The 525898-nt window shown below is 38.4% G+C and overlaps 10 protein-coding genes, 1 long non-coding RNA gene and 2 pseudogenes across 14 annotated transcripts; 3 read left to right on the forward strand and 10 right to left on the reverse strand.

Annotated features, from left to right (window-relative positions):
- Positions 1-1601: 1601 nt before the first annotated feature.
- LOC132140153 (zinc finger SWIM domain-containing protein 7-like) lies at positions 1602-34578 on the forward strand (annotated as a pseudogene).
- A 5520-nt stretch (positions 34579-40098) lies between these two features.
- adora2b (adenosine A2b receptor) lies at positions 40099-45766 on the reverse strand. The gene is made up of 3 exons (XM_059549967.1): positions 45619-45766; positions 44980-45454; positions 40099-40957 (listed from the first exon to the last, which is right to left on the reverse strand). Exons 2-3 carry the CDS (start codon positions 45297-45299, stop codon positions 40228-40230), a joined length of 1050 nt encoding a protein of 349 aa, XP_059405950.1. The 5' UTR covers positions 45300-45454; positions 45619-45766; the 3' UTR covers positions 40099-40227.
- Positions 45767-49309: 3543 nt separating this feature from the next.
- Positions 49310-250333, reverse strand: LOC132140911 (cytospin-B-like). Of its 2 annotated transcripts, XM_059549973.1 has the most exons (15): positions 250202-250333; positions 190241-190435; positions 189516-189642; positions 111783-113248; positions 100498-100705; positions 99094-99167; positions 98577-98752; positions 93085-93269; positions 90402-90502; positions 90249-90321; positions 88986-89118; positions 87357-87459; positions 62825-62941; positions 62194-62253; positions 49310-50113 (listed from the first exon to the last, which is right to left on the reverse strand). In XM_059549973.1, the coding sequence occupies exons 2-15, from the start codon at positions 190400-190402 to the stop codon at positions 50024-50026; spliced, it is 3075 nt and encodes a 1024-aa protein (XP_059405956.1). In that variant the 5' UTR covers positions 190403-190435; positions 250202-250333; the 3' UTR covers positions 49310-50023. The 2 variants fall into 2 exon arrangements, with proteins under 2 accessions (XP_059405956.1, XP_059405957.1); XM_059549974.1 differs by lacking the exons at positions 189516-189642; positions 190241-190435; positions 250202-250333 and adding an exon at positions 166577-166860.
- A 511-nt stretch (positions 250334-250844) lies between these two features.
- Positions 250845-255017, forward strand: timm22 (translocase of inner mitochondrial membrane 22 homolog (yeast)). Its single transcript, XM_059549975.1, has 4 exons — positions 250845-251139; positions 251811-252007; positions 254398-254470; positions 254578-255017. The coding sequence occupies exons 1-4, from the start codon at positions 250881-250883 to the stop codon at positions 254652-254654; spliced, it is 606 nt and encodes a 201-aa protein (XP_059405958.1). The 5' UTR covers positions 250845-250880; the 3' UTR covers positions 254655-255017.
- A 6063-nt stretch (positions 255018-261080) lies between these two features.
- tlcd3a (TLC domain containing 3A) lies at positions 261081-301164 on the reverse strand. Its single transcript, XM_059549976.1, has 5 exons — positions 300657-301164; positions 274966-275052; positions 266953-267172; positions 265015-265110; positions 261081-263792 (listed from the first exon to the last, which is right to left on the reverse strand). Exons 1-5 carry the CDS (start codon positions 300776-300778, stop codon positions 263472-263474), a joined length of 846 nt encoding a protein of 281 aa, XP_059405959.1. The 5' UTR covers positions 300779-301164; the 3' UTR covers positions 261081-263471.
- Positions 301165-310291: 9127 nt separating this feature from the next.
- Positions 310292-355608, reverse strand: LOC132140914 (ubiquitin carboxyl-terminal hydrolase 2-like). Of its 2 annotated transcripts, XM_059549977.1 has the most exons (13): positions 355406-355608; positions 353401-353965; positions 317540-317590; positions 317243-317366; positions 317006-317117; positions 316797-316907; positions 313924-313988; positions 313723-313826; positions 313552-313629; positions 313346-313424; positions 313095-313202; positions 312852-312972; positions 310292-311849 (listed from the first exon to the last, which is right to left on the reverse strand). In XM_059549977.1, exons 2-13 carry the CDS (start codon positions 353917-353919, stop codon positions 311765-311767), a joined length of 1557 nt encoding a protein of 518 aa, XP_059405960.1. In that variant the 5' UTR covers positions 353920-353965; positions 355406-355608; the 3' UTR covers positions 310292-311764. The 2 variants fall into 2 exon arrangements, with proteins under 2 accessions (XP_059405960.1, XP_059405961.1); XM_059549978.1 differs by lacking the exons at positions 353401-353965; positions 355406-355608 and adding an exon at positions 321610-322113.
- A 169-nt stretch (positions 355609-355777) lies between these two features.
- Positions 355778-403357, reverse strand: LOC132140196 (alpha-tectorin-like). The gene is made up of 33 exons (XM_059549004.1): positions 403210-403357; positions 400306-400428; positions 399386-399555; positions 397988-398127; positions 391474-391655; positions 390732-390988; positions 389886-390012; positions 389631-389747; positions 380716-381037; positions 371951-372079; positions 371540-371827; positions 371278-371415; positions 370934-371099; positions 370496-370728; positions 369969-370148; positions 369228-369798; positions 368423-369036; positions 367622-368192; positions 366886-367535; positions 366104-366208; positions 365446-365986; positions 364732-364931; positions 363976-364356; positions 363147-363433; positions 362773-363053; positions 362442-362552; positions 362019-362221; positions 360704-360867; positions 360169-360417; positions 359863-360025; positions 358949-359033; positions 358638-358757; positions 355778-356939 (listed from the first exon to the last, which is right to left on the reverse strand). Exons 3-33 carry the CDS (start codon positions 399522-399524, stop codon positions 356836-356838), a joined length of 7818 nt encoding a protein of 2605 aa, XP_059404987.1. The 5' UTR covers positions 399525-399555; positions 400306-400428; positions 403210-403357; the 3' UTR covers positions 355778-356835.
- A 3198-nt stretch (positions 403358-406555) lies between these two features.
- On the reverse strand, positions 406556-455789 carry LOC132140921 (gelsolin-like). The gene is made up of 16 exons (XM_059549990.1): positions 455783-455789; positions 411002-411200; positions 410741-410895; positions 410433-410594; positions 410187-410336; positions 409745-409834; positions 409538-409670; positions 409140-409444; positions 408897-409030; positions 408264-408354; positions 407795-407965; positions 407485-407659; positions 407244-407365; positions 407058-407135; positions 406905-406965; positions 406556-406815 (listed from the first exon to the last, which is right to left on the reverse strand). The coding sequence occupies exons 2-16, from the start codon at positions 411192-411194 to the stop codon at positions 406646-406648; spliced, it is 2190 nt and encodes a 729-aa protein (XP_059405973.1). The 5' UTR covers positions 411195-411200; positions 455783-455789; the 3' UTR covers positions 406556-406645.
- On the forward strand, positions 413445-420175 carry LOC132140922 (ras-related protein Rab-14-like). 2 transcript variants are annotated; one of them, XM_059549991.1, is made up of 8 exons: positions 413445-413594; positions 414297-414355; positions 414538-414591; positions 415666-415843; positions 415969-416035; positions 416201-416288; positions 419202-419232; positions 419323-420175. In XM_059549991.1, exons 2-8 carry the CDS (start codon positions 414304-414306, stop codon positions 419498-419500), a joined length of 648 nt encoding a protein of 215 aa, XP_059405974.1. In that variant the 5' UTR covers positions 413445-413594; positions 414297-414303; the 3' UTR covers positions 419501-420175. The 2 variants fall into 2 exon arrangements, with proteins under 2 accessions (XP_059405974.1, XP_059405975.1); XM_059549992.1 differs by lacking the exon at positions 413445-413594 and adding an exon at positions 413991-414095.
- Positions 425896-445300, reverse strand: LOC132140919 (centriolin-like; annotated as a pseudogene).
- On the reverse strand, positions 451038-482134 carry LOC132140918 (complement C5-like). The gene is made up of 42 exons (XM_059549982.1): positions 481882-482134; positions 481425-481620; positions 481105-481258; positions 480717-480787; positions 480547-480641; positions 465375-465457; positions 465205-465295; positions 464467-464572; positions 464258-464393; positions 464038-464153; positions 462150-462350; positions 461775-461966; positions 460777-460983; positions 460525-460686; positions 460289-460415; positions 460119-460187; positions 459913-460015; positions 459554-459669; positions 459367-459451; positions 459088-459170; positions 458124-458260; positions 457317-457538; positions 457028-457088; positions 456856-456945; positions 456507-456719; positions 455240-455324; positions 454945-455104; positions 454771-454869; positions 454521-454692; positions 454209-454414; positions 453963-454115; positions 453803-453865; positions 453345-453438; positions 453216-453255; positions 453012-453111; positions 452863-452937; positions 452674-452779; positions 452502-452585; positions 452178-452267; positions 451995-452078; positions 451709-451850; positions 451038-451514 (listed from the first exon to the last, which is right to left on the reverse strand). The coding sequence occupies exons 1-42, from the start codon at positions 481947-481949 to the stop codon at positions 451373-451375; spliced, it is 5079 nt and encodes a 1692-aa protein (XP_059405965.1). The 5' UTR covers positions 481950-482134; the 3' UTR covers positions 451038-451372.
- Positions 482135-484444: 2310 nt separating this feature from the next.
- Positions 484445-488790, reverse strand: prdm12b (PR domain containing 12b). Its single transcript, XM_059549109.1, has 5 exons — positions 488348-488790; positions 486531-486721; positions 486262-486417; positions 485732-485846; positions 484445-485596 (listed from the first exon to the last, which is right to left on the reverse strand). Exons 1-5 carry the CDS (start codon positions 488565-488567, stop codon positions 485172-485174), a joined length of 1107 nt encoding a protein of 368 aa, XP_059405092.1. The 5' UTR covers positions 488568-488790; the 3' UTR covers positions 484445-485171.
- Positions 488791-514513: 25723 nt separating this feature from the next.
- On the reverse strand, positions 514514-516728 carry LOC132140320 (uncharacterized). The gene is made up of 3 exons (XR_009433774.1): positions 516581-516728; positions 515039-515168; positions 514514-514938 (listed from the first exon to the last, which is right to left on the reverse strand). It is a non-coding gene; the product is annotated as an uncharacterized LOC132140320 (long non-coding RNA).
- Positions 516729-525898: the final 9170 nt, after the last annotated feature.

Below are 525898 nucleotides of genomic sequence, written 5' to 3' on the forward strand. Positions count from 1 at the left end.
ACCAAAGGAAAAATTGGGAAGGCGTTAATGATAAAATTTGTAAGAGGTTATCAAAATGGAATTGGACCTCAATTATCATATAGTACTGGTCATTAATAATCTTGCGGCCTCTATTTTATGGCATAAATTAATTGTTTTAAATCCACCAGATGGTTTTATTAAAGATATTCAGAGAGTGTTGGTAAATTATTTTTGAAATGGACAACACTGGCTAAGAGAATCAGTACTGTACCTGCAGTTAAGTGAAGGAGGTCAAGGCCTTATGGACATTAAGTCCAAGGTCACTGCGTTCAGACTGCAGAACCGGACTGAAATAGCTTGTGCTTTATTAAGAAGAGTTGGGCGGATGAACGTGGATAGACACCTATTCTTAATGAAATTGAAGAAAGTAGATTTTAATGGACTCCCTTCTTTTTATGAATCAGTCTTAAATGTGTGGCAAATATTTATTGTTAAAAGAGAACTGTCCGAAGTAAGCCATAAGTGGGTGTTGGAAGAACCTTTGATTTTTAATCCTCTTTTATCTAGTGGGATGCTAAAATCTAAAGGTGTGTGTGCAAGCTTAGTTAAAGCAGGAATATGTAAAATCGGTCAGCTTCAGTCGGGGGGCAAATGGATTGCTGCGGAAAAACTGGCCTCGAGGATTGGTGTTCATTCTGTTAGGATTGTTGAAAAATTATTAGCTGAATTGCAGGAGTGTTTTACTGTACCTGTGCAAGCAGAAATGGTTGAAACTGTTTTCCCCAGCATCAGGGTGGGTGTAAATGTAGGAGATTGGCAGGAGGGTGATGGAAGATTACTGTCTTTTAAAATACCTGAAATTGGTCGTTTTGACACAATATCAAAGAAGGCATTTTATCTGGTATGCGTGAAATACTTAAATTTAAGAGCATTGCAAGATATTCCAGAGACCAAATGGACTAATTTACTTGAATCAGAGGCCTCTCCAAAAGGATGTTGGAGGACGTTGTATAAGAAACCATTTGAGAAAAGAAGTGGAGATTTGCAATGGAGGATTTCTCATTGGATTTTAGCAACAAACCGTTATAAAGTTCATCTCAATCCTTTGCTAGGAGAAGAGTGTTTGTTTTGTGGGCTACCAGAAACAGTGTTTCATATATTTATTGGATGTCCCAAGCTAGCAGGAATTATGGGTGTGTTAAATAACCGAGTCATGATTTTGGTTTTATTTTTACAAATAGTTTTTTTTTTTTTTGGTCCAAAATATAGCACCTCAAATAAAAGCAAAATTGTCCTGATAAATGTTTTATTTGGTATGGCAAAAATGGCAATGTGGCTGACAAGAAAGAGAAAAATGCAGTTCAATAGTGAAAATGATCCTTTGGACATGTTCAAAGCTCTGGTAAAGAGTAGGCTGGTTATGGAGTATAAGTATTATGAACTGGTGAATGATACTGATTCTTTTTTCTATTTATGGGCTGTTGAAAATGTTTTTTATAAGGTTTTGCTATTTATGTATTAAGGTGTTGAAGGTGTATCCATTTCTGGTATAGATTGTAATTAAAGAGATGTTAAAAGTCAAGTCTCTCTCTCTCTCTCTGTCTCTCTCTCTCTGTGTGTGTTTAGTTTTCAGGTGGAATATGGGCTCGTCTCTGCTTTCTGTTGCTGAGCAGCTTTTGAAAGACCTTAGAATTTGGATAGTATACTGTAGGTTTAGTGGTCTGATACTGGTATATGTCTGTTGTGCTTCAGTGGAAGCAAGAACATTTTGACCTAAAACATCATAACCTTTTTAGTTTTAATTTCTGAAACTTGCTTATTTCTGGGTTTAAGATTTGACAGTGGCAATTTGCACAAAGTGTAAATAGCGAGAGATTCTATTTACACTTTTAAAATAGCAGGATTTTCTGCTGTTTATACTACTTATTGCAAATAAGTATTGTAGTACATTATAAAATATGTATAAAACCGTATGCAATAATGTATGTGAATTATAACTTATTTAAATTTTAAGTTATTAACTTGTATAACTTCAAATTATTAAATGAATGCCACGTTTTTTTGGGAAAATAAAGCCATCCCTACACCTACCCTAACCCTACCTATACTTTATATTTCCTTCATTTTTATCGAAAATAGATGCCTTTCAGATGTGAACGTTTTTCAAAAGGCAGATTCGAACTTGGGTCGATCGCATCAAAAACACTCCGGCGCATGTTTTACCCTCTTCGTTACTGGAACTGACTTTTTACAGCCGTCTTTTGTAGTGTTGACTAGGCCAGTCACACATTGGCAGGTAAAGTTTATGTAAATAGCTTCTGCAGACAAGCTATTTGCACTTTGTGTAAATAAACACTCCTTAAAGATGTTCAATGTGTTTTGCTGTTTTTCAGGCATATGGACCCCATGTGTCTCATACAACAGATATTAAGTGATTAACAGTTTCATTGAGTCACAGGTACATTTCAGAATATATAGTAACTCTGTACAGAATTTTACCCCATTAACAAACCCATCCCAAACTAGTCCCCAACTGTGGCTTTAAAGGTCACAGCTTGGCTATAATTAAATGCAATCAAAGCATCATTCAGTACAATACAATCAGCATATTTCTCACACACAGCTATTATTGTCCCATTTCCAAACAGGTTAAGCACTTGGACCATTTTTTTAAAAGGCTTAGCTTGTCTGTCTGGTTATAAGAATTTTTTATTATTTTTTTCCAATGCAGCCACTCTAGCTTGAAGAACAGATATTTAATCAACATTTAAAAATAGGCTTAATCGTAAAAACTACGTGTGTGGAAGAGAACTGCAAAGTCAGTGAATTTTTGGAAGTAGAAATAGCTGCAATTTCTTATTACTGTCACCGGATGGTGCACTTATACCAGTTGCATGCGTTTTTCACTCCACTGCTGTAGTTTTTGATTGCTTCAACAGACAAAACGTCCTGTGGAGTGGTGTTCTAGTTTCTAATGGTCCATGATGTTGAAGTTTCCTTTCGCATAGGCTTCAAAGTATGGAGATTTATGTTCCTATTTTTCCTTTAACATCATGTTGCTCGGAGCCTATTGCTTAAAGAGATGACCAGTAATCCAAAGCCTTGTATCAAATAATTGTGTTAAAATGTCGATATATTGATTGAGTTATTGTGAAATCCTTATGTGTGCAGACAAGACTTATAGCAACACTGTGTAACTTTTGGCGCTCTAGCGGTTAAACGGAACGGGACGCACCTCGCGGAAGAACATTCTGACCTGAGCTACTTCTCCCTACTTTCTATCAATGGTGATTCACGCAGGTATGTGTTACTCCGCAGCGGTGACGACCCGAACAGGATACAATAGTCCGAATATAAGCACTTATTATAAGTGTACTGTAGTGATTCGTGATAAGACAAAAATGCGGTTTGGAAGATGAATTCGTGATGCACTCGCTCATTATATAAATGTAACAAATTTTGAACACAAAAAAAAATTACATAGTGTTGTTGCTTTAATGCAGAACATCTGGACGAGAGTAATGGCATTATTCTGTTGGAATTTTGACGTCAAACAACGCCAGAGAGAAATATCAAGGGAGTAATGATGACTGTAGTGTTTTTGAGATCGAGATTGAGATGCTTGTTTGGGTCTTTCTCCAGAGAACCGTGGTGACCACAATAAACAACCAAAATAGGCTGTTTTGCATGACTGATAATTGGTTATTGGTATTATGTTTAACATGTATTTAACTTTGTCTTCCCAGATCTTATGTTTCATGTACTCAAATATGTTGCTATTGTGCATTAAAACATGCTTTGTGCTTTGTAATTTTTTTTTTACAGTTTTATTAAGCAGTATTAACTAATATGATCTCTTTTTCTCTTTCTTTTCACAGTACCAGCTGACATACTAATAGCGTAAGTATTTTCCCCATCTCCTCCATCTTAAGTTAGATTTACCATAGTGTGAGATTTGGCCTTGAACTACAGACTGTTAAATGTTTTGGATGCTCTTGACCTGAAGTTGAGGAGGGTTAATTACTGCAGATGTGTGTATCATTAATACTGAACATTGTACAGAAACCAGCGCCTACCTCTTAACCGCCAGATGTACTCAACGCAGGCTTTGTCAAGCACATGTGTATGACTTTACCCAGCGCTCTCTTTCTAGACGTCATTGACTGAATAAATCATGATGTTAAAAGCGTCCTCAAACCCACAATGACAGTCATCAGGCTGCCAATGGGGGAAGCACTAAGCCACAGTAATTACTCTACTCTGGGAATCACATTCCTCCATACATGGCTGTTCATATCACCAGTCAGCACTTTTTGCTTTATTGGGCAATTGATTCTGGTTTCAGTGTCATCATCGCGTCATGTCTTCGCTTCGGTCTGCTTCTCTCTGAGACATTATTAAAATGTGGCTGGATGGCTTTCAGATGATGCAGTTCCATACTTCCACTTCAGAATGTATTTCTATAGGCTTGATGTCAAGACCAGATTGGTAGTGGCAACATTTTTAAGTTTTATATTTAGACAGGAAACAGCACGCACTTTGGGTTAAAAGTGAGAGCTGAGGTTTTTTGCCACTCAGCTTCCTGTGTGCATGACACTGTCTTATCTTTACCTAGCATGGTTTCCTGAACCTACAGTTAAAGGAAATAGTTCCCTCAAAAATGAAACTTTGTTGAAAGTTTTCTCAGATTCATTGCCATCAAAATGCAGTTGGTTTCTTCATCAGGACATTTGAGAAATTCAGCATTACATCACCTGCTCACCAATGGATCCTCTGCAGTGAATGGGTGCCGTCAGAATAAGAGATCAAACTGCTAATAGACCATAAGTAATCCATTTGACTCCAGTCCATTAATTTAATGTCTTGTGAAGTAAAAAGTTGCTTGTTTGTAATAAACAAATCCATCATTAAGAGGTTTTTAACTTCAAACCATCCTCTATCTATATGATATTTCTTTCTACAGTCAAAAAGATGACTTGTCTGAAACAGAAGAGAAATACACAAGTGAAAACTGTTCTAAACAAATACATGTTGGTGGAGTTTGATGTAAGGGGACAGCAGGGGATGGACTTTTACAATGGTGGAAGCATTTTTATGAATAATGGACAGGGATTTTTGTCAGAAGCACTGGTTTATATCTGAAATGCCTTAATGACGAATTCGTTTTTTTTTAAACTAGCAACTTTTAATTCACAAGTTGTTAATTTATGGACTGGAGTTGTGTTGATTATTGGATAGTGATCTTTATCAACTGTTTGTATTCTTATTCCGACGGCACCCATTCACTGCAGAGGATCCATTGCTGAGCAAGAGATGTCGAGCTTTCAACTTTCTCCAAATCTGTTCTGATGAAGAAACGTCTACATCTTGGAAGTTATGTTTTAGCAAACTTTCATTTTTCTAAGAAATTTTCCTCTAACTCTCATTTTATTCTATCTTCCAGATTATGGTTAGTTTTTGGCCAATGTGCTCTTCAGGCGTTGGACCCGGTGGACCAGCGCTCTGTCACGTGTGTCATCACCTAGCAGTCAAAAGGCATTTCAGGTAGGAGTGAATAAATGTCTCAAATAATTATTTCTTTTTCCACACAGCCACTGAACAAACCTTCTTTTAATCATGTTTGGCTGTTAATGATGTACAGAAATTTCTGCAACCAAAATATTCATGCAACACAGCAAAATCTTCAAATTCTTGGTTTCGGCCAGATTAGTTATGGAGAGCCGAAATCAGACCAAAACATATTTGGACTGTGTCAGCATCTCACACAATATAGATTAGCTTCAACAGGTGAACCTGTCACAGTGAGGACCAAAAATTATGCTAATATAGCAATATGTCAAATTCTCCAAATATGGAGAATGGCTCATTGTCTTTAACATTTCAAACATTATGGTAAATCAATAATGCAGCATTTATTCACAATTACTGAACTGCACTAATAACACAACAATTATTCACAAGACTGCGTGTGCTTATCTTGTTGGATACTTCTACTGATTATTCACAACCGCACATTTTTGTGTCATGGATTGCAAGTGTGTGCTTGTTTCTCTTTGCAGCAATGTCTGCAGTGCATAAATTCTTAATAAATGAGTCTCCAACACAAATGCAGTCTTTAGAGTTCCTTGATATGAACACTGCACACACAAAACAATCCCAAAAGGTACTGAAAATGTCTTTGTACATTACATTGAAACTGTCGCAGGATATGTGTGTGTTTGTATAATGTATGGTGAGCTTACATCAATGGATAATATATGATTTCATTTTGTTGCATGTGATGGTGATTTGCAGTGGGAATTTGTGGGAAACTTGGATGCTTTTAATTCAGTGAGAGCAAAATGAACCTGAGTGGATCAGAAGCTGTTGTTGTGGTGCCCTCCTTAACATGGCCACTTTTGGAGCATTTCTCAAAACTGAGGTAAGAACAATCCGGTGATGAAATAGGAAGTTCCGTAACCCTTAAAAGAGTTCAGATATGTTAGCCAGAGTGACCTAACTCCCCTCAGTTTATGACCAGTCAGTCCCTGAAAATATCCACACTGTAGTCTACAGTCAGATGTACAATGAGCTCATACTCTCAGTCCCAGAGTGTCTAGAATGGTCAGCTAGTGTCCAGGAGGGAGTAGGTGGGCGGAAATCCTTGCTTTCCCCATAATTCCTCACATGACTGACCGTAGATCTCCGTATATGTCTGTTACACTGGGTAAAGTTTCCGTAAAACGCCTACGACGAGACCAAACAGAAGAAAAACAAACAAAGAGCAAACATTACCAGAAAACAAAGTATAGTGATAAAAGTTAATAGCCCTTTTTATGACCTGCTGTGATTCATCTTTAGACAGTCATTGATGTCTGTGTGAGTTTATCATCTCTGTTTGTCATCTGTAATTCTAGGCTCAATTGTCTTTTTTTATTTTTTATAAAGTGACGTAGTTCCTGTAATTGCATTTTTAGGTATTTTCCAGGAATCTTATATGTTTTTGTTCAGTAAAGTTTCCTTTTTTTTTTCATTTAAAATTGTCATTGAGTTTAAAGGATGTCTTTATCTAAAAACAGTATTTTGAGATTTGAGAATTCTGAAATGTAAGGCTATGAGACTACACTGCAGTTTGACTGTATCCCGTTATTTCCCATTTCAGTCACATAAATATGTCCTTCTTATTCTCGATTCCAAAAGGAAGGTCACTCACTCTTTAAAAATATTTTGTAATGCACTGAAATCATTTTTTTTACCTGAACACCATAAGCAAAGTTAAATTTAAGTCTAGCTGAAAATTTGAAATGAAGTGTCCTTAACCTGGGGTCATTGGGTAACTGAAGTCGGTACTGTTTGGTGTTCAGGGTGTTGTGTTCTCTGGTAGTAAATTAAACCAGTCGTAGTGAAGGTCTTTTGCAAGGAGCTGCCTCTCAATATAGTTCAGTTTTACAAATTTTACATCTTGCTACTTTAACATTTTTAGTCATGGTGAAGTGTGTCCACACTGCTTACACATTTACCTGTTGTAGCTTATCCATGTTGTGTGCACAAACACTAACAAAACACCAGCATATAGTTTTGGATGATGATTTTGGCTCTCCAAAACTAACTTTTTTTTAAGCATATTTTCAGTCGTCAAAATTTTGGTGCTTCTCTACTTTTTATGTCTCATTCTGAAAAATAGTATTTTATAATAATGAGAATGAAATATTACAACATTATGATTGATTTTTGTTTTGTTTTATGACATGTTCATGTTATAACAGGATGTGGTGTGAATTCAGTCTTGTGGCATTCTTTTATATTAAAGATTGTTGAGTGACTTTGGTGTAAGGATGTCTTTGTGTGTTAGGTTCCTAAATATGCAATATAACAATTTTTTAGCATAAGTGTGAAGATGTGACACAATTTTTTAAGCTGATGAGAATATTTCTGCTTGTTGGAATGATTTGAGTGATATTAAGTAATCAATTTGTACATTTAAAGAAGACAAAGCCAGTGAAATTATGTTGTGGATAAATGTAGCTGTTGAAATACTGTGCTGTGCAGAGATCACTGCTCCGGGTGTGTGTTCACGGTGTGTGTGTGTGTGTGTGTGTGTGTGTGTGTGTGTGTGTGTGCACTTTGGATGGGTTAAATGCAGAGCACGAATTCTGAGTATGGGTCACCATACTTGGCTGTATGTCACGTCACTTTCACTTTCTGCCGTCTACATACCCTGAGGTGCTAAATTGTTCCAATCACGTTCCCAACTCTAAATTGGATTTTTTTTCAGCAGCATATTTAGTTCTAGGTCTCATTCATACTGAATGCAAAGGTGAATTTTTGTTCTGCAATTTATGTGATTTTAATATTTAATGAAAACACTTCACAGTGTTTGGTCTTCTAATCAAGGGGAACAGTATAAATGCAGGGATCTTCAGGCCCATAGGAATCTGTGCCCACAGAACTCTGTAGGAAGTGTACTCAACCTCCATAAATTTTAGTTTAACCTGTTTATGTTTTCAGTGCACTTCAGGGTGTGGTACAACCAGATCTGTTTTCCATGGTTAAATTTTCCTCTGAAGTCAGCAAAGAAAATGTGGAAAGAAGTCCACCAATGCCTTTCAGGTCCGGGGTTGTATGTTGGCGAGTAAGTTTATGTACATGTGCAGACCACATGCAGAAATCTGGCGGCATGTGGTCTGCAAATGGTGGAATGGTGGGTCGCCCTTCAGTAGAAGGAAGTGTTTCCGGTTGGTCCAGTAGCCAATATCCTGTCAGTCAGCCCCTCTCTGGGGATAGAAGCTTCATTAATATGTCATTGGGACTGTCATACTGTATTAAGATCAGCTGTGCTTAATACCGTCCTGCCCTGGGGCTGCTGTCCAGCTGTCATAGTGCTTTCGCTGACCTTCACTTACCATCTTTGAGTCATGACCTACAGTAGCATGAGTGGAGTCAAGAAATTACACGGACATAGATGTTTGCCTGACAGCATGAGGTAGTTTCACTATTGGTAGAAATCTCAGAACACTTTCACTGGCTGAAATGCGCTAAGAAAATCGAGTTGCTTGAGTGACCTGTGTGTGGAAGAGGGGGCTTATTTGGGAAAACATTCTACACCAAATGGTATTTTGTAACTCTAATGTAATAGGACTTAAATTACACCGCTTCACTCCACTTTGTTTTTACTGAATATTTCAATGTTAACTTATAGTTTACCAGTTGCCTTTAATATATATAAATATTTTTTTATTCTGGACATTTTACAGTGAAATGAAAAATCCTGTTTACATGTGACACTTTGCCTCTCATTTTGACTGTCTGCTAACCTACAAGGGCACATAACCAGGACATGGGAGCTTCTCTATTGTACTAGTGGTGAAAGTCTCTTCCTCTGTATAATGTTGACTCACATTGGCAGCAGCAGATCAGTGCAGGCTGTTCTGATAATGCTGCATTGACACTAATGACTTCTCTGGCCTTTGTGTCGCGGGGAAATAATGATAATCTTAGTGTTTGTCACACCAGCTGGTTTACCAGCCTGTGCCAATCCTCATTGTGCTGTAATAAGGTGGGATGTTTCACTATAGGGCAACTATGGAAAGAATGCAGGTAGTCTGAAACGATGTCTGTATTTTTAAAATGTTGTTTTTGATTGATGGAAACAAAATGGTGAGTTGATATTGCATGTGTTAAATAAGATTTTTTAGTCTTAAGAAATGCTCATGAAATTACACAAGACTTTAAAATTCTCTGTTGCGCAAAGAGTAGGCATAGTGAGGTCTGTAAACGTCAAGTTGGGCAAGACTGTGCTTGCCTGCACTGTCATACCAATTTTTTGTGTTGTGTAAAACACCCAAGAGGCTCGGACAAGGCTGGCAGTGCATTTCAAATCAATAGAGACACTCATGAAAAAAACATAAAATAACCATATTTACTTTCTTAATGCATGTTCTTATTGTGACTGTCAGGCAGCTCGCATTTAAACACATTTTATGCTTGGAAAAGGGGTTGAGAAGCATCCATGGGATGTCAGCATGAAATCAAAAGCTTGCCATATTGTGAAAAAATTTATTGATGCATATTATTCCAGAGGTAAAAAACAAAAAAAAAGTGATTATAATCAAAATGTAATTTCCTGGTCCACCTCTGAAACAACCTTTCTTTTCGGCTGTCTTTACGCATCACTTTTATTTCCACTCTTCCCCTCCTATCCACCTGACTTGATTTTTGCAACTGCCTCTTTACACGATACATTCCATTCCATACCAGACTGATAAAATTCAAGAAATCAAAGAAGATTCAAGTCATTGTGCTTGAGATTGCGGTTAGTGGTGTGGCGTCATTCCAGGAAGATTTTTAAGAAAGGCTTCAAAAGAAAAAGCTCTGTTATAAAGTTAAGTGCAGCCCATTTCTTTCAGTAATTACTAGAAATCTGTTGTTTTTCTCTACTCCCACCTGCCTTTTTTCATTCACTCTGTATGATCTTCCCAGGGATTTCATACAATTTTTATTTAATGTTTTATACATATCCGTACAGAAAGGTGGCATCTCCTACTCTAATCACTTCTCCCATCTCCTCACTTTATGCCCTGGGCAGTTTGAAGTGTGGGGGATGTTTAGTGCTGTTTCAGTGCTGTTGGGCCAGTCCTGATGTTGAAATGTGTGAAAGGGACACATTTTTCAAACTGTATTTAAGAGCATTCACTGACCTCTTGCAGTCCGGTTTAAACCAGTCACTATGTGCTGGTGTTACGCCGTCCCGTATAAACTTAAATTAAATCATTTTGTCAATACAAACACGCCTACTTTCTATGTAAATTAGGCTTATTAAATTATTTCTTATTTGCAAACTGCCTGGTGTTATTACCGCCCACGGAAAGCAGATGACAAATGAAATTACATTAACCACATGAAGCCTGACATTTGAAATAATAGTCTGAATTAAAAAAATATATATATTATATATGTATGTATATATAACTTGTTTGCAGAATGGTAGCTGGTCTTTAGTTAGATCAAGATGCTTGAAGTGTTTGACTAGTAGTATGTTGGCATCAAGAATGAGTTGATAGACCTTAGATCTTTGACCTAGAATGAGCTTAGATCAGCAACAAACCAGCTAAGAAAACATTAGCGTACATATATGCTTATAGCATTTTTATTTTATTATTACTCCCCAAATGTATTATCTTAACTCTATCAAGAAGCCTAAAAATGCTGGATGTTTAGTGAAATTATGATTTATGAACCTAAGAGTCCTCCATGAACATTTTTTGTACATTATATTTTGTCCAAAGTGTTCAGCCAGATTGCCACCAGCTGGTCATCTTGACTGGTCAGTTCATCCAGCATGGAAAACTAGAAGTTTAACTCTCATGTTCCACAAAAAAGTTGTCTACTTAAGCTGGTTTCTTTGTTTTTTTCCCCAAGGTGGAAAATATAATATTAAAATAGCTGTTATAGTAAAGGATGAATGGTTTTTCCTGTCCTTTACTTTCCTTTTCTGTTTCCTTTTCATGAATATCATGCAAAAGTAAATTTTTAAAGTAAAACCAGATTGGACTGGACTTTCTTCCAATGAATGTCCTCCACTTGTCCCATCCCATTAATAATACTTACATTAGCCCCTTACCCCATACCTTTTAACTCGTCACATATTTCTATTTTTGTGACACATCCAAACAAAACTAACCTTCACCACATATTAGATTCAACCCTGTGAATGAAACATTTTATTCCAGAACTCAGTTTAACTAACTTCACACAAATCCAAAGTCAACCACTCCCAGGGGGTCCAGTGGTGACATCTCTTTGGTCTGACAGATTAGATACTGGCTTTTCTAAACCATCCCAAACACATCTGCCACACAGAATCTGTTTTTCGAAGAGGTCCCGTGAGGGGGAAGAGAGTTAAGGGTATCGCAGTGTTCCATCCAGAGCCTACATACCATTTTTATGTTGTGTTGGAAACATATGATTGATTTATGGTTAAATGTTCTCCAAACAGCAGGGGTCCAGAAGTCCGAAAACACACTGAAAATCTGGGCTTTAAACTTGAATTTAAATCTGGAAGCAAACAAAGATTTTTTTTAATGTATGATAATAAAAAAGATATAAAAAAAATGACTAAAATAAACCTGTTTTGCTAATTAAATTCCAAAAGTTTAATTCAGCTGTGTTTTACTGATCATAGATGGACAATTTTCTAAATGCAGTTATTTACATTATTTGGTGTAATGAAATGTGTTTATGCGGTTTAAGGTTAAAAAAAACACATTATTTTCCACATAATGTACATTATTTTTACAAAGCTCATCGTTCTGAAAAGCTAGGTGTGCTTTGATTGGCCAGCTATCCAGTGCTTTGTGATTGGCCGAATACCTCAAGCATGTGACAAATGTTACGCCCCTTGTCACACTGTGATGCCATCTCCCAGCACGATGAGACAAAATAAAAGTTACGCCTTCGAACCGTTTTAGGAGGGTGTGGCTGACACGCTTAACTTTTGTAAAGAATATTTCTTTGGATTTAAGACTTTAGTCTTTGCAACTTTACTGATCTTCTTTACGCACCAAGAGCTTGTAACACTCCAAAGAGAAAGGAAAAATTGAAATCGCATCATATGACCCCTTTAATAATTATAACAAAATGAAACTCCTCATGAAAATTGTATGTTATTTTTATTTAGTACTGATCTGAATAAGCTAGTTCACATAACAGACTCCTATAACTATAACTTTTATAACTTTTTTTGCTTAGTTTAGTTGTATGTTAGATGTAGTTTACTTTATTAAATCCCTTATATTCACAATCGATTGTCTCTGTGTGCTGCTCACTATTTGGAGTCCTTGAATGTTGGCCAGGAAAATTATCTTTCCTAGAATTGCTAAATCATTATATATAATCTGCTCGGTGGATGGACAGATTAAATAACTGGAATATTGATTCTATTATACAGTTAATTCTAATATTTGATCTTCTGATCTTCTACAAACAAGTTATAATTATTATATAATTATAAATATATTTCCCTTTTAGCTAATTTGCTACACTGCTGTAACCTCCATAACCTATTATTTTTACCTGCTAATTAAATTCTAAAGGTTTCATTTTGCAGTGTTATACATAATAACTCTAACAATTTTAGTTAAAAACATTTAGGTATTTTTTTTCCCACACTGGCACAATGAAAATATTTAATTGCATGTAAATGTGCCAGTAAAAAGGTGCATTAACATCTAAACAGCAATAACCACATAAGGAAGTACATATGGTAAACGTGGAAGGTTAAATATGCATGTGATGCATGAAGAACAATGACAGTTTGTTGTAGCGTGTGATGTTAGCATAAGATGTTTATTAATGTGTTTGTATGTTGTTTGCCATATGTGATCCTGGGCCACTTCTAAAAACCGTGAATAATTATACATTACAAATTATTCAGAATTTGGGGTGTATTTTAAGAATCCTTTTCCCATCAAATGGTCAAAATGCACAACGCTGTATGCTGTTTGAAAGACACGTGTGCTAGAGGTCTTCACAGTGCACCCGAGACCCGTCGACCCCGGACCCGACCCGGGACCCGTACGGGTTCGGGTCTATATTTTAAATCATCAGCCGGGTCCGGGTCGGGTCCGAATCTATTACCTCGGGTCCCGGGTCTGTTTAAAATTGTGTGTAATACCCATGCGATCGGAGTCATTGGACTCGGAGTCGGAGAACACCCGGCCATGATCAAAGACTGCTTGTGTTTTTTGTAACTTGCAACTTGTAAAATTAGGAAAAGAAAAGAGGGAGCCAAAAAAAGTGATCTCTCTCTCTGCTTTTAGAAGCAGAGCGCGCAGATTCAGAGTTAATACAAGTGCACGCACGGTATTAATGCTCGCAGACTTGACACACTCATATTTAATATATTTCAAATCAGCAACACAATCTGAGGTGGACTGTCACATGAATGTTTTCTATGACGCTCAAACTGCGTTAAAGCATTTTAGGTTGATACAGCTAGCACGCATGTGCAGTCTCGAGCGCATTTCATGTTTCTATGGCAACCAGTGAGGGACACTTCGACCGCCAAACCGCGTTTTACATTTTCTCCCATTTTTATAATATTATAAATGAACCGTTTAATCTTAAAGTTTTAGTCATTCAGATTCAGACTCGATGCAGAGCAGAGAGCACAGAGATCAGATGATAGCAAATAAATAACGTCAGCGGCCATGGCATTGCACGAGCGATCGTTATTATAGTTCAAAAGGGCAAACAGTGGAAGTTATTATGCGAATTAACTCGAGTCAGAATGTACATGTGCACAGTAGCATTTGTCATCCGTCACCGTGACATCAAGTGGACTTTTGAAACTGAAATAATGAGTGGATTCAGCTTGGACTTGGAATAACGAGAGGAATAACATGAATAAATTTCTTGTCGGAGGATTGTAATGCATCACAGGCAGTCAGGTACAAGGAGGAGAGACTATGGCTCTTTAAATTAGGTAAGACAAAAAGCTGTATTTTTCGCAACAGGTTTATTGATTTGTAATAGCAATTTATGGTGGAATATGTGAACGTCGGGTCCAGTCGGGTCTGTGTCTTCCCGGCGGGTTCGGGTCCAGATTTCAAATAATATACGGGTCTGGGTCGGGTCCGGGTAGGCATTTCTCGGATCTACACGGGTCCGGGTCCAGCTTTTGAAATATTAGACGGGTCCGGGTCGGTTCGGTGTAGTACATTACGGGTCTCTTTCGGGTTCGGGCACGAATTTTTGGACCCGTGAAGACCTCTAACGTGTGCACTCTGATGTAAATAAGCATGCATGAGAAGCACATGGAGGAATACGAGAGATGCACTGAATGAAAACACATTCACTCTCTGACAGCAGATGGCACTAAACTGTAGAAAATTCAGCCGTTTCAACTAAACAAAATTTAAATACCGCGATGATACCGTATACCATGATAAAAGCATTAGCAATTAATCGCAACAGGAAAATTTTATACTGCATATCCCTAGCTAAAACTACAGGTGCATCTCAATAAATTAGAATGTCATGGAAAAGTTCATTTATTTCAGTAATTCAACTCAAATTGTGAAACTTGTGTATTAGATAAATTCATTGCACACAGACTGAAGTAGCTTAAGTCTTTAGTTCTTGTAATTGTGATTATTTTGGCTCACATTTAATAAAAACACACCATCCATCCATCCATCCATCCATCCATCCATCCATCCATCTTCTACCGCTTATCCGGGGCCGGGTCGCGGGGGCAGCAGTCTAAGCAGAGAACCCCAGACTTCCCTCTCCCTAGACACTTCCTCCAGCTCTTCTGGGGGGACACCGAGGCGTTCCCAGGCCAGCCGGGAGACATAGTCTCTCCAGCGTGTCCTAGGTCTCCCCCGGGGTCTCCTCCCAGTGGGACGCGCCCGGAACACCTTCCCGGGAAGGCGTCCAGGAGGCATCCGGAAAAGATGCCCGAGCCACCTCAGCTGACCCCTCTCGATGTGGAGGAGCAGGGGCTCTACTCTGAGCTCCTCCCGGGTGACTGAGCTTCTCACCCTATCTCTAAGGGATCGCCCAGCCACCCTGCGGAGAAAGCACATTTCGGCCGCCTGTATCCGGGATCTTGTCCTTTCGGTCATGGCCCAAAGCTCATGACCATAGGTGAGAGTAGGAACGTAGATTGACCGGTAAATCGAGAGCTTCGCCTTGCGGCTCAGCTCTTTCTTCACCACGACAGACCGGTACATCGACCGCATTACTGCAGAAGCTGCACCGATCCGTCTGTCAATCTCCCGTTCCATCCTTCCCTCACTCATGAACAAGACCCCAAGATACTTAAACTCCTCCACTTGAGGCAGGAACTCTCCACCAACCTGAAGTAAGCAAGCCACCCTTTTCCGACTGAGGACCATGGCCTCGGATTTGGAGGTGCTGATTCTCCTCCCAGCCGCTTCACACTCGGCTGCAAACCGTCCCAGTGCATGCTGAAGGTCCTGGCTTGATGAGGCCAACACGACAACATCATCCGCAAAGAGCAGAGACGAAATCGTGTTGTCACCAAACCTGACCCCCTCCGGCCCCTGGCTGCGCCTAGAAATTCTGTCCATAAAAATCATGAACAGAACCGGCGACAAAGGGCAGCCCTGCCAGAGTCCAACACGCACCGGGAACAAGTCTGACTTACGGCTGGCAATACGAACCAAGCTCCTGCTCCGGTCGTACAGGGACCGGATAGCCCTTAGCAAAGGGCCCCGGACCCCATACTCCCGGAGCACCCTCCACAGGCCGCCGCGAAGGACACAGTCGAATGCCTTCTCCAAATCCACAAAGCACATGTGGACTGGTTGGGCAAACTCCCATGAACCCTCCAGCACCCTGTAGAGGGTATAGAGCTGGTCCAGTGTTCCACGGCCTGGACGAAAACCACACTGTTCCTCCTGAATCCGAGGTTCTACTATCGGCCGGATTCTCCTCTCCAGTACCCTGGCATAGACTTTCCCAGGCAGGCTGAGAAGTGTGATCCCCCTGTAGTTGGAACACACCCTCCGGTCCCCCTTCTTAAAAAGAGGGACCACCACCCCGGTCTGCCATCCCAGAGGCACCGTCCCCGACTGCCACGCGATGCTGCAGAGGCGTGTCAGCCAAGACAGCCCCACAACATCCAGAGACTTGAGGTACTCAGGGCGGATCTCATCCACCCCCGGTGCCTTGCCACCGAGGAGTTTCTTGACTACCTCGGTGACTTCAGCTTGGGTGATGGACGAGTCCACATCTGAGCCCTCAGCCTCTGCTTCCTCAATGGAAGACGTGACAGCGGGATTGAGGAGATCCTCGAAGTATTCCTTCCACCGTCCAACGACATCCCCAGTTGAGGTCAACAGCTCCCCACCTCTACTGTAAACAGCGTTGGTAGGGCACTGCTTCCCTCTCCTGAGGCGCCGGACGGTTTGCCAGAATCTCTTCGAGGCTGACCGATAGTCCTTCTCCATGGCCTCACCGAACTCCTCCCAGGCCCAAGTTTTTGCCTCCACAACCACCCGGGCTGTAGTCCGCTTGGCCTGCCGGTACCTGTCAGCTGCCTCTGGAGTCCCACAAGCCAACCAGGCCCGATAGGACTCCTTCTTCAGCTTGACGGCATCCCTTACTTCCGGTGTCCACCACCGGGTTCGGGGATTGCCGCCTCGACAGGCACCGGAAACCTTACGGCCACAGCTCCGAGCGGCCGCTTCGACAATGGAGGTGGAGAACATGGTCCACTCGGACTCAATATCTCCAGCCTCCCTCGGGATCCGGTCGAAGCTCTGCCGGAGGTGGGAGTTGAAGATCTCTCTGACAGGAGACTCGGCCAAACGTTCCCAGCAGACCATCACAGTACGTTTGGGTCTGCCGAGTCTGTCCAGCTTCCTCCCCCGCCATCGGATCCAACTCACCACCAGGTGGTGATCGGTTGACAGGTCCGCCCCTCTCTTCACCCGAGTGTCCAAGACATACGGCCGGAGGTCGGATGAAACGACCACAAAGTCGATCATCGACCTACTGCCTAGGGTGTCCTGGTGCCACGTGTACCGATGGACACCCTTATGCTTGAACATGGTGTTCATTATGGACAAGCTGTAACTAGCACAGAAGTCCAATAACTGAACACCGCTCGGGTTCAGATCAGGGGGGCCGTTCCTCCCAATCACGCCCCTCCAGGTGTCACTGTCGTTGCCCACGTGGGCGTTGAAGTCCCCCAGTAAAACGACGGAGTCCCCAGTCGGAGCACTTCCAGCACCCCTCCCAGAGACTCCAAGAAGGCTGGGTACTCTGCACTGCCGTTCGGCCCGTAGGCACAAACGACAGTGAGAGACCTATCCCCGACCCGAAGGCGCAGGGAAGCGACCCTCTCGTTCACCGGGGTAAACTCCAACACATGGCAGCTGAGCTGGGGGGCTATAAGCAAACCCACACCAGCCCGCTGCCTCTCACCATGGGCAACTCCAGAGTGGTGAAGAGTCCATCCTCTCTCGAGGAGTGTGGTTCCAGAGCCCAAGCTGTGCGTAGAGGTGAGCCCGACTATCGCTAGTCGGAACCTCTCTACCTCACGCACGCATCTCTGGCTCCTTCCCCGCCAGTGAGGTGACGTTCCACGTCCCTAGAGCTAGTTTCCGTGTCCAGGGATCGGGCTGTCGAGGCCCCCGCCTTCAACTGCCACCCGATTGTCTAAGCACCGGCCCCTTACGGTCCCTCCTGTAGGTGGTGAGCCCACGGGAAGGCGGCCCCACGTCGCTCCTTCGGGCTGAGCCCGGCCGGACCCCGTGGGGGGAGGCCCGGCCACCAGGCGCTCGCATACGAGCCCCAACCCCGGGCCTGGCTCCAGGGTGGGGCCCCGGCTGCGCCATACCGGGCGACGTCACGGTCCTTTGATTTATTCTTCTCATAAGGGGGTTCTGAACCGCTCTTAGTCTGACCCGTCGCCTAGGACCTGTTTGCCTTGGGAGACCCTACCAGGGGCATATAGCCCCGGACAACATAGCTCCTAGGGTCATTTGGGTACTCAAACCCCTCCACCACGTTAAGGTGGCAATTCAAGGAGGGGAAAAAAAGCACACCAATTACCAAAAAAAAAATTTGAATACTTCATAAGACCAATGAAAAAAAAAAACATTTTTAATGAATTGTTGGCCTTCCGGAAAGTATGTTCATTCACTGTACATGTACTCAATACTTGGTAGGGGATCCTTTTACTTTAATAACTGCCTCAATTCGGCGTGACATGGAGGTGATCAGTTTGTGGCACTGCTGAGGTGGTATGAAAGCCCAGGTTTCTTTGTCAGTGGCCTTCAGCTCGTCTGAATTTTTTACTCTCTTGTTTCTCATTTTCTTCTTGACAATAGCCCATAGATTCTCTATGGGGTTCAGGTCTGGTGTGTTTGCTGGCCAGTCAAGCACACCAACACCATGGTCATTTAACCAACTTTTGGTGCTTTTGGCAGTGTGGGCAGGTGCCAATTCCTGCTGGAAAATGAAATCAGCATCGTCAAAAAGCTGGTCAGCAGAAGGAAGTATGAAGTGCTCCATAATTTCTTGGTAAAGGGGTGCAGTGACTTTGGTTTTCAAAAAACACAATGGACTAACACCAGCAAATGACATTGCACCCCAAATCATCACAGACTGTGGAAACTTAAAATTGGACTTCAAGCAACTTGGGCTATGAGCTTCTTCACCCTTCCTTCAGACTCTAGGACCTTGGTTTCTAAATTAAATACAAAACTTGCTCTCATCTTAAAAGAGGACTTTGGACCACTGGGCAACAGTCCAGTTCTTCTTCTCCTTAGCCTCTGATGTTGTCTGTGGTTCAGGAATACGACAACTGTAGCCAAGTTCCTTGACACATCTATGTGTGTTGGCTCTTGATGCCTTGACTCCAGCCAGTCGATTCCTTGTGAAGTTCACTCAAATTCTTGAATCGATTTTGCTTGACAATCCTCATAAGGCTGCGGTTCTCTCGGTTGGTTGTGCATCTTTTTCTTCCACACTTTTTCCTTCCACTCAACATTGTTAACATGCTTGGATACAGCCAGCTTCTTTGGCAATAAAGGTTTGTGGCTTACCCTTCTTGTGAAGGGTGTCAATGATTGTCTTCTTGACAACTTTCAGATCAGTAGTCTTCCCCATGATTGTGTAGCCTAGTGAACCAAACTGAAAGACCATTTTGAAGGCTCAGAAAACCTTTCCATGTGTTTTTGTCACAGTGTCTGGGTTGTGTCCCTGGGTTTCCACTAGATGTCCCCCTTTCTCACGGTGTCTGTCACCTTATCACTTCCTGTTCCCTTATTTGGTCACCTTCCTCCTTGTTAGTAATTGATTGTTCCCCACCTGTCTCCTGTTCCCTCATTATCCTTCTGTGTATTTATACCCGGTCTGTCTGAGTCTGTGTTACGGAGTCCTTGTTTAATGTCCTATAGTTATTCATGTCCGTCGCTTCTTGCCTTGCTTTGCCTTGTCTTCGTGTCTTGTTTATGTTCGATATTCTGGTTTTGACCCTGCCTGGACTGTTTACCCCTTTGGTTTACCCTTTAATAAATGACTTACCTGCAATTGGTTCTATCTCCGTGCCTCATTGGATCCCTGCCGTGACAGAAGGACTCCGTCACACTAGGAACCAGCGGTATGTCATTTTTCCGTTCCCCAGCCAAGATGGCGGAGCGGCGAACCAAGTACCTTCGGTTGATCGCCCTCCGCCAAGAGGGCAATGAAGTGGGTGCCCTGGCTCAGGTGTTCTGGTCCCTGGCCGAGGGCATGGGCTACAACGATGCGGCCCTCAAGGACTATTTCAATGGCGGGCTGGATGATCCAGTGTCTCATGAGGAGATGGCGCAGTTAGAGACACTGGAATTCTGGGAATTCGTGCGCTACCTGCAGCATCGGCTTCGGTGGGATGCCCCAGCCACTTCGGTCTCTTCCGGCGGGGTGGTCGTCAGCCCAGCACCACTGCCCAGGATGGCAACCAGCCAAGCGCCACAACCCAAGATGGCCACCAGTCCAGCACCACTGCCCAGAATGGCTAACAGCCAAGCGCCACAGCACAAGATGGCCGCTAAACCAGCGCCAATGCCCAAATTGGCCACTTTTCCAGCGCCACAGTCCAAGATGGCCGCCAGCCCAGCGCCAATGCCCAAATTGGCCACCGGTTCAGCGCCACAGCCCAAATTGTCCACCGGTCCAGCACCACAGCACAAGGTGGCCGCTAACCCAGCGCCAATGCCCAAATTGGCCACCGTTCCAGCACCACAGCCCAAGATGGCCGCCAGCCCAGCGCCAATGCCCAAATTGGCCACCGGTTCAGCTCCACAACCCAAGATGGCCGTCAGCCTAGCGCCACAGCACCAGATGGCCGTCAGCCTAGCGCCACAGCACAAGATGGCCGTCAGCCAAGCAACACGGCACAAGATGGCCGCTAACCCAGCGCCAATGCCGAGATTGGCCACCGGTCCAGCGCCACAGTACAGGATGGCCGCCAGCCCAGCGCCAATGCCCAAATTGGCCACCGGTTCAGCGCCACAGTACAAGATGGCCGCCAGCCCAGCACCACAGTACAAGAGGGCCGCCTGTCCAGATTCATGGCCCAAGATGGCTGCTTGCCCAGCGCCGTTGCACAGGATGAGAGTCTCAGTTGACCCTCCGGAGTCTAGTCAGGTTCCAGTTGACCCTCCGGAGTCGAGTCAGGTGCCAGTTGACCCTCCGGAGTCGAGTCAGGTGCCAGTTGACCCTCCGGAGTCGAGTCAGGTGCCAATTGACCCTCCGGAATCGAGTCAGGTGCCAGTGAACTCTCCAGAGTCGAGTCAGGTGCCAGTGAACTCTCCAGAGTCGAGTCAGGTGCCAGTGAACTCTCCAGAGTCAGGGCTAGTCACCGCTGATCCTCCAGAGTCAGGGCTAGTCACCGCTGATCCTCCAGAGTCAGGGCTAGTCACCGCTGATCTTCCAGAGTCAGGGCTAGTCACCGCTGATCCTCCAGAGTCAGGGCTAGTCACCGCTGATCCTCCAGAGTCAGGGCTAGTCACCGCTGATCCTCCAGAGTCAGGGCTAGTCACCGCTGATCCTCCAGAGTCGGGGCTAGTCACCGCTGATCCTCCAGAGTCGGGGCTAGTCACCGCTGATCCTCCAGAGTCGGGGCTAGTCACCGCTGATCCTCCAGAGTCGGGGCTAGTCACCGCTGATCCTCCAGAGTCGGGGCTAGTCACCGCTGATCCTCCAGAGTCGGGGCTAGTCACCGCTGATCCTCCAGAGTCGGGGCTAGTCACCGCTGATCCTCCAGAGTCGGGGCTAGTCACCGCTGATCCTCCAGAGTCGGGGCTAGTCACCGCGGATCCTCCAGAGTCGGGGCTAGTCACCGCGGATCCTCCAGAGACTAGGCTGGTCACCGTTGACCTTTCAGAGTCAAGTCAAGTCACCGGTGGTCTTCAAGGACTGAGTCAAGTCACCGGTGGTCTTCAAGGACTGAGTCAAGTCACCGGTGGTCTTCAAGGACTGAGTCAAGTCACCGGTGGTCTTCAAGGACTGAGTCAAGTCACCTCTGATCTTCATGAGCAAATGCAAGTCACCAATGATCTTCATGAGCAGTGTCAGGCCAGCACCAATCTTCTGGAGTCCAGTAAGGACACCAGGGGATTACCAGAGTTTTGTTGTCCCATTGATCCAGCCGCACGGAGGTCTGCTCCGCCTTGGGGGGCTCTGGTCCTGACCACATGGCTGTGGTGGTCTTCTGCTCCGCCCTGGGGGCCTTCCGCCCTGACCACACGGTTGTGGGGGTCTTCCGCTCCGCCCTGGAGGACTCTGGCTTCGTCCACAAGGATGTGGTGGTCTTCTGCTCCACCCTGGGGGGCTTCCGTCCTGACCACACGGTTGAGGTGGTCTTCTGCTCCGCCCTGGGAGGCTTCCGCCCTGACCACACGGTTGTGGTGGTCCTCTGCTCCGCCCTGGGGGACTCCAGTCTCCACCACATGGACGGTGTGGTCTTCTGCCCCGCCCTGGAGGGGCTTCATGTTGTTTTTTGTTTTTGGGTTCACTCCTGTCCCTGTTCCTCTCTGTGAGCCTGGCCCTCTGTCCCTCCCCCTGAACCTCCTCCGGTCCTCCTCCCTCCTGGTCTCTCTGTTTTGTGTCTACACTTCTGGTATCTGTTCCCCATGATTTTTTTTTTCTGGCCCTCCGTCCCTCCCCCTGAGCCTCCACCTGTCCGCCTCCCTCCTGGTCTCTGTTTTGTGTCTGTCGTGGAGCGTCTGGGAGCCGCTCCGTAGAGGGGGGGTACTGTCACAGTGTCTGGGTTGTGTCCCTGGGTTTCCACTAGATGTCCCCCTTTCTCACGGTGTCTGTCACCTTATCACTTCCTGTTCCCTTATTTGGTCACCTTCCTCCTTGTTAGTAATTGATTGTTCCCCACCTGTCTCCTGTTCCCTCATTATCCTTCTGTGTATTTATACCCGGTCTGTCTGAGTCTGTGTTACGGAGTCCTTGTTTAATGTCCTATAGTTATTCATGTCCGTCGCTTCTTGCCTTGCTTTGCCTTGTCTTCGTGTCTTGTTTATGTTCGATATTCTGGTTTTGACCCTGCCTGGACTGTTTACCCCTTTGGTTTACCCTTTAATAAATGACTTACCTGCAATTGGTTCTATCTCCGTGCCTCATTGGATCCCTGCCGTGACAGTTTTGAGTTGATTCGTTGATTGGCATGTCACCATATTCTAATTTATTGAGATGGTGAATTGGTGGTTTTTTGTTAAATGTGAGCCAAAATCATCACAATTAAAAGAACCAAAGACTTAAACTACTTCAGTCTGTGTGCATTGAATTTATTTAATACACGGGTTTCACAATTTGAGTTGAATTACTGAAATAAATGAACTTTTCCATGACATTCTAATTTATTAAGATGCACCTTTAGACTAGTGTTGTCACGATACCAAAATTATTGTTTCGATAGCGATACCTAATCAAGAATTGCGATTTCGATATTTTTTCGATACTTTTCCTGAAAAGGGAAAATACACTCTAATATCATTGCTGTGCTTTATTTTAAAACCGGGACAACATTCTAATCATATAACACACTAATAAATGAGCATATGAACAGCAGATATATTAAACATTTGAACAAAATATGAAATATCAAAATATAAAAAATAAATTAGAGCAATGACATTTAAGGTAAAGAAAGAATAAATTTAGCAGCATTATCTTAGCTATTAGGGCTGAAACGATTCCTCGAGTAACTCGATTACAAAAAATGATCGAGGCAAATTCCTCTGCCTCGAAGCCTCTTTTAATTTATTTCAAATCTCACGTCAGGTTATTTCGCAATTATTTTTTTTAATGTGACACAACGCGTTTACGTCACCCACAAAGCGGAAGGAGACACAAGCACTGCGTTCGAGTCAGCAGTGTTTTGATTTGAGGGCGCCGACAAACGTAAAGAGAACGTCGGGGCGTGTGTCCATTGCAAGATAGAGCTGGCATATAGTGGTGGGCGATACTGCAAAATTTGGTATCGATCCTATACCAAATACATATAGGGTCAGTATTGCCGATACCGATACCAATACGATACTTTTTAGTAAAAAAAAAAAAAACTTTTGTTTAGGGGAGAGCAGTAGGTCTATGTCATTATTTCTGAGGTGAAAGAATGATCAATTATTTAGGCAATATTTTTATTAATATATTGAAGTCCACAAAATTATTAGTTATTAGGCACTGTAGAATGAATTCTTTACAGCCTTTAAAAAAAGAATAATAAAAGAATAAAAAAACCTCTCCCTTTTTTCTGGTTTTAAAAGCAAATGAAATAAAGTGCACACAATTATTACTGAAGAACAAACAAAGAACAATTATACCTGTGCAATTACATTCCCTGAGCCCCCCTTCTGGACTTCAATGTGCTATCAGCTTCGCTCACTCTGTTAGCTGATCCTCGGCGCGTTGTGTCAGTGAGTCACGTGACGACACAACAACGAATCACAACAGAGCAGCAGGAGGGGGAGGAGTAGCAAAGTGGGCCAGGATGTGAAAGCAGCGTTTGCTCAGGATTGTACTAGAGGTAGAAGAAACGAGCAAAGTATAATGAACGTAGATGAGAGATATTTAAATTAAAATATCGATTCGATTACAATTGTATCGATCCAATACCATTACCAGTGTTGGCATCGATACTATCGATATTTAGATTGATCCGCCCACCCCTACTGGCATACCACAACTAGGGCCCTATGATTTCCGCGATGCAGAAAACGCGGAGGGAATCGCGGAATCCAGTCATAAAAACGGAATTTACAGTTTAACGTGGAATGGCACAGAATTTGCCAAATTTTGAATGAATTAATAAAAAATAGGTCATTGCACTTACATCAAATCACAATATGGACTAATATCTGTAAATATTAACCTGGAACAGTCTATTTAAATATGAATCCTGCATGTTCTGTGTGTCTCTGTTAATGAATGGAGCAGAAGCGCGTTTTCCTTTTTATCACACACACTGAAGTGCGCGTTACGGTCGCGGTAATTTCAGCGTCTGCTGTCTCACTAAATAAGGATGTGAACACATGAACAACATCTCCAGAACTGCCCTGACAGTCACTTCATGAGCATTTGACTGTTTGATTTGAGTAAAACTATCGTCACATCACATACACAGAACTGTAAAGGTACGTCAACCCGTCAAAATAAAAGTCCTGTATTATTATTGTTCAGCAGAATGTACATAACCTACTACAAAAAAAAAAAAAAACATTATTTTTAAGGTTTAATAATTTTTTCCATTTCTTCAATGTTTTATTTTTAATAGTAAATCCCCTTTGTTTACCAAAAAGTTAAGTTTGCTTAATTTTCAATAATTAAAAGATAAATTAAATTAATGTTTTTTGTGTTTAATGTTTAATGTGCATCTCAGAAAATGCTTTATTTAAAACTAGGGCTGGGACAACGCGTCGAGGTCATCGATGACGTCGACGCAAAAAATACGCCGACGCAAAATATGCGCATCGATTCGTCGACCTGTTTTTATTTCTCTAAAAAACGTTTGCAAAACGTTTACCTTATGTGCGCTGAATATACACGATGGCCGGATCAACATTCTACCCAACGTTATATAACCAATCCAGGGGTTTTTCTGCATTGATCTTTTTTTTTGGCGGCTGTCGAAGCCTTATTTGATCGGTGAGTGATTTAGAATAGAATGACTGTGCTGCGCCTGACAGGGCGCGTACGAGAGAGAGCCCCAGCTGCGCGCGCAGTCTTCAAACAACACGAGCGCTTCTTGCTCTCTCTCTCCCTCGTGCATATTAATGGGCATATCAAAATCATTAAACATGATAGAAAAAGGGCGAAACACCTAAGTTTCACGCGCGCTCGCGCACTCACAGTCTTCAAACTACACGAGTGCTGTCTTGCTCTCTCTCTCTCTCTCTCTCTATCTCTCTCTCCCTCGTGCATATTAACCAAAATCATTAGACACGATAGAAAAAGGGCGGAATGCCAAAGTTTCATGTGGAGCATTCGGAGATTTTTTTTTTCTCCATGACAGGCTGCTGGCTCCCACTGTTAATTTTTATTTTTTATTTTTTGGAAAAGCACTCTCTGTATTAGCTTAAAGCCCTAAAGTTTACATTGGTTACTGTATTCTTTCAATTGCTCTAAACAAGTATTTTGGGTGAACTTTTTTATTGAATGCTAGACATCAAGTTGTTGTCATTTCATCTGAAAGAAGAACTTTTTTTCAGTAAGCTAGGCCCTATGTGTTCAGTAAGCTTGTTTCAGTAAGCTATGTGTTTTCAAGGCTTCAAGGTTTTTTTGAATGCTATCTCTATACAAGTGTAAAGTAATGCATTCTTAGTCAGTCTTTTATTTTGTAATTTTAAGAGCAATAAACATATATTGCAATGTTAAGGAATTCATGTTTTTTTCATTCAGATATGTAAATCAACATGTATAAATTGTTAGTAGTCAATTAATGGGGAAATAATCGAAATCGAATCAGTCTTAAAAATTAATCGTTAGATTAACCGATGCATCGAAAAAATAATCGCTAGATTAATCGTTTAAAAAAAAATCGTTTAAAACCCCAACTGAATGGCACTTAAATGCACTTAATTCATCTGTCAACTTTGTCATTGTTCACAGTACAGACAGAGAAACAATGGGTAATAATAAAATGTTTATTTTTGATGTATGCATTGCATTCTATGCATTTAAAAAGTAAAAAAAAAAAATTTCTAAAAAAGGAAACTTTGTTCATTTTAAGAGACCAAGGAGTCTTATTTTCTCTTGCATAATTAATATTGCACTTTAATTAAGCAAAAACACATTTTATCCGATTAATCGATGGAATTTTTGGTAGAATACTCGATTACTAAAATATTCGATAGCTCAGTGAGCTTTGGGCATCATCTTTAGTGAGCGTAATCTTTTTCTACCAGTCGTGGACCGGCGGCCACAGTATCACTTGTGCTCTCACATGCAGACTAGTGAGGGTCCCGCTTTTATGAAATTATTTGGCCCGCCCCAGCCCGAAAAAAGTAAAATTTCTTTACCCATCCTGCCCTGCACATTGGGGACATCACGGAAGATATGTTGCTACTTAGACCTTCGTATTGTAACCTTATCAAAGAACCTAATAAAATATGAAAATATATATTCCAAATATTTAATATAGGCTATATGAAATTGCACTAGTGATGGTTCGTCCGTGAACAAATCTTTTAGGTGAACGAATCAATCTCGTTCCGGTAATCACTGACTCATATTTCTCGTTCACTGAAGTTCCTTCCTCCACAGCAGCGTGCGAGCTCGGCGCTATTAGCAGCACATGCGCAGCTCGTGAACAGCTCTGTGAACTGTTTCATCCTGTCAAAGAGTTACTCAAGATGTGACGGAGCATGTGATTTGTTGAATGTAGTCAACCCATACGCCCTTCACTGAACGGGATTGAGAGATCTTATTCGTGAACGAGTTGAATGAACTGATACATCGCGTTTATGAACGAAATAAATGAGTATACAGGGTCAGTGAGCCAAGTATGTAAATCTCGATCAGCAATCAGCATATAGACGGTTTCATCGCGCCTGGACCTAAGTTAACTTCCGGTCTGTGTTGTGTATATCGGTCTGGCTGCAGTGCCTTCTACAAACGCAGTTAAAGTCAAGGTGATGAGTAGACTGAAGTTGGGGTCAGGTGGTTGTGCTGCGGGATGTGTTTCCCATACATTTATTTATTTTTGGAGACTCGCCACAATTTTAAAACTGATCGATTTTCAAAAAGGCTTCGCTGAATAAACATGAGTAACGTTACGTACTGCACGTTTAATAATAATAATTATTTACTTACATTTATATGTTTAAATATCAAAACGAGGCACAGGTGTTTTTATATCGCTGTATTTCTGAAGGAAGACTTGCATGTTATATGCCTGATAAAGCAGCGTGTGAGTGTACCAGCTCTGTTTTGTTTACAGCGGTTACTGGGGAAACCTCTATTTCTCGCGCTTTATGTCTATGTTTTTTAAAACATCTCCTGCTGGCAAAGAATGAATTTGCAATTTCATTAAGTCAGCCTGATCCACGTGGCAAACATATTTTGTTTATCAAAAAATATCTAATCTAGAGGGACTTGGCTGTTGTTTGATTCTATTTGGAAGTCTACCGGAAGTTAGGTCCACAAAAGCGCGCATGCGCAGTAACGTTTGTTTATGTTGTGGCCGTTGAAACCGTCTATACAAAGCGCAGTTATAGGTGCTGTGCTGATATGCTCATTTTCATATTTAGCATACAGAACATAACTCCACTTTTAATCCCCGATTAATGTGAATATTATATATGAACTGCCTTACTAAACAATTAAAATGTTAATGATGCTCGAAAACCTTGTGCTTTGTTCATCTGAACAACTTAAACTATTTAATGCGATTATGCACACATATTAGTAAAGCCAAATCAGTTTAGTAAAGCCACTAATGCAGCTATCTCGCTGTAGTGCTTTTTTGCTGCGTGCGTGAGGAGAAAAAACACAGACGTGCATAGGGAGGCACTGGAAGCGTGCGTTGCACACACAAACATGAAATACGTCTCTTACAAATCTGGAACGCAGTCATTCTTTGAAGTATCGATACTAATAAATTTAAGAATCGTGCCGTTTTTAATTTCCTAGAATCGCAAAACTTTTGAAGTATCGGTGCACCGTACAACAGGACTGTAGACTAATTGTCATCAGTTGTCGTTGAGTAAAACTAGACGAAAATAGTCATGGATAATTCTGACTATAATAAGACAAAAATGCTCAGACTTTTAGTTGACTGAAACTTAACTAGACTTAAACAGTATGAACGTGACGAAATAAAAACAAAAATGACAGCTTCATACAAAATCTAGACTAAAACTAAAATTAAAACAGGCCGCCAAAAAGCTAGTTCTATAAAGTGAAGCAGTTCCAACTTTGCAAGAACAGTCTGGCAGTTCTGACTCACAGCCTGTAAGTACATGTTTTCTATTTAAAGAATTTGCCACTAATGATTCAAACGCGAGTTTTGAGCAGTGTAGAGTAGTGCTGTTGTTTTTCGTTTCTCCGATCACAAATGCAGACATGGTTTTATGTTTACGCACCGCGAAATGCAACCCTACGTGTACAAACACAGTATAAAGTCATTATAATCAGTAATTATGTCCCCACTAGATGTAACAAATGTCTTGTTTGTAATGGGTTTTATTGGTTTTGCCTGGTCGTGCTGGAAGGTACGCTTGAGGTATTCAGCCAATCACAACGCATTGGGTAGTTGGCCAACCAGCGTGCACCTCGATTTTCAGAACGATGAGCTTTGTAAAAATCATCGCGTCAATAATGTATGTGGAAAATGTTTTGTTTTTTTTAACCTTAAACCGCATAAACACATTGCATTACACCAAATACACAACATAATGTTTTTTTTAGCAATGTTATATGACCCCTTCAAGATGTATCTGATTTTCGCATTGTTGGTCATTTATCTGCAACAAAATAATTGACTTATGCAAAACAACTTACAAATGAGGAATACCACAACAAAAGCATTTCATCTTAGCGAGGAACTGTGCAATACAAAGTTCCAGAAAAGTTCGTACAGAGATGTAAAGATCACCCTGGCTCTTTTCATGCTTCACAGTGTGTTATATAATGCTGTAAACATTGTTGGCTGCAGAAGCCTCTAGTTTGCTTTATGCTGATGCTTTTGTAATGTCATGCTGTGTCTAAATGAATCTAAGAGGCTACATCTCTAATCTGACCTGGCTGAATTTCCAGCACCACTAGCCATAAAATGAATGTTACCAGACGTTTTGACGTTTCGCTTGCTGTCGGTTGATGGTCTGTCAGAATCTTACTCTCAAGGCCAAGACTGGAGTAATGTATGTTGTGCAAGCTGGATTATGAATATGTGAGCATGTGAAATGAAGCGGTGTGCTGTATTAGCCTGTGAGTGTTGAGTGTTTTTTTCAACATCAGTCCTGCTCTCTCCCACTGCGACGGCTCTGGCCTTTGCACTGCTTTCACTCCTTTGGCTCCATGTTTCTAATTATCCTCCGTGTGACTCACCCACAATGAGGTGTCAGTCTTTGACTAAGCGAGGCCTTTTCTATTCACAGGGCAGTGGAGCAGCTTCACTGCATGGGATTTATCAATGTTTGCCTGTTAATGGAGTGTGTGGTCTGAGTTTTCCGCAACGCTAAGATTTATTCATCAAGATAATACCTTCATGAGTTATATTCAGTACCGACACTTCAGCTAACACACATGGAGAGCAAGAAAGAAGCTTACGGAAAGTTGAAGGTATTTTATAGAACCAGTTTGTGGAAGTGCAGCAGTTGTAAAATTCAAAAAGTTTAAAACCCTTGAATCTTAATAGTATGTGTCATTTCCTGGATGATCCACCACTTTTTTTTTTGTATATTTTGTGAAAGTTGTTCACGAGTCACCTTGTTGGACTTGAGCAGTTCAGTGGTTTTCCAGCATCTTCTGCATATTTGAACCCTTTCCAAAAATGATAAACTATGATTTTGATATCCATATTTTCACACTGACAATTGAGGGACTTATACACAACTATTACAAAAGGTGAGAACATTTACTGATGCTCAAGAAGGCAACACAATTAAGATTAATTGTGCATAAAGGCGGTGTAAACTTTTGAACAGAATGATTCTTCTCATTTTGTATAACGATCATATTTTTTCTTTTAGTATTGGACTCCAGAAGCTATATAAACACTTACATGTTTCCCAGAAAACAAAATAATTACAATTTACCCTGATCATCTAATTTAAAAAGTTTACACCCCCGTCTCATAATGGATTGTGTGGCCTTGAGCATCAGTACGTGTTTTCACCTTTTGTAATATTTATGCATGAGCACGAACATAGAAGCATTTGGGTTGATCAGGGGTGCATTCAAAAAAAAAATGTAATCCACTGGGTCTTTAGCGGTGCTCAGATGTTGGGAGTGAATGTCGACTGCTATGTTCATTATTACATCCAACAACAAGTTGCTTAGGAGACAATCTTGTCTACCCTGGTCTGGTGTCGAAACAATGGCGGATTGTTTCCAGCTCACTCTGGGCGGGTCTACATTATAAAACCGATGCAGTCGTCAGTAGTCGTGGGAGGGGCCTGTGCTGAACTATGTCACTCTGCCAAGAATCTCAGAACAGCCTGATATGAGAAAGTGATCATTATTATTGGGCATTTAAAAAAGCACTGGGCGTTTTTTTTATCATTATAGGGTGGATGTGTACATACTGCCAACACACATTAATGTTCATTTACCATGTAAAAGTGAATTTTGTGTCTGATGACCCCTTTAAAGCTAAAAGTTATTAAATTCCAATTTTTCTTTTGTTCTTTGATCAACAGACATCACAGCTAGCCAGTTATGAGGTTATTTGGCTGCTATTACTTTAAGAGCTGCTGCTGCTGAACTTGACACAGGTCTGACACACATGCTTGTAGTTTCATTTGCACCTTATATGAAATGATACAGGCTACAGTATAACTGGTGACAGGACAGGAAAATTAGTTTTTACTGACATGGCCTGACAACATCTCATCTGACTGCAGATCAGTTGTTCTACTGAAGCTTCTCGTCCCCTGAAGCTTTTCCACACTCGTTTGACTGACACCTGAGGCAAAGTGTAGTGCATCTCCTATGTGATGTGGTCATAAAGATGTTCTGCGTCTAAATAAATGCAATTCTTGTCAAGAAAAAAAGAGACAGAAGCAGCAGTTGTGAGTGGGGTGGCCGTTAAACTGTCAAGCTTTTATTTAGATGGAAAACAGGATGGAGCCCTTACAGCTTCTCTTTAGTTGAGAAGTGTTTCAAGTATGGGTAAATGGTTAGCACTTATTGCATTATATGACGTTAAAGAAACCCAAACTCACAGCAGATGCTGAGATGCAGTTTGTGTGGAACAGAGCTGCTCTAAGATGCTGTAAACACTGGCTGATAATGAAACAATACCACGCTTCATTCTGAAACACGCAGCCCATGTATTTAATTCAATTAAAGCCTTTGCGATTCGATAATTGCACTGAGCCACGTTTTGGATTTTATTTCGATTAATCATGTACTGTGTGTATTTCTGTACTTGAATATTGAGATGTATGATTGTTTAACAACCAAGAAATATGAAGCTATTTTACAGAAACACATTCCTCACTTGATGTTCCCATATTCCAGCAAGGTAATGCTCCCATTTAGACTGCTAAACAAATCTAACACACTCCATGACCTTGACAGTCATCAGATCTACACACATTGAGTCTCTCTGGGACGTTCCAGAGCACAGAATGCAAATGAGATTTCCACCTTCTTTATACCTCAAACAACTGGAGGCTTTTCCTCTTGAAGAATGAAGACATATCCTAATGCAAACATGACAGCATTTAAAAAAAGAATTGAAGCTGCTCTGCATAGTGTCTCTACTTCTTATTAAATTTTGTTCTTTCTTAATCTTTTTTTTTTTTTATGAGATTCCCCCGAAGAGAATCGGCACTGCAGTCCTCCCAGTCGAGGCAGTTAAAAACTCTGAGTGAGGTTGTTCATGAGTTTAAATGGTTTATTGAACTTTCTTACTCCGATTAATTCAAATTCTATTAATTCTATTCTGTTTTTCTTAAACATTAGACATATATTTTGTAACTGAGACAACATGAAATATGTGTACTTTACTCACCCTAATGTCATTCCAAACCTGTATGACTTTTATTCCTTCTGCTGAACACAAAATTTGAAGATTGTTGATAACCCAACAATTCTATTGTGAGGGTGTGGAAAAATGAGGCATTTCTCAAAATAATCCTGTTTTTGTGTTCAGATAAAAGTCATTTAGGATGTTAAAGACATGAGAGTGAGTAAATGATGACAGAATTTTAAGTTTTGGATAAACTCAAAAAGTGAACTGGTGACCGGCTGCAGCACAAAACATAAACATATTTAGATCGAAATCAAAAATCTGGGCACACATTTTAAATTACAAATAACATTTATTAAGAGCACTGTTTGGTCTGATGTCTTGATTGACTCCTTCACATAGAGACTACAGAGTGATCTACCTGTATTTAGCCTGCACTGTTTGACACTGTAAAATCAGAGTCTGTTTTTAGAAGCTGAAATCCTCTTGAGATGCAGCGGTGATGGCACAACACTTGTCTCACATTTCTGTGTGGCTTTTCTCTCTGTGTATCTCTCTCTCTGTCAGGTGTTAAGTTGATCCGGGCGTCTGTACACATGCTTCACGTCCTGTCACTACTGCCCATACCCTGCCTTCTCGTTCTCTGTGCTCCGGAGAAACGAAAGTCTGATGGTGAGGTCACTTCCTCTTTCTGTTTACATACACACTCACACACAGCTGCACTCACAGACCCTGAGACCCTCATCCTGTTTCGTTGTTTGTAGAATTATTTCTGTCATTATGCGTTTACACACTGTGGGTCGAAGGTTAGGAATAATTACGTTTTTTCATGTTCTTGTTCTCTGCAAAGCTGAATTTATTTGATACAGTAATATTGTTAAATATTAGTACAGTTTAACATAACTATTCCATGTTGTTTTGATATACTTTTCAGTTCAACGTTTGCACAAATTGATGCTAAATAGTTGACAGTATTACCAATTAGTTGACCACATTATTTGATATGCAAACTTGACTTATTCATTATTGACAACCGTTTTAGTTGCAACACCATTTTTTTTTTTGCCTGCTTTTGTATTAAATCTCTTGCTTAGCGCTCTTCTTCATCTGCTGGTTGCTGTGGTTATTTCTAGCGATTTTATTTGTTTTCTGGTCTCAATTGACTGTCTGTCCTTTGATGCTGTGGCCCTGTTTCAACAGTGTCTGTAGCATGTGCATCAGCTTAGTTTTGAGCCCAGGGGAGCAAATGAGACTAAAATTAGTCCTTAAGTCTGAGAAAGAAAATCCAGAGACTACCCCAAAAAGCACTGCTTCACTCTGATAGCATGACCTCACTTTATTATCGAGCTGCAAGAAAATATAAAATGCGTTTTATGCCCATGTGATCTGAGAGGAATGGTTTCCTTGTTTATTTATAGTCCTCTGTGTAATGCATTAGCGTTTGCTTGATGCGCTAGAAAATGTCTCAAATGTGATTAAGCTGCCTGCTCTCAGTGGCCGTCTCCTCCAGAGATAAAACACAAGAACATGACGTGAGATTCTCATCGGACATGAGTTGATGGGTTGGTGGTCTCTGTATCGAGGGTCTGGGGTCCAGTCAACCTGTAGTAGACCAATAATTAATGGAGAATGTGAATTATAAAGCAAATACAGTCTGTTCTTCATAGGCTGTTTCATTGTCAGTCGTCTTGTTTTGGGCGACACTAATATTATCCTTCATTGTAATCCTGTTTATATTTCCGTTACATGGTGAATCCCGCTGATGCATTTTTCATGTGTGCAGTCACCATAAATTGAAAACAGATGGCTGCATTGTGCAGTTTTATCATAACACAATAAATAGCAGTGAAACACATCTGATCTTGAGTCTATACTGTTTGGCTGTCTGTCTGAGTCAGGCCATGGGTTTGTGCCAGCAGCAGGTCTCAGATCAGCAGATGACTGTTATTCTCTCAGGGCACATAAATAACTGATCCTGGAGTGGAGAACACTCATGCAGTAATTCAGATATTTGGAGTCATTATGGATTAGAATGGACTAGTCTTTTCGGAGTTGTTGTTGCACTTAAATGATTTTTTTTTTTTTAATGAGGGATGATCTGTCATAGAATGTTAAAAATTGCTTTTAAAATAAATAAACCAGCAAAGCTTGACCCTCAGTATGATGTTTGTGTATGTTTGTATATATGCTTACAAACTATTTTATCACTCTCATCAACAAACAGTGAAACCACATGATTGAAATATTGTGCTTTTGGATTTTGTGTTCATAAAATAGTTAAGTGTACTATTTATTAAACATTCAAGTAGCTAGATTTGATCATGCTTTCTAAAAAGAAAAATGAACTTTATACATACTAACAGAGGACTGTTGTTTTTATGCAAGCAGTGAGGTACGAGAGGCCGTGCTGTGCTGTGCTGTCCTGCTTCACATCACGTCGTGCCCAACAACTCCCTTCAGCTGTGATTCACAATACAGCACGGCCTCTTTTACCTTATTGCTTAAAAAAAACACCAACCACACCAAAAAAAAGTTATAACCAAAAATGTATGTATCGATATATAACTTTTTGAAGTAAATTAGTTTTAATGTTAAATACTGTTCTTCCTCTTAAAATAGTTCTTGACAGCAACAGTAACAAGCCTCATCTTATGGAGCACAAATAAAAACAGGAACGTTTCTTAACAACATGTATTTTCTCACACTCATAGACGTGGGCCAGAGTTGAGAAGCCCCTGCACATAGAAACACTCCTTATGAGTAATTACTTCTATACAGACCAGGAGAACATGGGCAACACATGATATTTAGTTTTTGCTCATACCTGTAAATTGCACATTTATATATATATAAAAATGTATATTATTTTTTCTGTTATTTTATCATTAGTTTCTCACTTACACGTTATGTAGAAGCAATACTGTATGAGATGTTAAATGTTTATTTTCATATGATTCAAATCACTTTATTTTTATTTTTGTTTATTTATTATTTACTATTGTTACATTGCATCTTTATCTTTATCCTTTTCCTGACCTCAACATCCTAATGAGGACTCGATTTATTTTTTTGTAACAATATTTACAAGGGATCTTTATTTGGTGAAAAAGTTAAAAGGAAGAAGTATTGATTACTAAAATATAAAAAATGAAACAAGAAAGAACACAAAGCAGTAGATAAAGAAATCTCTCATGTGAGTTGTATGTAGACGTGATGATGTATCTTGCCGTGTCACTCCATGCTGATGTATATTTCAGTTTTCACATCTGACACATCTGTCTACACACACCTCACCTGTCGTCTGTTAGATTTCACTTCCACCATGGCAATGGAAAATGGAAACCTACATTGCATCGTGCGTCGAGTCTACAACCTGCCTAGTGTTTGACTATATACATACAGACAAACATTTCATAGTGTATATTGATTCTGCACATTGATGGGTACTGCTTTCTTAATATGGTTTTTGTGAATTGAGAATGTGGTATTTAATGATGAGATTATTAGTGTTTATCATTTAGGGAACTGGAATATGGTAACCACCAAATGAATGAAAACAATATATCAGCTAAGCTAGATTCTCAGACTTTTTTTTTTTTTTTTTTGAACAAAGGCTGCACGTGCAGTTACTCACAACACACACATCCAGACACCCTTTCCTTCTGAATAAATGACTGAAAGAAGGCAGCACAAAAGATATATACAGCTTTTATTAATAAAATAATTCACCATACATAGAGATTTATTTATGTTAAATAACAAGACTCCATTTTGATGCTAAAGTTTTTTGTCACAAAACTTTTTTTTTTTTTCAACACGTACAAGAGAACATCACAGTGTATGTAGATTAGTGACAAATACACACACGTCAAATCTTAGACATTTAAAAGCACAGACTCTTTTCTGTTTGCTCCAAAGGCAGGAATACAATTCAGGTACACTTGACTGGTTAAAAAAGGCCTTTAGTTTTACTGCTTTCACCAGACAGTACTTCATGGAATAAAACCTCAGCTAACACAGTTGCAGTGCAGTATAGATTCGTCTCCATTGGAATGTCCAAGAGGTCTGGCACACTCCTGTAGTTTAGCCCTTACAAAGTGTAACATATTTGTTCATTTACATCATTTAGAGACTACAAACACAAAAATACTGCTTATAAGTGTCTTTCTTCCCCTCAATAAATAGAAACTGTTGGCACAGCTGCGGTTGAGGGAGGCATGTCATAGTCAGAGGCAAACACATCAGTGCATCTGTCAGACACCAGAGCCCTGTCCCAAACAACGGTTTCCAGTAAGAAGTCATTTTTCTGTTCATACTGAAAGCAAATAAAGAATGTGACAATCACAGTCATGATTGATGAATGTTAAAGGAGCACTTCAGCTAAAAATGACATTTGTGTCATCTCACCCTCAAGTTGTTTCAGACCTGTAAGATTTTTTCTTCTTTGGTTGAAGATATTGGGAAGATATTTAGAAGAATGTTGGTAGCCAGTTGGTAAACAGTTGAGGGTAGCCAATGTCTTGCATTGTATGGAAAAGAATACTATAGAAGTCAATGGCTACCATCACCTTTTTGGCTACCAACATGGACAAAATAAATTTTGTACAGGTTTGTAACAAATTTAGGTTAAGTAAATGATGACACACCTTTCATTTTTGCATGAACTATCCCTTTGAAATACAGCTATAGTGTGTGGGATTTTGGACCAATCAATTTGTCTGCCAATCATCACAGTTTTACTTAGGGTGACTCTTTTTTTCCCAGATGTGCCCTGGCTGAAGTTTCTGAATTGCTTAAAATATCCAGGTTTTGGCTTTATAGTTGCTGAAAGTAATGACCAATAGCGTGCAGGCATTGTACATGATCAACCAATCATGGTGTGTGAGAAGTAGGGATCTCCAAAAAAAAAACCCAAAAAAGTCAAAGCAATGCAAATACGTATACATGTAATGTATGTGAGGACTGTAGAGAACATGTCAATAAGAAAACAAAGCCAAACCCTGGGTATTTTAGGCAATTTAGAAATCCCAGCCAAGACATGTCCCGGAAAAAGAGGATGTAAGGTGATCCTAGGTTTACTGCTTCCTGCTTTTCGCATTTCACCTAGACACAAAACAAAGGTAAATAAATACATTCCCATGACTTTAAAATGACCTCTAAATGTGGGTTTATGAACTTCTGGTAATGTTTGACCATCATCACTGTATCCTTAATTTTACAAATCTGCAGATAGCAAATAAACAAATAGACACATTTACATGCACCAAAATAATCTGTTTATAATGGCTCTGTCAGACTGAAAGTCTTCATGTAAACGCCTCAACTGATCTGAATGTGCTCGAGCCGAATGAAATGAGTGGTATAATCTAAAATCAAAATGAAAAGGCACAGTGTCATGGTGTGTGTATGTTTACATGCATTTTACCTCTTATGAATATGTTTATGTTTCCTGTCTTACAAACCACACATCTTTCAGGTTTTATATAAATAGCGCTTTCAGAATCTTAAATCTGATTGCATTCATTCCCATTTGCAAAAATCAGTGCATGTGAATATACCTAGTGAGTTTTTACATCTAAAACAGCCATGACTATCAAAAATCAGCTTACATAACAATCAAAAACACAATAAATATTAAAATAAACCATCCAAACATCAATAAAGTTTGTTGTTGTTTTTATATGTGTATATATACAGAAACAAATCGTGAAAAAAAGTGCAAAAAATGTTTGATGTTGCTTTTAAATGTTTATGACCAATACTCAAAAGAACAGTTTAAGGCACTGGCATGACCTACACTTGCTCAGATTATATAATATAACCTGACATATATAATATGTTCATGCAAGAGCAGGATCTCTTCAGATGATAAAATAAATATAGCTTTATTTTTCCTATTTAACTGGACAAACATATAATGGATGGAAAAACTAGTGACGAGACTAGGACTAAAGCCTACATCTCCAAGGCTCAGTGTCTGAGGAGCATGCACTCTAATCAGTGTGTCACAGCTCTGAGCTTTTAATCATTTTATAATCATATGTTATTCTTCACAATGTGGTCTAGATGAGCCAGTTAAGGCACTGATGAATGAACGGCTGATCTGTAGTTGTACTGTAAAGGTGGTTGGTGATTAATAGAATAGCGTGGTATTATTGGCACTAGAGAGCGTTATTCAGCTCCGGTGTGACCCTGTAAATCTCTCTCCAGAGGAGACAGTCTTTCCTGCAGGTCAGATGCTCTTGTTTCAGGTTGGGTAGTTTGTCACAGTCGGACATTCAATAACAAACTGATTCCTAAGGGCTGGGACACATGAGCAGACAGACACTGATAATACAGTGAACTCCAAACATCCCAGACCACAGTGAAAACCTGCCATTTAAATCCAATTTGACTTGCAAATAATCTAATAAACAGGTTTAAAGAAAGAAACATGATATAAAATCTTCTGGTCACTAATTAGAAAAGTAAATGTGATCATTGATCATGTGACTGTGCCGACGATCAGATGATGTTCATCTCAAATTATACTGGAGAACATGATCATCAGGTTTGACAAACTTATGAAGTTCATGCAGCTCAACTTATGATGATATCAAAGTATCAAAATGCAAAAAAAAAAAAAAAATCACTAGTCTCAGATTTTGGACCCATGTACTGTATAGATGTTAGAAGGGAAAAGAGTGTAATGGTCATTTAGTAACATGATGACCCAAAATGTATTTGTACGCTTCAGCAACATTTACAAATATCTAAATGTAATTGCATTATATAACAAAACATCAAAGTGGCATTTATTCGAAAGAAAAATAGATATGTTATTGGTTTTAAACTATAAAACAATATGATATAAAAATTCAAACAAAGTGTTACGACACTTTTTGTTATGCAATGCAATATATAACTATATAATATTGGGGCCACTATGTACCCAGTGTATCTTTTGGAGTCATTTTGGGTTTAGATTTGAACTTGTTGGGTTAATGGAGCTGTGAATGGACCAGCAGTGCATTTAAAGTGATGAAAATTGGGGTAATTTTTTGGCTGTACATAAAATCGTTTTATGATTTCCTTTCTATTATGGGTTCTTAAATGAGCTCTTACCTCGTGTGTGTTCCTGAGCAGTCTAAACTAACCATCTCAACTGTAAAAAACAATAAAAGGTCCTAATACATTCAAGCATTCAGAAACAAAGTTTCTGTGTTCTCTGTTCCACGATGGGGTGCTCAGTTTATTGTTCCTCTGGGCTGTTCTACAGACAAGTGATTATTAGAGATTTAACTAAAGCTGCCCAAAATGAGTGTTTTATTGTTCTGCAGGATCCTCATGTGGGTTTCTCATACGTGCTTCAGTTTATCGTTCAGCACTTCCAAAAGGCCCAGCAACCACAAATCCTTGCGCTAAGGCTTGACCAATAGCTGCTTGGAAATTCAATCTATACATTTTTCCACAGATTTGTAGTGACGGAGGCTTTTTCTTTTCTTTTCTTTTCTTTTCTTTTCACAGTTCAATGTTAAATTCTGAAAATGTCTTCATGAAGCTAGACGTCATCTCAATACATGATCAAGCTGTTTGCAGTTCTTTGGGCTGTAAACATTTCTCTCATATTTTGAGCAAGCTGTCTAAAGCAGAGGGTCAATAGTCATTGTAATCTGGTCTCTGTGACAGCTGCTTCCAGTGGAGCTGCGATACAACTCGTCCCGTCGACAGAAGAAATGGCGGTTCAGAATCTTCCTAAAAGTGAATCTGAACTCCCGAATACGGTAGGCGTAGATGATGGGATTGACGGCGGAGTTGGCGTGCGAGAGGATGATGGCGATGTTCATGATGAAGCTGGGCTTTTTCAGCTCACTGTAGAAGAGAGTGAGGCAGTTCAGGATGTGCACGGGCAGCCAGCAGAGAGCGAACAGCCCCACGATGATGGAGAGTGATTTGGCGGCGCGAATCTCCCGCTGCAGCAGGCCGTGGTGCTGATTCTCACCGTTACTCACGCTGCATTTGAGCTCGATCTGACGCAGCTGTTTCCGTGCCACCGTGAAGATCTTGGCGTAAATGCCCAGCATGATGAGCAGAGGTGGCAGCACGCAACCGAAGAAATTAAAGTACACCATGTAGCTCATGTCCACCACTTTCTCGAAGAAGCACTCAAGGCAGCAGCTTTGCAGGAAGCCCGTTTCCATCTCCGCAGCGTCACTGCTATTGCTAGTCTGGGTAAAGCTGCTTTCATTTCTGAAACATGCCAAGTCCTTACGGTTCCAGCCCACGAATGGGATGAGTCCAATGATGAAGGATAAGATCCATAAAATAGCAATGATCTTTCTTGCCCTTTTCCCTGTGACAAGCTCCTTATACCTGTACAGAAGAAGGGACATAGAACAAAGATGATTAACTTTGTGAATCTGAATCTGGCTGAAGGTACGGCTAGTGATGGTTGAGTTCACTAGAGGGTCCAAAGTCTGAGATCACTAGCAAAAATGCTCCCATTTTGCATTTACTTGCTTTAGTCTGTACAAATAGCTACATGATCAATGTCACAATTTGACTTTATTATTAGTGAACTACAAATATTGCAGAATATTATTTATTCATAGTAAGCCACATTCGCTTATTTCTGCCATGAGATAAAAAAATAAAAAAGGTTATTGCAACTTTTAATATCATAATCCCTTATAATTGTTTATATATCAAAATTCTGAATTGCTAGATATAATTTTGAGAAGTCTAAATAGTGAGATAAAAAGTAACTTTTTTATTTCATGGTGGAAACAAAAAACAATTGAAAGATATAAACTTGAAATTGTTAAGGGAGAAAAATAGTTGAGTTTATATCTCACAATTCTTAATCTATCAATTTTGACTCTTTTACAGATTTCTCAGAATATTGTTAAAGAAAGTGCCAATTACCTTTGTTATTATTATTATTATTATGAACTTCCAAACATTTCTTTGATTTTAAAGTTAAAAAGTTTGCTACTAGAATTTTGGATCTCACATTATATATATTTATTTCATTAAATAGCAAAAGCTTGTTAAAACTTTCAGCCTCGGAGTCAAAATATATATAATTTTTATTACTCTGAGGCAGGGCTTCCATATAAAACAACAGATACATTTTTCAAAATAAATCGACACACTAATGAAAAGAAAAGGCCACTTTGTGCTTGTCACAAGCAGATCGTGTTCAAAGTGATGATCACTGCAACACCAACTAGGTAAAAAAAAAACATTGCAAAAAAGTGCAACATTTCTTTACACTAGCCATTAGCTTTATATTCTGTATGTAATGTACTACCTCTCATGAACATGTAAGTGTTCTGCTCCTTCTTGAGGTGACTGTACTTGTAGGTTTAGAGAAGGGGAAGAAGTGACTGATGGCTCAAGCTTTCACTTGGAGACTCTTCTCCTGATGGACTGAAGTGACTAATACATCAGACCCAGCACAACCGTTCTCAGAGAGAGCTGATGACATCATGTTGGCCCTCAGATAACGAACTTCATTATTTTACACAAGCATCACTCTTAATATTCCATACACTTAGGGCAGTGTTCTTAAGAAAAACTATTTTGTAGCACAAATCTTGTTTACAAGTTAATACTCAAAAAAATAAATAAAAAGTGCAGCTTTTCTAAGCAACTGGACTACTGATTTAAAACGGAGATAAAACATTTAAAGATAAGAATATAGTGGTTTTTTTCTTATCTTCGAAAGCATATACAGTAGCAACACCTGGACCTCTTTAGCAACTCTATAGGAGCAACAGCATAGCCTTGAAAATGAAAAAATCTAGTTTTATTTATTTTATATTCTCAGGAATAGACACATCACATATAGCTTGAAAAAAAGCCATTCTTGACTTTTTTTGTAGCACAACATTTAATCAATTCTCTCTCTCTTATTTTTGCCCCCAGATGCAAGGACACATGATGTCACTGAATTTAGCTCCAAGAGCACAGTCTCCTTTTGTTGGGCACTTCTTTCAGCTTTAGCACATTTTTCTCTCTCAGCACCAGATCTCCTCAACGCTCAGGGCACATGAATGGAGGGAAGAGTGGATTAGTTGTGGCATGACAACAACCCGCTGGCATCCCCATCTCTCTCTCTCTCTCTTTCACCCCTTCATCCTATTCCACACACAAATCCCTCCTCTAACCCTTCCATTCTTCAGCTGCCTCGCGTCCGCTTTAGACCACAGAGCTCTGCCATCAGGCTCCAGTTCTAGTGAAAACAGTTGACACAATGGCTCTGAAGGGAGAAGGTCTCAACTGCTTTTCTCCTAACACATGTAAGCAGGTGCATTTAAACAATAGTTCGCCACAAAAAACAACAGCTTGTTTGAGTTAGTTCTGTATCTTTTTTATTTATTTATTTTTTATTGTCCATAAAATGAAAGCCAGTGGGGTCCAGTAGGGACCACATTGACTTTCATTATAAAGGCAAAAGCATTCCTTAACAGTTAAAAGAATTATCTAAATGATCTTCTTTGGTGTAACACAAAAGAAAGTAAGTCATGAATTACAGTATTCCACTTCGTTTGAAATGCAATAATAATTTGATTAGTAGTTAAGGACATTGTCCTGATTTCACAGTGTAAAAAGAAAAATCATTAATGGATTTTTTTCCCCCACTATTTAAAAAAATCGATATGTTGACCTGTAATGCATCACTAGTTCATCAATCCACTTTGCTCTCACTTATTTATGGCAAATCAAAAAGGGTCATTGAATGCTCAATAAAAACAATAAATGGATACTTCATCCAAACATGAAAAATCTGTCAGCATTTTCATACCAGCCATTCCAAACCAGTATGACCTTTTTATTTATTTTATTAATTTTTTAATTAATTTTTTTTTTTTCAGGGAAAAAAAGATATTTCGAAGAATGTTGGTAACTGAACAGTTGATGAAAATTGACTTCCATTGTTTGGTCAAAAGACATTTCCCCAAATATTTACTTTTGTGCACCACAGAAGAAAGAAATTCACACCGGTTTTGAATGACATGAGGGAGAATAACTGAACTATCCCTTTAAAGAGAATTAAAAAAAATAAAAATAGAAGCATCTGGTTGTACAGTTCATTACATAAAAAAATACTCCACTAAAAGGGAAAGTCCTGCCATTTACCACCTTTTATTTCGATTTCACAGTACAACCAATGACTCAAGAGGAACAGTGGAAAGACCTTCTGATTCAATCCCACGCTTACATTTATATAATAGCAGCCTTCTGTTTTAGGAAACTTGAACCCTATTTAGACCCTTCGGTCAGTGGACATGTAGCTAAACACAACCAGCCCTGAGCTTTCGTGTTTCTACAAGACAAGAGAGACTGAGAGAGACAGACAGAGCGGAGAATGTTCGAGTAAGAGAGAGATGTGATGACCAGTCTAGTGAATGAAAGCTGAACGGGGAATACTGTCTGGCAGCAAAGTGAGGAAACTTAGTTCCTCTCGGTTCATCTGCTGACAGCAATCGTGCCCAAACCCTGTATTTCCAGTAACTACAGCGTAATGAGAAACATACTTTCATATTAGCCATGAAACAGTGAGAGTAACATGACCACCAAGGATCTGAGATGAATTACAGTGCACTTAACAGCTTTAACATCAAAGTCAGCTACTGTAAGCATTTCCTTATTCAACACTATCATTAAAAACACAGTGAACTGAGAGAAACTGCATTCCCACAGGACTTAACACAGCGTTGGCTGTGAAAGTGAAAACCCAGCCCTAAATATTCAGTCATTAGTGTGCTTCAGTAATTACATGGCATGAAGCAGAAAGAGAATGCATGAAGTTACACATGCATACTTGTTTGTTTATCAGTCAGTCATGTCATTCCTTTCGTCAGACTTTCCATTCATTTTGAAGAAATATGACGGAACAAGTGACATCGAGCAACCTTCTTTCTTTAATTGGCCTCCTTAAATTTACCTATTAACACAGATTAAGAAAATTAGGCCGATTTAGCTCTGTCCAGAATAAATCTAACGAATTGCAAAAGAGGCACGAGCATCAATCATATTGATCGCTCATACAAATCAATATTGCAGCCTTTCATGAAAGATGCTGGTCGTTTTGTTGTGTTCATAAAGATGAGATGAATCAATTATATAATATTAATTAGAAAGTGAGCTACTTGATAGTTCACTCAGAACTGAAAATACAGAAGACCGCGAAGAACAGGTTCATGGTGCACGCGCGTGGAAATAAATGTCAGAGCTTGTTTCAAGACAGATGTGAAAGATATATAAATATATATGATGCTTTTTGTACCGCTGCAATTTAGGAACGCAAATAACAGGTAGTAATGAATAACGAATGACTGCGTTTTAATGAACATGAAATGCCAATAAACGAAAAAAAAAAAACTCACCTCAGGGGGATTTTTACAGCCAGATATCTGTCGATGGCAACCGCCAGAAGACTAAATATTGAACTTTGAGTCAGTACCAGAACAAAACACGCCAGGAAAAGACATCCGTAAAAGTCTGAGTGCAGACCAATGCTTATTGTAATGGCAAAAGGGATGGCAAGACATCCAACCAGAATATCTGCCACGGCTAGAGACACCAGAAAGTAATTGGTGGCGTTCTTGAGAGTGGAGTTGATGGCCACAGCCCAGCACACCAGCACATTACCGGAGATAGACAGCACGGCGATCAGCAGCTCAATAGCGATATACAGCGAATCCATTGCTGCTCACTTGACTGAGAGAGACCTTCAGACCATAACGTTAGTTAGGATGTCATGAGTCTGTCTGTCACTCTCTGCTGCTTGTCCAGTGGTAAAAGAACCGATGCGCAATAATCCACGGATCTCCAAAGTTTGTGATTTGCCAACACGGCCATCTGTTGAATTAAACAAACAACGTTATTTGTATTCATTGTCTGAAAAAAAAAAAAAACATTCAAGAGGCAGAATAAGACGCGTTGTTTCTTTCCTCACTTCTAGAGGTTCCCACTGACGAGAAGAAACTTTTTCATTTACATTTTGATGAGGTGGAGTTACTTACCCTCATTTCAGAGTTGCTGTTTTTATGGCTTCCTCTTTAAACTAGCTTGCACTCGCGTCTTGTACATGTTGCAGAAGCGGCAGGGAGGTAATCTGACGCAGCGCGAGCGCAACACATGGCTTTTCAAGCAGCTCGCGGAAAACAGCCTGAACGTCACAGCTCGACGCCACGCCCAGCGACGCACTGCCACACAAGCGCAAATACTTTTAATGAGCAATTTCAAGTAAAACACATTTTTTGGATTTTCCGCTGACAACTATAAAGAAGAATAAATGAAAAAGAGTAAATCTAATCAAATTAGATGTGTCTTTCCTTAAAGAAATTGTAATATTTGGAAAGCAGAGAAAAGAATAGCATTAAAGTAAAATCATAGTAAGTTAAGTTGAAACACAAATATAGACAGTGCAACAATGCAACAGATTGGAATCTTCTGTGGTCTTGGGTTCAGTAAATACGATTATGATTATGCAAATAGGCCTATATGACCAATCAGTATTCAGTTTGCAAAGTTTACGGTGACATTTAGTTCTTGCGCGTTGAATTTGAATGGCGAATACTCTATCAGTGGCTTTAATAACATTGTTTAAACAAAGTTTCATGACGATTACAATGAAAGTTTAATAAACGATGATTTACCTCAAAAGTAATAAATACAGTGTTCCTGTGGCTCAGTGATAGAGCATTGTGTTGGCGGCGCAAAAGGTTGTGGGTTAAATTCCCAGGAAACACACATACTGGTAAAAACTAATTGTGTAGCCTGAATGCACTGTAAATCCTTTTAAGCGTCTGCGTAAATGGAATGTAAATAAAGTAGAGTCGCTAAATTAATTGAAGATGTTAATTTGGTTTAGTGCAAACTCTTACTGGAAAAGTTGGAATCATTTGTCATGTTTATTAGTCCCTGAAAGATCTGTTATCTGCCCTTTAAGATGGACTTTAATTTTGTCCTTATTGACATTTGACATTGATTGAATTATCTGTGTGTTTATCCTATAGATGTTTGGTACAAAAGTGTAGTATTTCTGAGAAGATCTTGGTGATTGAAGTGACAATATTGTGTAATTGCCAAAGATTTACAATGTGGACTCTATGTATCTCGAAGTATGTCTGTAGCCACACGCGCGCACACACGTTTCAGCACATAATTTTAAAGGTTTGTAGCAGACCTATAAAAACTGGAGCCAGTATGACTCCTAAATTGTCAAAGTGCACAATTTCACTTCTGCGTGAATCACATGGGATGAGAAATAATAGAAGCATTTTGTCAATTAATATTAGGGATGTCCCGATCAGGTTTTTTTGTCCTCGAGTCCGAGTCATTTGATTTTGAGTATCTGCCGATACCGAGTCCCGATCCGATACTTCTATAATACATTAAAAAAAAAGAATAAAGAAGAGCGAAAAAACAGATCCAGGATGTTCAATAAATTACCTTTTGAAATATATTCAAATATAAAACAGCTATTTTAAATAGGCTAGTAAAAATATTTCAAAATCTTACTGTTTTGCTGTACTTTGGATCAAATAAATGCAGGCTTGGTGAACAGAAGAGACTTCTTAAAAAAAAAAAAAAAAAACCTTAACAAGCTTACTGTTCAAAAACTTCTGACTGGTAGATAGGCAACTTTATTTTTTTCTAATTTCTAGCTTTTAATTGGCTTAGAAATCTATAAATGCTGGACAATAACAAATAATAATGATTTGTTTATATACTACAAACACTGTTTATCACATAATAATGCAGAATAGTTTCTATACTGTAATAAATACTATGTCAATCAGCACTGCATTGTTCATACTTTATTTATCACCTGCTGGAGATGACTTGAAGAACAATTTATTGTCGTGATCGTATATTAACGTCTTCGTGTTTGCATAAGTTTCTGTTTTCCTGTGCGCACCACAGAGATACAGTCGGCATCTAGTCATAGCTGGGGGCGGAGTCGGCGTGGGGGAAAACACTGCGAACATGTATTTGAATGACAAAAATGCTCATATTGAGCACTCATTCCCAGAGACACGTAGTACAATTGTAGTCGCTTTTAACTTTAATATTCATATACACTAGTCCATATCGATATTTGATATATTTACAGCCCTAATGTAGATGTATTCATTCAAAAATAGCCAAAATCCTTGATGTTCTGCTTTATACAGCAAGTTCTATTTTGACTGGATTCCACGATTCAATCGTTTCGCAAACAGAGACGGGGTGAATTTATGAATGAAAGTGTAAAAGTTCTGACACAAAACTAAGTTGTTACGTGTCCACATGCTTTTTTAAGTGGGTTTATGTTCGACACTAGGCTAACGTTACATAGTTTTGCTTCGGGTAGAATGATAAGGCTAATTATATAGGCATGCCACTTTCTGATACAACCTTACACAGTTTTGATAACGTTAATAATGTACACGATGTTAATATAGCCGGACTGTGATGAAATGCCGACTGCACACATACACATGCTTAGTCTTGGGATTCCACAACTTCCCTTGATCATCCTTACAACTTATTGCCTGTAGCCATTTTGTCATCCTTTCCGGTTCTGTATGTTTATTAGGAAGGATGTAGAACTTCAATTCATAATTTGTTAGTTTATTGGAGGTACAGAAAACGACACCAAGGCAATGTTTTCCCCCACGGGCTAAATTCACATCACGTGACGGGGCGTTCCCAGACCAACCGTCTGTATCTATAGCTGGACGCTTTTGTCCATATTAGGAATTTCCTTGTATCAGCGCGAGAGCGCGCTCCGGCTTCGAGTATGAATGAGACACACACTGCATGAGAGTTTAGCGCTCTGTGGTGTTCATCTCGCTGTATCCTGAGTCCGAATGAAATATCAGGTCATGCGCAAACTATCATGTCTCTTTGAGTTTGAATCTATATTTATTCACACCAGCTCTTGAAAACAAAGTGATGTCATGCAGCACGCGTTGCTGTTTCGTATATATATATATATATATATATATATATATATATATATATATATATATATATATATATATATATATATATATATATATATATATATCCGAGTCCTGATCGGGAGGTAACGTCCGATTCCGATCGAGTCTGAAACCACATCGGGCCCGATTTCCGATCACGTGATCGTATCTGGACATCCCTAATTAATATGACATTTGTCTCTGAAATTCTCTTTTCTGTTCTAATAAATGTGACTGTAGATTTTTAATTCAAACAAGCAAACAATATATATGATGACAATAAAAACCTTTATTACCATTATCATCAATTAACAGTCTTTTATCATGAAGCAAAACTGAAGTTTCAAATAGAAAAAAAACACACATTCCTTTGCAATCTAAATATTTAGGAGCAAAGAAGTCAATAAATAGCATTTCCAATAAGAAAACATTTGAAAACAGATGCAGTCTTTTTTTCTTTCTTTTTTTTTTTTTTTTTGTATGCATATTTTACTTCTGTTGCGAGAGAAATTATGCATTTGAATTAGCAAAGAGTTTTTGTTAGAATTTGGCACAAATTACACTGCTAACCAGCCTAAACACATTAATTTGAGAGTATTTTTCCAAATTGATATTTTTTTTAAACATTGTTTAAAATATATTTAATTTAAACACATTCCAATTTATTTAATTAAACAGACATAAAAAGCATTAAAGAATCAATAATGGTTGTTTGAATCGGTCTCATAATATTAACTCAGACATTTACTTTCTGCCTTTTTTCAGGAAATAATTAACTAGAGTAATATAGAAATAATCTTAGTGTTTATTAATAAGGAATATGTAAATGCACAAAAGTCAGTTAAACAACTGGCACATTGTAAGTTTTTGATGGTTATTGTCAACCTGCAACTTTTCAACAAAACATTTGAAACTTATTTTCATAGTTAACTAACGTTTGATGTCTTACCAAGACATATTACAAGTCGAAATTATTTGTGGTAAAACTAACATTTTAAAAATACTTTATTAGTATATCAATATATAAGTATGCCAATATATAGATTTGGGTAATAGCACTCTCTATAAAGATTAGCACCTGCACTTCAACTCTTAGTAAAAATTAAGCATACTAAAAAAACTATATCAGTTTCAGTGCAAGATTGCAAAGCTACACTCTGTAAGCGACTTCCAACTTCAAAAACTGAATTATGTCTATATATGACACAAATTGTAAGGAAAAGAGAAGTTGTTTGAGGCAAGAAGGATTGTGTGTCTGCATATGTTTATGACTATTGTACTGAATATGATAAGCTGGTTGTATTCAGAGAGAGAACCTGACTGGTGTGAATACTACAGAACTGTGTGTGTTTGTGTATTTAGAAACACTGAAGGGAGAACTGGACCAGACAGATAAAAGTGCTTCTGTTCCCTCATCTTTGTCTTCATCTTCCTCTTCCTTTCTTCCAGTCGAAAACTAAGTCTCAAAGTACTTATAGATCTGAGATACATATTGCATGACACTTTGCCAGTCCGGTCGGTCTGTGTGCATCAACTCATCAATGTCCTACAGAGAGAGCAGATGTAAAAGTTTACATGCAGGAAATACTTTTTCACACATTTTCATGCATGCTTCTTAACTATGTGAACTTATGCATTGTATTTTGTTTTATTTCATTATATTACCCTTGCCTTAGTCTTGCATTCCTGAACTATAAAAATTCATCTTAAAGATGTTATAAATAATATTATTTATTAGTCATGCTGATTTGAAAAAGGTGTTGAGTAAAAATACACAAACTATTTCAATATTTATTGTGTGCATAATAATTGTTTTTCTGACAGTAGTGCTGACATTTCCACCACAACAAATCATTCTGGCCTTAAAAGAACAGTTCATGCACAAATTACAATTTGCTGAAAATGTACTCACCATCAAGCTGTTTCTTCTTTTGAACAGATTTGGGCATATTTAGCATAGCATCACTTGCTCACTAATTGATCCAGTGGAGGGAGTGAATGGGTGCCGTCAGAATGAGAGTCCAAACAGCTGATAAAAACATCACAATAATCCAAAAGTAAAACATGCGACTCCAAGCAAAAAAAAAAAAAAAACATGAATAACCATGTAATAAATCCATTATAAAGATGTTTTTAACTTTTAAAAGTCAGGTATGTATTTTTTCAAAGACGCTTTAGAAAACAGAGTCGGGCTGAGTACCAAAACAAACTTGTAGCCAATCAACAGCGCTGTTTACAAGAGAGAAAAAAACAGCCCAAAATACAAACCTGATTCCAAAAAAGTTGGGACACTGAAGAAATTGTGAATAAAAACAGAATACAAAATAGATTACATATCGAATGTTTAAACTAAGAAAAATTATAATTTTAAGGAAAATTTTTTTTTTTCAATTTCATGGCATCAACACATGTCAAAAAAGTTGGGACAAGGCCATGTTTACCACTGTGGCACCCCCTCTTCTTTTTATGACAGTCTGCAAACATCTGGGGACTGAGGAGACAAGTTGCTCAAGTTTAGGAATAGAAATGTTGTCCCATTCTTGTCTAATGAGCCAATATTTGGCATGACATTTCAAAATGTCTCACTTTCAATATTTGACATGTTATCTACAACCCGAATTCCGGAAAAGTTGGAACGTTTTTTAAATTTTAATAAAGTGAAAACTAAAAGACTTTCAAATCACATGAGCCAATATTTTATTCACAATAGAACATAGATAACATAGCAAATGTTTAAACTGAGAAAGTTTACAATTTTATGCACAAAATGAGCTCATTTCAATCTTGATTTCTGCTACAGGTCTCAAAATAGTTGGGACGGGGCATGTTTACCATGGTGTAGCATCTCCTTTTCTTTTCAAAACAGTTTGAAGACGTCTGGGCATTGAGGCTATGAGTTGCTGGAGTTTTGCTGTTGGAATTTGGTCCCATTCTTGCCTTATATAGATTTCCAGCTGCTGAAGAGTTCGTGGTCTTCTTTGACGTATTTTTCGTTTAATGATGCGCCAAATGTTCTCTGTAGGTGAAAGATCTGGACTGCAGGCAGGCCAGGTTAGCACCCGGACTCTTCTACGACGAAGCCATACTGTTGTTATAGCTGCAGTATGTGGTTTTGTATTGTCCTGCTGAAATAAACAAGGCCTTCCCTGAAATAGACGTTGTTTGGAGGGAAGCATATGTTGCTCTAAAACCTTTATATACCTTTCAGCATTCACAGAGCCTTCCAAAACATGCAAGCTGCCCATACCGTATGCACTTATGCACCCCCATTCCATCAGAGATGCTGGCTTTTGAACTGAAGGCTGATAACATGCTGGAAGGTCTCCCTCCTCTTTAGCCCGGAGGACACGGCGTCCGTGATTTCCAACAAGAATGTCAAATTTGGACTCGTCTGACCATAAAACACTATTCCACTTTGAAATAGTCCATTTTAAATGAGCCTTGGCCCACAGGACACGACGGCGCTTCTGGACCATGTTCACATATGGCTTCCTTTTTGCATGATAGAGCTTTAGTTGGCATCTGCTGATGGCACGGCGGATTGTGTTTACCGACAGTGGTTTCTGAAAGTATTCCTGGGCCCATTTAGTAATGTCATTGACACAATCATGCCGATGAGTGATGCAGTGTCGTCTGAGAGCCCGAAGACCACGGGCATCCAATAAAGGTCTCCTTGTCCCTTACGCACAGAGATTTCTCCAGTTTCTCTGAATCTTTTGATGATGTTATGCACTGTAGATGATGAGATTTGCAAAGCCTTTGCAATTTGACGTTGAGGAACATTGTTTTTAAAGTTTTCCACAATTTTTTTACGCAGTCTTTCACAGATTGGAGAGCCTCTGCCCATCTTTACTTCTGAGAGACTCTGCTTCTCTAAGACAAAGCTTTTATAGCTAATCATGTTACAGACCTGATATCAATTAACTTAATTAATCACTAAATGTTCTCCCAGCTGAATCTTTTCAAAACTGCTTGCTTTTTTAGCCATTTGTTGCCCCCGTGCCAACTTTTTTGAGACCTGTAGCAGGCATTACATTTTAAATGAGCTAATTAAGTGGATAAAAGTGTCAAATTTCTCAGTTTAAACATTTGCTACGTTATCTATGTTCTATTGTGAATAAAATATTGGCTCATGTGATTTGAAATTCCTTTAGTTTTCATTTTATTAAAATTTAAAAAACGTCCCAACTTTTCTGGAATTCGGGTTGTATATTCTATTGTGAATAAATTATAAGTTTATGAGATTTGTAAATTATTCCATTTCATCCTTTTTTTACTCACAATTTGTACAGTGTCCCAACTTTTTCGGATTCGGGTTTGTAGTTCTAAACAAATAAAGCATGTTGAATTTTGATATACTGTAAGAGGAAAACAGAAGATGGACTTTTACACTGAAAAACAGTTTAAACCATTTAAAGCACTTTAATGATGTATTTGTTTCTTGCAAACATGCAGCTTTTAACTTGACAAGATGTTAATTAATGGACTGATTTTATCAGCTGTTTGAACTCTCATTCTGATGGCACCCATTTACTGCAGAGGATCCACTGTTCAGCAAGTGAGGTAATGTTAATTTCTCTAAATCTGTTCCAATGAAGAAACAAACTATCTTTATTTTGGATGGCCTGAGGGTGAGTACATTCTAAGCAAATTATATATATATTATTTTTTTTTTTTGCGTGAAATATTCCTTTAATAAACCTTCATCAATAGGAGCATGCTTGAGATGAAATGTGATGATGTGTAAAGAAAATGAAAAGGAATTCATGTAAATATTACTTGAACAGAATATTTAACTGTGCATCATTTGCAATCAAGCTGTAAGATTGTCAACATTATACAAACAGTGAAGATATTATTATGAATGTAAAATAATGAAATGATCTTCCCCAAGGACTCCCATGAACAACAGATTTGGAGTGTCTGAAATGTCATTTGCATCACAAAATGATATTAAACACAACACAGTACATCATTTGAGATGTGGTAGAAATGACAAAAATAACATAAATAACAGAGTTCTCCTGGGATGCATGTACACACACACCATTGTACATTGTTAAACTAGTGAGAGAGAGTAAACAGTAAGTTTTATTTTCTAAAAGTTCACAGGTCCAAAAGTCCCTATATTTATAGAAACTTCCACATAAATAATGTACAGTTGATATATGCAGTTGATTGCACTAAGGGAACAAGCTCACACTTTACATATTATATATAATGTGGCATTAGGCTATATAATTAAAAACCCAAAAGAACAAGGGTAGACAAGTCATTCATGAACCACCAGAGGTTGTGACATTCATAAACTATTCCATTCTTCTCTAAGAGAGCAAATCAGCTGGATGAGGGATTTTCCAGTCATTCCTTAATGTTGTTGTGTGGAGATATGGGGATGACAACAGGGAAAAGACCTTTACTTTAACATCATATCCAGTAAGAGGTCACAATTATCATGTGTTAGACATCACATCCACACACACACACACAGTGGAAGTTAATAACACAAATCTCAGCTGGAGTTATCAAATTCTCGGCCAGTCCACCAGAGACATTCACATAATACTGTATGTAGAGTGTGAAAATGTTTGGAGGCTGTTATAGGCTTGACAATCATCAAGTACCACCGATTTAAAGGAACAGTTCACCCAAAAGAACCTTCCGAGTTGTGTGTGTACCATCTCTATGAAAACAACAGCTTGTTAATGTTGACTAACTCTCTTTATATTCACATCACAGTTTCCTTATGTCTACAGTATGTTGGGTGAAGTGAACTCCCGATTGCTGCATTTTCCTGTCATAGTATCAATTGTATGGATGTGTTGGAACCTGGAGAATCATTAAACATTTACAGGTCATTCAAGTGCCCACAGAAGGCAGCGAGGCATTTGGACACATTGTCCTGTTTTTCCAAACACTTCTCTTTGCTTCTTTCTTACTTTCTTTCTTTCACAGCTTATTGTGTGATAAGCAAATTCTAAGGTCTTGAAATGATCAATGTTAAAAACATTAAAAACATTTCTGTTACATGCCTTCTTATGTCTGATATACAGTAGTTTATACTTTTTTTAATCAAGTAACAGGCCTTTAAGTATAATTGGAAAAACGTTCACCTTAAGGTTGTGGTTGTTAATGTCTTTTTGCTGCAAAATCTTTAATGATTTTTATTAAGTAAATGTAAAAATATATTTTATATTGTTCTTTATATTTCAGGATAAACACTTACTGGACTGAAGCAACTTATTTGATCACCCACACATATTTTGGTCTCATTTTATTTTAACGTCCAATTCTTGTTATTAAAAAAACCATTAACTATGACTTTTGGCTCAATAAACTACTAATATGCTGCTTATTTACAGTTATTAATGTAGTTGTTAAGTTTAGGTATTGGGTAGGATCAGGGATGTAGAATATACAAGAATATATATAGAAGTACTAATAAACAGCCAATATGTTAATAATAGGCAAGTTCCTCTACTAAAGTGTTACATATATATATATATTTTTTAAATCGTTAAAATGTGTAACATATTTATCTACTTTTATTTTTACTTTTACAATTATATATATATATATATATATAGTCATGTGAAAAAAATTAGGACACCCCATTGAATTCTATGGTTTTCTGACATAAGACATAAAAAAAACAAAAAAAAACCTCATGATATATAATACTGTATCATTATTTATTGAACAAAAATAAAGCCAAGATGGAAAAGCAATGTGTGACAAAGTTGGGATACACCTATGATTTAATTGCCTGTAGATCCACTTTTAGCTGAAATTACTCTGTTTGGCTTTATCAGTCTATTACATCTTTCTGGAAGAATTTTGGCCCACTATTCTTCAAAAAACTCCATTTTTGTATGCATTTGTTTCTACACGGCTCTCACCACATGATTTCAGTCAGGATGAGGTCTGGACTTTGACTCGGCTATCGCAACCTCTTGATTCTTTTCTTTTCAGCCGCTCTTGTATTTGCTGGTGTTCTTGGGATCATTGTATGCTATTGTATGAACCAATATTGGCAAAGCTTTCGCTGTTGGACAGATGTATTTATAGTTGACTATAGAATTCTTTTGGATTACAGAGGAGTTCACGGTCGACTCAATGACTGTGAGGTGTTCAGGTCCTGTGGTTACAAACCAAGCCCAAAATCATCACCCCTCCACCAGCATGTGTATCTTTTGATATGAGGTGTTTGTGCTGATATGCTCTTTAGGTTTTCACCAAATGTGGCTTTGTGCATTATGGCCAAACATCTCCACTTTGGTCTTATCTGTTCAAAGGTCATTGTTCTAGAAGTCTTATGATTTGTTCAGACGCAACTTTGCAAACCTAAACCATGCTGCAATGTTTTTTTTTTTAGATAGAAGAAGCTTTCCTCTGGCAACTTCCAAATATGCCGTACTTGTCCCTTATTTTTCTCATTGTACTGTAACTTTATCATTTAACATGTTAACTGAGGCCTGTAGAGTCTGATGTGAAGTTCTTGGGTGGTCTGTCATTTCTCTGAGTGTTACACAATCTGATCCTGGGGTGAATTTGCTGGAATGTCCACTCCTGGGAGGATTGGTGTCTGTTTTGAATGTCTTCCACTTGTGAATAAACTTCCTCACTGTAGAATGATGGACTTCAAATAGTTTGGAAATTACAATTTTAATCTTCCCAGATTGATGGCAGCAACAATTGCTTCTCTAAGAGCATTGCTGATGTTTTACCTCCTTGGCATTGTGTTAACACACACCTGAAGGCTCCAGACCAGCAAAGGGTCCAAAACTTTTATACTGCTTTTATAGAGGTGCTCACACTTGCTGATGATCAGTTAATCAAAGGCATTTGATTAGCAGTGCCTGACTGCTACTTACCCTCTTAATTCATATGTTAACAGTAGGGGTGACCTAACATTGTCACACATGGTTTTTCCATTTTGGCTTTATTTTTGTTAAAGTGGTTGGGGGGGGGGTACAATGGTGTTTTGTGTATTCAGAGTTGTTCACATTGTTAAAGAGATGGCTTCTCATGCTAAACGTGGACAAAGTTTTAAGAAATAATTTAGAAGAATGACTGAGAATCTTACTTCCTGGTTGGTACAAGTTTCAGCTGTTTTTTTTGTTGTTTTTTTTAATCGTGGATCTAATGACGTAGACAAGAATGAATTTCTCCCTGAAAAGCTCACACACATTGACCAGAGGAGAACAAGACCGCGAACATCAACGCGCTTCAAAATCGTCGGCAGCGCTGCATAGAATTTGTTCGAGAATGCCTCCAAATAAGTGCATTTTTGGATGTGAGGGAAAGTTTACCGTGTTCAGCTTCACCAAGAACCCAGCGTTACATTAACAGTGGATGCAGTTTGTTTTTCCGGGGCAGCAACGGAGTGTATCAAGTGCGTTTGTGTGTTCTGGTCATTTTAGTGACGAATGTTTTATAAACAAGGCCCAAGTCGACCCTGGATTTGCACATCGTTTGCTATTAAAACATTTAGCCGTCCCTGTGATAAAATACCCCATTCATGTAAGTACAACTGCATCAGACTTCTGTATTTTGTTGGAAATCAGCACATAAGTGAAGATATGTTAATGGAAACAACACGAAACATCAGTATTACAGCTCCGCTCACGGCACGCCTCCAGGAGCTTGGCTTTTTCCGGAAAGAATCGGAAAGCTGTATTTTTCTTTTATAAATATGATAAAACTAAAGACCTTTGGATATGTGAAGGATGCAGTACTACTCTATAGGTACTCAAGATTAACATGAGATTAGGTGAAACTGTGTATGTTATGTACCCTTTAAATAAATAATGACACGGTGCAATGTGTCATGTGTTGTTGTTCATTTGAGGTTTTATTTTCCAAATTTTAAGACCTGCCAAGGACAAGATAATGTTATATTATGTCCTGATACAGAAAACTATAGAATTCAATAGGGTGTCCTAACATTTTCACATGACTTTATATATATATATATATATATATATATATATATGTATATAGGCTATATATAAACCCATACACAGACATTCAGATACAGATCTTTATGATATAATCCTCTTTGCATGTTTCTGTTGTGTGTCTGTGGTTAAGTCATGCTGAAAGTGACAAACATAACTTACTGAGTGATGTGTCAAGTCAAAATATTGTGCACACTTCTGTAATGAAGTCATAAAAACACCCTCAGGTCAGTAATTTAACAGTCAGTAGCTAACAAAAAGTGTTCTGAGATTTAATATGTTTAAACAGCAGCCCCAATCTTAATATTAACTGGACATTTACTGCAAAAAAAGCCATCACCCCAAGTGACTGAATCAATCAAATAGTAAGCAAATGAAGTTTGAAACCCAAATAAAGGAACCAAATGTGTGCACAATTACACAGTATACAGATAGCATTCTTACTTCTGCACAAAGCAGCTAAGAAATTTGCAAAAAAAATAAAAATAAGCATACAGTCATGTGAAAAAGAAGTACATCCTCTATAAATTCTATGGTTTTGCATGTCAGGACATAATAAACAATTATCTGGTACTTAAGCAGGTCTTGAAATTAGGTAAATACAATCTCAAATGACAATACAACGCTACATATTACACCTTTATTTATTTAACAAAAATAAAGCCAAAATGGAGAAGCCATGTGTTGTATACCATGATTCAAAAGCTTGTAGAACCACCTTTAGCAGCAATAACTTAATTTTTCTGTATGACTTTATCAGTCTCTCACATCATTCACAATGTTGCTTCAGTTCATTGAGGTTTGCAGGCTTTTGTTTATGCACAGCTCTCTTAAGGTCCTGTCACAACATTTTAGGTTGAGGTCTGAACTTTGACTGGGCCATTGCAACCTTGGTTATTTTCTTTTTTTGTCCATTCTGTTGTAGATTTGCTGGTGTACTTGGGAGCATTGTGTTGTTGCATACAGTTTTAGCTTTAGGACAGATGGCCTCACATTTGACTAGAATATTTAAGTGTACAGAGGAGTTCACAGACAACTTCATGGTTCCCAGATCCTATGGCTGCAAAACAAGCCCAAATCATGACCCCTTCACCACTGTGCTTGACAGTTGGCATGAGGTATTTGGTTAATATGCTGTGTTTGGTTTTTGCCAAATGTGGTGCTGTTCATTATGGCCAAATATCTACACAAGGATTCTCAACCCTGGCCTTGAGGTCCACTTTCCTGCAGTAATTTTCTAGTAATCCTGAAGACATTGATCAGCTTCAGGTGTGTTTGATTAGGGTTGAAGCTTAATTCTGCAGGAAAGTGGACCTTGAGGGCCAGAGCTAAGAACCCCTGATCTCAATGTCTTTTTTTTATTTTCGTAGTTTTCTGGTATGTTCATATGCAAGCCATGCTGCCATATTCTTTTTAGATAGATGAAGCTTTCCATCCTTCCAAAAAAGCCATACTTGTTCTGTCTTTTTCGAATTGTATTGTCATGACAAATGTCAGTATCATCTAACATGCTAACTAAGGCCTGTAACGTCTGAGATGTTCTTTGATCGTCCTTACTGTAGACATCAAATTGTTTAGAAATGGCTTTGTAAACCTCCCCATATTGATGGGTATTAACAGTTGCTTCTCTTACATTTATTGCTGACATTCCTCCTTGGTATTGTGTTAACTCAAACTTGAATGCTTCTGACCACGATTGCTGATCATCAGTTAATCAAGGGCATTCTCAATTCTTATGGATGTAGTAAGGATGTATTTAGTTTTTCACACATGGCCTTTTTGGCCTAGTTTTTACTAAATAATGACACAGTGTAATATATCATGTACTGTATAGTCGTCATTTGAGGTTAAGACTGGCTAAATTCAAAGACTTCAGTTTTTCACATGGCTGTATGTCAGAATATTGTATTTTGTTTTCAATAAATGCAGCTGATAGAAACATTGTAAGATACTTTGGAGTCTGACAGTCTAAACATCACAAAAGGTATTTAAAATAATAACCTGGCAGAGAAAGTTTCAGGATTTAGAAAATTGGGCAAAAGACACGAATAATGAATTAAATAAATATGTATGATTCTGCACAATTTCTACAGAATCATCAAGTGTTACTATTACCTTCCACTATTATGAAAATAATGTAATAATCATTGATTATGGGCACTTTTAGTCTTTTATATCAACTTTATGCAAATGAATAGCAATTTTGGGGAGGAATAACCAAGAGATGACAATAGAGCTCACAAAATCCATCTCTCAGCTGCTACAGTAATGGAAAGATACAAAATATGATCTTGTTTTTATTTATTTATTTTTAAGCAAACTCATGTAAGCGTATCTGAGATCGAAGGGATTCCAAATAGTTTTAGATAATCACACAGCCTATAAAATGAACAATTAAATAATCTGTTTTGAAAATTTATTACATGTAAAAAACAAAACAAAACCAGATAAATCATCAGATTGTAGTGAATCAACATACCATTCATGGGCTTAACTCTGTGACTCAATACAAGCGCAATACAAACCTAATCAACTGGGAAACTGATGCTGTGTCAATGGTCAGTTCAACAAGACTTAAGTTTGTGACCTGTAGTTAAAATAATAATAATAAAATAAAATGTCTTTGAGCCAGATTTTTTAATAATTTTCTTTTAGATTTTGCGTAATATTTACTTACATATGATACAGTAAAGTTGATTACAGCTGCCTGGGAAATGCACTTTTATTTTACATTTGGAGACTTGCTAAAATATACAGCATTCTGAAGTTCCTTGATTTAACTGGGTGTTCTAGATTGTTTGTTTTTGTTTGAACTCACAAAGGCAATAGCCAAAGGGATGTGTGAATGCAGCTCTATAAACCCCACAAACCTCGACTGCTGAATTCACAGCCTCTTCAACAGTCCATCTTTGGCTCACAGTTACAGTGCAGATGCAAATGACCTGTATTTAAATGTGCTCGCTGTGTCAGGCACACAAAGCAGTGATTAAAGATGTGCAAATTACTCACCAGGGAAGGCCAAAGTCTACTGAGGTTGTCTTTTGCCATTTGAGGTAATTATTTGCCGTAATCAGGCTTGTTTGACTATAACAGTATTCCTTTATATTTAGACTCGTGAGTTATAAGTTATTTACTATCTTTATATTAAAAAAAATGATACAATCCAATAAAATAATCCACACAGGAGTAAACGTATTAGGTCCTATCAGTGTTATTTTAGTGTAATTTAGTATTTAATTTTTATGGTCACACCATATTGTTCAATTATAGGAAACAAATTTGAAGCACAAAAAAGACAACAAACGGTTTATTATGAAATGAAAATTTGATGTTTATCGGCTTACTCCCAGGGCATCCAAGATGTAGGTGACCTAGAACACAAAAAGATTTTTAACTCAAACTGTTGCAGTCTGTCAGTCATATAATGTAAGTGGATGGGAAGCACCACTTTGAGAGTAAAAAAAAAACATACACAAACAAAACCAAATTAAACCCTGCGCCTTGAGACGATGCATTGTTGTACATTGATACAAGACACAAAACAATCAGTCTGTGCAAGAAACTGAAAAGTATTTATATAGTTTTTTACCTCTGATTTTCACCGCAATGTCCCAACTGTCCTGAGCCAGGGTGTCTACAGATACGAACAAGTTAAATTTAAGACTTTTTAAGACCTTTTTAATACCACCTGATATGAAATTTAAGACCAAACCATTATTTTATGTGCGCATAATGTAATATTTAATTTGTTAAATGTAAAAAGAGATACTGTATATACTGCTGTCAGAAATGCTATTTATTAAGATATACAGCAAACTTTTTATATCAGCAGACAATATCCCATACAAAATAACCCCACAAAAGTACCACATTACCAAGATTTCAGGTTGTGTTAAATTTATTCTGAAGCAATATTCTATCTGTGTTCTATTAGCTTTTACATTTATTTACATATTTTTTTTATATTAACCTCAGGATGTTATTTACCTTTATAAAGGCCATTTTTTAAACCGAAGAAGAAGACGACGACTCCACACGCGCCTGCTTGAGAAAGTGCTCAGGAGAGTTCTAACGGTTCGGACATTGTGTAAATCAGAGGTAAAAAAAGTACTGTTCAGTTTCTTGCACAGACTGATTGTTTTGTGTCTTTACACATCAATGTAACAAGCTGCAGAAGTTTGTGTATGTTTTTTTATTTTTTTTGTATGTTTTATAATGTATTCACTTACATTAAAAGACTGACAGACTGCAACGGTTTGCGTTAAAAATCTTTGGTTTGTGTTCTACTGAAGAAACAAAGTCACCTACATCTTGGATGCCCTGAGGGTAAGCAGATGAACTTCATTTTTTGGGTGAACTATCCCTTTAAGTTTAGGATAAACTAATTTAAATGCCAAGTGTTGTCTTGGGAACTAGCTGAAATAAATTTAGTTTTATGTTTTATATTTAATTTTACTTCTGGTACGAATTCTGGTATGATTTCAAGTAACAAAATATTTTTTTATTGTTTTTAATTTTTTGCCCTGGATCATATGGATGAATTTTACTCACTTTAAAATAATTAATAATGATCGATTATTATTTCTTATATGAATAAATTAATGATTTATGCAAATTATGAAGAATGTCATTATCAGTTTGTGTGTTTCTGTGAACATAGACTCACCAGAGAGGGCTTAATACCAATGCTTTCAGCTGCCTGGAAAGCCAGGGTGAGATTTCGCCCCTATAGGGAGAAAACAGCACTCGCTAAATATTATTTACAATAGTGAAAAGCAGGTGTCTAAACCCTGCTGAATTCTCCAGCGATGCTCTAGAGAGTGATGAAGCTTCCACACAACGAGGCCATTCAGTAACCTTGACATTCACAACACACCCAAAGAGGCTTTGTGAATAATTCAAAAGCATAATGTACCATCTCTCCCTGTAATCACTATTATACTTATGGCTGCAATTTGTCAAACAGATCTAAAGACTGCAGTGCTTTGCCTGTTCGTGGGTGTGTGTGTATGATTGAATAAACACACAGGGAGGGCAGAGCAGCCATTTATTTATTATGTATGTTTTTTTTTTTTTTTACACCTTTCCATATGCCGTCTGTTTATGTATTCTGTCAACACTAATACATGAAGGCATGTAATTCATTACATCTGGCAGGTCAGAAAAAAAGGAAACCTTTACTGTTAACATGCTATGCTTGATTGCTAAATGTTTCGGGCACTAAAGTGCGATGATCTCCTAAGACACTTCACTAACCAGTGTAACAATTATATATGTGTGTGTGTGTTTGTGAGTACCTTGTCATGGCTGATGAGCTCTTGGTAAGGGATGTGTGCAGGCAGATAGGTGTGTAACAGAGCACAGAACACCAGGCCATCACTCCAGCTGCTGCTGAAGTTTGTCACATCTATATTCTACAAGGAGAAAGAGAAAGAGAAAAGTTTAAAGCACCATGTAACCGAAATACGAGTTTTTAGCCCTTAAGTGTAAGTCTGTTTGCACTCTTCTTTTTTGTAAAAGATGCATGCTAGAGATGCACAATCAACCAGTTGCGGATTATTTTCAGAGGATATTCATTCCAAACCTGTAACCAGAGACTGACCAATTATTCATTAATTAATGCTACATGCAAGAAGGGCACTGGTAATAACTGACAGAATAGTCTTTATGCCCATATTGGCCACTGAAATTAAAGGTTGGCTTGAGAAAATAATGTTTTATATTATACAGTATATAATATAATATATTTAATTTTAATTTAGATTTTTTTTTACATCAAAAACAGTAATATTTAGAAATATGATTACAATTTAAAATATTGGTCTTTTATTTCAGTATATATTAAATTTATTTCTGTGATTAAAGCTAAAGACTAATGATCTGACAGTTGTCAAGAAGACAATTATTGACAACCTTCACAAGGAGGGTAAGCCACAAACATTCATTGCCAAAGAAGCTAGCTGTTCAGAGTGCTGTATCCAAGCATGTTAACAGAAAGTTGAATGCAAGGAAAAAGTGTGGAGAAAAAAAAAGATGCACAACCAACCGAGAGAACCGCAGCTTTATGAAGATTGTCAAGCAAAATCGATTCAAGAATTTGAGTGAACTTCACAAGGAATGGACTGAGGCTGGGGTCAAGGCATCAAAAGCCACCACACACAGACGTGTCAAGGAATTTGACTACAGTTGTAATTTTCCTCTTGTTAAGCCACTCAGAAGAAGAAGAACTGGACTGTTGCCCAGTGGCCCAAAGTCCTCTTTTCAGATGAGAGCACTTTTTGTATTTCATTTAAGAACCAAGGTCCTAGAGTCTGGAAGAAGGGTGAAGAAGCTCATAGCCCAAGTTGCTTGAAGTCCAATGTTAAGTTTCCACAGTCTGTGATGATTTGGGGTGCAATGTCATCTGCTGTTGTTGGTCCATTGTGTTTTTTTAAAATCCAAAGTCACTGCACTCATTTACCAATAAATTTTGGAGCACTTCATGCTTCCTTCTGCTGACCAGCTTTTTAAATATGCTGATTTCATTTTCCAGCAGGATTTGGCATCTGCCCACACTGCCAAAAGCACCAAAAGTTGGTTAAATGACCATGGTGTTGGTGTGCTTGACTGGCCAGCAAACTCACCAGAACTGAACCCCATAAAGAATCTATGTGCTATTGTCAAGAAGAAAATGAGAAACAAGAGATCAAACAATGCAGATGAGCTGAAGGCCACTGCCAAAGAAACCTGGGCTTCCTTACCACCTCAGCAGTGCCACAAACTGATCACCCCCATGCCACACAGAATTGAGGCAGTAATTAAAGCAAAAGGAACCCCTACCAAGTATTGAGTACATGTACAATAAATGAACATACTTTCCAGAAGGCCAGCAACTCACAAAAAAGTTTTATTGGACTTATGAAGTATTCTTATTTGTTGAGATAGTGAATTGGTGGGTTTTTGTTAAATGTGAGCCAAAGTAATCACAATTAAAATAACCAAAGACTTAAACTACTTCAGTTTGTGTGCATTGAATTTATTTAATAGACGACTTTCACAATTTGAGATGAATTACTGAAATTAATGTTTTCATGACATTCTAATTCACTAAGAAACACCTGTATCTAAGTCTTTACTTTTATTAGTTTAATGCATCCTTTAATAAAAAAAGAAAAAACGTTCTTACCCCAAACTTTGGAATGTTGGCATATAACATCGGTTTTCAAGAGTATCTGTCACTGTATTTTGCATTAATTTATGTACATTTTAAAAGCTGCTCTTAAAAAAGTACCTGATGAGAGGTGTCAGACTGCACATAAATTTGACAAGACTGTCTCATGACAGCTAGTTCAGTTTTCAGAGCTCACAGGAGATACTGTAATACACAGCGGTTCTGCAGTACTAGCACAGTGAAGTCTTCTCTCAAATACTTATTATTGATTTGCATTAATCAAAAGGGAATCAATGATTCAACTGAAATCAATCATTGATTCAGGTGATTGTTCACTGGAGCAGTTTTCATTCATTCATTTATTCATCCTCATAACATTCTAAACCTTTTTTCATATTCAAAACACAAATGAAGATTTGTTTTATCCAATGAAAGCCCAGTGCAAACAAAATTCGGCTTTATAAGTTGAACATATTTAAATTAGGATTTTATTTAAATATAAACATTGATAAATGCAAATACATAGAGATCGATCTTCAAATATAATAAAGCTCAAACATGCTTTCTTAAAGTGAGAACCAATGAGTTTTGTTCTTGCATGTTACACAAACATTTCTGAGCTTCTGAAACAAAAAATTTAGTTGTGAGGACTTTCAATGGATGAAGAAAAATTATGAGAATATTAAAAATATTGTAATATGAATGGTCATATTATAGGTTTAGAATGACATGAGGAATAAATATCATTTCTGGGTGAACTAGTCCTTAATTTAGTGTAGTACTGTCACGTTTTATATTCAGTCCACCAAATTTACAACTAAATGTGAGAAAAGTCTGCAGATATATATTGAGTGAAATAGCGTGTGACAGAAAACAAAGCACACAGAAGGAAAATAACTTGTAACATCAATTGAAATATTGGGATGGACCTCCCACACTCTAGACTGTTATCTCATTGTGTTTCACCGGACTTCCTGCTACTTTCTGTATGTCCCAGAGCAGTCATTCTTCTTTGTATGAGTGCATGTAGTTTGGGAACAGGGCAAAGGGCCAGTGGAGACCCTCTTGGGCTCAGCCCTCATCAGCCTCTACTGGGCCTTCAGAGTCCCAATACTTCACAAACATCTTTTGATTTAGAATCAGATGTTAAATTTGAAAGGAGACCCCAAAAGAAGCTCCATCCTCAGCTGGCCCATTGGGGCTGAGATGTAGAGAAGAAGAGAAGTTCATTAGCTGTCTCTCGAGCAGGTCAGAAGTTCTTCAGTAAGGACGTCACCCACAGAGGGACAGTGAGGAAGGAACCATGTGAAAAATCCCACAATCTGTGCTACACTCTGACTGAGTGGACATGTCTTGACATTTATAATCATGTGTGTCCGAGGCATCCAGCCTAAAATGTCTTGTGTTTTATTTGAAATATAGAGATTAAAGGAAAAAGCAAATAATGATTTCTCACAGTTATCGTACAGCATCAGAAACACTATGTAGCCACATATGGATGGCTTTTATGGTGCTTTTACATCCTTTTTGGATCCTGAGCCATCACCGTTTGTTGTACTTTATTATAAAGAAAACAATCTCCTTTTGTGTTCTATAGACGAATGTATGGAATGAGTTGATGGTAGATAGATGATGACAGAATTTACATTTCTAAGATGAACTATCCCTTTTGAAAAAAATAATTGTATTGAGTGTGCACTTCAAATCTTAAAAGTATATTTTACTTGCACATACTATGTATAATATTAATGAAATAAAAGGCCATTAAAGAAAGTACAGTTTCATGACAGTTTAACTCACTTATATGCACTTCTAAAAAGTGCACTTAGTAAAAATGGCTAATTGTAAATCAATATTTTAATAATCTTTTGTCATTCTTTAAATAAATGTGCTGACTAACATAAAAGTTTTCAACTCAGAAACTTTACCCAGGAACTAGGGACTTTGAGCCGGTACTCGGTCTTTCCACCTTGGGAACCAGGACCCAAATAAAGTTCCAGGTAAATATTTGCCCTTTTTCCAAAGGTCCAGAACTTTCGGAGGTGGGACTTTGGCACTGGACTTGTTGATTGGTTGAGTTAACGCAGCATTGTATTAAAAACACCATTTATTTGCTTAATTTTGTGAATATTGATGTTATTAATTATTTATTACATTAATCAATGTAATGAAATGTAGTTTTAAGAGTTGTTTTAAACTCAAATCTGCAGTATATTTATAAAGACAGCATCTATTTGAAAATGTTCTTCACCAATTTCGGAGATGTGAGCTCCAGGCAATCACCGGGCGCTCAGTGCTCATGTGTCCCGACGAGAGTAGCCTAACCTCAGCTAGTCCTTCTGACATTTTCCGCTGGCTCTGATGTTTCTGTAGTGGTTAAACAATTCGCTTTGGGTAAATCTAACAGGCAGTATTTGGTCTCATGAATCTATTACTGAGTACAAAGTTATGCTTCATAATTATATATTATATATTATAGTTATATAATTAAAACTGTATTAAAATGAGCCAGTGCTGTTAGATATAAGATTTTGTTTCATTGTTATGTACTGTATGTACGTTCCCTGAACTACATTTCTGCAGCTATTGATAGCCTGTTTAAAATAAAACTAAATTGTACATACAATGAAATATATGGAATGAAAAATGTAAATGTAAATGTAAATGTAAATGGAGGCTGCAGTAGCCAAGGTGAGCTGACTGACGTTATCAAGTACGCTGCTGTTCCATTTGCAGAATAACCAGACTTGCGTTGTTCCATCCCTGGTAGTTCACTCTTCAGTTAAACTTGCAAAGTTCAAACTACAGAGTATGGCAAGCCTGGAATTTGTGTACTTGGTATTGAGAAATGGCCCTGGACTGGGAGGAGCAGTCGTGCGCAGTCCTACATCACCAGACGGTACTTTAGGCCGCAATGGAAACACAAGAAAGCAACAGGTCTGAGGGAAAAAAGTTCCTGGGAAATATGTCCAGGTAATTTCAGTTCCAGGTAATTTCAGTGGAAAAGCGGCAATTTAAACTAGAGGTCGGCCGATATATCGGGCCGATATTTGTCATTTTTTAATATATCGGCATCGGCCGATATCCGTGTTTAGTAGCGCCGATTTAAAGTCAGGCACGTCGGCGGGCAGCCCCGTGTTATTGGTGCGGTGGAAAGTGCTGCTGCAGCAGCATGTGAAGCACCCCAAGCCAAAACTTTTGGAAGATTCAACAACAGTCCTGGGAGATAAAGGTAGTCAGAGAATTTCACTCTGTAAATGGGGTGGAGAAGTTGATAGCTCTAACAAACACTGCAGCGTGACGTTACCAAACTAAACTGTCTTTGACGTTACTCCGCCCCGCTCACAGACAGCAGCGCGCTGGAGAGACAGCTGTGCTGGAGCTGCCCAGAACGGTGAATGACATTTGTTCGGAAGCATAGTTTGATGCAGACAATAACCAGTTTTCCATCCAACTCATTTGTATTTAGGGATGTCAATATTCGATAATTTCCATTATCGATCGTCGTTTAAATGAATGATCAATTAATTACCTTAATGCTGCAAAATGCGTCTGCAGTGGTATTATTATTATTATGTGCAAAAGCCACTTGGAAAAAAAGCTTTCTCACCCGAATTAAAGGGGTTTTAGTCTGAATAAAATGCTAGTAGCAGGACTATAAAATGAACAGATGTGATTATGATCATTTGATAAAATGAAGAGAGCGCGCCATACGTTGGAGATCATTTTACTTTGTTGACTGTTTCCCGTCAAAGAAGACCGCTGAATGCGCCTCTTTAAATGGTTTCGTGGTGCTTGTTGTTGTATTTTAAAACGCAACTGCAATGTTTTCAAATGACACACTATAGTAGTGGTGCAACGGATCATCATTGATCAATATCTTCAGTTCGGCACACACGTGACCCCCGGATTGATTTATGAAAAAAAAAAGTTGCGCATGTTCAGTCCACACTCAGTGGTCGTGGCGAGCGGAGGAACAGAGGAGCTTGAACGCCCGGCGCATTTTGGATTCCCTGTCAAATATAATGATGAAGGAAAGAGGTTAGAGTGAAAAGATTGTGCCAGATCTTTATGTACAGGAAAAGAAAAAAGTTTTGGATGAACTATCCCGAGCATCCTCTGTTGCGCTCAAGACAGAAGGGTGGACGTCCAGGGGGACGGAGAGCTCTGTGACGATAACTGCTCACTTCATCACAGCACACTGAAGGATGAGAAGTCGGGCTATTATGTTAAAAAGAAGATATTATGTGCACTTTAAGTTGATTTCATATATTTTAATTTAATAATTTAATGTTAATAAAAAAAAAGACAAAACGTATGTTTATTTGTCTTGGCCTTTTTTTTTTTTTTTTGCTGATCCGAAAAATGATCCGATCCATACGAGGACGAGCGAGCGCGGGTTTGACTAGATGTATTTGGAGGTTATTGATCACGTCTCGTTCTGCACATATCCAAATGTTTCCATATTCGCAATGTATCTGAATGTTAAACTATAATATTTTTTATTTATTTAATGTAAACTAGACGGAAAGATCATCCTCTACACATGAGCAAAAACCTCCTTGGCATAACAGCAGAGTGGACCGGTATACTACGGTCTGTTTAAACTGACCAGTGTAACCTTTTAAATGTTTGGTTGACTGTACTTTATTTTAATAATGAACAGACTGCGATGTAAAATTAGAATGCACTTTAGATGTTCTGTGTCATTTATACCAAACACAAATGTTGCTGGTTGCTAGTGTGTTTGCAGCACTACTGTTATTTATTTTTTATATATTTATTTTTTTATATTTTTCAGTTTAATTGATTTTTATTTCTAAAATTTTATTTATTTAAATGTATATTTAAGTTTACATTTATGTTCAAATAACAAAAAAAATCTACTTGATAAATGCTCTAAAACTTTAATGCAAATGATTGACTTATATATATATATATATATATATATATATATATATGATATATATATATATATATATATATATATATATTACCTGTTTTATATATTTAATACTTGGTCAGTTTATTGATTTTGTTTGGTTAACTTTGGATACATTTTTTATTTTAATACAAAATTTTATTTTAGCACAAAATTAAGATTCGAGAGATGGTTCAAGTCAGTGCTCAATAAATGATGATAAGTTTAGAAATGTTGTGCATCCACTTATTATTAGTGTTTCATTTTAGCATGCAAATGAAGGGGGAAACTTCAAGATATCGGCCCTAAAAATCGGCAGCACATATCGGCCATCGGCTGACCCTGACCTCTAAACATCGGCATCGGCTATAGAAAAACCCATATCGGTCGATCTCTAATTTAAACCACACATAAAGTACTTGATTCTAATTTTAAATATGCAGTCTGCAAGTTTTGCTTCTTTGTCGCCATTTCTGTATGAAACCTGCAATTGCAGTTCTGTGGAATTAGTTCTGATCAACTGAGGAAAAAAGTATTACAATAGATTGCACTACCAATGTTGATTAAATCTAATGATTGCTTAGCTGATATCACATCAAACCGTGCAAATTATTATTATTGTAATATCTTGTTCTCAAATTATTAATGTTTACATCAGCATTGCGTGAATATGTGTATATAGTTTGTATTCACATTTAGATTTCAGTTTCTGTACAGTCTAATCTCTAATTGTCATACCATTCGAACTTCATAGAAAGAAATTATTTTAACCCCAAAAGCTAATTATTCTTTGTTAGAACTTGTTTAATCAGATGCCCATTTAAAACTGGTATATAATCTAATTTCAATCATATATGTTTCATAAACACATAATTCTTTCTGGATTACAATCCACCATCAAAATTATGAATTTAATTATTCGAGCTGCTGTGAGAAAAGGCTATAAACGATCCGCCACCTGCAGCATCCTCAAATGCGATAACCTACTAGCAGGGGCAACTTCTTTAGGTTTACACACGTGATGTAATGACACAGCGGCATGTTCGAAAATCCCGCAAATTCCTACCAGTACCCCTCAAATTAGAAAAGATTATTATAAGCTTTTACCATTGTGAATCAGGCTAAAGTAAACTGTAGTAAATTTTTCTTTAGTGTCCAAAAACATTTTATTAAGTTTATGCTTTACATAATAAGTATTATTATTTTTTATTAAATGCATATTTTAGTATGCTAAATTGTTATCTAAATAATAAAACAGCAATAAATAAACATTTGGAGAATTTCTCATTTTAGAAGTAAGTTTCTTTTTTTTCCCCATGTAGCATCAAACTACATTAATCAACCTGAACATACAGAGCTAAAGTGCTTCTGGCATTTTGCTCTTCCATTGATTTTCTAATATCTTCCTCTGACAAAAGACCTGCACAATCATGTAGACTGACATTCCTCACATGCCTGTCCTGTCTCTTATATTCACAGGTGGCCCAGAGAGGGTGATTATACACACATATACAGCCAAATAAACACTCACTAGTGTACACAATTCTACACGGGCTTCAGGAGGCGTGCGGGGGGTGTTTGTGTGTGTGCAGTGCAGGAATGCTGGCAGTGAGGCAGAGAAGCACGGAGTCACATCCCGGATGGTCTGAGTGTGCAGGGATGGGGGGGGGGGTTGGGTGGATAATGTCATCAGAGCAGAAAGAAAGCGCAAGAGGATGCGTACAAATATTATAAAAACAGAAGTTTCCATCAGTACACTGGGACCCAGCTTCAAAAAGCAAACACAGCATCCAGTGACAGGAAATCACCCTTGCTCTCTCCAAAAGACAGAGACAGAGTGGATGCAAGACAGACAGAACACAACCTGGTAGTTTTCAGTCAGTTTAAACAATATTGGCCCACCGATGTAGCTTACATTTCAGCTTGGAAACAAGCCGAATGTATTTTCAGCTTCTGCAGTACAAACAGAAAGCAAGCTTACTCATGTCAGTATGTAGTGGTGAGCCTAAATTGTCTGGTAGCAAAGAAAATGTTACTTCCCCTGTAAATACGACTCTTAGTGTAATTGTATGTTTATGGTTTTGAATAATTGGTTTTAAGACTATTATATATATGCTGAGAAGCAGAATTCTTACTGAGAGATTTACTATGTATATAGACTTTCATAAGCACTGAACACGCATTAAGAGTCAACATTTAATTGGTTGGAGACAGCAAACACACACACATACATTGCAGCTGGACTGTCAACAAACACAGAAAGGGCTTTCAATGATGGGTCCGCATCCTCTCCAGCACTGTTAGCTGTTATCTAACAAAGCCATGATGAGTAGTGACACATAAGCACAATAAATGACAGACATACTACAGTACATTATATAATTTAAAGGATTTCTGTCTGAATTACATACCCTCATGTCATTCCAAACCCATTTGACTTACATGCTTCTGTGGAACAAAAAAAGATATGTTTTGAAGAATGTGTAGGCAGCTCTTTCCCTGGGCTGCTAAAAAAAGAAAAAACAAATAAACAAACAAACAAACAAAAAACAAGGGAGTGAATTAATAAAACGTGCTTAGGCACACTTATGCTTATTCAAAATTGGCTTGTCACATTTGGTTAAAGTACCTCTGCAGACACTGATTTTATTGCTTACAACTCAAAATCACTAATCTTAGTTTATCACATTCTCATTTTGTCATAATCAATAAAGCTCTACTCTGCACAATGAATCTCTTATTTACATTGGTCTTAATTGACATCAAATTTAGCTAAATGTGCTGTTTCTTTATAATTGATTGTGAAACTTACTTGGAAATTCCAAGTGAAAATTCATGAACACTTAAGTATAGGGACCGATTCTCACTATTAACAAGCTGCTTATTAGCATGCCTATTATTAACATACTGGCTGTTTATTAGTACTTACAAAGCACACATTCTACATCCCTAATCCTACCCAATACCTAAACTTAACAAGTACCTTATTAACTATTAATAAGCAGCAAATTAGGAGTTTATTGAGGCAAAAGTCATAGTTAATGGTTTGTTTAAAGCGAGAATTGGACCTTAAAATTCAGGATTGCAATAGTCCAGGCAGGCCACGTCAGTCGCCAGTAGCCACTGAGTTTACCACTGATAGGCCGGCGGTAGTAGGCTAGTGCTGGCACCATGTCTGGTTTAGGCCTTTCATGGATAAATAATGATGACAATAAAACCGCCAGTAGGTGACAGCAAATCCATGGTTTAAGTATTTATTGAATCGTTCAAATCAAACTTTTCGTTCAAAACAGCTGATTCCATTAGAAAGGAAACAAGTGAGTCCATCTGAATGGACTGTTGAATCACTGGCTCACTTGATTCGTTGAAAATCTGATGAATTCAAGGAACGAAACACCGTTGTACTATGCACTGTTGTAGCTATAAAATTAATAGCACATTTGAGCTTGCGCACATCTGCTGATACTCAAGCATTGCTTAATGTACAATCAATATAAAAACGTAAAACATTTTTTTTCCCATTTCTTAAATTATAAGGACATTCTAACTTTATTTATTAATTCTAACAGACTTCAATGCGCAGTGAATGCTTTTGGATTCTCAGGACGTTTGTTTTTTTTTTTTAATGTTTTTTTTTTTTTTTGCAAAGTCGACTCCAAATGTCAGCTCTATCGTCTCTCAATCCGTCACAAACAGCGTATGAGGGACAATGGAAGCAATCAAAAACAACAAAAGAGCAATGATATACAAGTGCTATAAGAAGTCTCAGTTAGCCTAAACGCAGTACACATAACAAAGGCTTTTAAATAATATAATAATAAAGGAAAAAAAAAAAAGATTGAATAGAAAAATAATAGAGCAAGCTAGTGTTAGAGGTCTTTTTTGCCTTTGTTAATTGTATAATAAATTAAAAGTAAATCGATAGAATACAAAAAGATTAGAACATGAATGATGTTTCTGCTAGGAAATTGCTTTTTTTCCTTAACACAGTTAAATTTTAGTGATGTGGTGGAAAACAAATAGTTTATATCATATTTTTTAAACATTATATATTTATTAGCCTACTTATATATATATATATATATATATATATATATACTTATATATATATATATATATATATATATATATATATACTTATATATGTTATATATATATATATATATATATATATATATACTAATATAATATATGAAAATACAGATGTTTAGATTATAATTCAGGTTTATTTTTTACAAAATATAGATTTTAAAATGTCTCAATATAGCATAGTTACTGCAGAAAAAAAAGTTAACCATGCATTCATAAATTTGCAAATTTCTTCTAGTAGCGGTGTGTGCAAACTGCCATCGTTAATCTTGCAGAGACGACGAGCTTGAGCGGGGAGTTCTTTGACGTGAGTGAGCAGGAGTAAGTATTCTGATTAATTATTTTGTATAGTATTTTAAAATGTAACGCCAGGGCTTGTATCTATGGGCTTCTCTCTTGACGTCTCCCCGATTGCCTGCGAGCTTCTCCTCCTGCCTGTACGGTAATTTCTCTACTGTGCGACAGAGAGTCGAGTGGTTATGATGCAATCGTTAGCCTATTTTTACAAAAACTGTTTCTACGGGGCCATAATTTGCATTTATTCATTTAGCTGACGCATTTATCCAAAGGAGTGCGTCTCCGGCTGTGTCAGGAAAGTGAGTCATTCGCTGCGTGAGGAAAGTGAGTCGTTCGCTGAGGAAAGTGAGTCATTCGCTGCGTGAGGAAAGTGAGTCGTTCGCTGAGGAAAGTGAGTCGTTCGCTGAGGAAAGTGAGTCATTCGCTGCGTGAGGAAAGTGAGTCGTTCACTGCGTGAGGAAAGTGATTCGTTCACTGAGGAAAGTGAGTCATTCACTGAGGAAAGTAAGTCGTTCGCTGTGTGAGGAAAGTGATTCGTTCACTGAGTAAAGTGAGTCGTTCACTGAGAAAAGTGAGTCGCCAGATGAGGAAAGTGAGTCGTTAATTCGCTGCGTGAGGTGAGTGTGTATACTGATGCACCGCCGGCCTATCAGTGGTAAACTCAGTGTCTCCTGGCAATTGCATGGTGAATTCCCGCGACAAGTCAGTAGCCTTATTTTTGGACCGGACTGCACGCCATGGTACTTTGATGTCACACACTGATCAGTCTGATGGTGATGACCCGCTTCAAGTCGAATAAGCCTAATGATTCAATGAACCATTCATAAAGAACCCTTTACTTCACTAAATGAATCAGCCATTTGAACGAATCAAACGAATGAATACATGACTCGATGAATTAATCATTAATACATTTACCACCACCTACTGGCAGTTTTAGTTTATTATTTAGAGTATCATTTCATTAAAGAAATAATTTCATATTTTCATAGTAATAATAATAAAATTAAAATAAATGATTAAAGTTATAGTTCACCCAACCAAAAAGAATAATTCTGTCTTCATTTACTCACATGGTCCAAAAGAGTAGGCTATATGTAATACATTTAATCAAACAAAATATTTCTTGTTGAACCTACTTTTTGTAATGACTGTTTGATGCTTTACATTTGCTTTTGGCTTAGTTTGTTGTATGTTGAGAATGCTAGAGCTCTGCACTGAGAAAAGCAGGAGGAGAGGAAGTACAGTGTTTTCAGGCATTGTGTAGTCTGATATTTTTAGATCAAAGTGAATGATCTAATTGTGCACCACAGGAAACAAAACACACAAATAAGATCACTTTAAAATTTCCTAGACAGCTGAAAGGCTAAATGGAGGGAAAATTGAGATTTTTCTGTCCTAAGACCAGGCATGGGCAAACTCGATCCTGAAGGGTTGGAGCAAAACGCTGCAGGTCACCTGCCCATGCCTGCCTTAGACTGGTCTTCTCCTCAGTAATGCTATCTCAACAACATCTCAAACTGTTCTCAGATTAGCCAAGATACCAAAGTCTGCAATGAAAAGTCTTGAATGGTCTGGATTCTTTTTATTTCTTTTAATAAATAGTAAAAAAAAAAATACATTAAGAAAAAACTGAGATGTAAATGTTACCCAGAACAGAACATTTTGCTTAGTGAGCTACACTCTAAAGGTGCCTTCACATTTATGGCTCCATTAACATCCATCCTTGAATAATTTCCATTGCATAGGTTCTTCATAGTGAAAAGAACATTTTTAGATTATCAAAATATTCTTTAATAAAAATACATTTTTAAAGAAATGTTCCCTGCAAGGTTCTTTGGGGAACCCAGAAAAGATCTTCTTTAGCATCATTGAAAAAAATCCCTCTTCTAGAACCTTTATTTTTAAGGTTTTGTGTGCTTATAACCTCTGAGTCATATAGTTTTCCTGAGAAGCAGAACTGTAAGGACATCTGGGGGCTTGCTTCCAAGAATATCTATCCTACAAGGGCCAAGCTAGGTGTAAGTGAGAGAGGGACAGACAAAGGGAAAAATAGGAAAAAGACCCCCACTTCCTCTGTTCTCTTTCCCTATTCCTGGATGATTGTGAAACACATTTCTCTGTATCCTCAAGTCATTCTTCATCTCTGAAACAACCCCTCCTGGATAGACCAAGGCCCCAGCAGTGTTGTATTTGTTTGTCTTAGAGAACGAGAAAGATGCAGAGAGGCGGATGAAGGGTGGCGGAGTGCAGGCCCAGCTGATTCCTCTGTTTAAAAGGACTGGCCGACCCCCTGTTTTCATTCCTCATTGTCTCCATCCTGAACAAACAGATCTAGGGATGTTTTTTTGTTAGCATTTTTCTAAATAAAATGCAGCTGACCTAAATAAAGTACTTCAAACAAAGTAAAAAAAAAAAAAAAAAAACAGTGGGGAAAATATTTTGAGGGAATCGAGGTTGAGAAGAGGATAATTTTTTATAATATTTGTTATTTTCCAGTTAAAGAACTGTGTAAGTTCAACAGGTCAAACTAGACACCAGACTGACATGTAAACAAATGCATGAAGTGTAAATTCTAGTGACTTTTGCATGATATTTTTTAATATTAATGGTATCTGTCCAATAAGCAAAATAGCCCAAAATATTTTGAGTTTATAATTTATAGCCAAATAATCATGGGATCTCATATATTTTGTTAAACACAAATAAAATAAAATGTTTACTCTTATAATAAAATATATATATATATATATATTTTTTTTTTTCAGTTGTACGTTTTACATTTAAAACTTTTTCTTCTGTACATGATGTGAAGCCTGCATCTGGACTTTTGAAGCAAGGAGGATACTCAGTAAAAAAGCAGACTGACATCTAAACAATATCTAGAGGAAAATCGTATTTCTGGGTATCAGTATTGGCCAAAATCTCTATATTGGTTTATCTCTATCAATTAACCAGATATTTGTCGGCTTACAGCAATAAAAGGAAAGCTTAGTCGATTTAGAATTCAAATGACACCCATCTTTGTACAAAATGACTAATATACTGTAAGTGCTATTATGAAAATACATACAATAAAATACTTCATACCCTCTAGAATGCTTTTCTCCATAGGACAATAGCACCATGCAACAAATGCTGTGAATAGAGCTATTACTATTTTTAATGTTTTTGAAAGAAGTTTCTTCTGCTCATCAAGCCTGCATTTATTTGATCAAAAATACAGAAAAAGCAGTAATATTGTGAAATATTATTACAACTTAAAATAATAGTTTTCTATTTGAATATACATTACTCCAGCCTTCAGTGTCACATGTAACATCCAGTCTATCACATGATCCTTTAGAAATCATTCTAATATTCTGATTTATTATGAGTGTTGGAAACAGTTCTGCTGTCTAATATATTTGATGAATAAAAGGTTAAAAAGAACTGCATTTATTCAAAATAAAAATAAAAATCTAATAATATATATTCTAATAATATATTTTCTTTACTATCACTTTTTATCAATTTAACACATCCTTGCTGAATAAAAGTATTGATTTTATTTAAAAAGAAGAAAGAAAAAAAAATTACTGACCCCAAATTACTGACCAGTAGTGTATATTGTTATAACAAAATATTTATATTTTAAAAACATAGCTTCTTTTTTTTTTTTTTACTTTTTATTCATCAAAGTATCCTAAAAAAGCATCACATGTTCTGAAAAAATATTAAGCAGCAGAACTGTTTCCAACTTTGATAATGAATCATCATATTAGAATGATTTCTAAAGGATCATGTGATAATGATCCTAAAAATTCAGCTTTGCATCACAGAAATAAATGATAATTTAAAGTATAATACATTTAAAAACAATTATTTTAAATTGTAATAATATATCACAATATGAAATTTTTTTCTGTATTTTTGATCAAATAAATGCAGGCTTGATGAGCAGAAGAAACTTCTTTCAAAAACATTAAAAATAGTAATGTTTCCAAACTTTTGGTCTATACTGTGTGTGTATATATATATATATATATATATGTGTATGTATGCATGTCAATATTTCAAGTGGATCAGAACCTTTCATTAAAGTTGTCCTAAAACCAAAATGCGTTCTTGATCCACTTCAAATGTTGACTACTCTCTCTCTCTCTCTCTATACATATCCTATATACTGTATATATATATATATAGATAGATAGATAGATAGACAGACAGATAGAGCGATCGACAGATGCAGATTCAATATATACACAACAAAGTAATAAGTTTATATAAAATATAATAAACTATATTTTTAAATGACAGTAATGACAAAACAAAATGTACCTAATTTTCATAAAAATAATATTGCAACAAAATAAATGTCTATCATATGTCCTTTCATGTGAGGGTTGGGGTTCAGACACGGGCCATACAGACTCCAAACAAGACAAATGAGAACAATAAATTAGCCAGTTTGGTGACACCTCACTTGAACTGTGCAGAAGAGGGCTGTGCTTATTTAAATGTGAGTTTGAGTGACGTTCGATACTCATAGCGCTGAAATGAAAATGCATCTTTTAATGAGGATTATCCCAAAGCATATGGGATCCAAACTAAATGAATGTTTTCTGAACCTTCACACACTATCAGTGAGGTTCCTGCAGTTGCACTCTTAATTACATTAACATGACCCACCTAGCTGCCACACAGCCAACAGTGATTTGACTAAGGTCAACACATTATTATTAACGTTCATTTGTGGGAAATAGGTGGTAGAAGGAGGCTATGAATGATTGTGATGTGAATGGATGGGGGGACTGAAATTGCTTTGAGGAAGGGCAGGTTGGAGCAGGTGACAATGCTGTCCATCTTAGCGCATTAGTGGATAATTAGTTGCTCTCTCGCTCTCACAGCTGATGTCTCTTATGACATAGTGGACCAGTAGCCCTCCTTGACCTTTTCCTCAGCCCATATTATGCTCAATTTGGAGCATGTGTTGAGCTAACCTTTTCCCAGATCTGCAATGTGAGACGAGGCCTGTGGCCATTGCTGTTCCCATCAACACAATCTCCTACCCTCTTCTCTGCACAATATGAAAATGGATAAATGCATGGTCGTCCAGTGACCAATAAATGAAAAAAAAACACTTGATTTCAGACGGTATTACTCAGAAATAATGAATAATTCATATATATTTTACATAAAGAATATAATTTCTTTAGCATAATTATAATCATGTTTTTTAAATATTCATCTATAAAATGTAAAATTGTATCAATTTAGAAATTACTGTATATGAAAAAAACACATTATGGTCACTAAAATTGGCTAAACTTACACATAAGTGTAATTTTCTTTATATAGAAATTTAACTTATTCTGTGTAGTCAGTGGGAAGGTTTAAATCCCCATATACTAAGAAATTTATATTTTCATTCAGCAATGATGCATTTAAATGATCAAAAGTGACAGTAAAACATATGTAAAAGATGTCTATTTCAACTAAATGCTCATGTTTTGAACTTTCCATTCATTAAAGAATCCTGAAAAAATGTAGCATGGTTTCTACAAAATATTAAACAGCACAACTGTTTTCAACATTGATAGTAATAAGAAATGTTTCTTGTGCATCAAATCAGCATATTAGAATGATTTCTGAAGGATCATGTGACACTGAAGACTGGAGTAATAATGCTGAAAGTTCAGCTTTGCTTCAAGAAATAAATGATCATTTACAGCAGCGGTCCCCAACCTTTTTAGCGCCAAGGACCGGTTTAATGTCAGACAATATTTTCACGGACCGGGCTTTAAGGTGTGACGGATAAATACAACAAAATAAAATGATACGACTGGCATAACAACTGTGGTATATTGTAAATATAGTAATAAACATGAATCCACTGTGTATTCTTATGCAACTTTATTAGCAGCGTCCTCATAACATCACGACTCTGTGACGTTTAAACATGCCTTAAAAATATAAGATACCTCAAAAATCCACAGCGCCCGGTGTTGTGCCCAATTTTGACCCCCTGTCAAATTATTACCCCCCTAGTATTGGTAGGTTTAGGAGTAGGTTTGGGGGAGGGGTTAGGATTAGGGGTGGGGTTAGGATTAGACAATCAGGTAGCGATTTGAACGAGGGGGGTAATAATTTGGCAGGGGGTCAAAATTGGGCACAACACTGGCTCTACTGGTCCAATCAGCGCAGGGTTGTGCCAGTGTTGTTTTGTGTCGAAAATGTAAAAATATATATAATGAGCGAGTACCACCAACGTGTGATTGTGATAGTCAACACTACAAAAGATGATTGCGACCGACCCAAGTTCCCCATTTTCCAAACTTTTTTCTCCCTTTTCAAATCTCGTATCACAACGGAAAGGCATTTATTTTCAATGAAAATGAAGGAAATAATGGAAAAGTAAAAAAAAAAAAGTATCAGGTAGGGTTAGGGTAGGCGTAGGAAGAGCTTATATTGTCCCAATAAGGTGGCATCCATTTAATTATTTAAATTAAAATTATAATTTACACTCATGCTTTGTTACTCCATACTGTTTAATAATGTGCTACAATACTTAGGTGCAGATATTTGCCACTATTTGCAATAAGTATAATAAACAGCGGAAAGTCCTCTTATTTTAACAGTGTAAATATAACCTATATCTATTGGCACTTAGTGTAAATAGCATATCGCCAAGAAAATACTGCTATTTTCTCTTAGTGTGAATAGCCGCTGCCTAAATTTTAACATATATTAAAATGGAAGGCAGTTATTTTAAACTAAAATATTTTCACAATATTAATAATTTTACTGTTTTTGAGATCAAATAAATGCAGCCTTTGTGAGCAAGCGATTTCTTTCAAAAACAAATCTTGCCAACCCCACACTTTTGAATTGTAGTGTATTTAATTCTTTATTTTGGTTTTGTGAGTGAATTTGACCCAGATATTTTCTTTGAAAGGTTTTATGGAATTCAACATAATGTAGAAATGTAAAAAAGCTGGTTTCATTTCAGTTGAGGGCTGTTACATTAGAGTAAAAAGTCCACTATAAGTCACTTTACCAGTCACAAAACCACATAACACTTTACAGTCATAATAAATTTAACTGCTTGACACACCCAATGTCTGGGCCAGGCAAAAACAAATAATCTGACTCCATGTCAGGATTTAAGCATCGCCATAAAGACCGCACAGAAAATATTTACATCATATAATCGCCAGAAGCCTAATTATTTTCAATGCTAATATCCACAACTACTTTAAGCCTCTTATTTTGATCTGGCCACCGAGCGCTGATTATTTTTTTCCCTCCAGACAGTGAGTGGTTAAAAAATCCCACACTGATGAACAGAATCTCTGCAAGCCAGAGGGCAAAAGATGAATAAGCACTGTACTGACTAAAGTTACTTCATATTCAACAAAGCCTTTTATCTCTTAATATACTGTTGTCTTTGCTAATGACATTTAAGGGTGTACAAACACTAGGCACGGTTGTCTTGAACCAAGGCCAAGCACGACTGTCCCCCTCCCCACTCACCCGCTGGCTTGCACTTCACTCACATTACACTTTACATTTACATTGAGTCATTTAGCAGATGCTTTTATCCAAAGTGACTTACAAATGGGGGATACATGAAGTTATTCTTCTTAAAGAGGCAAACAGACACAGGAAGTGTTTGTAATATTAAGTTTTAGACATTGTTCAAACAAGCCTGAAAGATAAGGAATACATGTGTTTTTTTTTTTTTTTACGATGACACTATATAGTTTTGAAAGTGATGAGTTTTCAGATATAGCTTGAAATTGTCAGGGATTCAGCATTCCAGATAGGGGTGGGAAGATCATTGCACCAGCCAGGAATGGTGAACAAGAATGTTCTGGAAAGTGATTTTGAGCCTCTCTGTGATGGTACCATGAGGCATTGTTCACTAACGGATCCAACCCTCTATATTGCGAGTAAATCACTCACATATGCGACTAAATTTTACTCTGGGCGACTAAATTATGTCTATAGTTAGTCATTGGCTAATAAATTCTTTAATTTTGCTCGTCAGTGTGTGTGTGTTCAAGGCTATTATAAGATTAGCACAGATATATTTTCATTCTCTGAACACTGACTGAGCGCTTCCGAGTTCTCTCTCCATCAAGCGATCTGTACTTTTTAAATTCATTTCAATGGATGCACAGCGCATCTGTATTTGCCAAACTGTGAACTCTTTGTGAAGGCACAAGTCTCGCCATCGCTTTGCTGTTTCTCACACATGCACAGAGAGAGAGCGAGAGTCTTACCATGCTGAATCGACATGCTACATGTAAACTATATTCTTTGTTGTCTTCTCCGGTCAAACTAATGGAGCTCATTTAGAATTATTCAGCTTTTTAGAACAAGCAGAAGATATGCCGGTTCCCTTTCAGTCGGTCACGTTCGACGTTACGAATGGGATCTCGCCCGAGAGCCCAATCACCTTCGAGTGGTACAAAACGAGCCAATGGTTCACAAAGTACCTTGGTCTGTGGGATTTGCATCGCGAGCTCCGCCCCGCAGAGCGGGTATATAAGGAGCAATGCGAGCAACTCGCATTCAAGCTTTCGCTTCGGAGCCAAGCACATCGCGTGCTGCTTTCACCGGAGTGCTACAAGCAAAGTCACTGATGTTGGTGTGACGGCGCGATTCAGCGGTTTGTCTGGGTTTCTTGCGATAGCTCCCCCGTTCCCCTGAGTGCTTCAACACCTCTGAAAGAGCAAATTTCTTTCACAAAAGAGATACGGGCCGATTTGCGTCTTTTTAAAGATGTCATTTCGCCCATGTGTTTCTGGGTGCGGTCGATACATCGCTCCTCGTGACGGCCAGGATCACTGTGTCACGTGTCTGGGCTTCCAGCACGCTGAGACTGCGTTCGTGGATGGCTCATTTTGTCATTGCGGGGACATGACCATCTCGGCGTTGAGATCGAGACTCGATTACCTTAAAAGGTATAGAGTCCCCTCTGCCACACCCCGTTCTAGCTCTTCTTCTTGTAAGAGGGCTACTTCGGCTGGTGGCCAGGGTGATCTGAGGGTTACTGTGTGGGCTTCCCCGACGAGCCAACCTCCTCGGGCCAAACCCCCCTCACATACGCCGCAGCCGGTTGAGTTTCCGGATGAGTTTGCTGGACCCTCTCAGGCTCCTGACATCTCATTCGGGGCTCGCGAAGAGGACCGTATGTCAATCGTCGCATCACAAGGCGGGCTTGAGTCCTCGGAAGATGAGGATTCGGCTGCGTTGCCTCCCTCGGGAGGGCCAGCGTTGTCCGAGTCCGATCCCAAGCTGACGGTGGGCTGCCGTGTTTTCCCGGGCACCAGAGAGCATCGGGCTTGAGTGGAATCCTAAACAAAAGAAAGTGGCGGGGAGGCCAAGGGGTATGCTGGGATTCCTCCGGTGGAGCGTTCTGTTGCGATGCAACTGTGTCCACAGAGCACCTCCGCTTGGCGTGGTGGTCCCAAGCTGCCCTCCAAGGCCTGTAAGTTCTCATCCATGCTTGTGGCCAAGGCTTACAGAGCTGCGGGCCAGGCCGCTTCTGCCCTGCATGCCATGGCCTCACTTCAGGTCTATCAGGCCAAGCTGCTCCGGCAGCTGCACAAGGGCAGTGCTGACCCAGGGGCTTTGCAGGAGGCGCGCACTGCTACCGACCTCGCTCTCCGGGCAACGAAGGTCACTGCGCACTCCTTGGGTCAGGTGATGTCCACTTTGGTGGACTTGGAGCGCCACCTATGGCTGAACCTGGCAGACATGAGGGATTCTGATCGGGCTCAGCTCCTCAACTACCCGGTCTCTCAGGATGGCCTCTTCGGCGACGCGGTAGAGAGCTTTGCCCAGCAGTTCTCTGCCGCCCAGAAGCAGTCTGAGGCCATCAGACTCATCCTGCCCCAGCGGCCCACTGCTGCCCCCACCCCGCCGCCGGCGCAGCCGCCTCAATCTGCTCGTCGCCGAGGGTGCCCCCCTGTGGCCTCCTCCACTCCCGCTAAGCCACAGCGAGGAGATGGCCGCAGAAGGGTGGCACAAATCATCTCTGCCCCTAAGCCTGCCAAACGCCAGGCCAAGCGGCGTTCCTGAGACAGGCGACCTGGAGTTGGAGACGTCAGCTCATCAGGAGATGGTAGCAGTTTGTTCTTGTTTTCTTTTTGTTCCGCCACTGGCCCTGCGGCCGGTGGTACCCAAACCTGCACTAAAAGATCGGTTTCCTCTACCTCCGAGTCCCAAGAGGCCACGAACGAAAGTTGGCGACGTGCTTCCTCGCCGCTCTCGTTCTCCTCTCCCCTTGCCAATTTCCATGCAAAGCCTGTGACCGACTGAAAGGGAACGTCTTGGTTACGTATGTAACCCTCGTTCCCTGAAGGAGGGAATGGAGACGTTACGTCCCCTTGCCACATTGCTGTTCCGCTGAATGGCTGGGTCACTGGCTTGGCTCCTCAGCGAAGACTTGAATGCGAGTTGCTCACGTTGCTTCTTATATACCTGCTCTGCGGGGCGGAGCTCGCGATGAAAATCACACAGACCAAGGTACTTTGTGTCCCATTGGCTCGTTTTGTACCAGTTTGACCGAACAGAGACAACGTGATTAATATTCATGAACCCAGCTGCTCATCAATCAGTAGTGGATTGTATATTGTTAGTATGGTAGTAGAATTAGTAGTACTATTAGGTAGTAGAATTAGTAGTACTATTATCTTTTAATAATAATTTATATAATCTATTATTATTTTATTTTTTTACAAACTCTGAATGACCAAAAATATCTTAAGCATCACCACCAGTCTTAAGTTTAGTTAAAATGACAATGTGCATTCATGCATGGTTACCAGGTTTTAGTTCTAATCACTAAAGTTCTATCATTAAATAGTGCTTAATACCATAATATAATGCTTGACTGACTGATTAAGAAGCTAAGATTTAAGATGCTGTGCCATTTTACAAAGATAAGCTGATTGGAATCATATATATATATGTGTGTGTGTGTGTGTAAAATAGTATATCAGTCTGGCGAGTAAACTGAAAAATGTACTTGCCAATAGTGATTATATTGCCAAGGTGTGCGTAGAGAGTTGGGATCACAGATTTCTGGAGGGGATGTAATTGGGGGTCAAATGCGCTAAGGCATGGTTCAAAACACCTGTTGTGAGTACACCCTAACAGCCAGCTTGGGTCACCTGAGAGCAGTTGGCCAGTATCTGGTGCTTAAAACATCAATGCAAACCAACTGAACAGGTCTCTGTTTTCCAATGTTAAGCAAAAGATGATGAAAGCGGTAGGAGGGGAAAAAAAAGCATGAGTGCCCCGTTCATTGTTTGGTTTACCAGCTGAGGCTAAAATTGAAGGTAAGCGTGTTAGCGCTAATCTTCCTCTCACACATGACACTGGCAGAGCATATAGGGTCTGGTCCCCTGAGGGTTTAATGGGTCTCAGACAGGCTATTAGAGCAGTGAGTGAACCTATAGAAATATTATCTGCTCATATACAATCGCACGTGACCAATTACACATTATTTGCTTCTGGGAACACAAATACTGGCTGATACATCTCAAGTGGCACAAATACCAATTTGTCTTATAGATCATTCAGTGTTGGGTAGATTACATATTAAATATAAGGTGGCACAGATTAGAAATGACATGACTAATTTTTTATTATTATTATTATGTAACTATTATTTAGTGTTGCAAGACTATCTCATATTATCTGGGCAAAAATATAAAGAAAGGCTTAAAATGTTTCTTGTGAAAATACTGAAAAAAGATGTCCTTTACTGATAGATGATCCTAACCAGCTCCATTTATATAATAACATTCCCATTTGTGACGACAGTTTGTGAACCAAGATTTTCCAAGTAAGTGTTCCCACAATATTTGTTGTAATTGGTCTTGGCAAAGCAATGCAGACTTATTGGTTATTTCTGTGGATTGCACAGCTAGAAACCCCATGAAATAGTTTACTCTATTTAAAAGGAGTTCTTTGATAAATACACTTTGTTTTGGAATTTTATTAAAGCTTTTGTCAGGATATTGATGTTTATATACAATATTATTACTTTTAGATAAGACTGCATTTATTTGGTCAAAAATACAGTAAAATCACTAATACAGTAATTTGAAATATTATTCAAATTTTAAATAGCTGTTTTCTATTTTAATATATTTGAAAATGTAATGTATTCCTGTGATGGCACAGCTGAATTTTCATCATCCATTACTACAGCCTTCAGCCTTACATGATCCTTCAGAAATCACTCTAATATGAAGATCTTGGTGCTCAAGATTTCTTAATTTTATCAGTGTTGAAAACAGTTGTGCTGCTTAATATTTAAACCATGATAAATGTTTTGTTTTTTAAGAAATAAAAAGTTCAGAAGAACAGCATTTATTGTAACAATGCTTTACTGTAACTGAAATTAAGTTTATAAAATTAGCTTTTAATTTTGTATGATAGCTGGTGACAAAGCTTTTTTTTTTCCACTCTACATAAGGAAAGATATTTATGATCAAGCAACACAGCACCAGCTGTAATTATTTCTCATCAAAATAAGTACATGTAGGATTTTATGAAACTCACACTAAAAACCCCTGAAGACTCTTCAGCTATCTAATACAAAATGATAGTTTGACATACTGTACGAACCACTAAAATCCAGTTGTGATGTATGTTTCACTGATCACTCTACTGTACAATTGCTTTATTACCCAAATCAAGTTTAAGCATTAAATATGAAATATCCCTTTCAAATCTCCAAAGTGACACATTCCCAAATCATACTGGCAATAAATCCCCCTCAAAACCAAACAGACTGTTACCACAGTCTATTAAAGAAAGAAGAATGTTAGATATCAGAAGTGCAGAAAACACGTGCATACTTTGAGGTAAAAGAAACAGTAGGTGAAATCTGTTTTCTGCTCAGTAAGAAAGCAGAAATTTAGGGGGGCCTTTGTCATTTTTACTGAGAGGAAATTGGGGGTGGGATTTGGAAATGGCATGAGCTGGATTATAAATTGAGCCGCCCACACAAGGGACTTATTTTATGAAGTATGGGGATAAGCATTTTAAGACAGTATACGACCACATACTCTTTTGTAATGACACTTCTGATAATCCATTATCACGACTCAAACTCAAATGTAGTTAAGTATTCAAACTATGTAAGACCATCAAATGTCAAAAGTTTAAAAATGCGTTTAAACTTTCAGCTTTCACTTTCAGCCATCACAGTGGTGCAGAAATGACACATTTCACTTTTAAACGTCAGTTTTTTCACTCTGCATTCCTTTGGCAATGTTGTATTTAAACAGTCATGACAATAAATCTTGCCTGAAAGATGAGAGAGAGGGACAGGGCGAGAGAGGGGGTCAGGGCCTGTGCTCCTTACCGGATAGCCTTCTGTTTTCTTCTGGCACCACTTCAGTAGAGCGTTCCTCTTAGATCCACCATACTTCCGCGCCAGAGCAGACAGAGGGTCTGTTCTTTCCACACTAGCAACAGGGGACACACACATACAAATGTACGGTCACTAACACTGCATCTGTACATGTGTGTGTGAGACCTCATGGGGTTTTGGACTGTGTGACATGCACTCGTAACATTTAGTTACTTCCTAAATGTGATTATAGCATTGAAAGAGCTAAATGTATTTGCGTAATCTGAAAATCTCTACAAAAAGTATACTATACTTGGGATAAATAAGGTAACAACAGATTGTGAGTGACTTTTACTTGACGGGTTTTGTGTTTAAGCACTGCTAAAATCCTCACACACATGTGAAAGTACATCAGTACATCAGGAGCGTCTATCTGCGAGAGACACAGCATGAAAGCTAATCAGATTGCCTTGTTGTTTGTTCGTGGAAAAATTGGATGACTCTGTGGTCATTGCACTGGAACTCCGAACACTATATGTGTCATTGTTTTATTACCTCTCACACTGATGTCTGTAAGGATTTGAAACAAATACAAGATTCAATATATATATTCTCCAATACATAATATTTAATATCAAATTATTCATATTTTTCACATAAATGGTAATGTAATCCCAAGACAAATGTTTATATTATATTTTTAGTAACATTGATAATGTTTTTTTTTTTTTTTTGGTCTGCAAGTAAGCATATCAGAATAATTTCTAATAGATCATGTGACACTGAAGAGTGAAGTAATGACTGCTGGAAATTTAGCTTTGCCATCACAGGAATAAATTACCCTTTAACATATATTGAAGTAGAAAACTTTTATTTTAAATTGTATTAATATTCACAATACTACTGTTTATATTTGATCAATGAATGCAGTCTTGGTGAGCAAAAGAAAATTTCATAAAATAAAATAAAAAATCTTTAATGATTTTAAATATATATTTTTTAAATCAGGAGCATTTGAATAGTAGTGTATATAAAGGTAGTTCTGTATTTTTTAATATTAATTTGTTAATATTAATATTTAATATAATGTGTAATATTAATCTGTTACAATTTTTTTAAAGAAGTAACAAATAGTGAAATGTTTAAATTATGTTACAGGACCATGATACATTTACATATTCATGTACATTTTGAACAACAATCTTAGAAAATCTTGAAGAGTCCATGAACACATTATCCGTCAACTTTCCAACCGTTTTTGAAGCAGGACAAAAAAAAGGTCATGACAAACGTTCTATATTAAATACCTTTTTCATTTGTATCAGTTTGTGCCAAGTACTGTATGATTCTGTTCAAACTGTGAATCACCAAAGAGAATGACTTGCATAACTCGAGGCATTGTTTCTAAGCAGGACAGCAGGGGTTAGTGAAATGAAAACGGGGAGAAACTGTTGAGGAATGCGGAACGCAAATGTATCATGGATAAGAAATGCAGTTCAGGTCTTTCTAATCTGAGTCATCTTATTAAAAAAGTAAAAGTAGCTGTGTGTCTTTCTTTTAAGACTGAGTCATCTGTTGTTTTAGTGCCCCTAGTGAGGAAGACGTTCACTGAATCTGTGCTTTTATGTTTTTGAAGCTTACTTGAGTTTGCTGTTGGCTCTGTTGTAAGTAAAAGAGGATGTGCGGCCATTGAAGTGAGATGGAGTTTTAATCACAGACTCGAGGGACGGACTCTTCCTCATAAGAGACGAGGCCTTCAGTTCATCACACGACCCTGAGAGAGACAGAACCACAGACACACAGGGGAAATGTAATATTGTGTCCCATTATTGCCACATTTCTGGTGAATATCCTAAGGACATAATAAAATCCACAAAGAGAAGACATGACACAATATTGAGATCATTTAATAATATTAAGATAACTGATACTATGAATGCCAAAGCAAACCACTTTCTGAAGAAATAATACACCAACATTATACATTATACATGACCAAAATAATAAGGTATGGGGTCATTAAAGATTTTTTGTAATAAATTAATAATTTTATTCTGCAAGGGTGCATTAAATTGATCAAAAGTAACAGTAAAGAGAATTGTTACAAAATAAAGTAATACAACATTTTTATCGAGGCAGCAAATTTTGCACATGTGAATGATTGCTGAAGGATCATGTGACACTGAAGACTGAAAATTTTGCTTTGCCATCACATTACAATAAAAAACAGCTATTTGAAATGATAAGAATTATCATAATATTCCTGTTTTATGTATTTTTGATCAAATAAATGCAACATTGGTGAGATATTAAAATATTTTACAGACCAGATAGCAAGAACTGTTTGCACTATAAATGTACACATTTTTCTGTTGTTTTTATATATATATATATATATATATATATATATAATTATTATTATTATTATTCGACAACTTCAGTGGAAGTCAACTGTGCATTCTGAGGATCATAAAAAAAAAAAAAGGTGAAGATTATAATAGTCACAAATATTAATTCTTCCATGTGTCATTTGATCTGTTATAAGTTATTGAAATCCTATTTTAGCATTGGAACTAGTGCTCTAAACAGATGAACTTTAACTCATCTTAAAACGGTGTTCAGTTTTGCAGCTATACTGTACTTTTTAAAATTATTTTTCCCCAGAGCAATACCAATAGACCCCATTTTAGACACTGATGTTATCTGTTAGACAGATTTCAGACAAAGATATTGACTTTGTATTTCAAGTGCATACAGTTTCACAATTTCAAAATGTCTGTGGTGAGCAACAACATGTCACAGATGCTATGAACAGTTTAAATGTTTCGCTACAGTATAGGTGTTTAAGGATAACTGAAGTGTTGTTTGAATGACACTCCTCAATTCTATGTCACTTTGAAGTACCATTGTGGGGGAAATCTCCAAAGGGGATTTTTCTCTCAAGGGTCTTTGACAGCGGCTTGATTCCAGAGTGCCTCTAGAAACATAACACATGTCAGTGATAGCATGGCCCATACTCCAGTATAAATGCATTGGTTATTGTGAGATTTGTAGTACCTGAATGGGTGAGACAGCAGCAGCAGGCGCTGTACGGACTGGTATGCCACTCAGGGGGCTTCTGGGAGATGTATGCATCTGTACTGAGCTGCTGGGTCCATCTAGAAGAATACAGTGAAACACTTTTATAAATTGCCACAGAAAATCCTACAGTATTTCCACACTCTGTTTTTGAATTAAGAACAGCTAAGGTGCATTGTTAGACACAATGTGGAGCAGAGAGACTAAAACACTTATCTGTTCTAAATTCACTGTTATCCATTTCTTTACAGGGCTTATTGCTTTTATAGCGTAAAATGTTAGCATGTGCTTAGCCCACCCAATAAGTCAAAATTTTCTACAAAAACCTAACATTTTGAAACATTTTCATAGTGGCATTGTAATTCTGATGTACTGAGGTAACAGGTGTATGTTTCTATAGTAATTTATAACAGCTTCGAACATGGCTAAAACAATCAAAATCAAGGACCGGAACTATCCATTCTTCTGTCCTTCTATTGTATGGACAATTTAAAAAAAAAACTATCTCAAAATATCTTATTTTAAAAATTGCATTTGGGTGAGTGAATGATGACATAATTTAAATTTTTTGGGTGTTTTATCACTTCAAGGTCATTTACATAGGAATTCAGTAGGACATAATACAATAAGAGGTTACTGCATAATATCGCTTTTTATAAAGGTGATCCGATTTCAAGTTTTTTTTCTCTTTGGAGTGTTACAAGCTGTTTGTGAATAGATAAGTTGAAAAGACTAAAATCTCAAACACAAAGAGATATTCTATTTAAAAGTTAAGACTTGTCCACGTCCTCCTAAAACGCCTCGTTTAAACAAGCACATCTACGTCACTGTGTGGAAAGATTTGCATAATGCCACACAAATGTTCACACAAAGAAAGAAGGCGTAACTTTGATTCTAACTAGTACTGTTGCTGCCATGTTGTGGGGACACTTTGTATTTCATTGTAAAAGTGAAACTACTTTGTTTGACACAACTAGAAATCAGTGGTTAAGTTGTATTTACAGCACTGTTCCAGAACAGTTCAACCCAAATATTCAGATGTGTGCAGCGCCATTTTACAGAGGACGAGGACTGTTTCCTGGGAGAGTAGCCTAAAATGCCTGTGTTCTGACAAATAATGCTGTCTCACAGCCTTTAAGTACATTTTCATATGCAAAGAATTTGCCATCGATGATTCAAACGTGAGTTTTGAGCAGTGTAGTGTAGCGCTAGTTTGTCATTTCTCCGATTACAAATGCAGACATGGTTTTGTGTTTACACAGTGTGATGCGATGCAATGCGTAAAAACAAAGAATAAGTCATTATAATCAGTTATTATGTCTCCACTGGATGCTACGAATGCCTCGTTTGTAATGGGCCTTATTGGTTTTGTCTCGTCGCACCGGGACACAGCATCACAGTATGGTGAGGGGTGTAACATTTCTGTCACATGCTTGAGGTATTCGGCCAATCATAATGCACTGGATAGATGGCCAATCAGAGCACACCTCACTTTTCAGAGCGATGAGCTTTGTAAAAATCGACATGTTTCAGGAAGGTGGGACATAGAGGAGAAACAATAATGTACAGTATGTGGAAAATAATGTGTTTTTTAACCTTAAATCACATAAACACATTAAATTAGACCAAAATAATGTTCTTTTTAGCACGTCATATGACCCCTTTAATTATTCATCCAATATAGTTTTTTACTGGCCTATCCTTGAAAAACAGCATGCAAAGGGTTACAAATGAATCTCCACTCAAACTATTAAGATAGCACACATACATCTCAGAGATGTCTATTTGACGTGTGCATTTACATCTGCAAGACGTATTTTTTAGAGTGTATGCTCATCTGCAATACGTCAATAGGACGTTTCCTTTTAGATGTCAAATAGATGTCTATAAGATGTTTAAGATTTGGAATGTATGCAAAACTGACATCTGAAAGACGTCTGTCAGACGTTTGTAGACAGCAGATGCTTCCCGATCAAGAGATCTTTAACAGATGTCTTGCAGACGTACGTGTGCTATCTGTAAAAACTGGATTTGTCATAATACAAACCGTTTATGGTAAAGAAATGGTTCATGAGGAGCCTTGTGAGGACAATTATATTTGATGAAGCTGGAATGACTGTCTGACGACACATTAGACTTTCTGAAGTACCCTATTGTATTCTGCAGAACATTTTATAAAAATCACAAGCTGTACTAAAGGTTATTAATAATGGGACACTTTATTTTTTTGTGATTAATGAGCAGAAGTCCTGCTGTCTCACCACCCATAACTTACAGAAGTATCTCTCCAGCATAAAGACAGGCGGGAATGATTTGAGAGGTCTGGCTGGTGTAATGAGAGCCACTTTCCTGCTGCCGTGTTACTGATAGATTGTGATGGCAGACAGGAGATGTTTGGGGAGAATTACATCATTAGCTCAGATTAAAGAAGCTCAGATTATTCATTATGATAGCGCCATGATCTAAACATTTAATCACTGCCTAAATATTTTTTCAACAATAATTTTACCATTGAATGGCATTTTACTCATTAATGGCTCAGATATTTAAAATGAATGTTACATGGAAGAAAAGATGTGAAAAAGGAAAAGGGGGACAAGAATGAGAATGAGTGGAGACTGAGGAAAAAAAAGAAAAGCAGTGAGAAAGGTCGTGTCCTCACTCGGCACAGCTTTGTCAAAAGAATTGATGAGAGATTTGACCGTGGCTCCTGGTTCTGAGGGCATGCTGCTTCCAATCTCATTGCCATTGGTTAGGAAGTCACCAGGTGCATTCTGGGACATGGTCATTTGGCACCAGTGAGGACTGCCATCTGAGTCAGAGAGACTAACATCTTCACTCCATGACCTATCAATCACAGAACACACATATACAGATATAGAAAGGCCACAGGGATGTGAATGTATTTTTCATGAGGTGCTACATGTGTATATGAATAAACTTGCTGTTTTACATGCTGTACAGTAAAATAAACAAGACTAAAATACAATTATACGATTTTCATTGTTTTTTATGACTTTGTAAAAATACAAATTAAAACAGAAAATAAAATTGATACCAATTCATGTTTAATCATATCAAACACTAATAGCAATTAATAGTCATTTCAAATCATATCAAAATGGCATTCAGTATTAATGAATTAGATGAATCATGTTTGGTTCACATCTCACCCTAAGAGAAATTATATTTGCATTAAAAATCAAGATATAAATTAAGATATTTTAGGACTTTTTTTCATAATTAATCATATTTCCTCCTCAAAAAAATCATAGCATCTAAGCATGTGTAATTGGTATTAACCTTCATCAATTACTGTTATTTTGTATTTTATAATATAATGTTTTTATTAAAATGCAATATTTTATTAAAATACTGCAATAGAATGTAATGCAATACAATTAAAAAGAACTACAGAGAACTAAGGGAATCATTTAATAATTTTTAGTACGAGACCATAAAGATATAATTTCTCAAGTATAATCAATACTCAGTAGACAACATTGGTATATTAGAGCTAATTGTATATACACATTTGAGCACATTTAAGTGATGTTTACTACCTGAGGCAGAAATTAAAAAATGGTTCAATATGCGAACAGTATTGCATAATATAAAAATACTTAATATTAGCAAGGACAGTTTTAGTGATGCCTCTGCTCAGGATAAAATCCCAAACGGTCTGTGTTATGTTTCTTTACTGTAGATGCATTTATACAAACATGTGAAAGCAAAAAATGAGAAGCCCCAGTGGAAGCAGCCTTAAAAACACAGACATAAAATGCTGAAATGATATGATTTATTGACTTTAAAAAAACAGAATACATTTATGAAAATTTTCTACATGTACATTTAAAACCCCATGGTATTGTATCTCTCATGAGTACAAACGTCATTGCAGTCACATGACAACAGTACACAAGTTACATTTATACATTCACTGAATCGTAACAGAAACTGCATAATTTAAAGGCAGAGGTGTGAAACTACTAAGCATGCAAACATATTTTGGTACAGTCATGTCCTAAACGGTTAATACCAGCATGTAATATAATTTCTGATAAACTGCATCTAGGTGAATATGTTCCTGCGAGACATACAACCTGAGAATTGAGAAAACGGCAGTTGAGGACCTGACTTGTCTTTAAAAAGCTTGAAGATGATTTTGTACACTTCATATTTGAGAGTCATGTCTCATTCGCATTTCCGTAATATCATGTGATATTCACATTCACTGAGAAACTTTCAAACTGAAATTAGCCACAGATGATTGAACATTGCAAATAGGGATGTGGAGTGGAGAAGAAGGCTTCACGCATTAGGAACACAAACAGAAGTGCTTAGCTAAGTTGCTTACTTTGAACGTGAGGTAAAGCACGTTTCTCAAAATCTCGACTGATTTCTATCACTACAACAAAGAGACGACACAACCACCATACCATACAGCAAACACCATCCAATACAAGTAATTTTCATTGGTTAGTGCTTGAGTAAATCAAATAAAAACATTTAAAAGTTAGTGGGTTGTAAACCAACTGGGTTTTAACTATGGAGTGTTGATAGGAATGGTTTGTCTGCCATCTAGTGTTGGACTTACACACAGCAGTACGAAACAAAAATTTCATCATTTGAAAAGTGGCACATGAAAGTTCCCAATGACTTCATGTAACTGAAATAGATGTACTGTATCTGCTCTGCCCAATGTGTATACACAGAGAATATGAAAGAAATGACCTGGAATAGAGGGAATTAAATGCTTTACCCGGTCATGGCTGCTGTTAAAATAGAAACTGTTAAGACAAAATCAAAAAGTGCTGGTAAAGTATTAAAGGTCCATAAATGTTGGCTTTATTCCTAAGGCAGTACAATACAAAAGCTATTTTTTGTACTTTAAAAAGGCAGTGCCCAGTCAGGGATATAATAAATTAATGTTACAGATACATCCTTGCACAATTTGTTCACTTTTTCCTCCAATTATCCCCAACATTTCAGTTGGCCCTGCTTAAAGGTATAAGAACACAAGCCTAAAGCAGGCTACACTTCAAATAGTGTAGGTGCTGTTTGCTTTAGAACAAACACAAAATATCTCTGAGCAGCTGTGGAAACAGCAAATGTATTAGGGTTTTGTGATATCTTTTTCATAAAAAATTCAGAATTTGTCTTCACTTTCTCTTCATTAATAATACTGACACACAGATAACTCTGTATTACAATACTGTAAACCAGTCACCAGTTTCAACCGTAGATATCTATCGCCCCTCAACTGCAGTCTTGGAGGTCTCAAATGCAGGTCCAGAGGCAATTCTGAAAGAAACAAAGAAAACAAAGGTATATTTAAGGCTCAGAATTTGGTTCGGGATGAAGATATATTAAAAAAATACTTGCTAAATTGAGTTTATTAGGATAAAAGCCTCAGATTGACTCAATGAGATGAGCAGCATCACCAGTAAATCGAGCACCATTTATGAAACAAATGTTTTCATCATGGCAGCAATTGCTCATACGTCATCATCAACCTTCATGCATCTCTCTGGAAATCAATAAAACATTTAATACTTTTCATTAGCAGATTGTAAGCAGATGATTGAAGGAAGAAAACCTTCAAACATTTCCAGAAACCTGTTTGTTTCACAATCTATGTGCAAAAATCATAGCATACAGCAGATGTCGCCACATACAAAGTTTTCAAGTGCAAGAAAGTAAGGAGAAGTAGAACTGGCAAACAAAGCAGACCCAGCCAGATTTTAATAAAATGAGCACAGCCAATCAGATAGTAGTATTGTTCAAAGCAGTGAGCGGGTGGCTAAGGCAGGGAAAAACTGGCAAGACACAAGCTCTTGAACATCCTCAATGAATAAATCACCCAGACCATCCATAAGCATTCATACTACATTCTGTATGAGTGCTGGGCTGGTGATAACAGTGCACTCACCTGGGTCAGAGGGAAATCCTTAATCTCAGGGAGCATCTGAGGGAGGGGGAAATCGGCGCACACTGGCTGTCCGTTTGAACGGAGGGGAAGAGATCTAGCAACTCAAACGCACTACTTATAAAAGCGCCCATCTCAAAATACTTCAAATGATATTAAATACATGCACTCATCTTATTGGATTCCTATAATAAAGTGCACAGGTCTAGTGTCACATAATAATGGGGAGACAATGTTTCTAATGCTCTCCAGACTAAAGCAAGATATTCTATGAATCTACACAACGCAGACATGAACACCAAAGCATTAATGCCAGCCCAACACCAAAGAGTAAATACCATTTGACACAGGTAACGATGTTGCTGGGACATTCATTTTCCCTAAACAGTTTGTTCGGTGTATCAGATGTTGTTCTTGAAATGTATAAATTTGCACATCAAATAGATCATCAGTTCATTTTCAATTCAAACTCAGTTCATTTAAATTAGTGTTTCTAATTTAAAAGATATGACAGGTACTGTGTGTTAAAAATAAGGTTGTGTATAACACCTGAAAAAAGATGTATTCACTTCCTATGACATCACACATTCTGTGTGTATGTGATTTGGTGGCAAGTTAAAGAAATATACATAAAAATTATGTTTAACTGAGTGGTTGAACAAAGTAAGCAACACTTACAGTCTTGTTATTGTTAACTAGGGATGTAACAATTAACCGCAAGCCGCTTGAAAATCGATTCCAATATGTGTCGATTCAAAACGGATGAGATGCTAAACAAATTCCGAGTCAATTAGGGGTAGGAGTTTATATAAACGTATGTCTGAGGAGAACTTACTATCTTTAGAAAAGTTTAGATGGTATTTTTTTTATCTTGCCTCTGTATAATGCATATTAAAGTTCATAAGTGCAGCGCTGCTTAGTTTTCAGCGGAAACCAAGAAAACACTTTAAGCGTCACCTGCTGGCAGAGAGTGAATCTGCATCTCATTAAGCTTGTCTGCTGTTTCTGTTTTATTCAGATACTATTTATGTATAGTTCCAAAAAACTGAAGTCAAACCATTCTGTTTTTGCTTCAAATTTCTAAATTATACAATCTAATTTAGATAAAAACTGCTCATGTTGCATGTATGCAGCATCTTTGTTTGGATCATGATTAAAATTCAGGGGTTGCCTCTCATTTTAAATGGAAAAAGCAAAGACAAAGCCTTATTTTGTTTATATTAAGATATTTATTTTATTTGTTTTACTTATTTATTTGATTTGGGGCTATATGTAATGATATGCAAGTGCTATACTTATATAATTGGTTATATAATTAGAATATCATCAAAAAGTTGATTTCACTAATTCCATTCAAAAAGTGAAACTTGTGTATTATATTAGTTCAATACATACAGACTGATATATTTCAAATGTTTATTTCTTTTAATTTTGATTATTAAACTGACAACTAAGGAAAATCCCAAATTCAGTATCTCAGAAAATTAGATTACTTAATACCAATACAAAGAAAGGATTTAAAGGATATATATATATATATATATATATAATTTAAAGATGACAAAAGCTTAAACTAAAATTTAAATTTAAAACAGAAAATATGAAAACACAAGGTAATTCATAATATTAATAAATATCATAATAGTAACTATAAATGATACCTAATATAACATTGAACATTTATAAATATCCAACTTTTTATTCAATTTCTAGTAAGAGAAAGCAAATATTTGATGACTACAATACTTAATGTCTAAAGTTCATCTGAACTTGTCTTTTATTTTTGTCTTTTAATTTACTTTTTTCCTCCGAAGTTAAAATGAATATTTACAGAGCTGCCTTTGGATTTGAACACAGTACATACTAGTTTTTTTGGGGACATATCAGTTTAAAGCTACTAAAAAAAAAAACAAAAAAAAACAGAGTAAACAGATGCAAGATAGTGTGTAAAAGCAGAGGAGTGAGGGTAATTTTGCATGACTAGTGATTTGAATGTTCATTGGTACAGTTTACTGCAGCCTTTAAAATGTGAGACATCTTAAAATGTCAAATTCCAATTCTTGATCTTGATCTTGTAAAATAGCTTAACTTTGGGATGTAGCATACTATACCAGTGAACCCAGTCAGCGGCTGTCAGAGATTGGTATTTGAATAGAGGTGATGGTTGAAAGAATTGAGAGCCCAGATGGATAGCAGAAGGGGCAGTATTGAGTTCATTTGTGTACCTGGTGCCCTGGATCTGCTCCAACTCTGAAGCCAGTCTTGCGCTGTGCTCCTGCTCCTCCTGCAGATGTCTGCGCAGCATGCGCAGCTCCTGCTGAGCTTCCACCTTTATGTCATTGGCGACCACTACTGCTGTCTGGAGGTCAGCCTGGAAATGGCGCCACTCTTCTGTCTCATCCTGAAAGTCCGCAGACAAACACATGCATTTTTAGTCATGTGGAGCGGAAGTGTTTTGGCCTTCTGGGGAGCTCATGGGGCTGGTCATGGAAATGTCATTTTCAATCTCGGTGACTGATGGGCACTGTCATGGTAGGCTGCAATCCAGCTTGCATTTGCAGCTCAAAGTGTGCTCTAATGAAGACCGTTCTAGTCTCAGACACATAGCACTGTTCTGCACAGATGGAAGATATTCCTCCTGAATTATTCAGACTAACATCCACTGTCAAACATGCATGACTATGCTCTAGTTCATTACAAAATGAAGAAAGTACAAGAAGAAAAACAGATAAACAATTCCACCTTCATCTGTTTATTCATGGCCTTAATCTGCTTCTCCAGCTCAGCCTTGTTTTCTTCCAGCCTCTTGATTTGATCTGAAAAAATAAGGACAAAATTATAATTCACAACAATTATATATAGACTACAATTTAAAAGTGTTGCTTTAGTAATATATTTGTTAGTTATTTTTTGTAAAAAGAGATTAATATTTTTATTCAACAAGGATGCATAACTTTTTTCAGAAGTGACAGTAAAGACATTTATAATGTTAAAAAAATGTCTTTCAAAAATCCTTTTCATTTTAACTTTCTATTCAAAGAATCCTAAAAAAAGTTTAACATTTTTCATAAAAAATAAATAAATAAAATTAAGCAGTGCAAATGTTCTTAATATGCATAAGAAAAATACATGTTTCTTAAGCACTAAATCAGCATATTAGAATGATTTTTGAAGAATCATGTGACACTAAAGACTGGAGTAATGATGCTAAAAAAATTCTTTACTATCAAATAAATAAATAACAATAAAATAAAAAAGCAGTTATTTTAAACTAATAATTTTTCTAATAAATCCAGACTTGATAAGCATGTGAGACTTATTTCAAAAAATATTAGACTCTAACATTAGTGTATCACATAAAATAAATGTATTTAAATAAATAAAAACTAAGCCTACAATTACATTTGTCTCTAAAACATCTTAATTACTGTGATATATCCAGACATTTATATATATATATATATATACACATACATATACACACATATACACACACACACACACACACACACACACACACACACACACACACACACACACACACACACACACACACACACACACACAAACAAACACACGTTTTTTTTTATTAAAAACAATTTTACTTTCTTTTGAATTTGGGGTAAACTATGACCCAAGCAAGTTCTTGAAACTTGGGATTAAAAGCCAAAAAGAGTCTTGAAATATAAGTACTGTTTAGCTTATATAACTAGGGGTAATAACAAGGAGCTATTTAAATGTATTTAGTTCACTGCAGCTGGACAGACACAAGCTGAGCTGCAATAAAACTACAATCTGCACCATGAAATTTCCTCCCCCCTGCTTACAGAGGAAGAGAGAAGAAAGCAAACACGCTCACAGTTCATATGCATCCAGCATGATGCAGTTTGGCAAAGATTTAAGCTGGAGAGATCTAAGTACTAAACAGCTCAGTATCTCAATCTATCCAGGCTGCCAGAACCAATCAATGTGTTTCACTAATCACAGCAGACTCCAGCCAGGGTGTGTGCATGTAGGACAGATTCTGCCAGATGATACTGTATATTTAGCATTGGCTGAGGGCGAACAGTTAAACATTCACAGCATGGGGATATGATCATTTGGCAAGGTGGTATACTGAGATCCAGAGACAGATAATTGTCATACTCTCCAGGTCCAGAATGCTCTGGTTGGTGTGCAGTCTAACTGCCCGTTGCTGCTCCACCTGGTCCTCCAACTCAAAGATGGTCTCTTTTAGGTCCCTGATCTGGTTCTCAGCATCTCTGTTCTTCTCATCTAAAGCGATCATGTTGGCTTTATGATCTTGTTCCTGTTTCTCCGCCCTCTCCAGCAGCTGCAGCCTGTCTGCCTCCACCTGTACATACAGACACATGAAGCCATGCCTCAAAAACTTTGTTACTATTTTTAAAACACTGTAGAGCAGCTATTCAGGAAGCATCTCTCTTATTTAATAAGACCCTTCTATTGCAGATTTAACTGGCTAGTACTGCACACTGACTTCAATCAACAGTTTTTGACCAACACAAACAGAGGTTACTGGCAAAACCTAACAACAAAACAAATTATTTTTTAAACATGATACTGATTTCTGAAAAAAAAAAAAAAAAAGATTGCCAGAGCTAAGGATTCAGATCATTACCACCCATCACGGGACAACACAATTCACATTTCCTATCGTTTTTGACCAAAATAACCCTTGATTTGTAGGCATTTTCATGTAATTGTAAGATACATAAAACAGATGAATAAAACAAAAACTGAAAATGATGGGTTAGATTAGATTTTAAAGAAATTAATACTTTTATCTGGTTAAACTGGTCAAAAGTGGCAATAAAGATATTTATAAACAAGATTTCTATTTAAATAAAATAGAAATAGAAATGCTATTATTTTAAACTTCCTAATCATCAAAGAATCCTGTAAAAATGCCACATGGTTTCCATGTCATATTAACAAGTACAACTGTGTTCAAAATAATAAGAAATGTTTCTTGAGCAGCAAATCAACATATTAGAATGATTTCTGAAAGAATAATGTGACAATAAAAAATTTGAATTCACAATGTCAATTGCATTTGTAATAAAAAAATAATAAATCCAGGCTTAGTTCTCTTACGAGAGCTCTCTCGTACTGCGTCTTAGCTAAGACGCTACGGGAAAAGTCTCTTTTCACGAAATACTGAAGCAAAAAATTATCCTTAATTTTGTATTTTTGTAAAGCGCATTTGCAGCAGTACACAGCCATAGGCGAGACGGCTCGTTCGCTCATTGGCTTGTTCTGCGGCAACTGCACAGCCTATCGAGCGCGGGCTGATGCAACATCAGACCAATAAGGGCGCTTCGCGCCCTTCTTGCCACTTCCCGCCGAAACGGGTGTGGCCCAACCTATAAAAGGAGCTCGAAAAGGCTGACTCACCTGATTTTTCATCTCTTCAGCGAAGCTCACGCATCGCTGGATCACGGAGGAAGCAAGCGCCGTCTGAGAAAGCACATCAGCAGGACGAGCCATTCTGAAGCTGCTGGCATCGCCGCCTTCCATTGCCGTTCCTGCTGCGCTATCCGGCGCCTATATCCTTTCAATCCTGTTATATACAAGCTGTTCTTTATGTGTGTGTGTGTGTTCGCCCTGCGACACACACTCGTAAAAGAGCTCGCGTCTTTTTTAAGATGCCTTCCTGCGGCTCGTCAGAGCCCCACTCAGCGAGGGAGACCGGTACGTCATCTGTGTCTCCTGCCTGGGTGAAGATCATGCAGCGCTCGCTCGCTGACGGCGGATGCCCCCACTGCGAGCTGTTGCCATGGTGACTCTGAGGACTCGCCTGGCCTTTTTCTCTGAGCCTGCATTCTCCGCTGCGCTGAGGCGCCGTAAAAGCATCGCTTCCAGCGGATTCCGGAACCGTCTTCAGCTCAACCGAGCTCGCCGGTTCGCCCTGTTCCACCGGCCCCCCCTGTATCGCTTCCCGGTGGGCAGCGCCCGCTGTTTGCCGGCGCGTCGTCCGAGGAAGTCGATCTCAGGGCCGCGTCGGGGGAAGAGGACACGCGCTCTCTGCTAGCTTCGGGCAGTGAGGGCTGGGCGAGCTCCGAGGATCTCGCGCCTTCTGCTCAGAAGCCCAGCAGACGAGCTGACATCGAGAAGGAGCCGGGGCGAATGCTCGTGTTGGCCGCGATGAGTCTCGGCCGCGAGTGGTTTGCACCAGCGCCCCCCCCTCTCGTTCCCGGCTGGATGGTATTTCCCTTTCGGATGAGCGTACTTCTCAAAGCCCGCCTCATTTCTTCCTGAGCTTCACGAAGAGGTGGCGAAGGCTTGGAACGCTCCATATTCAGCACGAACTCGTTCGTCTGTCTCACTAGCATTCTCCACACTGATGATGCTAAAAACAGGAACTACCACTCACTTCCGCCGGTGGAACAGGCGATAGCGACGCACCTTTGTCCGCCCTCTGCTGGACGGCGGCAAAAGCGGTGTTGCCATCTAAAGCCTCCTGTGTGACGCTGCGTCGGCACTACTAACGATGGCTGCTTCATCGAAGCGCAGGTGTACGAGTTCCGCTGTGGCCGAGCTCTCACCCAAGCGCGCCGCTGTTTCAGTTCCAGGAATTGTGACTGTCTCAGCGTTTTCTGCAATGCGCAAGCCTGCACAGTTGCCCGCTTGCCTGCACACAAAAGCCGTTATCACAACAGCTTCAGCAACGCAGCTCGAGACCCCCGTTCTCGCTCTACTGGCCGTCGCCCCGCGCCGCGGGGACCGCGGCAGAGGATTACGGTGAGGCCGGGAGCCCCGAAGCCATCCTGGGAAAGCCATCTACGCATGCTGCATGACGCTGCGTCGGCACTACACACGATGGCTGCTTCATCGAAGCGCCGGTGTACGAGTTCCGCTGCGGCCGGGCTCTCACCTAAGCGCGCCGCTGTTTCAGTTTCCAGAGATTGTGACTGTTTCAGCGTTGTTTGCAATGCGCAAGCCTGTACGGTTGCCCGCTTGCCTGCACACGAAAACCGTTATCACGGCTACCCAGATATTTCCCGAAAAAGGTGTAATTTCTGGTGTCCTGGCCACGGCCGATGGTGCTATAAATGTAGTGACGATGCCCACTGCTCAGTGCCCATCTCCGCATATAAGCACAGCCCTTCACACAGGGCTCGCGCCTATAATAGCGACTCAGGTCGATCACGCGCACTACATAGTAGACGTGCCCACTCCTCAGTGCCCACAATCACTATGTCACACGCGTCATGTGGTTTCTGTAAAAACAAAACCCGTGCACATTCGTCCGGCCACGGCCGATGGTGCTATAAATGTAGTGACGATGCCCACTCCTCAGTGCCCATCTCCACATGTAAGCACAGCCCTGCACACAGGGCCTGCGCCCATAATGTCGACTCAAGTCGGTCGCGCACACTGCATAGTAAACGTGCCCACCCCTCAGTGCCCACAATTACTATGTCACACGCGTCATGTGGTTTCTGTAAAAACGAAACCCGTGCATGCTCGTCCGGCCACGGCCGATGGTGCTATAAATGCAGTGATGATGCCCACTACCCAGTGCCCATCTCCACATGTAAGCACAGCCCTGCACACAGGGCTAGCGCACATAAGATCGACACAGATCGGTCGAGCGCACCGCATAGTAAACGTGCCCACTTCCCAGTGCCCACATACACTATGTCACATACGGCGCGGGGCTTCTGTAAAAACGAGGCCCGTGCACGTACATTCTGCACAGGCAGACAGCGAGTTGAAAGTGGTAAAAGTGCACACATGCAGCCCACGGTTACTCGCAGATATATCGAGTCCCACGGGACCCGCTCAGCCTCCCTCCAGTCGGTTAAGCGCCGGAACGGGGTCGAGGAAGAGCGATCTGCCCGCTGTGATCAGCGCGCTCCCCGCCTCAGATGCGCAGCACACTCGAGCGCCGCCGTTGCCCAGTCAACAGAGCGCGTTTCGCATCCAGCCCTTAGCCATTCATGCAGATGCATGGTCAGTGCTTCCAGGGGTTTCGGATTGGGTGCTAGGCATTATAAAGAGAGGCTACTCGCTACAGTTTTCTCGACGCCCACCGTGCTTTTCAGCGCGCGTCGAAACTACGGTCAAAACAGAAGTAGCACACATACTTCGGGCCGAAATATCAAAACTGTTGAGCAAAGGGGCTGTAGAGCCTGTGTCTCAAAGCGAGGGGGGGCTGTACAGCAGATACTTTCTGGTGCCCAAGAGAGACGGGGGTCTCCGGCCCATACTGGATCTAAGACAGCTGAACAGGCATTGATGAAACGCAGTTTCAAAATGTTCACGACCAGGAAGCTCCTCGCGCAGATTCGCAGAGGGGACTGGTTCATGTCAATAGATCTGAAGGACGCGTATTTTCAAATACAGATAGCGTCAAACCACAGGCGATATTTGAGATTCGCCTTCGAGGGCCAGGCATACCAGTTTGCAGTCCTGCCATTCGGCTTGTCCGTAGCTCCTCGTACGTTTACGAGGTGCATGGATGCAGCGCTCGCTCCTCTTAGACTCAGAGGCACACGAGTGCTGAATTATTTGGACGACTGGCTGGTTCTGGCCGATCATGAGCGGAGCTCATGGACCACAGAGCCGTTTTACTCGATCACCTCGAGAAGCTCGGCCTCAGTGTCAATTGGGTGAAGAGTTCGCTGAACCCCAGTCAGACGATCCTGTTTCTGGGTATAGTTCTGAACTCGTGTTCCATGACGGCGCGGCTGTCACCACAGCGCGCGATGGGCATTCAGCGTGCAGCGAGTTCTTTCTGCTGTGGCGCGACTGTGTCGCTCAAACACTGTCAAAAGATGCTGGGTTTCATGGCCTCAGCATCTCCGGTTCTGCGGCTGGGCCTGCTCCGCATGCGCCCCCTGCAGTTCTGGCTGAAGGCTCGGGTGCCGCGCAGAGCGTGGGCGTCTGGCCGGCTGCATTTCAAGGTCGATAAGAGCTGTGTTGCGGCTCTAGCACCTTGGACAGCGAACGGCTGGTACCGATCAGGTGTAAGCCTGGGGACTTCCCCGAGTGTGAAAATGGTGTCGACGGACGCCTCCACTTCGGGATGGGGAGCGCTGCTCGAAGGCAGACCGTCCTTTGGCCTATGGTCAGAACGGGAAAAGCTCCATCATATCAACTGCCTGGAAATGCTGGCAGTGGAGAACGCGCTGACGCGCTTTTGTCCCCATATCAAGGATCACCACGTCATAGTCCGTTCCCTCCCGTCTCCCTCCTTCCGCAGGTGATAGAACGGATGAGAGAAAAGAGATGTTCAATACTGCTTGTAGCACCTCTTTGGAAGAACCAACCATGGTTCCCAGATTTGATGCAGTTAGCAGATGTCGCCCCGTGGCCGGTACCGTTGAGGAGAGACCTCCTCTCGCAGGCCAGGGGCTCGATTTGGCACCCTCAACCGGAGTTGTGGTCCCTCTATGTATGGGCACTCAATGGTTACCCGCTGATCTCGCAGTGGGAGTGCTAAATACCATCACTCAGGCTAGAGCTCCGTCGACACGACGTCTGTATGCCTCGAAGTGGTCGGTGTTCTCCAGCTGGTGCACAGCTCGAGGTTATTCACCCCTTAGTTGTGAGGTGACGGAGGTCCTCTCCTTCCTTCAGGAGCTGTTGGATAAGGGCAGAGCCCCATCCACGCTCAAAGTTTATGTGGCTGCCATCGCGGCGTTTTCTGAAACGGCGTCCGGTCAGTCAATAGGAAGGAATGATTTAGTCATCCGGTTCCTCAGAGGAGCTAGGAGGCTGAATCGTCCCAGACCTCCGTCAGTCCCTATGTGGGACCTCGCGGCGGTTTTGGAGGCCTTGAAAGGTCCCCCTTTCAAGCCTATCCAATCGATTAGCCTTCAGCATCTGTCGTTCAAGACAGTATTCTTGTTGGCTCTCGCTTCTGTGAAGCGTGTGGGTGATTTGCACGCGCTCTCGGTGAGCCAGTCGTGCTTGGAGTTTGGGCCCAATGACTCAAGAGTCATACTCAAACCTAGGCACGGTTATGTGCCGAAATCCCTCAACACACCGTTTCGGGCTCAGGTTATTGCCCTGTCTGCCCTGCCGGTGTCAGGGGAGGATGGAGACTCGAGTCTTCTTTGCCCTGTCAGGGTTTTAAGAGCTTATGTGTCTCGCTCTGCTGCCTTTCGGCAGACGGAGCAGCTATTTGTCTCGTTCGGTGGGCGTTCCAAGGGAATGGCTGTTTCGAGACAGACTCTATCCAGATGGATAGTTGACGCCATAGCGTTAGCTTACGCTTCCAGGGGCCTTCAGTGCCCGTTGGGCGTCAGAGCACACTCCACAAGAGGCATCGCCTCGTCGTGGGCGTGGTCTACTGGGATCTCCTTGCAGGATATATGTATGGCGGCAGGTTGGGCCTCGCCGTCTACATTTATCAGGTTCTATAACCTGGAGGTTCCCGCCTTGCAAGCAAGGCTGCTGTCGGTATAGGCGAATCAGGGCCCTGAGGGGAATTCTGAGTTCACGAGCGCTATGCGCTGCCGACTGTTATATGGGCAGTATTGCGTAAGACCCGCATTGCCACATTGGTCAGGCCTTGCCTCGGCTGTGTGACGTCATATTGCCGCATCTACGGATGCTGCTAGATATGGGACGGAGGGCTTTTTCCCTTTTCTGTCCTGGACTCTCTGTGAGTCCCTCAGGTGACTGTGCACTGTAAATCCTGGGCGTTGCTTCAGGTTTATTGGTGTGTGATCCCTGCGCGCACGGCGTTTTACATTGGGTTCCCGTAGCGTCTTAGCTAAGACGCAGTACGAGAGAGCTCTCGTAAGAGAACGTACTCGGTTACTAAACGTAACCTCGGTTCTCTCTAGAAGAGCGAACGAGTACTGCGTTCTCTGCCGTGCGCACGATTCACTCTGGTTCGCTTCGGCGATGAAATAAATCAGGTGAGTCAGCCTTTTCGAGCTCCTTTTATAGGTTGGGCCACACCCGTTTCGGCGGGAAGTGGCAAGAAGGGCGCGAAGCAGGGCGAACACACACACACACATAAAGAACAGCTTGTATATAACAGGATTGAAAGGATATAGGTGCCGGATAGCGCAGCAGGAACGGCAATGGAAGGCGGCGATGCCAGCAGCTTCAGAATGGCTCGTCCTGCTGATGTGCTTTCTCAGACGGCGCTTGCTTCCTCCGTGATCCAGCGATGCGTGAGCTTCGCTGAAGAGATGAAAAATCAGGTGAGTCAGCCTTTTCGAGCTCCTTTTATAGGTTGGGCCACACCCGTTTCGGCGGGAAGTGGCAAGAAGGGCGCGAAGCGCCCTTATTGGTCTGATGTTGCATCAGCCCGCGCTCGATAGGCTGTGCAGTTGCCGCAGAACAAGCCAATGAGCGAACGAGCCGTCTCGCCTATGGCTGTGTACTGCTGCAAATGCGCTTTACAAAAATACAAAATTAAGGATAATTTTTTGCTTCAGTATTTCGTGAAAAGAGACTTTTCCCGTAGCGTCTTAGCTAAGACGCAGTACTCGTTCGCTCTTCTAGAGAGAACCGAGGTTACGTTTAGTAACCGAGTACGTTTTCTTTCAAAAACCTGGTAGTGTATTTAGCTGTAATATTTAGGATAATGTGTTAATTTTGAGACTGAGGTTTTAATTAATCATACTTCTTTTAATAGGGTTTACAGGGATAATATGTTCTAAAAGAACCATGTCCAGATCGATGCAATTCAACATTCATTAGAATCATCAATTATTATCCACCCTTCAATAAACAAAACATTGCTTTTTCAAAGAAATTCATCACCATAGAGCTCCTTTTAGAATGAATGGTCATAGTCTAGTCTGACTTTTTAATTAAATGTGTACATTTGCACATCTATACTGATGATGAAGTACAAAACTGAACTTAACATCTGATTTCTATAAAATGAGTATTAAATCAGACAACAGAAAACAGTATTGCTCCAGTGTTGCATATTAATTCATTGAGAATTCTTGTTGTGGTATAGGTCAGGTCATAATTCAATTGACAGCTGGATCAGCTATACAGAACAGAACAATGTCTCAGTCACACACACCTCTTTCTTCAGAGCCTTGTGAACAGAGACGTGCTCACTGAGTGTGCTCTAAGACGAGTGTGGCATCTTAAAGCTCTGTCCAGTGGCAACTCCCTCTATGACACCTGGACTGAGGGTTTACACTGAAGCCAAAAGGCTTGGCTCACTCAAAGCGGTTAGGTCAGAGAGAAAATTAAAGTTCATTTTGCATTTGGAGGTTCACTGGGTTCATGTGAAAACCACGAAGTGCCAGTGATGTTCATGTTCTTGTGGGATTATAATGGTCCTTTCTGTGTATACTTGTATTTTAAAGGATGAGGTATGCCTCTAAACACATCACTACAACATTTACAAGTGAAACTAGGCAGCTACAAAAGTTCGCCTTTCGATATTTATGTAGGTTCCTCTTTCATTTTCTGGTGCTCTAGGCAGAACATGAAAACACAAAATATGCACTGTGGTTGGATGTAATGCAATTGTATATGTGGTGACATTTTAATAGGTTACATGCAGTCCTTTTTTTGACATTAAGAGAAATAGCATGCTGGCAGAGCTTTGTAGAAATCAGAGAGGGTATTGGGTAACAAAGTTATTTACCCAAGTTGTCCTTTTAAAAATTGTATCACATAAATGTTCCTGAAGGACTATTAAGGGCAACATTCTTATTGCTTAAGGCTTTGAGATTTTGCTATCAGTTTGTGTTTGGGAGATATCAGCTAATGTTTTGTTTAGGGGGGTTATCACTGCTCTCCCTGCTCTCATCCATGCTAGGCTAGGCTGAAGCAATCAAAATCAACAAAAGAGCAATGATATACAAGTGCTATAACAAGTCTCAGTTAGCTTAATGCAGTACACATAGCAAGGGCTTTTAAATAATATAATAAATAAAAAGAAAACAGATAGAGTAAAAAAAAAAGAATAGAGCAAGTTAGTGTTAGAGGTCTTTTTTTGGTTTTGATAATTGTAAAATAAGTGGAAAATAAAATAGAAAACAAAAAGATTAGAAAGTTAGATATTATTATTATTTTAAGAAAAGAATTACAATAGTGAGTGCTAAAGTTAGAGGGTCAAATAAAGATGGAATAGATGTGTTTTTAGCCGATTCTTGAAGATGGCTAAGGACTCAGCTGCTCGGATTGAGTTGGGCAGGTCATTCCACCAGGAGGGAACGTTTAATTTAAAATTCCATAAAAGTGACTTAGTGCTTCTTTGGGATGGCACAATCAAGCGACGTTCACTTGCAGAATGCAAGCTTCTAGAGGGCACATAAGTCTGAAGTAATGAATTTAGGTAAAGGGGTGCAGAGCCAGTGGTGGTTTTGTAGGCAAATGTCAATGTCTTGAATTTTATACGAGCAGCTATTGGTAGCCAGTGCAAATTGATTAACTGAGGTGTGTTTTTCTACAAGTTATATAATTATGAAAAACAGTAAACAAGTTTCACCCAAATTTAATTTGTCTTTTAATTTATGAAATTTAAACACATTTTATTTTTGGTAAATAAAGGGGATTTGCTATTAAAATTAAAACATGGAAGAAATATTGTGATTTATTTCTTTAAAAAATAAAGTTTTATAAATTTTTTCAACAGTAGTAGCAGTAACCTTTAGGCCTAATGAATGCATATTTGTCATTTTAACTGAACTTAAGACTGGTGGTGAAGCTTGAGATATTTTTGGTCATTGAGGGTTTCTGTAAAACAAATAGTAATAGATCATATTAATTATTATTAAAAGATAATACTACTACTAATTCTACTATCATACTAATGTATATACAATGCACTATGAATTGATGAGCTGCTGGGTTCATGAATATTAATAACGTTGTCTGCGTTCGGTCAAACTGATTTGCTGAAATCAAAACAGGGACGGTACTAGATCAGCGCCAGCCAATGAAATTGCCATTTGCGCATTAGCTCCGCCCACTACCAGAGAAACCGGTATGTCTTCTGCTTGTTCGAAAATGAATATGAATAATTCTAAATGAACTCCATTATTTTGACAGGAGAAGACAACAAAGAATAGTTTACATATAGCGTGTCGATTCAGCGTGGTAAGACTCTCGCTCTCTCTCTCTTTGCATGTGTGAGAAACAGCGCTATCAGTAAAGCGACGGTGAGTCGTGCTCCTTCACACAGAGTTTACAGAGCGTCAAATACAGGTGGTGCGTCCATTGAGATGAACTGAAAAGTTCAGATCGCTTGATGGAGAGAGAACTCTGAAGCTCAGATGCTGAAATTAATGCAAGCATCATGCGCTTCAGTCTATGTAGTAAACAAACCCGCACGTCTCTGCCATTCATTAATTCACACAGAGACGCGCAGAATACGGATTCATATTTCAAACAACTTTTGCTGCTTAACATTTACAGATACTGGTCCATATGGAGATTTGATTGGATTAATTTATGCTAACTTTAACAAATTCCATGACTGTCCATATTAAAATGTAAGTTTCATTTTCATGACGTTTTCTGCTTCGCGGAAATCATAGCACTGAACCGGGTTTGAACGGGACCTTGGTACTACCGGTACTTAAAGAAACCTGGTACCATCACATTTACATTTTTTTTAGTACCGACTTGGTACCGAAGTACTGGGTCTTTTGACAACACTACTAGTCCAGCCTGGACAGAACAAGAGCTTATACACTTGTTCCTAGAACTGCTTGGTCCTTCATCCAGCAAGAAATGTCTTTTAGACAAAGCTGAGATGCGAGCAGCTACCATCGGATCATCAGGATGGAATGAATGGTAGAGTTGAGTGTCATCAGCATAACAGTGATATGAAAAGCCATGCTTCTGTATGATAGAACCTAATGATGCCATGTAGACAGAGAAGAGAAGTGGTCCAAGAACTGACCCCTGAGGCACCCAAGTAGTTAGATGTTGGGACTTGGACACCTCACCTCTCCAATATACTTTGAAGGACCTATCTGATAGGTAAGACTTAAACCACTGGAGTGCAGTTCCTGAGCAGTGTTGGGCAAGTTACTCTGAAAATGTAATCAAATTACTGATTACTCCTTTTAAAAGTAATCACATTACTGTTCTGATTACTTTACTTAAAAAGTAATTAGTTATATTACTAGTTCCCTATTTGTCGGTCACTACAAGTTATGTCGAACGACATATGGGGTCTCACTTGGGAGGCCAATCTTCTCTGAGTTTAAGAGAAAACGCCAATGAAAATTGGCTAGTGGATTTAACATACCTGAGCCATCTGTGGACTTATTCTAACAATATTCTCATAGCACTGAAGCATTACCAAATTAAAAGCTAGTGATAAACAAATAATTGGCCAGTATTTAGGTCACTTCAAGATTATTGGAAGAGGGCGATACCTGCATCTTTATATTATAAACTACCAATGTGGTTGGTTCTACACCTTGTCCAGTTTCCCTGAGCACACTCCGTTTACTGCGTACCTGCTGTAGCTCTTGTCGTAGCTCCGTGCAACTCAGCTCCAGCTTGTCTCTATCTTCATGTGCTGCTTTAAGCAGACTTTGCAACTCTGTGTTGTCACTGGCACTCTGTACTGCCTTCAGCTCAGCTATCTTCTGCCGCTCGACCTCCACTTGCCCTTTCAGACTAGCACTCTCCACTCTCAGAGCCTCCGTGGCTAGCTGCTGTTCCTCAGTTTTCCTCATCGCCTCATCTTTAGCAAACTTCTCACTCTCCAGATGCCCTCGAAGAAGCTCTACCTCTTCTTTTAAGCTCTTCACAGCGATTTGTTCCTCCTGATTCTCCATTTCCAAAGCTCTAAGACTCCCTGTCAGCTGCTGTTGGATGTCTACCAGCTTCTCTCTTTCAAAGCGGGAGCTCTCCACTTGCTCAGCCAAACGCTGTTCAAGCTCTGCAACCCGAGAGGCACGTGAAGCCTCAGCTTCATTACACTGAGCTTGTTCTCTGAGCCTCTGGAGAAGGGACTCATTCTGTTGTGCCAAAAGTTCTACACGCTCCCTTTGCTGCTGTAGGGAAGTTTGTAGTAGGCCCTTCTCCTCCGCCAGACGCTCATTCTCAGCTGTTAGTTCCTGGACAACCTGTTGCTGGTCAGCCAGCTCCTGTAGAGTGGCCTGAAGTTCTTCGGCTGTACTGTGGTGACTCTCTTCCATCTTCTGGATGCGGTCTGTCAGGGACTCCACTGAGAGCTCTTTCAACACACTACTGGGCACAACACTATTAATGCTGCTACTGACTGAGTCACAGCGTGAGGGAATCTTTTCAAACTCTGAGGATTCTGAGGAGGGTAAAGGAGAGCCTTTGGTTTCACTACCATATGACGCAGAAGTTTTAAGGTGTCTTCCACTGACTGCACTGACGGCATTTGAAGTGGTGTTTTCTGGAAAAACTCCATTAACTGAATGATTACTAGAGCTGGTTAGCAGTGTTGTGGTGCTCTCCAATGTAATAAGCTTCTGCTTCAAAGCCTGATTCTCTTCCCGCAAGGTTGCCAACTCACGCTGGAAACATCCATTCTTCTCCTTCAGTTCCCCTACAAGCACCTGAATGTCTCCAGACTGTGCTGAAGTCCCTTCTATCTCTGAATTCCCCTCTGGTGTCCCAGCCTCTGATGATGAATCCTTCCCTTTCTGCCGTTGGAGCTCCATCCGTAACTTACTGATCTCAAACTCTTTGGTTTTGGCCTCAGCCAGAAGCTCCCTCACTTGACTCTCCAGCAGGTTCTTGTCGAAAACAACAGTCTCTGCTTTGGTCTTGACAGAGCCACGTGAATGCTTGGATAGTGTGGACAGACTAGAGGTGCTGGAACTGGTGACCATCTTTTTGGCTATAGAGCTTTTCTGTTGGTCACGCAATGAGACACGTTCTCTGGAGATGCTTTGTGGGATCTCACGAGGAGCTGGTATCCCTGACTTTTTGGTTGATTGGACACCTGTGTAGAGAGGGAATAATGATATTCTGTTAGTGTTGGAAGTCTTTGTCTAAGTATATGCTGTGCAAAATAGTTTTCTTGAGCAATATGATCAACCAAAACCATTCCTATGGGCAGCTATAGCTCTTTTTTTTTTACCCAATAAATGATGTGATAAAAATTAATGATGTTTACATATGACTAAGGCCATAAGAATTAAATAGCAATATGCTAAAACCACTTAAGCAACAATATTGTTTTAGTTAGCCAACTCCAGTCCACCAGACCAGAGATTATGTAACAATGCCACCATTTTTTCATTCCATTGTACAAGGACTGTTGTATCTGTCTGAGAGGTCATTCATTTAAAGCAGCAGGACAAAATGTGTTTTGTCTTGTCACATTCAAATGGCCACCAGGCACTGCCTCACTACACTGCAGCCATAGCAGCACAGCAGAAACAAGAACACTCTGGCATCTAACTGGAATCAGAATGGGTGTGGGTGATGTATATTCCTTCTTTATGCTGTTTGCAAAATAGAGGTTAATTATTCTTTAGGAGGGAGGCTGGTGAAGGATTTTGTGGGTTTTGGATTAATCAGCAAATACAAACACAAAAATATGCTGCGGCTTGTTAACCCTCTGGAGTCGATCCCCGCATATACGAGTGTTGAGGCATCTTCTGATAACCCCAGAAAGAACTTAAATTACACTTTCAGTTTTGATCATACAGATAAGAGCAATACATCAATTGAATCTGTAAAGGGTTTACTTTTATTTGTATCCACACATAATAACAACAAAACTTTGTGCATTTATAAAATAAAGAAAACAAACAAGGTGCGCTGTCTGCAGCCTTGGTCTGTGGTGATCTTCATTTACAAATGTGTCATTAAAAGGAACTGTAACACAGTGAATACTCAACGAAGAGACACGAGAGAGATATCTATAGAAAGCTTGACATGTCTACTTTTAAACTAAGCAAGTGCTTCCAAAAACAAATATTCTGTGATAAAGTAATCCATATGAAAACAATGTGATGTCCGTCTTTTCATGTCTCCCTTCATTATATCTAATGTGACCACGTTCACGCGCTGAACGCGATATTGAGATTATAATGTTCCACACGAAGCTTGCGGCTTGTAAATGCCCACACAGAAAACAAAGCAGTGAGACTGTTCTTTTTTTTTTTTTTTTTTACTTTTGCTTAGGGCTGAAACGATTCCTCAAGTTACTCGATTACAAAAAATGATCGAGGCAAATTCCTCTGCCTCGAAGCCTCTTTTAATTTATTTTAAATCTCACGTCAGGTTCTATCGCAATAATTTTTTTAATGTGACACAATGGTTTACGTCACCCAGAAAGCGGAAGGAGACACAAGCGCTGAGTCCGAAATCGCAAACTGCAAGGAGTCAGCAGTGTTTTGACTTGAAGGCGCGGGCAAACATAAAGAGAACGTCGTGGTGTGTGTCCATTGCAAGATAGAGCTGGCATACCACAACTAGGTCCCTATGATTTACGCGATGCAGAAAACGCGGAGGGAATCGCGGAATCCAGTCATAAAAACGGAATTTACAGTTTAACACGGAATGGCACGGAATCTTTGCAAATTTTGAATTAATTAATCAAAAATAGGTAATTGCACTTACATCAAATCACGATATGGACTAATATCTGTAAATATTAAGCCGGAACAGTCTATTTAAATATGAATCATGCATGTTCTGTGTGTCTCTGTTAATGAATGGAGCAGAAGTGCGTCTTCATTCATTAAACACACGGAAGCGCGAGAGACGCTAGCAGTGATTTCAGCTTCTGCTGTCTTACTATATAAGATGTGAACACATGAACAACATCTCCAGAACTGCTCTGACAGTCACTTCATGAGCATTTGACCGTTTGATTTGAGGTAAACTAGCTTCACATCACATACACAGAACTGTAAAGGTATGCCAACCCGTCAGAATAAAAGTCAGGTTAAAGACTATTGTTCAGCAGAATGTACATAGCCTACTACTAAAAAAAAATCAAACATAATTTTTTTTAAGGTTTAATCACACAACATTTCTTCCATGTTTTATTTTTAATAGTAAATCCCCTTTGTTTACCAAAAAGTTAAGGTAATTTTCCATAATTAAAAGATAAATTAAATTAATGTTTTATGTGTTTAATGTTTAATGTGCATCTCAGAAAATGCTTTATTTAAAACCCCAACTGAATGGAACTTAAATGCACTTAATTCATCTGTCAACTTTATTGTCATTGTTCACAGTACAAGTACAGACAGAGAAACAAATGGTAATAATTAAATGTTTATTTTTGATGTATGGATTGCATTCTATGCATTTAAAAAATAAAAAAATATTTTTTTTCTAAAAAAGGAATCTTAGTTGTTAATTTTAAGAGACCCAGGAGTCTTATTTTCTCTTGCATAATTAATATTGCACTTTAATGAAGCAAAAAGACAGTCCTACTTTTGCTTCACGCTGAGAGGAATAAGACATAATTCACCCTAAAAAGATGCACTGAGGATTACCTCAGGATTTGAGTTTTGGATTTCCTCAGAAAAAAAATGAAGTGCTTAATCCAGCAGAGATCATAAACACGAGTAAGTCTCTTTTTTAATTTATATACTTGTATTAGGTTTCACATAACATGTACACATTTTTACTAGTTAGACATTTCCAAACTATAATTCCTGACTAAATGTATAATCAAGTGAAACATTATGAAGTTTCATTTGCATCATCTAAATGTTCTACTGTACTACTAGTATCACTGACCATCACAATAATATTCATAATGTAGTTTATTTAAGAGCACATAAACAATATACCCTTTGGAAATGCTAGTGTGATGTTGATTTATATATTTCAACATGACACAATACCAGTAAATACCAGTTTGCTAAAGCAGTAATATTGTTCCAATATTTTTACTATTTAAAATAACTGCTTTCTATTTTCATATATTTTACAATTTAATTTATTCCTGTGATCAAAGCTACATTTTCAGCATCCAGTCTTACTCCAAGTTTAACAATATACATTATACCATTCAAAATCTTGGAGTCAGTATATATAAAAATTTTAACCTTTATTTAGCACACACGTGATGATAAATAAAAATGATTAATATGATAAATGTTACAAACAATGCTGTTCTTTGAATTTATCAAAAAATCCTGAAAAATATATTCTCAGCTCTTTTCAACATTAATCATAATAATAATTATAATAATAATAATAACAATACATTTTTTTTTTGAGTCGAAAATCAGAATATTAGATGAATTTTTGAAGGATGCTAAAAATTCAGCTTTGAAAGTCAGCTTTGATTGTTCCTAATAAACTGTTTAAAGCTGATGCCTTAACCTAATACAAAGATTATTTAAAAGTGACAGTTTTCAAAGAGATCACTGTTCCTCTGGCCAAAACAAAGTCAACCCATGGGGCCTTGAGATGGTAGAGAGAGATAAAACTACAAATATAAATGGCATATAAAACTACAAATACAGAGGAACACACGTCTTCAATGAGCAAACCTATAGGATGCAAATGCAAGAATTAGGGTTGTGGCGATAGGCGATAGTATTGTGTATCGACGATAGCAGATGTCTCTATCGATATTTAAGATGATATTTAGGCTCATTCTCCTATTAATGCATTAAATAATAATAATAATAATACTATATATATATATATATATATATTATTTTATTTTTTTATTAGGCAGCCTATTATAATTTGGCTATCAAACTGCCAAGCTATTTCACTTCAGTACAGCATTTCACACACACGCGTGCACACGCGCACAAATAAGGATTAGAGCCTGTAGCCGGTGAAGAAGTCTCCGTCCACAAACAGACGTACATCATCTGCAGATATAAGATATTTCATTGCACTTTAACAAGTAATCTGAACGGCCTATATATGTGCAATATTTTAAACGAGCCCTCACTACCTGAGTTTAATGCCACAGTTATGTTAGAATGCGTCTCATTCTTGTTTCTGTGGCGGTGCGTCGGGCTCATCATGAGGCGCGCAGTCCGGAGCGCTGTATGACTGATGCATCAGTTCAATTGAACTTTACTCCAAATATATGAAGGTACCTGTTTTGAATGCTTTTCACCGTTGACTGATTTTGCAGAACATTTAGACTGATAGCTTCCATGCACAGATGTGGCAGATTTGTCTCAGGACGTGCGATATGACAGTTACGTCTGACTATGTATGAACAAGCCGTTTTAAATACAGTATTTTTATATTTAACGTTAGTTTATCACTATGTTTGAAAGCATATTTTTTCAATTATTGGTGATTCCATGCTATGAGGCCATCATTAAAAATATTTTGGTTTGCAGTAACAGTAATTTTTTAAAAAAAAAGGGTCGGTAGGTCAGTCTATATTTTTTTTTTTTAAGTTTCAATGTAAAAAAAAAAGTATCTTTATGTGATGGTGATGACGTCGGTATGAATTTAAACAAATTAGCATATCGTGACGTCACTGACTGGGTCTTCAACCCGTGCCTTCGGGCGCATCTTTGCAAACCTCATTTTGATGCAGGCTATATAGACCACAAACAAATGTAAATCTTTGTCAAAAACATGTTTATTGCATGAATTTCAGGTGAAAAGAAAAAAAAATGAGGTACTGTTATACTGTTTTACATGCATCCACCGCTAGGTGTCAATGCAACCTACAAATGAGAGAACGTTTACTTTGCTTTCTTGGGTTGTCACTTTTGTGCAAAAAATCCTGTTTGATTTGAGTGAGAAGTGTTCATTGAATCGATTGTAAAATCGATTTTGCATGTCTAAAGTTTTATACGGCAAATAACACCAAATATAGGTAAATCCACGGACAACAGACAGGACGAATGTAAAGATTCAATATATTGGTAAAGACCAATATTTCTGATGATTTATTGGCGTGAGGTTACGTGCACAATGACAAACAGGAGTGCAACATTTTCGAAAAACAATAAGCAGAGTGGTCTGCCATAATGCAAAACATTTACTGCAGGCTTCAACATGGCTGTGTTTACGCTAAAATTTCAACAACAACAAAAAATCACATAGGCGATTTTCTTGGGCTGTCAAAAAAAATATTTTTTCGAATATTCGTCGAATTTAAAATAAAAATCCACATTCAAATGCGCATTCGAATTTTAGGTGTGCACTAAAGAAGCTGCCTTATGAGAAAAAAAAAGAGAACATCAATGTGGAGAAGATCTTGTTTAAATCAAAACTGAAACCAAGCCGTTCACACAGAACGCATATTTCGCACATTTTCTAGAGGGACACCTTTGGACTCGCGTCTCGCACAAGAGAGCCGCATGTTTAGAAAGACATGTAAAATTAAATGTATTAATTTAATTTTCTAAAAATATCTCGAGACTTTATTTTGGGTTTTTGTTCCCCATCCCACTGCATCTCATGTTTTTAAATGAAAAAATGTATCCTGTGTAACTGGTTTTCCGCCCTTTTTATTTATTTAACAATGCATGGATACATGATGCTGCTTTTGTTTATAGTTCTTTAAGCAACTTAATTAATAATAATTGGTCCATAAATATTATTTTAAATATTATGTTTTTTTCACAGTCATGTATTCTAATGCTTTGAATAAACATGCAGTAATATTTTGCTCGATGCGCTATTTTGAGGCCTCAGAAGAGAAGGAAAAAGCTTTTCTTCACCCTAACTGATAAATTATGCATTTTAAATTCGAATACAATTCGAATGTTGATCATATTTAAGTAAAAAATTTGAATTTAGTTTTTTCAGCTATTTTGACAGCCCTAGGCGATTCAAGACCGAATCTGTATGAGACTGTCTGACTACCGGCAGAATTCACATTTCTGTTGTAAAAAGAGAAACATTGTGCAGAAGTATTATTTGCTGTTATGCGTGTTTGTCCGAAGCTGCAGTTGCTGTGTGACGCCTGTTCAAAAAAATAAAATAAAATACCTGGACGCGCTCCGAGAGAAGGTCGTTAAAATCAATTTCCTATTTCCGTTTTCGAAACTTGTGTTGGTTGATTCGTGCTTGATTCGTGCAATAGATTTTCGAACATAAAGTGACAGTCGACACGGTCACAGTTTTAGACTAGACGGAAGAAGGGATGGGAAAAGATCTGGGCACAGTTTTTCCAGAACTTCGTGCCAAGTTAGTGCGGTGTCGAGCTGTTTTAATGAATTTTTTTAGATGTATTATGGTGCCCGAACCCGTATGACTTTGAACAGTGACCGCGAACATTTGGTTTACTGCAGCCGCAGCCATCATTACCAAGCGCGAACCGTTGACTCTGACAGTGAGTGAGAGTATGAGACGAAGCGAACGCACAGGCCATAGTATGACATCTGTGTAAACATAGATGACGTCACAGGGTTTTTTTTAATTAAAGAAGATAGCCTTCATTTGTATGTAGGCCTAGGCAATTTATATATTTACAATTCTTACTTAAAAATAATTAATAGTATTTTATTGCTTTTGTATAAGTTGTTTGAAGAGTAAAAAAAAATTGGTCGGTCTTAACCCAAATTTACAATCGTCAAGTCGGTCGGACTAAAAGCAAAAAAACAAAAAAAAAACAAATGGAGTCGGTCCTAAGTTGACAGGGTCGGTCAGGTTACAGCAAACAAGAATATTTTTAAGGATGGCCTGACAAGAACAAAGAGTCTCTCTCTTGCTCCACCCCTGCAAAGTGACAGTTTTCAAAGAGAACACTGTTCCTCTGGCCAAAACAAAGTCAACCCAGAGGGCAATGAGATGGTAGAGCGAGATAAAACTACAAATATAATTGGCATATAAATCCGAAAAATGCACGAATGCAAATACTTTTTTACAACATAACATACAAGTGCTTGTGCATAAATATCCCCAGCATTATTCGTGCTACCCCAGCAAGGTGGTGCCAAGTTCTGCATGTACAAGCAACATTCATTGATTCTAAAGAAAATTGTATAATCTAGTTTGGGAATCCATGACTTCATCTCCACTTAGCCACACTGGTTGTTTTGCAGCAATCTTGTGTTTTCTGAAAACAAATATATAAAATTATAATACAATAACCTGATCTATTAAATTTTTTAATGCTGTGGTAAAGTGAAACATAGCATGAGGTATGGTACAGTTTAGGATGGCTTTAAGCAAAAAATTATTTTAAATAACTCATGAAAAATTTGATTTAGTTCTGTCTCTGATATAAATCTGAGAGGAGTGTTCTGAGTGGAGGGGGAGTTCTTCAGATTAATATATTTGAGTTTTCCTTCTTTATCTGAGAGCAGAAACTAAATGAAACACTCCACTTGGTAAGGCTGTGCTAGGACCAGAGATGCTATAAATCTGTAATCAACCTCTCTCACACACACATCCATCAAATACAAAACCAGGACACTCACTCCTGCATTATGCATTACCATTTTCATCTGCAGCAACTTCATAACTTCTCAGAATTGCTTCTTATAAATTTATAATGCTTAAGAATTGCTAATGCTAAATAGTTAGTTTTAGAAGCACAGGTTCGTCATGCCACCAGAATTGCTTCTTATAGAGTTATTAAATTTCAAATGTATAATTCAAACACATACATATTAGACATGCGCCGGTATTCGGTAATGCAATATATCACAGTAATGAATATGCACATTATTGTTATCGGCACTTCAAAATACAAAGAATAATTATTTATAACAAATTATTCACATTTTTTGAGTGCTTTTTAAGAATATTTTCCCCATCAACTGTTCACAATGCACAACACCGCTGTATGCTGTGTCAAAGACGCGTGTGCACTCTGATGTAAACAAGCACGGATGAGAAGCACGTGGCGGAGTGCGTGAAAGATGCTCTTGTTGAAAGCACTTTTACTCTCTGACAGCAGATGGCTCTGAACAGCAGAAATGCAGCCATTACCCGTAAACTCCATTAACAAAGCAGCTGCACTACTTTCTAAAAAAGTATTTAAATGGTTTAAACCATAGCCGGGCTCGAGATTCATGCTTGTCTGCTTGTCCTGGACAAGTGAATGTTTTGTATGGGCACGTTAAAGAGAAATGTACTTGCCCAATCAGAAAAGTAACTTGAAAATGTCAATACCAAAAACAATAAAAACTGCCTTTATTTCTAATATAGCCTTTGTTATAGGGGTGTGTGATATATATAATTTGCGATAATATCGTAATTGTTGTTTTAACAATGTGCAATTTGACATTATATATAGCAAAAATCAAACAAAACACACCTACAGAGTGCATGCATACATTAGGCCTACGTAAAGAAGTCTAGTAGGTTACACTAGTGCACGTGTGCTTGATTCCATATTAAAATGCACAAACAATGATCAGAAAATTCAAGATATGGGGGCAGAAAATGTAAATATTTATATAATTTCATATAGTTAAAAAATATCACATGAAGATCGAGCGCCATTTTTTAGCTCCAAAAATCAGCATGATTACAAATTTGATTTTAAACAACAGTTCAATAAACAAGAAGTTAATATTAAGAGACTTACATTTTAGACACAATATTGCCTTTTTTTGTTCTATTTTGCCAACATAAATAATTCCAAACACAACCACAGCAATGTTTTGCGTCTGTGAGCAACATGACAGTGTTTAATTCCTGAATGAATCAACCGTTAAATTAAATGATTCGGTTCAATCGCAATGACTCGCTTATTAACACTGACTGTATGCCACCTACTGGTTGTTTTAATTTCATATTTAAAGTTTTTTTTTTTTCTCAGATAGCAGTATTCAAGGTTTTATGTATCAAAACATTATTTATTCATTTGTAGATACAGGTTAAAGCATTCCATATCCCTCAGAGCTGCATTAAACATTGGGTAAATATATCTATTCCACTTCAGATGCAGCTTCTGTGTTTTTTCTGCATTGGAAAGATGAATTTTGTTGATAATGATTTCACTTTATTATTTTATTTAAAAAGACAAATATAACTAAATAAACAAAATGTGACATGCTACTACATATACTCTATAAACACTATACTATGTTTGGTGTAACTACAATAAATAATTTTATTTATAACTCAATTTAAATGTCTTTTTTTTTTTTTTTCCAATCTGGATTACAACATGCCCTAAATATTGTTTGAAAATTAGGGGTGCTCCTATTGATCAGTTAACGATCACAATCTGCCGATAATCGCTTTGGGTTGACTGATCGGTGGTCTCTAAAAAGACAGATCTCATAAAACCGATCTTAAGATGATGATGTGCCTGCCAAGAAAGGTTTGGCTCGACATGCAGCAGCACCATCTCAGTCTCTGTCCAGCACAGGTGAAATAATTAGAATGCTTTAGGTAAGGTACAATTCATATTTCTTCATTAAATAACTGATAAAGGAATTTGAAAAAGTTTCCGTGAGACATAATTTCACAAACAACGCGAATGAATCACAGCGCGCTCTCTTTCTCTCTCAAAATGCAAATGGCTTCAAATCACATCACGTCTGCACTATAAGTGAGCTGCATGCTGCAGAGTCTACACAGGAATTGTCACTTGCACTATCGAGGCAGTGTCGCATCATCACTATCGTGCATTTTTTCTTTTTTAAATTCTTGCCTGTGTTTAAACCATTCAACGCTCACGTGCGTTCCTGAAGACTGTGCACTCATGCACAATTGCAGCGCACACACGTAATAATGCCAGGTTCACAGTACTCCGTTTGAAGTGCGTATGTGGTGCGTATTTAAATGCTATAAAAGCATTTTAAGTAATGATGTTTGGATTTAAAATCAAAATAATGGATAAAAGTTGTGTTTGTGGTAAACAGCCATGGATCAGGAGCAGACTCCTGTGTGAAAGCACAGTCCGTGCTGCTTCTGTACAACACATATGGACTACATATGCACTGCAAACAGAGTATGTGTAAACCTCACATACAGCTCACAAAATCAGGCTTGTGCTGTGTGTAAGCTATTGTGCAACAATTGCATGATTGTAAAAACAAAAATACAGAGCACCCCTATCTATAATGTTTTGATTATTTATTGTTTGGTCACAGTTTAGGCTACATTAAGGCTCTATTCATTAACATTAATTAATTAATTAGTTAATAACATAAACTGCCAATGAAGAAATTATTCTAAACATTTATTAATCTGAGGTAATTCCAATATTTAATAACATGTTAAAATCAAAAGGTGCAATTGTGTTATTTAATGAACTAACAGTTGTATTTTTTTAAACAAAGATTAATAACTTATAAAATGTAGCAATTGCTCATAATTAATTGTTAATGCATTAAGTTAGGTTAACTTTACTGAATTCAACTATTCCAACACTGCTGACCCCCCCCCCCCATGCTGAGAACATGCAGAGAATCACATAAGCATGCACACAATAGACATGTTTCAGTTAAGAATGGATAGTGTGAGATGTGTTGCTGAAGTTGTTGCTCAGTAGTGAAATTGTTCAGATTTGTTAACAACTACAAAGAAACAAGAAAATTAATCTGCCATCTAAACTAGTTATTGTGTCCTTGTCCAGTATACCTGCATATATGCAACTTGAGAACTAAATGCAACTTCATGAGATCTGAATAAATTGCCTGATGGTTTTGGGTGACCCAAAGTGTAAATTTACAATTCTTCCTAGTTTGCAAAGAGGTTACACATCTGCTGCTGGTTCATTCAAGCAGGTAAAGGAACAAAAAAAAGAGCCCTTGGAAGGTGAAGGAAAAAAAGAAAAACAAAGAAAGACAGAGTAAGCAAGAAAGAGGTGGTGTGGGACTGAGAAGGTAAACATCAAGCTATTTTTTGCATTTAAAAAAGCACGTTAATTGCTCAAGGAAAGATGCAACAATAAAGGCTTGAGAAAAAATTGGGATCCAGGGTCCTTGTTAAAAAGCAGTGCTTCAGCTTTTTGTAGGAGACCATACTGTGGGAGATATACAAGTCTTGAGTCATCTGTCCATTCTTAATCTTGGAAACCAAAGGACAATGCCAATATTGTTCTACTGCCACTAAGCAGAGGCTCATATTGGTACATGGAGTAAATAAAATGAGACATTTTATTCAGAGACAAATATATTCAACATTACAATGAATGGGGTTTTGGTTTCTATAGTGCCAGTAATGAATTCACTCTAATGCGAGCTGGTTTAGTGCACAAACATCACTCAAAAAAAAGAGCTCACTGTTGGCTGAGTTGCAATGTGAGGGAAGCTAATATAATCATCTAAGATTTATGTTGTTTTGTGAAACATGACAGCATGGGGTGAGTTCAAAAAGAGAAGCCACTGAAAGCCAAAACCAACAGTTCCGACTGCAATAATGTAGCCATTAACAGCATTTTTGTTTCCTCTTAGCATAAAACAGCATTACAATTTAATAAAATATTTTACTTAAAGCAGATTTATTATTATTTTTTATTAACCTGGTCCATTGAAAAACACAGTTTCTTCTGTCAGAGATGTCCTGCACTGCTGATTATTTAACACTAAAGTAATGCAAGTTTTGAATTACAGAAGTAATCGCAAGTCTAAACAGCTTGTAGTGTGACCTGCCAAGAAATTATGGAGTGTAGTGCAACATGAAATGAACCTGGTGTAATTAACTGCAAAAAGTTGACAGTTAAGCCAAAGCAGGCAAAGTACACTGTAAAAACTAAAGGTGCCTCAGATATCCTTTTGAATACTCTAGGAACTTAAAAAATTATTTTAATGCCACAAAGCTCTTTTTCTCATATGGTTCCTGGAGGAACCATACTAGTCTTTGCAGTTCGTGCAGGAACTCATGGGATCCTTGAAGCACTTTGTTTCCAGTTATGAGGTTCTGGAATCACCCTTTCATTACACGGAGGCCGTCATAACATAAATAAATAAATACAAATAAAATAACAAAAGGACATACAAGATCTAAAATATATATATATATATTTTATATATATAGGGAATATATATATTAGTGTATTCGTACCGGATGACAGAATGCAATTTGTGTGCGGAACATAGGTACATATTTGTGTTTCCACATGAACATATTAAGTGGCGGAAGTCTCCCCGTTCAGCGCAAATCCCGCCCTTAGACTCCAGAGGGTAAACCATTCATTTAATAGCCGCAATATAACAAATTTAATGAACTTTGTGGGACAAAATGGATACTAACAAAAACAAGGTCACAACACAAACAATCATTTTTAGTTTGGTTTACTCATTATGGTCACTTTTAGTCATTGTAATACTTATCTTTAACTTTTCTAAATTATTTGTTGTCGTTTACATTTGTTAAATAGTTACACTTCCATGTTACATCTAGTAAGCTATTAGCCTATATTTTTATTATATTTAGCCTATATTTTGAGTCATTTACACATAACTTACATTAAACTGGTTTTATCATTTTCTCTCCTCAGAACATCCAGTATACATGAGTTCTCTTTAAAGAGCATATTGCAGGTTAAAAAAAAATCTAAATTAATATTTAACCGTGTATGAAAATACCATATAAAAAGATAATGCAGGATTTAAAATGGTTTAAAATGACATAAGGACACCAATTTAGTAGATAAAGTGAGCGTTTCTTTGACTGCTCGTAAAAAACGAGCTTTTTTTCCAACATCGCGTCATTTTACGTCACAAGAGGGAGATGTGTGCTGCTGTGCTCTGCCGCTGCGCAGTGCAGAGTAGGTTGGTATTCAGTAAGAGCGCTCGTGAGTCAGTGTGTTTTCAGTAGGTTTTGTATTTCAATTTATCATCGTCATGGTAAATTATTGTGTTTGTGGAGCTTGCAAAAACTCCAGCCTGTCAGGACATCGAGTCCACCGGTTTCCTAACAAGAAAAAGGACGGTGCTATCTTTCGTGCCTGGGTGCGGTTTGTGCAGGTGAAGAGATGGGATTTCTCTTCCGCTTCGGAAAACGCGGTCGTGTGTAGCGTTCACTTCAGATCGGAGGATTATCGTCCCGGCGATATGATGGAGTTCAACATGGGATACCGAAGTTATTTATAAGAACCGAGTGAGACTCAGAGCTGGTGCGGTTCCTTCAGTGCACGTAGCTTTGGGTTCTCCCGCCGGCGGGAAACACGGTTGTCACGGATCCGTCAGAGATGCAGCTCGACGAAAACGTAAACTGTGCAACGTAAGTCTTTTTTTTTTTTACATTTACTAACTAACAAATCAGTCAACATAATGATTTAAATAATGAGAAGCAACGTGGCGTGTATAAGTTGTTGTAAAGTACCGCAGCTAACGTTAGCTTGTTAGGCATAATAACTAATGCTAGTTGCTAGCACAGCTAATTCGTAATTTGTCATGTTTGTTTATAAGGATTTATCAGAAATTGCAAGTAATGAAGTGGGAGATACATCTTCAGCCAGTGCTGCAGTGTTTGTTGCTGACCCAGAGCAAGAGCCTTTCTCTCCACTGGCCCCTCAATCATCTGTGCATCACTTTGGCTCACAGTGTGACCTCAGACCTTCACATCGTTCATCAGGTGGATTAACATTTTACATTAAATATAATGTGCAATGAATGAACTATCCAGTGTCCACAGATCAGCAACTTTAATAACTAGCCTACTAACGTTACAATATTACATTTCATTTTTTCCAAGAAGCTGTTTTCTTTTATTTGCTTCTAAGAAGAGTCAAGTTACGTTATAGCTCCATCATTGCTCAAAGTAAAAAAATATATTTATGATGTATCATATACATGCTGTTACACAATTGTATAACTGGACCTATTTTTATTCTAGCTGTCCAGGCACAGCCCAAGATGGTCAGTGTGGGGACTCAGACAGAAAGATTTGAGAAATCAATGTCAACTCCACTGCCCAGTTGTGTGCATACCGATGATGAGTCATCCTCTGTTTTCATGGACAAACCTGGTGATATGTCATGGATCCCAGAGGGGGAAATGACAAGTGATTCATCTGATGAGGAACCACAGCAGGAATCTCACCCTGACCTCAAGTAAGACTTATTTTTCTTTTATTTAAGTTTTTATATGATCAAATTGTGTCAAGTCAAAAATAATGTTTTTCTTTTTTTTTCAGTGCTGCTGATAAGTTCATTGTGTGCCAAAGCCAGTTGATGTCTCTCTTTAACATTTGCCCAGCCTGTTGTGGGGAAACCCAAGGCAATGCTGAGAAGCAGGAGGGAACTTTTGTAAAAATAAAGCAAGTAAGAAACTATTTGTGTTTTCTGGTAGAAAATGATGTTGTAACATAACTTGTATAGTTTGTTTTAATCATTATACTTTGTTGTTTGTATGTTATAGTCATTTTCTGCCTTTCACATACATCTCTTAGGTCTGTGTAGCATGTGGGTATCAGCGTTTTTGGCAGAACCAGCCAATGCTGCATCGAAATATGCCAGCCTGCAACCTATTACTGAGTGGGGCCATCCACTTTTCAGGTTGCATGGCTACCCAGACCATCAGGATGTTGAAGCTGTTTGGGCTTCAGAGCATCAGTGCCAGCACCTTCTTTCGCCATCAGCGCTTGTACACGATTCCAACCATCGTGCAGGCGTGGCAGAATGAGCAGGCAGGGATCATCAGAGATCTGAAAGAGATGAGGGGTGGAATGATCCTGTCTGGTGACTGCAGGTAGCACACTTCAGCTTATATCATTACAATGGAAAACAAGTCTAAACTGGATAATATAGTTTAATGTATTAGTTTTTGTGCTTAACCATATGAATTAAACTGTTTTTGACATTCATAGGTCAGATTCTCCTGGCCATTGTGCAAAATATGGCACATACTCTTTGATTGAGGACAGAATCAACAAGGTTTTAGATCTTCAACTTGTCCAGGTAAGTTAATATTATCAAACACACATATCACCTGTTTAATGTTACACAGTGAGATGACAAAATATTTTTTACAGAGCTCCGAGGTCCCAAGTAGCAGCTGGTGTGAGTTAGAGGGCCTAAAGCGCAGCATAAGTTTTCTGACTCAGCAACATATGCAAGTGTCATCCCTGATCACAGACAGAAATCGGCAGGTAAAGAAACGCACATGAATCTTGCCCCTGACTCTATTTACAGCTAAAATCAAATGTTCTTGTAATCAATGTGTTTTTTCAAACATTTCAGGTTGCCAAGTGGGTGCGGGAGGAGTTGTGTCCCAAAGGAACAAGCCATTTCTTTGACATCTGGCATATTGGAAAAAGTATGTATCTTGATGAAGGTAGTTTTGTTTATGTTGTCTATAATTACATTTTCATTTTTAACATTTTGTGTTTCTGTTGTGAAACAGTTCTAGGGAAAGCATTGGATGCTGCTGCAAAGGAGAGGGAGTGTGAAGAACTGAAGCTGTGGAGGCCAGCTGTTATTAACCACCTCTACTGGACTGCCGCTTCCACTCCTAATGGAGATGCAGATGTGATGGAGGCCAAGTGGAAAAGCATGGTCAACCACGTTCAGGACATCCACGAACATGGCACTCCTACATTTCCCTGCTGTGCACATCCACCTCTGGAGGGCGAAGCAAGGAACAAGGAATGGCTGGAACCAGGTACAAAATACTGTTTATTAGGGATGCCCAAGCTGATACCTATGCTGAGTATCGGATTCGATACTGCCATTTTTGCCAGATCGGGTATCGTAGAAGTGCTTTGTGCCGCACTGTTTGGAGCTTTTCATATCATAATACAGTGACTCATTAAACAGCTGTGCTATACATAAACATTTTTTATAGTAGGCTATAAAATAATTGTTTTTTATTAATGTATTTTACAACAATGCAAAGAGCAATGGGTAAAGTTTTACCAGATTAGGTGTTACACTTATTGTCTCTTATTTGTTTCCCACTAAATTATTTTTTTTCTTCCCTAAATGTTCAGATTTTTCTAGATTAAATTTTACTGCTGATTTATCCACTAATGTAGTTTATAATAGCATTTTTGTCACAGATTATGATAAATTATTTTTTGGATGTGGTTTTTCTTTATAATGAAGTTGTCTGTATTAAGTAGATTGTTTAACACACAAAATGGTGATTATCAGTTCAACACACAGTTATATAAATTCTACTTGATTTTTTGTTTTTAAAATGGAGCTTGTATCGGTCAATACTCTGAACTTTTGGTATCGGATCGATTCTGAAAAAAATCCCACCTCATTGTGGTCGTACACTCATGACTCATCTTAAAAACAAAATGTTTGTTTATGCAGGATCAACTGTAGCAGTTAAACTGGAGAGTGTAGCTACTAGAACAGCGCTGGTAAAGGATGTTCGGCAGTTGTCCCCACAGCAGACTTTTTCACTGGAGGCATTTCACTCCCTTATCCTGCACTTTGCACCAAAGCACACTGGGTTCTCCTTTCTTGGGATGTACAGCAGGTAAGTGTGTGATGTGAAAGAATGAGTACTTTCTGAAGTACTCAACACAGCAGCCCAAATTTCATTAAATGTGCAGTAAGCAATGCTTTTTCCCCCCAGTTTTTTACTTCTGGGTTTATTTACATATGCACAACTTGTAATGGGTAAAATGACTTTTTTTTTCTACAGACTTCTCTTGGCAGCCCTGCATTTCAACCACAATGGCAGCAGAGAAGTTGCTGGAACCAGTGATGGTGAGGCGTGTTATGCGGTTCGCTACCCAAGGTTCCGCAAAGGTGGCTGGGTAGTCCGTCCTGTTAAGGAAAAGCCATCATATGGTGGGCAGTTTTCAGTCAGTTCTTAAATATTAAGCAAGTCAGACCACGAGTTAGCAATGAATGTGATCTACACTTTTGCTTCCTTCTCCCAGCATATGCATCAGCCCTCATGGAGTCTCTGAGAGAGGAATACTCCAGGTCACCACAGGCTCTACGAGAACGCAGCACAGTTTTGTTTTCCACTACACCTGCTCCCCTTTCCAGATCCCTCCAGAGGATCAACAAGGATGAGGCTGTTGGCGTGTATATAACACAGCATTCACGATTTAACACGTTAACGAAATCTTAGTGTGATACCCGAAAGATTGTTAAATTGTATATATGATCATAAAAAGTTTTATACGACAATTTGTGATTTGTTTGTTTATTTTCTATTGATTGTCAACAAAATTGGGCCATTCAAAACCTTTATAGAGTCCTCCTTCCTCTGGAAACTGTCTTCTAATGGCTGACACAACACATGCAGGTAAGGGCTTCCTGATGTGCCTGCCCAGAATGCCATAGGCCCAGCAGACAACCTGTCGGTATGCAGTGTAGCGGTATTGCCTTGAGACATGGAAGAAATATCAATATTGATAGTCTTATACCAATGGCATCAAATAGTGTGATATATGTTTTAGCTGCGTTTGTGTTCAGGGGACAGGCAGCTAGCAGATGGTGAGGAGATATCGATGTTTGCGGTATGTGAAAAAAAAATGTTTTGGCCTAAAAAACGCGTGAGATCGCTTAGAACATGTCTTTTTAGCTCAAAAGTAATAAATTATCTCTACCATAAACATACTAATGTCTGCTGGCCTGGAGAGGTCCATGCTCCTGTCTGAAGTGCATATAGGCTATCTGTAGCACATATGGGTTCAGACAGCAAGCCTCGAAGCCTGGGTGCAGAGTCAGGCACTGCACATCAAGTCTGGGTGTGACATTTTCCACTAAGGCCCAGTATGCATCCACCTCCCTGCAACACTGACTTTCCTCAGCTTTAAACATTGCCTCGCATTTCCCACACATGCACCTATGGAACAAAAAATTGTATCAGGAATAAAAATATCTCTGTCTCTCGATGAGAAACTGCTAAGTTATATCACGTAACGTAAGTCTGGACGGATATTAATGAGCATGACAAACGCCTGATCAAAGCTTAGTTTCTGTTATTGTAAGTTCCAATACGCCCAGATGACCAATAATATCTTTGCTATTAACTGATATACGATGGTAATAATCTGTACAATGTTGTGAGCACAGTTTATATCGTTAGCGAACGTGTATCTATAAGATAACACTGGTCTCTCACCAAGACACCTGCCCTGTTCTCCACTGGTTCTCCTCACACCACAACTCAATTTGTCTTCTCTGACCGTTGTTCTGTCCAACATTAATCTTGGCCTGTCCCCGCTCTCTTGGCAGCCTAGCAGGTTCATAATTGTATGGCTGTGGTCCGTCATACAAGTAAGTATGAACAATTTCCTCAGCGTCTGAAACGTCATTGCGGTCCATTTTTTCCCGTTGTTTGAATCGACCGCTCTCCCTCTTGCTACGTCACGCCCGTCACGCCCATTTTCAGATGCGGAAGTAAAATTTTATCACAAAAACGACTCCAGAAGCCACTGTAGCGTATTTATAATTTTTTTTTTTAAGAAAATCGAGTTCCTACATTATTTTTCTATACATTGACTCGTCGAGTCTTCTAACCTGCAATATGCTCTTTAAATCTCAAAGGGTTTATAGAGCAGCACTATGTAAGTATTTTTTTATTTATTTGAAATTGAATAACTGAAATAGTGTTTCAGGTTGGCCTAATCCAAAATTATATGTGACTAAATGTATTCATTTATATTCAGCATGTAATAAAGAAGTTTGTTCTGCATATGTTTAATGATGGCTCTGTAGTGAACACCTCAAATATGAGGCTGTGGACAGTTGCTGATGTCTGATGCTTTTTGACAAAAAAAAAGAAAAAAAGAAAAATGGAAATGGCGGCTTCTGCTCCTGGGAATGGAGAAAGTTGCATTTTATCACAAAAACAGAGACCACGGTTATCAAAAGTATGGGAATACTTTAAACAGAGGCCAAATAATGGTCCTTTGTTCCCTTTGCAAAAATGATTATGGTGTACCACGGCAGCACAACTGTGATGCATGAGCACCTCCTAGGAAAACATACTGGCGCTGTCCGGTGTTACGGTTTAGCAGCAGCAGATTCGGCGATTCTAAAAGCACAAACTGATGTGATATTATTGTCTAATAAACGCAGACTTGCTCATTGCATGATTCTGAGATTCTTGTAAAAATGACAAGTTATTGGTATGATCACCCGTAGCGGCTGAAGTAAGTAGGATAAACTAAAAAATAAAAAAATTAAGTAAGTCTGTGTTGGCGCGGGTTTCGAACAAGCATTAAAAGCCCTTGAGACAACAGTCACAAACCACCAAGTTACTGGTCTACACCAAATCAACCTATTCTTTTTCAATGAACAGCCTACACAGAATCTTAAAACAACTTTGGTAATAACATTAGAACCATTTGTTGAGACTTTCCTGATGGTGAGGAGCTACCTGCTGACGAACCTGCCGACATGAGTTCACCTTACTATGTTCTGTTCAACATAGGGCTGGGCGATATGGCCTAAAAAAACAATACCAGATTTTTTTTTTTTTTAAATCTTGATTTACGATTTAAATCGATTTCCACCCCCCCCCCCCCCACACTTAAAATCAATATTCAGATGACAAAGAAATTGTTCAAACAAACAGATGTAGGACAGAGCAAGTATAAATATATGTTCTAGTCTATATTTCCATCTCGTAATGTCGCTAGTTTAGTTTTTACATTTTTGTAATTTTTTATATACATTGTTTGTAATAGAGCAGACACTGCCATACACTGGACGTGAGAGTTGTCGTGCCGGGCCCTGCATTTAGGTGTATATGGAGAAATTTGAGGTGATTAAAACCCTCTTGGGAAGGCAGAAGTCTGCCGGGGAAACACAGGCTCTAAGGCTATACCGCTGACTATACACATACGAGTACCGCTTAGGTCTCATTACAGAACACAGCCTTCTCACGGATTCTTCTCACGGATTCATCATTAAGGCCTGGCGCCGGACGTTCCGCTGCATCCAGCTGCCTAGGGTGATGGAGGATCTCAACAGGGTCTACAGTACGGACACTCTGGAGCAGTTTAAGCAAGCCGACACTAACCGGGGCCTCTCAGTGCCACTACCCGTTTGAGGTGAGAACACAGGAGGATACCAGCTCTACACAAAGGCTATAGAACCTAGCGAACGTGTTAGGGGTCGCCCAGCCCTCAGCTCTACAGATATCAGTCAGCGAGGCGCCACGAGCCATCGACTAGGAGGATGCAACACTTCTAGTAGAGTGAGCTTGCAACCTGAACGGGCAGGGCACACCTTGAGCCTTATAAGCCAGGGCTATGGCATCCACAATCCAGTGGGCCATCCTCTGCTTAGAGACGGCACTCCCCTTCTGCCGGCCTCCGTAACAGACAAAGAGCTGGTCTGAGGTCCTGAAGCTTTGTGTCCGGTCTACGTAGCACCTCAATGCTCGGACGGGACAGAGCAAAGCCAGGGCTGGGTCTGCCTCCTCCAGGGGCAGCTCTTGCAGGTTCACCACTTGGTCTTTGAAGGGCGAACTTTGGGCACGTATCCAGGCCAGGGCCTCAGGATTACCTAGGAGTCAGCCAGCCCAAACTCTAGGCACGAATTGTCGACCGAAAATGCATGCAGGTCCCCTACCTCTTGATGGAGGCCAGCGCAAGCAGGAGCAGAGTTTTCAATGAAAGAAACTTCAGATCAACTGAATGCAAAGGCTCGAATGGGCCCTACTGTAGTGATTTAAGCACTAGAGTCTGGTCCCAAGATGGTACAGAGAGGGGCCGGGAAGGATTTAACCTCCTAGCCCCTCTAAGAAACCTGACGATGAGGTCATGCTTACCCAAAGACTTCCCATTCACGGGGTCATGGTACGCAGCAATAGCGGCAACCTGGACTTAGAGGGTGGAGGGAGACAGCCTTCGCTCCAGCCCTTGCTGCAGAAAGGACAGCACGACTGCAATCGGGCATCTTCGGGGGTCTTCTCGGCGAGAAGAACACCACTCGACGAACAGGTTCCACTTCAAGGAGTAAGCGTGCCTCGTAGACGGTGCTCTTGCCGAAGTGATGGTGTTCGCTACCTCTTGGGGTAGGTCACCTAAAACCTCCACGTCCCGTCCAGGGACCAGACATGGAATTTCCAAAGGTCTGGACGCGGGTGCCAAATGGTGCCCCATCTCTGAGTCAGTAGATCCTTCCTCAGAGGAATTGGCCAAAAATGGGCTGTCGCGAGGAGCACTAGTTTGGGGAACCAGGTCCGCGTGGGCCAATACGGCGCTACTAGCAAGACTTGCTCCTTGTCCTCCCTGCCTCGGCGAGAGTTTGCTCTTTTCCCAGCTGACCTGAAGGCCCAACAGGCTCAGGTGCCGGAGCACCACATCCCTGTGCTCGCACAACTGATCTCGAGACTGTGCTAGTATCAGCCAATCGTCTAAGTAGTTGCGACTGCGAACACCCTGCTCTCTGAGAGGAACGAGAGCTGCCTCCGTGACTTTCGTGAAGACACGGGGAGACAGGGACAGCCCGAAGGGCAGGACCTTGTACTGATATGCCCGTCCTTCGAATGCAAACCGCAGAAAAGGTCTGTGGCGCGGAATGATGGACACATGAAAGTACGCGTCCTTCAGGTCGATCGCTGCAAACCAATCTTGGGGACGGACGCACCCAAAAATGCGTTTCTGTGTCAACATTTTGAACAGTAGCCGATGGAAGGCCTGATTCAAAACTCGCAGATCCAAGATCGGTCGTAACCCACCGCCTTTCTTGGTTACAATGAAGATACCGCCCACTGGATACCGCTGATATGCTCCTTGAAGAGGGCCCAGCGCATTCCGTGGGTTGCTCCACTGGAGCGGAGGTGCAAGAGGAGTGGTGGTCCCCAGAGGGTTGGTTTCCTGTGGGGTTTGCCACCACTGTGACCCTCAAACCACCCGCACTACTGCCGGAAGTGGTTCTCACCTGTCAGTCGCTAGAACGAGCCCCAGATCGTGGCCGCGGGAACGGGACTCTGCCCCCCTGAAGGTAGCGGAGCCTGGTTCGCAGCTCTGAGATGGTCATATTCCCTCAGTGAGAACATGACTTATCCACGAAAGCCACCTCAGCGTGCTCGACACCCAGACACATGAGGCAGCGATCGTGACCATCACCCGTTGCCAGGTAACGACCGCACACAGAAACGCACGGGTGAATCGGCATACTTATAAGGACGATCCGTCGTCTTTACAAAGACGCACCCATGAAGCTCTTTTAGAGAAATTTGCTCTTTAGGAAATGCTCTTTTAGTGCTGGGGCACACAGGGGAATTGGCCCATGCATTGCACCTGCTGCCTTCTTATACTCACGCTGTGATCAGCGGCAGCTGGATGCAATAATTGCATGCCAATGTGCATTGGCTCGTTTAGTTTACACTCGAAGTAGATTGGTCTATCGAAGCGATATCCCATTTTAGGGATGCACAATCATGATTTTTCATGGCCGATTCCGATACCGATTTTTTACAAGCAAACTGGCCGATTCCGATACCGATTTCCGTTTTTTTATTATCTTTAAGCAACAAACAAGAAAGAAGGAAAGAGTGCATAAACAAGATGTTTATTTGGTATTTAATAGGCCAAACTGGCTTTTGGCTATTGAAAACAATAACCGTAACCATCTGAAATTAACGGCAGTAACTACACAGTAAGTAGCCTACATTCAATACAAACATAGATGGTACAGACATCAGCATATAGCTTTTGTTTTTGAATTGAAAATTGGGTTGAAACTATATAGAACTGGCCTTAAATGAAAATATTAACTGTAACCATGTGAAATTAAAGGCAATAACTGCATAGTTCTACAGTCCAAACAACACAATCAACACACATTCAAAAAGAGGTTTATTAATCAGCATTCAGTATTTGTTTTTAAATTTGGTTTTAAATTTAAAAAAAAAGTCTTTACCAGTGAGACTAAATAAAAGTATGCTATATAAATACATTATTCCAAAATGTTAAAATCAAATAATGTTGGTGCGAATAAAACAAAGATGTAAAGTGTTTCATTCATCCAATTAAAAAAAAATTAGGGTAATGATTCACATCTATATTTTTTTACTTGAGCCAATGAAAAATAAATAACTTATTGTCTCAAGTAAAAAAATATAGATGTGAATCATTACCCTAAAATGTTTTAATTTGATGAATGAAACACTTTTTTTCAGTGTGCTACAGCAGCTGATTTTTAAAACAAATTAAGTCTATGTAATTTTAAAGTAAAATAAAAATAATCATCCTAATGCATAACTGACGTTTACTACTTTTTTTTTTTTCAAACGTGTATGCAAGTTCTAATTTACAAAAAAAAAAAAAATAATAATAAAAAATTCAGTTTGGTCACAGTTAAATCCGTTTCGTTTCTCACCCAACACACGAGAAGTTGATCTGAACATCCCTTCACGGTCTACTCGTGTTTAGGGCACGGACAGATACAGTATACACTCGCGCAGCTTTAGTGCGCTTAGAAAAGGTGCTCGTATTTGTGCGCCAGTACACCAGCGGTTGATCGCTTCCTGCTATCTGTGCCTCAGACATGAAGCTCTGCACTTCCAGTGCTGAACGGCTGCCCGTGTCCTGCGCACAGATTTCGAAATACTTCCACACAAATGACATAGCGAATGATTACAATGTAGTATGTGCATGTGGGCACACTTCCGGAAACACCGGCCAAAAAAATACCAAAAACCGGCCGATTGCTGATCGCGTATTTTAAGCAAAAACCGATTTATGGCAAGTCAACCGGTGCATCCCTATCCCATTTTGCATCGGTCACCGACGTGGCATCGAGAGTGACCGACTGAAAGGGAACTGATTTTCATTCAAAAAAAAAAAAAAAATCGATGTAAACTACACATTCGAGTGTGTTGAATTAGCCCAGCCCTAGTTCAACATTATACAGAAAAGCTATGAAAAGTGCAATCTTTTTCTGCTGTATCTGTTGGGCATTCAGGAGGAGATCATGGACCATTTTCACAAGACTGATAATGCGTTTCAGCGGTCATCAGCATCGTAAATCCTTGAATTTTTGTATATATGTATATATTATTATTATTATGTACATTTATAACACTATACTTTGTATTAAGATAATGAGGACAAAACAGGGTGCAGGTGTGGGAAAATTAGCTAACGGGGATAACTAGAGGGCCGGAGTAAACATAACGATGACAGGAGAACACATGGCGAGCCGTCAAACAAAAGGGCATGTGTTCCAGGAAAACAAGGCCTAGACAGACCCCACAGAGATCGTGACATTCTTAAAATGTTCAGTGTGAATTCTCCAAATCTGTGACCTGCATTTAGAACAGGAAAGAAAATGTTACTATTGATTGCACTGCTCATAATATTTTAATTAAATTTGTAACTGAATTTATTCAATTTAAATTGTATAATTTTTGAATTACATGAAATGCGTTTTAAAGTTCTAAGATATTTGAGTCAAATTTATTTGTTTACAGTTTTGTCAAGCCCTAAATGTTATATTTTTGTTTCTAACAATATTAACACTGATCTTTCCATGAATGGGATTATGATGTGCAGCATTGACTATTTAAGGTGATTATTTATTTGAAACTATGGATATTGTTGTTTATCAATAAAAAAATGTTTTAAATGCATTTGTTTTAGTTTTTCTTTTTTATTATTTATTATTATTATTATTATTATTATTAAAAAAGTCAATAGCAGGAAAATTAACAAAATAAACCAGTGGGAGGGCTGGGGGTTGTAAATATTAAAGAACTGAAATTAGGAAATGGTGCCTCGAAGCACCCAAGGTGATTCCTGACCATTCTTAATAAAAGGGTTCCTCCAGGAGTTCCTCAGAGAACATAGAACGGTGCCTAGAGGCTCTACAGAGGGCTCCGCCGATGTGGCAAAGTGAAGAGCCCCAAAAGATGCCTCCAGAAACCTTTGACATGACTAATTCACAGCAATCAGAGATACATTTGCAAGATGACAAAAGATCTTCAGATTCTGAAACATTTTAAATGGCTATTAAAAAAGCTTCAGCCTCCTTTGGGATTTCAGAGATACCAGGGATTCCAAAGCTTTTTTGTCAGCCAAACTTCTTTGACCCAAAATATTTACTTGCAGTATTCCATGAGAAGTCAATGTTTCCATAATTTAATCTAAAACAACTTCAAACTTTTCAACTATGTCATCATCTTTAACCGCCCTCTTTAAGAGACCTTACCCCTCCACCCATATGAGAGGAAGTTCCAGTAGGCCGGACTAATGTTTTCCAGTCAAGTGTACTGCATGTAAGAGCAACAGCTTAAACAGAATTTCTGGTTCTCTGCCACCTTTTCCTGTTGTCCAGCTAATGAATGACATGGGAACACCGTAACTGGCTGTAACCAAGTAAATGTAGCCAGACAGCAAGCTGACATTCAACTCCACATCCTGCTTGTGAGGGAAAACGGAATCAATGACTTTCCATGTGCGTCAGACCAGTGACAAACTTTTCCCATCCTGAATTGTGAGAATGCCCAATGGTAAGGGAAGCTAAAGTCTTTTATGATCCTACTATCACTATGCCAGTCTGAGTGATACCAAAGTTGGAACTGTCTGAAAAAATGTACAAAGGACTGTAAAATCAAAGCAACCACTTGAAAATATGGCTATAAATAACTGCATGATAAATAGAAAGATAAATGTGAACATTTCAAGATCTCAAACAATTTGTAGAAGGGGTAGTGTGTCATGTTTCGTGCCACAGACTATAAAAATATCTTTGCCTTGTCAAAGCAGGATGTTACATCATGTGGAGGTGTTTTCAATATGACATGGTTAGGCCTAGAGCCACAGTATGTACAGTAAGTGGATCTGGTCCTTTTCCATGTGTGAAATTTCACAATGTAAAGCCTGACATATAAGTTACAGTCAGAAAAAGACTTTCTATTTTTCAAATGGCTTTTATAGATAATATATATGATATATAGTATGATATAGGGGAATATGGAATTAATACAAACTTCTGTTTTATTCAGAAGACCAAACAAAGCAAAATTAGCAATTTTGTGCAGTTGCTCATATTCATGTGGCCAAAAAGTAAGATTAAATTCTGAAAAGCTTGTAATTTAATCAATTAGATATTTATAACAGCATAGCAGACAATGTTGAATGAGAGATAAATAAACATTCCTCAAAAGCCTGGCATTTTAACATGTATGGATAGTCATGTAAACCTAATTTGCTTCAGTCAAGTGTCTAAAAATATCTAACATCTAAAAATATTAAAATCAAATATAAGTTATTCTTACCCTTTCTTTTTCAATAAAGATTTCACATCAAAAAGACAAATGTACTACAATCTAAAAGGGCTGTAAAAAAAGACTGTGTGCAATAGAATTTTAAGCAAGGCCTTAGAATGTGCAAATCAAATATGATATGGTAAATTTTACAGAATAAAGTTTGATTGTATAATTTCAGAGTATGGACTGTAATTTGGCTCTTAGAGCAGCATGAAGTGTATGTATTGTATGCAGAAATGAAGATTGCTGTGGTTGTTTAATATGCATTCATCAATTTACTGTGTGGTTTGTGTTACTTTTCATGATTAAAATGTAATTATGCAAATATATAAACCACAATGGTTGACCATAATAAAAAACAATTTAGGAAAGTATTTGAAATCCTCAAAATAGCCTTAATATGTACTTACACCTAATAACCTCCTTTCGGCATAAACTTAAAGTTCCTCTCTTCTGTCCTTGTTGGGAAAACTTCCTACTTTCTGGTCTGCTATACTGCATACCAATCTTCTGTGCAATCTACTGATGGACTTTTATTGCTTTCTCATTCATAAACCAATCACATTTCAAGCCATCATCTCTAATACTGAGTCAGCCGTTTGATTCTGCTTGGATTACTGCCTCAGTCAAGTCATTTGACAGTCATTGCCTTTATCTACTGCACTGGATGACCTCCTGCTCTGGTCAGCTTATCTGTATGAAAAAATAAGCCAAAATTCTTAAAACAGAATTAGATTAAATGGTAAAAAGTAAATCTCAGGTTAGTCGGGCTAAGGAAAGACAGCTAACACCTGATTTGGGGCTGTATTAAACCTGGGCAATTTACAGATACAGAGAAATGTGGATCATGTAGCTTAGTATGCCACTCATGAGCAGAAGTCCACTACCTACCAAATACACCACTCTCTTTTCTTTCTAAGATTTTGAGTGGCATAAAATGATGTATTGACATTGAGCAGAGCTGCCTTGATAAGGACATTTTAGCACTTGGTTCATACATTGTTCTTGGTTCAGTCCCAGTAACAACTCACCAACTTATTCTGGGAGAGACAAAAACAAGCCAGATATAGCTCTGGAATAAGGTTTCTTTAGTGGCAAATAATCCAAATTGTCAAGGAGCATGTACATTAACTGGATTTTAATTTGTTTCCATTTCTGTTTTGAAATATCTCTACTATGTGCATCCTCTGAAGAATCTCCAGTTACATTAAAAATGTCCACTTGCACTGGGTATGCAAGAAAACAGAACCTCATGTGCACTAGGACAAATCTGAGCATGAACTTGACATTTTTTAGGTTTAACCTAATTTTCTTGTTCATCTTTCAGATGATAGCCATCTGAGGGAAGTCCTTGCAGCCTCACCCAGAGAATGAGAGGCAAATACTTACTAAGCAGCTTCAATGGGTGCGTCAAGCTGTCCTTTGTCTGTTGACTGCGAAAGCTTTTTAACACCACCACTTTAATGTTCATGACAGGAGACAAATGATTTCTGTAATGGACAAATAGTTGCAAAGGTATGTTTATCTATCTATAGTTCTACAAGCAAATGATTTTATGATTATTTGCTTATATCATGGTGACCTTATCCTCTTTTTACTAGGAATGCAACGATACCATTTTAATACCGAACAAGATCTGATACCAGCGCAGTTTTATTTTAATCAGTGTAGAATATTTATACTTCTTTGTATTGACCTGATCATCACTCTTTTACATGTTAAACATAATCCACTACATGTAGAGGACTTAATTTTAAAAAATAACAAATGAAAAAATATATAATCATAATCTATGACAAAAATACTATTATAAACTTGGTTAGTGGATAAGTCAGCAGCAAAAGATACTCTAGAAAAATCACAGGTGCACAATCATTTTATAAAATCTAGTGAAACATTTTTATTTGCTAATGAAAGTGAATAAGTCTAATATCTGGTAAAATGTTACACATTGCTCTTTCTATTGTTGTAAAATACATTCATGAAAAAACAAGTAAATACATTTATATAGAATTATAAAAGACATTTCAATGTCTGACAGATAAGACAGAACAAGAACAAGATTAGTAATAATCTTTGCGCAGAAAATTATTATAATACTAAAGGCTCCAATACAGAATGCCACAGAGTGCTTATGCGCATCCCGTGTACAGAATGATGTGCTTGAAACACACAGAGACATAGTGCACATGCTGCGCAGCCCTCCGAGTTAGTGTTGCTAAGTCAGCGGTTTTCCAGTGGAGTTGGGCTACTTTAACACTGTTGCCGCGGGTTGAAACGACCCCAATAACGTCATATTTAGACCCTGGAATGCCAATTTTTTTGTGGAGTATCCCCGCAGGAAAACTTGTATTTTACCCCCCAATGCGATTTATACCTGGTAACCCCCCTTGAAACGAGATTGGGCTAGTTTTGAGTAGCAGTTGAGGCGGGTTTTGTTGTGAAAACCTGGCAACCATGCTCCGAGTCTGCATAGAAAAATTAGTACAAAGGGAAGAGATATGTTTATCACATATATTTATGTGAATTTGAATTTAATGACTTAATTATTCTTCTGTACATCATATTGAACTATGGAACAGCTTAAGAATAATAGAAATATAGTGCACAAAAACTTTTTGGTGCTTTATAATGTTTTCGTGCCTTTCGTGGGGCTCAAAAACAACACTGAATAGTATACGTACAATATTGGATTTGGATTGGTATAATCTGACCGATACCCGATCTGCAGAAAATGTCAGTATTGGAGCCGATACCGATCCTGAGCATCAGATCGATGCATCCCTACTTTTTACCTACATAATTGATACTGCATCTCTTTATTATCCAGCAGCATAAAAACACATTTACTTGTACAGTATATGTGCTGGGATACAGTACCCATAGACTAACAGGCTAGAGAAGTAATTCAAACATGACACACATGAGCATGTTTACTAAAGTGAATAAAACTCTCATATCAGCAACAGGAAAAGGAACACAATTAAGAAAAGAGACAGAAACATATTGACAGGCTTTGTTAAAGTCTCTCAGTGTGTTCATGCTGAACAGGCAGATGTTTTGTCTGTTTGACTTTGGATCAGCTCAGATTGTTTCACAGCTTTCAATATTATGCTGCTTATTTAACATCACTTGATCACTATAACATGTAAGAAAGAACAAATCCTTCTTTCAGTTGTCCTAAACCGTTCTCCTTTTGGCATTGAAAGTCAGATGCATTCCAGGCCAACTTCTTCTTAGGAGCTTACTGTGTGCAAGAGACTGTCCTTGCAACAATTCTTTTGGTGAGGTTATCCTTTCATACTAATATGGGACCAGCTCTGCCATTACTTCTGTAATGATATTTGCTCATTATTGATTTTATGAGACTACTATTAAAAATAAAATATTAAATGCCATTAACTCTGCCCACTTACCTACCACCCGTCTTGAACTACTGTTCAAAATCTTTAGTTAGTGGATGTGCCCAAACCATGAATCAGTATTCAAAAAGGCACAGAAAACAAATAATGTTTACTAACGGTTGCCTGCTACATTACGGTACTTAAAATTTGCATAGACAGAGTAAGGAGAGATGACTGAGGACTATGGCGAATGATTTGCAGATTCTGAGCACCATTGACAATCATCTAAAATTGCAAAATGTGCGGTAAGTACTGCTGCTCCATAGTATAAACAGAATACGTGCGATCGGGAATCTCGAAAGTGAAACTAAAAAGCGATTTTGCATTCAAAAGCTTGTAGGCATAATAGTGGCTCCCTGATACCCGCAATTTCAAGTCAAGTCTGCTTTATTGTCAATTCTTCCACATTGTGATGAGCGTCCCAAGTCCACATCAGCGTTGCCCTGGTAACTCACGAGGAGCGCCGGCTCAAAGCTCATCACGGGCTGATTGCCCGCACATGCCCCTCATCAGCCGGGCTCTTTTTAAACAGCGTGCGCACAGACGAAGGGGAGAAACCTCTACATGAGCTCACAGACTGACTCTGCGCTCTCTTCTCTCCTCCAGACAGCAGCGTGTGACTCGTTTGAGAGCACCTCGGCACCCTCTGGGGCTTTCACTTGAGTTTTGCTCTTGCCCGCGACACTGGTGGAGAATGCGGGCATAATACTGGGAGGAACACTGACCTTTTTTCTGTGTGTTCTCTCTGTCAGGCAGCCACTGTATGCACTATATGTATGACACTAGTCATACGCTGTGGCATACCTGGACGACGTGGTCATGCATTCCGCTGGGAAGACCACCTGGACCGTCTGCGGAGGGTGCTATTGGAGCTGCGTAGGGATGGGCTCACTGCCAACCCCCAGGAAATGTCATTTGGGCTTGACCGTGGCAAAGTACCTGGGCTTCCAAGTCGGAAGGGGCCTCATCCGACCCCAAGAGAAGAGAGTCGAGGCGGTGACATCCGCACTGAGGCCCAGCACCAAGTCCCAGGTACGAGCTTTTTTGGGGTTGGCAGGGTACTATTGCTGATTTATCCCTAACTTCTCCTCTTTAGCCGCCCCCTTGACAGAACTGACCAGGAAGGGGCAGCCAGAAAAGGTGTGCTGGACACCTGAAGCGGAGGAGGCGTTTAAAAAATTATTCCACCCCGCGACAACATGTATAGCACATACATACAGAGAATTGGAATTGCGTTACTCACAGACCCTTGGTGCATACAGATAGCACTAACAGTAGAGCATAAAAATACATATAAATACAGATTAAATATTAAAATACAACTATACAAATAAGGGCATGTATATATTAAAATAATAATAATTTAAAGCAGCACAAGCTACATGGCAGATAGAGTGCAAACCAATGAAGTAAACAAACAGTGCAGATAAAATGATTGAAGTGCAAAAGAGCTTATTCAGTCTGATTAAAGTGATAAAAAGCTCAGAGAGCAGTTCTTTATTTAAACTGGCTGAAGAGATAGTTGAATGAGGTAGTATGCAGACCAATGGTGCACAAAGTGTCTGGTGCAGGTCACATATTGTTAGTGGGAGGGGGGAGTGGAAGGACCTGGGGATGTGGGAGCTGGGAGGGGGGCAAAAGAGGGAAGGGGGTTAAGAGTTCAGTGGTGCCTGGGGCAAAAGAGAGGAGGGGGGCAAGCTGGAGAGGGAGTTTAGCTTCCTGACAGCCTGGTGAATGAAGCTGTCCTTCAGTCCTGGACAAGAGACTACGCAGTCTCCTCCCTGATGGCAGCAGACTGAAGAAGCTGTGACAGGTGGGTGCATATAGCCATAGATAATGGATTGGCGTTAAGAAAGAAATAAAAAAACAAACTTGCAAAGCCATAGCTGAATTTTCAGCAGCCAGTCTTCAGTGTCGCATTGCATGCTCCTTAAGAAATCATTCTAATGATGACTTACTGCTCAAGAAACATTACTTATTTTTATCATTGTTAAATGTTGTATACATTTTTGTATCATAAGTTTTTACGCTCACATTTAAGAAATGCAGTGCATCCTTGCTAAACAATATTATTCATTTCTTTAAATATATGCTACAGACACCAAGCTTTTTAACTGTAAATTCTAATATATTCCAATAAATTCCAATATATATGTGTATATATATAATTTTTTATAAGCTGCAGTACAAATTTCATTGTGTAATGTAAATTAAATTATTTTGTCTGCCACAATAATGTTATATCTTTTATTTTGTCTTTAATTATCTTTTCTCATCAAACTGATATATGAGCAACATACTGACACATGAAGTTAATTTTATCTTATTCAGAACCGGTTCTGTTTTTTAAAAGAACCGGAACAGTAAGCAATTTCTAAGTTTCAGTTCATGGTGCGACATGTGACCAAGCGCTGTGAGCAGCCTTGCTGTTCTGATGATTCTGCGTTTCCCGTAGGGCTGGGCGATAAATAGATTTTTATCGATTAACTTGAATGTGTAGTTTACATTGATTTGTTTTGAATCTGTTTTATTTTTAACATCAGCTGACACTCCACTCAGGGCTCCTTTAGTTCCGAATAGGCTCAACCCTCCCTCCACGCATTTGCCATAGAGACATGCTGCCGAGTGAGAGAGATGTTTTGCCCTATGAAAAAAAAGTGTTACTCGTTGCGCGACTCGCTAAGCTTTACTTTTGTGGCTTGCATGGAGGTAAATAATACAATGATATGATCATGAAGTCAATATAGATATTTAATAAAAACATTAAAAACAAGCAGGGCTATATCATGACCCATTAATAAACTCACACTAGGTCTATATCGGACATGTGCGGTGCGATCCAACAAAAGACAATAGAATCCAGTGATGTTGTCTACACTGGATGCAGTGTGATGCGACACGATCCCCATCAGTAAACTGATGCCTTGTTCTATTTATGACGAAGTGTACTGACACTACATTCAGATGATTTTTAACTGTAGTCTGGTGTCATCAAATTTAGACAGACTTTTAGCACAGCGGGGCACAGCACGACAACTCTCACGTCCAGTGTAGACACGGTTAGACAGTGTCTGCTCTATTACAAATAATTTATATTTTTAAATAAATAACCTAAACCAGCGGCATTACAAGATGGAAATATAGACTAGAAAATGTATTTACACTCTGTCCTACGTCCATGACACTGACTCACTGCGGAGTTGCCAGTTTTAATCTTAACAGCTCTTAACGTCGAGTGTGCACTTGGATGGTTAGGTAAAAAAAAAAACCTTAAGGTCTTTCCAGCATTAAGGTAATACTGCTTTTTTTATCATCTTTATCATACCGGCAGCCATATCACCCTGAAGCCCAAGAACGGTTTCCCACTGAAGCTAAGCAGGGCTGAGCCTGGTCAGTACCTGGATGGGAGACCTCCTGAGAAAACTAGGTTGCTGCTGGAAGAGGTGCTAGTGAGGCCAGCAGGGGGTGCTCACCCTGTGGTCTGTGTGGGTCCTAGCGCCCCAGTGTAGTGATGGGGACACTATACTGTCAACAAGCACCGTTCTTCGGATGAGACGTTAAACCGAGGTCCTGACTCTCTGTGGTCATTAAAAATCCCAGGATGTCTTTCGAAAAGAGTAGAGGTGTGACCTCGGCATCCTGGCTAAATTCGCCCATTGGCCTCCGACCATCATGGCCTCCTAACAATCCCCATATCTGCTGATTGGCTCTATCATCACTCTATCTCCTCTCCACCAGTAAGCTGGTGTGTGGTGGGTGTTCTGGTGCACTATGGCTGCCGTCGCATCATCCAGGTGGATGCTGCACACTAATGGTGGATGAGGAGATACCCCCTGTCTATGTAAAGCGCTTTGAGTACCTAGAAAAGCGCTATATAAATGTAATGAATTATTATTATTATCTTGTCTCAGTTATAAATTTGACAGGCAAATAATAAAGAATGATATTAAAACTTGTTTTGAACAATTTCTTTTTGTCACCTGAATATCATAAATCGGATTTTTTGCTAAAAAATCTGGGATTTTTTTTTTGGCCATATCGCCCAGCCCTAGTTTCCCATAAAGGATGTTACAAACTGAATAACAGAAATGCCGCCCTGCCTCTTTAATTACTGAGCATAACTGCGCCTTTGATAACTGTGCACATCATTTTGTCTGACTAAATTTAAAATAATTCAAAATAATTTAAAAATAATGTACCGGCAGCGCACAGCACCTGCCGCCACTAAATTACATTACATTTGTCCCATATTGTCATTAATATACATACTGACCTCAACTTGGACCACTAGGCTAAATAAATAGACTACTACTGTTATGTAAGTATGAGGGATAGATTATTTAGTGTACAGGTCATTTCAAGAGTGATAAACAAAGAGATAGAAAATATTTATTTTCATGGATTTTAAATGTGGAAACCACACATCTCCTGACTGCATTATTATATGTAAAATAGGGGCTTTATGGAGAGTGTGTATACATGGTTATAAGTATAACAGTGTATTGTTAATTCATTTAGGGAAATTAACAAGTGTCTCAGCCCTCAATGGACTATGGCCAACCAGCTTAATCCTGCTTGAAAAGCAAAATGTTATTGATAGTGTAAAAAACATTAACTTTGAAGCACATGCTGATTGATGGACTAGCATTACTCAACATTACACTGTAAAAAATTATTTAGCAGTTTAGTTGTTTCAACTAATTTTTTTATGTTGACAACTTGCAGTTACTGAATTTTTTCATTCAACTAAAAATGTTATGTTTTCACTGTCTCAACTAGCTCAAAAGTTGACTCAACTAGATTATTTGTCCTCTCAACTTAAAAAAATGTGTTGAATCAATGAAGTAGCAACATCACGTTCTCAACATCACTTATCGCGAGATCTCATCATTCTCGTGAAGGCCATTGCAGACAGAAGAAGGTCGTCAGCCATACTGGTCAGCTTCTCCACAAAGCTTTGAAATTTTACCAGAATACAACTTTGGTAAGTTAAATATTTGTATTTATTGGCTTAACGTGTAAAATTACATTTGTTGTCTTAGAAGAGTGAGTATGGTTTAAAGAGTCGTATTTTCTGTATGTATGTAAATGTTCATTTCGCGGCACTCTGAAGCCTCAAAATACAGGCGGTTCCACAGTATTTTCCTTATAAATATTAAAACAAATATTCTCCCATGCGGTACTGAGCTAAACGTATGTGGAGAACGATAAAAATATAGTTTGTATGTTATTGTTTGAGCCAAGCGCTGCATTAGATGCCGTTCAAACAGAGCGCGAGAGCGCAACGGATCACTGAATGGATTCAGAAAGGCGGGAATAAAAAAAAGGAACTGCTTTAAACCTGACAGCATAAAGCCGTCCGTCAGAATATACAGCGATGAAATAATAAGGAAAAAACAAGATTACTACTCGAACTGTCTCTTCTCTGCATGTTATAAGGGAAACGATTGAGCACCATAGATGAGCACCTCCCTCAGTTCTTTTGAAACGCATAACATTACATTTGATATCGCTGACATAAGCTTGGTTCAGATGAAGTTCGGAAGGTAACGTCACAAACTCTTCCTTCAGTTTTCTGAAGTAATGTTAGTCATTCAAGTGCCTCACCAGAACTCAGTGTAATGCTGCGTGAATATCTGTTTTTATACAGTCTATGGTGAATATACAGTCATAAATAAACTGCATACGTTCAAAACTATATATTTTAGAATAACAGTAATAATAGCATATATATATATCTTGTATAAATAGCCATACAATAAGGATAGACACAAATGTGTGAAATTTCCTTTTATTTATTTCCTGTGTTGTCATTTAAAAGCATCTTCTGGATGGTAAAGTTTGTTTTTGGTAATTAAAACAATCTTGTCAATACATTTGACTTTCTCTGTAAAGATTTATTTATATATTTATGTTTATTGTTTTACAGTGTTTTAACATGTTTCTGTATTTTTCATGTTTATGATATTTTGGAATGACTGAAGATTGAGCACAGAATTCAATAATCCTGTGGATGGACCGAAGCTAGCCCTTTTGCAGTTGAATCCATCAAAATGCTATGCAGACATAATGGAAATGACATTCACATTGTAGAGCTTGGGCAAAGTTGTAAGTAAATTTATTTACTTTATAAATGCACATTTATTGGAGTCTATAAGCTTTATGATTGTAAGGCACAGTTTAATGCTTCCCTTTGTTTTTATTAAAGCACACAGGCTCAGATCAGGAATTCATCAAAGACATGACTGTTGGGATTACGGTTGTGGATGACCAATCTGAGCAGCATCAGTCTGCAGTGCTGTGGTTCAGGTAATAGAAGAAGAAATCTTGGTAATCACCTGAGGTTGTAACACGTTGTGAGGTTGTGTACTGTGTTAGACTATCTGGGACTTGTCACAGAAAGAAACTCATTCAGGTTTAGAACAACTTGAGGTTTAGTAAATTACAATTTTCTTTCTTTCTTTTTTTGGGTGAACTCTTTAAGAAAAAATGTGATATTTACATTGGAAAACAGCTTCAAAATTTAGAGAACATAATTTGATTTATTATTTTCCATTCAGTTTATTCCTTAAATTTTCTATTGGCCCCCTCCTGGCACGCTGTTTGCCCCTGCTTGCACTGGCCTGACAGTGGAAAAGTGGCTTATGACTACTAGTTTTTATTTGAAACAATGTTGTTCATTGCAGAGCTCTAACCAACGTAGAAGAGCAGTTGTCCTTCTTGGGCTTCCTTACTTCCTTAAAGAGGAACCCTCCAAGTTTATCAAAATTTGTGAGGTATGTAAATATCATGTTTGTTTTAAAGGGTTAGTTCAGCCAAAAAGGAAAATTATGTCACTTAATGACTCACCCTCATGTCGTTCCAAACCCGTAAGACCTCAGTTTATCTTTGGAACACAGTTTAAGATATTTTAGATTTAGTCCGAGAGCTCTCAGTCCCTCCATTGAAGCTGAACGGTATTCTGTCCATGTTCAGAAAGGTAAGAAAAACATCATCAAAGTAGTCCATGTGACATCACAGGGTGAATTTTTTGAAGCATTGAAAATACATTTTGGTCCAAAAATAGCAAAAACTACGACTTTATTCAACATTGTCTACTCTTCCGGATCTGTTGTGAGCGCGTTCACTGCTGTCTAGTGATATCTGGTTCACGAATGAATCACTTGATGTAACCGGATCTTCTTGAACCTGTTCACTGAATCGAACTGAATCGTTTGAAACAGTTTGCGTCTCCAATATGCATTAATCCACAAATGACTTAAGCTGTTAAATTTTTGAATGTGGCTGACACTCCCTCTGTGTTAAAACAAACCAATATCCCGGAGTAATTCATGTACTCAAACAGTACACTGACTGAACTGCTGTGAAGAGAGAACTGAAGATGAGCACCGAGCCGAGCCAGATAATGAACAAAAGATTGACTCGACAGAAACGGTTCTTGACTCGTGAACGAGTCAGTCTGTTGTTCATAAGTCATTTGTGGATTAATGCATATTAGGAATGGGCGATATGGCCTAAAATCCATATTGCGATATACATTGCAGCCTCTTGCGATAACGATATATATTGCGATATATAAATTATAATAGAACCATTTCAGAACAGGTTACATAGACTCTTAGGAAAGCCAAACTGCTAATTTTTTTTTTTTTTTTTTTTTAAGAAATAAAGAAACGTTGTATGTCGTTTTGAGAACATTTATTGTGCAAAAGCAAAACTGTAATTAAACACAATATTGCAGATAAATAAACTAAATGTAGTGCCTTTTAGAAAGAAAGACTTTTCTTTTAAGTCCTTGGTTCTTAAATGCCAAGTTGCAGAGAACAAAAAAACTGGTGTCTTACACTGTACTGAAAATACTTCCAGTATTAATTAGTCAAATAAAATTGTGTAATGCACAGATACTTTAAATAAAAACATATTTCAAACCTGCAGCCTAAGGTAACGCATTTGGTTTTAAACATTTTGTTCTCCTAATGAAATTAAAACTGGTGTCTTGTTAATAAAGGAACGGACACTGTGAATTAGGGATATACTTCCAGTATTAGGCATGGCTATTTTAAATAAAGAAAATTCTTCCAAGTGTAGTGCACAGATACTTCAAATGAAAACATTATAAAGTGCTAAATGAAAGCACAAAATAAATAAAATGCTTCCAGTAAAAGGGACATATAGTTCAACTAAAGAAAAATTTTAAAGTATAAAAGTTTCTTTACAGTAGTGCCATGCCATACATACTGTAAAAAGTGCAAATGTAGTTTTACCTATTTTCTTAAAGGACACAAAATATGCAAAGAACAGAAAACCTGTCTGGTGTGTTCTCAGTTAAAAAGCAACACAACAACGAATCCTAAAATCAGGCACTCACTGAGATTTTGTTAATACACACCATTTGTCATTTGTTAGGCCCTAAAGATTATTAGCCAGGAACACAAGCTTGTCCACAGTCTCTGGCTTCAACAGAGACCTGTGGCATGTAACAATGTTGCCACCAAAGCTAAATGCCCTTTCCGAAGGAGCACTTGTGGCCGGGATACAGAGATATTTCTGGGCCAGTCTAGCCACCCTTGGAAAATTAGCTTGGTGCAGCCGCCACCAGTCCAGTGGGTCAGTCTCTCCATCAACCTGCATTGTCTGCAGGTAACTTTTTAGCTCCACTTCGATGGCCTCTCTGTCAGCGAGAGCAGCTGTGCCATCGGAGGCCTTTTTGAAAAAGCTTCCCAGGCTCCGTTTTACCTTCTTCGATTGCCTCTCAACAGCTGCTTCAGCACCATCAGCACCAACAGCTGCAGCTTGTGTGCTTGTGTGTGGCAGTGGCTCTCTGACCGTAGCAGCTTGCACCTCCAACAGTGACAGAATTTCTGCTACCGCTCTGGTCTTGATGAACTCCTGGTGGTCATCAGCTATATATGCATCTTTAAACCGTGGGTCGACCAAGGAGGCCATATCCAGCAGGTCAACCGTTTTTGGGTCTGAGTACTTCTCGTTTAAGTACTCTAGGATGACTCTTTTCATGTCCTTGGTCAGCTCTGTGTCATCATCAGCTGCAGCAAGAACAGTGTTGTTGAAAAGATGGAGAACGGGTTTGATGTATGACACACTGACATAATCTTCTCCAGACAGCGCGTCTGTGAATTCCAGCAGTGGGCCGAGGGTCCTGCTTATAGATTCCAAGACATCTGTATCTTGCCAAGTGGGTACCAGGTGTTTGGTTTTCCTGTCTGCTTTCAGTACCTGTGATAGGGCCTTCTCTTGTTCAAGCACCCTCTGGATCATCATCTGGCGTGACCCCCACCTTGTTGGCGTTTCTGTGATGAGCCGATGAAAGGGAAGATGGTGCTCTGCCTGGGCTTTCTTCAACTCCTTTCTTCTTTTCCAAGAGTATGGAAAGGCACTCACAATTTTCTTGCATACGCCAACAGCACGGTCAATTCGGGGGTCTTTAACACTTTTTTCTGTTGACAAATTTGTAAGATATTATTAGTTAATTTCATCTATAATCTCTCTCTCTCCCCACACACACTGAAAAACTATCATTACAACTACTGAAATGCTTGATTAAGATTGAATGAACATTACTTAACACAAATGCAACATTAAAATAGCATTGGGTACACAACTGATCAGAGGCAAATTCTACATCTCTAAACGCAAATGCAACATTACTGTGCAGTAATATAGGCAAATATTACAGTATAATGTTAAAATATTATAATTATGCACTATTATATGAATTATTTTTGTTATATATATATATATATATATATATATATAACAAAAATAATTCATATAATATTCATAATACCAAGTGGGTTTATATATATAAATATTTATTAAAATACTAATATTATGCATATGCACAAAATGTTTTAACCTACCGATGGCGAGGTGCAGCCTGTGTCCAAAACATTGCAGCCTGGTCCAATCATTCAGAGACGCTGCCTTGACCACGTTCGTTCCGTTATCAGTAGTAATGCAAACTTGGCGTTCTTCTTTTAAACCCCATGACTCGAGCGTTTCCTTGAGTGCTTGTGCGATCTCCTCGGCCGTATGTTCAGCGGGGAAGTACGACGTCTGCAAACACCGGCTGCCAAGATTCCAATCATCCGTTATATAGTGAATGGTCAGACTGAGGAAAGGCTCCATGGTACGGCTCGACCACAGGTCCGTTGTAGTAGCAAAGTATTTCAAGTCACACAGCTCTTTTTCAACATTTTCGCGGACCTCGGCATACAATTTTGGCATCTCGGTTTCTGTGAAGTATTTGCGGCTTGGCACCTCATATCGTGGATCAATAGCTCTGATCATGGCTTTAAAGCCGTGTCTCTCTACCGTTTGAAAAGGGACCATGTCCTTACACAAGTAAACAGTTATGGCCCTAGTAATTTCAATCCATCGTGGGCTCTTCCTAATATAAGGAGTACCTTTTGAAAATGACTGTTGGATTGAGGTTTGGATCAGATCCTGTTTTTTCTGTCCTGCGTTCTTCGTACTGGATTTTGCGGTTGGCTGCATTGCCTGGCAATGCTGGTATTCGACGACATGTTTAGTTTTGAGGTGGTAGAACAGATTAGTCGTGTTACCTCTCTTAGCTGGAACTTTTGCCCCACACACTCTACAGAGTATATTTTGCTGCTGCTCGTCGGACGGCTTAAAACCAAACCACGTCCAAATAATAGATGTTGCACCAGTCTTTTTCACAAGCTCCTCTGTTTCGCTGATGCTTTCAGCCATGTTTATTCAAGATGATGCGTTGCAGCCGGCTGCAGCTCGTTGCTCTAAATTTCGCGGGTAGATTGCGTCATCAAACATGCATTATCGCGATAGTGCAATAGAATTAGAATCTCTATCGTAGGCCAATTTTGTATCGTTTATATCGCATATCGTTTATATCGCCCATTACTAATGCATATTGGAGACGCGAACCGTTTAAAACGATTCAGTTCGATTTGGTGAACTGGTTCAAGAAGATCCGGTTACATCAAGTGATTCGTTCACGAACTGGATATCACAAACTGCAGTGAACGCGCTCACAACAGACCGAAAGAGAAGACAATGCTGAATAAAGTCATAGTTTTTGATATTTTTGGACCAAAATGTATTTTTGATGCTTCAAAATATTCTAACTGACCCTCTGATGTCACATGGACTACTTTGAAGATGTTTTTCTTACCTTTCTGGACATGGACAGTATACCGTACACTAGTGTCAATGGAGGGACAGAAAGCTCTCGGACTTCATCTAAAATATCTTAAACTGTGTTACGAAGATGAACGGAGGTCTCACAGGTTTGGAACGACATGAGGGTGAGTTATTAATTACATAATTTTGATAATTGGGTGAACTAACCCTTTAACCTACAAATGGTTACGTGTTACTCATGCTCATGTCGTTCCAAACCTGCAAGACATTCATTCGTCTCTGGAATACAAATTAAGATATTTTTAATGAAATCTGAGAGTTTTTTGTTCATCTATTGACCGCCTATGCAGCTACCACTTTCCACTTTGCTGGCTCGCCCTTTTCATTGGTTTGAAAGCCAAAATGTTCCCAAACTGGCGACGTAACATTAGGTTTTGGGACGAGATCGAGCGCCTCCCATAGTTTCAGCCGGCCTATTCAAAACAAACAAAGCATCATTAAGCTACAAAGGCTCGCGAGAAAATTACAGTCGTAACCATATTGTATCATTAATTTATTTTACATTGAATGCACAGTGACAAATTGAAAAAACAAGAAGGCCACAGCCTAAAAAAAAAAAAAAAAAAAAAAAAAAAAAAAAGGTTTCTGCGGTTGCTATCTTTCCTCTGCGGTTTGCTTGTCAATAGCGCGGTATTACAATATTGCGGTTATTGCGACAGCCCTACATTCAATGAAGGTAAAATAGTGAAAAAACATAATAATAGTTCATTTAAATGGAACCGGAATCAGAACCTGAAAATTTGTATACTGTAATATATGTTGAATTTTGAAATTGCTAACCTTTAAATTAAGTTAACAGTAAATAATATACAGTACTGAGCACTAAGTAGTTGAGTATTGTGCATTTTTCCTTACCACTATTTTTCTAATAGTAAATGTTTTTAATGGAACCGGAATCGGAACCGTTAGGTGGAACTGGAACCGTAACCGGAAAATTTCTAACGATTCCCAACCCTAGTCCAGAGAGAGAGAGGATTTAAAATTATCTTAAAAAACCTGTTTAAGTGTGCTCGTGTAAAACCTCTTGCTCTGTGGTTGCAAGGGTGTTCGGGTAATTTCTAGGTGGTTATATACTGGACAACACAAAATGTCCACCCTCAAGTCTCTATAATATTCTGGTATCTAGATGTCCTTTTATGGTCTGGTAGAGAGAAATCTTTTAAAAAATAATAATAATATTTTGAACCACTAAGCAAGACCATCTTTATAAACTATAAACTGATTTGGACAGTAAACAGTGTTAAAATAACTAGGTGAGTTTGTATATACAAGTATCATGTTTACTCCCACACACAGATGAGACATTTTTGAAGTACAGAAATCCAGAACAAAATTCCTTTGTTGTTGACCAAAACAACTAACACTGCTGACATGTAGATACTGCACACTTAATGAATGATGAGCTGGACAAAGAAAACAAACAGAGCTGTTGCTCTAATGACCAGCACTGTTTTTACTGCTTCTTTCACCAAATGCTCAAACAATATGATCAAAATGTTCTCTCTATCATTTCCCTTTCACAAAACACTTGGCATCTAAGTTCAATATTACACAGACCCTAAAACACGTGGATAATGTGAACCTAGTCACCCATGGGTTGTTGGAACTCTCTTCAATCCTTTTTTGAACATGCAACTGCATTCTTTTCCTCCAGTTTCTCACTATTTTTCTAATCCACCCTGACTGGCCAACAGAGCACAGGCTGGTGCTTTTCATTTCAGAACTGATCTGAATATAGCCTCACTGTTGAGCCATATTTGAATGAGAGGGTCATCTGAATGGCTGCTTAGTGCAGGCACCAGTTCATTCTCCACTCAGCTGACTGCAAATAACACCCTATTGCTTCCAACATTGCTGCCATTAAACATGCGATCCGTTTACTTGGATAAACACAAATGTAATAAAGTTTCAAAGTCACATTTGGTTTCTGTTCAAAAAAACTTATTTCATGAATTTTTAGGATAGTAGCTTTTGACTTCCTTCCATGGTATATCTCAGCTGTAGCAGAAGGGAATGTGTTGACATAAAATGAGCTTCCCCTTCCAATGAACCACCTCATTCTTACAACATGAAGCCAAACACCAGCTCTGACTTAGAGACTATAACCTTAGCTGACCGTAAAAAAAAGTATTTCTACTGTGAAGAATACAAGGTTTGAATCTCTTCTGTCTCACTGGATCCAGTAGTTGGGGGGGGGGGGGGGGGGGTGCCTTTGAAAAGTCAAAGAAAAATTATATACAATTGTTTCTGTAATGCATAATTCATACATTTTGGTCCAATTTAAGCCTGGTTCAGAGTACGCAGTTTTAGCCCGATTTTGGAACAATTTGCTTGACGTAGAGTGTCAGTGAGGATTCATAAATGACAGTGAGCTTAGGGATGCAAGATTCAATTGTTTTACCTTGTATAGTGTGTCACAGTGGACGACAACTGATGCTACTTCTGCGACACTTCACGATGTCACAATGAAAAAAAATCTTTAATGAACACTATTTTACCTTAGTTTTCTTTAACAGTCCATACTATCCTCTCCATGCAATCCAGATTAGTGACCACTGTCAGGCTTTCCGTTTTTTGGGCTTTTCCAATACCAAGACAGGACAAAACACGCTATTTGCTGGTCATTGTTTGTTTTAGGGCTGCAACTAACGATTATTTTGATAATCGATTAATCTGTCGATCATTTTTTACGATTAATCGATTAATCGGTTTATGTACTTATATTTTAGTTTTTTCGATTTTTTCCCCAAGTAAATTATTAATAAATGGTCTTTATCCTTCAGCATAGATTTTTAAGAGATTTTAACCATTTTGCACTGTCATATCCTCATCAAAAATATACCTGGAGTTGTTTTATTATGTGTTAGTTATCCTTTTGTCGAACTCTTCTGCAATCAAAACACTGACCCATACTCTAGCAAATTTCACAAGGAGATTTCAAATAATGTTTTTACCATGGCAGTCATTAGAGCTCCTAAAGTAGTTTAACATCCCGAACAAAGCTTATTAAGGAATCTTTCAGAACATATTTTCACGAAGAATAAGGATAAAACAGAATAAAATTGCAGTGCATTGTATTTTATTATTTACTGGGAAACAGCTTTATAGCTTTTGCTGTGAAATTGTAAACAATCCTTCAAAAAAAGTGCCAATGGCATGAAACCTGAATGGAACTCACAATTTAAAGTAAAATCCATCAGAAGGTTGTCCAGAAAAAACAAATCGGACACACACAAAAAACCTGCTGTGTGAAAAAGAGCAGTGAATACTTAGAAAAAAAGTGCATTTCAAATATCTTTAAACATTTACCTCTCTCATTCAGTCATAATAAGGGCTGCACGACTGAATTTTGAACTGGTAAACGACAAACTGATCACAGAACATGTTTGTAAAGCTTTAAATGTTAACTGTTAAAAAGCAATGTTATCAGCTTTTACGACTAAACATTTGCAAACAACATTGTACTGGACAATCTGCACAAATAAAAGTCTTAGGGGCCGTTCACATATCGCGCCTAGAAACGCGTGGAAAACGCTAGGCGCACCGCTTTCTCCTTCTTTCCAAAACGCTCGGGCAGAAGCGCCCCTGAGGCGTCTGCCTTTGCTAAGCAACCATGACGTGCTCTCTCATTGAAGACGCGGAAATTTCAGCAAAGGATAAATGGATTTGCAGCTCAAAAAATCGCTTGCAGTAGCTCGGCTACTAAATTTATTTCAAAAAGGAAATCCATATACAACTATGATCAGCTGTTCCTTTCATCTTGACTGAGCTTTTAACGTTGTTACGGGAAAGGATGAAGCTGATTGGTTAGTTCTTGTCACATGACCCGCGGTGCGCTTGCGGCATTCTGAAAAGTTGAAATGTTTTTAACTGTTTTTAACGGTGCAGTGTTGGAAATAACGAACTTGAGCGCGCAAAAGACGCGATATGTGAACGTCCCCTTAAACAGTTCAGTAGTGCAGAGTTTACAGGTTACTCTTCTTTTTTGAAGGCTCAAAGTAAAGTACTCCATCTCCCACATCACGCTGAATGCTGCAGAGACGCTGTTCGGGAAGCACGTGACATAAAACGAGGCCAGCTATTGGCTATTCGCTACTTCTCCTGCTGTACTGGCTGAGTAAAACCTCCGGTGGCTCATTACTGCCACACTTTGGTCACCGCAGATTTGAAATATGCACGAAATGAGCCGCTTACGGCTAATAAAAGTTATTTAGCAACGAATCGCTGACTAAATTAGTTGACAACTATTTTAATAATCGATTTTAATCGATTAAATCGATTCGTTGTTTCAGCTCTAGTTTGTTTACACTCATAGCACCTTCTGTCTAGTCCCATAGTATCAATAACAGTATGCATACTGTTGAAGACAGCAAGCGATGAATGGTTGAGTAGAAACATGTAATCTAACATGTTTCTTGTTCACAACATGACAAGATTTTAGGAGTCAAATTTGCATAATCTAACAGTGACTGTCGTAATCAACAGAAAAAATTGTGTAGTCTGAACCAGGATTTAGATGTAGTCATTACACAGTACTGACCCACTTTAAATGAAGTGTCTTTAACTACTATGTATTATGTATAATTACCCCACTTTAGAATCAGTAATTTTTCTATAGCAAGAAAATGCCAATTCAAAGATGGACGAACATAATGATGTACTATTGCATTGTAGATAGGTTGTTATAAGCAAGAACTGTCGATCAGTTCATACTTTTCATACTGTGCTTATCTAGAGTTATCTAGATATTGCACTGTAAACCCAGATTTTAATTCAACTCAAGAAATTGAGTTCATATTACTTAAATATTTCTAATTTATTGACATTACTTGTTAATTCTGAGTAAGCTGAACTTTTCATGTCCTTTCTTATTGTACTTGTGTTTTTAAGTCCAATCAGTAGCTTCTACTCAAACAAATTGAGTTTGTATTACTTAAACATGTGTAATTTCTTTACATTACTTAAGAATTCTGAGTAAACTGTACTTTTTAATGGCCTATCTTATTGTAATTATGTGTTTGAGCTCAAACAACTATATATCATCAAGTTTTGCCTGTTACTAACAAGACTGTCTGCAGCCTGGCGCTTCCCGTCTCATGCCGAGGCATGTCCAACGGTTCATAGGGTCAAAAACAAAATATGAAATTGCGACTTATTTTCCATGGAGTCACGGGTAAATTTGTGATTTCCGGATTTTATTGTCGTGTGCCTGATGTTAACGTAAAATTGATGAAAACTTGAAGAGGTGCTGACAATATTGTAATGATTGGAGGTAAAGATATATATTTTTTTTCATCACAGCAAATTATCCAGTGTTGAAATCCTAGTGTTGGGGCTTTTAGAGTAAAGTGTTAAAGTTGTGGTGTTGAATTTTAGCTAGTGTAAACAGCCCCTTCTGGCGAGAAGGGTATTCCTGCACAACTGGAGGCTGCAGTTTCAGGACCACAGTTCTTGGACCGCAGCTTTAGAACCCTAGGTTTTTTTGTGACAGTGCCACTTACCGTACTGGATCAACACTAATTAAAGATGGACGACGTGGACAGCAATCAGACGGTGAGTACCGATATTTAATTAAGTTTTATTTTATAACGTTTTAACGGTGCGAAGATTACATAGTGAGAACTGCTAACTGAATTAATGATTAATTCCCACCAAATTAAGAATTTGTGAGCTAGTTTTATTTATTACTACGACGTTAATTCGTGGCCATGATTTCATAAATCCTTGTTGAGTTTTAATGACGAAGTATTTAAGTCAAGTGAACCTAGCCTGCACATTAATTAAACTTATCAGATGACAAGAGTATGGTTGATGTAAGGTTTGTAAGATTTACCTCCAGCTTAACCTGTTAACTGTCACTGGGCCCACCGGTGGGCCCATTTGTCATTGCATGTTTAAAACAATTATATACTATACTTAACCTGATCTAATATTGACAAACAATATATCGTTGGAAAGCTCTAAGTGTGTACTTTTCATATTTGACCACTGTTTTGCAGGAAATATTATGGAGTGTCAAACATTGATCAATTTAACGGAAAAATCAAAACTATACCAGGAGTTGTGACCTTTGTTATGAAAAACCCATAAACACACTTACAGTGACTTAAACTTCGGTTTTTATGCTAATAATCCAAACTAAATATATTTTCTAGTATTTGTCCAAAAATATTAAGAATACAATCGAATTTCTATATTTTTAATGGTTGATGTAATGTGTCAAGTGGTAACAAGTGTCCTTTAGGAATTATCAACTGGGCATTAATGTCACCTAGTGGCCTTTGTTGGTATAACAGCTCATAAAAATCTCATTTTTTAAGATATTAGTCTCAAATTTGGAACACAACTATTTTAGAACTATGGCTTTTATTTCATATAATTTTTAGGGTGAACCAAATTTTTATTTATATATTATTTTAATAAAATATAAAAGTTTTATTGCATTACTTTTTTATTATTTAATTTTTTTAACTACAGATTTAACTTACATCTGTGCAATAAACCTCAAAGTCTCTTCTTTAAAACAAGACCAGAATGAGGATTATATTCAAAAGCGTTCCAGAATTACATTCATTTGAATTTCAACATCAACTTTGCAGGCCTACACTCAAAAATGGGCGTGACAGTTAACAGGTTAATGTATTAGTGTGAATACTGGCTTAATAGTCGTTGTTTTACCATATTTATGTATAAAATATCTTTCATAAATTAACTGCACTGACTGCCTAGTTGCAGTATGTGTTAGCCTGTTGTTTTGGCATTGTTTTGCAATGATGAATGAGGCGTTTGGCAATTTTAATAGCTTGTTACAATTTGGCCTAATCTGCAGGTCTACTCCACACATACAGTCCATTGATATCATGTGTTAGTTTCTGTCATGTTCTGCATGGCCAATATGAAGTAATTTTATGGATTTGGTTAGGCTCATTGTAGGACAGATGATTAAAAAAGGCACTAGGGATATTTTCATGATCTCAAAATGTTCTAACAAGTAGGCTCTCTCTTTTTCAAGATACATTTAACAATCCAAAAAGGGAGATCCCTGCCCGAATTGAAGAGATGCACCATTGCATGCTGCAAGGACTTTCACTTTTCATATATATATATATATATATATATATATATATATATATATATATATATATATATATATATATATATATATATATAAATATATATTCCAGTTGAATATGTTAAACAAATGTTTCTTATTTATCTCTCTCTGTCTCTCGCTCTCTCTTTCTCTAGAGTTCAAGCCTACAGCCATTCTATCCATGCAGCAACTGATGGAAGAGGGGTTCACTTTGGTGCTGTTGTGATGTTGTCGCAAAAATGACATACATATATATATATATATATATATATATATATATATATATATATATATATATATATATATATATATATATATATATATATATAAATAAACATTCTTGAATCATTCTTGTGTCTTGTTTTGCCTCTCAACAACTTTTAAAATATTGGCTGTAATTTAGTGACTCCATACGCTGATTCCAACTTTAACTTACCTGATAATGAGCTAATTCACCTTAAGGAGGTTAATCAATATACTGTATAATTCAAGAGACTAAGACTTTTAAGGTTCTTAATTTTTTACAATTGTTTTAAAATTGATATACATCAATTTTACAAAATTGATATTTCATTTATATTTTGTGTAAATTCATGTTTAAATTTAAAATTGTGACTCAAAGCACACTTAGTAATTAACCTCTGCTGCATTTTGAATCAAAAATCACATTTAAAAACAAATACTACTGAGATTAATATATTGATGCTATATACAAAGTAACGTGACTGCAAACTAAACCAACAGGGTACTAGAACTGCGGTCCTGAAACTGCAGCCATTGCTATATCGTCCAGTACGATAGCTGGCGCTGTCACGAAAAACTAGGGTCTTAGAACTGCGGTCTAGAGGTCTTCACTCCAAGTCCAAGCTTAATCCACTCATTATTTCAGCTTCAAAAGTCCTCTTGATGTCACGGTGACGGATGACAAATGCAACTGTGCACATGTACATTCTGACTCGAGTTAACTTGCATAATAACCTCAACTGTTTGCCCTTTTGAACTATAATAACGATAGCTCGTGCAATGCCATGGCCGCTGATGTTATTTATTTGCTAACATCTCAGAACCGGGACCCGAGGTAATAGACTCGAACCCGACCCGGACCCGGCTGATCATTTAAAATATTGACCCGAACCCGTACGGGTCCCGGGTCGACGGGTCTCGGGTGCACTGTGAAGACCTCTACTGCGGTCCTAGATCTGCGGTCCTAGATCTGCGGTCCTGAATCTGCAGCCTCCAGTTGTGCAGGAACATACTATTGCCTCTGGCCGCTGTAAATACTCAGAGTTACCTTTGAGTGTTAATAGTCACATCTCGTGAACGAGTCAGTCTGTTGTTCATTATCTGGCTCGGCTCGGTGCTCATCTTCAGTTCTCTCTTCACAGCAGTTCAGTCAGTGTACTGTTTGAGTACATGAATTACTCCGGGATATTGGTTTGTTTGAACTCAGAGGGAGTGTCAGACACATTAAAAAAGTTAACAGCTTAAGTCATTTGTGGATTAATGCATATTGGAGACGCGAACAGTTTAAAACGATTCAGTTCGATTTGGTGAACTGAATGATTCGTTCGCGAACCGGATATCCAGACTGCTTTGTTTTGAACTCTCTCACACAACAGACACGGAAGAGAAGACAATGCTGAATAAAGTCGTCGTTTTTGTTATTTTTGGACCAAAATGTATTTTCGATGCTTCAAAAAATTCTAACTGACTCTCTGATGTCACATGGACTGCTTTGATGATGTTTTTCTTACCTTTCTGGACATGGACAGTATACTGTACACACAGCTTCAATGAAGGGACTGAGAGCTCTCGGACTAAATATAAAATATCTTAAACTGTGTTCCAAAGATAAACGGAGGTCTTACGGGTTTGAAACAACATGAGGGTAAGTTATTAATTACATAATTTTGCTATCTGGGTGAACTAACCCTGTAAATTGAGAATACATATGGACCAAATACGTTTTTTTTTGCCTCTGCACTGATTTGCTTTGACATTGTTTTAATTGTTGTAAAGTATGTTCTTTATATGAATTGAAAACACTGAATGTGAAGACATTTTGGTGCAGGGAAAAAGAATTACAATATTTCAGTTAAAATAAATAAATAAGTGTAAACATGCATTGTTTTGTGAATTAATCTCTCTCTCTCTCTCTCTATATATATATATATGTATATATGTGTGTTATATAATATATATATATATATATATATATATATATATATATATATATACATACACACAATGTTTTTTTGTTGTTGTTGTGTTTAAAACACTTATTACAGTGTTGCTATTTAACTCTTAATAGTGTTACATTTTAACACCATAATAGTGTTGGCAATATCAACTACTTATTGCAGTGTTGTTATTTAACTTCAATAGTATTGTTGTTGCAAGTGTCAACACTTTTGAAAGTGTTCATTTAACACTCGAGTGGTGGTATCCATATATACACTGAGAAAGTGTTAAATTTCCGATTTCAAATTTGTAGTGTGCCATCACTGAGTTACCTCAGTTTTTTTAAGTAAATTCAACTTATCCGGGTTTACAGTGTGTGCTGGGAACAAAACAAATCTGTGCTTTAATAGGAATGTAACAAATCTAAGTTTATAATGGATTTTCATGAGGACGATTACAATCCTTTAATGTTCAGCAAACATAACAGAACAAAATCTATACTACAATGTGATTAAACATTCTACATGGTAAATGCATTAACAGTTTATCAGAGGCCATCTAACTCTAGCCAACCAGACATATTTCATTTTACTTGGCAAGTGGTCAAAACACTGTGCTCTGAATTAATGATTTCATACAGATCTGAAGTTCAGCCAAAATATGAGGGTTTGTAGCCATATATTTAGCCAGACGTGTTCCAACATACTGTAATCGCTTAACTTATATAGTACTGAATATTGCATTTATTATTCACTAAATCATTAAAAATTAATATATTTGTTACTAAATTACGTTTACAGCCATAATACACTCACAACTGTAGGTCTATATTCCAGAGGTGAGACATCCAAATGTTATCTTTAAAGCAAAATCTATATTAGGGTGGTCTTTAAGAGGGGAAGACATCCACCTATGGTGGAGGGGAGCGTTTGCACTCTTGTCCTTGTGGAAACTCAGTCTTATGACTGACTGAGCTGCCTGACATGAAGTTAGTGACAACAGATCGGCAGTGCAGACTCATGGAGTCCAGCTGTTTCAAAATGATCTTCAAATCACATTCTTGGTAGATTTATTCAATGCTGACTCATTTATCAGTCCAAGCCTTCTACATCATAAATGAATTATAACTAAAAATAATATTTGATAAATCAAAGATCTAGTGATCAAGATGAAACTCTTAATGAACATTCATAGCACTGTTACTGATAGTTGTTAAAACAATCTTTACTTTTGCCAAAGGGTGTAAAGCTGTAGAGGTAGATAAAGCCTAACCTCAGCTGAGGAGTGTTTGTGTGTTCAGCATAAGAACCTACTGTTTCATCTCAAACGCACACACATAAACACACAAACACACAGTGTTTGGCAGCATTTTCCATCATAGATAAGGCTCCTGCAGTGGTAAACTGGCAGTCAGCCACAATCTCTGTGCCAGACAACACACATCCTCATTTACCAGCCACACACACATCAAGACCTCAAATTCCAGTAAGTCTCACAAAGACTTTTGGCCTAACAAAGAAGACAAACCTCAGGGAACTCAGTTTTCAGAAAAGTCATGATATTTACAAATGTATCAAGCACAGTTCCATCACTACGACAGAAGACGCTTACAAAAAACACTGCAATTTAACAAGTACATTTGAAAGTAAGTGAAGAACAGATACAGCTATATCAATATATGAAGTGATATGAAGAAAGAGATACCCTAGAGACTAAAGATGTGCATGAGGACAGCGAGATAAAGCAGACTGTTGCTTTCCATCTCTGCAGTTAAAGTTGGCTGAAATGAAGCAAATGGAAATGGAAATGCAATATAAAGTTGAAAGGTGGATTTTGGACTTGTAACAAACACATAGAGATAAGCCATTCTTCTACCACACTGAGACTATTTCCTTTCAGTGATACTCACCACATTTCTAGCTACACACTGATATCCACATAACTAGATTTTTAAATATTCAGAAAAAAAATTGTTTGGTTCTCTCAAGTCTCACCACAGCTCTAAGGTGGTTGTCAAGGTGTAGCTATGCAGTTGCTAAGGTCTTGCTAAACCCAAAGAGCCTATTCTTACGCCGTGTATCTACCAAAGCATTTTTTCCTATACTAGCATATTTTCTCAATTGTTTTCAATGGGAGTGCCATAGTTTTTTTTTTTAAACACCAGCAGCGTGACGAGCACTGAGCTCTTTTTCATGTTGAGCACTGGGCGCTTGGGAATTTTTTTCTTGCCACCGAGAGTTCAAGAATGTTCAGCTTTGGGTAAAATGCAGTGCTCATCCCGGTCACTTTTTAGTCAGCCATCCAATCAGAGTGGAGGGGTGGGACAAATACCTCTCGACCAACTGTCACACATTCTGCTTGTACTACGACTGAACAACAATGGAGAAGTTAATATTTCTTGTCTCCGAGTATTTATGTCCATACCAGATGTGATTCCTGAACTACTATGAATATTGCTTTAAAAAATTATGCTTGCAACATTTACTTCATGACCAAAATATCTCAAATGAAAAACAAAGCACTCACAGCTAGGAATTTTTAGCAGAGCACCTGGTGTTTTCAGCTGGCTAAAAACGCTTTTGTGACTTTGACAGACTTAAACGCTTTTTGACAGACTTAAAGTTGCCTTTAAATGAGAATTGTTACCAATTTTCTTTACTATTGTTTTTCCAATTTAAGTGAAATAACATATTGAAAACTGGAAAAAAAGGTTTTTATAGTTTATTTTGACTTTGATCCAGAATTGACAGGATTGTATAAAATAGACAAAGGATGATAGATGGATAATAGTTTCATTTGAAAGACATATTTGGCTTAAATATGGCTTGTATGCCTACTTTAAAATAAACCGTAGTATTTCTTGTTATTTTATTTCCCGCAGTATGAAAAATGCAAATCTTTGTAACAAGCTACATGATTCGAGGTATCAGTCATGTTCTTGGCAAAAACTTGTGGTGGGAAAGTCTAAGTTTACTTAGTGTTAGTGGCTTGATCAAATGTCTACACCTTAGTATAAACAACAGTAAAATTATGCTTGCTGTTTCTGGGACATGTGTCTTGACAGCATGTACACACAGAAGTGATGAAGAGCAATGGGATCCGGACAAGTGTGGATAAAAGCTCCATTTATCATCCAACCTACATTTACCCCCTACAGCTGCATGCTGATACTGGCCACAACTGTGAGTGAAACAGCAATACAGAGCCAAAGACACAGGAGAGGAATAAAAAGATGCAGAACAGACAGAACAAACCAAATATATAGAGTAAAAAGAGAAAATGTAGCACATAATAAATGACAGACAGTAATTATATCATATGGTTAAACATACAGAGAATTGATCGCTGTGACAAGTGAGCCCACACAAACAAACATACAACCCATTCAGGATGAATGATAATACAAGACATCAACAGCAGTGATATGTTAGTCAGACCTGTGTCCGGATCTTCCACTCGGGTTTCCTGGTTCCCCATGCCTGCTACTCACTGCTCCACAGAAGACACTAATCCATCAGAGCAGAGCTTTGACACACCTGACAGAGCACGCTTGCTTTGCTGCCTGTGCGTACTTTAGACAATGAGACCGAGTTGTTTGTCCTCTCCCCTCGTCCTGTCGACTGTGAATCAGCAGCCAGACAACCTTCCTGCTGACTATCAGTCTGTCCAAGTGCAACTCTCTCAGTCGTCTACTCATTCACTTGTTCTGTCTCTCTCTCTCTCTCTCTCTCTCTCTCTCTCTCTCTCTCTCAACTGCAGCAGGAGTGTATTCAGTGTGTTATTAGTCGTGTCCCTGTTTTGGGGGTGTGGCTTCCCTCTATCACATATCTGTTCCTCCTCCAGCTGTAGCATGAAAATTAGAGCAAGCAACTCCCTCTTCTATCTTGCACTGTCTCTCCTTTGCTTTATCTCTATCTTCAGAAATGAAGAGTAAATAGGACTTGATGAGAGGAACACTCTGAGAGAAATGGTGGAGGAGGCTCTATTCGTTTCCTTCCACATGTGCATTTTGTCTAACCTCAATCATCTATTCTGTAGCAGAGGACACTGTGTGATACACTAGGACACACGTGCAGAGCCACACCGTGTTTTTGTCATGCTGCATTATCAAAGAATAGGAGATTAGAGCCCCCAGATATAGACTGATCCTTTTCTGTTCTCCATAGAGGCATTAAAAGATAAATGTGTTATTTTATTTAGCTCCTTCCCTCCCCCTCATTCTCTATTAATGTAAAATGCATATGAGATAAATTTTCATGCTAGAAAAAAAAAACTAATCTTTGCATATCTCTGCTGCTCATTTAAACCTTTTTTTTCTCTTCTCAATAACAAGTTTTAATATTATCTTTTTTCTCATGTATAGTGGGGACTGATACCACTGGTGAAAAGGTCTTTTATTTACAATTATTTAATTTAATACATTTATTTCATTACTAATTATATTATCGGCATATATATATATATATATATATATTTATTTTAATTTTTTTTTAGTTGAATAAAAAAATAGTCTCAGGTTACGAATGTAACCATGGTTCCCTGAGAGGGAACGAGACACTGCGTCCTCTAGGGGTCGCTTTGGGGAACACCTCGTCGTGACCCATGTCTGAAGCATACTTTGAAAAACGCCAACGTGTTGGCCGGCGACAGCCTCTGACGTCACTACCAGCATGACTATAAATACGTGCCATTAGGACCCGTCACTTATCTTCTTCGTGAAGCTTGCGTCCGAAACATGGCAGGGAGCTAGAGGACGCAGGGGGTTGCTTTGGGGAACAGTATACCCACGCCGCCATGCTGAGGGGAGTGCAGGCCAGAACCATGGCAAACACTAAGTACCAACTCTACCATTTCACTGGGAGTCGCCCCTGGGACGGTTAGACGGCTGTCCATGACATTATCCCTTATGGCCAAAGGCCTAAGCTACATATTCAACTTACCTGTAGGGCCCCGGCCCGGGGTAGAGCTGAAGGCTTGGAATCACGAAAGATTCCTTTAAAGGGATACGGCTAAGAACCTAGCATGTTCTTTACCATGTCTTGCCTGTCACCCAGGGGCTACCGCTAGCTTTCGCAAAAACTTGCCGAAAGAGCTGTCTCAACAGTTCTCTAATAGCAAAGCCCTGTTCTAGTATCAGAGGACACATGAGTGGAGTGGCGCCCAAGATGAACAGGGCTTAAACTGACTCAAGAAAGGGCACGAAGCAACCGCGCGAAGCCCTCACCATATAGGATTTTAGAAAGAACACAGAGTACTAGCGTGCGAACTTACCACAGTGTGGATTTCAGAAAGTGTGCAAAGACTTCACATGCACACTTACCATAGCATGGATTTACAAATACTGTTCTAAGGAGGGGCTCTTGTGGCACTCTGATAGAGCAGCTCATAGATGGAATGGCCCGGGAGCCGAGCAATTGGAGGAAGAAATGTACAGATGAAGCCTCGGCCACGCCTGTACCATGGCGTCCAGTAGGCTTGTTGCGATAGTCGGTGTTACCGTTGATACACGGTGTTTAACCCACCTACCGGTCATAGCACTTGACCACCGGCACCGTCCCCATCGTGTTGAAGTTTTAGTCTATAGCGATAAAGCACTTAATTCAGTTAGTGACCAAGTGCCTTCGTAATTTAGCGTAAGCGGAACGAGCGCCGCAGTAAAGCAGCAGGTGTCCGATTTCATTTATCATTTGAGGAGAGTGAGGCGAGCTAACTGGCAAAGGATGGCAGAAGATCTGGTTTCAAAGCGAACTGTTGCAATTTAAAATGAAGGTTTTTCGTTTATTGTTTCTCATTTAGCCTATTTATAATTTTTTTTGTACGGTGTATGCAGTTAATAGGCCTACCTCTTTTTTTAACAGCTTAACGTGAGTTTAATTTTTATATTAGTTTTTTTTTGCACTTAAGTGTCCAGTGATTATTCGGGTAGGCTACCTTATTTAACGAAGTTTTTGATGTTCGTTCGTTTCATATTCGATGGTTGTGCAGTGTTTTTTTTTTTTTTTTGCTGAAACAGGCAGGCACTTTATTTAACGAATATTTATAATTATTTAACGAGTCTTGTTTGATACTTGCACGATGTGTGCAGTGGTTCGTTTTGTTAATAAATGCACTTTAAAGGTGTTTCATAAGTGCTTTTGTTTAGTTTTTGCATGGTGTGTTAAGTTATTATTCATTTTGCAATAAAGATGTGTGTAATACAAGCGAGTGTTTTATTGTTTTGTGTATTGTTATTAAGAACAAAATAAATTAACCCATGATTAATTCAAACAAATGCTACAGAATTGCCGCTAATTAAAGTGAAAGTAAATTGAGACGTGTGCATGTCTGCACGACCGCATTTTCGGCCTCCCGAAATCCCCGACACGCAACCCCGGTGACACCGGGATTACCGTTTTTTTTACACGTCGATTAACCGGTGGAAAAAATCCGTCACCGCAACATCCCTAGCGTCCAGCCCCAGTGGAGCTGGATGAGTCAGAGGAAGCCAGAGGGGATAGTGCGATGCTCTCTCGAGTCGCACAGAGATCCACCTAAGTCTGGCCAACCTCTCCAACTCTGCTTCATCACCTTTGTGCGAAGGCGCCATTCCCCAAACCTCAGCCCCTGCCTCAACAGGATGTTTGCTCTCACCGTGCATCTCAAAAACAGTATGTAGTACTGGAGCGCTCTGGTGAAAAAACCGAGCATTCAGTCTCATATGAGAGGAGGACTCCGAGCTCAGAGTAGCACGCTCATAGGCAACCCTTTTTTTTTGGAAAAAGGGGACCACTGCTAAACTACCACGAGAATTGCCCAAACAGCCCCTCATGTTGCGGGAACCGATGTTTGAGGTGTATAACAAATACACACTGGCTGAATGAAGCCCAAGGAACCCAGGGCTAATCATCTTAAGAAAGGGAACGAAGCGGAGTGCGTAACCCCTACCGTACAGGATTTCAGAAAGTGCAGAGTCTTGCGTGCACACTTACCACTTACATGGATTTCAGAAAGTGCGCAGAGTCTTGCGTGCACACTTACCACTTACGTGGCTTTCAGACAGTGCGCAAAGTGTTCACGTGCACACTGACCACCATGTGGTTTTGAGAAAGTACACAGGCTTAGCGTGTGTACTGAAAGGTTCCTAAGCATCGCAGAGGCGCTGGATCGCACGGGAGAGGCCAGCTCCAATTTTCCAAACCTCAAGCGAGGGGAGCATCACCTGAGGCAGTACATACAGAAAGACTTCCGTAACTACCACCTCCACCTTCCCATTGGACGTCGCTAAGTGGCCAGGAGGCCCCTCAGGGTGACCTGGCCAGACATCCCTAGACACTAGCCTTCTGTGCCCGTCTTCGATCCTCAGATCGAGATGGGCCAGGACCCCTTTGTTGTTCGGGCTCAGACCTGGACCTTCGTGGAATGAAGGATTTAAAGGCAGCTTAGCGCATCCTTGCCTCCCTGAACTTTTCGACCACCATCTTGACGGAGGTACCGAAAAGCTCAGAAGGCGAGACGGGAGCATCGAGAAGAAACCCCCTTTCTTCCCTCCCGATGTCTGCCAGGTTCACCCACAGATGTCTCTCCGTTACCACCATGGCCGCCATAGACCTATTCATGGCAGAGGCGGCCTGCTTGGTAGCACGGAGAGGTCTGTGGTCCGGTGCAGCTCGGCTACCTGGTCAGCTGAAAGGCCCTCGCCTGTATCCAGGTCCTTCAGCAGGTCAGCCTGGTAAGCCTGAAGCACTGCCATCGTGTGCAACGTAGCCACAGCCTGACCCGCTGCTGCGTATAGCTAGCCAGCGTCTCTTCTACAGAGGGCATCCTCTCATGGCCGTTTTCGTGCATGCCCTCGATATTAGCATAACTCGTATGCTGAAACCGATGGATGCGAGAGGAAAACGGCCTCTTCCATTCCTTTTCGACTTCTGCATGTAAGTCAGGCAAGAATGGAAGGCTCACCTGGGCTGGAGAGCTATGGTCAGACAAATAACGCTCATCGAGGCAACCTCGCGACGCCACTTTTCTGGCACGCTTCCATCGCAAGTCTAATTTTGCAGTGGCGCGATCCATAACCTCTAACAGCTCCCCATACGCAGGGCAGGAGGATTGAGAAGGCTCAGCCTCAGCTTCTTAGCCACTCTCAGACATCTCCTGCTCTTTCTGGGTAGAACCCAGCAGAGCACTAACTTCAGTATCAGAATGGGTTAATGACAACGCATCTTCCTCCTGAAGTTCACTCTCTTTGCCGCCGAAGAGTGTGAAAGGAAAAGTCCCTCTCTACACTCCTCAGCGAGATCCACCTGTGATCCCCACGAGCTCATTCTCCTCCGTGCCTCGGCAACGGCGGGTCCTGAGCCACAGGAACCAGATGGCTGTCCCTCTTTCCTCGAAAAAAGAGAGACAAACGAGAGCGGAGCTTTTTCATAGATAAACGTCTGCTTATCCTGCCCCCTCAAGGACATCGCGCGCGTGCTCTTCGCCCAAACAAGAGATGCAAAGACTGTGTGTGTCATCAGGTGTCAGATAACGCTGACACGGATGCACACACTGTTTAAACGCCATGCTAGTGGATGCCATGATAACAATGATAGATTGCTCTTACCGTTTTGGCTCATTTCTCAGATGCACGCTTAAAAACAAAACTGTGAATGAAGACGAAGAAGATAAGTGATGGGTCCTACTGGCGCGTATTAATAGTCGCGCCGGTAGTGACGTCAGAGGCTGTCGCCGGCCAACATGTTGGCGTTTTTCAAAGTATGCTTCAGACACGGGTCACGACGAGGTGTTCCCCAAAGCGACCACTAGAGGACGCAGTTCGAAGTTCCCTTGACAGGGAACTACATACATTCCAGTGTTTTGGGTTTGTCTCTCTTTTGCTTTAATGACAGCAGCATTTAAGGTGAATGAACTCCACAAGCGTTTGTCAAACCTGAAGATCATGTTCTCCAGCATGATTTGAGATGAAGTTCAATAGACTCTTTGAATTAAGAAATCTGGATTCTGCACAGAAACATGATAAATGTCACTTATTATTTAATTAGTGGCCTAGAAATATTATATGTGCAGAATATCAAATATTAATAATGTTTTAAATCATGAAAATTACTTGGTGTTATCCTCTGTTTATTTTTAGTTTTAAATTAAATTTTAAATCCCATATTTTTAGATGTCGATTAATGTGGTAAAATAAACCCAGATGGATGGCTGTCTGCTTATCCTGCTTTATATACAGCTACTTACCAAATCAATAAATAAACAGGCATGAAATATTGATTTGAGTTATTTTATTATGTGAAAAGCAAGAGACTGCAGCATTATCTGAGATACATCAAACCCGCAAAAACCTTTAGAAATTCAGTCAGTTATATTGCTTAGCAGGTTTCTCTACTAACCACAAAATTCTGCAATTGACCAATAATAATCAAGCATTCCAGGGAACCATGTAATGTAAACTATCCTTTTATTTCCTCTCCTTTTTCCTCTGCCTCTCCTTTACTGAAGTCTTGGTGTGTTTTTTGTAGTTTTCTTAAGGAAGTCTGAATTATTAAATTTGTTAAAGGTAGGGCTGTGACGGTTGCCGTAACAACCGCGTCACCACGGTGGTCGGTTGCTACCGCGGTTGTCTACTGCCACCGGCGGTAGTGCACGTGACGTCACAAACTCTATAGCAAGCATAATACAAAGTTTTGTATATAAGTGTAATAACTGTAATAGTTGCAAATTCTATGTCTATGGTAATTAACAAATTACCTCAAACATTCCTTTAGATATGCAGATTTGAGCACAGGAAAATACAGTTTATTCATTCAGCAAATTAATTTAGTGTTGGGCGATGGATCTTGTTGGGAAAGCAAATACCGCATCACCGATCTGGAGTCATCTGCATTCATGTCACCCATCGGCGTTTGCACAAGTTCTCGTGATCGCAAACGCTGGCTGGTCAGGTTTGGTGAGGCTTTCTCCAAACTGGCCAAATACAAACGAGACAGCGATGAATAAACGATGGTAACAAGAAATATGGCAACGATTCCTATTTCAAAGAGAGCGCGTTCAGATGAAGAGTTAGGCCGGTGACACACTGGCTGCGTGGCGTGAGCGTGGCATGTATGCTGCGTCCCAGGAGCGTGGCGTTTTCTGTGTCTTTGCACACCAGAAGCGTGCCTGACGCGGCGCGCTGCTGCTGCTGTAGGTGACATAGAGGGAGGCCGCCGACAGACCAGGATCTTGTCTTCATGACAACAATATCAACTTTTTTTTTACACACCTACAACTACGCCTACTGATAAAGGACACCGTCAACAGTTTTGACGGCAAAATATACTATGTTTGACAGGTGCAATATTTGAAAATCGATAATTATTTATTTATTTTTTTAAATTACATTTATATCTGAATTTATGTCAACCTATAGACTTTCAAACATCAAAATGTCATGAATTAATATGTATTTGTGTACAAAATGACATATAAACATATTTTCCTATTATATTTTGCCTGGAAACGCTTCCAACACGCGCGCGTGTCCCGTGAAAGATAGGCGTCGGTTCTATTTCTAGCATGCACACGTTTTCCGCGCGCGTCTCACGCAGGCAGTCTGCAAGCTCTAACCTGTTAACATGGGAGCCGAATTAAAAACGGACACGCCACGCAGCTGAGACGCTGGCGCCACGCATCCATTGTGTCGCCGGCCAAAGTTATTGAGCTTGCTTGGTGGCGGAAAAGTAAACCGGACGCAACACAACTGCGTTGCGACAGGTTTAGTCTGTCTAGTGTCTATACAGGACATATGAACTCTGTGTCAGTAGCCTACATCACAGACCGGACGGGGATTTATCATATCGTGTTGTGCTGCATCCAGTGTAGCATCACTGATTATAATGAGTATTTTGTCAAGCTGCGTCGCTCGCGTCCGTTAGATAGGGGGTATTTAACTTTTCTTATTTAGGCTACTTTCTTGTTTAACTGAATTATTTCTTTGATATTTATTTTAGTGTTTTGCAGGCGGCGTTCACTGACAGAAGTGCTCAAATAAACACTAACTGACGAGTTAAATAGGATGTGTTAGATGAGTGAGATGGGCTGATTTCTAGACGTGCATACATATAAATATATTCTGTATATAATATATATAAAATATATTACATGCATGTCCAGTTTAAGTCAGCTTTAATCACCTTTTTTGGTAATTCCATGAATTAACTGACCACGACACTGCTTGCACATAGTTTATGCGCCGCCTTTGAGCACAGGACCGTCCATGCTTGCTTAACTTGCACCTGATAATAAAGTGAAGTGGAGCGCGTGTCTGAAACGTCTCCTGTTTAGTCATTCTGTGACTGAATAAATGTACTTCTTGTCTTGAGAAAAAGTGACAGAAGCAGCAGTTGTGAGTGGGTGGCCATCCCCGCCCCTACGTAAAATGATTTGAATACGTTAAACTGGAAAAAAATTATCGCCTTCGTTAACGAGCAAATTTTGACACCAATATATTTATACATTTATTTATATATATCAGCTATATATATATATATACAACCCGAATTCCGGAAAAGTAGGGACGTTTTTTAAATTTTAATAAAATGAAAACTAAAGGAATTTCAAATCACATGAGCCAATATTTTATTCACAATAGAACATAGATAACGTAGCAAATGTTTAAAGTGAGAAATTTTACACTTTTATCCACTTAATTAGCTCATTTAAAATTTAATGCCTGCTACAGGTCTCAAAAAAGTAGGCACGGGGCAACAAATGGCTAAAAAAGCAAGCAGTTTTGAAAAGATTCAGCTGGGAGAACATCTAGTGATTAGAAGAAGAAGAAGAAGAAGAATGAGCTTTATTGCCAGGTATGTTCACACATACGAGGAATTTGTTTTCGTGACAGAGCTCCGCAGTGCAACATAACAGCGACAGAACAAAAAACACAATAAGGAATAAAAAATACAAAAAAATACAAATAGGTGGGTAAGGATTGACAATATACAAATTGACAATGTATGGCAGGTATATTAAAAAGAGCATTTATGTATGTACATGTATATTATGTGGAAAAATTGTAACTGTACGCTAAGTATGTGTGTTTGGATAAATAAGTGTATGTGTATATAAATATAAATATAAGTAGTATAGTGTGTTCCATGTATGTACATGTATATTATGTGCAAAAGATTTACGTGTACGCTAAGTATGTGTGTTGGATAAAAAGTGTAGTGTATATAAATATAAATAGTGTAGTGTGTCCCACAGTTATTATCAGCTGTTCATAAGATGGGTTGCCTGAGGGAAGAAACTGTTCCTGTGTCTGGTCGTTCTGGTGCTCAGTGCTCTGTAGTGTCGACCAGATGGCAACAGTTCAAAGAGGGAGTGTGCTGGATGTGAGGGGTCCAGAGTGATTTTGACAGCCCTTTTGCTCACTCTGGATAAGTACAGTTCTTGAATAGATGGGAGGGTTGTACCGATAATTCGCTCAGCAGTCCGGACTACCCTCTGTAGTCTTCTGAGGTCAGATTTAGAAGCTGAGCTGAACCAGACAGTTACTGAAGTGCAGAGGATGGATTCGATGATGGTGGAGTAGAACTGTTTCAGCAGATCAGCAGATGTTTCAGCAGATTAATTAAGTTAATTGATATCAGGTCTGTAACATGATTAGCTATAAAAGCTTTGTCTTAGAGAAGCAGAGTCTCTCAGAAGTAAAGATGGGCAGAGGCTCTCCAATCTGTGAAAGACTGCGTAAAAAAATTGTGGAAAACTTTAAAAACAATGTTCCTCAACGTCAAATTGCAAAGGCTTTGCAAATCTCATCATCTACAGTGCATAACATCATCAAAAGATTCAGAGAAACTGGAGAAATCTCTGTGTGTAAGGGACAAGGCCGGAGACCTTTATTGGATGCCCGTGGTCTTCGGGCTCTCAGACGACACTGCATCACTCATCGGCATGATTGTGTCAATGACATTACTAAATGGGCCCAGGAATACTTTCAGAAACCACTGTCGGTAAACACAATCCGCCGTGCCATCAGCAGATGCCAACTAAAGCTCTATCATGCAAAAAGGAAGCCATATGTGAACATGGTCCAGAAGCGCCATCGTGTCCTGTGGGCCAAGGCTCATTTAAAATGGACTATTTCAAAGTGGAATAGTGTTTTATGGTCAGACGAGTCCAAATTTGACATTCTTGTTGGAAATCACGGACGCTAAAGAGGCTAAAGAGGAGGGAGACCTTCGAGCATGTTATCAGCGTTCAGTTCAAAAGCCAGCATCTCTGATGGTATGGGGGTGCATAAGTGCATACGGTATGGGCAGCTTGCATGTTTTGGAAGGCTCTGTGAATGCTGAAAGGTATATAAAGGTTTTAGAGCAACATATGCTTCCCTCCAAACAACGTCTATTTCAGGGAAGGCCTTGTTTATTTCAGCAGGACAATGCAAAACCACATACTGCAGCTATAACAACAGCATGGCTTCGTCGTAGAAGAGTCCGGGTGCTAACCTGGCCTGCCTGCAGTCCAGATCTTTCACCTATAGAGAACATTTGGCGCATCATTAAACGAAAAATACGTCAAAGACGACCACGAACTCTTCAGCAGCTGGAAATCTATATAAGGCAAGAATGGGACCAAATTCCAACAGCAAAACTCCAGCAACTCATAGCCTCAATGCCCAGACGTCTTCAAACTGTTTTGAAAAGAAAAGGAGATGGTACACCATGGTAAACATGCCCCGTCCCAACTATTTTGAGACCTGTAGCAGAAATCAAAATTGAAATGAGCTCATTTTGTGCATAAAATTGTAAACTTTCTCAGTTTAAACATTTGCTATGTTATCTATGTTCTTTTGTGAATAAAATATTGGCTCATGTGATTTGAAAGTCTTTTAGTTTTCATTTTATTAAAATTAAAAAAAACGTCCCAACTTTTCCGGAATTCGGGTTGTATATATATATATATATATATATATATATATATATATATATATATATATATATATATATATATAATTTTTTTTTTTTTTTTTTTTTTCAAACACCGCGCCACCGGCGGTTGTTGGTCCATGACTACCGCGGTGGTAAACATCAGCCACCGTCACAGCCCTAGTTAAAGGGAGTGTGAATTATTATGTTATTTATTTATTTCTATCTATTGTGCTTTCAAATTAACTAAAGTTGTGTAAAGCCTCTCCACCCTTGGTAAATAGGCCCAGTTCTAATCTGCATTAGCCGACTTACATTCACAAACAGAGGCAGAATAAAGCCTCTGTGAACTACAGCTGAGCTGATCTGTGCCCACCCACACCTCTCACAGCTTCACCTCAATGACCGTACATGAGCAGAGATTTAAAACTGTTAGACATGAAAGGAATGCTCTGGGTTTAATACAAGCTGAGCTCCACATTTTGTATTACCTCTAAAAATACATTTTTGATTTGTTCCTCAGTCCCTCATTTCACTGTAGTCCACCTACAATGGCATTCAATTAGGCAAGGCATTCTAAGAGGTTTACAAACAGAGTGTGCATATAATTTTTTTAAAGCAAATATATTAGTTCAGTACAAAAATATGCATGATGAAGTATTATTTTATAGGTAGAACTATTAGTCTTGGAATTTGTAAACAGCACATCACAGATAGTTATGTCATGCCCCATTCTGGTAACCTTGTATGTGTAAATTATTATCCGGTTTTAATGCAAATTTAGTATACGCATACTCCTAAATATATTGCCTTTCAAAGTTATACTCTATTTGATAGAGTGTGCAAACACGTCACTGACACATGTGAATTAGAAAATTCAATAATTGTCCAGTGTCTGCAGTATTTCTCCCCACAAGTTATGACTGCTAAAATGTCTTTGTATCCATTTAAGAACAAGTTGAGGACATCTTGTGAAACAATAGCCAGTTTTGCCACCCTGTAAACCATCTAAATGCTCGCTACCACTGAGCATGCAGTACAGTACAGTTCAGTACAGTACAGTTCGATTCGGTACGGGTAACCCTGATCAGGCTTGCAATTCCACTGCCAATAGTACCCTTACTTGGTAGGCGTGGCGTATGCCAGAAAGTTGCGATCGACGATGAACCGCGACAATAAGCACAACTCTGCCTCTTTTTTTTGTTAAATGTCAGTTTTAATGAACAGTAATAGCCATTGTAAAAGTGTAAGTACAAAGTATAAGAGGCTTATATAAGAAAAAATTAAGAAAAAAAGCAAACAGTTCAGTCAAACGTATTCTACAAAGTCAGCGCTGTACTACAGTAGAGTTCAAAATAAATATATAAAACTTAAACATAACTTTGTGCTCAGCCAAAACGATATGATTAGGAACAAATAAGGAACGCATATTGAGAAATGGCTTCATCCCCTTGTATCATGCAAAAGTGACGATTCTAGACAACCAATCAATGTTCTGAGGTGAGTTTATTGGGAAACGGCTTTATCCCCTTGTATCACGCAAAAGTGACGATTCTAGACAACCAATCAATGTTCTGAGGTGAGTTTATTGAGAAACGGCTTTATCCCTTTGTATCACGCAAAAGTGACGATTCTAGTCAACCAAATCAATCTGAGGTGAGTTTAGCTTCACCCTTTTGGTACCCTTTGTTGTTCTAGGTACCCCAATGTAAGGGTACCAAAAAAGTGATACAGTACTGCTGAGGTAATAGTCCTACCAACGTACTGTAAGTGGTTAGATTTCAGTAATAACAATAGTAGGGCTGGGACAACGCGTCGAGGTCATCGATGACGTCGACGCAAAAAATATGTCACGCAAAATATGCGCATCGATTCGTCGACCTGTTTTTATTTCTCTAAAAAACGTTTGCAAAACGTTTACCTTATGTGGGCTGAATATACGCGATGGCCGGATCAACATTCTGTCCAACGTTATATAACCAATCCAGGGGTTTTTCTGCATTGATCTTTTTTTTTGGCGGCTGTCAAAGCCTTATTTGATCGGTGAGTGACAGTGACAGAGCGCGTACGAGAGAGAGCCCCGGCTGCGCGTGCACTCACAGTCTTCAAACAACACAAGCGCTTCTTGCTCTCTCTCTCTCTTGTGCAAAATCAAAATCATTAAACACGATAGAAAAAGGGCGAAACACCAAAGTTTCACGCGCAGTTTCACTCACAGTCTTCAAACTACACGAGCGCTCCCTCTCTCTCTCTCTTCCACCACCCCTCGTGAATATTAACCAAAATCATTAGACACGATAGAAAAAGGGAGCAAGGGAGCACGTGGAGCAATCGGAGATTTTTTTTCTCCATGACAGGCTGCTGGCTCCCACTGTTAAATTTTTTTATTTTCATTTTGGAAAAACACTCTCTGTATTAGCTTAAAGCCATAAAGTTTACATTGGTTACTGTATTCTTTCAATTGCTCTAAACAAGTATTTTGGGTGAACTTTTTTATTGAATGCTAGACATCAAGTTGTTGTTATTTTCATCTGAAAGAAGAACTTTTTTTCAGTAAGCTAGGCCCTATGTGTTCAGTAAGCTTGTTTCAGTAAGCTATGTGTTTTCAAGGCTTCAAGGTTTTATTGAATGCTATGCTCTATACAATTGCAAAGTAATGCATTCTTAGTCAGTCTTTTATTTTGTAATTTTAAGAGCAATAAACATATATTGCAATGTTAAGGAATTCATGTTTTTTTCATTCAGATATGTAAATCAACATGTATAAATTGTTAGTAGTCAATTAATGGGGAGATAATCGAAATCGAATCGGCCCGAAAAAATTAATCGTTAGATTAATCGATGCATCGAAAAAATAATCTCTAGATTAATCGTTTAAAAAATAATCGTTTATCCCAGCCCTAAACAATAGCCAATAGAGATTCAAACTATTAAGAGCTAAAGATGTTTTAGCAGAATTAAGATTTACATAATCTCCTCTTATAATATTGTATATAATAGCACAATGCAGATCTAGGTCAAGTCAGTGATGGGTAGCTTTACTTTCACACAGTCTGTAAAAACAAATCCAAAAAACTTTGTCAAATGCAGGGTTAAATACAACCCAGCGCTGGGTTTATCCATATTTTACCCAGCACTGGGTTGTATTTAACCCAGCACTTTTTAGAGTGACAGCTCAAGCCAGCATTAATATTTAAAAAGGCAATCCGTATGGTTTGCAATATGGAAGCAATCAGGGAACACATTGAAGGCAAAAGCTATGATTGACTCTGGGCTAAATAGACAACACAAGATAAAGCAATGCATAAATCTGCTAGGAGTATTAAACGTTTTTAAAGGCAATTGCAAGCATCTCTTCTATCAGCCAAGTGTTCATGCTGTAAATTTTCAATGTCAATTTGCTACCAAATTTTTTAAGAAAGAAATTGATCAATTAAACACATCCTTGTTAAATAAATGTATAAATTTATTTAGAACAATAAAGAAAAATCTTTTGAACAGTAGTATTTTTACAGAATTTATTTTGCAGAGCGGCAACACTGCCCACATTCGAGAAAGATTACCATGGCTGCTCTGCCTAATTAACCATCAATGTCAGCTAAGCCAGACTGTGAGTCTGAACTCCTGTAAGCTGACAGTGTGGAACTGGGTGACAATGCACTATTCACAAGTGCGCTAAATCCACAACACTTTGTCATACACTTAATATGTCTCACAATGACATAAGTGCTATTACATCCAGCCTAACTGTCCACATAAGCATCCAGTCTCTATATGGTAACTGATACAGCATCACAGACCTTTGTGAAGTGTTGTGTATTGGAAACTGAATAAATAGGAGTGTTAATTAATAAGACAGAATGACATTTGACCTTAAGCAAAATGTTGTCCACTAACACATGCACAGATGTTACTTATAGAAGAGAGACCATGCTTGTGCCTTTCTTTTCATTTCACTTTGGAGACCTAATAGCAAAGGAAAGTTTCATTTAAATATTGATGAGACCCTGTTATGGCTGGCTAAGGTGATCTGAGTTGTCATATACTGTAGCAGTGGCTGGAAAGGATTCTTAATGCCTGCTTCAAACTTTATTTGGCGATTCATAACTTTTTTATATAACTGTCTTCTCTTCCGGGTCTGTTGTGAGTGCGTTCACGACGCTGCTGACGTCTGACGCTGCTGACGTGTTTTCTGGTGCGCCCAATAACAAAGACAACACCTTTGCAGCATCGTACATCAGCAGCATCACTGCAGTGTTGTGACCGCACTCACAACAGACCCAGAAGAGAAGACAATGTTGAATAAAGTTGTAGTTTTTTTTTTTTTTTTTGTATTTTCGATGCTTCAACAAATTCTAACTGTCCCTCTGATGTCACATGGACTACTTTGATGATGTTTTTCTTACCTTTCTGGACATGGACAGTATACCGTCCACACACTTTCAATGGAGGGACAGAAAGCTCTCGGACTAAATCTAAAATATCTTAAACTGTGTTCCCAAGATAAACGGAGGTCTTACGGGTTTGGAACGACATGAGGGTCATTAATGACATTATTTTCATTTTGAGGTGAACTAACCCTTTGAGCGGTATAGTCCCACATATGGGATTTATATTTCCGTGCTCCTTGGAGTATGGTCCCACATATGGGATTTACTTTATTCGCATAACTGCCAAAATCAAACTGTGGTTTCGTGTGTTGGCTGGCGCTGAGCCAGAGAGAGATGTGCACTGCTCTTGTCATATTATCACAACTACGCAGTAGGGATGGGCGTTTTCCACAAATATCACATTCGAATATTTGAGCTCACAAAAAACGAATATTCGAATATTCGTTTATTTAAATTAAGTTTAATGAGTCAGACGTTATTTTTCAGCAACATTTGTTTTCGTCATTTTGAACAAGCTTACAATAAGCTTGAACATTACACATCGTGTTTTGTAGCTGAAAACCTTTAACAATGCGTGCAAACAAACAAAAGTAGGCTACAGATTAAAAGCAAAAAAAAAAAAAAAGTGAACAAAGAAAAAACGTAAAGCAGCCTGCAGCAATTAGGCTATTGTACAGAATGTAGCTTACACTTAACTTTTAAACTGTCAGCAAATCTTTTTTTCTTTTTTTCTATTGTTTCAAATGTTCTTGTTAAGAAATACGGGCATGTGAACATGATTGGGGGAAAGTCGGCTCCTTAGTCTGTTAACAATAAGGCCGGCCGCGGAGAAAACGCGCTGTTACGGCACAGACGTTGGCAGGACTCACAAATAACGGTGTGCTAAGCGAATACGTTTTGTGAAGCGCTTCGTGTTTTCGTTTCACCACTGAATGGGATCCTCATCTGGTGGAATACATGGCTCCAGCAAGAACTGTTCCCACTCGTCTCGGCTGGACTCTCTGTAATCATCGCTGGAGAACTGGCTCAGCCTTTTCCAACGAGTGGGCATTGCATCTTCTTCATCGTGACGATTGCATCCGCACCACTCGCATCAAGAAAAATGTTCTGATAATGTTCAAAAAAGTTTTTTTTTCTTTCTTCTCTCATTTTTCATCGAGAAACCTGAGATGTTTGTGCCGAGGGTCTAGGGCAGACGCGAGAAGAGGAGTTTTCACTTCATTCTCCAAGTTAGCAGTGTTTATTCGTTGCTTGAGAGATGCTGCAACAATGTTCTTGGATCACTTTCTGTGATTCTCCACGGCATATTTGAAGTACTAGAAGACCGCAGTTCTTTTAGGGGGCGTTCACATATCGTGTCTTTTGCATGCTCAAGTTCGTTATTTCCAATGTAGGCGCGCGGTATGCGCGCTCATAATGGAAGCGACGCGGTCGCGATGCGCTCGCGGTGCGCCGCGGTCCCGTTTTTTCCAGGCGCGTCCGAACAGCATCAAGTTAAAAACATCTCAACTTTCAGAATGCCGCAAGCGCACCGCAGTTCATGTGATAAGAACTAAACATTCAGCTTCATTCTTTCCTGTAACAACGTTGAAAGCTCAGCCAAGATGAAGGAACAGCTGATTATATCTGTATATGGATTGCCATTTTGAAATAAATTTAGTAGCAGAGCTACTGAAAGCGATTTTTTTTGTGCTGCAAATACATTTATCCTTTGCTGAAATCTCCGCGTCTTCATGGAGAGAACGCGTCGCCTCAGGAGCGCTTCTGCCCGAGCGCTTTGGAAAGAAGGAGAAAGCGGAGCGCATAGCCTTTTCCACGCCTTATTAGGCGCGATATGTGAATGGCCCCTTAATCATTCATTAATTATTTTTTGCTGGCATACACCTTCAAATATGCCGTGGAGAATCACAGAAAGTGACCAAATTAGGTTTTATTGTGAACTTTTTTTTTTTTTTGCGAAATTCGAATATCATTTTTATTTATCGAATAATTAGAGCAGAACGAATATTCGAATGTTCGACTATCCGTGCACATCCCTACTACGCAGTGTTATTAACCACATAATGCATATTTTAGGTTTCAGACATTTAAATACACATAAATACTAGTAAAACAACACATTTAGAGTTTGAAAAATACACACATATGTCTATGGAAGCAATCATTTTTAATTTGCAGATGTGCTTTATTCATATCAGATACACATAGTGTAAGTAATTGTAAAGTTTACTCTATTCTTCACCCAGTTCGCCCACCACTTATTACTTGTATTTCGGGAGAGATTGATTAATTCACGTGCTGTGAATCCGACTGACAGGACTCAGTGAACAAACATGCCCATCTCACATTACAGATCACGATCAAGATCATTTAGAAAGGTTTTTAAATGAACAAACACACTTATTTACACATATTTATGAATCGGAATATCCGATTGTTCATGACATGGTATGCAAGTTTGTGAATATTTTAAATAAAAAAGGAAAAACTAAATAAAAGTGATCCATCTGTCATACAGTGTTATTGTAGACGCGGTGTGTCACGTGACAAGCCCGATGCGTCGCCATGGAAACAGTAAGGGGAACGTTCTAAAATAACGGTCGTCTTAAAAAAACTCACTCTTGATGGACCGCTAGAATATTTTAAACTCACCACTGAAAAGGTTAAGGGCAGCTGATATGCATCACGGTTTTTAATAATGAAAGAAATGCTTATAAGAACTGCACACCAAATAGTCATGGCTTTCATTGGTTAGCAGCTAACAGTTACTGAATCTTTTGGGTTTAATAAATGAAAACATGACACATACAGTAAAATCGCACCAACAGACAGAACAGAAGCCAATTAGCTACAAAATCCAGTTAAGGGTCTGTTACCGGAGAGCTCATAAATTTTAAGTGAAAATATGATAATGTTACTACATTATAATGAAAGATGACATGCTGACACCATGTCAAACATTTAGCAAACACTTCTGATGTTGACATCATATAGACCAATTTTAGGTTTGTAAATATTCAGGATGCGCGCGCATCATGGTTGCAGAAAACCCGGGAGCGAATAGCCTTTACGGAGAGAGAATTACATGGATACAGTATAAAATTGTTAGGTTTAAAAAGATTGCCGATTATATTGATTAGATGTCATTTTCAAAATGTTCATTGCATATTACAAGAGCTTGTCACTTAGTGATAAGCACTGTTATTCAGTGAAATTGACGTTAGACAGTGGGACAGTCTTACAGATCAAAAACAGGAATGACATTTTTTGTGTGCGGAGACTATATAGAGGCGGAAAATGACAGTTTTCAACTGGAATAAAAGAATAATAATAAAAAAAGTGAATTTGATTTCATATTTCAAGATTCTGACTTTATTCTCGCAGTTCTGATATTATATCTCACAATTCTAATAAGGAAAAACAACTCATTATTCTCTCTTTTCCCCTCAGCTCTTCAGGGTTTTTTTTTCCTCAGAATTGACAGTCAACTCAAACTATTTTTGAGTTAAGTCAAGTTATAAACTGTGAATTTGAATATATAAACTTGCATTTGCAAGGAAAAAAAAGTCTGAATTGTGAGATCAAATAAATCAATGTTATGTAAAAATGTTAATAGTAAGGATTGTAAGGCTAATACAATACATCACTGAACAGCAAATGTGAATATTATGTAGACCTATTGTTTAAATCAAATGTATGCTTCAAAAGTAGAGTAATCATAGCAGTTTTCTTCCAAAATATGTCTATTTAAACGTCAGCGTTTAGCTTCAAATGGCGTCTTTGACGACAGTATTCTATAAAAAATTATTTGCATTCCGATTTTGACATCAAAAGGCACAAAAATATATAAATTTTTCTCTTATTCCATGGATTTTACCCATTTACCTCCACTTGTTCCCAGTGTTTTTCTGCAACCACTATGCGCGTGCAGCTGCAAGTGACGTAAATGTGACGTTTACTCTGAATTGGTCTATAGACTGCATAAGAGTGGTCACTTAAGAGTAGTTCATGACTGCTATAAACTGTAATAATATTTCACAATACTACAGTTTTAACTGAATTAAAAAAAAAAAAAAATGCAGCTTGGGTGACCCTAAGAGACTTCTTTCCAGCCACTCCTTTTTTCTAATAACCATAAATCATAAAAAAAAATTACCAATCTCAAACTTTTAAACCGTTTTGTATTTCAGATAAAGAATATAGGAATGTTTTAAAAATGATGGGCCAGAGAAGATTATTTTATTCCACATAAATTACATTATAGATAGTTAACCTAAAGAAGAGATTAGAATAAAAATAAAAATATCCCATATTTCCTAGAGTAATTTTGTCTAGTATGTAACCATGATGATATCAATTCTATTCTATCTATTCTATTTTTGATGTCCTTGTTAGGGCTGTCGCGATAGTCGATAAATCAATTAATCGCACAATAAAAAAAATGAGCTTGCTAAATTTTCGGCCGTGATAATTTTTTTCTATTTTTATTTAAATAATGTAGCATGTCATGATGTGATGTGGGGTTAGTCTGGAGCGCAGCCTGTGGACAGCCCGCGGCAGAAAACACCCTCACCGATGTCCCGGGAATAAAGAGATAACGACTCGCTTGAGTGACCAGCTTTGGGAAGCGCCTTTCATTTGCTTGTGGATGTTTGCGTTGCAAGCGACAGACTTACCCCACATCATATCATGACATGCTACATTATTTAAATAAAAATAGAAAAAAATTATCACAGCCGAAAATTTAGCAAGCTCATTTTTTTTATTGTGCGATTAATTGATTTATCGACTATCGCGACAGCCCTAACGAGGACATCAAAAATAGAATAGAATTTATATCATCATGGTTACATACTGCACTGGCTCCCTATTAAACATTGTATAGATTTTAAAATATTGCCTATTACTTATAAAGCCCTGAATGGTTTAGCACCTCAGTATTTGAATGAGCTCCTTTTACACTATAATCCTCTACGTCCGCTACGTTCTCAGCTCAGGCAATTTGATAATTACCTAGAATATGGCAGATCCTTTTCCTATTTGGCGCCTAAACTCTGGAATAACCTACCTAACATTGTTCGGGAGGCAGACATACTCTTGCAGTTTAAATCTAGATTAAAGACCCATCTCTTTAACCTAGCTTACACATAACATACTAATAAGCTTTTAATATCCAAATCCATTAAAGGATTTTTAGGCTGCATTAATTAGGTAAACCGGAACCGGGAACACTTCCCATACAACCCGATGTACTTGCTACATCATTAGAAGAATGGCATCTATGCTAATATTAGTCTGTTTCTCTCTTATTCTGAGGTTACTGTAGCCACCAGATCCAGTCTGTATCCAGATCAGAGGGTCACTGCAGTCACCCGGATCCAGTACATATCCAGACCAGATGGTGGATCAACACCTAGAAAGGACCTCTACATCCCTGAAAGACAGCGGAGACCAGGACAACTAGAGCCCCAGATACAGATCCCCTGAAAGACCTTGTCTCAGACGACCACCAGGACAAGACCACAGGAAACAGATGATTCTTCTGCATCTGACTTTGCTGCAGCCTGGAATTGAACTACTGGTTTTGTCTGGTCAGAGGAGAACTGGCCCCCCCAACTGAGCCTGGTTTCTCCCAAGGTTTTTTCTCCATTCTGTCACCGATGGAGTTTCGGTTCCTTGCCGCTGTTGACTCTGGCTTGCTTAGTTGGGGTCACTTCATTTACAGCGATATCGTTGACTTGATTGCAAATAAATGCACAGACACTATTTAAACTGAACAGAGATGACATCACTGAATTCAATGATGAACTGCCTTTAACTGTCATTTCGCATTATTGACACTGTTTTGCTAATGAATGTTGCTCAGTTGCTTTGACGCAATGTATTTTGTTTAAAGCGCTATATAAATAAAGGTAAAGGTGATATTGTACTAGCACAACTATTGTACTTTATTTTAATACCGCGCAACATATTTTGCAAGTATCTTCGTTGCCCTTTCTGTCGAAATTGGCTTACTTTTCACTCGCTTCATTTGGCTTGCTCAGCTAAATATGTCTGTTGGCGTGTGGTTGCGTGTGTCAACGCTCCCAGTTAACGCACACACACACACACACAGTGCGTGCGTCGTTTTCTCCATTCCAAAGCATTCGTGCAGTTGTGCTCCTGAGGTGTCTGTTATTGCTAAGCATCCATTAGCTGCGATATCCATTACAACAAGGAAATTTCAGTAATGGATTTCCACCACTGAAAAACCCTTGCTGTAACTCTGCTACAAGATTTGTTTACAAAGAAAAGTAAAATAAAACTCTGCAGTGTTTTGGTGCACCCCATTTTTCAAAAACAACGGGTATTTTCACCCTGAAGGAAGCTGATTGAGTCGGTTCTTTTCACATGACCGGGTGCGCTTGCTTCATTCTGAAAAGATGAGATGTTTTTAACTAGATGTGGGGCAGACTGGAAAAAACAAGCGTGTATTTTCTTAATGAGCGTGCTACCGCATTTGAAATAACGAACTTGAGCACAAAAAAGATGTGATGTGAACGGCCCATTTCATCGGTCAAAATGTTTACTTTCGCTTAACGGTTAAATGGTCAATATGAGCATCCCTAACTGGCATATACACATAATATAACATACAAAATTAATTAATTTTAAGCCACACAAAGTCAACATGTTGGTATTTCTTGCTCTGATTCTGCCATAAAATAAAATAAAAGTTTATTGAGCTTTGAAAAGGTGTACCTGTGTTTTATGACATTATCATTATATTAGTTGAAACTGGTCTTAGAATGACGATATTATCGTTTATCGCGATAATTTCTTGGACAATTTATCGTTCAGCAAACTTTATCTTGACAGGCCTAGTCCTCGTTCACCTCACTAATTGAACAAATTAGCACCTCCTTTGCCTACAGATAAAACAGCCAGCCGAGCATCACAAAGAATTACAAAGAATTCTGCTACACCCTGACAATGGCATTGTACCACAGAGCCAATCCCGCAGAAGTGATGCAGCCAGGCAGCATTCCTGTTCAACACAATGTCTAGCTTGCATCTTTTTTCCATGTGTGGGAATGTCGACGAAACAGCAATTATTAATATCTGATTCCATCAGTCCAGTCCAACAAGTTAAATATGCCATCGACCCTAACAAAGTTCAAAGAGTACACATACATTTTACAAAGACACAGTGCCTCATCACATTTCTCAAATACAATCCAATTAGAAGTGAATTAAGCCCTTTTTATGATTCTGTTTGCATAATCTAATACTGAAGAAAAATCATGTTTTCCATATTAAATCAGTTTTGGATTCTGTTTATTTCTCCTGAGAACACAAATCAACTACCTTTTTCTTCTAGTACAGTCTCCAATGAGTCCAACAAGTGACTTTTTTTAAATATTAAAATGCCATCACCTGCATACAACAGGCCCTGCACATAAACCAACAGATGCATTAAAAAGGACTCAGAGTCAGAACCAATGCATCGCAGAACAGGAAATGAATCAAAGGGATCTTCAATATCAGAAAAAAGTGTCCTGGTGCCCTCTAGAGGTGATCATCTGCACTCACAAAACCTGTGCTGTGATTTTTTTATTTATATTGTATTTGTATTATATTCCAAGAAATTAAAGGGATAGCTCCCCTAATAGTTAATATTTCCTACTCAAAAAATTAAATTCTATCATTATTTACTTGTGCTCATGTTGTTTTCAACTTGTATGACTTTCTTTCTTTAGATCATAAAAAAGGTTACAGTTTGGTTACAAACATTCTTAAAAATCTATTTTGGTACACATTTTGGACATGAAGGTTGAGTAGATGATGAAAAATGAAATGGTTTTGTTTGTTTACCTTTTTTCCATCATATATCATGTACTGAGTGCATTTACTGTGTTTAAATATCTTAATTATGAAAAACTGATATTTGAAATATTAAGTATTCAATCCAAACAATGCTTCCCAGGTAAGATATAAATTAAGAGTTTAAATAAGCTTTATTTAAGTCATTGCTGAGTAATTTTATGACTGCATGCTATTACGAAATCTTTCATGACTGTATTAGTTTTATGAGAATGTAAGATATAAAGTCCTACTTGAAGCGCTGCGTGGTCTATTGTCTGAAAGCTCAGAGATGGCTCCTGTGGTGACGGTCTTCTTTATGCGGGAGACTGAACCCAGAACAGGTTTAGCCAGAGCATCATCACTGCTCGCTCTTTTTATCTATGCACAAAACATTAACACTGTCAGTGAATCAGCTGAGAATCTAATTTCTGATTAAATATAATATGTAATACTTTGTGAAATTAAATGACAATTTGAGTATTGTGACTTGTAATCCATGTCTGTTATCTCAGAGGCCATCTATGAAATTATCTTCTAGTATAATTTGTGCATTTATAATGTATAGTCGTCTAGGAAAATTATTCATATCTATTATATAGCACCTACTTCTGACCAGCAACAGCAAAGGTAATGCAATGACAACCTCTTTAGATCAGAATAAATAACATGACATTATTCTGGACTCAAAACAGAGAATTTTGCCAGAAGGTGACAAAGTTTGTAATTCTGCCAAATATTTGTAAATATGCCAAATGTTGACATATTTCACATATGAGGATGATGAGGAATATATTGTAATTGTAAATGGCCCCTATGTACAGTACATGTGTACATCTTTGGGCAACACATCTTGCAGTTATTAATTTTTTTCCACCACTTTTATTCTGCATTCTGTGTTTTTTTTTTTTTGTCAGTGTCCCATCACTTCCGCCACTTATCCATTCCACTTGTTTAGAAGATTAGTGTTACAGCTCACCTTGCTGAGTCGGAGATCAGAGGCAATGGTGCTGGATGATCTAGAGGTCTTCATCCCGATGTTACTGGAGTATGAGCTTTGGGAGCTGTTGGCAGACAGCTTGGCACGCTCCGGGGCTCCCATCCTGGGCAGTGCTGCCTTGGCGGTACCCCCTTTCAACATGGTGTTTTCAGTTCACAACTCTCACTACTTGTTCTGCAGACAAAGCAACAAGAGGAAGCAGAGGTTCAGAGTTAGATGGCTGAGTTCAGATTGTAGCACAGGAAATAGTTTAATCCTAATGGGATTGCGGAATACAAACACTTTAAACAATTTAAATTAATCAAACTCAGAACCATTGTTCATTATAACACACATATTCTATGTATTCTTGCATGCTTGTTTAATAAATATTTTGGCTTGCTTGGTTATAAAGCAGTCATCTTTTAATAAGAGTGTACCCAACCCAGACCAGACAAAAACTGAAAAAAAAAAAAAAAAGTTTTTTGCTTATATCTTAGGGTGTGCGTTGATTTGGATTTGTAGTCCAAATTGTAGATTTCACAGTACCGCCTGGATGAGACCATGGATTACTTATTTCCAGGATTCAATGTAGTGGTAATTAAATCATTCAGAATTCTGCAAATTTTCAATCCAGAAAAAGTGAAAAAAGAGCAGCAAAGAAATCTGCAAGGAATACCCTTCCAGGAAAATGCAGGATCCTTCAAGATATCTTCTTAATGCAAGTGAAAGTGGGGCAATTTACAGGGAGAGAGATAAGGAAGAGAGAGAGAAAGTGAAAGAAACACAACCTTAAGATAATTCTGAAGAAGGTTCCTGTGACTAAATATGTCCCATTATTAAGTATTCTAGTTATCAAGCACCCCTATCAGAGACCAAACATCCTGAATGCAGAGCAGGTATCACCCTAGAAGATCTCTTAAACTGTTCGTGCATTCTCAAAGTTTCCTTTCATTGAGTGTAGAGCTGAAACAACGAATCGATTTAATCGATTAAAATCGATTATTAAAATAGTTGTCAACTAATTTAGTCATCGATTCGTTGCTAAATAATTTATTTGCCGTAAGCGGCTTATTTCGTGCATATTTCAGATCTGCGGTGACCAAAGTGTGGCAGTAATGAGCCACCGGAGGATTTACTCAGCCAGTACAACAGGAGAAGTAGCGAATAGCCAATAGCTGGCCTCGTTTTATGTCACGTGCTTCCCGAACGGCGTCTCTGCAGCATTCAGCAGGATGTGGGAGTACTTTATTTTGAGCCTTCAAAAAAGAAGATTAACCTGTAAACTCTGCACTACTGAACTGTTTAAGGGACCGTTCACATATCGCGTCTTTTGCGCGCTCATGTTCGTTATTTCCAATGTAGGCGCGCATAATGGAAGCGACGCGGTCGCGACGCACCCGTTTTTCCAGGCGCGTGCACACCGCATCGAGTTAAAAACATTTCAACTTTTCAGAATGCAGCAAGCGCACCGCGGGTCATGTGACAAGAACTAAATAATCAGCTTCATCCTTTCCCGTAACAACGTTAAAAGCTCAGCCAAGATGAAGGAACAGCTGATTATAGCTGTATATGGATTCCCATTTTGAAATAAATTTAGTAGCAGAGCTACTGCAAGCGATTTTTAGAGCTGCAAATCCATTTATCCTTTGCTGAAATTTCCGCGTCTTCAAGGAGAGAGCACGTCATGGTTGCTTAGCAAAGGCAGGCGCCTCAGGGGCGCTTCTGCACGAGCGCTTTGGAAAGGAGGAGAAAGTGGTGCGCACAGTCTATGGGTGCGCCTAGCGTTTTAGGCGCGATATGTGAACGACCCTAAGCCTTTTATTTGTGCAGATTCTCCAGTACAATGTTGTTTGCAAATGTTTAGTTGTAAAAGCTGATAACATTGCTTTTTAACAGTTAACATTTAAAGCTTTACAAACATGTTCTGTGATCAGTTTGTCGTTTACCAGTTCATAATTCAGTCGTGCAGCCTAATTATGACTGAATGAGAGAGGTAAATGTTTAAAGATATTTGAAATGCACTTTTTTTTTCAAGTATTCACTGCTCTTTTTCACACAGCAGGTTTTTTGTGTGTCCGTTTTTTCTGGACAACCTTCTGATGGATTTTACTTTAAATTGTTCCATTCAGGTTTCATGCCATTGGCACTTTATTCGAAGGATTGTTTACAATTTCACAGCATAAGCTATAAAGCTGTTTCCCAGTAAATAATAAAATACAACGCACTGCAATCTTATTCTGTTTTATCCTTATTCTTCGTGAAAATATGTTCTGAAAGATTCCTTAATAAGCTTTGTTCGGGATGTTAAACTACTTTAGGAGCTCTAAGGACTGCCATGGTGAAAACATTATTTGAAATCTCCTTGTGAAATTTGCTAGAGTATGGGTCAGTGTTTTGATTGCAGAAGAGTTTGACAAGGGATCACTAACACATAATAAAACAACTCCAGGTATATTTGTGATGAGGATATGACAATGCAAAATTATTAAAATCTCTTAAAAATCTATGCTGAATGATAAAGACCCTTTATTAATAATTTACTTTGGGGGAAAAATGGAAAAAACTAAAATATAAGTACATAAACCGATTAATCGGTTAAATCGTAAAAATAATCGACAGATTAATCGATTATCAAAATAATCGTTAGTTGCAGCCCTAATTGAGTGTCTCGAAATGAATGCAGGAAATATCAGTGAACAAAGCAGAGGTAATGTGAGAGGAGTGGACAGGTGGCCATTGACTGAAAGAGACATGAGTGCTCTTCAAAACAGAGGGTGAGGGAGTTAATGTATTTTGTAGAGAGCTGAGCATTTACCCTTGTGGGTTGCTCTCACTGATTTGAATGATAGTGGGGTGCAAATGTACACAGGCCCAACCATTAACAACGTCCCAAGGGATATGTAATGATAAAAATATGAACACCAAAACCGTACCCATAAGAAAGATTTCAATTTCTCTACCTTTCACTCTTTCTGTTCATGTCTTCCCATTCAAAAACAGCAATAAATAGGCTAATATTCAAGTATAACTTTAACTATTCGTCTCACTGTAGGGTATACTGAAGGTTACTATAATGACCTATGACTAATAAAATGGATCTCTGATTCCTCATATCTTAAGATTGGAATATCACTACAAGAATTTATCAAATCTAAATTGGGGGGAATTACAAGTGCAGAATGTGACCCCTGTAAGGAAGTGGTTCTCAGCTGGTGGGCTCACAATCAAAAAAAAAAAAGGGTCTCAGTTCAAAAAAATATCAAGTTGGTTTATCATTTTAAAATTTGTGATTATCTTTATCACAAATAGACTGAAGCGTCACGCGCTTCAGTCTATGTAGTAAACAAACCCGCACGTCTCTGCCATTCATTCGTTCACACAGAGAAGCGCAGAACATGCAGGATTCATATTTAAAAATAGTAATAAATCATATTAATTATTATTAAAAGATAATACTACTACTAATTCTACCACCATACTAACAATATACAATGCACTATGGATTGATGAGCTGCTGGGTTCATGAATATTAATCACGTTGTCTGCGTTCGGTCAAACTGATTTGCTGAAATCAAAACCGGGATGATAATAGAGTGACAGCCAATGATATTGCCATTTGCGCATTAGCTCCGCCCACTACCGGAGAAACCAGCATATCTTCTGCTTGTTCGAAAAAGCTGAATAATTCTAAATGAACTCCATTATTTTGACAGGAAAATACAACAAATAATATAGTTTACATGTAGCGTGTCGATTCAGCGTGGTAAGACTCTCGCTCTCTCTCTGTGCATGTGTGAGAAATAGTGCTATCAGCAAAGCTACAGAGCGTACAGAGTTTACAGAGCGTCAAATACAGGTGCGCTGTGCGTCCATTGAGATGAATTGAAAAGTACAGATCGCTTGATGGAGAGATCTGTACTTTTCAAACGTGGAGATTCTGTCCATGTTTTCTGCTTTGCAGAAATCATAGCGCTGAATGCGTCAAGAACCGGGTTGACCGGGTAATCGTTTCAGCTCTAGTAAACATGGTGTCAGTCCACTGGTATAGTGTAAGTCCATTGGATTACTTAAGATGGATTGACCCCAACAGGAGCAGGAATAAAAATCCTGAAAAAGAAACACTCCAATTCAAGCACATGTCAAACTACACACTGACATGCACACTGACCGCTGCTAGTGAGAAGGCAGCAAATATATGGTGGGCGGGTTTAATTAGAGGAAGCCTGCGAATGCTTATCTGATTACAGCACAGCATACAGACTGTTTAAAGGAATGGTCAATGATGGAAGTACCCAACAGTCCCCTCTGAAGATCACACAACAAACAGATAACACACAAAGATACTGATACAAACCTTTAGATTGACAAATGTATAGCCATTATTTTAGATAATTACTTAACATATGCTGAACTTTGTATTTAAGTGTTAAACCCATGATAATCTATATCGCAATAGGTTGGAAAAAACATTGCATAATCAGCCACCTTAAAATAGAGCATCTAACCGCCATTTCTTCAGGTCAAAATATTATTATTGGATTAAATTTTAAAAAAAAAGTGTATATTAAATATTTGTATGTATATTTTACTTTTGGATATTTGCATCTCTATGTAGTGCGGCCAAAATTTCAGTCTTAGGGACTGAAGGGAATTTAGCATTTATCCTTGCTCTTAATAGCCTACAGAAAACTACATCAGCAGTCTGCAGGACAGGAAAGGCTAGCACGATTCGCTCTAATAGCTTTCAAATAGACCATGACACTGTCACAGAACATGTACAGTTATCTGTAGATAACCTTCAGTTTGCCTATGAAAAACAGGTCAGTTGCTCATAACACTGTCCCATATAAAGTGACCCAAATTTAAATCCACCATCCCAAAAGCAAGAACGCAAAACCTAAACTTTTCAGAGCAGGCTTAAAAAATGAACCTAGTGGGTGTCATACATTTAATACCCTCCGCCACAATTTTTTATCTTTTCAAATAAGGAACAAAGTATACTATTCTATAGGAATGCACCGAATGTAATGCAGCAAAAACGTCTGCAGTGTAAAAGTATTTAAAACTGTCTGAGAAAGATGCAAAAATCATTACAAGCACAAAGCACCGACATTGAGAGACTGCTTAGTAGGGCTGGTCCGAATATCATATTTTAAGCTTTAAAGCTTCGATAGTAATCAACATCGAATATTTGAAGCTTCAGAGAGAGGGGGCTGAACCTATTCTCTCTAATAAAGGCAGGAATCTCTTGTGTGTCTGTCTTTTTGTTTTTTTTTTCATTTCGAGCCGATCTATTTTGTTACCAGCGTGGCACAGGCAATAACGTCACATCAGCGACATTCATTTCTGTAGTTATATTTTGGGGATGGAAAAACATTAATCGTGATACAGCCTAGGGGTGAGCGATATCTCGATATATTGCCACTTTGCTTGTTTGTCTTCTCTGTGCTGTGCTCGCCCCCGCCTCCTTGATTTTGTTCCCCCTCCCCTCACGTGTTGTGTCATTGAACATGGCGTCGTCCGCGACCAGCCCGGATGCTACAGAACTACTCTAAAAATAAAAGGACAACTGGCTCCATTATATGGAAATACCTCGGTTTAAAGGCGTCAGACGAACAGCAGGCAGATGTCTACTGTAGGGCCCTATGATTTCCGTGATGCAGAAAATGCACACGGAATCGCGGTATCCAGTCATAAAAACGGAATTTACAGTTTAACGTGGAATGTCACAGAATTTGTCAAATGTTGAATGAATTAATCAAAAGTAGGTCATTGCACTCACATCAAATTGCGATATGGACTAATATCGCCGGAACAGTCTATTTAAATATGAATCCTGCATGTTCTGCGTGTCTGTGTTATTGAAAGGCGCAGAAGCGTGTCTTCACACGGAAGCGCGCGTGATGCTCGCGGTGATTTCAGCGTCTGCTGTCTCACTAAATGAGGATGTGAACAAATGAACAACATCTCCAGAACTGCACTGAGAGTCATTCATGAGCGTTTGATTTCAGTAAAACTAGTGTCATATCACATCATAGACTGTAGTATCACATACACAGAACTATAACGGTAAACCCGTCAAAATAAAAGTATTTGCCAGAAATCTATTACTAGCCTATTGTTCAGTAGAATGTACACAGCCTACTACTACTATTAAAATGAAACGAACATAATTTAAGGAAAAATCACACAACATTTCTTCCATGTTTTATTTTTAATAGTAAATACCCTTTGTTTACCAAAAAATAAAGTTTGCTTAATTTTCAATAATTAATTCATTTTATGCCTTAATTTGCTAACCAGAAAAATGTGAATACACAGAATTTCAGAGGGGAAAAAACATTTCACATAAGGCTATTTTAAGAAAAAAATGTAACAAATTAAGTTGTTTTTATGCATTTAAATAATTACACTTGCTTAAACACAGAATTACGTAACAATAAAACATATGGTGAAGAAAAAAATAAAACATTTCATAGGGCCCTAAACATGTAATGTTTGGCATATTTGTTTTTAAAGTAGTTTTTGGGGGGTTATTTTTCCTGTAAAGATATCGAGATATATATATATATATATATATATATATATTGTATATCAAGATATAGCAAAATATATTGAGATATATTTTTTGCTCCATATCACCCAGCCCTCATTTATATATATATATATATATATATATATATATATATATATATATATATATATATTAGAGCTGAAACAACGAATCGATTTAATCGATAAAAATCGATTATTAAAATAGTTGTCAACTAATTTAGTCATCGATTCGTTGCTAAATAACTTTTATTTGCCGTAAGCGGCTCATTTCGTGCATATTTCAAATCTGCGGTGACCAAAGTGTGGCAGTAATGAGCCACCGGAGGTTTTACTCAGCCAGTACAGCAGGAGAAGTAGCGAATAGCCAATAGCTGGCCTCGTTTTATGTCACGTGCTTCCCGAACAGCGTCTCTGCAGCATTTAGCGGGATGTGGGAGACTGGGAGTACTTTACTTTGAGCCTTCAAAAAAGAAGAGTAACCTGTAAACTCTGCACTACTGAACTGTTTGAGGGGACGTTCACATATCGCGTCTTTTGCGCGCTCAAGTTCATTATTTCCAACACCGCACCGCATCGAGTTAAAAACATTTCAACTTTTCAGAATGCTGCAAGCGCATCGCGGGTCATGTGACAAGAACTAACCAATCAGCTTCATCCTTTCCCGTAACAACGTTAAAAGCTCAGTCAAGATGAAAGGAACAGCTGATCATAGCTGTATATGGATTTCCATTTTGAAATAAATTTAGTAGCAGAGCTACTGCAAGCGATTTTTTGAGCTGCAAATCCATTTATCCTTTGCTGAAATTTCCGCGTCTTCAAGGAGAGAGCACGTCATGGTTGCTTAGCAAAGGCAGACGCCTCAGGGGCGCTTCTGCACGAGCGCTTTGGAAAGGAGGAGAAAGCGGCACGCCTAGCGTTTTCCACGCGTTTTTAGGCACGATATGTGAGATTCTCCAGTACAATGTTGTTTGCAAATGTTTAGTCGTAAAAGCTGATAACATTGCTTTTTAACAGTTAACATTTAAAGCTTTACAAACATGTTCTGTGATCAGTTTGTCGTTTACCAGTTCAAAATTCAGTCGTGCAGCCTAATTATGACTGAATGAGAGGGGTAAATGTTTAAAGATATTTGAAATGCACTTTTTTTCTAAGTATTCACTGCTCTTTTTCACACAGCAGGTTTTTTGTGTGTGTCCAATTTTTTTTTCTGGACAACCTTCTGATGGATTTTACTTTAAATTGTGAGTTCCATTCAGGTTTCATGCCATTAGCACTTTATTCGAAGGATTGTTTACAATTTCACAGCAAAAGCTATAAAGCTGTTTCCCAGTAAATAATAAAATACAATGCACTGCAATTTTATTCTGTTTTATCCTTATTCTTCGTGAAAATATGTTCTGAAAGATTCCTTAATAAGCTTCGTTCGGGATGTTAAACTACTTTAGAAGCTCTAAGGACTGCCATGGTGAAAACATTATTTTAAATCTCCTTGTGAAATTTGCTAGAGTATGGGTCAGTGTTCTGATTGCAGAAGAGTTCGACAAAGGATTACTAACACAATAAAACAACTCCAGGTATATTTTTGATTAGGATATGACAGTGCAAAATGGTTAAAATCTCTTAAAAATCTATGCTGAAGGATAAAGACCATTTATTAATAATTTACTTGGGGGAAAAAATGGGAAAAACTAAAATATAAGTACATAAACCGATTAATCGATTAATCGTAAAAATAATCGACAGATTAATCGATTATCAAAATAATCGTTAGTTGCAGCCCTAATATATATATATATACTCATCCCAGTTTAATTATTTTCCCCAGTTTTTTGTATTATTTAAATGCAAATGCAAACATATCGAGATATATCTCAAATATCGTAAAAAATGTGACAATATCAAGATCTAATTTTTTTCATATATTGTCCAGCCCTAGTTTTCACATTTCAGTATTATTGTAGATGAGTAATTGCAAACCCCTGAAAGGCATTCAAAAGAAGTTGTGTACTTTAAGCTGAGCATTTGCCACTGAGATGAATGGAAATACAAACTGATAACTCTTGGAAAATCAGAGAGAAATCATATTTAATTAAAAAAAATCTTCCCCAACCTATCATTTAGGGATGGGTCACGATTTTCTAATACTGACTAGTCGATTTAATGACCGATTATCGATTAGGTTGTGCTATTATTTTCTAAGGCCCGAGCGCGTCTTACCCCCAAAGACCGGTTTGGTTGACTGTGATTGCTCTGTGCCGCGCTCGGACGCGGTTGGTTGGAAAAAGTGGACCAGAGCACTTCAGTTTAATCAGGGTGCGGTATGCATGCAGTGTGAGCACTTACACCGCAGCAGAGAACTACTGATGTGCAGCATGATTACGTGAAAGTTTCTGAGCGGCAAACGCAACAGATTTATAAAGCAATGGGTTGTGAGATAGTCTTCTGTGTCTCCGCGTCCCAAACGACTCAAAATAATGAACCACAAAGTTAACAGAACGATGCACTCCACTGTGCTGAGCGAGACGCTTCCTGTTTCTAACGTATTAAGTCGTGATTACGAGCTAGATGCATTAAAATTAATTGTTATTTTTTGAAGGAATAAAATGTCAGGCTTCTGTCAATTTTAATATAAAATACAAACAATAAATGTTTTTTACGCTCTTTAATCTGTAGTGAGATATTCGCCTCCTTTCATGCAGCATGTGAATCAATTATATTTTCCTGTTTAATATTTGCAGCACGAAAATAATAAAGAATAAATAAACATGAGTGCATGTTGAAAAAAAAACTGAACACTTGAATACAAACGAGTTTCTCGTGAAATAAATCAATTCGTGTTTAAAAAATCGTCAGTAAGCCTATTGCCTTTTTTTCGTTTAAAACGTGAAGAATGACAGGTTTTTTTTTTTTTACTGTTTTTTTTGGCAGAGTACAGGTGTAATATATTTGCAATGTAACACTGTCGTAATTGTGAATGAATTCCTAAAATATTATGACGCTAATCTTTTTATTATTATTATTATTATATTTTTTTGAGAAGGATAAACTGACAAAAATGCTCAACTCACGGTCTTGAGCTGGCTGCTGTGTAGGCTATTTAAAAAACAAACAAACTTGAAGTTAACAAACATTAAATGTTCCAATCGTATTTCTGAATTAAATGAATAAAGAATCGAAACGAAATATGAACACTTTGCCATTAAAAACCAAAACTAAACAATTATAATGGCTGCAACAGCAGCTGTTTAATGAAGACAGTGACAAGGACAGAGAAATCTGATTAGCCCGGGCCGGGCAGTGTAAGGCTCTATATCAGTTCCCTCGTTTCAATTAAAAGCTCTCCCTTGGTATGGCGGGAAAAAGTACTACCTACTTTTTTCATGGGAGGTAGCAAAATCTGACATGGTATTAGAGATGGACAGAACACCGGCCCGGAGCGTGAAGTGCAGTCTGAGTACAGGCCAGCGAGGGAAGGGAGACCGTGCCAGAGGGTACCACCAATAACTAGAACTGTGGACATTTTTTTTTTAATAAAAATATGAAATAGGTTATTGTTATAAATACAGACATTAAAATTTATGTTCAAATTAGTGCCGTCATTCAGGCTGTTCACAATATTGTTTTAGCGCGTAGCCTACTGTGTTATATGATATTCTGTTTTAGCACGTAATGTGTTTTAAGCCTAATATTCATGTCTGAATTAATCTGTTCTTATCTTAATCTGTAAACCTTTTAAAAAAATGCTATGAATGTTCATGCTCATTTTAAAAAATAGAAATGTCATAGGCTCCTAGAGCCTTGTGAGCAGTTGATAATAGACGGACTGTTATGTTAATCATTGCCATCATTCGGTTGTTATATTGATGTGTTTCAGCAATCATACAACCATCAACTGGCTTGGGTTAGGATAGACTATTCTCAAATAAAGTAAACAGTTTGTTCTCATACAGATTGAGAGCCTGACTAGTCTATCTCCCTCTCTCTTTTTATGGGTGTGTGTTTATGCGTGCGTGAGTGCGTGTGTTTATGTGCGGGAGGGGGGGCGATTATCGACTACTAATACCCAGCGATTATCGATTATTACTTTTGCTTGAAATGCACATCCCTACTATCATTATGCTAAATGCAAAATTTAGGGAGAGTTACACAATGTTGTTATTCTCACAGATGAATTCCTCCTACTTGCAATGGAAGGATGGTTATGCAATATAACTAACTTCCTGAGAGAGAGGAAGCAAATAATGACTCAAGATTTCTTATTTCAGCTGTTAATGACGCATGGAATCAAGCCACAGTACAAAATTTTGTTCTGGCCACTGTTAATTTCAGAAACATCTACATGGTCCTTCCTTTTTGATAAAAAATAACACTTTTTTTGCAAAAACAAAAAAAATGGACAAGAATAAATCATTTTCTTTTTAGATGAAGGTGAGGCAGACCCAAATCCTTCTGGTTTCAGTAGTGTGTGCTACATGTTTCGCTGTGAAAGACCAGTCATGTTTAGGCAGAATCAGTTCAAGAGGATGTAGAAACTAAATATCAGGCAGCTTCATCACATCCTCTCAACATTTTTCTGGCCTCAGCTAGAGTCTTAAAATAAATCAACAGCATTTCAACAAAAGAGGACATGAAAAACTAGCACAACAGTTCAGATTAGTTCCTTAAATGCAACATGTGAAGACATGAAACCAATAACAGGGAACTTGAGGTATCCCAACTTAAAAGGAAAATTGTTTGCGCAATTGGCATCTGCTCTATCAAACATAACCACATACACAAACCCACCCACAAATATGTAAGTGCTCCCATTATAGCTCAGGTACCAGTAGCTACATTACTTTTACTATGTTGTCAGCAAAACACAGACATTCACAGGGAGAAGATGGTTGAGAGGGGGAAAATAGAGAAGGGGAAGAGATTTAAGATATGTCAAGAAGATTAAACATACTAGAAAAAGACATAAGTCTCCCTGCAGCCATTAACAGCGTTTTTAAACAGCCATAGTATAGCATCAGCCCCACTGATACAGCACTTACTTACAGACTGAAGTCTATTAAAAGTGTGATCACAATTCCCAGAGTCCCATCTAAATCACAATAAGCAGCTTTCAGCATCTATGACGCTACTGTTGTTCCCCATGTGTAAGTGACTACTGTCTGTACCCACAGTCATTACACTGTGTTGTAACCTGCTGTACACCCCTTTTACAGGATCTAATGAATGTAAATAGCCACTGTAAAAAATATTTTTTTAACTACAGTACGTGATTTGTTGTTTAAAGGTGCAATAGGAGATCTTGGAAAATGCTAACATTAGCCTGATAGCACTGAAAGCGAACGTCCCATCCTCCCTACAATCACCGTCAAAAAAGTCAAACCCCTGAACGCATTTATGCTCACACACCAGAATACCAGAGACAACCTTACTACAATAGGCTACATCAGCAGTTCCCAATTCCCATTTTCCAAAGTGAAGTAAACCCCTGCTCAGGGAGTAAGGAGCAATGGACACCTGGTAGGGATCATATCAATCGGAACACAGTTCATTAACGTAGCTCATATCTAACCAGTTGGTCATCTGAATCGGGTGTGTTAACTAAGCGAGACATGCAAAATATGTGCGCGAGCATTGGAATTGGGAACCGCTGGGCTACATCATGTGTCATTAACCAGCGAGAAAACTTTAAAAGTACCAGATAATACCATATACAATACCAGGAAGGAAGACCGTGTTGTTGATGTTTGTCTGGCATTCTAACTCTGTCTGAGTGAATGTGCTAATTAGAGGTCGACCGATATATCGGTCGGCCAATATATCGGGCCGATATTTGTCATTTTTTAATATATCGGCATCGGCCGATATCCGTGTTTAGTAGCGCCGATTTAAAGTCATGCACGTCGGCGGGCAGCCCCGTGTTATTGGTGCGGTGGAAAGTGCTGCTGCTGCATGTGAAGCACCCCAAGCCAAAAGTTTTGGAAGATTCAACAACAGTCCTGGGAGATAAAGGTAGTCAGAGAATTTCTCTCTGTAAATGGGGTGGAGAAGTTGACCGCTCTAACAAACACTGCAGCGTGACGTTACCAAAGTAAACTGTCTCTGACGTTACTCCGCCCCGCTCACAGACAGCAGCGCGCTGGAGAGACAGCTGTGCTGGAGCTGCCCAGAACGGTGAATGACATTTTTTCGGAAGCATGGTTTGATGCAGACAATAACCAGTTTTCCATCCAACTCATTTGTATTTAGGGATGTCAATATTCGATAATTTCCATGATCGATCGTCGTTTAAATTAATGGTCAATTAATTACCTTAATGCTGCAAAATGCGTCTGCAGCAGTATTATTATTATGTGCAAAAGCCACTTGGAAAAAAAGCTTTCTCACCCGAATTAAAGGGGTTTTAGTCTGAATAAAATGCTAGTAGCAGGACTATAAAATGAATAGATGTGATTATGATCATTTGATAAAATGAAGAGAGCGCGCCATACGTTGGAGATAATTTTACTTTGTTGACTGTTTCCCGTCAAGGAAGACCGCTGAATGCGCCTCTTGAAATGGTTTCGTGGTGCTTGTTGTTGTATTTTAAAACGCATCTGCAATGTTTTCAAATGACACACTATAGTAGTGGTGCAACGGATCATCATTGATCAATATCTTCGGTTCGGCACACACGTGACCCCCGGATTGATTTATGAAAAAAAAAATTGCGCATATTCAGTCCACACTCAGTGGTCGTGGCGAGCGGAGGAACGGAGGAGCTTGAACGCCCCGCGCATTTTGGATTCCCTGTCAGATATAATGATGAAGGAAAGAGGTTAGAGTGAAAAGATTGTGCCAGATCTTTATGTACAGGAAAAGAAAAAAGTTGTGGATGAACCATCCCGAGCATCCTCTGTTGCGCTCAAGACAGAAGGGTGGACGTCCAGGGGGACGGAGAGCTCTGTGACGATAACTGCTCACCATCACAGCACACTGAAGGATGAGAAGTCGTGCTATTATGTTAAAAAGAAGATATTATGTGCACTTTAAGTTGATTTCATATATTTTAATTTAATAATTTAATTATAATAAAAAAAAGACAAAACTTATGTTTATTTGTCTTGGCCTTTTTTTTTTTTTTGCTGATCCGAAAAATGATCCGATCCATACGAGGACGAGCGAGCGCGGGTTTGACTAGATGTATTTGGAGGTTATTGCTCACGTCTTGTTCCGCACATATCCAAATGTTTCCATATTCGCAATGTATCTGAATGTTAAACTATAATATTTTTTATTTATTTAATGTAAACTAGAGCTGAAACAACGAATCGATTTAATCGATTAAAATCGATAATTAAATTAGTTGTCAACTAATTTAGTCATCGATTCGTTGCTAAATAACTTTTATGTGCCGTAAGCGGCTCATTTCGTGCATATTTCAAATCTGCGGTGACCAAAGTGTGGCAGTAATGAGCCACGGGAGGTTTTACTCAGCCAGTAGAGCAGGAGAAGTAGCGAATAGCCAATAGCTGGCCTCGTTTTATGTCACGTGCTCCCCGAACAGCGTCTCTGCAGCATTCAAGCGTGATGTGGGAGCTTAGACATCATATATGATGTTTATGTGTGGGAGTACTTTACTTTGAGCCTTTAAAAAAGAAGCGTAACCTGTAAACTCTGCACTACTGAACTGTTTAAGGGGACATTCACATATCGCGTCTTTTGCGCGCTCAAGTTATTTCCAACACCGCACCGCATCGAGTTAAAAACATTTCAACTTTTCAGAATGCTGCAAGCGCACCGCGGGTCATGTGACAAGAACTAACCAATCAGCTTCATCCTTTCCCGTAACAACGTTAAAAGCTCAGTCAAGATGAAAGGAACAGCTGATCATAGCTGTATATGGATTTCCATTTTGAAATAAATTTAGTAGCAGAGCTACTGCAAGCAATTTTTTGAGCTGCAAATCCATTTATCCTTTGCTGAAATTTCCGCGTCTTCTAGGAGAGAGCACGTCATGGTTGCTTAGCAAAGGCAGACGCCTCAGGGGCGCTTCTGCTCGTGCGCTATGGAAAGAAGGAGAAAGCGGTGCGCCTATCGTTTTCCACGCGTTTTAGGCGCGATTTGTGAACGGCCCCTAAGACTTTCATTTGTGCAGATTCTCCAGTAAAATGTTGTTTGCAAATGTTAAGTCGTAAAACATGATAACATTGCTTTTTAACAGTTAACATTTAAAGCTTTACAAACATGTTCCGTAATCAGTTTGTCGTTTACCAGTTCATAATTCAGTCGTGCAGCCTAATTATGACTGAATGAGCGAGGTAAATGTTTAAAGATATTTGAAATGCACTTTTTTTCTAAGTATTCACTGCTCTTTTTCACACAGCAGGTTTTTTGTGTGTGTCCAATTTTTTTTCTGGAAAACCTTCTGATGGATTTTACTTTAAATTCTGAGTTCCATTCAGGTTTCATGCCATTGGCACTTTTTTCGAAGGATTGTTTACAATTTCACAGCATAAGCTATAAAGCTGTTTCCCAGTAAATAATAAAATACAATGCACTGCAATTTTATTCTGTTTTATCCTTATTCTTCCTGAAAATATGTTCTGAAAGATTGCTTAAGCTTTGTTCGGGATGTTAAACTACTTTAGGAGCTCTATGGACTGCCATGGTGAAAACATTATTTTAAATCTCCTTGTGAAATTTGCTAGAGTATGGGTCAGTGTTCTGATTGCAGAAGAGTTCGACAAAGGATTACTAACACAATAAAACAACTCCAGGTATATTTTGATGAGGATATGACAGTGCAAAATGGTTAAAATCTCTTAAAAATCTATGCTGAAGGATAAAGACCATTTATTAATAATTTACTTGGGGAAAAAATGGAAAAAAATAAAATATAAGTACATAAACCGATTAATCGTAAAAATAATCGACAGATTAATCGATTATCAAAATAATCGTTAGTTGCAGCCCTAATGTAAACTAGACGGAAAGATCGTCCTCTTCACATGAGCAAAAACCTCCTTGGCATAACAGCAGAGTGGACCGGTATACTACGGTCTATGTAAACTGACCAGTGTAACCTTTTAAATGTTTGGTTGACTGTACTTTATTTTAATAATGAACAGACTGCGATGTAAAATTAGAATGCACTTTAGATGTTCTGTGTCATTTATACCAAACACAAATGTTGCTGGTTGCTAGTGTGTTTGCAGCACTACTGTTATTTATTTTTTATATTTATATTTTTTTTATATATATTTCAGTTTAATTGATTTTTATTTCTAAAATTGTATTTATTTAAATGTATAATTAAGTTTACATTTATGTTCCAACAAACTTGAAAAATTCTACTTGATAAATGCTCTAAAACTTTAATGCAAATGATTGACTTTTATATATATATATATATATATTTTATATATTTAATACTTGGTCAGTTTATTGATTTTGTTTGGTTAACTTTGGATACATTTTTTATTTTAATACCGTGCAGTGCACAAAATTAAGATTCGAGAGATGGTTCAAGTCAGTGCTCAATAAATGATGATAAGTTTAGAAATGTTGTGCATCCACTTATTATTAGTGTTTCATTTTAGCATGCAGATGAAGGGGAAAACTTCAAGATATCGGCCCTAAAAATCGGCAGCACATATCGGCCATCGGCTGACCCTGACCTCTAAACATCGGCATCGGCTATAGAAAAACCCATATCGGTCGATCTCTAGTGCTAATGACGTATTCTTTCTGCACGAACAGGGTGCGCAGAGGTATGCAGATACATACGTTGACAGGCAGGTAGGAAAGCTATGTAAAATGCTCGGACCAAGCTCTGGATGTACATTTCTTGGTCCTACGCCTTACAAGTTGGGGAAGTCGTGGCCTAATGGTTACAGAGTCGGACTCCCAATCGAAAGGTTGTGAGTTCGAGTCCCGGGCCGGCAGGAATTGTGGGTGAGGGGAGTGCATGTACAGTTCTCTCTCCACCCTCAATACCACGACTTAGGTGCCCTTGAGCAAGGCATCGAACCCCCAACTGCTCCCAGGGCGCCGCAGCATAAATGGCTGCCAACTGCTCCGGGTGTGTGCTCACAGTGTGTGTGTGTGTGTGTGTTCACTGCTCTGTGTGTGTGCATTTCGGATGGGTTAAATGCAGAGCACAAATTCTGAGTATGGGTCACCATACTTGGCTGAATGTCACTTCACTTCACTTCACAGAATACATAAATACAGATAAATACATTTAAACCTTAATGACTGCTATCGGTATGTGAAGAGACTTTCAACCAGTAAAACAAAAAATGTTTCTGAAGACAATCACCTATTGCAACTCAGTCACTGGGGTTGCACAAGCAATGCAATCTCAGTGTCGGTCCCAAGCCCAGACAAATGCAAAGGGTTGTGTCAGGAAGGGCATCTGGCGTAAAAATGTGGCAAATGAAACATGCGGATCATAAACAAGATTTTCACCAGTGCTGCTGGCCAGCAGAGTACATTAGAGTACTTTTAATATGTCCAATAATAAAATGATTAATTTATTTAACATGTTAAATTTGATTTACAGAACCTTTTGTGCCATTTTTTAAGTTTGGACTTAAATAAAGAAAACATGCACTTCACATTTTCACAGGCATTTTGTTTTCATAGTTAGATATCATGAATGATGTATAATTACAGGATTGTCAAGCAATATATTTATTATCGCAATAATTGCTGTATATGTGATATTATCGTATCATGAGCCATGTATCGTGATTTGTATCGTATCGTAAGGTACCCTGCAATACCCTCCCCTAGCTTATACTGTATTTAACAGCACTACAAATAAAGTTTTTACATCCTTTATGTTGCAAGATCTTCAGCCTGACTAAGAGTGGAAGAACTAAAATGTGAGCACTGTTGTTTTGGGAATATCCTGGCCTGAAGTTTGGACAGCCTGACAGTGCTCCTGTATGTGAGTGTCACCAAAAGACTGCCATGACAATGCTTGCTTCATTTATACACATTTAGCTTTTTTTGTGGTTGTCCACTCATAAGCCATGATGCCAAGACTATAGAGCAAAAGGGCAGAGACAGCAATAAGGGTGGAAGAAAAGAAAGAGAAGCAGGGACTTTCAAACTGCATTAAAGGCTGTCTTTGTGTCCTTGTTTTAGTTTCAAAGTAAAAAGGCAGCAGTTTGCGGTTATTAGTGGCCACGTCTTCTGAGAATTTGCTAATGAGCAAGACATTTAAAGAGAGCTTTATGAGCCGCCAAATCCTGTTTACACCCAAGAAAAAGATTTCAAACATGATTAAGGATCACACAAGGAAAACAACCCGGCTTTTAAATGGTGTCAGACAGGCCACAGCATGATATAGTGGCATTGACTTCTAAACAGCCTCCATAAGGTGGACAGAAGGTAAAGTAAGGAGAGTGGGGGAAAATTGCTCTGATCAGCCAAGCTCAAGCCATGCTAAAGTATAAATCAAGAAAGACATATGGCTGAGATCACTGTAGGTAAACTAAATGTGTAAAATTCTCACAACTAGGCTTAATCATATTATGGGTGGGCGATTTTTCATATTTTATTGAATTTGAATGCAATATTTTGCCACAATTTATTTATTTTTTTTTACATCAAGGAACTGTGGTTTTAAGGAAAAGGAAATACTAGAGAACATTAAAATTATGCACATTGACTATACACCAGTAATAATTAAAAAAATATCCGACTGCAGGACAGGGCACTAGGGCTGTGCTATATGGGGAAAATATCTAATTGCAATTTTTTTTTACATATTGTGATTGCGATTTGATTTGCGATTTTAAATTTGCAAAGTCACGCTTAAGCTCAATATTGTCAATAATGTGCAGCACAGTAGGAGTATCATTACCCTGCTTAAAAAAAAAAAGGAAATTCTTTTTTGTTTTTGGCATTATTCCAATAGGAATTACTGTTGTTCTATCCAATACAATTCCCATTATAACCCTGAGATCCTTTCAATTGTGTCTTGGGAGGGGTTCTATATATATATATATATATATATATATATATATATATATATATATATCTATATATATATATATATATCCTTTTTTTTCAGCAATCAAGATTATAATGGTATAATTACTTTTATAGAATTAACTTAGTTACTGAATTTCACTGGAAAATGTAGTTTTTATATAAATAAAGAACTGTATTTCTTTAGTCAATTATTAAAGTATCATATGTTACATTGTATTTGGGATTTTAAGAACAAGTGGAAAATGTGCTGAATGTTTCATTACATTCAAGTGAAATTAGCAAGTAGTTAGACTGAATTTATATTAGTTTTAAACGCGGAGCTGGGCGCGAGTCGACGCAGGTTGCACACGTGCATCAAGCCTCATCTGTACTGCCAGATGCGCTCGTGGAGATTTGCGGTGCAGGCCCGTGCGAGAATATAACCGAGCGTTACTAAACAGGCTGCGTGAGTGCTGCAAGTGTGAACGGCTCGCCCGTGACACGAGATTCGCGCCACGTGGGGAAGAGAGGAGCGAGTATGAGAAGCATTCAGAGACACAGGCTTTTATTTTTTGGTTGACGGTTAAAATTAAAAAGAAAACAAATGTGATTATTCCTTTAAAAATAAACAATTATTAATATTTATTAGTAGAGATCGACCGATATGGGTATATTAGAGGTCAGGGTCAGCCGATGGCCGATATGTGCTGCCGATTTTTAGGGCCGATATCTTGAAGTTTTCCCCTTCATTTGCATGCAAAAATGTCACACTAATAATAAGTGGATGCACAACATTTCTAAACTTATCATCATTTATTGAGCACTGACTTGAACCATCTTTCGAATCCTAATTTTGTGCACTGCACGGTATTAAAATAAAAAATGTATCCAAAGTTAACCAAACAAAATCAATAAACTGACCAAGTATTAAATATATAAAACAGGTAATATATATATGTATATATATATATATATATATATATATATATATATATATATAAAAGTCAATCATTTACATAAAAGTTTTAGAGCATTTATCAAGTAGAATTTTTCAAGTTTGTTGGAACATAAATTTAAACTTAAATATACATTTAAATAAATACAATCTGAAAAATATAAAAAAATAAATATATAAAAAATAAATAACAGTAGTGCTGCAAACACACTAGCAACCAGCAACATTTGTGTTTGGTATAAATGACACAGAACATCTAAAGTGCATTCTAATTTTACATCGCAGTCTGTTCATTATTAAAATAAAGTACAGTCAACCAAACATTTAAAAGGTTACACTGGTCAGTTTAAACAGACCGTAGTATACCGGTCCACTCTGCTGTTATGCCAAGGAGGTTTTTGCTCATGTGAAGAGGATGATCTTTCCGTCTAGTTTACATTAAATAAAAAATATTATAGTTTAACATTCAGATACATTGCGAATATGGAAACATTTGGATATGTGCAGAACGAGACGTGATCAATAACCTCCAAATACATCTAGTCAAACCCGCGCTCGCTCGTCCTCGTATGGATCAGATCATTTTTCGGATCAGCAAAAAAAAAAAAAAAGGCCAAGACAAATAAACATACGTTTTGTCTTTTTTTATTAACATTAAATTATTAAATTAAAATATATGAAATCAACTTAAAGTGCACATAATATCTTCTTTTTAACATAATAGCCCGACTTCTCATCCTTCAGTGTGCTATGATGAAGTGAGCAGTTATCGTCACAGAGCTCTCCCTCCCCCTGGACGTCCACCCTTCTGTCTTGAGCGCAACAGAGGATGCTCGGGATAGTTCATCCACAACTGTTTTCTTCTCCTGTTCATAAAGATCTAGCACAATATTTTCACTCTAACCTCTTTCCTCATCATTATATTTGACAGGGAATCCAAAATGAACCGGCCGTTCAAGCTCCTCCGTTCCTCCGCTCGCCACGACCACTGAGTGTGGACTAAACATGCACAACTTTTTTTTTCATAAATCAATCCGGGGGTCACGTGTGTGCCGAACCGAAGATATTGATCAATGATGATCCGTTGCACCACTACTATAGTGTGTCATTTGAAAACATTGCAGATGCGTTTTAAAATACAACAACAAGCACCACGAAACAATTTCAAGAGGCGCATTCAGCTGTCTTCCTTGACGGGAAACAGTCAACAAAGTAAAATTATCTCCAACGTATGGCGCGCTCTCTTCATTTTATCAAATGATCATAATCACATCTGTTCATTTTACAGTCCTGCTACTAGCATTTTATTCAGACTAAAACCCCTTTAATTCGGGTGAGAAAGCTTTTTTCCAAGTGGCTTTGCACATAATAATAATAATACCACTGCAGATGCATTTTGCAGCATTAAGGTAATTAATTGACCATTAATTTAAACGACGATCGATCATGGAAATTATCGAATATTGACATCCCTAAATACAAATGAGTTGGATGGAAAACTGGTTATTGTCTGCATCAAACCATGCTTCCGAACAAATGTCATTCACCGTTCTGGGCAGCTCCAGCACAGCTGTCTCTCCGAGCGCGCTGCTGTCTGTGAGCGGGGCGGAGTAACGTCAAAGACAGTTTAGTTTGGTAACGTCACGCTGCAGTGTTTGTTAGAGCGGTCAACTTCTCCACCCCATTTACAGAGTGAAATTCTCCGACTACCTTTATCTCCCAGGACCGCTGTTGAATCTTCCAAAAGTTTTGGCTTGGGGTGCTTCACATGCTGCTGCAGCAGCACTTTCCACCGCACCAATAACACGGGGCTGCCCGCCGACGTGCCTGACTTTAAATCGGCGCTACTAAACACGGATATCGACCGATGCGATATATAAAAAAAATGACAAATATCGGCCCGATATATCGGCCGGCCGATATATCGGTCGACCTCTATTTATTAGTAGTAGTAGCGTTGTTGTCACATTGAGTCTTAAGACTGCTAAATAGTATATTTTTGACAGTTTCTACACGTTTAAATAAACATTTATTTTGACGGTTTGCCGTGAGGACCTTGCAGCCACTGTGTATGTGATCTGACGATGATTTTGTCAAATTAAACAATAAAATGCTAATGAAGTGACTCTTAGAGCAGCTGGGGATGAAAATTTGTGTGTTCATATCATCATAGTGAGACAACAGGGGCTGAAAACACCACGAGCGTCATCTGGGCTTGTGTAAACAAAACCATTCATTCATTCATTGCGGAAATTATAGCGCCTTTAGATGTCAAATACTTCCACAGATTTGTAGAATTACTATAGAATTTTACCTGAGCATTGCAAATCAAGCTTTGTTCTTGGTTCCTGTCAACAGTATCTCTACCATGATAAGCACTGAATGAGTGACAGGCTTTCTGCTGTGACATTTCGCAAGGTAAATAAGAGGGCGACATCTATAGGAGAAGACTAATGAAAAGATTCACATTAATCAAATGTTCTTTTAAATGTTTGCTGAAATAAATATCGGAAAAGATCGATTCATGGCTTTTGAGAATCGTTATCGAATTGACGTCATTTTAAAAAACGATTCATTGAAAAGTCTTTTTTTTTTTTTTGCCCAGCCCTAGTCAAAATGAAATCAATTTGAGCGTGATTTAAGCCCGGATGATTGTAACCACTTTAAGTTTGTCTGCTTTGGGAAAGCTAAGTCTCTGACTTAATGATAACACTCATCTTCTCTAGTGCAGCTCAACCATGTCTCTTCCCATTCGTCGGTATTTGTGATAGCACAAATCCCGGAAAATATGCACTGTAGTCCAAAAAAGTCCGTTTTTGAAAAGAGAAAATTTTCTCTTAAATAAAATATCTCCTTTTGAATAGAACTTTGAGCTTTGTAACTTTGTAGATCTTTTTATGCTCAAACAATATTACAGACTAAATAAAGTTGCAAAGTAACAAAGCATAATCGGCCCCTTTAAGTTATAGTTATATATGGACAAGGCTTGGAACAGCTCATGATCAAAATAATCGAAATCGTCTGTGAAACATTGGTAGAGCACGGTGATGGCATAAGCTATATGGCTTTCAGTGGCACTGGGTTACTGGTGTTTAGTAGAGATGCACCAATCAACCGGCCAGGGAGTGGAATTAGCCGGTTTTCCGCATGATCGGCCTTGACCGGTGACTGCCCAGTCAGTCTGCTGATTCTGGGCATGTCTGTTTGACATCACACTTAGGCTACTGATAATGTATTTATGTTGCATCAGATGAAGTAAGTGTGTAAGAGTGACTCATGCAGAAATCGAAACAAATGAGCACAACAGCACAAACAGAAAGTTATACTGCCGTAGTAAAAAAAAAAAAGATGTATACACGATATCGGAATCGGGTATTGGCAGCTCATACTTAAAGAAAAAAAAAAGAAAACGAAATAGGAATCGGCCAAGAAATATTGCAATCGGTGCATCTCTAGTGTTTAGTGATGATGTGACAGAGGACAGAAGCAGCCAGAAGAATTCTGAAGTGTATAAGGGTATACTCTCTGCCCAGATTCAGTGCCCAGATTCAGTCAAATGGAGCAAAGTTGATTGGGTTGCACTTTATAGTACAAATGGATGATGACCCAAAACATACAGCAAAAGCAACCCAGGAGTTTTTGAAGTAGGGATGGGACGATAACCGGTTTTATCGATAACCGTGATAAAATGTGCTGAAGGTTAGTAATATCGTTTAAAAATGAATTATCATTAAAACCGTGTTTGATTATCGCGGTTTTAATAACTCGCTATTAAATCATGTCCAGCCAGCAACAGTCTGACGCAAGCGCAGCGCACAATGTTTTTTTGTTTTTTTTCGAGAAGGAATGGCGAAAGTCAGTGACTTTTCTATGCTTCTACACTTTTCATTGTAAGGAAGGAAATGCCACAGAATTTAATCTTTCTTTAAATTAAGTGCATAGAGTTGCTTGTTTTATTAGTTGTTTGTTGATTATTAAATATAAAACTTGCTGAAATGTTTTCAGTGTGAGCATCAACTATTTTTGAACACTTTCATCTCGTTTCAACAAAACCGTGATAATATTGATAATCGTGATAATTTTAGTCACTATAATCGTGATATTAAATTTTCATACCGTCCCATCCCTATTTTGAAGGTAATAAAGTGGAATATTCTGCAATGGCCAAGTCAATCTCCTGATCTCAATCTGACTGAGCATGCATTTCATTTGCTGAAGATAAAGCTAAAAACAGAAAGACCCACAAACAAACAACAACTAAAGTCAGCTGCAGTAAAGGCCTGGCAAACATCACAAAGGAGGAAACCCAGTCTCTGGTGATGTCCACGAGTTCCAGACTTATGGCAGTTACTGCCTGCAAAGGATTCTCAACATTTTATTTATGATTATATTTATTTGTCCAATTACATTTAAGCCTCTGAAAATGGGGGGACTGGGTATAAAAATGGTTTTAATTCCTAAGCATTTTATGTTATATTTTTGTTCAATCCCTTGAATTAAAGCTTTAAGTCTGCACTTCAATTTCATATTGATTGCTTTATTTTTAGCTGAAATCATGAAAATTGTATCAGTGTCCTAATATACAGTATAATACAGACCTAACTGTAGAAGATATCACAAATCCTAAGGGGATCTTCACAAAGAATGTGTTTTTTGACATTGAAAAACACAAGACATTGCATTGAGGTGGGAAAATACGCAAAATTATGAGTGGAACTTATTTTAACATGAGCTCCATATTTTTTAGAACACTATTTTATGTGCATGACATTAGGGCTGGGATAAACGATTATTTTTTAAACGATTAATCTAGCGATTATTTTTTCGATGCATCGATTAATCTAACGATTAATTTTTCAGACCGCTTTGATTTCGATTATCTCCCCGTTGATTTACATATCTGAATGAAAAAAACATCAATTCCTTAACATTGCAATATATGTTTATTGCTCTTAAAATTACAAAATAAAAGACTAAGAATGCATTACTTTGCACTTGTATAGAGATAGCATTCAATAAAACCTTGAAGCCTTGAAAACACATAGCTTACTGAAACAAGCTTACTGAACACATAGGGCCTAGCTTACTGAAAAAAAGTTCTTCTTTCAGATGAAAATAACAACAACTTGATGTCTAGCATTCAATAAAAAAGTTCACCCAAAATACTTGTTTAGAGCAATTGAAAGAATACAGTATGTAAATGTAAACATGAGGGCTTTAAGCTAATACAGAGAGTGCTTTTCCAAAACAAAAAAAAATTAACAGTGGGAGCCAGCAGCCTGTCATGGAGACAAAAAAATCTCAGAATGCTCCACGTGAAACTTTGGCGTTCCGCCCTTTTTCTATCGTGTCTAATGATTTTGGTTAATATGCACGAGGGAGAGAGAGAGAGAGAGAGAGAGAGCAAGACAGCGCTCGTGTAGTTTGAAGACTGTGAGTGCGCGAGCGCGCGTGAAACTTTGGTGTTTCGCCCTTTTTATATCGTGTTTAATGATTTTGATTAATAGGCACAAGGGAGAGAGAGAGCAAGAAGCACTCGTGTTGTTTGAAGACTGTGAGTGCGCGCGCAGCCGGGGCTCTCTCTCGTACGCGCCCTGTCACTGTCACTCACCGATCAAATAAGGCTTTGACAGCTGCCAAAAAAAAAGATCAATGCAGAAAAACCCCTGGATTGGTTATATAACGTTGGACAGAATGTTGATCCGGCCATCGCGTATATTCAGCGCACATAAGGTAAACGTTTTGCAAATGTTTTTTAGAGAAATAAAAACAGGTCGACGAATCGATGCGCATATTTTGCGTCGACGTATTTTTTGCGTCGACGTCATTGATGACCTCGATGCGTTGTCCCAGCCCTACATGACATGCAAAAGACAACAATCAAATATCCATCAAGCACATGTTTACACAAAAAAAAGCAGTGCAGTGCAGTGAAGTGAAATGCAAAATCCTGTAAAGAACTACTAGTGTATGTTTGATATGTCATGTTTGCATGATGGTAACAAGTTGAAAGTTTTTTTATTTTCTTTGCTTTTAAAAACAGTTAATATAGCCTACTACTCTAAAACTGGATGTTTACATTTTGAAATTGAAATCAAATCTGATTTTATATTATTTCTGAACATGTTTAAAGCGAGTTTGTACAATTTTTTCCTGAATATTTCATGTATCTTTTCTGCAAAGATATTTTAACAAGTAAATTTGTTTGATGTGTGGTGCACTCAGAATAGAACTTTCTTTAACCAGATGGTTCTGCAAGTTAATAGAAATAAATAGAATGATACATGATTCATGTTGTAGTTGCAATTTTAAGCTGACCAGTTAAATCTTAAATCAAAATCGTTACCTCGAATAGGTTGGAAAAAAATATCCATATTGCCCAGCCCTAGATCAAACAGACGAGAACATCAGCTGCAAAGACATTATAAACTCTGATCCCTTCAGTTACGCTGAACACTGTGCAGTAGACTATGAAAATGTCCTTTTATTGTTTTGTAGGGTTAAATGGGATAAAATGTAATACCAGACTCATTACAAGTGCCAGCTCCTTCCATTATCACATACAAACACTGTAAATAGATGCAGTGAGCAATAGCATGCTACAGCAACAGAGTGTAACAGTGTTAATAATGCAGAGGAGTAGGTTAGGCCTACAGCCAACTCTCTCTGATATCGCCACCTGTTCTGTGAAGGGAAGAGAAATAGAGACAGAAAGTGAGTTTGTGGGCTGCAGCTGACTGAATTGCTCTATTCTAAATTTGTCCATAGAGACGGAATGATCTCAATAAATAAATAACATCTGATTTAGGCCTATGTCTTCTACTGTTGTTTCAAAGGTTTCTATTTACAATGTGCAGTGCACAATTTTTGCAATGATTAAACTCTGTAAACATGCAGACCCATGTTATTTGTGTACATTTGCTGTTTGAAATAGAGTATATCAGTAATTTATTACGGTAATTTGTTTTGGTCATTACTATGCATTATGCATTAATGGTGATATTTTTGTTTGTAAAAGTGCTGGACTGGCAGGAAAAGAACCTGAGCCTTTTTTGAAGTGCACTATTGTTTCGACTTCCAAAACTATGTCTAACTAAAATGCTCAATGCACAAACTGTCATCAAAGTGAAGCCATGAATAATGACACTGACATCCCATGGTTTTATTTACTCATCCATTTTTGAAACCACTGTTTGAATTCCTTCATCAAAGCAATCTATTGTGATCCTTTTCATACAGATGCTGCAAAACTACAGCGTCAAAGGCAAATAAATCAAGTGTAGACTAACCAAACCCAGAGTAAACATTACCCATCCACATTCAATGTCTTTTAGCCAATGAACAGTGAGGCCAACACCTACATACTGGTATATACAATAGCTCCCTTTTCAATATTAACATGCTGCAATGCATAAATAGAAGACAGAGGCATGTGTAGCAGGGACATCTATTCATGTCTTTCAAATGACTCAAAACAACAAGGCACCTACGCAACGGGCAGACAAGGGTCTCTATTTATGTACTACTCTATGACATGACTAGTGTACTGAAACACAGAGATTATGGTTTTGTCAATCCCAATCCAAAACTGATCCACATACCTTCTGCCCAAAATCACATGCAATATTAGAATTACTCTATCTCAAATCATGATGCAATAAAAAATATGTCAAAGGCACCCAAATGAAATACTATTTTTGGTTTACAAGTGTGTATCTGTGCTTGTCTTCTCAGCTAATACTGCCAACAACAAGCCCTTGTGCTAGATATGAAGAACAAGCCACTTTAAATGCTTGAGCTTTGTAAAGTCTGGTGGATTCTGATTGGCTCTCAATGTTTTTAACATTTTTCAGTTGTGTCATTTATCGTTCATCTGTGTTGTTATTGTTATATGTGTGGTGTAGAACAATTATTAAAACTTCAGAGGTATATTAGTTGTCATCCTTTGTGTAAATGGCCCTACGTTTACATAAGTACATATCTACTGTATAGTGCACAGTGCTGTACACATACGGTAGGTCACATTTAGGGCTGTGCGATATGGGGAAAATATTTAATTGCGACTTTTTTGACAGATATTGCGATTTGATTTGCGATTTTAAATTTGCAAAGTCAAGCTTCAGCTCAATATTGTCAATAATGTGCAGCACAGTATGAGTATCATTACCCTACTGAAAGAGGGTTTTTTTCAGCAGACAAGATTATAATGGTATAACTAATTTTACAGAATTAACTTAGTTACTTAATTTTTATGTATTTTTTTATATAAATAAAGAACTGTATTTCTTTAGTCAATTATTAAAGTATTACATGTTACACTGTATTTGGTATTTTAAGAACAAGTGGAAAATGTGCTGAATATTTAATTTTATTCAAGTGAAATTAGCAAGCAGTTAGACTGAATTTACATTCATTTTCAACGCGGAGCCAGGCGCGAGTCGACGCAGGTTGTGCACGTGCGTCGAGCCTCATCTGTACTGCCAGATGCGCTCGTGGAGATTTGCGGTGCAGGGCCGCGCGAGAATATAACCGAGCATTACTAAACAGGCTGCGTGAGTGCTGCAAGTGTGAACGGCTCGTCCGTGACACGGGATTCGCGCCACGTGGGGAAGAGAGGGGCGAGTACGAGAAGCATTCAGAGACAGGCTGTGTGTGCGGTCTTCTGAATTGGGAATAGCAAACATGCAATAAGAGATGCTCTTGATATGCATTGTGACGCAGCTCTTGTAAATTATCTTTTTTGTTTGTTGTCTGTCTTTTCAAAGCTTAGGTTACATAACGGTTTTCTTTAGTTTTAATTTGCCTAACTATTAACCTGCCCCACTAGAAGCCATAATCCCACTCTGTCTCTGTCTGCTTTCCAATTTTTTTATTTTATTTTTTTTTTAATGGTGGGCGTTTAAACAGTTGGCTAGAGCAGTGCTGATTGGGGAGAATGGAGGTGCGCTTACTCTATTAGTTATTAAGACTGCCACTCATGGCTGAAAGTCATGCATATGCTCTGGAACAGAGTAATATCGCGTCCACATCGCAGGCTTTTGCAATTAGCAAATCGCAATGACTCAGATCGCGATTTCAATTCGATTTCGATTAATCGCACAGCCCTAGTCACATTTAGTCACTCCAGTCTCAGAAAACTCGCATAAATGTCACATGAATATATGAGATAAATCATACCATTTTAATATCCCTTCAACTCAGTTTCACTTCATTGTCAACTGCTACCAAAACCAAAGTGCTTTTCATTTTTATTGCTAATTTGGCATAACCAGCTAAGCACAAGACCTGTTCTGCAAGTCCGGACAACATGTGCTTCTCATATGAACAACTGTGGTTTCAGTCCACTTTATTTAGACTCACCTTTAACTTAAGGCTTGCATTCTACTTCAAAACTCTGCATCTGAGAGAGGAAACTTTTTAGTGGTAGGGTAATATTTGACAAACAACATATGTGCCTTGACTTTCTGAGCCAATAGCTATATTCCAGCCTAACAGCAGATTAGACAGCAGACACATGCAAAGAACTGCCAATTAGACGTGTGTAACACAGGTAGCGAGAGGCTGTCACCCCATGAGTCCACTTAGAAGGGCTAACAGTACCTTTTACATTCAGACACCCATAAAATAGTTAGCGGGTGGCCTGAAGCTTAATCTAAATGTGACTTACAAAGAAGGGTAGTACAAAGCTGAGACAGCAAACCACAGACAGACAGAAACACAGAAACCAAAACCGTAAGACCTGATTTCACACAGTATTCAAAGCTCTACTCAAATGTGACTCTTTTTTTTCATCGAAGTAAGAACACATTAATATTTTATTTAGTATATTTAAATAATTTAGTGATTTAAAGTATTCAAGCAGTCAAAATAATCAAAGTGCACAACACTGAATTTAGACAATAACATTTAAAACGATTTAACTGTTTTATGTGCTGACATTCAAAGTGCTTTCAATGATGCCTCTAATGGTCTGTATCATCTCAGTGATTGACCTCTGCTCCAGAAGCACAAATGCACACAGAGGATTAGTTGTGTGTGTCCATATCAGTGAAGTAACATCTGTAGAGCGCATGGGAGCAATAAATGTTAGGGCTGGGCGATATGACGAAATATATCGTCTGGACGATAGAAAATGTCTATCGTTTTATATAAGGCTCTATCGTTTACGCCACGATAAGGCGTTTACGGCAGAATTTTACCCAAGGCACACCATATAGCCATAGCTCCCGCAGATGGAAGGAGATCACTTCTGCTGTTGCCAAGCATATCTGCTAAGATATGGTTCCAATCTACACGGTCGAGAAACGCGGGTTTTGTGAGTTGGACTTTGTGGCTGCTGCACTTTAAACTTTGAAGTTTACGTTTGGTATTTTGCCCTAAACCTCAGAGGTTTTCAGTTTGTTACTTTTTTATATCCAATAGGAATAGACAGGCCATTATCAATATTTGTGGTTGCTTTCTATTGCCTGCTCTAGAGAACAAAGAATACTACTTGGAAACATCTTTACACCTACATGATGGTGTTACTGTTAAAAGTTGGCTGCTGCTATATGTTGAAATATTTTAATGGCAGGTGTTAACATTACCAACAGTCTTGCTTGAAAAAAAGGTTCTAAATAAAATAAATATTTAGTCCATACTAGGGCTGCACGATGTGTCGTTTAAGCATCGATATCGCGATGTACGAATCCACGATAGTCACATCGCAGGATGTGCGATGTAGGCTGTCGTAGTTGATCTGTTATTCATTAACTGTACGGGCCAGCTGCTCCCCGGCCCTTTACGAATGTGATTCGCAGATTAATTGCACAGCTTAACCATCATAGAGTGAAAGTTTTTTCATTGACAGGACTGAAAAACACATGCAAGTTTAACAGGGCAGAGAGAGAGAGAGCGCGAGAGAGACACAGAGAGAGAAAGGCGCGGGAAAGAGACAGAGAGAGAGAGAGAGAGTGCGCGCGCGAGAGAGAGACAGAGAGAGAGAGAGAGAGAGAGCGCGCGCGAGAGAGACAGAGAGAGAGAGCGCGTGAGAGAGACAGAGAGAGAGAGAGAGAGAGAGAGAGCGCGCGCGAGAGAGACAGAGAGAGAGAGAAAGCGCGCGAGAGAGACAGAGAGAGAGAGAGAGAGAGAGCGCGCGCGAGAGAGACAGAGAGAGAGAGCGCGTGAGAGAGACAGAGTGAGAGTGTGCGCGAGAGAGACAGAGAGAGAGAGAGAGAGCGCGCGCGAGAGAGACAGAGAGAGAGAGCATGCGCGAGAGAGACAGAGAGAGAGGGAGAGCGCGCGCGAGAGAGAGAGCATGCGCGAGAGAGACAGAGAGAGAGCGAGCCGTCTTCAAACAACACGAGCGCTGTCTTGCTCTCTCTCCCTCCCGCATATTAATCAATTGACGTGATGGTGTCAATGTTTAAATCATTTAAAATGAGAATGTAAGTGTGCTCACCCCATTTTTGTTTGTAAGAAAAAATATCGCAATATATATCGCAGAAAAATAAAATATCGCAATGTCATTTTTTCCCAATATCGTGCAGCCCTAGTCCATACTACCTTTATTTGTTTTGTATATCATTTCAAACTGCATTTCCACATTGCAATTTTATATAGACTATTCATAAACTGAATTAACAGAAAAATTGCTATATCGTTATGTATATCGTTATCGGGATATCAAATGAGCTATATCGGGATATGAAATTTTGGCCATATCGCCCAGCCCTAATAAATGTGTGTTGGCTCTAAAGTGCCAAGTCATAAGCTTTGAATTACAAAGCAGGACAGGAAATTATAATTTCCATCCAAATCTTCTCCTGTGCTGTGGGATAGCTATCTCACAATCACCTCTGAACTAGCATGGGTTTATAGAAACACTGCCAAAGAAATTCTCAATGATAAAATCTAATTGATAAATAATAAATAAATTACTGTTGTAATGTTTCCTCCTCTCAAGGCAAAAACACCTGTATATCCAGTCAGAGATAAGAAGAGTGCTACAAAGAAGATGCACTTCACCCTGAAGCAGAGTAGCTCTGATAATAACCAAAGCACTTTTATCACTGCTGTCCTTTACACACCACAATCAAGCTTGCAGTCTGATTAATTTCTGGTTTTGATCTCGATTTTATTCAATATAGATTTCTTTGGATATAAGTAGGGCTGTAGCTATCGAATATTTTAGTAATCGAGTATTCTACCAAAAATTCCATCGATTAATCAAGTAATCGGATAAAATGTGTTTTTGCTTCATTAAAGTGCAATATTAATTATGCAAGAGAAAATAAGACTCCTGGGTCTCTTAAAATTAACAACTAAGATGCGTTTTTTAGAATTTTTTTTTTTTTTTTTTTTTAAATGCATAGAATGCAATGCATACATCAAAAATAAACATTTAATTATTACCAATTGTTTCTTTGTCTGTACTGTACTTGTACTGTGAACAATGACAATAAAGTTGACAGATGAATTAAGTGCATTTAAGTGCCATTCAGTTGGGGTTTTAAATAAAGCATTTTTTTTAGATGCACATTAAACATTAAACACATAAATCATTAATGTAATTTATCTTTTAATTATTGAAAATTACCTTAACTTTTTGGTAAACAAAGGGGATTTACTATTAAAAATAAAACATGGAAGAAATGTTGTGTGATTAAACCCTAAAAAAAAATGATGTTTGATTTTTTTTTAGTAGTAGGCTATGTACATTCTGCTGAACAATAGTCTTTAACCAGACTTTTATTTTGACGGGTTGGCGTACCTTTACAGTTCTGTGTATGTGATGTGAAGCTAGTTTAACTCAAATCAAACAGTCAAATGCTCATGAAGTGACTGTCAGAGCAGTTCTGGAGATGTTGTTCATGTATTCACGTCTTATTTAGTAAGACAGAAGAAACTGAAATCACCGTTAGCGTCTCGCGCGCTTCCGTGTGTTTAATGAATGAAGACGCACTTCTGCTCCATTCATTAACAGAGACACGCAGAACATGCATTATTCATATTTAAATAGACTATTCTGGCTTAATATTTACAGATATTAGTCCATATCGTGATTTGATGTAAGTGCAATGACCTATTTTTGATTAATTCATTCAAAATTTGCCAAAATTCCATGCCATTCCGCGTTAAACTGTAAATTCCGTTTTTATGACTGGATTCCGCGATTCTATGGAGGAATTATTGGGATTATAAACAAAGTCTAAAACTAAAAGTCTTAAACCAAAACTAAAAATCTAAATTTGAAACTTAAAGTCCAAGTCGAAAATTAATTTGGTATTTAGGATTGGGCATTTGGTATTTAGGATAGGGCATTTGTATTTAGGATTGGGCATTTTGTATTTAGGATTGGGCATTTTCTATTTAGGGTTGGGCATTTGGTCATTTAGCCATTTAGGATTTAGGGTTGGGCATTTGGGGATTTAGGATTGGGAATTTGGTATTTAAGATTGGGCATTTAATCATTTAGCCATTTAGGATTGAGGATTGGGGATTTGGGGATTTAGGATTGGGCATTTAAAGATTGAGGTTTGGGCATTTGAGGATTGAGGATTGAGGAGTGTATGCAAATTAGGAGACGTGGCCCAAATACTGGAGGCTGGGTTTGAAATGGCTGGTGCGCAGAGGCACCTTATGGACAGCAGAGGGAGGTCCCAGTGCTAAGGAGCACACTGTAATGAATCCAAACGGAGCGAGTGAGTGTGAGCGAGGACTGTGTGATAACTTCAACTTAATGACAGCTTTGTAACATTTGTGGCCTCAAACACAAAGTCACCAATGAAAGGAGTGATATCGGTCTGACGACGAGAAAGCAGCAGACAGTGCAGCAGGTAAGATGCTAACATTAGCTATAGGGCTGGGTATCGATTCAGATGTTCCAGATCGATTCGATTTCGATTCATAAGCTCTCAAATCGATTCGATTTCGATTTTCGATTTTTGATTCGATTTTCTATTAAGACCGACAGATTAAAAGTTAAGACCGGCAGATTTCGGCCCGAGCCCGACAAGTACATTTTGATTGACAGCTTTTTAAAAGCCCGAACCCATTTACAGCCCGACATTATTCAAATGTACACGCACGCACGCAGCTCTTTTGCCTTTTGTCAGGAATGAGTCATTTTACATGGTTTAACATAATTTATACATGACTAACGTAATAGGCCACTTGGAAGTTTGAACAAAGAAATAAAATAAGTCCTCTGTAACATCGTAACATCGTAACATCTCAGCACTCTATAAATAGCCTTAGGTATAGGCTCATTTAGCATATAAATAGGCCAACGCACCAATAAATACAAGTCTTTCTTAAAAAATTTAATTAAGATAAATTCTAAATTAAGATGGGTATTTGGCAATAATGAAATTAATTAAGATAAAGGCTCTGCCAGATTTGCTTTGCCATAGCAGCTGACATAATAAAATAATAATGCCAACATTAGCTTATATAGCCTACTCTGTCTACATTATGCATTTAAGACTCAAATAATATATAGTTATCATTTGAAAAACATTTACTCACCAAGATTAGGTAAGGCCTACCTGTTTTTGTGGAGGAAAATGATTGAATCCACTGTAGATGGCTTCAGCGCGCTCCTGCGCTCACTGATGGTGCGTCATTATTCACTCATTATTCTCATTATAAACAAGGTCAAAACTTTTCCAAACCTCAGACTTTGCTTTAGTTGTTGGTGCTACAAAAAACGTAATCGTCAGAGGAAAGCCTCCTTTCCACCCATCTGCATACATTTTCGCATCTTTCTCACGCTAATCGAAACACATTACATGACCGCTCATTTACCGCACAAGCCCAAGCCCGAGCCCGGCCCGATTGGTTCGATTGGCAATGGGCTTCTTCACACTGCCTGAACATGTGCAATTGTGCTTTTGAAGACTACTGACCACGCGCACCTGTCCGCGCGGTCGTCTGCTCAGAGCCTCGGTACACACTCTCTGATGGCGATGTTTACATCATGCCTGCCTAGCGGTCCATAGCGGACTCGCGGACGCAAGATGCAGTCTGGACGCGAACGGGAGCATGACCTGACGCGCGACATTGCAGAAAATGTGCGTTCACAAATGTAGCCTATGTTGATCCAAATATGGAAAGCACTTTCGAATTTATTAATACGAGGTTCTCTCCAGAGATGTTTTGCCACATTTCTTCAATTAAGGATAATTGCTGCGTAGTATATGGTGTTTCCTTTTGCTTTAACTTCTTCAAGTGAGTTGCAAAAGTTGTGTGTGTGTGTGTGTGTTCAGCAAATAGTGGGCAGCATTTGAATTCGTGACAGGCCGCGGGTTCAGAACCACTGCTTTAAACTGAAGGAATGAATGACAGGTTTGATGGTAACATCGCACAAGGCACATAAGAGGGTGACATCTAGTGGAGAAGATTTGTAATTAGATTAACGCTAATCTTACGTTCAATGTCTGCGGAAATAAATATGGGAAAAAATCGATTCATGACCTTTGAGAATCGATTTTGAATCGACCACATTTTAAAAACGATTAATCGAAAAATCGATTTTTTTTTACCCAGCCCTAATTAGCTACTAGTTATATAAGCTGATATTGCTAACATGCTTTAGTAGGGTATTATTATATTGGGACATGCTGTTTTGTTTTTTAAACTGCGGTTAACCCCTCTGACATTAGTAGATACACTCCTTTCACATTGCCACTAGATCGTCTTGTTTTTTTTGTTGTTGTTTTTTTTTTGCTATATAGCCTATATATATATATTTTAAAGATTGTGAGAGAAAATAAATTAGGCTTGTTTGACTTGAACCGGCGCTGCACACTGCAAGACTGATCGGTTTATGACATTAAAGTACTGCGAGAGCGATTTAAAAGCATAAGCATACTCTCTTTGACGTCATATGTCGTGCGTGCAGTAGACTTGTAGTCAAGACCGACTTAACCGAGACCAAGACACTACCAAGACCAGAGGGTATCGAGACCAAGACAAGACCAAGACCAAGACCAAGACAGACCAAGTCAAGACCAAGACCAAGTTGAGACCAAGACCGAGACCAAGTCGAGAGGAAAAAAAACAGACTAGTGTTGAAGCTAAGCAATAACTTATGAATTCGTATGAATTCAAGAACAGCAGCATACTAGGGTTCAGCCGCAGTTTACATATTAGACGGTATTACTTCAACTACACAGGCAGAACAATACAGAGACAGACCATGACATGTGTGTGACTGTGAGCTCTGTAAATAATTTGCAGACTGGGTGAGATCAACTATGTGTAGCAATTGCATGACGGCTGTTACTGCACTATTAGAGGATTGAGACTCCCTTAACTTTTGTGTACCGTTGAGGACTGACATGACTGGTACTGACTGGTTCATCTGACAAAACATCAAACACCTCCAACACCATCTTGCTCCTCCAACAACTGTCTAAAGAATGAGAAATATGTAACCAATTGAAATTATACTTAATGTGTACAACCCGAATTCCGGAAAAGTTGGGACGTTTTTTAAATTTTAATAAAATGAAAACTAAAGGAATTTCAAATCACATGAGCCAATATTTTATTCACAATAGAACATAGATAACGTAGCAAATGTTTAAACTGAGAAATTTTACACTTTTATCCACTTAATTAGCTCATTTAAAATTTAATGCCTGCTACAGGTCTCAAAAAAGTTGGCACGGGGGCAACAAATGGCTAAAAAAGCAAGCAGTTTTGAAAAGATTCAGCTGGGAGAACATCTAGTGATTAATTAAGTTAATTGATATCAGGTCTGTAACATGATTAGCTATAAAAGCTTTGTCTTAGAGAAGCAGAGTCTCTCAGAAGTAAAGATGGGCAGAGGCTCTCCAATCTGTGAAAGACTGCGTAAAAAAATTGTGAAAAACTTTAAAAACAATGTTCCTCAACGTCAAATTGCAAAGGCTTTGCAAATCTCATCATCTACAGCATCTTCAGCATAACATCATCAAAAGATTCAGAGAAACTGGAGAAATCTCTGTGCGTAAGGGACAAGGCCGGAGACCTTTATTGGATGCCCGTGGTCTTCGGGCTCTCAGACGACACTGCATCACTCATCGGCATGATTGTGTCAATGACATTACTAAATGGGCCCAGGAATACTTTCAGAAACCACTGTCGGTAAACACAATCCGCCGTGCCATCAGCAGATGCCAACTAAAGCTCTATCATGCAAAAAGGAAGCCATATGTGAACATGGTCCAGAAGCGCCGTCGTGTCCTGTGGGCCAAGGCTCATTTAAAATGGACTATTTCAAAGTGGAATAGTGTTTTATGGTCAGACGAGTCCAAATTTGACATTCTTGTTGGAAATCACGGACGCCGTGTCCTCCGGGCTAAAGAGGAGGGAGACCTTCCAGCATGTTATCAGCGTTCAGTTCAAAAGCCAGCATCTCTGATGGTATGGGGGTGCATAAGTGCATACGGTATGGGCAGCTTGCATGTTTCGGAAGGCTCTGTGAATGCTGAAAGGTATATAAAGGTTTTAGAGCAACATATGCTTCCCTCCAAACAACGTCTATTTCAGGGAAGGCCTTGTTTATTTCAGCAGGACAATGCAAAACCACATACTGCAGCTATAACAACAGCATGCCTTGGTCGTAGAAGAGTCCGGGTGCTAACCTGGCCTGCCTGCAGTCCAGATCTTTCACCTATAAAGAACATTTGGCGCATCATTAAACGAAAAATACGTCAAAGACGACCACGAACTCTTCAGCAGCTGGAAATCTATATAAGGCAAGAATGGGACCAAATTCCAACAGCAAAACTCCAGCAACTCATAGCCTCAATGCCCAGACGTCTTCAAACTGTTTTGAAAAGAAAAGGAGATGCTACACCATGGTAAACATGCCCCGTCCCAACTATTTTGAGACCTGTAGCAGAAATCAAAATTGAAATGAGCTCATTTTGTGCATAAAATTTTAAACTTTCTCAGTTTAAACATTTGCTATGTTATCTATGTTCTATTGTGAATAAAATATTGGCTCATGTGATTTGAAAGTCTTTTAGTTTTCATTTTATTAAAATTTAAAAAACGTCCCAACTTTTCCGGAATTCGGGTTGTAGATTAAATCGTAACATCAAATTAAAGATACACAATTATAAACTTGGATTAGGCCTAATGTTTCGTCAACACAACGGAGATATGCAGATGATATTTAAAAGACCATTTATTTAACATCATCTTAAATACAATACTGTAATCAAACACACACACACACACACACACACACACACAGATATCAAAGACACAAATTAATCTAAACAAATGCAAAATACAAATACGAAATATTAATACATCAAAAACTGTACATCAAATTGTACATTAATAAGAATAAGAGCTTATAAGATTCTGATATCTTGATGTCTGCAGTGGCATGTTATTATAACACACTGTCAATGAAATCAAACATGTTGTTCAGTGGTGCAAGAACCATAGAACACAGATACCATAGACAAAGAACAGATTGATAAACTAATACATCAAAAACTAGAATGAAAGGCATACTATATCATGTGCGCAGAACCAGTGTGGATATTAAAATTAGAACCAGAGTGGATTAGCTGAAAAGAACATATTATTCTATGGTTAGGGAACCAGTGTGAATTTTATTGAGGGGATCTGAGTCCATTCACTGGAAAGATTCCAGGTCTAAAGGAAGCAAGATAGATCTAAATCCTCATTTAGATCTTGAGGGTCCAGTGTGTCCACTGTATGGATCCAGAGAGTAGGGCTATGGGATGGCTAATTGAAGACACCCGCCCTCACGCACCTGTGTGTGCTTTAAAGCAGTTCTCCTTTAAGAGCAGGATTCGACAGTTTTGTCGCTATGGTTACACACACACACTGTTGGCGGTGCACTCAAAGTCATCTGTCAGTTGTGCAGTTACCCAAAATCTCCTGAATGAAGTTAAAACCCATCATGTCACTGATATGTGTTTTTTAAATCAAGTGATCAAAGTGCTCGTTGCCTATGCGATCATTGGCGCGGATAAAGTTTTCTCGTGTGGCTCGCGGCCTCGCGCACACACCGCACAGTCGTCACTCGAACGCACCCTTCAATCCGTTGCGGATACTCTCTGTTCTGGTGAAATCACGAAACAATGCACACAAACGTGTCTCTGCTTGATATACAACCACTGATGAACATAATCGGTTTTGATGAGGGAAAAAAAACTATACGAGAAAAAAAAAAAAACCTATACGCGTGCGGATTAGAAACTAGAACCTCTGACACGATTGGCGAAAGTTCTACCACTGGACCATTAAGAAATACATTATTCAAATAGGCGAAAAGAGTCACACGAAAATTGTCAGCACTTATATATAAGTATATTAGGCTAACGTTACATCTCATTAAACGACAACCTAAACCCCGTGTAGCCTACTATTTAAATCGATTGCTGGACATCGTAATGTTATTGTACATATATCTGATATTGCCCCTCCGTATATTAACCAGGCCCACGTATTAATGACGTTCTGTATCCGCCACTGACATAAACATACATGTCCCTAAATAACTTACCACACAAGAACACATGATAAAAAACAACAATAATTCAGCAGATAAAATATCTGTTTGGTCATGGGAGGTTGGAAAGGTTTTACCTCAAAGAGTTTGAAATGGGTAACGTTAGATAGCTTACCTTTCCCTGTGTTTACGCTCCAGGTGTCTGGTGAAGGTTGAGGTGGTCCCGGCTGTCTCTGTCAAGCAGACTTTGCAGAATCTACATTTCGCCGAATGCTTCTTTTTATTTGACGATGCGCAGAAGAACTCATTGTGTTCTACGAAAGCAAATTTTATGACCAAGGAATTCGCTGACATACTAATGACTGACTATAGATGCTGGATCTGTGCTCTTTACGCTTTACGCTACACTCACTGAGGCATAATGTTATGGATGGATGAGCGCCAACGGCTGCGTCACAAAAAAATACATGCATGTGATTGGCTGCATTTGAAGGGCGCGAAATAAATAATAATGTTACATTTTCGAACGTTGTGTAGTCGTGGATATTGTTGTGTATTGCTAAATCCCGCGACCACTATGTCGGTCTGAGACAACGAGACCTAGACAAGACCGAGAGGTCCGAGACCAAGACAAGACCAAGACCAAAGACCATCGAGGCCGTGACAAGACCGAGACCACGTAAAAGTGGTCTCGAGACATACATCACTAGCGTGCAGTGGTGGACAGTAACGGAGTAGCTTTACTTCGTTACTGTACTTAAGATCATTTTTCAAGAATCTGTACTTTACTGGAGTAATTTTATTTTGAGTAACTTTTACTTTTACTTCACTACATTCCAAAGCATAAGATCGTACTTTTAACTTCCATACAACGTATCGTTACTCCCTATAATATATCACTTGCTCCGACACGCATAAGAGTCTTTTCAAAATAAACTTTTAAATCGCATAATATATATATATATATATTACATCTGGGGAGAAAAGAAAGGATGTGATGTTCAGAACATGGTAACTACAGTAATTATCAAAGTGGGAAGAGATGCACCCCGTTTGGCCAGGGGTGTTTTTACACCACAGACAAGGTTTGAGAAGAAAAAAAATGATTATGAAAATATAATTATATTTTCTTACTGGTGAAGATCAGATGGTAAACTCTGCTTTCTCTCGGGTACATCACAGTGTAAGCTTCACAGTGAACATTACTCTCGTCAACGTAGTCCATATCAACAACAAAAATATATCTTGACTCCATATAGTGGTTATTTCGGAAAAAATCCCAGGTATTTTGAGAAAAAAAATATGTGCTAATATAAAAATAAATTAAATAGCCTATATAAAATTGCAAACATCTATCTTTCAGTACTTTTTTACTTAAGTAAATAAAAAATTGAGTACTTTTGTACTTTCACTTGAGTAAAATTGAAAAAGGAGTACTTTTACTTTTACTGGAGTAATACTTTATTATACGTATCTGTACTTCTACCCAAGTACTTGATTTGTGTACTTCGTCCACCACTGCTTGTGTGTATGTATATACTCAGACCGGCCCTTCTGGCACCAACAACCATTCCACTCTCAAAATTGCTTAAATCATCTTTCTTTCCCATTCTGACATTCAGTCAGAGTTCATGGAGTTCAGGAGATTGTCTTGACCAGGACCACACCCCTAAATGCATTGAAGCAACTGCCATGTGATTGGTTGATTAGATAATTGCATTATTAAGAACTTGAACAGGTGTTCCTAATAATCCTTAAGGTGAGTGTGTATATACATACACACGACATCAAAGAGAGTAGACGTTCCTTATGCTTTTGAATCGCTCTCGCAGTACTTTAATGTCATAAACCGATCGGTCTTGCAGTGTGCAGCGCCGGTTCAAGTCGAACAAGCCTAATTTCTTTTCTCTCACAATCTTTATAAAATATATATAGGCTATATAGCAAAAAAAAAAAAAAAAAAACAGAAACAAGACCATCTAGTGGCATTGTGAAAGGAGTGTATCTACTAATGTCAGAGGGGTTAACCGTAGTTTAAAAAACAAAACAGCATGTCCCAATATAATGATACCCTCCTAAAGCATGTTACCAATATCAGCTTATATAACTAGTAGCTAATGTTAGCATCTTACCTGCTGCACTGTCTGCTGCTTTCTCGTCGTCAGACCGATAGCACTCCTTTCACTGGTGACTTTGTGTTTGAGGCCACAAATGTTACAAAGCTGTCATTAAGTTGAAGTTATCACACAGTCCTCGCTCACACTCGCTCGCTCCGTTTGGATTCATTACAGTGTGCTCCTTAGCACTGGGAGCTCCCTCTGCTGTCCATAAGGTGCCTCTGCGCACTAGCCATTTCAAACCCAGCCTCCAGTATTTGGGCCACGCCTCCTAATTTGCATACACTCCTCAATCCTCAATCCTCAAATGCCCAATCCTCAATCTTTAAATGCCCAATCCTAAATCCCCAAATCCACAATCCTCAATCCTAAATGGCTAAATGATTAAATGCCCAATCCTAAATACCAAATTCTCAATCCTAAATCCCCAAATGCCCAAACCTAAATCCTAAATGGCTAAATGACCAAATGGCCAACTCTAAATAGAAAATGCCCAATCCTAAATACAAAATGCCCTATCCTAAATACCAAATGCCCAATCCTAAATACCAAATTCATTTTCGATTTAGACTTTAAGTTTCAAATTTAGATTTTTAGTTTTGGTTTAAGACTTTTAGTTTTAGACTTTTAGTTTATAATCTGACCCAATAATTCCTCCATACGATTCCCTCCGCGTTTTCTGCATCGCGGAAATCATAGGGACCTAGATGTAGTATGCCAGCTCTATCTTGCAATGGACACACACCATGACGTTCTCTTTACGTTTGCCCGCGCCTTCAAATCAAAACACTGCTGACTCCTTGCAGTTTGCGATTTCGGACTCAGCGCTTGTGTCTCCTTCCGCTTTCTGGGTGACGTAAACGCGTTGTGTCACATTAAAAAAATAATTGCGATAGAACCTGACGTGAGATTTTAAATAAATTAAAAGAGGCGCCTCGATCATTTTTTGTAATCGAGTTACTCGAGTAACTCGAGGAATCGTTTCAGCCCTAGATATAAGTCAGGTACAGTACGTCATTTTTCTCATGAAAAAAAAAAATCTTTCAACTAAAGCTTTAAACTATGCAGTAAACCCTTCACATTACAATAATATTAAATTATTTTTTAAATTAATATGAAAAAATTATTCAATTAATTTGCTATTTTATTATTTATTAAATTATATTGGATATATTAACACTGATTTGAAAACAAACATTTTTAATTACATGAGGCCATTTTTTCAATAACTTGAATATGATTATGTTTCTAATCCAATTCATTTTTTGACATATAAACATTTAAACAGTGGCTGTCATAAAAACTTCAAACATTCAAACATACATTAAATAATGAAGACATCACTAACAGGTTAAGTAAAAATATAATGAATAGAATATATAGTGCATAGGCCATATTTAGATAAATAAAAAAATAAAAAAATAATTCTAGTTGATTATTGCTTTGTTGAAGAAAATGCAACCTTACATAATGTGACGAGTGGGGTGGGGCCGAGGGACGTGGGAGCGAGGCCGGTGGAGTGATTGGAGATGAGCTACACCTGTTCGACCCGCCGGTCTCGAGGCCCACGGAGGAGATGGAGGGATATAAAACTGGAGCGACGACAGTGAAGGACGAGTGAAGGACGAGAGAGGACCAGGCCTGGGCTTTATTTTAGGTTTTGGTTTTATTTTGTGCGCATCAGTCGTCCGTGAGGGGCTGATGCGCTGTTTTGTGTTTATTTTGAATTATTAAAGTTTCATTGGATTGTCCGCCGGTTCCCTCCTCCTTCTTCCCGACGATTACAAAGGTTTTAATTCATTACACATAACATTGTTAACAAGCTGTTTACTGCCATCTTTCCATGCTTGAAACACTGATACAATTCAGTAGGTTCATGTTTACTTTGTGCTATAAGAGGAAGAGCTGATCGGTTCATCTATGATCACCCTACAGAACAGATTAAATGAAATGATATTGGTTCATCAAAATAAGAATCGATTAAAATCAAGAAATTAATATTGTCAACCTTGGCTAGCAAACACATTTTTGTGGACATTTCATTGGAGAAATTATACAAATTGTGTGCAATACACGTTAAATCCCAGGCCAAGGAAGCTCAGAATCATGAAGGGTCAAAGGTTTATTAATAAAACATTCTGCTAAAAGGATAATAGTCTTTCTTGTCATAACTCAAAAAAGTATGAGTATGCTCAAAGATAATACTACCAACGTTTCCTTATTATAGTGTCATATAAAACATTACTTATTAACAGAAAAGTTTTCGTTAACACTTTAGAATAGGTAACCCTTGTTAACTATTAACTACGACATTTCTCTCAAATTCTTAATTTGCTGCTTATTAATAGTTAGTAAGGTAGTTGTTAGGTTTAGGTATTGGGTAGGATTAGGGATGTAGAATAAGGTCAACTAGAATAAGGCATTAATATGTTCTTAATTAGCACTAATACATGACTAATAATCTAGTAATATGCATACTAATAAGCAACTAATAGGTGTTACCTATTCTAAAGTGTTACCAAGTTTTCTATTCAGTTAAAAATAAATTCAGCCCTGAGAGATAATTGATATATGAAAATCTATCCAAAAAGAATGAGAACAGATATAAAAGAAGAAAAGGGATAAAAAGAGATGAACTATATGTCAAACTGCTCATGCAGTATTCACAGCAGAGTTCATCTTTCTCAGAGATCTGCAGTCCCTATGGAGCACTGCTTCCTGTATGTGTGGATAAGTAAACACTCCACTGCTCACACTAGGGATTCATACTTCTGAAACACTAACCTCATTTGACCTATATGCATACTGAAGTCAGGAGGATTCACAGGCATAATATATGGACACTGAAATGACACTTATAACATTTGCACATGCCAAATAAAGAAATATCCTCAGTATATATGTAAGCCTCTATATACACACACACATTTTTTGACTATATGTGCTTATATGTTATAATGCTTTATTGGAGTTGACTCTTTCTAGCCACACACTTGTTAACCAGCTGTTGTGACTGTTCATTGACTGTAAGAAATACACATCACACAACAGCAATTTTTAAATTTTAATTTTAAATGAAATTTAATTTAATTGAATTTAAGATATATTTAATTTCAAATATATTTCAATATTTCCTGCTTGTCAGCTTCATGGATGAACTAAATATCATCTTAACATCAGCTGATGAACCTTTTCAGTGGTGAGTTTAAAATATTCTAGCGATCCCCCCAAAGTGAGTTTTTATTTTTCAGGTGACCCAGAGCAAATGACCCACCCGCAAATAATCAGAATGCATTTTTTTATTCCCCGACCCGCGGATTATCCGGAGCACCCATGAATTTAACCATGACCAAACTGTTTTGTTCTTTCAGTAGTTTAAATGTTTCCATTTCTTTTTACTCTTCAGTCTTATATTAGATAGTATTAAACCTTATGTGTTACATCAGACTTCTCCATGTTGGAGTTTAAATGTTTCTATTTATTTTTTTCTCTCTCTAACATTGGACAATGTTAAATTAAACCTAACGAGGTTAGATAATATATTAGGGTTGTGATGGTGAGGAAATTTTCTATACAGATCTATATAATTTCTTTGTCTAATGAAGTGCCAAGAGAGTTACACTGTAATTTAAATGTGGCAGACTTTAATGGACAGTAAAGCAAAGGCAAAATACCGTGTAACTCCAGGCTGGCACATTATTATTGACGAACAGCTAAGCAAATGCAGAGCACCCTAACTTAATTTGAGTGTTCTAAAACAAGTCAAAGAGCGCCAACTGATGATATACTGTGTTCTGCCTTGGTTTCTCCTAGACTTTTCTCCAAGAACTTGATACACATGATAAAGGAGGTCTTGAATAGGGCCTAAACCGAAATTTAGAACCTCTAACCGACGTAATTTTCCCATGTCGGTTATTTCGTTTTTTTAATCCTGTTAATACTTCGCCCTTAAAAGCATAAGGCCTTTATCATTGGCGCACGAGATGCGATGACAATATAAACGTATCATTGCATTAGAATGTTTTTGTTAATCTATACAGTTGAAGCAACTAGATGTAGCGGTGCTGCAATGTTCAATCAAAATATCGCGGAAAAAGAGAATGTGGAGAAGATCTTGTTTACGTCAAAACTGAAAACAAGCCATTCACACAGAACGCATATTTCACGCATTTTCTAGAGCGGGACGACTTCTATTACCCTTGCACTCGCATCTCACACAATAGAGCCGCATGTTTAGAAAGCCATGTAAAATGAAGGTGGGTTCAGTATTTTTCAAAAACATTTCTTGAGACTTTATGGTGGGTTTTCTCTATCCCACTGCATCTCATGTTTAAATGAAAAATGTATTCTGTGTTATTGGCTTTCACCCCTTTGAATTAAACTATGCATGCACATATGGTGCTGTTTTGTTTATAGTTCTTTAAGCTACTTAATTATAATTGGTTTATAAACATTATTTTAAATATTATGCCCTTTTTTTCACAGTCATATTTTCTTATGCTTTGAATAAACGTGCATTAGTAATATTTTGCCCAATGCGCCCTCTTGTGGCATCAGAAGAGAAGCCAAAAGCTTTTCTTTACCCTAACTAAAATTATGTATTTTAAATTCGAATTTAGTTTTTCAGCCATTTTGACAGCCCTAGTTCGCACAGCTGCATTGTGGCATGAACACTCATATAAACAGTAGCTATGAAGATCGCGGGCACAGAGGAACACAGAAACTAGTTGTCAGCGCTGTCCTGTGATTTATCACTAAAGTAGCTTAGAATCTCAAAACTTATTATAGCATATTTTTCTACTTTTGAAGGAACTAGGCTTTTTACAACCCACAGCTTCACAATAATATAGAGACGGTATGACTAATTCACACGCAATCACTCGTGCTGGTACTTGTGCCAATTTATCTTTATCTGATCTTTATTTATCTCTTACACTGAGCAATAACCTGTAAGAAATGTTACGAACATAGATAAAATAACTGCTGATAGTGAGCTATGATGTCAGATCGCTCTTTCAATAGGAAAAAATATCTCACCTTTAATAGTCGATCATATTTACAGTACAAACCTTGTCAGTGAACTATGAGGGCAAAAAAAACAAAACAGAAACAAAATAATCATTCATTAATCGTAATCGAGGTAAAATGTTCAATTAATCGAGGTTTTGATTTTAGGCCATAATCATCCAGCCCTAATCTTGAATGTACCAAAAATATCAATAACTAATTTTCAACCAGTTATGGTTTTTTGTCTTAGCATGGCAGTACTGTTGTCACTACTGTCGAGCTAGGTGGGCATAATTTCAGCAACCACAGGCACCTCAGCTTCACTTACGGCCATGCCTTTTTTCGATAAATCCAGGAGTGACACGCGGTGGCCTATTGTCAAGATGGTAGCGGTCGGCTCTGCACACTTTAGACTTTAAAATTGCTCTCTAGAAAGCTACGGGTGAAGTCACAGACACTGCATCCACGTTTTTTTTTTACAGTCTATGGTCATGATCACCATGTAGGAAGTGAAGTCTAACAAAATGTTTTAAAGTAAGAAATTACAATCAGGAAGAGACCATTCAAATACCTCCGGATGAACGTCTAAGGTTTCACACATCCAAAGACCAAGGTAAACTGAAGCACATCCTTTCGTCCTGCTGTCTTTATGTCTACAATTAGAGACACAGCCCTCAGTCTTCCCGGGTACTGCTAAACTAATCCACCCACAAACCAAACATCAGCCACAGAACACCCACAGGGAGAGGAGAAAAATATGATCAGAGGAGGAGGCCTGGATATGACTGTCTGTAAACAGGTCATGAATTAAGTGAGTTTCTTGCTCCAAATTCAAAACAGGCTTCCCTGGTTTTCACAGTCTAACACTATATGTTCTAAGCAGGTGTGACGCTGATAAAGATTCCAGTGACAAATAATATCTGTGTAACAATGAATATGACAATGGGGTGTGACGTGACACAGTTGATCACAGAACACAGCTAATCAGATCAGTTCTCTCTGTTTGTGTGCTCTCATAATGCGCAAAATTTATTATAAATTATATTGCAAACAAAGCAAAACATGTATATTGAGTAAGTATGCTCTTCAGACCTGACAGGTTAATCTATGGTTGATTTGTTTGACTTTAGGCATACTGTTTAGTCATATCTCTTGAGGAAAGCCCTGATGTCATTAACAGGCGTCACATGCAGTTTCCCTGACAACTAAAACTCTAAAGTTTTATACGGCAAATAACACCAAATATAGGTTAATCCACGGACAACAGGCAGGAGGAATTAGTGATGCACCGAAATGAAAATTCTGCGCCGAAACCGAAAATTTAGGATGCACTTGGCCGAAAACCGAAACTGAAGCCGAAAATGGCTTCTTTTAAAAACGTATATATATATTGCTTGGATTTAATGGATCTGAAATAAAATAGTTTTTTAAAAATTGTGCAAAAAAAATCCACAATTTTGGAGATTTTTGCAGAACAAATGTTACATATTGCAACTTTGGTGTCCTCTCGTATAGGATTGAATCGTTAGTAAATTGCCTATATTGGGCGTTGATCCGTTTTTCTACGCCAAATATAGGCAAATCCACCGACAACTAAACAGGCATTAGGGCGAACGTAAAGAGGGCGCTTGAGACGCGCACAAGTCAGCAATGTGGACTGCCATAACATCAATGAAAAACATTACTGAAGGCTACATTGATATTATGCACTAATAGGCTCTGTGTGTGTGTGTGTGTGTGTGTGTGTGTGTGCGTGTGTTAGGCTTGGGCGGTATCCAAATTTTGATACCGTCAAACCTCCACCCTATTTTACCTCGGTATACGGTATTACCGTGAATAATTAAAAAATGATGACGTAAGGCTGAGACAGCATCACCAAACTGTTGGCTTGTGCCTAAACCATTCAGAAACTGAATACCAAACACTAATACTGAAACAATAACAAAATTGCATGCACAGCAATATTAACAACTTTTATTAGCAACAAATAGCAATAGTCAAACAGAATTAAATTAACATAAACATACAGAACAGTTTTGCGCAGAGACCCGCACACAAATCAGTAAAATCACTGTGCACGGATAGTCGAACATTCGAATATTCGTTGTGCTCTAATTATTCCATAAATAAAAATTATATTCAAATTGACATATTTTTGCTTGTCATAAAAAAAAGAAAAAAAGTCCACAATAAAACCTAATTCGGTCACTTTCTGTGATTCTCCACGGGATATTTGAATATGTATGCAAGCAAAAATAATTAACGAATAAGAACTGCTATCTTCTACAGTACTTCAAATATGCCGTGGATAAACACAGAAAGTAACCGCATTCAAGAACATTGTTGTGGCATCTCTCAAGCAACGAATAAACACCGCCAACTTGGAGAATGCACTGAAAACTCCTCTTCTCGCGTCTGCCCTAGACCCTCGGCACAAACATCTCAGGTTTCTCGATGAAAACATGAGAGAAGTAAGAAAAAAAACCTTTTTGAACATTATCAGAACATTTTCCTTGATGCGAGTGGTGCGGATGCAGCCGCTGCCACCAACGATAAAGCGGATGCAATGCCCACTCGTCGGAAAAGGCTGAGCCAGTTCTCCAGCGATTATATTAGAGTCCAACCGAGACGAGTGGGAACAGCTGGAGCCATGTATTCCACCAGATGAGGATCCCATTCAGTGTTGAAACGAAAACACGAAGCGCTTCACAAAACTTATTCGCTTAGCACACCGTTATTTGTGAGTCCCGCCAACGTCTGTGCCGTAACAGCGCGTTTTCTCCGCGGCCGGTCTTATTGTTAACAGACTAAGGAGCCGACTTTCCCCCAATCATGTTTACATGCCCGTATTTCTTAACAAGAACATGTAAAACAATAGAAAAAAAAGCAAAAAAGATTTGCTGACAGTTTCAAAGTTAAGTGTAAGCTAAATTCTGTTCAATGTCAATGGCCTAATTGCTGCAGGATGCTTTACGTTTTTTCTTTGTTCATTTTTTTTTTTTTGCTTTTAATCTGTACTTTTGTTTGTTTGCATGCATTGTTAAAGGTTTTCAGCTACAAAACACGATGTGTAGCTAATGTTCAAGCTCATTGTGTGTAAGCTTGTTCAAAAATGACAGAAACAATAAATGTTGCTGAAAAATAACGTCTGTCTCATTAAACTTAATTACTTAATAACTTAAAAACTTAATATTCTAATATTCGTTTTTTGTGAGCTCAAAATTATTTGAATGTGATATTTGCGGAAAACGCCCATCCTTAAAAATCACACTGCACGAACAACTTTTAATAACAAAGAGCAGCTTATAAAAAAAAGAGCAAATAGACCCACAACAGTCAACCAGAGTTGAATTAAAATAAACATCCATATTATATATATATATATATATTTATATATATATATATATATATATATATATATATATATATATATATATATATATATATATATATTAAAAAGCAATAGGTCTAAATAAAAACTTATTCTTTCCAGTCTTCTTTCCAAAAAAGTTTTTAATTAAATCCAAATAAAAATACCTGAATCCATTAAATAAATAAAAAATAAACACAGTGCCAATAGGAACGAATGGCAAGTGGCATACAATCTAGTCAAGATTTTTCGCTAGGGCACGTTGTGGACCGACAACTTTACCTGCGGTGCTGAAAACCTGCTCCACAGGTACTTTCGTGCCACTCGCGACATCTGGGGAAAACACCAGGCAGCATTTTTCCATGAATGAAGTGGGTCCTCGTCTCCTTGGCTCCAAACAGTAGGCTGTTATATCAGCTCCGACTCGGTCCTTTACGTTGCCGATGCCGACAGGACCTGCCATTGCATCTGCTTTTTTTTTTTGCAGCATATTCCCAGAGTCATCTTTTTCGTGAGGACATAATTTGCAAATAGCCTCATCCGTATTTACCGCCTCTCCCTTCTCGTTCGGTCGAAACCCGAAATACTGGCAAACTGCAGAAGTTGTGTTCTTTTTCACGACCAGGTCACTCGGTGCGCAACTCGCCATCTTTCCCCCTCTCTCTCTTTCTCTTCGTCTCGTTGTCACGCGATGACAACCACGCATATGCATTTTTAGGCATTAAATAAATTATATTTAATATTTAATCCTTGTCTCCTATATAAGTGCAGTGTTTTTTGTTTTTTTTATTGACGGTATGACGGTATTGAAACTGATACCGTTGCTATTTTTAGATCCCGCGGTATACCATATTACCGTATTACCGCCCAAGCCTAGTGTGTGTGTGTGTGTGTGTGTCAGAACCTGCAGTTGCTGTGTGACGCGCGTTCGCTGCGAGCGTATAGTGACGAGCTGGACGCGCTCCGAGAGAAGGCCGTTAAAATCGATTCCCTGTTTTCGTTTTCGAAACTTGTGTTGGTTGGTCCGATCGATTGTGCAGCTTTTGTGACAAGCTTTTTTTGATTGTGACAGCCCTTTGACATGCTTAATCTTTGATAGGCAGACGCGTGATAACAGCTCGACCGTGAGTGAAACCTAAGCGCTTGCGCACGGATGAGAGGGGCGGGTGACATTCATTTTCGGTTTACGTTTTCGGCTGTTTTTTTTATTTCGGCCCGAAACCGATAATGCCATTTCGGCCGAAAATTTTCGGCGGCCGAAATTTCGGTGCACACCTAGGAGGAATGTAAAGATTCAATATATTGGTAAAGACCATTTCTGATGATTTATTGGCGTGAAGTTACGTGCAAAATGGCAAACAGGAGTGCAACATTTTCGAAAAATAAATAAGCAGAGTGGACTGCCATAATGCAAAACATTTACTGCAGGCTTCAACATGGCTGTGTTTACGATTAAATTTCAACAACAACAAAAAAAATCGCATAGGCGATTTTCTTAGGCTATCAAAAAAACATTTTTTCCGAATATTCGTCGAATTTAAAATAAACATCCACATTCGAATGGGCATATGAATTGTAGGTGTGCATTAAGGAAGCTGCCTTATGAACCCCGGTACGTGTTCCATTCCATCTCGCCGCGCGCACAGCTGTTTCTACACAACTTTCAAAGGCGGACGAGCTCGACACGCAGTATCTGCTGTATCATCTTTCACCTCGTGTACGCGGACGAGATGCGATGACAATATATGTGTCATTGCATTATAAGGTTATGTTAGCCTATCCAGTTGAAGCCACTTAAAAAAAAAAAAATCAATGTGGAGAAGATCTTGTTTACATCAAAACTGAAACCAAGCCGTTCACACAGAACGCATATTTCGCGCATCTCATGTTTTTAAATGAAAAAAATTATCTAACTGAAATTATGCATTTAAAATTCGAATTTAGTTTTTTCAGCTATTTTGACAGCCCTAGGCGATTCAAGCCCGAAACTGTATGAGACTGAATACCGGCTGAATTCACATTTCTGTTGTGAAAAGAGAAACATTGTGCAGAAGTATTATTTGCTGTTATGCGTGTTTGTCCGAAGCTGCAGTTGCTGTGTGATGCCTGTTCAAAAAAAAAAAAAAAACCTGGACGCGCTCCGAGAAAAGGTCGTTAAAATCATTTTCTTATTTTCGTTTTCTTGTGTTGGTTGATTCGTGCTTGATTCGTGCAATAGATTTTCGAACATAAAGTGACAGTCGACACGGTCACGGTTTTAGACTAGAGAGGAGAAGGGATGGGAAAAGATCTGGGCACAGTTTTTCCAGAACTTTGTGCCAAGTTAAAGCGGTGTCGAGCTGTTTTAATGAAATTTTTTAGATGTATTATGGTGCCCGAACCCGTATGACTTTGAACAGTGACCGCAAACATTTAGTTTACTGCAGCCGCAGCCATCATTACCAAGCGCAAACCGTTGACTCTGACAGTGAGTGAGAGTATGAGACGAAGCGAATGCACAGGCCACAGTGTGACATCCGTGTAAACACAGATGACGTCAAGGTTTTTTTTTTTTAGTTAAAGAAGATAGCCTTCATTTGTATGTAGGCCAAGGCAATTTATATATTTACAATACTTACTTAAATATAATTAATAGTATTTTATTGCGTTTGTATTAGTTGTTTGAAGAGTAAAAAAATAATTGGTCGGTCTTAACGCAAATTTACAATCGGCAAGTCGGTCGGACTAAAAGCAAAAAAAAAAAAAAATTGAGTCGGTGCTAAATTGACAGGGTCGGTCGGGTTACGGCAAACAAGAATATTTTTAGGGATGGCCTGAAGAAATCCCTGTGGACTGATTAACCTGATGCTGACGCTGATCCGCATAATGAACAGAAGAATAAAGCAATCTCCGCGTTGTATCTTGATGAATTTCCACACAGAGGTACGCAAAAATGTAGGGAGGATGTTTCCTTGTGTCTTTGATATACCACTATTCGCTGTTAAATTTGAAAAACATTAATTATATCCATCTAGCCAAGTTTCGTATGTAAGTTTCCCTTATAGTAAATGCGAGCGTCACAGGACCGGAAATAAGTATGCACACACTGACGTCGCTTAAGCTCACCGGCGCCATCTTGTGCACCTAGCCCATTCCCCATTCAGAAGACTGCTCACACAGACTGTGTCTCTGAATGCTTCTTATACTCGCCCCTCTCTTCCCCATGCGGCGCGAATCCCGCGTCACGGACGAGCCGTTCACACTTGCAGCACTCACGCAGCCTGTTTCGTAACGCTCGGTTATATTCTCGCGCACTGCACCGCAAATCTCCACGAGCGCATCTGGCAGTATGGATGAGCCTTGACGCACGCGCGCAACCTGCGTCGACTCACGCCTGGCTCCGTGTTTAAAACGAATGCAAATTCAGTCTAACTGCTTGCTAATTTTACTTGAATGAAATGAAACATTCAGCACATTTTCCAGTTGTTATTAAGATCCCAAATACAGTGTAACATGTAATACTTTAATAATTGACTAAAGAAATACAGTTCTTTATTTATATAAAAATTCAATAACTAAGTTAATTCTATAAAATTTGTTATACCATTATAATCGTGTCTGCTGAAAAAAAACAATTATATATATATATATATATATATATATATATATATATATATATATATATATATATATATATATATATATAAACCCTCCCAAAACACAATTGAAAATTTAAAGGATTTCAGGGTTACAATGGGAATTGTATTGGATAGAACAACAGTAATAGCAAGCCAATAGCAAGCCAATAGGAACAGTAATTCCTATTGGAATAATTCCAAAAACAAAAAGGAATTTTGTAATGGTTTCATGGAAACTAAGAATTTCAGGGTGCTGCACATTATTGACAATATTGAGCTGAAGCTTGACTTTGCAAATTTAAAATCGCAAATCAAATCGCAATCGCAATATATGTCAAAAAAATCGCAATTCAATATTTTCCCCATATCGCACAGCCCTAGCAGTGGCTGTGTTTGGAATGATTTTTGTTGAAGAAATAGTGCAAAAACAGGAAATACGGTATCTAAAATGTAAGTCTCTTCATATAAAGAGGGAAGTCGTGGTTGGAGAGTTTGACTCCTAACCCCTAGTGTGTTTGGTTCGAGTCTCGGGCCAGCAATTCCATGACTGAGGTGCCCTTGAGCAAGGCACCGAACCCCCAACTGCTCCCCGGGTGCTGCAGCATAAATGGTTGCCTATTGCTCCGGGTGTGTGTTCACAGTTTGTGTGTGTTCACTGCTGTGTGTGTGCACTTTGGATGGGTTAAATGCAGAGCACAAATTCTGATTATGGGTCACCATACTTTGGCAGATTTAGAATGAAAATTCTATCATCGTTTACTCACCCTCATGTTGTTCCAAACTTGTATGAATTTCTTTGTTCTGTTGAACACAAAGGAAGATATTTGGAAGAATGACAGAATCAAACAGATATCGGCCCCCATTGACTTCCATAGTAGGAAAAAAAATATACTATGGTAGTCAATGGGGACCGAGACCTGTTTGGTTACAAACATTCTTCCAAATATCTTCCTTTGTGTTCAGCAGAACAAAGAAACTCATACAGGTTTGGAACAACTTGAGGGTGAGTAAACGATGATAGAATTTTCATTTTTGGGTGAACTATCCCTTTAAAGACATTGCTATTGCTACATTGCTATGCCATTGCTACACTTTCTATGCTATGACTGCACCACAGACTTCTTGTTGCAAATTTTGCTCACACACAAACCTGGACCTGGAGATGGACACACACACACACACACTCAAACTCACAAACTTACTGACACACTCAAACATTCAAAAAGACTCACACACACTCACACACACACACAGACTCAGACACACACAGGCTCACACACACACCAAACTGGACCTGGAGGTGGACACACACAGACTCTGACACACACACACAAACCTGGAGATTGAGGTGGACAAAAACCAACACACACCAACCTGAACCTGGAGATAATAATAATATAATGTCTAGTCTGGTGGCTGTGATATATATAAACCTACCAACGTCCATTGCCATGATTTTTGGAATGACTGATCGCGAGAGGAAAAAAATGACGTTTTAGTCGCATAACATCGGTTAATGGAAACGCCGTCATTTCGCAATAATTGTTTATCGATATTTAGAAAAAAAAACACTAAAGTTTTGCGCGAATCTGTAATGGAAACGCGACAGCGCTTAACATAGACTAACTTCTCAGAGTTATGTTGTGCAACAGTGTTCATTACTAACCATTCATCTCCGGATTGATTCTGGAATCTTCGCTGGGGGAATAAGCATTAAGCACCGGTCCGGCAACAATCTGTAACTAACGCATGCTCATGTTTTGATTCAGGTCGTGTTCGAAGAGGAGGAGCTAGTCGTGCGTGCCTCCGTTGTCAGTTTGTGAGTGGGAGGGAGCAAGCAGCGCGCAGCTCTACAATAAAATACAATTGTACCCATATTAAATAGTTTAAAAATCTGAATCAATCCGTGGCAGTCAGCGTTGATATTGTGGCGGGCTGCCACAAATTAATGAATGTATGGGAAACCCTGCTGATGTCTTACTAAATCCATTTAATAAGAGGGTACATAATGAGGCTAGTTTCTGTTCATCCTGCCAAGTGAAATGTTTTATTTGATTTTTGAATACGTGTTATTTAGCTGAACATGGACAAGTCTTGATGTTGCAATGTACCTAAATGACACTTTGAATACATAACTGATCAAATTGAGTGCCTTGTTGATTGATTTTAGTGTTCTGTTTTTAGTGATTGACTTTGTACCTTCAAATAAAACATTTTCAATTATTAATTAAAAAGTTTGTTTAAAATAAACAAGAATTTTTAATGAAACATGACGTAAGCTTAATAGGAACAGGGGTGTGCTTAAAGGGTACAAACATGTATCCATTAAGCACAGCCAGACCTTTTGCATTTAATGATGCACATCTTAATTGAAATGCTTTTGTCATTTAAAATAAAATGTAATATTTTTGTGTGACAGATTAATATTTTAACATAACTTCTTGTACTGAAACCAAAATATCTCAATTATGGTGGGGGTCAGTGGGCAAGTGACGTAACCGGTGTTGTGGCTTAACAACGGTATCACCGTCAGCACCGTCTATTGCGGCAAGCCTACTCAGAATTGACATCAGAAATGTACTAAAATAACTCCACTGAATCAGTTCTCTTCTAATAGTCCCATTGATTAGAGCAGAGCATGGAAATAATGTGGTGTTGTGCTGGGATGTGTGATGCTGAGCTGCTGTGTAAGCAACATCCCTTCTGCATGTAATTAGGTTTTACTTTACACACACTCACAAAATCACACTGGCTACATAAAAACTAATGGTGCACTGATCACTTTTTAGAACAGAACCAAATCATACATTCACATTTTCTCATTATTATTTACCCAAGTGCCTAAATCTTTTTCGAATAATGAAGATTTAAAATTTCCTCTACAGGTTTTCAATGACATTATGGTGAGTGAATGATGACAATTTTCATTTCGGGTGAACTAAGTCAAGCCGCTAATCCCATCTTCTCATCCATCACAGACATAGTCACACACACACTGCTACAGCCTTTGAGAACCATCCACTCCTGAATATCTCATATAAAGTGAAACAGGAAGTGAAAGCTTCAGCGAAGGTTCTAACAGGAAGAGTCAAATGCCAAGTCATTCAGTCTGACCTTACTAACTCATAATGCTGTTCATAGGTGATGTAGCCTAAGTTCCCCTCCATCCTATCCATCACCACTACTAGGCTGGCCCCTTCCTCTGTTGGCGGTTGGCTTCACCCTGCCTCATCTTCAGGTAGGATCTGCCAGCCCCATAAGGCCTGAACCATGGACAGGGCTTACGCCAAAGGATTTCATAAAGGGACTGTACTGTAGCTGAACTTATATTTGTCTAATCATTTAAAATATGTAAAGCGTTCATCTGCCTCCCGAGTCCTTATGGTAGCACTGACCTTCTTTTCCAGAGGCCAAATACTATTTATGGTGACTCAATTTGATCTCAATTTGCTTGCTTTTGTTAGACTAAAGAGGATGATATGACTAGGAAGCTGGGCGACATAATGCCATTGCTTCCTCAAAATATCAAAGATAATTTACTTGATCTGAAGAACAAGTCAAGGTCCTTGAACCATATGTGACTATTCAAAACACCTAATTTACACATAGATTTAAAGCTGTCTTAACCGCTGGTATGACCTCCCAAATTCCAGCATCTCACACAAACACTCTACATTATAAAAACAAAAAAACATTTTACCCTTATCTTTTGAGACAGCAGGGTTTTATTATGATCAGACTGCTGCAGTACAGATTCATAGAAATGCAGAGAGCTCTATCTAGGACAGTGTGTTCTAGAGAGCCATGCTGTCTATCCCAGAGACACACTTGCTATTTCCTTTGATGGCTTACCCAGAAAAAAACTTGAGGGTGTAATTACCTACAAATAGCTAGACACTGGGTGATTTAGAGAAGTTTTACTTTGGCTGTTTTAACTACAGTATTTTCGTTGGTGAAAGAAGATGTATGAAAGTTTTCGAATAAAAAAACACTTGTTTTTTGCATGATTTTTTTTTTCCTCTATCACTGTGTAATCACACTGAAGAACTGACTACACCCAAGCCTGACTGACTTACTATGAAGATGTAGTAGAGGTCTAAACATTTCCTCTGTAAAAGAGCATCTGTAGTTCAGCTTAATTCTATGGTTGCAAAGTTGTATTTTAACTGCTTTAATCTGACACACATTGACTCTAAAAACACAGCCTTTTTAATGTAAAATGTTTGGTAAAGTGCTATTATACACAGATCAAAAGAGCACTGATCAAAAGAGATGTTTCATAAGGAATCTTGCTTCCGAATAGACCCCTTAAAAGTTTTTAAACATTGCAACGTCTCCGGGTGGGCGGGGCTTAGCTGGAGGCAAAAAGAGGCGCGGACGCAATGTTGTCAAGCTTAAGCTTGCACGTTTCAGGAGGGATTTATTAAACATGGATGCAGAAGAAGGTTAGGAACTGTCCGAATATGTACAGTCCCTGACTCTGCGGGACCGTGACAGCTTTTTTTGTAAATTTACTCTCGCGGATTGAAGCAGGCTACCTGACCCGTATGCCATACGGCCATATTAATTACTTTTGGGTGGTATGGGGAATTTTGTCAAGGCTTATTTTCTAATGTAACCTATCGCTGGGCTAACTATGATTAGCAATGTGTATTATTTTAAGACACCAGTCAAAGGATGGCACACACATCTATCGCTGTACGTTTGTTTAACATTTAAACTAGCTAGTGCGCTAAAGGTTGGCGACTTTTCACCTATAAAACAGAAACTTGCTGATTTACTAGATAAAACCAACACACCAGTTCATATGCATAGATTATTTAACCTGATATGAAGTGTGAACTGCAAACACGAGCATTATTTATGATCATCTCCGTCCAGTCTGTAAGGCCTTATTGCATTCAACCACAATTGTCTTCTTGATTTCTGTGAAGGAATGTCTGCCAGGATCCGGTAAATCTTTAGTTTTGAAACAAAGTGCTGTTCCTTCTATTTTTGCAGCCAAAAACACAACGAGAAGACATTATTAAGTCAAAACCTCAAACTTTTAGCGCACCTGCTATGAGTTCTGCCTTATGTTTTGCCTCCAGCTAGAGCGGTGATGTCACAGTGACGTAGGCGATTAAGGGGTCTATTCCAAGAAAAAAAGTGAGAATTGTAAGAAAAAAACTGAGTAAAATCGGTATTCAGAGGAAAAGGGGCAGAATTATAAGATATTAACTTGGAATTGCAAGAAAAAAAAAAGATTTTATCTCACAATTCTGACTCCTTTTGTTTTCTTCTTTTTTTTTTAAGCGTTAGTTTATATCTCACAATTCTGTGTTTATATGAGAAAAAATCCGAATTGAGAGAAACCAAATCCAAATCGTAAGATAAAAACACACAATTCTGCCGAAATAAGCTTCTATAGATTCAACCATAAGGAACAACCCTAAACTAATCAATATGGCTAGAAAACAGTATTAAGTTACACCATTAAGATGACAGCACCATGAACCAGGTGCTTTACAATCCCATAATGATGCCTTTCTGTCTGTTTTAATGTTTTTCACTGCACTGTTAATAAGAATATGTACCAGATGTAAAATGCAGCATTGTGGTCATATCATAATGTGTGTGAGCACTTAATAAGCCTTTAGGGATCTATTAAAATTCAGAAAGCAACTTCTCAAAGACGCCCACAGTAAAAACTAGAACTTCTGCTACCGCTGCACAATACTCTAACCAAGAACAAATGCTGAGAAGACTGGAGGTGCTCCAAAACACACAACTAAATGATATACATTTTCAACATACACATTTACACAACTTTCAGATGTGTTGAAACATTTAATTCACCAAAAAGTTGTTAGCCACAGTACAGACGCAACGTAAACGCTCGCGAACAGAAGTCTTTCGCCTGTTGCCATAGCAACGGATCGCCTATAGAACTCTATTTGAACGTGCTGAACTTATTCAGACTGTGACTGAACTATTTGTTCAAACATTATGCGTATCCGACAACAGCGAGACACTACAAGCAAGTCATTACTTATCGCTTTGTAAAACGTTTACATAACTCAAGCGTGTCACAAAAAGTGTTTGCTTTAAAAGTTTTTGTTCTTGTTGTTGTTGACAGTTCGGTTGCGGGAAACCTGTTTTCGAAATCAAGATCACGTTAATTACTGACAGATATTACTGGAAAGTTGACAACCCTGTAAACTCTCATAAATTCTCAAACTAGATAGATAGATAGATAGATAGATAGATAGATAGATAGATAGATAGATAGATAGATAGATAGATAGATAGATAGATAGATAGATAGATAGATAGATGGATAGAAATTAAGTGACTTGTGTGAATTGGCAATACATTTTGAACACTAAGATAGCTGTGTGACACTAAAATAACTAACGTACGTCTGAACCAGCGTAACACTTAAGCACTTCACGTTTCAGTTTGTTGTTCACAGTTTGGCTCAAAAACACACCGAGTCGTAAAAGACATTTTCAAATAAATGAAATGTGTCACGTCCAATCTTGTCGACGCATCTGAGCAGTGACCGGTGTCTCAGTCTTTCACCGCTGACTGTTACTGTGTCGCTACCCGAAGACCTCACGCGAAATGATTAATATAAAATGAAAGGAATACGTGAGCTTTGAATCAATATCGTTATCACAGCAAGGGGCCGGTGCGAAAGAACATCAGTCAGACCGAGGTCACCGTTAAAAACAGCAGCTCACACTCTCGCGGGCAACACGACGACATCCGTTGATAAAAGTGCGGGTAAGTACAGACAGTGTTTGTCCCAACGACGACTATAAAGGATTCCTTGAAGTGATAAAATGTATTAAAAATATTCACAACCATGACGATATAATCTCCGAAACAAGAAAAACAATGATAAATCGTTGCAAGTCGCGACTCACCTGTTCCCGAGCGCCGAGGAGCGCCGCCGCCGCTGTCACCAACCGAAGATGCGCGAGCGCCGAACACAACGTGTCCGTGTCCGCTAGGGGCCGCGCGCGACACTGGACCGAGGGGCAGGCTGGGAACTGTAGTTGTAATCGTAGGCGTAGTTGTATTGTTTACTAATACATAACCAAGAAAAATCATTTTAAAAATAACCTACGTTTTATATTACATTTTAAGATTCTTGTATTTGAATTTAAGCTGTTTTTTGAGTCTTTATTGTCTTTGTTTATTCAAGACAGAGGGAAATAATAATACTGTAAATATTCTTCATGTCTTTAATAATCGTAAGAAAAGTAAGTAATTTTGAGATTCGGAGCACACAAAAAAACTTGTGTTATTATATAAAACATTCTCCACGTTACAGGACAGTCTGGGTGGACTGCAGTGACAATGTAAAGGTCACCTCCCTTTCTGTCGAATCTGAAGAACCAATTATCATTATTAGAAATGTGCACAACATAAAGGTGGCGTGAACAAGTCCTGTAAATTCAAATTATTGCATTGTATATAAAACGAAATTATAAGAATTCACGGGACTTAATAACTAAGATTTCTGTAATTTAATTGTTGAAAACTGACGAATGTGTTCTTGTTTAACGTCTGTGTGTGTGACATAAACCACACGCTTACAACATGGCTGCGCCCGCAAAGAGCACGGATGCTTCAATATCAGTCACTACGGGTCAATCGGCAACTGTTTTAACTGCGGAAAATGTTCCACTTCAGTATAGTCTTATTCTGGATCACCTTATCGGTGACAAAAGGCAAATTAAAGATCTGAATCCGACTGTTATGGGTGCTTTACCGAGCCCTCAGAAAACAGAGGAGCAGAAGATGATCGAGAGGGGGATGGAGAGCTGCGCGTTTAAATCACTCATAGCATGTGTCGGAGGTAATTCACTCACAAACACTCATTTAATATGTTTTAAGTGCCATACGCATTAAAACGGTCTAGTTTCACTCGTTGCAAAATGACCAGATCAAATCTGTGTTGTCATGTCTAGACGTCCTGTGGTATCTTAATAGTTAATACAAAAATATTGAGTAATATAAAACCATATAATACACAGCAATATTTGTTAATAATTCTTATGTGACCCTGGACCACAAAACCAGTCTTAAGTGTCAATTTTTTAGAAATTTGACATTGACACCTGAAAGCTGAATACCTTTCCATTGATGTATGGTTTGTTAGGATCGGATAATATTTGGCCGAGATACAACTATTTGAAAATCTGGAATCTGATGGTGCAAAAAATTAAGGTTTGAAATATTTGCAGTAGGAAATTTACAAAATATCTTCATGGAACGTGATCTTAACTTATTATCCTAATGATTTTTGGCATTAAAGAAAAATCAATGATTTTGACCTATACAATGTGTTTATTTTTATTTTTTTATTTTTTTGCTATTGCTAAAAATATACCCCAGCGACTTAAGACTTGGTTTTGTGGTCCAGGGTCACATATGAGGACTGGTTTTGTAACGAGAAGATATCACCATGATCAATACGTATTTAATTCATGATCAACAGCTCTAATGCAGTATTTCTCTTTCCTGCAGGGTTTGTGTTAGGAGGTGCTTTTGGTGTCTTCACAGCTGGTATTGACTCAAATGTTGGGCTTGATCCCAAAGACCCCCTAAGGACCCCCACAGCAAGAGAGGTGCTGAGAGACATGGGGCAAAGAGGAATGTCATATGCTAAAAACTTTGCTATTGTGGGTGCCATGTTTTCATGCACAGAGTGTCTCATAGAATCAGTAAGTGCCATTTGTCTTATTTTGCCTGACCACCTTTTGTTGTGTTCTGAATTTTTTTCCTCGTATCAAAGAAGCACAAATTGTTTTTGTAAATGTAAATTTGTTGTGATCAAATTTACTGTCCAAAATCAACCAGAAATTATTTAGTGATGTTTTATTTCCAACAGTACAATGCATATTTAAACTGCCAACCACTGATTATTATTTTACAGGTTGCTTCTCATTTCTTATTTTTGTGCATCCTCATTTCCTTACACCTTAGCCCAACCCCGTTAGGATTTGAGGGAAGGATGCAAGGAAAGAAAATGAAGATTGAGTAGTTGAAGGAAAACTCATTTGTATATCACAGGGGTTTTCAAACTGTGGGTCGCGACCCACTTGTGGGTCACAGAATGGAACAAGGTGGGTCGCACAAAGTCACTTGGCTGCAGCTAAATTTGCGTTTCAATGACACACACACACACAGTTCAGTCTAGGGCTGCACGAAAGTGACGAGTGGGAACGGTGCGAGGCCGGTGGAGTGATTGGAATTGAGCGACACCTGCTCGACTCACCAGTCTCGAGAACCACGGAGGAGATCGGAAGGATACAAAAGAGGAGCGTCCGTCTCCCCGGCAACTCACTCCAGCCCTCCGCCTCGAGCATCCTCCTTCGCCCTACTCGATGGCACTGCGGATTCACCTCAGTGCCGAGGGATCTTCGGCAGCGCGTCCCTCCTTCCTCCCAGGCTTCGGCACCAGTCTAACACATTAAAAACTTCTCAATCACGGGAAGGAGGAGGCGGGAACCGGGAACCCACTCGTCACAATGATATAGCCCACCAACATTAATAAGGACTGCAATATCCTTAGTGTGATTTTCGAATTGCAATTAAGTCCGCGTGCTTTGCGTGTTTTGAAGCGCGGGCGCGCACGAGTTGTAATAACAGTGAAGGTCTCAGAGCAATGTCATTAAAAGGTTCAATCGGTCCGCATTATTAAAAGAGAAAAACTTGCTCACTTCAATACACTATATTCCGCATGAGATTGCATACACCAGAAAACAAATGTTACGAAAACGGTTTCAGGTAGGCCATGTTCATTCATTTCTATCGTCCGTTTGAGCTCTGTGCACTTTTTTCGTTCGGGAAACGGTTTGTAAAAAGCATTTCACATGTACAGGGTGAGCAGTGCACAAACGCAGGGTTAATTGTAACACTACAAGATTTAAACATTTCCACATAACAAAATGCACAAAAAAATAATGCAATACTCCTTGACGTATCATCTCTTTTTAGAGAAAAATTTGCCAAAGTTCAGAAATCTTTTGAAGATATTGCTGAACATTAATTTAACCATTGCTAAAATAAATTTCTGCCTGAACTTAATGTCATCCAGTTTTTTTTTTTTTTGTTTATTTAAAACGAGACACATGTTTATTATTATTTTTTACCTATTTCACAATTATTTTAATCTCCAAACAGTTTTAGATAGTTCTGCTTTGCTTCTTATGCTTTTTCTAAAAAAAGTGTTGGATTGTGCTCCGTTCTCACCGACACACACGGAAGGATCGTGAATGCATTTTCTGCAACAAAACACAGCAGCGCAGATTACAGTTCACTGGAGTGAGCCTGTTTAACGTTTTTATGGACACTACATATTCTAAAGTCTGTAAACAAAAATTAAAACTTAAATATTAATAGTGATTTTTTTCAGGTGTAGGCCTACTCTAAAATAAAAAGTTTTTTTTTCTTAAATACTTCATTTCTGTCATCAAACTTTTAAGTAAGATTAGGCTTAAAGTAATATCAACCTTTTTTTTCCTCAAATATTGTGGTGGGTCATGAAATAGATTACACTTGTCTAGGTGGGTCGTGGAATGGAAAAGTTTGGGAACCACTGGTATATCAGAATATTCTTGATCTATCAAGCGTCATTTCAAAGCTTCATCAGCTGCTCTCAAGGGAAATTCATAATGAATATAAATAAAGCAGTATGTATTTGAAATATGTGGGATGTATATTTAAACTGCAAAGGTAAAATATAATTATTGTGTCAAATGACAGAAAGTAAAGGACCGTTCATATGTGCATCAGGTGTTTTTTTATCCTGTGGAAGCCCGTTTTCACCACTGAATTAAAAAAAGAGGAAATTGTTACACTTTATCTCGCAATTCTGACTTTTATTCTATTATGATGTTTATAAATTATGATGACCGGTACATTTAGGTTGATGGATGGAAGCATAGAATAAACACTGTGGGTGCTTCTCTGAGTTTAATATGGATTAATGGCTCCATCTAGTGGTTCTGTAAATGAACACTCTTTCTACCCATTTCTTGTAGGATGTTATGCAAAAAAAAATTCAGGACTCATCCTCCATCTGAAGAATGGTTTTATTTCTCTTTTCTAGCATCGTGGGAAATCTGACTGGAAAAATGCAGTGTACAGTGGCTGTATTACAGGAGGTGCCATTGGATTCAGAGGCAAGTCATTTTTCAACTTGGGTTTAAAGAATAGAAAGGATTTAGACGTGTGGTCATTTTATATTATTGTCTGGACTATATGAATAAGCTTTTTTTCTCTTCATTAGCTGGTCTTAAAGCTGGGGTTCTTGGCTGTGGAGGTTTTGCTGCGTTCTCTGCTGCCATTGAATACTACCTCAGATGAACAGCGGCTTCAGGACTGTTACCGTGTACTGTTGTGAGTTCCTCACAGTATAATGGAAGACTTTATCACAGGGGACAATGTGCAATCTTCTTCTGTCCCAGCAATCAAGAGGCGTTCCATCCCTCCAGAAGAGAGTGGACCAATAGGACAACACTCAAGCTTTCTGACAATTTTTTTTTTCCCTGAGGGATGTCCTGATTGTTCTGTCAGACCATCTGATGATGCACATCACCTAGAAACCTCTTAGGATGATATTTGTACATAATTGGACCTAAAAATGATATGCTTTGTGCTGGTTGTTGCACTGAGCAAAATAAGATGAAATGCACAGTGGTATACTTTGTATGTGGAAGAAATAATAAAGAGTGAACAAATATGATGTAATGCAATAGCTTCTTAGTGAACAAAGGCTGCTCAGTTTGAAAGAATTCACCAAATCAGATTTATTTATTTTTTTCCCCAAAGTTGTGTTTGGATTTGCAAGTTTCCAGAAAATATGCTCAATCAAGTGTTTATATTAGTTGCACTCTGTAGCCCCTTTCTAAAAGGAGAGTTCTTAAAATGTCATCCTACAAACAAACAGAAACCTAAATATTTATATGAAATCTGATACTATATATATATAAATTAGTGTGTGTGTGTGTGTGAAAATCAAAATGTTATCAAAAATAAGAGGCAGGGAGTGCTAAAGGTTATGCATTAGGAAATCAGAATGAAATCATGCTTTGAGGTCAAGCGACATAGCAAGGAAGTGTGTTCTCCTCACCAGGAAACAGATAATGCAAACATGCTTCTGGCCACTTCCCAGTTCTCTGAAAAGTTTCCTTTCCCACTGGCCTCTGAAAAAGAGTTAATAATGCTGAACTGAGTTTGGAGATGCAACCAAAGAATGAGTTGGAAATAAGTGTACGTTTTTTGTTATAGCTTCCTGGACCACTGATGAAATGCTTTTAAATCCATGCAAAAATCAAAACAATAGATATGTAACTTGGATTTGGACTGACTTTAAAATGAAGCCCACATTGTTTAATTTTATGAGGAATGGATGCTGTTCAGAAAACCAGGTAACATTACAGACCTTTAGAGTTAAGATTTCCTTAAAATGAGTTTCACGAATGCAAATATAAAGACAATATAGCAAGTAAACAAGAGCTTCATTTCAAATTATTTTAAGACTTAGAAGCATGTTTAACAGACAAAGTTAGCTGTAACAGTTTATTCAAATTATACATAAAAAAATCAAACCTACTAGCATAAAGAATTAAAAGTGTCACTGTGATAGATGTTTTTCTTAGTTGTAATGTGTACTTTAAACATTAAAACAACAAAAAAAGTGAGCCGAGATGGTCACAGCCTGCCCAGGGCTCCTGTGCATTGAGCTTGTATCAATATCACACCCAACTTTTATAAAAGGCACTGTATTTACGATATTCCAGACAACACATCATTTGGAGTAAAACAGCTTTTATAGATTTAATAATATTTATTATAGCTTGATTTTCTATCCTCAGACTTTTCCAGAGTTATCGGCATATATCTGCCTTCAACCATTTACAGTAAACTATAAAGTTCCAAACAAAGCACCCATTAAAACAGCCTAGTTTAGATTTAATATGTATTAAAAATCAGTGCAAGCAGATGCAAATTCTGAACATCTACAGCTCTTCTTTCTCCACTTCTGTCCTTCTCACAACATACCGGTCATATATTTCATATTTAAGAGAATAAACTCTATTTCCTGACCATTAAGCCTTTTTTAGTTTGAGAGCCTATTTTTCTGACAAATAAACATTAATTTCACATTACCTCTGAATAATAATAAAAAAAAAATCTCACGCTGCCTTAATGGTGATTTATGAAAGGAAAATGGCTTAATGGCTGCATTTTGTTACTGATTTTGGGGGTGAAATATGATTCAAACATGTTTTGATCAGATTCACATAATTATAATAAATATATAATAATAAACTTATAATATTCCAGTGAGAAAAAAATCCAGTCTTTTTGTAACGGCCTGTTGCAAGTTTATTTCTGTATTAGCACTTTTACTATTCTGTTGCTTCTGAATTGAATGTTAACAGCCAGACGGAACTAATTATTGGTTCCGCCCGGAGGTTTCCGGCCGGGCGCTTTTGAGCGACGCACTGAGAAAAACTTTACAACGAAAGAGACTGAAGGTGTTTCTCAATGTCAAGGAAGGATCCTCGGAAGCCAGTATTCCGAGGATGCTACGTCATCGACATCCGTCGAAGGACTGTTCCAATGTCAAGGATCCTCGGAATTTCAACAAAGGACTGAGTCCTTCGTTCGAAGAATATCCCATACACAGGAAAGGATGCATATGTATATCCTTTGCGCTCTTCGCGCTCTCAAATCACCCACAATCCTATGCGCGCAGCTTTGCTATCTTGTTCAAAAATTCAAAAATGTCGAACGTTAGCGGAGTCGGAGCATTAACGGTTTTTATTTACGTTACCAAACATTTGTTATAACTGTAGTAAATATAAGTAAAGTTTAACGTTTAAATGCCAGTACAAATTACTACCATATTTATATTGTAAATTATACAAATACAAATGGTTAACTGAACCGGACCTGTCATTTAACAATTGGTTGCGTCATCGGCATTTCTTTTATAAATAACTAGTTAAGTTGTCCAAAGTAATTTAACGATACAGCGTTATTCAAACGGATCTTTTCACTGACGTAATGACGCAATTACGTGAACTTGCTAGCCTGTTCCATTTACGTGTTCTCCGAATGCTTAAGAGGAGTCTCGCCTGGCCTCTGAAGGAAGTGACTTGGAAGGACACGTCCTGCCAAGGAAGGATCCTTGACATTGAGAAACACCATGATTATTCCGCTGTTGTTGTATTTAACCCTTGTGCGTTGTTGGGGACGTTTTCGTCCACTAGGGGGTAAAGTTGAGTCTTATTTTGGCCACAACTTTCTCTGTGTTTGAGCTAATGGAATGATTTTTGGTGACAAATCTTATTTTGACCCATATTTTGGGAAAATGCTTTGAAATTTTTCAAAAACTCAACGGTACACTGTGGGCAAATTCACTACTCTTTCAGGATGTTCGTTGATGAAAACATCCACTAAATTAAACTGCTGTAAAAATGTATCAGATAAATATTTTTTTCAATTTTTTGTTGCATAAATCTATTAATCAACCTCAGTCCTGATCAAAACTACCAAATTTAAAAAAAAATTCCAAGATTTTAACTTTTTAATTACCAAGTTCATAAATTATGACACTGATTTGAGAAAAAAAACACACAAAATTACATATTTTCAATATAAAAAGTGATTGTGGATTGGATTTTTTTTTACCTTTTATCACAGTCTTGGGCATGTCAAAGATTAGTAACAAGATTGGCTTTGATGCATTGTTAGTTTTTGTGCAGCATTAGATTTACATTTTTTCTCCCTAATTTGTTGTTGGTGGCTGTTTTTGCCCCATTGACTTCCATTATAACGACATTTTTTGATTGCAAAGCCATGACACCATATAATCATGCATTCTTGATTGTTTGTGGTTTTCACTTTTGGGAAGAGGTAAAAAAAATGTATTTTTACAGTTGATCACTAGGTGGGACCATTAACCCTTTAAATAGGCCTGTGCAAAAAAAGGCTTGGTTTCTGGCTTGTATATGGAGTTATATGGAGTATAACAGCAAATTATAGTGTTTGTGTGTATGTGAGATTCTTGATTGTTGGTGGTTTTCCCTTTTGGGAAGAGGTAACATTTGTTATTTTTTACAGTTGATCACTAGGTGAGACCATTTATTTACCCTTTAGCAAAAAAAGGCTAAGTTTCTGGCTTGTATGGAGTTATATGGAGTATAATAGCAAATTATAGTGTGTGTGTGTGTGTGATAGAGAGAGAGAGAGAAAGAGAAAGAGAGGGTGTGAGAGAGACCTTTGTGCACTTACCTTGATGTACAGTATCTGAAAAAATCAAAATATGCACCTTATGCTCTCAGAACTACATGGAGTAAACAATAAAAAAAGAAGTGTGTTTATGCACCTGCTTCCTTTGATGGTGAAAAGTACAGATGGCCTATATATGAAATGCTCCTCTTTTCTTGATGGTAAAGCCAGTTTAAAACCGTAAAATCCTGTAAAAAAAAATCTACTTCGCATCAAATTTATGAACATAATGTATTATGAACCAAAATGCAATACCAACTTCAAATAAGCTGCAGCTCGCTGGAGGGGTCACGCTACATAATCATTTCTAAAACTTTGGTACAAGTCAAGCCCTTTCTCGTGTTGCTTGCTGCTCTTCTCACCATTAAATATCCAGCACGATGGCATGCAAGTGTTTAAATCCACGTACTTTGCTTTTGTTTAGTCTATTCGCTTGTTAAGTCTGACGTCACGTAGCAGCGCTTCCGTGTCCAAACGCTCTATCAGTTACCACGAAAAAACAACAAAAGGTGCTAATATAAACTCACAATGTGATAGAATACTAGCGAAAAAGTTATAATATTAACCTTTAACTCCATACCGAAGTACCAGATAGCCAGACAATGAAAATATAAATATAAAACAAATATATAAAAATTATTTGTGTTTGGGACGCTGTGAGCACGGAGACTGTAGTGTATATCGTAAGTTTGAAAGCGTTCAACTTAAATTATCAATATGAATAAACAGTGCTCATAAACGGCTGCTGAAGTCATATTCTCAGGTGAAGCGAGTTGAGGCCTGGACCCGGAAACAGCGCTTCTTACGTCATCACTTAACAACCGAATACTTTCACCACCATTAAAAGGCAGCAGGTGCATAAATACACGCTTTCATAAATACACTTTTGTTTACTCCATGTAGTTCTAAGAGCTGAGGTGTACATTGAGATTTTCTGAAATACATTAAGGTAAGTGCGCAAAGGTCTCTCTCACACACACTCTCTCTCTCTCTTTCTCACACACACACACACTCAATATAATATGCTATTATTCTCCATATAGCTTCATATACAAGTCAGAAACTAAGCTTTTTTTGCACAGGCCTATCTAAATGGTTAATGGTCCCACCTGGTGATCAACTGTAAAAATAACAAATGTTACCTCTTCCCAACAGGGAAAACCACCAACAATCAAGAATCTCACACACACACAAACACTATCATTTGCTGTTATACTCCATATAACTCCATATACAAGCCAGAAACTAAGCCTTTTTTTGCACAGGCCTATCTAAAGGGTTAATGGTCCCACCTAGTGATCAACTGTAAAATTAACAAATTTTACCTCTTCCCAAAAGGGAAAACCACAAACAATCAAGAAATGTCGTTATACTGGAAGTCAATGGGGCAAAAACAGCCACCAACAACAAATTAGGGAGAAAAAAATTAAATCTAATGTTGCACAAAAACTAAAAATGCATCAAAGCCAATGTTGCTACTAATCTTTGACATGCCCAAGACTGTTATAAAAAGTTTTTAAAAAATCCAGCCACAATTACTTTTATATTGAAAAAAAGTCATTTTGTGTGTTTTTTTCCCCCAAATCAGTGACATCATTTATGAACTTGGCAATTAAAGAGTTAAAATCTTGGATTTTTTAAAAACATTTGGTAGTTTTGATCAGGACTGAGGTTGATTAACAGATTTATGCAAAAAAAAATTGAAAAAAAAATATGAATCTGATACATTTTTACAGCAGTTTAATTGAGTGGATGTTTTCATCCCGAACAACTCGAAAGGGTAGTGAATTTGAACAATCCACAAGGTGGATTAAGTTAAGGTTAAGTGCATACATTTACAAGAAAATAGACAGAAGATGACACGGGAGATCTGAAAGGATGTTTAGCACCTCTTTGTGATAAGCAGCAATGGGGTTTGTTAACTGTTAATTTTACCATAAGGGTGTTTGTGTTGACATATGTTTTCATGTGCCATTTTTTCTGATGTATAACATATAAAGTGTCTAGCTGTAAATGGCTGGATTATAACACAATATGTTGAGACATGCATATAGCATTATTTTGTTAATTATTTTTTCTTTCTTCAAACCAGTTCTCACGGGTTGACCAACCTTAAAGCCCTGTATTTTAACCAAGACCTCTTGCCTCATGCCTGTCACCGGGGGAGCTACACTTTTTGCTGCCTGAGCCATAAGCAGTCAGTCCAGTGGAGATCTAAACCTCTGTGGATGTTACTTGTCTGTAAAAAGTGCCTAAAAGTATCTTCGGTCTACCAAACCTAAAGATGTTGTTGGTATTTTCAATTCAAAATGTTGTCTGTTTTGAAAATCTGAGTCTCATCTTTCACCTCTAAATAATTATTGATAAATGATAACATCTTTATCAAACCCTGAGCTGAGAGAGGAGGCTTTTGAAGACACTAGACTTTTTATAATTTTTATCCAAAAAATATGATTATCAGCATCATAGGCTATACTACAAGTTCAAGCATGGCATAAATAAGCCGAAATGTATTGATTTATGATATTTCTGGATATAAACCCGTTCATACATTTACACTACATGGCCAAAAGTTTGTGAATTTATAATATTAATGCTAGGACCCTTAATTCAAGTCACATTTAACAGAATCCAACTTTGTGCGACAGTGGGAAAAATGTAGATGTTATAGTGGCAAAAGAATGAGAAACCCCTTGATAATGCCCATATATTTGATTTTAGATGCTTTTGGGTGTCTACATGCTTTTGGCCATACAGTGTATTTATTAGATTATGGATATGCCTCATGATAAGCAACCTAACCTCTAAATCATAAGAGTGAAAAATGAGAGAAACAAAAGAAAAGAATGTTGGTTATGGAAAAATGTACTGTAACAGACATCAGTAAACAAACGCATCAACACAATAGACAAAAAAAAAATAAAAAAAAACATGCATCATGATTATTTTGGCCAACTCAGCCAAATGCATCAGCAAAACTAAGGAAAGCATAGAGTTGCCATAGACAAGAAGCAGCAGCTTGAAAGACTGCATATTTAGTTTTGAAAAGTACTAAAGCTATAGAAAGGGAAAGCAAAACACATCCTCTCTCTTTCAGTCCAGCAAAGACCCCGTTCAACCTCCTAGAGTGAGCTGGGAGCTTATACACACTCTTATACAAGTCTTCTCTCTGTCTGTCTCTCTCTCTCTCACACACACACTTGGCTAAAGGCAACCTATAGGTCCAGTTTGTCTTGGAAACACTAAATAAGAGTGCATGGGTATGTACTGGGCAACATTTTAATCACACAGTTCTGCCCTTCTGAAAGCATTTAATGGAATCTAGAAGTCACTGCTAAAAAACAAACTCATACATCATACAGATGCATTCATACGGCATCCAGCATTCACTAAATCTATTATGAAAGATGCTGCAGGTTGTGTTAAAAGCCCTTAAACAAAGGCTTCTGAGTTCCTTGCTAAACCTACACTTACACAAGCTCTTATAAGCAACAGATTATCTCTAAAATGACCCTAGGCAACAGCAAATCACCCTTTGATACTGCAATGTTCATCAATGTAGAATTAAACTGAATTTATTTACAACTCAAACTGTAGGCTCAGTTAATATGAAGATAAAAATGTAAGCCCCATATCTAGAGCATTTCACCCTTCACACTCAAAAACACAATTAGCAGGGTTCCCAAATCTTTCAAAGTGACTTTTCTGGATACAGTTTTCTAGAAATTATTCAGTAGACAGCAATCATAAAAAGTGGTGTCTAGCCAAAAAATATTCAGCCGAAGAGCAACAGAAATGATACTGACTACAGAAATTACGAATTTTAAAGACTTCTGATGGCTTTTCTACACATGAAAATCTCAGATGTAAAATTGCCTGATATGTTATTATTACATCATTTATACATGCTTTCAGAGTACGCTGTCATGCAGCTTTTCTATATTTACCCATGTGTTCACATGGGCTCTCATACTACCCACAATCCCTTGCCTTGAATCCCCATGTTATTGCTTTGACTACTGCCTGGAGATGCCCTCAGGCATTATGTGGCCTAAAAGATATGCCAAGCGTTATGTGCTTGCTCTTTGTACCCTGCAAAGACCTCATCCCCCTATAGACTCCAGTCCAGTTTATGTCATGTAAACATAAGGACCGACTCTCTACTGCCCCCATGTGGATGGGAGGACTTCAGATGCTCAAAAGGCCCAAAGAAGTGAAGCAGAATTCATTAGCAGCCTCCAGAGCATAAAGGATGGTGTGTGGTAGAGAAGTGTAAACAGTCACAGCAGGGCAGTGTGTGTGCAAACACATTCACAGAACTCTAATGAGCTGTAAACAAGAACAGCAGCACTGCAGCCATGGAAATGCTTACCACGTGATGGGAACTTGGAGCCAAGTGGGATGTGATCTGAAATGCTGTGGGTTTAATTCAATGAATTTATCATGACGGCCGTGCCACTCGCATAATAAATACCATAGTTTAAACCAGTGCATTTTTGTAAGTCAGCATTTCACATGGGAAAAAAACGAAACCAAAAATAACAGATAAAAAAAGTAACAAATAATTGAATGACATTCAAAGACACCAGTCCAAACTGTAACAGATCCTCCAATCAGAGAAGGAAAAGAAGGTTACGGCCCTCAATAACTGACCTAGAAGATACTCCTTAGAAGTCACTGCAGTAAATCCAGTGAAGTGCCATTTTAACGGGCGAGTGGGTGATTGTGAGTGTGCACATGGGATGGAGTTAAGAGAAGAGGAGTAATAAGGGTATTTCTAATATGAAATCTTGATTGTATTGTAACAGTAGCAGATGCAGTGCCGTAGCCCTCAGCTGTGATGTCTGTTGATTGTTTGGTCTAGATAAGGTCAGACCTTCACTAATCAGCCTTGGAGATATCTGAGACCGGCTCGGGAGAGGACAGCGGAGAGGCCTGGTTTTGCGCATCCCGTTGCCGCTTGTAGAGTCGGAAGCCTTTACGGCAGAGGAGGACAAACCAGTAGACCTGTGGTGCCAGGATGCAGAGGTTGCCCAGGCTGGCGGAGAGCGGGAGATGGAAGGGAACGCTGTAGAGCGGGATGCCGTAGTGGGAGCCGTAGGCCCAATACATGTAGGGGAAGAGTGCGATGCGGCACATGAAGAAACTCAGCAGCACCATGCCACCATTAACCTTGTGCAGCCAGCAGTCCTGCATCCCCAGCTACAGAAGAGACAGTCAACACAGAAGAATGAGAGGAAGAAAATAAGATTAGAAAATGGGGGCAAAACGGGTCATTTTAAAGAGATAGTTTCCCCCCAAATAAACATGCAAACTTTACAACTCATTGGTTCTCATGCATTGCATATGCAAATGTCCTCTGTGAATGTGTGTGCACTGATCAATGTTTAAATGTGAATAAAAGACTAAATTAAATCTGTTCATCATATAAAGCAATCATCTCTCTTCACAAGACGGGTTAAACCACTCAAAACAAATGGAATCATTTTACGATGCCTTTGTAATCTATTTAGATCTTTTAAATTTTGGTTACCTGGACTTTCAATGGAGGGACAGAAACCTCTCAGGTTTCATTAAAAAATATTTAGATTTTTGTTTCAAGGATCACCCAAAACATACAGGTTTGGAACAACAAAGGATGAGTAAATGTTGATAGAATTTTGGTTTCAAGGCCCTTAAAGCATTTCTCAACAAATAAAATTGTGATTAAAACTGTGATTGATCCCTTCACATGTCAGTTTCATTCTGCTTAGCTGTTCATTGTCAGAAAAAAAAACTACAAAGTGGACCAGACTTATGATATTTTGTCCCTACAACTACAGATGCTGGGACTGCTTTAATATGCCATACCCATGACTACCAAAAGGAGGCATGTGTAAGAATATAAGAAATACATGTCTGAAAGCAATTTCACTTAATCACTCCCAATAAGCAGAAAACAAGAATCGGCACAAAAATAGTTATTTGGAAAAGTACAGAGAATGGAAAATAAGTGTGGCAGGGACATACACTGCCATCGGGGTCATTTTCTTCAGTGAGTGACAGTAAATAAATTACCATCTTACAAAAGTTTTCTATTAAAAAATGCTGTACATTAAAAAGTCCTGAAAAAAAAGTTACATTTAAATTTTCCAATGTCCCAGGGTGCTATACATAAAAGAAAAATAAATTAAAAAAAAAGTCAATTCAAAAAAGGATTGTCATTCAAGATGTGACCATATTTGGTGGGAAAACAGCAGAAACATAAGCAAGGAATAATGATAGATTTTGACTTCAAAGCAGGAACACTACTCTGGTACTCTGACAAGAGTACTAAACATCTTTGCATTTAACACATTTATCTTGACTAAAGAAAACACAAAAGCTGTTGACTGGCAGCTCCTCTGTGAAGGACTGCTGAGTAAAACACACACTCTTAAGTTACCTGAATGAGGATTTTGCCCAGTGAAACAAAAGGAGTACTGAGCTCTGTGAGGAAGAGACAGCCAATGAAGTAATCACCCTGGTCCTTCCTGAAGAACTGATGTCCACAGAGAGAGCAAGAAACACAGTCAGCACACAGACACACATTCCACCGGTGTGAACAAGGATGTAAATATGCAATCCATCAGTCTATGGAATAAACCGATTATGGAATTTAATAACTGAGTATTACAACAATAAAACCCAAATGTATACAACAGTTCAAAACTGGGTCGTAAAAAAAAAGTATCTTATGCTCACCAAAGCTCCATTTATTTGATCAAAAATACAATACAAATTGTATTAGTATAAAATATCATTACAATTCAAAATAACTGTTTTCTAATTTAATATATTTCGAAATATCATTTATTCCTGAGATGCAAAGCTGAATTTTCAGCGTCATTATTTCAGTCTTCAGTGTAACAAAATCCTTCAGAAATTATTCAAATATATTGATTTGATGCTCCATAATTATTATGATTACTATTATAAATTATTGAGGAATATTCTTTGAGGATTAATAATAAAAAAAAAAAATTTACTGACCCCAAACTTTTGAACCATAGTATACTGCCTTTTTTTCCCAAAATAAAAGTAATATTTTCAGTAAAAAAACAAACAAACATCTACACAGTACACGTATATATTAACAGATACTCAATCTAATTCTAGAAATATATATTTTTTTTTTTAAAAAGCCAATAAAAATATCTTAATTATCGTCATATTTTAGATTTCATCATAAATCATTACACTTTATATTAAAGAATTGTAATCTAAATCCATCGTCAATGAAAGTAATTACAGCGCTAGTGACAAACCCGGCACTATACATCCTTGTCAGTGCTCTTCTGAACATCTCAGGTTGAACTCAAACAGTTAAACAGTTCAAATCAGGCTACAGTAAAGTTATAAATTACAGGCAATACTAAACTAAAAGTCAAACAAGTGAAACAGACTCTCATGAGCAAACAAAAATCACACTAGACAAGATGTACAGAATGGTGTTCTTACAGACCCAGAAGATGTGCAGGAATGACTCTATGACTAGTTTAGTGAATGATCCACATATGTGTGATATGATACACAGCGGTGAATATGGTGGATCGAAGGTGTGTAATTCCTTCCAGCTCACCTGCGGTGTAATCTAAACCACACTGTTTGGGGGGAGTCTATAGCTTCTATAATATTTATCTATACTTTATTTGTCAATATATATATCCTCTTTTCCATGCAAAATACCCTACAAAATGTTACTGTAAGGTAATGTATTAACTAATGTGCATTTCAAAAAAGTGTGAAATGTTACATATCTTGTATAAGTCGTGGGACAGCCAGATGTTTTGTTGTGGTGGTCTGGGGCTTCGTCTTTCCTTGTGTTATTACCACACACGTCAAAATGTGTTTGTCTGTGTTTGTGACTTTATGTTTTATGGGTTATTTTGTGGAACGGGAGCACAAAGCATAGTGTGTGTGTGTGTGTGTGTGTGTGTGTGTGTGAGAGAGAGAGAGAGAGAGAGAGATGGTATCCGAGTAGCAGCTGTGTGTGAATAATGGAAGTGTAGGTAACGTGATCTCTTGCAACCACTGACAGCCCAGAGACACCAAACAAAAGAGCAGGTTTCCATTAGTGTGTGTGTGTGTGTGTGTGTGTGTGTGTTCCACTGCATGTACTCTGGCAGTGAAACAGCTGCTATTAAGGTAATTGTTTCTCACGCACCAGGTACTTAACGGACACAAAAGCACTGCATCCCCCATATTTACATTCCCTACCATTTGGTCCTGGCTATAGTTGGAGATGTTTATTTGAGAATGCCCATTACTCTCTCCCATCATATTATTGGCTGTCATATCACTCATCCTATATATCTGTCCTCTCTATTATTCTCTCTCTCACCAGAGTCACAGGCAGTAGGATGGTGAGTAGTGCAATGTGATGGAGGACCAGCAGGAACTCTTTCCTCACAAATGAGTTGACGGTTCGTAGAGAGTGGCTTTTATAGTCCTTGTGACCTTTGACCCGGAAGCGATAGTAATGGCTGAGGTACATGGCGAAGATGTCATATGACATGTAGGGAACGCCATACCAAATGACAAAATAGGTGGCCAGCCAGTGTCTGGAACAGAAGACGAACAGAACAGGTGAACAAATCATGTGTGGAGTGATTTTTTTTATCTTGTAAAAAACTATAACATTCTAGAAGGTAGCAGTTCAAACTTTTTTTTTTGTCTCTTTTATTCAGCTAGTATGGATTAAATTGTCCAACAGTTACATAAAAGACTTACAGTGCTACAAAATATTTATATTGCAAAAAAAAAGGCTGTTTTGGACTTTCTATTCATCACTTGTGCAGCTTAAAATTTTGCTTTAACAAAAATGCCCCCAAAAATTGAAAATAGGCTTTCCATTGATGTATTGTTTGTTAAGATAGGATGATATTTGTCTGAAATACAACTATTAGAAAATCTGGAATCTAAGGGTGCAAAAAATATCTAAATACTGAGAAAATCACCTTTAAAGAAAATCTCCATAAAATAGTTCTTAGTGATTCATATTACTTATAAAAAATTTTGTATTGATATATTTATGGTAGGAAATTTACTAAATATTGTCATGGAACATGATCTTTACATAATATGCTAATATTTTTTTGCATATAAGAAAAATTGGCAAGTTTGACCAGTGGCTATTGCTACAAATACATCTGTGCTACTTATGACTAGTTTTGTGCTCCAGGGTCACATATCAGAATGATTTCCAATCATGTGACATTGAAGACTGGAGTAATGATGCAAAAAAATTCAGCTTTACCATCACAGGAAAAAATACTTTTAAAACATTAAAATAGAAGACTTTATTTTAAATTGAAATAATATTTCATAATATTCTGTTTTTAACTGTATTTCTTATCAAATAAAGGCAGCCTTGGTTAACATAAGAAACTTCTTAAAACATACATTTTAAAAATCTTACTGAACCCAAACTTTTGAACAGTATGCCAACTATTTTTCCAGCAAAATTTGCTGCCATATTGTTGCATATTGCTTTGTGGTTTGCAGACATATTCTGAGTGGTTGTACCTGTAAGCGTGTTTCTATATGGTTTATTATGGTCCTTTTATATGATTCAGGTCCCTTCTTTAATTTGCACAAAAAAACTAATAGCTTGGTAAAGCACACCATTGAAAAACAAGAGTTCTAAAGTACTCTTGTGGGGCTTGACATTACTTTAAAAGTCCTTTATTAAAATATAACTGCAACATAAATAAACTATAATAGATTTTGACCTAGAAGAGTCTTCCAGGTGTGGACTGCAGTAGACAAACTTTAACAGACGTGTATTTTATTGGGTGTATACTATTAATACACACCACACACAGGATATACATCAATTATATGCTAAATGTAAGTTTCACGTATGGACAACATAAAACATAAGTACATGAAGCACTGGTCATGCGCAAATATTATCAGTGAGCATACACACTTGTCAATTAACAGTATTCATTAAAGCTTCAGAAGACTTAAATTATACAATTATACAATTTAGTTAAATTATATTTTTATGGTGATTTTTTGTATTCTTTTCCTTTCTGCCTGACACCACTACATCCTAATCCCATGTCCCTTCCATGTATGCTACTGTTCAAAAGTTTAGGGTTAGTACAGTTGTGTTTGTTTTATTTTGTTTGTGTTTTTTAAATAAATTAATACTTTTATTAAACAAGGATGCATTACAATGAACAAAAATGACAGTAAAAAAAAAAAGATTTATATTTCAAATATATGCAGCTGATTTGAACTTCATCAAATTCATGAAATAAAATCCTGAAAAAAATGTATCATGGTTTCTACTAAAACATTAACCTGCACAACTATTTTAAACATTGATAATAAGATGTGTCCAAATCAGCATATCAGAATGATTTCTGAAGGATCGTGTGACACCGAAGACTGAAGTAATGACTGCTGAAAAATCAGTTAAAGAAAGAATAAATTACATTTGAAAAGATATTAAAATAAAAAACATAATTTTAACTTGTAATAACTCAAATGTTCATATGTAATATGTAATAAGTTCATGTGGCTTAGTGGTAGAGCATTGGGTTAACAGGACAAAAGGTTGTGGGTTCAATTTCCAAGGGACACACACAATGATGCATACATGTAAATGTAAATATTTCTATTTTTACTGTATTTTTCATCAGCCTTGATGAACATAAGACACTTATGAAAACAGGGCTCTAAACCGGTTCAAAGAACATAGAGCTTAGATTCTCTGCCCGAGCCGGGCCGATATTTCCCGCCACCGTCCTCGGGCCGGGTCGGGCCCTTGATAAAGCACGTCACGTGTCATGCGCAGCATCTCGTCCACTCGCAGTCTCGCATGCGTGACGCATCACACCTGCTGTGCGTGCTGTACTATTCAGTAGAATAAGTGCAACATGGAGCTTGAAGAAGCAAAGAAAAAAATAAAACAGGAGAATTAACTTTGAGCAAGTTTGGAGGAAAATCGGAGGTATGGAAACATTTTAAACTAGTCGTGGGGAGTGACAACATATGTGTTGGCTTTGTCTCGTGCATTAAATGCGGCACGCATATATATATATATATATATATATATATATATATATATATATATATATATATATATATATATATATATATATATATATAAACTGCGCAGCTCCCCCGTAGCCTAAATGATCTACAGCACAGCAGCATCTGCGGTAAAAAACGTGTCGGGCCGGGCCGGGTTGATTTGTTGGGCCCGATCTAAGCTCTAAAAGAACACAAATGAAATTTTGGCAGGAACAGAACCAGAAACAGAAACTAAATCAAATTTTAGAACACAATCGAAAATTTGAAATGGCCATTAACCGGTTAATAACGGTATTTTATCATTCCATTTAATATTTGAAATTTGTTGTCAAACAATCACAAATTCCAGTATTACTGTATATGCAAATGTGACGCTAAAGCCAACGAGTGAAATGTCCACTCAGCTGTGAATTCATCATAGTCAAGTCGCAATGGCAATAAACCGCCCATAGAGTTTATCTGAGGATAGTGTGAGATGATTTCAACAGATCACACGCATCTGCAGCGCTTCTGTGAATGGCGAAAACAGGAAAATTATAGGATTACAAAAAAAGAATAGAGGCATATACACTAAATATATTTCGCTTAAATAATATTGACAGATTAAATAAAACGAAAGAAAAAATTTGCTTAATTACGGTTCATTGTGACATGTTCCAAAGTTTTCAGAAAGGAAAACGAAACAGCAGAGAGTGGGCCCCTAGTTTTCTTTATTTTGCAAAAGCTTTACAATTTGAATTATTTTGTAAAAGCTTGATAGTTTTGAATAATGTCTTGCTTCTGTATAACCAACCAGCTTTGGTATGACCATCGCGCCGACACAACATTTTGCTATATTGAAGCCTGTTCATTATCAAAATAAAATACAGTTAAAGAAACAAATAAAAAGTTACACTGCTCCGTTGTACAAAATTTGGTGCATTCAGCCTCACTGTGCTGATAAAGCCGATTTGAAGGATGATGTTTTATGTCAATGAAAGTAGAAACACTACATAATAAATCATATTTGAGCATCCAGATATGTTGGGAATATGGAAACATTTGAATTGGTGCCGAATGAGAGAGGTAGGCATCAGCTTCACCTTAAATTAATTTGTTTTTGGATTCGTTTTTATAGCCTAAACTTTAGATGATTTGTTTTGGAGAGAAACTAATAACTGTTTTTAGAACGTTTGTTAACATTTTAGCCTACATTATTTCCGAAAGTAATAGGGCTAATAAAATGCAACGTGAGACTTGTTTTTTTGTTTGTTTTGTTTTTTCACACTCTCAAAACGCAATCTTATACTTGTTTTTTGTTGTTGTTGTTGTTGTTTTTACAATGCAGCAAACTTTATTAAATATCTTAAAAATACTTTAATGTCTTTACAGTGTTGACAGATTTTTTTGTTAGATTTTTTCTTTAGTGAAAATGTGAAAACGTAAATGTAAAATGTAAAGCAAACACACGTATCTGTGCTTTAAGTGCTACTTAGGAGTCGCTATCCACTTGTCAAGTGCTGAAATTTCACCTTATAGAATGGCTCTTAATTGTAGTACACAATCGTTTATTGATGTTAACCTAATGCTGCGTTCCAGATAGGGCTGCAACTAACGATTGTTTTGATAATCGATTAATCTGTCGATTATTTTTACGATTAATCGATTTATGTACTTATATTTTAGTTTTTTCCATTTTTCCCCCCAAAGTAAATTATTAATAAAGGGTCTTTATCATTCAGCATAGATTTTTAAGAGATTTTAATAATTTTGCATTGTCATATCCTCATCACAAATATACCTGGAGTTGTTTTATTATGTGTTAGTGATCCCTTGTCAAACTCTTCTGCAATCAAAACACTGACCCATACTCTAGCAAATTTCACAAGGAGATTTCAAATAATGTTTTCACCATGGCAGTCCTTAGAGCTCCTAAAGTAGTTTAACATCCCGAACGAAGCTTATTAAGGAATCTTTCAGAACATATTTTCACGAAGAATAAGGATAAAACAGAATAAGATTGCAGTGCGTTGTATTTTATTATTTACTGGGAAACAGCTTTATAGCTTATGCTGTGAAATTGTAAACAATCCTTCGAATAAAGTGCCAATGGCATGAAACCTGAATGGAACTCACAATTTAAAGTAAAATCCATCAGAAGGTTGTCCAGAAAAAACGGACACACAAAAAACCTGCTGTGTGAAAAAGAGCAGTGAATACTTAGAAAAAAAAAGTGCATTTCAAATATCTTTAAACATTTACCTCTCTCATTCAGTCATAATTAGGCTGCACGACTGAATTATGAACTGGTAAACGACAAACTGATCACAGAACATGTTTGTAAAGCTTTAAATGTTAACTGTTAAAAAGCAATGTTATCAGCTTTTACAACTAAACATTTGCAAACAACATTGTACTGGAGAATCTGCACAAATAAAAGGCTTAGGGGCCGTTCACATATCGCGCCTAAAACGCTAGGCGCACCCATAGACAGTGCGCACCGCTTTCTCCTCCTTTCTAAAGCGCTCGTGCAGAAGCGCCCCTGAGGCGCCTGCCTTTGCTAAGCAACCATGACGTGCTCTCTCCTTGAAGACGCGGAAATTTCAGCAAAGGATAAATGGATTTGCAGCTCAAAAAATCGCTTGCAGTAGCTCTGCTACTAAATTTATTTCAAAATGGGAATCCATATACAGCTATAATCAGCTGTTCCTTCATCTTGGCTGAGCTTTTAACGTTGTTACGGGAAAGGATGAAGCTGATTATTTAGTTCTTGTCACATGACCCGCGGTGCGCTTGCTGCATTCTGAAAAGTTGAAATGTTTTTAACTCGATGCGGTGTGCACGCGCCTGGAAAAACGGGTGCGTCGCGACCGCGTCGCTTCCATTATGAGCGCCTACATTGGAAATAACGAACATGAGCGCGCAAAAGACGCGATATGTGAACGGTCCCTTAAACAGTTCAGTAGTGCAGAGTTTACAGGTTAATCTTCTTTTTTGAAGGCTCAAAATAAAGTACTCCCACATCCTGCTGAATGCTGCAGAGACGCCGTTCGGGAAGCACGTGACATAAAACGAGGCCAGCTATTGGCTATTCGCTACTTCTCCTGTTGTACTGGCTGAGTAAATCCTCCGGTGGCTCATTACTGCCACACTTTGGTCACCGCAGATCTGAAATATGCACGAAATAAGCCGCTTACGGCAAATAAATTATTTAGCAACGAATCGATGACTAAATTAGTTGACAACTATTTTAATAATCGATTTTAATCGATTAAATCGATTCGTTGTTTCAGCTCTAGTTCCAGACAGACAACTTGGATATAATAACTATAATACAATACATTATATAATATTATAGTGTATAATATTATACTTTACATAATAATATATACTTTATATATAGTATAGAGAGAGAGAGAGAGAGAGAGAGAGACAGTCAGTTCCAACATTACTTTTATTCATTTTTTTTCAGTCATTTAATTTAGATGAGTATTTATTTTTTTCTGCCCTTTTTAATTATTTCATTTATAAATTAATATAAAATAAAGAAAGCGAGTCATAAAGTGTACAATAAAACACAATCAAATCCTTATATTATAATCACATTGCACTTGAATAAAGGTAAAGGTGTAATTTGTCGATAGTCCTGCAGGTGACTGCATAAATCTGTCTTCTTACGATGCACTTAGGGTTTAAGGATTACTCCAGAGCACCCGTAGATGCTTTTAGGAAACAAACCGTAATATTAAGAGCAGTCGTACGATCACTTTTACGAACTTCTTAGGCTAACGAAGCTTTTGGGAAACTCAGCCCTGATCTCTCTTTTTTCCTTTATTATTAGGCAAATTATATGCAAAGAAAATGGTTTAAAAAAAATTATGTTATTGACCAGTATTTCTTCCACCCAAACTGGTTTCGGAACGGTAATATTATCAGAGGAATGCAGGAACAGAAACATTAAAATACTGATTATGCAGCTAGGGCATCCTGTGAAATATGTGGGCGAGTAAATGATGACATAACTGTAATTTTTGAGTGAACTATTCCTTTAACACTCACAGTGTCATTGGATGCTCCTTGTCACTCAGGATCACGGCTGCGCATGTGCTCAAGCCAAGTATTAAGCCTCTGGGGGATTAACAGGGAGGTTGGGAGTTTTCTCTAGGCCTGCCTGGCAAGTGCCTTCTGTGGATTACCCCGTTATGCCACAAACACACGCACACATTTCACCCACCCTACATGAACAGGTGGCAGAGGCTGAAATTGCAGGTGTCACGCTAGTACCAGGGAAGGGCAGAGAGAGGAAGATAACAGCTGTTGCCCTGGGACTCTGTGTACCTAATCTCCTCCTCTCTGTGTCCTTGGGGTAGGGGCGGAGCCAAAGGGGTCAGCAGATGTGGCATAGAAACAGAGGTATGCACGGTTACCCCTGAGTGTGTTGTGATTGGCCACTGAGATGAAGAAAGACATGGGCAGGTAAGCTCTAAATGACCTCCTTCTTAAAGTGGCATTGCACCATTTTGAAGATCAAATTGTTGACATACTGTAATGATGCTTCAGAGCAAGCAGAATTCTTATTTTGTAACGTATGCTGCATTTTCATAATTTATGAGAACATAATGTACAATAAATATTTGGTATTGGTGAGATTTTTTTATGAGAGGGCGAGAGAGAGAGAGAAGTCCCTTAAGTTCAACAAGGCTCCATTTATTTGATACAGTGAAAACATTTATATAGGAAAATATCAATCATTTAAGATTGTATTTTAATATATATATACACATATTAGTTCTGAGCAATGATTAATCGTGATTAATCTTCTTTTTGTCATCAGACTTGAAACCAGTTGTGCTGCCTAACATTTATGTGGAAACCATGACACATTTCTTCAGGATTCTTTGATGAATAGAAAGTATTTATTAGTATAACTTTTGTAGCATTATAAAACTTTACTGTCACTTTTGATACATCCTTAATACATCCTTGCTGCAGAAAACTATTAATTAATCTTACAGACTCTAAACTTTTAAACATTATTGTAGAATTTAATTGTAATTGGTTGCTGAAATAAATACTAATGTTTAACATGCACCTTATTACTATTATAAACACAATCATATATATATGTGCATATCTACATGCGTTTTCTCATCACAATACTGTGATTTTTAGCATGACTGGAACTCTATGTAGGCAAGTCAGTTTCCAGGCAGTGATGGATCTGGACCAGTTTTATGTTTTTTGCAAAGATGCAGAATATGATCCTTTGCTGCAGAAAAGCTTCTCATTGGGGCACTGTGAAAGGTGTGTCAAGGGTTGGCATACTTACCGGTCCATAATCACATTGCCTTTGCACGAGGACACCACGATGATGCCAGCTGTGGTGGCCATAACAGCGTGAATGGATGACACCAGCCTTCAAGAGAAAGAGCAGACAAATTCACGCAGGTTACCGCCTACCTTATTATTTTAGATATTTTCACCCTAGAAACTATAATCAACATGAGAGATCATTTATTTTCATGTAATGTTAAAAAAGAACATTTACCATTAAAAAAAAAAAATCAATCTTCACAACTTCACAATCAATTCATCATTTGAACAATTGGACAAACTGTAACTAAATGCCACATCAAGAAGGGGGGGGAGGTTCAACAATATCAGTGTATACAGTTGAGGTCAAAATTTCACATACACCTTGCAGAATCTGCAAAATGTTAATTATTTTACCAAATTAAGAGGGATCGTACTAAATGCAACAATATTGTTTATTTAGTACTGACCTGAATAAGATATTTAACATAGAGGTTTACATATATTCTACAAGAGAAAATAATAGTTGAATTGATAAAAATTACCCTGTTCAAAAGTTTACATACACTTGATTCCTAATACTGACTGAGGGACTCGTATGCAACTATTACACAAGGTTCAAATGCTCACTGATGCTCCAGAAGGAAAAACAATGCATGAAGAGGTGAAAAACTTTGTTTCTGCATGAAGGTGAAAACTTTTGAAAAGAACGAAGATGTGTTCACTTATCTTATTTTGCCTTAATATCTTCTCTAATTTTATTTAGTACTTCCCTTCAGAAGCTACTTAAATGTTTACCAGAAGACAAAAGTTCAAATTACCCTGATCTTCAAATTCAAAAAGTTTTCACCCCCGGCTCTTAATGCATTGTTTTTGATTCTGGAGCATCAGGGAGCATTTGAGCCTTAATAGTATAGTCCCTAATAGTCCCTAAGTTGTACTCAGTGTGAAAAGATGGATCTCAAAATCATAGTCATTGTTGGAAAGAGTTCAAATACACAAAACAGCTGAAAAACCAAAGAATTTTTGGGACCTGAAGGATTTTTCTGAAGAACAGCAGGCACTTTAACTGTTCAGGACAAACAAGAGACTCATGAACAACTGTCACTAAACAAAACAAAAAAACACAGCTGTGGATTACAGTATTAAGAATCAAGTGTACGTAAAACAATCGAACAGGGTCATTTTTATAAATTCAACTTATTTTCTCTAGTGGAATATATGTAAACATCTTTTATGTGAAATATCTTTTTCAGGTCATAACTAAATAAACAATAACATCTATAAATAGTTAACATTTTGGAAATTCTGCAAGGTGTATGTAAACCTTTGACTTCAACTGTAACTTAAAGGGGAGATATCATGAAATGACTTTTCCAGGTTTTAAGTGCTATTATCAGGTCCCCGGTGCATATACCAACCAAGGAAATGTTAAAAAGATTAACCCAGTAACTTTGTTTTGGTAAGCCCTTTTCTGCAAGAATCTGAAAAAAATATAATTATAATATTACCGCCCCTTGATCTGTAAGTTTCCACCCACGGTGCCCACCACCATCATTTGATTTAACAAGGGACAACAGTGTACGAGCTCTAATGCCATGGTGAAAGTTTGAGCAAAACATGCTAAATGTTTTGTTTTTGGCTGCACAGATGAGCACAGAACACTATTTAGAGTCCCAGCTTCAGAGGAGACAAGAAGTGGATTTATTGATTTATTTACTGTATATTGCTGCTGCCACACAGATCTAAAATAAACATGCAATTTATTTCCCAGCTGTTTACCTTAACAAACATAACTGACTGTTTTTGTAACTTGTGTGTTTTAACATAAACTTGTGTGTGAATGAGAACTTTGTTTAGTACTCACATGCAGTGTCAGCCGCTTTCTGTACGTGTGCACTCAGAAAACCATATTTCAGAAGTTTAAACTAATATGGTTTAAAACGCATGATTTCAGCACCATAAACATGATAATCAGAAAGAAAACAGATGTTTTTAGATGGTCCCAGCTGTAATGGCACAGCTCTATTCTGGAAAAGGGGGCAGGGAGCAGCAGCTTGTTTGCATTTAAGGAGACCGGCATGAAAAACAGTGTGTTTCTGCTTCCACTCAAAATAGGCATTTTCAAAATTATATAATAAATGATCTGTGGAGTATTTTGAGCTGAAACTTTACAGACACATTCTGGGGACACCAGAGACTTATATTTTAAAATGCACCTATTAGGAACAAGTGCAATAAGATGGCATTATAAAATGAAAAAGTGTGATTTGATTTTGAATGGCGGAGACGTGCTCACCCACAGACATTCAAAGGTTTATTTTGAGGAATTAGCCAAACAACAAATCTAATGCTTTTCACGGAACTTACGTAATTACCCATTAATACATTGTGATATAGCCTGGTTTGTTGGTCCGTTAGATCGGATTGCTTTCTCACTACAACCGAACCGCTCCAGAGTTGTTGGCATGTTTTGGCGCGGATCTGAGCGTGATTGCCGTGTTCACATATGCCCAAACAAACCGAGCTAAGGGGGGAAACACACCAGGTTCCGAAACAATGGGCCAGGTGTGAAAGCATCCTAAATTTCAATGTGTTCTTCACACTTCGCACAAATCATATGGACCACTTGCTATCATTCTGAAGACTGACAGCCACTGTACTTTAATTATGATGCGTGGACAGAACATTCTGACTCAAGTCTTCATTTCAAAGGTCTATATGGATTTTCATTGATCGGAGATTCTCTGTTCATCAGAGAAAGGGTTACATTTGTGACCTGACATCCGTGCCTACCGTGTTCACGAGGTTAAATGTTAGAATCAGCCAAGCCTGAAAGACATCCACCACAATCAAACCCTAAACTGATAACATCATACTCCTTGCGTGTGTTACTGCTGAACTTTGATCATTTTTTTTTCACACACACAATACAACCTAAAAGAAAATACAAATAAATAAAATAAAAAACAAAACAGATGACAGAAAACAAAAATGGCCCAGGAACCATAGAAGGGTTACACTTACAGGTCACTATCACTACAAGACATTTGTTTACCAAATGGTCACCATTCATTAATGTAGTTCATACTAATGAACAGACATTAACCATTAATATATAGCAAATATTTGAGCTTGATTCATTAATAATAGTCAGAGGTCACATGATATCTTTTTCCATGCTGACTGATGGTGTGTTAGTATTTTCTCTTTGCTCTATACTCTGAAGATGCTTATATAGTACACTTGTGAACGGGAATTAATAAGCTGAGTGAACAAATACTACAGTCCTATATGGTTTTCTACTCTTCACCAGTTCCTTGTTTTTGTATCTGTCCTGTTTAAATAATCTAAAAAAGAAAACTACCTGTCTGAGAAGCAAAACTCCAAAAGATTTTTCTGTCTCATTTTGAATAAAACTTGTTTTCTTCCATTTTACAAAAATCTTGTGTGGCTTAAATATATCATTTGCAGATTACAAACGGAAATAAACACTATATAACAAAAATCTAACCTTTAAAGCCACTTTCACAATAATGTAAAGTATTTTAATTATGTTCATTTGTGGGCTTATCTTACTAAGTTACATGTTATGTAATTATGATTAAACTGATTTATTAATACGCCATATAATTTGCATGTTTTATCAACATTCTTATATATTGTAATATAATATAACACCTTGATGTTTATTTTAAAAAAGTAATAAATTACTTTTAAAAAGTTATTTGTCGACTAAGCATTTATATATGAACTACACTGAAAAAATATTTGGCGGTGAAAAAGATTTCACTCAGAAATTTTTTGTAAATTTCACAAATAATTACAAAGAAACAGCAAGTAATACATTAAGTTAAATGTAAAATTTGGAAATAGAAAACCTGGAAACTTTGTTCTATTTACAACTTTGAAAAAAGTTTTTTAACAGTCTAATTTTGATGGGTTTTTAAATAGTACCATGATGTTGACAAAAATGTGATTCCAAACATTTTTTGAAGTGTCCTGCAGTCGTTATAAAGCACAATATTAGGGCTGTAAAAGCAGAATGAAAGAAAGAAAGTGTAAGTGTAGCGTAGTGTAGAGCTCAGTCTAAGCCTCTGTCTGATGAACTGCACGGCTGAGCATTGTACACGGGGTGACGCTTGCTCGTCATGACAACGGTGGTCACGTGACCTCGGCCTGACAGCTTACGCCTGAGTTGGCCACTAGATAAGCACTTCCCTTAACAAACACGCACGCACAGTGCTCTGCTCCCCACATCCCTCCATCCTTGGAGCCTTGCTGCCTGAATACTGTCACAAGACCCATTTCACACAATCCACTCTTTGTATCCCCCTCTCTCTCTCCCCTTTTTCTCTTAAACTGAGCTCAGAAAGAAAGCAAAAAGGGAGAAGAAAATTCTTCTTTTATATTCTTCTTTTATGTAGCTTTAGGGGTGGGTGGCTGGCATGACATACATGTGTCCAAACATCATACATATATAAAAAAGTAGTCAACATATACTTAATTCTGCTTCTTGCGATCAAGGTCTAAATTAGCATAACTTACAACACAAGTCATTTTAAAGCAAACTGATTTACTCAGTGGTTTACTCAGTACTCCAAGTTACTCAACATTAAAATAAATTAATGTGCACATAAACACACACAAAAAAGTACATATGGGATTCTAGCAGACCAATCACAGCACTTGCTGTCCGTGTAGAATTGACATGCTGTTAGATTTTTGGAGAGGTGCACATCAGGCTACAGCATAAGGGAGTGCGTCTATGAGTAGGCTACGGCATAGGTCCAATGCAGAAGTATAAATCAGACTTTATACTCCACGTGTCACAAGTTCGCTTGGGTGCGCACTACAAATATGACGTCATCATATCAGGTAGTTGGCGGAAGTTCACTTTGAGTGCGTGCGACATCATTTCGCGTGGCGGTGTGCACGGCATATTTTGTAACTTTCTGTGCAGCTCCGCTTCTGAAGGTGCACGAGTTCTGGGCGATTCTAGCCAAACAGACACATCTGTGCCAGCATTTGTGTAAGACAGAAGCAGTTTGTCTTGTGTGTTGTCAAGTTGTCTTGTGTTTGTTGCTAAATAAACTCAAAAGCTTAAATTATATCAATCAGTTTGTACATAAAGAAATTACTAATTCATCAACTCGCTCATCATGTGAGAGGGCTTGTACCGCCAAAATGACTTCTCACTGGTGATTCCCAATGGTTTTAGAGGACAATTACTCCTCGTCTCCCCCTTTCGTTTCAAATAATAGTACAACGTCAAACGTGACAAGTATAAAAGCCTCGTCTGTTTGGGAAGGTGTGCACGTCGCAGTAAGTGGAGCGGGGCGGAAAAATCCCGCATCCTGCTCCACTCCACACTCACTTATGTCAGAAACATCGCCCTGGGTCTAAAGTATTTCAGTTTGTTTGAAATATCACAGTTCCGGTCATTACGCATATTAAAAAAATAAAATAACAGGAGAGTTTCAAAGTGGCTTATTGGAACACTTGTGTGTAAACGTTTTATCCTACCACATGACAAGCTAATAACATGGTTGTCTGCATTAAAAGGTATAACTGCAGCTTTTTGCAGTGCAACTTTTGTTTGTGATGAAAATAACAGTATGTTTTCGTCAGTTATTTTACCTACGCATCAATGCATTTATTACAGATTTCTGCTCATTCAAATTGGATACAGATGAAGTAGCACTTTACATTTACATTACATTTGTTTAAATGCATTATTGAAAGCGATTGCATGTGAATAAGTCTTGTAGTACTTGTTCAAATCATGCTTTCAGCTGAAAATATTCAGTATCTAGAAGGAACAAATTCCTTGAGAACTATAACTTCCTGCTCATGTCAATTGCCGTCATCATAGCTTTCACACACTTTCTGATTTGAGTGATCCTTCTCTATCTAAATCGCTAGCTAAATAACTTTAACGTGAATTCTTGCTAAATATGTAGTTGAATTATGGGCTGTTGGCATGAATAATACTTGTGATGGAGCAGTGATGGAGTGCTCTTGGATCGAGTGAAAACCACGACACTCTGACTTTTAAACCCTCAGCTCCGCTCACAAATTACAATTGTGAGTAACTGTTGCTGTCATGACAGATCTATTTCAGAACCAGCAACTATCAAAATAATCTGGCTGTGGGCACGGGCCAGATATTATTGCCGCAGGGCCAGTTTTGCCCCATGGGCCGCCTGTTGCCGACCACTGGTATACAATGTATCTATAAACTGTATCTAATTTGCATATTAATGTATTTTTAGGGCAACATAGAATGAAAAAAATAATCAGTTAAATAATGGGAGTAATAATTGGCAAGATTTTCATAATAGTAGGCCTATGAAATTTCATAGGAATATTGATATATAATATATTTCCCCATTCATCCCAAAACGCCTAATAGACATGCTTTAAGGACTGGTGTCCCTCTGCAGTTGACATGTATGAAATCGATCTCCTGTTTTGTAACAAAATGTCATATTTTGACTTGAAACCCCATAACAATTTCCTGAGATGTTGATTTATGCAGTTTGATTTAAACAATTTTTAAATGGGTCATATTTAAATGATCATTAAACAATATTATCATATTTCCATAAGGGTGTTAAATTTGATCAATAAATTAATGTAAGTCATTTTTAAAGACCTAGGAGAGGGCGTGGTTATAGTCAAAACTCCAATCATTTGGTATCTCTGAAAAGCTCTGTGCTCTTTACAGGACATCCAGACTTAAAACTGTGACATGTAACTTACAGAAATCGCAAAAAAAAATGAGAAATGTTGCTATGGCAATTACAGCTGAAAAAAATATATGTCGCATCTAGGGCTGCACGATGTGTCGTTTAAGCATCGATATCGCGATGTACGAATCCACGATAGTCACATCGTAGGATGTGTGATGTAGGCTGTCGTAGTTAATCCGTTATTCATTAACTGTACGGGCCAGCTACTCCCCTGCCCTTGACGAATGTGATTCGTGGATTAATTGCACAGCTTAACCATCATAGAGTGAAAGTTTATAATTGACCGGACTGAAAACCACATGCAAGTTTAACAGGGCAGAGAAAGAGGGAGCGCGAGAGAGACAGAGAGCGCGCGCGCGCACGAGAGAGAGAGAGCGCGAGAGAGAGCGCACGAAAGGGACAGAGAGAGAGAGAGCGCGCGCGAGGGACAGGGAGAGAGAGCGCGCGCGAGAGAGACAGAGAGAGCGAGAGGGAGAGAGTGCGAGAGAGACAGAGAGTGCGCGCGCGAGAGAGACAGAGAGAGCGAGAGCGCGAGAGAGACAGAGAGAGAGAGAGAGCGCGCATGAGAGAGACAGAGAGAGAGAGAGCGCGCGCACGAGAGACAGAGAGAGAGAGCGCGCGCGAGAGAGACAAACAGAGAGTACATTAGAAGTACCATCAATGTTTATAGAAATGTATATGGATTTATTTTGCATGTAATTTTTTTTTCTTATGAATTATATATTTTTGTTTTGTTTGTTTCTATTCTGCTATGTACAATGCTTTGGCAATATGTACCTTTGTATGTCATGCCAATAAAGCAATATGAATTGAATTGAGAGAGAGAGAGAGAGAGAGAGAGAGAGACAGAGAGAGAGCGAGCCGTTTTCAAACAACACGAGCGCTGTCTTGCTCTCTCTCCCTCGCGCATATGGTGGTGTCGATGTTTAAATCATTTAAAATGAGAATGTAAGTGTGCTCACCCCATTTTTGTTTGTAAGAAAAAATATCGCAATATATATCGCAGAAAAATAAAATATCGCAATGTCATTTTTTCCCAATATCGTGCAGCCCTAGTCGCATTACAGACTTCATTCAGCATGTGAGGAGGAGAGTGACTCGAGCTGACTGTCAAGAAGAGTGAGGTGAGACAGACAAGATGATTTAGTTTTAAAACAAAATGCAAAAGCGCCTGTTTGACTTTTGTCATTTTAAACATTTGTTTATCTAATTGGTTCAATAGTGTTTGCTGATTTTTACTTTATCTACATTTTGTGTTACTTATTAATTTTACCATTTTCAAAAATATTAGTTTTCAGTCCCCAAAACAAACAAAGTTTAAACAAACAAAAAAAAAACAACTCCAAAAGCCGGGGCTGCCTCCTTCCAGATGCAGGGCACCCTGTTGTTAAGTATCTAAAGATCTTGTTTGCATTGTTAATCCAATCAACTCATGCTAGAGAAAGTTTCAGTTAGCACACACATTTACATTTACACCCCTCAATACGTCCTGTGTAGACTTCCAGTTTTAAATGAACTAGAATAGAAAAAAACTTTTTAGGATTTTTTTAAAGGTTTTTGAAAGAAGTCTCTGTCAAACTCCTGAAGTTTGCAAATGACACCACACTCATCAGCCTCATTCAGGACGGTGACAAGTCTGCCTACAGACAGGAGGTTAAAGAGCTGGCTGTCTGGTGCAGTCTCAACAACCTGTCATTCAGGTTCCTGGGCACCAGGACCTCTCTCAGGACCTGAAGTGGGATATTCACATTGACGCCATTGGGAAAAAGCCCCAGCAGAAGTTGTACTTCCTTCGCCTGATGAGGAAGTTCAACCTGCCACAGGAACTGCTGAAACAGTTCTACTCCACCATCATTGAATCCATCCTCTGCACTTCAGTAACAGTCTGGTTCAGTTCAGCTACCAAATTTGACTTTCAACAGAGGGTAGTCCGGTCTGCCCTCATCGGTACAACCCTCCCTTCTATTCAAGAACTGTACTTATCCAGAGTGAGCAAAAGGGCTGGCAAAATCACTCTGGACCCCTCACATCCACCACACTCCCTCTTTGAACTGTTGCCATCTGGTCGACGCTACAGAGCTTTATGCACCAGAATGGCCAGACACAGGAACAGTTTCTTCCCTCAGGCAATCCATCTCATGAACACTTGACAAAAACTGTGGAACACACAACACTGTTTATACACTCATACACTTATCTAACACCATACTTAGTCTACAGTACATACTTAAATTCACAGGCAAGGATATTGTGGCTACTAAGATTGCACCTAAATCAACAATTTATAGCATCATCAAGAACTTCAAGGAAAGAGGTTCAATTCTTGTAAAGAAGGCTTCAGGGCGTCCAAGAAAGTCCAGCAAGCACCAGGATCGTCTCCTAAAGAGGATTCAGCTGCGGGATCGGAGTGCCACCAGTGCAGAGCTTGCTCAGGAATGGCAGCAGGCAGGTGTGAGCGCATCTGCACGCACAGTGAGGCGAAGACTTTTGGAAGATGGTCTGGTGTCAGGATGGGCAGCAAAGAAGCCACTTCACTCCAAAAAAACATCAGGGACAGATTGATCTTCTGCAGAAAGTATAGTGAATGGACTGCTGAGGACTGGGGCAAAGTCATATTCTCCGATGAAGCCCCTTTCCGATTGTTTGGGGCATCTGGAAAAAGGCTTGTCTGGAGAAGAAAAGGTGAGCGCTACCATCAGTCCTGTGTCATGCCAACAGTAAAGCATCCTGACACCATTCATGTGTGGGGTTGCTTCTCATTCAAGGGAGTGGGCTCACTCACAATTCTGCCCAAAAACAAAGCCATGAATAAAGAATGGTACCAAAACACCCTCCAACAGCAACTTCTTCCAACAATCCAACAACAGTTTGGTGAAGAACAATGCATTTTCCAGCACGATGGAGCACCGTGCCATAAGGCAAAAGTGATATCTAAGTGGCTCGGGGACCAGAATGTTGAAATTTTGGGTCCATGGCCTTGAAACTCCCCAGATCTTAATCCCATTGAGAACTTGTGGTCAATCCTCAAGAGGCGGGTGGACAAACAAAAACCCACTAATTCTGACAAACTCCAAGAAGTGATTATGAAAGAATGGGTTGCTATCAGTCAGGATTTGGCCCAGAAGTTGATTGAGAGCATGCCCAGTCGAATTGCAGAGGTCCTGAAAAAGAAGGGCCAACACTGCAAATACTGGCTCTTTGCATAAATGTCATGTAATTGTCGATAAAAGCCTTTGAAACGTATGAAGTGCTTGTAATTATATTTCAGTACATCACAGAAACAACTGAAACAATGGTATAAAAGCAGTTTAGCAGCAAACTTTTTGAAAACTAATATTTATGTAATTCTCAAAACTTTTGGCCACGACTGTACACTTCAAATTTGCACATAATAAACCTGTTCATACAAAACTGTCTATTGTAATATACCTGCACATACAATTGTCAATTTGTATATTGTTATTCCTTCCTTACTTGTTCTATTTTTTATTTGTGGTTTTTTTCTGTCACTGTCCTTCATTTGCACTTCGGTCAAGAAAACATATTCCTCATATATGTAAACATACCTGGCAATAAAGCTCATTCTGATTCTGATTGTGCTCACCTATAGGCCACTATATGCAAAAAATTAAATAAATCAGTTATATTGTGAAATATTATTACAATTTAAAGTAACAGATTTCTATTTTAATATATTTAACATTTAAATTATTCAAGTGATGTAAAAGCTGAATTTTCCGCAGTTTTTAAATGATCCTTTAGAAATCACTCTTAGTATGCTGATTTGCTGCTGCTCTACAGTATAAACATTTCTTAATATTATCAATGTTGAAAATTTTTTGCTGCTTAATATTTTTGTGGAAACAGTAATATATTTTTTGTAATTGTTGTATGTCATATTTGCTACCATCAAGATACTGGTTACATAATGGACATTCTGTCTTCTTTTACAAGGTTCTGTTAAAAGTTTTACGCTCATGGATTGTGCTATTTTTTTCATATTCTTACCCAATGCTGTGACAGAAAATCTATGTTCTGACATAAAATAATGGAAACCAACAAGCTGGCTTCATTACAGTCTGGATTGCCAGAGAGAGTGATAAAAAACCATTAGTGATTCAGTGATTCAGACTGGTTGCCTCATTCTAACATGTACACACACTCAGAATACTGATGGAATCAATGCTTCAATGTAAAAGTCCAGAGTCTGTGTTATTTCATTATCACTCCTCTAACAGCCTTCATCCTCTTCACTGAGTGGAGGCCTTCAGTGCATCTTCTAACCGCCATCAAGATCACAGATCAACTACCCATCCATCAATCCACATGTCCATGTTTATTATCTTTTGTTGACTACGCAATACGCCTTGTTGCTGCTGATCACCATCCCTCGCCAACTATTCAGCATCCACTGGATCATGATGATCAATCAATAACTCTTATTAAGAGAACATGTCAAGAAACATGGCAAGAGTTTGGGCCAACAATCAATTTTATTTGAACAAACTCCTTTTGTTGATGCAGCTGTTCTTTTTTGTCATGGATTGGATATTGATTTTCCTAGCTATTTCATCTTATAGCTTGTCTGTGAGCTGTCTGTGAAAATATATTGGATCTAAAATAAGCCTCTTTCTGTAACCTTTGTGCTGAGTCCATATGTTGGTTTTCTTGGAAGAGAAGAAATGTGAAATTCTGAATCAAGAGAAGAGGACACTGCTATCTTTTATGGTGTTTGATTTTTGGTGATTAACAGCTGCAATGGTTTGAGAGAATTTATCACAACAGGACCTCAGTGGAAGATTGAAACTAAATTTCAACAAAATATTACGTTTAGCCATAATATCAACTGACCTCCATAGAAACACCAGTCAGAAAACAGAAACACTGATAGAATGTTATCTCATAAAACACTGCAAAAAGAAAGGTTGCATTAAAAAGCAAAGAGATCTGAAGCAAACCAAAGGTATTAGCCGGGATTATGGACATTGCTAAATCATTTTAGGGCAAACAAAGTAGCCCTTAGCAAAGCAGAAACAAACTAAGAACTGAGGGATTAGGTTCAACAACATTTTCCAGTTGCAACAATAACTCTGACAATAAAATTGTGCATTTAAAGGTGCAGTAGGGGTCCTTGGAAAATGATAACTTTAGCCTGATAGCACTGAAAGCGAACATCCCACCCTCCCTGCAATCGCCATCCAAAGCCACGCCCCCTGAACGCATATACGCTCACACACCAGAATACCAGAGACAACGTTACTACAATAGGCTACATCAGCGATTCCCAAATCCAGTCCTCACGCCCTCCTACTCTGCATATTTTGTATCTATCTCTTATCACGTGCAACGTTTGTTCTATTCGACCGTAAGTGCCCTGGAAAGATGACATTACCATATATTCCATATAAAGAAGAAAAGCACCAGGCCCAGATGGCGTTACACCAGCCTGTCTGAAAACCTGTGCTGACCAGCTGGCCCCCATCTTTTCACAGATCTTTAACAGATCTCTGGAGTTGTGTGAAGTGCCTTCCTGCTTCAAACGCTCAACCATAATCCCCATTCCAAAGAAACCCAAGATAACAGGACTTAACGACTACAGACCTGTGGCTCTAACGTCTGTCGTCATGAAGTCGTTTGAAAAACTGGTTCTGGCTTATCTGAAGGACATCACTGGACCCATCACTGGACCCTTACTAGACCCCCTGCAGTTTGCGTACCGAGCAAACAGGTCCGTGGATGATGCAATCAACATGGCATTGCACTTCATCCTGCAACATCTGGACAAAACAGGGACTTATGTGAGGATCCTGTTTGTGGACTTTAGTTCGGCTTTCAACACCATCATCCCAACAACCCTCCAGACCAAACTGACCCAGCTCTCTGTTCCTAGCTCTATCTGTCAGTGGATCACCAGCTTTCTGACAGATAGGCAACAGTTAGTGAGACTGGGGAAATTCATGTCAAACAGCTGCTCCACCAACACTGGTGCCCCTCAGGGATGTGTTCTCTCCCCTCTGCTCTTCTCCCTGTACACCAACGACTGCACCTCTAAAGACCCCTCTGTCAAGCTCCTGAAGTTTGCAGACGACACTACAGTCATCGGCCTCATCCAGGACGGTGACGAGTCTGCTTACAGACAGGAGGTTGAGCAGCTGGCTGTCTGGTGCAGTCTTAACAACCTGGAGCTGAACACGCTCAAAACAGTGGAGATGACTGTGGAATTTAGGAGAAACCCCCCTGCACTTTCCCCACTCACCATCATGAACAGCACTGTGACTGCAGTGGAGTCATTCAGATTCCTGGGAACCACCATCTCTCAGGACCTGAAGTGGGACAATCACATTGGCTCCATTGTGAAAAAAGCCCAACAAAGGTTGTACTTCCTTCGCCAGCTGAGGAAGTTTAACCTGCCACAGGAGCTGCTGAAACAGTTCTACTCAACCGTCATTGAGTCAGTCCTGTGTACTTCAATTACTGTCTGGTTTGGTTCAGCTACAAAATCAGATATCAGAAGACTACAGAGAACTGTTCGGACTGCTGAAAGGATTATTGGTGCTCCCCTGCCCACCCTCCAAGAACTGTACACATCCAGAGTGAGGAAAAGGACTCAGAAAATCACTCTGGATCCCTCACATCCAAGTCACCCCATCTTTGAACTTTTGCCATCTGGCCGGTGCCTCAGAGCCGCAAATACAAGAACAGCAAGGCACAAGAATAGTTTCTTCCCCCAGGCAATCTACCTCATGAACAGTTAAATGTTTCCCACTTAAACTTATGCAAAAATGTGCAATATCCTTACATTTATTTGTTACCCCTCCATCCTAGAACATTCCTGCATCTCACTCAATCCTATTCCATTATCATTTATAGCACAATTGTTTATACACTTATTTATTTGCCAATTTGTAAATCTCCTGTAAATTTTTTTTTTTTTTTGTCTGTGTGTTGTTGTCTCTGTTTACTGGAAGCTTATGTCACTAAAACAAATTCCTTGTATGCGCAAGCATACTTGGCAATAAAGCTCTTTCTGATTTCTGATTCTGATTCTGATTCTGATATTCAGGCATGATTCCAGTTCGAAGCATGCATATTTGTTCCATATAAAGGGCATTAAAGTGTGCGAGACATGAATTTAAATAGTATTTATTTACAAAGGTATGTCACAGTTCACACTTCTCTAGTAAGTTTCGTCTGTGTGAAGTGAAGTAAACTTCAATGGATTTCTCCCTGCTCAGGGAGTAGGGAGCAATGAACACTGTGTAGGGATCATATCGATCGGAACACAGTTCGTGCACAGAGCTCACTTCTAACAAGCTGGTTATATGAATCAGGTGTGTTAACTTAACGAGACATGCAAAATATGCAGAACGCTGGTGTGTGAGGACCGGAATTGGGAACCGCTGGGCTACATCATGTGTCATTCACCGGTGAGAAAACTTTATAGTACGGTTAGTAAAAGTACTACAATACCAGGAAGGAAGATGGGGTTGTTGATGTTTGTCTGCCATTCTCACTCTGTCTGCAAAGCGTGTGTGAACGTGCTGATGACATATCCTGTCTCCGCTTACAGGGTGCGCAGAGGTATGCAGATACATATGTTTACAGGCAGGTAGGAAAGACAATTAAAACACTCGGACTGAAAGTATTGACTGGACAAAACATTTTTGGTCCCAGGCCTTCCACAGAATAAATAAATACAGATAAATACATGTAGACCACTTAACTTGATGACTGCTATTGGGATGTGAAGACATTTTAAACCAGCGTAACAAAAAATATTTTTAAAGACAATCACCTATTGCACCTTTAACTATGGATGTGAAATTTGTTTTTTATATAGCTAGGTTACAAACCACATCAATAGCAGCTTCAAAAGTGTTAAAAATACATGTAATATTCTGCACCACAAGACAAGCACTGTCAAGGAAAATGTGTTGAACCCGCCCAGAACTGATCTGAAACTGCTTATCTGCAAAAACATGCATGTATGGATGACCACAGATAAAGGTTTCCCTCAAGGTTCCTTTGCAAATTTAAATAATGGTTAGTTTCAAAAATGCAGATGCTGAGTTTGAGAACATCTCAGTGGTTAAGGGTTGACTTTGTGTACTGGGTTTATTACCCAGATTTGCTGGATGTATTGGATTTCAAGTTCAATTTAAATTAGAGCTGAAACAACGAATCGATTTAATCGATTAAAATCGATTATTAAAATAGTTGTCAACTAATTAAGTCATCGATTCGTTGCTAAATAACTTTTATTTGCCGTAAGCGGCTCATTTCGTGCATATTTCAAATCTGCGGTGACCAAAGTGTGGCAGTAATGAGCCACCGGAGGTTTTACTCAGGCAGTACAACAGGAGAAGTAGCGAATAGCCAATAGCTGGCCTCGTTTTATGTCACGTGCTTCCCGAGCAGCGTCTCTGCGGCCATAGACATCATATGATGTCTATGTCTGCAGCATTCAGCGTGATGTGGGAGTACTTTACATTGAGCCTTTAAAAAAGAAGAGTAACCTGTAAACTCTGCACTACTGCACTGTTTAAGGGGACGTTCACATATCGCGTCTTTTGCACGCTCAAGTTCGTTATTTCCAACACCGCACCGCATCGAGTTAAAAACATTTAAACTTTTCAGAATGCCGCAACCGCACCGCGGGTCATGTGACAAGAACTAACCAATCAGCTTCATCCTTTCCCGTAACAACGTTAAAAGCTCAGTCAAGATGAAAGGAACAGCTGATCATAGTTGTATATGGATTTCCATTTTGAAATAAATTTAGTAGCAGAGCTACTGCAAGCGATTTTTTTGAGCTACAAATCCATTTATCCTTTGCTGAAATTTCCGCGTCTTCAAGGAGAGAGCAAGGAGGTTGCTTAGCAAAGGCAGACGCCTCAGGGGCGCTTCTGCGCGAGCGCTTTGGAAAGAAGCGTTTTAGGCGCAATATGTGAACGGCCCCTAAGACTTTCATTTGTGCAGATTCTCCAGTACAATGTTGTTTGCAAATGTTTAGTCGTAAAAGCTGATAACATTGCTTTTTAACAGTTAACATTTAAAGCTTTACAAACATGTTCTGTGATCAGTTTGTCGTGTACCAGTTCAAAATTCAGTCGTGCAGCCTAATTATGACTGAATGAGAGAGGTAAATGTAGAAATTTGATATAAGTATTCACTGCTCTTTTTCACACAGCAGGATTTTTGTGTGTGTCCCATTTTTTTTCTGGACAACCTTCTGATGGATTTTACTTTAAATTGTGAGTTCCATTCAGGTTTCATGCCATTGGCACTTTTTTTGAAGGATTGTTTACAATTTCACAGCAAAAGCTATAAAGCTGTTTCCCAGTAAATAATAAAATACAATGCACTGCAATTTTATTCTGTTTTATCCTTATTCTTCGTGAAAATATGTTCTGAAAGATTCCTTAATAAGCTTTGTTCAGGATGTTAAACTACTTTAGGAGCTCTAAGGACTGCCATGGTGAAAACATTATTTGAAATCTCCTTGTGAAATTTGCTAGAGTATGGGTCAGTGTTCTGATTGCAGAAGAGTTCAACAAAAGAATTACTAACACAATAAAACAACTCCAGGTATATTTTTGATGAGGATATGACATATATAATCTCTTAAATCTATGCTGAATGATAAAGACCATTTATTAATAATTTACTTGGGGAAAAAATGGAAAAAACTAAAATATAAGTACATAAACCGATTAATCGATTAATCGTAAAAATAATCGACAGATTAATCGATTATCAAAATAATCGTTAGTTGCAGCCCTAATTTAAATCATTAAAGGGGTCATATGATGTTGCTAAAAAAAATTATTTGGTGTAATGAAATGTGTTTATGCAGTTTAAGGTTTAAAAGACACATTATTTTCCACATACTGTATGTTATTGTTTCTCCACTATGCCCTGCCTTCTGAAACCTGTCGTTTTTTTACAAAGCTCATCGTTCTAAAAAGCAAGGTGTGCTCTGATTGGCCAGCTATCCAGTGCTTTGTGATTGGTCGAATGCCTTAAGCGCATGATGGAAATGTTATGCCCTTACCATACCATAGCAGTGACACAAGACAAAAACAATGAAACTCAATACAAAGAAGAAACCATCTGTTGCAGTGAGTACATAATTATGGATTATAATGACTTATACTGTGTTTTTACACGTTGTGATGCATCGCACAGCGTAAACATAAAACCATGTCTGTATTTATGATCGGAGAAACGACAAACAACAAGCTCTACTCTACCCCAGCGGTTCTCAATTCCAGTCCTCGCGCCCCCAGCTCTGCATATTTTGCATGTCTCTCTGTTAACACACCTGATTCAGATAATCAACTCATTAGAAGTGAGCGCCGTGCATGAACTTGGTCCCTTCACAGTGTTCATTGCTCCCTACTCCTTGAGCAGAAGAAATCTGTTCATTCACAGATTTGTGCTGCACAATGTTTTCACACACGTGTGACATCATATACCTCTGTAAATACATACAATTTAAATTCACGTCTCGCACACTTCAATGCTCTTTGAATTGAGCATATGTTCACTTTGAACTGGAATCGTGGAGGAATATCCTGTGGTGTCCACTACGCAGGGTACTTACGTTCGAATAGAACAAACGTCTGTAGCCATAAGAGAAACATACAAAATATGCAGAGCAGAGGGGTGCGAGGATAGGAATTGAGAACCACTGCTCTACACTGCTCAAAAATCACATTTGAATCATCAGTGGCAAATCCTTTACATATGTAAACATACTGACAGACTGTGAGTCAGAACAGCCTGCATTGTAGTCTTCTCTCCCAGGATCAGGAAACAGTCCTCCATAAAACACATCTGAATATTTGGTTTGAACTGTTGTAAATACAACTTAACCACTAATTTGTACTTGTATCCTCTTTTGGAAGTCCAAACAAAGTATTTTCACCTTCACAAGGAAACAGCATCTCCACGACATGGCGTCGGCGACAACAGCGAGAATCATAGGTTACTAGGTATGTGAAATATAAATTAATTCCATAATCGATTGTCGTTTAAATTAAAGATCAATTAATCATTAATCGTTTAACATAATGCTGCAAAATGCATCTATTGCAGGCAGCAGTCACCGGCATGACAGGATGTGCAAAAGACACACACACACACACACACACAAAACGCTTTCTCACTTGAATTAATGGGGTTTTAGTCTGAATAAAATGCTAGTAGCAGGATTATAAAATGAATAGATGTGATTATGATCATTTGATAAAATGAAGAGAGCATGCCATACGTTTGAGGTCATTTACTTTGTTGACTGTTTCCTATCCTGCACGGAGACCGCTAAATGAGCCTCCTTAAATGGTTTTGTGGTGCTCGTCGTTGTATTTTAAAACACAATTGCAATGTGTTCAACTGACTTTATGGCATTTAAAATAAAATTATCCCAAACGTAACTGTGGCCACGAGTTAGTATCTGTTAGTATCTTGAGGCCACGAGTTACTTTCTTGAGGCCACAAGTTACTTTCTTGAGGCCACAAGATAGTTATTTTTTTTTGACAAAGTGGGACCAGAGGGGCTCCATACGATTGAAACGGCTGAGTCAGAAAAAAAAACTTTTTCGCAGGGTTAGGAAAATGTTAGATCGTGACCATGCCTCTGGATGCCGTTCGAGATATAGCCTTAATTTTTGTGGCTTTGTTACGGTTTTCCGATTTCTTTTCCTAAATCTTGACAGTCTAACCCTCTAATTTCGCAGGTTTATTTTATTATTTTTCACTTTTAATCGCATCTCTTACTGTGTGTTGGAAAAATGGGAAATTAAATTTAAAGATTTCATGAATTAAGAATTCGTTCAATATATTAATTTGTTCCCTTATTTAAGTTAAATCATGGGTTATTTAGGGAACAAAATTAATGAAACATGGACAATTAGCCTTTTACTGAGCCCCAACCAACTTAGTTACTGTTGCTACTTCCGAAAAACAAATGGTCAAACACGACCAGCATGACAGATTGCCAAGATGGGAAGAGGTATACCTTTGCGTGTCAGCAGTGTTGGGAAGGTTACTTTGGAAATGTAATAGGTTACAGATTACAAGTTACCCTGTTTAAAATGTAATAGTGTAACTTTTTCAATTACTTTATTAAAGTAATGTAACTAATTACTTTTGAGTACTTTTTGATTACTTTTCTAAATTTGTGAAAATTAAAGAATAATAAATAAAAGCATATACATCAACTTAAATACAGTTATCTAATAAGCATGTGACGTATTCTGTGTAATAAACTCCTGAAACATTGGTGTTTTTTTTTAAACTGCTGTCTCTTTGTATATGATGATAGTTTTCTCAAAATAAGTAAAAGGCACATGAAGTGACACAGAGCAGTTCTAGAAATTATGTTTATGTGCTCGTGTACTCCTATATTGAGATGGCAGAGGTTGAAAACACTGCGAGCTTCAGTAGGCCTATGTGTAGTAAATGAAACCATGTCTTTGCCATTAATTTACAGGAGGGGCGGACTGGGAAAAAAATTCTGAAAAATTTAAACTCATACAAACAAATTCATGGACAAAACTATTTTTTTGTATGGACCTGACATTAGAGCTGAAACAACGAATCGATTTAATCGATAAAAATCGATTATTAAAATAGTTGTCAACTAATTTAGTCATCGATTCGTTGCTAAATAACTTTTATTTGCCGTAAGCGGCTCATTTCGTGCATATTTCAAATCTGCGGTGACCAAAGTGTGGCAGTAATGAGTCACCGGAGGTTTTACTCAGCCAGTACAGCAGGAGAAGTAGCGAATAGCCAATAGCTGGCCTCGTTTTATGTCACGTGCTTCCCGAACAGCGTCTCTGCAGCATTTAGCGGGATGTGGGAGACGGAGTACTTTACTTTGAGCCTTCAAAAAAGAAGAGTAACCTGTAAACTCTGCACTACTGAACGGTTTAAGGGGACGTTCACATATCGCGTCTTTTGCGCGCTCAAGTTTGTTATTTCCAGCACCGCATCGAGTTAAAAACATCTCAACTTTTCAAAATGCTGCAAGCGCATCGCGGGTCATGTGACAAGAACTAACCAATCAGCTTCATCCTTTCCCGTAACAACGTTAAAAGCTCAGTCAAGATGAAAGGAACAGCTGATCATAGTTGTATATGGATTTCCATTTTGAAATAAATTTAGTAGCAGAGCTACTGCAAGCGATTTTTTGAGCTGCAAATCCATTTATCCTTTGCTGAAATTTCCTTGTCTTCAAGGAGAGAGCACGTCATGGTTGCTTAGCAAAGGCAGACGCCTCAGGGGCGCTTCTGCACGAGCGCTTTGGAAAGGAGGAGAAAGCGGCGCACCTAGCGTTTTCCACGCGTTTTTAGGCACGATATGTGAACGGCCCCTAAGACTTTTATTTGTGCAGATTCTCCAGTACAATGTTGTTTGCAAATGTTTAGTCGTAAAAGCTGATAACATTGCTTTTTAACAGTTAACATTTAAAGCTTTACAAACATGTTCTGTGATCAGTTTGTCGTTTAACAGTTCAAAATTCAGTCGTGCAGCCTAATTATGACTGAATGAGAGAGGTAAATGTTTTTTTCTAAGTATTCACTGCTCTTTTTTACACAGCAGGTTTTTTGTGTGTGACTGTCCAATTTTTTTTTTCTGGACAACCTTCTGATGGATTTTACTTTAAATTGTGAGTTCCATTCAGGTTTCATGCCACTGGCACTTTATTCGAAGGATTGTTTACAATTTCACAGCAAAAGCTATAAAGCTGTTTCCCAGTAAATAATAAAATACAATGCACTGCAATTTTATTCTGTTTTATCCTTATTCTTCTGTTTTATCCTTTTATTCTTATTCTTATATGTTCTGAAAGATTCCTTAATAAGCTTCGTTCGGGATGTTAAACTACTTTAGGAGCTCTAAGGACTGCCATGGTGAAAACATTATTTTAAATCTTGTGAAATTTGCTAGAGTATGGGTCAGTGTTCTGATTGCAGAAGAGTTCGACAAAGGATTACTAACACAATAAAACAACTCCAGGTATATTTTTGATTAGGATATGACAGTGCAAAATGGTTAAAATCTCTTAAAAATCTATGCTGAAGGATAAAGACCATTTATTAATAATTTACTTGAAAAACTAAAATATAAGTACATAAACTGATTAATCGATTAATCGTAAAAATAATCGACAGATTAATCGATTATCAAAATAATCGTTAGTTGCAGCCTTACCTGACATAAAAAAAGGTTTTAATCTTTAATTTGGGGACATGCAAAATAATTAAGTTCTCTCCTGAACTGCACCTTCACTTCCATTTTTCTCTTCAGTTTCTTTATTTTGCCCTGTTATCCATCTCTCTCATGACTTTAATCCTCAAGATTGAACAAAACTATACTTTACAATACAATACTCTACAATACTACAATATCTTTATAGAAAAATCCTAATACTGTACACAAGTCATGTTTTCCCTTACAAAAATTAACCATGCTTTTATTAGCCTAAAAGTAAAATAACCTTGTTTTGTTTTTGTTCTTTGCAAATGGATTTGTATTTATTTTTAAATAAATACATTTGTAAAATAATTTAAAATTTTTGGTTGCCACAGTTAAACAACGGTAACCATTTTCTCTGGATTTATAGTTAAATATTAAAATGTTAATTTTCGTAAGGGTTGTGTTGTCTGTCGTAGCTCCCCCTAAACCTATAAAAAAAAAACTGATTTTTTTTCAGCTAAATTACTACTGTAACATTACAACAGATAATAATGATGTCCTTTATATAGTATTTTGAGTGATGACTGATGAACAACGTGTTGCTGCTTGATTAATTAAATAAAAAAACAAAGACAAAAAAGCATCTTTACAGATGAAACTGACCTGAAACCCAGAACAGTAGTTCTGCTTCTCTGCTCCAGCTGTGCGCTTCCACAGTCCACTCTATTCTCTCTCTCTCTCGCATTGATTACTCTGAGTCTGATCCAAACCGTTTGGCGGAGGCGCGGAGAGCGCGCGAGTCACAACTAACACTTCATGACTTATTAGAGATTTAATTATCAAATGGCGGATTCGCAAATGATCGCTTTAGTACATTCGGCAGGCAATTATACAATAATGTTATTAAATAGCGGGCAAAATCGGCTGCCAGGACTCCGGGAATTGTCCCGGTTCTCCCGGTGTCCAGTCCGCGCCTGATTTCCACAGACACGCAGAATGTGCAAGTCATATATTGCATTTTTGGGGCTTAATATTCACAGACACTAGTCCATGTCATGTTTTGATTCAAGTGTACTGACCTACTTTTGATTTAGTCATCCAAAATGTGGCATATTCCGTCCGCGTTAGGCATTCCGTTTTTATGGATGGATTCTACGAACCAGACTGTATTTCCACATCCCGGAAATGATTAAGGCGGTATGTCTCAGAATAGTCAGTGCAATTTGGGAAAGAAATCAGTTAAATCTGTATGTGGATATGTGTAAATATTCAAATGTAATCCCCTTTGTAATCGTTAAAAATTTCATAAGTAACTGTAATTTAATTACTCATTTTTTCATAGTAACTGTAACTAATTACAGTTACAATAATTTTGTAATTAAATTACGTAACGCCGTTACATGTAACTGGTTACTCCCCAACACTGCGTGTCAGTGACCTTTTTTGGAGCAATACCACCTGATCGATATCCTCCAGATTGAGGCAAAAGGGGTTACAGTATGCAGTTGTGGGACATATTCAAAATATAAAAATACGCAATGAAGGAGACACGACTACTATCGAGGCTAATGCTTACCGGTCTCAAGCGAAATCTGAGAAACCCCATAACCTGTACCTCAAATGCAACCAGCACAGCTTTGTGGACCAGCCATGCTCTTACACTGCCGGGTAAGTTCTCTTTCATATGTTATGGTCCATTATTGTCTATTGCGAGTAGCTATTTAGTTCAAATACAAGGGTATGTTAGCTAGCTAAACCTACATGTGCGTCAAAGTTATTCAAAGCTAACTAACATTTCTCTGTTGTTTTGAGAATAGCCGTTTTGAAAATCATAATCAGAATGTTTTATCTCCATTGTTGATGAACAGAATTCACAAATAGAAAATTGCTTTGGCTTAAAAGGTGCATAACAGATAAAATAATAAAATGATATAGATAAAAAAAATTCAGATATCCATTTTATTTTATTATATTATCTGTTATGCACCTTTAACTAAGCCAAAGCTATTTCCTAGTTGTGAATTGTTCAACAATGGATATAAAACATTCTGAAAACCGCTAATACTAATAAAATACCGTATTTTCCGGACTATAAGTCGCACTTTTTTTCATAGTTTGGCTGGTCCTGCGACTTATAATCAGGTGCGACTTATTTATCAAAATTAATTTGACATGAACCGAGAGAAATGAACCAAGAGAAAACTTTACCGTCTACAGCCGCGAGAGGGCGCTCTATGCTGCTCATTGCTCCTGTAGTCTACACTGAAAACATAGAGCGCCCTCTCGTGGCTGTAGACAGTAATGTTTTCTCTTGGTTCTTGGTTCTAAATGAATGCGACTTATACTCAGGTGCGACTTATAGTCCGAAAAATACGGTAACAACTAATGCTACTTCTGTAATTCTTCTTAATTTAGTTCACCAGGATTTTTCTCTAATATTGTGGGCCTGATGCACACACTGGACCTGTGCTGTGCCAGACACATAACTTTGGTCCAATTTGTGTTCTTCTCTCTAGTTAGTAGATCTAGACAACACGGTAACTAGTAGGGCTGTCACTTTTAGTTCGAAAATCGATTGCACAATCGATTGGACCAACCAAAAAAAGTTTCGAAAATGAAAATAGGGAATCTATTTTAACCAAATATGTACACTCTTAATTTTAAAAGAATTAAAAAATATAGATGTAACAAAACTCACAAACAAGCAGAAAAAGAAAATAAAGAATTCTGAGAGTGCAGTAGGCGTTGCGAAAGCTAGACAGAAAATACCTGCAATTTTACGCGCCTATAAGACCCAGTGACGTCGAAAGCGACCTCTTATGCTGCGTTCACACCAAATGCGAATAGAGCATCTGGCGCCAATGATTTCAATGTTAAGTCAATGTAAAGATGTGTTTACGCGCGTCTGGAGGTCTCGCTCCGCGAAAGAGCCGTTTAGCGCGGCGCGGTAGACGTGAATTCGCCTCATTCGCGCATCTATTTACAGGAGATGCTGAGTTATGAAAAGGAGCCACCATTGCCAGCTTACAGCGACCGGCTTTTATGGTGGAAAATTGGCAATACCTCCACCTTGCGCAGCTGGCAATGAAGTACCTGAGTGTCCCTGGGACATCAGCGTGGTCAGAGCGCGTTTTCTCAACAGCTGGACATATAGTGAATAAAAAACGCTCTCCTCTGGACCCCGAAAATGTTGATCGACTTGTTTTCCTGTCCAATAAATTTGTAATGGCCCTAGCCTTTTTGCACATTTCATTATGCCTGCCTAGTGCTGCCTAGCCTAAGTGTCGGTTACGTTCAATAAAAAAACACACATGGACTGTTCTCAAGTCCATTTAAAGTTTAATTTTTTTAAGTTGTTTGAAATGGATTGAATCATTATTGGAAATAATCTTGGAGATTACGTCCCCTCTGCTTTTTTTTTGATAATGTTGCACTCCTGTTGCTGTTTGTTATTCTGCACGAAACTTCATGCCAATAAATACTCTTTACGTTCGTCCGTTATTTGGCGTTGAAAAAGGAAACGTCTTTTTTTTTTTTTAGACATGGATAATCGATTTTACAATCGATTCAATGAACACTTATGTCTTAAAAATCGAAAATAGTCGAACTAGTTAGCTGTTAGTCTTACTTTTGAACAGACGTATTTATGCTTCGTAATGTTTGACACATTTAACTGGGAGTGGGGAAGTCCACACTGTTTTATCCATTGTAGGCACCGCTCACGTTGTTTTTCCGGCTTTTGGGAATGGAAAGAACACAATTCCTCCAGACAATCTCTCGGTGTATCTAGTGTCCGATTTACAAATGCCGTGGGCACACCGCTTCACCATCTTGCTTGGAGTCAATGTTTGTCGGAACTGCTCACATAGTAACGGTTGCTATGATGTGTGATTGGACAATGGTCATTTTGGGGAGGAGCCGGCGAAAGGCTAAGTTGTAGGAATGAATAGACGTGTTTAAATGAGGAGTTTTAGGAGGGCGTGGTTGACTCTTCACTTTTATAAAGTATATCTCTTTGGATTGGAGACTTTAGTCTTTGCAACTTTACAGATCTTCTATATGCACCAAGACCTTGAAACACTCCAAAATTCACATTATATGACCCCTTTAAACACATATTTCACCTGGCATGTATGCATGACCTTAATCTGTGAAAATATAAAAGAGGTCAGTACCACACTGGTCAGTGAATGGTCATTCTGCATTCTGCATGAACTGTGAACATGGCTGAATTAATGAGGGAGTGATTAAGGTCATGAGATCCGCTGAATATAGGATAACATGAACAGAACCAATTAGAAACATAATTGAGCCCCTAAACACACAAGCCACAACATTTAACTAAATCAATCTAACTACTAAGTATTACAAGGCCCATCAGGTGTGTGCACAGGGTCCAATAAGGTCCAGGACAGATAAATTGTACAAGGGAATGATAATAATGTTAGTAAATATTTTTATATTGAGGTCCCTGGTAGATTGACAGTCTGTTTAGGGGCCCCTGGTACAGTGATGCCCAAAGATGCAAACATTGAAGTGGGATTTTAACAGCTGGTATAACCATTTCTATCAAGGTGTTATAATTTACAACAGAAGCAAGAGTTTATTTTATGTGAATATTAAATATGTACACTATATTCTGATGTTTCAACCAGACAGAATGAACCAGACGGTTTGCTACCCAACAGTAAAGTAGCAAATGATACTACAAGAGCTGTCTGGCCTCAACTGTCAGCAAACTCACCTCTCGCTGACCAGCACGACGTCGGCGTCTGTCCACTGCTTGAAAATGGACGGGAGCACTTTTCTAAAAGTGAAGAAGAGACCGGGGAACACCACAACGCCACAAACCAACACTTGGAACATCTTGTCCCGCTGTAAAACCTGATTTGATGTTTGGTCGAAAACACGATACCGTGTTAAAATAGCAGCGCTGAGTCGGTGTGTTCAGGGTAGCATTAGAGCAGCGGTTCTCTTGCCTCAGCAGCGCTCACTGTCCTGTACACACACCGAATAACGGTGGAGGCGTCCGGTGATTGATTGCTCTTCACTATTGCCGCCTCTCAAGCCGGGACCAGCGAGGATTCTGTTACATGTTTCGCTTCGTGAACTGACGAGCCGCTTAAGCATGCGTTATCAACGCGGAGCTGCATGCATAGCGCCCGCAGGAACGATTAAAATAGTTGTCGAGACCGGGCGCATATCCGCTGCTCGGCGAGCGTTGCTCATTCCTGAGCGGGTTTAGAGTTGGATAACAGTATGTCCGAATCGTGAACGAATCGTTCTTTTGAGCCGAATCTTTTTAATGAGTCGTTTGAACCGGTTTACAAAACTGATTCGTTCACGAACCGGACTGGGCTGCGTTTCCCAAAAGCATCGTAAGCTCATCCCATTGAAACAAATGGAGCTACAATCAAACTAAGCTTACAATGCATTTGGTAAATGCAGCCCTGAGCAGTTTTCTTTTAATTGAAAATGATCGACAAAATACGTTTATCATGCCATTTATATGTACAGTTCGATTAATTTTTTTTTTTTTTTTTTTTTTTTTTTTTTTTTTTTTTTTTTTTTTTTTTTTTTTTTTTTGTACAGTTCGATTAATAAGTCGTGGCCTAATGGTTAGAGAGTCAGGACTCCCAATCGAAAGGTTGTGAGTTCGAGTCCCGGGCCGGCAGGAATTGTGGGTGGGGGGAGTGCATGTACAGTTCTCTCTCCACCTTCAATACCACGACTTAGGTGCCCTTGAGCAAGGCATCGAACCCCCAACTGCTCCCCGGGCGCCGCAGCATAAATGGCTGCCCACTGCTCCGGGTGTATGCTCACAGTGTGTGTGTGTGTTCACTGCTCTGTGTGTGTGTGCATTTCGGATGGGTTAAATGCAGAGCACAAATTCTGAGTATGGGTCACTATACTTGGCTGAATGTCACTTCACTTCACTAATAAGGCAGGGCACCCCTTAATCGCCTACGTCACGGTGACGTCACCGCTCTAGCTGGATGCAAAACATAAGGCAGAACTCATTGCAGGTGCGCTAAAAGTTTGAGGTTTTGACTTAATAATGTCTTCTTGTTGTGTTTTTGGCTGCCAGAATAGAAGGAACAGCACTTTTGTTTCAAAACTAAAGTTTTACCGGATCCCGGCAGACATTCATTCACAAAAATCAAGAAGACAATTCTGGTTGAATGCAATACAGGCGTACAGACTGGACGGAGATGATAATAAATAATTCTCGTGTTTGCAGTGCACACTTCATATCAGGTAAAATAATCTATGCATATGAACTGGTGTGTTGGTTTTATCTAGTAAATCAGCAAGTTCCTGTTTTATAGGTGAAAAGTCGCCAACCTTCAGCGCACTAGCTAGTTTAAATGTTAAACAAACGTACAGCGATAGATGTGTGTGCCATCCTTTGAATGGTGTCTTAAAATAATACACATTGCTAATCATACTTAGCCCAGCGATAGGTTACATTAGAAAATAAGCCTTGACAAAATTCCCCATACCACCCAAAAGTAATTCATATGGCCGTATACGGGTCAGGTAGCCTGCTTCCATCGGCGAGAGTTAATTAAAAAAAAAAAAAAAAAAGCTGTCACGGTCCCGCAGAGTCAGGGACTGTACATATTCTGACAGTTCCGAACCTTCTTCTGCATCCATGTTTATTAAATCCCTCCTAAAACGTGCAAGCTTACGCTTGTCAACATTGCGTCCGCCGCCTCTTTTTGCCTCCAACTAAGCCCCGCCCACCCGGAGACGTTGGAATGTTTACAAACTTTTAAGGGGTCTGTCTATACATAGAGGGTCTATACAAAGGAACAAGTAGGGTTCGTTTCTTCTATCTTCCAATAAATTTAAATATATTTTCCCAGCAAATCGGCAGATCTGTTTACGTAAACTTCACACGATTTAAAATAGTTATAAACAAAATCTTTGCAAATAGAGAGATTTTGCCTTCAAACATTGATAAATAATTTATCAAGAACCAACATGCTACACATCAATGAAAAATTCTGCTTTAAGTTACCTGAGTGGTTTAACTGGTATTTTTAGAGAATAATAAAACTATAAACGCTTAAAACTATAAACGTACTGGTAGCTACTTTTGTTTCAATTAAAATCTACAAGGTTAATGACTCAAACATCAAAATGGCCTTAATGAAATGTTTTTGTAGCATTTAATATACCATGTTGATATGCTGAGGACAACGTAAAGATTAAAGACGGAATCTTTTTTAATGAAGGAACTGTTTGATTGAGGCGAAAGCGAGTCAAACTTCCCAAAAGGAGTCTCCTCTCGGTCACTGCAGCAGCACAACAGCGCCATCTAGGCGCTTCACCCTTAATAACCCCGAGTCCATTCTGTTTAAAATAAATCATTCACGGTTAAAATGTCAGTGAGAGTCTTTGCTCATGAGTCTTTCAGCTTGTTTATATATATATATAATATATATATATGTTTTTTTGAAAGCTTGGATTAATGAGCTTTTTAAAACTTGTGAATATCTAGGCTGTGTTTGTTGTCCATATCTTCATGGAAAGATGCTAAATGCCATAAGGCTTAAGGATCACTAACTGTATTAATTGTGGGGACTACAAGTGATCACCCTGTGCTGAGTACATAATACAGGAGAGCCTTTGTTCCCAAACAGCCTACACCATCCTAATCCATCTGTCCCACCAACCCCCACTCCTTAGCTGCACATTCATGCTGATCTAGGAAAGACGAGAGAGTGACTTCCACCCTTCAGTCCCCAGGACATAGTTTCCTCTCACAGGGACCAATTACAACTGCTCCTTGTACCTTTCCACGCCACTGCTCCATAGTTTTCCCAATCCAGTAACTACGATCTAACTAACCAGTCCTTGCAAGCCAAGTCAAATAATAACTTAATAATGTGAACTCAACAAAATTTCTTCAGATTTGAAGCCATTTAAGTTAATTGTAACCCATAACAGAATGTTTTCTACTGGACTATGCTGAAACATCTCAAGACCTGAAGTTATGTCTCCTTTAATGATTTTTGCTTATTTCTTTTTTTTTTAGCTGAAGGGTACAATACATACAATACAATGTAGACAGATAAATTATACATCAATCAAATAAACATGAGCATGAGATAGACAAACTCCACGGTCTATGAACTTTAAAACATGACTCCATATTTTTTCCAAATCAGTCATTTCATGTATACGTAGGTATATGTCTATACTTTGTATACATATTTTATATGTATATTCACAGTGAATATTATTATTCCATTAGGCAACAAACGTATGGGTTCATTGGAGGCTTAGATATTATACATTTGTGAAAATTTGATTTGAGGTAAAATAATTAAATTTTTCAAAGAGTTCATGATTATGGTTCACAAAAGTATTAATATTAAGTTTACTTTTAATAGCTTTGTATATTGTAATTGCTAAAATTTCATAAATAGGCCTATATCATTTTTGTCAATTTTGTGTAAATCCCAATTATGTGACAAAATTTTACCTGCTGTTTTTGGCATATTTTCAATTTTATTTATTTACTTTACTTTACACAGAACATTTCAGTTCAGTTTTTTTTATGTGTATTAAAATGATTACATAATCACTACCCCTTATCACTTGTACTCAGTCAATAGTAATATTCCATATAGATTAAAATACATCTAAAACAATATAGAATATAACTCCACACAACTCCACAGTTTTAAGAAACAGTATTTTAGTAAACAGTATTTTATATGCTAAATAATTCTTTGTTACATAAACTTTTATTTTTGCATTTACATTTTACATTTATTCACTTAGCTGACACTTTTATCCAAAGCGACTTACAATTGCCACATATGTCAGAGGTCGCACACCTCTGGAGCAACTAGGGGTTAAGTGTCTTGCTCAGGGACACATTGGTGTCTCACAGTGGATTCAAACCCGGGTCTCTCACACCAAAGACATGTGTCTTATCCAGTGCGCTAGCACCACCCCATATCACCCCCATACACCCCCATACAGCATTTCTGTAGCCTATTGCTTTTTCCCAATGTCCTCCGTTTTTATTTATATTATCTTTTGTCATTTATGGGCGTATAGATGGACAGACAAACATTATCATTAACTTAATGTAGAGAGCATCTAATTATTTAGACATTACAGAAAATACCGTGACATGAAGGGTGACATATTCAGACCTGTGATAATGACCTATTATATCCACATAGGTAATTTGCGAGCAATAAATCTGCAGAGGTGGAGGTTTTTTTATCACTTCACCTTCATAAAGTGGTGCGTCAGTGGAATTTCAGTATACACATCTGGTGGGTTGTTATAGTGATCCTGTTTGTAATATATAAGATATCCGACATGAAAGATGGTATAAAAGTGGAGAGTGAAAGTGCCAAGATATCCAGCCATTCTGAACAGGTCAGTACTCTTTACAGTATATCTGCAATTGACTTGATATAATATGAAATTAATACTTTCATTTTGTTTTGTAAATTAAGTTTCCATATACAGTAACAAAAACGTAGCATTGTAAGAATTTTATTGATGCATTATGTTTTAACAGTTGTCTTCCTCCACTGTTCAAAACCTAATTCAGTTTGAATAACACAGTTTTTCTAAATGTTTTTTTTTTTTTTTTTGAAGATTGATCATTCCAGTCCAGTTGATGTTTGGTGATTAATATCTGAGCCATGTATAGAAACACCCGTATCTTTCTGATCCTGCTGCATTTTGGTATGGCTTGTCATTTTTGTATAGATTTTGTGAATTGTAATTGTGTTATTTATTGAGACACTAAACTGAGTTACACAGTCAGCTGATAGTATGTACTATTATATACATTTACAGTGTCATTTAGCAGATGCTTTTATCCAAAGTGACTTAAAAAGGAGGAGAATGGAAGCAATCAATGTTTTGTTTTAGTTTTTTTAGTGGTCTTCAGTACAAATACTGATGAGCAGTCGACTGAAGCAACAGTAGAGACGTCTGTGAGCACGGAGTCTGACTTTACACACACAAGCCTGTCTTCTTCATCCACATCCATGGATCTGACCACTACACCGGATCAGCCCAGCAGCTCTGTCGGTGAACCTTCTGAAGAACCGCAAGGTTTAACATCAGGCCAGATCGCAGGTATAGCTGTAGGATCCATCGCTGGGGTGGCAGCTGTGGGTACGTGGTAAATGAATGTTTGCATTTACACTTTGTAATTTATTTATGCACTATGACTGTGTAAGATTTTAAATCCATTCTCCTAAATGCAACAATAGATTTGGGACTTAAAATGAGAGCCTGTTCTTTTTAAATCCATTAAAGAACAAGATTCTAGGTTTAAGCTCATACTGCATGTGAATCATACCTATATTGAGAGAGTTAATATTCATGCTCTGTATGCATGTATGATTTGTGCTTATCTAAAATCCAATGAATACCTTCAGAAATCCCAGTAGTTCATTACTTTATTCAAATTTCGACTAAGATTTGAGACTAAGACAATTTGTAAATATGCAAAAATATATAACATATGTGTAGCACTGAACTTCAAGATTTGTTATAATTAATATAATAAAACACATACATATGGCTTTGAAAACATTTATATCCATATTTTGAATATCTTATCTCCAGTTCATTTATTGATTAACATTAACAGCAGCAATTTAGTTTTTTTTTTTTAGTTTTTAAACCAGAATAAAGTCATCTTTCTTAATTCTAAACATTATAAACAGAACAGTTGTTTGAAAATGTGTCAGTAAAACTGTATAGCTGAACTACCAAACAAATTCATATGACGAACCAGTAACTTTACCTTCTGTTTGGTTTGGTTTGCCTCATGGTTACCATCGGGGAGGGGGAAAACACCTAATATTTCAGGACTAATGTACACAAACTGACATATCATTTTGTACTTTATATTATGTAACGCCAATATTATGTAATAGCAAATATATAGCAGATGGCAAGCTGATATGCCAGATCTATTAATAACTATAGTACAAACTAATAAAATACCTGTAATCAAACTACTTATTGCATTGTCAACATTTAAATGATAAAAATATGAACTGTAATGTAATCATATTTCTTGCTCCGTCTAGGTGGAGGGATATTTGCTGGACTGAAGTACAATGGCAAACTGGGCGGCTAATGTGACTCTAGCTGAACCAACTGTATTTCATCATACCATAATCATGATTTATTTTTGCAACATTTGCTTTTTTTATGTAGCTTTGTGTCAACTGACAAAATGGTACAAAAATCATTATAATAGCTCTGACATGAACGTGTTGATGGACAATGGGAGTTTTTCTCAGAGGTAACTCTCTTTTCTGAGCCATTTTTGACCTGAGTGAAGTCATTTCTCCGCTAGTTCACAGGTGTAGATCATCATATTAATTATGAACAAGATCCACTAATGTTTTTAACATTCGCAAAGGGTCAAAATACTTCTTTTAAACATTATTTTTTATTTCGAGTCGTTGTGATTTTATTTCCAAAAAAATTAAAAAAAAAAAAAAAACAACAACAACCCCTGGTCTTCATGTTGAACTACTGTATTTCTCATTAATAATAATCTACTGTCTCTATTTTTGCAAAGTTATTATTTTATGACATGGCCATGAGCAGCAATGAGTTGGCACGAACATCCTGTGGTGTCGTTTATGATATGCCTGTATTTTCTCTATGTAAACATAAGCAATACTGTATTCTGGGAAACCACAAATCACTGTTTGTGTATGTAACCACAGAATTTATGAGTTAATCTTTGAATGAACTGATAGAAACAGCACACAGAAGGCAGAAAGAGCCCTCTATCTCTCTCGCCATCCAAACAGAACAGCACATCAAATATTTATCCCTCTCTGCAACTGCTTTATAAACACTATCCAGTTTAATCCCACATGCAGTGCATCTCTGAATGAATAGGAAGATACAGAATGGGAGATAGTCCTCAATTGACTCTGAACTGCAATGCTAAACAAGTGTATCAATGTGGGGAAAAATTGGGGGTAAAATTAAAAACTACAAAAGAAAGAAAGAAAGAAAGAAAGCCCTCTCCAGGAACACATCCCTCCGTCCCAATGTTTATACTATCTATCCTAAATAGAAGGCATATGTGCGATTAGAATAAGTGTTTCCCAAAGCATAGTGTGTTGAAAAGAGTATGCCAAAAGTCCCCGGATGGTCTACTATTTGAGGTCGATTGTTTAAGTGTGGATCCGTGCACACTCTAATGGCTAATATTGCCCACAATCCATTGCGCTTTGACGAATGATTTGGTTGAGAACAACAAACACAAATAAAAATCATTAAAAAACTACAAACATGGTGCATGTGCGACAGTAGGTTTAGATAAAGAGGGTTGAGTTACTGATATTCAACATTTAACCTGGTAAAAAATATTTATTTAATGTTATCTGTGTTGTATTTAATCTGCAACAGCAATGTGAACTTTTATAAGCATCCATTTGTTCGTTCTTTTTTAAATCCATCATTATGCAGAAAATATGAGCTCTCTGTATGAAGACCCATGGCTCGCAGATCAAAGTGCTACTTCATTTCTCTCCGATATGGTAGGAAGTTAATCGAAATGAGATTTGGAGGATGTTTACTGTGACAAGATGATTGACAGGCCAGTTTACAGTGTAACTATGCGACAGAGCGGTCCGTTAAAGACGCAACTGTGTGGCGTTATAGTATGTCCCAAAGCTTGCCTACTCTTCTACTACTTTTTATACACCAAAAAAGTCATACTTTAAGGGTGTAGTATAAGCAGGCACACTGGGACGCAGCATATGTATGAAGTTCTCCTCAAGTTCATGCAGGTGTCAGAGTAATCGCATTAAGAATGCTATGAACATGATTCACCAACATTTGGCAACCAGAATGTGTCAAAATACTAAGAAATTATTATATGTAGGCTACTATTTTATCATTTCTTTGTAATGTTTTACTAGAAAAATTTGCTTGTAGTAGTATAAAATAAATACCAATTGGTTTGAAATATTAAAAACAATAACATTAATAGACCTGTGTAGCCACTGTATATGACTCTATGGCATTATTCTAAGGGCATAATTAATCAGCAACGCTCTGTGTGATATTTGCTCTAGTAAATGTTACAAGACCTCTCTGATTGATGTGTAAACATTAGTCTGGACTGACCATATCAAAATCAGAGATTAAAGAGTATGGGTTAAGGAAAGGGCAGTTGGGTAAGAGCAGTTTGTTACTACCGCTGAAAGGAGGCTTGAGTTACTCATGGCACAGTCAGCAAGTGAAGTGAGATCATTTTCTTCTCCTTCTCACAAATTGTGTTCTTCTCAAACAGATCTTCTGTTTTAACCTTTAATCTGCAAAGGCACTAAGAGCACACACACACATACACAAAGATACTAAGGGCAGTACAGTTTAAGTTTGTTACTGAAAAACAGTATGTATACAGGGATTTGAGGTCCTCCTTCATGTATAGGTATATTCCAATATAGATCTAGCCCAGGGGTGTCAAACTCAATTCCTGCAAAGTTATTATTTTACCCTATATAAACACACCTGATCCAACTAATCAAGTCCTTCAGGCTTATTTTGAAAACTACATGGTATGGGTGTTGAAACAGGGTTGGAACAAAATTCTGCAGGTCTTCTGACCTCCAGGAATTGAGTTTGACACCCCTGATCTAGCCTACTAATTGCTTCTACTGAGAGCTTCTCTGACTGCTTCAAGACACTCTCTCTCTCTCTCTCTCTCTCTCTCTCTCTCTCTCTCTCTCTCTCTCTCTCTCTCTCTCTCTCTCACACACACACACACACACACACACAATAATGACCTGTGGCACTAATAAGCTCAGTGCCACAAGTAAAATGTGCGTTTCTCCATTTAGAGGTCATTGTGAGGAGTGTCGTGACCAGGATCATTAGTGTGTGTGAGTGAAGAAGAGCGGACTAATGTCACCCTCTAGTGACCGTACAATGGTACAGAGCATGGAAATGAGCTATTTCAAATTTATTCGACTTTATTTAGCCATTTAATATACATATAATAATAATGATAATAAAGTCATAATAATAAATAAAACATTCTAATTTATTACGGTGATGTTACAGCTGAATTTTTATTCAGCTCATTGTACAGTCATTACTGCAGTCTTCAGTGTCACATGATCCTTCAGAGACAATTCATATTTTTGTTGAACCTGTGAGAATTCTTAGAATTCTTAAATAGAAAGAATAGCATATATGTGAAAGAAATAGGTGTACAGGACAGGTGTGTGTGTGTGTATATATATATATATATATATATATATAGAGAGAGAGAGAGAGAGAGAGAGAAAGTTCATAATCACTACATACATACACTCTAATGTAGTAATGCAGACAATTCACAGTTACTTCTGTAGACATTTGCTTTTATTCCTATTCACTTCTTTTAAAAAGCCAAGAGCTCTTGATATGCGGTACACTACAGTCACATTTTAGACAAAATAATAATTACCACTCACTTAAAATCTCTCCGTAGAAAAAACATTGCCTGGTTCAAGCACAACGATAAGCTACATTCACATCATAAATAGAGAAATAATACATAAAGGTGCGCGCACACACACACACACACACAACCCTCCTGGTGGCTTCTTATTTGATAAAGACTCATCCCCAAATTAAACTGAATATTGTAGTCCCTGACAGAATGAGAAAAACATAAGGCCTCTTTCAAATATATTGCCCCTGGAGGAAAATATTAATTCCACAAACACCTAAAGAGGGAATACTTTGTATTCTCCTGGAAATGGACCCTTTTCACATTTCAGAAGCCATAGTTTGGTATGCTGTGAACAGAAAATGCAACAAGTATATATTTTTATTTTCCAATTCGCTCCAACTGCAAATGAACAATCCATGGTAGCACTTTTATGACTTTTCAAAAGAGAGGAAAAGAGAAACATGTTTGTTGTCACTCACTCTGCCATTATATTAGAATCATCCTCTTTGCTAGATTCATGATGTAAAAAAAAAAAAGAAAAAAAAAGGTGGAACCCTATCATTCTGGTCTGTGAAAAAGGTCCATTTCTTTTTGTTCCAGCCACCAGGGGGCAGTCATACAATCATTTCTGTAATGGTGAGGGTTTTTGGAAGGGGCACAGTCATGCATTAGCACTAAACTAAGCCCTTCCCATGTGCATATTCTGTTGAAAATCAGCAAATCAAGCAAAGCGGAGACTTATCTTGAAGGAACATATCTGTTCGAAATAGTAAACAATCCATTGAACAATCCAAGCATCATTTACACAGTTGACCTACATGGTCACTCAGCAAGATGACCTTTTTTAAACTAGTAGCAATTAGCTTGAAATTAAGTAAAACATTGAACTCATGTTAATAAATTAAATAAGGAATGGGGATTGTTTGAGTCGTGGTGACTGTCTGCAGAGCCGGACGGCTCCAGTTACACAGTGCATAGAGTCCTACAGTATCAGTCTGGAGACTGACTCGTACACACACAAATACACACACACACACACAGTCCTGCTCATTCAAGAGAGGTAGTAGTCCATGTTCCTCTGTCTTTGTCCGTTTCAGATTGTTAAATCCATCCCCGCTGCAGCAGCTTCTTTCAAAGGAGGAGTGATGGATGGTGGAGCCCTTACTGTGAAGCTCAATCTGGGCTTGGGTTAAACTTTCATCCCAGGCTACATTCCACTTCATAGGCCACAGCCATAATTCAGTTCCAGTATGTGTTTGGCCTTGGTTAAAAGGCCTGGGATAACACCCCCAGGGTCCTGCAAGCATGTAGACCCTGACCATGATTTAGTTCAACAGCAGCAAAGGGTTATTTTATCCAAGGCTTGTCCGTTTCAGGCGTAATCACATGCGTGAAGAGGTCGCAGATTCGTAGAACAGCACATATGCATCGCTGCTGCGCACCTGGCTGGATGACATGGGGCTCACCCTGAAATACAGTCAGAAATGAGACGTAAGCTAAACAATGGCTCAGCGTCAGCATCTACAAACACAAACATTTGACACGTAAGGAAAAATAGCACAGACTTCTAAACAATGTATCCTACAACACTGGAAATGTGCACTACTGTTCAGTAAGATGTTTTTGTTAAAGAAATGAACACTATCAATACATCTTATTCAGCGAGGATGAATTAAATTAATTAGTGACAGTAAAGAACCTTAAGTATTTCAATTTATATACTTTTTTATAAATGTATATATTTCAAATAAATAAAGTTCTTTTAAGATTTATACATCATCTTAAATCTGAAGGAATAAGCTATTCATTGATGTATGCTTTGTTATGAATGGATAATATTTGGCTGAGTTACAAACATCAACAATCTGAGGGTGCAAAAAAACTCAAAATACTGAGAAAATCATCTTTAAAGTTGCCCAAATGAGGCTCTTAGCAATGCATATTACTAATCAAAAATGAAGTTTTGATATATTTGCAGTAGGAAATGTACAAAATATCTTCATGGAACATGATCTTGACTTAATATCCTAATGATTTTTGGCATAAACCCCCCTCCCCCCCATACAATGTATTATTGGCCATTGCTAAAAATATACCCCAGCGACTTAAGACTGGTTTTGTGCTCCAGGATCACATATGAACATAAACATAGGAGCCTGAGAAAACTGCTTATTTTAGAAGAAAATTTTAACAAAACAGAGCCTTTTGCATCTGATGGCAGAAAACTCTCTATCTCTCTCTCTCTCTCTCTATATATATATATATTTATTTATTTATTTATACAGATTAAAAAAGAAATATGAACCCAAAAGCTGAAGACTCCAATCTAACAGATTTTTGGAGCCACGGTACATACTAACTACACCATAGCCTATAATACTGTAAACTAAGAATTAAAAAGTAATGCAAAAACTTAAAATATTACTCCACATATAACTTTTTTTATACTATATTTTTATGTTTATTTACCTGGAGTCGTTGTACGTGTACCATTCTCCTGTGCAGGGATTGCGGCAATATGCTGTGTAATGACCACCCAAAGACGTACCAGTGTGATTGGACACAGCATACAGATTATACACTGCATTTACTGTGAAGACAGAAGAGAAACAACAGCAATTAAACACAATTATCATGGAGCTACAGTAAAAACCGCACTGCTCAAACTACTGCACAGAATACAGATGAAATGAATGACACTGCAGAACCTACCACTGTTATCAGAGCCAAATTCCCTGAGGTCCAGCTCTTTGAGGGGGAAGTTTACAAAGGTGGAGAGTTTGCTGGTTCTGACTCGACACTCAGAGAAACGCTTCAGATCTGAGATAGTTCAAGAGTCAAGGACAAACAGTACACACAGCATTTTACCAGTGTTACATATTTAATCAATCAATACACATTGGTAAATAAAACCTGAATTAAAACGCAATTCTTTTACAGCAACATTTGTTCAAAAAGGATACGAAGCACCAAGATTTTTGGAAATTTCTGAATGGTGAATTTTTTCGTGCATTTCCGTCTTGTTTTACATCTGTGGCATGTCTGCAGAAAAAAAGGCTGTTAGTATTTGTTTAAACTAGATAGATAGATAGATAGATAGATAGATAGATAGATAGATAGATAGATAGATAGATAGATAGATAGATAGATAGATGCTGATTATACTTACTGGTCTCTCATTCCCATCTAATACATCTTCCTTGGTGAAAAGTCGAAGGCAATCCATTAAACTCACTTCTCCTGAAGTCTGAGGAAAACAACAACAACATGAAGCATGCACGATAACACAAACATGCTGTCATTTAAGTGTGTATTTGAATGAATCAGTCTTCATATTAACCTTGGCGATAGGCAGGGACAGATCCCAGAATGGATCAAACACTGTTGAGCAGAAGCCACACTCGTTACACGTCAGAGAGCTTTTCAACTGACCAACAAACAGATCTGTGAAAAGAACCAAAAAACATTTGCACTTTATATTCGGACCAGGGAAGCCAGCGAGCGAGACTGTAGCTGGTGTTAATATAGCAGGTCAACTCACCGACTACTTTACTATCCTCGCTCTCCAGGTACTTGTTCCACATTCTCTTGCCTTTCTCGTCGTCCCTGTAGATAAAACACACTTCGTTTAAGACCCCAGACAGACTGCTTACTATTTCTGGCAGATTGCAACAGTTGAACCACACACTACAGGAGATTCATCTGTTACATCAATCAGCACATCATATTTTTGGTACTGTATGAAATAAGCACAACTTTCATAAGTGTGGGGTCGGTAGGGTTTTGTGATATTTTGGAAAAAAAGTCTCTTATGCCCATGTATTTTTGATTTAAAAATCAGTAAAAACAGTGATACTGTCAAATACTACTTCATACCGTATTTTTCGGACTATAAGTCGCACCTGAGTATAAGTTGCATCAGTCCAAAAATATGTCATGACGAGGAAAAAAACATATATAAGTTGCACTGGACTATAAGTCACATTTATTTAACCCCAAGAGAAAACATTACCGTCTACAGCCACGAGAGGGCGCTCTATGCTTTCTTTGGTAGGCTACAGGAGCACTGAGCAGCATAGAGCGCCCTCCCGCGGCTATAGACGGTAATGTTTTCTCTTGGTTCATGTCTCTTAGTCTCATGTCTCTCGGCTCATGTCAAATTAATTTTGATAAATAAGTCGCAGCGGACTATAAGTCGCAGGACCAGCCAAACTATGAAAAAAAGTGCGATTTATAGTCCGGAAAATACGGTAATATTGATAAATAAGCTGCACCTGACTATAAGTCGCAGGACCAGCCAAACTATGAAAAAAAAGTGTGACTTATAGACCAGAAAATACGGTATTAAAATAGGGCTTTTCTTTTTAATACATTTTAATATATCAATTATTCCTGTGAAGTCAAATAAATCATTCTAATGTGTTGATTTATTATTATAAGGTTTGAAAACAATTGTTTTGCTTAATATTTTTGTGAAACCATGATACTTTTTTTAGGATTCTTTCAAAGTTCAAAAGAATAGTATTTCTTTGAAATCGAAATCTTGCATAACATTATAAAATGTCTTTACTGTCACTTTTGATCAGTTTAAAGGTGCCATGTGCAAAAATTGAGCTAAAAATATTCAAAAAATTACCTACACGCATCAAAAGTATGAGAAGAAATAAGGGCGATGATGTCATTAAAAAAATGTAAAGTTATAGTGCTGCAGAGATATCAACCTTAATTAGCAGTAGCATTACTAGCCCCGGCCCGACAGGTGTCGTAATACCAGTTTCGGCCATGGGAGGCAGTATGCGGGCAACATAACCACCAGCCAACCTGCAATACACGAATAACTCGCACGGCTTGTGGGCGTAATCTAACCTGATGTCAATCAAGCGGAAGGATGGTTGAAGCCCTTGGCAAGAGACCACCACCCGCTACAGGGAAACAACCGCGCTCGGAAACACAAATCAAATCCGATAAGAAAAGGAGCCGAACCAGAGTAAACATCGGCACTGCTTTCAATCGCTGGAGACAACTGATGGACCTGAAAGAAATGAGGTTCGACACCGAACTTGCAACATTTCTTTTGGATTGGTAAGTTAGATGCTGTTAGTATTTCGCTAGAAGTTTGTTTTATATGTTTGTGTATTTTTTTTCGGGAAGTTATAACATAGAAATGTATCGAAGGCTGTTCTATAAACGTGCTAATGTTAGCGATGGCTAACCGTAGCTGCGTTTGATAATTAGCTAGCTATAACTTACCCATATTTTTATATCATAAGTAACCTGCTCTGTCTAGTCTGTTGGTCTCCGTGTCCTCTTTGCTTCGTGGTTTTTCTGTACGTGAGAAAATTGATGTGTGGCGTGAAAGCGTGTGAAAAGAGTCAATTACGTGTGTCTCACGTTGAATGCTTGAGAGTTGGCAGCTCTGGTTACGTTGGTTGGCGCTAGCTTGGTCAACATCAGCTGTCTGATGTTGACCAATGATGTTGACAGAATGCTGTCTGTCAAATTAAATTAAATTCCAATAATGTGTATATACAACTCAATGTAATATGAACAAAACGAATGTGAACATATTCACTGGTAAAGGTGAAGGGGTAGCTTGAAGATGTCATGTTTCAAAATCACTTGACATCACCCAACGTTCCTCTGGAGGCAAAACGTCCTCTTATAGCAGCGGTTCTCAATTCCAGTCCTCGCACCCCACTGCTCTGCATATTTTGCACGTTTCTCTTTGTTAACACACCTGATTCAGATAATCAGCTCGTTAGAAATGAACTCCGTGCATGAACTGTTTTCCAAATGTTCATTGCTCCCTACTCTCTGAGCAGGGGAAATCTTTTGAAGTTTACCTCACATCGAAACATTCGTTCACTGATTTGTGCTGTGCAGCGTCTTTAAACATGGACAACTGTGACATCATATACCTCTGTAAATCAATACAATTTAAATTCACGTCTTGCACACTTCAATGCACTTTGATTGGAACATATAGCTACGTTCACTTCGAACTGGAATCATGGCTGAATATCCTGTGATGTCCACTTCGCAGGGCACTTATGTTCGAATAGAACAAATGTCTGAAGCGCTAAGAGAAACATTCAAAATGTGCAGAGCAGTGGGGCGTGAGGTCTGCAATTGAGAACCGCTGTCTTATAGGCTTCGGCTATGCTCTAGTGTTGTTGTGAAGGTAGGGGCGGAGCATAGATACTATGCTGTTTCTCGTTTGTTACTCTAGAGTAGACCAATTCACTTTATTGAGGCATACTGCCCCCATCTGGTATGGAATGTGGAGTATGACTTGATTTTTTTGCCAGATATGACAGATGGCACCTTTAATGCTTCCTTGCTGAATGACAATAATAATTTATTTGTTAAAATACTACAGACTCAACTTTTGAACAAACTGGTGCGTTTACTTACGAGAGGTGATCAAAGTCCTCCATGAGGGATCTGGGTTTCACTGTTACTCTGTTTACTTCATTATGAAGCCCATCCAGCAGAAACCGCAAGAACTCCTGAGCATCCTGCTGACTACAGGACCCAACAGAGGAGTCAGTATCAGCTGGTTCAAAACTACATATTAAAGAATACAAGTAATCTACAAAATCTTTACTGTAGCTGTAACTTACTTGTAACCAACAAATCGAGGGGCATATTTCTGAATCTGCATTTTAAAGTCAGAAGGGCTGATGGCCTCACTGCTAGCTGATGTCCAAAGAGTCTGAGTGAGCTTTGCAAACTCTAAAATAAAGAAGCAACACAAACACATTTGGAGGCATATGAATAAGACACAGGACCCAAAGGCTGTCTGGTATGTATGATAAAAGGAATGCGCTACTTTATGAACTGGTAAACGTGTCTCTTACCCTCCATCAGCGCAGCTTTGGCCCTGCAGTTGTGGTTGAGGTCAGTGCGATGCGTGTTACGCAGACAGTAGTCCCTCAGGTCATGAGTGTTGCTCAGACACTGCAGAATGGAGTTCATGAAACACTGCAGAGAAACATTTGAAAAAAGCGAGAATGAGATGATTACTCAGCATACATAGTCTGCAGTCCTTTTGAAAGAGTCTTTTTGAAAGAAGTTTGCATCGACATCAGGGTAAGTGACCCATTTTTGTATGAACTATAAATCAAACTATAGATGATTTGTTTAGAAATACTTACAGTATTTCCCAGATTCCTGAGGCCCACCAGACCCTGAGCATTCTTTGAGTTCTGTAAAAGAAAGCGAAGAAATAGAGTGACCTTTGAATCCAATGACAATTCAGAGTCATACACAAAAATGTTTTAATAAATTGAAATATGACTAAAGCACATGACAGAATTAGGCCACATAATTTGTTTTTCACTGATATTGACAGTGAAGTGAAAGTGCATGTTTAAGAAGGGAGTTTCTAGAAAGGTATTTTAATTCCACGCATTGCACAAATATTTTTTCTAATTATAGAGAATTACATAAAAGCATACTGTACATGTCTGTATTGTATTATGTATTATGTTTAGAGAGCAATGTGTGTGAGCTGACCAAAACGTTCTCTCTGGGCTATTAAGTGGCATGTTAGCAGATTTAGACAGAGACCCCTGCTGTCGAAGACTTGACGCAAACAAATGATGCCCATCTGCCACACCACAACAAAAACAACTAAGCAATTTATTCAATCAGGGATGAACCATCAGTGATAGGTCAGTTATTACTGTAAGTGATATATTCAAATCTTGCATTTCAACAAATTCCGACAGCTTGGATTGATGATACTGATTTCACACGTTTGATATTCTCGACATAAGTGCTCAGCCTGTTGACCATGACATAACACGGATGGCTCCAGAGAACATGGACAATGCGTCAGAGGCTTCTCAGTATGAATCTCACGAATTAAACTGACACACTCAGAATCAGTGATATCGAGGCCTGGAATAGCAGCGCTCATTTTCATGTGCGTCATTCACTGATTGCAGTGTTAACTATGTGGTTTTACAATGGTGTCTGCGATGCTCGAAAGAACTCAACCAAGTTTCAAACATCCCCTCGAACAGGTGATTTTCATGTCTGAGTGTTTGAGAAAGCATTTGGGAAACTGAAAACAAGTTGCTGGTGGGAGTGCCATACACAGGGAGTGCCATATATATATATATATATATATATATATATATATATATATATATATATATATAGTCATACCATGGTATTTTTTGAAGTATCTTAAAGTAATATGGTAATCATTCAGTACCATGGTATATATCAAAGTACCATGGTATACCATCAATGTCAGTGTGTGTTTTTATAAGGAACCAGTCAGAATACACTTCAATTAAAAGTAATGAAGTGCACTAATCAAACACCTTCTATAAGCACCTCTGAGAGTAGATGCATCAAGTTCAAACATGTTCAGCTGCGAGTTATCCCGGGAGTTTTTCTGTTATTCATATATTCATCCAAACATCTGATGAGATTTTTCTTTCCCAAAGAAGATGAGAGAAGGGGAACAGATGGTCCAAGGCCTAACTCGGCTGCTGAGCCGGTCTCTGGCTTTCACACCCAGCACTTAAACCAAACAGACTGGTATGACAACAGCCAGCACCCAGCAGCAGCAATGGGTACGGCAAGCAAAGGGAGTTCTGCCTCAAAAGCGATTGGGTAACCAGAGGACAGCAGGATCTCACACTGGCTGTCTCTTCAAAGATTTTCAGAGAGCCGTGAGCTAATTGGCTGGCGCGAGTTGAAAGCAAGTGAGTACTGTAAGAACACTGTGTCCTGACCTTAGTTTCTGGAAGCCATGGCTGTCACCAGCATAAGAACTCTATGTGCTCTGCTGCCAAAAGGCTGGTCACATGAGATAGAAAAATTCAATTCAAGAAGACTCCTTAGACTCGGCTCTTTTATACCTTGACATGCATTTATGTATCTACTCATCAATCTAATCATTTTTGTCCTTGATTCTTTTAGACACATTTGTAAACAGTTTATAGCAGCTGAAATTTGTCCTATGTTTCAGTGTATCCACTGTTCTAAAATAAAGGACACATTCTGGACAAGTTGGGACACCTGAAAGGTACTGTCTGATCAGACATGGGACATCTGGTCGGCGTAGCACTAACTCCACCATCAGTGTTGATGATAAGCCTCGAGAGTTTATTACGCTGTCAATGATTGACAATTTCGATGGGCGGGATATAGAGAGTTTGTGCAAGGTCAAACAAGCATGTGAAGAACAGGACCTTAAGCAATTCTTGGAACGTAATCGCCTAGATACACCGATAAGATGCATTCCTTCAGAAACGGACCGCTTAGGAGTCCATTTCTCCCTGAATATTACTGATGCTCTGATTGTTGCATAACAAACACTGGTTACACTGGGAAATGTGGTTATCGACCACTCCAATAATTGATGTCATGCCCCTTGAACTTTGTTGCTGTAAACTACTGCAAATAGAGGCAGCATTCCCATCATTTAAAGCCACAGATGGATTAATGTAATGGATTATTCTTGTTGTGTAAATAGCTACCATTAACTGTTTCTTTTCTGGTATTCCATATTTTACCGTTATCATTATTAATATGTTTGCAACCATTGAATTCATATATAAATAAATAAAATAATTGCTATTCATATAATTCATTTATTTCTAAGTTTCCTTACAACCCACTTTTAGAGTAATTTCTTTTCAAAACTACAAATAACACATTTATAGTACTATTTTACATCCAGCAGTACTCTAATATTGGATAAAAGCTTACTAAATTGTAAGTATATACTACATAATGCTATTTTTATTCATTGAAATATATTTTCATTTAATGGAAAAAGGGGATCAGCATGGGGGAGTCCTAGGCATTCACTACAACATTTGTTTAATGTATGAAATCTAGTTCAGTATCAAGGGTCATCTTACTATGAATGTGTATTTCGGCACAAATCTGAATCATAAAATCAGACGTCATCCTAACACTTTGCCTTTCTAGGCTAAATATGGCCCAAATGTGTAATTTAGAAATATCAACCAGCGAACAATGCACAAAGAGGTGGTGAAATGCCTCTAGTTATCATTATGTAGTCTAAACTACATCATAAATGATTCAGTATCGTTTTAATTTACACTGTAATTAGCCCTGCTTAATGGTAGCTACCCTGGCTTCTCTCAGTGTAACGCGCTGCCTACTCAATACTGAGCGCGACGCAACAGCTGCGCAGGTAGATGGCGTCATCCGCTCAATCTACAGCCAGCGGCTTTCAACGCAACTAGACGATGTCCTGCGTTACGTAACAGTCAAATGTACGTTTATATATTTGTGTATATATATTACAGGCCGTAATACCGATGAGACAAACGTAAAGCTCTCGTAATGAAGGAGCATTACGAATTTGAAAACACGCTGAAGTAAAAGCTGACGCTAGAAACCTGGTCACTTGGCAAGGTCAGAGACAGCAACATCTGTACATGTGCTTGTTTGGAGGTCTGGACGCTGTCGGGGAACAGGTTCGCCTGATTGCCCCTTCAAATGCTAAATATTTTCTGAAGTGCGTGAGATTTGTTCCCTAAAAGGTAGCCTAAACCTTAAAAACAACTATATATCAATAAAGGAGAAATTCCATATAGTGTCTAAAACTGTATCTAAGGGGCTGAAACGATCAGCATAACTGTTTTTAGAAGAAAAATACTCTCGCTTTATTTATTCCAGTTGCAAATTTTACTTATTGTTCAGGTATAGGGTAGGATACTTCTGAAATGAATTGCACATCTCCATCAGTGGGACTTAGGCTAATCGAGGTTTTTGAATTACGAAACAACTATTAATCTCCTACATAAGCATTTCCTAGAATAAACAATAACAAAAAACTAATTATTTTAAGGACGCGAGCTTCCTCGCAACTTCCAAGTTCAACAAGACCCAGAAATATTTATCTTGTGTGTCGAAGCCTATTATTTTCATGGGTCAGAAAAGAAGCAAATCAGAGCTGGAGCTGAATCACAGTGATTTACTGTTGATCTGCTTCCAAACTACGGTCTAGTAATTGATTGAGAAAACAGTTGAGGGGTTAAGCAAGTGTGCATGACTACAAAGCAATGAGGCGTAAATATGGAGTGTGTCAGCTGCTATAGTTACACTATTTTAAACGTTCATATTTCCAAATAGTCCCTCTGCTGGAAACGAGTTTCACATCTATTTTAAACGCAGTATGCACAAAAAAAGAAAAAAATATATAATCCTATGAGCTGTGAGTTAGGCTTACCTTAGCCTGGTTAATGAGAAGACCCACAAATGTGGACACCAGCATAGAGCGAGACATCGTTTGATTTTTTCTGCGCATATCCTGCTTGATGAAGGGGAAAGCTGACGCCGGCGGCTCCTCTGGGACAGTGACCGTGTACGACTGTCGCAGACTCGGCATTATGACTGGAGAAAACTAGCGGAATAAACGGCGCAATGTCTAAATATGACTCGACAGGACCGAAGCCACTGTATTCCTGCGTATCAGTAAAGATCCTTTTTTAATGCAGTCTCTCGGACGGTCCCTTGCTGTATTCCTCAGGTGATATTCTTGTCATACATACGCTCAGTCAATGTCATTGGGCTCACGAGCTTTACATTCACGAATAATGCGGACGAATCGCGCTTGTGGCATTCAATAAATAAAGGAATAAATAAAAAGACAGAGAACAGTACTAAAGCGACGCGCGTGTAAATGGTTTTTTGGTGGTTCGTTCGGTCTTCAGCGCGAGCTCTGAGCGTCAGATATCAGCAGAGGAATAATGGAAAAGTCCGTGTGCTGTTTGGTTTTACTCGCGCGAGCGCACGCCCCCTCGGCACGAGAGATACGTCATGCTCTCCTACGTCACCCAGCAGAGGACAAGTCCTTCCCATTCATCTGTGACAGCAACACTGGACACACAACCAGAGCATGTCTATGTAACTACGATGTTACATTCTTGCATTTATATTTATGTAACATTTCACTTGACACCTGTGTTGATGTACTATCTAGACGTATTCATACACAGCTATTCACAGGAGTTGGACAAAATAATGTAAAGCCCCATAGGGGTTACTTTCACTTAGCTAGAGGAAGAAAAAAATATTTTATTTTAATATACACAATTCTATTTTATTCATCATTTCATTTCTTATATTCTACTCACATCAGTAATACAATTGTGTATGGCTGGCGGCTGCATTTAGAAAATTGATGACTCCTCAGGCCTCCAAAAAGCCTGTTTATTAGAGGCATCTTTAACCTTAGCAGCCTAATTGATTGGTGTTTTAAGTCTTTACAATTATGACTGCGTATACCAAGCATGGCAAGACTTCATGAAAGACGAATAATAAAGGGTGAAAACTGAAAGCGAATAATAGAGGCTGTCAAACATATGAAGCACTGTGTCCAAACAACACAGAAGAACTGCAGCAATATTCACATTGAAGTCCTTGTTTCTACAAAACGACCACAGAGAACTTCACAAAGTCAACATGTACGAAAGAGCCGCAAAAACTATAATTACTGACACCAATGCTATACAAATTGCAAAAAAGCATGTCATAAAACCTGGACAGAGCACCAATATGTCTAAATCTTGATGTCTTTTACTGAAATAACAATTTATATAATTAGCTGCGTATGAGGAGACAACCAGAGGCCTTTTATCAGTACTCAAATGTGTGCCCACATTTACATTTTCTTAAAATTAATTTTCACAAGATGCATATGGCAAAAAAAGAGCTGCTTCATCATTGAAAACAATAGAAGACATTTGCACTGTACTGTAGGTAAATATCCACCTCCAGCGCTCTTTTTGTTTTCTGTTTCATAAAATATACTGTTACAATTATGTTGTGAAATAAACGTGAAAGAAAATCATAGTTTTTGCAATCCTGTTTGAATGATCAGATCAAGAGTGATTTATTCGCCAAATCTAGCATCACTTTAGCCAAGAAAATTATTCTCAAGTTGCTAATACAGTAATCTTCAATGACACAGGTTTCTCTGTAATATTTTATTAAGGTACAGCAGTATAAAGGATCTATCGATGCCCCTAACACAGCTAAGAAAAATCCTGATTCATATAATTACACAGTGGCTCTTTTTTTCTGAAATGTTCTGTTTTTGTATAATTTCTCAAATATTTTTTTCTACCAGTTTTGCAGATACTTGCCTCAGTGTATTACCAGCTCATAGGCTGAAATAAGACTAATTACAGGCTTTGCACTGTAGGACATTCCTTTGCCCATTAATAAAGCTTCCCTGTTATACTTTTAGATAGCCAAATTGTTTTTGTTGTTTTTTTGTTTTTATTGAAAGGATCCCCATTAGCTACAGCCGTGCTGCAGCTATTCTTCCTGGGGTCCTGAAAAATCTATACATAAACAAAAAGAAAAATAAATCATTAAAAATACAACAAATAAATGGAAAAGGTAAATACACATACACATATACACATACATATACCCATATATATACACATATATATATACACATATCAAAGTACATATGTACCCTCATACGGGCATGAAATATACACACATATAAAAACACATTCATACACATACGCATATATATATATATATACCTACACATGTTCACACACAAAAATAAATAAATCTAAACAGTCAGATGTCTTATTTTGATAGATGCTGTTTTACATATAATTTAAATTTATTGACATTGTTAGTAAGTATGATATGCTTTGGTAGTTTATTCCATTCCTTCATACCCCTGAACATAACAGTGTTTTTTACGGCATTTGTTCTTGCTATGGGTAAGGTGAAGTTGCCTTTAGTTGCATGTCTGGTACTATACTGATGATTGTCTACACTAAAAGAAAGATACTTAAACAAAAGAGAAGGCAATTTTGAAATGGAAATGTTTCTTATGAAAATTAACAGTGAATACAACAGTCTATCTTCGACCAACAACCAGTTAAGATCTTTGTGCATTAATATAATATTTCTCCTATAGCTGCACCTAAGTGCTACACGAGCAGCTCTATTCTGTATAAGTTTATAGTTAATAGTTAATAATATTATTAATATGTTCTTTCCATGATAATCTAGAGTCAACTGTTTCACCCAGCAGTTTGGTCTCATGCACCTGTTTAATAATTGCATTATTAATTTTAATATTAATTACAGGATTTTGATTAATGTTATAATTTGAACCTAAAATCAAGCAGTTAGCTTTTACTGTGTTTAATACCAGTTTATTTAATTTGATCCAATCTACTACATATTGTAATTCTATATTTAAAACAGTTTCTAGTTCCATTTGTGTACTTGCTGATGTATATATAGTTGAATCATCAGCGTACATGACAATGTTAGCCTTATGTAAAGTGTACGGTAAATCATTAGTAAAAATCTTAAATAATAATGGACCCAGACAACTGCCTTGGGGTACGCCACATGTGATATTTCTGATACCTGAGAGACTGCCATTAAAAAACACTGTCTGTGTTCTGTTTGACAAATAACTGTACATCCATGTGATTGCTGACTGCTCAAAACCATAACAAGATAATTTTGTTAATAACAGTTCGTGATCTATGATGTCAAAAGCAGCAGAAAAATCTAAAAATACAGCACCAATAATATTTCTCTTTTCAGTCTCTCTAAGCCAATCATCAGACATGTGAGTCAGTGCAGTGGCAGTGGAGTGACTTTTTCTGTATGCATGCTGAAAATCTGTTAATAAATCATTTGTATAAAAATAGTTGTTAATTTGATCATATACTATAGATTCCATTATTTTAGATAATACGATTACAAATGATCACAAAGCTTACAGTCAGATGTTGAAGAAGGAGTCATTCACTGCCCCTATATTATTAAAATGTCACTTCACTTCACTTCACTATAGCCAACAAGAATATCTGAATTAAATGTACATTTCCTTACACAAAAAGATCTCAAATGCTTTCTTCCTTTCAAGTCATTTATTCTTATTTCATTTTTTGTTTGCCTAAGCATTATTTGCTTCTGTGGAATTATATCATATCATATCATATCATATCATATCATATCATATCATATCATATCATATCATATCATATCATATTATATTATATTATCAGATTAAGAATTTCAATATTTTCTTGTATACAAATAGGGGAAAAAAATATTTTCAAAGTTTAATGTGATGTGGTTTGTGTAGCATCATGACTCAATACTGTTACTAACATTACACTAAATCTATCCTCCAGTGACCCTATTACCTCACCCTACATTACTCCACACTAAAAGGCCCAGCAGACCAGTGACCCAGAAGCAGCAACAGGGAAATCTGTGTGGGAACGACGGCAAAAGCCCTAGTGGTGTCCCTAAAGCTCTTCTGTGTCTTTTCACCAGCCTATTATGTAAGCACTATCTAAGCATGGCAGAGCTGGCCAATTCTGTGCAAATAATGGCATTCATCTTATGAAACACACGCTGAATCAAGCTTATATAAGAGCTGTTTGAAGCTGTGTGCTGAACCTTATATTCATGCCCGCCACAATCCACATCATCAGTGATGGACATGCCAAAGCATCGCCTTCTCACTGCCACAACTAACAGATGTGCTTATGTGAGACAGACACACTCAAAACGAATTAGAGGCGCTGTCTTTTTGGAAGAGATCTGAATAACAAGCCTCTGTATAAACAAACCAGAGTGACACCATGATCACAAAAGTAGAGTGTGCCTTCAGAGAGCACACACAAATACAACAGAGGTCATCTACACATACAGTAACTCCCTCTGACTATTACAGATTCAGATTTATTCTGTGGGTCAATCTCATGAAAACATCTCCACGTCCAATTGCACCACAAAATCAAAAGCAAAAAAAGAGGTCATATGACGTTGCTAAAAAAGAACCTTATTTTGTGTATTTGGTGTAATGCAATGCGTTTATGCGGTTTAAGGTAAAAAAAAACACATTATTTTCCACATACTGTACATTATTGTTTCTCCTATATGCCCTGCCTTCTTAAACATGTTGATTTTTACAAAGCTCATGCTGAAAACAAGGTGTGCTCTGATTGGCCATCTATCCAGTGCTTTGTGATTGGCCCGAATACCTCAAGCGTGTGATGGAAATGTTATGCCCCATGTCATTCTGTGATACCCCAGTCAGAACACTGGCACGACGAGACAAAACCAATAAAATTAATTCCAAACAAGGCATTTGTTGCATCCAGTGGGGACATAGTTACTGATTATAATGACCTATACTGTCTTTTTATGCATTGTGTTGCATTGTGCCGCGTAAATATAAAACCATGTTTGCATTTGTGATTGGAGAAATGACAAAAAACAAATGCTGCTCTACACTGCTCACGTTGGAATCAATAGTGAATCATTTTTACATATGAAAACGTACTTACAGGTTGTGAGTCTCAACAGCCGGCATTGAAGTCTTTTTTCCCAGGTTCCGGAAACAGCCCTCCGTAAAATGGATTGCACACACACAAATATTTGGGTTGAATTTATCTGGAACACTGTTGTAAATACAACTTAAACACTGATTTCTAGTTGTGTCCTATTTGGAAGGCCAAACAAAGTATTTCTTGCTTTCGCAACAAAACACAGCGTCTCCACGACATGGCGGCGGCAACAATCAAACAGCAAGAATAAAAGTTACACCTTCTTTGTTTGCATAAACATTTGGGTGGCATTATGCAAATCTCCCCACATCATGACATAGACATGTGGGGGCTTGTTTAAACGAGGCATTTTAGGAGGACGTGGACAGGTCTTAACTTTTAAATAGAATATCTGATTGGGTTTGAAATCGCATCACATGACCCCTTTAAAAATATAATTTGATAAAAATATATTTTTTAGAATCATTAAGATCACAAACAGTATTGTTGTATGTGTGTATATAAGTGGCCGAATTCAAGAACATTGTTGCGGCATCTCTCAAGCAACGAATAAACACCGCTAACTTGGAGAATGCAGTGAAAACTCCTCTTCTCGCGTCTGCCCTAGCCCCTCGGCACAAACATCTCTGGTTTCTTGATGAAAACACGAGAGAAGTAAGAAAAAAAATTTTTTTTGAACATTATCAGAGCATTTTCCTTGATGCGAGTGGTGCGGATGCAGTCGCCGCCACCAACGATGAAGAGGATGCAATGCCCACTCGTCGGAAAAGGCTGAGCCAGTTCTTCAGCGATGACTACAGAGAGTCCAGCCGAGACGAGTGGGAACAGTTCTTGCTGGAGCCATGTATTCCACCAGATGAAGATCCCATTCAGTGGTGAAACGAAAACACGAAGCGCTTCACAAAACTTTTTCGCTTAGCACACCGTTATTTGTGAGTCCTGACACCGTCTGTGCCGTCAGAGCGCCTTTTCTCCGCGGCTGGCCTTATTGTTAACAGACTAAGGAGCCGACTTTCCCCCGATCATGTTTACATGCCCGTATTTCTTAACAAAAACATGTAAAACTATAGAAAAAAAAGGAAAAAAGATTTGCTGACAGTTTAAAAGTTTCAAAGTTATATGTAGGCTACGTTCTGTACAATAGCTCAATTGCTGCAGGCTGCTTTAGCCTACGTTTTTTCTTTGTTCACTTTTTTTTTTTTTGCTTTTAATCTGTACTTTTGTTTGTTTGCACTAGTGTTGTCAAAAGACCCGGTACTTCGGTACCAAGTCGGTACTAAAAAAATTTAAATGTGACGGTACCAGATTTCTTTAAGTACCGGTAGTACCGAGGCCCCGTTCAAACCCGGTTCAGTGCTATGATTTCCGCGAAGCAGAAAACGAGGACGGAATCTCAAAATCCAGTCATGAAAATGAAACTTATATTTTTATATGGACAGTCATGGAATTTGTCAAAGTTAGCATAAATTAATCCAATCAAATCTCCATATGGACCAGTATCTGTAAATGTTAAGCCGCAAAAGTTGTTTGAAATATGAATCCGTGTTCTGTGCGTCTATGTGTGAATTAATGAATGGCAGAGACGTGCGGGTTTGTTTACTACATAGACTGAAGCGCATGATGCTTGCATTAATTTCAGCATCTGAGCTTCAGAGTTCTCTCTCCATCAAGCGATCTGAACTTTTCAGTTCATCTCAATGGACGCACCACCTGTATTTGATGCTCTTTAAACTCTTTGTGAAGGAGCACGACTCACCGTCGCTTTACTGATAGCGCTGTTTCTCACACATGCAAAGAGAGAGAGAGCGAGAGTCTTACCACGCTGAATCGACACGCTATATGTAAACTATTCTTTGTTGTCTTCTTCTGTCAAAATAATGGAGTTCATTTAGAATTATTCATATTCATTTTCGAACAAGCAGAAGACATACCGGTTCCCTTTCATAGGTCACTTCGATGCTGCGGTGACGTCACCACGTATGGGAACACCTTCGGTGTGACGAATGTCTGAAGCCCTATACCATCCCGCCAATCTTATTGGCCAAATAGCGCGTGGCACCGCCCAGCATGCGTAAGCATACATATACCTGGTGCCACGCCCCATTTACCTCAGATTTCATTCCTTCAGTACGAAGCGAATCTTCTGTGCCCTATTATCTCGCGTTCTCAGCGATCATCTACGAGCAGTATACTCCTCTCCGCGGACGTGATGAGTCAACGAAAGGTAGGAGCCGTATGATGGGTTATCACGAGGAGGCACTTATGAGAGGTTCGTTGCAGCCTCTCTACAGGTTCTCTCCTTGATAGCCTATGGCTACAGTAAAATATGCATACACTTCCCCTGTGCACTAACGCCAATAGGAAGTATCCGCGCTCTGGAGTGTATTTCTTAAGTCGCCTCGCGTCTAACCCCCACCGTTTCGCTTCTGCGGTCGCCGAGGCCCCGCACGAGGTGTTGGTTAGGGACTATGAATACAGTGATGCACTGGAGTTCCATGTGCTCGCTCTCCCCCACTCGAGCGCGTTAATCAACAGTTTTGCTCTTCAAATGGTGGATTACGGCTCACACAGCCGCCGCGTTTTCACTAGCGGCTTGGCCCGATGTTATCTTGTTGGATTGAATCCTGCCGTGGATACGCTTCAGGATTATATACAACGAAACGCAGCAAGTTTGACGCACACGCTTTTCTTCATGTTAATATGCCAGGGACTATGCCCTTCACTGAGAGTGCTGTTAGACTGCTAATGCACATCTACCCTCTCACTGCAGTCCCCATACTCTAACTTTGACTGTCTCGCAGCAAGGGCACCTCGAGCGTCATTGAACTGAGCTATCATTCGCGCGCCCCCTCAGACACTCTGCACAATCCAGTCTTCAGAGTTTGAGGGACGGAGCGGAGGCTGGCAAAGATGGCCAGCGTATGACGGTTCACACAGCCGCCGCATTCTCGCTAGCGGCGTGGCCCGATGTTTATCTTGTTGGATTAAATCCTGCCGTGGATACGCTTCAGGATTATACACAACGAAACGCAGCGAATGTGACGCATTCGTTTTTTCCTTCATGTTTGCCTAGGACTGTGCCCGCCTCCAGAGAGCGCTGTTGGACTGCTAATGCACATCAAAGCCTCTCATTGCAGTTTCCACACTCTAACATTTGACTGTCTCGCAGCAAGGGCACCTCGAGCGTCATTTAACTGAGCTATCATTTGAGCACCCCCTCAGACACTCCGCACTATACAGCCTTCAGAGTTTGAGGGACGGCGCGGAGGCTGGCAAAGATGGCAAGCGTATATGGTTCACACAGCCGACGCGTTCTCGCTAGCGGCGTGGCTCGATGTTTATCTTGTTGGATTATATCCTGCCGTGGATACGCTTCAGGATTATACACAACGAAACGCAGCGAGTTTGATGCATGCGTTTTCCTTCATGTTCTCTAACATTGACTGTCTCGCAGCAAAGGCAACTCGAGCATCATTGAACTGAGCTCTCATTCGCGCGCCCCCTCAGACACTCTGCACGATTCAACCTTCAGAGTTTGAGGGACGGCGCGGAGGCTGGCAAAAATGGCCAGTGTATAACGGCTCACACAGCTGCCGCGTTCTCGCTAGCAGCGTGGCTCAATGTTTATCTTGTTGGATTAAATCCTGCCGTGAATATGCTTCAGGATTATACACAACAAAACGCAGCGAGTTTGACGCATGCGTTTTCCTTAATGTTTGCCAGGGACTGTGCCCTCCACCAGAGAGTGCTGTTGGATTGCTATGCACATCTAACCCTTTCACTGCAGTCCCCACACTCTACATTGTCTGCCTCGCAGCAAACGGTGCTTCAAGCAGCATTGGATTGAGCTGTAATGCCAAACGTTCCCTCAGACACTCTGCGCAATCCAGCTTTCAGAATTCGAGGGGCGATTCAAGGGTCCTGCACAGACGACCCATTTATGACGGCTCGCACAGCCGCCGTTTTTTGCTAGCGGCAAAGCCCGATGTTCAATCTGTTGGCCTAATTCCTGCCATGGACACGTTTCAGGATTATACACAATGAGACGCAACGGCTCTTATACATACACTTCCCCTGTGCACGAACGCCACGAGCTTTTCGTGCCCAGACATTTTAACATGTATGACAGCGTTGCAGGAAGCGGAAATTTTGAGACCGCTAGTATGGTCTCGGGCCGTGTGTGAACGCTTGACCGACATTTCTCTATGGGTTTTACGCACGATTTGTCAAGGATACACCATTCAGTTTCAATACGGCCCGCCTCCTTTCCGCAGAATTCTTTCCACAGTGGCGAAGCCGATGGAAATAGCGGTGCTGCGACAGGAGATGTCAACTCTGCTGAGCAAAGGGGTTATAGAGGAAGTACACCCCTCTCAGATGGAGGCGGGGTTTTTTACAGCCGTCATTTTGTGGTAAAAAAAAAAAAAAAACACGGCGGATTACGACCCATTCTGGATTTACACCATCTGAATCTTGCACTCAGGCTGAGGAAATTCAAGATTTTAATGATCATCAGGAGACTCAGGAAGTTCCTCAGATTCGCTTTAGAGAGCAAAGCGTATCAGTACTTCTCAAAGTGCATGGATGGATCTCTGGCCCCGTTGCGGCCCCAGAGCGTTCGTGTTTGAACTATTTTAGGCGATTGGCTGGTGTTTAGCGCAATCGCAGACTCAAGCACACTCTCATGGGGATCTTGTGCTGAATCATTTAACAGCCTGTGCTTACGCATGGAATGTTTCACCCCGTTGTCTCCGCATCGGACGATTCCGGTGACACGGCGATGTGTGATGTCGCTAAAACTATGTATGTCAACCGAATTCTCCTGACCGGAGTCCGGCTGGGGATTTGCGCTTCCCGAGAGACTGTCACGACGGATGCGTCTTTGACCGACTGGGGAGCTGTTTGTCAAGGGAGTTGGCACATAAACAGGTTGGAATTACTGGCTGTTTTTCTGGCTCTCCAGTATTTCTCGAATCTGCTGATCGGCCGTCATGTGCTGCTCAGATCAGACAACACAGCGGTTGTGTCATACCTGAATCATCAGAGAGGATTATGCTCTCGCCCCCTGTGCAGGCTGGCGAAACATGTTCTTTGATTTCAGAACTGAATTCTATCGATCCGAGCTGTTCATGTCCCCGGACGTTGGACTTTGGAGCGAATTGCTATCCAGGCAGACTCTGGAGCAAGCGGAGTGGGGATTGCACCCCCAAACGGTGAGTCTCCTATGGCAGATTTTTGGGGAAGCGAAGTGGAATTGTTTGCGTCAAACACGACTACGCATTACCCGCTTTTGTTCTCCCTATGCCCTCCAGCACCCCTGGGCTTGGATGCATTAGCCCACAACTGGCCCAGGACCAGTTTGTATGCGTTTTCCCCCAATCTGTCTGATTTCGGCGGTATTATGCAGAATACGGGTGGACAGGGTGGAACAGCTGCTGCTGGTGGCTCCGTGGTGGCACACACACAGCCGTGGTTTGTGGATCTGATCAATCTGTTAGCGGGCTCTCCATGGGAGATTCCCCTGAGACAGGATTTATTATCACAAGCACAGGGACTGATTTGGCACCCGAGGCCAGATCTATGGAATCTGTGGGCGTGGCCTCTGAGCGGAGTGAGTTCATATGTCCCAGTCTTTCTGCTGAAACTACCGAGACTATACTGAATTCTAGAGCAGCTTCTATGAGACGCTCATATGCTTTCAAGTGGAGACTGTTTACGGCCTGGTGTGAAACTCATAATATGGATCCAGTTTACTGCCCAGTGGCGTCAGTACTGGAGTTCCTTCAGGAACGTTTTTCGGATGGAGTGACACCAGCTACCCTAAGGTGTACGTGGCAGCCATTCAGCTTACCACGAATATATAAATGGTGCCTCAGTGGGCCGTCATCCACTGTTTCCCGTTCATACAGGGTGCGCGACGGCTGAGGCCTTTCCGCCCCGTGCGGGTTCCTTCATGGTTTTTCCATTGTGTTGCATGGTTTATCAGGGCATCTGTTTGAGCCCTTGGAATTTGTTCCGGATAAATCCTGACTTTTATAGCACAGACTCTGTGGAAGTGTTGTTGCGACCAAGGCCTAATTATGTCCCTAGGTCGCATGTATCCCTTTCGCTTTCAGCAGGTGGTCCTGGAGGCTTTTTCTCCTGCTGCGGCGGAGTCTGGGGATCTAAGTCTTTGCCCTGTGAGAGCGTTAAAGACTTATGTGGATCGTACTGCCCCATGGTGTGAGTCTGACCAGCTGGTTGTCTGTTTTGGACATAAGAATAAGGCCATGCAGTTACGAAACAGCGCATGTCCCATTGGCTGGTGGAGGCTATTTCCTTGGCCTATGAGGCGCGCGGGCTCGCTTCGCCCTTAGGAGTAAAAGGTCATTCCACGAGAGCAGTGGCTTCTTCTCAAGCCTTTCTCAGTGGATCTTCTATGGATGATATCTGTGCTGCGGCAGGCTGGTCCTCACCGAGCACTTTTATCAGGTCTTACAGTCTGGATGTGAGGATGGCTCCTGGCTCCCGGGTTCTCTCCGCTTGAGCAGATGCTTCCTTGGATCCAAGCTATCAGGTACGTCAGGCGTGATGGTATAGCGTTCCCATACGTGGTGACGTCACCGCAGCATCGAAGTGACCTATGAAAGGGAACATCTCGGTTACGTATGTAACCTTGGTTCCCTGAATAGGGAACGAGATGCTGCGGTTCTGGCCGTGCCATACCTTGATAGCTTTCTTCTTCTTCTTCGTCATGAAATCTGAGGTAAATGGTGCGCGGCACCAGGTATATGTATGCTTACGCATGCTGGGCGGTGCCACGCGCTATTTGGCCAATAAGATTGGCGGGATGGTATAGGGCTTCAGACATTCGTCACACCGAAGGTGTTCCCATACGTGGTGACGTCACCGCAGCATCTCATTCCCTATTCAGGGAACCAAGGTTACATACGTAACCGAGATGTTTCTCCGGTAGTGGGCGGAGCTAATGCGCAAATGGCAATTTCATTGGCTGGCGCTGATCTAGTACCGTCCCTGTTTTGATTTCAGCAAATCAGTTTGACTGAACGCAGACAACGTGATTAATATTCATGAACCCAGCAGCTCATCAATTCATAGTGCATTGTATTTACATTACTATGATAGTAGAATTAGTAGTAGTATTATCTTTTAATAATAATTAATATGATCTATTACTTTTTTTTTTAAAGAAACCCTCAATGACCAAAAATATCTTAAAGCATCACCACCAGTCTTAAGTTCAGTAAAAATCACAAATATGCATTCATTAGGCCTAAAAGTTCATTTTTACATAAAGGCATTGTGCTAGAAATATTACTATTATTTAGTAAAATGTATGTGATACTGCTACTGTTGAAAAAATTTATAAAACTTTATTTTTTAAAGAAATAAATCACAATATTTCTTCCATGTTTTAATTTTAATAGCAAATCCACTTTATTTACCAAAAATAAAATGTTTAAATTTCATAAATTAAAAGACAAATTAAATTTGGGTGAAACTTGTTTACTATTTTTCATAATTATATAACTTGTAGAAAAACTTTAAACACAATTGTAAATAAGTATAAAGAATGGCATTGGTTTTATTTTTAGTGCTAAAAAGTTATTTTTTTAATTAGCATATTTTTGTGTTTTGGTTTGGTACCGAAATTGGTACCGAGAACCGTGGATTTCCACTGGTATCAGTACCGAATACTGAAATTTTGGTACCGTGACAACACTAGTTTGCACGCATTTTTAAAGGTTTTCAGCTACAAAACACGATGTGTAATGTTCAAGCTTATTGTGTGTAAGCTTGTTCAAAATGAAGGAAACAATAAATGTTGCTGAAAAATAACGTCTGTCTCATTTAACTTAATTTAAATAAACGAATATTCGAATATTCGTTTTTTGTGAGCTCAAATATTCGAATGTGATATTTGCGGTAAACGCCCATCCCTAGGTGAAACTCAAGGCCAAGGCATTAAAAGAAATTCACCAACATGTTCCTTGAACCACTCCTTGTCAATTCTGGCAGTGTGGCATGGTGCAATATCCTGTTGGTAATGGCCAACACTGGCAGGGAACACAGCCTCCATGAATGGGTGCAATTGGTCCACAACAATGTTCAGATACCTATCAAGAATTGTTCTATTTGGATAATGGGGCCTAAAGTGTCCCAAGAAAACATCGCTCACAGCGTAACCGGCCTGTGTCCACCCCACATTGCATCCAGGTGCCATAGACTCTGCTGGTAATTGGCGTATTCGAGCTCAGTCGTCGACATCATGCATTTGGAATCTTCATCTGTCAGACCAGACAACTTTCTTCCAATCATCCATGGTCTACGCCACCTCAAGATCGATGATCTTGGGCTCACTTCATATGGCGATGACGTGCAGTTACACAGTTATACACACAAACAATATAAATTGCTATATGCCACTGTGTGCGTGTGTGTTTCACCTTAAAATAAATTTTACAACAGTAATTTTCACATTATATTTTTCAATTATTATTATTTTTTATTATTTTCTTTCTTACACAATAAAAGTAAATGAAGTCACTTTCCTAGATTAATGCAGAAAAAATTACAACATGACTGCAAATGTAGATTATTGGAGTGGACTTATTTTTGATGACATGGAAACAGAACTAATCTTATTATGAATTACAATATAATATTATGTATCCATAAATTAAATTAAATAGTTCACAATAATAAATGAAATGTTTTTGAATCAACTTCGTTTGGGGTTAGCCCTTTTTATTTCTCTTTCTGAGACATATAACACATTCTTTAGTGGTCCACAGAATCTAAACAAGTAATGCTTCCTGTAAGTCGTTATTAAATCATTAATATGGCAGCAAAAGAGCACAAAACACCTATCTGGAGTGAAATTAAATTGCTTGCACAGGTGTTTATCCTACAAAAGCAGTACACAAGCCATGAATGACTGGTGTTTACACAACTGAGCTAATCAGCATGCAGGGCTGTTGCACAACAGGCCTCCACAGCCAGACTGGCACAGGGGTCACTGTTCTAAAGGAACCAAACAGTGGAGCCTGGCATGCTGGAGGATTTAAGCCCAAAAAGAGTGAGAATAATTGGGAGCGAGCCCTTGTTTAACAGCAGTGTATTCTCGGTAAATAGTCTCTAATTTAATTATTAACTGTCAGAGGTCCTGAAGAGACTTTAAGCAAGTTAGTAGATAAACTGTCAAGTCAGCACAGAAGAGTGCTAGTGTTGGTGGAAAAATACCAAGAGAGAGAAGCATATCCTCTCAGTTCTGCCACTGTAAAAAAAAAATCTTCAATGCACACAGGTGGATGACAGAAGAAGAAAAAAAAATAGAAAGGCTGCACGTGTTTGAGTCTATAATAAGCAGCAGTCCTCGATGCAGACCGAGTGATGTCACCAGAACCACTGCAGTGACTCATTCTGAACCCGCCAGTCAAAAATAGACCAAAACATCACACTGACCTCTAAACACTTCCAATACACACCCACAACAGACACAGACACACCACAACACACAAAAACAGCACAGTGACCTCTAAATTATTCAAACAGTGCACTCCATCACACACAACAGGCAAAGCAGCGAAATCATCGCTTAACAGCCTTAAATATAACTACACTTACACCAAACACACATGCCTTAGTAAGAAAGGGGGGGGGGGTAAAAAATGTGACAAGTTCTTAATTTCATTATGGTTTTGAAATGCTTTTAACCATGTTAAATATGTACACGTTTTTATAATTATTTTTATATACTATATAATATCATAATATATTAATTTTTTATATATTTTAACAGAGAAAAAAAAAACAAGATAAGGTTTACTCTAATAAGCACTTACCGTACTTATGGTTAAACTAGTATGTTCTGTATAGTATGAATGCATGTAATCCGGATGTACTATGTTGTCACTGTCATGTGACCTGCAAGTGTCAGTTGCATCACTTCACTTCCATTTACATGTCCTCTCGTGTGGCCTCATGATGCACATTTCAGAATCTCAGTGGAAATAGTTTTATTGATACTGTGAATTTGAATACTACTCTGTTTTCATACCCAACAGTTCACCTACTAAGTCAAAAATTTTTTTCATAGTTTGGCTGGTCCTGCGACTTATAGTCAGGTGCGACTTATTTATCAAAATTAATTTGACATGAACCAAGAAAATGAACCAAGAAAAAACATTACAGTCTACAGCAGCGAGAGGGCGCTCTATGCTGCTCATTGCTCCTGTAGTCTACACTAAGCAGCACTGAGCGCCCTCTCGCGGCTGTAAGACGGTAATGTTTTCTCTTGGTTCTAAATGAATGCGACTTATAGTCCAGTGCGACTTATATTTGTTTTTTTCCTCATCATGACGTATTTTTGGACTGATGCGGCTTATACTCAGGTGCGACTTATAGTCCGAAAAATACGGTATATAGAATCATGCGGTTTGCAGGGGTCCTCTCTCTGATTTCATTTCCTGTTTGATTTTGCTTTTCCATTATGTTTCTACATTTTGGTTATTCCACATGACTAAAACAGTTTATGTCAGTATTAGTACTTTTAGAAGTAGTTTTCTTTTTCTATGTAAAAAAAAGATTATGGCAAACTAATTATTAAGTTTGCTTTTCATTATGACATCAAAAGTCAGCATAATTGTATCACCTGGACAATTTTTGACTTCATGCTATTTAAAAATAGCATAATAATAATAATTATAGAATTAATGAGTGGCACATTACAAGATTGACTTGATAATTGAAGATTGACTTTATGACTGAAGATAATTATTGACAAGACTAATTTTAATTTTTTAAAGTCGATTTAGGGGTCGACTTTTTGGTAACACTTTGGTATAGGAACCAATTCACATTATTAACTAGTTGCCTATTAGCATGCCTATTATTTACATATTGGCTGTTTATTAATGCTTATAAAGCATATATTCTGCACGACCATATTCTACATCCCTAATACCTAAACTTAACAACTACCTAATTAATAAGGAGCAAATTAGGAGTTTATTGAGGTAAAAGTCGTAGTTAGTGGTTTGTTAATGGTGAGAATCAGACCTTAAAATAAAGTATGACCAACTTTTTTTTTTTTAACTAAGCTTGTTCTCAACCACCAATTCTCCTACCCATACAATGCCCTGGTTACCATCCACAACTCCCAGGCATTGCAGCTGTGGTTTTTGCACCTGCATACACCACCTACATTCTCTTGAGAACATTTACAATCTAATTCGCAATTGCAATCTTCAGCACCACAGTTTGCTGTTGGACGTCATGACCTACAAAACTGTACTTTAATTACTTCCTTATACTTTCGAATCAGTTTCTTATGTTTTAATGACTTCCTTCTATATACTATACTGTGCATAGTTAAACAGTGCTCTGAACTTTTTTGCTTTATATATATAAAAAAACAAACCTATGAGATCATTTTCACCAAAAACACCTCATAGTGTCATTTAGGGTGAGCAACATTGCTATGACTTCTGTACAACAAGCCATACTTACAGAGCTGTGTTCCCTGAGCATTTTGTGTGTCATGGATTTTGAAATGTACAGTATGCAAAATATGCACATGTGTGTGCTCGTCAGTTGGCAATCACAACATGTAGCTTGAGCGCCGAAGGTCCCCTGGTATGCATGCTAATGCAGTTTGACAACGGGTTACATTGGGTATCACTATCAAAAGACTCTTTTCAGCAATGCACAATCTCACATTCTTAACTTCTTCTTCAATAGAAATGGTTCCCATTTATAATGGAAATCAGACTTCTCAGAACCTCTACATATATAACCACACAGTTAAACAACAATCACTGCAGCTTCTGTGTAATGAGCAACATGCACATTGGTGCTGCTGCTGGTTAATGAATTCATAGTACCATGTAACACATTTCTGGCATCCAGGAAATCCAAGCCAGCACTAACTCTTCTCCCATTCTCAGAATGCTTGCAACCCTTAAAGCATTCTCATTTTCAATCAGCATATCTTGCAAATGGCCCCTGGCCAACAGTATAGGATCACGGGCAGCATATTTCTATTGAAATCCTCTCTTGAGTTCTACTTGTGCATGAATAGTGCGCTGTAAAACATGATTGGTTATTAACTCAAACAGTTGATGGAAAACTATTGCATTAACTCTTTATAATCCCATTTTAGACTTCATGTGCATGGTCTAGTTTACACATAATTTAATTAAACTCTAAAACACAATGCAATGAAGAGCAAAATTCTAAATACTGGTAAAACACCTGTAAAAAAATAAACACAGAAAAACTGATTTCTTGTTTTGTTTTGTTTTTTTTCACGGAAAAACTGAGTGTATGCCTTTATTTACAGCAATACTCTTTTGTTCCATAGTCACTGCACATCTACAGAGCAGACACAGAAGAGCAGACATTCAGGTGTCACAGTCATGGACCTTTTGTTGTGTTTTCACTTTGTTTAGTCATCTGGTCTGTTTAGTTTGAATTGGTGTGTCAACCCCTTGTCTATGTGGATCGTCTAAGTGTTTTTTATATGGTGTACTGATGTGGCTTCAGTGTAAATCTTTGGGATTTTTACCTATTTAATCATATGCTAGGTGAAAGTGCAAGTCTGAAAAGTACTGGTCCACCACTCCTCAAACAACCATTGGATTTGAGGTGTCAATCATGTGCACAGCACAAACGGTGAGGGACGAGGTACAAGTTGAAGTGCAATACTTTTGTGTTTGTTCAGTTCAGCCTTAGCAAGCAGCATTTATAAGGTCATTGGAGCCTGTTTGAGTTCCATGAAACAAAGCCTGTGTGACCTACCAGGGCAACATTCTTTCAGTGGCATGAAAACAACAGTGGGTAAGGCCATTGAACTGCTACGCTACAGCCAGCCAGAATAGCTTTTAGACTTACAGCAACATGTTACATTCGGACACAGCTAGACTGAACAATATAATGCAGTGGTGTTGAAAGACCTCTTTCAAAGTTGAACTACTTTTAATTTGACACACACCTTTATGGATGGAATAGTATGACCAAAAAGGCCAAAAATTTCCATATGAGAGTTATATATGTTATATATATGTTATATATGTTACATGCAAAAGTAATTTAAAATACCACTCTAAAACCACTGCACATAGAAAATTATGACATTCACAGCTGTTAGACAGTGAAGAGTCATACAGCTGGCTGTGTTTCAAACCACTGCTCATCTGCAGCTGGGTTTAGAAAGGAAATCCTAGGCTGTTTCAGCCTCAGTTACATAATATTAAGGTATTTTACTGTCAGCCCAAGGCAAGCAATTGCAGGGACATGTGCCGGGCAAATGAGTAACTGGTAATGTTGAATTGACCAATGAATAAATGCATGAAAGGAGAGCAGGTTTGGCAGAGAGTGTTTACTTAGCCCTAATGAAATGTTCCCAGTCATGAGTGGAAAAACTCATGGGGGGAGGGGGGTGCTTGATCCAAGTAGACCGCGTGGAAGTCTAAGAAAAGCAATCAATGCTGTATTTCCTGGTGACTTCAAGGTACAATCTTTATATATATATATATATATATATATATATATATATATATATATATATATAAAACACAGATTTCTATATTTTAAATATAATAATTATATTTATTTTCATATTATAATTATATTATATTTAATTCCAAATATACTAAGATTTGCAAATCCCTAATGCAAATAGTGCTCAGCATGAGATATTTTAGTGAATATATTTCAAGTTTCAAATTTCATCTGTGTGATACACTGAGTATAAAAATACATGGCACACTAATATTACATAAAATAAGCCAATTTCAATTACACTGAAGTATTTCTAAGTATCATTTTCAGTGTGGAATGAAATACCTTTGATTATTTATTTATAATAATTTCACTTGCCTTATATGCAATCTTAAATTGAACAATCTTAAATCACAATGCATTCCAACATTGCCATCTCTGCAACAAATGTGCAATACTGAGGAATTGAGATTGGGTAATGTGCTTACATAATGCATTGTTCAGTGATTCAAAGAATCACCAATATATTCCCATTAATATAGTATATGTTTGGATTTAAACAGGTTCAGTATTTAAAAAATAATGTGCAGGTTCTGCTAGCTTGTAATACATAAACAGTATCATGTGAGAAGTGTGTAATAATCAGTCAGAGAATTTACTAGAATAGTTTTGCGCTTTAAACAGAAAGTTTATAGTTGTACATTCTTTGTTATATTTAGCCACAAAGCCGATAGTTATTAGTTATATAGAGAGGGCGTGACACATGCCTGGGCTGAATCTGAGGCCTTTACTCTGAGGCATTTTCTCTGCTGATTTTCAGAAAAAAACAGAATTGATTGCAAAAAAAGTGGTAAAATGTGTAAATGGAGCTGGAATAAAATGGTGTATTGTATATATTAAAAAAAGCCAAAACGTGAGAAATAAATATACAAAGGGCTAGAGATTTTGTGGAACTCTGCATAGGTTTTTTCAAATTGATTTGCTTGGGTCTATTAACAAGCTTTGTCTGTTTTCCCTAAAAAAATAATTGTAAAAGGCTGGTTAATATTTTAAAACTATGTTTATGTACTATATATTTTTATATGTAGTAAAGTCATACTTCCCCTTTAACTGAGATATGACTGAGATACAGTCTTATTGTGAAAATTGAAAAAAGTGTTAGTATTCAAACACTGTTTTTATGAGGATCAAAGGTTTTTCAGTGACAGCTGGAGTTATAAGAGGAATTACAGAGAACAGTGAGTATTTGTGGGACAGTGGACACTGAGACAGCCAGAGACATTGTATTTGCTATGGGAACGCAAATAGACTTAAAGCCCAAAAACCAAAAAAGACTTAAAGGCTTACAAGCAAAAGAAGCACATGAGTGAACAACTGTGTTCTTAGATAACTCTAGCAATGGCTCTTGTTTCTGCTTTTCTGTCCCATGTCTCTGATGTTTCCTCTAGTTCCCTCTGGACATTATATAATTGCCATGTCAGCCACAGTGTGTGCTGAGAGTGTAAGTAAAAACTAATCAGTGACTTTTCCTGAATCTGCCCTATAGCAATGAGCACTGTTAACTGTGAAGCCTGGAAATAGGAGCAAATTAGTCACATCATTAATCTGAAATGACACGAAGACACAGCTGTTTGTGGCAGAGACAAAAGGTTGGTGACAGGTTAAATGTTGATGTTATCAGAGCAATCTGAGATGGCTTAGTTGGCAGGTTTGTTGCATAACCAAGTCTGAGGTTCCTAGAAACACCAGATCAGTATATATTCATTGCAAATAAAGGATGCAATCAGAATTTTCCATCATGCACTCAGCAAGGCAATCATTATTACAAAGACATTTGGATATGTAAGAATTACAGAATTTCAGCCACTTTGATCTTCTGAGATGGACAATACACACAAAGTGTATTCAAATACAGACATCTGTTTCCACATCTCACTCAAAGAAAACTTAAAATAAAAACCTTTTCTCTTTCACCTATGCATTAGTTCCTTCTCATCCCCTTGCTTCCCCTCACCAATCCTTCCTTTCATTCAGCTCACTCAGAATGGTCAAAAGTATAATATAATGGCAAATTCAAATTGTTAGTTACTGTCTCCATTTCAGAGGATGTTGGTCTTTGGTTAAATACTTAAAGTCCCTGTAAAGGCAATTTAAAAAACATTTCTAAACATTATACATGTTAGAAATGTATTGCTAAAACATATTACAAAGACTGTGAACTGTAAAACACTGAATTGTGGAGTTAGACCATTAAACAGTTTCTCACCATTGCTGTGAACCTGATTTTTTGGGCAGGGCTAAAACGGGGGATTGATGATGCACTGCGTGACTGCAGCTTTCCAGCGAGTGGGCGTGGTTTCAGCGCAGCCAGCGGACACAAACCTTTCGAAACAGTCATCACCATCAGTTATTTGTCAAATGGCCAGGCCAGTTTAAATACTTAGGACACCATCAAATCTTGCTTTTAGTTTGCTTTTAGCTTTTAGTTTGCTTTTAGCTTGTAGCTTTGCTTCCTAGCTTTTGCTTTTAGCCATGCTGTTAGTCATCACTTTTAGCGTTCTTTGAGCGCGGTTCCAGCGTGCTTCGGCCTGCACGCCTGCTGCTACTTAGCCACGATGAGAAGAAACACCATCTAGTCTTATCAAACTTTACTTCTGTTCTTTTACTTTAGTTTCTTTTCTTTTCGTTTGAAAGTTTCATGTTCTGAGTGAAGTTTTGTAACGCTGTGTCTCCGAGTCTGACCTCGAGTGTCCGTTCAACTTCAACCAGCCCACACAACTCCGCATCGTCAGCCAACGCCCAACCACGGGCTTCCCAAGACGTCACTTCAACGACTACTGAACTTCCAGCCAATCTGCGACATCGGGAAACCCCCGTTCAATGACAACAAAGGGAACCCCCTTTAAACAGGCAATGCAAGTACCTCCAGACTGATCTATACTGGTGTATTTAATATAATTTTAACCTCATTGAGGAACTCAATGCGAGGGCTAATTAAGTGATTGATGGCTGTTCATGTCTATGCAATTTCACGTTTTGCTGTAAACTTGGGATTTCATATTTCCATTCTCTTAAACTCTTTCTTCCCTAACTTTCGATCTTCCTGCAACATGTGTGAATGTGTGAGTGCGTGCGTTTATGTTAGATTAGTTTATATGTCTTAGATTTATATAATAAATCCTTATTCATATTGAAAAGAGAAGTATCTTGTGTTTTGTGCTTACAAGTTAATGTCTTAAACTGCCAATCTTGTTACTGTGCTAATTGATAGTGTTTTCACTATACTTTGGATATTAATATCCAGCACAGATTTGATGTTAAACGGCTCGTTCAGTGAATCGCAGGGCGTCTCAGTGATCAGCCGTGAAACAGTGATTCTGTTCAAATTCCCTTTCAATTCTTAAATGATTCCCTTTGAGCTAAATTGACCTGTTTCCCTTACAAGCATTTGATGTTTTGTATTGATGTGATTTGATATCTTTGAATTGGCTATGTAATTGGCATAATACATATCGTCCCCTTGGAATTATAAGGCTCTATCTGACATTTTTGTCAAAAGTTATTCACATATTCTTATTCTGTGTCAACGTATTTACATTATGTGATAGATTTTTTAATGTTGTGTACATTATATGGGACTTTTATTTAAAAAACAATAAGGTTCTATCTACACAGTCAAATGGAACACAAAAACTTTGAAGCCCAATATCTCAAAACTACTTGGAATGCAGATAGAACCTTATAATTCCAAGGGAACGATATTTACCTGACTGATAATAAATTGATACATTTGATTTATTCTGACTTACTCTGAAATTATTTTCTCAAGTAGATTAAGTGAAGGCATATGTTTCCACAAATCTGCGTCCAGGGTAAAGTGCATACTAGACCTCAGGTTTGATGGAGCATAGGGCACATCAGATGAGATTCTAGATTTCTGACTAACTGCTTGACTTTAGTTAAGTTGTACTCAGTTGCATTAACTATGGGGGGGGCTAGTCATATTACTGGTCATAACCGCTGGTTATTGTCTCAGCTTTAATTAAGTTGTACGTTGTTATATTGACTATCGGGGGCTAAACAAAAAGTACTATAATAACATATGAGATATGAGCTTTATTCAAGTTGTATGTGAATAAAAATACTAAATAAAAATACTATTGAAATATTAACATATTTCATAATACTAGCATAACTGCTGATTATTGTCTCAGTTTTAATTAAGTTGTAAATACAGTATATAACTAGCAAGGGCTAGACAAATATTACTAGCATAACCGCTGATTATTGTTTGAGCTTTATTCAAGTTGTACGTAGTTATTTTAACTATCCGGGGATAGATTAAAAAACTATTGAAAATATTAACGTATTTCATAGTACTAGCATGTTAAGTATGTTAAGCATCGGCGACCTATTAAATAATATTAGTCATAACCTCTGACAAATGATCAGACTGGAGAGTTTGTGATTGTGGGGACCATGTAAAACGGCTGACATGAGGCACCCTGATCGACATAGATTCCTAATTAACGAGTAAATATAAAGTAAAGAGTTAAACAGATTAATCGAATGTCAGAATAATAATAATTAGAAATGGATGAACAACTAATTCGTACAACAATCTAAATTCGAGGTCCTAATAAATGAAGTCAGATTAGCTAATAAAATGGAGTCGGATTAAAGTTTAATTTAAATTAAATAACTTTGTGCACCGAAAAGACCAAAACACAGGAAACCTACATCCATCATTGTATACCTCTGTTGGGCCAAACTGTGTGGACCTTACAGATATCAGCTGTTTTTTACATAGAAAAATACACACTGACATACAAAATACTCCCTCAATCCTTAAAACACTTGTGTGCTGACTCAACGGAAGTGTGTACTCAAAGGGGCTAATTGATCCTGTGCCATTAGGTGTTTGTTACCTCTGGGAAGGTAGAGCCCTATGCAGTGGCAAACTAAAGCACCTTACTGTGCACTAAGTGTGGCTTGGAGGTGGATACTTGCATACCTATCTTTTAAAAAATCATCAGTTTAGAGAGTCATATTTCAAGGGTCCCATGAAATGATATGATAGACGTCAAAAGATAACAGGTTACTTAAGAGCCGATAGTATGTAGAGAATCACCAAAGTTGTATTGCTTAATCTATTACAAAGTTCACAAAGAATCTCTCTTTACATTTCTGCTAGGACTGTGAGAGAAAAAGTGCAGAATTCTTTGGAACAGATTTAATATATATATATATATATTTGAAATGTTGTTCATCATGGAAAGGTCATCACTAGATGTGGGCAATTATCTGAAAAATGTTTTGTAATCCACTGTTTATAATGAACTTCAAAAACGTACCTATACATAGTATTCACTGCAGATTCAAGCTGAAATAAACACTGGTGGCAGTAAAACACCAACAACTTCCTTTTCACCTTTTCATTATGATTACAGGTCATATTATAAATTAATGAATAGACTTATTTTTGTGTGATTTTGTCCACAATACTGTTATGATTTCAAACACATGATTTGTGAATCCTACACAATTTTGACAGCTGCATCACAAAACCAGCTTTATATGTATGGCTTTTCTGACATAGAAAACTTGCTTGATAGCTCACCCGGTAGAGTGCCTTAATGAGCTTGGGTTGGGTGAGTTTACATTTTCTTAAGCATCGTCAAGATGCTAGGGTGTTCTGGGTGGTTATTTTATCACTTAAAGGCTGGAATACACTTTATAAAGCCCTGGATAACACTGGAGGATTATGTTTGTTCTGAACATTTTATTGCAGTTTTATAATAATTTGCAAAGAAACTTTTACTGATGATGAAGTGCAGGCTGAATAAAGTCTGTATTGGATCTGATAGCAGATAGCATATCGCAAAGTGTAAGCAAGCAATTCCACAATGATTTGTCTGCCATTTAATATTTATAGATTATTATTTCAAAACGTCAACTCTTATGCAGTAGAATGGGGTGTTGATGCTTTTCGCAGTGGCGTTAGCCAATCATAACATAACACTGCCGTTTGCTGACAAGTCATGAAGGAGGCGCAACACTAAAACCAGGGGTCAGGTTTGGGTTGAAAATATTTTTGTTTGATGTACAACTTTTTTTACTAATGTTATAAGTGAACCTCAAGGAACATATTGAAATAATAATAAGGGTGTGTAATGACCTCTTTAAAAATCCAGTATCCTCAGATATACAGACTAGGGGTGTAACGGTACGCAAAAATCATGGTTCGGTACGTACCTCGGTTTTAAAGTCACAGTTCGGTTCATTTTCGGTACAGTAAGAGAAAGAAATGCAAACATTAAACTGCAGGTTGTTTATTACTATACACTTTTTTTAAAAATACTTTTTAATAAAATATATATAAAATAAAAAAAATAATAAGAAATAAAATACTGCTGCAAAGTTCTCCACTAAATAAAATACTCTCAGTCTCAAACCAATATCATATAATAAAATATAATGAAAAATATAAATAAATAACTATGATTACAGTGCAGCATTACCAATCCCAGCTTGTAGGCCTGCTTCACCAGAACCGTGCCTGCTGCTGTAGGTGACAGGGAGGCCGCCGACGGACCAGGCTCTTGTCTTCAAGACAACAATATCTATACTTCATGTTGAGCATAAATATAAAGCCTACTGATAAAGGACACCGTCGAAAATCGATAATTATTAATTTATTTTGTAAATTACATTTATATCTGAATATATGTCAACCTATAGACTTTCAAACATCAAAGTGTCATGAATTAATATGTATCTGTGTACAAAATGACATATAAACATATTTTCCTATCCTATTTTGCCTGGAAACGTTTCCAACACGCTTGCTGTCGCGTGAAAAATAGGCATCGGTTCTATTTCTAGCATGCACGCGTTTTCCGCGCGGCTCGAGCCGCGCCTGAGACGCGCGTCTCACGCATGCAGTCTGCAAGCTCTAACCTGTTAACATGGGAGCCGAATTAAAAACGGACACGCCACGCAGCTGAGACGCTTGCGCCACGCATCCAGTGTGTCGCCAGCCTTAGAATCAGCTACAGGGCGGGATTTGCGCTGAACGCGGAGACTTCCGTCACTTAAATATTGCATTCCAATCATTCGGTACACACATGCACCGTACTGAAAGCCCTGTACCGATACGGTCCGGTACGAATACACGTACCGTTACACCCCTAGTACAGACAGTATCAAAAAATCTTTAATACTGGCCAATAATGTATAGAAAACCAATATTTGGTGTATCCCTAGAAATGCTGCCCAGAAAATAATGTTGTTGTTGTTTTTTTTTTTAACTTTATAGAAATTTTTCTTTACATATATTTTCAGGTATGGCTGGTCAACAAATGGAACTGACTTGTTGCTCAAACACATGCAACCAGATGAGCAAATCAACAAAAATGAAGAACTGTATGCACACATGCTCTTAACTAGCGTCAACCAGATTTGACCAAATGGCATGTCAGGAATCTGGCACATATGTTCTATAGAGCAAGCCAGAGAGTACAGAGAGCCATTACATTGTGTGGAATGTGGGTGAGTGAGTATGAACTCCTTATCACAGGATCTCAGGATCTCCAGATTGCCTCTTTACATCCCTTCGGCTGAGCCAATCAAAGCTTAGAAAGGAAACACAATCTCACATTGCATTTGTGTGATTGTAAAATGACATGAACCTGACAGCATTGACTCTTCTGATTCCTTTGAAGCCAAACGGTAATCGGTTTACATTTTACACTGAATTTGAAGCCTGATTATATGCCTATAAAATCATGTGGTGAAGAATTCTCAAGCATGGAGATGCACATGATCATCAATTGCAATGGCATTTACTGTGGCATTTAATAGAAGTTTAAGAAGGGCTTAATTTTTTTAGGAAGCCTACGTAATTGAACCCATGATTTCTCTCAGCTTGTGCAGCCTATATGAAGTCATATTGTCTCTGGAATTTATCAGGGGAAGTCTCACACTGTCACTTCAAATGGCTCATACCCCGCCAAGTACACAGCTGGCCCCAGACCTGCTCTTACTGCAGGCCAAAATAAGCCAAATGGTCTTTGACACTAATGTAGATGAAAGTACGAAGTTGATCGGTCTGGCAATAAAGCATCTTATCTGGGCCATGAGTAATAAGCATGATCTTTACTGCTTTACAGTCCTTCAAATTGTAAATGTGCAAAACTTTAGTCATTCATTACTAAAATCCTTCTGAAAATGCCTTTACTTATATAATGACCTCTGCTCTACTAATAATGGAGCCAACTAAATGCCACAGGGAGCTGAGGCAAGCAAATTATGTTGTAATAAGCTTCCAGTTGTCACATTTTGGAAAATAAGACGTATAAGTATAGTAAATTTCTGTAGGAAAAAAAATGTAAATGAAGTAATGGGCCAGTGACCAATTTTTGTTCAACATGAGTTCGGTGCAACAAGCTTTCTGTGAAATTCAGGACATTTCCATTAAACATCAAAGGCAGTAAAACAGTCTAGTCTAGAGTCGTTCATTAATAGCAGAAATACCCAAAGGAAAATTTAATAGCTTTCCACAGAGCACGGGAGACATCTCTCAGTAATACTTTACGTGTCAAATCTGGTTAAATGTTCCTCCTAAAATGGAAAAATAAAAACAGACACAAACCAGACACTTACAAAGACAATAAAATAAACATTAAAATTGGGATTTAATGAAAATGTTTGAGTTCATATTAAGATCTCTGAATTTTAGCTCAGATTGGTAAGATTTTTAAAAATGTCTATGAATGAAATCTCTTACGCACACCAAGCCTGCATTTATATATAAAAAAGGTGTTAAATATTATTATGACTGTTTTCTATTTTGATATATTTTAAAATATGATTTAGTCCTGTGATGGCGAAGCTGAATTTGCAGCATCATTACTCCAGTCTTCAGTGTCACATGATCCTTCAGAAATCACTCTAATATGCTGATTTGCTGTTCAAGAAATATTTCTTATTAATATCAATGTTAAAAATGGTTCTGCTGCTTAATATGTTTTGTGGAAACCATGATATATATATATAAATTCAAAAGAATTCAGAATTTATTTGAAATATATTTTTGGTATCAACATAAAGGTTTTTGCTATCACTTTTGATCAGTTTAATATGTTATTGCTGATTAAAAAAAAAACGGATCCCATTTTAAACAGTAGTATGTGTACATAATCTAAAATTTTTGAAGACCTTTAGTATTGTTTACATTGTGACATCATTTTTATGACATTTAAGCACTTAATGCTCCTAAATACAGGCTTTATGTTTTTTTTTGTGTGTGTGTGTGTGTGTCTAATATAATTCCTATTTCTTTCTCTTGAATTTGTATTGAAACATGGCCCAGATCTGTTCTTGACAGGTTTCCAGCTAGAGATATTAGTCAGGACAAAGATCACTGTTTCTGCCACGCAGTAATCTGCAAACTTTATTCACATAGCAACGCCCAGGCAACTTAATATTTTCTGGTATACTACTAACAGCTTTTATTAAGCTCACAAGAAGAGTTGACTCATTCTGGTGACTTGTGCAGACATGTTTGGTTGTCATGGTGACAGATCGGCACAGATCCCAGGAGGTGATTCGTATGTGACTGAGAGATCTGGAATGCAGGACAGAAGATATGTGCTCATGCTATTTGAATCACACACCACAGATGTATTGTTGAGAGTTGCATGGTTTGTATGGGAATTTATCTTCTGTCAGTGTATGTGATGTGTGTGTACAAATACTTATATCCTGAACCTACCACATGCTTTGATTTGGCGTGGGAGAGTGACAGGAGTTGCATCAGAATGAGACTCTCCCAGTGATTTAACTATGATGTTCTACTAAAGCACTCACTCCCTTTCTCTCTTGCACTCCACCTTTCTCACATTAACACACACACACACACACACACACACACACACTGGACCTAATGTCATAGCGCAAGACCTTAATTGAAGTCTGACCACATTTTCTTCAGAAACTATTCATCAAGAACAAAATTAGACATGGATCACATCAGCAGATCAGTGACGTTACCTTCAAGCCATACACTAAAAATAGCTAAACAAATATCCCATCTCCCTAACAAGTATTTTTCTTTTGAAACATCAGAAGACTGCTGTGTAATACTATCTGTTTGTGAAATGTTTTGTGCAAAAAGGGATAGTTCATCCAAACATATTTCAACTGAACAACACTGGACTACACTGACTTTTATTGTATCAATCAATATTTTTTAAAATAGTTTTTATTTTGTGTTACACAAAAGCCATACAGGTGTGGAACAACATGGAGGTGAGTATATGATGATAGAACTATCATTTTGGAACTGGCTCTTTAAAAATGTACTTTATGTGGTAACATCTACACTCGCAGTACGTTTTACAAAAAAAAAAAAAACATTCAGAAAAGGCTACACTAAAAACCTTTTAATTGGTTTAATGTAAGTCATATAAAAAAAAAATATATATATATATACATATATATATATTCTATTTGTAAATGGTTTAATATCACATTATGTTTACTGTAAAATACTTTCAGATTTATGGTTTTAGCAAGTAAAAGTTATGAATTACCAAATATTTTATTATAAAAACACTAAAAGGACATTCTCAGAACACAGACACATGACAAACCATTATAATAACTATAAGAATAGTTTTGGTCTTATTTCTTATTTGTGTTACCAGTGATCTACATTAGGGTGTTTTGTGTACATTTGATGTTATTCAGTTAATTTTTACGTATTATTTTTGTTACCATGATGGTGTGTCTTTGTTTGTATGATCATGTGCAATCAATGCCCTATGTACAAATACTGATCATGTTTTAAGGACAAGTCACTTATCATATGGCTTTTTATTATCCTGTATTATCATGGTGTTTATCAGTAGAATTTTAGGTGGAAATAAGATTTTGACATTTTGAGTTCAAGCAGAGTATATTAAATGTATATATTAAACACTTTTTGCACAACACAACTTTTGACATGTGTTTGTGATATTTGAATGCAGTGCTTCATTTTGCAAGAGATGATAAGCATTTTACATGTTGTGTGTGCAATTCTTGGATTTGTGTGTAAACTTTTGAAAAAAAAAAGAGGCAAAGTTTTGAAAATGTAAGCCGTTGAAAAAACTGTAATTAAAGTTATAAGGTGCCATTCTCAATATGGTTTATTAACCGGCTTTAGTCAAGTAAATTTATTTAATGTGACTAAATCTGACTAGTGACTACAATAAACCAAGTAATGTTATATTAGTGAAAGTAATGTGGATCAGGGCTGCGTTTCCAAAAAGCATTGTACACCTAAAATGATCGCAGCTCCAATGGTGACAATGGGTCTACAATGCATTTAGGCTTACGATGCTTTTGGGAAACACAGCCCAGGTCAGTTAGAAATAGGTAACCACATTTTCCATTTTTTACACAGATTTTTCATATTTCCAATTAAATCTGCAAAATACTGCATAAGAAAGAGAGCATGCAGAACTGCATCTGTGATCTTAGAATAATTCATTAACTAAGTTACAATCAAAAAGTGCAAAAACTTGTAAACTATGATGAAATAAAGATAATGCAAATAATCTATCATAATAATGGACTTAATATGACTCTGAACACTAAACACTGAACCTTATCTCTCTGTACAAGTACTCCAGCACTCTGCTTATCTTTGCAATAACTTTAAACCTGATTGTAGAGACTTATGTAACCTGAACCTGAAAAAAAAAACCTTTAGAATTTAGGCAGATCAAAAAGACACCACTTCATCTCTGTCATGGCCTCTCCCAACACCACAAGACCATAGGAGCGGAATGAAGGAGAAGAGAAAGGAAAACAAAAACATACATTCTGGCACAGTGATCTCTCCTGATGTTTGAATAAAGCATCAAAAATGGTGAGATTCAATTTCAAAGCATCTAGTTATGTCACACTGTTAGGAGAGGAGGAGAACGGGGACACAAATAAGCTTAAGTCAGAATTCTAAGCAGAACTGAACCTGGTACTGCACATTTTTATAACGCCCTGATTTTGGCTGACCATACGCTATAGGCCTGACAAAGACAAAGTCCAAGCTAACAACATGAAATTGTGCTGATATACAGGGCTGCTACTGTGAACAAGTAATTATATTCAGCACTGTACAGACCTCTGGCCCACTATGAGAGCAATCGACTAGCAATCAATGTGGCACAATGTCAGCTCACAAATGAATGATCTCAGCAAACTGCACAAAACCAGATGTAATGTACTACAATGCATGCATAGATTCTTTTGTTGGTGTTTTTTTATTTTATTTATTAATTATATTAATTTGTTTATAATATTTGTATATCGTATTTCTCATCTTAACCTATTATCAAAGCTCTGTGGCCCTCTAAATACAGTTTTAAAAACAGAAGCTTTAATTAAAAGAGGAAGGCAGCGCACTCTAGTGGATAAATCTGAGAATTACAGCATAATTAGCGCATAATTAGAGCTGTGCCTGACTTTTTGCCAGACAAAACGACTTTATTCTAGTCCTTTTACATTACTGTGAATAATGATAATAATATAATTATTAAAGATAGTAATATGCTGGCTGATAACATAATTAAAGAATATCAAGGACTGATCATAATACTGATCATCAAAATATCTCTCATTTTCAAATATTGGTTAAGGTACGGCAGTTACAATGGGATCGATTGGGGACAATCCATTCACTAATTTCAATAGTATAGCCAAAGAATATATGCATGTTTACATTATTTTACTGTAAGAAATGCCTTACTAACCTTTTATCTGTATAAAGTTCTGTATGATCTTACAATTTTGTAGCCAAGCCAATGCAGTTTAGCTCAATACCTAATTTAAAAAAAAAAATGTAACTACAGTCTTTAGGATTATGTAAAAATGTAAAACAGCTCAAATAACGCATTCAATTTGCTGAAAAATCCTTGCTCTGTAAACTTGTTTTTTGTCAAAGAGCTTTTTTGTGGGGTCAGAGACTTTTATATTATAATTCTGACAATACTTCCCTACAATTTCATGGCCACAGAAGCAGAATTTTTTTTGGCTCATCTTAACAATGTATCCAGATAGATTCTGATCCTCATATTTATTGTCAAAGTACCTCTGAGTACCTATATTATCAAACTCACCTCTGAGCTCCAGCAGAGAGGCACTGAGTAATCTGCTCGTCCCCTGATCGCGCTCTCTTTGACTGTGTACACTCCTCTGTCCACTGCTCCTTGGTCACAGATCTCCAGTGTGGTCAGCTCCCGCATCAGGTCTGACTGACTGACCGACCTGCGCTGCCTTGACAGGGGTGATGTGCAGCTATATCCAGTCCTTGACGGTGAACGGCCCCTTGGCCCAATAATTCGGGGAATCTGACCTTTAACCTGCATCCTACTGTAGCTTTCACTCCGGCGGCAGATGTGGGGCTCTGAATGGGGTGCAGCGCGCCCACGCTCAGGCTCCTGGGGAAAGTACAGGACGCCTCGGGCGAGGCAAGGGCTGGGGTTCAGGTAGCGGGAGGTGGAAGGAGCATACCTGGAAAGCTGAGGTTGACCTCTGACAATATATCCCAGCGTGGGATCGCAGGGGTCATAGGAACTGTACGGACTTAAGAGGGTGGAGCCAGTGGAGTATTTTGGGGGTGAGTAGACTGGAGACATGATCAAGATGTAAAGCGAAATCAGCCCCAAGGTGGAGAGAGCCAAACTGTCACAAAAAACAAATACAGTCTGCTAAAAACAAAGCTGAAGCACATGAGACTAATGCTTATTAGAGACTGTGTGTACAATTTTTTAGTCTCAGCAAATAATCTGTATTTGGATATAACAGAAACTCTTGCTCATGCAAACACAAAGACAACGTAATAAATGTGACTCGTCTCATTTTACAGTATCAGTTGTGTGGAAGTAGGACAATGGTCAACTAGAATTACTAGCAGGTAATGTACACTGATACTCAAAATGTTGATGATGAGGGTTATAAATTAAAAGTATTACAATTTTGGAGTTTTGTTGGATAAAAAGAGAAATGCAGAAGAAGAGGATCTTTCAAAGACCACCGCAGCCTTCTAGAAATGGCTGAAGTCATGACTTCTCTGTGAGAACTTAACTAAACTATGAACAAAGGCACTTCTTGTAAATAAACTTGAAAAAAAGGGTCTACATCACGCAGTTGTCTAGTTACACTTGCAACTATTTGTTACATCTCCTGCAAAGAAAAACACGGCTGGGTGGATAATCGTCTGAAGAACACTTATTGGATGTATTTTTTTTTTTATGTTTGAAAAGTTTGTTAAGCAATATTACATTGCTTTCACAGTCAATGAAGTTTGAAATTAAAAGCTGTAACATATAATAAATCATACATTCAAATGCAGACCTAATAGTATGTTGGTTATAGCTACTCTAAAAAGTTTCATAATTATAAATATAATAGGCTACTACTTCAAAAACTGGAAAAACAAACAGAATGTGTTCCATAGTCTATGATATGGCAAAAAAAAGCAAGTACCAGATGGTAATGATGATATCAGATTTACTTTAAGGTAAAAAAAAATGTAATTACCATGGTGTCTAAAACATATAAGTATTTTTTTATTTTTTATTTTACTTGGAATTGAAAGAAAATGAGGAAGAATTTTTAAATAATGACGAAGGAGAAAATTATGGGGGGAAAAAGAACAGGATGCTGATGAATTAAGATGGTATTAATGACAATGAAGATGAGGGTAAAAATCAAGTATAAGTAGAATATGACGATGATGACGACGACGATGACGATGATAATGATGACGAAGAGAGAGTGTTTTGTAGTGATGTAAAGAACTGAGTGAATGAAGAGGAATGCGAATTGACCAAGCTCTGAGTAATTAATAATGCACTGCTACATATTAAAGCAGTGGACGCAATCTGAGCGTGAGTCAAACAGAGACTGTTACTGTAGCATACAGCAGTTACTATAAACACCTGCATTCACTGCCCACTCGTTAACGCTGACTGTGGAAAACTGCCATTGAAAACGGCTGGAGGTCTCGTTAAATTGCATAAACGCTATGATCGGTAACAAAAGCTTAGCTATTAAGGGTAAATTATGTCACGTTTAATCCTGCGCAAGAGCCTCCACCATAATAACCTTTAAGATGCTTACCAGCGGAATTCCAGTTCATTCTCCCGCGTGACCAGCGAAATATTCCTGGATCTTCCTAAACACCACGCGCTATTCCAAGATTCAGCAGAAAACCGTACGGCGCTGGCTCAGCATTACGCACTCGATCAGCTGGTTGGAGTGGCAGGACACCAGCACAGAGAGAGCACAGAGTCCTGCTCGGATATTTGCGCTTCTCAAGTCAGGATTTAAGGAACCGCCTCCCAAGCGGTCGCCACAGCAACGCGGATCGTTCGTTCTCTCTCTGCGCGCGCGCGCCCGCTCTCTATCTTTGGCTTGCTGCAGAAGCCATGACTAATGCACTATGAATAGAAGCAGAATCAATGTGAATTGCTCACTTTATTCTCAAATAAATCATATCAGATTAAAAACAAATCAAACAACCCCTAGAATTATAATAAAAAAAAACATTGTGACAGTAAGTATTTGGTCACCAAACGGCTGACTACACGTCACCAATGCTTTATGGCAGTTCCAAACCTACAGGAAATACAGTATATTTCATCTGTGTGGTGTCATGAGCAAAGTGATTAGAGACAGTCCTTGAATCTTCCATTAATATCATCATCACCATGACATATGAGTGATATTGCCACATTAATGGAGTTGATGACTAACAATTCACTTTATGTCAGTGATTCATACAGTACATTGAGTATTTATAGTACAGAACAAACGTGTTCACATCCATCAAACATGGCCTACTATATACAGCTTAAATAAGTGATGCTTGAAAAGTTGACTACTCAAGAACATTTGTGTGTTGGTACCAAACACTATTCACTCATTTGTATTCGTAGGAACACAAAGCAATACAAATGCTGATTGGCATTTTGATCTCAGCAATAGTTCAGTATGGCAAAAAAAGGGGTTTAAATAAGAAACAAACAGTAGAGGGTATGCATTTCATCAAATCAACTAAAACAAAAACATTACAACATAACTGGTGTTGAGAATAATCATCCATTCTTGCAACACGTGCTTTCACGTTTCAGTGATTTTTCAGGAAAATTCATCATCTAATAAGTAATGCTTTCTAATCTGTAATTCATGGCTGTGAAATATTCAGTAGTTGTCTTTCTATTACTACATTTCAAAGTGACAGTTTGATTTTTTTGCTTTCACATTGTGCCAAAGAAAAGATTTGGTATTTTTCAGGGTCTGAAGGGTGTCAGGTTATTATATTGGACTGAGGCACATTGTTTATGTCTGAGATATCCAGCTGGTGAAGGTTCAGTTGGTTTCATTTGATCACAGTTTTCACTTCGATGAAGGGAACTGCTCAGAGGTGGTCCTCTATGCAGGACTGCTGATGCATCACATGCATATCCCCTCACTGGCTCCTTTATGCTTTTCTTTTCTCCTCCCTTTTCCTCTCCGCCTCTGTCTCCCTTGACCTTGCTTGGTGTGTGTTAAGAGAAAAAAACTGAGGTGTGTGTTTGCAGTAGGATGTTGATGCTTACAACAACAGCTGCCAGAAGAAGCAGGGGTTGAAGGTCAGTACTCATACTGGCAACTGTTAAGAAAGAGAAAATGAGAAGAGAGATTCATGAGAACAGAGGGTCAAGCAGTTTACAATTTGAGTGAAGTCATGAAGAATGCACTAGTTTCACTTTGTTTTAGAGTTACAGAGAAACAGGATGTCAACGGATGCTGCTGCTGCTGACATTTAATATGCAGAGCATATATTTGTGCAAGTGTAGTGTACAAGAGTGTCTGATGACAACACTGACATTTATTATAAATGGAAAATGTGGAAAAAAATAAATAAATGGACATAAAGTAGTAAAATGACAGACCTCTTGTAAAGAAACATGAAGAAACATACAAAAGTTGGTTCTGAGTGGATCTACTACTTCGTGTTACATATTTTCAAGTACAATCATTTTTGTTTTTATATGCTGAATGTTTTTAGGCAGAATTGTATTGCTTTAAAATCTTAAAAGACGTTTCCTTGTTTTTTGTAATGGGTGAAATTTATTGTAGCTGATGCAACTTATAGTGCTGTGGGCCACAGTCTGATATCATTTGTTAATAGACTGCTGCAGGGAAAATGTATTTTTGAAGGCCTAAATCTGGAAATAAGTTAGCATGGACACAGCGACCCCATTGGAACTCAATTGAGACAAGTGAAGCCCATTTTTAGCGATTTTTTGCACTTCCGTTTCTGACGCGCAGACTCAAACTAAGCTTGATGACGTCAGCAACCTGTCTGACAGATGTAAATATTCTAGTAGCTGTGTGTGCAAACTGCCATCGTTAATCTTGCAGAGACGACAAGCTTGAGCGGGGAGTTCTTTGGCGTGAGTGAGCAGGAGTAAGTATTCTGATTAATTATTTTGTATAGTATTTTAAAATGTAACGCCAGTACGCCATATTAAGTTAATTGCCTGCGAGCTTCTCCTCCTGTCTGTCTGTACGTGTATAATGTAACATAGAAGGTAATGGATCCCTTTATACATTGTCGTGTATCTTTAGAAATGAATAATGGACAAATGGAGTCTTTAAACGCCTCAGATGTAAAGTTATTCGCTTTCAAAGTGACGCCAAAATGAATGGGAGTCAATGGGATGCTCACGCAAGTGAAGTTCTGCTACAAGATGGTGGCACGCGGCCGACTTCAACTTCCGGTCGACTTCCTTCCCAGCCTGGTGGAGACGAAGTGAACGCACAGGCCATAGTGTGACATCCGTGTAAACATAGATGACGTCACGGGTTTTTTTTAATGAAAGAAGATAGCCTTCATTTGTATGTAGGCCTAGGCAATTTATTTATTTACAATACTTACTTAAATATAATTAATAGTATTTTATTGCTTTTGTATTAGTTGTTTGAAGAGTAAAAAAAAAATTGGTCGGTCGGTCTTAACGCAAATTTACAATCGGCAAGTCGGTCGGACTAAAAGCAAAAAAATAATAATAATTGAGTCGGCCCTAAATTGACAGGGTCGGTCGGGTTACGGCAAACAACAATATTTTTAAGGATGGCCTTACTGGCAATATTGTGTCTAAAATGTAGGTTTAATTAAGATTTTTTTTTTTACTGTTGCATAAAAGCAGTGTCACACATGCAATAAGTGCTGTGTTCCAAGAGTGCTAATAATTCATATTACAGCACTGGGATGTTTTATTGTTTGTAGCACACCACTTTCGGCAAATTTCTGCCTATTTAAAAAAATTACAACAGCCCATGTGTGTGTGTATTTGTATTTCACCTCGGCAGCTCTTCCCATCTCTTTGCAGCATGCCTGTCACACAGCTGCACACAGCGCCTGTTACTTGACTAGTGCAGATCTGCTCACAGCCACCATTATCCTCTTCACACCAGTCTAAATCTAAAACACACACACACACACACTGTTATAGCTGTAATCACCTCGCTAATATGCACATAGACAAAACACCCAATTATACACCCACATCATATTGCCTCCACTATTAAACTATACAGACACATTCCACACACATACAGACACTCTCAGGACATGCACTCATGCACAAATCTAAAATATACTCCGTAGACTACCTCTTCTTCTGATTGGTCCCACTGACAGGATCTGTTCTTTATGCTGACCATAATCCATATAACTTCGTTTGTTATGAGGGCAATTCTGTAAAAGCAAAAGGTCATTACAAATCCAAAAGAAGAACTTCTCCAGGATGACTGATGGAGAGATGAACAAGTGAACCATATCTACAGTCTTGGCCAAAAGTTTTGAGAATTACATAAATATTAGTTTTCAAAATGTTTGCTGCTAAACTGCTTTTAGATCTTTGTTTCAGTTGTTTCTGTGATGTACTGAAATATAATTACAAGCACTTCATACGTTTCAAAGGCTTTTATCGACAATTACATGACATTTATGCAAAGAGTCAGTATTTGCAGTGTTGGCCCTTCTTTTTCAGGACCTCTGCAATTCGACTGGGCATCCTCTCAATCAACTTCTGGGCCAAATCCTGACTGATAGCAACCCATTCTTTCATAATCACTTCTTGGAGTTTGTCAGAATTAATGGGTTTTTGTTTGTCCACCCGCCTCTTGAGGATTGACCACAAGTTCACCCTCCTTTTAACATGTCAAGTCTGCCATTCTAACCCAATCAGCCTGACATAATGATCTCCAGCCTTGTGCTCGTCTCACCTGAGTTAACAAGACGATTACTGAAATGATCTCAGCAGGTCCTTTAATGACAGCAATGAAATGCAGTGGAAAGGTTTTTTTGGGATTAAGTTCATTTTCATGGCAAAGAAGGACTATGCTCAAAACTTTTGGCCACGACTGTACATAGTATTTTTCATTTCAAGGCATGTTTTAGTGGCACATTATGAACCAGCCCCCTTTACCATTGTCACTATTGTTTTAAATGGCAAAACGACTAAAAATAAAATCAAAAAGGTGTTTGTCGATGTGTGTGTGTGTGTGTGTGTACAAGCTCTCACCACTTTGCAAGCGTTGGTCTCTGAGTCACACAGAGTGACGTCACAGTGCAAATGCACCTCATCGTAATCCCCAATGAACTTAAAGACAGTGACGTGGAAGCGGCAGGTGAGGGACACGCCATTCTCAGCCATGCCTATAGTGTTATCCTTGATGTTAGGACACCTGGAATTACAGTTATGCTATGTGAGAGCTGTAGACTCATTGGTATGTATATGGGTGTGTAGTCCTCTTCTGAACAGTATTTTAAAATACGTTATGTTAAATATGGACTGAAATGGTTGTTTTTTTATATGCTATTTTCTTACCCTCTCTCTATGATAATGTAACGAAGGCGATCGCTGCTGTAGCGAGATGGTGTAGCCCAGCACATGTTAACAATGAGAATAAGCTGTTTATCATCTGCTCCTTCCACAAACACCCCCACAAACAGAATGTCCCTGGTGCTCAGCACCACTTCTCCCTCGCGGTATGGATGCCGGTATGAGGCATTCTTATACAGGGCCATTTTTGTGATGAAGTTGCCCTCTTGGGTCGGCAGTGTGAGGTTTATTATACTGTAGACAGCAGAAAAAAAGAGAGGTTATAATCTTTATCATTTGTCACATATGTAGTGCATCCAACTGAGCATTGTGCATGTAATATGAGATTATGTTATCTGCAGTGTTTGTTATTTATTATAATAAATGTGGTTGTTGACAAAGATAAAAAATATCAAAATATTAGGGTAAGGTACGTAAATATATAACCATGGAATATTACGGTACTTTAAAGAATACCATAATATTACCTATGTAATACTGTGGTATTTTTTTTGTAAGGGGTGAATGTGTGACAGCTGACCTGAGCATTGGCTTCAATACTGTCTCCAGCGAGATCTTGATGTCCAGTTCATAAGCACAGGAAAACTCCACGTTGATGGTCTTATCACGTGTCACTACATTCCCTGTGTTGTTCACGCTCTCGATCCACACTGTGTTCTTGTACATAATATGTGTTCCATTTGACTGGACTCACAAATACACACACACACACACACACACACACACACACACACACACACACACACACACACACACACACACACACACACACACATAAAAGTTACAGTAAATGTAATTACCTTTCCACTGAGAATAACATATTCAGCCAAGCAATCAGCACATCAAATATGCATACAATGAAAATGTCATTACGAAAAGCAAAAAGAGTATCTTCTGCTGTAAATCTGAAAGTCTAAATGATTAGTTGCAAAGGATCTTTCTTGAAAACATATTTGGAAAGCAATTTCAACATTTATCGTGTACCAACCTGAGCAATGTAGAACTAAATTAGGAAACATTTAATAGTCTTATACACCAGACCAATGAGCACCAATGAGACTTTTTGTCCTCAAAATATGGAATATTTTTTCAAAGCATAAGACTCAAACTGATGATTTAATATTCAAACAAAGATAAATGCAGCACACTCTTAAATAATGCATTGCAATCATATGGAACCATTTACATTTTGACTCAAAAAATTTAATGAATAATATTATTTTCATCTGTTCCGACCATCATATTGGAATAATCTTCATTGAACTCATCACAAGGCGACAGTATGGTTTCACAGAGGGTAAAAATATTCCCTTTAGAAAAATGTACATTATGAATGTGTAATGCCAAAAAACTTTTTAGGATGTTAAATGACTAGTTTGTGAGGCTGAGACATTACTGAAACAAATACATTTTAAACCTGCTTAAGCTGGTCCTAGATGGTCTAAGTCAGTGGTTCTTAATTCCAGTCCTCATGGGCGTACAATTTTGTATGTCTCCCTTATTTAACACACCTGATTCAGATCATAAGCTCATTAGGAGAAAGATCCATGAACTGAGCTGAGTGTGTCAGACGAGAGACACATACAAAATGTGCAGAGCAGTGGGTCCCGAGGACTGGAGTTTAGAACCACTGGTCTAAACTATTGCTCCAATGTCTTTGCGCAGATGTGCACCAAACCTAAACTTCTTTGCTTATATTCACATGGAAATGGATGTGAATGGAACCAGGAACCAGTACTTTCCACTCTCTCAAGAGGCAGAGCTCATACTGTCTAAAAACTGAGACAGTCTGATCTTGAGCAATTGTTAATGAGGGAAAGGAGGGATTTGTTCACCTGTACAATGGAGCCACAATGTCCCTTGGTATTGTTGATATGGAAGGAGATGAAATCCTCTCCCTCGATACCAGCACAGTGCTGGTCGTTAATTCGTACGTCTTCCCTCTCAAAGCCCAGCTGGAACAGACGGCACTTAGAGATAGAAACCTCCATCTGAGCGTGTTTACAGGTCACCTCAGCCTGGATTATGTCATCCTCACCTACGCCAAAAGGTACAAGATATAAGGTCTTTTCTCAGTATTTCATTCCAGTTTATTATATGACCATTTAATTTAGCACTTAGCCTAACATTATAACATAAAAGGTAACTAGTACAGGATAATGTGAATGGGTTTGATAATGAATGATAATAAGAACTTCAAAGTGACCTTACAAAGGATTTATATTTATTTCTGCCACTATACATCTTCTTTTACTCACTAATTTCAGTGCTGGGTAGCTCAGGGCAGCCACACAGATCTCCTCCATTCTCCTGCTCACATGTGTTGTTCGAGCAAATCTCTCCTGCACAGGGGTCATAGATCCATTCTGCTAAAGACAGGTCCAGTTACAAAGTTAGCACAGAATGTTTCTAATAAAATATCTGTTTGTCAAAAATTGTGAAAATGACTTGAATGGAACAAATCATAATAATAAAAATGATCAAATAAATATACATTTATTTTTTAAGATACATGTAAAATGTACTTCTAAAAATGACAATTGAGCTGTGCTGCCTGTGCTTATCCAGTAGGTGGCAGGGTCCTCTTACAGCAGTTCTCCTGCGCGATCCACTTGGTGGTGAGTGTGCCGAAAGAGCGGCAGGCCTCAGCGTAGGCTGCCATTGAGCCGCACACCTGGGCCTTACGGTGGTTGTAGCAGCCGTCCATGTAACAAGACTGGTAGAAGGGCTGAGGGTCCAGCAGGCCGTGGCAGGGCTGGAAGAAACCTTTCAAATCTGTGAGCTTCAGACAGTTGTCTTCTCCCTGGAGCTCTGATACTGCTGTATTATCACAGGACTGAGCCAGGGCCACATACTGCGTCTCATCACAACTACAGGCAAAAGTCAGGCAATGGAGGATTGAAAATGAGTGGCAACGAAAAGAGGACAAGGTGAAACTAACAAGATGAGTGATAAATGGAAACCTGTTCTGCATGCCGTTGGTTTTCCAGCTCTGAGCGAGCTCCAGTGCACTGACGGCAGGCTTTCCACGGGAGGTGATGTAATCATCAGAGGGGTCCCCATTGAAGTTCCCACACAGTCCACACACTTTGTTCTGCAGCCGTGGGCCCATTGTAATGCTGAGGGTGTTGAATCGGTTATAACGCACCTGGATGTCCTGGGGAGTGTCGATCACCAGGAACCCCTCTGATGTGGATACTCGGGTCATTAGACCTGTGACAAAAGGTACGGATACGGGCGTACCATTTACCTGAGGTAACAGAGGAAAACACTTAGCATTTAGCTGCACAATCATTACATAATAATTTCATAGTCAACATATAAAAAGTAGAGCAGGGCTGGGCAGCTTCGGTCCTGGAGGGCCACTGTCCTGCAGAGTTTAGTTCCAACCTTGGTCAGACACAACTGAACAAGCTGATGTCTTCAAGATCACTAGAAAGCTACAGACAGGTGTGTTTGATCAGGGTTGGCGGTAAACTTTGCATGACAGTGGCTCTCCAGGACCGAAGATGCCCAGCACTGCTGTAGAGTGTAGCTCAAACCCTGATCAAACTCAAATGCTTATAACATTTTAATAATTCTACTGAAGACCTTTTTTAGCTTGTTTGGGTATGTTTGATTAGAGTTGGAGCTCAACTGTGCAGGAGAGTGGACTTCAAGGGTCAGAGCTGAAAATTTTCATTCTCAAACCCCATTTTTCTCCTTTAAATTCTCCTAGGAAATTCTAGACCTCTTCATCTGATTGATGTCATGTCCCGTACATAATTTGTGTTACAATTTCGATGTTCCCACCTTAACTGTGTTTCCGGAGATGAGAATGTTCTCCTCGTTGATGTAGAGGTAAGCATGGGATATGGTGGTTAGGTTGGGTGTACTCCACTTGTCAAAATTGGCAATGAGTTGAAAAGATAACTCAGGCAGCTTGTGACAGATCGTTGAAAGAACAAAGGAGCATGAGGCAGGTAAACGAAGAGAGGCACCATCAAAAGTACGGAAGACGCCACCGCCTGATGCCACACAGTGTTGATTACGTCGGGCAAAGCATCCTCGCACACCATGACGTAGGACGCATTCCTCCTCTGCTTTGCATCGCCGTGGGTCACACTGAATCAGATTCCGTCCAATACACTGACAGCGTTTAGTGCAGTCACTGTTCCAGAACAACTGCTTAGGCTTAGAAACAGAGAAAATAGAGTGAAAACACTTACTCATACAAAAGTATGTTAATATTTGGCTTCTAGGGTGTCCAGGGTGGTTGATAATTGATTAATTGATTATACTAAATTCAGTCTTTCTTTGAACTTTTATCACTCTTTTATGGAGCACAAATGCTTAATAATGAATTAAGTCTTATTATTTATTAAATCTAAATAATCTTTTAATTTCTTTTTCCTAGGTAATCTGATTAGATACAGAAAAAAGTGGGGCAGTTAAAAAATAATAATTTGGTATTGTATTTTCGTACTGCATGATTTTAATATAGTTTTTGAAATTATTTATTTTATTAAATGTATTGGCTTTGTCTAGTTTCGTGACATGCTGTCTTACCTCATAATATTTACCATCCGTGTAGCATCCACAGTTCTGACTGAGGATACAGCTCTTGCCATTGAGCACATAGCCTAGGTCACACTGGCACCCCTCAACACAGTACTGGTTACAGTCTCTCTGTCCACGTGCAGGGGCACATTGCGGTTGGCACACCATCATACAGCTGGAATAGTGGCTGTTCACGGGGCACGACAGTACTGGGCACACACATAGTTCATTGGACGGGTGAGCTCCTCCAGAAGTAAAGGGGAGGATGTATTGTATTTCACTTTAAAGGGTTTATATGAATGTGTGGCATTCAAGGGGCTTTGACTGTGATAAAATGTCTTGTAGTTTTTATGTTAGCAAAACAGAACATTTGTAAATTAAGCCATGGTTTGTGGTTAGCCACATTTTGGCTGGTTAAGTGGCAGTTTACTGGTCTAAGTCAAGTTCCTCCTTCATTGTAAGTCATATGTTTTTTCTCTGATCACTTTCTCTGAAAATTAACTGCACATATCTCTCTTAATAATCCACACAATTTACTGTAGAACAAACCCCTAACCTCAATTAATATATATATAAATATATATATATATATATATATATATATATATATATATATAAATAATAGTTGTGATGCTTGCCTTAGAAAGCAACATTGATTTTTATGCAAAACAAGATTGTGACATAAGAGTAAATAAACTCAAATAAACATAAAATATGTCTCACCACAAGGTGTGGAATTTCTCCAGCCAATGACAGACACTCCTTGTGTCTGACAGGTAGTGGCATAAATCTGTAGCCAATTACAGATGGTCTCTCTAGCACCTTGATCTACACATGTATCCTGCAGACAGCTCTGGTAGAAGTATGCTGGTGCCACTTTGCTGTGACAGCGTACAAACACACCTCCACGGTCTATTATAAGTCCACATAATCTCACTGCCTCAGGTTCGATATACACATACAACCCTTCAGCAAAGTGGAAACGGTTTCCTGGGTTACCGTTATCGATGTCAATGTTACCAACAGCATCTGTTACTTGGGCCGGGACCTCAGCGGCTAGGCCCCTCTCAGCCAATCCACAGCGAGGGCAAGAGTCCCCGCAACCCACTTGGCAGAAGGTGTCACGTTCTGCCCATGCCATGCCCCATTCTGTGACACTTAGTGCGGGACCAGTAATGGGCATTCCTTGGCAGAGACCACAGGTGGCATTAAAGAGACTGCGAGGAAGAGTCAGAAGCAGTAACATATTCCAATCAAAAGCCACCTGTAGAGATATTAACTGTGTATTAGCTTACACAGTGGATAATGTTGTAACGGTGTACAGAATGTGTTTTACAAGCATAAAAGTGGTTTGCAATATTTATTTTGATTTGCACTTCACCTTCAGACCAAAGTCTGTCTCCACAAGTAACTGCAGACCAAGGGTGTAGATGTTAACTTTTCCTGGACCAAGTTTTAAAGGCAGATACAGGCGCTCTTTATTCACCTAAAAGAGATAAATACTGTAAAACACTGACATTTGTTTCAATAAAGCAGACAAAACTATTTAGTACATAATACATCCCTTTCAGACTCATCTTCTGACTTTGCTTCTTATATAATCTCCTTTTATCCATTTTTTGTTTATCGTCTATCTTTATTATCTAACAGAATTCAAAAGCCAGATTCATGATGATTCCCTCTGTCTCTCATTCTCTAACTTGGTTTTCTTCTCCCCTCAATCTCTATTTGATCTAAAGTTCCTCAGATCTTTCAATGGTGTTGTGAACTCATTCCAGACATCACTCAGTTATAAGTTTCTCTCTGTATCTGCTCCAGTGTGGTAACAGATGCTGGCTGAAATATTATACCCCTCACCTGAAAAAATGTACTGCTTTGTTTAGTTCTTCTGTCTGGTTGACTAAAATAACTTAGTGTCATAAAAATGAGGAGTTTGACCTTCAAAAGGTGGTGTTCTAGAATAACAGATGAATTCTTGTGATTATAAAATGTCTGCCACTCATGCATGCAAATGGACAAAAATTATATGAGTAGCTGTCTGTTTCAGGGGCAGGTGTAGCATTTTGTACTGATCCAAATCAGCTTTGCCTGCTGGATCAAGTATATAAAAGATAAAGTATCATATTGTTCATTATCTTAACTCGTAGCTCATGACAGTCTTACCGTGACTGTGTGTTTAAAACTTTGTGACACCTCAATTTCATATCCATAGACCTCCAGAACAAATCCTCGCACCCATATAGACTGGCCTGTGTCTCTCTCTTCATTCCGAGCTGAAAACTGGAACTTGGGCAGTCCCCCCAGAACTGTCTCTGCACTGTCTAGTCCCCCAAAGCCTTCCTTGTCCCCCTCTCCACACTCAGTAGTGGCCAGACGAAGAGTACAGCTGCTCTGGATGTCAAATGGTACACCTCCAAATGGCAAAAAGTGTCCATAACCAGCAACAACACACATTGCCACTGTCCTTGGCTGACAGAAGAACAGGCCTTCATTCTCCTGGCAGTACTCCTCTGGGTGACAGGGTGAGAAGGTGCAGTAGACGCTGTTGTCTGTGCCATTGCAGTAGCAGCGCTCCTGGCATTCCCAGTCTGTCCAGAATGTCTCATTTGTGGCTAGCTGGCGGCCCAGGTAGAAGCAGCCACAGTCGCTACGTGCCACACAGATGCCATCACGGAGGGCATATCCCTCTTCACACTGGCAGCCCTCTGAGCAGGGTAGAGGGCACGGCTCCTCAGGATCATCCAAGTTAGAGCAAGTGAGAGGGCATGCAGAGGTACACTCATCGAAATGACTGTTTTCTGGGCAGGGAAGAGCTAAAGAAAGAGAGAAAAAGTTAACTTTGTGAAAGGGATAGATGGTGCTGAAAATTATAAAAGAGAGAAACAACAAACACACTTACGACAGTTGGTAGCACTCCTCCAGGCTCCTAAGTTGATCTGCGCATCCTGGCAAGCTGTAGCATATGCCTGGAGGGAGTTACACAGGGCAGAACGGTTTCCTTCCTTCACACACATGTTGTAGAGACAGTTCCTGAAGAAAGGAGAGGGATTAACAGCTAAGTGGCAAGCCAGGAACGAGCTGTTTCCTGGGTCATTGATGTTTCCACACAGCCACGGGCTCTGGTACAGCCTTAAATCTGTACACATACGATACAAATCCTCACAGTCGCCATTGCATGTCAGATCATCCGCAATGGCTCTCCAGCCTTCAATAAACTGTTCCGGTGTATCAGCCTGCCTTCCACTAGGTAGACGGAGGTCATCAATTGGATCTCCATTGAAGAAACCACAAAGACCACAGGTAGTGTTGTAAAAGAGGGTGGAAAGAGTGATGTTTAGCAGGCCCTGACGTGAGTATCGGGTGCGGACTAAACCACTCCACTCAATCACTGTGGTATTGCCAGAGGACCGGTATATCATTAAAGGCTCCACTGGATGGACATAAGGAAGAATTGCTGGTTCACTGTTGACCTGGGTGGAGAGGAGAGTTACAACGTCATCAGCATGTCATACAATCAGATAACTTGATCTGAACAATATGTGAGAATATATTGAGAAACAATCAGAGCTATTATACAAATAATGATATTGCTAACGTGAAGTGTCCCAAGTTGGTATCTTCACATCTTTCGTCTTTCACAGAGAGGAACTGACACTTTTTTTTTTTTTGCAGATTAGAGGATATGGAAGTCACCACAAACCTTTATCAAGTCAAAATCCGAGCCACCAATCTGTGCTTCCAGATGTCCCACCCTAACCACCACTGGCCGCAGCCATGTAGGGCCCTTATTCACCAGCTTCCTGCCAATCTTCACCTCCACTGATGTAACATTTGCAGGCAAGCGACCCAAAGTCTTCACCAGGTAGAATGAGCTCTCATCAGGCAATGGCATTGTGGACCCATCAAACGTAGCCAGTATTTGAGTCTGAGACAGCGAACATAATGCTTCACGACGAGGGTAACATCCCAACAACCCAACTTCTGCTACACAGACTTCGCCTTCACCACAAGAGTCATTGAAACATGTTACTTCACCTGATGGGCCACACACACATCGCTGGGAGCATTCTTCACCCACCTCACCTCCTTCCCCTGCCCAGAAGGTCTCATTTAGGGCATAGTACAGACCATCACGTTCACATCCACATTCAGAGCGACGGACGCATCGGCTGCCACTCAGCACATAGCCCTGGTCACACTGGCAGCCCTCAGTGCATGGATGGGCACAGTAGAGGTGAGATGTCAGGTCGGAGCAGGAGGCAGGACATGCACTTGTGCAGACTTGGTAGTGGCTGTTTTCAGGGCATGTCAATACTAAGAGCCGATGACAAATGGAAAAACACAAGGTCAGTGGAAAAGAGAACATAGAAAGAATGTATTTATGATATAAATTGAGAAAAGAATTTAAAAATGTGTACTTGATTTAACCTCTAAAAGAACTCTCTACAATGTCTGGACTTTATTGACATAGAGTTAGCCTTAAGGCCACACCTGATATCACTCACCACAAAATGAGCGTGATCTCCAGGGTCGTATAGTGACTCCCAAGGCCTGGCATGCAAGTGCATATGCCTGTATAGCCTGACACAGGGTGGTGATGTTATCACGATTACTGCACATATCATAAACACAGCTGTACACAAATACTGTGGGGTCTACCACAGCTCTGCAGTCTCTGAAAGGTCCATCGGTCTTATTGATCAGCCCACAGTAGTCTGAGCGAAAGTAGAACGCTTCGGCTGCTGGTTCACACATGCTACAGTTCTGGGCACAGCCATCTGTACAACGAAAATCTGTGTCTTCAGCTCGCCAGCTACCACCCAGTTCTACTACACTCTCTGCCAAAGAGCCATCTGGCAACACAGGGTCATCTGCGGGGTCATCGTTGTAGTTACCACATAGACCACAAGTGTTGTTGAAATAAGAGCTGGGGAGGGAGATTGAGGCGTAGTGCAATCCGTCATAGGTCACCAAAAGACCAAAGTCTGTTTCCAAAGCGACAGCAACGCCAGATTGGTATACCTTGACAGCGCCTAGTTGAAGTTGAACAGGGAGAGTCTTTATCAAGCCATCCACCTGAAACAACAGAAACACAAAATGAAAGACATTGAGAAAAGTTATATTGCCTGTGTCCTGCAAGAACAATTTAATCTACTAGGCTGCTATTCATACTGATTGCACAATTGGTCAGTTTAGTAGGAGTAACAGATTAAAATTTAAGGGACTAAAACATGAAAAAAGCTGACCTGCACAGTTCCCAGAGTCCCTTTGGGTAGTGTGACACGATGGTTGTACACCTCTACTGTCACATCCCGTAGCCAGGACACAGTGGTCACACCACGGTTCTCGTTCTTGGCCTCCACACTGAAGAAGGGCAAACCAGGCATTTCCCAGCATGGACGAGCCAACAGGTATGAGCAAGTGCCCTGGATGAGAGATCAAGGAAATCACATAGTTTAAGCCTACAATTTAACTTCACAGAGAAAAAACTGCATGATATTCAGCTTGTGATAGGTTAAACTTATAAGAGCTTAACCTCTAGCCTAACCTCTGATAATGGATATCTTATAAACTCAATTTGTGAAATATGATGATCCATATGTTTTTGTTATATTTCTTGGTTTAGAAATTTCATACTTAACTATTTCCAGAAGCATCAGTTTGCCAAGTGTACTTTTGAATGCAACAAAGGAGAACAAGGCATCTATTCATCCATTATTATTAGAATTAACTATTACTGCCTATTTTAATGGATTTTAACCCTCTACTGCACCTGAAAATGATAAAGAAATCCATCGAAAGTGTGGTAGTGGGGGTCTCCAAACACCACACAGGTGCTGGTACGGGTAGGCTGGCAGTAGTAAGCCCCCTCCACCTGTTCACAGGTTTCTAACTGACCACATGGAGTTTCTTGGCAGATGACCTCATTATCCAAATCAAGACACCTACATCGCTGAGTGCATTGGTCTGATAACCAGAAAACCTCCCCACGCCGGTAAAAATGCCCTGAAAAAAAAATGGTTGTGGAGACACAGAAAAAGAAGATAGTGTAAGAGCGGAGGGGCATGAGCGGAACATGTTGAATAAAACGTGTATATGGCAAATAAACAAGGAGCACACAATTAAAGTATTCACAAGTAAAATATTCATTTAATGTATCAAATACCATGAAAACATTATAAAACTATAACTATATAGTTTTTTGTTGTACCATTGTAGCCGCAGCCATTTGCTGGGTCTATCTGGTCAGCATCAATGCGGAAGAACCACCGTCCTGGCACGTTAACATTAGTGGTATGTTCAATGTTGACCACTTCATTCGAGCGTGATCCAGGAAGGTTTAAGTAATGGCTGACATCTCCACCATTAAAACCTGCCTAGAGAGCGCAATCATAGCAGAGAATGATAAAGAGATGAATTATGTTGTGAGTTTTCAGAGGGTGGAAACATTTCCCAGGGAACTATCTGATGCAAAGAACCAGAACCCCTGTAACAACTACAGCAACCTCTGTAACAACTGTTATATCACAAATGAGAATTTTAAGATGAGCCTACCTGTGCTGTGGTTCCTCCCAGGCCTGTAAGAGGGTCTCCTCCACTAGCCGTGCCTGTGGTCCAGCTGATCTCTCCATAGTTAAACATAGCAAAATAAGCTTGTCCATCAGTGATCAAAACTGCCTGAAATGTATTTACCTGAAAAGAAAAAAAAGATTTTGTTGTGCTGGTAGTTGTGATTAATGTGGTGATCACACAGTACATGTTGCTCATTCGAATTTATTTTACATTGGTCATGCCAATAAAACTCTTTTTGGCTCACCGGCGTTGTCTGGCTGCCTCCATAAAAGGTGACCTGATTCCAGGTAGTAATGAAGACCCAGTTGGCAGTGAAGGACACCATATTTTTGAAATACTTTCTGACATCCTGAGTGGCCCTCTCCAGGGTCTCTGGGTCTGTTGTCTCACGGTAGTACACATCCCCACGGATACCATTATGCACGTCAGCCCATAAAGGGGCAATGAAGGAACGGCTGTCACTGAGGGGAAAAGCCTCTGGAGTGAATTGACTCACCTGAACGTTGAAGGAGATCACTCCATTGTTGTTGACCTATTGGGAAATGTAAGATGGTGTGCTGTTACACAATTTCCTGCAGAATCGAACATCTAAGATGTTGCATTGATATTTTGGCTGATTTTTCTCACAGTTCTCTTGCATATTTTGGACACTTACATAAAGGGACCTATAGGGCACATTGAAGAATATGAACGGAATTAGTAGTGGAATCTCTGGAGAACTGCCATCATCCATCTTAGGGGTTTCTAAATCCCTGTGAGCTGGTCCAAAGGGGTAGAGGGTATCCTGAGAAAAAGCTAAGCAAAGGACAGATTGTGAATAATGGATTTAAAATATGTAAATTCAGTGAGGTGTCTTTTTGCATAGATGCAGTACATCATAAGCTGTTTGCTTATTGAAATCTGAAAATACTTTTCAGGACGATGAAGTCATTTCCACAGACTTGGAAAAGGTTTTGGGTTCTAACATCTCTAAGTCTTTTTGACACCTGTACTTATTGTCTGACTCTTTATTCAGTGCCTTGACTCTTTTCGTCCATTTTTCACTGTTACATCTAATGCTCATGAGGTGTTGTGGAGTTTATGTAGTACAGAGTGGACATCACTTACCTCCTCTGGGTGCAAGGGTGCTGAAGAGCTGGAGAAGAGAGACTAAAGTGCCTGTTCTGACCATCCTAAACACCTGAGAAACATCAAAATATTCATCACAAAACAGAAGTGATGTTGTAGTGCCACCAGCTCTCCAAACATAAACTATTTTAAGATTAAAAAGGAACATTAATAGTATTATTAGGGCTGCACAATTAATCAAGTTTCTAATCACGATTACAATGATGGATGCCACAATTACGTAATTGTGCAAAGCTGCAATTAATCATTAAAAGTCCACTTATGTTATTCTGCATGCTTAAGATGATTTTTTTCTCTTTCTGCATGTTATCTTAAGGATTTTTCCCATTATTTTAATTTTAGTTTTAGTATAACATTATAATCCCATTCATATTTTTACTTTTTTATAATTTAAAGAAGAAACTAATCCGATGTATAGTTGACATTTGAGACTTAAAACAATAAAAAAAAGCACTAAAAAAATTTCTGTTTGAGTGTGAGTCTTTTCAGCTTGTTTATTTTCATATAAAAATACGGCCTGCAGTTGCATCAAACAATGGTATAAACATCATACAAGGGAATTTCAAGAATTTCAATTTCAAGGGAATAATCGACAATTGTGATTTTTGTTATAATTGTGCAGCCCTAACTAAAATATTTTCAAAATAGCATGATAATAAACCTATTTAAAGAAATAAACAACTAGGCCAAGACACATTTGTCTCCAATCTTTCCTGGTTTAAAGAGCAGTCTCCCAGGTCTCCCATGAGGGCATTCTGCCCCTTTCTCCCTCTCCATGGTGGGCCTGTTCGCCCTGAGCTGAAAAGGTTCTATTATGTGATGGGGAACAATGTGTTGGGATCACATTCTCCAGCACTACCGTGTGAGTGGGCTATGGTGGTGCAGTTCCAGTCCTCCACAGTGCCAATGAGCCCGTGGCTGGGAGAACTTGCCTTGCTCCTCTCCATCGTCTGAAGGCTCTATTACCAAGTGTTTATGTGTTATGACTTGTTGGCATCTGAGAGAGGGCTGTGAACAGTTAGGCTAATGGGTTTAATTAAGCAGGCTTGAGTTGCTAGGGTCTTTATGGCAACCCTAAGGGGCTGAAGTTTGGGTTTCACTCCCTTTAGATTCACCTAGCCTTAGTGTGCCAAAATAACCTTGCAACCTCTCAAATATCAGATGATGGAAATGATAAGGATAAATAAATAACTGTGATGGTAAAACTTTCAATTGGAAATGTTTTAAGTTGACCTATATTTGATGAGGAGGACCAATTGCCTATTAAAAATTGCAATGGCAAAACAGATAGTAAGCAATAGCAACCAAAACTTGATTAAACTGATTAAATCAGTCTTAATGGTCCTCGACTCCACAGAAAACATAATTAAAATATGTTACAATAATTAAATAATTAGTATTTAACTTATATGTCATGTGTATGGAAAGAAAATGTGTTATTTTATATAATTTAGTTGTATTAGGGAAGAAAAAAACAAAACAATTGCATATTGTTAATTATGTAAGCTCTTCATAGTATCACAAATCCAGAATTATGATGTCAGATTTCACTCAACAAAACAAACCAAAGCTCACAATGTCATCATAGCTCAAATAATCAGGACATGTTATCAAATGTAAGTCTATCAAATTTTTCATATTTCATACAATGTTTAAATTTTACAAAAGGAAACGGATGATCTGTGCCTTTGTCTAGTAAGATAAATATCAGCCTTAGCTAATTAATTTAGCATTGTGCTGTTGCATAAAGCTATCATACAGTAAAAAACGTTTCATAACTTAAATAAAAAATCAGTCTTAAATTAAATTAATAAAAAATGCAAGAAATTAGCAAGAAGAAAAAAAAACAAAGTTACTACTAGGTTTTTTTCTAGAAATCAGAGGAAATATGACATTACATTTTAATGCAAACAATATAAGAATGCCATTAATTATAACATTCTAAAATTGGCATGGAAACAACCATACATTTTAATTCAAGCTGCTTGAATTAGGAATGGATATTTAAGTCATAGTCTTAAGTGTACCATTTCTTCCCATTGCCTAATGAGAAAGAATATCTACCTTCCAACATAACTGAAATCCAGTCTCCTGAATAGAGCCTATATGTTTTGGGCAATGTCCTGTATACCATCTTCCGTCATGAAACCACAGCACAGACAAAACTGGCATTTGATGGGATTCCTAAGTGAACCATGAGATACTGTGTGAGATGCCAACAGGCAAATACATCGCTCTCCACATCACTTTACATAGACTGTTAGAGTTCATTTGGCTAACCTCTCAGGACCCGATTTCAAACAAGCTGTCTGTCTGACGACTACCATTAATACCAATGATAGATGTTATGTTATCAAAATTACTTAGTTACCGATTGGAAGTTAAAGCCTGCCATTTACATTTTCATGCACAAAGTGTGTTTCAAAAACAAGGAGTGGGAAGGGAGCTGTAAAAGAGTTAGAGAGCACCTGAACATCACTTGTGAATGAAAGACAGTGAATTTTTTATAAGAAAAGAAAACAAGAACAAAACACAAGAGCTCCAGTTCAGAGACCATAACTAAGAATTCAGCACTCACCTGTCTTCATAGGACGGAAGTTCAGCACGTCACCTGTGCATCAGCCTCTAAGTCACATTCAAGTGGGTACCATCAACACAGTCTCAAGAGTGGAGGGGCTCTGCTCTTGGATGCAGAAAAGGGAGGGGGAGACTACCCAGAAAAACCCTCCTAAATCTTCCACACACACAGAGCTCTTTGCTGATCCAATTCCACTGGACAACCGCCTAGAATGGCAAACACGGCCCAATCCGTGCCTCAGGGTATGCTTGATTTCAAAGAGCAAAAGTCTGGAGAAAGTGATCCCAGAATGAGAGGACAGAGGAGGAGTGAGTGTGTGGGTTCCCTGTATGGCTCTACTGAAGAGAGACGCATCAGAGGCAGGCGCTACCTTTTGCACCAGGGATAGTGATAAAGTTAATCTGAGATCAGTTTTTGGGGAAGGGGGAGGATAGGAGAGGGAAAGAGAGGGGTGGGGATGGAGAAAGGGTTTGAGACTTTCAAAAGAGGAAAAAACGAAGAACAAGAGCAGAATGGTAAAGAGAGACTGGATAAGAGAAGGGGTTAGAGCTGTGGACCAGTGAAGGGTGGCGCTTGGTAAGTAACTAAAGGGAAATATTGAAACTAGAGCTGTAAGCACAAAGAGGATTTCTGAAGAAAATGTCAGGCCTTTGGACTGAACCCCAATTCCCTAGATAGCAGCCCTCTCCATAGTTAGTGCACAGTCCACTGCATCTCTTCAAGGGCTCTAGGGCCCACCCTAGGGGCATTTATTTACAAAAGGAAACACAGCAGAAAAACATTGTTTTATTTGACTGAAAAAAAGGGAGAAGAACTTGGGTTACCGCATTAACATGAATCAACTTGGACACTCTTAAGTATGTGCGTGTGTAAGTAAATCAGTGCTCCCCCTCCTGTCTTACTTGGCTCCCTGCACCAATTAAGGACAGCCTCATTTGCAATAGCTCACTCAACCCTGAGTTGGTCTCTAAATAGGGCTCATTTCCATAGATGCGGTGGCGAGATAACAACAAAAAGGGGGGAAATCATTGGTGTATCCACGGTGATAGGGTCTGGGAAGAAGATGGGAGTGAGATCTGAGTCAGACTCAGCATTGTTTCTAGGAGGACAGTGGACGTAACTAGATACTGGAGGAGGCCAGGATGTGTGAAAGCCGACTGGACGGACGCAGACTCCAGATTCCCAGTGACCAATCCCAGTGGAGGGTTCCTTTACACCTTGTTGCTTTGTTGTGCAAATGCAGCCCATACTCTTAACTAAACTAGTGCACAACCGTAACAGAGAATTTGACAAAGAGTGCAATGTGGTCCCAGGCTGAATGTTGGACAGTTGAATCATCTTGTGCTGGAATGACCAGACACAGAAAAAAGAAAGAGTGAGTAAGGACAAGGAGGAGACAGCAATCTGTATCTTTTCACAGTCATGTCCCTCTATCGTTGTAATGAGATTACTAATAGGGTTAATCATTCAATGTCTTGTCTTTATATTTGTCCCTCATTCTTTTTCATGTTGACCATGTTGACAGAAATGTTGTGGTTATGGAATAGGTCAACCAAGCTGAGATAATTCTGCATCTTTACAACCAGTTTCAGTCCTACCAAAAACAAGAGATGGTTACGAGCTTGGCTATGAGCGTTAACTCCACTGTCTGGGTATTGGAGTCAAGTGCCTGATAAAATGTAATCGCAAACTCTCAGCTCCATCAACCACCTGCCAACCAAACCTGGCAGATCCAAATCAGGCTGACCTAATTACCATAATGTCATCAGGTACAACAAGGACCTTTGGAGTCATCGAACCATTTCCGTGGGAAAGGGCTCAAGCATAATTGGACGCACTAACACTATAGTTGCTTGCTGGTGGGTCCATCAGGCCTGACCCTGGAAGCTGGAAAAAGCCCTGGACTAGACCCTGGCTGGGTCATCCAATATCTTAATTTTCATCCAAAGCCCCTTGATGCATCCAATACCAAACATTTGCCTTGCCCTCATTTTCTTTCCTTTACTCAACAATGTCAAGCCCCCTTAAGGTAACTCAAACCTTCTCAGAAAACATCTCCCTCTCCTGGCCACACAATGAGCCTCCTTCAGCGTTCCTTGCTGTGTGATGCACAGGGTAGATCAGGCTACCAGCTGCCCAGCCAGTCTTTTTTGCTCTACCTACAGAGTGAGGTGATTAAAAAAAACTTTCTTAAAACCCCCACCTATCCAAAACACACCAAATCCCTTAGCAGCTCTCAGTGTGACCTTGTCTTTGTAGCCCACCCCTGCTTTCATGCCCTGGTAACCCCTTGGCCCTCTCTCTTCAGATTGGCACAACTCTCTGTGTTGCCGATCCACCAGTGAACTCTGTCTACTGCTGCACTCTGGGAGGTTATGCTGCCCAGAAGTAAGGCCGCTAAGGAGATGGAAGTTTTAAGCCTTGGTTGGACAGAGCTGTGCGTGAGTCTGTGAGTGTGACTGCAATGCCAGGTTTGGCACGTGTAGCTTTCACCTGTAGGCGTGACAGGGATAGGCCAGCACTTCTGAATGTGATGAAACCAATTAGGCACGATGCTTTTTTATCAGCCAAACTGTTGCGTTGATCTGGCTGGATAAACTCCAGCTGGATGCTAGCATTTGCCTAAGCTCTTGGTGAGGTCTCTGCAGTGGCTAGTCCCTAGTGTGAGCTGGGTAAAACACACAACTACAAGTATGGCAACAAAAGAGGAATAGTTAGAAGAAGGCACAGCTAAAAACAGAAAAGGCAATAGGCAAAGGTAACCCTGGTGAAGTAAACAGGTTGCATGGTTAGCTTTATCAGAAAGACCATGCAGGTTGTTATGATGTACCACTCAAGTTTTGCAAGTTCACGAGCTGGGCAAAAATAAATGAGGAGCTAACATGGAGGACCTCTGCTGTTAACATCATTAACATCAACATACAGTCAAACATGGTTTGTGTCAGATGTAATTTTATGTCCACTAACAATAAAACAATGTCATTAAACAGAGAAACTTCATTACCTTTGCAGCTTGGGGGGCATCAAGACTAAATCAATTTCATGCAAAGCCTTGGCTGCTATTTATTTGTAACATTTTTTTCAGTATGGCATTCAAAAGAATTTCACATAATGGTAAATACCATTACTCATAACACATATCACACACTTTTACAACAATATTACATGTCAGTGTTCATATAATCATTAACACTGAATTAGTATCCATGGCACGAGCCAATGGATTATACAGACCCAGGAATAAGTAAAGATGTCAGCACCTGCTTTGTTAACAACATGGCATTACAGGCCAGATGTCCTTAGGGAGCAGAACAGAGAGGATCAAATGTCATCACTACAACCACAACACAATAAGAACAAAATATGAGCAATGAGAAACTTGTAGAGACACAGGCACTGCTGAAAGATGGCATAAAGGGGATGCTGGAAGTGAACACATGGCAGTTTGTAGAATAGAAACATGCAGTTCTAGTGAGACATTGGCATAGTGCAGGATTATTATCCAAATGGAGAATAATGGGGTTTTGCGATTATTAAATTACACAGGGAGTGAGTAAATAAATGTGGCAACACTATGGTATAATCATAGGGATTTTGACAAAAATATGACACTCAAGCTAAAATTCCAGTAATAGGACACAACTGAAACAGCGATGGAACTTTTAAGCATAACGGAGTTATTAGAGTGCAAACAGAAGCTGGACTTCTCTGTGAAAAGACAATAACAGATCATCTGTGTGACATATGCAGTTACACTGAAACAAAAATGTCTAAATATCTGACAATATCCATGCAGACTCTTCTCCCCATCAATAGCAATAATATATATAACCTCTTTAGCTAATCTCCCTTAATGGATTCTGAGCTCCCTGTTAACACCTTCCGCTGGGATAGGGTTTCATAGGGACAGCTTGGTAACTAGAGAGTGAGTCTCTATACTATATCAGTCACTTCAACATTAGAGCCATTCTGCAGGGAAATGGTATGGGAATGAATAGGACAAGCCCTGGTAATCCAATTCCTTATATGTATATGTGCTGACTGTGGTTAAAAAAAAGTCCACAAAGACTGAATGTTAAAATTAGTATGTATCTGTGCAACACATTTATATTACCCATTTAGTTTTATATTGAGAAAGGGCATGGTTTAAGTTTAACAATCTGTTCTCTTTGGGAAGGGAACAGGTATTTAAAGAATACACTGACAGTCATTCGCAAGCTATTAAAAAAAAAACAAAAAAAAACAAAGGTTATTTGTGTATGGCTTGCCTTAATGTTAACAAATGACAACAAAAATATCTTCAACTTCCTTTAAACCTGTAAAATGTTTTAAGATTTAAAAATAAAAAAATCTAAATTAAAGTCAAAGTCAAAATTAAATATATCAGCTTATATAATAAGACAACAATAAGCATATCTACTCAATAAAAATTTAATTAACTTAATTTTCACTATCATTGGTCCCCTTGGGTTTTCCTTCTCTGTAACATAGGCATAATAATCAAATGCAGATTTATAATCCAACAGCCCATTATCTGTTTTAAACATCAGTGAGAGTATGGCACCTACATAATTCAAGGACTCTTTCCACCAGAGAGAGAGGTGACTAGGGGATTGCAGTTGGTCTGAGGTCATAATGGGGGAGCTGCGTTTGTGAATGTAAAGTGTATGGCACCTACATAATCTTTAGAGGGCTTCAGGATTGTAGGTGACCCTGTTGTAATTCAAGCAGAAAAGAAGTGGCTGGTGTTACAGCTGGAGTATAGGGTTCACATTCTATATGCCCCCACTCCCCGCCAGAACACCATCCAGCCATCCCATCTCACGGCCTTAACACTATGTTAAGGGCACAGGAAGCCAAAAGACCTAAGGTGCCTGTCTCTCCCTCTCTAAGGATTCAAAGGCTACATCTAAATATTTTTTTACCTAGTATTCAGTCTTTTTGATATATTTCAATGATTTATTTATGATTTATTTATTTCACGTTTACATAATTTATCATTTTAACTGATGAGCAATATAAATTCATTGAATCATTCAAAAATGAAACCATATAAGGAATCATCTTCCACGACATGGAAAGACAGTTACCTGCTCAAAAGACATTGAAAAGACATGGACATCTGTCTTTTTAGATTCTTTCTTTCTTTTAGGAGGGGGCCAGTTTTGATATTGATAAAGTCATTTGCCCATATGAAAGGATTGCACACGGGTACACCTGTACCTCTCGAACCATCAGATTTATCCATGCTAAAGAGCTGCAGCTCAACTCACATAATTACCAAAAAAGTTTCCTCCGCAGTAACTTTCAGTTTTACCCCTCAGCTGCTAGAGGGCAAGATATTCCATACTGCACCTTTACTAAATGCTAAAATACTCTTTAGAGTAGAGGCATGTATATGGTTGTGGGTAATTCCTGAGACACACACAAAACAAGAAAAGTCCACACATTTTTTTGTCTTGTATACACACATCTACAGAGCAGTGGAAGTTAAAAAGGCCTTTTTAATCCTGATTCAATGTCTCTTTTTAGGGACCATTTTTAAATAAGCTTGAAGCTGCTGGAAAACCAGACTGACAGTTTTTCTTTGTCTTAAACATAAGGCATGCTAATTTGTGCTCTGTTCACAGAATTCACATTGATGGCATCCCAGTAACTCTGGAAACCAGTCATTTTTTCCAAACAGTGCTCAGTTGTTGCTCTCTTTTCTGTCACTGTGTTTTGGGCACCACCAAGATTTCATCTCCATCCCGTATACTGTAGGAATGAAGTGCTCGTGCTCCATATTTCATCTCCTGAGGCTCTAATGGATAGCCAAGCTGCCGGTCGATATAGAACACACGTATCTTGTTTGGAGGTAGCTGGACCACGGACCTCAACTGCTTCTTTAGGTCTGCCACTGTCTGATCCAATCTGAGCTCTAGGGGTTCTGTCTGGTCCCCAAAACGCATCGCTACCTGGACATGGCAGAGAGGGCGCAAATCCACCTCCGCAAGTGGGGCTAGGCGGCCATAGCGTGCTACCAAAGTGTGATACCTGAAAAGAGTGGACAGCAGTAAGAAAAAGAGATGCATGTTAATTTATCCCATGCATTTTAGTCAAATTATCCCCTTTTAGTTCAAACAGAAAGACTGTCAAAAAACCAAGAATGGGAGAATGAACAAAAGCTCTGCTCCAAAAATCTAGTGAACTGCCTAGCTAGAAAACATTTTCAATCAACAAAAGTATACTGACAAAAAAGGTTGTTATTGCAGATAGTAAGCAGTTACATTTTGCTTACAAAATAACTGTAAGCAATACTGATAAAAAACAAATAGATTGAATAAAAATTATTTCGATTTTTTATACTTGTTAGAGTATTTAATAGTGTTCCATGGATGGTGCAATATTTTAGGTCAACCGGAAGTTAGCATCAACCTGGTTCTCTCAACAAAAAAAGCTTGTCCAGAAGTTAAAAAATGCTAACTTATTCCTGGGTTTTAGAATTCCTTTCTATGGCACCCCACAGTAAGCTCAGCAATATGCTAACCCTATTGGAAACCCTATTGGAATCAGTTCGGAGTCATACTTTTACATCCAGCAATCTTTCTGCAGAGTTGCTGCTTATGTGGATTGCTCCAATTGTTCCAGTTCAGTCAAAAGTGAGGTTTCATGTCATAAGAGTCAACTTCTTATGTAGATTAACAAGTCAACTAGGATTTGGAACAGAGCTAATGATCTATGATATATGCTTGCAAAACCTGGTATGTGTACATTTGCAGATGTCTCACCCGTTAAAGGATTAGTTCACTTCCAGAATAAAAATTTCCTGACAATTTACTCACGCCCATGTCATCCAAGATGTACATGTCTTTTTTTCTTCAGTCGAAAGAAATTAATGTTTTTAAGTAAAACATTCCTGGATTTTTTGCCATTTAGTGACTAAAATTAGAGCCAATGGGTTGAAGGTCCAAATGGCAGTTTTAGTGCAGCTTCAAAGGGTTCTACATGATCCCAGCCAAGGGTCTTATCTATCAAAACGACTGGTCATTTTCTAAAAATAAATAAAATGTATATACTTTTTAACAACAGATGCTCATATTGCACTAGCTCTATGGTGTGTGTCCATGGCTTCATGCATTGCGTGATCACATTGGATAAGTCATGGGTGATTAGTTATTTGTGTACTTTGGTTCAAAAAGGTAGGGTACGGCAAAAAAATTAAATCTCCATCATTTTCTCATCCAAATTCAAAAACTTTTTTTTTTTTGTAAAGGGCATTTTACTTTTTTGCATGTTCGCTTTGTAAACACTGGGTGGGTACTTCTGGCTACATCACGTGTGTGTGACTAAGTAATGTGTGAGGTCAAACTAGTGCAAGATGAGCATTTGTGGTTAAAAAGTATATACTTTCTTTTCAACTGAAGAAAGAGGTGAGTAAATTATCAGGAAATTTGTATTCTGGAAGCGAACTAATCCTTTAAGATGTGTTTTTGGTGAAGTGGCCAGCCACATGGTCAGGAATTAATTGTGCCATCCCCTAGAAATGAGTTTTTGCAGGGTGGGACCTCTGTATATGTCTGTTTCCATCAAAAGTGTCAATTACCATCAACTGTTTAAAAAAGACAACTCCGTTATACAAAAATAATGTCAGTGCACCATGGAAGTGACCAGAGATTTGTGTGTGTGTGTGTGTGTTTGTGAGAAGATGCAGTTGTGTATTTGTGTACCTGTTTGTGAAGCACAATGAGTTTTTAAACCGTGAGAAAGTTTTCACCACCACCCCGTTTACCCTCCCTTCTTTCCCGTCTTGCTGAAGGATTGTGGGAAAGATAAGAGGAGATCAGCAGGAACAATTAAATAAAATCTCCACAAAAAAGTCTTTTAGCTTTAGAGGGCTACAGTAACCGACACAGCCAATCAAAGTAATTTCCCCAGCTTGTCCAGAAAAGTCTCCCCACAAAGCAGAGCCTGAGCCTGGGTAGGTGCCTGTGGCTCCCTGCCTTCGCCATGGGAATACTGCCCCCTCTATACAAAGTGCCACTCTGTCTGAGAGAAAGAACAGTTTCCATCAAGGGTCTCATTTAGTGTGGCTAAGCTCCTTAAATGAAGGCAAATTGGTGTTCGCTGTGATAACATAGCTGCCTTGGATTCCTTGAACAGTACTTAGATCAGTCTCGGAGATGGGACCGGACAGTCGCCACCATGCAGTGCACCAGGTTCATAGTAGAGCCCTACAGTGAGTCTACTGTAGATACTGCCGTTGTTGATGCCCTCAAAAGACATCATGATCTGTTTTCAGGTAGATAACGGGCACAAAATCACAATAAGCTCAAAATTTAGATACCTAGAACTTAACATGGGAACCTGTCTGTTTGAAAGGTGCAGCAGGAGCACAGAACCACACCACATAACTGCCATGTGTGCTTTACCATTTTTAGGACTGACGTTCATTTTGAACAGTTGAAATCAAATCTGTTTTTAAAACAGTGTAGGCATTGGCAATGACTAGTATATCAACATGGGTTGCTATAGTAATGATGTAGGTGGTTACATGAGACCAAGATCATTGTTTTCTTTTCCAACAACTGAGAGTCACATAAGACAAAATACCAGTCAAAAAAAGTGATATTTCTGTATTTTACACATACGTTAGTGTCCAAAATATCCCCTATATGTTTGGGACCCAATGCTACTGAGGACATTAGCAGGTCCAGGTCAATGTTGTCGGTTGTGAAAGAGTGAATTAAAATGAATTCAGACATAGCTGTAGACACTACCTTGCATTCCTTATGACACTAGGTGTCCTGAGTGACAATAAAAAGTACTTTGAATGTGAACTGATTTCTCAGACTAGAATACATTGGTCTAATTTCATTAATTTTTCAGTCCTGTTAAAAAATTATTAGTTAACTAATAAAATAAAATAAAAATGTATTTAAATTAAATAAATAAATTTGCTGCCTGTTTGAAGAAAATGTTATTAACTCTTATTAACAAGTTATCAAGTCCAGTAAACCTAAATGTAGTCACAACTTACCACTATACCATTAAATGAATAAAAACTGCAGTCCATAAGTTTTGCCTCTTTGTCGCCATCTCTGTTTGAAAACCTGCAATTGCAGCTGTTTGCAGAATTATCTTCATTACGTGGGTTGTGTGCCGGCACGGCTCCAGCGCAGATTAATCTAATGTTTTGAGGAGTATGTGTAGCTGTCAGTCACCGCACCAGTGTAAATACTGTACTTCAGAATCACAGATTCTAGCCGATGTCTTGGAATATATGTCCCAAATAAAATTTTCACCGTATATTGTCATCTAAACAAGTAAGTAGCAAGTCTGCCACGTTTGTTCTGACCAACTGAGGAAAAAAGCATTACAATAAATCACACTACAATGGAGATTAAAACTAATGATCAGTTAGCTCATATCACATCAGACCATGCAAATTATTATTATTGTTATACTTTATTCTCAAATGATTAATATTAACAACATAAGCATTGCCTATAGTGTGTATTAGCATGTAGATTTAAATTTCTGTACAGTCTAATCTCTAATTGTCATACCATTCGAATTTCATATTAAGAAATTCTTTTAACCCAAAAAGCTAATTATGTTCCCTTCGAATTGGTTTTCTTTAAAATACAAACCTTGTGTAGGCTAATCCCAGGCTATATGTAATCAGAAGCACATTTAAAACTGGAATATAATTTAATTTCATTCACATGTGTTTCATAAACATCCTTTCTGAAATACAATCTGCCATCAAAATGATACATTATTCCAGCTGCTGTGAGAAAAGGCTATAATCGATCCCCCACCTGCAGGATCCTCACATGCGATAGCCTACTGGCCGGGAAAACTTTTTATGTTTACAGACGTGATCTAATGATGCAGCAGCATGCTCAAATTTCCTGCGAAAACCTACCACTACCACTCAAATGAGAAAACATTATTATAAGCTAACCGTTGTGAATCGGCTAAAGTAAGGCAATAGTTTTGAACACTGGCTGGTTATGTACTTGCTCAAATACTGATTTTTAACCAAAAAAAGTTACGGACTGCAGCTCTAAAACGGCAGCAAATGCATTAAATGCTTTAATGGGAACTTTTCTACATGTTGTCTATGAATCCTTCTATCTTGACATCTTTAGCATTGACATCCACCATGATGGATGCTAAAGAGCCTGGTTATGCAAACCACTTATTTTCTTAAATTTCTCATTGTCCGTAAGGAGTGACGCACTTAGATTTTCCCTTTACATTGCCCTTCTTACATCCTTGTAGGCTCCATGTTGTCTTTCACTGTCAAAATGTCAACAAGGTCCCAGGCTATGGTTACTCAAAGACAGTAAAGACCAATAGCCTCTTTCATTTTCTTCACACTCTCCTTCTGTCATCCCTGTCTTTGCATCCCTCCCCTCTGCTATCATTCATTTGTTTCCCATTCCTCCAAGGGAGGATCAACATGCCCATGGCCACAGCTCAGGTTTAAGTTACTCATTCAAAGGCTGTTAAATATATAGAGCTCCTTCATCTATTTAACGGCCTCTAGCTTTCTTACATACACTATAACAAGTGTATCTCACAGCCTTTTAATTAAACTAAAGCTGAAGTATTTAACACTTTTTTTGTTAATAGGACAGTACAAAATTTATTTTAGTGCACATGAAGTACTTTTGGAAGGATATACATAGGTAAACGGCGCTAAACAAAATATATAGGCCTGATCTAGAAAAGCGTTGTGTGCGATCAAGTAGTGAAAGGCTTGAATTACACAAGCCAGCACTCAAATCTTCTCAGCTTTATAAAGATAACAGTCCCATGCCTACTTATACCTAAAGTTTATGTCTAAGCAACCATAAATGTGACTAAGGTTACTGTGAAATCACTTTGAAAGTCTCTCAAATGGTTCTAACCATGCTATCACAGTTTGAGTCTCATATATTAGGCTGAATGGGTCCCTACACCAATGAGTCCAACGGTGTGTTTGAGGTCAGGGAGGCACAATTTCTTTCTGTCCATCTCTTTCTCTGTTTCTCCGATCTTTGTCGTTTTTTTCTGAGTCAGTAACATAGCCTAAGCTCTGATCTGTGCCCAAAGGGTGGGGGAAAGAGCAGGCCGGGTTCAAAGAGGGGACAACCTTAACCCATATCTAGAGTTTACCATCTACTTCTACACCTGCCCTTTCACCCTCCAGTGCCAACTCTCATCTAAACCTCATCCCTCTGGGAAAATGGCTTTCCCTCCAGAGAAACAGACAGAAAGGGACAGAGAGAAAGAAACAGATTATGTGGATGGAGTGAGGAGGTCAGAATTGAGGGCCAGTGTTCCCTGGTTTTAGTTTACCTAGGTGTTGAAAAGAAAGTCTATGAAGAAGTGCTCCCGGTGGGCACAAGAAGAAATAAATGAAAAATCAAGTTGTTAAGGAATGGTTCACCCAGTCATGAAATCTTTCTCATGTCTTTTGAAATATGTTCGATTTTCTTTCTTTTGTCAAACAATGAAAGTGAATGGTGACCACAGCTGTCAATCAAAATTGTATTCAGATTTCCAATAAATAACTGCATACATTTCAGTGTGATCTTCACTATTGCACAGCTTCAGAAGACTTAGTGAACTAGTTGTATGAACAACTTCTATAAGTGGTCCCCATCTACTTTCAGTTTGTTCCCTTCTTTTAATTGAGTTCAATCATTTCCATAATTTAACTAAATCTGGGAACAAACAATTGTTGTGAGATTCTTAATTTGTGGTTTTTATGTATTTATGCTATGGCATTTAGTTTTTAGTTTCTCCTACAAGTCATGTGTGGAGCAATGTTATCATCTGTGTAAGAAAGGGTTACCATTCTTTAGTATCTGGTACTTTAGACTGAGACTACTATTTCTGAGAAAGGCCCATTTTAACCTCATCTCTAGTTTCTGACTTTCTATATCTGGAGCAGGAACTGTGTCATAACTGTTTAGACAACTTAATCAATTCACTAGGTCTGAGAGCCATTCCAGAACAAAGGCAACAGCATCTCCATCGCTTAATGGAAAAAACTGGAGAAACTGAGTCAGGGACTTCATTCCATCCCCTTTTAAAAAAATCCTCCAGCTAACTCAATCCCCCCCAAGCAAATGAAAAGGGGCAGGAGAGAAGAACAGGGAGGGAGGGAGGGGGATATAAGGAGGGGAAGAACGAATAAAGCTGGCACCTTGTGTATCGATTTTCTGATTGGAGTATTCCAGTACAAAGGCGTCTTTGAGGAGGAAGAGAGTGGACACATTGTCTCCCAAAGGTTAGAATACCCTGCTGGAAGCTGGGGCTTGCCGCAGTGACTGCAAAAGTCTGCTGCACATTCTCCCAGGTTAAGTGGAATGGGGTGTGCTAAGAACGTGGGTGATCCGTTTTATGTGTCTTTGACCTGCAAAGACCCTTAAAAATATCCCCTGAAATATCCCCAAAAAACAGAAGCAATGAGGAAAAGGGGAAAGCCAGAAGACATAAGGGATGGGAGAGTTAAAAGTCACCTGGATAACTGGAGACACCAAACCAAAGAAAAGGAAGTAAAAGGAAAATAGGCTGGAATGTGTGGATGGCCAGAGAGAGAGAAAGAGAGAGAGAGAGAGAGAGAGAGAGAGAGAGAGAGAGAGAGAGAGAGAGAGAGAGAGAGAGAGAGAGAGAGAGAGAGAGAGAGAGAGAGAGAGATTTTTATGCTAAACCTGGCTGGGCTCCCGAAATGTTACGATTTTATTACATAACTGCAAATAAAAAACTTCAGGACTAAACTAACCTTTAATGTCTGTGGAACAACTGTATTTTTAAAAAAAAAAATCACAAAAATGTATCCTTTCATTGGATAATAAGAATTTAAAATGGGGGAAATATCATTATGAAATAAATGATTTCTCTAATACACATTGGCCACAATTAATGGCACCCTTTTATTCAATAATTTTTGAAACCTTCATTTGACAGTTTAACAGCTCTAAATGTTCTCCTATAATGACTAATGAGTTTGGAGAACACCTGACAAGAGATCATAGACCATTCCTTCATCCAGAATCACTCCAGACCCTTAAGATTCCCAGCTCCATGTTGGTGCTTCTTCTCTTTAGTTCACCACACTCAATTACTGTAGGATTCAGGTCAGAGGACTTGAATGGCTAAAGCAGAAGCTTGGTTTTGTGCTCAGTGACCCATTTTTGTGTTGTTTTGAGGTTTGTTTTTGGACTGAGTCAGTCACTTACTGATTTTTTATCTGTTGGTATTTGATAGAATCCATGATGCCATGTATCTAAACAAGATGTCCAGGACCTCCAGCAGAAATATAGGCCCACAACATAAAAAATACAGCAGTATATTTCATTGTACACATGGGGTACTTTTTATCCCTGTTTTCACCAAACCCATCTTGAGTATTTGCTGCTAAAAAGCTCATTTTTTAGTTTCATCTCACCATAGAAGCCAGTCCCATTTGAAGTTCCAGTCATGTTTGATAACTGAATATGCTTTAGTTTGTTTTTGGATAAGCCAGGATAATTTTTCTTTGGACTCATTCAACGTTTTCTGACCTCGAGACTCAACTATTTTCTGCAATTCTCCAGCTGTGGTCCTTGGAGAGTCTTTAGCCACTCAAACTCTCCTCCTCGCCTTGCATTAGAACAATATAGACACACGTCCTCTTCCAGGCAGATTCATAACATTTTATGTTGATTGGAAAATCTTAATTATTGCCCTGATGGTGGAAATGGGAATTTCACTGCTCAAGCTCTTTTCTTAAAGCCACTTTACTAATTTGTGAAGCTCAATTATCTTTTGCTGCACATCAAAAATATATTCTTTTGTTTTTCTCATTGTGATGGAAGATTAGGGGAATTTGGGCTTTGTTTTCCCTCCTATTTATTTCTGCGAAACAGGAAACCATTGCTGGATAATTTCATGTTCATAATCCCCCTGGAGTGCTCAAAATTGTGAACATGAATGGGAATATACTTTAGAGATATTTTAATAAGAATTTCTAGTGGTGCCAACAATTATGTCCAATGTGTATTTGAGAAAAACATTTATTTCATAATGATATTTAGCCCTCATTTTAAATTCTTATTATCCAATGAAAGGTTAGATTTTTGTGATTTTTTTAAATAAAAGAACAAAAGGATTAACAACACAGATTCATTTTCACAGCCGCCTTTGATCATATTTACCAAGGGTGCCAATATTTTTGGCCATGACTGTAAATTACAGCATAAGACTTGTTCAGTAAAATCACTGTATATGAACAAGAAACTAGTGCTCATTATAGTCTTAATGAAATTAAAATTCATCTCTATTTTCTGAATGCCTATTATGAATCTTATTTTGAACTGATTTTGCCATGTTGTTACATCTTAATCCAAATATTCTAACTTGATCTTCCATTGAAACAACAGAACTCTGCCTGCTGACATTTGCTGGACTAATAATAATAACATTAGTTATGGGTAACAATTAAGACCCGAGTCTGCAGGTTCATAGACATAGACACCACTCATTTGCTTAGACAATACATAGACACCACTCATTTTCTGGGATGTACTGTATATAGTTCTCTAAAGAAACAAAAAAGAGACTGAGAGAGTTGTGTATATGGTGGTGTAAGGGGTGCAAGGAGAGTCACCTTTGAGGTAGCTCGTCCTCAGGGCAGTCCAGGTGGTAGCGGATGAAAAAGCGCTCTGCATCCTCTCTTTCTCCATCAGTGACAACACTGCCGTTCAATACATTCACGTGAGGCAAACTTACAAAACAAAGAAGAAGGACAAGTTTGTGTGAGGGAGAGAAACAGAAAGAGACGTGGAATATATGTGTCTACCGTGATTTGTGCAATCATTTCCAACAATACTTAAAAATGGCACTTTTGTGTGCGTTTACATACTGTGCTACCATAAGATAACGTCTCTCCTGATCAGTGTAGGGCTGCAGTAAAGGAATACCCATCAGTCTGACTTCTTGAAGCTTTGGGAAGAAATTCAATTTCTCAATGTCCTCCCAGCGACTTAACCCTAAATAACACAACACCTACATTTTTGTTAATAATCCATGAAAGTGGATAAAAATAAAATCCAAAAATAAAAATTTGGTCAGTTTTGAATTACTCAACCACGTCGTTCCAAACACATTAGACTTGGGCTCATCTTCAAAACACAAATGAAAATATATTTATGAAACTTTGTCCCTCTCCATGCATCCAACCCTTTGACAGTTAAAGCATCAAAGTTTTAGTGCAATGTACTTTAAATGGAGGGACAGAAACCTCTCAGGTTTCATTGAAAACAAAATTTGTGTGTTTTTAATATGAACAATTATCTAATGGTTTGGAACAATATGAGGGTGAGTAATTCATTTTTGGATGAACTAACCCTTTGATACTACATGATTATTAGGTACTTAAAAATATTTACAACCCAAAATCACAGAAATCTGTTGACTTACTGAATATCAGAAGAAGAAGAGTAGAGAGCTACAGCGACAGGGAAAATTTTTATTGAATAACGGCTTTAATTTTGGTCTTTTCCTCATGAAAATCTATTGTTTTACCTAAGAAGACTTGGAGAACGGTGCACGAACCATGTGGACCACTTAAGTTTTAGCTTGTGATGTTCTCCATTTTGTTTAAATTGTAAGTTAACCTAGATAGTAAATGTTAAATCTGCAACTACCTAGAAGTGTGTGTCTGTAATGATATTCTTTCTACAGAGATGATTTTCATGCAATCCAGCACCTGCGTTGTGTAGGTTGATGCTGCGCAGATTGGGAAAAAGTCTCTGTAGGGAGTCCTCAGGCTCGTGGATACACGAGAGGGAGTTGTTTGCCAGGATAAGAGACATCAAGCCTGGATACATGAGGCCCAGCTTGCGCACCTCCACCCAATCCTGCAGCTGGTTATCTGTGATATGCAGCAGGCGCAGGGACGGGCACAGCCTAGATGACACACTCACGCTCTCATACTCGTTCAGACACAAAAACAATTCCTCTAGCCTACATACAACCACAAGAAAAAGAAGAAAGGTTTTAGTGCATGACAAAACTACCCATTTTCGCAACTAGTGGTGTTCAACAGCACAGTGCTAAAACTATATCTACATTTTAATAGAAAATGCTAAAAAAACAGTTAGTTTTTGTTTACGTAATATATGTGTGTTTACTGTGTATATTTATTATGTATATATAAATCCACACATGCATGTATTTAAGAAAAATATGTCATGTTAATATATAACGTATATTTACATATACATTTTATGAATATATATACACATATAAATACACAAAATATATACTGTATGTCTGTGTATTTATGTGTACATAATAAATATAACAGTACACACACATATATTATGTAAACAAAAACCTTTTTGGATGCAATTAATCGTTTGACAGCACTAATGAAAAACTGCACAAGTAAATCATAAATGATGTATACAAACACATTAGATGGTTCAGACCAAGGCACACACACTTACTCTGGGATCTCTCGTGTAAGTGCATGCACCATGTCCCAGGTGACATGCGTGTTATTGAGCACGAGGCGGCGGAGGCCTGAGAATGCTTCAGCAGCGCTAGGCTCCAGACTCGACCCTCTCAGTGGATTCATACTCAGATTGAGAAAGTCTAGGTTAGGGATGTTACAAAGGATCTTGCTTATCTACAGAGAGGAGAGAAAAAAAACTGACCAAACCCAAGCAGTTTTTCTTGTCAAGCCTGTGTCAAGTAGCAGACCTTGATATCACTGTATTTTTTAATGTTATAGTCTAACATAAGCGTAAAAATAGCACCTTAGCAAAAGTAGTTTGTAAAGAATAAAATAAAGGTATTAAAATGTATTAGTTACATGAATAAAAATGCATAAAATTTGCCAGATTGTGCTGGGAAAAAAGCTGTTCCAGACAGACATCCCTTTCAAATTAAACAGCATTCTGATTGTCAACAGCAAATTTGTGTGAAAAGAGATCTGATCTAAATCTGTCTATTATTCAAAATTTCATTTCACATGGATTCCTATGGAAATTACTGGTTCCCTTTCATAGGTCACTTCGATGCTGCGGTGACGTCACCACGTATGGGAACACCTTCGGTGTGACGAATGTCTGAAGCCCTATACCATCCCGCCAATCTTATTGGCCAAATAGCGCGTGGCACCGCCCAGCATGCGTAAGCATATATATACCTGGTGCCGCGCGCCATTTACCTCAGATTTCATTCCTTCAGTACGAAGCGAATCTTCTGTGCCCTATTATCTCGCGTTCTCAGCGATCATCTACGAGCAGTATACTCCTCTCCGCGGACGCGATGAGTCAACGAAAGGTAGGAGCCGTATGATGGGTTATCACGAGGAGGCACTTATGAGAGGTTCGTTGCAGCCTCTCTACAGGTTCTCTCCTTGATAGCCTATGGCTACAGTAAAATATGCATACACTTCCCCTGTGCACTAACGCCATTAGGAAGTATCCGCGCTCTGGAGTGTATTTTTTAGTCGCCTCGCGTCTAACCCCCACCGTTTCGCTTCTGCGGTCGCCGAGGCCCCGCACGAGGTGTTGGTTAGGGGCGATATGTGCGGCTTGAATATGAATACAGTGATGCACTGGAGTTCCATGTGCTCGCTCTCCCCCACTCGAGCGCGTTAATCAACAGTTTTGCTCTTCAAATGGTGGATTACGGCTCACACAGCCGCCGCGTTTTCGCTAGCGGCTTGGCCCGATGTTATCTTGTTGGATTGAATCCTGCCGTGGATACGCTTCAGGATTATATACAACGAAACGCAGCGAGTTTGACGCACACGCTTTTCTTCATGTTAATATGCCAGGGACTATGCCCTTCACTGAGAGCGCTGTTAGACTGCTAATGCACATCTACCCTCTCACTGCAGTCCCCATACTCTAACTTTGACTGTCTCGCAGCAAGGGCACCTCGAGCGTCATTGAACTGAGCTATCATTCGCGCGCCCCCTCAGACACTCTGCACAATCCAGTCTTCAGAGTTTGAGGGACGGCGCGGAGGCTGGCAAAGATGGCCAGCGTATGACGGTTCACACAGCCGCCGCGTTCTCGCTAGCGGCGTGGCCCGATGTTTATCTTGTTGGATTAAATCCTGCCGTGGATACGCTTCAGGATTATACACAACGAAACGCAGCGAATGTGACGTATGCGTTTTTCCTTCATGTTTGCTTAGGACTGTGCCCGCCTCCAGAGAGCGCTGTTGGACTGCTAATGCACATCTAAGCCTCTCACTGCAGTTTCCACACTCTAACATTTGACTGTCTCGCAGCAAAGGCTCCTCGAGCGTCATTTAACTGAGCTATCATTCGCGCGCCCCCTCAGACACTCTGCACAATCCAGTCTTCAGAGTTTGAGGGACGGCACGGAGGCTGGCAAAGATGGCCAGCGTATGACGGTTCACACAGCCGCCGCGTTCTCGCTAGCGGCGTGGCCCGATGTTCATCTTGTTGGATTAAATCCTGCCGTGGATACGCTTCAGGATTATACACAACGAAACGCAGCGAGTTTGATGCATGCGTTTCCTTCATGTTCTCTAACATTGACTGTCTCGCAGCAAAGGCACCTCGAGCGTCATTGAACAGAGCTATCATTCGCGCGCCCCCTCAGACACTCTGCACAATCCAGCCTTCAGAGTTTGAGGGATGGCGCGGAGGCTGGCAAAGATGGCCAGTGTATGACGGCTCGCACAGCTGCCGCGTTCTCGCTAGCAGCGTGGCCCAATGTTTATCTTGTTGGATTAAATCCTGCCGTGGATACACTTCAGGATTATACACAACGAAACGCAGCGAGTTTGATGCATGCGTTTTCCTTCATGTTCTCTAACATTGACTGTCTCGCAGCAAAGGCACCTCGAGCGTCATTGAACTGAGCTCTCATTCGCGCGCCCCCTCAGACACTCTGCACAATCCAGCCTTCAGAGTTTGAGGGACGGCGCGGAGGCTGGCAAAGATGGCCAGTGTATGACGGCTCACACAGCTGCCGCGTTCTCGCTAGCAGCGTGGCCCAATGTTTATCTTGTTGGATTAAATCCTGCCGTGGATACGCTTCAGGATTATACACAACGAAACGCAGCGAGTTTGACGCATGCGTTTTCCTTAATGCTTGCCAGGGACTGTGCCCTCCACCAGAGAGTGCTGTTGGATTGCTATGCACATCTAACCCTCTCACTGCAGTCCCCACATTCTACATTGTTTGCCTCGCAGCAAACTGTGCTTCGAGCAGCATTGGATTGAGCTGTAATGCCAAACGTTCCCTCAGACACTCTGCGCAATCCAGCTTTCAGAATTCGAGGGGCGATTCAAGGGTCCTGCACAGACGACCCATTTATGACGGCTCGCACAGCCGCCATTTTTCGCTAGCGGCAAAGCCCGATGTTCAATCTGTTGGCCTAATTCCTGCTGTGGACACGTTTCAGGATTATACACAACGAGACGCAACGGCTCTTATACATACACTTCCCCTGTGCACGAACGCCACGAGCTTTTCGTGCCCGGATATTTTAACATGTATGACAGCGTTGCAGGAAGCGGAAATTTTGAGACCGCTAGTATGGTCTCGGCCGTGTGTGAACGCTTGCCCGACATTTCTCTATGGGTGTTACGCACGATTTATCATGGATACACCATTCAGTTTCAATAAGGCCCGCCTCCTTTCCGCAGAATTCTTTCCACGGTGGCGAAGCCGATGGAAATAGCGGTGCTGCGACAGGAGATGTCAACTCTGCTGAGCAAAGGGGCTATAGAGGAAGTACACCCCTCTCAGATGGAGGCGGGGTTTTTTACAGCCGTCATTTTGTGGTAAAAAAAAAAAAAAAAAAAAAACACTGACGGATTACGACCCATTCTGGGTTTACACCATCTGAATCTTGCACTCAGGAAGTTCCTCAGATTCGCTTTAGAGAGCAAAGCGTATCAGTATTTCTCAAAATGCATGGATGGATCTCTGGCCCCGTTGCGGCACCAGGGCGTTCGTGTTTGAACTATTTTAGGCGATTAGCTGGTGTTTAGCGCAATCGCAGACTCAAGCACACTCTCATGGGGATCTTGTGCTGAATCATTTAACAGCCTGGGCTTACGTATGGAATGTTTCACCCCGTTGTCTCCGCATTGGACGATTCCGGTGACACGGCGATGTGTGATGTCGCTTAAAAATATGTATGTCAACCGAATTCTCCTGACTGAATTCTCCTGACCGGAGTCCGGCTGGGGATTTGCGCTTCCCGAGAGACTGTCACGACGGATGTGTCTTTGACCGACTGGGGAGCTGTTTGTCAAGGGAGTTGGCACATAAACAGGTTGAAATTACTGGCTGTTTTTCTGGCTCTCCAGTATTTCTCGAATCTGCTGATCGGCCGTCATGTGCTGCTCAGATCAGACAACACAGCGGTTGTGTCATACCTGAATCATCAGAGAGGATTATTCTCTCGCCCCCTGTGCAGGCTGGCTAAACATGTTCTTTGTTTTCAGAACTAAATTCTATCGATCCGAGCTGTTCATGTCCCCGGACGTTGGACTTGGAGCGAATTTGCTATCCAGGCAGACTCTGGAGCAAGCGGAGTGGGGATTGCACCCCCAAACGGTGAGTCTCCTATGGCAGATTTTCGGGGAAGCGAAGTGGAATTGTTTGCGTCAAACACGACTGCGCATTACCCGCTTTGGTTTCTCCCTATGCCCTCCAGCACCCCTGGGCTTGGATGCATTAGCCCACAACTGGCCCAGGACCAGTTTGTATGCGTTTTCCCCCAATCTGTCTGATTTCGGCGATATTACGCAGAATACGGGTGGACAGGGTGGAACAGCTGCTGCTGGTGGCTCCGCGGTGGCACACACACAGCCGTGGTTTGTGGATCTGATCAATCTGTTAGCGGGCTCTCCATGGGAGATTCCCCTCAGACAGGATTTATTATCACAAGCACAGGGACTGATTTGGCACCCGAGGCCAGATCTATGGAATCTGTGGGCGTGGCCTCTGAGCAGAGTGAGTTCATATGTCCCGGTCTTTCTGCTGAAACTACCGAGACTATACTGAATTCTAGAGCAGCTTCTACGAGACGCTTATATGCTTTCAAGTGGAGACTGTTTACGGCCTGGTGTGAAACTCATAATATGGATCCAGTTTACTGCCCAGTGGCGTCAGTACTGGAGTTCCTTCAGGAACGTTTTTCGGATGGAGTGACACCAGCTACCCTAAGGTTTACATGGCAGCCATTCAGCTTACCACGAATATATAAATGGTGCCTCAGTGGGCCGTCATCCACTGTTTCTCGTTCATACAGGGTGCGCGACGGCTGAGGCCTTTCCGCCCCGTGCGGGTCCCTTCATGGGTTTTTCCATTGTGTTGCATGGTTTATCAGGGCATCTGTTTGAGCCCTTGGAATTGTTCCGGATAAATCCTGACTTTTATAGCACAGACTCTGTGGAAGTGTTGTTGCGACCAAGGCCTAATTATGTCCCTAGGTCGCATCTATCCCTTTTCGCTTTCAGCAGGTGGTCCTGGAGGCTTTTTCTCCTGCTGCGGCGGAGTCTGGGGATCTAAGTCTTTGCCCTGTGAGAGCGTTAAAGACTTATGTGGATCGTACTGCCCCATGGCGTGAGTCTGACCAGCTGTTTGTCTGTTTTGGACATAAGAATAAGGCCATGCAGTTACGAAACAGCGCATGTCCCATTGGCTGGTGCAGGCTATTTCCTTGGCCTATGAGGCGCGCGGGCTCGCTTCGCCCTTAGGAGTAAAAGGTCATTCCACGAGAGCAGTGGCTTCTTCTCAAGCCTTTCTCAGTGGATCTTCTATGGATGATATCTGTGCTGCGGCAGGCTGGTCCTCACCGAGCACTTTTATCAGGTCTTACAGTCTGGATGTGAGGATGGCTCCTGGCTCCCGGGTTCTCTCCGCTTGACCAGATGCTTCCTTGGATCCAAGCTATCAGGTACGTCAGGCGTGATGGTATAGCGTTCCCATACGTGGTGACGTCACCGCAGCATCGAAGTGACCTATGAAAGGGAACATCTCGGTTACGTATGTAACCTTGGTTCCCTGAATAGGGAACGAGATGCTGCGGTTCTGGCCGTGCCGTACCTTGATAGCTTTCTTCTTCGTCATGAAATCTGAGGTAAATGGCGCGCGGCACCAGGTATATATATGCTTACGCATGCTGGGCGGTGCCACGCGCTATTTGGCCAATAAGATTGGCGGGATGGTATAGGGCTTCAGACATTCGTCACACCGAAGGTGTTCCCATACGTGGTGACGTCACCGCAGCATCTCGTTCCCTATTCAGGGAACCAAGGTTACATACGTAACCGAGATGATTTCAACAGTGAATTTTCATCAAAAAATGGTACATGTGACCCAAAAATGATGTATATGAGTTTGTTTCTTTATCAGAACAGATTTGGAGAAATGTATTGATGGACATTAAGTGATTTACTGAAGTCATGTGGACTACTTGTGGATGTTTGTATCAGCTGTTTGGACATTCATTTTGACCGCACATGTTCACTGTAGAGGATCCAATGGTGAGCAAGTGATGTAATGCTACGTTTTAAATCAAATATGTTCCGATGAAGAAACAAACTCATCTACATCTTGGATGACCTGAGGGTGAATAAATTTCAATTTTTGGGTGAACTTTTCCTTTAATACTTGTTTTCTAACAACATCAGAGTAGTGAAATCTGATTAAACTTAATACGTCTCTATACATTAACCATAATTTAATGCAGTAATACTTTTACAGCATTTTTTAAACCTTGGCTAATCTTAATTTCTACGCATTATAGCATTTTTTTTTTAATTGCATAAAATAACATTAAAAGTGTTGTTCATTGTTAGTGTATAATACCTAATGCATTAATCACTGATAATTCTAATCACTGAATTTAACTGAATGGTACAGTGAGTGTTACCTTACTGACATTCTTTGTGCTATATACACAAATGACATACAGCGAGACAAAACCTGTGTGACTCAAACACATTTTTCTCACCTCTCCCCAGTCTTTTAACTGGTTGTGAGAGAGGTCTAGCTCAACCACATGTGCACAGAAAGTGGCCACCTCCTCCTCATCTCCAGCCTCTGTGATTCCACAACCATCCAGAACCAGAATGCTGGGTAGATTCAGACGATCTTATACACACAGAGGGAGACATAAACTGCCTTTAAATAACCAATTAATGTATAGATGAATTTGAAGAAGTTACAACCACCCATACAGGTTGACACAGCTCTCAGCCTTATTCCTTAGCTTAAAGTGTTTACAAAAGTGTTTTACCAGAAAACCTTTGAGTGTGTTGAAGAAAAAGCACAATATCATAAAAAATGTTTCTTAGAGCAACTGAGAAAAACCTGCAATGTACAGCCAAAGACTTGCAAGATGACCCGATGAAAGGAGGAAAACCATTTCAATGCAGTGTGTAAGAAGAACAATAGACAAGTATGGCCTTCATGTTGAGACATCTTGCAGAATACCACTCTTGTTCAAGAAGAACAAAAAGCCAACTTGAACTTGATAAAATTCATTTGTGTGGACCTGTGGAGCTCTGGAGGAATGTTTTATGGAGTGATGCGACCAAACTGGAACTTTTTGGACCCATGGTATGTATGAAGGACATCATGGATTCTTTAAAGTGTCAGGCCATTTTGACAAGAATTGTGATGCCTTTGGTGCAAAGACTGAAGCTGATGATCAATGGACTTTCCTGCAGGACAGTCATCCCAAAGTACACATCCAAATCTACTACTGCTTGGTTCAGGGATCAGTCATAGAATGTACTTGAGTGACCTGTTCAGTCTCTTTTTTGAAGAAAGCAGTGGCAATGTGAAAACCAAAGATTATCAGTGATCTAGAAGTTTTTCAGGCGAGGGATGGGCCAAGTAGTAGTGAGGTGACAGAAGCTTCTAAACACTTACAGACAGCGTTTATTGGTGATTTTAAAGAATAAAATATTCTGCACAAAGGGGGTTAAAATAATTTTGAACATCAATGTTTAGAGCAAATTTAAATTTTATCATGATTCATCAATGTTCCATTCTCAGAATCACTCAGAAGAGTATTAACAAACTTTCTCTAATACTTTACTGATGCCTTTGTTGAACTGATTTCATAAAATGTTGTTCTGCGCAGCAAAATGTCTTGCAGGTCAAGGGGGTGGAATTATTTTGATTGCAACTGTATTTACAGCATTTCACTTAATATCTTCAGAAAATCCTTAGATTTTGGCCCTAGAATACATTACTATAATGAAAACATTGTGCTCTTCAACAGGCTCAGCAAAAAAATAATGTTTAATGGCAATAACCACTGTGTCAGGATCCAGATTGTTTCTAACACACCCTCTTTAACTAGCAGGCTTAGCATTTCACCTACGGCCAAAAATAAACTGACCTTTGACCGGTGAACCCTGGGGACTTGACCGGATCACCACTCCAACTCCTGGCCCACGGCAGTATGGGAAGTTTTCCGGGCTGTACTTCTCACTGATCACCTGCACTAAAGTGCGTCCTTCTGTCTCCTCTGACTCCATCTCACCTCTCCTGCCACTCTCACACCTTCAGCTGACCAGACACAGAGGAGTAGCGTGTGTTTAGGTGAAAAAAATTAAACAAACAAGTTTATCAGTTATGTCGACAAAGTGGACAGGCATGTGCTTGAAAGAAACAATTTACGAGGGGTCTCTGGAACTTTCAACCAGGGCAAGGATTAGTACAAGTTTCAAAGAGCTGATATTTAGGTCAATAACATTTAACGTTGTCCATGATAAAAAAGGAAAAATCATCTAAAAAAAAGTAGTAAACAAAAACGTGCAGAGTCACAGAAATTTGCTATTCATATTCATGTTGGTTTTATATAGTTTTTAAAAACTTTACTACAATTTACACAAACAGTGTAAATTCAATTACTCTAAAAATGTCAAGTAAAAGGTAAGAAAAAACACCTTGAATACCTATGGTGTACACTCCAAATTGGTTTTTAACATTTGATTTAGGGTATAAAAAATTATTTACATTTTTTTTCTGCTTGTTAACACTAGATGATTTTAATTTTGTGGACCAAAGCACTTTCTTAATATATTTTTTTCTAATAAATAATAAAGGATTAATAATAAAGGACTTGCATTTTAATGTATTTTTTTAATAAACTGATAAGACAAAAAAAAAAGAGTGTCACGTCACTGACCCTTTGTCACATGCACCAATGTTCAAATAATCAAAACACAAATACTACACGCTAAAAATCAACTGATTTCAATATTAAGAGACAATGTTACAATGTTTAAGCCAAAAAAGTGAAATCTTTTGACTCACATTTGATCTGGAGGTCAAATAGGAGCACACTGATGGTGGGCTTCCTGCCAAACAGCATCCAGGGATGGATCTCTTAACCTGCGGCCTCGTGGGCCAGGGCTGGGGGTGTCCCACAGCCCCTGACTCAAGAGAGGAAGAAGAGACAGAAATGGACAAATGAGAGGATTGCACATGTGTCACATGGAAAGCTTGTGGTCACAGAACAATCATTCGTCTATCCCTTTATGATGCCTAGACAAATGTGGTAACATTAGCACTGGTATGGAAAGGTCTGTCCTTGAAATCGGATCTAACTATGCTTTGTCCGATTCCCATATGTTGCTGTTTTATACAGAAGCACAATGGGAAAACTCCAGTGGTGCAAATGGATGTTGCACTCTGAACATTACGTATGAGCCTCTTCTAGACAGATGAATCTATAAGTGTAAAGAGATCTTTATTGCTAAAAGATTGGCCTGCTGATTTATTCCGTCTTTGGGTTTCTTTCCATGAGCAGAAAAGTGATCTAAATCTAATCCAGCACAGAAAGATAGCTGTCACAATCTTCTGTGAAGTCCACTCAAAGCACATCTCACAAACTACACTTTAAAGCAAGATTCATCTTGCTCCAAAACCTTGTCTGTTCAGACCAGACAAAGTGTTTTCTTATTTTGAGAGAAAGAGAGAGAGAGAGAGAGAAAACACCTGTGGTGGGTGGATGGGACTAATGGGACTCCTATTAGAGACCAAACATTTTTTTTATGTAACTAATATAAGTGATATACAGAACCAATCTGTCATTTTTTTAACAGTTTTTTAGGATAAGGTCCCATTAGATATGAAATAAGATGCATTAAATAACATTAATAATGAGAAATACCTTAAAAAAAAAAAAAATATATATATATATATATATATATATATATATACAGTACAAAACTGTTCATTGGGGATTAATATTAGGTTTAATATTACCAGATACAACTTTTAATTTTAATAATGTATAAGTAAATGTTAAACAATTACAATTTACATAAAATTAATAAATGTTTTTTTTTCATTGATAGTTCATGGTAACTCATGTAGTTGGAACATTACTTTAACGTGTTACAAAACAGATGGACTCTTCTGGACTTGAGTACTGCATTTTAATCATGCTAAAATCCACAAAATATTAAAGTCGGCATTAAATGGAAATGGCTTTGCTTCTCTATTGTGATGAATATCTTACTGAAAAATTTAGGTCGTTGAACTTGATTTTGTCTTTCAGGAATTGTCTGGATCTCTGTTGTTTGTTAATTGTTGACAAAGGTTTCTTGGTAACTGTCAAAATTATGTTTCAAAAACATTTTAAATAAGGAATCAAATCAAATCTGACAAACAACTAGGTGTTTGGCTGTAAAAGGTGGGTCCTCCATTCCTGCAGGTGAGTGGCTCTTTTAACTGTAATGACTACAAGTGTTCCTATAGCTCAAGTGGTAGAGCATTCCGTTGGCAAGCGCATGGTTCGAGGTTCGATTCCCCGGGAACACATGATAGGTAAAAATTGATAGCCTGAATGCACTGTAAGCGTCTGCTAAATGCATAAATGTAATTTAATTTACAACTGTTTCTCATTTGAGAATTAATGTTTGTTGTATTAAAGTCTGTATGAACCTGAAATTGCTTAGATATTGTTACATATTTCCAGGTGAAACAGTATATTCCAAACCGCTTGTCGTCTGCAGAGTCAAAAGCTATAATAAAAGTTAAAAGCAGAGGGCGGAGCTTGATTTCAACACACCTCCTCACCATCTCTAGCTGACAGCAGATTGGTGGCTGGATGCTCTGCCCATACCATCAAACTGACATCATCAGTATACACTTTTATTATTTTTTTGACCGGAAAATAGAGATATAATAGAGATATAGATAAATATAGGTTTTGACTAAATATTTTTCTATTTTTCCCTGTGGATTAACTTGATAGCTCACAATTAAACTTAATTAATATTAATTGTCCACCACAAGACTAGTAATGAAAGCTAGCAAATACGGCAATTTTTTTTTATCTAAAATAAGAAAATAAGCTACGTTTCCATTATCGTTAGACCTGGAGAATCAACCACTGACAGAAAAGTGTGAATATCAACAACCCCAATGAAACCGATTATTACATGTCTCAAAACAACAGATGTTTTAAAAAGGTTTCAAGAGAAAATAGTCGATTTATTGTCTTGGCACGAACGCAGTTAGTTTACGTGACTCGACTTGCCCTAAAATACGCCTCGGGTCAGGACAGGAGCCAGCTGCTCATTGAACGCTGTCAACAGCTGAGCAGTGCGTCTCCACAACGCGTTGAATCTCGAATGCACGGCTGCCATGACAACGCGTTTGTTTGGGATTAGCGCTGGTTCGACTGGTTAGATTCTAAATTACGGCTCTGCAAAACAAACTTTTCCTGTATTTACACGCTCAACGCTTTTTGTTATAGAGTTTCATGAGTTTAAGTGTTTTTCAACAATAACGGATAATACAGTGCATGTCCGTTTAAACTCCCTGTATGACTTCATGATCAGCTAAATATAGAGTAAAACAGGCGTAATGCACTCTAATAGGCATACACAAAGGTGACGACAGCAGCCAATAAGCGCGTGGATTTTATTAATTTATTTATCACCAAAACAACATTAGGCTGTACCGAAACGTAGTTCGATGGTTTAAATAAAATTAAACCTGTTTATAAATGCAACCTGTAGATAAAAATGCAAATATAAAATGATGACAAAATGAGAGAATATTTACGATGCTGGATGTTTGAAAAAAAATAAAAGTATAACGTACGTTACAGTGTAAATCGAATGGCCGTCTCGTCCTCTATAGGCTCAATAAATAAAAGGAGAAATATATGTGTGGCGTTTTATTTGAGTAGTTTGATACGCTTACCAATGAAAAGGTTCAGCAAATCGTTCTGCTTGTTTTTGTTGTTGATCCGTTGACAGTATTTTGAACACGAAGCTCTACTGTAGTCACTTCCTATTGGTGAAGCAGGGCTGTTTGTTTTTCTGCCTGCTGCTCCAGAACAGAGGGAGGCAGCATTACATCGCACACACCAATCACTGTGTAACAGACGTGGACATATTTATTATACTCTTTTACGAGGAAAACAACTTTATTAATCTGAATAAATATCGATTTACAATGAATATTACATTCACAAATGTTGGTGGTCAAAAGGGAAGCCTCTTATCAATATACTGAGATGACAGAAAAAAACATTAGCGTGTAAAAAACAAGAACACTGCCCTGAATATCGTTAATGTTTGCATTTTTGTTTTCAGTGTACAAACAACCAAATTACGTTACTCTAAAATGAACTGCTGTCTAATGAAATTGCGTCGCAACTCTGGCAACTAATAAAATCCACAATTACTCATTAGCCTTATGACAAGTCAAAATGGTTTTCTTTGATAAAATATTTTATACTATAAGTATAGAAACAACAGTTTGCCTTTACATTTTAATATAACGTCACAATTATTCTGTAGTGATTAGGGGAAAACGTTGAAAACATCTCGTTTATTAAAACTGTTATTTTATTAGCATCAAGTTCTTGTTTTTAGTTTAATAGCCAGATAAATGCATATGTGTTATAAATGACTTATTAATTTTTTATTGAGGTATCATGTTAAAAACTAAAGCTAGAAGCAAATTCTAACTTAATTTAGAATACTACTATCATAATCTTATTTTATTTTATTTCAGTCACTATTTGTAATATGTTTGTAATGAGTCTCCTGTCTGAAAGGTGGCAGTATGGTTGTTGGGTTTGAAATTGCAGTTTGTTATTGGTAATGAAGAAAACATTCCGGTAAAAGTTTACTAAGTATTGAACACTTCGCTTATTTAATGCTAAACATCATTTACATTTCTTCTCGTCTTAATGCTTTTAATGTGATTCAGAAAACACAGTAACGTTATATGCGGATGACGCGATAATTCTAACGACACGCGATCAAGTTTGTCAAGAATCAAGTTTTGTCCATATAAAAAGAAGGCTAATAATAATGTTTGCCTTCGACTCTTCTCATTTGTGTCCACAGGCGTCATGTCGAGGCAGAAGACATGAGGTTAAGACATAATGTTAGAGATTTGATCGCTCTCACAAGAGTGAAAAATGCTAACAGGCTCTTTCATTCATAACATTTCCCAGAAGAGAGACAGGAATTGACAAAGATTAAAAAGGTCTACAAGTTTTTTGAAAGGATAGGTGAAGTCTAAACAGACACACTGGTTTCACTCACTTCTGTGATTTTGTTTTTGAAGGGTCTAAGGTCATCATCCTCACCCTAATCCTGTACTATTTGAAAAAATAATTCCGTAGAGACTTTTTTTTTCTGTTGAGAATCTTGCGTCCCAGATATGCTTTTACACGTTACGCAAGCTATACTGAAAATGTAAAAACGTCATTGCTCAACCTGTTGTCATCTTTTTTCTGAACAGTGGAAGGAATTCCCAGGCCTTTTCATGATGTTTATAGCCATTGAAGGAAATTTTTTGATGGTGGAAGCTATAAGTGAAAGTAAATGAAATTACAGCTTTACAAGGTATTTGGTCTTAGAAAATGTATCTGCTCTGCTTTTTATTTTTGTTCTGTAATAAACCTGGTTCCTTTTCTTAAAAGATTTACAGAAGTCGTCGCCAAATAATTGCTTGCATATCATTTCCTGCATGGCAGTAACTGGCAAAAGATTTCTGAGCAGATGTGTTGAAGTTCTTACTCTCCTGAGATATTGTTTTACTCGACGTAATACACGTATAATTCAGCAAGCTACTTTTCTACTGTAAACTTCAAACATTGTAAATTCTAAGGTTAGTGATGGTTGGTCATTTTGTATCTCATCAAAAGCTAGAAAAAGTGGGGCGTGGTCTGCAAAGGAGGAGCAGAGACTTTTGAGGGCTGTGTGAGACAGTATTGTAACAGTGCTGAAATCTGAGTCCCCTAATAAAACGACACCAAAAAGAGTCAGTAGAGAAATACCATACCAAAATTGCCCTGGTTCAATATTTCTTATGTAAGGTTAAAACTCAATGTTGGAGCAAATGCAGAGAGAAGAGAGAGTCATTGAAAACTACTCATATTAAATGGTGGCACATTTAATACATGTTAAGTAATTCTCTATTTGTATAATCAGCATTGTCCCTGAATTTTCTCCTTCACCCCTGACGATGTCCATGTCCAGGACTTGTAGGGGAAGGAAAGCTCAGGAGGCCAAAACCAGACTCATTAAAGAGTAAGATAACTTGTTTTTGCGTGCTTACTCTGCTTTTGTGATCCTGACATGTTTTTCTTTATCTGGCTTCTATGTCATGTATTCACAGTGCATCAATTGCAAGTGGAGGATTTTACGGACGTCAACTGGGATGATCTCACAGCTATTTGTCGGGTGAGGATTATATGCAGTTTGGGGTGGGTGATGTGTCAAATAGTATTCATTTCTTTCATCAAGATCACGATTTATGATCTTATGATTCTTTTGGTTATCGTGGTTCTTTAGATTTTCTTGGTTTTTAATACTCCATTTAAATATTTTTTCATTTAAAATATATATCTCTACAAGGTAGCAACACATAAAAAGATTGATCTTCCAGTGATGTGTGAATTTAATAATTCAATAATCTCTGTAGATTACCGTTGTGATATTGTTAGTTTTGGAATAAAGGAAATCCTCTGTGGAGTTAAGAAGTGTAAATGGCATGTTAGGACTGGACTACGAGTTGAATGTATTGAATGTCTTTTAATGTATTGCATGTCTATGACGTTGTTCCTTCCAGACATTGTTGACTTCCTTTATAAGAGCATCTTGCCAGGCCTGGTGAAAGATTGTGAAGACCTTGATGACAGTGAGCTGAAGGTTGACCAGAAGCAGAGCTTCCATCTATCTGACATTTTTCAGGGACATTAATGAGGATCATTGCAGCGACAGTGATGAGGAGAGTGGCCAGAAAGAGGATGACAAATCCACTTGAACTATGTACAGATCTATCACATTAGTGATTGTGAGTAATATTCCACAAGTAAAGAGAAAAATACATTTTCAAGATTTACATGTAAAAGATTTATGATAATTTCCTTTTTTTGTAACTCCATTTATTTTGAGGAAGGACTGAATAAACAGAATTTTTATTATTAGGTCTTCTAAACAAGGACATTTTTATTTTTCCCATATGAAGGTAAAACAAGAATGAGGGAGGTTAAGAATGGTTGGTAAATCAGTTGAGAAATGTTAGGTAAGGTTAAGTTGTTTATAGTCCATTTGAATCATTCGATCAAACAAAAAAACCAAACAACTCTGTCCCTTCAGCCCTATGATTAATCAGTTTACATTTTCAAACCAGCCATGGCCCGTTCCAGTGGGTTAGAGCTCCAGAAGTCATGGTCCCAACCCAGGAACCACCCGGTAAAGGTGGGGGGTTCAAAGCCCTGCTTCACTGTAACAATGGGAGTTCTCTTGTCCCTGCTGGCAGGATCTGATTCAATATATTTGGCAGCTATATTAGGAGAAACAAGGATAAGGATAAACTGTTGAAAACTGAAAACTGTAGCAAAATATTGCAGTTGAAAATGGGAAACTTCTCACCTGAACTCACAGCTTCTCTTTTCTCATCTTCATTAGCTTCATTTCCGATCCAAACAAAGACCTTGGAGACAATGGTTTTGAGCATTACAGTTTTAGATTTCATTTTCATTTAATTTCAAGTGTCGCGCGCACACACACACACACACACTTTACCTGATCCCATGTGTCCAGAATCATGATATCATCTGGAGCCAAGTCCTCTTGTGTCATCTCTCCTGGCACCTCTTCAATCTAGATTGGCACAGCACGAACATAAATTGTGAAAAATGCAAGATTCTTGTCTGATTTCAGTGTTTGTTCAGTGGACTAGAAGTTGAACCATTCAACATGTAAACTCACAAGGAATTGTCCTGTCTTGTTAGAGCATGCAAAAAGCCTAGGAGGATGGGTGTCCATTTTGCTCTTGAGCCTTTCAGAGGTGCGATACTCTGCTTTTCCTCCAAGAGCACTCCAGAAGTCATCTACATAGAAATTTGAGAATGAACAAGAATTGTTCAGTATGGGTTCATCTATATTCTGAATGTAACTTTTAAATAAGTACAGTAAAACACTCCTCTACCAATGTCAGAAGTACACCCACCTCCCTCTGCTCCTTCTGATATCTCTGAAAGGTCAACTCCTAAAATGCTGCCAAGCTTTTTGGCTCCATTCTTTTCTGCATTGCTTGCACCATGACCCAGCCACAGCATAGAGCCTGAAGCATTCACCAAAACAAAGGCATCATTGGAATTGAGGCTGGAGGCTACAGGATCAACCTGTTTCAGGCAAAGTGAACAACAACAACTGTCAATAGAGAACCAATTTTGCATACATTTTCAAATGAAGAACATTTAACAAAACTGCATAATGCAATGATATATTCAAAGTACACATCCATTCTTTTGACTCACCTCAACAGATCGTGTGTGCCCAGCAGGATTGGCACGAACTTGGAAAAGGCGGATTGCAGAAGCCTTAGATTGGCCACCCTCTCGTGAAGTCCCACCCTTGTGCACCACCATTGGCTGCCCGCCAAAGATACTCATGAGATGAGGGGGTTCTTTGCCTTCAATTACTTGCACCTTCATAAACATTCACATTTAATGGTGTTACTCATATGTTTTGATGGTATACATCAAGGAAGTCCAATTCTGCTCTTGAGGGGCTACTGTACTGCAAAGGTCCAGTCCTGATGTAACACATCCAGACCTGTTAATTGAAGTCTTCAGGATTACTAGAAACCTTCAGACAAGCGTGTTAAAACTCTGGAGGTAAACTATGCAAGACAGTTGTACAAGAGCAGGAGTGGACACCCTGGTCTCGGTTTCAGTAGACATCCAGTAGGTGAATATTGTAATCAATACACCAAGCAAATGTCACCTGCACAGGACTCCCACCGAGCTCTGTATCAAGCTGGGCAGCCAGAATGGCAGAAGCCCCCTTCTCATCTTGACTGGACTCTTCCCCCTGCCTGCGGACATAAACAACCCCATTTAACAAATTTGTTTGACCATATAATCTTTAGGAAATTATGTTTAAAATGATTTGGCTTGCTGTCAACTGATGAGGGGCTCAATGAAGCTCTGATACACCCCCAAAGAGACTTGATATCGGATGATTACGCATGATGAAGGTGGAGATTGGGGAGGTGGAGGGATGCTGGAACAGCTGAGACTGGAGAGAGGCGAGCAGCTGCTTATATACTCTGGCTGTTGATTGAAAGATTAGATGGGCTCGCTCCTCCCCAACTTGTGTTTAGAAACTTCATTTAATAAACCTGTGATGAAGTGATGACTCATCCTTTTGAGTAACAGAAGCCTAGAGGTGCTAAGAGATACTGGATTTGATGTACTGATTTGTAGATACACAACCATGTTCTGTTACCAGAGTGTTTATGTGTAACATGAGCAGATAAAGCCCTTGGCTTAGGACCAAATTATGAGGCATTCATTGTTTTTTTTCCAGGTTCATAAAGAGTTGAATGGATTCCAGAAGTAGGTCTATAGCCCTTACCATATATATATTATCTGCCCATGACGTCCTCCATGCTTGTAGTTGTACAGGATGATATAACTGTCTCCTCCAAAGAACTGCCCATGAATGGATGGGTCAACTGGTACCTTGTCTGATCCCTCAATGCGCCAGATCTTTCCAAAGCAACAAATTGACAAGACAAATTGTCCATTGTTTTTTCTTCATTAAAAAAAAACACTTTATCATTACAATGTGTTGTACAATAGTACATAACACAATTACCTTTTTCTCACCCTTCCCATCATCTACCACTCCATGCTGAGCAGCCATTGCCTCGGATTTGTGCAAAGATGATGCATCAAAGGGTACTTTCTTGATCTTGGCTATTTTGTTAGGCACATAGGCTTGTCCCATACCCTTTGTCTGGTCTGTATCATGCCAAAACTTGAAGAACTGTTTGAAGAGAGGAGTCTCTCCGTTCTCAGGGATGATCTGGACTTCAGTGTGTTTGGGATAGCCCATCTTACTGATGAAGTCCTCAGCAGCTTTCATGCCTGCACTCCGCTCTTCTTTATTAGCCTCTTTACCTGTTATATTAAATAAATAAAAGGTCAAGATTTACATTAAGGCATGATCCAAATGAAAATTTTCAATTAATTTTAATGATGCGCTGAGCTGACCTTTCCAGACAAATATCTTGCCATTGGAACCATGGTCCAAGATGAAGCAGTTTGTGGACTGCAGTGCACTCTGGGAAAAGGGGTTTTCTTCAGCCACCAAAGTAACAGACATACTCCCACTGGCATCCGACACCTAAGTAATAAAGACCACCAGAATAAACAATTTTTACGTTTTCAGTAAAAACAGTGTACTGTAGCTAACTGTACCTTATACAATTTTGCAGACTTCCTGTTGGATGCATCGGTCTTGGTGTCTTCAGTCTGTGCATCAGGAATATCAGGCTTTGGTCCAAGAATCTGATAAAATATAGTAAAGCATTTGCTTTCAGAAAATAATATTGAATCCTTACTAAAAGCTAAAATACACTACATTATGTTTGGACTGATTGTGGACGATTTGCAATCTGGGAGAGTCAATATGTTTGATATTTTACAAACTTTTACTTCTAGCAATAAGGCAAATGTCTCTATGTGGGTTTATTTTGTCCGGGATGCCTTGACGGTCTGGTAGCATGTGATCTTCAGTTGTACAATATTTGATATCCATTTACAGAGTCAGCAAGTGTATGATGCATATTTTTTTAAATGTTGTGTGGTGTATTCTAGCACTAACCTATATTAAAATCACTGAATAAAACATTATACTAACCGTTAGTATCTTTTCATTTTCTGATCCTTCTTCACATACAAAAAGTTTAGCCCTCCCACAGCGTTCATTATCACGAATATCTTTGGAAACAGTTGTGGCCTTCAGTCTCTCAAACTGGTTACACTTTGACCCACACCATTGGAATATCTCCTGATGCAGGTATAAAAGAAATAGCATGAATAAATTAGATACATTTTGATAAAATGCAAGAGAAAAAGCTAAACATTCATTCATGTCAGCTTTCACCTGTCCAAAGTCTAGGATGAAGCAATCACCCTGGTTGAAGCTGTCCCAACTCACAGGTACCTCAATGGCCCGAACCACACGTCTACCACTCACATGGAGAACTCGCTTCACATTCACTTCACCAGAAGCTACGTGTTTGAATCCAGAAGCCACTCCACCTTGCTGAAGAAATGAAAAGCAGTTTGGTAAGAAAATTTACCGAGCATTTTTCCATTATGAACTGACTAAGTACCCAAATACATTTTGCATGAGATTCCATATTTGCATATTATGCATCAAAGCATGGTAAACGTATCAACTCTACCCACCATGTATTTGAGGCCTGATTTGAAGTAGCCTACAAAGGTTTTTGACTCATATCCCTGTACTTCTCTGTACTGGATGGGTTTTCCTCCAAGGAAATCATCCATTTGGACGGTGAAGATAGCAGCTGCCCCACTCTCATCCATTGAACATTCATCACCTGGAGATGCAATTAACAATGTTCATAAATAGGTTTTCAGTGAACCTGCACACCATTTACCGAGTGCACACAGAGGACCTTGCATTTACACGAACCACAGTCTCACCTATCCAGAAGTGAAGGTCATATTGTAGATTTCCAGAGTTTTGCTTTATGGTATTGAGGACTAGGTAGGTATCGCCAGTGTAGAAGCCACCATGAAGATTCTTCTGGACAGGCACCAAATCCATGTTCTCAATCCTCCACACCTGAAGGCCTGGCTGCTTTCCTGCCTTCTCAAATTCAGGGTGGTTCACCATGGTGCTGTTTGAAAACAACAACAACTATTGTAACAGCCATAGACAAAAGCTGTACTTTGCACGATCTTGTGTTCCACATAGTCTATTGTTGAGAATAAGATCAAATAGATCAGGGGTGTCAGACTCTGTCAAAACCCTGCTTCAACACACATACCATGTAGCTTTCAGATAAGGCTGAAAGACTTGATTAGTTGGATCAAGTTTATTTAATTAGGGCTGAATCTAAACTTACCTTGTCCAAATACACACACACTTGCTGTGTTGGCCATTTGAGAGCATGTGCACTCGACAGGAAGTAAGTGCGCAAGACCACTGGAGTTCTTAAAAATGCTAAAGCGCAGTGGGCTTAACACACACTAAATCCACACCCAACACACAATCCTCCAGAGCGGTATTCAAATCTTAGTGTATCCCACCATGCATCATGTTGTGGAAATAAATCACAAGACTTATGTCCAAGATCATGAGAGATCACGGAAATCTTTCCTATGCAAGTTAAATATTAAAAATAATAATTAGATATTACATATAATTTGGTAGTAAAACAAAGTGCTACATAATTTGTTGGTGCAAATGTAAAAAGCCTATATTTATTTTATACACCATTTCCAACTGCTTTTTTTATCACTTTAGAATTAGAAGCACCAGAAATTAAAGAGTGTCCCATCAGGTAATGAAAAGTTGTTCACACACTTGTGGTCTTCATCCTCACTTGAACACTTGGGCAAAATACAGGAAATAAGTCACAGAAGTAGTCAAGTGATCAAGTGCAAAGACCGCAAGTGTGGGCATTAGTACAAGGCATATGCAGGGCTCCGGGCCTCTAGGAATGAGTTTGACACCCCTGATATAGAGGAAGGGTGATGTAATCATCAGATAAAAACAATGGCAGTTTGTGTCTCTCGGTCTAGAACAATGATAGTCAACTCCGGTCTTGGAGGGTCAGTGATCTGTATGGTTTACTTCCAACCACTATCCAGCACACCAGTTCATCATTTTTAAATAGTCCTGAATACCTTTGAGGAGCTTGATCTGGTGTGTTTATTGGAACTAGTTAATTTTTTCTAGAACATTTTTTCTACATCTTTAAAATTATTCTAAAGCTTCAGCAAAATCAAACTTCTGGCCTGGTATGAGGTGGGTGATGAGAGGACGAGTCCCGTCATGCCCTCTGGCACAGATCCACCCCGAGGGAAAAAAGAACCGTCACAAAGACAAGGGCGGGTCTCTCTTACTTACTGCAGAGGGGAAATGCTCAACAATACACATAACAAGAAACGTATTTTCTACAGCAGATCAGTTTAGTTTTTCAGTCAAAATAATGCATTAATAAATGCAATAATTAATCATATTTACCTACCCTAATTAAGTGATGCCTGAGAAAAATAAACAGCTAATAGCCTAATTTTTTAGGCTATTTTTTTTTAATCCTAAAACACCATCAAACAGAATGCTTTCGAAATAGACCTACCTGTTGGTTGAAGCTTTTTATAAAGGTATTATCAGCAGATGAGTCTGAGACGACAGCTGTGAGTTTAAGCACTGAGTTTCCGCAGGTAATTTACAGGGAGTAATCTAATCTCCAACAGGTTTGACTCATTTGCATGTGGAACCCCTCCTCTTATTAGTCAGCTCTACGAACATGCATTTCCTTCTGCGAAAAAATGCAGTCAGTCAATAAATAACGCAGAGTTTGAGGGTAAATATGTTATATAACAGTCTACGTGTAATATTATATATCATGCACAGTAAGTGTTTACACTGATTCAGTTGTTAGTAATTCTGCTATGTTTGATAGCACCATTTATAATAAAGGAGACAGTGCAGTGTGCCATTATTTGTCTACAGCACTGATCTATATAATAGGGAACATGATAGATCATAAACCGGTGGTCTACGGTATAAAAGTTTTGTTTTAAAGAGCGCGTAGAATCCTACAACGTGTGTATATTAATCTGTCCAGTGATATAACAGTAAAGGGCAGATCGGGTCAAAACATTTATGAAACGGCTAATTACTCAAGACGATTTTATCAACCACTGCATTGGCCAACTAATATTACAACTAAAATGATAAATATTTTTGTTTATTTAAAACTTCTGGCAGCTTGCCTCGACTTGACATGTTTGAAAATTGCGCTTTTTGAGAAAAGCTTCTTCTTTCTGAACCAGTTTCATTTTGGTTTCGCTGTTACTTTAGAAAAAGCAGTTGATTATAAGCATTTGAGCTGATGTTTTGAATATGTGGTGTGTCTGGAGCAGTGTGCTGTGTCTGCAGTGGAGGTCGCTGCTCTCACTGTTTTCATCGCAGCAGCACTTTTAGAGGAAGAAAGCGCACAGACGGCTCACACACGCCGAGACCAACCCAAACCTCCAAATACCACTTGAATTTATATTTTAGGTAAAGAATACACACACGACAAGATACATTTCACAATACTGCGTTACAAAATCGTTGGATACTAATGACTGACACTGTTTTTAACGCTTCACAGGTCTATTTGGGTGTAGCCGTTAGCATTAGCATTTCTAGGTTTTGGTTCACCGCGGGGTCAGCTAACGCTAACTAGTCCTTTAATGCTGAATATTAACATATTTATCGTCTGAAATGCGACACGGAAACGCAAGTGCCACTGGCCTGCGCGTTAAAATGATTCTTTGGAGTGATTTTATTAGGTGTGGTCTAGCACAGAGCTGCGAAAGCTTTGACGGCTGTGTGATTAGCTGATTAGTCAGTCATGGCGCTGGCTGATTGTAGTGCTGCAGTCAGTGTTTATGCTCCTTTAGCTCAGTGTCACGTTACTCTGTGCCTGTATATATTTCAGTTTACATTACTTTCGTGTTTGCTTGTCATTTCTACGTTGACATTATCCTGAATTTGTCCTGAACGCTCACCACCGAGGTTAGGCAAACTTGTGGAGGAAAAGGGAAATATCTTTATAGACAATAGTAGGACTAACATTACACAGTCAGCTGAGCGCTGCTGTGTTGCTGTCAGTGTGATTTCATTTTGTTGCCTTGAATGGTCTACATTTGGTTTGTCTCGGCTGTGTGTATTAATGTGTCATTTTAAGCTTTAATCATTTTTCTTTCTGCTTTCCAGAGCGAAAATGACGACTGCACCCTATAACTATTCCTATATTTTCAAATATATCATTATTGGTAAGTGAGTCTCTTTTTCACTACGTGTGAACTGTTTTAGAAAACATAATGTGTAATATAAACGTTTTATAATATTTACAGAGTTAGATTTTTGGGTATTGTGTCTTTGTGACGAATCGAATGTCTCTGTGTTGTATTTTGTCATGTTGAATATATCATATGAATATTTGGTGTCTTTATAGGTGACATGGGGGTTGGAAAGTCATGTTTACTCCACCAGTTCACAGAAAAGAAATGTAAGTGCTAAGAATGGCATGAATTACACTAAAACAAGGGAACAGTGCTTTTTGAGCTGCAGGCTAATTCCACATGCTAGTTTTATCACAATACTGGAATTAATTATTTTATACGATACCTTAAAAAACCGTTCCAATACCATTTTTGGTGCCTACAGGGGAAAGTTAACACAACAATTAGAGTGTACAATTTAAACGGTATCTAAATTAAATTACTTTTGTTCATAATCATAAAAATAAGTACATTCTTTTTAACTTATTTTCTTATGAACTGTTGCCTGAGTTTATAGAGGGGAAAATATTTATTTACAGTTGGGACCACAGTCAGCAAACAAAACATAGGTAACACACTATGCTGCAATGGACTGAAATCCTGCAATGCACCCAAGGTCCCCTGCTCAAGAAGGCACTTGTACAGACACGTTTAAACTTTGCCAAAAAACATCTAAACGATTCACAGAAGGCTTGGGAGAAAGTGCTACGGTCAGATGAGACCAAAATTGAGCTCTTTGTCATTAACTCGACTTGCTGTGTTTAAAGGGAAAGAAATGTCAAGCACGGAGATGGAAACATTATGCTTCGGGGCTATTTTTTTGCTGAGGGTACAGGACGACTTCATCGCATTGAGGGGCATATGGACGGGTCACGTACTATAAAATGTTGGACAAGAACTTCCCCTGCAGGGAAATGTTTACAGAGAAACTGACAACAGAAAATTGTCAAATAATTACAAATTGCAAATCTTGTGAAAAGCTGTCATGATCATGATTCCATAAATGGACATTGTGGAATATGAAAAAGCGTAACTGGTGTATGTTGCGTTTTCAAATTCATGTTAATTAGCAGCATTTACTGTGAATCAAGTTGCTCTGAAATGACCAGATCATTGGCTTTTGAGGAAAAAGAATATTGACACTTTCAAGTATATAAGGTTCTGTGTATCAAAATTCTGTATTGTTTTACAACACTACCATATATGTTTTTTTAGATCAATTATTGCTAAAAGACCTTTTGTCATTTAAAATGAAAAGTCTTTTTATTTAGTCTAACATGCTTTACTTTGTCTCGTTGTAGTTATGGCTGACTGTCCTCATACAATTGGGGTTGAGTTTGGCACACGGATAATTGAAGTGAGTGGGCAGAAGGTGAAGCTTCAGATTTGGGACACTGCAGGGCAGGAGAGATTCCGCGCCGTCACGCGCAGCTACTACAGAGGAGCCGCCGGGGCCCTCATGGTGTATGACATCACCAGGTAGACCAGTGTTCTGTTCAGATCACACTGAGGTTAAATGTGTGCTATTACCTTTTGATTTGTGCCACTTATTATATTACTTTTTAAAATTTGCAAGGAACATATGCAGTTCATGTTATTTGCAGGCGAAGCACGTACAACCACCTCAGCAGCTGGTTGACTGATGCTAGGAATCTCACCAACCCCAATACTGTAAGTTCATTGGCTTCAACAGCAGTCCAAACTTTGTAAATTATGCCTTTTAACATTTCCATTCTAGTAAATGTTGTTGGAGCTTCATACATATTTTAACTGCAGATGTGGTTTGCACAAAGATCAAACTTGAGCCTGTGTAAGACAATCTGAATCTTTCCTCAGGTGATCATTCTGATTGGTAACAAAGCAGATCTAGAAGCCCAGCGTGATGTCACGTATGAAGAGGCCAAGCAGTTTGCAGAAGAAAATGGTAAGTTGGTTGGTTAAAAAGAAGTTAGAATATTCAAGGTCTTTTATTTGGATGGTTAATATTTTATATTAAGTGTTTTTTTTTTTTTTTAAGTAGTAGTTCACCCGAAAAAAGAGAATGTGCTAAAATTTAATCTACTCAGGCCATCCAAGATTTAGATGAGTTTGTTTCTTCTTTGTAGAAGATCTGGAGAAAGCTTTTAGGGATGTACATTTTTGATAATTTCCATGGAAATGAACCCTCAATTAATCGATTAATCGTTAACCTTAATACTGCAAAATGCGTCTATTTTGGCATGCAGTCACTGACATGACAGAAAACGGTCAAAAAACGCCGCCCCAAAAACACGATTGTAATGTTTTTAACTGACATTTTAGCATTTAAAATAAAATGAACCCAAACATAAATGTGGCTGTGCTGCGCAGTCAGAGAACCGCTTCCATTGAAGCAAACTGTTGCTCACATCAAACATTTTATGTGATGATTATGATCAGTAGCCTACTTATTTTCATCCTGCTGGATCTTGTTCCAAAAAATGTCAGATATTTCATTTTTGCTTTCTGGTTGGCCTTTTTGTTTTAAAAAATCAATGCATGCATGGGTGCAGACGAGGACAGAGCGAGCACGGGTTTGGCTGGATGTATTAGGGGGTTATTACTCATGTCTCATTCAGCATAAATCCAAATGTTTCCATATTTGCAATGCATCTGAATGTTTAACTATTATTTAAAATGTTAATTAGGCTTGTTCTTTACATGCTTTTGCATATATAGACAGACAAGATCATCCTCTTCACATGAGCAAAACTGTCCTTAACATTAGAGTGGACCGGCTTACTATGGTCTATTTAAACTGACCAGTTTGACCTTTTTATATGTTTGTTTGACTGTATTTTATTTTGATAATGAACAGACTGCGATGTAAGTTTGAATCGCTTGAATATGTGCGTGCGAGGGGCCAGCTGAGGCATAATAAATAAAACTTTTTGGAGCAAGACATAATCCGCAAAAGTGTTTACTTTCGTTTGTGCATACTCGCAATAAAAACAGAAGACTTGTGCTCTTGTACAATAAAACAAACAAACGAAGACAATGCGCATTGTCATCCTTCTCTTCCAGATATTTTCGCATATATAATAACTTATATTATATATTATATAATTACATTTTATATAATAAATATATAATATGTTATAATGTTAATTATAACATATATAATTTTTTTACGAAAACAAATGAATTTTATTTTAGGCCTATTACTTATATAGGCTATACATTTTCTTTAATGCATCCCATTTTGTCCCAGGGCTTGAAAACCTGTGCTCTAGCCTAGTTAGGTCCATGCAGAAACTTGTGAATAATGCTTGTTGTGGCATCACTGTTTAGTGACATCATTGAATGCTCCGGGACAGATATATTGTCAGTGTCAGTCACAACTCCTTTTAGTTTCTGTTTTGAATCCAGCAATTATTAATTTACATATTATAAGCTCTGATTATGACAAGTGTGGTATAAAAGCTTTGTTTATTAGAGGAATAGCTGGAAAATGTTACATTGTGACCATGCTTTGGGATGCCGTTCGAGCCCATAGCCTACATATAGGCGGCTTTGTTCTGGTTTGCCAGTTGATCACTAATTTCCATAAGTTCATTAATATTTAGGCATTGTTTCTTTTCCTAAATCCTTACTGTCTAACCCTCTAATTTAGCATCTTTTAATCACTGTTTTCGTATCTCTTACTGTGGTAAACATGCGGGAAGGAAAATGAAAGATTTCATGAATTAAGAATTCGTTTGATTAATTTGTTCCCTCATTTCAGTTAAATCATGGGTTAAGGAACAAAATTAATGAAACATGGACAGTTGCCACAAATAAATAAATCGTAGGAACAAATTAACAAGTTGTAGGATAACCTTTCTGTCCTGTGTCCTGCAGTCCTTCAAAGCGCATGATATGAAATAATTATCTGGGGAAATGACTTGGTTACTACATTTCTATTGCTTGCCATGTGAAAGAACTTTCTATTTTAATTTACTTTTAAAGTTTAAATCCCATTAAAAGCTTATTTTTTATTTTGTATATAACGTCACCGTCACTCACAGCCGCTCGCACGTGTTTTATGCAGGAGCCGCACGCAGCCCAAAATTAAATAGGTTAACTGACCATCGATTGCATCTCTTATCAACAATTAATTGATCACTGATTAATCGTTGACATCCCTAGTAGCTTTACATCACTTGCTCACCAGTGAATGCAGTGAATGGGTGCCATTAGAATGAGAGTCTAAACAGCTGATAAAGACATCACAATAGTCCTCAAGTAATCACCACTATGTCCTGTGATGCAGTAAGCTACGTATTCAGAAGAAACAAATCAATCATTAAGGCATTATAACTTTAAAATGTCACCTCTGCCCATAATACTTGTCCATAACCATCCCCTGTTGTCCTCATCAAAATTCAAATCAGATTTGTAACAGTTTTTGCTTGTAAACAGTGATTGATCAATGCCTAGATCTCCTCTGATTTAGACACGAGGCGCCTTTTACTGGAGAAAGCAATATAATAGGACTTGTATTTTAGCAGAAGGCAATGGAGTATGGATTCGGAGTCATGTGGATTACTTGGGGATTATTGTGATGTTTTATCAGATGTTTGGACCCTCATTCTGATGGCACCCACTCAGTTCAGGGGATTCATTGGTGAGCTAGTGCTATAATGCTAAATTTCTCCAAATCTGTTTCAATGACTAAACAAACTCCTCTACATCTTGAGTAATTTTGGGGTTAACTGCTACTTTTAACTGAACCACTTTTAGATCAAAATGGTAAAGCGGTTCACTGTTGAATTGACTAAGGCTAATAAGTTCTAGAACAGGCCACGCTGACTTTCACATCTTTAATCTTTTTAAACAGGTTTGTTATTCCTGGAGGCAAGCGCAAAAACGTAAGTGGCCATTAGACCACGCTTTTTGTCTGTAAAATGTACTTTGTATTTTAATCTTCTTTAGCATCTTTGCATATGTCCCTCCAACAGAGGCGAGAATGTGGAGGATGCATTTCTTGAAGCTGCGAAGAAGATCTACCAGAACATTCAGGACGGCAGCCTGGACCTGAATGCGGCCGAGTCAGGGGTCCAGCATAAGCCTACCGCTCCGCAGGGTGGGCGGCTCAACAGCGACACACAGCCCCAGAAGGAGGGCTGCAGCTGTTAATGACCATGAAGACTTCACTCTCTCTCTTTCTTTATTCCTTCCTGTCCCACATCCCACCTCTGCATCTAAAAGCCTCTCCCCTTCCGGTATGATTGCTCATGTAGTCTGGGGCCAGATGGCCCTGCTTGATCATGGAGGTGTAACATAATTCATTCCCTCCTTACGTCTCTCTTCTTCCCTTCCTCCCCTTCTCCTGTGTCTTCCCTCACTTGTTTTGCTTGTTTCTCATACGCACACATCCCAGTGCTCCCAGCAAGCACTCGAGGGAAGACGGCCCCTCCGCTGAACACTAATCCTGAAGAGAGAAGATGATTGTCGATAAACTGAAGAAATGCTGGGTTTATCCTTTACAGACGTGATGTGCATAACTATAAACTAAACATCTCATGTACAGGAGCTGTCTGAGTGCTAGAGTAATGTAAATGAAATGGAAATATTGGCAAACATTATGTGTGTTGACATGATGTCGAGTATCAGGAGGATATGCATCGACATTGTATGTAACATTTTGTTAAAAAAAATCTAAAACTGAAATATTGTATCCCGTTTTAAATTAGAGGTTTTGCAGTTTCACATCCAGTCACCAAATATTTATCCCTGTTTGTACCAATTTAGGAAATATTATACATGTACTATACAAGATTAGTATTGTTTTGAGAAGAATCTCAATGGAAGGTCCATTGTAAAAAACAAACAAACAGTCGATTCAGACAGTTAATTTAACTTCATAACTGTTATAGTAATATATATTGAAGAGGACGAGACTCATTTAAGGTCCTAAAGAATGTTTTCCGCACTTTGCAGTTTCGATTTGGTTTTCAGAGGGCCCAGAGCTTGTTTTGTGTTTCTGAGGTCTACAGTCTGTCATGCTACAAGGTTTCAGATCCCCTTCGATCTGTTCTTGAGCATCTGTAAATATTTCAACATCACAGCAGCTTAAGAAAAACAGATCAGTTCAGGCCCTGCAAACCCTCATCATATCAAGACACTCAAATTGTTTTTACAAAATTTCATTTGCCTTATGATATCCTTGTATAGCTTTTATCGAAAGAATTCCAGCGATTCACTTGTAATAGAGATTTTGCCTTTTCAAAAGCATTCCATTAAATTCATTTCCAAACACTGATCATGTTTTTGAGCCGAGCTGAGTTTCTTAAGCATGATGCATGAGACAACTGCTTTTTACAGACATCATGGTTTCCCCCAATTCTAACGGAGTAAATAATATCTTGAAGCTGTAACACATAGGCCACCGCAGCATGAGAAACACCACTGAGGGGAAACTCGGCCCAGATCTGATTTGTACAACCAGCAGTTGTTTCTTTTTCCATTGATGCACATTTGCAACAAACAGCTAAAAAGGCAAAAACAAGCACTCCAAATATGATTTTCTATTAAATTTGTGTATTATTGTAGATTTTAGATGTGGTGTTTTGTAAACTGAAAATCCATTTTTAATTTGCTCCTATTGTCTTGCTTTTTCTTAATAACATCTGCAAAAATTAATCTTCTGCTCAATTTTGTCTTCTGTAAGTGACTTTTGTTTGTAATTATGTTAATAAAAACAATACTGTAGACTGTTTTTGTCCACATACACTGTATATAAGCAATAATGCTGAGACATCTTGAGAGGAAAAACTGGACAGCAAAATGAAAGAGAGACTACTAATTGTATTGTACACTTAAGTTGTATTTGATTCGAGAGAAACTGTACATAAAGATAAGTGCTGTAATAAATACTCTGCATATCTTGGCTTTGAATACAAGGTCATTTTTGACAACAGTCATGTAAAAATGAGCTCAATCGTTCCAGAGCACAGCCTGCATCAATGACATCACATGATGAAACATGAAACCTTCCTGCCTGCATCTGTTTAGCCTGTAAACACTCCCAAAACATTCAAAGACATTGTCTACTTTAACATGAGCCAAAGTTGAGAAGGCAAATACCAGTTTGTGTTAAAAATAATTTAATAAAGCAACAAGAACAAATCAGAGGTAGAGAATAAACTTTCACCATCTTATTGTTTACCTCAAGTTTCAGTTTACTTATTTGCATATGGAAAGTGCTGACATCAGCCTGTTTTTTTTACAAACTCATCCAGACTGCTCTAACCGAAGCAGGAATGGTCTCGTGATTTTCCTCTCTGGTTTCTGCCTGCTTGTTTCTGATAGAAGTGGGTTTAATTGAGCTGCTCCTCTGATAAGATCTGTGCTCCTCTATAACCACTTGCTTTCATAATTTGATAAAAATTATAGAAGTTAGTTCCTTCTTTATATATGCTGCTTGGTTATAGTTCTGCATATGCAAATATTTGCTCATGTCAGTACAAAAGGGTCAGTGGATCATTGTTTCTGATCAAGTACATTGGCATGTTTTGGCAGGGCTTCCAGGTCATCCAAATAATAGGAGTCTTTGGAAGAGGTGCTGAGGAGCTGGTCCAGTTTGTCGACATGTCTGCACAGACCCTGAATGCCGCCTTCAGTCTGCAGTCTGCGCTGACTCAGAGCTTCCTGTTGGGAGAACATCCGTCTGCGCAGCTGAATATGGACACCATGGAGAGACGTTCAGATTTCAAATCTTCCAAGACAAAATCTAAATCAGTGTCTCAAAGTCTGTAACCTTATCTAATGATCAAGATTTGACTGTACCTTCAAGTGGTCCTCCTGCTGCCTCAGTCTCTCCCTCAGCGCTTCACCTCGCCACTGTTCATCCTGTTTGTAGCAAATGATCAACATTAACTCCTGATGCATTCATGATACATGGTTTGCAAATGTGCCAGGTTTGAAAATACACGAGCATAAATAAGATTAGAGCTGAAGAAAATGAGGCACGAGTCAAATGGGCTACTTTTTGGTGCATTCTATGTGTAGCACAGATAAAATAATCAGACTTTTCAGTGATGTCAGGCTGAGTAAATATTACTTTATAGCAGTGGTTTGCCAATTTTTTTTTAGTCCAACCAAGGCTACTGCAGTTAATAAATGTGACCTTGGACCAATAAAAATGTGTATTCATTATAAAAAAAAATGTCCATTGCATTTTTAGATTTTATTAATTTACCTGACTTTTCCAGGTCTGGAAATCACCCTTATCAAATTAGGCTACCTCTTACAGTTTATCAAGGTTTTTTCAACACTGGAATCGCTCATTCTGCATAGAAAAATTAAATGAAAGTGATGGCTCATCCAAATATGAAAATTCTGTCATACTTGACTCACCGTCATGTCGTTCCAAACCTGTCTGACTTTATTTCTTCTGTGGAAAAAGAAAGAAGATATTTTGAAGTATGTTGTTAACCAAACATTTTCAGTTCCAACTGGCTTCCATTGTATTTTTTGCCCATACAACTGAAGTCAGTGACTACCAAAATGGTTTGGTTACCATCATTCTACAAAATATTATTTTTTACATTTTCTGCAGAAGAAAGTCACTGGTTTGAAATGACATGAGGGTGAGTTTTCGGCTCTATTCCTTTAATAAAGGTGAATTTGAATAAAAAATATTTAGATTTAATTGTTTAGGTTAACAGTTTTAACCTAACGGTATTTAATTGTTTGATTTAATTTATTTTAAATCATTTTCATAATTGTCATCTTGAGGCCCCCTAGTGAGAACCACTGCTTTAGAATAAATCACAGTTATTTAAGAAATGCCTCACCTCAGTGTTGTATGCTGGGTTCCCCACGGATAGTGTAACACCGGGACGGGACGGTTCTCCTTCAGGCTGTCTGTGTCTGAGGAGGCACTAGAGGGACTGGGACCTCAGAGAGTGCACGCTGCCCTCTTCGTGGCTCTGCAGTTGAGAGAGGCACATGACAGTCATTCTTCTTCCTCGTATTCACTGATAACCACATGTGCTTCAGAAATGGTTCCAGCCCAAACAAGCAGAACAAATATGTTAATCTGGAACAAAACTGGTACAGCAAACAGATGTGGTGTGTTACAGTGCTATTTATTTCCTCTTTGAGGCAGAGCAGCTCTTGGGAAATGGTTCTGAGCTGTTCCTGGCCTGTTCATGGTTTTCTTGAGCAGCTTTTTCCACAGTCAGCAGGTCCCTTTGGAGCTGAACATGCTCTTGAAAAAAGCTCTAGTTAGTCTGACAGTTATAGACTATGGCAAAACACACAGCCAGAGGCCACCAAAGATTTCAGCACAGTATACCCAGCCATCAAGGTATCATTCAATTAGATACAATCTAATTCTATTGGATAACGGCTTCATTTCTCCTAGTCTTTCAAATATTTAACAATAATTTGTTTAAATTGGCCAAACAATCCAATACAGAAAATCTCAAAATTGTTGAGATTAGTGTTGCTATTAAGTAAAATCATAAAACTAAAATACCTCAAATAAAATAAAGTATAAATACTAGATGAAACAAATTCAACTTGAAAATATTAGAAATGTTGCACTGGCAACTAACTAAAATAACACAAGTTTATGTTTAAGTACTAAAATGAAAATAATTTGTTTTTATTCAAATGAATTTAAATGGGAATAAAAATAAAGAGGAACATTTGAAATAAAGCGAAATAGAAATGAAACATAAAATGGAAATATAATTTAAAATGAAATATAATTATTAAATGTTTTACATTTAAAACTAATGCAAACTACAAAAGCACATAACCAAATTACTAAAATTAACACTAAAGTACTAAAATTACATTAAAGTGATATTTAATTACATTTAAATAAAATTTAGTTAAAACTAAATAGAAATATACAAAATAATTATACAAATACAAATAAAAAACACATACCAAATTTAACCTGATTTGAAAAGAAAACCTAAAATATATTAAAAACTTTTTTTTATGAATACTATAATGGAATACTGTATAAGTAATACTAAAGTAACACTGAACTAAACTAAACAGCATGAAAATATATTAAAATATTTTTTTGTGCATATAATGAAAGAACATGGGGTCTCAAACAACTTGAATTTACTTTTGTTGTATGAACCCCCCCAAAAAACGTTAAAAAAAGAACAAAGTCAGTTAGGTCTGGAACCACATTTAAATTCTCTTAATGATATAGAGCCTATGCAGCAGCTCCATGGTCCGTTAAACTGCCAGTGTACTACTTATGGGTCAGTGTGCCAGTCACCTTTTCCACTCCCTGCAGTTTTTGCCTGTTTGTGTCGCTGTGGTTCCTCTGGGCCTCCTGACGTCCCTCATCGCTGGTCCTGTCAGACAGCAGAGCCTCCTGCAGGCGATGGGTCTCCTCAACAGCATGCAGGAGTCTGGAGTCCTCCTGCTCTGAACACATACTCATGCTTCAGGGTCAACCAAAAATGAAAATCTGTCATCATTTACTCAGTTATGTCATTCTAAATCCATAAAGGGGCAGTCACATTAACCATTGGTTGACAATTTTTCGTTGGCTAATGTGACCTTAAGACTTTTGTCCATCTAAGGAACACAGAGAAATATTTTGAATGAAACCTTAAAGATTGTTGTCCTTCCTTTCAAAGTCCATTATGCCTTAACTTTGACTTTATGAAAAAGTTCATAAAGAGGTGAGAAAGAAAACTGCTTTGAAAAACTCGTGCCACAGTTTTCCAGTTCTTCAGAAATGCATTTGTTACAAAGGGTAAGACAGTTGAACTGCAGAAAAAAAAAATTTTTTTGCTGTACAATCTCAAAAGACCAACTACTGCCTTGATCAATATCATCCAAGACCATCATTGTACATTTCGAACAGTATGTTGTTTTTTCCTTCATGTGCTCGGTAAATATTTGCAAATTAGGCCCATATACTGAGAATTATAAAAGCTAATGCGAGAAAAAAGCCACCGTGTTACTGGGGAACAGCAAACATTTCTTAATAAATGTCTATTCTATATTATATATTTATTAGTTAAGGGACCAAATCTATTAACTATTAACTACTAATTTTGTCTTCTAGTTTGCTGCATATTAATATTTTGTAAGGTAGTTGTCAAGTTTATTTACTAAGTAAGATAAAGGGATGTATTTATAAGTACTAATAAACAGCTAGTAATTTGCATTCTGATAAGCAACTAGTTAATGCTGAGAATTGGTTCGTAAATTAAAGTGTTACCTGTATTTATTAGCTTTTTTTATTACTTAATAGCTAATTTAATTTGATACTGTTTTCTACTGTTAGCCTTTAGTGTTATATTTAAATATACATATATATATATTTACTGTTATATTATGTATATTTCTTTTTCTTGTCATTACTTGTTTTATCTATAATTCTTTGGCAATAATGTATGTAAACACAATCATTCCAATGAAGTACATTAAGAAGGAAAATTGAGATTTTATAAGAAATCCATAATGGACTTTTAATGAAGGGTGAGTTTTGGCTTTTTGTGGGTGAACTATCCCTTTAAGATCATATATCCTCCAGTTTAAAAGGTAAAGGATATGAAAAACAGGACAGTGTCACTTCACCTTTTCATATTCTTGAAGCTGTGTCTGTTTTGTGTCTACTTCTGCCTTGAGCTGCTGCAGCTGTTGACCCAGTCTGTCCAGCTTCTGTTGTCTCCTCTTGTTCTTCTCCTCTTTCTCCTGCACTTCAGCCTTTTGCTCCTTCTGTTGCTTCACTAGCTCTTCCCCCTGCCTTCTAGCAGCCTTCACCTCCTAAACACAAACAAGAGAAACACTTGTCATGCCATGGGACAGTAAACCCCACTAGATATGCAGTGTTTTGCTGTAAACTCACCTCTCTGATCTCATCTAACTGAGTTTGAGATTCCACCAGCTGTTTCTTCAATCTGGTCAATTCCTCTGTGGGTAAAAGCAAGTGTTTCAGTATGTTGATAAAAGTAGACACATAAGAGCTGATGTTAAAGTAAGGCTGTTGAGCGGATACCCTCATGCTGCTGCTGCAGGGCTGCTGTGTCCCTGCTGATCTCCTGATGCTTACCGTGTGTGTGCTTCTGGTCCTGTTGTAGTTTGCCCAGCTCAGTCTGTAGTCTAAGCAGCTCTGTTTCTGCAGTCCTCACCCTCGTCTCTGTTGCTTCCAAACACCTGAAACCACAGCAAAATAATCAATTTAAGCTACACCATAAACATGATTTGAACCAAATCTGGACACACAGTGCACTAGAAAGGCCATCCCTTTTGCCCCAATAAATTAAACAACTTAATAATTAAGACCCCTGAATTCATTTTGCATGACCCTCCCAGTGTATTATGGGTATTCTCTAGCCATTAAGTGTACATTGGTCATACACTCAATGGCTACTTTGGTTTTGGACACCTCTACAAAAAGGTTGTCCCTTAAAAAAGTGTATTTCAACATGTCTAGTCTAGATTTCCATCTGTATTTTTATGCATATTTACGAAAAACTTCAAAGCTTTAATTTAGTTTTCTTGATGCTTTATTGCCACATTTTGCAGGATGTTTCTCTACCCTAGGTTGAGACATAATAATAATAATAATAATAATATTCATGTAGGCATGGATGAATGATTTTTTTTGGTCAATTACACTGTTATTAATTTTGTTTAAGTTGAATGAAAACATACCTATTATTGATTCTGGCCAAGAACTGATCACTTAGACAAGAAAGTAAATTACTGATCAACATTTAAATCAACCAACCACATTTTATTAATATTTCATATAGGAGCAGATAAATCTGAAACAGAACCAACATTCAAGTATTTACAGAGCAGTCTTTTCCGTATGATTTAAACAACTCTAAAGCAATGTGAGAAAATGTTTGAAATGTTCTCTACATTACCTGTGAGCATGTGTCCGTCTGGCCTCCAGGTTTCTGCACTGTTCCTGCAGGCCGCTCCTCTCTTGGACTGCTGTGTCTGTTTGCTGTTGCAGGTCGAGGCTCTTCTGCTGGAGGCTGTGCAGCTCGGCTCTCTTTCTCCAGCAGGTTCGTCTGTCTCTCAGCCTCCCCACGCTGCTCCTGTAGCTCCTGCTGCACGTGCTGCAGTTCTCCACGCACCTGAGCAGCAGGCACTCCAACGTTAACTTCACATCTTACTCCAGTCTCAGCACAGACAGTACAGGTGAAGGTGAACGTTTAGAACCGACCTGCAGCAGAGTTTCCTGGCTCCTCTCGAGCTGGTCCAGTTTCTGGTTCAGCTGAAGCTTCACACCCTCTAATTCCCCTGACTCCAACTGGACCATTTCCAACACATGCTTCAGCTCTAAATACACACAGATTCCACACACATGAACATAATTTTGCACTGTTCAATTTACTGTCTCAATTTACACAAGAACCACGATCTTTCCAAAACTGATACTATTTGCAGGTTTTTCCACTCTCTCAACTTAAAAAGTAAAGCTAAAAAAAGTCATCTGTTTAACACTTTTTCCCCTCTCGTAGTTTTTCATTTTTACTTGCTCTGACAACATTTTCACTGGACACATCACAAAAGATGATTTGTTTTATATATACAATATATTTTAGATTAGCTAGAAATATTTTTATGTGCAGTTATGCAACTATAAATTCATGAACATTTTACTTAGTTCGTAGTCTTTAGCACATATTACTGGCACTTTTAAAACGGTAAACTGTTTTTTATATAAGCTCATTTCTGTTATCTAAGTCTGCTTGCACTGTCACCAATGTGAATAAACCAAAGAAAACTAGACCTAATGGATGTACACAATCTATAAATGTCAAACCTTCAGTAGCCCTCAGTGAAAAGTGACTCAAGTGACCTCAACTGACCAGAAACCCTTTCATGAGGGCCGCTGCAGTAAAGAGGTTTCCAAAAAGCCCTACTTCCTTCCTACCTTTCATCTTCCACTCACACCATTGGTTGAGCTAAATGTCGAACCAGCCACTCTGTTGTAACAGACCTGCTTTATGTTTTTTGATAGCTGAATGGAGGTTCTGCAGGGTTTCCTCCTCCTTCTGCTGCTCTTTCTTATACCATGCCAGTCTGTTTTTCTTCTCAGACAGCTGAGAGTCCAGCTCTCCCTTCTGCATGGCCAGAGACTGCACATTCACACGGAGCTCCTACATATATCCAGACTTTTCATCAAAAGTACTTCCTAGACATTTAAACTGCACTAATATTTTGTGCCTGTGAAAAACCTGAATGCGCTGGTGTAAGAGTTGGGCATCCTCCTCTCCCTGTCTGAGCACATCAAACAGGCCCTGCCTGTGTTTCTCCACACTAATTCTCAACACTTCCTCTTCCTTTTTCCACTGCTCCAGCTTCCTGTCCAGCAAAGACAGCTCCTCCTGCTGCAACACCACCTGTACCCCACACAAGAAACCCACAAAGTCTGTATAGCTCCACACTATCTAAAAAGTTTGGAGTTGATAAAACAAAAACAAAAAAAACATTATGCTCACAATGGCTGCATTTATTTGGTTACATAAAAAGCAATATGTGAAATACTGTAAAAATAATTTTATTATATATATATATATATATATATATATATATATATATATATATATATATATATATATATATATATATATATATATATAAATATATAAAAATATGTTATTTTTATATATTAAATATATTTATAAATCATATGAATATAAATATAGACATGAAAATACATGGAAATATTTTCAAAATTTATGCTGTAAGTGTGTGTGTGTGTGTGTGTGTGTGTATATATATATATATATATATATATAATATATATATATATATATATATATATATATATAAAGAAATATACACAGAACACACACATATATTATGCAAACAAAAACTTTTATAATGGATGCAATTAATCGTGTTTAATCGTTTGACAGCACTAAATTGAATATAAATAAATGTTTTCTATTTCAGTATATATTAAGATATCATTTATTCAGGTGATGTTGAAACCAGTTTTCAGCATCATTACTCCAGTCTTCAGTGTCACATGTTCCTGCAGATATCATTCTAACATGCTGATTTTAGGCTCAAGAAACATTTATTATCACTTTTGTAAACAGTTGCGTTGCTAAATATTTTTGTGGAAACTAAGATTTTGTAAAGCTTTTTTTTCACCAAAGTAATTTGTTGCATTGTAAATGTATTTATAATCTATTTAATCAGTCTTTGTCGATTATAAGAGTATCAATTTCTAAACAACTACCTGAGCGCTGACTTGGTCCAGCTCTGTTTTGCGTTGTGCTACACTGTCTTCTGTCTCTCTGCAGCTCTGCAAGAGTTTCACCTCCAGGCTCTGGGTCTCTCTGAGCTCTTTCTCAGCTGTTTCCAGTCTATATAGAAGAGACAGAGAGTTCAGTGGAGAGAGATTTCCTGCATTTAGTGATTTACAGAAATGATAGTTGCCACACCTGTCAGTCGCTCTCTCCAACCTTCTGCTGACTTCTTGAAACTTTGTGTCTTGACATGCGAGGACCTCCTCTACCTCGTCTAGAGTGTGTTCTTGGTCCTGTTTTCTTTTCTGCAGCTCCTTAACCTCCTCTTGAAGATTCCTGCAGCAGCACATTTACAAGTGTCCATTTACACTATTAGCAATTCTCTAGCTCAAACAAAACTTGATGCACACTCTCAGAAAATCATAAAAGCTGCTGTCATGCTTTACTTAAAAGTAGACAATTTGTAGGTTGATTTTCCCAAAAAGTGGTCCCTTCAACACTCTGCTACCTTTTATTCTGAACAATAGCAGACGAGAAATTGTCTGGTAAACCTTAGTCATTATTTTCGCAATTCTGTTTGGTGTCAATAAAGGCATAAACGTAAATAACACACAGATTTAAGGATTCAGACTGAGAAATGTGTTGCAGTTGTGTTTACCTGAGCTGTTGCTTGGTTTGCACCAGCTGTGTGGCATCGTCTTGAGCTCTCTGTTCCATCTCCACCAGCTCTCGTTCGGTCACTTTCACTCGCCTCCTAGCCTCAATGTAGCGCTGTACGCTCTCTTTAGTCTGCAAACACACATGCATTACATCATTAGCATCTTCTTATAGAACGTTGATGTATACAGTTAGAAAAACCAGTGTTGGGAAAGCTAACAGTATTCACTTTAAGTAGCTGTTTACACTACAAGCTAGTAACAAAGAGTAGATCATCACAATGATGCAATAAAATGTGGCTGTAATATTGTGAATTATTATTACAATTTACAAAAAGTGATTTCTATATTAATGTAGTTTAAGTCATTTATTTCTGTGATAGCAAAGCTGAATCTTCAGCAACCATTACTTGTCAGCAGTCTTTGGTGTCACATGATCCTTTAGAAAACATTCTAATACATGGATTAAGAAACATTTCTTCTCATTATCAATGTAAAGAACAACTGTATTTGTATTTACATGGTATACATATTTTTTACTTCCTCAATGACCCCGAACTTTTGAATGGTAGCGCATAATCTAATATAAATAGAGACAAATATAATTTAATTTAAATAATTTATATCCACCTTATATTTCCCGTAAAAGCAGATGTGGCCATTTGTAAATTTAATGCAAAATATAGCAAACTGGTGTGTCTTCCCATATTATTGTAATGTATTATCTTAATTATGAACATAGTGGTTTGTAGTGCAAACAGTTTTACAGTTTACTGCACTTTGTTGCAGTAAACTTTGATTTTGTGCCTCCCCCAAACCTGAAGGACATAGTGTTGGACCTTGGCTCGAGTGTCTTTGAGCTCTGTCTCAGCTTCTAGCAGCAGTCTGTCAGCTTCTCTGAGCTCTGCTCTGCGCTTCAGCAGGGTCTTCTCCACACACTCCACCTCTCCCAGCACACACTGCTCCTCCTCTGCATGTGATAAGGAGCTGTCCAGCCCACTCCTGATGAACCAAAAACAGAAAGGCATCTGATATTTGTGTGTATATTTTAGAAGTGTACATTTAGTGTGATGTATTAAGTCTATATTGAGTAAGATACACTGGTGTTGCTATGCTGAATGACGTGCGGCGCTTCAGTGTGTGGACAGTCCTGCGCAGGCGTTTGATTTCTCTCTGTAGGTCTGCTGTTTTTTCTTGAAGTGCTTGCTGTTCTTTATCACTGTGAGCTCTGTCAGCGCACTCCTCTTTCAGCCTGCGCTCTGCCTTCTTCAGATCTCGCTCCTGAAACACAAACCAAAACTACTTATCTTGAAAATGATGGACATTAACATGCACACTACCAAAAGTTTGGGGTCAGTATGATTTTTTATTGTTTTTGACTTTTATTTCACAAAAATGCAATAAAAACAATTGACATTTTTAAGACATCTTTCCTTTTTTAATATATTTTGAATTGTAATTTAATCTTGAAATGGCAAAGCTGAATTTACAGTCTTCAGTGTCACGTTTCTTCATTCTTTTTTTTTTTTTCAGAGAAAATACATTAATATGCTGATTTGGTGCTCAAGTAACATTTCTTATTATTATCATTGATGAATTGAAGTTTGTAACGATAAAAACTCCATAATTATTGGAAGAAGGAGGCGGGAACCGGCGGACAATCAAACCAAACTTTAATAACCAAATAAACACTGACTGCCGCGCACAAACAAAACCAAACACAACTAAAATCCAGGCCTGGTCCTCTCTCGTCCTTCACTGTCGTCACTCCTGTTTTATATCCCTCCATCTCCTCTGTGGGACTCGAGACCGGTGGGTCGAACAGGTGTTGTTCATCTCCAATCACTCCACCGGCCTCGCTCTGTTCCCACGTCTCTTGGCCCCGCCCCACTCATCACATACCCCCATCGCCCCTCGCAGGCCGGGGGGTACTCCCGAGAATGCGCTCTACCCCCCCCTCCCTCCGGGGGGACCGCTCACGGTGACCTGCGGGAACCTGGGGGTAGGACAGACGAGGCGAGAGAAAAGGAGATGGAAGGATGATGAGCGACAGAGACAAGAGAGGGGGGAGAGGAGAAAAAAGAAAAGAAAAAAAAATTCTGGTTCCCAGACGCACTGCCGCTCGGCCCTCCACCAGCTGGGTGATCTCCTCTGCGGTGCCTGGCGGTGGCACTAGACGGCCCTCGGCGGACGGCACGACACTCCTCCAACGCCCGGTGGACGGCGACGGCTCCTCCGGTTTTGGGCAGCCAGCAGGAGTCCCCCGTTCCCTGCTCCTCACGATTCCATCAGGGATGGCAGCAGGCTCCGGCCCCCTGGCAAACGGCGCCGACTCCTCCGCTCCCTCACAGACGGCAGCCGCCCTTGCACATTGCGGGCGGCCGGCAGCGAGCTCGTCCATCCCCGGCAACTCACTCCAGCCCACCGCCATGAGCGTCCATGGCGGCACACTCCCTCACCTGTTCGATGGTACCGCGGATTCACCACAGCGGCGAGGGATCTTCAGCAGCGCGTCCCTCCTTCTCTCGGGCCTCGGCACCAGTGTAACAATGTTCGTTGTATAGGAATAAGGAGACGGGAACCGGCGGACAATCAAATGATTTTAATAATAAAATAAATACAAAACAGTGCGGCAGCCCCTCACGGACGACTGCTGCGCGCAAACAAAAACCAAACACAACTAAAATCCAGGTCTGGTCCTCTCTCGTCTTTCACTGCCATCGCTCCCCTTTTGTATCCCTCCATCTCCTCCGTGGGACGCGAGACCGGTGAGTGTCGCAGGTGTCGTTCGTTTCCAATCACTCCACTGGCCTCGCTCTGCTCCCACGGCTCTCGGCCGTGTTCAACAGCATTAATTAAAAATATAAATATTTTGTAACATAATGTCTCTAATGTAACTTTTCATCAATTTAAATCAGCCTTGCTGAAAAAAAAAATATACGGATCCCGAACTTTTAATTATAGCACACATAATTGGAATTATATGACCAAAATCTGATTACTATTAGAAAATCTTTTGTAACATATATTCAGTACATTAAAATGATGTAATAAAGAGTAACATTGTAGTGCAACTCAAACAGTTGAAATCTGCATATCTCATACCAAGTCCTGATGTCCAGGCACAGTACAGTGCAGGGTCCTACTGGGCACCAGAGGAATAGTCAGATTGCTGGGAGGAGGTCCGTACATCAGCCTGGCTCCATCAGGGGGCGGCCCATATAGGACTGTACTTGAGCCAATGGGAAGTCCAGGCACAGGGTGATTGTAGACAAATGAACCAGGAGGACAATCAGTACCATCAGGTAGAGTAAATCCAGCAGAGACTGATGGAGGCGTGAAGCATGTCCCAGACACCCCCTCTATATCGCTCTCTCTTCTACTGTCTCTGAACATCTGTGCATCTGAAGAGACACGAGGACAGATATTACAGCACTGACATGATATTGACCATGATGACGTTGGAGAGAAAGACTCTGAACTGGGGTTCTATGGCACTTGCCTCTCTTTCCATGAGTGTGCGGATGGGGGGAATAGACCCAGTATCCTCCATTAACAGGTCTTCTCTCCCTGTGTGCTCTGTGGCCAGACCGCCGGCCTCTCTCAGGGGACTGTTGGTGCACAGAGCCCAGTCCTGAGTCTTGTGTGGCCTGAGATCCAAAACTAGGGACCTGAGGACCAATAACATGCTGATTACAATAATAAATTGGCATTAACAAGTGCATTCCTTTTCTCATGCTAAAATAACATGTTTCTTACAATTTGATTTGATGGAACATAGTACCAACATCCTGTGTTTGGCAGGGGATCTCCTAAACTGGACAGGAAGTTATTCTGCTTTAGAAGAGTCTCCCTCAGTGCTCCAATCTCTTCCAGAAGCTCTTCTAGATTTATGTTGTTAGCTACACAAACCACAATATATAACAAGAGCCATTTTAGCCTTGCAGGAAATGTGCATGGTATTTGCCCACAAAACGTGCCACCATGATGCTAGGGTGTTTTGAGGATCTTTTCATAAAAAGATGATTAACAAACCTTCTTTGGCTTGTGCTAGTTGATCTCGGAGACGTTTGGTTTGGCCCTGTTGTCTTTTCAAGGTTTGGTTTAAACTGTCCAATTCTTGCTGTTGAATACTAGACTTTGGAACACTGTGGAGATTCCCATCTGTCTTATGAACCTATAGAAACAAGAATCCATTCATTAACATATAGAGATGGGGAGAGTACATTAGTAAACTAAAGCCACCGTTTCACTATATCCAACACTATCTATCTCCTATTGACTTCACAACCAGTCTGAAAGTTCAGAGTGACCTTGACGTTCTCAGAATGTGGTAATGCTGATAAGAATGGAAAATTCCGAGCAGACACATTACCCTATCTCTCAAAAGCTTCTGGAGAACCTCGGCTTCTGCTTCAGCATTAACCAAGTCCTGAATGGCCTGGGCAGCCTCAATCCTGGAGCTTTGTAACTCCTCTGCATTCTACACACATATAAACAGATCATCATCAGTGAACTTCCCTCACATTGATTTTGGTCCCGAAAGATTTCGAGCAGTCTGCCCTGTGTCTTACCACTGCTCTCTCCTGATGTATTTTCTCTATAGTGCTATGAAGAGAGTGAAGTTTGTCCTTTTCTGCAGTCAGTTGTTGGGCAGCTTTTCTGTCAGCAGAGGAAAAAGAACTCTTGAGCGCCTGCAACTCCAGACTGAGAGATTCTAGCTGCCCCTGAGTCTGGCTCTCTTCAGCTTTCACCTAGAAAAACAACACACTTTAAAATACATAGCTGCTTAAAGCAATATCGAAAGTAAAATACAAGTTAAAGGGTTAGTTCACCCAGATAGCAAAATTATGTAATTAATAACTTAACCTCATGTTGTTCCAAACCTGTAAAACCTCCGTTTATCTTTGGAACACAGTTTAAGATATTTTAGATTTAGTCCGAGAGCTCAGTCCCTCCATTGAAACTGTGTGTATGGTATACTGTCCATGTCCAGAAAGGCAAGAAAAACATCATCAAAGTAGTCCATGTGAAATCAGAGGATCAGTTAGAATTTTTTGAAGCATCGAAAATACATTTTGGTCCAAAAATAGCAAAAACGACGACTTTATTCAGCATCGTTCACGAGTCAAGAACCGGTTGCATCGGTTTTCGGATCACCAGTAGTTCTTTCGGACAGTTAGATTCAATAAACCGGTTGAAGAAAACGGTTCACCGGTTCTTTTGCGCTCGATGTAATGGCGTCATTTGCGATGATTGCCCTTGATTCAAGCCTTCGGTTTACCCGCGCTCATAACACTATCACAGAATCAGTTCAGAATCAATCACCAAAAGAATCAGTTCGGTTCATGCGCTCTGTGTGTCAGTCTGCTTCACGCTGAATCACACATGCGCAGTATCATCAGCTCCTCGATTCTTCTTATCTGGCTCGGCTCGGTGTTCATCTTCAGTTCTCTCTTCACAGCAGTTCAGTCAGTGTACTGTTTGAGTACATGAATTACTCCGGGATATTGGTTTGTTTGAACTCAGAGGGAGTGTCAGCCACATTAAAAAAGTTAACAGCTTAAGTCGTTTGTGGATTAATGGGACGGGGCATGTTTACCATGGTGTAGCATCTCCTTTTCTTTTCAAAACAGTTTGAAGACGTCTGGGCATTGAGGCTATGAGTTGCTGGAGTTTTGCTGTTGGAATTTGGTCCCATTCTTGCCTTATATAGATTTCCAGCTGCTGAAGAGTTCGTGGTCGTCTTTGACGTATTTTTCGTTTAATGATGCGCCAAATGTTCTCTATAGGTGAAAGATCTGGACTGCAGGCAGGCCAGGTTAGCACCCGGACTCTTCTACGACGAAGCCATGCTGTTGTTATAGCTGCAGTATGTGGTTTTGCATTGTCCTGCTGAAATAAACAAGGCCTTCCCTGAAATAGACGTTGTTTGGAGGGAAGCATATGTTGCTCTAAAACCTTTATATACCTTTCAGCATTCACAGAGCCTTCCAAAACATGCAAGCTGCCCATACCGTATGCACTTATGCACCCCCATACCATCAGAGATGCTGGCTTTTGAACTGAACGCTGATAACATGCTGGAAGGTCTCCCTCCTCTTTAGCCCGGAGGACACGGCGTCCGTGATTTCCAACAAGAATGTCAAATTTGGACTCGTCTGACCATAAAACACTATTCCACTGTGAAATAGTCCATTTTAAATGAGCCTTGGCCCACAGGACACGACGGCGCTTCTGGACCATGTTCACATATGGCTTTCTTTTTGCATGATAGAGCTTTAGTTGGCATCTGCTGATGGCACGGCGGATTGTGTTTACCGACAGTGGTTTCTGAAAGTATTCCTGGGCCCATTTATTAATGTCATTGACACAATCATGCCGATGAGTGATGCAGTGTCGTCTGAGAGCCCGAAGACCACGGGCATCCAATAAAGGTTTCCGGCCTTGTCCCTTACGCACAGAGATTTCTCCAGTTTCTCTGAATCTTTTGATGATGTTATGCACTGTAGATGATGAGATTTGCAAAGCCTTTGCAATTTGACGTTGAGGAACATTGTTTTTAAAGTTTTCCACAATTTTTTTACGCAGTCTTTCACAGATTGGAGAGCCTCTGCCCATCTTTACTTCTGAGAGACTCTGCTTCTCTAAGACAAAGCTTTTATAGCTAATCATGTTACAGACCTGATATCAATTAACTTAATTAATCACTAGATGTTCTCCCAGCTGAATCTTTTCAAAACTGCTTGCTTTTTTAGCCATTTGTTGCCCCCGTGCCAACTTTTTTGAGACCTGTAGCAGGCATTAAATTTTATATGAGCTAATTAAGTGGATAAAAGTGTAAAATTTCTCAGTTTAAACATTTGCTACGTTATCTATGTTCTATTGTGAATAAAATATTGGCTCATGTGATTTGAAATTCCTTTAGTTTTCATTTTATTAAAATTTAAAAAACGTCCCAACTTTTCCGGAATTCGGGTTGTATTGAAAAGAGTGGATCTGGATGCTGCTGCTACTGGCAACAGTGAAGCAAAACACTCAGAATTACAGGGATTAGGATGCATATTCCTGCTTAAAAGTAAAGCAGGGCGAACCCCATAGCAGACCTAGACAGGTGGTGCTGGGGAGGAGGAGGGCTAAAGAAAATTCTCACGGCTCGCAGTACTGAGCTGGACCAGGTCGGGACAGAAATAGAGTAGACAGGAAAAAGAGATTCACTGGCTGTGCTGCCAGCCATGGAGAACCAATCCACTCAAAATAATTTTTTAAAAATTGAGCAAAAATAGAAGAACATTTTATAAAAATAAAATAAAAATAAAATTACTCTTATTCTGGCACCTGTTTATCTTGTTCTTCTAATTCAGCAAGAAGATGGTCTCTTTCCATTTCTGTCTCCTTTAAACGCTGCAGCATCAAGTACTGCTGCTCATGAGCATCTTCCAGCTTTTTCCTCAATCTATGGAGCTCCACTTCCTCACCCCGTCTCTCTGCTGCCTGCTGAAATCAAAGCAAATCATCACTTTATACTAAGACATTATAATGGAATATGTAGGCATTATACTGGAATATGTGAGCTTTAGAAATGGCAATGTAGCTCAAAAATCTGTTTCAAATAATGATTACTTGAATTCCACAACATCAACTCACCTGAGCCTGGTATCGTTCTTGGTACTTCCTGAGTCTCTCTTTGAGTGAACTCATCTCTCCAGCAAGTCTCTCCTGACAGCGGTGGGCCTCGTCTCTATCTCTCTGAGCAGCAGATAGCACATGATGCACCTCCTGTTGTAGCTCCATGAATTTCTTATTCAATGGTTCTCCAAGGTCTTCAAAGCTGCAATAGGACAGAATAACAAAGACATATCACCATCTGATAGACACATCTGTAGCCACACAGTCCACGTATTTTAATCTGCTAAAATATACAATAAGAATCAATAATACCTTAGTATTTCTTGTCCTCTAGCTATGGCTTCTCTCAGCTCTCCTAAATGTTTGGCCACACTTTCCGGGCAAAGCAGCTCCTCCCTGACCTGCTCCAAGTCACACTGAAGAGCATCCACCTTTTCCTTAAGACTGTCTCTTTTCTCCTGTGAAAGACATTTTCAGCTAGGGATTCAAAGATGTTAATCTTACTGGAGACTAAATGATTTTCATACAACAACAATAGCAGAATGTACAGCACACTTTTTTACAGGCAGTGAGAAGAGTTAGAATGAGTAAAGGATGTATGTATTTCAGTGGTCTTTCCAAGAATCCTCTCTTTCCAATAGAGGAAAAAGTCTGATAGATCTTTATTACTATGGTATGAAGTCTGTTGTGCAGTAACACACCTGGAGAGCGTTGACCTGTTGCTGAAGTTCTGTGTTCTCAAGCTCTCTGTCGGCAGCCATTTGCATCTGTGCCAAAGCGTTCTCTTTTGCCTGTCTTTCTTTCTGCAACTCTGCCTGCAGTGCAGAGTGCTCCATCTGCAAATGTAAATGCCAAGAAAATGTAAATGTTAAAAGGATTGTTCACTCAAAATATACTAGTACATTATGTCCCTAGTTGACTAATGTGGAAAAGACTAAAACTTTATTTATTCACTGAAAATCTTGTTCACTCTTCTACATTTTCAAATTTTCAAATTAAAAATAAATACTAATATTTTAATTCAGCAAGACGCATTAAATTGGTCAAAAGTGGTAGAAATTTTTTAACATTGTGAAAAAAATAACGTCAAATTAATGCTGTTAATTTTAACTTTATATATATATATATATATATATATATATATATATATATATATAAATGAAAACAAAAATCTAACATGGTTTCCACCAAAATATTTAGCAGCACAGCTTTTCAACATTGAAAAGAATAAGAAATGTTTCTTTAGCAAGTTCCTAATTTAAATAAATGCTTTTCTTTTGAACTTTTCATCAAATAATCCTAAAAAATACCACAAAACTGTGCAAGGTTTATGTTTTCAGTATTAATAATAATAATGTTTTTTGAATACAAAATCAGCATATTACAATGATTTCTGAAGAATCATATGAAACCAAAGACTGGAGTAAAATAATAACCACTAAAATAATGACATTTAAAATATAATGAAATAGAAAACTGTAATAATATTTCACAATATTACTGTTTTATGTTTTTTTTTTAAATCAAATAAATGCAGTCTTGGTGAGCATAATGTTTAAAAATCTTTAACAAAACATGTTTAATGCAAAAGTTCCAAAATGATTGCAAACTGATAATACATAACGAAGTGTGAATATGTGAGATCTGAAAGAGTGAAAGATAAGATTTTCAGTGAATGATGACTTAAAATTCAACTTGTTGATGAAGGATGTGATATGATATGTCCTCATCCATATTCTTAAAATATATTTTATCAGCAAGCTGAATTGTTGATCACAGGCACAGTCTTAACTTGTTTTTATGGAAAAGGGCAACATGAATAATCAACCTAACATTTTGTGAAATTTAAAGGGGAACTATTATGCAAAAATCACTTTTATAAGGTGTTTGCACATAGTTGTGTGCGGTGTGTGAAAACAACCAGCCTATAATAGTACAAACCCAACCACTCATTTTTTTACAATCCCAAATATGAAGACGACCACTTGAATTTGTCGAGCTTATAATCACATGTGGGACTTATAAAGTTTGTGATAACAGCTAAGAAACAATGAGACCAGCTGTTGTTATTTTTATTGGGCCGTACTTCCTGTCTGTGTAATTCATAAACAATAATTTATTATGCACAGTACATTCAGATGACTGACTTTTAATCATAGTACATTTTCTGTAAAGATAACAAACTTGTACTAATAGTGGAATGTTTATTTGAAAAGACCAGCACCGGACGTATTGCCGGAGCTTGAGCTCTTGAAGCTCCTCCCTCTTAAAAGGGACCGAACCACCAGCTCATTTGCATTTAAAAGGACTTACAAAGATGATGCATTTTGGCTCATACACTAAATGTGGCAATTTTAACAAGCCATAAAAATGATCTGTGGGGTATTTTGAGCTAAAGCTTCACACACACACTCTGGGGACATCAGATACTTATTTTACATCTTGTAAAAAGGTACATAATAGGTCCCCTTTAAAAAAAAAAATTGGAGCAGAATTTTTATTTATTACTTCTAGATGAACTAAACCATTAGATAAATAATAATACATTATGCATGAATATGAAAAAATTCTATGGTGATATATCCTACCTGATTTAGTTGGTGCAGTCTGCCCAGCTCCTCCTTCAGCTGTGCGGCCTCAGTATCTCTCTCCTGCAGCTGAGCCTCCAGCTCTGCCTCATATTCACTGACCTGCTCCTGAGCCTGCTTCAGCTCTACATTCTCCTTCCTCAGATCCCCCAACTCCTGCTGCTGATGCTGCAGTTCCTAGAACACAACAAACAGTATGATAATGTTTTGACTTTTTACAGAGTGCTCAACCCCTATATCAGAGACAGACTCCAACCTCCAGTGTGCTTTTAGCACTCAGAGCTTCTTTCTGCAGCTGTGTGCATTGCTGCTCCTTCTCACATAGGAGGCATTGCAGAGCGTCTTTCTCCCTCTGCAGACGCCTGCAATCTAACTTGGCTCTTCGTGCTTGGTCCTTCACCCCCTGCAGATACTCCTGGAGACCTGCGATGATGCCCTCCAGGTCATGCTTGAGTGCTTCATTAGCAGCGATCTGACCTGAAAGAGTTGAGTGGTTTCTTCTACTTATTTGATGATTTTAAATTATCGTATTCATAAATTTATAATGGTTCAAAGGCTATCTTTATCGTATTAAGGTTAAAAAAAACAAAGTTAAAAAAGTTGCTGACCATCCGTAAGTTGTTGCTCTAGTTCTTTTATCTCCTGTGTCTCCTTGTAGATGCGTGTGATCATGTCATCCAGCCTGCTCTCCAGTTCCTGCTGTTTTCTGCTCATGATGGCCAGCAGCTGTGTCTTCTTGAACAACTGAGCCTTTACATGGGCCTGCAGGAACAATCTTTTGTACATCTTTTAATGTTAGTGTTTTTTTAAATTTTATTTTGTATTAAATTACGCTTATATAACTACAATGTAAATAATAATTTTAATAACAATTTAAGATTGATTCTGCTGAACACAAAAGAAGATATATTGAATAATGTTAGTAACCAAACAGATGACAGTGGCTGCAGTGGCTTTCATATATGTTTGAACTATTTCCATAGTCAGTGGCTGTTTGGTTACCAACATTCTTTAAAATGTCTGCTTTTGTGTTCAACAGCTAAAACAAAGACATACATGTTTGAAACAACTTGAGGGTGAGTAAATGATAACAGAATTTTCATGTTTGGGTGAACTATCCTTTTCAGGCCCCTTTATAACAAGGATTCTAACTATAACAAATAATGATAATGAAAAAGCTTTTTAAAAATCTTTTAAATATTTTACAATAGTCCACAACTGCAACAGCATAGCAACACCCTGACAACCGCCAAAAACGTCCTAGCATCCTGGAGGTGACTTTCATTGGCTAAGACTCTCACATTTCTTGTAGAAAAAAATAAAATAAAAATAATAATAATAATCTAGTGTTACCACTAGGTTGTATTAATCATTAACATATTAAAACTGATCTAGACTGATTATTGATTCCCAATATTTTTTAATCATTCTGATACAAATCCCAGAACTCAAAAAAGTCAATTCACATACATTGAAAAAATTGATATAGAAACAAATTTCACTGAGAAATTGCTAGTTAATATTAAAATTAAATACAAAGAGATAGCAGTTAACATACTGAATTTAAATAGAAAAATACATACATTTTGTTTTGTTTTTTTACTTTGAAAAATAGATATTTTTTCAGGTGTACAATATCCACCCAAAATAACAATCCAAACAGTATGCGAACTGGATGCGAATTGGAACGCAGGGACAGTCTTGGACTTCTGCATTTGTTCCTTCTCAACCCATTCACTTCCTCTTCACTCCCAACAACAACAAAAAATGTAACACTTTCATTAAACATTCATTTTAAACAATGCCTCGTTTACAGGCAACTCTGCTTTAAGACATTAAACCAACACTATTTATATATAACGACTTCAAAGGTATATAGATCTTTCTAGTGGTTTACTCATTAAATACTGTGCATTGTTTTTGTCCACTGCTCTCACAAAATATGCAAGCCAGCAAACTATGATGACATAATGCCTTTGCAATTTCCTGTTATAAACACTGAAAATGTCCAACATTTATGAAACATCATACTGTAATGATCAACTTTAAAAATGAAAGAAATAGTGTTCAATGATGCTAGATACCAATAATCACTTCAACAAACAACATTACAAGCCCCAAATTGCAATAGTATGACAGCAGCCTCCCACGAGCCCCTCCTTGACCCCAGTGGGGTACTTACTACAGCGGTGTGGCTGCCATCTCTTCACTTTCTGTCTCTATATATCCATTTTTCTCATGTTGCTGCCCCACGAGGAGTAACATGGGCTCCTTGTGCAGGAAGCGAACATTTCCTGTCTCTTTCAGCTGTTGCTCTAAACTTCAGAGCTTTTTTCCATGGACTCCAACTATCTCTTAAAGTAGCCCCCTCCTCTAGACTTCAATCTCCCCCTCCTTCTCTATCCCTGCACTCCTTCTACCCTCCTCTCAACTCTCTTTGAATCAACACAGGAAACTTTCAGCGGCCTCAGCCAATCAGAGACTGTGTCTGTGGCCGGGTGGGGGTAAGGAGCCTCTCTGGCTCCACCCACAGCATCAACAGATTTCCCAGGACAGAAGTGCTATCTTCTTTCTTAAAGAGACAAAAACTTCATTTTATATGCCTGCTACTCGCAGCTGAGCATCATGGGTTAGTGATGATTAATTCCATAGAGAACCAATTCTTGTTATACACCTTTGTTGTTAGGGAGTTTCCACAACACATCAGTTATTTTACACTCATTTTGTCCTACACTGTTTGCATGCCATTTTCTTCAACAGAAAACAGGAAGACATGCATTTTTTTTGTTGTTATATAACATTAATAAACTAATGATCTCACATATGAATAAAATATATGAATAGTTCAGAGGCTTATGGTATAAACAACACAACATATACAGACAACAAAAAGTTTTTACAGTCATGCATTTGCAGATGTTGTTGAAATGTGCCGCTGTTAAAACAGGTTATTGCCTATTTCTATAACAAAGCATTACCTGCAATAAATGCAATATAAGTGTATTTATCAATTAGATTTCACGTTCCAACTAAAGACAAACAACATTTTGACAGAAAAATAACGCATGTGAAATATAAAAAATGCTACAGTAAAACATGTTAATTGTTAAAGTGGTAACTAATTTTTCTAACCATATATTGAAATTACTCACCAACATGCAATTTTTAAAAAATTTAAAAAGTAGAAATGACAAATAAAAATTTATATTACAAGTCTTTACATGAACACTACTTTTTAAAAGCTTGGGTTCTTTAAGATTTTTAATGATTTTGAAAGAACATCTCTTATGCTTACCAAACTGCATTTATTTTAATCAAAAATACATGAAAAACAATAATATTGTAAAAATGTATATAAAAAAATGTTTGTAACGTAAAGGTCTGTACAATTACTCTTGATCAACTGAATATGTCCTTGCTGAGTAAAAGTATGAATATATTTTATTTTGGGTAATTAAAGTTTTAAAGTAAAAGGATTGTTTTAGTGACATGCAGGGTTGCCAGGTTTTCACAACAAAACCAGCCCAACTGCTACTCAAAACTAGCCCAATCACGTTTCGTGATTCTGACTTGGCAACACTGGTGTCATGTACTTTTATTTAAACCATGTTGCTATTTGTCTTTATGTAGATTAATTAGCCATTATTTTTAAAATGTCCATTTAAATTAACCTTAATTTTTAATAATGTGGCTTATTATTATTATTCATGAATAACGATACATACTTAGACAAACTATAAAATAAAACAGTAAAATTCTAGCGACCACTGCTTTATATACTGTAAATTGAACAGGGTGTTTTACAATGTTCAGTTAAGGCTAATAAACTGCATTACTAAGAATTGTTTTAGCAATTATTATTAGGAAAACATTTACTTTTTGAACAATTGGTGTTTTTTCCCCACTGTGTTATGCAAATAATAATCCTCAAGAGAACAATTTTCATGAGGCTGTTCAGGCATGAGTGTTACTGACATGTCTGGGGTCACTGGGATCCAGGCTGTGCAGTAGATTCTGCAGCTGCTCCGTTTCCTCCTGAGCTTGGCTCCTCTCAGCATTCAGCCGGTCCAGCTGCCTCTCCATAGCCTCCATCTCTCCTCTCATCTCTCCCAGCCTCTGAATCCTCCTCTGAAGCTCCTGCCTGAGCTGATCCTTCTCAGCCTCACAGATCTATGTGCAAATCAACACAGACAATTAAACAATTCAATTTTGCCTCAATTTCTTTATGCAACTGCTGTAATCACTCTTCAGCTAAAGCCAAAACACAGATGCATTAGCAAAAGGGCAGAGATGTGGATATTACAGGGGCCACAAAAAAAGAAGGGGAAATGTCCTTCATCATTTGTTGGTAGCGCTGTTATTAAGAGTAAACAACAACAGATTGTTCTAAGTAAATTAAATTAAATTAAATTAATGCATTTAGCAGACGCTTTTATCCAAAGCGACTTACAGTGCAATTTTTACATATCATAACATGTGTTCCCGGGGAATCGAACCCCCAACCTTGCACTTGATAGCGCAGTGCTCTACCAATTGAGCTACAGGAACACTAAGTAAAGAGAGTAAAAAAGATATAGCATGTGTTATATACAAATGTAATCATTTTATGAATCTATTTAGAGCCTTTAATATAATATGAGGGCGCCGTGCCCTTGAACTTTTGTACCTCTAAGCGGAGCATGTTCTCCTGGGGTGTCTGTCTCAGTCAGGTCTGCTGAGGCAGGCTGCTGCTGCTGGGTTTGTGCACCCATGCTATCCGTCTCTGATGGAAATGTGATGTTCCTTTTCTGACGAGACTTTCCTATGTATGGACTCTCGCTAGAAAGGTTCTCCACCTCCACCTCCTGAACAACAAAGAGAATAATCTCTCTAAAAATCATATAATCCTACCACATACAAATCAATATTGTATGATAATTCTGAAATGGACATTCTATAAAGAATGTCTATAAAGAAACCTGCTAATGTCAAATATATTGTTGTTATTCTGACTAAAGTAAAGTCATTTGAAGCTTTTATATTTCAGATTTTAATCGTCAAAGATCAAATGTATGAGATGTCACCTATGAATGAATCAGAACGTAACACACAATTAAAGCCTAGTGGTGACCAATAATCCTATATTATTATAACATATTTTGTTTTCTTTGCTTAAAAGTGGAACCGAATCAATTAAAACTTCATGTTATACCCATTCAGTAAGATTTATTTATGATAATAACAAGAAATATCTTTGAGCACAAAATCAGCATTAGAATGAGAAGGATCATGTGACACTAATCATGTGACTTAATTGTAAAAATATTTCACAATATTATTGTTTTTACTGTATTTTTTATCAAATAAATGCAGCCTTGGCAAGCATAAGAGACTTCAACCCTAAACTTTTGAACAGTAGTATAAATTCAGAGACCAATGAAAAAAAAAAAAAAAAAAAAAATCACAAATGAGTAGTCGATTTGTATCTATCCAAAGCTGGAGTTATTAATAAATCCAAGCAAATGGAAGAGGTTCAAACTTGGCATCTATTTTGTGAAAAGCCAGCTCCTGCTCAAGCTCATAGTGTTTCTGACAGGCCCGGGTCAACTCCACTGTTTTCTGCTTCAGCTGTGTTATAAGAAAGAACACAACACTTTACATACCACCATAAAACACATCAGCCACACTTCACTACAAACCTCTCAGCTCAGAATGAGATTGCATCGTAAGGATACGTGTAATACAAAACTGTTACACTCATGGAAATACACAAAGCAATGAATGATATTTTAAGATTTCTATTAATACAGAAGGCAAACATGCAAAAACCTCAAAAACATGCTAAAGAACATAACAATACCATACCATCAACATCGCTCTCTAAAGTGAACACCTGAGAGGACAGGAGAACACAGTGTTGACATCATACAATGATTGGTGGGGCACATGTGAATACCTGACAGAGAGAATCCAGCAGAGGAGTGTGATGCGGAAGCTGAGATTGAAGCAGCAATGAAGAGAAGAGACAGCAGAAGGCATGCAAACAGTTTATGTAAAGGCACAGGAGTGAAATATACAAAAAAAATAAAAATAAAATCAGCATGGAAAAGAAAAGTTTAAAGGATAGAAAAATTTGCTTTACCAACATAGGAATCAATGTCATTTTACAATATATTCATATAGAAAACATAAATAAATACTGTGCAGTGCAGTGAAGGAATTAGCAAAAATGTGCTGTTCTTATAGTTTGAACAGATGTAGTTTTTTTTTTAAATGCAGGCTCTCCAAGAAGTTCTGTTTAAACAGATGCTCAATAAGGCAACAACATACACACACGCACACACAAAACAATTTTCAGCACCGTTCACAAAGTACCTTTAGAGCAGGTGACAAAAGCATGGAGTGAGAAGAGAGAGCTGAATAGGAAATTGTCTAGAAAAGACAGGAAAGGGAAATTTTGGAAAGCGAATCTCTGGGCTCACTGTGAGTTTGTAAATGCAGAGATTTGGAAATTAATCTGAAAGCAGACATAAGGAAGTTAAAGATTAAAGTCATCATGACGTTGTTTTCACTAACATTATTTCCATAAAAAGTCAAGATGTTTCAGTTATGGAGCAAGTTAATTCAATCAATTCTGAAGAACAACTAAGAGAAATTTTTTTTTCTTTGGTTCTTTGGATCAATATGCAGTGATCATTTGTGTATAATAACATCAGGACAGTATATTAAAGGGTTAGTTCACTCAAATGAAACTTCTGTCATTAATTACTCACCCTGAGGTACTACACTCACAGTTGAATAGGGCAAATATTTTAACTAACAGATATCACAATATCTCCTTTGTTGATTAATCGCAGTACATTAAGTCAACTGTTTTTTTAGACGTTTTCTGGAATGTTATGAGAATATGCAAAGAAGGCATTATCTAATGCATTCATTTACACACATTTCCAGGACAGAAATCTAAACATTTGATAAAGCCTGGCTCAAAATTCCTGTTTCATATTGTTGACATTTTTAGATTTAGTCATTTAGCAGACGCTTTTATCCAAAGCAACTTACAAATGATGACAATAGAATAAATATAAGTGTTGAAGGTTTCACAGAGATTTTTTCTGACTTTTTAACATAAATCGGAAAATGGCCATTCAAAAATGTTTAAGAATGTAATATAAATAAATGGGATTGACATATGAACAAATCTTTCAGCATGAGAAAAAAAATGTATTAGAAACAGGCTTTATAGAAACTATAATTGTTACTTTTCTTTCTATAAGTCATGTTATGAAGGCAAAATAGGCCTAAATCTCTAAATTGACTATTACATGTAAAAAGCATATTTCATTTGGCTTTAAAAAGAGGTTTTTCTTTAGGTAGTGCAGCCTAAGGAAATGCTCTAAAAATGAAAAACTGTTTACATGTGATATTACAGTTGTGTTGGAGGACAAAATGGTCAACCCTGTTCACACTGAGGCTGATGACAGTGAAGACTCCATCACCCACCAGTTCAGATTTGGTGTCAAGTTCTCTCCGGAGTTCCTCACGGCTCCGTTGTTGTTCCTGATGTTGTTGCCTCAGGCTTTAATTGACCGTTTCCTGCCGCTCTAGTTCTTCCAGGGCTGTGGTCCGCTCTCTCTGAAGCTGTGAAATCTCTTCAGTTCTCAACTCTAGCTCTTGCTCCAAATGCTCCACTTCCACTGTAAGGACAGCACAAAGAGTGTTCAGGTTATAAAAGCACAATAGAAAAGAAAAGAAATGTAGAAGATGAGATGATGTACCCATGTGAAAGCGCTGATATGCTTGCTCTCTTTCCTGTGCACTGATTGGTTGTCCATCCAACACTTCCAGTGACCTCAGATGGAAGATTAGGAAGAGGTGATAGTGGAGCAGACTGGAGATGGGGTTTTCTGCTAATGTCAGACTCCTCAGGTTCTTCAGCGGCTTCAGTTTAGTAATCTCATGAAGCTAGGTCACAAATGTAGAGAATGTTGCTAGTTACATTAACGTGTATAAATCAAAACTGAATATCAGCGATTTACTTTTAATGTGAAATATTTGGTATTAAAGGAACAGTTCACCAAAAAAATGAAAATTCTGTCATTACTCAACCTTACTTCCAAATCTGACTTTTTTAAATGATTTTTTTATTCTGTGAACACAAAAAGAGATATTTTGAACAAAGTTGGTAACCAAACAGTTTTGGTGCATTTTGACTTTCAGTGTACTGACAAAAACAGTGAGACACTTTTCAAAATATCTTTTTTTGGTGTTTGAGACTTTTTTTGATGATTGGCTGTTTTAAACACATGATTAACAAAAATTGTACCCACTGAGAATATCTTGTTTCTCTGTAGATTTATAGTGTGAAGAGATCTGAGCTTCTTTGCCATCCAAACTGGAAGATGTTCAATGTTGTTGAAGGCCAAATTCAGAAACTGAAGATTTGTCATGTGCTCTAGACCTTCAATTTTTCTGTAGATAAATGAAATATAAATGTCAATTTGTACTGGCCTTCAGGACATTGTATCTTTCATTCTATGACAAGACCATGAAACATATATATATTGTGAGGAAATGTTTCTTCTTAAGCAGACAAATGTCACATTCTTACCGTATCCTGTTACAGGAAAGGTGGAGTTGCCGTAATTGACATAGTTTCTTTAGCTTCTCAATTCTCTCGATCCTGTTGTTACTGAGATTAAGAACGTGTAAGCGCTCACACTTATCCAAATTTTCAATATACTAAAAAAATAATAATAATAATGCACAGAAGTCAATAAATGAATGCAAAAATGAATGCAACTAATGCTACTTCTCACACTAAGCATTAACCGGATAATGTACAAATCTTACTCAAAATTGTTTGTCACTTCCTGTAGACGTAGACAAATCCAGGGCGTGCACAAGGACTAAATTTTCACATTTAGTCAATCTCCTGATCAGGTCTTCTGTGATGTATCTTGTCCCCTTATATTGCCTTTTGTCTATGAGAAGATGTTTGTGTAAATGAGTGACAAAATACGAAGTGCAGATATTGAAAACTACTGGTGGCAGCCAAGTAATTAATGATCTGACAACCGAAATATTTTGCTTCATTTGTCTACTTACAATGTTCAATAGAGGAAATACATAATGCGTCTGGATTATTCTGTCATTTTCCAAATATAAATATACCTTTTTCTTTGTTTCACACAACACATGCCTCATGTCATATTTGATCTCAAGGTTTGGTCCCACTTTATATTAGGTGGCCTTAACTACTATGTACTTACATCAAAAAATAAGTGCAATCTACTTATTGTTCATATTGTATTGCACAACATTTTTGCTGCTATTGAGGTGGGATACGGGGAAAGGTTAGGGACAGGTTTGGTGGTATGGGTAGGTTTAAAGGTGGGTTAAGGTGCAATTAATTACAGATGTAATTATACGCAGGTATTTTTAAAAAATATATAAGAACAATGTAAAAACATGTATGTACACAATAAGTTGCTACAAATAATTGTTACAAATGATTAATTTAAATGTAAGTTAAGGCCACCTAATATAAAGTGCGACCCAGTGTTTTTACAGATACTGTAGTCTTTTTGGCTTACAAGTACACTAACTGGTAACGAAACTGTACTAGGGCCAAAACTGTTTATGATGAATGAAAATCATAATAATTGAACAAAAAAGTAAATCAATATTAAAAGGATTAATGCTTATCTCACTCTTTCTCTTCTTTTAAACAAGACATAATTAACATTTTACTGATGGAGTTCTGTAGTTTTAGACTAAAGTAAAGGGTCTGAGACAAGAGTAAAACAAGAAACTATACACGTAAAAGTAAACTGAAAATACCAGAAATATTGAAGGCATGGTGAAATCAGTAAGTTTTGATAAAAAAATAATCTACCCCTAGGATTCAAAAGTACCCAAAGTTGATCCATCCTCTTGTTGAATGAGTTTGGCAAAATGACTTAATACTTCAAAAAGGATCTAAACAGACTAAGCACTAAAAGCTGATTTACCATCACCACTGGGATCTTCTCGAAGACCTCCATCCTCAGACTCCGACCATGAGATGGCGTTCGGGGGCATAGTTTTGCTCTGGAGGCTCTTGGAACATTTGGATCCCGCTGCTGGTGATCGTTTGAGGATCCGATCCCCTCTTTTAATTTTATTCTCATGGGATATTAATATTACCTGATGCCAGCGAACACGACGCTCATCCTAAATCATCTCGACTGCTAAAACGTCACTGCTAACATAGTAGTTTATTTGCAGACCAAATCTGACAGAATGCAAAGAACTAGTCATCTAATAACTATTTTTTTTAAATATATATATTAAAAAGCAGTTTTACATTTAAGTACATGTTCATTCAAAGTTTCACAGACAGGACAACTTTTGTTAGCCCAGTTTCCATAGCGACCGATTATTAGCAAAGCTCCAGATCATCCATCGACCGTCAGGTTATTATGATTCTTTCTCAGAGAAACTGTCAAAGCGGTTACAAGCCTGTTATGTTTATTTCGTGTCCCAGGTCTTATTTAGTTCATGTGTTTCTGAAGGCTTTAAACTAAGCTGTCATTCTCTTGCTGTCTGAATCTCCAACATAAACTCATTCGCGGTGATGCTTGGATCATGTGACGCAGCTCCAGTATTTTCAAAATAAGAGTCCCTTCAAAGCAGACATGCAGATACATGAATAACAACTAACACTTTAACAACTAACATCTGTCCACAACGCAATTTTTGAGGTTAACTGCATGTCATGCTTTTTGTGTAATGCATATGCATGTGGTTGATAAGAATCACATATTTTGAGTAACTTTTAAAAAAAGGTTTATTTAAAAGTTTATTTTTATTCTCAAATTCTCAAATGCCATTTTTAGATTATATTGCTATAGAATAGAAGAGCATATGAATGAGCTCTTCTATTGATATGCAATTCATCACTTAATTTTCACAGCCAGATAATAGGAAATCAGTTTTAAAATCCTCCAGAACACTGGAGTATTGTTTGCAGGCAGCATCTCCGCAGTCATAGTCAAGTGGCCACCAGTCGACCCAAGCATGTGAGTCCAAAGGAAACCTATACCTAAAACATGGTATAAAGAAAATCAGTTTCAAGGCTTCTGTACATAACAATAAATGAGAAAAACTGTATAATACATCACACTAATTTACCCTACAATGCAACCAATTAAGGAATTAAAGACACTTTTGATTAATTTGTGGCTTTTAAAAAATTATCAAAAGAAAACCAAATCAGCCAAACAAACAAGGACTTACTTATAACCATGATTCACTTTTATCTTAATACTTGCAGCAGTCATAATCAGATACTGTTTGCCAACTTCGAAATTTGTTGAACTGCAAATTGCCTTTTTCACCAAATCAATTTCGGAATCTGTTTTTAGGTCATCTGTTTGTTCTGCAGAAGAGAATATAAAAGGATTGGATTGAAGCGGTTATGAAACTCGTTTCTTTCAATTGATTATTCAAGTCATTTTGTTTTAAAACATTTAAATAATTTGCATCTTGACTTGCCAACAAATCACATTCAGTATACTCTTGCCTTTTTTGAGCACTGCTTTAACTTTTGCTTTGTAGATCCCGAAATCTCCTGCTGCCTCAGATGATTCAATTAACACTTTAAATGCTAGAAGAAAAAACACACACACTGTAAATGAGATGTACCATTGTGCACATGTGACAATAATGTCTTGTGACTTCAAGCATCATGAAGGTCAATATTTACCATATTTCGTGCTTTCTTTGCACATGTCCTTTTTAAGCCGCTCAGCAGTGATTGTGGGATCAATGATGGATTTAAAATTGCAGCATTCCGCTTATTTTAAAAAGGACATGAAAATACCAACAAACAAACCGTTATAAAACTAACACAGACACATTGAACTCACATATGTAAATGATAACTGCATGACCAGCAATGGTATAGTTAATGCAATGTTACAGGTCAGGATTGACAGAATTACCCTGAGGCCCCTAGAAGTGAGACACAGCAAAATGATTCATGATTTTTGTTGTCAATTGTTTTATTTCTGTCCTTTATATGGCTTACCTGCCATGCAATGGCATTGGTCTCCCTCACAGAGTCGTAACAGTCTGCGGCTTTGTTTGTGGTACAACTTCATACAGGTATTTTCTATTAATAAACCAGATGAGAAAGCTTATTTATGTAGCTAAAATAAGTTCAGCCAGACATAAAACAAACATTTGTAGAAATGCTATACCTGGAGCATAAAATTCATAAACTTTGAATACTGAGGCTCTGGTCATGCCAACTTCAAATTCCTCTTGAATACGGAAACCCACACAGTATAAGTCTTCTGATGGTATCTGTATGGTAAGTATTGCATGGTAGAAATATTTTACAAGTTCAAATACACATCATATTGTAATTTTTGCTCAGTAATGCTCACCGAATCTATCTGAAGGATGACTTGGTCACCTGTGATTTTATAGTCTGATATCCGAGACTCAAGTCCATTCTGGTACTGCAAAATATAGATACATAAAATGTCACTACAATTTTCTAAAACAATGGATGGTTTCTATGAAAATGTATTACCATATCTAGATCTTCCTGGACTGGGGTCACACCGGTCGGCAAATTAATTTCCATCACAGTCATTGACTCCTTTTCATTAGAATGTTCAGGTGGCTTGTATCTTCACATATAATGGCATTTTAATTTTAATGGATTTTACAAATCAGAATTTTACAGAGAAGCTTAAAACACGTAATTTCTTATTGAGAGTTCCTACAGACTTACTTCGCACAGGCCACAATCCGCTGTGACAAAAGCATAGGATCTGCTCAACAAGAAAATCAAATTAGCTGAACCAAGTTGATTTTAAAAGGAAACCAAGAGTAAAAAAGTAGAAAGTAGTACCAAACTTACCATGTGAATTTGGGTCACGTTCATGAATGATAATTGATAAATCAAAATGGCAGTTTTCATTGTTTTCTGTCATCTCATAGTTCACTGTTCTCAGCTGTAAAAGAAGTTAATCAATTAATGAATTCGGTTCCATGCATGGAATTTTTTAAAAATGTGGACTGTGGACTAAGAAACTGAAAAAGAAAATTGTGGACTGTTGTAATGTTTATTACATACACTGAAAAGGACCATCTACAAAAAAAATATTTCTCAAATGGCTGGTAAGATACATTTTTTGTTATTAGAAAAGTCAAATTAAAAACACTAAAAATAAAATAATAGGAGAATTATAACATTATAAAATTATGAAAGACAGATGTTCAGTTTTAGACCTGCAATTCTGAAATAACTGTAAATATATCAGCCAGCATCATACCAATATGTTGTATATTCCTATGTTAAATATAAAGCTCACTCACACTGGCAAATGACACACCAGAACTCATTGCAGTTTTGATGATAATATCATCATTTTTGATCACCTTTCAAAAATAAAATAAAAGAGAGGCATTTAATTAATAAAATATGAATAATTTTAGATTCCTCTCTTTATAATTCAGTTAAAATGGTAAATCTTACCTCTATTGGTTTATGCACTGGCACCTGTTGAGTTAGTCTGATTCTGCTGATGTTACCTTTAGTCTTGTATTCAATGTCAACAACCATGTCTAATGTGGCTTGACTGGCTAAGATGCTGTACTTGGTAAGCGCCTCCAAAGTGAGAATGCTGTCCTGAAAATTTGAGAAAAAAAGACAGAGCACATATGATAAATACAAAATTAAAATCTTACAAAATATGTATACACATGACTTGCATTGGAGTACCTGTGTTGAATGGATGCCTCCTCCGTATCTCTGGTCTTGTGTTAACCAGTTCAGGATGGGTTTTGCATAGGTGGAATCACCTCTGATTAAAGTGTTAAGCAGGACATAAACAGTAGTTTCCACGGTCTTTGCTGTCACATCACTGGATTTTAATAAATCCCTGTCTGCTTTGGACTCCTGCCAGAAACGAACTGTGGCTGGGTTCCCTGAAAATGTAAGATGTGCGGACAAATAGGTCATATTGTGTTAAAAATATGAGAGGGTATAATCTTTGTAGATTTTTTGGTCAAAGTGTACCAAATAAGATTTTACCAGCATATTGAGATTGCTTTTTGATTTTTTCATAAAGACTGACTGCAGAAATACTATGGATGTCTGTAAGTGTCAGAGCATAAGATGCAATTGCTGTAGCATATAAACTTTCGATCTTCTCTGAGTTAGAGGTGATGTACTGCGCAGCGCGATCTATAGCGACTTTAAAGGCCTGGAGAGACAAGAAAAACAAACCTAATGACTTGCCTGAAATATCTGACATTTAGATTTATGATTGGTTAGATTGTACCTGTAAGTTAACGTCTGGGACCTTCATAGCATTTTTAATTCCAATCATAACAAAAGATGTGAGGAAAACAGTCTTTTCAGTGACATTAGCTTCAGCACCCTTAGAGAAACAAAATCTTGATCAAAACACTGCAAAATACAATGTTATATCATAAACACTCCTTTTTTTCCGTACCATGAGTTTAAGTGGAATAGATTGTGATTTCTCAGAGAAGGAGCCATCATCATTCTGACAGTTTTTAATCAGCCAGTTGATGGTGTTGGTCAGCATTTGGGACTCCAAAGAGACGTATTCATGCATGTCAGCAAGAGTCCTGACCATGAGAGCCGTCACCCTAAAAAGGTTTGCACACATGTGCAAAGTAGCATGTGAATTGCACTCTGTATATGTAAAACTTTTAACAAAAAAAGAAGGCATGCTTCATTCCAGCTACCAGCTAGGAAAACTAAGAAACTGAGCAGTTGATTACCAGGTGCTGGCTGCTTTGTCCTTGTTTGACCACATGCTAAAGGCATGTTCATGCTTCATCTTAAATGACATGATGCTGGTGATGCCTAGAAAGGAACAGTCAAGGAACTTAAGACATTAGGCTTGTTTTCAAAAAAAAAAGAAAGAAATGGAATTGATGGAATTTCTAAGCGAGTTTAAGATCAAACCAAGAACAAATATCTGTCGGGCCAGAAAAAATACTGTTTTTAATTAAAACGGTAAACAAGATTATTTATTTTATTTTCCAAGCAAAAACTCACTCAAAAAAACTTATGCATTTCTCAGAAAACAAATGCTTAATATCTTAAGTCATTATGCTTTTTAAGTTATATATCTTGACTTAAGAATGTTTAGATATGTGTTCTGGAAAACAAGACAAAATTACAGAGTAGAATGCCTTTTTTTTCTTTGTAGTGTGGAAAATTAATTATTTTAAATAATTTGTAAAAATGAAAAGTAATTCATAAGAAAAAAAAAAGCATTTGCTGGTTAGATATGTTTTGAAGCATGGCCGCTGGTTTGAGCTGGTTAAAGCTGGTTTTTAGTTGGTCATGAGTTGGTTTAATCTGGCTGGTCCTGAGCAGGAGCTAACCAGTTTATGACCAGCTTAAACCAGCTCAAACCAGCTACTCTGCTTCAAAACATATACTTAACCAGCATATGCTGTTTTTTTCAACAGGGTTATTAGATAAAAAATATCATTAAATCATTTTTACTGTTATATATATATATATATATAAATAAATAAATGCCTACATGTCATAATGGATAGTCATCGCATGTATCAGAAATAGGCTATCTATTTACTCATACACGAGCAGCTACTTTTCATCTCGTAGACGAGTTCTGTCTTTGCGCTTGCCAAATTCTGCCATGTAAATAGCAAATCCATCATGGCACGAGCGCAACTGGCTCTTTAAAGGGAATGGAAGATGAGACCCTGATTGGTTTATTGCACGTTAGGCCCAAAAAACACCCATTACTCATTAAGAGAATAAGGACAACCCGTTTAGACCATGCGTGCCAACCGTTTTTCCGTCGTTAAAATAGCAAAAGTGGATTTGGACACGCCCTGAGTGCACCTGTGCCATGTGCTTTACACTTTGCATTTAGATCGTTAAAATAGGGCCCTTAGTGTACACATACAAAATAAAATTCTGATACAAAAAGAATAATGAAAAAAACTGATATACAATCTTCGATGATTTTACAATTCTAATGTTGCTTTACTGAAATAAACACCTCACCTGCTTGCATCTTCCTCCTTAATTCATTTTTACTCGCAGCAACCTCTTTCCCCAGAATGCCCCATTTGTCTGTTTTTTCTAGGTAGTGGTAGACATAGTAGATTGGCAGGAGACCCATGAGCTCCACCTCAGCACTTCCCCGTGGCAGGTCAGTCAACTGTTTTAAACCTTGTGGGCTGTTTATTATTGACAGAAGCATTCCCAGCACTTCACCTGAACATGAAGAAGACCTCCAGTAAAGTCATTTTAATCAACGCAGTTTATAAAAGTTACATTATTGCGCAATATCTGATATACAAGTGTCATTTAGCATCTACACAAATGTGCTCAAGCTTCACAGGCTTCATACCATGAACTGTCAAAATACGATTCACAGTCGACTTGGGCACAATGTTTGGAGGAATGACATTTTTAAACTCAAGCTTTCTCATGGATGTGCCTAAGAAAGGGGAAAAAACTGGTGTGAAACAGGATTCAGGACATGAGCAGAGAGCATGCTGTTACTTTTCAGATGTCCTTACCAAAGACTCCATTTGGATCTATTCTTCCACCACTTTGTATTTCCTTTCTGATTCCCTCTGGCTGTGAATAGCAGAAAATTGGATCATAATCTCAAAGTCATACTAAGCTGATTTATGAGTGGTTTAGTTCACAATAATCATCATTTTAAAGCAGAAAGCATCATTTTGAAGCACCTTGAATTCAAGACTCTCTACTCAAAACTTCCTATATTAGCTTTCAGAGTGAGACATTTTGTGTATGGTTTGTCCTATATACATGTACTAGAACTGACTGTGTATTTTCTCTTACCACCACTTTCAGTTTCTTGACCACACTCTCAGTGCCCCATGCAGTTGTTAAAGTGAATGTGAGCATATGAGTGCCCGCTTCCAAGGGCATGATGTAGAACTTGAACATGGACACTGAAAGACCTTTAATTCGCCCCTTGTTTTCATGTGGCTTTCCTTGTTTCCCCTGTTGAGCCCCACGAAACACACACACTCCTTTTGTTGCCGTCAGGGTCACACTGAACTGTGTATGTATGTGTGTATATGTGAGATATTGAAAAATATAGAGAGAATGAGAAGTGTAGTTAGCTGATCACATCATAGATAAACAGACACATATATAGTTTATGGGTCAGTTCGATTTTTGTAATTAAGTTATTCTCTTATGCTCACCCAGGCTGCATTTTTTTTGATCAAACATACAAAAAACAGTACAATTGTGGAATATTATTACATTTTATACGAACTGCTTTTTTTATTTTAACATATTTTAAAATGTCATTTATTCCTATAAATTTTCAGCATCATAACTCTTCAGTGTCACATGATCCTTCAGAAATCATTCTATGATGATTTGCTGCTCAAGAAACGTATTATTTTCATTATTGTTGTGCAGCTTTTTTTAGCTATTTGAAATTCAAAAACTTTTGTAACAAAAGAATAAAACTTTATTGTCCCTTTTGGACAATTAAATGTGTCCTTGCTAAATAAATTAATATTTTATTTTTAAAAAAAAGGTACTGACCTCAAACTTTTGAATGGTAGTGTAGGTTATAATGTAAAATTTCTATGTAAAGTTGTCCTCCTGTTCGAGAACTAAAGCTTATACCCTAGTGCTTGAAAAACGCTGATTGTAGACTGAACCCTGGAGCTCAATCTGCTCTCCACGAACCATGGAATAAGGCAAGGGCACATCCACACTGATGTCCTGGGACACCTGAATCTTTTCTTCTGACACACAGATCCCTGACCAGAGAAACAGGAGAGTATGCAATTCTAACAAAAAACTCCTAAACAAAGGTCAACATACACAATACATTATTTCTTGAATGTAGTGTTGGTAATGAATGTTGTTTTGTGAAGCTTAAGCATATGGTTGGAATGCTATTTTTTAAACAGTATTTTGTTTGTCATGTGACCTAGTTATGTGGCCTGTAAGTTGCATCCTGATATCATCTTGGAAACAGCTTCAGTCAATTTGCATGTTAGTTCAATTTTGTTTAAAGGATCTTACCTTTTGTCAGTCCAGTTGAATAATTAGTAAACATAGTAATGTTTTTAAGAAAATGACTGTAATTACTTTTGGTTCTTCAATCACAGTGGAAATGTAAGGTCCATTTGAGCACACTGCATTCTGGGACACAGTATTCTGTTCTGTCAGAGATGCTTACTACAGTAGTCAACATTTGAAGTGGATCAAAAAAAGTTCAAAGTTGCCCTAAGACAAGAACACATTCTGGTTTTGGGACAACTTTGATGAAAGGTTTTGATCCACTTCAAATGTTGACTAGTGTACTTACTAGACCCCTTCTACATAGCCTTCTAAAAAATTCTAAAACATAATTAATTGCCATGTCGTTCCAAACCTGTATCACTTTCTTTCTTTAGTGGAACCAAAAGAAGATATTTTAAAGTATGTGGATAACCAGAATATTGGAAACTACATAGTTTTGGTCCAACTGAACTCTTATTATATGGACAAAAAATAAAAAATAAAGATAACCGCTGATAACCCTTTCCAGCCACCAGATGATGCTAAAATCAAGTCATTTCAAGCCAGTTTGTTAACTTACCCTCACTGAATACCCCAACTGCTTTCAGCTCCCATGTAGTCAGTGAGTCTGGAAGATTTTTGGTAATGCTTACTGACCCAGACCTTAAACAGATTAAAAAGAAAGGTGCAACTGCATAAAAAAGAAAAAAAGTCTTCAGAAGAATCATTTGATGTTTTGTTTTTTTTTAATCCGTGAAATAAAGCAATAAAATCCTAATGAATATTTTGTAAAGAATATTTTTCATAATCCTTTTACAAAGATTAGGACTATCAATTATGGTTCAGAAAGTTTTCTTACTTGCTGATGTGTTCCTCCCATAACCAGCTCTCAGGGAAGTAGCTCCTAATCTGAGATGACATCGCATCCAGCAGAAAGTCGGTTGCTACATTGCGTAAAGGAGAGTTTTAGATCCTGCCTTTCTATGTGTTTAGTCAAGTTTCTATAGACGTTCAATATGATAAAGATGTATGAAAGAAACCCATACCTGAGCGACCTAGAATGATTTGATCCATTCTAGTCTTTTGGCGGTGTTCCATAGCATAGACACAGCATTCCAAGAAAGCCCGCTTACACATTTCCTTCCTACTCGAATTAAAAGCTCTATATTTTTTTTGTATAGAACAGAACAGAATTGCATAGTAAGTAGATAACTATGATGGACTTTAGAATGAAAATCGTATTTAGTATGAGTAATACGTATTAGGTGTTTATGTAACAATGGCACTATAACACAAATAGCACTAATGCCTAAAATGCTTTAGAGAAATAAGTAAAAAAAAAAAAAGATCCCTAAAATATGATATCATTTCAGAGTAAAATGAAAAGGACTTCACAACTTCTTACGCAGGATAAGACAGTCTCTCTGAACGTTGTTGACAGGTTTCAAGCGTTGGGCTAATCTCTATCCCAGATGAGCAGCAACGGTAAAACTTCCCATACTTTTTGGCTGTAGAACAAATATGGGGGCATAACTGTATTTTGATGATGTTGCTATGATAAAAAGGTTAGATTGTATTATTTTTTCAGACATAAAGTGCTTGCAACCATACCCTTTTCTTTAAAACTTTGTTCCAGGTCAACTGAACGCTTCGGCCTAACCAAGTAAGAACATGCCCCCCCTACAAAAAAAGACAGAAAAAGGGAATACATTTGCCAGTGTTTCAGAAAATTATCCTGTGCTCTAGTGAGATGTTTTAATGTAACACAAATAAGCATGTACCTGTGCTAGAGGTTTTGACATTTGCATTGGTGATGAACATAAGGCCGACACGGTCAAACACATCAGCATTATTTTTGCCTCCTCCTCTTCCACAACCCAAGTCACTTCGCGCAACATGTTGTAGCACCTGCAACAATGAGGAACATTTTTTATCATGATATTAATTTGTAGTTATTGTCTTTAAAAGCATAATCCACATGATGTTATTGTCATATCCAACAAATTTTCTATTTCACCTTTTTTAGTGGGTCCTCGTCGTTAGATTTCAGGTTGTACATGGCCGTATCTACAGCAGAAAAAGCCACCAGTGACTCTTCTCTGCTCTTAGTTGACACTCTTAATTCGAGTTTATCTTTGGGTTTGTAGACATACTTGGAGCTGGGAACTAATATGTCCACCTGAAATATATATTTAGATGAGTCAGGACTTCTCAATGTGTAAATAAAATGAAACATGACAACTACTGATGGCAGAGAAAAAGGCATTACGTTTAAATCGTTAACACATTTAGCCTTCACATCAATCCATGTGGAGTCTGCCACTAGCTCTGCTTTTTCCTTCCCATCCAGGACGTAGTACACCACTAGCCGAGCAGACGGCACCATGTCAGGGGTGATCTTAATGTTGAAGTTCTGATACTTTCCACCGCTCCACTTAACTGTGTCAAACTGCACCACTTTTCCTCTGGAAAGGATCTGAGAACAAACGATTGGATTATAGCAGATGATTCAACTGGAACGAATGAATTTAGTGCAGTCCCAATTCAACTATAACATATGTGGCTGATTAAAATTTGTTGAATTAGTACAATTATTATTCTTTTAAATTATGACTTCATTAAAAAATCTCAAGGATTAATTAAATTGATAAAAAAAGTGATGAGATGATTCTAATAAATGCTGTTCTTTTGGACTTTCTACTCACTGAAGACTCTTGAAAAAAAATGCATCATGGTTTCCACAAAAGCATTCAACACTGTTTTTAATGTTGATACTAATACAAATATTTTATTGTGCAGCATATGAGAATGACTGCTAAAATATCAGTTTGACACGGAAGACTGGAGTAACGATGTTGAAAATTCAGCTTTGCCATTAAAGGAATAAATAACATTTAAAAAACCTGATAATTATTTTAAAAACAGTTCACACTATGTATTTTTTATAAAAAGAAATCTTGCCTTGGTGCGACTTTCTTTTAAAAGCATTAAAAAAATCCTACCAACTTTTGAATGGAAAGTGACAATTATAATGACAAAAAAAATCTTTTTTTAGAGAAATATAAAATGTGAGCCTCAAAATGATACCTTAAATATGTTGTCACATAAGAGAAAACTGAAAAGAGCTTAATAACTAATCTTAACTAAATAACTTGAAATCTGTAGTGACTATACAGTATCATTCAGATTGTAATAAAGCATTCATAAGATCTTGTTCTTCTTTTGCAAGCTGATTTGGTGTCTGCTAAATGCATAGACATATTTTACCTGAAAACTGAAGGTCCTCAGAGAAAGATAGTCATGATATTCAAAGAAAACATTGACTTTAATATACTGTCCAACTTCAAATGCTGAGGATTCAGGTAAATCGATGTACAGGTAACGATGGTTGACAGACTCATATGATTCAGCCTTTAGTTTCAGTGGAGCCTGACTCCAAGAAGGATCTTCTGTCTCAAACTGAAATGAATACAATATAAATGAACTTTTAGCATTTATATCATATTATTTTGCTTGATAAATAATTACCTTATTAAACTATTGTTGCTGTATTTTTAACCCACTCTTCTTTATATCCCTCAGCTCTACAAAATATTAGCTGGTAGAGCCCATCAGGGGGAAAAAAGCCTAAGTTTTACTCACGGTGAATTCAGCTTGTTTCACATTAGCTGGTATATTACAAGTGAAGAATGCAATTCCATCCTTCCGACTTGTGCTTGTCATTGTATCCAGGTGCCCTAAGAATTTGAGGGTGTCTGGTCTTTTGTCAGCTGTGGTTATTGTTGCGCTTGTCTTGACTGACACACCTTGCACTGGTTTACCCAAAGGATCCTTCACAAAGACCTATGGATCCAAAATGTCACCAAATGGATGAAACCTTTATGCATATACAGTGTGGTACAGTGCCTGTTTTTGCATATTTATCACACTTAAAAGATTCAGATCATCAAACAAATTTTTATATTACACAAAGATAACCCAAGTAAATACAAAATGCAGTTTTGAAATAATTATTTCATTTATAAAGGGAAATTGCTGTCCAAACCTGCTTGGCACAATGTGAAAAACTATTTGCCTCCTAAACCTAATAACTGGTTGTGACACCCTTTGCAGCAACAACTGCAATAAAGCCTTTGCTTTTCTTGAAAAAAAGGGAATGTTTAAGGCATTGGTCTTAAACTCAATTCCTGGAGGGCCTAATTGATGGAACAATGAATTCTGTACTCTATAAGAAAGTCCTGAAGGAGAATGTCCGACCCTCATTTTGTGACATCAAGCTCATGCGCACTTGGAGTAATGCAGTATAGGTCCACCTCTGAATGGCTCAAGAAAAACAAAATTAAGCCTTTGGAGTGGCCAAGTCAAAGTCTGGACTTAAATCCGATTAAGATGCTGTGGCATGACCTTAAACCATTGGTCTCAAACTCAGTTCCTGAAGGGCCACAGCTCTGCAAAGTTTAGGTCCAACCCTAATCAAACACAATGGATCCAGCCAATTAAGGTCTTCAGGATCACTAGAAACATCCAAGCAGGTGTGATATGGAACTGGTTGGAACTAAACTGTGCAGAGCTGTCAAGATGTCCAGGTTCTGAAGCTGCAAAGCAGTCCCAGATCATCACACCACCACCACCATGTTTGACTGTTGGTATGATGTTCTTTTTATGAAATGCTGTGTTGGTTTTACGCCAGATGTAATGGGACACAAACCTTCCAAAATTTCAACTTTTGTCTCATCAGTCCACATAATATTTGCCTAAAAGTCTTTGGCATAATCAAGATATTTTTTGGCAAATGTGAGATGAGCCTTTGTGTTTTGTTTTTGGTCAGCAGTGGCTTTTGTATTGGAACTACCATGGATGCTGTTTTTGCCCAATCTCTTTCTTAGTGTTAAATCATGAACACTGACTGTAATTGAGGCAAGTGAGGCCCGCAGTTCTTTAGATGTTGTTCTGGGTTTTTATGACATCCTGGATGAGTAGTCGTTGCACTCTTGGAGTAATTTTGGTAGGAAAGGTTCACCACTATTCCGAGTTTTCTCCATTTGTGAATAATGGCTCTGACCGTGGTTTGCTGGAGTCCCAAAGCCTTAGAAATGGCTTCATAATTAGACTGCGGCATGATGTGATGCTCTTCAAGCATGCTACACTACGTCAGACAGGTTCTATTTAAGTGATTTCTTGATTCAACAGGTCTGGAAGTAATCAGACCTGGTTGTGGCTAGTAAAATTTAACTCTGCTTTCTAAAATAATTCGGTTAATCACAATTCTTTCATGATTTAACAGGAGGAGCAATTAATTTTTCACATAGGGCCAGGTAGGTTTGGACAGCTTTTCCCCTTAATAAATGAAATCATCATTTAAAAACTGCATTTTGTATTTACTTGCATTATCTTTGTGTAATATCTGAATCTTTTAAGTGTGACAAATATGCAAAGAAATAAACAAAAACAGGAAGGGGGCAATAACTTTTCACGGCAGTGTATGTTTGTTCAGATATAATAAAACCACTTGAGAATATAGGTTTCTTACTCTCATAGCGTATGGTAGACCTGGTTTGATGAAAGGAGGGGTTGAGATCAGACTCAGTGTGAATGGAGTTTCCACAAATTTCACATTTGAGAGCACTGCCTCCTGGGAGATTCCACCTGACAATGAAGAGGGGTTTCCAACATTGTCAAATGGTTGTCACGTTTATTTGCTTTAATTCAGGTCAATGCAATCCTGTGTCTGTTGAACTAACTGCACCTACCAGCTGAGTCTTGCAGCAAAACTCTCACTTGAAGAAAGGTGATTTCTTTCATGGCACTCAGACTTTGAGGCCCATCAGGCATGGATGATAAAGCTGACTTGATGTCTAAGAGGACTTCTGCTTTTCCATTTTCCAGCTAAAACAAAAGCCAAAAACAAATGTATTCTCATAACTCAAACATTAAAATGTTTTATTGAGTCCACACTGACCATGTATTTTGCAGATGTCTCTGGTATCATGACAGTTTCTTCTGGTGTACTGTATCCGAACGTCAAGAAAATATCTGCAGGACTAACTGGTGTTCCACGAGCATACCTGTCAGCACACATATACACAAATGTAAACAATTTGCAACACTTGCAAATATATTGAACAGCAGCTGAAATTAATATACTCTACTGTTCAGTTTTGGAGTTGTGAAGACTTTTTTATGTTTCTGAAAGATAAAAAGACTAAAAACAGAACTGTTATAAAATATTATTTTCATGTTAAAAAATGTTCAAACTCAAAACATTCTAAATTCAAATTTAAGACTGTCTTCTTACAGTTTAACATATTTTCAAATGTAATTTTTTTCTTGTGTTGCAAAGCGGGATTTTAAGCATCATTACACCAATCTTCAGTGTCACATGATACTTCAGAAATTATTTTTTTTTATGCTGATTTGATGCTCAAGAAACATTTCTTATCAATGTTAAACAGTTGTACTGCTTAATATTTTTGTGGAAACACATGTGATTCCTTTTTTTTACTATTCTTTGATGAACAGAAAGTTCAAAAGAAATCATTTATTACAAACAATAATTTCTTATACTTATATAATAATTTCTTTACTGCCCCTTTTGATCGATTAAATGCTTGCTTAATAAAAGCATTCAATTATAAATAAAATAAAATATAATACTCATCACAAATGTTTGAATGGTAGTAAAACAGGAAAAACCTACTTGGCTGAAATCTTCAACTTGAAAGACTCAAAGTTCTTCTCACTGACATAGTTGGCTTCAGGCTCAATATGGAGTAAAATACTCGGCAGCACTGAGAAACATTGCTTGAATTTAGATGGAAACTAAATGTCTATGTTACACTTTTACAAAATAAAAAAAAAGAGTCTTACCATATTCTTTGACCTCAAACTCAGTTGTGGCAGTTGTTTCAAACGTGTCTGCATAAGTAGCCACAATCTTCCAGATTCCATAACTAATGAGATTTACATTGTGAAAAAGGTGTTGCAGACGTAAAAAAGTAATAATGAAAACACATTCACCAGGCTTCTTAACTAGCTTCACCAGCAAGACTATCATTTATCAGTGAAATAATTCACGTGCACCAAAAAATAATATATTTTCACAAAAACCAATTAATGTGCACAAAATAAGAATATATATTAATAAAATACATTTCACAAATGGAAAACACAATTCACAGATGTACAACTGTGTACAAAATTTTTAAATGTTTAAAATTCAAAAGTTTATCAATGTGAATCACCTTGGAATTGTGTGTGTGTTTTTTAGACTTTCCTGGCAGGGAACTCCTTCCACACGGGACACTCGTACTCTTTAGCCAATCAGATTTGAGCCTGTCAGTCGACCAATCACAACCCACTGTGGGCATATGAATCATCATCTCTCAGGACCTGAAGTGGGACAATCACATTGACTCCATTGTGAAAAAGGCCAAGCAGAGGTTGTACTTCCTTCGCCAGCTGAGGAAGTTTAACCTGCCACAGGAGGTGCTGAGACAGTTCTACTCAGCCGTCATTGAGTCTGTCCTGTGCACTTCAATAACTGTCTGGTTTGGTTCAGCAACAAAATCAGACATCAGAAGATTACAGAGAACTGTTCGGACTGCTGAAAGGATTATTGGTGCTCCCCTGCCCAGCCTTCAAGAACTGTATACATCCAGAGTGAGGAAAAGGGTTCAGAAAATCACTCTGGATCCCTCACATCCAAGTAACCCCATCTTTGAACTTTTGCCATCTGGCCGGCGCCTCAGAGCCGCAAATACCAGAACAGCAAGGCACAAAAAATGTGCAATATCCATATATTTATTTGTTACCCCTCCATCCTAGTACATCCCTGCATCTTACTCAATCCTATGCCATTATCATTTATAGCACAATTGTTTATACACTTATTTATTTGCCAATTTTTTTTTCTTTTTTTTCTGTGTGTTGTTGTCTCTGTGTACTGGAAGCTTGTGTCACTATAACAAATTCCTTGTATGCGCAAGCATACTTGGCAATAAAGCTCTTTCTGATTCTGATTCTGAGAGTCGGACTCGCAATCGGCAGGAATTGTAGGTGGGGGGAGTGCATGTACAGTGCTCTCTCCACCTTCAATACCACGACTAAGGTGCCCTTGAGCAAGGCATCAAACCCCCAACTGCTCCCCGGGCACCGCAGCATAAATGGCTGCCCACTGCTCTGGGTGTGTGTTCACAGTGTGTGTTCACTTTGTATAGTAAAAAGCGTTATAGAAATAAACTTGCATTGTATTGAATAACACTGACTGCTTCTCCTCTATAATTTTGTGCAGCACTAGTGACAAAATCACATACAGACGGGCCACGGCATTGTGATTGCATCCCCGCCTAGGGGACAGCATGACAGAGAGAAGAACAGATGCAATGCATTTTCTCCTCTGTCGCGAACAAGTCTACCTCCGCTTTCCTGATCCGTTCCCAGATCAGCCTCACTGTCCCAAGGTTCACTTTACATTCTCCGTGAGGAATCCCATTCCTCGAAAGCATATCCGTGCCACTGTTCAAGCATCCCAAAACATGCACTGCTTGAATGGAAAGCAGATGGTGATTGGTCCACAGCAAAAGGCGTGTTGCCTGTCTGTAAAGGGCTTTCGAGTGTTCTCTGCCCATGAAACATGTGATGCCCCCGGACTTGCGTGAGGAAACTCAGAAGAGCCAAAAAGTCTGCTCTCAGCTTGAGGAGATTTATGTGCCACGTTCCCTTTGACTGTGTCCAGTAGCCTGAGGCCGGTACACTGTCGCAGTGAGCTCCCCAGCCCATTCCGCTGCATGAACAGGCCCATCTGGGTTCTGCCATGGTTTCAGTGCGCTCAAGCACCTGCGAGTTACCAAAACCTGGGCACGGCCTGTTTTCCACGTCTTTTTCAGTACTCGTGTTTTCAGCCATATCTGGAGGTGGCGCATATAGAGTAGACCAAGGAGACAGACTGTCGTGGCTGCCGCTATCTGTCCCAAAAGCCTCTGATATTCCTTCAGTGCTACGGGACAGCTCAGCATGAATGCATTTAGAGCGGACATTAAATCTAGTATGTGCTCCTGGCTCAGACACACTCTCATTGAAGGGTCTCAGGTCTAAGATTGGACATAGACCACCATCTTTCTTTGGAATGAAAAAGTACTGGCTGTAAAACCTGCTTTCTCTCTCGCTCGGCAGGACCACCTCTATTGCACGTTTCACGAGGATATTGAGAATATCTTGCATTAGAATAGGCTCGTTGTTTGCCGGAACTATCAACATGATTACGCCATTGAACCGGGGTGGTCTGCATTGAACCTGCAGCGTGTAGCCATTCTCTATTATGTTCCGCAACCAAAACTGTTAAGCCCGGAATAGCCACAGAGGGCGGAGCGCCTCGCTCTCTGAATTCTGAACAATGTGGCTGCATGACAGGGTCATATTCAAAAAGCTCATGGCATGAGTGGAAGCGTATGTTAGAGAGGGTCCTGTCTTGCTGATCAACGGAGAGAGCAAGCCTTATGCTGAATGTTCGAGCAACAGGAACGTGCGAAAGGAGTGCAAGCCGATTGGGGTGTAGCCCATGCCTTAGAGACCTCGTCGTGCTAGTTGGGGAGGAATGGGGCCTGCTTCCTCGGAGCAGCAGCTCGGTGGCCTGAGTGAAGGAACCACAAATTCAGCTTGCTCTTCCCATCCCGCATCCAGTTCATCCTGGAATGCAGCGTGTCCCTCCACTTTAGAGCACTCCTCCAGAGTGTTGGCCCAGTCCTTCTTGGATGCTGTTAGGGACAGCACCTCATCAAGATCATTGTTGTCCCCCACCACACTGAAAGATATAATCTCCAGAGTCAGGTTGAAGACTCTCTTCCTCCAAGCACGTTGGAGAGCAGGGGGTGAATTGCTCCTTTCTGTGCGGTCGCCCACGTGTGGCTGTCGTCTCACCAGAGGTTTGCTGGCGGTGGTGGGACGTTGCCGGGAGAAATCACAGAGGGCGACGTTCCTCTGGGCAAAAGCACCCGCACTGAGAATTCCTTGCAAGGGCAGCCTGACCCGGGTAGTGCTGCCTCCGGAAGCCAGTGTAAGGACCTGAGGACTGGTGTGATATGCTCAGATTTTCTGGTTCTAGTCAGAATCCTGGCAGCAGTGTTCTGGATGAGCTGCAGGTGTCTAATTGTCTTTTTGGGAATGCCGGTGAGGAGCCCATTATAATAGTCCACCCTGCTGGTGATAAAGGCATGAACAAGTTTCTCAAAGTCTTGGCTGGAAACAAGCATCCAGGGGCGGACTGGGACCAAAAAGTGGCCCTGGACTTTCTGGCCCACAGCAGCCCACCACATCAAAACGCAAACGCCCCTGTTTTGATGTAATTTATTTATTTGATATTTAAGTATACTGTTTGGGGATTTTAACCAATAGGGCAACTGATCCTCCATTGAAAAAAAAAAAAAAAAGATAACCTGCGTGCTGCAGCTGTTCATTTAGCGACTCCTAGTGAGCGATACATGTTCATCACAAGACAAACATTCTCCTAGAACTCACACTTTGCATTCAATTAACCAGTGTTGGGGAGTAACTAGTTATATGTAACTTAATTACGTAATTTAATTACAAAATAAATGTAACTGTAATCAGTTACAGTTACTAAGAAAAAATGAGTAATTAAATTACAGTTACTTCTGAAAATTTTAAAGATTACAGCGGGGATTACATTTGAATATTTACACACATCCACATACAGATGTAATTGATTTCTTTCCCAAATTGAACTGACTATTCTGAGACGTACGGCCCTATAATTTCCGCGATGCAGAAACATAGTCTGGTTAGTAGAATCCAGTCATAAAAACGGGATTGCTATTGCCTAACACGGACGGAATATGCCACATTTTGGACAAATATATCAAAAGTACACTTGAATCAAAGCATATGCAAAGTTTTAATATTTGCTATAAATTCAGAGACAAAGGTTACTGTTGTTAAACCATGCCACAAATTTACATATTTATTTATTTAAAAATAAATACAAATGGTAATCCATTTGCAATAATAATAATTAAAAAAAACATGGTTACTGTACTTTTACGTAATAAAAGCAGTTAATTTTTGTGAGGGAAAAACATGACTCATGTTCAGTATTAGGATTTTATATTGTAGTGATGCACTCAATTTGACATGTAGGCAATTTAGAAAGTATAGTTTTGTTAAATCTTGAGTGTTAAAGTCATGAGGTAGATGGATAACAGGGCAAAATAAAGAGACTGAAAAGAAAAAAGAAATGAAGTGAAGGTGAAGTTCAGGAGAGAACTTTTAATTATTTTGCATGTCCCCAAACTAAAGATTTAAATCTTTTTTTATATCAGGTCCATACAAAAAATAGTGTTGTCCATGAATTTGTTTGTATGAGTTTGAGATTTCCCGGTCTGAAATTTTATCCCAGTCCGCCCCATGTGGAAATTAATGAAGCAGACATGCAGACATGTGTTCAAATTTGATCATCTTAATTCAAGTGATGAAGGATTGTAAAAGTCTGACAGTATTGAGCACTGCTGTAAGGTTAAACCTGAATGGTGTAAATGTTTGAAGATGATTAACAGTTGCAAATAAACATTTATTGGAGATTTTGAAAAGTAATCAAAAAGTAATCAAAAGTAATTAGTTACATTACTTTAATAAAGTAACTGAAAAAGTTACACTACTAATACATTTTAAATAGGGTAACTTGTAATCTGTAACCTATTACATTTCCAAAGTAACCTTCCCAACACTGCAATTAACAGATGCATGAATATGCGGTAATATAAGTTCATGATCCGATTCGTGAACAGATTATTCTCTTGAGTAAATCTTTTAAAATAATCATTTATTTTGTTTAACGAAAACATTGTGGAAACCAGTGGTTCACAAACTGGATAGATCTGAGGTGCAGGGCTCGCAAAATCGCTAGCCCGACGTCCAGGGGCTATTGTGTTTTGCAGTCGGGCTCCAAAATGTATCACTGCTCTTCCCGACGGGCTATCGTGAATAGTGATTTAAAATTCGCGTTGTTCACTCGCTTGGAGGGGTGAAATGTATCGTAGTTGATCGTTTTCACTTGTTTCTAAATCTTGCTGATTCAACTTTTTTAAACAATTTGCGCGCGTTCGAAGCTTGCGCGCACTCGTTCAAAGCACGCGCTGTGAATTAATTCATCTTTTGGGTATCGTAACTTCTGAATGAACAAATACACACACAATTATTTCAAAATAATTGTCTCTGCAAGTATTCTCGTAAACACAGTCGGTTATGTTTTAAGTGAACGTATACAGTGGCCTGCTGCTCAGAGAAATTCGCTGTACCAGATGAATCTGTCTCTCTCTAAATTAGACGAAAACGCGCTTGTTGGCTGCGCGATCGACTCACTCATCCATTTGCGTAGAAAAGAGATGTAATATTATGATTTCCGTCAATTAAAAAAAAAAAAAAATATATATATATATATATATATATATATATATATATATATATATATATATATATATATATATATATATATATATATATATATATTTGTGTACCGGGTGGGCTGGCCCACATTGGCTAGCGGCCCACCGGGAAAAGTCCCGGTGCTCCAGATGGCCAGTCCGCCCCTGCAAGCATCTAATTCTTGTAATGTTTTTTAAATGATAGTATGCTGATTTAGTTACTGCTTTGACATGACTACTGAAACTAAGGTCTGTCTCCAGAATCACACCAAGATTCCTGATTTGATTTTTAGTTGTTTGACCCCTAGAGTCAAGGTATGCATTCACCTTGAAAACTTCATCTTTGTTTCCAAATGCAATGACTTCAGTTTTATCCTTGTTTAACTGAAGAAAGTTCTGGCACATCCAACTATTAATTTCATCAATGCATTGGCAGAGGGAGTCAATGGGGCTGTAGTCATTTGGAGATAAGGCTAGGTAAATCTGTGTATCATCAGCATAACTGTGATAGGCAAATTGGTTCTTTCTCATTATTTGACTAAGTGGCAGCATATTCAGGCTAAACAAGAGCCGTGCAAGATTTGACCCTTGTGGGACTCCGCATGTCATGGACATCCAATTAGACTTATGCTCTCCTAGAATCACATAATAGACTCTCCCTTCTAAGCATGACCTGAACCATTTGGGTACCATCCCAGAAAGCCAGACCTAATTTTCCAGTCTCTCTAGTAGTATGTTATGATCGACAGTGTCAGACGCAGCACTGAGATCTAGCAATACCAGAACTGATATTTTGCCAGAGTCACAATTTATGCGAATATCATTTATTATCTTAATGAGTGCTGTCTCTGTGCTGTGATGTGGTCGGAAACCAGATTGAAAATTGTCCAGGTATCCATTTGAGTTAAAGTATTTGTTCAGCTGATTAAAAACTACCTTTTCTATAATTTTGCCTATAAAGGAAGATTAGATATTGGTCTAAAATTGCTCAAAATGGTGTTATCAAGATTGCTCTTTTTCCGGAGGGGCTTAACAAATGCAGTTTTTAAGGAGTTTGGAAATGTCCCAGAAAGAAGTGAGGCATTCACCACTTCTAAAAGATCTGCTTCTAATCAGTTAAGCACACTTTTGGAAAAAGATGTGGGAAGTGTGTCAAGATAGCAGGTTGACGGTTTTAGGTGCTGCACTATTTTCTTCCAGAATATAAAATTCTTCTAGAATTTTGCTATCAATTGCTTCAAAAATAGACATAGTATTTGATATTGTGGCCTAATCTGTCTGACCTCTGCATTACTTGAGGATGTGCTAATCGCCTTCCTGATATTGATGATCTTCTCAGAAAAGAAGGATGTAAACTCATTGCATTTGCTGTCTGAGAGCATTTCACTGGGAATCTGACTTGGGGGGTTTGTCAGTCTCTCAACAGTGACAAAAAGAGTACGACTGTTATTTAAGTTACCGTTTAAGTATGGTTTGAGAAGAAATTCTGTCTAGCAGTGGCTAGTTTCACATTAAAAGCATGAAGGCTGTCTTTATAGATGCTATAGTGAATTTCAAGTTTTGTCTTCCGCCACATCCGCTCGGCTTTTCTGCATTGTCTTTTCATAGTCTGAATTGCTATTGATCTTCTCCAAACTGATTTCTGTCTGTTTGTTTTCTTACTGACTATTATTGGAGCAATATCATCAATACAATTCTTAACTTTTGAATCAAAGGAATCAAGGAGAATATCAACAGAGTCTGCAGAAATGTTTGGTGTTAAAGAAATAGCCTCCATAAATAGTACACTTGTGTTCTCAATTATGCATCTCCTTCTGAGAGAGACAGATCTAGATTCAGTGGTAGCAGAGATCAATATATCAAAGAAAATTCAGAAGTGATCAGATAGTGCTACGTCCTTAATAACAATGGATGAAATGTTTAGACCCCTACTGATGATTAAATCTAGAGTGTGTCCACCTTTGTGTGTGGGTCCATGCACATGCTTTTTGAGTTAAGTCAAAAGTGTTTAGAACCGTTGTCAATTCTTTTGTAGTTTTGTTTTCTTCATTGTATATGTGAATATTAAAATCCCCTGCAATAGCAAAACAGTCAAACTCTGAGGAAATAATTGATAACATTTCTGTGACCTCTTCAACAAAGGCTGGAGAGTATTTTGGAGGCCTGTAAATAATAATAAACAGAATGCGTGGAGAACCTTTCAGCACAATCCCTATATATTAAAAAGACAAGTACTGACCAAATGACACTTGCTTGCATTGATAGACATCTTTAAATAGAGCAGCTACACCTCCACCTCTCTTAACAGTCCTGCCGACACTCATGAAAGTAAAGTTAGGAGGGACTGCTTCGTTGAGGACTGTTGCACTGCAGCTGTCTTCTAGCCATGTTTCGTTTAGATACATAAAATCCAGATTGTTTGTGGTTATAAAGTCATTGATTAGAAATGATTTATTTTATAGTGAGCAAATGTTTAAAGATGCTAACTTGATGGCTGTGTTTTGTGTCTTTACATCAATCTTAGTTTGATGCATAATAGGCCGCGGATTAGATGAGTTTGCCTTTCGGCTTGAGATGGCCTTAGACTTTCTATCACGTGATAAAACTGAAATAGAGAAAGCTACAGGCACACTGGGTTCGCGCTTGTTCTGTAGGCCTTTGTGAATGTTGCTGTTTTTATAGCAGGGACCCGACACATATCCCCGAGAGCTGCTATCAGTTGTTTTTGGTTCACCCTCAGCAGATAGCGGGTTTGGGCCCTGGCGTTGTGGCAGCGGTCGGAGAGCTCCCACAGGAGCAAGGCCCACAGGCTTTGGTGGTTGAAGGGCCTACCGTTTTTTTGTTGATATCTGAGGGCTTGCAGCGAATGAGTGAGATAGTTTAGTCCCAGCATACACCAATTCCTCCATTTTCTGTGAAAAGCACAGAAGTGTAGATGCTGGAGAGAGGGATAATGTGTCCGGTGAGCGGGGCTGTGTCTTTGATGTTTCCGGTGGCTGTGATATGTTGTCCTGGCTTCCCTTTCTGTTTTCCAGAAAGTCATCCTTGGGTGCTGAATCTTTTAGCTGTTTTGATATATCACAGTCTGTCTGTGAGGAGCTCTGTGGGCAGGGCTCAGCCGGGATAGTGTCCATCAGCAGTGCTTGTTTTGGCTGCATGGTGTTATCAGTGTCCTTGTGGGATATGTCAACCACATGATAACTCGGACCCGGTGTGTGTGAGCTGAATGGATTGACACACTCTGCTGAAGGATGACAGAGGGTAAAGTCATCCACTGATGAACGACTGAACTTTGAGTCTTGGAAGTGTTTCAAAGAGTTCACTGAAGTCCTTCTTAAGGAGTTCTGACTGCTCTTTCTGAATATCATTTTTCCCCACATGGATGATTATTCGATTTGCAGTCTTGTGCCTCATCAGGATGTTCTGAAGTTCCTTGTTCACATCAGAAACCGTTGCTTGAGGAAGGCAGCATGTTGTAGTAGTCCTGCTACTAATGTTTCTGATAGCAGAGTCAGTCACCCACTATCAGAGTCCTGGGCTCGGCTGCGCTCTGAGCTAAATGCCGCTGTCTGCTCAACCTTGAGCGCCTGTTAGTAGCGGTGTTAGCTGCTGGCTGATCCGATCCATGTTTAATCACAATTGGGGATTCCTCACCCACATTTATTAATGCTTCAAATCTGTTCTCAAGATGTACTGTATAGGGGTGGTAAAAAAAACAGTATTTACATGCCTTGTCATAGTCAAATTTGGGGTAGAGAAAGCTACGGCAGCAATACGAGAAACTCGTGACAATCTGATGTCTCGTGTTTCTTTTGTGTCTCACTCCCTATTTGGGCCATCGATTAGTGTGGCGATCAGTTTCGGCTTGTTCCTCTACACTTGGTATGAACTGTTGAGATTCAGAAGATCCATGGGACTCACCGGCTGTATTCTGAGAGGGTCCATGACGATGGTCTGCTAAGTGTTCCATCTGTTTTGGAAGTCCAGCAAGTAACTTTGTTTCAAGAATCAATCAATTCTACAATCCTTTGTAGAAGTTTGCAGCAGTTCATGCAACAAGTAGATCCAACAGGAGGCCTTTTCTCTCTCTTCTCTTTGAATGTAGGCAGTTGTTATCCCGTCTCCGGAATGTAAGCTGCTGGCAGTGGGAGGCAAAGTTTTCTTTTTGTAGTATTATTCCAGTCCCAAAGAGTTTTTAGTTTTAGCATTACCATACCACATTAAGATATTAGATTCAGAAACTAAGTGTAAAGCATCAAATAATGTTTTTACTGATGGGACATGTGGTAAATAAATATAAGATTATGAAAATATACTTTTTGTTATTGATAATATGAAAGAGCTGTCACTGCAGAGCTTGTCTTGTACATAAAGTCCTGTGATGGCTCACATTCAAGTGATGACAATGTGATAACATTAACCCAATGGAGACCATGTACATTTCATTTAAATTTGTTTATGCTGCAGATACTATTTATTTCAGAATTGTGAGGCTGATGATGAATAAGTATCTGCTGAGAAACCCATGACCCTCCTATTCCTACTTCATCCCCTGCCACAAGTCATGAGGTGAAGTGAATCTAGAAGTTTCAACTGTAACTCTTTCACAACAGTCATGTTGCAACCCACTCTTTTTGACAGTTACAACAGCTTTTTACGTCATGCATTATTACCACATTTTTTTTGTTGTTGTTTGTAACAGAACCCCATAACATTATACATGTTTAAGGTGTAAAGCTTTATGCATTGTTAAATGTTCTTGTTATTGTTCTGGTTTTATGTCAGAATTAAAACATTCAAAACAAGTCAGTTGTTACAGTTGCTGTATAAGATTTATTAATTTATTACAGTTTTCTGAATTCTTTGGCAATAAAATGTCCATGTAATGACCTGACCATGATTAATTGCAATGTGACTTTAACATGAAATTTGAATGGACAATTATGGAGTACAAACGTAGCACAGTTGAGTATGTCTCTCGCATAGGTCTGAGATACCGATTTGATGCTGTGCTAGAAACCTCAGTTACACTGAATGGCTGGTAAAGTGTCCCATTTAGAGTTTTAATCATTCTTTTAAAGTAAAATTTATGGCTGAATGATAATTGTATCAGTGTAATACATCATGTGAAAAGTCAATTAATTAAATGTTTAAGATGCAGTCTTTCACTATCTCTCTCTGTCAGAGCAAGCCCACCAAAAGGGGAAGGGCATCGGCCTATATAAGCAGCCGTCTCACCCAGGCAACCTGATTCATTCTGCTTCAGTGACGACTGATATCTCTTTGCTGGATCTGATACTTGAAGCCGATCAAGCAGCCAAGATCACCGCTTACCAGCTCGCTGCTTTGCAGAGCACATCAGCTACTCTGCTCCCGCGCCACTTCACAAGCGCCCAGTCAGCGCAACGCTCGCGCGCCATTGATGAGGTTTCTAGAAGAACTAATTTCCTAGAGCAAATTTTGCAGCATTGTTGTAGATGTCGCGCCACAGCTGTGGCACGTGCAGGGCCCCCCTGCACGCTGATGATGGGCACGATGAGTGCCTGTGATGCCTGGGGAAGTCCCACGCTGATGCAGCAGTCAGGAGGAGGGGGAGGCTTAGTCCCGCTGCGGCTGGACCACCCTCCAAATTGCCTTGTCTCGCCTTCCTGTCACCCCGTTCAGTTCCAGGTGTTCGAAGCGATGTGTTTGTTGCCTGCACAGACCCCAGCATAGTACCCTGGCAGCACACCACTAATATAGTGGATTCAATAAAACTCAAAAAGAGAGCAAATTTTCTCTTCCACTATTTACAAGCACCACAGTTCCTTACTGCGACTCAGTGCCCGAACCAATACAACTCCTCGTCATGCGGGCAGAGGCATGACAGGCCATCCCCGGAGTGTCAGAGTGGGTGTTGAAAACAATAAAACATGGTTACATACTGCATGGTTACATTCGCTCGGAGGCCCCCATTATTCAACGGCGTGGTCCTATCATCTGTGACAGTTGAGGATGAGCATGTCCTTCGCTCAGAGGTAAAACCTATGCTGGCGAAAAGGGCCATAGAAGTGGTCCGTCCAGCACAGACATGAGTTAGGCTTCTACAGCCAGTACTTCCTCATCCCCAAAAAGGATGGTGGTCTCAGACCCATCCTTGATTTAAGACATCTGAACAGGGCCCTGATAAAGCGCTAATTCAGAATGATCACTTTGAAGCAGATCCTTGCAGAAATACACCCAGAGGACTGGTTCTTTTCCCTGGATTTGAAAGATGCTTACTTTCACATCCAGATATCCCCCCATCACAGACGCTTCTTGAGATTCACTTTCGAGGGAGTGGCATATCAATACACGGTCCTTCCGTTCGGGCTGTCCATGGCTCCCCGCACTTTTATGGAGGGCATAGATGCGGCTCTTTCCCCTCTGAGAAAGATGGGAGTTTGCATACTGAATTACCTCGACGACTGTCTCATTTCGGCCCAGTCAGAGGCAGAGCTGGTAGCTCACAGATCCCTCTTCCTCAACCACCTAGAGTGTTTGGGGCTCAGGATAAATTTTTTCAAGAGCTCGTTGTCCCCCAGCCAGCTTATCACGTTCCTGGGGACAATTATCGACTCGATCCGTATGAGGGCCGTAGTTTCGCTGGAACACACTTTGGCCATTCGGCAGCTCATGTAAACCTTTACGTCCGGATTGGTTCTGCCGCTCAAGAGGTTTCAAAATATGCTAGGTCTCATGAGCTCAGCATCGCCAGCTCTGCAGCTGGGCCTGCTCTACATGCGGCCACCACAGTTCTGGCTAAGACCTCAAGTCCTGCCCCATGCCTGGCAGCAAGGTCACCACATGATCAAGTTGAGCCAGGTGTGCAGTGCAACCCTGGCCCCTTGGACGAACACCGGCAGGTACGAGCAGGGAGCAGTGGTGGGGATAGTTAGCAGGTGGAAAGTCATCTTCACAGATGCTTCCAAGACGGGCTGGGGAGCCCTGTGCGAAGGCCATCCATCATTTTGGTGTCTGGATGAGTACAGAAAACAGTTCCATACCAACCGCCTGAAAATGCTGGCTGTATTTTGAGCTCTCTATGCTTTCTTACCATTCCTGGGATGGAACCACATCCTAGACCGGTCGGACAACATGACAGTGGTGTCCTTCATAAATTACCAAGGCGGGCTCTCCTCACAACCCCTATTCACTCTAGTGAAAAGCGTCCTAGAGTGGGCCTAGCACCACCTGCTCTTGTTGAGGGCAGTGCATGTGCAGGGCGTTCTGAACACAGGGGTGGACATGTTGTCCCAGGTTGTCAACCTCTCTTCAGAGGAATGGTGGCTCCATCCCCAGACTGTTCAAAGGCTTTGGGATGTCTTTGGGAGGGCAGAAGTCGTCCTCTTCGTCCCGAAGACAATTCTCATTGCCCAATCCATTTTTCAAAGTCAAGAATGCTCTGGCCCACGACTGGCCCAGGCTCTTCCTTTATGCTTTTCCCCTGATCGTTCTGATCCCCCAGGTCATCAGACAAATCAAGGAGGATGCCCACAAGGTCCTCCTGGTAGTCTCTCTGTGGAGGAGCCAACCATGGCTCTTGGACCTGTCGCAGCTGTCGCTAGCGGAGCCATGGCCGATCCCCCTGAGACGGGACATCCTCTCTCAAGCAAACGGAATGATATGGCACCCCAGACCTGAGCTGTGGGCTCAAGAACAACTTGGTTGTTTGTTTTCTGAAGGGGTCCAGAAGGCTGAACCCTCCTTCACCCCTTCACGCCCCTTCACGATCCCCACATGGGACCTATCCTCGGTTCTTAGGGGCCTCAAAGAGCCACCCTTCGAACTGCTTCAGAATGCCGACTTACGTTCTCTTTCACTGAAAACTGCTCTGCTAGTGATGCTAGCATCGGTTAAGCAAGTAGGAGACTTACAGGTGCTCTATGTGAGCCCCTCTTGTCTTGAGTTCGGGCCTGGCGACTCCAAGGTCATCCTGAAGCCAAGGCACAGGTATGTCCTGAAGGTTCTCTCCACTCAACTTTATATAATAGATTCACTTACTCCGCACTTATATGTATATAAAACACTATATTCTTGCACTTCATGTTAGATGCTAACTGCATTTCATTAGCTCTGTACTTGTACTCTGCATAATGACAATAAAGTTTAATCTAATCTACGTAATCTAAATGACAAAATGTACTGCAGAGCATTTTACATCCAGTAGAGGGCATATTGATAATAATGACTGTGGGCTATCCATGCAACTAACAATATAAACTGTAGTTTATAATTGGCAAAGTGAAGGCTCAAGACAATGCGAGAAAGGATGACGGCCAGAATCACAAATGTTCCAAATCTGTTAATAGTATGGTAAGAGGTAAAGTGATTATCTGGCAATATCTGTGAATTGCTTGGGTCAATTCATATTAGACACAACAGGACTATATGTAAACTATAATGCCATATGCAATTGCAAAATGAAAAGATGCGCATACGTCCATCTCACCATTCTGCCATCTCCACCCATTAGCAGATTTTACACTGGCCTGCGCGAGCCGGGCGGAGCTAATATCCTCGCTTGTACCTCGAGCACAGAGGCCGAAATCATCCCGTGTCATGTCATTATTCTCGCAGCTCTCCTGTAAAACCTGCCCTAAAAACACCTTCACTGGACTACATCATACAATACAAAGTTCCACCAGCGAGATAGAGATGAATAAATAAAAAAAATGGTTAAACAAATATATCAGAGGTGGACACTACACGCAGCTATTGACTGACCAAAACAGGAAATAGAAATCGTTTGCTTCTTTTTTGATTCATTAATATCTTGCGGTCTTGCTATTTTTTCTTTTCTTTGAAGAATTAAATTTAGGGCTAAAAGTGTGTTGTAACGAAAGCGTTACTGAACATGTACCAAGTAAAATATTACTGAAAATTGATTAGTAATGCCTTACACTACTGCGTTACAGCAAAAAGTAATATGTTACTGTAATGCATTACTTTTGTAATGCGCTACTCCCAATACTGTAACTTGAAAGGTGGTCTTATGCCAGTGATGTCAGCATCCAGGTAGGCATGCCCATGTCTATGGGCACACCTAGGGCACATGATTCATACCATATATATACATAAATAAGGCCTTTATTATGTATATCTATGATTCATACGTCAAATCTGATTGGCTAAAGAGTGTGTCATATGGGAGGAGTTCGCTGCCAGGAAAAGTCACAAAAATACATACACAAATCCTAGATGATTCACATTCACAGCCCGTGATAAATTTATGAATTTAAAACATTAAAATATTTTGTGCATAGTTGTGCATCTGTGAATGATTTTTTGGATTTGTGAAATGTATTTTATGAATATATATATATATATTTATTTTGTGCATTTGTATTTTTTGTGACATATATATTTCGTGCACATCAGTTATTTCTCATGCATGTGAATTGGGTTACGCATGTGTGCATTGTGTCTTTTGCGTGAATTATTATTGAGATCATTATGGGTCCATATGAACTATCACAGATATTCACATGCAAGCCAGATTTCAGCAAACCAGAGTGTTACTATACCTGACCAAGCATTTAAACATCAGATCAACTCAAATATAATTCTAATAGTCTGTGTCTTACGTTGGCTTTAAAGGTATTTTGAATGATGGAAGAAGTGGTTTTGCTCCAATGATGTCTGCCATATCAATCATCTCTACTTTGATACCGTTAGGGTCCTAAAAGGAAGTTGAAACATTAATACAAGGTCCACATATAGCAATCAAAATTCAAGTGAAGTGAGGCTCACTCACCACGAATGTAAGGGTGACAGTTCGTCTAGATTTCTTCAGCTCCTCGTTAAGGGAGTAAACACGCACTTGTACTAGAAAGCAAACAGATTCAAAAGATGGATTCTTTCATTTACTCACTCCATCTTTCTCTTCATACAGTACATAAACTCGCACTCTTAGGCTGATGATACACAGGCCAGCTTTATGAGCAGTTTTGCTTGGACACGTTCCCATTGAGAATGGGTAAAGAATTTATATCTGGATATTTTAGATTGCTCATGGGCCCTGTGTCTCACCTGGTTGCCCGTTGACGGCAATATTGTTGAAAATTGCCCAACATTGCTCAAAAAGTTGCCCCATGTATCATCAGCCTTACACACATCATATGAAAGATTCTTCTCATACTGACCCTCTTGTTCGGGTGTGTACAGTGGCTTGTCAGTTTCGATGAAGAGAAACCCATTCACAGTAGTGACTGGAATTTTTTCATGTGCAGAGAAAGCAGAGGAGATCGCTTGAAGGTAGACAAACTTGTCCTCTTCAGGGAAATCTGTGGGCATTATCTGTGAAACAGAAAAAAAGCTTTTCTGAAAATAGTGTTCATGAATTACATAAAATCAGTAAAAAACAATTTAAAAAAAAATGTGCAACTGTAAATTACAACATATCTAAGCCAAAAGTCATACAAAAATTTTCTTCTGGGATCTTTTTCCAAATTTGTAGTCCTACCCGTAAAGTAGCTGAAGCTTGATAGTTATTCATGGCATTGAGCTTCAGGGACTGAGATGCATATTCTTTATAAACTGGTGGTAGTGTGCTCTTCAGGTAAAGTTGTACTGTAATTTCCTGGTCATATCCAAACAACTGCACCACCACATTTTCCAAAGCATCGAGTCTCAGCAGTTTAGGTGCAGTGATTAGGTATCTGCAAAACAAAATATTTTGTTGTCTGTGGGTCGCTATCAGAGCATGGCAGATGCAAAAAAACAAAACAAATGATGTAGTAAACATACACTAAATGCCTAATTTCAGACAAACATAAAAGATTACTAACAGCTGTTTTTCAAGAGTGTACAGAAGTTTAAAGTTAAGTTATCATTATTCGTTTTGCCGTTCTGCTTTTTGATAATACAGATCACTCTTTCTGTTTTGTAGATTTTTTTAAATGATTTAAATTGCAACTTACACACTTTCCTGGACAGTAATGCAGAAGAAGAGATGAAATATACAGAGAAAAAATAAACGTGCCATCATAGACTATTTGCTCCTTATAAAAACAGGTCTGGCATTTGGTTAGTTTTTGTCAGCCAAATTAATATCTGCTTTGCTTGCTTTAAGTAATTGTCTTGAAATAGTTCCCAAAATGTTTTTTGAGGTTTAGTTTTAGTAATGATAGCTATAGTCCAAATATGTGAAATACATCAGTCATAATGATTAGCTTAACTGATTAGCTTAACTCCACCACCTCCCACCACTTCTCACTGGTGTAAATGTTTAATGTTTGATTATGAAATGCTCATATCATCACTGTGCAGTTTGCTAAGTCATTGTGCAAGTCACAATGAAAATAAAGCATAGTTCTGTTTTCAACTAAGAGGGGTCTTCATGGAGATGTTTTCTTCCCATGGGTTGTTATATTATTGTGCAATTCTATATCATTTGGACATCAGTCTGACTATTGACTTGGTCATTGATTTACTGAATGTGGTTAAAATTTACACAGAAACCAACATAATTTTCAATTGGGCCCCTTCCTAGAAGAGCTGAATGGTCTGCTGTCCTCATTCCCGGAGGATATCAATCCACTTTTAGTCTTTGGTGACCATAACATTCATCTGGACAAGCCTTCTGCTGCAGACTTCCATTCACTCCTAGCTTCATTTGATTTCAAATGTCTTACCACTACAAGCAGTCACAAATCAGGGAACCAACTTGACAAATTTTTATCACACGCAATTGTACTGCAGACAACATTTTGTTAAAAACTCTACACATATCTGATCATTTATTCTTACATTTAACCTACATCTTCCTACCTGTGTGCCACCAACCCTTCTACCTGTTACTTTTAGATGAAACCTGCGCTCCCTTTCACCCTCCCATCTTTCCTCTCTTCCTCTCTTCCCTCAATTACCTATTTCTCATCTCTGGACGTTAGTGCAAAAAAGAAAAAAAAAACACATTAAACACTTGACTTACATATAGCTACAGACCTGTCTCTCTCCTTCCTTTCATAGCAAAAACACTAAAACAAGTTGTTTTTAACCAGGTATCATTATTTCTTACACAGAACAACCAACTGGATCCTAACCAGTCAGGCTTCTTAAGCTGCCATTCAACCGAGACTGTGCTACTGTCAGTCACTGAAGCCCTGCGGACTGAAAAGCTGATTCCAAAACATCAGTTCTTATTTTGCTTGCTCTGTCTGCTGCTTTTGACACGGTGAACATTCAGATCCTCACGTCCACCCTCTCATCATTGGGAATCACAGGGATTCCACTTCGCTGGTTTGTATCCCATCTCACTGGTAGGTCTTTCAGGGTGGCATGGGGTGGGGAGGTATCCAAAGCAAATCAACTGGTCACTGGGGTTCCTCAGGGATCAATTCTTTGACCCCTCCTCTTCTCCATATACACTACATCACTGGGACCCATTATACAAACAGATGGTTTCTCCTACCATTGATATGCTGATGACACACAGCTCTATCTCTCATTTCAACCAGATGATCCAACAGTGGCTGCACGGATCTCAGGCTGCCTCTCGGACATCTCAGCATGGATGAAAGAACATCACCTACAGCTCAACCTGGCAAAGACTGAGCTTCTTGTCTTCCTGGCCACTCCAAATCTACAGCATGACTTCACCTGGAACTTCTTGTCCAGGCCCTTGTCTTTTCTAGGCTGGATTACTGCAATGCTCTTCTGGCTGGACTTCCTTCATGCACAGTAAAACCTTTACAAATGATTCAGAAGGCGGTGGCATGACTGGTCTTTAACGAGCCGAAAAGAGCCTGTTTAAGACACTGATGCTTGCATATAGAACTGCCTCAGGCTCAGCACCCACCTATTTCCACTCAATCTTATAAAATCTACATCCCCGCCTCGTGGTAGCATCACAAAGAGGTACAAAATCACTTTCCAGAACATTTTCGTTTACCATTCCTGGCTGGTGGAATGATCTTCCAGCCCCTATCCGGAATGCTGATTCCCTGACATTTTTCAAGCGACAGCTGAAAGCTTACCTCTTTTGTCATGTTGCTTCATCTCTGTCTAGCTTGTATTTATTTGAACAGTGCATGAAACTTGATATGATGAGCACTTCCTGTGTCCTTTAGCCTCTTTAAGATGAATCTCTTGATGTATTCCCAAATTGTAAGTCGCTTTGAATAAAAGCATCTGCTAAATAATAAATGTAAATGTAAGATGTTGAAGAGCATTTACTGAGGGTTCTCAAAGAGAAAAAATTAGTAAAGACATCATGGATATTTTGTACAATTAACTGTACAAAATATGTCCAATACGTGATATGTTTTTTTCATTACTTAAACTCATCATAACCAATTTAAATTTAAATTGTTAAGATTCAATGACAACATATTTAAAAGTGAGTTGAAAAACTTGTACAGCCAAAGTAGTTATAGCTTCTAGTTTGAATTAGGTAGATATTTTTACAGCCATTTACATTTTTAGTTCTGTATTATCTAACACAATAAATCGTTTAAAAAAGTGACAAAATCTGAGATTATTTGTTAATTATTTATTGAGCAGACAAGTGAATACCCAAATAATTTTCATAAGCAAACATAGTATACATAATATAATAGAACCAAGTTTTGTAATAATACTTTAAGCTTTACATACATACATAGATAAAGTGACTATTCCATGTTGTTGGAAGTAAATCTTCAAATCATATATACATTTCTTTACATACTTCATATTGTTCATTCACAATAAACATGCTTTGAGACCCACTACTCTGATTGGGCTGCAGTGACACAAATCAGTCACTAAGTGGTGCTTGATCTAAGTGGATCCTTCATAGTGGCTAAAAACAAATGAGCTGATGTGGGTTTATCCTTAGTGGAGAGGGACAAAACAATACTTTTGCATGCAAATATGAATAAAAGATACACTGACTACTGTTTAAATAAAATGATCATGTTTGATCAGATATTATGTGACAGATATCCACCGGAACAAAGAGCCATCAGTGTGTGAACAGTAGCTCTGGCAATGAATTCAACATGAACATTCCATGGCCATCCTTTTCACTTCAGTGCTGTCATAACTGAGTTCTGCAGGCATCGTTCATCATATCTGACCACTTCTTCACCTTTAAGGAACTGCGAAGAATCCCCTAAAGGTGATAGTACTCAGGGTCTGCTTGTCATAGACAAACTTCGACACATGAGCTGGCAGCACTGAAGAACAGCCTGTGAGATTGCAAACATCTAAGATGCTTCATGCCTTCTCATAGCACCATGGTGGGTATGTGATGCACCAGGGAGGCCGGGTGAGGAACCTGTGCCAGTTGAGGGGGTGGAGGAGGGGGTGAGTGGGCCTGCAGCCCCACTACAGACCCTGTGTTGGCCGGCCGGTGCCTGGCACTTTTCTGGTGCGCCCGCAGTCCTGCCAACTGGGAGTATGCGCTCTGGCAGACATGGCACTTGTAGGGGCGCTCACCCGTGTGGAGGCGCACGTGGTTACGGAGGGTGGAGGACTGGCTGAAGCGGCGGTTGCAGAAACGGCAGACGAAGGGCTTGTCCAGAGTGTGTATGCGCATGTGAGAGCGCAGGTTACTGCGGGAGTTGAAGCCGCGGTGGCAGATGACGCAGCGCATGCGGCTGGCAGTGGAAAGCAACGTAGTGGAGGAGGTGTCGCACAGGTGGAAATCATCTGTGGGGAGAGGAGAGAGCTCTGTCAACGGACTTCAAACACATGCAAATGGAGTTGTAGCTCAGGCTTTTGTAGCATTATGATAAAGATCAGCCTGAAGCCCACCCAAAGCCCTGAAGTGACTGAATTACTTACCACTTTTTTTAATCTTCTGTTGTTCCTCCTCTATGCCAGGGACTCCAGGGATACCCAGGAAAGTGTTTTGGGAATTTCCATACCACACAAGCAGTTCTTGATCTGGAGGTATTGTCTGTTAATGAAAATTTTTTTTTAAATGCTTTAATATTTCAAAATGTTTTCATTTTATACTAAAACCAAAGATTATTTACTCAAGTATCTATCTATCTATCTATCTATCTATCTATCTATCTATCTATCTATCTATCTATCTATCTATCTATCTATCTATCTATCTATCTATCTATCTATCTATCTATCTTTAAACTTTTATGCTGCCTTACAATTTGAACAAAATTTAGCTTAATCTCTAAAAACTCAAAATCAAATAGAAATAATAAAAAATGATTTTAGTTGAATGAATAGATGTTAATAACAATGATGGAATATAATTTAAAAGTGCAAGTACTTCGACGTATGACGATTCTAAACATACAAATTACATAAATATCAAATTAGGAAAAAAAAGTAGTCTATATGAAACGAACCTCTACTGCTTTGTAAAATATACTGCTTCCGATCTGCACGACCTCCAGGTTCTGTTCTTGCTCGTTGCGCGCGCATTTGATGTAAGTCATCCAGCTGCGATGATCCTCTTGGCTGGCATCGATGAAATAGCGCACCGTGCCATCTTCATTGAAAACCTGAGAACAACAAAAACGCTTGCCATGAATCTCTGGCTTGGCATGAAAATTTGGGAGGATCAACTCCCCCAAAAATGAGGCCGTATATGCGACACCTGTTGAACGTTGCTTACCTCCCACATGAGATTGTTGTTCTTGAAGAGATCCACATGCTCGGGTGAAATAACCCTGCCTGTGAAGGGACCCATCTCGGTTCCAGCTTTTATCCAGGTCTTGGAGAAGATGCCAAGTCCTTCTCCAGGGATTGAGCTCTGCGCAATGATGACTTCACTTGGCAGCACTAAACTGGAGAGTTTCTGGACCTCTGGAGATAGAAAGCGCCAAATAAAGTATGATGTTAATTTGGAACATTTAGTTTAAATATCTAATAAAAACCAGGGGAAAATACATTTAAACAAACAAACAAAAAAAAAAAACACTTGAATTGCAATGACGCAACCTGTTTGCAAGCGCATTTAAAGCAAAAGAAAAAAAATGTTACAATGTAAGTTTAGAACAAAGTGCATAAAACCTTTTATATTGTAAAACTATTCTATTTTATTCTAGGCCAATATAAAGCAACGCGCAATGTGTCCATCAGTAAGACTTAAATGCGGCTTTCAGGCGAGACACAAATAAATGTCAAACGCGTCTTTACGTTTAAGAATTCAGCAATTTTCTACGCTTTAAATGTGACGAGGCTATATATTCATAGGCAAGAAATAGCTTATTCCGTATTCATTATCCTTTCAGAAACTTTGTAGCACTAAATGTGCGCTGAAAGAAACGAGAACTTTCTTTAAACGGCCCTGGAATTTCTGACAAAACGCAGAAAAGGAGATTAGCTGCTTGACATGGTATGAATAGCGATAGAATCAGCTTTCACGGCATATTACCAGCGGGACAGAAAACTTTAAATGCGCCTGAGAGGAGAGAAAAGTGTCAAAGCGGGGGTGTGGAGACTGTCCCGAGCTGATGAATGACGGGCTTTTCTCTGTCTAACGTCCTGGCTTCACTTTCTCAGGTCAAGCACGACGTTACCTCATGATTTTAATAGCCTTATTTAAATAGGTTTCCCTTGACTGTAGGCTGTGCCATGCTTAAATCCCGATTTTATGATAGCCTATAGCCTAATGCATTTAGAATAATTATGTTTTATTCACATATATTCATCTTACAAACCGTGTGCCAATTATTTAATTACTTTTAAGAGATTTAGCCTACTTAATTTTTTTTTAATTTATAATCTTTCTGCTGAAGTCCGTCTTGTGCAACCCAAATAGTTTTTCTTCCCCGCAAAACATCAAGCGTTAGCTGTCAATAGTAAAATCATTTTTAACTTGCAATATGCATATAATTTATTGGAAAGTAGTAACAGCCTACAAATGATAATAGGCAACTTATGTCTTGTCAATATACGACCCTCGGAACTTGAGCAACTGTTGCCATTTCCTCAGGTGAAGGCGAAAGCGGCTATGCGCAATCTGACTTATCACTTTTATCTAACTTTTGTTGTCATTAAAATGTTTAAAAATGCCGTTGAGATGCATACTGTATAAAGAACACATTTTAAGACCCCCAATTCGCACGAGTCCGACTTTAATCATGCATGTATTTTTACCTGTACAATCTTTGAATAAGCTTATTGTACTGCATCATTTTAATCAATTTCCCCCCTTTTCAATCGTCATATAAGCCACTAAATTATTTTAAAATTGGCTACTTTTAAATATATTTGACTTTTTTCTCTTTAATGTGCCTATTTCAACCACTTTTAATTGTCATTAATTGTATTTTAAATATGCAATACACACAAAACTGGCCTTGCCTCCACATTAAACAGTTTCACATCAGATCTAATTTGGAATAAGAATAAATAAATACTTTAGCAAACACATTTATTCAAGACGTTCCCATAATCAACGAATGAGGTGGAATCTTGCGGACTCACCTCCGGAGAACGACTGCGCCAGGACCTCGGCGGTGAAGGCAGTTTTGGGGCTGACAGTGCTGGTCTTCTCCTCGAACAGGTGTTCGCCCAGGACGTTCCTCCAGCGGCCGTACAGGAAACTGTGCAGGATGTCTGATGTGATGATGTCGGACAGGGCCAGAGTTTGCTGCTTAAATCCAGCCTTCAGAACCAGAGCATCTGCAGGCAACACTGAACCCATGATGAAACCCTTAACTAATATCCCTGCAATAAAACCTGACAGTATCCCCCTTGCTGTTAAATTTAAAGCGTAAATCTATGTGGTAAAAGGCGAATGTAATCGATTGATCAGTCTGAGGCCAATGCAATGCCAATGTGCTCTCTTCTTGCTAAGTGTCGAGAGAATGTTTCGCCTTACCAAGGTCCCGGTGGGCTTTATATGCGTCAGGTCTGACCCACGGTAATTAGTTATTAATGACCCTCCCCTTGTGTTCTTTAGACTTGTTCAACCAGAGGAGAAAAAAAAACGCCACACTCTTTATTGAGTGGCTACTCCTGAGGGGGTGGGAGAAGAAGGGGGAGCGATGTGTGTGTTGATGTTCAGGATCCAACAACCGCGTTTTGGCTAAAATAACAAGCCCCATCTCAGCACCGTGAGCTCCGCTCCAGCTGTTTGCTCCTGAGAGACGAACAGGAGCACTTCTGGCATGGAAAACCTAGAAGCAAACTTGACTCTCAGCGTGAAGACTCTTTACTAAACCCAGGTTAAAATTTGTTAGCTGATAGCTTATCTCGTTTGCCTATACGAGAAACTGACAATATCCAGTAATATCAGTCTTTTTGTAAGTGCCACTAAGAAGACAAAAATAAGGCATACGAATAGCTATCGTAATATAGAAATTGTGTCTTACATTTTGAGCGATAGATTTTCTTCCTGAGAGGAACGGAGTTAAAAAATGTCAAGGTGTTTTCTTCCTTTTTAGCCACAGCATTCATCATTAGATCAGTAATTATATTCATTCATTATTCGTTTATTAAAAATATTGGACAATTAATTATATTACATTATTGCCTAATTTCCTATCTAATGCAACATGTGGAGGAACTAGCACAAGCACAACACTAATTATCTGTTCTTTTTTTATTTTTTTTATTAATGTTCAATATACAGTAATCATATCGGAATTAAAATGGCATAAACAATCTGAATAGGTTTTAATGATGTGCTTTGGAGTACGAAAATATGCAAAGCCGTCTGGGTCAAGTATATCTTTTATTCAATCTTTTTCAGGCCGAAGTAATTTAATATTCATGGATGTTAATTTAAAGTCTTTTAGTATTGTGTGAGGTGTATATGGGCTTTTTTTCTGAATAGCCCCTTGCCTTTCCCCCTCTTTCTCCAGGGTTGATGGACTGAGACAAAATGGGCAGTTTCCCCCCTTTCCAACAGGGAGGACATCTTTATTCCTTTCCCGGCTTGCGGGTTTCCTATTCAGCTCTCTTCAAAATAATGCCGGCTGAATGAAAAGTGCTGCAAATCAATCTTTCATGGTGTTTTTGAGGGCAATTTGACATCCATGCACTCTTCTTTTCTTTGAGATAAGTACAAGGGGATGGCCCGAAAAAAAATCTGGACAAGGATGGGGTCTGGCGAGTGGGGAACTTCCAAAGGGAGATGCGAGGAGAGCGCTGAGGAGAATATAGGTGAGTGATAGGGCAAGAAAAAAGATTAAGACTCAACAGCTGCTTTTGGGGGCTAACCCCCCTCCCGGCTTTTCTTTTTCTGCAGGGGTTTCACCCTCCCTGCTGAATTGGATTTGCACAAGTACAGATTGATTTGTTTTTATTGCACTATTATTGGTTTCATAAACAAGGGTAAACTTAGTCAGCATGGGGTAAGGGATGCAGTCATGTTTTTTCATTATAGAAAGACTGTGGGTTTTTCTGCAATTAATATCGTGATGGAACTGACAGATCATAGGCTATCTCAAGCATTTAATTAATGTTATCATCGTTTGGTGTAACTTGCAGTGACAATGGCATGCGACTCGAACTTTCTTATGCATGTGCTACTGCTACTATTGATTTGGAGGATATGACTGTAGATATCAACATGCATTCCTAAAGGACAGTCGATAAGACCAGTTTCCTCCAAGAGATTTCAAACTTATAAAGTAAAGAAAAAAAATGTCGGTAGAAAAATCTTATGTAACTGACTAATGGAAAAGCTGCGTATCAACTGGCGACTATACAGCATGCAATGATAATTAACAGACGGCGAATCAATATTCTATGAAATAATCAGATGCAAAGGACGGCGTGGAAATAATTGCGAGTTCAATAACAGGTTGATAAAGAAACTTGCTGCTGCGCGTAATGCCTTTTGCATTCATGGCCTTCGTCTGTCCCGCGCGTCTCGGTTGCACAAAGCTGCAAGCTGTTCCGCGGTGCTTTTATCACAACAGAAAGGAGACAAAAATCCCACAATAAAGGAGATTTGCAAATGTTTTTCTATTGATTTGACTCAATGAACACTGGATTTTTAGGGCAAGGAATAAGAGAGGACTTGGGCTGGAAAGCTGAATTGGGAGCGTGGAGGAGAGAAATGGTTTTTATATGGCTGGATAAAATTTAATTAGCGTAGTACAGCCCTTGAAGGACAATAGAGGACTCAATATGTACCCAATCTGAATCTCATTGGGGATCCAGACCGCAGAAAGTCAAAAGAATTGGAAAGAGAAAAGCAAGCTTTGAGAAAGGAAAGGAGCGAGGCAGACGGCAGGTGACTGGCACGCGTAAAAACAAGAGGGACACTTTTGGCACACGGCTGATTATTTGAAAGAGAGAGAAGACAAAACAAAAATAGAGGTTTCTTCAGGTTTGGCCCACTTAGACCAGCTGAGACTAGGGAGTGAATAGAGAACAGAGACCAGAGGGGGGCTAGAAAGCAAACAGAAAACGCGAACAAGCCGAGTCACATCACACAAGTGCTTATGGGAATGTGCCCAAATGGTGGAGGAAAACCGTGGCCAAGAGCAGATATCACGCGAGTATTATGTATATTCATCGTCTGTGTTCGTACAGTGCAAATCAAAGCTCTTATTGAGCGATGGATATTGCAGGAGCACGTGCGCAATTTCCATGGAGAGATTTAAGAGAGCAAAGCATCTGGCTCGCTGCCGCTAATGTGGACTGACACTTGGATGAAGAGGAAAATGTTTGCGTTTTATCAAAGACATTATTAAACGCCTGTTTTGTGTCCAGATCTGTGGAGTACTAATTATGCTGCTGGCTTTTTGGTCATCGAAATGGCTTAATATTTCAAATAGCAATGATAAAATTATTTCACTTGTTACGAAAACGAATTAATTTACAAAGAAATACAGCACAACCTGTTTCATTGTACCACAAATAAAGTATCGACGAATGTCTGTGTGATTGCACAAGCACTATGAAACGAAGAAGTGTTTTATCGCGTCTCCTCAAATTGCATTAGGAATTGAGAGAGTGTGCTGACAATATAATTTTTTTCCTTTCAGTTCGAGTTGACATTATGTTATAGACCAGCGTGAAACTTGCGTCAGGTTTTATAATCACCCAGTTTATATCATTTGGAATGAACTAGACACAAGTGACGTTAATGACAACATTAAACTAACATCGACATAATTTAAATATGGAATACATATGTTTCAAATGAATAAACATTACAAATTAAACATTAATACAGTTTGTTAAATAGTAAAAAAAAAATCCAAATAGACATATAAACTGGAAGAGAGGAAATGCAATCATGCTGATCAAAAGAGTTCCACAGGTGACAGACAGATGGCAGAAATGCTACTTTTATTATTATTTATTTGTGATATTACAATATTACTCTTATTATCATTTATTATAGTGCATTTTCAGGTGAGCAGAAGAAACCTGAAGCTCTTATTTGTGTCATAAGGTTTCTTGATCTAAAGATTACACTGTAGTTGCAAGCACGTGCTGTATGCATATGATGACTAATTTTATTATTTTACAGAAAATAGCCTACATTTAAGACAAATCCAGATTAAATAAAATCTTTTTTTTTTTTTTCCACAGAGACACATGCCAATTGACAACCAATAAGGCTGATGTAATGGCTTTTCACTAATTAATACTAAAATCCTATAGGCATCTTCCAAAAATCTCTTTTTGAAAATTTTTTTTATTCATGATATACAGTGTACCTGTATAGCTTCATTGATCAGCCAATCAGCATGCTCTGAATGCTCACAGACAGTCATTTGCCGTTAATGATGGCAGTTTCTTTCAGCTTTAGTAATTGTATTATTTGTTGACTCATCTCTATGAGTTCAACACAGATTGATTATTCTATAAAGTGTCTGTGAACTGCAGAATGAAGTGTTGTATGGGAGCATTATCTTTTCTCTAAAGTAGATTACAAAATATAAACTATCAATGAAGTGTGAATTCTTCTGAGTAGATTTTAAAAGCTTATCGGTAATGGGAATAAAGAATGGAATGATCTGAAAAGGAGCAGAATTTGAAAACAGCTGCTGATAGAGTCAGTGGGAGATAGAGACAGGTCTCCCGGTGGATGGAGACCACAATATGCACCGGCAGCGGATTTGGCAAATCAGTGTGACACAGTTTAGTGAGAATGATCCCAGTAGCAACCAGCAAAGCCTTTTTTTTTTTTTGGTTGTAGAGCAACAAACCTGTTGAAAATGCCAAGATTTGTTGACAATAAGCTTACTGTTTGATTTTAATTTATACCAATAAGTATGATTTTATCATGATTCATCTGATTATCTCATTTAATTAATTACACATGTAGTTCTGCTGTTTTGTTAAGGTCTGAATAATAAGGAATTTCAAATGTAACCATTAGACTCAAGAACAACACTCTTACACTTGTTTTCCTTTAAAAAACTTTGATTTGTAACAGTCTAACAAGCAGCACAACAGTGTATTTGTGATCAGATGTGCCACTAAAAAATTACGATTGTTTCCTTCCTGTTGTCATTGCCAATTATTAATTCAGTTCTAATGAATTAATTGTTGTTCACAAAGCAAAACCTTTATATGTTCATTTTAACAGAATTAAGGCTTAGTTTCTTCAAATAATGACAATTCTGTTATTATTTACTCACTCCAAACCTGTATCACTTTCTTTCTTCTGTGGAGATAATATATTTTGAAGAATGTTGGAACCTTTTTATTGTCTGAACCAAAATACTTAAAAAAAACAATAATAATAATTCATTTATGAAATGATAAAATGATGACTAAATTTTTGGGTGAACTATCCCTTTAAGAAATATCCACATACATAATTATATATTGGGTTAGAAAGGGGCCCTGGACATTATTAATAGATATAAAGCACCTGCTTATTGTTCTCAATTCATAGAGACCCATTTGATACATTGTACAGCAACCTGTTACACTTACAAAACTCAAGGTGAGAGTACAAGGATAAGCAGCAGTAAAGACCGAACATATCCGAAAAGTGAAGATGTGATCAAAACACGACCCACATCATTCTTGCAGATAAGTGATGGCAACAGCAGGCAATTTCCTTTGACAGATAAGTGCATTAAAAGAAAAGGTAAATGCTTGTAAAAAGTAAATAACCGATGCCTGCATTTACATAATTTACCTATCATTTTGCAAAAAGGGAGAAAAGGGCATACCCCACTCGGGCATTGTAGTCATTAGAGTGATCTTGACATTTCGCTGGGAAAAATGTCACTGCATCAAATGATCTCAAAACAAAAGACCTCTTAGTCCACACAATAGTCCACTTATGGCTTTTCCTAAAGTTTTTTTTTTTCCTTTCTCCCGCACATGTCAATTTTGTGACTAATGCATTTAAGATTTAAAACTGAATGTGGTGGATAGAGGTCTATTATGGTCAGAAAAAAGCAAAAAAGTAAAAGCAAAAACCTCTTTTCCCACTAGAGCCTAAATTTTTAATCAGTGGTTATCTATCTAAAGGTCAGAGAAATAAATGCAGGCTCATCAGTATTTACCCTTCCACTTAAGAAGATATTTCCTGAAATAATCCATCTGCTTTTATTACAGTGTGGCACCACTCTCCCTACTTTCTCTATTCAATTAAGGGACACCTTCTGGGTCATTACCCAATAATTACTCATTTGCTACTGATGCCAAATGTGCTTTTGGCAATGGGCTCTGTGTGTCTATTACTGCAGAGTGTGTACAGTACAGCTGCCCCGGCAATTCCCATGCTGACACCCTCATAACACGGCCTTTCTCTCAGCTTCCTGTCTCAAACTTTTAAAATGACCACTTAGCGCTCATGCATAGGACATCAATTTTAAGTTGTTGTCATCTGATGTGTAATTACTGGTAAAGACTCGATGGCTGACATCATCATCCGTCTGACCACAGATGTGGGAGAAGGAGATACATCGCACACAATGGGCTAGGCACTGAGATAGGTACATGCTTGCTTATACAGTATAAGCACTCTCAGAAAAAGTCTTTTATGAGTATTTTTCTTTAAACCATATACTTTTTGGATTTGATTGTACTTTATTTTCACATATCAACACATTTTAAAATCATGATTCATTAAGATCTTTAATTTGATCTTAGAATTAACATCAAAGATTAATTTCCATAAAAGCTTGAACACTACATGGTGCTGTCAAATACCTGCTCTGTTAATTAGGCATCCTGACCAGAGGTGCATTTTACAAAAGCATCACTACCAACATAGTTTTATGATCTGGTGTTTTCCTAAACAGTAGTTTCAATAAACATTTACAAACAGCATCACAAAATTACGTTGTTGCAACTAAAGCAGGTTGCAGAAACCTGGTTACTTGTTAGTTTCCTGTGTCCTGTCCCATATACATGCAGAAACATAGACAAATAATAAAAAAAGAATAGATATCATAGTAAAATTAGTAATATAATATAATATAATATAATTATGCCTCATATGCCTCACACGGCTCCTGGGGGTGAATAAAGGCCTCCTGTAGCGAATATTTAAAATTTTGTACTCTTTTCTCACTTCCGCTAAGTGCCATACGTGCAAGTCTTTCTGGGCGGATGACGTATGTATGTGTCACAGACACGTCTGTGAGATATGCTAGTCTCGTGAGTTTGTTTACAAGAGCAAAGGAAGCAAAGTTTACTTACTTTACCAAAGGAAAACCAGTCTCCTCTTGGCTTGTATTAAAATCCTCCTACATTTTCTTTACAAATCCTCGTTTTGTGCTTCTAATTCATGACTTGCCGTTTTTTGTTTTGCTCTCTCTCCCATGCTTCTGCATTCTTCACTAATGCAACACGTACGTCCTACATCATCTGCCGGAATGGCTCGCACATATGACAGTCAGCAAAAGTGAGAAAAAAGTATTTATCATAAGTATTAATAATACTCTATAATATTATAATAATACTTTATAATATTATTAAATATAGATATTTTCATTACAAAAGTGCATCAATACGCTGATGCCTTTATTCACCCCCTGGAGCCGCGAGGCAAGTTTTATTATTAATGTGCACATTTTATTTGAGTACTTTTGGATACTCGCCTACTCCCATTCTAAAGCTTGGAAGAGCAAAGAATTTTTTTTTAAATACAACTCTGATTGGATTCGTCTGAAAGAAGAGAGTCATATATACCTTTGCTTTGAGGGTGAGTATGGGCTAATTGAAATATTTGGGTGAACTAACCCTTTAATGGTTCGTTAATAGAGAGAATTGGACCTTAAAATAAAGTGTGACCATATAATATAATATGAAATTAAATTCCATCACCGATCCCAGAAAAACAGATTTACAAATAAATAAATAATGCAGGGCATAATAAAGCACACACACACACAAATACCGCTCCAAAAGTAAACCTTGACTTAAAATGTTTATATGGTTTGGAATTTATGCATTAAGAAACCATGCCACAACATTAGACAACTAATGGTCTTTAGTCATTTTTAAAAAGCCAATTATATACTATAAATTTGTCAGTAGCACTTTATTTTATAGTCCTGTTCAGCATGTACATACTACATACTTATTATAGCCATTACAATAACTGGGTCATAGCTAACTAACCTTGAACCTACTCCTAAACCCTTAACCGACCCAGTTACCTTTTACTACATTACTTTCTTGGGTAAGTACACTGTAGGTACACTGTCAGTACTTATATGGTAAAATAAAGTAAAATAACCAATTTGTCTTCAAAAAATTATGGTAAATGTACCATACAATGCATTCTATATAGTTAATTCTTAACAGAGTCAGTCACTTTTGCATTATTACTGACATAGTTGTTGTTTGGAGATATAGACAAGCTTACGTCATTGTACTGGAAGCGCACGTGGGAGTGTTTAAAACACTGTCTGAAATAATAATTACTTTTTCACAGTTTCACTTGAAAAAGGACATGTCCAAATGTAAAAAAAAAATGCTAATTTTCAAATCTAAATGAATTTAAAACATAACTTTTTTACCTATGTTCATTTTTAAAAAGAGTCACTAGCACATCCTCTTGGCATTCATTGGCATGTATTGCTTCATTCTACAAATTGCTGCTGGTTGTTATGCAAAGGTGAATATAAAAAGAGCGTTGAGTGTTCCTGTTCCAACACGGCCTGATAAAAGGCCTGTGACTCCTCTCGACATTTTCCACTAACATCCATGAAAATCAGAGACAAAAACAGACAGTGGTCCCAGCCTGGAGGAGAAAGAGCATTTCAGGAACACCAGCAGCGTATACCACCCCCATCACGACCTATGTGCGGGGGTTTCATTTCAACAACAAGCAAAACAGAACCGATTCAGCAGGGGTTATAAAGGGAAAAATCCAGGAGTGCCCCCCACACACACCCCTTTTTCAGCTTGGCAGATTGTGCGTATTCATGATTCGGTTTCCCCTTTCTGTGAAAAGTCCCTCAAAGACCAGACAGCAACCTCTTCAACGGGCCAGGCTCGAAAAGAGTCGGCCAGAGATGTCCGGACATCAATTACATGTTTGTTCACTTTTGGGTGACACACAGTTGACCCAGGGTGAACTTACACTGAAAGGGCTGTAAAAAAAGCCTCCTCCTCCTGTTGGCCTTCTCTCAGTGCCAATAGACTACCCTCGGGCCATTAACCCATTGTCAACCAAATGCAACTTCTGCATTAATGAAGCCATTATGAGGTCTACAGTCAGAGAATGAGAGAAATAAAGACACCGACTATTCAATTCATAGAGTGGGCCTTGGCAAGAGGACATAATAAGAGACTCTCAATGAAGCAGGTTAGGGGTGCCACAAGAGAAGGGAGGCTGGGCGGACAGCTGCGTGAAGGAATGTCAAATGGCTAAGTCGAAAAATCAGCCCGTTCACGAGGATTCAGCTATGTGCAAAAGCGACGCGTTTCAAAGATTTGGTAGAGGTGCATTTTAATGCAAGAGTGTATTTAAGCAGTTTATGACTTTCATGGGAATTGAACCTACGACCATGGCGTTGTTAGCGCAACACGCTACCAGTTGAGCTACTGGAGCAAAAGAAAACTAGTAGGTTTGCAGTATCATAACGACAATGAAAATGATTTACAGGAAGCCAAATGCTTTCGATGTGCGCTGCAAATGACATTTACCTGACTCCAATTTGAAGACTTCTGCAAAAAACTAGAGCGTTTAAACAGCATGGCAGTATGACGAGAGTGGAGTCGAGTACAGCGCTGGCTGTGTGCGGTATCGTAAAGACATTAATCACCACGGCGAAAAGATCCACTGACAGCACCCAGACCGGCTGACTTCCAGCCATATTGGCCTGTTTCTTATGTTAATGCAAGGATGGGGCCCTCTAAAACCAGGTCTATTTGTCCCATTCACTTCCTCACAGAAGGCACTTGACATTTCTATTGCTCGCCTTTTTTTCTTAACTATCATAGTTGGAGCTGCTGGCCATCCATCCATCCCTGCCCTCCAACACAAACACGGCCACCACCGCTCATTGCATACTCACTGCGACCAACGGCCCGTCCCTAAATGGTCAATGACTTTTAAATAGCAGGCAATAGAGTGTACGTGAATGGCAAATCAGCTAATTTGACTCTGTCATTCACTCATTCGAGTCCATCGTCTTGAAAACGGCTTTCATTTAAAGCCTGAAGCAATCTTCCAGATGATTGAGGGCTGTTATTATCAACCTCAAACAATTAATGTCACATTACTTTACATGCATTATCCCCTTCATTAAGCACTTTACGTAGGGAGCAAATGGTACTTTTAAAAGCCATATATACATGAGCGGAGAGAAAGAGAATGAAAGTCTGAGAGAGAGAGAGAGAGAGACAAAGATACACACACACACACACACACACACACACATACTGGCCACCCATGTGTATAGTCCTCATTATGAAACTTAAAATGAATTCCTTTCCAAGAGATGAACTGGGAAAATATTGAAGCTGTACAGGAAGAATTAACATAATAAAACCTTTTTCAGTCTTCTCAAGCTATGCTAGAAAAGTCAATTTAATAAAACTTTACTTAGAAAAAGGAGATTCTGACCTCATATTAAAAAGCAAAAATATGTTGTACAAAACATATTAGCGTTTTACAGAGAAGCAATGGTGAAACATCTAGTCAGAACTGTTTAGAAGGTTGAACATTGAACATAATTCTCCAGTTTGTGTTTTGATGAGTGATAGGAATTCATAAGACATTTCTATCGATCAGCTTGTCAATACATTGGGCAAATTAAGTAGCTTTTCCTTGTACTGTCTAGTCAAGCTGGTTACCCACTGTGAGAGCAGAATGAGAGAAAAAGATGATGAGAGAGACCAATTTAAAAAAATGATTGGACAGTATCGGAAGTTAATCTAACTTTTCATCTCTCTTAAAAACTTAATACAAAAACAAATTCTGTAGCTGTTGGGCCAAAACACCAAATTGAAAGTGTAATGATCCAGGACAGATCTGATGAAAATGGAATGAAATGGCTATGTCAATATTTTCTATAACAGATTCTCAGTTGGGCGCTCAGTGCAACAGTGGGTTCAGAATACAAGACTGACTCTCCAACACCTTAATACTCATAGACTGAAGAGCTAACTGATAATATCTTAGCCCTCCTCGTCTTTCACTTTCAAATGAACAACAGAACAATAAACAAATGAGCGTGCCAAAGATGCAATGTGCCAAAACGTTAACAAAATTCTTCAGCCTAAAAATGAATTCAAACGCTTCCAAGTGTCAGCAAAACAATCATAGTCATCCCATGAAGGAATTGGCACAGCATATTTGAGTAGTGTAAAAAATCCTGACTTGTTATTGAAACTCAACATGGAGATGCAGTTAATTGAATTATAAAACAGTATGTTAAAAGAATGTGTCAGAAAGAATGTGTATCTGATTATCTCTGAAATTAATCACAATTTGGAAAACAAGTAAAAAAAAACTTTCAATAGAAGTGTGTGAAACCATATTGAGAACACTGGCCTGATTGTAAGCCAATTGTTAATCGGCAGATAATAGAGTAGTAGCCTATTTAACCTGGAACATCTATTTAAACTGCTCATTTTACAATTTTGACTATGTGAGAGAATAAATCCGAACAAAGCTTGCAAAAAATATGTAAATAGGACTTTAAGAGAGCTTTGAGCAAAGCTGCTTGCTGTTCAGGAATGCCTACAGTAGACTCTCCAAAAGGATTTTGGCTGTGTGTATAATCTCGCCTTTGAAGCCTGCCGTGTTTCCCTCGTCAAGTCTTGAACATTCTTGTCCTCAAACTGAGCTCAGTCTTAAGTTCATCCAGTGGATACTTCACTGAACCTTCACAGACATTATGGCATGGTTCCTCGAACCCCCCCACCACCAATCCCCCATCCCATTGAGACTATTTACCTACAATAGGAAATAATTCAGAGCTTGGGGATCATAGATGAAAAGATCAGTGCCAGTGGACAGTGCCATCATATCACACAATAGCATATGTCACTCATGGCTAACTTAAAGCCTCTTTCCATTTCTCTTTGGATGGTTAAGATCTCTTTCTCTGTTTCTCTCAACAGGACAGGCGGTGCGATAGTTGGCAAACTCCTGTATCAGCCAGACACTCCATTCTCCAACTGTTTGCCATTTCAAGGTCATTTTTGCATTTCTGCTGAAAGGACCCCTGTGTGTCTGGGACTTAATGGATGGGCCGACAAATAAAACTCTCTGCATACCAACTGTCACGTTTTATTTTTTACTGTTTGTCTTTGAGTGCCGAGCACACATTGCGTAAAATGATTTTTTTTTTTTTAAGATGATTTAAATACATTTAAAACACTGGTAAGTACTTCAGTGGAGGGCTTATTATGCCTGCATACTTCCATTTCATGTTTTACTCAATATATTTTTGTCTGTAGATCAATTGAGGCAAGGCACAAGATGTAAGAATTTTAATCTCTAATAAGAAATTTAATAAATGAAATGAATGACTTTAATAAATAAGTGAATAATTTTAAAACATTCGAACTTGTCAAAACTTGCGAATACCAGCATCCATTGTCGAGATGCTGTATATTGTCATGCTTAATGAGTCATATTCAAAGAAAGCATAATTCTCTGACATCCCTGAGCAGTTGAAAACACTGCTTTCCACCTGTCCATATCAATGTCTTACAGGCTTAATTAGCCAGAGAATGCCAGCATTCAAACCCTCCAGGTGAGTCATTACTCCAGATAACATAACAATCCTTTCCTTTTCAATGCCCTGCTTTTGCAGTTAAGGCTTGTGACATTTCTCTCAACAGATATGACTGGAAAAGATGCCTCTATAGGCTCAGCTAAATGTTAAAGCCTCCATTTTAAACATATTACTATCACTAGCTAAAAATGTCAACTAAAATGGATAAGAGACTCCTGCATTTTCACAATAGAAGTCATACGGATTTTCTCAAATCTTACACAAGAAAATATCTTCTACTGTAAAAAATATGGTAGCAACATTTTATGCTTTAAATAGCTGTTGTCTAACATCGAATATCTGTTTTGTACCATTATAATAAACTGATAACCACCAAAATCAGGTGGTAATGAAAAAAGTCACATTGAATCAAAGCTCATCACAAGCAGCTTTTCCACAAGCTGAGAAGGTAAATATTAATATATAGAGGGTGCAAGGTGTCATTCACAGAAACACTAAATACCATCATGGTAACAAACATGATACTGAAATAATGCAACAAACATTCATTTAACAACATTAGCTGCAAGATAAAACCTTAATGTACACAACTGATAACAAAAAAAAAACATAAGAAAAAAATATATAGTTATTTCAAAGAAAAAAACATTAAAAGTGAAGTGAAGGGAATTTTTGTGATTTCAATTTATGTTTTTTTTCACTGTAAATTATACAATGACTTGTTCTTTTTCACTTCCAAAGAACATAATTTATACATAACAGTATTTTACTGTAAATTAAATGTAATTACAGTAATATATTATGGAAACTTAATGTTAAGCAATTAGCAGGTTTTTACTGTTGCATTTTACAGTATTTTACTGTTAAAAATGACTATATATATATATATATATATATATATATATATATATATATATATATATTTAAACAGTGCCATCCACTAATATTGGCACTCTTGGTAAATATGAGCAAAGGCGGCTGTGAAAATAAATCTGCTTCGTTGATCTTTTTGATCTTTCATTCAAAAAATTTACAAAAAATCCTAACCGTTCATTGAAGTAAAAACAATTTAAAGGGGAGAGAAAATAATAATGAATTATTCTAATAATGAAATAAATGTTTTTCTCCAATGCATGTTGGCCACAATTATGGGCACCCCTAGAAATTCTTATGAGTAGAATACCTCTGAAGTATGTTCCCATTCATATTCCCATTTTTTAGCACTCCAGGATGACTAGCATGAAATTGTCCAGCCATGACTTCCTGTTCTAAAGGATTATAAATATGAGGAACACAAAGGCCAAATTGCCTTAATCATCAATCACAGGGAGTAAAAGCAAAGAATATAGTTCTGATATGCAGAACAAGGTTGTTGAGCTTCACAAAATAAAAAGTGGCTGTAAGAAAAGAGAAAATCCCTATATATTTATATAATTAAGAGTTTCCAATTAACTAAAGATGTTACAAATCTGCCTGGAAGAGGACATGTCTCTATATTCCCTAATGCATGGTCAGGAGGACAGTGTGAGCAGCCAAAGACTCTCCAAGGATCACAGCTGGAGAACTGCAGAGATTAGTTGAGTATTGGGGTCAGAAAGCCTAAAAAATATAGCAAACAGCACCTACATCACCACATATTGTTTGGGAGCATTTCAAGAAAAATTCCCCTCGCTCATCCAAAAACAAATTCCATATTCAGTTGTCAGACACGACTGGAACTTCAAATGGCACTGGCTTCTATGGTCAGACGAAACTAAAAAAAAAGAGCTTTGTGGCAGCAAAAGTACCCCATGTCCATGATTAAATATACTGCTGGATCTTTAATGTAGTGGACCTGCTTTTCTGCTGGAGATCCTGGACATCTTGTTTGGATACATGGCATCATGGATTCTATTAAATACCAACAGATAAAAATATAAACCTGCCTGCCTCTCTTAGAAATCTTATAAGATCTTCCATCAGGACAATGACCCAAAACAAACATCAAAATCAAAACAAAATGAGTCACTAAGCACAAAATGAAGCTATTTTCATGGCTGTCCCAGTCCTCTGACCTGAACAATATGGAAAATGAGTGGGGTAAACTGAAGAGAAGAACATTGAGCTGTGGATCTGGAGAGATTCTGAATGAAGGAATGGTCTCTGATCTCTTGTCAGATGCTCTCCAAACACTTCAAGCATTATAAGAGAAAACTCACAGCTGTTATCTGGGGAAAAGTATGTTGCAATAATTAGGTGCCAATAATTGTGGCCAACGCGAACTAGAGGAAGCATTTATTTCACAATGAGAACACTTGGGTAGCAGGTATATTTCAGAAAAATCCATGGAAAATTCATGAAAATCCGTAGACAATTCTGTTTTAACAGTATGAATCCTGAAATGCAATACACAATTAAGAAAGGAGAGCAACAAGTAACTTATTATGTTATAATTTCTATTTCTGGAGGAGGGAATTCACTTTCACCTACACAATGGCCTTCTCAGCGTGTCTGACAGGTGATCCTCATGGAGGAAGCCTGACTTGCACCTTAACGGCCCGAAATCCAACCCCAGAAGCGAAGTGAATGAGCTCAATGCATCTCCTCCTCTGACCCCTCAGAGTGACAGAGGTGACCCAAGACCTGCCCTGGTCACACACCTGGCCTGTAGGTCCAGATGGCACTGATTGGAGCGATAAGACAGATAAGAGATGCATTCTTACTGTAGTGGCATGTGTGTGTGTGTGAATGTGAGGGTGAGGGGAATATCGCATTACCTGTTCTTGCATGATGATGACCTTTCTACATAGTGAGAGTGAGATGTAGTAGTTAACAGAATATCTGACCGTTGGGTGCACCAGTGCTCAAAGACAGAGATAGGGGAAAAAATCTGGTTCCTTAATAATAATAAAAAATAATGTTACTGCCAAATAATTTATTATACTATACTGTTGAATAAACTGTATATTGTATTTGTTTGAGTCACTAAAATGATATTTGTATTTTATTTCATTCATTTCAGAGAATCGCATTACACTGGTTGAGCAGTTTGTTACTTATTCTTTAAATAAATATAGGTTTCCATAAAGCTGTATGAATATCGTATAAAATTAATAAATTGATAATTTAGTAGTGTGCTAGTTTTTGTTATGCCAGTCCTAATTGCTAAAATTATCAACAATTTTATCTCACTTTCTAGATACACTTTTTGCAGGCTCCAGCTGTAAAAGTTATACTATGAATGCAATGTAAGTTTGCCAAATGCATACATTTACATATATTCCCCATAGCACACATCTAGTGGGCTAATTAAGGAAAATGAAATAAAAGAATAATTCACCCCAATATGTATTTACTGGCAAACAGTTGCTGGTAGCCATTGACTTACATAGTATTTTTTCCCTACTATGAAAGCCAGAGGCTTTCTTCAAAATATATGTTTTTTTGTGTGTGTTCTCAGAAGAAAGAAACTCAAACAGGTTCGGAACATTAAAACCTCAACATAACACAGAAAACAAACAGCTGTCATCACATATATCATCAAGTAAGATAGAGTACAAGAGAAAAAAAATGAAGCATTCCCTGCCTCCAGCCTCCGATGTCTCAGCTGCCCAGGAGCACCTTCACCTACTGGCGAAAACCACGGTCTAAATGTTTTCATGGTTGGGCTGTTCTGCTAATTACAACGTCAGACAAGTACTTTAGGTAAATTGTATCATTATCAGACTCACATTTAAAATTCACAAGCCCCAAGATAAAATCTTTATGGGCGGGCCTCATCTCCCCTAGGCCCGATGATTACATTATAATGGCCCTGAATACTATTTTGTTGATGCTATATCACAATGTTATTAAAATGTATTTTTAATATTATTACAATGTGTGTAAAACGCTGTTATATTTTATATAATAAAGTGCTGAAGGTATGATGCATTTTTAGGCCAAATCCTGGAAATGAGTAGGCATTTGAAAGATTAGAATTAGGTACAAAAAAAGAATCACAACTTTTTTGTTTATTTTCTGCAATAATACAAAAAATCAGGTCGATGCTAGATTTCAGGTTGGTGTGCCTAAAATGCTCTGCAACACTCAGACGGAAAAGAATACCAGACAAATACAAAATACTGTGCAACACTAATTAAACAAAACAGGAAAGCAACTTCAGCATTGTGATGTCAGCCTAAAGAGGCAACCCTGTGACAGTGACCTCTCCGAAGTGAGAATGAACCCTTTTAACAAAAGGACTCTCAGATAACTTGTATTGCTTTACACTAGAATTAGAAGTTAGTTTTGTAAACCTCAAATTCAGAGGAGAGCCAAACAGAAGTACCATTCAAAGATGAACTCAACAATGGCGATGCTGCGCTACAGAGTCATTTGGTAAATTATCAAATCTTCCCGAGGAAAGATACGTCCCAAAAGCTATATTTCCTTTCAGAACAAAAACCTACATCTCACTTGCATTCACTAAGTGAAATCTGTCTTCAAAAGGCAAGAGGCCATCGGAGACAAATTGCCTTCATTCTTACTAAAGGAAAGCACTACAAAAGGAGCCAAATGAAAACAAAATTACTTGAGGTAGGTATCTGGCTGAAATGACAACACATAAAAGCTCTGTGGAAGAAAAGAAAGAAAACAGTTTCCGTTCTTGTAAGAAATCGTCAATTGGATCTCCGGAGGGTACTCTTCTGTCTTATTACCTTCCCCCTTAGCTTTTATTCATCTATGTATCTGTATTTTAAATGACTCAATTACCCAGGACCCTGTGGTGAAAATTACATATGTTTCCCCCATGTTTCCTTTTTGGGGCTGGGGCACAGGAGACCTCGGTGTGCCCAAACCCCTCCCCCACTCACTCTTTCTGGATCGCCTTTCTTCATCGCTCTATTCTCTTCCTCCATCTGTTGCAAAATGCACAAATATCATGCAGCGCAAGTTCACTGTGAGGGAAAAAAAAGCACCTGGAAAAATGTTTCGCCAGCTTTTAGAGTATAAAATATTGATGGTCATTATCGTGATAATAGCGCCTATCCCATAAAACCGCTCTTAAACTTTCTGAAAATTTAGAGTGTGACGTGTTCACGATTGGCTTTGTTTGTTTTGATGTTTGCCAATTAAATAAAAGTGGACGGAAATCCTAGATCTGTATCTCTTATTATGAACACTCGACCAATTCTTCTCAGACGATCAGCATCATTAGTTTACCCATCTGTCTCTGTTAATGGAAGGCTTTTCATCCTTGAACTGAAGAGTCAGTCTGTTTTCGAGAGAAATGGCTTTTTAGTAGAGTCCTAGGTTATATCTTAGCATCAGGAGTTTGTTAGGCGTAATTGGCTTACCATTGTCTTCGTGAAATCTCCAATATTTACACACATGCAGCAACACATTTGACTTTGTCAGACACCATCAACAGACCGCAGCAGACCGTCCTCTGCTGAGTCCCATCTGGAAATGCCTGAATCCTTAAGAGCCTTTAGCCATTAAGGACACACTTGCATTTCTTGTTGGTTATGATTGTTTTATCCCACTGCGGGGAGGGAAAAGAGGTTATGCAGAAGCACTGTTAGTGGGCTGATGTCACATGTGACCTGCACGCTGCTCTAAGGCACTCTTAGGGCTGTGTTTTGTCTGCTTTTGTGTGAAGAGCTCTTGAGCGTCCATGATTTTCCACTTGGTGAGGCCTCTTTGCACAGACCAACACAATCAGGAGCTGAGCGTAGGCTGTGTTGATTGAGTCAACACCCCATCCCGCACACAAATATGTCACGCTGGAGCATTCACGTGCTTAGATAAACAATTGAAGTGAACAACAGCATGCGCGCATAAACACTGAACGCTTGCACATCTCATAACAGATCGTATGTTTACTACACTGCAAAACATGAACATGCTTCTACAAATGTTTGGAGAGCTATTTGCATGGCCTTTTTTTTGTTGAATTCATTTACTTTTTAAATTTTATAAGTAAATGTCTCAACTAGACATTAAAACTAGCATCACTGTAAAAAATGTAAAATAGCTCTACTCAGATTATTTGCTATAAGAAATGTACATGTCACTGAGCAAACTACTTTTTGCATGTTATTAACATGTTATTACTACATTTACAAAATCCCTGAAAAACTGATAAATTCTTTGAGATTAGAATTATATATGAAAACCAACAAAATCCTTTATGATAAACTGAATAAATTAAATGATAAAATAAAATTATTATTTTTAGTATTATTATTAAATGTATCATTCAGTATAATATCATACGAGTTTATCATTTATAAAATTATGAGAAAAAAAATGTTACTAAATGTGACAAAACAAATCAACAACAATGTACATAAAACTGGCAAACGATCAAACAATGCAACCATATGAATTATTCATTCCCCAGTGCATGATGAGAGGAGGGTGAATGGGACTAATGCACAAAACATTTTTTTAGCAGCGTAAACTCAGAAAATGCATTAAATCTAATTTACCTGCTCTACTAAAGATACATATATATCAATGAAGGAAAGCAGCATTACTTGCATAATATAGCATATGGTATAGTTAGTTAACACAATAGTTAACATGAATTCATAACAATGTATAATATTTAACAGAATTCATTCTTAAATAAATTATAATTTGCATAAAAATTAACATGAAATAAAATAACATTTTAGCATGAAAAAAGTTATACAAATAATGAACATTATAAATGAACGTTATTAAATGCTGTAAAGAGTAGTTAATCATACATAATTCATTAACACATATAACACACCTATTAGAAAGTGTCACAGAAACTGTAAGTTTGGAATAGTAAGCAAACCAAATGAACCTTTTTCAGATTTATTTACTTGATCTATTTTTTCTTTAAATGTTCTCCACAGAAGTCAAACAGTTCAATACATAACCCTTTGATAGTGCAGTTTTGTTTTGCAAATGTTTTCCCAGCAATCTCCAAGGAAAAAGAAAAACATCAAAAACAGATCAAACATGCCATAATTGTGCTTGCAAACAGACCACTGCACTCTGGGGACTCAGCAGTAAAGCCCCCAAAAGTGAGATGAAGGTATTGATTGGGATAAGCTGCTGTTGCATTATTGCTACCCTGGGGTGTTACGGAGACCAAACCGATTGAACAGCCAAGCAGCTGGTGAGAGGTTAGACACCCCTCACGCACTCACCGCTATTCACAGTCTAGTCAATACTTGACACTCTGGTGTTCATAAGAGGACTCTGAGACTGCATCTAGGCTGAGATTAAGTCTCAGCAGGAGGGAGAGTGAGGACTAAAGCTGTAACATCTCCCACATGATTGATAAGAATATCATTACTGTGGAATCTGAGAGAGCTGCAGCTCTGAATGGATAGAGGAAGATCAAGTGTGACATTAATCAGCTGTTAAAGGTCCCCTTCTTCGTGATTCCATGTTTTAAACTTTAGTTAGTGTGTAATGTTGTTGTTAGAGTATAAATAATATCTGTAAAATTCTAAAGCTCAAAGTTCAATGCCAGGCGAGATATTTCATTTAACAGAATTCGCCTACAAAAAATGACCCGTTTGGACTACATCCCTCTAGTTCCTGCAGTAATGATGTCACTAAAACAGTTTTTTGACTAACCTCCGCCCACAGGAATACACAAAAAGGGGGGCGTGGTCTTGTTGCGCTCCGACGGAGAAGAGGAAGAGCTGCGTTTATACTGTATTTTTTTACACGCGAAACATGAACACATGTTATATTGCACACTGTAAACACACTCAAAGCTTCAAAAAAAGCGCGAAAAACGAGACCTTTTTAAAGAACTTGTTTTGGAGATGGGGCAATGACAAACAATAAAAAAAGAGAAGAAAAAGAAAAGCACTTTTTATATTTATTACATTTTCTTGAAGACAAAGTAGTGTAGTTATTGATGTTTTATGAACTGAAAGTGCCATTAAACTTGGTTTGAATTTATCACATTGAATATCAAATAACAATACTGCACTTCATTTCAGCTCAACAAAAACATGAACATTAGTTGAAAATGACCTCACCCTCATATCTTCTAAGATGTAAATGAGTTTGTTTCTTCATCGGAGCAGATTTGAAGAAATTTCCTCTGCAGTGCATGGGTGCCATCAGAATGAGAGTCTAGACAGCTGATAAAAACATCACAATAATCCACAAGTAATCTATGCGACTCCAGTCTATCAATTAACATCTTATGACGTGAAAAGCTTTTTGTCTATAATAAATAACTCCATCATTAAGGCTTTGAACTGACTTTAAATGGCTGTTTCTGACGGCACCCATTCACAGCAGAGGATCAATTTGTGAATCTGTGATGTAATGCTAAATTTGCTAAATTTATGCTAATGCTAAATTTCTCCACATCTGTTCTGATGAAAAAACTCATCCTGATGATCTGAGGGTGAGTACATTTTTCAGCAAATTTTTATTTTGTGGTGAATGCACTATAAGTGAATTTTTTTTGGTTACACTTTATTTTAAGGTGTCATTGTTACAGTAATTATACATTTAAGTACTGAATAATATTAATTAACTACATGTACTTATCGTTAGGGTTAAGATTAGGGTTTGGTTTAGGGTTACTTACATTTAATTATGCATAATTATGTTTTATTATAATAGTAAGTACATGCAACGTGTAACAAGTACACCTTAAAATGTGTCTTGAATCAAACATATATTTATAGGTGAAAAAAGAAAATGTAATGGCAGAATGCATTTTCATTAAAAGATCACACATGCCACCCTTTAAATATCAATAGAAATGACATTTTAACTTCTGGAGCATTTTACTGACTGCCTTTAATCAGCTTCACCGATTCCAATATTTGCTGCTAAAGAGAAGGAGCAGAGCAAATTTCTGATCAGTTTCCACGAGTGAAGACCTCAGACCACCAGGGGTGTGTGGTGGTCCTCCAACCAAAGCACTGACACTGATTCTCTTGCATAACCAAACACAATCACTAACAGTCTGGGAACAAGATTATAAGACAAACACTGATTAAGCAATTTCTAGCAAAAGGTTGGTTAATTGATTAAATAATTAATAAAAATAATAATAAAAAAAACCATTTGGCTGATTATCATTTTATAAGTAGGCCTACAAAATAAATACAAGCAATTTTTGTTTTTGCATGAACAGTAAAGACGGCCGTAGCCCATCTAAAAAAAAAAAAAAACTTACAACAAAGACTAAAATCTATAATTGGCCTTGTCGTAGTATTTCCCGTTTTGTAATCCCAGCTTTGGTTCCACAAGAGCAGAGAGTGTGACTAATATCTGAACTCTGTGTCACGGTCATCTCCTGCTCTTTAACAGGATGAACAACACAGGTCCAGGTCTTAGGTTACACCGGCCAAACATTTTACTGCCCTCATTTAGTAATTGAGCGCCTGCACGCATTGTTCCACAGGTTTGGTGGAATCTGCTTCACAGCGGGCAGGTCATCAGACCGGGACCTGGATACCTGAGTGTCAGAGATTGAATGACCCATAGATATGCTGATCTAGAAGATGGAGGCAAATTAAAGGAGAGAGAAAGAGAGAGAGAGAGAGAGAGAGAGAGAGAGAGGAAGAGATTGCAAAATAACTAAAGAGAGTGAGAATATGGATGAGAGGAAAATTTGACAATATTTATATGTGTGTGTGTGTGTGTGTGTGTGTATATACACATACACATTTATTCAGCTATGTAGGATGCATTCAAGTCATTAGAAATTACACTATAGAGGCATTTATAATATTACAAAAGATTTATATTTGTATTAAATGCTGTTCTTTTGAACTTTATCAAAGAATACTGGAGAAATATTTATCATGGTTTCCACAAGCAACACGACTACTTACCAACATCATTTTTTTCAATATTGTGTTTCTCGCATTTCAAAGTACGATATTCAGATCAAATAAACGCAGGCTTGGTGAGTACAACACTTCACTTGAAGACATAAAAAAAAAATCTTAGTGAATCTTAAACTTGAGAAATGTAGTGTATGATATGGACTCATATGAACTTTTATAAATGAAGAAAATATGATATGCTGCACAAAAACAACTAAAATAGGAAATAGCAAGCAGAAAGTAAAGCGTGTCTTGTGACTTATTGTGCAGCGAGAGTGAGATTTTCTTTATAAATTAGATAGGGTAGGTTTATCACCTTAAACATACTTCCCCCTGAAACAATAGCTAATATCTTAATGAGTGTCTAAAGGCTCCCGCAGGAGGCCGAGAGGGTCTTGTACTGTTATTAATGGGATATAATGGACGCAAGTCAAGCATCATTAATTTGACCTCCCACCACTGACAGGTACCTCTTACAGCCCCTGGCATTTCAGGAACATGAAACCTGAGAGTGGAAGTGAACTGAAGCTCTTACGGAAACTCAGGGCCGGACCCTCGTGCCAGAGTGCATCATTTTAACAGAATTATACTTTTATTCACTTTTAGCACAAGTAAATGCAAAGCCACTGGATAATTGTAATGGAAACAAGCACTTAAACTTTTCATTTAGCCTAACTGCTATGTTGATTAATAAACTGACTTCATTTTAAAATCATTTTCTTTAATTGGTTATCATGGCAGAGTAATTGAGAGGGCTGTGGCTTAACTGATTTTGATGACAACATACTACTAATGTAACTGAGAGATTGGTTAAATGGAGGGATACGCTTTAGAAGTGATTGAAGGAGACAGCTAATTATAGCTTAATTAGCCAGATGGGGGACCTCGGGGGATAAGGCTTCACCTCTGCATTGAACTACTGAGCTGACTTCATCAAATAACTGGCCAATTCAGAAAAAATTCATTAGCTTTCGTACACCAACATTCACTGATATTTTTGATCACGTTGCGTTCACTTTAATTAATTAACTACTTTTTAATAAATGCAATTCTAAGCTGTATTATAATATTTATATAATGCATTTGTATGATGTTTTCTTGTGTCTAGCACAGTTCTAATGTTTGGGGTCAGCATTTTTTCCAAAAAAATGCAGCAGCAACATATTAAATTCATTAAAAGTGACAGTAAAGAAATTTAAATTAGCACAAAAGATTTCTATTTCGAATAAATGCTGTTTATTCGAATCCTGCCAAAATATGTATCATGGTTTCCAAAACACTAAGCAGCACCACTGCTTTCAACAGTGATAATAAAAATAAAGCTGAAGGATTTCTGAAGGATCATGTGACACTGAAGAAATGGAGCTGAAAATTCAGTTTTGCATTACAGAAATAAATTGCATTCTAAAATATATTAAAACAGAAAACAATTATTTTAAATATAATAATATTTCACAATATCTTTTACTGTGTTTTTGATCAGATTATGCAGCCATGGTGTGCATAAAAGAAGAAGAAAAAGAAAAAAAATATTATATTGGAGCAATTCTAGTAATTTCATGTTTAAAAACAAAAATTTGAGTGGAAATGACAAAAAAGTTGGTGTAGACTTTTTGAAAAACTTGCCTAAGCTCAAACTTTTAAACAATAGCGTATATACAAAACTTAACACTTTTTTTTGGTGCAATATTTAGCAAGTAGAATAGAAATACACATTTAGGACTAACGAGAAACCAAATATTGTATATGAACCCGAACATAAGAACAGACAATATTGTACAAAGAAAACCCTCATGCACCTGAGCAGAAAATGTCAGTCATGTTACAATTCACTTCAACAATAGTCCACACCATACAAGAGTTCCCTGCAGTCTTAAACACTATGTGAGAGGGTGTCACAATAACTGACACGTCATCCAGACCCTGTGCTGCCCCCGTAGCCCCTCTCTGAATGCTCATGTCCACACAGGTCTCACGACCAGCTGACCAGCACACCTGCTGGGTCCAAACCCATCTGCAACAGATTAGCCTTTCCTTCCACTACAACAGAGCCATTCCAGCCTCAAATAGTCCCATCACTTCCGCTAGAGCTGAGAGATTGCCTATCGACCAGACTTGACCTCACATCTTTATACATAAAGATATATGCAACGCGATTCTTTTTCCTGCCCACCATCGCACCTGCCTGCCCTCGAGAGAAGAGAGCCGCTCTCGCTGCTGTGAATGACTAAAGTGAGACGGTTATTATTTACGGCTGAAAGCAAAATTTCAATAATTGTGCGAGGAAAAAGTAGCGGGTTTCAAAGCACTTAATTTTTATGTGAGGTGGACCTTAGTCTCGACTCGAAGTGGTAATTGACGATATTTTAAACATGACCCGGACCTGTGCGAAATGGAAAGATAAAATACCGCCCAGAGATCACAATACAGCGCAGAATGTCGTGACAAAAGCGCAGCTTCGATGAAATGTCATCATTTCATCTTTTTGACCCAAGATGCTGTCGGATTCACTGGCTTTAACAAAAGCACAACACTAACAAAAGGTGTAAAATTCAGATTGAGGTGGAAAGCTTTTTATATTTTATTACCTGTTAAATGTATGCTTGAACACTCTGTTAATTATAACCTTCATACATTAAAAGGTCAGAACAGCCAGAACTTTACATTTGAAATAAAAGACAATCTATAAAAGCCACAGACCAGATGACAAGATTTGTGAATTCAGCAGCGTCCTTCACATTCACTTCAATTTCTCAAGTCTTCAGTGGAAAAGGGGGCTTTTAAGGCTAGTAAAGACAACCACCGCTGTCCTGACTTGGAGTGTTTTTATACCCATTTAAAGGAAATCTTTCTTTTGTAGCAGCAATCCACTCAATTTTCTAAATCAATATTGTGAAGATTTTAGTGTTTCTGGACACTTATGCATCCTTCGGTTTAGTAACGCGATGTTGATATACAGTAGGAGTAGGGCATCTGATATTAAGATATATAATAGACTGAATTCACGACTGCTCATCCAGGTTCAGTCATTTAAAGCTGGGAGGTTACATAAGGAGGTTTCATTTATTCTGCCTGAGAGTCACACATCACAACAAGTTACACTATTGATCAGCCACTTTAATAGACATTAATACGCAGCTACAAGTATTTCTGCTCATTCTGACCACACTAATATCTTATACTAGTATAAAACAGTATATATATCTAATAAAACAAATATATATGTATATATATTGACAGTGATGTCATCGTCCAGCTCAGCTCAGTTCAAATAATGATATTGTTATGTTTTTACTGTATTTTGGATTAAATAAATACAGCCTTGGTGAGCATAATACACTTTCTAAAATTTTTAAATTAAGGAAATTGTTGGAAGATTAAATGAAAAGAAATGGGAGCCCAAATGTGTCATGAACATGCACTATACTCCCACCACATCTCAGGTAAGTTTCGATTTTTGACACAAATATATAAAGACTTGACCCAGGTCTAACAGCTCAAATAGTCTGATAGCCTGTCCCCCATCGGATCTTAGGTCTTCAGAAGTTATAGATTGCAAGCAGTCTGTGCAGAAAATACTGCAGGTTTTGACTTACAAATCAAACGACTCAAGTGAAACCTAAAGCACAGGTGCAGGATGAATAAATAAATCTTTACTGTTGATTAATGCCATTAGTGTCAGTGCTGCTGTACTTATTAAGGGGCCAGAAACACAAGTGAAATATTCACTATACAAAAAGTAAGGTATTGAAATTTGAAGTGAAACACATCAACACACGCACATCCGCACGCAGCTCATACAAAGAGTTGCATGCGTCCACTGAAAACAGACAATTCTGGTTCGGTTTAAGCTCTTTCCTCCCATTACAAACCCCTACTTTCCTCTCTCTCCACTTATTTCCCCTTTTTCTTTTCTTTCAGCATGAAAACACACTTGCTTTTATTTTTGCGCTTTTCTTTTTTAATGTGAGCTGCGTGTTCGGCCTCTTTTTCTCCTCCTCAGTGTGTCTGTGCTCTATAATTACGGTAGTTTCTACCTACTGCGCCAAAGAGCGCCCACCCCTCTTCCTCCCCTCCCCGAGCGTCCGTGTCTCCCCATGCTTAATGTGACACCGTCAGTCAAAGCCTTTGGAGAGCAGCCGAGCAGAAATCAAAAGACAGGGATGAAGTGTAAGGGACAAAGAAGACAGTGGATGTGATAAACACAGAGAGAACCTGCGCGTTACCTGACAAGGGCCCTCTGCGCACAAAACCTGGTTCCTGCTGCTTTTCAAGGTGTAGGGAGTGTTTGCATCCCTGTATTCATCCGAGAGTGATTTCTCTAAATGAACTGAAGGAAAGCAATCCGTGTGACTCCTGCCAAAGTCCAACCTGTTATTTTGTGTCATCAAGTAAAAGACTGCAGAGATAGGAAGTTAGTTTGAGAAAAAAAAACACACACACACACTTTGATACAGTTAGTAATCTCTATTTACTGATACATGCTAAATATAGTTTTTTTTTTAAATGTGCAACTTTTCAACTAGATTTTAACTTGTTTTTCCTCATCTTTTTTGTCTTATGCATCTGCACAATCAAATCAGTAGGACTCAAGTAACCCTTCATCAACATCACAACAGATATGTTTTGTCTGATATCTGTCATTTACATTAATGAGAAGACCATCCTGCGGCATGAATATCTCAAGTAACTGTGGAGAAAGTTGTTATATTTAATTACTGCTGATTGAATATGCCTGTTGCAAAATTTCTGCAAAATTATATTATAATGCATTCAAGTCAGGTCGGAAAGATTGTAATAACGAGTTATGTGCACATGAACCTCACCACAAAGTCATAATCATTTTCTTTGCGCCCAGAGTTTCCAAGTTTGGTGTCAGTGAGAAAACATGTTAGACTTTTAGGCCTTCTCAACTTTTAAATACGAACTTCCCAGGAGGACTTGAAGGTTACTTTGTTTCTTGCACATTTTGAGACACTACAATTGAAATATCCAGCATTAAAAGCATATTCAGTTTTAACCTAAACCAATGCAATGGTTTATTACATTGTTGTATGTATCACAGCAGTTCAGAAATTAAATGTCTGATGAGTGGTGCTAAAACGTTAATACTTCAATGCGTGTGAAAATAATGTGCCACCTATATGAACCCTTCCAAAAACCAGCCGATAGTGTTAACAAAATTGAATGCAAAATATAAATGCATTTGCTGAGGCAACCAAGATATTTTAGCTAGCTTTTACAAGTTTTTGGGCTCTTTTATCATGACCGCCATTTCATGGGGACTTGCCCCCGAGAACTTTGCAACACTGACCACTTAGCAATGCTGTACCAAGTGAGCAACTGAGCAAGTTATAATTAAAAAGCAACACATATGGAGCTGGTTATGTGATGCATACAAAAAGAAAGTCTTAGTATGGTGGGGTTGAGGGGGGGGGGGGGGGTAGAAATATGAGTGAAAGGATCAAAGAGCCAAATCTGTGTTTGGTGGCTTTAAATGCACTTTAGTGACACAATCGACTGACGGTCAGTCATAAATACGCAAAATCCAAGCCTTTCAAGTACACATACCCCTGGTTGGGAATCACCTCCCCGTTCAAGAGATGACCATCAGATAATCCCTTCAAATGGCCATTGATTTCTTTAATCTGCCTATCATTTACACAAGGGCAGGTCTGCCAGCTACCAAACACTAAGTCACCTCTGTGTAAGATTAGTAATTCTAACACATATGTTACTTGTCTGCCTTTCAAATAGGTGAATCTCACCTTTCCCTCTGTCTCAGTGCTCTCTGACAGCTGGGCTGGAGCCTGAGGACAGGCTCTCTCAATGGAGACTTTCACTGGGCCCATCTGTCCCCTTCTGTTCTGCACATCTCAAACACACTGCCTGAGGATAACAGAGCAAAGCTCTCCACCTTCAGCGCACACATCATCTGGACAACATGAAAACTTGAATGAAACAATTGTTATTTCATTCAAATGTAAAAAAAAAAGTGTAATAATAAAATAATAACAATAATAATAATAATAATAATGTAATAACAAATATTTACCATTCGATTTATAAAGATATATAATTAATAACATTATTTACAGTTTATTTATATTTTATAATTAATAAAAATAATATTCATAATATATTTGATAATAAACTACATATAAGACAACAACGGCAATAATAACAAGTATATTAAATGTATTATAAAATATAAAATAATGTTAGAATATAAAATTATACAGTATATCTATCATTTTTGTTGCTTTTGTTATTTTATATTTAATATATATATATATATTTATTTATTATACATAGATTTCTCCTGCAATGATAAGTTAAGAATAATTTGGCCTTAGTGCATGACAACGAACTGTGTTCATCTTCATCCATTACACTGAGAAGCCGCGATGAAACATGAGCAGAACGACACAAATGAACTCTCACTGCACTCACAAACTCATAAAGGCATCAAAAAGGAGCAAATCAGGAAAAAAGATTAAAAACATCACATCTTGGTGACAAAAATGATCCCCCTTCACATTGACAGGAGCCCCCGCAGTTTGCCCCCCTTTCTTTTCTACCCATGCAGCCGTTAAAAGGCATCTGTCATTATGGCCCCGCTGAGGGGCAGACAAGTCCACTCTACTCTCGGGACCCGCCGTGAAAATCTCCAGCTTCCCCATGGCTGAGCCGAGCTTGACGCGAGTAAATGACAGGGTAGGGCCCCGTTCGGCCGCGTGGCATCCAGGGGCACTGCGCTCCCGTAACCCTACAATTAAACCTCTCCTGCAGAAATGGGAGGGGGCAGTGTTAAAGGAGGAGGACAACACAAAGAGAAAGTAAATCAAATGAACATTTAAGTGCAAAAATGATGCTAGTGGCATAGAGTCCAAAAAGAGGCTTCGTATTACAAGATGTGAATAAGGGCATGAGAAAGAATGCCACTTTTAGGTCTTTTTTCTCTGTACTTCTTTTTTTAATCAACCAGACACGTTTAGGATAGACACCAACTATGTCCAGCCTGAATGTTGTTGAAAGTTAGCGCTCCAGACAGGGTCAAGATGTGTGTGTGGGGGCTGTGTGTTTGAGGCTAAAATACTGCTAAGTGCTGTGTTTGGTTTTAAGGGAGGTGGGGTCGTGGTGTAAGTGCTGTGTGTGTGCTGCCGGGTGTATTGTGTTGAGTGTAAAAGGTCTGTGTACGATGGCTCAGTGGAGTGGGGAGCAATTCACTGCTCCACACCTCCCCAAAAATGATATCCTCCATTGTGTCATACGAACAACTGAAACCAAGCAGGACACAAACAAGTTCTGCAGTAGATCATTCCAAATGGAGGGTCTGCAAACTGTTCCACTCTCAAGGCCCTGGGGACTATGAACGAGAACAGAGACCGTCATTAGATCAGAGAGATAAACGACTGGCATGGGAAGAGATGTCTAAGGGTCCACCTTCAGGTGTGTGTTTAATAGTCCAAGACGCCCGTGACCGGCGTCATTAACAAATAAATCATGGGCTGGACCTGCACATTGGAATTAATTAGCAAGCTCATCAATCAGTCAATCAATTAGTAAGGTCTTGATGGTCATGAGATAAATTAAACTAATGAGGGCCAACTCAATCATCTCAACACCTTGGCCAGCCACACTGTGCACAATTGTTCTCCGGGGAAGTTTTCTTTTTTCCTTCAAACCAGAAAGCATTTTAAAGTCAGTAGGACATTCACTCTATTTGTTTTCAAAATGCATCTAAATTATCTTATTGTAAATGATTAATCCATGCATATGTTTCTTTTCTTTTTTACCTATTTGATCTTTGAAGCAACAGTTCATAACTTGATTTTATTTCTTGGTGGGATCAGATTTCTCCAATCATTTAGTCAGATTAAACCTCTTTCTCACAATTGACTGCAAGTTTGCATTCAGAACGGCCTCCATCCAATCAAGCACTGATAGATAGCACGGAACGGTTTCACTACGTACATGTCAATATGGAAGAAAAGATCTACAGGTATCTCTAGTTGTGAAATTGAGATTTTAAGGTTAATTCAACAAAATAAAGTGTGATGATGTGCATTGGATGTGTAATAGATGCTTAAACTGTGCATTTTATCATTCCTGTGAAGCCACAGAGAATGATGGGAACATGGGGTCAGTTGAATAAAAACAGTGGCTATGTTAGAACTGTGTCTTTTAAGAACTAGTTTGACCAACTAGCAGTCAGCCAATGCGTAATCAGTCTTACTTTCAGGATTCAAATTAGACCAATCTAGCTGTTTGTATCTAACTTTAAAAAGTTATGACCATTCTTGAAGAAAAAACAAAAAACAGATGACTAAATAAAAAAAAAGAGATAAAAAGTAAAATGTTCTGCAACCACTTCAGCTAGCACACAAGTGCTATTATTATAAATACCTAAAATGAATAAATTTTATTAAGTGAACTAAAAATACAAAGAAAGAAAAATCTGAAACTAATCACTTAAAGTTGATTAAATTAAACCTCCACCACAGATAAGTCAGATTTTAGTTTGATTCTAAAACATGAAATGTTTACCACCCACCTGCATTAAACCTGCAATAACAATAGACTGTGTGAGAAATTTAGCAACCATGAAATCAGAAAATTTAATTTATATTGTAGTATTTATTATATTTATTGGTATGCATACTTTTTTTTTTTTGTTACCACTTTGATGAAACAAATTACTTTATTCCCTGCTCTTGAGGTCACCCAATGGAGTTTCAATCCCTTTCCTCCAGCAGCCTGTCAATGATAGCAGCAATTGGCGGCAATGATCCATCAATTTAATCAATTCCTGTACTAAAATCTTTTCTCACTTGAGAAGTCATTTCACTCAGATATACGTCACAATGGGCAATAACAATAACATAATTTCAAATAAGAAAATCATAATTTCATGCCAACTTTAACAAAACCAGTTAGTGTATTAACTTTGGCAACCCTAAAATATTAAAACCAAAACTAAAAACTAGTTTTAAAATATACACTGAAAATAAAATGGAAGCCAAGCTCAAAACTCTGCAGTACACAACATGGCTATGCATAATTTGTTTAGTCTATCATCCACAATTACTTCTTATCATCAGCCCCAATTGTTTTCCGCCACCGAACTCGGAAATTTAAAGCAGGGGCCTAAAAACAATACTGAGGAACCTACTAGTAATTATGGTGCTGTTCATTAATGCTCAGCTCATAAATACAATCATTCTGACACAACAGCAATTGTGCTTTGTGGCGATTACATAAGGCTTTCAATAAACATAGATTAGATATGCACGATATAAAGTTGCACACATTTTCTTTCCTTCCCTGTAACTAAGAAAGAGCAGCATGGGCTTTGAAATGAACGTTTAAAGGCAGTTATAAAGAGAGAGGGTAGAGTAAGGTAAGTGTACCTCATTTAATTGCTCTCTTGGTGGCTCGACTCACTGGGAGAGGGCTCTTTTCAGCCTCTTGTGTGACTGCGCAGCAGGGGCTCCGTAATGGAACAGGTAGAAAAGGCGTTTATCAAATTTGCTTTTATTAGGAGGAGAATTTTAATAGACTGAGAAAAGGTAGACCTGCTGGGGAGAGAGCCGCCACTCTCGCAGGCCTATCTTGGTAAATTAGAGGCTGCCAATGTCCACCGAAGGCTCTGCGGGCTTAGCAGCTGACAGTCATCCACACAATAGTGAAGATCCAGAGTCGGATGAAGACCTCTCGACACCGCCCGGGTGATTTTCAATCCGTTAGGTGCTTAAACGCCGCAGCGAGGCAAATAAAGCAACACTTGAGTGACACAATCAATGGAAGGATGGATTGTCTGTCAGGTCGACATGGACGGCCGGATTTGGAGAGTGACACAGCTGATGACAACAGCTGCCACGGCTCTATTCTCTCCAGCCATCATACGCATGAAAACAAGGTGACAAATATGACACACTCTCCCCCTGAGCCTCTTTCCAGTCCCAGTTCCCACCTTCACGTTCAATAGACTACTTGTCACTGCGCTTGCTAGTTACCGCTAGTTATGTATTTACCGCATTTATATGAAAAGGAAGGAGCAGAAAATAACCTGATGCTGAGAAAGAGAAGCAGAGCGCCGGTAATCTTTTGAGCAATCAGCGGAAAAGTGCGCTTCACATTTTTCAATTTCTACCTGCCACTTGCAACTCAGGCTGCAGCGGATACGCTTGGCAATTTGCCAATCAGTGTGTTGTGTTGCACAGGGGGAGTCTGTCATGCTTCTGTGAGTCACACACACACCATCAAACAACCACACACACATCAGCTTCATTTGAAGTTACATAGCACCAGCTAGAAGATAAAACAGATATGTCTAGTAAACAGGAATGATGCCTCTTCTCTTGATTTAAGTTTACATGACGGAATATTATACATTTTTGACATGACAGAGATGTCAATCAAGTGATTTTCTGAAGCTAATTTAGGAGGGGATAGACATGCATCTGCAGGAGTGCTTGCGATCATGTTTATTCACAGAAGTGCATGCATCTGAGATTGAGCCTCCTAATTTCCCCTCCTCCTGAGAGTTACAGGATCATTTAATAAGAAAGTGGGGGGCTTTACTGAAAAGAACCACAGGAGAAGATACTGATGAAGCTGTAAAGTCAGACATTTCTAGAAAGTGTAACAGTTCCCATTCTTTTTCATAATAGTTCATCCATAAATTTTCATCATTAACACACCCTCATGTTCACTTTTGGAAAATATCTGGGTTTTGGTGAACAAGAAGTGCGCTTAACTCTATTGATTGTGCACTTGTAGTGCTTCAGATGTTAAATTATATTTGAAATAAAAGGCCACTAATGTGTACTTCCATGGCTGTTTCTTAAAACACTTAAGTACACTTTGTAATGTCAAATTAAAAGTTGAAATTTTTTAATCCTTAGGCTTTAATAATTTTTTGTGCTTTAAAGAAGAACACTAATTTTGACTAACATACTAAATCACATGTAAAATACTAGATTATAATTTTAACTGTAGTGTTATTCAGTTTTACATTTAATGTTAATTTATTTGAAATATACTGTACTAAACTTCATCATTACAAATGTGTGATTCCAAAATAAGTTATTGTAACGATTTGTTATAACAAAAAAATAGTTTCAAAAGAAATTACAAAATTCTTCAATAAAAAAATATATTTTTGTTTATCATAACTTGTCATATTCAGCAGAACATTATAAAAATATGTATTCTTACATATAAGTAATTATGGAATTTTACAAAGATGTAACTGGGTCAAAAAAGTGGGTCAGAAAAGCCCTCAAAATTTTACCTAATTGTAGTTCACAAATATTAATTATAGTTCATACTTCTAAGTGTCTGAAAACTAGGGCTGTCAATCAATTAAAATCACACCACTTTTCTGTGATTAATCACACACTTTATGAAATTAAGCATAGACCATTTATCTTGCTTCAAGTGTTTATTTTGTAATCATTTGTTATATCCAGCAAAGTAAACCAAAAGACTGAAGGGTGATTCTCAAAAATCTGTATTTTTTGCAAGATTTCTTTCCAAAAAAGGGACACTTAGAAACTCCAAAAGGACACCAAAGAACCAAATGACATAAGGAGCCCATATATGCACTTATGTAATAATAAAAAATATGTGTATGTGTACAGTGCAACAGCAAAGAACATTTTTTTTTTACATTTTAGAAAAGTTAAGTTGCGATAAAAAAATGGAAATATCTGTGCCTGTGCATAAATATAATGTGTGATCAGTGCGTCAAGAGCACTCAAGAGCGTCAAGATACACATATTAATATAACAGACTCACGCGTGCGTACTGTACGACTCCTGTACGCCACTGCAATTGCCTTTACCTTGACTGCAGTCTCCATCCATCTAAACTTTACTAGCGAGACTCGTTATCCAGTCAAGAAAATGATGTTTGCTTCTAATCTGGCCATAGAGCGGTGGGATATTGACAATCTGTTCAGCCTGTACTTCACACAACACGTGTGACGTGTAAGGGCTCGCGCTCTTCAGAGACAATCACAGAATATGACAGAGCTAGTGTTTTAAAGCCAAACCCACTGGAATTAATAGTTCACTAAAAACGTGACACGAGTCTCTATTCTCTCTGCAGTCTCTGATGTAATCAGCCTGGTTTCCTATGTATTAGCGCTGTTTTGGAAGGATTGTTTGAATGCTTTAGCTTACTCGATCACTTCCCGAAGTTTACCGGCTTAAAATTATATGATCGCAAGCAGAAAAGCAAAATTGACTTAAAGGGGGTTAGGACAGAAATTGTGCTTCAGTAATTTTGAGTCAATTGCGTTAAAATATTTTAACTTATTAAGGATTGCAAAATTAATCGCATGGGTTAGGTAAATGTAGACAACACTATTGAAAACATTATTCAGTTCACAAGTCACAAGTATATTTATTTAAAGTATATATATATATATATATATATATATATATATATATATATACATATATATATATATATTTATATATACATATATATATATATATATATATATACATATATATATATATATATATATATATATATATACATATATATATACATACATATGTACTTGTAGGTGAACTTTCCTTTTTTATAGACCCTATATTAAGTATTTGATAGACTGATATCATCTTGATATCCTTCAGGTGTTCATGAAGCAGCGTGCATCGATGAAGGCTCTTCACCTTATATGACACATTTCCAGTTTGCTTCAGCACCCATTGACATTGCTTTCTCTTTTTTGCCTTTTGCTGCATTCTTATTTTAATGTAAATCATTCTGATCCTTACATTTCTTTCAGCCGCATTACTCCATAATACACTTAGACCTGTGAATGAATGAGCCATACATAAAGTATTTAAAAAAAACAAAAAAAAACAGACTTTTTCAATCAAACTACCCAAGGTCACCAACTCCGCCATTCAGAGCTCTCCACCAGACGTGGTATGGTGTTGAACTGTATAAGGCCTACAGTATTGTGGCGCTGAATAAGCAATATGAATGTATTTGATATTGTATGGAGTCTAACAGAGTGAAGCCTACTCACCCTTTCCTACAGAGTCGCTGTTTGTGAAGCAAACGCTCTCTTCGCCGCCATAATTAATTGCTCTCATTAAAATGACAATTCTTTCAAATTGGCGTCGCTTCATTTGTTAGGCACACATATGAGCCTGAAAAGAGAGACATTTCTAAGGCCAATTCATTGAACGGGCTGTGCAAGGAGGAGTGGTGGAAAAAAAATCGTAATTAATGTTTTTGTTCGGGCACCGAACAATTCTCTGCTTTCTGTTACCTTGATGCGTTAATGTCTTTGTGCTTATCTAAATTCTGTTTTACTGATGGCACATTGTACCGCTTGTTTTGTTTTGATCATAACCACATGTAGTATGCAAAGCACAAATTTTACTTTCTTTTATCAGAGAGACACCGGGATGATTATTTTCTAGACAAATAGAGGGAGACAAAAAATAAAGAGGAAGATTCTTTGCATTTGTTTCAAGGTGGACAAAACAATGTGTGTCCGTATAACGATCCGCAGCCGCTTGCCAAAATAAAGGCGGCCATATTAAGATGTTAATGTACTGACTGATGAAAGCATGCGCTCTCGTTAATGCGATTGTCATGCAGTTATCAATACAACAACAATCAGTGAAGAGCCTCGATGTGTTTGTTTATGAATAGAAAAAGAGCGGCAAACCTGAATGGCAATTTTCATTTGCACCAGGAGCACACGTCTTCAGATTTGAATTTTTTGTATTACATTAGAAATAGTCAAAGTAGACCATAAACTAAAGAAAAAGCTTAAAGCATAAAGAAGCTTAATGCTGCACACAGTAAATTTTGGTTTATATTGTTCTCAGCGCTGTGAGTGACAGTCTTGGAATTTATACTGACACCTATTGTTGTGGATGCAGTATGAAATAACAGAATGAAAATTTGCACTTTATTCCATGACAGAAAGTTTCAAAAAATTTGAGATTACAGAGGGAAAACAAATGCTGCACTGATGGCATATTCTTGTAGGCCAAGAAGGAAGGCTGTGAAAAGTGGACTACTGAGTAAATGAGTTAACCTGTTTGGCTTGATGCTGTTTTATGCTCTGGCTAATCACTTGTTAGCAACCACCTTTTCAAGTGATAGGCTCCTGGTGTATTTTATGCTAATGCAAATATGTGAGTTTGTGTTAACCACAGACTTTATTTCAAGCATTCATTCAAAAACCAGTGACTACAGGACAATGGAAATGAAAGTGCTAAAATGCTAACTCAGTTCCAGACACCAAACATACACCATCCTTGCAGCACTCTATAGTAAAGAGCTGGTCATGAGATCACAATTCGGCACCCCCATGAAGGACCCATACTATATAAAATAAAAATACCACTTATAAGACTGGACTCAGTGCACATGGTTTTATACTTTTCAAAACAGTAGTTTGTATAAAACTTTTTTTATTGAGGAAAATATTACTGAGTGTACCTTTAAAGTCCCTCAAAACTAATAAAACTGTTTCCATCGACTAGTGAGCAATATGCTATATTTGGACCTCTGATCTAACATTTTACCTGCACTTACTATGCTAAGTGCACTAACATGCTCTTAATTCATGTAGCATAGCGGCGAGGATCAGCTCTCAGGGTCATAATGTGTAGCTTTGTCCAGCACACTTCACGTCCATTATCCACTTCATTACATGTCTCCTCTCATGCACAGTGCAGCCTTATGGCCTTTCAGAAAAGCCTTAATAACCTCAGGGCCATAAAGCTAAAGCTTAAGGATAAGACAGCACATCCAAACCTTGAGGCACAGGGCCCTCAAGGTCACCTTTGACCCCCACCCCAGGACCAGAGACGGGAGAAGCATCAGGCCACACAGGGTCTTGTGGAAGTCCAAACATAAAGGAAAAAGGGCAAAGAGCTTAAAAAAAAGGACAGAAGGGGCTGTGTCACACCACCAGCAATATACGGTCTCATAAAGCTGCCGACAGTAGTCATTCCTAGTTTTGCTTGGGTTGACTTATGAATATCACTACTGGCAGTAGATGCATATTACCATTCAAAATTTGGGGTCAGTATTTT

This window comes from Carassius carassius, chromosome 5 (assembly GCF_963082965.1).
Source record: "Carassius carassius chromosome 5, fCarCar2.1, whole genome shotgun sequence".
Lineage (NCBI taxonomy): Eukaryota > Metazoa > Chordata > Actinopteri > Cypriniformes > Cyprinidae > Carassius > Carassius carassius.

Excerpts from the sequence above, each read along its gene's own strand:
- LOC132140921 (XM_059549990.1), bottom strand. The coding sequence starts at position 411,194 with ATGGTGAACCACCCTGAATTTGAGAAGGCAGGAAAGCAGCCAGGCCTT. Across the intron at positions 410,896-411,001 it reads TGACCTTCACTTCTGGATAG|GTGATGAATGTTCAATGGAT; the intron begins GTGAGACTGTGG and ends TTGCATCTCCAG. Across the intron at positions 409,031-409,139 it reads ATGGGAAGGGTGAGAAAAAG|ATCTGGCGCATTGAGGGATC; the intron begins GTAATTGTGTTA and ends TGCTTTGGAAAG.
- LOC132140922 (XM_059549991.1), top strand. The coding sequence starts at position 414,304 with ATGACGACTGCACCCTATAACTATTCCTATATTTTCAAATATATCATT. Across the intron at positions 414,356-414,537 it reads TTTCAAATATATCATTATTG|GTGACATGGGGGTTGGAAAG; the intron begins GTAAGTGAGTCT and ends GTGTCTTTATAG. Across the intron at positions 419,233-419,322 it reads CTGGAGGCAAGCGCAAAAAC|AGGCGAGAATGTGGAGGATG; the intron begins GTAAGTGGCCAT and ends TCCCTCCAACAG.
- LOC132140911 (XM_059549973.1), bottom strand. The coding sequence starts at position 190,402 with ATGTTGAAAGGGGGTACCGCCAAGGCAGCACTGCCCAGGATGGGAGCC. Across the intron at positions 189,643-190,240 it reads CTGATCTCCGACTCAGCAAG|ATAAAAAGAGCGAGCAGTGA; the intron begins GTGAGCTGTAAC and ends TTTTGTGCATAG. Across the intron at positions 99,168-100,497 it reads GAGCATTCTGGACCTGGAGA|ATCAAATCAAGAGGCTGGAA; the intron begins GTATGACAATTA and ends TTATTTTTTCAG.
- LOC132140196 (XM_059549004.1), bottom strand. The coding sequence starts at position 399,524 with ATGGAGTCAGAGGAGACAGAAGGACGCACTTTAGTGCAGGTGATCAGT. Across the intron at positions 371,416-371,539 it reads GAGGCAGCCAGACAACGCCG|GTAAATACATTTCAGGCAGT; the intron begins GTGAGCCAAAAA and ends TTTTCTTTTCAG. Across the intron at positions 364,932-365,445 it reads GAGAAATTCCACACCTTGTG|TACTGTCGTGCCCCGTGAAC; the intron begins GTGAGACATATT and ends GTGTGTGCCCAG.
- timm22 (XM_059549975.1), top strand. The coding sequence starts at position 250,881 with ATGGCTGCGCCCGCAAAGAGCACGGATGCTTCAATATCAGTCACTACG. Across the intron at positions 251,140-251,810 it reads ACTCATAGCATGTGTCGGAG|GGTTTGTGTTAGGAGGTGCT; the intron begins GTAATTCACTCA and ends TCTTTCCTGCAG. Across the intron at positions 254,471-254,577 it reads AGGTGCCATTGGATTCAGAG|CTGGTCTTAAAGCTGGGGTT; the intron begins GCAAGTCATTTT and ends TCTCTTCATTAG.
- LOC132140918 (XM_059549982.1), bottom strand. The coding sequence starts at position 481,949 with ATGATGGCACGTTTATTTTTTCTCTGTATATTTCATCTCTTCTTCTGC. Across the intron at positions 460,687-460,776 it reads AATGTGTTAACGATTTAAAC|GTGGACATATTAGTTCCCAG; the intron begins GTAATGCCTTTT and ends TATATATTTCAG. Across the intron at positions 453,256-453,344 it reads ACGTGACCCAAATTCACATG|ATCCTATGCTTTTGTCACAG; the intron begins GTAAGTTTGGTA and ends CTTGTTGAGCAG.
- tlcd3a (XM_059549976.1), bottom strand. The coding sequence starts at position 300,778 with ATGTTCCAAGTGTTGGTTTGTGGCGTTGTGGTGTTCCCCGGTCTCTTC. Across the intron at positions 267,173-274,965 it reads GGCAATGTGATTATGGACCG|ACACTGGCTGGCCACCTATT; the intron begins GTAAGTATGCCA and ends CTTCTGTTCCAG. Across the intron at positions 263,793-265,014 it reads TGGGCAAAATCCTCATTCAG|CTGGGGATGCAGGACTGCTG; the intron begins GTAACTTAAGAG and ends TCTCTTCTGTAG.
- LOC132140914 (XM_059549977.1), bottom strand. The coding sequence starts at position 353,919 with ATGTCTCCAGTCTACTCACCCCCAAAATACTCCACTGGCTCCACCCTC. Across the intron at positions 313,827-313,923 it reads CGAGGATAGTAAAGTAGTCG|ATCTGTTTGTTGGTCAGTTG; the intron begins GTGAGTTGACCT and ends TTCTTTTCACAG. Across the intron at positions 312,973-313,094 it reads ATTTGGCTCTGATAACAGTG|TAAATGCAGTGTATAATCTG; the intron begins GTAGGTTCTGCA and ends CTGTCTTCACAG.
- prdm12b (XM_059549109.1), bottom strand. The coding sequence starts at position 488,567 with ATGGGTTCAGTGTTGCCTGCAGATGCTCTGGTTCTGAAGGCTGGATTT. Across the intron at positions 486,722-488,347 it reads GGCGCAGTCGTTCTCCGGAG|AGGTCCAGAAACTCTCCAGT; the intron begins GTGAGTCCGCAA and ends TTCTATCTCCAG. Across the intron at positions 486,418-486,530 it reads ACAACAATCTCATGTGGGAG|GTTTTCAATGAAGATGGCAC; the intron begins GTAAGCAACGTT and ends TGTTGTTCTCAG.
- adora2b (XM_059549967.1), bottom strand. The coding sequence starts at position 45,299 with ATGGATTCGCTGTATATCGCTATTGAGCTGCTGATCGCCGTGCTGTCT. Across the intron at positions 40,958-44,979 it reads GCTGTAAAAATCCCCCTGAG|GTATAAGGAGCTTGTCACAG; the intron begins GTGAGTTTTTTT and ends TCTTCTGTACAG.